Source organism: Schistocerca gregaria, chromosome 2 (assembly GCF_023897955.1).
Source record: "Schistocerca gregaria isolate iqSchGreg1 chromosome 2, iqSchGreg1.2, whole genome shotgun sequence".
Lineage (NCBI taxonomy): Eukaryota > Metazoa > Arthropoda > Insecta > Orthoptera > Acrididae > Schistocerca > Schistocerca gregaria.
In genome coordinates this window covers 223,145,632-223,712,733 of record NC_064921.1, presented here as the reverse complement: position 1 = coordinate 223,712,733, position 567,102 = coordinate 223,145,632, and the positions used below count along the sequence as shown (strand labels likewise).

At 41.6% G+C, this 567,102-nt stretch overlaps 5 protein-coding genes across 10 annotated transcripts; 3 read left to right on the top strand and 2 right to left on the bottom strand.

Moving 5' to 3' along the window:
- Nucleotides 1-30,619: 30,619 nt before the first annotated feature.
- LOC126335713 (gustatory and pheromone receptor 32a-like) lies at nucleotides 30,620-31,297 on the bottom strand. Its single transcript, XM_049999170.1, has one exon. The coding sequence runs from the start codon at nucleotides 31,295-31,297 to the stop codon at nucleotides 30,620-30,622; it is 678 nt and encodes a 225-aa protein (XP_049855127.1).
- Nucleotides 31,298-64,111: 32,814 nt separating this feature from the next.
- On the top strand, nucleotides 64,112-64,807 carry LOC126335712 (gustatory receptor 68a-like). The gene has a single exon (XM_049999168.1). It carries the CDS (start codon nucleotides 64,112-64,114, stop codon nucleotides 64,805-64,807), a length of 696 nt encoding a protein of 231 aa, XP_049855125.1.
- Nucleotides 64,808-92,169: 27,362 nt separating this feature from the next.
- On the bottom strand, nucleotides 92,170-119,292 carry LOC126335648 (glutathione S-transferase 1-1-like). Its single transcript, XM_049999103.1, has 6 exons — nucleotides 119,230-119,292; nucleotides 109,610-109,761; nucleotides 109,132-109,190; nucleotides 104,217-104,355; nucleotides 98,221-98,382; nucleotides 92,170-92,409 (listed from the first exon to the last, which is right to left on the bottom strand). Exons 2-6 carry the CDS (start codon nucleotides 109,751-109,753, stop codon nucleotides 92,260-92,262), a joined length of 654 nt encoding a protein of 217 aa, XP_049855060.1. The 5' UTR covers nucleotides 109,754-109,761; nucleotides 119,230-119,292; the 3' UTR covers nucleotides 92,170-92,259.
- Nucleotides 119,293-206,929: 87,637 nt separating this feature from the next.
- On the top strand, nucleotides 206,930-343,563 carry LOC126336727 (glutathione S-transferase 1-like). Of its 4 annotated transcripts, XM_050000712.1 has the most exons (8): nucleotides 206,930-207,005; nucleotides 215,391-215,540; nucleotides 223,456-223,664; nucleotides 255,234-255,385; nucleotides 266,899-266,957; nucleotides 268,174-268,312; nucleotides 271,859-272,020; nucleotides 273,679-273,895. In XM_050000712.1, exons 4-8 carry the CDS (start codon nucleotides 255,242-255,244, stop codon nucleotides 273,817-273,819), a joined length of 645 nt encoding a protein of 214 aa, XP_049856669.1. In that variant the 5' UTR covers nucleotides 206,930-207,005; nucleotides 215,391-215,540; nucleotides 223,456-223,664; nucleotides 255,234-255,241; the 3' UTR covers nucleotides 273,820-273,895. The 4 variants fall into 4 exon arrangements, with proteins under 4 accessions (XP_049856669.1, XP_049856672.1, XP_049856670.1 ...); XM_050000713.1 differs by lacking the exons at nucleotides 206,930-207,005; nucleotides 215,391-215,540; nucleotides 223,456-223,664; ... (3 more) ...; nucleotides 271,859-272,020; nucleotides 273,679-273,895 and adding exons at nucleotides 303,548-303,611; nucleotides 315,531-315,682; nucleotides 326,220-326,278; ... (1 more) ...; nucleotides 341,868-342,029; nucleotides 343,349-343,545; XM_050000714.1 differs by lacking the exons at nucleotides 206,930-207,005; nucleotides 215,391-215,540; nucleotides 223,456-223,664; ... (3 more) ...; nucleotides 271,859-272,020; nucleotides 273,679-273,895 and adding exons at nucleotides 313,292-313,313; nucleotides 315,531-315,682; nucleotides 326,220-326,278; ... (1 more) ...; nucleotides 341,868-342,029; nucleotides 343,349-343,563.
- On the top strand, nucleotides 241,483-457,488 carry LOC126336726 (glutathione S-transferase D5-like). Of its 3 annotated transcripts, none has more exons than XM_050000711.1 (6): nucleotides 241,483-241,504; nucleotides 432,036-432,187; nucleotides 446,421-446,479; nucleotides 447,650-447,788; nucleotides 455,552-455,713; nucleotides 457,261-457,488. In XM_050000711.1, the coding sequence occupies exons 2-6, from the start codon at nucleotides 432,044-432,046 to the stop codon at nucleotides 457,399-457,401; spliced, it is 645 nt and encodes a 214-aa protein (XP_049856668.1). In that variant the 5' UTR covers nucleotides 241,483-241,504; nucleotides 432,036-432,043; the 3' UTR covers nucleotides 457,402-457,488. The 3 variants fall into 3 exon arrangements, with proteins under 3 accessions (XP_049856668.1, XP_049856666.1, XP_049856667.1); XM_050000709.1 differs by lacking the exon at nucleotides 241,483-241,504 and adding an exon at nucleotides 388,706-388,791; XM_050000710.1 differs by lacking the exon at nucleotides 241,483-241,504 and adding an exon at nucleotides 415,795-415,855.
- Nucleotides 457,489-567,102: the final 109,614 nt, after the last annotated feature.

The window sequence follows — 567,102 nt, the reverse complement described above, 5'->3', positions numbered from 1 at the left end:
CAGTCCGGAACCGCACTGCTGCTGTGGTCGAAGGTTCGAATCCTGCCTCAGGTATGGATGTGTGTGATGTCCTTAGGTTAGGTAGGTTTAAGTAGTTCTAAGTCGAGGGGACGGATGACCTCAGATGTGAAGTCCCATAGTGCTTAGAGCCATTTGAAACATTTTTTTGTTGGCCGCCTATTAATGGTTATTGACGCGACAAGCACCACCTGCACGTCGGATCGGTGATAATAATGAATCCGGGTCTCTGAGTGTCTCTCTGACAATTATTCGACCCTCGGTTTATGTCGTACCTGTAGGTCGACCGCTTCCTTCTTGATGCTTTTCTCGGCCATGAGTCACCCATTCCTGACAACAACGTAAACAGTGGCATCGCTCCTATTCCCATGTCGGGCGATTCGCTGAATTCTCTATTCAGCTTCTTTCAAATACATCTAAATGATTGCTCTGCAATTTATGATTAAGTGCCTGGCAGAGGGTCCAACAAAACGTCCTCTCTAAAACGTTGACATCTGTCCATGTTATTCACGCGCCTGTCTACGAGGCACAGTTACTATACGGTGAAACTACGTTGAAGCGTTACACATTCATCCATCGGCCGCCAAAGTTTACGTTTTTGCATTATCCGTCGATACCTGTAAGATTATCAGTACGTGACCAGTTTGCATACCTTCTGCGTAGTACATCTTTTTTTTTCCCTTAGAATGGACAGATCCATTCACTCGTTCAGACAGTCAGAAGGGTACACAGGAAGAGAAGTGGATGAAACAGGTACCTCTGCATAAGAAATTAACTCAGTTTCGTGCGCATTCTGCCTCCAGAGGCTCATTACTACAGTAAAAGAGTGAGATTGGTGTGACTCGCATGTTAATAACACGTTCGGAAATGCTAAGTGACAAATCCAATGAAACAGGATAACAGTACCATTTCAGTTGTTCTTTAGGAATAGTGTAATTGGCTTGTGGAAGTAATTGTAAAAGCAAAGATTTAGCGCAAGAAAATGATTAGAAAATGTAAAACAATTGATCAGTTTTGCTTGGCGTGAATGTATGGTAGTAGGTATAGAGATGGAGGACAGCATCAAAAAATTTGACTGGTTGGTGGCCGGAAAACAATAGGATCAGTGACACCTAGTAACAAGAATGACTCTGGAATGGAGAGACAAGTTGCGAACTTTCTAGAAACGCGATGCGAGTAAGCATGATTCGACGATTTCAGTGCATCTTATCACGTTAATATGTTTGTGTTTGTCCCGATGACTTTCGCAGTTTTTATCACTATATGACCACAGGTGTACTTGTAACATACATAAAAATTTTCAGGTAATGTCAAAATAAATTACATCATTTTCTTATATGAGTGAAGACAAGAAATTTTGTAAAGTATAATTAATTTGATGAAACCAAAAAAAAAAAAAAAAAAAAAATGCGCAGTGGTGAGAAAACCACTAAAGATTGCTTACATACAAAAGACGAAATGTGTCGGCATTAACATTATCTGCTTTCCAGAGCAGTAATAATAGATTTATTAGTTACAGACGAACATGTAGCATACGAAATCTGCTCCAAAAAAACGGTTGTCCTAACACAGTTCTATAGGAATAGTGAAATTGGCTGATGAAGTCAACATAGAATTAAAGTTATATGTGTGAGACGTTGATTAGAAAATTTAAGACAAGCTAGCAGTGTTGCTCGTTGTGATTGTAGTAGATGAAGATATTGAGGACGCCATCAAAGAAGTTGAAAGGCTGATGACGTATAAGCGATGGAGTCAGTGGCTCGCTGTGTAACAAACTTCATTAAAACTACGCTGGAGTGTAAAACTTAAGGTCGAAAGTAGCTTTCACGTGATGTGGCTCTGTCAAGTAACATGACACAATGAAATTTGGACTATACGAAGAAAGAACTACTGCAATAAATTCAGAAGATAACTGAAAGAAGTAGCCAAAGCGACGAACAAATGTTGTTGTTGTGGTCTTCAGTCCAGAGACTGGTTTGATGCAGCTCTCCATGCTACTCTATCCTCTGAAAGCTTCTTCATCTCCCAGTACCTACTGCAACCTACATCCTTCTGAATCTGTTTAGTGTATTCATTTCTTGGTCTCCCTCTACAAATTTTACCCCCAGCGCTGCCCTCCAATACTAAATTAGTGATCCCTTGACGCCTCAGAAGAGATCCTACCAACCGATTCCTTCTTCTAGTCAAGTTCTGCCGCAAATTTCTCTTCTCCCTAATTCTATTCAATACCTCCTGATTAGTTATGTGATCTACCCATCTAATCTACATCATTCTTCTGTAGCACCACATTTCGATAGCTTCTATTCTCTTTTTGTCTAAACTGCTTATCGTACACGTTTCACTTCCATACATTGCTACACTCCATACAAATACTCGATGTTAACAAATTTCTCTTCTTTAGAAACGCTTTCCTTGCCATTGCCAGTCTACATTTTATATCCTCTCTATTTCGACCATCATCAGTTATTTTGCTCCTTAAATAGCAAAATTCATTTACTACTTCAAGCGTCTCATTTCGTAATCTAATACCCTCAGCATCACCCGACTTAATTTGACTAAAATCGATTATCCTCGTTTTTCTTTTGTTGATGTTCATCTTATACCCTCCTTTCAAGACACTGTCCGTTGCGTTCAGCTGCTCTTCCAGGTCCTTTGCTGTCTCTGACAGAATCACAATGTCATCGGCGAACCTCAAAGTTTTTATTTCTTCTCCATGAATTTTAATTCCTACTCCGAATTTTTCTTTTGTTTGCTTTAGTGCTTGCTCAATATACATTCTGAATAACATCGGATGACACTTTTACTCAAGAACAATAGTTACAGTGAAGCCACCGTGATTTATTATTGCCCCCTGGACATTACAAAAGGTGGGGGACACGGTTCTTGATAGCCTGTGTGACCACAAAGGACGACAGTGTATGCTGTGAAACGTGCTACCATGCTGGCTGCGAGGTTGGTGAGGAGTTCTTATGGTAGAGCGCTCCATTCCTCCATCAGCGCCGTTCACAATTCTTGGTTGGTCTTTGGTACAACTGAACGTGCTGCGACATGTCTCCCCTATATATCGCACACGAGCTCGTTGGGATCTACGACGGGGTAACGGGCAGGCCAGTGCATTCGTCAAATATACTCTCGTTCCAAGAGACTCACCACCAGCACACTCCGATGCGGTCCCGCTCGGTCATCGATAAGAATGAAGGCACGCCCGAATGCAACCAGTATAGAGGCTCATGGGGAAGGAGTACAGTGACATAATAACGTTGATCGGTGGATGTACCGTGTTCAAATACAGTGAAGATCCAAAGAAACTGGCACACCTGTCTGATATCGTGTACTGCATCTGCGAGCACGCACCTGATGGACTCGATTAATGTCTGAGGTAGTGCTGGAGGTAAGTGCACCATGAATCTTGCACGACTGTCCATGAATCCGTAAGGGTACGAGGGGGTGGAGATCTCTTCTGAAGAGCACGTTGCGACGCATCTTAGATATGCACAATAACGTTCGTGTCTGGAGAGTTTGGTGGACAGCGGAAGTGTTTAAACTCATAAGGGTGTCTCTGGAGCCACTCTGTAACAATTCTGTATGTATGGGGTGTCGCATTTTCCTGCTGGAATTGCCTAAGTCCTTCAGAAAGCACGAGGTACGTCAATAGATGCAGGTGATCAGACTGGATGATTGCGTACATGTCACCTGCCAGAGTCGTATCTCGACGTTTCAGGGGTTCCATATCACTCGAACTGCACACGACCCACACTATTACAGAGCCTCCACCATCTCGGACAGTCGCCCGCTGACATGCAGCGTCCATGAATTCATGAGGTTATCTCTATACCCGTACACGTCATTCGCTCGATACAATTTGAAAAGAGACTCGTCCGACCAGGCAACATGTTTCCAGTTATCAACAGTCCAATGTCGGTGTTAATAGGCCCAAGCAAGGCGTAAAGCTTTCGGTCGAATCATCAAGGATACACATATCGATGATATGAATGATTCGCACGCTGACACTTGCTGATGGTCCAGCACTGAAATCTACAGCAATTTTCAGAATGGTCGCACTTTCTGTCATCTTGAACGATTCCCTTCAGACGTCGTTGGTCCCGTTCTTTCAGGATATTTTTCCGCCCGCAGCGATGTCGGAGATTTGATGTTTTACCGGATTCATGATATTCACGGTGAAGTCGTTAAATAGTCATAGGTAAAATCCCCACTTCGTCGCTACCTCGTAGATGTTGTTCCCCATTGCTCGTGCCCCGACTATAACACCACGTTCAAACTCACTTAAATCTTGATAACCTGCCATTGTAGCAGCAGTAATCGCCAACAACTGCGCGATACACTTGTTCTCTTATATAGGCGTTGCCGACCACACTACCTTATTCTTGCCTGTTTACATTTCTCGTGTCAAATCGTATCGAGAGGATGGACGTGTACGGGTATGAAACCAACCTCATGGATCCATGGACACTGCATGTCAGCAGGAGACGGTAACAAAGAAAATGTCTTCAACGTACTGGAGAAGGTACTTATTTTGTACTCTTCAAAGCAGTATCCCGGCCGTAATCTGAATGGCCAGTTCGAACTCAGACATCATAGCATGCTCTCAACTCTGATTGCCTGTGTCCTCCCCGCTCCTTCAGTTTCTCACCATGAGTTCTTCCATTAGGCACCGGTTTTCTTTTCCTTTTTGCATCATAGTCGTTGCAGTTTTTAGTCCAATTGTCAATCTACTTCTGTATCTATTGCACTACCTAGTCTGGACTTAAGGTGTGACTATGGAGCGGTTACTTGTCCCCATTTAATTGTTCCATAATGGGTTTTGTTATAGTTTAATCATTTAGCTATATATAAGTATGTAATCTCATTTATTTATGTTTCACTACAAGAAGTTTAAGTTTTCTTTGACACCCTGCTATGTATGCATTTGTACTATCCACCCCTAGCATTAATTTATAACTATGGAGCGGTTATTTATCTCCATTTAACCGTTGCCCTAATGTGTTTGAACTGTTTTGTAAATCACTCTGCGATTTCAGATCACTCATGTTGTACTACAGGAAATTTTAGTTCCCTTCCACAGCCTACCCTCGTATGTATTTGAACTACCTACAGTTTGTCTAGTATTATTTTATGACTGTAGAACGATTACTTGTCTCTGCTTCATATGTTACTGTAATGGGTTACGTTGCAATCTTAACAGTTTTCATAGGTGACTGTAATCTTTCAGGCATAGTCGCGTCTCCATCATGTGGCTTTTCGGGCATCTGTTGAGATTTCGTCACTGGTGACTCTTTATGTTTTTCTACCCAAACACGGGTTTGTTGGTTACGGTTTTCCTCTGGAGTCTTATTGCTACTCCTTTTTAGGTTCATACCTTTAGCTCACAGTGCTCATGTACGTGACCTGCGCCTGCTACCCACTGCAACTTTTGATGTTTCATCTTGTAACCATCCAGTTTAGACGATTCTGGCGATTCGAATGGCATTCGAACGTTTGGGAGACCGTGTATTCAACGAATCAATGTTAAATTAGTTATATGAGTATCTGTACGACTGCGTTTCTTGTTAATTGCTTTATTTATAGCAATATGACAGCTTCTAATTCACATTATATTTTTCATAGATGCATATACCTGAGAATGCGATTAAACTACCGCAAGATCGGTTTGTATGATCCGGTAGTAAAGGAACTACTAACTGTTAATGCGGCTACAAAAAGGATTTAAGCAAATTTTAATAGTTTTCATAAACGTTTTTAGAAATATTTTACCGATAATTACACTACTCAACAAACAGAAATTTTTTTCTTCCAGTGCTTTTTAAATAGGTGGACGTGTCCAGTTTTGGAGTGCTAAATTCATTGGTAAAATCAGTTTTTCTTTATAATATCACACTTCCCAGATACACAGTAGAATAACAAAAAAGTACTGGCGAACAATCTGAATCTGTTTAGTATATTCATCTCTTGGTCTCCCTCTACGATTATTGCCATCCACGTTTTCCTCCAATACTAAATTGGTGATCCTTTGATGTCTCAGAATATGTCCTACCAAGCAATTACTTCTTCCAGTCAACTTATGCCACAAATTTCTCTTCTTCCCAATTCTATTCAATACCTCCTCATTAGTTATGTGATCTGACCATCTAATCTTCAGCATTCTTCTGTAGCACCGCAATTCGAAAGCTTTTATTCTCTTCTTGTCTAAACTATTTATAGTCCACTATTCACTTCCACACACTGCTACACTCCGTACAAATACTTTCAGAAAAGACTTCGTGACACTTAAGTCTATACTCGATGCCCACAAATGTTTCTTCTTCAGAAACGCTTTCCTTGCCATTGCCAGTCTATATTTTATATCCTCTCTACTTCACCCATCATCATTTATTTTGCTCCCTAAATAGCAAAACTCATTTACTACTTTAAGCGTCTCATTTCCTAATCTAATACCCTCAGCATTGCCCGATTTAATTCGACTACATTCCATTATCCTCGTTTGGTTTTTGTTGATGTTCATATTATATCCTCCTTTCAAGACACTGTCCATTCCGTTCAGCGCCTCTTACAGGTCCTTTGCTGTCTCTGACAGAATTACAATGTCATAGGTGAACCTCAAAGTTTTTATTTCTTCTCCATGGATTTTAATTCCTACTCCGAATTCCTCTTTTGTTCCCTTTACTGCTTGCTTAATATACAGATTGAATAACATCGATGATAGGCTACAACCGTTTCTCACTCCCTTTCCAACCACTGCTCCCCTTTCATGCCCCTCGACTCATATAACTGCCATCTGGTTTCTGTACAAATCGTAAATAGCCTTCCGCTCAGTTTATTTTACCCTTGACAACTTGACAATTTGAAAGAGAGTATTCCAATCAACATTGTCAAAAGCTTTCTCTAAGTCTACAAATGCTATAAACGGATGTTTTCCTTTCCTTAATGTATGTTCTAAGATAAGTCGTAGAGTCAATATTGCCTCACCTTTTCCAACGTTTCTACGGAATCCAAATCGATCTTCCCCGAGGTCGGCTTCTACCAGTTTTTCCATTCGTCTGTAAAGAATACGTGTTAATATTTTGCAGCCGTGGCTTATTAAACTGATAGTTCGGTAATTTTTACATCTGTCATCACCTGCTTTCTTTGGTATTGGAATTAATATATTCTTCTTGAAGTCTGAGGGTATTTCGTATGTCTCATACATTTTGCTCACCCGATGGTAGAGTTTTGTCAGGGCTGGCTCTCTCAAGGCTAGTGGTAGTTCTAATGGAATGTTGTCTACTCCCGGGGCCTTGTTTCGACTTAGGTCTTTCAGTGCTTTGTCAAACTCTTCACGCAGTATCATATCTTCCATTTCATCTTCATCTACCTTCTCTTCCATTTCCATAATATTGTCCTCAAGAACATCGCAGCTGTATAGGCCATCTATATACTCCTTCCACCTTTCTGCTTTCCCTTCTTTGCTTAGAACTGGGTTTCCATCTGAGCTCTTGATGTTCATACAAGTGGTTCTCTTATCTCCAAAGGTCTCTTTAATTTACCTGTAGGCAGTATCTATCTTACCCCTAGTGATACAGGCCTCTACTTCCTTACATTTGTCATCTAGCCATCGCTGCTTAGCCATTTTGCACTTCCTATCGATCTAATTTTTGAGACGTTTCTATTCCTTTTTGCCTGCTTCATTTACTGCATTTTTGTATTATCTCCTTCCACCAATTAAATTCAGTATCTCTTCTGTTACCCAACGATTTCTATTAGCCTTCGTCTTTTTACCTACTTAATATTCTACAACTTCACTATTTCATCTCTCAAAGCTACCCATTCTTCTTCTACTGTATTTCTTTCCCCCATTCTTGTCAATCGTTCCCTAATGCTCTCCCTGAAACTCTCTACAACTTCTGGTTCATTCAATTTATCCAGTTTCCGTCTCCTTAAATTCCCACCTTTTTGCAGTTTCTTCAGTTTGAATCTACAGTTCATAACCAATGGACTGTGGTCAGGGTCCACACCTGCCCCAGGAAAAGACTTACAATTTAAAATCTGGTTCCTTAATCTCTGTCTTACCATTATATAAACTATCTGACACCTTCCAGTGTTTCCAGGCTTCTTCCATGTATATATCCTTCTTTCATGATTCCTGAACCAAGTGTTAGCTATGATTAAGTTATGCTCTTTGCAAAATTCTACCAGGCGGCTTCTTCTTTCATTCCGTACCCTCATTCCATATTCACCTACTACGTTTTCTTCTCTTCCTTTTCCTACTATCGAATTCAGGTCACCCATGACCATTTAATTTTCGTCTCCCTTCACTGTCTGAATAATTTCTTTAATCTCATCATACATTTAATTAATCTCTTCTTCATCTGCGGAGCTAGTTGGCATATAAACTTGTACTACTGTGGTAGGCGTGGGCTTCATATCTATCTTGGCCACAACAATGCGTTCAATATGCTGTTTGTAGTAGCTTACCCGCACTCTTATTTTTTATTCATTATTAAACCTACTCTTGCATTACCCTTATTTGATTTTGTATTTATAACCCTGTATTACCTGACCACAAGTCTTGTTCCTCCTGCCACTGAACTTGACTAATTCCCACTATATCTAACTTTAACCTATCCATTTCCCTTTTTAAATTTTTTAACCGCTAGATTCCACGCTCCGACCCGTAGAACACCAATTTTCTTTCCTCTAATAACAACGTCCTCCTGAGTAGTCCCCGCCGGGACATCCAAGTGGGGGACTACTTTACCTCCGGAATGTTTTACGCAAGAGGACGCCATCATCATTTAACCATACAGTAAAGCTGCTTGCCCTCGGGAAAAATTACGGCTGTAGTTTCCCCTTGCTTTCAGCCGTTCGCAGCCAGCACAGCAAGGCCGTTTTGGTTAGTATTATAAGGCCAGATCAGTCAATCATCCAGACTGTTGCCCCTGCAACTACTGAAAAGGCTGCTGCTCCCCTTCAGGAACCACACGTTTGTCTTGCCTCTCTGGGAGTGGGAGCAATGAGTTTGATGCAAACTGCATGGTCACACATAGACTCCTTGGCTAAACCTATGACTTGTGCCCACACCTCTTCTCTGGCTGATAAAATTTTGGCGAGAACATGAAGTCGAGCATGAAAATGATGTAACAATTGTGTTATTTGTAAGTAGAATATGTGCAGACTTAGTAACACGTAGATAAGGATATTTAGTACTTAACAGAAAGAATAGAACTGAAAGAAGGAAGTGCAGACAGAATTGGTCATTGCACCAAATCAATGAACTGAAAGTTCATGAAATCATATTGGTGACAAGAAAACATAGACTTTTGTGTAATAATTTTTAACGTATATTTTGGTCCTTTCTGTGGCAGGAGAATAGTTCGCCAAAACCCCAAGTAAACTGAACCCTGTGAATGAGAAGCCTTGTAGAGTACAACGCACCTTCGACTTTAAAGTCTGTAGGATAAGATTTGTTAATAACTTCGACATGAGTCGTTCTTGTGTTTTTCATCGCAATCTGTGTTAGTATTGCTTAGGTTTCCTTTTCCTCTCATCTTTCGTTTGCTGGACCATCTAACAAAGTCATTATAACACTTAGTTGTATTTCGAGTTCGATAGTGTTTCTTAGAGCACAACACACGTTGCAGAACAGGAAGAAACCTAAGAAGGATAAAACTCCAAAGCTTCATGAAGACGTGTCGTCATTGTGGAGCACCTGGTAAGATAGCAGTAGATTCATACCATAGATTCAAAACAGGTTCCCAACTGGCTGCAGTAAGACTAGTAGTAGTAGGATCTTACCAAAGATTCAAATAGATTCTCAACTAGCTGTTCGACAATGACCACATACTTTTCTGACGGCTGACAGTGTTAACGAACACTAATTTTCTCCATAGGTCGGCTACAGTATGTTAGAAATTCGGCAGTACTCATCTAATTTGTCGTGGTCTACGCTACAACTCTTATGCTATAACATGGCTATGTATAGAAGTAATTTTTTACAATTTTCTCTGTAACCTGACAGTGTACGTGAGTTTGTTACAAGTCTGGTGTAACATAGTGTCGTATGAAACAGTCTGATATAATTTTGCTGTAACCTGGGGGGATCTGTTACAATTTTGCTTTGACATTCTGATGTATGGAGCAATTTGAGAGATATATAACTGTGGTCTTAGCCCAGCACGACATCTTCCCTGGTGATGTAATACCTTAAGTCAGAGTCGACATGATATTTCAACAACACATTCATGAAACTGATACGAGATATTCACACTTCAGGAGCTGCTGAAGCACTCACTTTAAAATCACCTACTTTATGAGAGGTCTTGTAAGACAGCACAACAATGAATATGTGCTTTCTGCTGTTCCTGTCCTACTGTTTCTGATGACACTGTTTTGTAGACATATGTTAATCCTAACTGTCACCGTTATGGCAAAGATTGCACATATCTTCCATAAACCAGTCCTATTCTTCGTATATTACATTTCGAACACGAAATTTTCCTCATGAACCAACTATTCTGCGGTAGCAGTATCGCGATAGTAAGTCTGCAACAATTGTCTCCTATTTCTTCTCGTTTAAGTCTGTTAAGTCCAATGTTATGGTTTATTGACACCGCCCTGACAATTACACACCCACTGACACCTACATGGGCAAGTCTGTGCCTGAGATGTAATCGGAAATTGCACTTCAGATCCGCCATCTATGATTAAGTACATAGCACTATTGAGTCTGTGGAACTGCACATAGATTTTGGAATTTCGTTCCATTTCTCGAAATTCAGTGATCGATGATGATGACAACGACGATGGCGGCATGTAATGGGTGGTCGGGAGTCCCCACCAGGGGAACTTCGGCCGCTGAGTTGCAAGTTCTTGCAGTTGATACCACTTTGGGAGACTTACTGTCGATGATGATAAAATGGCGATTACAAGACAACACCCAGTCCTACAGCCGAGAATAGATCCTGGGCTCTCCGCATGTCAGTCAGATGTGTTGACCACTCAGCTAAGGAGGAGGACCGACTTCGGTGCTTAAAACTGAGCGAATGATTATATTTATTGATCATTCATTTGCTAAAGTGGTACACTTACCTGTTAGTTGTATGGAAATTGATAACGCAAACACCAACGTAAGTATTGCATGAGCGCACTTTGACACAAAATTAACTGGTTCTACACAAAAATCGCTGATTTCTAACAAAACCTGGCAATTTGTTACAATTTTGTCGTAAAATGGGAGCAATCGGTTACTACTTCACTGAAACTTCGGCTACTTGATACAATTTTACTGTAACATTGGCAGATTGTAACTACTTTGGTTCAACGTGGGCAGTTTATTAGAATTTTACTACAACATGGGCAGTTTGTTATAATTTTCCTGTAACGTGGGGGCAGTGCGTCACTGTTTTGTTGTTACAAGGTGACAATTATTGAACTATACGAAATAAAATAGTCATAACTTGTGAACGGTTTCCCTTAGGACGTTAAAACTGTACTGTTGGCCGCAGGGCATGACGGGAATTAGCGTGGGCATTACGCTTTGGTTTAGCGACGCCCCCTACTTTTATTTGGTTGGGTTCGTCAATAAGGAAAATTGGCGCATTTGGGGTACTGGGCTCTGAGCACTATAGGACTTAACACCTTGGGTCATCAGTCCCCTAGAACTTAGAACTACTTAAACCTAACTAACCTAAGGACATCACACACATCCATGCCCGAGGCAGGATTCTAACCTGCGACCGTAGCAGACCCGCGGTTCCGGACTGAAGCGCCTAGAACCGCACGGCCAGTTCGGCCGGTTTTGGGGGGACTGAGAATCAGCGTTTCGCGATCAACAAATCTCTTCACCCTCAGTGTGTGACAGTGTGGTGTGCAGTGTCCAGTCACGGAATAATCGGTGAGATATTCCTTGACGGCACGGTGACTCCCGAACTGTACGTGAAGGTTTTGGAAGATGATTTCATTTCCATTATCCAAAGTGATCTGATTTCGACAAGGTGTGGTTCATACAAGACGGAGCTCGAATCGACAGAAGCAGGGGAGTGTTTTACGTCATGGAGGCGCACTTTGGGAATCGCATACTTGCTCTGGAGTACCCAGAGGCCTCTATTGGCCGCCATATTCTCCGGATCTGAAGACATGCGACTCCTTTTTGTGGGGCTATATTCAAGACAATGTATACAGCAATAAGCCCAAAACCATTGCTGAGCTCAAAATAGCCATTCATGACGCCATCGACAGCATTGATGTTCCAACACATCAAGGACATACAGAATTTCGCTTTTCGTCTGCACCGCGTCATCACCAATGATGGCAGGCATATTGGACACGTCATAGCCGAAATCCGAATATCTGTAGTGACATTTGGATGTTGGATAAAGTGTGTGCACGCCGTAGTTTGTAACTAATTTACGTTTTATCATGTAGTTCAATAATTGTCACCCTGTATATGAGTCAGTCTGTTACAATTTTTGCTATAACATGATGATTCATGACGCTATTTGTTACAACTTTCTTGTAACATGTTGATGTATACCGCGAAGTGTTACGCAGTCTCCACAGTGCAGTAGAGTAAGTTAGAAACTTCCGCGCACTTGAAAACTCTGACCCACAAGAGCAAGACTCATGATCCACCCTCACAGCTGTACTTCTGGCAGTACCTCATCTCCTATCTTCCAAACTTCACAAAAGTTCTCCTACGACGCTTGTGGTACTGGCACTCCTGGAATAATTGCAGAGACATGGCTTAGCCACAACCTTGTCAATGTTTCCACTCTGCAACATACGATGCTCTGTTCAATCCTCTTCTAGAGGAGCGAGACTCTCTGGACTGAAGAACACACTTTGCACCAACAACTGTTTATTACAGATGAGCAACAGGTGCTGCGATGATATGGTCCTGTGAGGCTGAGGGCTGGTAACAACACTGTCCCTGAAGCCAATGAGCATGTGGGCAGACACAATTACTTCGAAGAGAAGCCCTCGGAGCGGCTTGTGGAAGAGCAGCGTCGGAGGCGGCTCAGGACAAGGATGCACGCCACCTTGGAGGGCGGCGAATTGGCAGCAGCAGTCGGTGTCCGTAGCGGAGACTAGAGGCGGCTGTTGGATGCTCGGAGCTCCGCACCTACCTCACTATCTGTGTGCAGAATACCAACTTAAGTACACTCCTGCGGAAGGATACATGTATGGTATCATGTGAGCATATGACCGTGCAGACGTAAATTAACGCCTGTGACTGCAGTGCTGTGTGCTACCCGCCAGGGTATCCGAGAGCGCTAACACCCTGCTTCCTGGACTCGGGTGGGCGTACCGGTTCCGGATCTAATCCGCCCGGCGGATTAACGACGAGGGCCGATGTGCCGGCCAGCCTGGATGCGGTTTTTGGTGGTTTTCCACATCCCGATAGGTGAATGCCGGGCTGGTCCCCGTGTTCCGCCTCAGTTACACGGCTAGCAGACATCTGAACAGCCCGCATCTCGTGGTCGTGAAGTAGCATTCTCGCTTCCCACGCCCGGGTTCCCGGGTTCGATTCCCGGCGGGGTCAGGGATTTTCTCTGCCTCGTGATGGCTGGGTGTTGTGTGATGTCCTTAGGTTAGTTAGGTTTGAGTAGTTCTAAGTTCTAGGGGACTGACGACCATAGATGTTAAGTTCCATAGTGCTCAGAGCCATTTGAACCATTTTTTGAACATCTGAACACATTCGCACAATTCCACGGATTACACTCAACACAGGCAGATGGGGCACACTAATTCTGTCCCGGGGGTGATAGGGTGGCGGCAGGAAGGGCATCCAGCCACTCCTTAAAACATTAACATGCCAAATCCGATTAACGATGGCTGACACTGCGTAACTGCGGGACAAGGCTCAAGCGGTAGATACATAGAACTGCAGTACTGTGTGCTGCATGCCACTTCGTGGCGGGAATGGCGCCCCCGGGCCGAGCGGTGTAGCGGCGCGGTCTGGGCGCCTTATCAAGGTTCGCACGGCTCCTCCCGTCGGAGCTTCGAGTCTTCCCTCGGGCATGGTTGTGTGCCTTGTCCTTACTGTATATTATTTTACGTTAGATTAAGTATTGTCTAAGCTTAGGGACCGATGACCTCAGCAGTTTGGTCCCACAGAACTTACCACAAATTTCCAATTTGGCGCCCCCCGATACTGTGTTGATTGCTGCCAGCATGACTGTACCAAGTAGCTTGTCTCTTCTGTTAAAAAATAACCTCCTAGGTAATGCAGGGGCTGTACCTGGCCTGCGAAACATAACCATAAATGTGGTGGCCGAAATACGCACAGAGCAGTCCTACATACCCACTATCCCTCGCTCCTTAAAAAGAGATGATGCAGCCATCTCAAAGGAGCGCCATACAAGGAAAGACGCACATAATAGCATCCAGCACTGACTGCGCAAACAATAGAGTAAGCCAATGTGTAAACATGTGCCCGAGAAATGAGCGACATGGGAATCAAGAATTTAAGACAACCCTGCATTCCAGAAGCACTGAATAGAACGTAAACATTATATAGAAAAAGAATCCCAGACTAGCCCCGGATCTAAAATATTTCCGAACCAGGGCAGAAACTTAAAAAAAAATGGTTCAAATGGCTCGGAGCACTATGGGACTTAACATCAGTGGTCATCAATCCCCTAGAACGTAGAACTACTTAAACCTAACTAACATAAGCACATTACACACATCCATGCCCGAGGCAGGATTCGAACCTGCGACCGTAGCGGTCACGCGGTTCCAGACTGAAGCGCCTAGAACCGCGAGGCCACATCGGCCGGCGGGCAGAAACTTGGTAGTGGCCCTTCCCCTCGAGCGTCTGAGACAGGACCTCAGACATTTAAAAAAAAATCGACTTTTCAAAAATATGTTCATTTAGTAGCACACATCTTCCTGAAGATTTTGATATCCCATATTATGCGTTATTATGCGTTCGTACAACGTGTTTTCTGCATCATTCCGAGACTACAACGTAAGCGGTTGCTAACCGGGGCTGTACAACAGGCTCTTAGCAGTGTAACGTTCTACCAAAAATTTTCTGACAATATTTCATTTTCTTGGATGCACCAAAAAGATAATATGGAATCTTTCTTAGTTGTTATTCCTGTTAGTCGTTTATTTCTAAGACTTCCTGGCAGATTAAAACTGTGTGCCGGACCGAGACTCGAATTGGGACGTTTGCCTTTCGCGGGCAAGCACGACTCACGACCCGTCCTCACAGCTTTAATTTCGCCAGTACCTCGTCTCCTACCTTCCGAACTTCACAGAAGCTCTTCTACAAACCTTGCACAGCTGGCACTCCTGGAAGAAAGAAGTGTTAGTTCTGCAAGGTTCGTAGAAGAGTTTCTGTTAAGTTCGGAAGCTAGGTGACGAGGTGCTGGCGGAATTAAAGCTGTGAGGACGGGTCGTGATTCGTGCTTGGGAAGCTCAGTTGACAGAGCACCTGCCCGCGAAAGGCAAAGGTCCCGAGTTCGAGTCTCGGTCCCGCACACAGTTTTAATCTGCCAGGAAGTTTCATATGAGCGCACACTCCGCTGCAGAGTGAAAAACTCATTCTCGTTTATGGCTACTCTGGCAGTCTGGGTCTATGGATGTCGCTAATAATTATAACGGCACTTGTCATTCGCACACCCAATCAACCATGTAAACATACAGCGGCTTACACCCGCTTGGGTTTATTCGCCTCAGCTCGTATAGCTCCGTCCCATTTCGTCTGCGGGAAAGTTTTTCATTTCTAGATGCAACTGGTATTCCCCTGGCAGAGACGTCATGTACACTACGGGCGCATTCAGAAATGATCAGAAATCAACTTAGAATGTGTTCAAAAATGTTCAGAAACTAACAGGAATGCGTTTCAAAATAGTATGAACAGTCGATAGGCCAACATGCGCTGGATGCTAGGCACTATGTGAAACAAGGTTTTTTTCTTCAAAAAATATGAATTTGCCGCCCTTGAATTTGTGGTTTCTCTGCCTCGTGATGGCTGGGTGTTTTGTGTTGTCCTTAGGTTAGTTAGGTTTAAGTAGTTCTAAGTTCTAGGGGACTGATGACGATAGATGTTAAGTCCCATAGTGCTCAGAGCCATTTGAACCAATTTGTGCAGATACCCCAGATTGCTTTTCCCAGCCCCCAGCCGGCCGGGGTGGCTGAGCGGTTCTAGGACCTACAGTCTGGAACGGCGCGACCACTCCGATCGCAGGTTCGAATCCTGCCTCGGGCATGGATGTGTGTGATGTCTTTGGTTAGTTAGGTTTAAAGTAGTTCTAAGTTCTAGGGGACTGATGACCTCCTAAGTTAAGTCCCACAGTGCTCAGAGCCATTTGAACCATGTTGAACCACCCCCCACCTACATCCCTGACCCAGACGTAGCTACACATTTTCACTAGAATGCACGATAGAATGAACACGACATCTGAGCATGAGGTGTAATATCCATCTAGAAGGTGATCCACAAAACAACAAACACGCCATGGCCTCGGGGGGAAATGGCAAGTGGCCTCCAAATGTGGCAGTTGAACCAGCCTGTCGGTGGCGGTGCTGGTGGCGAAACTTCCATGGAGCTGAAACCCCTGACCAAAAATAACACACGACACGATCTGTGGCGTCGGCGGGAGAGCCGGCAGTAACAACGGAAGAGGCAGCGCGGGCGACCGCGGAGAGGCCATCGGGAGCGACTGGGACTGCAGTAGCAGCGGCGGCGACAGTGAGAGGACCGGCCGCGGCAGTCTCGGAGAGCACTGACTGGTAAGACAGCTGACGTCGGCATTGACCGACAGTAGGATCTAAGCCAGCCGTAAAAGGGCCGGTGTCGGCAGGACTGACGCTTGCCAACGAGAGAGTTGGCATCCGATGGAGACACAAGGGTGACTGACAGACATTAACCAAGATCATGGCACGCAAACTGCCTGGGTGGAGGCGTCTGTCACAACAAAAATGTATATCTGACCGTTGTAAGATGGTTATTTTTTGATGATGTTGTAGGATGTGTTGATACATGACGTGCTACAGACGCGAAATTTATCCGACAGGAAGAAGATGGTGTGATATGCAAGTTTCCAACCGATTTCTCATACACAAACAGCAGTTGACCGGCGTTTCCTGGGGAAACGTTGTTGTGATGCCTCGTGTAAGGAGGAGAAATACGTACCATAACGTTTCCGTCTTTGATAAAGGTCGGATTGTAGCCTATCGCGATTTCGGTTTATCATATCGCGACATTGCCGCTCGCGTTGGTCGACGTCCAATGAGTGTTAGCAGAATATGGAATCGGTGGTTTCAGGAGGGTAATACGGACAGCCGTGCTGGATCCCAACGGCCTCATATCAAAGCAGTCGAGATGACAATCTTATCCGCATGGCTGTAACGGACCGTGCAGCCACGTCTCGATCCCTGAGTCAACAGATGGGGACGTTTGCAAGACAATAACCATCTGCACGAACAGTTCGACGACGCTTTCAGCAGCATGGACTATCAGCTCTGAGACCATGGTTGCGGTTACCCTTGATGCTGCATCATAGACAGGAGCACCTGCGATTGTGTACTCAACGACGAACCTGGGTGCAAAACGTCATTTTGTGGGATGAATCCAGGTTCTGTTTACAGCATCATGATGGTCGCATCCGTGTTTGGCGACATCGCGGTGAACGCACATTGGAAGCGTGTATTCGTCATCGCCATACTGGCGAATCACCCGGCGTGACCGTATGTGGTGCCATTGGTCACACGTCTCAGTTACCTCTTGTTCGCATTGACGGCACTTTGAACAGTGGACACTACATTTCAGATGTGTTACGACCCGTGGTTCTATCCTCCATTCGATCCTTGCGAAATCCTACATTTCAGCAGGATAATACACTACCGCATGTTGCAGTTCCTGTACGGGCCTTTCTGGATACAGGAAATGTTTGACTGCTTCCCTGGCCAGCACATTCTCCAGATCTCTCACCAATTGAAAACGTCTGGTCAATGGTGGCCGAGCATCTGGCTCGTCACAATACGCCAGTGACTACTCTTGATGAACTGTGGTATCTTGTTCAAGCTGCATGCGCAGCTGTACCTGTACACACCATCCAAACTCTGTTTGACTCATTGCCCAGGCATATCAAGGCCGTTATTACGGCCAGAGGTGGTTGTTCTGGGTACTGATTTCTCAGGATCTATGTGCCCAAATTGCGTGAAAATGTAATTACTTATCAGTTCTAGTATAATATACTTGTCCAATTAATACACGTTTATCATCTGCATTTCTTCTTGGTCTAGCAATTTTAATGGCCAGTAGCGTATTTGTAAAGGAAAATGATATATTTGAAGAATCTTTCTGAGAGAAAAAGTTGTTGTGCAACAGTATCTGTGTTTGCGGTGACAGCCCTGTGGAATCGTAGAATATTTGACACTCAGTCAGCAGTGGATAGTTGCGGTGTGCAGTAGGCGGGGATTCGTTAATTGGACGCACTTTTGGAACTGTGAGTTGCAAATTTATACCAGGAGGAACGATGACTCAGAACAATTGTTGGATAGCATAGGAACATAAAAAAGGTTCTGAAAAGAGGAACAAGGTATTATTTTATGAGGTTAAAAAGTATATTTTTATGTCTGTAGACTTGTATTGTTCATCCACTCCACTCTCATTAACGTCGAGGTTTTGATAATTATTCTATTTGTTGATCTTCTGAGTTAATGTACTGTACCATGGAAGTCATTAGATTATATGAATTTTCACATTAGATTCTATACTTTTATTTATAAATTTCTTCCTAACTGGAATTTCACAACTTAAAGATGGAGTCGATGTGTTCCATAGGCATTCTGTGTCAAGATTATGAACCCAGTTTCCATGGACAAACTGTAGTTAGCTTTAAGCAGGATTTTTTTAAGCTGATGCGGAGGCGGAGTCTTGTTGCGTTAGTGTTTCTGGCAGTGCTTCATTTTGCAGGTGAGATCCATAAAACGTGATTGTTTTGTATCGTTTGCACAATCTAGGTTCTGGCAGTTTCTTTATTTTAACAGGGCCATATCTCAGCGCAGAAATTTTCGTGTGTTTCAGGTTACCTTCCTATACAGGTCGAAATTACAGTTTTTTTATACAGTTACGTTTTTTTTCAAATAGTTCGCAATGACCAAGTGTACTGAGCCTGAAATTATTGGTTTCCTTATTTATTTGCTTATGAATAAGATCTGTTGTCACACGACAAACACACACACACACACACACACACACACACACACACACACACACACACACACAAGATTATTTTCAGTTTCATGTAAGTGACATAGCTTTGGGCTCAGTAGCACATTTAAATTGTCGGTTCACATTCCCAGGTTTGTATTTACAATAACACACACACACAAGTAAAGGCAATTCACTTACACCGTTCCACTAACAAGTCATAATCCATTTCCCCGGACGAGAGGGTAGAAAATTCTGTAAACACAAACGAAAATTTCTACACCACACTGAAAAGAAAATTGGCAATGCGTTGATTAATTCGTGTACCGTAGGCCATAAACAGCAGCTGTTGACAGTACAGGTCCCAGCCCTCTTTCTGACTGTCAAACACACGAACAGTTCGCGCATGTGCAGGAGCGGCATGGCTGTAGAAGCCGGAATCTGATCAGTAGTTTACGGATTTTCTCCTCCTCTAACTGAACTTGAGACAAACATAGCTCAGGTGACATGATGATTAAAAGACACGCAAACGTAACGCGAAAATACGCTGCAGAAAAATGAAAGTTGAACTTTCAAATACTGAAAAAAAAACTCGAACCAATAGTGGTAACTGGGAGAATTCACACTCACACAGTATGTGAACCGACCGCCTGAACTATGCTGAAGAGACAACAACGATTATGAAACTTCGTTCGCCAGTGTGCGTAGACTGGGGAACTTGCTCCGTGGCAAGAAGTGCAAAATTCGATGGACGCCACTGCCTCTAGATTACAGCAACACAAGAAGCAAGAGATGCTGCCCTGAATCAGAGGTTGATTTCTGAATGTGTCAATAGTGTATATGATGTCCCTGTCAGGGGAATCTTCGTTACATCTAGAAATAAAAAACTTTCCAGCAAACGAAAGGGGACGGGGCTGTACGAACTTAGGTGAATAAACCCAAACGGGTCAAAAAAATGTGTGTGAAATCTTATGGGACTTAACTGCTAAGGCCATCACTCCCTAAGCTGACACACTACGTAACCTAAATTATCCTAATGGCAAACACACACACCCATGCCTGAGGGAGGACTCGAACCTCCGCCGGGACCAACCGAACAGTCCATAGACCGCTCGGCTAATCCCGCGCGGCAAACTGGTCAAAGCCGCTGTTTGTTTATGTGGTTGACTGCCTGCACGAATGACAATTGTTGTTTTAATTATTAAGGACATCCATACATTCATACTGCCAGAGTAGAAATAAACGACTTACAGGAATAACAAGTAAGAAAGATTCCATATTATTTTCTCAATGCATCCAAAAAATGAAATTTTAACAGAAAGTTTTTGGTAGGACGCTACATTGCTAAGAGCCAGTTGTACAGTTCCCGGTTAGCAGCCGATTAAGTTGTATGCGGAAAACGCGAACTTTCACTCAAGCACAAATCCACTTGGTTGTAAAACCACACGAACAAACCTGAAAACGAACTCTGCTGCAGCAAACGAACTAAGGCGCATCAAAACACGAAAAAAACACTTCGAAGAACCAAAACGCTAAGCCTTGTACCTCGTCACCAATGTTCTATCCTTTCCCACAGGATCGAGATTCGCTGAAGTGAGACATACACTTTGCAATAACAACTGTTTATTACAAGAACTAAGCTAAATACGACCTCTGAGATTAATGTACACAACACTTGAAAACAATAATGTGTTGAGGAGCAGAGAAGACGACACAGTCCCACGAGGCTGGTAACTCGTAGGCACTTTCCTGATGAGCAGCTGGTGTTGTGACTGAATGTCCCATGAGGGTTAGAGCTCGTAGGCAGTTTACTGGTCCACATCTACATCTACATGGATACTCTGCAAATCACGATAATGGACTGGCAATTCGCCTTCTCAATAATTCTCTATTATTCCAATCTCGAACAGCGCGCGGAAAAAAACAAACACCTACATCTTTCCGCACGAGCTCTGATTTCCCTCATGTTGTTATAGTAATCATTTCTCCCTATGTAAGTAGGCGCCATCAAAATATTCGGAGGAGAAAGTTGGTGACTGAAATTTCGTGAGAAGTTTCCGCGGCAAAGAAAAATGTCTTTGTTTTAATGACGTCAACCCCAAATCCAGTATTATGTCAGCGACACTCTCTCCCCTGTTTTGCTATATACAAAACGAGCTGCTCGTCTTTTCTGGATGTACTCCGTTAATGCTATCTTTTAAGGATCCTAGACTGCGCAGCAGCACTCTAAAAGCGGATGGACAAGTGTAACGTAGGTAATCTCTTTACTAGCACTGTTACATTTTCTAAGTGTCCTACCAATAAAACGCAGTCTTTGGTTAGCCTTCCTCACAACACTTTCTATATGTTATTTCCAAATTAAATTGTTCGTAATGGTAATTCCTAGGTATTTAGTTGAATTTACGGCCCTCAAATTTGACTGATTCATCGTGTAACCAAAGTTTGATGGAGTACTAAAGCAATCATGCGGATGACCTCACACTTTAAATTATTTAGGGTCAATTGCCAATTTTCGCACCATATAGATATCTTTTCTAAACCGTTTAGCAATTTGTTTTGATCTTCTGATGATTTTACTAGATGATAAACGATAGTATCATGTGCAAAGAACCTAAGACGGCTGCTCACATAGTCTCCTAAATCATTTCTATAGATAAGGAACAGCAGAGGAACGCCAGAAATCACTTCCATTTTACTTATGACTTTCCGTCAGTTACTAATGCTGTGTCCTCTCATACAGGAAATCACGAACCCAGTCACGTAACTGAGATGATATTCCAACAGCACGCAATTTGACTACAAGCCGCTTGTATGGTACAGTGCCAAAAACCTTCTGGAAATCTAGAAATACGGAATCCCTTGTCAATAGCACTCAACACTTTGTGTGAGTAAACAGCTACTTGAGTTTCACGAAAATGATGTCTTCTAAGTCCGTGTTGACTGTGTGCCAATAGACCGTTCTCTTCGAGGTAATTCATAATGTTCGAACACAATATATGTTCCGAACTCCTGCTGCATGTCGACATCAGTGATATGAACCTGTAATTTAGAGGATTAGCGCTATTGTCTTTCTTGAATGTTGGTGTGACCTGTGCAACTTTTCAGTCTTTCGATACGAACCTTTCGTCGGACGTTACTGATAACGACATGGTCCCACAAGGTGAGCCGCGCGGGGTAGCCGCGCGGTCTATGCCGCCTTGCCACAGTTCGCACAGCTCCTCCCGTCGGAGCTTCGAATCCCCCCGCGGGCATGGGTATATGTATTGTCCTTAGAGTAAGTTAGTTTACATTAGATTAAATAGTGTGTAAGCGTAGGGACCGATGACCTCAGCAGTCTGGTCCAGTAAGAACTTACCACAAATTTCCCACAAGGCGATGATCACATGAGCAGTCAAATCAAGTACTGCGAAGTGTTGTACTCGGAGCGGCTGGTGGAATTGCAGCGTCGGAAGTGGCTGAGGATGGGGGCAGCACAGCACGTTGGCAGGCAGAAAGTGACAGCAGCAGGCACTGTACGCAGCGGAGACTTGAGACGGTTGCTTGGAATGTAACTGACTTAAGTGCTGCGGAAGTACACGTGCATGGTATCACGTAAACATGCGACATTGTGGACGTAAATTAGTGCCCGACACTGCAGCGCTGGGAGTTTGCACACCACTTAGTGGCAAGAATGGCAGCACCGGACGCTATCGCGACTGTTGGCGGCTTGACTTTACGCAGTACCTTGCCTCTTCTGTTTACAAAATAAGTGAGACAGGGGCCGTAACAGGCCTGCGAAACATACACGTGAATGTGCTGGCTGAAATATGCTGGGCACAGCCCTGCATACTCAATAAACGCTAATATGAAACTTCCTGAAAGGTTAAAACTGTGTGCCAGACCGAGACCCAAACGCTTGAACTTTGTCTTCCGCAGGCAAGTGCTCTACCAACTGACCTCCCTAAGTACGCCTCTCGGACCGTCCTCACAGTTTTGCTTTCACCAGTATCCCATCTTCTTCCTTCTAAACTTCACAGAATTTCTTCTGAAAAACTTGCAGGACTAACTTCCCTGGAAGAAAGAATATTGTGGGGATACTGTTTAGCCATAACCTGAGGGATGTCGCCAGAATGAATTTTTCACTCTGCAGCGTAGTGTACACTGATATAAAACTTTCTGGCAGATTAAACCGTATTTTGGACTGAAACTCAAACTAAGGACCTTTTTCTTTCGCAGACAAGAGCTCTACCAGCTGAGATACTCAAACATAACTCACTACCTGCCGTCACGCCTTTAATTCCTACCTTCCAAACTGCACAGAAGTTCTCCTGCGAAACTTAAAGGACTAATTTTCCTGGAAGGAAGAATATTGTGAAGATATGGCTTAGACCGAGCCAAGGGGATGTTTCTAGAATGAATTTTTCACTCTGCAGTGGAGTGTGTGCTGACACGAAAATGCCTGCCAGATTAAAACTGTATGCCAGACCGAGACTCGAACTCGGGACTTTTGCAATTTGCAAGCAAGTGCTCTACCAACTGACCTTCTCAAGCGTGACTTAAGACCCGTCTTCACTGTTGCAAAATGAATAATGTAGTCTGGAAATATCCCCACAGGCTTTGCTAATGAAATATCCTTTCTTCCTGGAGTTCTAGTCCCATATGTTTCTCAGGAGAGCTTCTGTGCTGTTTGGAATGTAGCAGGTAGGGTACTGGCAGAAGTAAAGACATGAATAAGAGTCGTGAGTCGTGCTTGGGTAGCTCAGTTGCTAGACCATTTGCCAGCGAAAGACAAAGATTTCGAATTTGTCTTTCGATACTGCACACAGTTTTAATCTGCCACGAAGTTTCATATCAGTGCACACTCTGTTGCAGAGTGAAGATTTCATTTCAGTATAGATCAGAATTATCAGCTCATTGCATTTATTACAGCTCAACACAGTCACATAATGCGGGTCGCATGTAGCTCAAATTGGTCCTGCTCAGTTCGTGAACTGTTCATGCCATACTCCCGCTTCACATAAAGTATTCAAAATTTGAACTTCATTCAAAACGCAACAGTGTATCCTTCACAAAATCAAAGGCCCCATGACCTTGAGTAACTCCTAGCTTGACGAATGTCGGGAATATTTCAGGTTTCACTACAGTCGAACAACACACATCAAAAAAGTTTTGCATCACCTCGCTTCCAAGAATTCCGGAACCTGTACAGAAAATTGGAATAGCGATGAACATAAACATCATTTCCGCCCCTTTTATTGCTCAAGAAAACCACACATTGCATGTTGTACCACCACACAGCGAGACCTTCAGAGGTGGTGGTCCAGATTGCTGTACAGACTGTTGCCTCTAATACCCAGTAGCACATCCTCTTGCACAGATGCATGTCTGTATTCGTCGTGGCATATTATCCACAAGGTCATCAAGGCACTGGTGGTCCAGATTGTCCCACTCCTCAACGGCGATTCGGTCCAGATCCCTCAGAGTGTTTGGAGGGTCACGTCGTCCATAAACAGCCCTTTTCAATCCATCCCAGCCATGTTCGATAGGGTTAATGTCTGGAGAACATGCTGGCCGCTCTAGTCGAGCGATTTTGTTATCCTAAAGGAAGTCATTCACAAGATGTGCACGATGGGGGCGCGAATTGTCGTCCATGAAGACGAATGCCTCGCCGATATGCTGCCGACATGGTTGCACTATCGGTCGGAGGTTGCATTCGCGCATCGTACAGCCGTTACCGCGCCTTCCATGACCACCAGTGGCGTACGTCGGCGCCATATAATGCCACCTCCACCTTGCTGCACACGCTGGACAGTGCGTCTAAGGCGTTCAACCGGACCGTGTTGCCTCCAAACACGTCTCTGAGGATTGTCTGGTTGAAGGTATATGCGACACTCATCGGTAAAGAGAAAGTGATACTAATCCTCAGCGATCCATTCGCCATGTTGCCGGGCCCATCTGTACCTCGTGTTTGCAAAGATGGTCCTCACAATGGACGTCGGGAGTGAAGTTGCGCATCATGCAGCCTATTGCGGACAGTTTGAGTTGCAACACGACGTCCTGTTGCTGCACGAAAAGCATTATTCAACATGGTGGCATTGCTGTCAGAGGTCCCCAGAGCCATAATCCGTAGGTAGCGGTCATCCGCTACAGTAGCAGCCCTTGGGAGGCCTGAGAGAGGCATTTCACCGACAGTTACTGTCTCTCTGTACCTCCTCATGTCCGAACAACATGGCTTTGGTTCACTCTGAGACGCCTGGACACTTACCTTGTTGAGAGCCCTCCCTGGCACAAGGTAACAATGCGGGCGCGATCGAACCGCAGTATTGAACTTCTAGACATGGTTGAACGTCAGACAACACAAGCCTTGTACCACCTTCCTCGTCGGCTGTTGGACCCCCTCCTTCTAATAGGCGCTGCTCATTCATGGTTCTTTACATCTTTGGGCGGGTTTAGTGACGTCTCTAAACAGTCAAAGGGACTCTGTCTGTGAAACAATATCCACAGTCAACGTCTATCGTCAGGAGTTCTGGGAACCAGGGTGATGCAAAACTTCTTTTATGTATCTGGATGGCCCATAACCTCATAAATTTGCAGAATTTCTTCCAATTCTGCGTTTGCAACCGTTTCACCACTTATATTCCACCTCTGGAAAAGTGGAAGAGTCCATTGTAGCGTTGTTTTGTCAGCATCTGCTGACGATCCTATATCACTGTGTGGAGCACAATGTAAGTCACAGTGGTACTAGTTTTGTACACCAAGTGTAATTTTTCCACACAAGAGGATGTAATTTCATTGACTAGATATGTAGTTCTAACATGTGATCGTTCTTACAATAGCACAACACAATGGTATCTAGGAAGAATGATGCATTTGTAACACGAAACGAAACACGTTGCTGACAAATTATTGTAACCATGAATTCCAGAACCTTTCTACTGCAGAGTACACTGGGGTTACACAAAGTGTCACCTGTTACGTGGCTCTGTTTTCAGAGGAAAGCATCCGGTGTCTACACAGCACTTGTACATGCGTCTCTAGCAGACCAGTGCAGTACTGTCCAGACGATTTTACTTTAAAATAAGGACTGTGGGATTGATCTAACTCATCGTTTCATTCATGTTGTGAGTTCTGACACATGTTCAGCGCCAATACCAAATGGATTGCTGGACTGGAGACTCCAGAATCGATGGTCTTCGGAGGACAGGATTTTTGAAAGGCTATTACGCTGTATATATTAATAGCGGGCTAGATACCAAATGGAAAATATAGATACTCTTGTCCACTTAGAACTCTTCTTGGATATGAGTATTGACAAATTTGTATCACACCGATGCCTAGCTATTGCGACAATCAGTGTTTGTTAAAGACTAATAATGTCATCTGCGAAGGAAGTATGTTACCATTGTGGTACAGTAGTTGAGGATCTATATGCATCTATGTAAAACCTTGTACTACACTTTCTACTACTAGCTGGGAATCTACTCTGAATCCGTGGTATGAACCTATTACTGTCTTACCAAGTGCACCTCAATGACGATGCATCTTTATGAATCTTTATGAACATGTTTCCCTTACGCAACTACCGTACTGGAGTTTCAGCCATCTAAGGTTTCCTCCTATTCTGCTGTCTGCGTTGCTCTCCAAGAATACACATTTCACTGACGATCCATCATTTGAGGTTACAGTGCATTTTGCCGGAATCATTGGGAAAAATCGCAACTGCTAAAACAGAATCTGCCAGATGTTTCATAAATATTTGGTGCCATATACCAGCAGATCTGTGACATGCGAAATTTCTGCTGTATTTTGTGCAGAGGTGTGACATTACAAAATGGCGATTTCCATTATCGAGCAGTGTCATTAGTGTGACGAATATAAGGCTACATCGTTAATGCTTGTCGACTGCATGGTTTGATAACATGCCTTATGCTCACATATTACAATCTTTCTTGACACGGGATATCAAGAAGCATTCTCTAAACATATAATACTTGGCATGCTCTGTTCATCCACAGAACCACGGAAGAAGTAAATACTTATATCTAGGTTGATGCTCAAATGGTTCAAATGGCTCTAAGCACTATGGGACTTGACATCTGAGGTCATCAATCCCCTAGACTTAGATCTACTTAAACCTAACTAACTTAAGGGCATCACACACATCCATGCCCGAGGCACGATTCGAACCTGTGACCATAGCAGCAGTGCGGATCCGAACTGAAACGCCTAGAACCACTCGGTCACAGCGGCCGGCTAGGTTGATGCCATTTTCTTTGTGGTCAGCACTCACAGTTTTATACAGTCGCCATATGAACAAAATACTGAATATCAGAGCAGATTTGTGACTGGACTGAAGGGTTCCTAGCAAATAGTCTTTTTCCAAAGCAGTTTCACAGAGGAAGACTGCACTGTAGTTCCTTCTCTAGATTGTCGCACAGATAACAAAATGGTAGATATCGAAATGGACGACAGAGGGATAGAGAAACAATTAAAATCGCTCAAAAGGGGAAAGGCCGCTGGACCTGATGGGATACCAGTTCGATTTTACACAGAGTACGCGAAGGAACTTGCCCCCCTTCTTGCAGCGGTGTACCGTAGGTCTCTAGAAGAGCGTAGCACAGGTCATCCCCGTTTTCAAGAAGGGACGTCGAACAGATGTGCAGAACTATAGACCAATATCTCTAACGTTGATCAATTGTAGAATTTTGGAACACGTATTATGTTCGAATATAATGACTTTTCTGGAGACTAGAAATCTACTCTGTAGGAATCAGCATGGGTTTCGAAAAAGACGGTCGTGTGAAACCCAGCTCGCGCTATTCGTCCACGAGACTCAGAGGGCCATAGACACGGGTTCACAGGTAGATGCCGTGTTTCTTGACTTCTGCAAGGCGTTCGATACAGTTCCCCACAGTCGTTTAATGAACAAGGGAAGAGCATATGGACTATCAGACCAATTGTGTGATTGGATTGAAGAGTTCCTAGATAACAGAATACAACATGTCATTCTCAATGGAGAGAAGTCTTCCGAAGTAAGAGCGATTTCAGGTGTTCCGCAGGGGAGTGTCATAGGACCGTTGCTATTCACAATATACATAAATGACCTTGTGGATGACATCGGAAGTTCACTGACGCTTTTTGCAGGTGATTCTGTAGTGTATCGAGAGGTTGTAACAATAGAAAATTGTACTGAAATGCAGGAGGAAGCGAATTGACGCATGATGCAGGGAATGGCAATTCAATCTCAATGTGGACAAGTGTAAAGTGCTGCGAATACTTAGCAAGATATATCCCTTATCATTTAGCCACAAAATAGCAGGTCAGCAACTGGAAGCAGGTAATTCCATAAATTATCTGGAAGTACGCATTAGGAGTGATTTAAAATGGAATGATCATATAAAGTTGATCGTCGATAAAGCAGATGCCAGGCTGAGATTCATTGGAAGAATCCTAAGGAAATGCAATCCGAAAACAAAGGAAGTAGGTTACAGTACGCTTGTTGGCCTACTGCTTGAATACTGCTCAGCAGTGCGGGATCCGCACCAGATAGGTTTGATAGAAGAGACAGAGAAGATCCAATAGAGAGCAGCGCGCTTCGTTACAGGATAATTTAGTAATCGCGAAAGCGTTACGGAGATGATAGATAAACTCCAGTGGAAGACTCTGCAGGAGAGACGCTCAGTAGCTCGGTACGGGCTTTATGTTAAAGTTTCGAGAACATACCTTCACCGAAGAGTCAAGCAGTATATTGCTCCCTCCTACGTATATCTCGAGAAGAGACCATGAGGATAAAATCAGAGAGATTAGAACCCACACAGAAGCATACCGACAATTCTTCTTTCCACGAACAATACGAGATTGGAATAGAAGGGAGAACCGATAGAGGTACTCAGGGTACCCTCCGGCACGCACCGTCAGGTGGCTTGCGGAGTATGGATGTAGATGTAGATGTAGAATAGCATGTTTTTCTTACCACAGAGAAAAATTGAGAATTAAAACTAGTTTCAGGCGTTTCTCTAAGGAGTTTTATAGCAGCTAGCAATGGCACAACGCAGTGCAATGACCAGTGATGTCAGCCAGGTACAAATATAAATGTCTTTTGCCATGCTGCCTGTTAACCTTGATATAATCTCCTGCACCACAATAGGACGCTGTCCAGCTATTAAATTAAAGTAGGATTATCTGTGAAACTGTGTAGTGTTACAGTGCCCCACCTGCTGTGAGTGCACACAGCGTGGCAGCACAGTAGACAACAGGCATTTGTCCCTATTCCAAGCAGCATAACATTGCACATTGTCTTACAGGGGTGCCCCATTGGTGGAAGCAACTCATTGAAATGTCGACATGGACGATATCACACTGTGCATCGGCTGCTCCCGTAGCCTTACAGCTAGTTCACACTAGGCTGGCAAGACATTGTGCCAATAGCATGCATTCAGCTGCCACCCAGGAAAGTTGTGAAGCATTGGTCAGCTGGGTGTGTCACATGTTGGCACTTGGTCAGTGCAGTCGCACATGAGTGCGGGAATCACGATCGTGAACACACTGCTATTCAATGTGCATGGTACCATCAGCAACACAGCACAATGCTCACGGACTTTTCTGATCGTAGAAGGGCTCTTCCACATTTTGTTTCAATAAAGATGCAATTATTCCCGTCCTGACCTATTGTATATGTTTAAACTAAACAGCGTTCTTAAATTAGGGCATCTTGGCGTGGGGAAATCCTGTGGGGTTTTCGAATTTCACACCATTTTAAAACTTAAGACAACAAACACAAGTGACCCGACAAGAGTGATGGCTCCACCAGTGAGCTTAGAAACAAGGCAACTGTGTAGACTGCCCCAGTACATATCCGCTGTCATGGATTCTGATATCATCCGTGATATCTTCAGTAATCCGATATGCTGCACCACTATCCTCAGGATCACTATCTTGGATTGTGATGTCATTTAGTTGGGCAAAACCCATGGAATCTTGCAACTAAGCAGGCTGCGCCAGTATCCGTAGATCTGACATCTTGGATTTAAGTGCCCTGGCAACCATGTTGGCTGTGCCAGTGTCCCCAGGTCTGTGATCTCGGATTGCAAACCAACTTTTTCAGAATCACCAAGAGGACTTCTGCCCGTTTTGGATTTTTGTATTTCGCACCATTTTATGCTTACTACAAGTGTGTTGTGAAATGAGAGCTTGGGGAGGGGGGGGGATCTGACAACAGTGCATAGTAACATCATCTAAAATCTGGCAACAAAGCAGATTGTGCCAAAAGATTGGTAGCCCCACTACTGGATAGGCCTCGGCTGTGTTGGAGAGATTATTTGGAAGGATTGTTTTTTCTGTTTTTCATTACTAAAATACTTTTTAGTTTGACAATAGGTCACTCAGCAGCAAACTGTATGCTATGTAGTATAGAAACATTTTACTTTCAGAACGTATTCGTACTTGGCGTACCTTCCGAGGTCAGAAGCTCCCACTGAACTGAGTCAGCAAGACCAGGTAGGTGACTGCCGCAGCTAGGGCGGACACGAGCAAGCCGCGGTCGACGTTGACGAACCCGGCGGCGGTGAATCGGAGCTGAGGACTGAGTGCGACCAGCCGCAGCAGCGCCGCCATCTGGGGACTCGGCGTGCTGTGGACGGCGAACGCCCTCTGCAGCAGCAGCCGCGTGGCCGCCGCCTCCGTGGAAACAGCCGAGCAGCACAGCGTCAGCGCCGACAGCTTCCACATGTGCAGCACCAGCCACAGCAGTGACTGGCGCGTCGCCCCTACGTACAGGATGCCGACCACCTCTTCTTGGCGGCTCATGGCTACGATTATCTCGTGCGAGCTGCAGATGATGCCAGATATGGTATAAGAGAGGTCCAGTGCTAGTGTCATTCCGAAATGATCCTGTAGAACTTCCGCAGCCCTGCGTAGCAACAGATGTGCCCATCGCAGATTTTGAAGGTTGTCCAATGTACTACCTGGTGGTGTACCTGAGAGACCCAGAAGTGTAGCCACCACACATGAGCTATTTTCTGACGCGACCGTCTGAAGAACAGCACTGTTCAGTGCCTTGAAACCAGCCCACAGTTCCAGCACGAATACTACGAATTGCAGCGTTACTAGAGGGTCAAGTATCACGAGGTATACAGTCATCACAATGTTCAGTATGTCAACATCAGGATGGCTTTCTACGACAGTATTTACAATCAAAGCAGTGCATAAGACGCAGAGGAAAGTGCACAGTGTTACTCTCAGTCCTTTTGTTTTGGTACTTGTGTCACTGGGTAGCCAGATCGCTGCATGATTTAATGAAGCGAAGAATAAACTGAAATGTTTCACCCCCTCTTTTCTGTTCACTGCAAGCGTACAAAGTATCTTACCTGCTCCTATTAACGACATGGCTTTGTAAACTAGCATGCTCACGAGCGATGTGTAATGTCGGAATGGACTGAAGACTGATAACCCGAACACAAACATCATGGTGACACATAACAACCAAATATTTGAAGGATTAACAGCTTTCTTCCAGTGCCATTTATTGACTTCTGTTCTGCCGTATGTATGCTGGGGAACCACTTCTAACGGCGCCATTCCGAACACTTGCCATACCTTGTATATGAACATTGTCGCAAAGAAACTGGAGAGTTTCCTCAACAGTGGACTCGTTTATGACGTCGTTAAGACGAAGGAAATGTGGGGCTTCAATAACGCCTCTAGCGCTGCAGTCCAAATATTTCCATTGGACTGTCGAGGTGAGTGTTGCCGCTCTTGAAGTGTTTCCACAGTAAGCTTTTCACATTTCACATTGGCTACGTCCACAAAGCACTTTGTGGAATTAAGTCCCTTGCACCACATAAAGAAATCTTTTCGATTATCTGTCATGTACGTGAGCGATAATGAGATGGTATCTATCATCATGCTTCTAGGCCTTTCTAGGCAAACGCAGTGTGAAACCTCTGAAGGAAATGTAGTTGCCACTAGAGAGGAAAGATTTTCAGAAAACAATGCACACTATGAAACCAAATAATCTGTATAACATGGCATTTTCATTTAGCATAATGCAAAAATTGGTACTTCTAATACAGTAGTGTGCTACCTTAATAATTCTATTTTCATTTATCATTCCCTGAAGAAAGCAACTTGCCTTTTAGTCTGTTACGTTGCTTTAGTAGACAGCCATAAAGTATGAAAATTTAAGTCAAATAATAACCCTCTTTCAACTGAACCAGCTGATAACATTGTTCCATGCTGTACTCCTTTCAAACGGACAAATTTTCGGTTAAAGAGAATATTGAGAAGACATTACAGAACACATCGGCAGCAGCGATGTGTCAAATTCAAAGAACTTAATTTATTGGACACTTCCGGGTCTAATTTGTATAACATTCACGATCTGTTCTGATAAAAGCAATTTTCTAGTTTACTACCCTTTATATGTTAAACTATGCAGTAAAATTCTTAGGAGTCCGGCTGAAAAGTACTACATGTAGTCACAAGTAACAGTATTTTTACATTAGCAAGGACTAATGTACCATCGCCGTTTTTACAAATGTCGGCGTAGATCCATTTGTCAAAATTAAAATGTAGCCCTAGAAATAGGGTATATATATGAAGTTTTTGATCAACTACTACTAAAATTATAATCATGAAGGTTCCGAAGAAGCTGGACTCTCACAGGACTTACAAAAAGTGGACTTTCGTTACCAGAGGGTGCTATGATAAAACTTTTCTCTCTGTGTCTGGTTTGTTCGATTCTAAAATACTTTTATAAATTATTTTGAAAGATAAAATTTTTATTATAATGATGGGACTTTGAAATTAAAAAAAAAATTGAAACGATTGAGGTAGCATATCGAGGTAGCAAGGTGGCACGAACAGTTTGATACGGGACACTTGTGGTCGATGAAGTCGAGAAACTACTTCTAACTGTCCTATAAAAACTACGTAAGCTACCGCGCATGCGCATCCAGGGAGTTTTTCAGCATTCTCACTCTCTGTTCGCACAAACCATTCGTTCTAGAGAAGAAAAATGAATAGGACCTCTTTTGTAGAAAATTTAATATAGTTTTATTTTGTACTTCGACACGTTTTCGCTGGAGGGTGTGGTTTTCGAGTTATTCAAGAAAAACCTACAAAAGTGATATTAAATGTAATTCGCAATAGGGCATGCGTCAATATGAAGTATTTTTGTTCTGAATTTACTAATACTATCACCCCTCAAAGCATGTACCTTTCCTCCTGACTCACCCTTATACAGGGTGGTCCATTGGTAGTGACCGGGCCAAATGTCTCACGAAATAAGCATCATACGAAAAACCTACAAAGAACGAAACTCGTCTACTCTGAAGGGGGAAACCAGGTGGCGCTAGGGCCATATAGTTGGACCGCTAGATGGCGCTTCCATAGGTCAAACGGATATCAACTGCGTTTTTTAAAATTGGAAGCCCCACTTTTATTACATATTCATGTAGTACGTAAGGAAATATGGATGTTTTAGTTGGACCACTTTTTTCGCTTTGTGATATATGGCTCTGTAATAGTCACAAACGTATAAGTTCGTGGTACACAACCCGTGATACATTAGCCGTGTTAAAATGGACCGTTTACCAATTGCGGAAAAGGTCGATATCGTGTTGATGTGTGGCTATTGTGATCAAAATACCCAACGGGCGTGAGCTATGTATGCTGCTCGGTATCCTGGACGACATCATCCAAGTGTCCGGACCGCTCGCCAAATAGTTACGTTATTTAAGGAAACAGGAAGCGTTCAGCACATGTAAAACGTCAACCACGACCTGCAACAAATGATTAAGCCCAAGTCGGTGTTTTAGCTTCTTTCGCGGCTAATCCACACATCAGTAGCAGACGAATTGCGCGAGAATCGGGAATCTCAAAAACGTACGTGTTGAGTATGCTACATCAACATCGACTGCACCCGTACCATATTTCTATGCACCAAGAATTGCATGGCGACGACTTTGAACGTCGTGTATAGTTCAAATGGCTCTGAGTACTATGGGACTCAGCTGCTGTGGTCATTATTCCCCTAGAACTTAGAACTACTTAAACCTAACTAACCTAAGGACACCACACACATCCATGCCCGAGGCAGGATTCGAACCTGCGACCGTAGCAGTCGCACGGTTCCGGACTGCGCGCCTAGAACCACGAGACCACCGCGGCCGGCCGTCGTGTATAGTTCTGCCGCTGGGCACAAGAGAAATTACGGGACTATGACAGATTTTTTGCACGCGTTCTATTGAGGGACGAAGCGTCATTCACCAAAAGCGGTAACGTAAACCGGCATAATATGCACTATTTGCCAACGTATAATCCACGATTGATGCCACAAATGGGACATCAGCGACATTGGCGGGTTAATTTATGGTGCGGCATTATCGGAGGTAGGATAATTGGCCCCATTTTATCGATGGCAATCTAAATGATGCAATGTATGCTGATTTCCTAAGTAATGTTCTGCCGATGTTACTACAAGATGTTTCACTCCATGACAAAATGGCGATCTACTTCCAACGTGATGGATATCCGGCACATAGCTCCTGTGCGCTTGAAGCGGTACTAAATAGCATATTTCATGGCAGTTGGATTGGTCGTCGAAGCACCATACCATGGCCCACACGTTCACCGGTTCTGGCGACCCCGGATTTCTTTCTGTGGGGAAAGTTGAAGGATATTTGCTATCGTGATCCTCCGACATCGCCTGACTGCGTCAGCGCATTGTCAATGCATGTGCGAACATTACGGAAGGCGAACTGCTCGCTTTTGAAAGGAATGTCGTTACATTTATTGCCAAATGCATTGAGGTTGACGGACACAATTTTGAGCATTTATTGCATTAATGTGGTATTTACAGGTAATCACGCTGTAACAACATGCTTTCTCAGAAATGATAAGTTCAAAAAGGTACATGTATCACATTGGAACAGCCAAAATAAAATGTTCAAACGTACTTACGTTCTGTATTTTAATTTTAAAAAGCCTACCTGTTACCAACTGTTCGTCTAAAATTGTGAGCCATATGTTTGTGACTATTACAGCGCCATCTATCACAAAGCGAAAATAGTGGTGTAACTAAAACATTTCTATTTCTTCACGTACTACACGAATAGGTATTAAAAATGGGGGTTCCTATTTAAAAAAAAAAACGCTGTTGATATTCGTTTGACCTATGGCAGCGCCATCTAGCGGGCCAACCATAGCGACATGTGGTTTCCCCCTTCAAGCTAGAGAAGTTTCGTTCTTTGTAGTTATTTCGTTTGACGCTTATTTCGTGATGTATTTGGCCCAGTCACGATTAATAGACCACCCTATATACAGGGTGTCACCTAACATTACCGCTGGATATATTTCGTAAACCACATCAAATACTGACGAATCGATTCCACAGACCGAACGTGAGGAGAGGGGCTAGTGTATTTGGTTAATACAAACCATAAAAAATGCACGGAAGTATGTTTTTTAACACAAACCTACGTTTTTTAAAAATGGAAGCACGTTAGCTTTGTTAGCACATCTGAACATATAAACAAATACGTAATCAGAGCAGTTTGTTGCATTGTAAAATGTTAATTACATCCGGAGATATTGTAACCTAAAGTTGACGCTTGAGTACCACTCCTCCGCTGTTCGATCGTATGTATCGGAGAGTACCGAATTACGTAGGGATCCAAAGGGAACGGTGATGGACCTTAGGTACAGAAGAGACTGGAACAGTACATTACGTCCACATGCTAACACCTTTTTATTGGTCTTTTTCACTGACGCACATGTACATTACCACGAGGGGTGAGGTACACGTACACACGTGGTTTCAGTTTTCAATTACGGAGTGGAATAGAGTGTGTCCCGACACGTCAGGCCAATAGGTGTTCAATGTGGTGGCCATCATTTGATGCATACAGTTGCAATCTCTGGCGTAATGAATGTCGTACACGCCGCAGAACATCTGGTGTAATGTTGCCGCAGGCTGCCACAATACGTTGTTTCATATCCTCTGGGGTTGTAGGCACATCACGGTACACATTCTCCTTTAACGTACCCCACAGAAAGAAGCCCAGAGGTGTAAGATCAGGAGAACCGGATGGCTAATTTATGCGTCCTCCATGTCCTATGAAACGCCCGTCGAACATCCTGTCAAGGGTCAGTCTAGCGTTAATTGCGGAATGTGCAGGTGCACCATCATGCTGATACCACATTCGTCGACGAGTTTCCAGTGGGACATTTTCGAGCAACGTTGGCACATCATTCTGTAGAAACGCGATGTATGTTGCAGCTCTTTGGGCCCCTGCAATGAAGTGAGGACCAATGGGGTGGTCGCCAATGATTCCGCACCATACATTTACAGTCCACGGTCGCTGTCGCTCTACCTGTCTGAGCCAGCGAGGATTGTCCACGGACCAGTAATGCATGTTCCGCAGATTCACTGCCCCGTAGTTTGTGAAACCCGCTTCATCGGTAAACAGGTAGAACTGCAACGCATTCTCTGTTAATGCCCATTGACAGAATTGCACTCGATGATTAAAGTCATCACCATGTAATTGCTGTTGTAGCGACACGTGAAACGGGTGAAAGCGGTGACGATGCAATATGCGCATGACGCTACTTTGACTCAGTCCACCGGCTCTCGCAATGTGCCGTGTACTCATGTGTGGGTTCATGGCAACAGCAGGTAACACACCAACTGCACCCGCTTCTCCTGTGACGGGCCTGTTACGGACCCGTTTGCGTGCTACGACCATACCTGTTGCATACAGTTGGCGGTAGATGTTTTGCAATGTGCGACACGTTGGATGCTCTCTGCCTGGGTACCGTTCTGCATACACCCTGCAGGCTTCAGCTGCATTTCGTCCACACCCGCCATAGATGAGTATCATCTCCGCCTTTTCAGAGTTCTAATACACAATGGTCACAGTTCCTACAACACTACACTATCACAGACGTCTGGTAACACGGTGTACTACAGCTGGTCTGCGTCCGGAGACAAATGCAGAACAACAATAGCAACAAGCGCTACATGCGGACACTGCGACAGCTAGACCAAATCACAACAGTGCACTACAGCCACACTCGTAAACACGGTCGTAATCGTAAACATGTCCCTGCAGATGCTGCTCGCCGACCGTGGCCCGTGTTTGTTACAACAGGCAACTGAACGTCGGAGGTTTCAAGCGCCAACTTTAGATTACAATATCTCCGGATGTAATTAACATTTTATAATGTAACAAACGGCACTGATTACGTATTTGTTTATATGTTCAGATGTGCTAACAAAGCTAACGTGGTTCTATTTAAAAAAAACGTAGGTTTGTGTTAAAAAACATACTTCCGTGTATTTTTGTATGGTTTGTATTAATCATTTACACTAGCCTCTCTCCTCACGTTTTGTCTGTGGAATCGGTTCGTCAGTATTTGATGTGGTTTACGAAATATATCCAGTGGTAACGTTAGGTGACTCACCTTTCTGAAAGTTTATTTGTGTTGAATGTAGCTCCGGGGTGCTGGTAACGTGTTCCCGAGTCAGAAATGCAACATGATGGTGCTATGAAGAGCCCACCGGCCCCCAGCATCTAGCACAATCTTCCACAAGTATTAAATTGCTCGCTGGATATCGTTCAGGTAACCGAAATTGTTCTTTCAGAGATAGCAACTTAACCTAATGTTCGATCCTGCCTAGGTCCAAATCATCACTTTCACTAATACGTCAGGTAGGCACCCACAATCGCTAAATGATTTCTTACAGTTTTCACTCTAGTACCCATATAGTACTTTAACTTTGTAGCTTGTGACGATTTTTTTACATGGCACAATAACACTAAAGATATTCGACCCCTCAGATCTCGACAAGGAACAAATATACTTATTCTGCATGTTGTACGCAGAAACATTAAAAATTTTCGTTTGTATTTACGAATCTGTCCTCGTCCTTTTCAAAAGTGTCTAATTTTTTTATCTCATTACATCAACTAAAGGCAAGTAATAACAGTTGGGCCGAGTCAGTTTTTTGAATACTCAGTACGATGCCGGCGCTACACTATTTCAAATTCAGACTTAAGGTAAACTCTGTTATCAAGTAAGATAGCTGCACACGCCAGAGAAAGAAAACCGAAAATGTGATTAAGTTACACGTGAGCTAAGTCAAGGCAAAGATAAGCTCAAACATGGAGCACCACCGGACAGTCTACATACAATTAACTTCATCAAAACTTTCTTCCACTAGATACTGCTAGTTTCTTGAAAGAGATTTTCACTCTGCAGCGGAGTGTGCGCTGATATGAAACTTTCTGGCAGATTAAAACTGTGTGCCCGACCGAGACTCGAACGCGGGACCTTTGCCTTTCGCGGGCAAGTGCTCTACCATCTGAGCTACCGAAGCACGACTCAAGGCCGGTCCTCACTTGCTAGTTTCTTATTCTACATAAAGCTATCTGAATAATACGTTAAATAGGCTTCAAAGCTTCTTGTTCGAATTACCATGAGAGCAAAATACATGCGCTTAAAATACAGCTTCAACGACAAATGTTTACATAAAGAGAATCTCTTCAGTGCTAGCTGTAATAGTTAATGTCATGCTGTTGAGTGGTACTTAAGTAAATAAATTAGTGAAATCAAAGTGAAGTAGAAATTAGAATATAAATGAAAAACTAGGTTTAGTTTAGAGAGTTACATACTGGCAAACAGCGGGAAGAACAGCAGAGCAGAAGAGACAATGACCGTGAAGTCAGCAAGTTCCACATAAGCGGGCGCTGTTGATTCATCCGTCAGGGCATCGCCCAACCGGCTCACGTGTTTCTCAGTTGTCGCATGTGAGCAAAGGCCCTCGCCTGCATTCCAAGAGCCAATGACCGACGTTAAGAAGATTCTTCGAGAAGCTTTTCAACGTGACAGAAGAGGCGATGACCGTGTGAAGTCGTTCACCTCCAGTAAACTGAAGTGAATAAATAGGCGAGACGCAGTGGGCCCGACAGACGAAGAGACGAGACACGAAGGAAGAAGAGAAGAGTAGCAGTAGTTTTCAGTCAGTTTAGGTGCTGAAGACCGTCATGCAAGAAGAGACTACATCATACACAGACGCACCAAGTCCGCCGCTGTAATGGAATAACAAGCAGCAGCATCGGCGCCAGAAGTTAAAAGGTATTTGAAGTCTGATTTTTACGTACCCGGGTGACTCGTGAGGACGGGAAGGAGACGGCCTCACATCAGCAGTCACCTGTGAGCTGGGATGAAGGCCTGACAGCCGAAGACTGGCAAGCGGGAGTCCGTTGTTCGAGTCTGGGACACTGGCCTTCCCCCGCCGCGCCGCTCCGCTGGCCGACGCACTACACACGCGGCCGCTTAGAGAAGAGAAACACTGGGGCGCCACATCCAAGGTATCACCATCCGATGCACGACTTCGCTCGCAACAATTAAAAGTGGCCATCTCGCGCTGCGCGTCTCCAGTCAGCTGGGCGAGACGGCGACACGAGATACACACTGCCACGCGTAATCAGTCGCCACTGCTGCCGCAGCAGATGGCTACGCAAACGACACAGCTGCCGTTCTCCGAGCATCGAGTAAGAAAACAGTTGTACGAAACTTGCAATGAAAGTTATCTGATGTAAAAATGCTGTTTCATTCTACCTCGTACCCGAGCCAAGGAAGAACCCACCCTGCCCACATGTTGTTAAGAGAGAAAAATTAATTTATCTAGCATTTTCACCCTGACATAAAGCTTTAGAATGCTCATCCTGACAATTGACTTGCATCAAAAGAGAAAACTCAGTTACATTTAGTACCAGAACTGTTACAATACGTATTCATGGGTGTAGAGCAGTTTAATCGGCATTACGCTGCGTAGAAAAACTTATAAACTAGTATATACAATTAAATTCATATTACTCATTAACATAACATCGTAGTAGTTCCTAAAGACAGTATAGTTCACGCCTCTTCCACTTGTTCCTAGAGCACAATAGTCATCTATTATTCAGATAAATTGTTTGTTCACAGTTAGTATCATAGAAACAATATATCATTTTCACATACAAATCTTGCTTCTAGCCAATACTAGTTTCTTGATAACGCAGAAAAACAGGTAAAATGGGGCTGCTATCTCAGGACATAATTGAATGTGTTTTCATGCTAAACAAAATAATGGAAATACATTATAGTTGTGTAGGCAACAGGTCACTCTTTAGTCTTTCGTAGAGTTATGACTTCAGTCGAATATAATCCGTGTACTAACATTAATGACTTTTCATAGAATGTAGTTACATATACAAAAACATGAATCCGTTATACCATTTCCTAATCTAGCGGTAATAAGCAGATACATTTTTATAATGATTCTCAGCCTGCAAACGTCGTGGCTAACTTTGTAAACATCTCTTCAGACCTAGGTGGGCATGCAAAACATTAATTTTCTGTGATCCTAAAAAAGTCAAAGGTTAACAACGAGGGTTAGGTATGCTAATGATTTATATGTGACCCAGTATAAAGCAGTTGCCATTTACTATTGCATCTATGCAGAGCATATTACGGATATGATTTTAGCAAAACTGTCTCTTCAGGTGTATATGTTTGAACTCGTCCTAACTTTTTATCGTGCGTTTTCTTTCTAATTCTGGCGTGCTCTGACTGTGGGATTGATATGGTTCTTGTCTTTTCCTGTAGAGTGATTTCTTCTTGAAAGATACCCCAGCGTGTGTGTTGTGTATTCGTACAAGTTCTTACAAACTGGTTAAATTTCCTAAAGATATGTTCACAGGGATTACTTTTCGGATGAAAGTGGAATTTCAAAACATGTTTAATGTCATTCTCTTTCAGCAAACATTTCCATTTTCTACATGTAAAGATCGAAGCACCTTCTGCAAGGAATGCAACAGGTTTGCCAACAGTGCGTATGTGGTCTTTATGAATCCTTCTTAATATAGAGGATGCTGCTGTTAACTTCAAGGCATATACTATAACATACATTAATGACCATTAAAATTGCTACACTAAGAAGAGATGTTGTTGTTGTTGTCTTCAGTCCTGAGACTGGTTTGATGCAGCTCTCCATGCTACTCTATCCTGTGCAAGCTGCTTCATCTCCCAGTACCTACTGCAACCTACATCCTTCTGAATCTGCTTAGTGTACTCATCTCTCGGTCTCCCTCTACGATTTTTACCCTCCACGCTGCCCTCCAATGCTAAATTTGTGATCCCTTGATGCCTCAAAACATGTCCTACCAACCGATCCCTTCTTCTAGTCAAGTTGTGCCACAAACTTCTCTTCTCCCCAATCCTATTCAATACCTCCTCATTAGTTACGTGATCTATCCACCTTATCTTCAGTATTCTTCTGTAGCACCACATTTCGAGAGCTTCTATTCTCTTCTTGTCCAAACTAGTTATCGTCCATGTTTCACTTCCATACATGGCTACACTCCAAACAAATACTTTCAGAAACGACTTCCTGATACATAAATCTATATTCGATGTTAACAAATTTCTCTTCTTCAGAAACGCTTTCCTTGCCATTGCCAGTCTACATTTTATATCCTCTCTACTTCGACCATCATCAGTTATTTTACTTCCTAAATAGCAAAACTCCTTTACTACTTTAAGTGTCTCATTTCCTAATCTAATTCCCTCAGCATCACCCGATTTAATTTGACTACATTCCATTATCCTCGTTTTGCTTTTGTTAATGTTCATCTTATATCCTCCTTTCAAGACACTGTCCATTCCGTTCAACTGCTCTTCCAAGTCCTTTGCTGTCTCTGACAGAATTACAATGTCATCGGCGAACCTCAAAGTTTTTACTTCGTCTCCATGAATTTTAATACCTACTCCAAATTTTTCTTTTCTTTCCTTTACTGCTTGCTCAATATACAGATTGAACAACATCGGGGAGAGGCTACAACCCTGTCTCACTCCTTTCCCAACCACTGCTTCCCTTTCATGCCCCTCGACTCTTATTACTGCCATCTGGTTTCTGTACAAATTATAAATAGCCTTTCGCTCCCTGTTTTTTACCCCTGCCACCTTTAGAATTTGAAAAAGAGTATTCCAGTCAACATTGTCAAAAGCTTTCTCTAAGTCTACAAATGCTAGAAACGTAGGTTTGCCTTTTCTTAATCTTTCTTCTAAGATAAGTCGTAACGTCAGTATTGCCTCACGTGTTCCAACATTTCGACGGAATCCAAACTGATCCTCCCCGAGGTCTGCATCTACCAGTTTTTCCATTCATCTGTAAAGAATTCGTGTTAGTATTTTGCAGCCGTGGCTTATTAAACTGATAGTTCGGTAATTTTCACATCTGTCAGCACCTGCTTTCTTTGGGATTGGAATTATTATATTCTTCTTGAAGTCTGAGGGTATTTCGCCTGTCTCATACATCTTGCTCACCAGCTGGTAGAGTTTTGTCATGACTGGCTCTCCCAAGGCCGTCAGTAGTTCTAATGGAATGTTGTCTACTCCGGGGGCCTTGTTTCGACTCAGGTCTTTCAGTGCTCTGTCAAACTCTTCACGCAGTATCGTATCTCCCATTTCGTCTTCGTCTACATCCTCTTCTATTTCCATAATATTGTCCTCAAGTACATCGCCCTTGTATAAACCTTCTATATACTCCTTCCACCTTTCTGCCTTCCCTTCTTTGCTTAGAACTGGGCTGCCATCTGAGCTCTTGATATTCATACACGTGGTTCTCTTCTCTCCAAAGGTCTCTTTAATTTTCCTGTAGGCAGTATCTATCTTACCCCTAGTGAGATAAGCTTCTACATCCTTACATTTGTCCTCTAACCATCCCTGTTTAGCCATTTTGCACTTCCTGTCGATCTCATTTTTGAGACGTTTGTATTCCTTTTTGCCTGCTTCATTTACTGCATTTTTATATTTTCTCCTTTCATCAATTAAATTCAATATTTCTTCTGTTACCCAAGGATTTCTAGCAGCTCTCGTCTTTGTACCTACTTTATCCTCTGCTGCCTTCACTACTACATCCCTCAGAGCTACCCATTCTTCTTCTACTGTATTTCTTTCCCCTATTCCTGTCAATTGTTCCCTTATGCTCTCTCTGAAACTCTGTACAACCTCTGGTTCTTTCAGTTTATCCAGGTCGCATCTCCTTAATTTCCCACATTTTTGCAGTTTCTTCAGTTTTAATCTACAGGTCATAACCAATAGATTGTGGTCAGAGTCCACATCTGCCCCTGGAAATGTCTTACAACTTAAAACCTGGTTCCTAAATCTCTGTCTTACCATTATATAATCTATCTGATACCTTTTAGTATCTCCAGGGTTCTTCCACGTATACAACCTTCTTTCATGATTCTTAAACCAAGTGTTAGCTATGATTAAGTTATGCTCTGTGCAAAATTCTACTAGGCGGCTTCCTCTTTCATTTCTTAGCCCCAATCCATATTCACCTTCTATGTTTCCTTCTCTCCCTTTTCCTACACTCGAATTCCAGTCACCCATTACTATTAAATTTTCGTCTCCCTTCACTATCTGAATAATTTCTTTTATTTCATCGTACATTTCTTCAATTTCTTCATCATCTGCAGAGCTAGTTGGCATATAAACTTGTACTACTGTAGTAGGTGTGGGCTTCGTATCTATCTTGGCCACAATAATGCGTTCACTATGCTGTTTGTAGTAGCTTACCCACATTCCTATTTTCCTATTCATTATTAAACCTACTCTTGCATTACCCCTATTTGATTTTGTGTTTATAACCCTGTAGTCACCTGACCAGAAGTCTTGTTCCTCCTGCCACCGAACTTCACTAATTCCCACTATATCTAACTTTAACCTATCCATTTCCCTTTTTAAATTTTCTAACCTACCTGCCCGATTGAGGGATCTGACATTCCACGCTCCGATCCGTAGAACGCCAGTTTTCTTTCTCCTGATAACGACATCCTCCTGAGTAGTCCCCGCCCGGAGATCCGAATGGGGGACTATTTTACCTCCGGAATATTTTACCCAAGAGGATGCCATCATCATTTAATCATACAGTAAAGCTGCATGTCCTCGGGAAAAATTACGGCTGTAGTTTCCCCTTGCTTTCAGCCGTTCGCAGTACCAGCACAGCAAGGCCGTTTTGGTTAATGTTGCAAGGCCAGATCAGTCAATCATCCAGACTGTTGCCCCTGCAACTACTGAAAAGGCTGCTGCCCCTCTTCAGGAACCACACGTTTGTCTGGCCTCTCAACAGATACCCCTCCGTTGTGGTTGTACCTACGGTACGGCCATCTGTATCGCTGAGGCACGCAAGCCTCCCCACCAACGGCAAGGTCCATGGTTCATGGGGGGAGGTAAGAAGTGATGCAGATGATAAACGGGTATTCATTGGACAAATTTATGATACTAGAACTGACATGTGATCACATTTTCACACAATTTGAGTGCATATATTCTGAGAAATCAGCACCCAGAACAACCACCTCTGGCCGTAATAACGGCCTCGATACGCCTCGGCACTGAGTCAAACAGAGCTTGGACGGCGGGCACAGGTACACCTGCCCATGCAGCTTCAACGCGTTACCACAGTTCATCAAGAGTAGTGACTGGCGCATTGTGACGAGCCAGTTGGTCGGCCACCATTGAACAGACGTTTTCAATTGGTGAGAGATCTGGAGAATGTGCTGGCCAGGGCAGCAGGCGAACATTTTCTGTATCGAGAAAGCCGGCCAGTGTGGCCGAGCGCTTCTAGGCGCTACAGTCTGGAACCGCGCGACCGCTACGGTCCCAGGTTCGAATCCTGCCTCGGGCGTGGGTGTGTGTGATGTCATTAAGTTATTTAGGTTTAAGTAGTTCTAAGTTCTAGGGGACTGATGACCTCAGAAGTTAAGTCCCATAGAGCTCAGAGCCATTTGAACCATTTGAATGATAGAGCCACGGGTCGTAACACATCTGAAATGTAACGTCCACTGTTCAATGTGCCGTCAATGAGAACAAGAGGTGACCGAGACGTCTAACCAATGGCACCACATACCATCACGCCGGGTGATACACCAGTACGATGATGACGAATGCACGCATCCAATGTGCTTTCGCCGCGATGTCACCAAACACGGATGCGACATAATAATGCTGTAAACAGAGCTTCGATTCGTCCGAAAAAATGACGTTTTGCCATTCGTGCACCCAGGTTCGTCGTTGAGCACACCATCGCAGGCGCTCGTGTCTGTGATGCAGCGTCAAGGGTAACCGCAGCTATTGTCTCCGAGCCGATAGTCCATGCTGCTTCAAACGTCGTCGAACTGTTCGTGCAGATGGTTATTGTCTTGCATACGTCCCCGTCTGTTGACTCAGGGGTCGAGAAGTGGCTACACGATCCGTTACAGCCATGCGGATAACATTCTGTCATCTCGACTGATACGAGGCCGTTGGGATCCGTATTACCCTCCTGAACCCACTGATTCCATATTCTGCTAACAGTAATTGGATCCCGACCAACGCGAGCAGTAATGTCGCGATACGATAAACCGCAATCGCGATAGGCTACAATCCGACCTTTATCAAAGTCGGAAACGTGATGGTACGCATTTCTCCTCCTTACACGAGGCATCACAACAACGTTTCACCAGGCAACGCCGGTCAACTGCTGTGTATGTATGAGAAATCGGTTGGAAATTTTCCTCATGTCAGCACGTTGTAGGTGTCGCTACCGGCGCCAACCTTCTGTGAATTCTCTGAAAAGCTAATCATTTGCATATCACAGCATCATCTTCCTGTAGGCTAAATTTCGCTTCTGTAGCACGTCATCTTCGTGGTGTAGCAATTTTAATGGCCAGTAGTGTATTTAGAGAAAAGAGCATAGAAAGCTAGTAAACATCTGACACTACCTCATGTAGCTAGTGCTGGCCCAGTTGTATCAACAGATATTAAATGCATTCGTTGTGGTGATAGTATTGAGTATAGTTCAGTGTTACAGAATTTATTTGTTGGCTTAGCCTCCTAACACGTGAGACAGGTTTTTAAGAGCCATTCAGTGTGTCTGCGTATATTTAGAAAACAGCAGAAAAATTCTATTTTCTCAATCATTTATAGCACTGTAGTGAACCCAGACATAGTAGGGCGAATTAAAGATTCTTTACAATTTCTAGGTATACATACATACCAGTTCTTACTATTTACATTGCGTCGGTAGAACGATACGTCATTGTGAATTATGTAATGTTGCTGAATTACCTCAGACGGTTTGTTTGATAGAAGTAATCTTACCTTACACCACCTAGGATCTGAATCCTGCAATGTTACCATATCAGTATACATGTCTAAATAGGACTGTGTGTGGCAGATGTCTTTCATCAGAAGTATTCTGTACTCTGAGACTTGTTCAGTGGTATCAGAAAGGTCATTTACTCCTTGTGGCAGATACGATAAAGCCGTCAGCCACGACCTTATCCTTACGTTATACACGTATTATTTCGAATTCATATTCCTGAAGAGATAGTGTCCATTTAGCAAATTTTAGTGTGCAGTAATTTACACGTTAACAGGAAGCTAAGTGCCTCGTGATCGCGGTACACCTTGATATGTTTACCACAAACGTAATAATTAAATTTCTTAAAAGCGCACATGAGAGCTACAACTCCAAGACCAGTAGCTGAATATTCTGTCCACTCTCAGACTGAGTCCTACTTGCATAGACGATCATGTCAGTCTCTACTTACTAAACTATTGTAGTGTAGAATTATGTTACTAAAATTATCAGTTAAAGTCGCTAATTCATTGGATTGTTCTTCTGTTCGATTTGAAACATCTTAAAATCTTGACATAACTTCTGTTGTTCAGTCTTAAAATCTTTACGTGTTGTTAAACTGACAGTTCATTAAGTTTTTCAACACTAGCATTATCGGATCAATATGTGGATTATCAGTTTGCAAATCAGACTCACGGGAAGCATTGTCCATCGGAACATTTTCTTCGCGTGAAACGTCATCAGTGTCAAAGTCTGCGTTTAGGGTTTGATTGTCTGCGTGAATATCGTATTCTCACAGAAGATTTTCAAATAAAATATGTACCTTCCTTTCAGAGCTCGATTCCGGTTAGACGTAGGAAACAGGAGAATTTTTTACATCCATAGTGTCAACTTTGTTTTGTTCAGCGTTCATTTCCACATCATTTTAACAATGGGGTCAAGCCATTTTGTTCACTTTTCCTGTGTACACCGTAACAAATATATTTAATAAAATATTTTCGAAAAAATTTGCAGAAACCAAGATTTGAAGAGATATTTACAGAATTAAGCTGAGAATAAGTTGTGGCTAGCATAAGCAATTTACACTACGAAATTAGACATTCGCAAAATTATAGGGCCTACTTAAGTTAAGCAAAGAGTGGCCATATTGAGACACATATTCCATGAATCTTTTGTAGATACAATTAAATTCAATAAAGACAAATTTACGTTTATCAAACAACTGTGGCCGAACGGTCTGATAATATCGGTTGCACGCACTGAAGCCGAAAGCTTGCCATGCCGAGTGTCTGTACCTGAAACAGCAATGTTGTCCGTCGTCTTAAACCTTGGGTTTCTCATTTAAGGTTGCTTTATGCATCTGTGTCCAATTTTGTTCATAAACTATCTGTTCCTTCAATTCCAAAATGACAATGTTTTCGTTCCACACCGATGAGGCGGAATTCCATGAAACATTAAAGAAAGAAAAACTCATTTTCTCTGTAGTGGGCATGTTTGGCCACTGAAAAGCAGTCGCCGGTCGCTACGCGGTTTGGCGGGAGCGGCAATACGGTTTCCTGAGCGGATATGCGGTCTGCCGCCGAAGCTGGCCACCGTGTTCCGCACGCCTCGCATTGCAAATAACGAACACCAGTGGTGCCGCCTGCAGCCGGTCAGATCAGTCTGCGATCGTGTTCGTGATCGCACCTTAACGCGACGCCGTATGTTCAGTTTAACATCGCATCTTCCTCCAGTCAGTGTCGGCCATATATCGCCCCGTTAACATTCATCGTGGAACACAGTTACGTTCGAGAGCGTTTACCGACGACCCGACAGTCGACATCGAACGACGTGTACCATCTTCTTCTTCGACAGATCGGCCGGAATCGGGTGAAACGCAAACATCCAGCCGTTAATTGGCACGTGGTGTGGCACACGCTCCACCACCCCCACCTACCTACAACAGTCAGATCAACATGGTACATGGTTGTGAACCGAAAATACCCTACCCTACGAATGATAAAAGGTACGCAATACATTTGGCGGATTCGCCCTTGTGTCAGCAATGCGGCGTGCTGGATACGGACGACCATCGGCTGGTCTGCGGCGAGGCGTTGGCTGTCTGGACTCTCACGAGACAGATAATAGCGTTCATGCGGCGCACTATCTATACAGCAGTCTCTCCTGACATAGTATTTTTTCCAGAGGAAACGTATTTTCCGCGTCATAAGACGAACGCAGTGGCGTGGATCAGAGGTATGACGGTCCATTATATCTATAGAGACACACATCAGAACGTACTGAACGTCCTGGATTACTGGCAATACTTGCAAGATGGACACACGAAACTATTACAGCTACACAAGTACAACGATTGGTACGCCAATTTCCTAGTAACGACGGGTGCACAAAGATGAACGGCGGTGCTGTCATTGTGAAACCGACCAAGTAAAGTGATTAGCTAAGGACACTATGCGAGTATGCGACCTAGGAAGAACTAACGCTTGCATAGTTAGCAAATGGATGTACTTCAAATTTTGTTCTCATATATATAAATAATTTTCTTTAGGGTGACGGAGGTGGCCCCACTTTGATTTCGTTGTTATCTCATGCTGCAAAGTAGGACGGCAGCGAGGTTCCTTCCAGGACAGTTATCATGTGTCAGGGCGTACTATGTTTATTTTGTGAATAATAAAGGTTTCTGTTGTTAAGATGAGACGCAGGCCGGTGAAGTGACGCAGGGGGAGGGCGGGGGGGGGGGGGGGGTAACGCCAAATTCCTCGCGGCAGCGTGAATCACGGCGGCAATCATCCCGATTTCGATCGCAGTTTCAATACGCAATTTGCTGAGGAACTTCGCCTCTGACAGAGATGGCGACTACTTCTGCTATGTTAATAGATATAAGTTCATAATCGGATTCCGATTCTGAGTTTGAGTTCGAAACGGTGTGTTACATCGCTTTGATGAAACTGGCTACAGGTTCTCACGCCGAGGAAGGCCCGAGGAGGACCATATGGCGTGGGTCAGAAGGGACAGAGTAGCTGGTGAGAAAAGCCCTTGCTGTCGCCAGGGCTACTGTATATATAGCGAGAAGTGGGCAAATTTCATTATTATCAATTAACAGAAATCGTATTTTCGTAGCAGAAACAGAATCCTATTATTCATAAGGACTATCCAACAACAAATCAATTGAAACAGTGCTCATAGAACTTCGTGTCATCACTTGGACGACAGTTTCGATTCTATATTGATATCAAAGAGGTGGTGAAATCCATCTGGCGCTCAGTCCGGAACCGCGAGACTGCTACGGTCGCAGGTTCGAATCCTGCCTCGGGCATGGATGTGTGTGATGTCCTTAGGTTAGTTAGGTTTAAGTAGTTCTAAGTTCTAGGGGACTGATGACCACAGATGTTAAGTCCCATAGTGCTCAGGGCCATTTGAACCATTTGAATTTGAAATCCATCTATTCCGTTTTCACTGGTAAGTATGGAGGGCTACACGCTAGTAAGGAATGATATTGTAAGGAACCTAGGCATCTTTTTTTTTATAAACATTAACCAAGACAGAGCAGATCACGAAAATTTGCTACAGAGTTTTAACAATGTCAAAAAAATGGCTCTGAGCACTATGGGACTTATCACTTATGGTCATCAGTCCCCTAGAACTTAGAGCTACTTAAATCTAAGTAACCTAAGGACATCACACAACACCCAGCCATAACGAGGCAGAGAAAATCCCTGTCCCCGCCGGGAATCAAACCCGGGAACCCGGGCATGGGAAGCGAGAACGCTACCGCACGACCACGAGATGCGGGCTTTAACAATGTCAATGTAGAATGTTAACGAATTACAATGCAACTTATCATTTCGTATGTCCGTTTCCTTGGCCACTCCTTCCCACTTCTCAGCTTTCAGCTTCGTTGTCAAGTAATCTTCATGGCTTGTATCATACAGAAATTTGCCCACACGTACGGCATCAATTAGCTTTTCCTCCATTTCGAACTACCAACAGCCAGAACCACCGTGAGCCTCGCAAAACAGTAAACTGCGTACAGGAAACTGCGGTCCGCGGTGTCACCGAGCGCAGGAACTGCGTCACGTCACGCTGCGCTCTAATGCGCGCAGGACCATTCAGTTGTGTGGTTCGCAAAAACTCACAGTGAGTCACCCTGCGGCACCTCACGGACTTGCGTCTCATCTTGCGGCCAGCCTTTAAGAGTAGCCTTACGCAGCCTGGCGTTGGGAGAAGCCGCGCGTCAGGCTAGGCGCAAACTGAGACGCGTATAGCGTTTGTGGCACAACGCAGCGCAGCGCTCGTTTTTCTAACTTCACAGGTTCAAATGGGACCGCGCAAATTGCTACGCGACGCCACTGGGACGCGACACGCGCCTGCGCCAGGTCGCGCGGCGTTGTGGTTGAGGCTCAGTTTTTCGCGCCGCGCGTCGCGGGTGCCTCGCTAGCACCGTGGGAAATTTGAGGCGGGGACCGGAAAAGTAGCTCGGCCATATGCTCACATCGGAACGGCGCATATTAGCAGTGGTAGTACTGTCCATACCGTAAATCTGGCCTTACTGTGTACTAAATTTTATTGCCTTTGGGTAATGTTTCGTTTTTCGCCATTTAAACGCTCCAGCTTTCTTCGTTAGTATATTATACTTTTCTGTTATTTATATTTGTATAGTTATGTTTTGTTTTGTTTTTATTCTGTCAAGAAAAATGCATACTTCAGTAACTGATGAGCCATTGGCCGCTGGGATTGTATCATATGCCTCCACGATGTTTTCAGATCGCAAGAAGGGACAGAGGGTAGTGAATAAGGAAATAAGGGATATTATAAAATCATATGATTAAGAATCAAGGCAGGAACGTAAGACAGGGTTATCTTTTCGCTGCCTAGTATGCTCGCCTGTCTGTACGATCTGTTGCAAAAATTTAAGAATTGGCAATACACTCTCCTCCTGTGCTATCATTCGCCAAACTCGTTTCGATGTCTCGAGCGGTTTAGAAAATATCAGAGATGTTGCGCGTATTTCATTCCCGAGGGCGTGAGATCGGAAGTGAGCGCGCTACATGGGATCCATTTTCTCGAGATCGGAGGCAGATAGAGACCTCCTCCCAAGTATTAACAAAAATTCTGCATGTTAGCTACATTTCACACGCAGCAACATACGCGTGTCGCGCTATAGTGTCGTGTCTCGTCACACGTGCTGTACGCATCTCAATTTGCGCCTAGCCTGTTCGAGTCCTCCCTCGGTCATGGGTGTATGTGTTGACCTTAGCGAAGTTAAAGTTAGATTAAGTAGTGTGTAAGCCTAGGGACCGATGACTTCAGCAGTTTGGACTCATAGGAACAATCCTGCCCAGACCGTGATAGTAGCGCCGGAGGAGATTTTGGGATTAATCGAGGACTTCTGGTAATTTGCCTTTTTGCTGCACTTAGTTATTGCTTTCTTTCTCACTGGAGGGATTCTGTCAGATTAGTGTATCCATACTTCGAGAGTAATATTCGTATGTTCTTTGTGACCAGCTACGTGATTATTGATTATATACGTTGTGGAATAATTAAACTGTGGAATAATTAAACTTTTCCAACTGGGGTATCGTCTCAGTTGTGCGACTGGATTCGTGATTTCGGGAAGGTCGCAGTTCGTAGTAATAGACGGCAAATCATCGAGTAAAACTGAAGTGATATCAGGTATTCCCCAGGGAAGCGTCCTGGGACCTCTGCTGTTCCTGATCTATATAAATGACCTGGGTTACAATCTGAGCAGTTCTCTTAGGTTGTTCGCAGATGATGCTGTAATTTACCGTCTAGTAAGGTCATCCGAAGAGCAGTATCAGTTGCAAAGCGATTTAGAAAAGATTGCTGTATGGTGTGGCAGGTGACAGTTGACGCTAAATAACGAAAAGTTATTTTAACCCCACTCCTGAATCATTGTTTTATTTCCTCCATTGCCTCCTCACCGAATTGATGAAACAATAGGGGCGACAACGTTCCTGAATCGTCCCCTTTCTGATTCTAACACTTAGTTCTTAGTCTTGCATTCTTATTTCTCGCTGTTGGTTCGTGTACATACTGTATACTACCCGCTAATACCAATAAACAAGGTCCTATAAATGACCGAATAGCCCCAGTATCCAAATTGCCGTTTTCTGTAGAATCACCACTGTGATGGAGGTCCTACTACAAAGGAAAATATCGTCTCTAAAATGATTCCCGAACATTAATGGAATAAAAATTCACGTGGAGTACTCATAAATAAGACTATTAATACATTGAAGACCCTTGCACCTTTGCCTGAAACGAAAGACCCATTTCAAGGAGATTGACAGCCTTACTTTAGGGAGTTATATCCTCCAAAAAAAGGACGACCTCACAACAGTGAGGGGTAAAGGTGACACAAACACCTTTAAACCACAGACACCTTACGGAAATTACCGTAACGTATCTGCCATTCTTAACGTTAACTTACAAATACTTGCTGCTATAGCTCATGTGACGCATGCGGTGACCATAAGTATTTATTCGCCATTTAATGATACTCTTCTGCGGACAGTGAGGCCTTCCATAGCCCATTGCACCTCTGTCCCACCCGTTCGTCTTATCAGAGAACTTTAATAACACACACAATGTGCTGTGGAGATTCACTACCAACTGCCATCGGAGTGGAGCTATTGACAGCCTCACGCTGATAGATCTTTGTCTTCTGAACATGAAGCAGAACACTGATTTCAGTATTGTTGCAGAGTTTCTTCCTGCCATGCATCTATCGTTGTGCTCTCCTGCCTTCACACACACTGCCCAAGGAGTGGTTGCTGACCTGCATTCGAGTAACGACTTCCCGAACTAAATGCATCGATTAGTCCGGGTGGTGCTCGATGAAAAGCCGCCGCCATGGGTTCTCAACAAGACAAACTGGACGTTATACAGTCAACTTGTCTGTATTGGAACGTAAAGGTGTACTACGACCACGAGGCACTTAGCTTAGTATTAACGTGTAAGTTACTGGACACCAGAATTGCACAAATGCATCTGAATCGGTCATTAGCAGACAAGTTTAGTATAAGATACGAAAAATCTGTAAACTGTGGCTGATAGTTTTTAAATAGCTTCACCCCACACAATAACAATGACCAAGGCTTAGGCAAATCAGTTTTAAAACAGCAAAAAAATTTCGTTGGAAAACAATAATAATAACAAAATGGAACTTAAGCAGTAGGGCTCAAATACTTAATGATTTTGCCCCACACAATAATAATGATAAATCAGTTTCTAAATAGTTAAAAATTGAGAAGTATGTATCTCTCTTAATTAATGATGTTCTGTGTCCCTGAACGCTTCACACTGGGTCACAAGAAGTAAAGCAAGTCGTCCAAGTAACCGTTAGCAGTTGATGTGTAAAGGAATTACATAACATTTTTCTGAACATATAGACACTAGTTCAACTACCAGAGATTAATGCGTAAAGCATTTGCTGAAGTTTTACGCTATTCGTTTATTAGTTTTAGAATAAGTTAACTTTCGCTGTTATCCTGTCCTTGTGTTAAGACGTGTTGTGATATTTCTTACTGACAAAATTGGGTTAGCTACTAATTGCACCGTAACTGTGGTGCCAGAGATATTGAGATGAGGTTACTTTAAGAAAAATCTCATGAAGCGGCTCAATAAAATTCCATGACACTTACCATGGTTTCAGAGTGACTGTTGAGAGCCGAGCGGAGTAGCCTAGCGGTTCTAGGCGCTTCAGTTTGGAACCGCGCGACCGCTACGGTCGCAGGTTCGAATCCTGCCTCGGGCATGGATGTGTGTGATGTCCTTAGGTTAGTTACGTTTAAGTAGTTCTAAGTTCGAGGGGACTCATGACTTCAGCAGTTAAGTCCCATAGTGTTCAGAGACATTTTGACTGTTGAGATGATAGTTGGAACATGGGTTTACCAGTTACGACGCTTATTGCTATCCTTTCCTTACAAGGACCTGGATTCAGCGTTGTCTAAGCGTATAACAGGACTCTCGGCTTCGACAAAATCTCTTATAATATACAACTGCACCTTACCTGGAATGCAAAGTGAATTCCCTTCCAACTTTTTACCTTAATAAGTACCCATGACAGTTCTCGAACTGAAGGGGAGAAGCTATTTTAACTCTCCTACTTAAGATAGGGGAAAAAGATATGTGGCCCAAGTGGTTATAATAGCCTTGCCCAAAACAGGTGCATGGGAAACACCTTGCTGCAGTTGGTGAGGTGCTGCTCGACTTTGGACGCTAGATTCCAAGCTTCTCATCAACGGCTTCCGGTGTCAGTTCAGGAGGTATCAGTCCACTGTTCATAACCTTTATCTGTTGAAGCCTTCCCTACCCAAGAGACCCCTAAAAGGCATGGAGAAAGTCTTTGCTACTATTTGGAGGTACAGTTTACTTAAACAGTTCCACACGAGAGTATGGAGAGGATGTCTCCCTATTTTTTACATTCTTTCCTCTTCTGTCACTATGTTAGATACTGAGTTGTTTATACAAGAGTCTGGCGGCAATGTAACTGTAGAGGTCTACTAACCTCTACAGTGGATGGTGGCTGCCTCGTGTAGCTGGGCATAGTGACTCCGGGTCGCAAACTCTGAGGAATGGACGGAAAGCAGTGAGTAGCGGACGCTTCCTTCATTCGGATGTCGCATAGTGCTGATTCTTCAGGGGTTAGTGGCGGGGACAACTGTAGCCGGAATTGAGTTTTTGCTCGCCAAGTCGCTCTGGCGGTGAAGCGGACGTCCAGCGTGGCCTGGCCGAGTTTTTCCTGTGGAGTGGTTATTGTGATCCACACACACCTAGATTTGCTGATGACTGGTTCTTTGAAGTGGGTCAGAGCAATCATGTTGGTTGTGCGACGCCTATCTGATGTACAGTCTCACCTTGTAAGCGCGTTTTCCCTGTGACTGTCATTTCTAACATTGCTGCAGGCGGCCGTTCGCTGGTTAAGTTCCCTAATGTAAAGTGAATCCACGCTGTTAAGCATTGGTGGTGGGCAGCTGCCCTCATCGTATGCTGTTCTTCCACCGGCTATTCCAGGTTGGTGTGGCTGTTGGTTGTCTGTCCGGCCGTTATGGCTTGGACTTACACAGAAGTGTGTTGTAAGATAAACAAGGCAACAGAGCGAGGCTCTCAAAAAATGGTTCAAATGGCTCTGAGCACTATGGGACTTAACAGCTGTGGTCACCAGTCCCCTAGAACTTAGAAGTACTTAAACCTAACTAACCTAAGGACATCACACACATCCATACCCGAGGCAGGATTCGAACCTGCGACCGCAGCAGTCGCGCGGGTCCGGACTGCGCGCATAGAACCGCGAGACCACCACGGCCGGCGCGAGGCCCTCAGATTTTGTTAATGTCGTTTAGTGAAGTTGGCTGTACCGTTTTCTAACATAGGGAATTCGAAAGTCTTGTGAGGATTTAAGAGCAGTTATTTCCTTTCCGCAAAATGGTTCAAATGGCTCTGAGCACTATGGGACTTAACATCTGAGGTCATCAGTTCCCTAGAACTTAGAGCTAGTTAAATCTAACTAACCTGAGGACATCACACACATCCATGGCCGAGGCAGGATTCGAACCTGCGACCGTAGCAGTCGCGTGGTTCCAGACTGAAGCGCCCAGAACCGCTCGGTCATAACGGCAGGCCTTTCAAGGTTAAATATTATGTAGTTAGTGTATTATTAATATGTGATATAGTGTTGTCTTCAAGTCAAAATTTGGCCTGGAATGTGCCAGCTTCATTCGTGCCATATAATACGGATTTTGCCCTGTGTGGGCCATATACATGCGTTAGCTTGCTTACAGCTCTACATACATTTGTTTCTTTTGTGGGTGTGCTAATACCGGTACCCATGGACCGGTCTTTTGTCTTAGTGAGGCTCTTGTGCCGTGCTGTGAGATTTACTGTTATTAGTATTGCCCTAGTGGTTCCTATGTTTGTTTGTGGCGTGGTCTTGCCCGCTGACGCTTGTGCCCGTTCCGCTTTGGACCTCCCCTGTTTCCGTCCAGTGCCCAGAGGGGGAAAAAAGGAGGGAAGGGGAAGTACTTGATGCAGTGTCCTGTACACGAAAGTTTCTGTTTGAGTGGTATCTGTTCCATTATCGGTCAATCCTGGCCAATGTCAGTGTGTTACAGACGTGGTTCAACTTGGGATTTCCGGCCAATAACCAATTTAGCGGAGCTGTGACGTGTGTTTCGTCTGGAAGAGAGGGCCGTGGTGTGCCATTTGGTGGTGCCATGGGTTGCATTTATGTCTGTCTATCGTAGTACCGCGACTCGGAATTCACATGGACATCATGAGAAGTCCCAAGTCTGTAAGGAGGTTACTGCGACAGGTTGGTTTATCCTCATGCATAGCGTCATTGTGTACTAAAAGATATTAAACCAGAAGCCAATCGTACGAATGTGGTGTAAGAGATGAAATTAACCACCAACTAAAAAAGAGTTCATTATCGTAACTGGCTGTTCCCATCTGTAACGCGTCCTCTTATATCACTATGTTTTGCTGTTCTTATTGTTAGAAAAATCTTTAGTCAGTCGGTCGTCGAAATTTTTAAATAAAAGTTATTGTGCTTGTCGCGTAATAAATACTTCGCGTGAAGCGCTGTTGCGACACAGGCACATATGAATTGTGGAAACTAAGCCACTAAATATTACAAATAATGTTACTAAAAAATACGGCCGACTGACCACATCAAATAAGAGGGCACGTATATACGCGAATGAGTGGTCAAAAAAAAAAAAGTTTTAATAGTGTGTAGGAAATGAGTCTTAAGTATAGTTACGCTTGTACACACTCAAATGTATGTGAACATACGAACGGGATAGAGGCATGTACATTTTGAGTGCAATCATCCCCCGTGGCTTGGATAAAAAGAATTACAGTTAAATACATTTATTCATCATAGAACGAAAATGCGTGGACTTCGAAATTAAATGAAAAGAAAGACTGCAGGTTCTGAATGTCACGGCAAATATACTGAAATTGACGGTAGCGGCCACGAATGGAAAAAGATGAACACATTCACATGTCTCTATTGTCGTGCAGCGTCGCCGTGAAGATCGTCGCCTCCATCTAAATTCTCTGCATAAAATTAAAACAATTCTAATAATTTTCCAGAATTTCAGAAGCTGTATAACAAAAGACGAAATCGCTCTGCTTCAAAATCACTTTCATTATTAAACCCAATTTTATCAGTAAGAAATATCACAACAAGTCTTAACACTAGGACAGGATAACAGCGAAAGTTAACTTATTCTAAAACTAATAAACGAAGAGCGTAAAGCTTCTTTTGTTCAGCAAATGCTTTACGCATTAATCTCTGGTAGTTGAACTAGTGTCTATATGTTCAGAAAAATGTTATGTAATTCCTTTACACATCAACTGCTAACGGTTACTTGCATGCCTTGCTTTACTTCTTGTGACCCAGTGTGAAGCGTTCAGGGACACAGAACGTCATTAATTAAGAGAGATACATACTTCTCAATTTTTAACTATTTAGAAACTGATTTATCATTATTATTGTGTGGGGCAAAATCATTAAGTATTTGAGCCCTACTGCTTAAGTTCCATTTTGTTTTCCAACGAAATTTTTTTGCTGTTTTAAAACTGGTTTGCCTAAGCCTTGGTCATTGTTATTGTGTGGGGTGAAGCTATTTAAAAACTATTTTTTTAACACTTTGGCTTTATTATTGTGTGGGGTGAAATAATTAATTATTTGAGCTCTGCTCTCTAAGTGCAGCTTTATCATTATTATTGTTATAGGATAATTTTTTTAGTTATTTAATGTTCAAATGTGTGTGAAATCTTACGGGACTTAACTGCTAAGGTCTTCCGTCCCTAAGCGTAAGTAGTGACTTAACTAAAATAGTCCTAAGGACGAACACACACACCCATCCCCGAGGGAGGCCTCGAACCTCCGCCGGGATCAGCCGCACAGTCCATGACTGCAGCGCCCCAGACCGCTCGGCTAATCCCGCGCGGCTTAGCTATTAAAAATCTAATGTTGTTGGTAAGGCTTCGCATTTATTATTGTGGGATAGAACCACCAACCATGAACTATGGAGATAACCTTATCTATTGAAAAGGGCTCATTGTGTGAGTATCTTGTTATTAATTATTTTAAGGTTTAATATCTGTAGTCGAAATTGCATTTTCTCAAAGGTGCACTATCAATCAAAAGATTTCGAACGCCCTGAATGTAAGATAAAAAAGCTAGTTATTAGATGCAAATACGAATTGGCTATATTGTTTCCCCAGTGTCACGCTCAATATAACGTTTAAGAGTGGGTGTTACAAGTTTTTTTAAAAAGGAAATAGTTCGAAACATAAGTTTCCGTTGTTGAGCTGTTCAGTTTTCAAGCATTTAATGCCGCTAACCTTGTATTGTGACGGTATAATATAACCTTCTCTCGCTCTATGGCGTTCATAGGATGTCAACAGTTCTGTAAACACGGTTACAGGTATGAAAGGGGCATGTAATTATGCACTAGATATCAAAGAGTAGATAGACTTCAGTGAGTGCTCAGCGTAAACATCGATAATCGGACGTAGAAAGGGCTTTCAACAGATAAACGTTCTGCAATTCACACATCAAAAAAAGTTTTGCATCACGCCTGTTTCCAGAATACCTGGAGATAGATGTTAACTGTGGATATTGTATCGCAGACACAGTCCCTTTGACTGTTCAGAGATGTCACTAAACCGGCCCAAAGATGTAAACAACCATCCATTAGAAGCGCCTATTAGGCGAGGGCGTCTGACAGCGGATCAGTTCCAGTCATTGCACCAGGGAGGAGGTCCACAGCTCGTGTTGTCTGTAGTTCAACCATGCCTAGACAGTCAATACCGCGGTTCGTTCGCGTCTGCATTTTTACTTTGCGCCAGAACGGGATCTCAACAAGGCAAGTGTCCAGGCGTCTGGTAGTGAACCAAAGCGATGATGTTCGGACATGGAGGAGATACAGAGAGACAGGAACTGTCGATGAAATGATTCGCTCAGGCTGCCCAAGGGATACTACAACAGTGGATAACCGTTGCCTACGGATTATCGCTCGGAGGAATCTTGACAGCAACACCACCAAGTTCAATAATGCTTTTAGTTCAGCCACAGGACGTCGTGTTACTACTCAAACTTTGCGCAATATGCCGCATGATGCGTAACTTCATTCCAGACGTCCATGACGAGGTCCGTCTCTGCAACCACGAAACCATGCAGCGCGGTAAAGATGGGCCCATCAACGTGCCGATTGGACCGCTCAGGATTGGCATCACGTTCTCTTTACCTTCAACCAGACAATCGTCGGAGACGTGTTTGGAGGCAACCTGGTCAGGCTGAACGCCTTAGACACACTTTCCAGCGAGTGCAGCAATGTGGAGGTTCCATGCTGTTTTTGGGGTAGCAGAATGTGGGGCCGCCATACGCCACTCGTGGTCATGGAACACGCCGTATCGGCTGTACGACACGTGAATGTCACCCCGACCGATAGTGTAACCATATCGGCAGCGTATTGGCGAGGCATTCATCTTCATTGACGACAATTCGCGCCCCCTTCGTGCACATCTTGTGAATGACTTCCTTCAGGATAACGACATCACTCGAATAGAGTGGCCCGCTTGTTCCCAAGATATGAACCCTATCGAACCCTAACGAAAATGTCTGGATAGTGTGAAAAGGGCTGTTTATGGACGACATGACCCACCAACCATTCTGAGGGAGCTACGCCGAATCGCCATTGAGGAGTGGGACAATCTGGACCCACATTGCCTTGATGAACACGTGGATAGTACGGCACGACGAATATAGGCATGCAGCAACGGGAGAGGACGTGCTACTGGGTGTTAGAGGTACCGACGTGCGCAGCAATCTGGAGGGCCACCTCTGAACGTTTCGCTTTATGGTGATACAATATGCAATGTGCGGTTTTCATGAACAATAAAAAGGGTATAAATGATGCTTATGTTGAGCTCTATTCCAGTTTCCTGTACAGATTCCAGAACTCTCAGAACCGAGGTGAATAAAAACTTTTTTGAGGTGTGTACCTTTCAGAGGAATGCATATACTGGCCAGAATATGAACCGACCTCGAAAAAGTAGGCCAAAAGTCACATCAAAATTGATGGCAAATATATAGCAGGCATAAATAAACGTGATCGCTTCAATCCAGTGCCAGTTTTAGCAGCAGTACTCATCCCCAATAAGCCGGCCGCGGTACCCTAGAGTTTCTAGGCGCTTTAGTCCGGAACCGCGCGACTGCTACGGTAGCAGGTTTGAATCGTGCCTCGGGCATGGATGTGTGTGATTTCCTTAGGTTAGTTAGGTTTAAGTAGTTCTAAGTTCTAGGGGACTGATGACCTAAGATGTTAAGTCCCATAGTTCTCAGAGCCATTTTCAACTCCAATAAGAAGAAGCTGGTGAGTGTAAGTACTGTGAAAAGACATCTTCAGGCAGTGAAAATTAACGGGCGTGTGGTGGAAAATAAACCATTACTGACGGCTATTAATAAGCAGAAGAAGCTACAATAGGCAAGACAACATGAAAGCTGGGTAGCAGATCAGTGGAAATGTGTACTTTTCACTGACAAATCTAAATTTTAAGTCTTTGGCACAAAGTGACGCAAGTTCGTTCGCTGGTTGCCATGTGAAAAAGGTTACACCAACGTCTATTTCCCACATTAAACCGTGGAAGAGGTTCTCCCATGGTCTGGGGCTGTTGTTCAAAAACATTTGAGCGACAGTGTAGAAATATTTTTTTTTTTACCGTTTAAAGCTGCTTTCTAATAAACTGGAAAGGATGTTTATTAATTTTAATCTGATTTAAAAGTCACTGTTTGTAACTATGAATGTTGCTGCCCTTGCGGATTAACCTGGTCCAGCCTTACACTCCACGGCCACTTCCGCTGCCAAAGAGGCAGATTACCACTCGCATAGACACACAGACGCTCACTGCTGTAGAACGTGTAGCTATAACAACGTTCTTCTTCAAGCCACAGAACTTACGAAAGTGTACCTACGAACTACTGTTTTCGTTTTTTCTTCCTAAGAAAGTGAAAACCCACTCAAAGGGAGTTATTACGATAACTACGGCAAAATGTTGATGTTTCGAAATAAAGCGTCCATGCAGCAGTCGGCTAATGCCCTGTCGCTTGGGATGGCTAATAGCGTCACAAAGTACAAGCGAGTTGAACTTTTCGTCAGACGTATATGGACTTCTTTTGTGTGACGCCACTGAAGCCTGGGTGTTCATACACGCAACTGCGGCGCTGCTACAGTATGGCACGTCAGTTGCGTGCGTGAATTTAGGTTTAATGTGTGTGCACAGTAGTTAGCGGGCACCCCCATTACTACAGCACCCACCCGACATTCCTCTCAACCCCACTGATAATCTCCGCTGCTCTCACGATCTGTCATTTATCTCTGCAGCAACGTCAAGTGTAGTGTCCATCAAAGGAGATAATTTCCATTGAAATGCCTAATCGTGACATACAGCTAACTCGAAATTTATACTGTACTCTTCTAGTGTGTACATATGACCCAGGGAAAGAATAGAAAATATCACGGTAAGTGAGACAACACAGTCTTGTGTTTGAAACTTGTACTATAACCTCAGTGTATTGCCAGGAAACTTTGCATGACTTAGAACAAAATACGTCTCGCTGAATAATTAAACAACCTTCTAGAACACTGATGATGCCCAGTAGTCTACGAATGGGTGAAATATGTCTGGCTGAAAAGGGAATATACCTTCAGTCATAACATATGACCTATATTTATTCTTATCTACGCTGTAAAAATAAACAACCTCTCGTCTGTAATATCCCACAATGCTTGGTGTGTTGACTCCGTGCAGCTAATGTCGCAGCATAACTGCCGAGATAGAAAATCGCATATGATTTTGACGCCACATGCGTTGCACTAGCTCCATTATTGTTTACAACTATGTTTTCTCCAAACACTTACGATTCATTTTTGTCCACTGTCGATTTTCATCAATGATATCTTGCTGCGAGCTGCGTAATTCGAAGCCATGTCATGTATCAGTGTGTAAGTAGGCTGTTTAGGTTTTTTATATTGGTAACGCCACGTAGCGCTCTGTATGAAAATCACTGGCTGTGCTGTGTGAAGTCTGTGGCTGGTTGGCATTGTTGCAATACTCGCCATTGTAGTGTTGGGCAGCTGGATGTTAACAGCGAGTAGCGTTGCGCAGTTGGAGGTGAGCCGCCAGCATTGGTGGATGTGGGTAGAGAGATGGCGGAGTTTGAAATTTGTAAGACTGGATGTTATGAGCTGCTATATACATTATGACTTTTGAACACTAGTAACGTAAATACATTGTTTGTTCTCTATTAAAAACTTTCATTTGCTAACTATGCCTATCAGTAGTTAGTGAGTTCCGTATTTTGAATCTTTTATTTAGCTGGCAGTAGCGGCGCTCGCTGTATTGCAGTAGTTCGAGTAACCAAGATTGTTGTGAGGTAAGTGATTTGTGAAACGTATAGGTTAATGTTAGTCAGGGCCATTCTTTTGTAGGGATTTTTGAAAGTCAGATTGCGTTTCGCTAAAAATATTGTGTGTCAGCTTAAGCACAGTCTTGCACAATTTTTCAAATGGGACGTTTCAAGTGCAGGTCATAGACGTAACTCAACGATCGTCTCTAAACTTACTGCGACACAATGTGCTCCAGAAATTACTTGTTAAGAGATTCTGGCATCTTTCAGTTGAATCTCTCTTCCTGAAACGAACTCAAAATATTATAACTGGTAGTCATATGGACGTCGCTTATGCTGGGAACATCTACAGTAATTAAAACATTGGAACTCCTAGAGGAATTGTAACTTTATGTTTAGATATCGTGTACTTGTGCTTCCATTAGTGGCCTCTTTGATATTCCAAAGCAATTAGATTATAACTTTACGTTGTATACTTAACAAAGTATCTCTGGCTGCACTTTATCATGAGCATAGACCAAAAGATTCTTATATAATGTGTATGTGGAACCATCATCGACGGAACCAATTTCCGTTACTGATATGCGAACACTTCGACAAAGTGACGGAGAGAGCAATCAATTACGCTAATGGAGCGCCCTTCATGGATCATTTCTCACCATGAGCGCTTTATAAGGGGCTTCTTCTCTGACAATGCATCACATGTGGGGTTCAGCTACCAACGCTGAATATTCACCAGTAGCTTGCGTGGGATAATTCAGTGAATTTACGAATGCTGGATGATATTAAAGAAAGAAATGCGCAAAACGATTGATAGGTGAATAATTTGTAGGAGTACATCTTGTTTAAAATGTCTCGTAACTGGTTTTACGTTGTAGTCGAACCGTTACATACACTGTGGCAAATAGCCGGGCTCATGCCTTCCAACCGACTGGATGAGTGTCTGCAAGAATCGTCAGCGGTATGTAAGCGATTACTAGCAGCTTCTAATCCTTGGTTCCTTTTAATGGTTGCCGCTCTAGTGTTAGACCTCTATACACTGCACGAGATATACCAACAACTGTCAAAAGTTACAGTTTTCATCGATATAACAGTAAGGATAGTCATTCGTTCTAAAGTATTATGGGCTCTAGTAAAGAGCAGCACGTTTATGCTAAAGGACATGAGACAGTTTCTAGAAGTACTTAAATATTTCGACGGTCACGTACTCCAGAAGAGAGGTAAAAGAGAGAAGAAGATAGGGATAGTTTTAACCTGCATTTCCGCACTTCTAATAATAGCAGACTGTTTTTCGGTCTTTTGTTATCTTCGCCGGTATCCTGATCATTCAAGAATGCCTCTGTGGATCCTGTACGCTATATTTGGACTTGTGAACAGCATTGTGACCTTGAATATCAACATTCTCATCCTGGAACTGTGGGCGAGACTGTGTGCGGTTAACAACAGTATCGTCAAGGCATTTGCCTCTTGTGGCGATCAACAACTGTCAAAAATACTTCTGGGCTGCGTTCGGCCGGCTCGCACCTGCTGCCCTGCCGAACTGGACCGCCTGCGGCTGGCGCACGCTGTACTCCACCGCGCCTCAGAGTTGTTGATGCGTCAGCACGGTGTCACTATGGCCCTCGAGGTAGCGGGTGCTTTCTCCGCTATCATATACTGCTCGTACGAAGTTCTGGTGCTGTTCGTGGCTCCGGAAAGGAGCCGAGGCACAGTGATCAGTGGTTCCGTGTCGGTGTCCTTGATATGGATGACGTCGCACCTGCTGAGCCTCGTCGCCCTGGTGCTGTCCTGTTCGGCGACAGCGGACGAGGCAGAGCGCACCACAGTTCTGGTGGTGAGGGCGGCCGCGCTGACTGGCTGCGGAGCTCAGTGGCCGGAGGTGGACGGTCTGATGCGGCAGGCGGTGGCCACTCCACGGGTCGCCTTCACAGCTGCCGGCTTCTTTACGATCGACCGAACGCTGCTGGTGTCCGCCCTCTGCGCTACCGTCACGTACCTAGTCATACTGGGCGAGATCTCTCTGAGTTGAACGGTCATGGTGCAACGAACTGGCACGAGACATCGATACAAAATTTTTTAATCTATGTTTTACTTTCAGAGACAACCAGTACTAGTAGCTTCGCTACAGCCTTCTGCAATGGGCAAACTGGTGTTTCTCCTTCTTCAACTAGCAGAAGAAAGTTTTTTTGTGAGTAAATGTATGCTGTAAGGTATATTTAATGGTATCGATTTCATACTTTTTAAAATGATTCTATGCTATAAGATATTTCAAGCATGTTCAGCCATCTATATCACAATGATTAAACTTCGTTTTGAACTCATCAGCATAATACTGTGAGTCAGCAAGAAGTTTTGGAAGTAGCACCAGCATTTCGCCACTTACACATGTCGGAAGTCTATTTTTTTCATTGCACTTTACAGTTACCATTGCTTCACTTTGTTCCCTGTCAATTAAATCGCTAATTTATTAGGAGAAACACAGTTTAAAACCCTATGATACCGAAAATGTTCATGCTTTTGAGGTGTTTGGTGCCCATATTATTAAATTAATGATGTAAATACACAAAACTGCAACCAATCGCCTTTTTGAATAGTTCTTTATTATTCCATGAAGCGGTAATCGAGCCTTCTCAGGCTCATCTTCAGATGGTTTTCTGCAAGTTACATCACTATCTCTAGCTGGTGCTAGCTTGAGACAGTATGGACTGCTTTTCTCTGTAGTGTCCACCTGTCTGCTTCCACTTTGATGGCCAGCTGATGCATCACACTGTTACAAAAAATGGTTGAAATGGCTCTAAGCACTATGGGACTTAACATCTGAGGTCATCAGTCCCATAGACTTAGAACTACTCAAACCTAACTAACCTAAGGACATGACACACATCCATGCCCGAGGCAGGATTCGAACCTGCGAGCGTAGCACCAGGGTGGATCCGGACTGAAGCACCTAAAACCGCTCGGCTACCACGGCCGGCCACACTGTTACACAATCTGTAAAAATTTACACTGTGATCGCTACACATATCCAGCAGCCAGCATGTGCTATACAACTTTTGTATAGCACATGGTGGATGCTAACAAAATTTCACTATCACCATGTAAATTTTTACAGTGTAACAGTGTGTGAAGCGATGTACCAACTGGCCATCAATATGGAAGCAAACTCTAAACATTCATATTGGTGTCTTTTTGTTCTATATCGTGTCTACCTACCACTTTCGCGCAACGACGCTCTGAACGTGTTTTTTAGGGAATTGACTAGTTTGAACCTGGGACCTGTTGCTGGTAACGAGGCGCCAGATCACACATGACATGTAGAATTCAGAAGAGTTCAGTGAGACTAGCGATGATATAACCAAATACTAAATGATCTCAGCGTCAGCTCCACTGCACTCCCTGTAAAAGAATCTTAATGCTAACTAAATTTAGTGGATAGGGTTCAAGGCTTTCCTATTTTTAGTTAGCTGGAAAAAAAACGTCGAAAAAGCAGTTACGTTTACCATTGGAAATTTAATTCTACTCACAAAACATCGTTTATAAATTGCACTATTTATAAAAGGAAATGTTTTAATACAGGATGGTAAAAACCAACTGCGTTCAACAAATATGTTAACAAATATTCCCTGAAGGGTTTCCAAGTTCAACAATCGATCGAAGGGTGACATATGCCATATCACATCTATAATCTAGGTTTAAGTTTCACAAAAGAGAAAACTATCAAAATGGTCTACAGCGACCCTCAATTATCTTTAATTACTTATCTAACTTGTTAATTACAGTGGCTGATGTGGCTTTACAACAATAACTATATAAAAGAAAAATCATCGTGTTTCAATTCTGTTCTTCAAGTGGCAAATGTGAACACCAAGAGCTTTAATTTACGAGCGACACTAGTATTACGCAAAACGGATGTGTAACAGATGAGACTTCTGCAGCTCTGAATGAAGCTTTACGCGCTCAGAAATGCGGCATCGCGTGCGTTCATTACCTTGTCGGTGTTTAGGCAGCGTCAGGGCAGCGGCGGGCAGCACAGCTCCGCTCACCTCGCCATCTCGGAACTAACTCTCCCCTAACTTCTCCTTACTACAAATTACCGAAGTTGGTTTAAAAAAACCTATCTGGCTGTGTTTTCATCTGACCAATCTGGGTCTCAATGTTAACCTTAAGCTCCGCCTACAAAAATCCTGTCCATCCAATTAGAAATGTTGTCTTTTTCGTGGTGGGGCAATGTTTTTAAAGTTTGCAACGTAACAGGGACGAGAAAAAGTCTCACGCTAAAACCTGCAGCTGGTGTGGTCCTTTTAGCGTTATCGTAAGATCTGTACTGTTCTTCTGGAGGGCTCTATCTTTTAACATGGACTGGGGGTGGTCCTTGCCGTACCTGAGACGCCAAAAAGTCTCACGCTAAAACTTGCGGGTGGTAGTGGCCCATTTTGTGTTATCGTAAGATATATACTGTTTTTCTGGAGGGCTCTAGCGTTTAACATGGGCTGGGGGGTGGTCCCTCACGTAACAGAGACGCGAAAAAGTCTCACGTTAAAACGTGCAGGTTGTGTGGGTCTATAGGTTAGCTGGCGACGTGGGTGTCCAGTCCGTCCCTTGTCGTAGGGCCTTCTAGCTTAACACGGTTCTGTTCTCGGCTCCTGTTCTCGTTTCTCCCCTCAGATCTGCGTCGGTCTCTCGGTGGGAAGGTACGACATGCATTTAGGTATTCTTGTGTTAGTCTGTGGTATTCCATTTGCTCACTTGTTACTTGTATTACTTTGGTTAATTTAATGTCACGACTTATTCGGAGCTATGTGACATACTACTAGATTTGCTTATTATGTCAGGGTTTTCATGGAAGGTGTTGGATTTGCCTGACACCTTACATATCACCACCCTTCGAACTTAATTTTTGCACTGAATTTAGGCAATGACAGAATCGTTGTCTAAGTGAGTCTAAAATTTTCCAATTTATCTGAATTTCGTTGCGTACTGTTCAGCCACGTTATTCTGTTCTATGCTAGTTTGTATTACTTATTTATATTTTTATATTCTTCAACATTATAGGAGTCTTTCACATCGATTTTCTTATAAATATTGTTTTTATAAATGTAGTAATTAAGTAAAATCTATTCCTAACACATTTTCTAAATATCATGTACAATTAAAATGTTTTTGTTTCTAGACACTCATTTCAACATTGTTACACTAACAAATAAGAATTATTTCCATGAATTGCTTTGACAAAGAAATATACATACACACATTTTGAGGTATTATCCTAATAAATGGCACAAATGTTTAAAAAAAGGGAAAACATCCAACAAGATAATTTTTTATTCATTGTTTTTGTAAGTGGCATATTGTTTCTTTATATACTGTCGTTTTCAGAACTAATGACTTATTTTTATCGATAGTATATTTTTTCACTTAATTCCAATATCAGTGACCGCTAGTTTTTTTAGTTTATTAGCTGTCTGGTGTGCTTAACTTATTTAGTTTTCCATACATTTCTTTTGCACAATTGTTACATCACATAATTTGATTTCACACATTCACACAATCCTATGAATGTTCAAGCATGAGGTTGGCGAATGTTTTTGCACGAAGGTGATGGACTTGAGCGAGATGGATGTGGGCAAGTATTGGATGTGCAGGTTCTTTCGTCGTTCCTTGCTGGTTTTGCAAGTGTGTGTTGCTGTTGTGGAGGTCCCATAATGGAATGGAGCTGTGAGTGCAGAATCTCGTGGTTTACTGGCTTTGTATGCGTGAAAGTCATCGTTATGTGTCGCCGAATGCGGTCGTTTTTCGTTGTAATACTTCGCAGACGACTAGTTTACAATAGGATAGGGATTTGGGAAGGTATATCGTCTATTCTTCACCCATCTTCTTTCTTGGTCTCAATCTTGCGAATCTTCAACTTCTGTTCTTCCTGCTTTTTCTCTGCTTCTTACTTGCTTCTTGGTTCTTCTCTGGGCAGGATATGGAAATATTTATTGATAACTAGTCGCTTTGAAGTTCTCCTCCTAGTAACAGTTTGATAAATTGTTTGGGCGTGTCATTTTTAATTTGTGGAAGTTCTTCTTCAGTTTCGTGCATCAGCGTGCTGTTTAATAGCAGTAGTGTGACTTTTACACATATTTTTTTGCCAGCGGTGGCTTGCCCAAGCGGTCTTCTCGTGGGGCCGTTTTTTGCTCGCTCCACTGAGTCGAGGGCGCCCCAGGGTTTACGAGTGGCGAAAGTCAGGTGTCTGCTTGTCTGTCCGTGCACTCTTCTGACGTTCGGTGTCCCGTCGTTCGGCGCCTCTGCAGGGCTCTGTCACTGTCCATCCCAGCAGAGTTCCCCCTAGCGGGCAAATTTATTGCCCACTTTCGCTACAAGAAGGTCACTCTGTTGATCTCGCTGTCCTCGTGTCTTGCTAATTAAGTGCTTTTCTTTCTTGATACTTCTCGCGTTGCAACTTGTAGGTCGTTGCATCTGGTCTTTGTTCGAGGTTTACAATGGTTCTTACAAAAAGTTTTACTTATAATCATCTAACATATGTCTGGTATCTACTTGTTTTACGCCTTCTTTAAAAGCTTTACAAATTTCGACGCCCTTTCCATGTTACAATTCTAAGATATTTGGAGTCTTAACGTCTACTTAAGAATCCTCAAATTCGTTTTTTTATTTTGTGTAGTGTCGTGGTGTATAGCATTTTAGTATTTCATGCTGTTATACTATCTATGGTTTACCCCTTCACCTTAATCTATGGTACTATTGGTGTTATTATTGAAACTACTTTCTTTTTCCCACCTTCCTCTCTCTTCATTCTTTTTTCTCCTGACGATCTTATCTGCAACATAATCTTGAAATATTGTGCTGATTATTTACCAGTAATAAAATTAATCTTCAAACTTTTTGATATGGCTCACATGGTGAAGTCCTAAGGTTTTGCCTGTTTTTGGGTTCATTAGTTCCACAGCATTATCATGAGCATTTCGGCTAATTATGACAGGTCCTTTGTATGCAGCGTAAAACTTATGTATTTTGTGTTTCTGTTTGCTGGAGAGATGGTGTGTTTTTACAAATACTTTCTGGCCTACTGAGAATGTTCTTTTAATTGCTGTTCTATCTCCTCTTTCTTTTCTTTTAATGGCTGCCTTTCCCGATGTTGGAGAGTGCTGTTGCTATGATTTGTTTGTGCTGACTACGTGGTACAATAGGAAATCTAACATTTTCTCTGGTTATGTTTGGGGGTTCAATATTTTTAAGTACAGTAACTGGAGTTAGTAGTGTAGTGCTATGTGGCATTTCATTTATTACTTCTTGCAAATCTTTAAGGTATATATCCCAAGTGTTGTGTCTTTTGCCTGCATATAATCGGCATAAAGTGCCTATGTCCTTCTTTTGTGCATACCATTCTAATTCTTCATCCTCTTTATCTCGCGTCATTCTTAATTGTTGGTTTATAACTGGTTTCTCTTCTAATTTTAGCTTTTGCTCAAAGAGAAGTATGACATTCCCGAATGTTACGCTATCTTTCCCCATATCTATTATCGCTCACCTCTCATTTAAAAAATCTGCACCTATTATCAAATCTACAGTTAGTTTAGGTATCATCACGAAGTTGGCTTCGATCTTTTGACCTTGGCACGAAAGACTTAACCTTGTTTGTCTCGTAACTTCCACAGCATTGTTTTTAATGGGACCTCTTACTTTAATCTTACGTGTTTTTAGAACTGGCAATTCCTCATTGGCATTACACTGCATGAATAAATTTTCTTAGATCGCAGTCAGTTCACTTCCGCTATCAATTACAATATTGACTCGGATATGCTTTACCACTATCAAAACTATCAAAATGGTCTACAGCGACCCTCAATTATCTTTAATTACTTATCTAACATGTCGTAAATTACAGTGGCTGATGTGGCTTCTCAATAACTATATAAAAGAAAAATCATCGTGTTTCAGATCTGTTCTTCAAGTGGCAAATGTGAACACCATGAGCTTTAATTTACGAGCGACACTAGTATTACGCAAAAAGGATGTGTAACAGATGAGACTTCTGAGGCTGTGAGTGAAGCTTTATGCAATCAAAAATGCGGCATCACGTGCGTTCATTACCTTGTCAGTATTTAGGCACCGTCAGGGCAGCGGCGGACAGCACAGCTCCGCTCACCTCGCCATCTCGGAACTAACTCTCCCCTAACTTCTCCTTACTACAATTTACCGAAGTTGGTTTAAAAAAACCTATCTGGCTATGTTTTCATCTGACCAATCAGGGTCTCAATGTTAACCTTAAGCTCCACCTACAAAAATCCTGTCTATCCAATGAGAAATGTTGTACTTTTCGTGGTGGGGCAATGTTTTTAAAGTTTGCAATGTAACAGGGACGCGAAAATACTCACCCTAAAACTTGCAGCTGGTGTGGTCCTTTTAGCGTTATCGTAAGGTCTATAGTGTTCTTCTGGAGGGCTCTATCTTTTAACATGGGCTGGGGGTGGTCCTTGACGTACCTGAGACGCCAAAAAGTCTCACGCTAAAACTTGCAGGTGGTAGTGGCCCTTTTTGTGTTATCGTAAGATTTATACTGTTTTTCTGGAGGGCTCTAGCTTTTAACATGGGCTGGGGGGTGGTCCTTGACGTAACAGAGACGCGAAAAAGTCTCACGCTAAAACGTGCGGGTTGTGTGGGTCTATTGGTTAGCTGGCGACGTGGGTGTCCAGTCCGTCCCTTGTCGTAGGGCCTTCTAGCTTAACACGGTTCTGCTCTCAGCTTCTGTTCTCGTTTCTCCCCTCAGAACTGCGTCGGTCTCTCAGTGGGAAGGTACGACATGCATTTAGGTATTCTTGTGTTAGTCTGTGGTATTCCATTTGCTCACTCATTACTTGTATTACTTTGGTTAATTTAATGTCACGATTTATTCGGAGCTATGTGACATGCTACTAGATTTGCTTATTATGTCAGGGTTTTCATGGAAGGTGTTGGATTTGCCTGACACCTTACAAAACAGATGGACACTGACAGAGAAAAGCCGTCCATACTGTTGCAAGCCAGCACCCAGCATTATACTAGAAATAGTTATTTAATTTCCAGAAGACCATTTCAAGATGAATCTGAAAAGATTCGAAAACTGGTTCATGGGATAATAAATAACTGTTCAAAAAGTGACTGGTTGCAGTTTTGTGTATTTACATTAATTAATGGTCACGGGCTCTAAAATATCCGTAACAGATAAGCTTAAAATTAATAATTTATTCTGCTAATCCATACATCGGGGTTTAATTTTGTTCATAAATTGGATTTTACATCTAAGTCACATCTTTACAGATAATATCGACATTATAACAACCATAGGTACTTGAAATTTAGTTACCGTCTGGTGTCCTGTAGAAGGAGATTTGTTGTATGTTTTGGGCTTATTTTACATTTTCTTCAGCTCTGACAGAAGAACTAATTCTCAGTTTACCTAACTAGTAAAGAAATAATTTTAGAGGAATTGTAATAAAATAACTTAAGTTTCCAGATGACCAGAAGCTGACTAACAGGCCTCATAGTGTTCTTCCAAACCAACCATTACTGCCCCATCATCTTTTTCATTACAAATTTTTACTTCTGTAGAATGAATGCTGCTAGGTGGTAAGGGTCCCTCACGTCTTATATTTTATTTCTATGAGTGAAATAAAACATATGAAAAATGGGGTTGCTCATAAGTGAGTGTCAGAATGAAAATATTTCCAGATTTGTTGATTGTGCTCCACCTTGAAGTATATAATTCATCATGCAATCCACTATCTGTTGAATATCATAAGTGAGCCCACAATTTTCTTCGACATCTACTAATGTCTTCAGTCTTTAATACCAAGTTTCTGGTCACGTGACTATGGTGCCATATTGTTACACAGACAAACATGTCAGTCACTGTTGTAGATGACCTCCATCAGGCTAACGTTAATTTTTCAGCACGAACTAATATTTTAACATAAAAACTGCTACCCATGAAGAATGTCAGTCGTCAACTCCGCTCTCGTCGTTCCATCAAAAACTGAGTTCACCTATGTTCTAGATAACTAATTCTAAATAACACTACATAAGATTTGAGTGAGACAACAGTCCATTAATAAATATACATAAACTAGATGAAGGACTTTGCAACGGAGCTCACAACATTGGTCTGTATAACAATATGTCGATGGGATCTTATACCCAAAAATGATTTACTGAAATTAACAGAGGACGAAGAAATGTTTGCCAGAGGACATGTTAGCAAGTTTATTAGCTTGAAATTACTACTGAAGTGTCGAATAGATTTCAAATTCTGAAGAAAAAATAAACATCTCCTTAATTTCACATGGGAATCTCCTAATATTCCTGTTCAGTGCAAGTTAAGAGATATTAAAAAAGTACAAGTGTTCAAAACCAGAAAAAATGCTTGTCCCTACAGCAGTTTTAATCTTAAAAAATGTTTCAGAACAGGAGGATGACACATTGCAGCAGTGTGGTCTTTCTTACGTGCTAACTCTACTTGTGTTCATGTACTACGATAAGATTCACAAATCAGCTCCTTGGTCTTGGTCGAAGAAAAATGAAAAACAGTCAAGAAATGCTGTAAAATACTGAATTGCACAGGTCCCTAAACTGCACAGTGTTCGTTATTAAGCTGCTGTAAGTTTGTTGTACACATAAGGTCTGCCCTCACTTGCAAATTGAGGTAAGCTCTTTGAAAAATAACTGTACAGTATTTTGTATTAAAGTGTCACTGGTATTAAGTCTTTACTAAACAATCAGTTAACGATTAGTACGCACATTTTTTGAAGTTCATTAATTCCTTTTGTATGTGCTCACTTTCACTAACGTCCAGTTCCCATATCGAACGAATCATTCTCTAATTAGAAACGGCAACTGAAACAGTTTGTGTGTGATCTAAATATTTATACAGTAAACAATAATTAGATTTGCTCGAAAACTATAACATTATTATATAATTTCTTATTCCACAATAAGCTAATGTCTCTAGACAAAGACTGTGTAACACTCCATGCACTATTATAACTTGTAGGAAGAAGAAAAATTTTGTATTTAGCTAACAAATTCTCAGCTGGATCGTCCTGATCTTTTATTAACGGTCATATCCTCTTTATTCTGTCGCCTGTCACAGTACTGCTCGCATACCAACATGACTGAAAACTGCAGCAAAATTCTGAGAACAATGGGAGATACACCCTTCCTCTATGACACCTAGATCACGAATCGTCAAGAATAAGGCCGTACAGCTTTAAAGAAGATTCTATTTGCATGTCTGAAGGACTAAAGTAAAGATGTGTTTTCGTCAATACAAATGCCGACTATTTTATAAAACGCGTTTCATATAATGTACTACATGACTGTGCAATATTGGGTACACATTAGAACATTCTTAATTCCTTTCAGTTTTAAAATTAAATCTTCATATGTACTACTCATTCACTCCATCACACATTCCCAGTGAATAGTAACTATATCTCGAGGATCTCTTGAGAATGGAGCTATGGGACAAAAAATACACTTAATTTAATCTAATCAAAAACAAATTGAACGGAAAAGAATGTTTAGAAAATTTATAATGGCATAGGCATACTTTTTCTGTTAAAAAGCTATTTCATCAACATTTTACAATGCGCTGTTTACCAAGATACCTGTTAATATCAATATCCAAGGTGAGACAGCTATATTTTGTGAAACTGAAAATTACGAGATTTATATATATATATATATCAACAACCACTAAAATTATCGCTTGAAACTTGTGTGATACATTTTTGTTATCTGGAAGTGTCAGATGAATTTTTATTATGTTTGGGATACTGGATTGTTTGATTTAGTGACTTGAGGCCTGCTTAAACAGCGACATGCGATATGGCGTCTTTATAGCATGAGGCTTTGTCCTCTCTAGCAGCATCTCTATTCAGCGTACACACAGGCTATCATAAAGCCTTTGAAGAAGTAAAATCGCCATGCTAACACCATCAAAATTTTAACCTAATCTGTGTGAGATAAAGGTATCTGCAATGCATAATTATATTTTGTGGATGTGCAACATCCAAATAATTTATTTTCAGGATGTGCAGACTGTGACACATCACATGCATTGCCCATAAGAGATCGGAAAACTGAACTCTTTACGTTGTACATTAAAGTATTAGTTGCTGCTAATAAATAATTATAAAGTTAAAATTTTATAACAGTCGATTTTTTACCGTTAATGTGCTTGACATTTTAGATGAGTAATAGATGAATTAGATACATACTCAGTATCATCCGAAATTGTAAAGAACATATATCTGAAGAATTCAATTCACATTTGTGTGTTTATATGTACCATCCAATTGTGAATTTTACTTTTATCAAATGTTTAGAAAATCAGCATAATTTGTCCAAATACTATTCAGGTTTCCACTTTTATACTTAAATTTCTTTGGTATGTGGTGATGGATTTGTTACATAAATTATTGTTCAGTATACAATAAAATTTTAGCTGCAATATTTAGCTGGACACTTTAATCTGATGTAGTAGTTTATTTTATTAACTATGTGGCAAAGCCACTTGTAGCTATTTATATGATGATTGATGATAAGATATTTGGCATTGCTGCTTTTTATATCTGGGTGCAGTTGATGATGTATTTTCAGAAAAAGTTTTTATGTTGTGCAGTCAGTCTTTCTTGAAAAACTGTCACTGATACCCTTTGAGAATTATTCAGTGTTTTTCTGCATATTGTGCCAACTTTTAATAGCACACTGATTTGCATATCTGTTTAGATCTAGAGGGAAATAACTGCTATCAGCAGTAAACCCACAAATTTAATGTTTCCAAGACACAGCCATTTCTTACAAGATTATATTGTATTTATGATGATTATTGTATCATAAACAGGTTTGTAAGCACATGTATTAGTAATTTACAAATATATTATTTGATATATTTGAAGAAAGTAGCCTTCTTGTATTTGCAAACCAGAAATTTTTTGGTAACTGATCATTCCCAATTAATGATTTTTCCTCAGAAATACTTTTACTTTTGTTCATACTGTGTTGGAATATTTATTGAATTTGGAGTGCAGTAAATGGCGTTATCCTCGTTTGTCGAATATTTATTAAGATCTCAGATACAGAATTTCGTTACTCAGAGAAGCTCAGCTACAGTTCTTTCTCATTAAGTAAGAAACAGTTTTTGATGTGCCTTGAGAGTATTTACAAATTTTTCATGATTTATTGGCAGTATTTTGCTCTAGTTGTATTAAATGACCCATAAGCAGCACAGAAATGTATTGATGTTGCAACACAGAAGTAGTCTAGGAAACTTATCTTTGTCACCCCTGGTTTTAGAATTGCAGTAACTCAAGATAAGATGTGTGTTAGCTGGATCTGGTTAGTGAAACTATGTGCTATGGCCATGGCTACCAGACCACACCAAAATCGTGAATAAATATATACCAGAGGTCCATTGTTGGCTATAATTATCGTATGGCAGCGAAACATGGTAGATATTCCAATGTATTAGTAATAAACTGATTTAAACTTGAAACAATTAGTTCAAATTTTCGCCATCAGATGCAATCTTGTATCATACAGCATCTCTTCTACGTCTCCAGTATTCATATTGAATAAGTTGTGTAACCAATGCTTAATAATAACATCTACATTATGTCTTTCTCACTTCTTTGACCTTTCCTGCCCATGTCCTGTCCCAATTCATTACATATGGAAGCATTTCTATACATATTTCCTGCTTTCACAGTGCCAGATTTGCACCTGGTGGAAAAAATCGGAACTATCTTTTGTAGAGCAAATCAGTTCCGCATCATTGTATTAGAGTATCTACTAAGTTTCGTTGCCATACGATAATTACAGCCCTCATTGGACTTCTTTGAGTATCTGCACTTGACTCATAACCATCAGGTATTTAGAAGGGCTGACTTAAAGCACGTGATCATTGTAATTTTCATTGTGCGTTTTGTTTCTCTGTGCAGTATATTTATTTTATACGCAAGAGTGACCGAAGCTTGCTGTGAAAGTACACAGAAAAGTAATAACCTAATTACTGCAACGCAGGACAAATTTTACACTGCCCATTGTTCAAAAATTTTATTGCATGTCTATGGTAACAACAACATCACCCCTTTCTATGCTCAAACCTCAACCAGTTTCTGTACAGAGCTCATGAACCACCAGTTATCTATATGTGTGGTTTATTTAATTTAAAAATATAAAATGTCTTGGGAAAACATGATTCCATTGTCAAGCTCTTAAAATGTAATGCTATCAGTCAAAATTTAAAATTAAAATAAAAAATAAATTTGTTTCTTAAAGATGTCGTTTTATATTAAATAAATCATCCATTTGTACAACTAGTGTGTAATAAAATCTATATTGATACCGTAATACTGTTGTACTATGGCTTCACCACAGATAACCTCAATCTGTCGTTACATAACGTTGTTACTAGGTGTCTTACCTTTTTTTGTGTTTCGTTTTGTAATTGCAGACATTTTAAAATGGTCACAGGCCGAAACTGACCAGTAATATCATAGTGTAAGGTCGGGTAAGACTACGCTTCTGGTAAGAGTAAGCTGTGGCACTTTCTGCACATTGACAACACTGACAAACAACAAATATTCAGTGATAGGTTCTATATCGACATCATCAGATGTAATCTTCAAGAGGTCCGCCAGGTTTATTGGTTGTAGTGGGTAAATATAAGTTATTGTTTCAAATGCTGTAATCTTTAAGTTGTATGTCGAAAGCAATAAGCACTACCAAGTATTCACCGGAAAATAAAATTATTTGATTGGCCACTCCAACGAGTGCTGTGTGCACAACGATCATATATGTTAAATTAAAAGGAAGGTCAGCGTTGGTCGTAATATCGATGTTTTATTGATAGCTATCAATAAAACATCAATATTACGACCAACGCTGACCTTCCCTTTAATTTAATACAATTATTTGCCAAAAGAATCACCGTTCTATGAGGAACAAACCATGGCACGACATACAACTGAACCAAGCAGTGATTGGCATTTGTGATATTTTTTTCATTGTGTGGCGCATCGCTTAAGAGTACGTTGTAAGATAGTGGGAAAAACTAGGCGCATACTATTAAACTCACTCTTCGTTTCAAACGGTTGCTAATCCAGGAACACCCATTAGGCAGACAGATGTGACTGCTTTGTTTCGAGATGGATATTCTATAGTAGCCGCAATCCAAACAACTGAGAAATCCTTCGAGTCACCGAGATTACTCCGTTCAGTCACCAGGAAAAAACCCAAGAACGTGACACAAATGAAGTTCAGAGAAATGATGTACGAAAAGGTGTGGACGTATCCAGTGTTTATCCACTTCCAAAATATGATCGACCAGCAACAAAGATGAAAGTGGCAAAAATGTCCGAGATTTTGTCTGGGTCACCGTACAAAAATGCATTGTCAGAAAGCAAGCTAAACCAGACCAAACCAAGAAGAGACAAAATACCAGTACCAACAACGCAGAATCTCTAGGGCTAATCTGGACTTAACCGCATCATAATCTCCAGGAGCAGGTAGATCCAAATTCAAGGAGAGATCTAATATTCTGAATTGCTCAGGATATGATGAAGTCTACAACAAGCGTTTCACGGAAGACTGGGTTAAAATATAATTGCTGCCAGTGGTGGCATGAAGAATTCACAGACTATGAAGGATAGGGAGAATTTTCTTGTGCTTTATGTTAGTGCGCACTCTTTGACGATAGGTCGTGTACTCTGACGAGACAATGCGTCTAAGATTAAGTACGAGCGAGCAATGTCGTACACTAAGCTTTGTGTTAAAACTTCAGCAACTGAAACTGATATATATCGTACACTAAGCTTTGTGTTAAAACCTCCACAACTATAACTGACATATATCGTTTCCAAATAAACCAACTATAATATCTAATAAGAAAAGTTCTTTTAATATTTTCATCTGCTAGATATGAGCGGTTAAATACTACCATCTGAAATTCGCTCCAACGTACGCCTTGTGTTACTTTGTGTGGACTATATATCATTTCTACCGCAGAACTGAGTCAACCGCAGTGGTTAATGGACCATTCAGATTGATGACGTACTCTACCCTATGTTAAAAACGATACATATTTTAACCTAGCCTTGTCTCATATATGATTTGCCCAAATCATGTACTGAAGATGTACTTAACAACTGGATCAATTGTCTGCGAGACTTAGATAAATGAGATCTTGTGGAGACTGAAGAAGGTGGTACCATAACATCTTTCCACACATACAGGAAGGTAACTTGCAAAGTATGGTTTGCCGTCTCTGCACTGGCGAAATAATGTTCTGACGATTTTGAAGAAAGAATTTTCGTTTATTGTAACTCATTCATTGTTGTACCTTAGGTAATATATGTCCGACTCGGGAAGGTGAGACTGGGGAATCTAAATAATAGGTACCATCGTCGTTTACTCTCTTTGTACGATTTTCAGAAAACCAGTACCTTGATGTTTTTTGAGACACTCGTATATTTTTAGCATACTGAAGCACACAAAAAGTGGCGTCAGCGTCAGCTGACATCAGCCTCTAACGCCAAGAAATGTAGCTAACACATGCTCCAGGTGTTACAGCCTTTTGTGCAACTTTTTCTACCTGCTGTTTTAGAAAAGCAACCTAGGAAAAAGGAGAGTAACGCTAATGCGAAGCACTACACGCAAGTGGAATAGTAGGCAGGACAACTTTCAACTATGCCACAGCATACGAATATGGCAAGTGATGAATACTTTCTTGTAGATTTCCAATACAAACAAGAAATTATAGTTATTTCAGTTCAATAAAATAATGGACATTTCTACAAGAAATGATCTTCATATGTTTCACAAGTTATCGCTCACCCACAATGATTATGCCACTCTACAGAGAGAGTTTCTGATAAACACTCCACAATCACAACACATCACTTTAAAACTAGGAAATTTAAATGATAGTTTGATTGCCGAAATTACACAATTATATTTAAACCCTCTTTTAAAGAATGCTGGGAAACATCTCTTTGCTCATGAAACGCAAACTATTTCAAACTTAATCGCTTTTAGTTAATCATCATTTGACTCAGTTAGGATTTCTGCTAATCGATCAGAAGGAAGCAAAATCTGAAACCGAAACTTCCCCGAGCAAGCCATCAGTGGTTAATGTAACAGTGTTGGCCTATTCCAAATTTACGGTTAACCCTTATGTTATGTTGCAGTCCTGCTCCAAAATATTGTGTGTCATTACACGATACTAATTGATTATCAGTTACTGATTACAACATTAATTTTCCATTGCAAAACCTTATACTGTTTTCTTATAATGCGTTTTTTGCATTTTAATCCTTTCGTGATTAATGGGACACATATATCCCACTAATGCAATGTGCAGTTTTGAGCATTGGAACGCCTGTATCTCATATCTGTCTAGTGTTATGACGTTGTGTGGTGCTTTCGGAAATTGAAGAAAAATACCACAGATCATCGAGTGGGTATATAGAAGGCGGTGAGCTTTAAAATGGAACGGTGTGTGTTTATAGCTGTCACAGTGTGTGTGTTTCATGAACTTCAGATCAAATCACGTTCTTCTCCACTCCAAGAATGCCTGAAATAACTAATCGTGTTTTCTTATACATCATACATTACTACAGTTATCAGTAATTCAGCGGATTTGTACATAATTTTCGTATATGCCCCGGAAAACTTCATAGAATGTAGACTACATTGGTGTGTGGTATGTCAAAGCCTTCTTCAAATGTCATGTGGTAAACGCGTGTTCCGTATTTCATCTTTTTCATTGTCAGGAGAATAAACGCGTTTTGGTGCTGATTTGTTGTAATTCTTTCCGTAATTGCCATTCTGACAAAACAATTTTAAAAGTAAAGATGTCATTCAGAAAACCCTGAATTGACATGAAAACATGGTTCGTAGGACACAACTGTCCCACTTCACCGATATTAAAAAAGGAGTCAAAAATTTTTGGTAGTGAAAGTGTATTATTTATCACAAAGGAGGGTAGTTTTAGACCTATCATCCTTTTATTCATCAAATAACAATTAAACTCTTAAGATAGAGCACTGGCGTGTAAGTTGATTTTAATTGCACAACGTTAGAAATATTACATTAATCAAAAATTTATAAGTGAACGGGCAAGCTGCTCAACCAGTAATTGGTGAAGATACGGAAATAAAACTTAAAACTTTTGGAAGGCATCGTTTTCCGCAGTAATGAAGAGTTCGATGGTGGAAGTTTTGGTGAAAAAGTAATTTTTTACACTTTCTGCTATACCATGGCATTTTATTGTTTTATTCGTGACGATTACAACCGTATTTACGGCACCTAATTAAAAGACCCGCGCTCTCGGAAGCTCCGCCACCTGTACTGCAGGGCCATCTTAATTCTGCCATCTGCTATTACAAAAACACTGCACACATTTACATAAATGTTTTGGAATATAAATAATTTATTTTCCGGTTAAAATGTGCAATAGAATTCTTGCGTAATGTTCAGAGGCGTTTACAAGAAGAAATCCCGAAGATCACTTACCTTTAGTGAATCTGTTTCTTCTGTTTAATGATTAATGTAGAGAAGATAGGGACACGTTGGCCCATTTCTTTTCAAATTTTTTCCAGGTTGTATTTTCAATGTTTTCATTAATCTTTTTACGTGCAAACATTATTACGTTGTTTCAACACATTTACAGCTAAGTAATACAGGCTTCTCACTGTTTGTCCATTCATAAAACGATATTTTATAGTAAAGTAATACCACCTGGAGAATGTACCCAGCTATTGGGCAAGTAAGCCCAGCAGTTGAGGTAAGTTGGCTCATATGATATTTTATTATTTAATTTAGTCACTACATTGGTTATTTGTTTGGGAATGTATCGACTTTAATACTCACAGTTTATTTTAATCCAAATTTCCACTAATTTGTAACAAAAACTACTGTCATAAATTGTATTATCATTGCTACAGTAACAATATGACAGAAAAATATGTCCAAAATTTTTATCAACCTTTGTCTGAATGCCCAATAGGATGTTCTCAATTCAAATGTTCATAATAAAGTCCTTACACATCATTTTTAGCTCCTGATAAATGTGTCTGCTGCTTACAATTTTGCATTGAGTCCACTCATCACCTGGCCTGCTGTGAGAAAACGTTTCAAGACATGTAATACAGAGTATTTTCATCGTCATCTTTGTCATTCTAAAGAAACTTCTTATTAATGCCTTTTTTTGGCTCAATTTCAGTTTTATTATGTGATTTAGCTTGACCAGGGGCACTTTTTTTTAAATACAGGTTTTTACACAGAACATCCATATTTCCCTTCAAGTGTTTTCATTTCTGTTATGAGAGGATTGTTGATCGCAATCTGTCACTGCTAATATGGTAGTTGCTTCGTAAACATTGGATCCATTAGGTTTCTTTTCATAATTTCTAACCATACTGAAACAAAACGGCAGAACATCGCTGCGTTCGAAGATACACTTAGACTTGATACATGAAAATGTATGTTTTTCAATGTCCCATACGTGCTAATTTCTAATTTTATTAAATTGTTTTATTAGAACACCTGAATACAAGTTATCGGTTTTGGAAGAGAAAAAAGAGTAAGAAATCAAACATCACGTAGATGTTACCAGTTTAAAATCAATTCAGAACAAAGCTTGCTGATGTAAAAATTGCGCTGCGTATGATCTGTGGACCTGTTAAAGTTAGTAAGATAATTTTATGAATTATTTCCTGACACCTTCAGCTGCACTCTCTTTATTTGATGTATGGTTGTACAATTTGGGCCTTAGACCATTTCTAACTATTTTATCGACGAATCTTTGATGGTCTATTATGCCATGTAGATCCTTGTTTCTATGACTGCATGTAGTCTTCACAAAAGAAATTAGAAATAGTTTTTCGCTATTATAGAAGTGTGTAATTCAAAAGTAACGTGCTCCTAAAATAACGCAAAACTATTTCATACATGTTGTCGTCACAAAATAAATTACAAATAGTTTTTCGCTACTTTAGGAGCCCGTTACTCGGAAATGACGTGCCCCTACAATAGCGCAAAACTATTTCCAATGTATTTTTTGACAACTGCATGCAATCATACGAGGAAGGACGTACATGGCATAATAGACTAGTAAAGACAAAATTCCCAGGTGGTATGATGAATGGCAGCTAGCCCTTTTAGAAGAATGTAAGTTACTGTGGAAGAGTAGGAAGAATAAACCTGTAATGTCCGCGTACATTATTATTGGTATCCTGCTTGACACAGTCAAGATGTTTGCGTATCTGGGCGTAACGTTGCAAAACGATATGAGGTGGAACGAACACGTGAAAGCTGTGGTAGGGAAGGCAAGTAATTGACTTCAGTTTATTGGGAGAATTTACGAAAGAGTGATCACCTGTAAAGGAGACCTCATATAGAACAAGTCTACGGCCTATTCTTGAGTACTGCTAGAGTGTTTGGGATCCGTACCAGCTCGGATTGAACGAAGGCATCGAAGCAATTCAGAGGAGGGCAGCTAGATTTATTGCCGGTAGGTTCGAACAAAACGTGTTACTGAGATGTTTCGGGAACTGAAATGGGAGTTCCTGGAGGGAAGGTGGCACTCTTTTCAGTAACATTGCTGAGAAAATTTAGAGAATCGGCATTTGAAGCTGACTGCCGAACGATTCTGCTGCCGCCAACATACTAGAGATGGGTCGTTCGCGTACTAAGGGGTCCAAAGGAACGGTTCACCAAGATGAACGGAACGAGCGAGGAACGAATTTTAAGGAACGGTCTTTCATAGTTCACTTTGGTCGCGGATTTCTATTCATAGTTCCTGGGAACGGAAAACGGTCAGTCACGTCGGCCGGTGTCGTTCCAGCCTCGGTCCCGTTCCCGTCTGTCTCGGTCTCGGTCTCACTCGGCCGGACTCGTCCTTCTTCGCGTGGCCACTCGTCGCAGTTCCACTGCCGACTGCGCATGGTTCAGTATGGAGTTCTTTGTTTCGTTCGCAGCGCACACCCATTCTAGATCAGATTCAAACCTTTTTTGAACTCTGAACTTCTGGTTCCTCTCGTATTCTATTCAGCGTCCATGACGGCAATTCAAATGTATTTTATAATTATGTAAGTTACATAAAAAATACGTGGTATGTAATACATCCATTTTTCAGGTAATAAAACGGCATATCAGCTTACTTCACTATTTCGACAAATAGCAGAAGAAATACTTGTAGAAAGGCAATGGTCTTTTTTTTCTTTTTTTTAATTACGCACGTAAAGGAAGTCGGCAAGCCACACACCAGTGGGCATTTTCCGCCCTTTTTTGATCCAAGGTAAAAGGGCATGTCCATTTTTATGAAAGATAGACGGCTTTACAACCAAATGAAGCCAGAGCTCCGTAATCGTGTGTCTGGTGTCACATTTCGTAAAGAGAATACGATAACTTCTACTATATTATTTCAGTGGTACAGGGTGCCGCACGAAAAATCGGACCCGAGTGCTAGACTGCTCATTGTCGGCCTCCAGTCATCATCTTTTGTTTCGAAGTTGTCGTTTGCATTGGATTTTTGTTGTTTCTTCACTGCATAATTCTTACATGTTTATCAATTCTGCTCGTAGCGGTCAACAAATCGTGCGAAACTGGCGAACACTCTGTACTCGGGGCCGGTTTTTCCTGTGACACCTTATATTATTTCACTGCGATCAGCCACATGACGCTAAAGTTGGCTAAACGAGAGGTTTTTTACAATCACGAAAATCAAAAGTGTATAAGAATGTTGTTATGAATAAAAACTCTGTACTCCAAGGGGGAAGCAAGTGCCCCCTGTTGGCGCCTACCATCTTCACTCAGCTACGCTACCAATTTTCATAAGAACCATATAACAACCACAAATGAACGGTGAACGAGTAAAAGTGAACGCTTTCCATAAAAGAGTGATCACCAGTGATCTAATTCCCAAGGTCGAACGAGTTTGCCCATCTCTACAACATACATCGCGCCTAAGGCCCACGAAGATATGATACGAGAAATTGGGGCTCATATGGAGGCATACAAACAGTCGTTTTTCCCTCATCTGTTTGCGAGTGGAACAGGAGGGTAAATGACAGGTAGTGGTATAGGCTACGCTACGCCACGCACCTTACGGTGGCTTGCAGGGAATCTTATGTGGGTGAAGATAAATTATTTGTACAATCCTGCAAATAAAGAGAATAGCAGGTGAAAGCATAGCAAAATCATTCAAAACATTCATCGCAGCTGTAAACCCAATCGCTATGAAGATTATTAAAAGGGTTACTTACTTACAAAAAGTGTCCCTGTGGCCGAGCGGTTCTAGGCGCTTCAGTCCGGAACCGCTCTGCTGCGAGGGTCGCAGGTTCGAATCCTGACTCGGGCATGGATGTGTGTGATGTCCTTATGTTAGTTAGGTTTAAGTAGCCCTAAGACTAGGGGACTGATGACCTCAGATGTTAAGTCCCATAGTGTTCAGAGCCAGTGTCAGTGTAAATGTCAGAGGGCCATAGACACGGGTTCCCAGGTAGATGCACTGTTTCTTGACTTCCGAAAGGCGTTCGATACAGTCTCCCACAGTCGTTTAATGAACAAAGTAAGAGCATATGGATTATCAGGCCAATTGTGTGATTGGATTGAAAGTTCCTAGATAACAGCACGTCATTCTCAGAGGAGAGAAGTCTTCCGAAATAAGATTGATTTCAGGTCTGCCGCAGGGGAGTGACGTAGGACCGTTGCTATTCACAATATACATAAATGACCTTGTGGATGACATTGGACGTTCTCTGAGGCTTTTTGAGGATGATGCTGTGGTATATCGAGAGGTTGTAACAATGGAAAATTGTACTGAAATGCAGGAGGATCTGCAGCGAATTGACGCATGGTGCAGGGAATGACAACTGAATCTCAATGTAGACAAGTGTAATGTGCTGCGAATACATAGAAAGAAAAATCCCTCATCATTTAGCTACAATGTAGCAGGTCAACAACTGGAAGCAGTTAACTCCATAAATTATCTGGGAGTACGCATTAGGAGTGATTTAAAATGGAATGATCATATAAAGTTGATCGTCGGTAAAGCAGATGCCATACTGAGATTCATTGGAAGAGTCCTAAGGAAATGCAATCCGAAAACAATGTAAGTGGGTTACTCGCTTGTTCGCCCGCCGCTTGAATACCTGTCAGCATTGTGGGATCCGTACCAGATAGAGTTGATAGAAGAGATGAAGAAGATCCAATGGAGAGCAGCACGCTTCGTTACAGGATCATTTAGTAATCGCGAAAGCGTTACGTTGATGATAGATAAACTCCAGTGGAACACTCTGCAGGAGAGACGCTCTCCTCGTAGCTAGGTACAGGCTTTTGATGAAGTTTCGAGAACATATCTTCACCGAGGAGTCAAGCAGTATATTCCTCCCTCCTACGTATATCTCGCGAAGAGACTATGAGGATAAAATCAGAGAGATTAGAGCCCACACAGAGGTATACCGACAATCCTTCTTTCCGCGAACAATACGAGACTGGAATAGAAGGAAGAACCAATAGAGGTACGCAAGGTACCCTCCGCCACACACCGTCAGGTGGCTTGCGGAGAATGGATGTAGATGTAGATTTTGAACAATTTTTTTTGTTTAAGTGGACCACTGTGCCTCATCGCCATATCGGAAATATTTTAGTTCGTTTACGTAAACATTTCAAGCATTTATCGCCCTGTACAGTGTCAAAATAATACTCAAACCATGAACTTTACTCATTGTGGTTAAATGTTTAGTAAGAGCATTATCCTGGAGTACGCAACAAAATATCTTGAGCAAGTACCAGCAAGAAAACATAAAATTCGTACCCGTTCGACAATCTAACTGCACTGACGCATTTGTGGAAAGATAATGGGATACTCACCACCAACAAAAGTCAACCAAAGCGGTAAACTGTGCATGGTAAGAAGTACTGTATCCTATTCGCAGTTGGACAACGACATACCGAATCTGTCATCAATCAGCGATATGTAACTCCAGAAAGGATATGCTGACTGAGTTTCCATATGGATCGTGTAGTCTACTGAGGGGGCCGTCACATATCCCCCATCGCTCCTGGCCATCCATACGAGTAAGCAGCAGAGCTGTCGTCACTAACTCGCCTGTCCCTTTATATGATACTAATTCTGTCCGTTTGCTGTTAACTGTTTGAGTTTGCTCATGGCGTCCCAAGAACTTAATTTGCTGAGTTGATTAGTACGTAGTATAGGGGACTACTTTCAGTGCTACATGTGCTCTCACCGCAGTAACATTCTGGTCTAACGATGCCATAGCTGAAACAGGTTACCAGAAAATAAAGATAAGCGACTTGGGCTGTGTCAAGATTATTATTTAAAGTCCAGTCGCTGAAGTTCCTAAGATGTTACGTCTCAAATTATGCAATTTCAACCGCATTACCCTCCGTAACCACGAAATCATTCCTTAGACCTGTCCTATGAACTACAGGTGGAGGAAAAAAGTATGGAAAAACAGCGAGAATACAATGCTTGATTACACACTACTGGCCATTAAAATTGCTACACCAAGAAGAAATGCAGATGATAAACGGGTATTCATTGGACAAATATATTATACTAGAACTGACATGTGATTACATGTTCTCCCAATTTCGATGCATAGATTTTGAGAAATCAGTATCCAGAACAACCATCTCTGGCCGTAATAACGGCCTCGATACGCCTGGGCATTGAGTCAGAGCTAGGCTGGCGTGTACAGGTACAGCTGCCCATGCAGCTTCAGGACGAAACCACAGTTCGTCAGGAGTAGCGACTGGCGTATTGCGACGAGCCAGTTCCTCGGCTACCATTGACCAGACGTTTTCAATTGGTGAGAGATCTGGAGAATGTGCTGGCCACGGCAGCAGTCTAACATTTTCTGTATCGAGAAGGTCCCGTACAGGACCTGCAACATGGGGTCGTGCACTATCCTGCTGAAATGTAGGGTTTTGCAGGGATTGAATGAAGGATAGAGCCACGGGTCGTAACACATCTGTAATGTAGCGTCCACTGTTCAAAATGACGTCAGTGTGAACAAGAGGTGACCGAGACGTGTAACCAATGGCACCCTATACCATCACGCCTGGTGATACGCCAGTATGGCGATGACGAATACACGTTTCCAATGTGCGTTCACAGCGATGCGACCATCATGATGCTATAACCAGAACCTGGGTTCATCAGGAAAAATGACGTTTTTGCCATTGGTGGACCCAGGTTCGTCGTTGAGCATACCATCGCAGGCGGTCCTGTCTGTGATGAAGCGTCAAGGGTAACCGCAGCCACTGTCTCCGAGCTGATAGTCCATGCTGCTGAAAATGTCGTCGAACTGTTCTTGCAGATGGTTGTTGTGTTGCAAAGGTCCCCATCTGTTGACTCAGGGATCGAGACTTGGCTGTATGATCCGTTACAGCCATTCGGGTAAGATGCCTGTCATCTCGACTGCTAATGATACTAGGCCGTTCGGATCCAACACGGCGTCCGTATTATCCTCCTGTAACCACCGATTCCATATTCTGCTAACAGTCATTGGCTCTCGCCCAACACGAGCAGCAATGTCGCGATACGATAGTGCGCAATCGCTATAGGCTACAATCGGACCTTTATCATAGTCGGAAACGTGATGGTACGCATTTCTCCTCCTTACACGAGGCATCACAACAACGTTTCACCAGGCACTGCCGGTCAACTGCTATTTGTGTATGAGAAATCGGTTGGATACTTTCCTCACGTTAACACGTTGTAGGTGTCGCCACCGGCGCCAAGCTTGTGTGAATGCTCTGAAAAGCTAATCATTTACATATCACAGCATCTTCTTCCTGTCGGTTAGATTTCGCATCTGTAGCACGTCATCTTCGTGGTGTAGCAATTTTAATGGCCAGTAGTGTAAATGCCGATGCTAGGCAAGCCTGCAGTTGACGCTGTTATATTTGACCGCGCACAGCACCTGTGCAATGCCATTAGTAAGTTATAAGCGTCAGTCGTTGTCAGAACAGTGTACTGTGTAGACGTGAGTGCCTTACCGGAAATATGTGAATTCGAATGTGGACAAATTGTTGGTTCTCTCAACCAAGATAGCCACGGAACTGAACGTCGCACTCGCGAACCCTGTCAGAACAAAACAACAAGAAGGGAACACCTTAAGCCAGGAATAGCAGGCCAACTGGAATTCCACAAGCACAATCAGTGTTTCAAACGCACGAACCACTAAAATGTTTCGCCGAAGCCATAAATCCTGGATTATGGAGCAACGGCAGAAAATAATTTGGTCGGATTACTCTTACTTTACACTGTTTCCAACTTACGACCTAGTTTACATCTGGCGTCCGTCGTCCCAACCGTATGATGCAAACTCCTTGCTGCCAAGAGTGAAACATCGAGGAGGTTCAGTGATGATCTGGGCAGCCATATCGTGCTATTAGAGGGACCCTCTGGTTATTGTCACGGCCTATGTGACCCTTTTGACTAACCACGTCCATCCCATGGTACAATGTTTGTCCGCCAGTAGTGGTGCTGTGTTCCAAGAAGACAGCTCGCAGACGTTTTCTGAGTACGGGGATGAATTGTCACATCTGTCCTGGCCAACACAGTCACCAGATAGAAGTATTAGAGAACCAGTTGGGAGTCTACTTTGGAGAAAAAGATGTGTGATCTCTGACCATATCCACCACTGTTACCTTAACTCGTCACTATTTTGCTGGGAGAGGAGTTTAACTGAAAGCTGTTTCGCATGCCAACGGTTTTCCTACACCGTATTAGAGATAATAATATATTGTGTTTTTTATTAAAATATTTTTGCCCACTCTCCGTGCATACTACCCTATCTTTTCTTTTTACAAATGGGTACGTAGTCTACGCCTTCTCTGCATAACTTCGATTCTACCCGCACTCTACTACTTACACTCTATCTTCTGACCCTTTCCAATACTCCTTCCACATCATTTCTCATATCACTTCGTCTCCACTCCCATAAACAGTCGAGTACGTCAGCCAGAAAATGTTTCCAAGAGCCCACAACCTCATAATTCTTACAGGTCTTGAGGTCACATTCACCACCATATCATCAAGACAAAGATTATTGCTTTTACTCTTGTAAATGTATATTTATGTATATAATTTATTCAATCAAAATCTTGAGCTCGACCAAGTGACCACTTCGAGACCGAACTCCCCTTCTTCCAGCTCAGAATCTAAATTAAAGCTGAAATGAAGTGGTGACCTAAGTAAACATCGTTCAACAACATCCTCTCTCTAATTACCTGATGTACCTGTATTACTCTTCCCCTCAAATGAGTTTAAGAAGGATTCAAGTGAAAAGTCTTTCAGTGTTGGAAAATCCCTCCAATGCAATTATTTTTGGTAGACCGCTATTCCGCTTTAACCCAACAGACGGAAGATAAAAGAATGCAATATTCGCATGTTTGTTCCTAAAGGTAGGAACGGTAGGGTACAGGACGAGAGACGGTATTCGAAATAATATCAACTAGATGCTTATCGAAAGTCTTTAGATCGTAATTTAGAAACAAGCTTTGTACGATGTAATTTTACTTCAAGGCAAACTAATGATCATAAAACTTGCATTTAAAATGTTTCTATGAAATTTCAGCCATTCAGTTGAGGAAAGAGGTTAATGGAAGACTGATTGGCTGTAAATGAAGATTTAAGAAGTTATATTTATAAGGTGCGCTAGAGCGAAAGGGATAGGGAACTGGTGGTAACAAAGCTTCAAATAACACACTAACTAATAGATCCGTAAGCAGTCTTAAAATGACCTTGTACAAACCATCAACGATATTAGTGTGGAACAGATATTTGAGTTTGCTACCTTGTTCTGGTTGCTACCTGAAAAGTAAAACAACGTGTGGTAGCACACCACGAAATACTAACTCGTTTGTTAAGCTGTTTAATTGCTAAACTTTTGAAATTTTCAATGTATGTTTTTAAGATAGAAACGTCAGACATATTTTATACACAAACATTTGCGAAAATTGTAACAATCGTGAGAAAGAATACTAATAAATTCAACGTGAGAGGTTATGTAACGTGAGGTGGGAAATCGTAGGTTATGTAAATTGAATTAGTAATCCAGAGTTTTAAGCCTAATCCAAGTAAGCAATACCGATATCAGAAGTTGCAATATCGGCATGAACCTGTGACTATTGGTGAGTGTGGCGGAGTTCACAAATCGACGCCGTTTGTCGGGTGAGACAGGTGACACACGTGCCATTGCGTTATCTTTAATTTTCCAGGAAACGAAACCGCCTCAGACTCCAATGGGCAGGTGGAAGCTTTCTCTGGCACCTTGAATACCAAATGTAGTGTTTCCATAGGATTCCCAGTTCATACTGTTCTGGAGTGAAGCCCCATACGGTGCACATACGACAGCAATGACCACAGCCCGGCAGCCCACATGATGAGCACTTGGTCTGGGGCTCGATCTGAATTACCTCGCATGCAGTCTCGATTACTCGTATTCACTTTAATCAAAACCTGCTACGTCGAGGAGGTTTCATCAGGTGACATACTCCGTATGTTATGTTTCAGAAGGACACTGCTTGTCCAAATGTGGCGAGGAACGACCAAACCTCCTTGGAGGAACGACGGGTTCCTTTGTTTTCTTTTATCACACGTTCGACTGGCATGTCGCTTATCGAACATGTCTGGACGTTGCTAATCGCCAACGTCGTTAACAGGGTCGTCCGATAACCACTGCTGACCATTCGTGAACTGCCATGAACGCAATTCGGAGGGAGATATCTAAGAAATCTTTCCATGTCCTCTGAGTTTTCACTCTACAGTGATCAGAAATCATGTACAGACATATAATCGCCGGCCGCGGTGGTCTAGCAGTTCTAGGCGCTCAGTCCAGAACCGCGCGACTGCTACGGTCGCAGGTTCGAATCCTGCCTCGGGCATGGATGTGTGTGATGTCCTTAGGTTAGTTAGGTTTAAGTAGTTCTAAGTTCCAGGGGACTGATGACCATAGATGTTAAGTCCCATAGTGCTCAGAGCCACATATAATCCTAGTCTTTTCTGTGTTATCTTGCACCTAGTCTGTGGTAGAAAGTTAATTTTAGACACATGGATTTTTTGTTATAATTTGCAAAGACTATAATGTGGCTTTTGCAGTTCAGCACGAACGTACGTGTGTGTGTGTGTGTGTGTGTGTGTGTGTGTGTGCATATTTCAAAGGATATTCATTTAAATTTAACTAGGTAAACGACACTGCAGTTGATATCATCGTCATTTAAACTGGTATTGTTATTCACGCTAATGATCAATAAAATTATTTTCAGACTGAAATAAGATCAATAGACGATTCGAATTAAGAAATACCTCTTAGATGTCTTACAAAAGCAGACGTATAATATCACAAGAAAATAATTAATACTGTCCTATTATGGACTGACAATGAATGTACAATTTTTTAAAAATTACTGTTTAAATTTTTTAAGTAGTTCCTGTACGCCTTCACGGAATGTCTTGAGTAACTCCATGTATTTCGGAGTAGAACTTTCCACACGATGAAGCCATTCCTTGATGTTAGGGAGCTTGGTGGGGACGATTCCACTCTCTGGAACAAGCTGAAAGAAAAACAAATTGTGGTCGTGATGTGTACTGAATGCGTTACCAAAGTTGAAAGCACTGTCAGAATGAAAGAATAAAGTTGAAGTTTAAAAATGTTTCATTAATATGTCACTTTGCATTCTTCCCGTGGATAATAATAGACAGTTTTTCCTCTGGACTGTGGTGGCATCGCTTCGTGCCATTTAATTAGCAATAAACTATGTTCTTTACAAAAGGAGGAGGAGTAGGGTTTCACGTTCCGTCCGTGAAGTGGTCCTTAGAGTTCGCGTACAAGGTCGGATTGCGGCAGGATGGGGAAGACAATCGGTCGTGCGTTTTCAAAGGAACCATACCAACATTTGCCTAAAGCGGATTAGGGAAATCACTGAAAACCCAAATCTAGATAGGGATTATACACTACTGGCCACTAAAAGTGCTACACCACGTAGATGACCTGCCACAGACGCGAAATTTAGCCGACAGGAAGAAGATGCTGTGATGTGCAAATGATTTGCTTTTCAGAGCATTCATACAAGGTTGGCGCCGGTGGTGACACCTACAACGTACTGACATGAGAAAAGTTTCCAACCGATTTCTTATACACAAACAGCAGTTGACCGGCGTTGCCTGGCGAAACGTTGTTGTGATGCCTCGTGTAAGGAGGAGAATTGCGTACCATCACCTTTCCGGCTTTGATAGAGGTCGGATTGTAGCTTATTGCGATTGTGGTTTATCGTATCACGACATTGCTGTTCGCGTTGTCCGAGATGCAATTACTGTTAGCAGAATGTGGAATCGGTGGGTTCAGGAGGGTAATACGGAATGCCGTGCTGGATTCCAACGGTCTCGTATCACTAGCAGTCGAGATGACAGGCATCTTTTCCGCATGGCTGTAACGGATCGTGCAGCCACGTCTCGATCCCTCAGTCAACAGATGGGGACATTTGCAAGACAACAACCATCTGCAGAAACAGTTCGACGACGTTTGCAGCAGCATGGACTATCAGCTCGGAGACCGTGGCTGCGGTTACCCTTGACGCTGCAGCACAGACAGGAGCGTCTGCGATGGTTTACTCAACGACGAACCTGGGTGCACGAATGGCAAAACGTTATTTTTTCGGATGAATGCAGGTTCTATTTACAGCATCATGATGGTCGCATCTGTGTTTGGCGACATCGCGGTGAACGCACGTTCGAAGCGTGTATTCGTCATCGCCATACTCGCGTATCACCCGGCGTGATGGTATGGGGAGCCATTGGTTACACGTCTCGGTCACCTCTTGTTGGCATTGACGGCACTGTGAACAGTGGACGTTACATTTCAAATGTGTTACGACCCGTGGCTGTACCCTTTATTCGGTCCCTGCGAAACCATACATTTCAACAGGATAATGCACGAAGGCATGTTGCAGGTCCTGTTCGGGACTTTCTGGATACAGGAATGGCCAGCACTTTCTCCAGATCTCTCACCAACTGAAAACGTCTAGTCAATGGTGGTCGAGCAACTGGCTCGTCGCAATACGTCAGTCACTACTCTTGATGAACTGTGGTATCGTGTTGAAGCTGTATGGGCAGCTGTACCTGCACACGCCATCCAAGCTCTGTTTTATTCAATGCCCAGGCGTATCAAGGCCGTTATTACGGCCAGAGGTGGTTGTTCTGGGTGCTGATTTCTCAGGATCTATGCACCCAAACTGCGTGAAAATGTCAGTTCTAGTATAATATATTTGTCCAATGAATACCCGTTTATCATCTGCATTTCTTCTTGGAGTTGCAATTGTAATGGCCAGCAGTGTATCTATACGTAATACTGCGCAAAATTATAATGTACACAAGTGCATGAGACGCTTTTAAAGTGGGAATTATTATTGTGCAACGACTTACAACGACGTGACAAAAGTCGTGGGATACCTCTTAATACCGTGTCGGCCATCCCTTTGCCTGGCGTAGTGAATCAACTCGACATGGCATGAGCTCAACAAGTCGCTGGAAGCCACTGGGGAAATACTGAAGCGTGCTGCATCTACAACTGTCAATAACTGCGAAAGTGTTGCCGGTGAAGGATTTTGGGCATGAACTGACTCCTCGATTGTATCCCGCAAGTGTTCCACGGGTGGCAAAATCATTCGCTTGAATTATCCAGAATGTTCTTACCAATCGAGAACAGCTGTGGCCTGGTGACATGGTGCACTGTTATCCATAAAAATTATATGCTTTTTTGGGAAGATGACGTCCATGAATGGTCTCCAAGCAGCCGAACACAACAATATCCGGTCAATGATGGGCTCTTTGGACTAGAGTTCCCAGTCCATTCCATGTAAACACAGCCTACACCATTATGGAGCCACCAGCTTGCACAGTCTCTTGTTGACTACATCTATATCTACATCCATACTCCGCAAGCCACCTGACGGTGTGTGGGGGAGGGTACTTTGAGTACCTTTATCGGTTCTCCCTTCTATTCCAGTCTCGTATTGTTCGTGGAAAGAAAGATTGTCGGTATGCCTCTGTGTGGGCTCTAATCACACCGATTTTACCCTCATAGTCTCTTGGCGAGATATACGTAGGAGGGAGCAATATACTGCTTGACTCCTCGGTGAAGGTATGCTCTCGAAACTTCAACAAAAGCCCGTACCGAGATACTGAGCGTCTCTCCTGCAGAGTCTTCCACTGGAGTTTATCTATCATCTCCGTAACGCCTTCGCGATTATTAAATTAGCCTGTAACGAAGAGCGCTGCTCTCCGTTGGATCTTCTATGTCTCTTCTATCAACCCTCTCTGGTACGGATCCCACACCGGTGAACAAAATTCAAGCAATGGGCGAACAAGTGTACTGTAACCTACTTCCTTTGTTTTCGATTGCATTTCCTTAGGATTCTTCCAATGAATCTCAGTCTGGCATCTTCTTTGCCGACGATCAACTTTATATGATCATTCCATTTTAAATCACTCCTAATGCCTACTCCCAGATAATTTCTGGAATTAACTTCTTCCAGTTGCTCACCTGCTATATTGTAGCTAAATGATAAAGAATCTTTCTTTCTTTGTATTCGCTGCACATTACACTTGTCTACATTGAGATTCAATTGTCATTCCCTGCATCAGATGTCAATTCGCTGCAGATCCTCCTGCATTTCAGTAGAATTTTCCATTGTTACAACCTCTCGATATACCACAGCATCATCTGCAAAAAGCCTCAGTGAACTTCCAATGTTGTCCACAAGGTCATTTATGTATATTGTGAATAGCAACGGTCCTATGACACTCCCCTGCGGCACACCTGAAATCACTCTTACTTCGGAAGACTTCTCTCCATTGAGAATGACATGCTGCGTTCTGTTATCTAGGAACTCCTCAATCCAATCACACAATTGGTCTGACGGTCCATATGCTCTTACTTTGTTCATTAAACGGCTGTGAGGAACTGTATCGAACGCCTTGCGGATGTCAAGAAAAGCGGCATTTACCTGGGAACCCGTCTCTATGGTCCTCTGAGTATCGTGGACGAATAGGGCGAGCTGGGTTTCACACGATCGTCTTTTTCGAAACCCATGGTGAGTGCTACAGACTTTTGTATTCTTCAGGAAAGTCATTATACTCGAACATAGTACGTGTTCCAAATTCTACAACTGATTGACTAGAGATATAGGTCTACAGTTCCGCACATCTGTTCGACGTCCCTTCTTGAAAACGGTGATGATCTGTGCCCTTTTCCAATCCTTTGGAAAGCTACGCTGTGTTGAAGACCTACGGTACACCGCTGCAAGAAGGGGGGCAAGTTCGTTCGCGTACTCTGTGTAAAATCGAACTGGTATCCCATCAGGTCCAGCGGCATTTCCCCTTTTGAGCGATTTTAATTGTTTTTCTATCCTTCTGTGATCTATTTCGATATCTACCATTTTTTCATCTGCGCGACAATCTAGAGAAGGAACTACAGCGCAGTCTTCCTCTGTGAAACAGCTTTGGAGAAAGACATTTAGTGTTTCGGCCTTTAGTCTGTCATCCTCTGTTTCAGTACCATTTTGGTCACAGAGTGTCTGGACATTTTGTTTTTGTCCACCTACCGCTTTGACATAGGACCAAAATTTCTTAGGATTTTCTGCCAAGTCAGTACATAGAACTTTACTTTCGAATTCATTGAAAGCCTCTCGCATAGCCCTCCTCACACTACATTTCGCTTCGCGTAATTTTTGTTTCTCTGCAAGGATTTGGCTATGTTTATGTTTTCTGTGAAGTACCCTTTGCTTCCGGAGCAGTTTTCTAACTCTGTTGTTCTACCACGGTGGCTCTTTTCCATCTCTTACGATCTTGCTTGGCACATACTCATCTAACACATATTGTATGATGGTTTTGAACTTTGTCCACTGATCCTCAACACTGTCTGTACTTGAGACAAAACTTTTGTGTTGAGCCGTCAAGTACTCTGAAATCTGCTTTTTGTCACTTTCGTTAAACAGAAAAATCTTCCTACCTTTTTTAATATTTCTATTTACGGCTAAATCATCGATGCAGTAACCACTTTATGATCGATGATTCCCTGTTCTGCGTTAACTGCTTCAAATAGTTCGGGTCTGTTTTTCACCAGATGGTCTAATATGTTATCCCCACGAGTCGGTTCTCTGCTTAACTGCTCAAGGTAGTTTTCAGATAATGCACTTAAAAAAATTTCACTGGATTCTTTGTCCCTGCCACCCGTTATAAACGTTTGAGTCTCCCAGTCTATATCCGGCAAATTAAAATCTCCACCGAGAACTATAACATGGTCGGAAAAATCTAGTCAAAATATTTTCCAGATTTTCCTTCAGGTGCTCTGCCACAACAGCTGCTGAGTCAGGGCCTACAGAGACATCCAGTTACCATGTTTGAGCCTGCTTTAACCGTACCTTCACCCAAATTATTTCACATTTCGGATCTTCGTCAATTTCCTTCGATACTATTGTACTTTTTATCGCTTTAAACACGCCTTCCCCTTCACTGTCTAGCCAGTCTCTGCGGTATACATTCCAATCTGAGCTTACAATTTCTTTACTGTTTACATATGGTTTCAGCCAACTTTCTGTTCCTAGTACCATGTGGGCATTGTGACCGTTATTAATGAGAGCAGTTCTGGGACATTTCTATAGACGCTCCTGCAGTTTACTATTACCACATTAATATTGTTATTCCCTGTTACGTTTTGCCTACTACTACCTTGTCGTGTCTCAGGAGGCGTCTTGGGCCAACGATTTCGTAGAGTCTATGCCGCACTGTAACCCTACTATCATCTTTTACCAACTGCAATCGGGAGCCATATGATCAGGCCACATCTTCCCAGTCTTCTGAGGTCCAACTGACATGGTCACGAGCCCACGAGAGACGCTGCAGGCGATGTCATCTGTTAGCACGCAGTGTTGCTTGTCTGTTCCCATTGAAAATTCTATGCAGACACTGCCGCTCTCGGTCATTAAGTGAAGGCCACTGCCACTGTTGCCACTGCTTGTTGTTGTTGAGGAGTAATACCTGAAATCTGGTACTCTCGGCACACTCTTGACACTGTGAATCTCGGAATACTGAATGCCCTAACGATTTCCGAAATGGAATGTCCCATTCGTCTGACTCCAACTACCATTCCGCGTTCAGAGCTTGTTAATCGTCGTCGTGTCGCCACGCTGGAAACCTTTTCACACCAATCACCTGAGTACAAATGACAGTCCCGGCAATGTACTGCCCTTTTACATATTTTATACGCGACTCTGCTGTCATCTGTGTTGTACGTGCACAGAGCTATCCCACGACTTTTGTCACCTCAGTGTATGTTTGGTGAATAAGTGACAAGAACAGCCTTGTACCTCGATTGCTGTCAGAGAGATGGCGACAGCGTAGTCGGCGAGGCTGATGTTGTCCCCGGCCAGCCACTGCTTCCCTTCCAGCATTCTGTTGAGGCTCTCCAGCCCGTCGTTCACTTTGTCGATGTTACTGGGGTCGGTCTGTTTGCCGTCTAATTTCGGCCGCTGTTGAAAAAGAATTGTTATTTGACTCAGTACTCAATAATTATGTTGAATACATCGTTACTGTGGTAAATGGCCTTGAAAGTTAGAACCAAAAACTAGGAAACATGCAGCAAAGGGAAAAACGCAGGAAAAAGAATTGTGTAATTTTTAAGGCTCATCTGCATTGTTTATGTTACACATAAGTAGTTGATCGATAGGCAAGTGTCGGCCATTTTGACAGAAAGCTTATCAAATTAGTTTCAGCAGTTATCGGACATCTTTCCTGAAGTTATTAATGTCAGTAGCAAAAAGATAAATACTTCCATCTAAAATGGCATAACATAGCCATTAAGTAAGTATTTGCCGGAATAAAGAAATCTTAACTTGAGACTGATAGATAAATCAAGGTAGAAACTTTTACTTTCTCAGACAGAGTGCGTGAATCAAGTACCGTATGTCATGGATCAACACCAAGTCTTAATCTCTTCCCATTTTCTTTTCATACCTTACGTCTCCATTGTGATCCTCTCCTAGGCTACAAACACCACATCACGAGTCGGAGAGAACAGCACTATTAGACAGTGATTCACAGAGAGATTAGGATCTGGAAACAATTTCAATGTGCTCAGGCAATCCGTCCAGTATACTTTGTTCCCAATGATATTCGGAATAATTATTTAAAACGAATAATAATAAATTCGGAATATGTTTGGACAACTCATTAAATAGACCACGATCCACAAGTAAGAGAGCTCTGGGCTCTAATGTCAGTCCACATAAATTACTCTACCGTAACGCATGTAAATCATTATAATGAAATAGATGAGAAGTTATCTCGTTTCTCTCAGCGGTTTGGGCCACTGTAAAGATCTCAGGTTTGCATATATGTTAGTTCATGTAATGCCGCGATGTTTTGTTGAGTTTATAGGTGGAGCCAATGGGTAGTCCATACCCTGCCAGAGGTCCATTGCGGGTAAAATGGAGAGGAATAGATAGCATTTGTGTCCCGGCGAGATCACTCTGGCCCCATTGGGCGCTCAGTCTGGTGGTCTTCCGGCGGGGACCGCTCTCAAGGCAGAGCTCAGTTGATAGCCTCTGTTCCTCTTCAAGTGGCCATCATTAATCCTAATTCTGGCGGCTTCCCTAACTACGCTGTTTCAAAAGCCCTTTGCCTACACGGGCCGTACGTTCGATTTCGAACGGCCGGAGTGAAGTGTAAGAAATTTGTCGTTTGTAAAGGTATAATAAAATAAGCCATCGAGATTAAGATCAGTTTTGGTCTCTGCAGCAGACACTGGAACTTACCATAAAAAGTTGGAATGCAACTGATGCTTTTATTACATCAGCAAAACCATCTGTAAATTGCAGAGACACAACTCGAAATAATTTCTGTTGTTTACGATTAGCTTGCGATGCACGGAAACGTTTACGCTGCCACAGAGAAGCAAGTCAGTTCAAAACCTTATCGCCGACCGTCCTAGCGGCAGTATTTTTTAAGGTGTGTCATACAGTCACGTAATAGGCCTGCGACCATTTTATGAAATTATAAATTTCAAACATTGCTGTTACGGTCGTTGGAGAAAAGATGTTTAGTCACTTGATGTTCAGCAACTCAATTTTATTTAGGTGTTTCGAGTAACTGATCTTCAGCATATCTGCAGAAAGAATATAAAAGTCATGAAGAACCACAGCTTATTTAAATCAAATTGTATTAGATTCTTCATTTATGTGGCCATAGTGTCCGTAGTTGCTTTATAATTCACGAGGGTATGCACTGATGTACATAAAAGTGTATTGTGAGAAATGCATAGTGCTGCAGAACTTCTAAAAATTAGGCCAACATTATCAGTGTCTAACACAGAAAAACAACGATATGTTAGCAGACGGCATTTCCCGATGTAAGCGAGAAATCAGCCGAAAAATCACCACCACTAATGATGCTTTACCTCAATAAAGCTAAAAGCGCCTGGGGAAAAAATCACGCAAATTAGTAGTACCCTCATGAAATAATAATAAAATTGGCAGAAATTAGAAACCTACATTAAAATGAGTGTACCAAAGAAGGTACGGTAGTTCTTCATACTACCGGTATTGCGTCGTGAAGGATTCACCAATTTCATAGTACAACTGAGTAATATATTTTGTTGTCACGTACAAAATAACAAACATAGCCACTGACGGCGCTAAACGCACATGAAAAGCCGGGTAAAGATGCAAAAATATTTAAAAACAATGCACATTGAATAGAAAGTTATACAGCAAAAACCATAAATACATCACTACAAAATTCCGGATCAAGAGAATATCAATACATAAAAACTAAATCGAAGATGAAAGAGTAGGGATAAAACAGATGATATTTAAAAACAATGCACATTAAATAAAAAGTTATACAGCAAAAACCATAAATACATCACTACAAAATTCCGGATCAAGAGAATAACAATCTACAAAAACTAATCTAAGATGAAAGAGAAGGGGTGAAACAGATGATATTTAAAAACAATGCACATTAAATAGAACGTTATACAGAAAAAACAATAAATACATCACTACATAATTCCGGATCAAGAGAATAACAATACATAAAAACTAAATCTAAGATGAAAGAGAAGGGATAAAACAGATGAAGGCTCTGGGGTACAGTAACTACGTCGCGTATTCCATAGACAGAGAGATGGAATGGACTATAACACATTTGTAGGTGGAGTACTCCAATTTAGATTAATCTATTCAGATAAAATACGTATGATTAAAGTTAAAAAGGACAAATGGAGGGCTTCAGAGAAACCCTAACACATTTACTTCATTACAAAATCCATAAACAACGAGCAAAACAACGTAGTTCATAAATAAAATTAATAGAATTTTCATAACAAGCACCAAAATAAATAAAAAGAAAATAGGATGGCCCAACTTCAGTGTGGAGCATTACCGTGTACATTAACAATTATTTAGTTCCAGAGTTCGAAAAAAGTCAACAATCTTGACATATTGTTGGTAAAAACGTAACACTCCAAAGAGCAAATACAGCAGCATATAAAAATTCTGAATGTAGACCAAGACAATATACATACGCTGTGCACCTCATAATGCATGTGCACAGCCTATGTAATGCTATTTTTAAGAGTTGTTGTTTTTGTTTTTCTGATGCTTTGTTTGTACCTGCATTGTGTCAATTTTTCGTTTTTTCTTTTCGCCGAGTTTGGCACTACATATTCCTTAAGTATAAAGTTAAGTTCCGCAGCGTATTTGCAGTCACTTTATTGTTTTTTCATCTATACTTCTCATTGTCGTGATCTGCGTTCGCTTATGAGTTGCACAGCATATGTTTGCTGTTCTAGTCTACATTTTCCGTTTTTATGTGGTACTCTATTTGCTCTTAGCAACGATACATTTCTACCAATAATGTGTCAAGATTGTTGACTTCTCTTAAAGTCTGGCACTATATAACTGTTCATGTACACAGTAATGCTCCGCACTCAAGTTAGGCCATTCTATTTTCTTTGTTTATTATTTTGCTGTTTATTATTATCAAGATTGAATTCATTTTACTTGTGTACTACACTATTTTGCTCATTGTTTATGCGTTTTGTAGTCAAATGAAGATGTCAGTGTTTACTTCCATTTCCCCCACTTTAATTTAAATCATACGTAATTTATCTTACTACATTAATCTAAATGTATTAAATATTGTTGCTTCTCTCTGCCCATGGAATTGCCGTGCAGCCTAGTCTTCGTCTGTTTTATCCCTTCTCTTTCATGTTAGATTTGGCTTTTATATGTTGTTATTCTCCTCATCCGAAATTTTGTAGTGATGTATCCATGGATTATGCTGTATAACTTTTTGTTTAATGTGAACAGTTGTTAAACATTTTTGCATTTTTACCTGGCTTTTCATGTGCGTTCAGTGCCGTCAATGGCCGTATTTGTTATTTTGTTCGTGACGTCAAAATGTATAGCTCAGTTGTACTACGAAATTGATGAATCATTCACGACGCCATCCCAGCACCACCATACCACCTTTGGTATACTCATTTTAATGTAGGTTTCTAAATTCTGTCAATTTTATTATTATTTGTTTGAAATAACATGCGGTTCCTGGTACAAGATTAGCAATCAACAGCCTTCTGCTGTCACACAGCGGAAGGTATCTGCTGTTAGGGACTTATAATGCCGCGTGTTCATGCGCGCACCGATAAACACTTGCGTGCCTCGAAGATCTATAGTCACTCAAGGCTGTGTGATAGGTAGTACATATCTGGGTCGAAATTGTAAATTATGCATCAGCAAGTCGTATGGACTTTGAGGGGACTCAGACAGTAGTGAAGTTTGGTGACCGAATTTGTTCGCGAGACCCTGACAAAGACACAGTCTTTGCCTTCAGCCTGCTGCCTAAATGTCGATTACCCGATTCCACCATGTAGTATAAACGCTTTATCTTGCGAGGGTGACTTGGGTGGATTGAATCGACTTTGCTCTGGATTATGGCGAGATAGTTGCTGGCTAGTGCGCTTGCGCTGCAGTTATGTGATTTACACATTACGTGGTTTTCAGGTTATGGAGCATTAGATTTCTTCCAGGGATACACTTTGCTGTCGAGTCTAGCGTTGGAAATGTAAGATCCTTTCCGTACATTCCATTTCTCATAACGCGTGGGATCAATTTACGGGTTTATTCAAATGGCTTGTCTCGTTGCCCTTCATTCGTCAGATAATATTTTGGGCATTTTCTAACGGATAATTGAGTTAATCCTGTAGATTTTATTTGTGCCTGTTGTATCCGGACGGTAATGTAAGGACAGAATGCTCGTCCAAATGGATTTTTAGACGTAACACGATATCTGGTAGTCAAGTATTTGGTCGTTATATTAGATCTGAGTATAATTTTTGATGCTTATTTCCATACCCCTTGGTTTGTGTTAAATGGAACGGATTGAATCTATAAACCCAACAAATTTCACATGCCTAGTTAGTAGCTGCGGAATGGGTATTGCAAGAATTAAAGTTTGTTTTGGCTTGGCTAACTCTTGTTAAACCTCCTTTAACTATTCGGTTGCGTTATTCACATACGGGTCAGGTTTGATGTAAAGGGGTGACGTTTCAGTGCATAAAAATCAGGATCGTTATCTCTTATGAACTTACAGGTTAAAGTAAAAGGTAGTTGCATGTTTTCACCAGTTAGTTTTTTGTTCAACTATTTTAATGTAATAAGAAATACCAGCGATTCTTTCCATTTTATTTATTTTTAATTTACATAAACATGAATTCTAGGCCGCTACTTTCAGGTGACTGCCCTTGCTACAAGCCGTCTTATAAATGAACGTTGGTGTGGGCCTAACACCGCTCCCCAGGTTTCAATTGAAAGCTGCCAACTGCCGCTAACATACAGTTGTCTCATAGCACGGATTAACGTTTCTCGCTGTTGATGAAGAGACAACATATGATTCATACGCGACCTGCTCCTAGCCCCTCCGTGGGCAACTGTTAGTGTGCATAGCCAACCCTAGCACCACCTGTGAAAACGTGACTCAGACCCCATTTCGATACTTCACCTGACGATAATGAGAGTGATATTTACTGAAACATCGCTTCATTTCGACGAACTCATCTGGCAGCGAACCCAGGAACTTAAAATTAATGAGAGTGATATTTACTGAAACATCGCTTCATTTCGACGAACTCATCTGGCAGCGAACCCAGGAACTTAAAATTGTAAACGTCAGTTCTTCTACTCCCTCCTACGTTGTATCGTTCAATAGTCGGCACATAAAGTCACTTTTACGTAAGCACGTTGTAAAATGGAAGAATACTTATTTAGACAAGTATGAAAGAGGGAAATAAAGTGATACTTACGAAAACACTCACAATCCTGCTGTAGAAATCTTGGTCAAAAAACAGTCTCTGGTCGACGAGGACCCGTCTGTTGACATCTTTCGGGTAGAGAGCATCGTTCTTTCCGTACTTAGAAATAAGGTACATGGCTATGGCGCGGCTGTTTGCAAAAAACAAAAATATTACTAAAGAGTAGGCTCAGAAATACTGGGCATTTATACATAACGAAAAGTTATTGAGAATGTATTCGTTACAGAAAGAAGGAGATTTAAATCTGGTTAACTTTTGCGAATTAATTTCATTCTGATAGGTACACTCTTGGAAATGGAAAAAAGAACACATTTACACCGGTGTGTCAGACCCACCATACTTGCTCCGGACACTGCGAGAGGGCTGTACAAGCAATGATCACACGCACGGCACAGCGGACACACCAGGAACCGCGGTGTTGGCCGTCGAATGGCGCTAGCTGCGCAGCATTTGTGCACCGCCGCCGTCAGTGTCAGCCAGTTTGCCGTGGCATACGGAGCTCCATCGCAGTCTTTAACACTGGTAGCATACCGCGACAGCGTGGACGTGAACCGTATGTGCAGTTGACGGACTTTGAGCGAGGGCGTATAGTGGGCATGCGGGAGGCCGGGTGGACGTACCGCCGAATTGCTCAACACGTGGGGCGTGAGGTCTCCACAGTACATCGATGTTGTCGCCAGTGGTCGGCGGAAGGTGCACGTGTCCGTCGACCTGGGACCGGACTGCAGCGACGCACGGATGCACGCCAAGACCGTAGGATCCTACGCAGTGCCGTAGGGGACCGCACCGCCACTTCCCAGCAAATTAGGGACACTGCTGCTCCTGGGGTATCGGCGAGGACCATTCGCAACCGTCTCCATGAAGCTGGGCTACGGTCCCGCACACCGTTAGGCCTCCTCCAGTGGTGTCGCGATAGGCGTGAATGGAGGGACGAATGGAGACGTGTCGTCTTCAGCGATGAGAGTCGCTTCTGCCTTGGTGCCAATGATGGTCGTATGCGTGTTTGGCGCCGTGCAGGTGAGCGCCACAATCAGGACTGCATACGACCGAGGCACACAGGGCCAACACCCGACATCATGGTGTGGGGAGCGATCTCCTACACTGGCCGTACACCTCTGGTGATCGTCGAGGGGACACTGAATAGTGCACGGTACATCCAAACCGTCATCGAATCCATCGTTCTACCATTCCTAGACCGGAAGGGAACTTGGTGTTCCAACAGCACAATGCACGTCCGCATGTATCCCGTGCCACCCAACGTGCTCTAGAAGGTGTAAGTGAACTACCCTGGCCAGCAAAATCTCCGGATCTGTCCCCCATTGAGCATGTTTGGGACTGGATGAAGCGTCGTCTCACGCGGTTTGCACGTCCAGCACGAACGCTGGTCCAATTGAGGCGCCAGGTGGAAATGGCATGGCAAGCCGTTCCACAGGACTACATCCAGCATCTCTACGATCGTCACCATGGGAGAATAGCAGCCTGCATTGCCGCGAAAGGTGGATATACACTGTACTAGTGCCGACATTGTGCATGCTCTGTTGCCTGTGTCTATGTGCCTGTGGTTCTGTCAGTGTGATCATGTGATGTATCTGACCCCAGGAATGTGTCAATAAAGTTTCCCCTTCCTGGGACAATGAATTCACGGTGTTCTTATTTCAATTTCCAGGAATGTATTTCAGCTGCTCAGTGGCATTTTGAATAAGACTACCTTTCAGCACCAACTGTTTTGTTTCTATATGCTCACATCATTTCTATCCCTATGGACTCAACATAAGATGCTTGCATGTACAAAACATGATTAACTAAATTATGCTGGAATATTTAATTATCTATATAATTATGTGTATTGTTTTACTAGACTATTGCCGGCCGTTGTGGCCGAGCGGCACTAGGCGCTTCAGCCTGGAACCGCGCGACCGCTACGGTCGCAGGTTCGAATCCTGCCTCGGGCATGGATATGTGTGATGTCCTTAGCTTAGTTAGATTTAAGCAGTTCTAAGTTCTAGGGGACTTACGACCTCAGATGTTAAGTGACATAGTGCTCAGAGCCATATGAACCATTTGAACTACACTATTACTATTTACAAGATAATGAAACATTACAACCCTTACTGCCACGGCAAGCCTTCTAGATGGAGTTCAGGATGGAAAACGTGAAATAATGACGATAGAAGTACGTATTCATATCTGTCACCAAAGTTAATATAGTCTTCTGAAATACACGAACAAAACTCTAGATATGAGCACTAATTAGCTTTTCGTGTGTTGCGTTTGTATTTGTAATAATGTTAGTGAAAAATACGAGGAATTTTGTTTGACCGCGTCTTGCTTAGCCCTTTCGGGGAAGGGTGCAGGTATTTAGTGGAGTTTGCTCCTTCCCACACAAAACTACTGCACTGAGGAGAGAGTATAATTACTACCATATACAATTTTGATTTTCTATGAACCTAAGAAATGTCGGTTGTATTATTTTTTTGTTTTGAGATCCTCTTGATTTCAAGAATAGTCAACGAATAAATTCTACACTTACACATTTTTCTACAATGAAATGTCATAACACTCAACCACACGCAATATGACACGAGAGACAACCTTCAAAAGTCTCCGCATGACGAGTGTTACTGTGCATAAAATTACCCACAAAAAGTTGAGAAAACCACTTTCCTGGGAACTTTCAATTATACTGATTCAGAGCTAGCACTCTCAAGGCTTAAGAAAGTTGAAGAATTGTCAGTAAAATGTAACAAAAAGTATTCGAGAGATGTTTAAACACACTGTTTTAAGCCTCACCAACTACTAATGGAACCACAGAAAATGAAACGAATCGGATACTGATGAAGTAAAGCTTGGGACTCTACTAATTTAATGATTATTATATATTTAATTGATAGTGGCTTCTCAGATAATGCGTATACCACTTTTTTGAATTTAAAAGCATTTGTTCCTTCGAATTTGAGCGCTCCTCAAGCATACTTCAAGCAAATACTGCTTGTATAAGATTTCCGTGGAACAGACAGGAAGTGAAGCAGTTCAGATGCTATGAGTCTTAACTACAGTAGCAAGGTTGTCGATAACAAACAACCGTTAGTAGCCCAAAGACATCTATGTGGCAATGGGAAAGTTAGTAATGTAGGCAGGTACAAACCCTTTTTTGCACTGAATGCAGAAAAGTACTCACTGCACTGAAATAATGGTATGGATAATAATCTCTTTCTGTTAGAACCTACCGTTGACAGATGTTCATTGCAAGTGATGCAGTGGTTCACTTGGTATAAGGATTAGACATAAGATCAATGAGTTTATAATAAGAGGCACCCTGAATGTGACTCCAGTGATTTCTGGAGACTGCAGATGATTCTGTGGTCTCTTCTGTCTTGTATAAACTCAGTGCGCTCAAGGAAGATAGAGGTAAGAGTTAACTTCACTGGAGCTGCCTCACGTAATGCATTTTGTGAACTGCCGCCGAAGAACGTAACGTGCTACCAGTGGAATACTTAGGCTCAAATATAATATTGTATGTGCTCCATTCCCTAGAACGTCAATTATTATGAATGAAGAGCTAACTCGGACTCAATTGTAACACAAACTCACTCTGTGAATAGATTACATCGTCCTCATTTATAGTGTGCACATACAACTATTTAGGTGCAGCATACACATATGCAATTTTAGACTGAGCGACGTAAGCAGTCATAGCCTAGACAATGAATACCCAGTACTGTGCTTGCATTTAGAACTCAGTTCTCAAGAGAATATTAACATAACTTATTTTAAATTTAAACGTTTTTGTTTTGATCATTATTGTCGACACAATTCTCACTACTGCCCATCCTTACCAAGCTATCTTCTTCCATAATTCCTTATTTCTTCATTAATTATCTGAAAATTTTAACAGTAACGTTGCCAAAACGTTTTTTATGTTCCCGTATAAGGACAGACAGTATAGTTTTCATAAAGGAAAATTTTGTGTGGATGAAAAAGCATTTAGGAAAAGTTAACCTCCAGAACCAGACAAGAAAGCAATAATAGCTGCTGACAGCTTTAACTGCGTGCGTAATGCTCTTTATGGATCAAAAATATATAGCTTTATCGTTTTAGGAGAAAATATAAAGCAGTCCTCAGTCTGCCGACTTGCGACGTGTCTAAAAAGCAAATACACATTTCCACACTACTTAACCTAAATTAGCCTAAGGACAAACACACACACCCATGCCCGGGGGAGGACCCGAACCTTTGCCGGGACCAGCCGCACAGTACATGAGTGCAACGCCTAGACCGCTCGGCTAATCCCGCGCGGCTACTAACTACATTTTCTGCCAAACTCAAGAGGGGCCTTTTTTCCTTTCAGTATCAAAAAGGAGTTTTCTCTTTCAAATAAAGCCGATTGTTGTTAGTAAGCAATTTACTAGCAGGAAACTTTTCGAAACAGAAGTGACTTTCAGTTACGAGATGCATCGTACAGGTACCAACAGCTTCTCATTGTTTTTGGCATCGTAATAAGGTGTTTCTCATTTTCATTCCAAGGGAACAACAAATTTAAATGGTTCAGATGGCTTTGGGCACTACGGGACTTATCATCTGAGGTCATCAGTCCTCCAGACTTAGAACTACTTAAACCTAACTAACCTAAGGACATCACACACATCCATGCCCGAGGCAGGATTCGAACCTGCGACCATAACAGCAGCGCGGTTCCGCACTGGGCGCCTAGAACCACTCGGCCACAACGGTCGTCGAACAACAAGTCATGAGGATGAGAAGAAAGGTACATTATACTGAAACCAAAACATTACAAAACACTAAATTTTCTTTCTGCTTTCGAAGACTCATTTTGGAATATATTGAGAAGGCACTGTTATTCTTCGAGGAGTAGTAACACTGTTCACTACTACGTCTGTAGCCTTACCTCTCGGCAATGTACAGGCCATTATCCTCCAGCGTCGGCACAGTGTGTTGTGGGTTTTTCTGAAATAAGGAAAAGAATCACAAAAAAGTAGACATATGACATCTGAGATATCAATTTATGATGAAAGGACGTCTAGAGAAGAAATTAAGGAGTATAAATGTATTTATTTTCCAGGCACCACATTTCTATAATAAAAAATTAACAAACATTCAATAAAACCACTTGTTGTAGCCAAACAACACTGTTGCAAAGTAAATCCGTATAAAATACATGATAAAGTATATTATTCTTCAGATACTCCAAGATCCATACTTCGACTCGTTTTCTACATGATTTCTGAATACATTCTAAACATTCACAGAGAATGTTGGTAATTTTAGATAGTAGTTTACAACAAGAAATGGCGGTAGATAAACACACTTCTTCAGTTATTTTTTGCACTTATTAATACTTAAGATATACTAAAGATATATGTTACCTTCAACATCTCAGGCGTCTTCAGGTCCTTAGCAAGATCGTTTATGTTCACTATTTTCAAGTCAACTCCAACAATACCAGCCACTAGACGTACCAAGCGGCATGGAGCGCTCAAAGGGCTGATGTAGAGAGTCAGAGGACCCATTGTGGATTCTGAAATGCATCACATCTTTTCAGATCTAAAATAAACTTCTCCTTGGATGATGTGTTTGTGATTATGCTATGCCGTGTACTTATCAAGTGTACCGGGAGAATAAATATTGTTTCGTCACAGAAATTCATGAGTTAGGTAATAATTCCAGGAATCATTTTGTTCTCCGAAACATGATTTGCTCTTACAGTTATTCAGTAATACAACAGTAAAGTTTGAGACACCGGGGGCTATCTGAAAACAGTGACAGATCCAGCGGACAGCGCCGCGGGGGTACTCTGCGATACCGCTTGTAAATTTCTTATAGAGAGTGAACTGCTTCTTGTTTCATTCATAGGAAACTCACCGTGTTATAAGTGTGCTAATGTGAGCTTTCTCTTTTAATAACACTGAGAGAGAAATAAATCATTTCAATCCCTTTGCATGTCTTCATGATAGTTTTTTCCAAGTCGAGTGTTTATTTTAAACAATATTGCTCGAGAACAACATAGTGAGCTATACGGTATGTTTTTTACAGACAGGAGTGTTCAGACACGACAATCTTAATGACGGTTAAAATATGAGTTTCTCAGTAATTAATTTCATACATATACATTTATTGTTGTTGTTGTGGTCTTCAGCCCAAAGACTGGTTTGATGCAGCTCTCCATGCTACTCTATCCAGTGCAAGCCTCTTCATTTTCGAATAATAACCGCAACTTACATCCTGAACTTCCTGATGACGACATCCTCTTGAGTAGTCCCCGCGCGAAAATCCGAACGGGGGACTATTTTACCTCCGGAATGTTTTACCCAAAAGGTCATCATCATCATTTAACCATAAGGTGCAAGCCCTCGGGAAAAATTGCGGCTGTAGTTTTCCCTTGCTTTCAGTCGGATGTATTACCAACACAGCAAGGCCGTTTTGTTTACAAGGTCAGATCAGACAGTCATCGGAATGTTGACCCCAACAATTGAAAAGCTGCTGCCCCTCTTCAGGAACCACACGTTTGTCTGGCGTCTCAAGAGATACTCCTCCGTTGTGATTCTACCTGCGGTACTGCTGTCTCTAAAGCTGTAGTACGAAAGATCCATGCGTCATGGAGGGTTGACATATACATATCCAATAATGATTCAGAAAGTGACAGAAATCAACACTATCAGAGACTGCACAAACCCCTTTAAAAAAAGCTGACAGTTTGCAATGATTATATATACAGAACCTCACCTGACGCCACAGATATCCAGGCTATTTCACAAATTTATGGAACATTCCGTTGGCACTTGGAGGAACAGAGATGTATTAAAGACTAACAAACAAAGTATTAATCTTCTACTACAATATTTATTTCATATATTGTTATGAACAGGCTTTCGGCTTCCTAATTGATCATCCGACAAGTGAACACTAATATTGCGTGTGTCAGTTTTTAATTGCTGTTTGAAATATTTGAGCGCAACAAGTCTAACATATTCTATCTGATCAGACGTATAGGACAACCCTATGCAATGTAGAATACACCGCCAGATGTCACGAGAAGTAGACCCAGTAGTGTAACAGGAAACAGGCAGCAGAGCATTGTCAGCAGGGACGCAGTAACAGCAGAATGGATTGGTCAGGAGAGCTGACTGACTCCGAATGTGAAACTAATTATTATTATCAGCAACAAAAGCTATTAAGGAGTAAATGTATTAAGGAGTACAAGTATTGGGAAGTGAGTATAAGAACTGCAAAATCCTTAAAAAGTGTTTTATAAGATACACCAGCTTTACACAATCCTCTTACTACTCGAGTCTGCTGAAAAAAGAAAAACACAATATTTGCTTCCGGTAACTGCATAATACGTAGCAAGTGAACATATGTAAAATTAGTCAACTTTCTTGTCTTGAAATCAGCACAAGGAGAAGTGCTTCGATGGGCATAACACGCGGAAATGAGCCTCTTGATTAATTTATCCGTATGTTCTCCAGTTTAAACTCTTATCCGTCTGAACCACAAGGAATTTCACACACTGCGCTTCATTCAATGTATTACCACTCCTCTTGTGTTATTGCTTATTTGAAACCGCTACTATGTGTCTACATCTACATCTACATGACTACTCTGCAATTCACATTTAAGTGCTTGGCAGAGGGTTCATCGAACCACAATCATACTATCTCTCTACTATTCCACTCCCGAACAGCGAGCGGGAAAAACGAACACCTAAACCTTTCTGTTCGAGCTCTGATTTCTCGTATTTTATTTTGATGATCATTCCTACCTATGTAGGTTGGGCTCAACAAAATATTTTCGCATTCGGAAGAGAAAGTTGGTGACTGAAATTTTCGTAAAAAGGTCCCGCCGCGACGAAAAACGTCTATGCTGTAATGACTTCCATCCCAACTCGTGTATCATATCTGCCACACTCTCCCCCTATAACGTGATAATACAAAACTAGCTGCCCTTTTTTTGCACCCTTTCTTTGTCCTCCGTCAATCCCACCTGGTAAGTATCCCACACCGCGCAGCAATATTCTAACAGAGGACGAACGAGTGTAGTGTAAGCTGTCTCTTTAGTGGACTTGTTGCATCTTCTAAGTGTCTTGCCAATGAAACGCAACCTTTGGCTCGCCTTCCCCACAATATTATCTATGTGGTCTTTCCAACTGAAGTTGTTCGTAATTTTAACACCCAGGTACTTAGTTGAATTGACAGCCTTGAGAATTGTACGATTTATCGAGTAATCGAATTCCAACGGATTTCTTTTCGAACTCATGTGGATCATCTCACACTTTTCGTTATTTACCGTCAACTGCCACCTGACACACCATACAGCAATCTTTTCTAAATCGCTTTGCAACTGATACTGGTCTTCGGATGACCTTACTAGACGGTAAATTACAGCATCATCTGCGAATAATCTAAGAGAACTGCTCAGATTGTCACCCAGGTCATTTATATAGATCAGGAACAGCAGAGGTCCCAGGACGCTTCCCTGGGGAACACCTGATATCACTTCAGTTTTACTCGATAATTTGCCGTCTATTACTACGAACTGCGACCTTCCTGACAGGAAACCACGAATCCAGTCTCACAACTGAGACGATACCCCATAGCTCCGCAGCTTGATTAGAAGTCGCTTGTGAGGAACGGTGTCAAAAGCTTTCCGGAAATCTAGAAATACGAAATCAACTTGAGATCCCCTGTCGATAGCGGCCATTACTTCGTGCGAATAAAGAACTAGCTGCGTTGCACAAGAGCGATGTTTTCTGAAGCCATGCTGATTATGTGTCAATAGATCGTTCCCTTCGAGGTGATTCATAAAGTTTGAATACAGTATATGCTCCAAAACCCTACTGCAAACCGACGTCAATGATATAGGTCTGTAGTTAAATGGATTACTCCTACTACCCTTCTTGAACACTGGTGCGACCTGCGCAATTTTCCAATCTGTAGGTACAGATCTATCGGTGAGCGAGCGATTGTATATGAGTGCTAAGTAGGGAGCTATAGTATCAGCGTAATCTGAAAGGAATCTAATCGTTATACAATCTGGACCTTAAGACTTGCCCGTATCAAGCGATTTGAGTTGCTTCGCAACCCCTAAGGTATCTACTTCTAAGAAACTCATGCTAGCAGATGTTCGTGTTTCAAATTCTGGAATATTCCATTCGTCTTACCTGGTGAAGGAATTTCGGAAAACTGCGTTCAATAACTCCGCTTTAGCGGCACAGTCGTCGGTAACAGTACCATCGGTACTGTGTCTTTGAGAGATAATGATTTAAATTGTTAGTTGTGAACAATTTGTAGGCTGGCTCAACTATCATTTCCACTGTGTCTGCTAAGGTTGAGTATGGAGCGTTGACTAGTGTGCTTGTGTGGTCAGCAAACATTACAGGTTTTGAACTGCCCTTTAAAGTAGCGGCGGAAAGAGTGTTCTACTTTGATGCACTTTTCCGACTTTCGCCTTTAGCCAGCACTGTAATATAAGTTTTATATTTTTGTTATTCCATATATACAGGGTGGTCCATTGATCGTAACCGGGCCAAATATCTCACGAAATAAATGTCAAACGAAAAAGTTATAAAGAACGAAACTTGCCAAGCGTGAATGGGGAAACCAGATGGCGCTATGATTGGCCCGCTAGATGGCGCTGTCATAGGTCAACCGGATATCAATTGCGTTTTTTAAAAAGGAACCGCATTTTTATTACATATTCGTGTAGTACGTAAAGAAATATGAATGTTTTAGTTGGATCACTTTTTTCGCTTTGTGACTGATGGCGCTGTAATAGTCACAAACATGTGGCTCACAATTTGAGACGATCAGTTCGCAACAGGTAGGTTTTTTAAATTAAAATACAGAACGTAGGTACGTTTGAACATTATATTTCGATTGTTCCAATGTGATACATGTACCTATGTGAACTTATCATTTCTGAGATCGCATGCTGTTACAGAGTGATTACCTGTAAATACCACATTAATGCAATAAATGCTCAAAATGATGTCCGTCAACCTCAATGCATTTGGCAATACGTGTAACGACATTCCTCTCAGAGCGAGTAGTTCGCCTTCCGCAATGTTCGCACAAGCATTGACAATGCGCTGACGCATCTTGTCAAGCGTTGTCGGTGGATCACGATAGCAAATATCCTTCAAATTTGCCCACAGAAAGATATCCGGAGACGTCAGATCCGGTGAACGTGCGGGCCATGGTATGGTGCCTCGACGACCAATCCACCTGTCATGAAATATGCTATTCAGTACCGCTTCAACTGCACACGAGCTATGTGCCGGACATCCATCATGTTGGAAGTACATCGCCATTCTGTCGTGCAGTGAAACATCTTGTAGTAATATCGGTACAACATTACGTAGGAAATCTGCATACAATGCACCATTTAGATTGCCGTCGATAAAATTGGGCCCAATTATCCTTCCTCCCATAATGCCGCACCATACATTACCCCCCAAGGTCGCTGATATTCCACTTGTAGCAGCCATCGTGGATTTTCCGTTGCCCAATAGTACATATTATGCCTGTTTACCTTACAGTTGTTGGAGAATCACACTTCCTCGCTAAATCGAAAGAGTGCAAAAAATCTGTTATCGTCCCGTAATTTCTCTTGTGCCCAGTGGCATCACTGTACACGACGTTCAGACTCGTCGCCATGCAATTCCTGGTGCATAAAAATGTGGTACGGGTGCAATCGATGTTGATGTAACATTCTCAACATCGACGCTTTTGAGATTCCCGATTCTCGCGCAATTTGTCTGCTACTGATGTGCGTATTGGCCGCGACAGCAGCTAAAGCACCTACTTGGGCATCATTTGTTGCAGGTCGTGGCTGACGTTTCACATATGGCTGAGCGCTTCCTGTTTCCTTAAATAATCTAACTATCCGGCGAACGGGGCGGACACTTGGATGATGTCGTCCGGGATACCGAGCAGCATACGTAGCAGACACATGTTGGGCATTTTGATCACAATAGCCACAATTCCACACGATATCGACTTTTTTCGCAATTGGTAAACGGTCCATTTTAACACGGGTAATGTATCAAGAAGCAAATACCGTCCGCACTGGCGGAATATTACTTGATACCAGGTACTTATACATTTGTGACTATTACAGCGCCATCTGTCACAAAAAAAGGAAAAAAAGTGATCCACCTAAAACATTCATATTTCTTTATGTACTACACGAATATGTAATAAAAATGGGGGTTCCTATTTAAGAAAACGCAGTTGACATCCGTTTGACCTATGGCAGCGCCATCTAGCGGGCCAACAATAGCGCCATCTGGTTTCCCCCTTCAAGCTAGACGAGTTTCATTCTTTGTAGTTTTTTCGTTTGATGCTTATTTCATGAGATATTTGGCCTGGTCACTATCAATGGACCATCCTGCAAATGCTGAAGTTTTTTCTGGCATTACAAAAGTTACTCTGGAAACTCAACGTTTTCCCAAACGTGAAACACGCTCCAAGCTATAACATGGTCATGTACCAAAAAATATACGACTTGTAATCGAGACAATCTTGTCAGAACTATTTTTAATAGTTCAAATGTTGAATTGTTACTTTACTACACACCAATGCACAGTAAGCAAATTAATTTTAACAGAAACCAGTTACAAGTTAAATACATTTTGAAACCGAAGCTACTGTAAAATAACTCAACTTTTCACTTTCAGGACAAATTATTAAGACATCAAGAAAAACCTCAGTTCATCTGCGAATGTCACATGTTCCATGGTAATATATCTTCTTCTCTATCAAAGTACAAGATGGTACACGACAGACGAAGTTTGTCCACATGTTAAATAAACAATGAATAAAATTCTATATATTCACCATTCAATAATAATAATATTCCAGATTTCTTTAAGACACAAAGGAATTATAGCCACTGGCTCCGAGTGGACATTGATTGAAATCAACGGGGAAACTGGAAAATTTGCACCAGACTGAGTTTCGAATCTGGGTCTCCTGCTTAATAGGCAGCTGCTCTGAACACCAAGTCACACGGCCAAAGTGACAACTGCAGCTCCAAGTCAGCACGCCTCTCGTCAGACCCAAATACTTTGACACAAACTTTCAACTTTCCACATTGATTTCATCCAATGCCCTCTCACAGTTAACGTCTATAATTCCTCTGTGTCATGATCAGGCACCACATATATTATACAGCGTCTAAATGTGCAGGACGTGGAATATTTACAAATGCCGTGCCAAACACATCCGTGTCTCTAACAACAACAAAAACTGTAGAGTATGCCGGAAACTGTTTATGGTGGTCCCCTGTGCACATCCCGTCATTTGATCACAAAATCAGTCACTAGACTGAAGTACCGACCAAAAAATATCGCGTGTTCCTAGGTACAATGTCCTCTACGTACGATGTACTCTACTAATTGAAAGACCACTGAAGTAGGTTATTTTCAAGCCTGAGATATAAGTTGATAATGAGACCATCTGCTTACTGTTATGGACGCAGGATTCCACCCCCGCAAGTGGAATGCAGCTAGTTGCATAACATATTAGTTTATAAGCATAATTTTGCGATAGGCTTTGGTAAGGTCGCAGAATATAACAGTAGGATAATTTATCTGATTTAGCTCTGGTAACACTTCATTTGTGAGGCCTTGTATTCCTTTCTCAATTGAGAACCGATACAAAAGCAAAATTGAGAGACAGTTGACAAGTTGTGTTCATTTAAGTGGATCATTACATATTCTCAAACTTTTTTTAGACACTAGAGCAGTAATGTAGGCCTGTAATCAGTAGTAGTTTGCTTATCTCCAATGTTGTATACGTGTGTTACTTAGGCTTATTTAAGTCCGTCAACAAAAATTCCCTGAGTTATTAATTGATAACAAAAATAGCGTAAAGGTATATGAAATCACAACAAGATTTTAGTATTCTGAAAGAAACACCATCATGTCCATCAAACTACTACCTTACTTTTTAGTGACCAGATGAGTTCTGTAATCTCCTCAGAGCATGTGTTTTTATAACTAACATCTGTTCGTAGTGCATGCAGTGTCTGTACAAGTAAATCTTGCTCGTTTAATACTGAGTGCAGTGTTTGCAGCCACTGTGAAGAAGCAGTCATGGAATATGACGGCCAATGACTTGAAAAGGTCACCATTTCCGACAGAGCTATTTTCTGCTGGCTGATTTTTATTTGGATCCCTAGTTTGCTTCTTGTAGAATAACTTTCCAAATAGGTTTTTGCCGTATCCTTTGGTGGTTGCTACATGAGTTTTCCTTTTTATGACAGAATGGGGGATTTGACAATGCTGATGGCAATGGAGTTCAAATCTTGACTACTGCTTGTTCTTTGAATTAGATACAGATCACTCTTACTGGCACAAGATTCTTTAATCACAAGAGCTATCCACCCCCCACCCTTGCTTCTGTTTAATAATGTCGTTATCTGTTTTCCAGCAAAACAAGTCACAAATGTTGTCGAAATATGTTAAGAAAAGAATTAAATTTTCCACCGACACTGTTTTATAAATTTCTCCCCCTCGTTCTTCCCGTAATTTCTCTCTAAATCGATTCATTGTTTATGATTCTCCGATAGATTTAACCGCTCAGTAAATTTCATTGTTAACATTTGACCATAACTGTCTGATAAATAGTTTACTTGGCTTTACAGCCATATAACTGCATGTTTTTGGGTCATTATCTGTGATGCAAACAAACGATATTCTTTATGAATGACTGCGCTGTGTGTTGGCGTGTTTGCATACGATTTTTGATTCCAACAATTTTCAATTTAGATATTATTATTTGTTTGCTGTCAACAGCGAATTGGGATTTGGACATCACGAACTCAGTACAAGGAGGGTAGCAAGATTAATAACTCAACGTCTTGAAGAGGCCATCAGAGACGGTTTGCAGTTCCTGTCTAGATAACGAAGACCATGACTCTTTTTTAGGAACCTTCTAGGAATTCCGGTAAAATTAGTTAAGTATATAAAGGAAAAACCAGATCTGTGACAGTAGAAACACTCATCTGCTTCTCCGCTGTGCAGTCTCCTGCACACACATAACGTGTCAGGGCCTAATATATATAACTAATGATGTTTATCAGAGGAAGCTGGGACATACTAGTGTTTCCTTGTTCCTAACGCCAAGTAAAACTCTTGTTGTCCATAAGCAGTAAACTGCGTACGATTTGACTATGAATATATCGATTTAGATGTACCAGCTGCAGCATATGGTCTCATTATTTTTTGAGTATTTATAAGGCTAGGTTTTTACGGACAGAGAACACAGCCACGCTCGAAAAAGACAGATTTGCAAAACGTAACGCAGGAGCTGAATAATCACAAGCGTCCAAAACGTAAGTCACTAGGCCGACTTCTGAACCAGACGTCAGCCACTTGATTATGGTGTGGCGATCGTGGTGATAATGATATGTTCGTCATCACCTCTCGTCCGATATGTTGCTAGTCAGATCTTGAGTATGAAAGACCGTCTCAATAACAGCGTTCAAACCAGCTCCATTGAGACCAGAGGTAATTTTGTAGCACTGCTAGTAATCGCGAATACGAAGGCGCATTGCGTGTAAAACTTCGCAGACGAAATGGATATTCTAAGTTCAGTGAGCTCTTAAATCAGTGGATTTGTTGGCAGGACGATGTTATCCCTAAGTTTATTTTGACTGCATGTCAATTGTATCATAATACAAATCAAACGTATTGGTAATACAAACCTGCAGATTTAGCGAGGTTCTTTGCAAACCATTATTTTGGTTGTGGCATGTGTGGCCTTAGAATCAGCTCATACGCCATTTACGTACAGATTCAGACGAATAATAACGGAATACTTAACATTTTTCACAAATACGTCACCTTTGGCTGATTAGAATGTTACTTTAATTATAAGAGACCATCATTGATATTATTAACTTGAAACGTAATACTGTCAACGCACGTTACATTTTGCAGTGCAGTTTTGACGTCTAGCGCAATGACTGAGGAAACAGTACATACCTGACTAGTTGACGAACAGCCAAACGTCGTGTGATACTTCTTCTGGCGTCTCCCAGTAACTATGATGGTCTCGGAGATCACTGCTTGTTTTATACGTAACTACTGCAGCGTCATCCTTACACGCCGTGTCATCGTTAATGGTTAGCGGACGTGTCTGACGCGACGAGATGTAGGTAAACTTACAAATCACGGCTAGATCTCTTTTCTATAATCTGCGCACTAACAGGACCAGCAAGCAAATTTGTCGCTTATGCGGAATTTCATTATCTGGTCAGTACAACCATTATCTTTTATCTTTGCAGAAAAGCAAACCTTCCACACTCATGTAATTTGTGCGCTGTACAAGTAGAGCTCACGCGAGAACGAAATATATGAAATGATTATCACCGTTAAAATGGGTGCCAGCATAAGCAATAGTTGCAAGTTAAGAAGAAATTGATGAACTCAAAGGGCTGAGAAGCGCCTATGGACATTAACCATCTTATGCGACCTAATGTTTCTGTAATTTCCTATGATTATTCAGACACTGATGAGATTTTCTCACAGGACAGATCCGATATGTGTTGAATCTCAGTTAAGACGAGGAAGATTACATGAAGTACATTTCAGAGGCTGGAAGTTTACTAGGACGCCGAACTGAAAGACTTTAAACTGTCTGTACTGTTTGAAATTTTGGCTCCCTTCTATATTCCCGATATTCACACTTGTTACTGTAATTTTCGGCTTAGCCATTAATGAACTTCTCCTATTATTTGCATTCAACCCGCAAGTTTCATCGCAGGCGAAAATTAAAGATCAGGAATTGTAAGATGTTGGCATGGTTCGATTGCAACCATTTTTGTTCAATACGGTCAGAGATGGGCAGGCAGAAATGTGTTAGACATGAGCTGCAGATAGAAAGCAGCTCTCACGTGTAGACGAAAGAGTCTCCGCGTCGGAAAAGAGCTATCTTGGAGCGTAATAGAACGAGTTCAATGTGTAGGAAACAGGTGAGCCAGTGCTGCAATCAGTATTTTGACGGAGTGTCATGTCAGGCAAAAACTGTGAACAAAGTGAAACGATACCTTCGAGTCCCTAAAATCTGTGACAAATACAGCCCGCGCACATCTGTTTGAAGCAAGGAAGAAGGAAGGAAGAGCGAGATCCAACCATGTTATTAACGATGGTCTGTTCGCTTATGGAGAGGAAAACCAGTCGTAGCTCTTTAAAAAAAAGAATAAAAAAATAAAAACAAGGGGGGGGGGGGGGGTGAGTGTATTCACCACCTTAAACGTTGTTGGGCAACGGCGGAAACGTATATCTTGTTGATACTGGACAGGGATTTAAACCCTTCTTCAAGGGATGGTTCCGAAGTCAGAAACAGGTAGAAGTTTGAACACTTCGAACAAACAGCGTATCTTTCACAATCAGTCAATTGTAGATTTACTGTAAATGAAAAAAAAAACCTTTTAGCCAACCTTACTATAAATAACTTCCATTTTGTTGCATGTTTATGATGTGAGAGTATGTTACGTAATTATGTCCACATATTTATTTGTGTATCATTTCAATTGATGTTATGGGACACACAAACGTTCGTCCCTCATGTGCGTCAGACTCTTAGAAAAACAAAAAAAGCATTAAATATCTTTTCTGAAAATGTTTCAAAATTTGGAACTCCACCTTTTTTTACTTGATATTGTTAATATTTATCATTGTAGTTTAATAAACAAGTAAAATAATGTAACCAAATTGAGAAGTATAACAAAACATGTAGAAATCGCTGGCGACAATTCGTGCTATGAAGCAATTATTTCACTGGATTAGACATTAGATGTAGAAGAAAGGACCACACCTACACTATTCTCAATAGTTATTTTAAAGTCTTGTGGTAAGAAACAGCATTTCTAAAACGAAAACTAATTTGACTACACTGGAAAGCTCAGTATACGTCGTTAATTACATTTATGCATACTATATTTCAAACGATCGTCAACTATAACCATAATAATAAACTATATAATGGTCTCTCGAAAGAGGGGGGGAATACGTTTGGCTGAAGTCTGTAGCTCCTTTTACACTTAATCGTAGGTACATGGATATTTTAATGACAAAGATAATGTTAATTTATTACAATTTCAGATGTCTCCCAGTATCACTGAAACAGTATAAGGCTTTCAATATTTAATTCTCGAGTTTTAAGTAAATGATGGAACAGAAATAAAAACAGACCATACCAGAATATCAACAGCAGTATAAAATGCACATAAACTAAAAATTTGTTGACTGTCTAAAACAGCTGTTGGATTTACTGATTAGTCATCATAGGATACAATTGATGTTCTTGAAGAACCTTCAAAATTCTGCTGGCTCCACTTTCTCAGCAATGGTCGTCAAACTAGTAACCTTACCATCAAAATATCAATTCCATCCCCACTACACGTTTCGAGACATCCATAATTACATCTTCAGCTTGCGCGAGGTGTCCTACAATTTCTTCTATTTCTATTTTTATACGCAAACAAACACTGTCCAAAAAGGCGTTGAAGGCCTAACAGTGCTTTACTTAAAATAGTCCCATAGGCACTAAGCTTCTATTACATCATATAAATGAATTCGTTTTTCTGTGAATATTAAGCATAGCACATAATTAGATGTCGCTTTCAGGTTTTTTATTCTCATTGCTACACTAATGATGTAATTACACTCCTGGAAATTGAAATAATAACACCGTGAATTCATTGTCCCAGGAAGGGGAAACTTTATTGACACATTCCTGGGGTCAGATACATCACATGATCACACTGACAGAACCACAGGCACATGGACACAGGCAACAGAGCACGCACAATGTCGGCACTAGTACAGTGTATATCCACCTTTCGCAGCAATGCAGGCTGCTATTCTCCCATGGAGACGACCGTAGAGATGCTGGATGTAGTCCTGTGGAACGGCTTGCCACGCCATTTCCACCTGGAGCCTCAGTTGGACCAGCGTTCGTGCTGGACGTGCAGACCGCGTGAGACGACGCTTCATCCAGTCCCAAACATGCTCAATGGGGGACAGATCCGGAGATCTTGCTGGCCAGGGTAGTTGACTTACACCTTCTAGAGCACGTTGGGTGGCACGGGATACATGCGGACCTGCATTGTGCTGTTGGAACAGCAAGTTCCCTTCCCGGTGTAGGAATGGTAGAACGATGGGTTCGATGACGGCTTGGATGTACCATGCACTATTTAGTGTCCCCTTGACGATCACCAGAGGTGTACGGCCAGTGTAGGAGATCGCTCCCCACACCATGATGCCAGGTGTTGGCCCTGTGTGCCTCGGTCGTATGCAGTCCTGATTGTGGCGCTCACCTGCACGGCGCCAAACACGCATACGACAATCATTGGCACCAAGGCAGAAGCGACTCTCATCACTGAAGACGACACGTCTCCATTCGTCCCTCCATTCACGCCTGTCGCGACACCACTGGAGGCGGGCTGCATGATGTTGGGGCGTTAGCGGAAGACGGCCTAACGGTGTGCAGGACCGTAGCCCAGCTTCATGGAGACGGCTGCGAATGGTCCTCGCCGATACCCCAGGAGCAACAGTGTCCCTAATTTGCTGGGAAGTGGCGGTGCGGTCCCCTACGGCACTGCGTAGTATCCTACGGTCTTGGCGTGCATCCGTGCGTCGCTGCGGTCCGGTCCCAGGTCGACGGGCACGTGCACCTTCCGTCGACCACTGGCGACAACATCTATGTACTGTGGAGACCTCACGCCCCACGTGTTGAGCAATTCGGCGGTACGTCCACCCGGCCTCCCGCATGCCCACCATACGCCCTCGCTCAAAGTCCGTCAACTGCACATACTGTTCACGTCCACGCTGTCGCGGCATGCTACCAGTGTTAAAGACTGTAATGGAGCTCCGTATGCCACGGCAAACTGGCTGGCACTGACGGCGGTTCCTGGTGTGTCCGCTGTGCCGTGCGTGTGATAATTGCTTGTACAGCCCTCTCGCAGTGTCCGGAGCAAGTATGGTGGGTCTGACACACCGGTGTCAATGTGTTCTTTTTTTCCATTTCCAGGAGTGTATTTATGTCGTTCATACCTTAATCGTTTATTAACTAGGTTGCAAACATACCCTAAGAAACCTAAGAGAGCTATTTTTCTTTCAAAACAATATTTAGCATCCTTCCTTCGCAAAAGTTTTAGACAGATGCTTCTAATAACTTGTAATAATTTTCATAATTCTCCTACTCCTTTCCGTTACTTTGTTGTTGCAGGTGTAGATTGTCATTGAATCTTCATTTTTATATCACTGCAAAGGGACTGACATAAGGAACTCATCATTTAAGCCAAATTTGGTAAAAAAAGTAGTTTTGTTTTATTATAAACTGTTCTGTTACTAATAGTTCATGGAATTTGAACAATCCCTACTAAACTTTCGCTAATATCGTCGTCTGATGATTCTGCCTCTCGATTCAGTGCAATCATTATTTTACTTTTTTGGTAGCTTCTGTTTTTATACAAATTTCTAATTTTGTATATAGTTTCTCATCTCCTCTATAGGATTTCGTGCTCCGTCACTACAACTTATCTCTACACTGTTAGCCCGTCACAGTTTGATGCACAGTACATTACAACAAATTCTCAAAGAAAACCACAAACGTTTGGTTCATAGACGAAGGGTTCGCTTCTAGTTATTTCATGGGAACAATAGCCAAGGAAATACATTTTCTATCGTGAACAAACAATAAGATTGTTTTTGATGCGACTGCTACTTCCCCTGAAAACTGAACGACGGCTGGAGTGGTCCGAATTTGATCTTAACAGGGAACGACTCGGTTCGCTCTTGCCCTTTGCCTGGCTAGTTTGGCCTCACTGGGCAAGTCACGTCACTCACAAGACGAATGCGCTCTCTGAAATGGAAATATGTTTGTATACGAACAACCTGTGCACATCAAACGTCGCTTTAGAAAAATTAATGAATTACTATGCTGGAAAACCTCTTACGTTATTTGCTTTTCAAACAGCTGAGCAAAACTGAACGTACTCAGACATTACTCTCTTTACTTATTCTGATCAACACTAAACTGACATACAATATTTTTAGCGCAACGCAATCTGACTTTCAATAATCTCTACAAAAGAATGGCCCTGACTAACAATAACCTATAACCTTCATGAATCACTTACCTCACATAAATCTTCGTTACTCGAACAACTGCAATACAGCGAGCGCCAATAATGCCAGCTAAATAAAAGATTCTAACTACTGAAAGCACTAACTACTGATAGGCATAGTCAGATTTTGATAGAGAACAAACAATGTGTTTACCTTAATAACGTTCAAAAGTCATATATATATATATCAGTTCATGATACCCAATATTACAAATTTACTCTTTCTGATGGACACACCTCCAAATCGTCCGCTCTCAAGATTCTGCCATCTCTCTCCCCACATCCACCACTGCTGGCGGCTCACTTCCAATTGCGCAACGCTACGCGCTGTTCACATCCGACTGCCCAACACTACAATGGCGAATATTTCAACAATGCCAACCAGCCACAGACTGCACACAGCACAGCCGGTGATTTCCATACAGAGCTCTAGGTGACGTTACCAACATAAAAACCTAAACAGCCTACTTACACACGTTACGCACTGAGTGCGTCTTTCGTTTAGAAGTAATAATTTTGAGAAGTTGGTGGACTTTTTTTTTTTGGCTGGTTTTCTCGATTTTGAAGGACAGACCAAATTTCACATTCCACATTCTTACACGTAGTGATAGTAAACTGGGGGGGGGGGGGGGGGATAACCCAAGAAAACTGTACTGTCACCCTGGAACATGCGTTGAACTACTCGTCACAGCTAGAGATACTTATTTTGCGTTGTCAGCAAGAGATACGCGATGCACTGAAAAGAGTACTGCAGCTGCTCCAGTGATTACCGGTGTAGGTACGAGTCTGCAAATCACGCACTGCAGGCACTCGGGGCGTCACCGATATAGGCGGCGGCTAGCCGTTAACAGAAGCTTGCTGAGTCAGCGTCACGCTACTACTTCACATCTGCTGCGCCGTGACCTTCGTCTCGACTGTGTACTGACAACACCCACGGCCTTCGCTGACAGCGCGGCGTCCAACACGCGGCTAGCTAGACCGAGTTCAGTGGCGGAGGGTACCGCTATGTAGTCCCCCTGTTCCTGACCAAGAGAAGTCTGCTAGTATTAAACATATGTCTTAATTCGAGGAAGAAATTCCTTAGAATGTACGTTTGGAGCACAGCATTATGTAGTAGTGAGACAGGGACTGTGAGAAGACAGGAACAGAAAAGAATCGAAGTAGTTGAGATGAGGTGCTACAGAAGAATGTTGGAAATAAGGTGGACTGATTAAGATAAGTAATGAGGAAGTTCTTCGTAAAATCGGCAGGTAAAAGAATATATGGAAAACACTGACAAAGAGAAGGGGAGATTAGCTGTTAGCTCTGGGGTGTTTTTCGTTGCCATTTCGTAAGATGTCGGTGGGATATCTTAGTAAACTGTCTGACTCTTCCAGAGTCGTACGCTGTCCGAATTTCAACAGTAAACCGCTCTGTAATGCACTAAGCCTCTCATGTAATGTGTGCATCTGAATAACCCAAATAGCGTTATTTTACATTCACTTCACGTAGTATGTTGTCGAGATCTGACTTAATTGATTAGAGAGAACACCGTAAAATTATAGTTGGATTAAGAGCTGCACATATATTTTTTTTATTTTGCAATTACGAACAGGAAACAAAGCAATTTGTAAAGTCTCAGCTTTTCATTAATATGTGACATTATACTATTGCGAAAAGCATAAAATTCTGCCAGAGAAAGGAGGAAGCCTTCAAGTGAAGTTTTCCGAAGCTTGCTTTGGAAGCTCTTTGGACCGATCGGTTGTGTTGATATTTCGTGTGCGCTTGTTTTTGAACTTTTAGTAAGTATTAAGTGCAGTGTCTAGATTTTATTAGGTTTAATTGAGTTCAGTAGTGTAATAACTGTTTGGGGAAGTGACGATTTTCAGTTATGTGCAGCATTTTTAAAGAAAATAGCGTGAAACCGTTACCACTTAACGTCCGTTTTTAGGCCTACTTCGTGTGCGCTTACTTTTGAAGTTTTTGTAAGTATTAAGTGCACTGTCTAGATTTTATTAGATTTAATTGCGTTCAGTAGTGTAATATCTGTTCGGGGAATTAAAGATTTTAAGTTCTGTGCCGCATTTTTAAAGAAAATAGCGTAACACCGTTACCGCTTGACAGGCGTTTTCAGGCCTAAATGTTGTGCACGAAAGTTAAGTGATTCGAAGTGTAATTAAGTAAGTACATTAATATTATATTTACATTAGAGCACTATAGAGCATAGTAAATAGGAAATTATCTTTATTTAGAGAAAGCTTAAAAAGTACGCATATGTTGTTAAGTCATGAGCGTGAAGTGTTTTAGCTGCCATAGGAATGACCTGAGTCGAAACAAGGCCCCCGGAGTAGACAACATTCCATTGGAACTACTGACGGCCTTGGGAGAGCCAGTCCTGACAAAACTCTACCATCTGGTGAGCAAGATGTATGAAACAGGCAACATACCCTCACATTTCAAGAAGGATATAATAATTCCAATCCCAAAGAAAGCAGGTGTTGACAGATGTGAAAATTACTGAACAATCAGTTTAATAAGCCAAGCTGCAAAATACTAGAATTCTTTACAGACGAATGGAAAAACTAGTAGAAGCCGACCTTGGGGAAGATCAGTTTGGATTCCGTAGAAACACTGAACACGTGAGGCAATACTGACCCTATGACGTATCTTAGAAGAAAGATTAAGGAAAGGCAAACCTACGTTTCCAGCACTTGTAGACTTAGAGAAAGCTTTTGACAATGTTGACTGGAATACTCTCTTTAAAATTCTAAAGGTGGCAGGGGTAAAATACAGGGAGCGAAAGGCTATTTACAATTTGTACAGAAACCAGATGGCAGTTACAAGAGTCGAGGGACATGAAAGGGGAGCAGTGGTCAGGAAGGGAGTAAGACAGGGTTGTAGCCTCTCCCCGATGTTACTCAATCTGTATATTGAGCAAGCAGTAAAGGAAACAAAAGAAAAATTCATAGTAGGTATTAAAATCCACGGAGAAGAAATAAAAACATTGAGGTTCGCCGATGACATTGTAATTCAGTCAGAGACAGCAAAGGACTTGGAAGAGCAATTGAATGGAATAGACAGTGTCTTGAAAGAAGGATATAAGATGAACATCAACAAAAGCAAAACGAGGATAATGGAATGTAGTCGAACTAAGTGGGTGATGCTGAGGGAATTAGATTAGGAAATGAGACACTTAAGGTAGTAAAGGAGTTTTCCTATTTGGGGAGCAAAATAACTGATGATATCAAATATGAAATGTAGACTGGCAATGGCAAGGAAAGCGTTTCTGAAGAAGAGAAATTTGTTAACATCGAGTATAGATTTAAGTGTCAGGAAGTCATTTATGAAAGTATTTGTATGGAGTGTAGCCAAGTATGGAAGTGAAACATGGACGACAAATAGTTTGGACAAGAAGATAATAGAAGCTTTCGAAATGTGGTGCTACAGAAGAATACTGAAGATTAGATGGGTAGATCACATAACTAATGAGGAAGTATTGAATAGGATTGGGGAGAAGAGAAGTTTATGGCACAACTTGACCAGAAGAAGGGATCGGTTGGTAGGACATGTTCTAAGGCATCAAGGGATCACCAATTTGGTACTGGAGGGCAGCGTGGAGGGTAAAAATCGTAGAGGGAGACCAAGAGATGAATACACTAAGCAGATTCAGAAGGATGTAGGTTGCAGTAGGTACTGGGAGATGAAGAAGCTTGCACAGTTTAGAGTAGCACGGAGAGCTGCATCAAACCAGTCTCAGGACTGAAGACCGCAACAACAATAGGAAAGTTAGTTCTGGGGTGGGCTATGCAGCTGTTGTGACCGTTTCACTGGGGGGGGGGGGGGGGGGGGAATGTAGTGGCATGGAAATTGGGGAACAAAATGAGACTCTTCCTAGGTACTGTAGAGTGTGTTCACAGCAGAACAGGAGGGGAAGATTAGAGCCCTTGAGGTTGAATTAGATAAAGCTATGGAGGAACTAATTAGGTTAAGGGGGGAGAAGGGTGAAGAAAAGTGTGAAGTAGTAGCACGAAACAGAGGCCACAGAAAGAATGAAGAGCCTCATGTAGATGTAGATGTAGCACAGCAGAATTCAGTTAGGAAGCCTGTTGCTTCAGAAAAAGTAGGACGTAGGAAGAATATTCTGCTGTTAGGTAGCATTCATGGAAGAGGTGTGGGCTAACTTCTGTAGCGAAAATTAGGTGACAGCTACCAGGTCACAAACTTTTTCAAGCCTAGCGCATGTCTCAGCCAAGTGATAGAGGGCATGGGATCTTTGTGTAAAGCTTTCACCAAGGAGGACCATGTTGTAATAGTGGGTGGAGCAGGGAACAGTATCGGTAGGGACCAGGGCTACAGTACTGAGAGTGGCCTGGTAAAAATAGCATCAGCAACGAACCATACTGATGGTGAGTTGTGGCTGTTTTCAAGCGGTACGATCGACCCCAGTTGAACAGCTCTGTGGGAAGGGTCAATATGGAATTAGATCGACTGCTTTGGACTGGTGCTGGGTCAGGTATTGGTTTGTTTCCTGTTGACACTATTGATGGGTGGGGCTTTACTTCTCATGGCCTGCATCTCAATAGAATAGGGAAGGATATGCTGGCTAGGTTGATAGCAGTTTCTTTAAGGACGGACACAGCAACTCGTGGAAGTAGTTCTTTCATTAGGATAAGCTCATTATCTACACATTCAATATTGAAACAAGATGTCTCTGAAAGAGTTAAGCATAATACGTGTGAAGACAAAAAAGTAATAGTTAAGTTACTACATCAAAATATCAGAGGTTTAAAAAACAAAATTAATGAATTTCAGATCTGTTTAGATGAGGTATAGTCTACAAATCATGTTGATATTATTTGTATTTCTCAACATCATTTAGGTAGTGAAATTTAAATGCTTAATGTGGAAGGGTATACCTTCGCTTCAAAGTAATGTATAAAAGAGATGGAGAAAGGAGGAGTCGCCACTTACATTAGAAAGGATCACAATTATAAAAACGTTGACATTCTTAAATACTGTAGTGATCAGCATTTTGAAGCATATGCCACACAAGTAGCAACACACAAAATAAAAATAATTATAGTCACAATATAGAGGGCTCCAACTGGCGGTTTCCAGCTACTCACTAAACAGCATGATGCAGTATTAAATTTCTTCACATCTAAAAATAATGAACTCATACTAAATGGAGATTTTAATTTAAATTTTCTGGAGGATAGTCACTCAAGATCCGTACCAGAGTGTCTTACCACTTCTCGTACTCACTGACGTCCTTTGCCATTCCAACATGTCTCTTTTCACACAAAATAGTGCAAAACATGATTATAATACCAGAATCAAAAACAATCTGTATAAGGACTATAAAAGCTTGACATTAGTACAAAAAGGAGTCAAATACTTGGGTACTCATATATTCAATAACTTACCAGAGCATGTCAAAGGTCTTGTAAGTGATAAAGATCAGTTTCAGAGTGAATTAAAGAACTTCTTATTGGCCAACTCCTTCTATGATTATCTTCACAAGGATTATAGCTCATAACTCTGTCTGCATTACATTTGTACAATATCCATGTATCTGAGTAAAAAAAAAAAAAAAGCTTTGACTCTTAACACATCCCAAAGACTCTTCTCCAAGTGATCCATGGAAAACGATAAATGTAATGTAAAAGGACTTTAGCAACACATAGTACGTACTGAGCCCGGCGTAGTGCGTCGACCATTCAACGATGAAAAATAGTGAAGGTGTTTTCCGACAGATCGCAATTCGCAGTGCTCCATCGCCTTGCATCAGGCGTGAGAAGCCGACCGGACGTACAGGACTCTAATGCACTGTACGCTGCGTTTTAGTGAATGGGTGCCAAAGACCGTGTATCCATGGTTACAACAATACACAAAGAAAAAGAGAAATAGATATCACAGGGTCTGCTGCAAAAAAAAATTAAAAAAAATAAAAAAAAATAAAAAAAATAGAATCAGCTACTGGAAAAGACTGGGATTTTTAGAATGTGTGGAAGATAAATGGAACATTTTTTCAGATTTTATGCCGCACGCTGAAGAGCAGGAGAGGTGAGGTAAGGTGACGGTGTAACCCAGTAACGACCTCTGCTCTAGTGTTTAATTTCAGGGTATCAAAAAGTTTCTTTGTGTGAAGTCTGTATCCCCTGTATCCCGAAAGGCCTCCTCATTACATCTGTAGGTTATGACATGCAGCCTCGGCAGGGGTATGCAGTATTCTGGGCTAGTCTAAACACAGCCTCATTTATCACGAGCACCAAGGCTCCGACAGACGCCCACAGCCACAGTGTCGTGCTGAGACGCACGGCCGCCGTATCCACTTGCTCCGAGGCGACAGCACTGACCACAGTCAACCCCAAGGCCTTCGCACAGTGACACATGTCGAAACTTCAGCTGCTAGACACTTCACAAGCATTTTAAAAAAATGCTTAAAATTGCCAAATTCGTAGCTCGCCAGTCGGCTGGAGGAACGTACACCAGTACCGTAGTTGTAATAGACAATAAATGCACAACGCGGCAGAAGCATATCCCTGGCAAACAGGTAACACAGCACAACATGGTCGCAATTTGTGAACAAATCTGAGTTTTCGTTGATAGTTTCTCTGACACAATTGTTTATACCAATTCTTCATAAGAATTCGCACCTCATTAATTAATATAGATGGTAATTAGCAATTCCCTTGCGATATCACTAAGTGTTAACAGCTGAGATGAAACTGATTTAATTTTTTGTATTTTCGTTGTTCATGTTTGCTAATAGCATCCCCCAGAAAAATTTATACACACTTTGTCAGACTCTATCGAGATATCGATATTGTCGTTCGATTTGAATTACGACTGTGTTGTAGTATGGTCTTTGGCTTAAAAGATGTTACTATTTTCATCTCGGTATTGAGAAAACAAGACGGCAGGAGAACGCTTCACATTCGAGCAACGAAAATTTACTGTGAAGTGGTTTTTCACGTTTGATAATGCCGTTGAAGTGCAACGTCAGTAGAGACGGGAGTTTGAAACAGAACTGCCAACCCACCTAACAACTAAACGCACCATGATAAGTTTGAATTACATGGAATGATTTGTGATATTCACAAAGGAAGATCAGGAAGGCAGCGTACAGCTACAAGTTCTGCTTCGTCGGCTCTCGTGTTGGAAATGTTTGTTAATCCTCCACAGAAGTCTGCTATGCAATGTGCACGTGAAGTGGGGGTTATCAGTACAAGTGTACGAAGAATTCTGAAAGCTGAAAAGTGGAATGTTTACCTTCCACGATTACTGCGCGCGATTAATGATGACGATCCTAATAGCCAAATGCAATTTTGCGAATGGTATCAGCAAATGGTAACTGATGACGAACCATTTGTGACGAAGGTAGTGTGGAATGACTAGGCACAATTTATACCTAATGAAACCGTGAATCGGCATAACGGTGTGTACAGGACACCGGAAAATCCGCATGTTTATGTGCATAAAGTGGTCAATCTACCACGGGTTCATGTGTGGTGTGGACTGGTATCTAGGGGCTTAGTAGGACCCTTTTTCTTTGATGCTACTGTCACTGGAGAAGTGTACCTGGAAATTTTACGCACATCAATTTTTCCAGATCTAACACCTATGGACGTTTATTTGTGAGGAACTGTGAAAGATAACGTCTATGACGTAGCTACGCGCGCTGGAGGAACATCGCCAGCATATTACAGCGACATGTGTAATACTGACTGACGTAATTGCAGCGACCGCTCGTCGTTGTATTATGTGTATATCCGCCAACGGTGAATATTTTGAACATTTAAAGTAACCATGTGCTAAAATAAAGGTTGTAGAACATGTGTGATCAATTATTAAATGTAATATAAACACATAAGTAATACTTTTCGTTCCTTAAAGTGTGTATACATTTTTCTGGCGGACTCTGTATGTGCAGGTTCCAGTTTGACAGTAATGTGAAACAAAACTTTGCAAATATGAAATATGAAAACGTGGTATGCAGTAACAATCACTTCTCCTGAAGACCTACATATATTCCATTTATTAACTAAATTCTTGGCAATTCATTCGATTGATGTCGATATTTCGTTAGAAATTATGCAAACAGAAGAAACAGGAAACAACACTGACGTTTCCGTGAACTGTAGCTAAACGGTGTTTGTTTCGCCAATTAAAGTCGAGAACAATAATACAGTATCTTCCAACACAAAAAAAATGGACAATTCAGATCTCAGTGACAAAGGCAACGCTGTAAATTTTTCGGTTAAACGAAGGAGAGACAACGCACTTTCAGTTAAGCAGTGTACAAAGCTGGTTTCGTTTCGTATAATCTGAACTTAAGAAGTATAAGTGGAAGACAGATTTATCCGAAGAACAAAATACGTGCCAAAATGAAACCCGTAAAAGTATGAAATAAAAACTGTTTGAAAGATTTAGTACTGCTCTTGGTAGTCAATGCACTGTTGCCAAGGGAGATCTACGAGACTGCGTCTTCTGGTTACACAAATTCAAGAAATTATACGGAAAAGAGAGACGAGGGTACTTTTGGTCCGTTAAAATGCTATGTTTAAAGGAAATCAGTAACCTTTTATACAAGATTTAAGTGCAAACCGCACTTTATCATTTCGAGTGAAAAAAAGAGAGCCAGTCGCGCAGCCGATGAAAGCTATGATACTTTCGTACAGAATAGTCCCAGTGATAAGTGTAAGTGGATTAATGTTTCCTCAGTATTATATCTATTTTTACGAACCTCAAGCAAATTAGGACAAAAAAGCACTGTTTAGTTGCAAAACTCTAATAATCGAGGTAGATAAATCTGAACACATTGGACAGAATAATTTTTAATATTACAGCCGAAAGCCTTTATTCCAGTTGCAGAAAATAATTCATTGCTTTTGTTGAACTTTTGGCATGGACTTAATGAAACCTATGTCTTTAGGAGGACGATGAAGAGACTGTTACTGTTATGCGGATTCCAACCAGAATTAATGGTGCGATTGAGCCTCTAGAAAAAAATTCAACAGTAAAGCATTTTTTGGAAAACTGTCGGGCAATATAATCTCCCTTGCCTCTTCGTCATTTCAGGTTTATCAACAGTATTGTTAAACTTCAATCATTTCTACATTGTCCGTTTGCATCACCACATTTTACTAATTTGATCAAGTATGCCTGATACGCATAGGGTTGCCATATCTAGCTGGGACTTCGTCGGGACACTCCGAAAGGGGGGGAGGGGGGGAGGTGTAGAAATTAAGTAAAAATTTTACTTAACATAATTTCCTTTTGTTTAGAACACAATTACATGGAACATGTTGCAGAACAAGTAGTTAGCTCACATATTTTGGGGAAGATTTCCCCCTTATCAGGAAGTCTTTTTTTCCTTTTACATATTTATAAAACTCCACGCAAGTCAACCTGTAGTTAAACTGGCACTGTAAGATTGATCACACGGTCTCTGGTGGCAGACGTGTGGTCCGACATCAGTGAAAATACTCTTTCCACAGTGTCGTTGTGTGAGGCAAAAGCAAACACATACTCGCATAATTTTAACAGTTGGCATTTGCTTTCGGGAACGCCGGTTTCCTTAAGAATGTAAATCGACCTTTCTTCCACAGAGTGTTTAGACCTCCTCTCTTCCGAGTCACGCTTAGTTTCTTAAAAGTTCTTCAAATACATTCCTAAAAACAACTGTCGCCTGAAATCTTCATACCATTTTAGTCAGGTACATGACGGTGTTTTCAATCATCACCCACGGGCGCTGATGACCGCGCAGTTGAGCGCCCAACCAACCAAACATTATCATCAATCATCACCCAGCCTGGAGTTTCAGACAGTGTGATCCAATCAAATACTTGATATTTATTAAAAGAAATATTTCTCCAAGTAATCAAATGCTATGGTACAGAATTGCCTGTTCCTCAACTTTGAGAAATTAAATTAATTATTTCTTGGTTAGGGTTCTCGTTCTTTAATTTATGCAAATTCATCTTGGTTTGCATTCCAATAAAATTTTCAGTCTTCCTTACATTCAGACATCTTCGAGTGTCGTTTAATATATTTCTTATTTGAAGTATCGACTCTTTACTCTTCTTCTTGCTTTTTATATTTTTTGAGAGTCAAGTTCGACTGTAGAAACATGAAGTAAATGTCACTGATCGGACTACTGAAAAAATGTGATATTGTCTGAGGTGGCCTGTCTTGGGCGTCAAAACTTGTTTTAATGGAATCCAAAGTTTAAGAAGTCTATCAACTGTGGGCATTAACTACATCCATCTTGTTTTTTAGTGAGATGATTGACATAGTCGTATAAGCACAGTTCTTTCAGCTTCTCTGTCCTTACCATGTATATTGAAAAATAATTAAACATTTCCATGACGATTATTTCAATGTCGACGCTTAAGACTCCAGCAGAGCTTGATATATTATTGTTGAGAATATGGACGGGGCATCCAATTCCTCCAACGGCTTCTTTTGGATTCCGTCAGCTTCAGTACTGAACAACTAAAGGAAACACCGTTTCAGCCTTTTGATTCGGTGCGTCGGTGTCTAAACCGTAAAATGAAACTTTTTGCAATCGTATTATGCATTCGAACACGGAGTGAGGTGTGATAATATTTTCATGGCTGTAGACTGCTTTTCGGCGATTTTGGAGTCGGGATACATTGCGGCATTCAGTTTTACGGCACAATCAAGAGAACTGAAGGACTGATGGTGCTTGACAACTTTATAAGCTGTTGTTAGTTCTGCAGCAGCAACGGGCAAGTCTTCCTGGGTATCTTCTTTAATCACGAATGTGGAAATAGGCTCTGACGTCGATGCTACCGCGAATCTATTTGTTGGATTCGTCGCAGAAATGTGATGCCTCATATCTGCCTTATCCCTGTGAGTTTCTGAGATGAAGCAGCCACAAATCTCCGACAACGCTTCCTGAGCCGTTCGTCCTTTCTAGACAAAAAAACCATTCTTTTGTATAATAATTCGAGAGGTGACACTTTCTCTCTCCATCCTCAGGCATTTTCGTAAGCTATGATAAAGTAATTTTATTAGACGGTAAACAGTGGACAGTGACACTTCAATCATCGAAGTAAACGTCACTATACACTTCACGCCCTATATATCTGCAGTAAGAACTTCAAACTTTACTATCTTGCACTCGTTATTCGTATTACGGTTAGAAAGAATCGTCTTATCAGATCGCCATTCAAATGGGATCTGCCCGATTCTTCCGCGTGGCGCTACTTAAATTATTCCAGCCCCGGTACTAAATGGCTCTGAGCACTATGGAACCTAACATCTGAGGTCATCAGTCCCATAGAACGTAGAACTACTGAACCTAACTAACCTAAGAGGACGTCACACACACCCATGCCCGAGCCAGGATTCGAACCTGTGACCATAGCAGTCGCGCGGTTCCGGACGGAAGCGCCTGGAACCGCTCACCCACCGCGGTCTCCCCCCCCCCCCCCCTCCCTCCCTTTCTCCTCCCCCCCGTACTCCCCTAGAGATGTCTGGTACCTGTGAGACGACGTTGTCAATGTAAACTTGTTGACATAAATAAAACTAAATTAGGCCGGCCGGGGTGGCCGAGCGGTTCCAGGCGCTTCAGTCTGGAACCGTGCGACCGCTACGGTCGCAGGTTATATTCCTGCCGCGGGCATGGATGTGTGTGATGTCCTTAGGGTAGTTAGGTTTAAGTAGTTCTAAGTTCTAGGGGACTGATGACCTTAGAAGTAAGTCCCATAGTGCTCAGAGCCATTTGAACCATTTTCTTAAAACTAAATTGTGTTGTATTGACATGTTGCGCTAACAGATAGTGTTACTTCAGTACCTGAGCCAAGCTCGTAACAGTGTTTTGTAAAATCGGGACAAAATTCGGTCTTGTCGTGATGTCGGGACAAGAAGGTGCTTAAAGGTGACGATCTCGATATATCGGGACGTGTGGCAACCGTGGGTATGCAGCGCAATATGCAGAACAATGGCCACGGCCATTTCTGACTGCATTCCAGTTCTGTGTAAATAAAACTTGTAATTACAGTGAAGTGCTTGAACGCATTAATTATTGTTTTGTCAGGTGTGCCTGGTTTAAGCAAAATCTTTGTTATGTTGTTATCCAACGGAAACGTCGCTTTTTTGTGACGACTACAGAAAATGAACAAGAACTCTTTCAGTGTAGGAAAAATATACATTATTCGCCATAATAGCTGTGGTACGCGAATTGTTAAACGTATTTAATGTCAACAAATTAAAGTCACCAGTGATGTAAGTTGTCTGTAATGTAACATCACAGGCTGCTTAGATTTTCTTTCCTCTGCTAGTCACTTGTGTATCAACTGCATCTGCAAACAGTTAAACTGTCGATATGAAATGCAAGTTATTCAGAAAATCAGTGAGTTGAGACATTTCTGATATGACCTAAGTCCTTAAGACTCGCAGGTGTGCACACGGGACCTCACGCTTCGCGGCGATACGTCCTCTCGCCACGCCTCCCCCCCCTCCCCCACAATCCCCGTCTGTTTATTTGCCGATACGCGCTGCAGGCAGGAAGGGCTGTCCAAACAGCTGTTATTAGCGGTTCTTCGTGCGGCAAAAATGAGAAATTATTCATTAACAGTAGGCGTACTTTCACTGCACCTTATCAGCTAAGATTGTGATACTATATTTCCTACAGTTTATTCTTCCTGTATGAAAAAACTTCGGGGTAGGTTTCGATATGTGGGACTGGACCATTGCCTTGTGAGTACCAGGACTCAACAGCTCCATTTCCAGCGACCTCTCCGACAGTGAATCGTCAGACGTTAATCTCACATTTCCTCAACAGATAAGCCTCGAATCACTGGCTGATTACAGATTTTTGACTACTGAAATGGTGCAGATATTTCCTTGAATAAAAGGTTTAAAAATTATGTGACTAGTTAATGCACTTGAAACATGTAATTATTCATGCGATGCAGCTAGGAGCACTGGTATCGATGCATTAATTACGAGGCGTGCAGTCTGATTGAGATGAATTGGGTGTAGTGCTTCTTGACACATCCCATGGCGTGTAGAAAGGGATGGGCGGCTATCGTCCGTGTGAAGTACAGCGTCACGGTAACAGCAGGCACAAACAAAATGACGCGATAAGATGCGTCGACAAGGGTGCTTGTTCACTCGATTCTCTTTCCCAGAAAGTTTGCGACTTTTCTCACCATTTACAAAAGAAGAGAGCAAGGGAGAGGAGAGTTTAACACCCCATCGAATCGAGATCATTAGAGACGGAGCATAAACTCAGTATGTTTTAAGAAAGGGGAAGGAAATCAGTCGTGAGCTTCCAAAGGAGCCATCCCGGCATTTGCTGCAACGATTTAGGGAAATCATAAAATGTAAATCTGGTTGGCCGGACACGGACTTGAATTGGTCCTTGTTAAGCATCACTAGACCAAGCGCTGTTCCTTTAAACTTTCTGATGTGAGCGCATTCTGTTCGGAAATAACATAGCCCATTTGGAAAAAAATCCCGATTGTCGTCGTAGCAACGGTTCCCATGAAATATTGGAAAAGACTAAGTTCCGCTTCGCCTATGTTTGATTTTCAATTTTGCATCACAAATCCATAATCCAAACTGCAGTTTTGAAACAGTAAATGAAGCGCCACTTACCAGTCTCTGGCCTAGTGATGGTAGACGGAACATGTGGCAACACTGGTTCACAGCATCGTCTGTGCACAGACAAAGCAAAAAGCCTAGTTTCTTGCTCTTTGAGCTGCTTGTAACGTCGTGAATGTCATGAATACCAGGTGGGATAATGGAGGCTTCCAAAACAGACACAGCGTATTAATAAAAGTGCTACAAGGATGTCGAATGGATTTGGTGGTTTGACGGTACGAAAAAGTAAGTTTCTTTTGAAGGGTAATTTCAAAACTACTCCAAAAAGACCTAAACAAAATGACAAGACCCTCACGCATTCTGTTCTTCTTCCGTTGTTTATGGAGAATGTGCATCTCCAAGCGCGAACATTCGAACCAAAGATTCTCATCGGAATGAAAATAACCGTAACAATTATTTGATCTCAAGTGTCGTAGTAGATAAAGAAATTGTTGGTGGGGCTGTAGCTTGTAATGAAGATGAGAAATGCAGATCTGAGAGTAACCACGTTGACAAGCAAACAAACGTAAATGAAGGGATTCCACAGCAGAATGTAAGTACTAATGATGTACAAAACAACATTCCTCAACCAGACAGAAATCGGTTTTCGAAAGGGAGGCGAAATAGGGTACCCAAACATAAGTACGAAAACTAAGATGGGGAGACAAGGAAAAAAATGTTGCATCGTAAAGAAGGACTACTTTACTCAAAGAAATATCTTCAAAGAACCTAAGAGTTTCGACGTTACCTCTGACAGTGAAAATGTTTCGACAAAGTAGGAGAGGACAATGCTAGGCTAGAATTTGACAAATTTTATGGTTCTGAATCTTGTGACGTATAGTGTGCACTGATTTGCTCAATGATTCTTGTGTTTGAAACAAAACGGGAAAGAGTGGAAACATTAAACAAAAGAAAATTTAGTAGATTATACGAACTATGTGAGGTAGTTGTATGTGAGAAGTTCATTTTACAGACATTTAGAGTATCAAGTTGTAAAATGATTGCCGCTTTGTGAAATAAGAAACGCCTTGACAGAGTTCGTGATTGACGTGGAGTAAGTCGTGGAAAAAGTAAAACTGATGATATCCGTTTTGCGGTGGTCACTGAACACATTACAAAATTGCTCAAATATAAATAAATCTTTACTGCTATCTGCGTTGTTGCAGTTTTTGTGTTTCATAATAGTCAATACGTCCATACTACAAGAACTGCCGTTGTGTCACCTACGGCATAATTTTCCACAACGTTTAGCTTACAAAACAAAATGTGCCATTTATTTAAGCTTAGTTTCCATCAAATTGACCTCATAAAGTTGTTTCAGACTATGAAAAGCATGTGGTTTACTAATGCCTTATTCTTACGATAGGTCTAATGCACTGAGTTATGCGTAATGAGCTCAAAGGACTTTCAAGTGTTTTAATCTAGAGATGCATAACAAAAGCTCACAAGCGGCAATTAAGCATAAGTAAAAAGACGAGGGCTGCTAGAAATCCTTGGGTAACAGAAGAAATATTGAATTTAATTGATGAAAGGAGAAAATATAAAAATGCAGTAAATGAAGCAGGCAAAAAGGAATACAAACGTCTCAAAAATGAGATCGAGAGGAAGTGCAAAATGGCTAAACAGGGATGGCTAGAGGATAAATGTAAGGATGTAGAGGCTTATCTCACTAGGGGTAAGATAGATACTGCCTACAGGAAAATTAAAGAGACCTTTGGAGAGAAGAGAACCACGTGTATGAATATCAAGAGCTCAGATGGCAACCCAGTTCTAAGCAAAGAAGGGAAGGCAGAAAGGTGGAAGGAGTATATAGAAGGTTTATACAAGGGTGATGTACTTGAGGACAATATTATGGAAATGGAAGAGGATGTAGATGAAGACGAAATGGGTGATACGATATTGCGTGAAGAGTTTGACAGAGCACTGAAAGACCTGAGTCGGAACAAGGCCCCCGGAGTAGACAACATTCCATTAGAACTACTGACGGCCTTGGGAGAGCCAGTCATGACAAAACTCTACCAGCTGGTGAGCAAGATGTATGAGACAGGCCAAATACCCTCAGACTTCAAGAAGAATATAATAATTCCAATCCCAAAGAAAGCAGGTGCTGACAGATGTGAAAATTACCGAACTATCAGTTTAATAAGTCACAGCTGCAAAATACTAACGCGAATTCTTTACAGACGAATGGAAAAACTGGTAGATGCGGACCTCGGGGAGGATCAGTTTGGATTCCGTCGAAATGTTGGAACACGTGAGGCAATACTGACCTTACGACTTATCTTAGAAGAAAGATTAAGAAAAGGCAAACCTACGTTTCTAGCGTTTGTAGACTTAGAGAAAGCTTTTGACAATGTTGACTGGAATACTCTTTTTCAAATTCTAAAGGTGGCAGGGGTAAAATACAGGGAGCGAAAGGCTATTTATAATTTGTACAGAAACCAGATGGCAGTAATAAGAGTCGAGGGGCATGAAAGGGAAGCAGTGGTTGGGAAAGGAGTGAGACAGGGTTGTAGCCTCTCCCCGATGTTATTCAATCTGTATATTGAGCAAGCAGTAAAGGAAACAAAAGAAAAATTTGGAGTAGGTATTAAAATTCATGGAGACGAAGTAAAAACTTTGAGGTTCGCCGATGACATAGTAATTCTGTCAGAGACGGCAAAGGACTTGGAAGAGCAGTTGAACGGAATGGACAGTGTCTTGAAAGGAGGGTATAAGATGAACATCAACAAAAGCAAAACGAGGATAATGGAATGTAGTCAAATTAAATCGGGTGATGCTGAGGAAATTGGATTAGGAAATGAGACACTTAAAGTAGTAAAGGAGTTTTGCTATTTAGGAAGTAAAATAACTGATGATGGTCGAAGTAGAGAGGATATAAAATGTAGACTGGCAATGGCAAGGAAAGCGTTTCTGAAGAAGAGAAATTTGTTAACATCGAATATAGATTTAAGTGTCAGGAATTCATTTCTGAAAATATTTGTTTGGAGTGTAGCCATGTATGGAAGTGAAACATGGACGATAACTAGTTTGGACAAGAAGAGAATAGAAGCTTTCGAAATGTGGTGCTACAGAAGAATACTGAAGATAAGGTGGATAGATCACGTAACTAATGAGGAAGTATTGAATAGGATTGGGGAGAAGAGAAGTTTGTGGCACAACTTGACTAGAAGAAGGGATCGGTTGGTAGGACATGTTTTGAGGCATCAAGGGATCACAAATTTAGCATTGGAGGGCAGCGTGGAGGGTAAAAATCGTAGAGGGAGACCGAGAGATGAGTACACTAAGCAGATTCAGAAGGATGTAGGTTGTAGTAGGAACTGGGAGATGAAGAAGCTTGCACAGGATAGAGTAGCATGGAGAGCTGCATCAAACCAGTCTCAGGACTGAAGACCACAACAACAACAACAAGCTAACGACAATTTTTTGTTATTTTTTCGTGTTGCTTAGAATTTAATTACGTTGAGGTTCTACTACCAAGTAAAACAATACCAACCCTTTACGGTAAATAAAAGTATTTTTAGGGAATTGAGACTTTGGGCTCCATTATCTCGCTCATAACATTTTGACGCTTCGTCCAGTGATGCATAACACAGGTCATTCTCCCGATTGCGAATCCAGCGTGCTACCCGCTACGCCATCTCGCTCGGTCCCATTGTTTTAGTTGCAAAGAAGTGTGTCTTATAATGAATCTTTCAGTCAATCGTTTCCCATTGAGCAGCCATTCAAAGTGTTTGATGCTGTCCTCCGTTTCAGCACCTCCTACAATCACACCGAGAAACAGTGATAACTCGTTTGATATTTTCTTGTCTTCGTCTGGCGCTACGTAACGTAGCTTCTACAGTTACTATTCCTGTGTAACTATAGGTTGGTACAGCCATTTTATGCAATAGCTTCGTATAAAACATGACAGTTTACAATTAAAAAAAATAGTCTTTTGCACTCTGCAAAGCAATTAATCTTAGGGCAGACACATTTCACCTTTTACTAAAAAGAAATCTTCCGTGTTAAACACCGTGCCTTCTTTGGTCTGGTGAAACAGCCCACGTGGCATAGTGTCTTTCAAAATACATTGGAATTGCACAACTTCAGTACGTGATACGCAACTGGTCAGGAGGGGAATTCGGCGGCGATCATTATTCGTTCAAAAAGAAGGAAAACATATTTTAGGACATCAATAATAATCTGTAAGCATAGCAGGGAGCTACGGTAGAAAGTACGCTAACACCATCATCGGTTTATAAATATCATGTTTCGTTTCGGAGGTATAATTTATCCGAAATTTATTTCGATGTCAATGGATTGAACAGTGTGAAGAAAGAAAGACTAGCCTCTGTTGTGGCCTCAATTGGATGCTTGGATACGATAACGGATCGAGAAAGCCCACTGACTGGGGGAAGAGGCGAGAGAGAAAATTCAAATTTTAAAATAAAAGTTGCAGAAATTGTAAAAGGAACTACTACAGTGGCATTCACCTGAAGATGGCCAGAAGACTCTGCGCCGAAATATCGTGGCAGGAAGCTACTGATATCCGGCAGTCCTCCCGTGTTTTTATGGAACAATCAGTACTCCGGGAAAGCTTTAAACATCACGTATATAAATCTGTTTGAGATTAAGAGAATACCTAATCTGGGAGCATACTTACTGATCCTTATAGTCATGTTTCAAAATATAAAAAAATATTTTTATGAGGAACATCAAGTACTGGTATACAATTCATTATATGACTAAACTGATTTAGTAGTTTAAGGCAGTTGAATTAAGATGTTTTTGAATGAGAGATCACTTGCACATAGCTTTGATAAATCTCATAGTCCAATCACATTAATGTGACCACCACCCCTATGTTCGATGTCGGTGTGCAGTAACCACTCACAGTCACAGATGGCAGCACTAGCAATGGAGAGCATGTAAAGTGTGTCAGGGGGACGCGGGAAACAATGTTGTCATTGTCATAACGTGGTAGTGAAGTAGTTTACCTGACGTCAAAAATGGTATGATCATTGCCTTTCACGCCAAGAGGGGAAACATTTCCTAAATTACTAATTTTGTTAACTGTTCAAGTACTTCCGTGGTTAAAGTATACCATGTATGGCAAAATGGCGCTGTCCAAAACCAGCACCAAGGCAACTATATTGCACTCGGGTCTGCTGATGACAGGGGTGAACAAAGGCTGCAGAGATGTGTTCGAATGAATAGATGTGCGACTGTTGAGAGACTGACTGCCCAGATGAACAGAGGGGCTAATAACAGTGTTTCCTCAACGACCGTTCAGCGAACGTTCCTGCATATGGGCATCTGCAGCAGACGCCTGGTCCATACACCCATGATGACTGCTGTTAATCAGCTACGAAAGTTGGAATTTCCTCACTAACATGTTTAATGCTCCATTGGGCAGATGGCCGTTGGCGTGAAACATGTGAAAGTAGCTACCCTGCAAGGATCCAAGCCGGAAGAGTGTGGTTATGATCTCGGGAATGTTTTCGTGTCATTCCCTGGGTGATCCCATTGTTCTGGAAAGCACGATGGGTCAACGCAGGTATGCGTCTATCCTTGGGAGCTATGTCTACCCGAACATGGAGCCTTTATTTCCTTAACATTGTGGCATCTACCAACAGGACCATGTAACATGTCACGCAGGTCACAATGTACATGCGTTGTTCAAAGAGTACCAGAACGAGTTTACACTATTCACTTGGACACCAGACTCGCCGGATTTAAACACAATCAAGAATCCGTGTGACCACCTCGTTTGAGCTGTACATGCCATGGATCCATAACCAAGAAACCTAGCACTGCTTCCAAGGCATGGCTCCACTTGGTACCTTTCAGAACCTCACTCACTCTCTTCCTTCAAGTCCCACAGTAGTTTGCAAGTCCCCATGGTGGTTGTTCAAGCTTCTGACTGGTGGTCGCATTAATATGATGTGATAGTGTATACTGCGTTGTGTTTTATGTGTGCAGTACTGTGTGTATGTGCTACTATTTGGATATGTTAAGTGTACATGGGTGTTGATTGGGTATTCCACATTTGTGAGCATCATAACCATCTTTGTGAAAACCACGGTAGATTAGTAATATACTGTTTTTGTTGGTTGGTTCGGTGGTTGATTTGGGGGAGGGGACCAAACAGTGAAGTCATCGGTCCCATCGGACTAGGGAAGGAAGTCGACCGTGGCCTTTCAATGGAACCCTCCGGACATTTGCCTGAAGCGATTTACGGAAATCACGGAAAATATAAAATAGGATGACCGGACGCGGGTTTGAAGCGTCGTCCTCCGGAATGCGAGTCCAATGTGCTAACCACTTCACCATCTCTCTCGTATACATGCCCACACATGTTACAGTATTTAAGAAACTGCAGATTAGTTTATCACAGCTTTCCAGGGGTCCAGGTATTTTCACGGGGAAAATACGGTAGGGTTAAGTAGAATCCTACAAGATTCTCAGAATAATTACGTTTGAAAAATTGTATTGTAAGTTGCCGTCCTGACAGCTTATTTCAAAATATTTTGAACAATCATGAAGATGATATCAGACAGAAACCCACTGTTAAATTTCCATTCAGTCACCAAGTAAACAATGTATATTTGCAAGTTTGTATTGTCGAATTTCTTTCTTAAAGCTTATTTAAACTAGCAAGCTGTTTAACAATATTAAAAAATTTTGTCGTTTCTAAGCACAGTCATTTTAAATAATAAAAGGTTAAAATGAAAACATACCAAAAAATGCCGCCCTCCTTGAAGTGCCGCCCCTAGGTTCGTGTCTAGCGGGCCTGTATGTAAATCCGACACTGCCCAAGCAAAAGAGGCAAATTTGTTAAAAACTGAATTTGGCTCTCACTTGTGAGTTTTTTGAGTTTTTAGTCCGTAATGTTGATTAATCTGTGAAAGAGTTGTGATTGCTTCGCTTTTGTGTATACAGAGTTTATAGTACGTTTAAAATTAGCTGCGACTTTTGACTGTTCCGTATGTAGTGAGCGGAGGGAAGCGCAGTTGCCAGTGTTTGCCGAGCGCATCAGCAGGTGATGATGCGCGGTATCTGAAGGCTCGCTCGCCTGCGTCAACAGCGAGCCGAGCAAACCGCCCGAACTGCGATCTTTCTCAAGCGATTTTAAAGAAACTATTCCTTAATATACTCCGATTCTCACACACCGTACAGCTTATTTTGTCAGCTTAATGATGAACTGCTTATCGTGTCGCCAGCGGCTATAGTTAATGTGATATTTTCATATTAGGTAAGGTACTGAAACAGTTCTTAAAGTTTGCAATGAAAAATAATGGTTGCCATGAATTTGCTTTAGGTCACACGTTGTATGTAGATAACATATTGAATTAATTTTTTAAATGGAAAGATATCACTATTAGTCTTCAGTCTCAAGAAAATGGAATGTATGTAAAGAGCGCTGCCACAAACGCAAGTGACAATGAAAAAGCAAAAACGAAATATTCACAAATCCCTGGTGTCCATATCGAAACAAGATTTTAGTAAACGATAGCATGGAAATAGAGTTTTTTGCCATACGATTAATATGTGAAACTTCATTATCTACTTATCTATTTGATTTTTTAAACAAATAATGTAATTTTAAGGTGTAGCAATAGGTGGTGGAACGATATAAGTGAGGTGTTACTCGCTGATTTTTATTCTGAGAATGGGCTTTTTCACAGACTACTGACCAGTCCTGCCCTCAGTTGCAGTAGAATGTTAGTGACACTCTCTTGTGTTTTGACAAAAGACGCAGCTTTTAAGATGGCAGCAAGAAAAGTTACTTATTACTCAAATCTTGTCTCAGCTCTCTTGAAATACCTCTGGAAGGCCTGAGATCAAATAAAGCGGAAGGGGTAGGTAGAATCTATATCCACATAATTTCGAAGATAGCAAAAGTGCATCAGTTTAGAACAACAAATAAAGCGATTCACCCGAACAACTGGAGATGAGTTGAAGAAACAAGTCATGAAACAAGTCGTTCCTTTCATAGATGTGTTCAGTGTATTCTTTCCACCTATCTGCTCTATCTTTTGCGGTTAACACTGGAATTCCCACTGCACTCTTAACCAATTAACTGTCAAATTATTTTTCTTCAACCTAAATTTGGCTTTGGGTTACCTGATCGATATAGAGATCAAATTATTTTCTTCAAACTACATTTATTTTCATTTTACTTGATTTATATTGAGACTGAGAAATGAATGTAGGATAAACAAAAATGAAATAACCTGGAAGTAAACGTTATATTTTAATCGATGCCCAAATAGGGATCTGACAGTTAACGGGTTGATGACGCCCTTCTTTTTTGTTTCTAACTTCACCAAAGGTTCATTTGAATTCTCTATATGCGGAATCAATCCTCCTGACGATCATTTCTTTTTCGACTTTTCACATCTTTCCTGCAGCCATTTCAACTTGGCTGACGCGCATCTGCTATTTTTTTCCCCTAAGGGCTTTGTAGTGCTGTATTCCTGTTTTTCCCTGAACATTTTTGTACTTCCTTGTTTCGTCGATCAATTGAAGTATCCCAACTGTTGCCCAAGGTTTCTTTGCAGTTACCTTTCATGTACCTATGTTTGTCTGTCCAGCAACTGTATTTGCCATTTTTAGAGATGTTCACACTTCTTCAGCTGAGCCGTTGTATGCACATCCAAATTGAACTTCAAACGTTCCCCGTCATTCTTCAGTACTTCATACCCCACTTCCTTCCACATTGATTCTTTCGGATGATTCTCTTAAACTTCAGTCTACACTTTATCATTACTAAGTTGTGATCTGAGTCTATATCTGCACCTGGGTACGCCTTACAACCCAATATCTTATTTCCGAAACTCTGTCTGAGCATGATTTAATTCATCTTGAATCTGCCTGTGTCTTCCAGTCTTTTTCCAAGTATACCTCCTTCTCTTGTGATTCTTGAACACAGTTTTCGCTATTACCATCTGAAATTTAATGCAGAACTCAGTAAGTCTTTCTCCGCTCTCATTCCTACTGCCAAGCCCATATTATCCCGTAACCCTTTCTTCTAGTCCCTCCCTTACAAAAGCGGTCGAATTCCCCTGACTATCAGATTTTCATCTCCCTTTACATACTTAATTACGCTTTCTGTATCCTCATATACTTTATCTTTCTTCATCTTCTGCTTGCGACGTTGGCATATATACCCGAACTGTTGTTGACGACGTAGGTTTTTTGTCGACTATGATGAGAACAAAGCTGTCACTGAACTGTTCGCAGTAGCTCATTCTCTGCTCTACCTTCCTTTTCACAACGGATCCTATTTCTGTTATACCATTTTCTGCTGCTGTTGATATTACTCTATATCCCTCTGACCCAAAACCCGTATCATTTTCCCATTTTACTTCAGTACCTCCCACTACATCTAGAGCGAGCCTTTGGGTATCCGTTTTTAGATTTTCTTGCTTTCCTATTATGTTCAAACTTCAGACATTTCCTGCTTAGACTCGTAGAACGTTATCTAGTCGTTGGTTATTCCATCTTTTTCTCATGGTCGCCTCCCAGTTGGCACACTACTCCCGGAGATCTTTATAGGAGATTATTCCGGAATCTTTTCCTAGTGGAGAGATACCCATGAACTTTCTCTCAGTTACAGGCCACATGTCCAGTAGATACACATTATGTGCCTTTAATACTGTGGTTTCCATTGGCTGCTGCATCCTCATGTCGTTGATCATTGATGATTCTTCCGCCTTTTAGGGGTAGCTTCCCACTGCAAAGGCAATGGAGTCCCTTAACCTCTGTGCACTCCTCCGCCTCCTTTGACAAGATCGCTGATAGAACGAGGGTGACTTCTTACGCGGGAATACTTCGGCCAGTATTGCTGATTTTTATTCAACGTTAAAGCAGTGGGTGCGTCCGAAGCCGGGACCGAGGACATTTTGACTAGTAATCAAAAACACTGCACCTAAAGCACTGGGGAACACCTATTAGTGGACATTAACATGTTCAAATGGCTCTGAGCACTATGGGACTTAACATGTGAGATCATCGGTCCCCTAGAACTCAGACTAGTTAAACCTAACTAACCTAAAGACATCACACACATCCATGCCCGAGGCAGGATTCGAGCCTGCGACCGTAGCAGTCGCGCGGTTCCCGACTGTAGCGCCTAGAACCGCTCGGCCACAATGGCCGGCCATTGACATGTGGCGTGTTGATATTTTGTCTGTGGGACTGCTTGAAATCTGCCGGGGGTGGGGGGGGGGGGGGGGGGTTGAATGAAGTGGCTGAGTGTCTGTGGAAGAATGTTACACATTCTATCTCAAAATACGAAGCCGGAGCAGCTAGTGATGTTGGACGCTGGAGCCTGGAGCGAAGTTGGCGCTGTAATTCGACCCGGAGGTGTTGCATTGGGGTCAGATCGGGTCTCTGGGCTGGGCAGTCAGTTCCAGGAGTGTTATTCTCCGTAGACCATTGCCTCATAGATGCTGTTTTGTGACAAGCTGCACTGACATGCTTACACAATTATCTAACTGTTCCTCTACTGTACGCAGTACACAATGCTGTAAAATGCATTCATATCCTGCCACAATAGGGCTTTCCTTATCGCAGTAAGGGGGCCACGCCTTAACCACGAAAAACACCAGCGGAACGTAACATCAGTTCCTCCGTAATTCATTGTTGGCACTACTGACGTCCTCCAGGCAGTCACCAACCCATGTTGGCATCGGACTATTACAGTGAGTAGCGTGATTCATCGCTCCGAATACCTCGTTTCCAGTCATCCACTGTCCAATGCCGTCGTTCTTTCCTCTATCTCAAGCATAGCACAGCATAGCATCGCCTACAGAAATGTGTGATCCTACAATGTAGGCTTTCACGGCCGGTGTTGTCTTCAGTTGATAATTCCGGGCTGAGAGGCCGTGGTCGATGTATAAAATTTCCGCATAGCGTTTCGTCTCCATCTGCGGGAGACATCTTCTGAGGCCGTCCGGCTGCTGCCACTGACGCTCCAGGTACTCTCGCTTTTATAGAGCGCAGACAGGGCACCACCATTGGTCACGTGATGCCGACGGTATGCCGCGATGAAGGCCGTAGCTGAGCATTTTTTTCGAAATGGGAACCACGAAATTAAATTTAATGAGACAAGCGTTCTATCATGCGCGTATGTATAGAGAAGCAATAGAGATTCACAAACACCATAACAATTTAGAAAAGAGGAAGTTTTAGAGTTGGACAAAATATGGATGTCGACGTTGCGCCAGCAGAATGACAATCAATTACTCTTAATCGAGAATGATGACGCCTTCCAAAGATAGGCATACCGTCGGCATCACGTGCCGAATGGTGGTGCCCTCTATGCGCTCTATAAATGCTAGAGTTCCTGGAGACTCAGTGGCAGCAGCCAGACGACCTCAGAAATGTCTCCCGCAGATGGAGACGAAACGTTAGAAGAAAATTTTATACATAGACCACGGCCTCTCAGCCCGGAAGTTTCAACTCAAGAGAAATGTGTGACTTATGAGGAGCTACTCGACCATTGCAACCCATTATTTTTACACTACTGACCATTAAAATTGCTACACCATGAAGATGACGTGCTACAGTCCCGAAATTTAACCGACGAAGAAGATGCTGTGATACGCAAAAGATTAGCTTTTCAGAGCATTCACACATGGTTGGCGCCGGTGGCGACACCTACAACGTGCCGACATAAGGAACGTTTCCAACCGATTCTCATACAGAAACAGCAGTTGACCGCCGTTGCCTGGTGTGATGCCTTTTGTAAGGAGAAGAAATGCGTACCATCACGTTTACAACTTCGATAAAGGTCGGATTGCAGCCTATTGCGATTGCGGTTTATCGTATCGCGACATTGCTGGTCGCGTTGGTCGAAATCCAATAACTGTTAGCAGAATCTGTGGGTTCAAGAGGGTAATACGGAACGCCGTGCTGGATCCCAACGGCCTCGTATCACTAGCAGTTGAGATGACAGGCATCTCATCCGCTTGGCTGTAAAGGATCCTGCAGCTACGTCTCGATCCCTGAGTCAACAGATGGGGACGTATGCAAGATAACAACCATCTGCACGAACAGTTCGACGACGTTTGCAGGAGCATGGACTATCAGCTCGGAGATCGCGGCTGCGGTTACCCTTAACACGGCATCATAGACAGGAGCGCCGGCGATGGTGTACTCAACGACGAACCTGGGTGCACGAATGGCAAAACGTCATTTTTTCGGATAAGTCTAGGTTCTGTTTACAGTAACATGATGGTCGCATTCGTGTTTCGCGACAGTGCGGTGAATGCTCATTGGAAACGTGTATTCGTCATCGCCATACTGGCGTATCACCAGGCGTGATGGTATAGGGTGCCATTGGTTACACGTCTCGGTCACCTCTTGTTCGCATTGACGGCACTTTGAACAGTGGACTCTACATTACAAATGTGTTACGACACGTGGCTCTACCCTTCATTCAACCCCTGCAAAACCCTACATTTCAGCAGGATAGTATACGACAGTATGTTGCAGGTCTTGTACTGGCCTTCCTGGATACAGAAAATGTTCGACTGCTGCCCTGGCCAGAACATTCTCCAGATCTCTCAACAACTGAAACGTCTGGTCAATGGTGGCCGAGCTATTGGCTCGTCACAATACGCCAGTCACTACTCTTGATGAAGTGTGGTATCGTGTTGAAGCTGCATGGGCAGCTGTACCTGTACACGCCATCCAAGCTCTGTTTGAATCAATGCCTGGGCGTATCAAGGCCGATATTACGGCTAGAGGTGGTTGTTCTGCGAACTGATTTCTTAAGACCTATGCACCCAAATTGCGTGAAGATGTAATCACATGTCAGTTATAGTGTAATATATTTGCCCAATGAATACCCGTTTATCATCTGTATTTCTTCCGGATATAGCAATTGTAATGGCCAGTAGTGTAAGTTCCTACGCACAGTCATCTCTTGGTGGGCTGTGGGTTGCCCTTGGAACTCACAAGTGAATCCTTCCGCTGATTTCATGCGATTTTTTACAACCACCCTACACAATGGTCAACGGTTCCTGTATATCAGAAACATGAGGGCTACCTGGTATTCGTTTAACTGTGGTTGTTCCTTCCCGTTTCTGCTTCAAATCCATAATATTCGCCTTGGACACCTTTAGAAGGGTTGCAGTGTCCCTGATGAATTGTTTTAATCGTATGACATCCAATGACTGGTACACGTCCGGAGTCACTAAGGTCTCCCGACCAACCTATTTTGCTATTACCGCTTCTCTGCTGATAACACAATGCTCCCCGCCTCCTTTTGGAGAGTCCGCCTGTGGTGACATCTAGTGGTCTCAAGTCCACATTACATAGGAGTGTCACGATACTTATCACCTGTTAGCGTAAGCTTTTTGCGTGTTATTTTCGTGTAATACAATCTTTGGTCAGCGTTTGATTTTAATTCAATTTTCCTGCAGTACGAATTACTGAATGTACGTACGCTGTTAAATACTTGGAAAATTGTCTGATGCAACTTACTGCGAGATTCATTTGTTGATAGTTCTAAATGATATCAGGAAGCTGTTGCACATCGCAAGTCATGAACACATTCACATAATTAAATGAAGTCCAAGTCAATTTACGCGTAATTGCTTCAATTTTTAGTCAGATGCCCCTCATGAAAACAGCACCACGACGGAGCAAGTACAACACATCTTGTGATGTCTTAATCATGGCATTTACAAATTCCATTTGCGGAAAGTGCCGCCCTCCTTGAAAAGATATTTTCAGAGCGGATAGGCGGGGCCTATTGGTTTAGCGTAAAAGCGAGTCCCTGGCAATCGGAAAGACGCGAGATCGAATTCCAGAAAAACCACGGACCTGGTATAAAGGTTAGCCAGAAACGACACATGATTTGGATTGCGTGTTAGACAATAGATTCCCATTTCCTGGTTGAATAACAGAGAGAGGTTATGGACATGCGACTCACCGAAGTGGCATCCATTTGAAAGAGCTGCACTAGGCCACTGGGCCACACGAAGTTTTTATCGTTATATTGCTGAAAAGACGTGGACTAGATCTCCGCGAGAAGGCACAGGCCCTCAGAGCAGCGTTCAGTCCGGTAGACTGAGCTGGTTACTCCAGGCACTAAAATTTCCGCTTCTGAAGATAACACTGTATGAGACAGGCAATGCTCTGGCGAGGGTACCGCCTTGTGCGATTGTTTCACTCCACTGCACAAACTAAAGGACGTACATAAAACATTAAGTGTGCCGTTTCTATGAACCTGCACAGGCACAAGGAAGAGCACAGAGATGTATGTAGCGAACTAGAGGCAAAGGCTGTTATCCACTACACAGGCATTACCACGTCGAAAGCAGTATTTACGTATCGATGAGGAATGGTTTTGGTCCTTTGCCAAATCAGAACACTTTACAATCCAAATTTACACTCGCATTTGGAAAGAAATTACAGTTCCTTCATCTGCAGCTCTGTGTACGGATGTTATCGCTATTATTCATGTCCCTGAAAGGCTTAACCCAAATACCGGAATAGTTGTTTTGGAAAATACACGGCCAATTCCCTTCCTAATGCTAGTCCTTTTGGACGTGTGACCCGACTCATCACCGAGCGAGGTGGCGCAGTGGTTAGCACACTGGACTCGCATTCGGGAGGACGACGGTTCAATCCCGTCTTCAGCTATCCTGATTTTCCGTGATTTCCCTAATCGTTTCAGGCAAATGCCGGGATGGTTCCTTTGAAAGGGCACAGCCGATTTCCTTCCCAATCCTTCCCTATCCCGAGCTTGCGCTCCGTCTCTAATGACCTCGTTGTCGACGGGACGTTAAACACTAACCACCACCACCACCACCACCGACATATCTGATGGCTGTAGCAAAGGCAGGTAGTAGTCCTTGGAATTCATTACAGGAAATGCATCCGGACGCCCAAATATGGGTTTGAATCGTCGTCTACTCGAATTACAGTACAGTGTGTTACCGCTCCGGCACCACGCATGGTCATTTCCAAATTGAATTCCCGAAAGACGATGCCACGACGCTATTGGACGGAGATAAAGTACTGGTTGTCGTATTGATATCAGTCATACTGTTGATTAATACGTAAGCAGGGTAGAAATGGATTACAGGGCCGCTGGTTTCTCTATGGCACTTCAATGTAACACAAGATAGCGTGGTAATAACATAAACAGTTATCTTGGTTTGTGTTTGTTCGTGTTCCTTCTGTTTTGTAATTTCACTCATTTCATAGAATTAGTGGGGTAAACACCCACAATGCTATAACTGCATGTATCAGACGCTTTTCGTGCACCAGATGTACTCTTAACAACTTGACGAGTTGGCAAAGAAGTATATGTTGGGATATGTGTTTTCCAACACATTTAAAATATTTTTTAACTTTTTAATACACTACCTGGTGTGTAGTTCGAAGTAATTGTACCGGTACAAGAAAGAAAGAACACATAACAAAATTTGCCTAAGTTATCAGAGAAAGCCGTTTTCTTCCTTGTAATGATTAAAAAATGGTGCATATATCAAGCCGGCCGCTGTGGACGAGCGGTTCTAGGTGCCTCAGTCCGGAACCGCGCTGCTGCTACGGTTACAGGTTCGAAACCTGCCTTGGGCATGGATGTGTGTGGTGTCCTTGGGTTAGTTAGGATTAAGTAGTTCTAAGTCTGGGGAACTGATGACCTCAGATGTTTTAAGTCCCATAGTGCTCAGAGCCATTTGAACCATTTTTCACTGGATCCCCACAAAGCAATTATTCAGAGTGATGAGACACCTGAAGTGACTTTCAAAATTACAACTGTCAAAACTGAATAAGTAACCGAATTCAAACAGTGGTGGCCCAAGTACTTTGTAAAACTATCAGAAATACACGAAGGTAAAAACAGTGTGTCATTTGCGGTAAGCAGATGTAGGCAAAAGGTTTGCAACAATGAGTTGAATAGGTAGGACATCAGGGCTTGTTTACGGCTTATTTATGTTTTCATTCAATTTCAAAACGACATTCGATGTAATACTGTCTGCAACAAGAACTTGCAACGTGAAAGGTTTCTGTTAAGACAAGAAAGCTCTCAAATGTAGTTAAAATCAGCCACTGAATCACAGAAAATTACCAAGTGTTTCATCAGGAACGACGGATATGGCTTACCGTGGACGTAATCAACAAACTTTAATGACTACTGAAAAATCATGTTTTTTAAATTTATCCTTTTTCTCACTGAGAGATTCAAATAACATTAATGTTGGGGATCAAAATAACATCTAGAACCCCGTAGTTATTAACACACAGAGTTTTTGTTTGCAGCGTTCCTGTATTTGTCTCCTTGAACTAAATGTATCCTACGAAGTAAAAACTACCAACAGATTATTCAGGAGCTGCAATCAGCGTTGTTACTGTAACATATCTATGGCATTATTTAGTCTCTGAATTCTTTACTCAAGGGAGACAAAAACTGTAACAGAGCGCAATTATGCTTCACCTTTCTCATAACAGATGAGGATATCCGGAAACATGTCTCTTGACAGTTTATGTGTTGCAGAACTAGAGGACAACAAACAAAACTAAGAGAAACGAATAATGAAATACAATAACAGAATGTTTAGTAAAATTGTATGTTGGGACTATCAATGGTAGTCTCATCAAAATAAAAAATTGTATATTTCCGTGTATCATACGAGAGTTTGGAGCCTAATAAGAATACATTTTCAGATAACAGTGTGTCTTTTGGGCGCAGTGCCATTATGCAGTGTCATCAATTTTTCTTTTAATATTGGCATTCGTATGTATTACTGTGTACGAAAGATGATACTTTTTCTGCTTTGAGACCATTCGTAAATGAAGCAGTTGTGTACAAGGAGGTGAAATCTTTAGGAAACTATTACGCAATACATATAAGGATTCAGATGATAAGGGCTTAGTGCATAGACTGGAAGCTGATCCTCAATATAAAACCAATATAACGTAAAGTAGTGGACGAATGAGCGTACTAGAGGTATTACAGGCCATCCACTAATTACACTCCCCTCCTCGCAATTCAAGATGACGCATCTAACTCACTTGTCTCATGTTAGCTCTAGAGCCAGAAGATTGGGGGTTCGGTTTTCAGCACATAATTTTTCTTCAATTTCATCTACTTTCCACTAATTTTTGCATTTTAGATGATCGGGCTGTTGAAATAATGCAGTGGGCTATTGCATTGATAGCACCAGTTTCATAGGAGTCCAATAGTAGCGAGAGTAACGGTAGCAGTGGCTCCACCACCAACACAGCAAGAGGAGGGTATTATGCACGTGTGCGTGCGTGCGTGAACGCGCGCGCGAGCGTGTGTGTGTGTGTGTGCGTGTGTGTGTGTGTGTGTGTGTGTGTGTGTGTGTGTGTGTGTGTAAGAGTAGATCTAGGATCCCTTACTCTGGGATACTCATAATACCCTCACACTGGTCACGGTAGGTAAAGGATCGATTCTTGTGTGCTGTGTGAGCCTGGACAGTGACATTGTGATCACACAGTAGTCGGGTCATTGTTGTAATGATATTTCATTAACATTTATATCGTTATAATTATTCCAATTAGATACAAGCAGTATTCGTTTTTACAAAAAAGTAAATAAAAAAATAATTATGCCAATTACACGTTTCAGTTTCTACTGCTCTGGCGAATGGGGTAAAATGAATGTCGATCACCTGTGCACATTGCTATAATAATGTGTGACAATATTTCAATGTATAGGATATATGTTGGCATTAGATGTGAGTTAATGTGTAACGCGAATATGGTAACTGTCTACCTTTGTGTTTCACCTCAGTATATTACTTCACACAGTGCAATTTCACAATGACTTTAATTATTGATTTCCTGGATATAATGTTAATAAGCAGCCAGACTATATTGCATCATCTCCTGTGCCGAAACTGATTGTTCTTAACGATTAAGCCATTTCAAAGGGTCAAAGTATAAGCTGGTAGATTATTCCGATACTGTACTGTATTAGGGTCCTTCTATACTGTGAATCTGTTTTCTTTCGTTGTTACAACGCCACAGTTATGTGGCGTTCGTAGCGCTCCACGTTTTCTTCCAATACAGTCCAGGCTTCGATTACTTGTCAATTTCTCCTGAAAACATACTTTCGTCTAAGACTACTATTTTACACAATATCTTTCTGAAAGACGAATACCTGTACTCATTTCTTTCTCTGTACTATTCTTTCTCTTTACATTATTAATTATATTTTGAAAAATGTTACTTGTTGTGCTCTATGAAAGTACGTTAACAGACAATGTTCTTTAACTCGTACTCTCAAGTGGTACTAAATTAAAACGAGCGAAAATGTGTACGGAACAGGATTTTCTTTCGTCGTTGTTGTTTCTGCTTAATGTCCCGCTGCAGCTGATAGCAGTGATCATCCCTTCAAATTACATATAGTGTTTCACAGATGCGGGATCTGCGTGGTGTCTGTTCTTTCGAAGGAACAGACACCATGCATTCAAATCGTTCACAATTTGCTGATAGATATTACGTTGGGGAAAATGTGCTGAAATTTTAATGTGTTCAATATATTTTGCTTTCCAAACATTCCTTGAACCTTTCTGAGATGAAATGCAGGCCATTATTAGATAATATGGCCTGAGGTACACCTGTTTGAGCAAAGTCAACTTTATTATGTTTAATAGCCACTAATTGTACTTTCGGTTTTCTAACAGAATACAATTCAATAAATTTTGTAACACCACCTACCAGCAGAGAAACGTAATTATTCCCTCCTCTACATATGCATAACAGAACAAACAAATAGGAAGCGATCAAGTGCAGTCTGTTTCCTGGCTCTACATTGTGGCCTTGTATTATGTAATTATTTGTGTCATTTGCTGCACATTTCTATCGTTTTTGTCAAACACCATCACTTATAGGTAAATATGACAGTTTCATTGAGCACTGCTATAAATTTTATTGCACCATAGTGCCCAGAGGTTTTGTGTACATAGTCAATAAGCAAATCCATTTAATGTTCTGGAAGGCAAAATTTACAGTGGGTCTAAGATTTCTTTCTTCTTCTGAACAAAATTTATTTGTGTACCTGATAATATTCAGCTACTTTGGGGTATTCACAAAATAACTTGTAATTAATTTAAGGTTTTCATCTTGGTTTTACTCCCTCCATAATTCTTTGGAAACCACATTGAATTGACCTTCTCCATCTGTTCTTGTCTTTGCACCAAAAACGTGCACTCTTCCTTATGCAACAGTGGATTCTGGTTCACATCACTAACACTGGACTTTTACTTAAAGCATCTACGTCTACATTGTCAGACCCTTTGATGTATTTAATCTCGGCAGCGTATTAATGTAGGTATAGATCCCAAATTTAAGTTTACGTGTTTGTAAGGAAGTCAGTGGCTGTGATCGCTGTAAACAATCACTGAGCTCCCTAATAAATATTATTGAAATTTCTGAAAGCCGAAAGTTATTGCTAAAGCCTTCTGCCCTAAGAAACAATCATTCCTTTCAGTTTGCTGTAAAAAATCAACTAGCAAAGGCTATGATCTTCTGAATCTCTCCGTCTCTTTCTTTATCCACACTAAACAAGTCCCAGCAGTACTTTACTCACACATTTCTACTTTTAAACAATATGACTTAACGAAGTCCGGACAGTGTAGTATTTTGCTATTACCCAAGGCCTCTTTAACCTCCTCGATCACAGTTAGACACTCTGTCGTCCTTTTATAAGGTACATCTTTCTTCAGAAGGTTCCTTAAGCATGAGACATTTAATAAGCATCCTGGTACAAATCTGCGATAGAAGCGAAGTATACCAACCTGTCAACATACACGGTTATTCGTCTCAGTAATTCATCATCTGTGAGACAGATCGCAGAAAAGCACAAACAGTTATATTTACCCAAGAATGTACAATATACTGGTAATAACAGCCTTCAAAATAGAATGGTTTTTTTCTTTCGCTAATCGTAAGTTGCAATAGCAGAGCATTATATCCTTTTATGTACAGAATTTTGCTATCTCAAATTTCTGTAATAATTCGTCAGTGGTTTCAGGTTGATTATTTTGTGGTAAAAGCACTTTATCCAGAAGCCTAGTGTCCAAATGCAACCTTTTTCAATCACCTAGATTAACGGATTATTATATACACTCACAGCTCTCTCAATAATTCCGTACTTAATCATATTTGAATTACATAATTCAGAAATTCTTTATGTGGTTCAGTTACTGGCACTGGTTTTTTGAAAAGCTGCGCATCGTCTTTAACAGTCAAGTGATTATCATAATCTCTTACTAACCCTGTCTTACCTGAAAAAATAAACTATTTTAGGTTTAAGTGAAAACTCATTTAACTCTCTTTTCTGCTATTCACTTAACTTGTGAATATTTTTCACTTTCTCCTCTATCCTGTTTTGTACTATCAGCAGTTCCTCTGAAACCCCCAGCCCCCAATTACTCACTGTAATCAGAGTATCCTTTCTTCCAGCTGCCCCTTCCTCCTATAGTGCTTTATAATAATATTGTCCCTTTCCTCATTCATCAATTTCTTTTTCCTGGAAAATGACACCGTTACTTTTCCTCCTTTACTTCCAACATCCAGAACTTCATTGAAATCCAACTTTCCCTAGCGTTTATTGAAAATGTCTACAATCAAATAAAATGCCAATACTCAAATCTGAAATTATCGGAAAGTTGTGATACTACTGGATACTATTTATTTTTATAAGCGACTTCACTTCAAATTTAATGGATATATTTATCTTTTCTGTGGCTAAAATTATTTGAAAATCCATAAACTTTTATTAGCTAGAGCATGTAACCCATTACGACTGACAGCACATTGATTTCCGCTACTGTCAGCTAAATACCTCACTTCATTAATATACGTCAGTAAATGAATTAATGTCTGCTCCGTCTTCGCCCCATTGTCATTGACATCAGATACTTCCAGAAAAATGTGTACTATTTTCCTTCTATCAAAACTTTCTCTAGGTCTAGCCTTAACACATGAATCTGTAGGAGTGGTCTCGTCATTCAGCCTTTTAAAACATCAGTCAATCTGTCCACTGTGACAGTTCAGAAAACTTTAGCAAATCAATCCCTCCCTCTCATTCTCCTCGAATACGCTTTTAACCTTTATTGTCCTACACATCTCCACTAATTGACTGATCTCTATGATGGCCATCCTCTGTCTGTATATTTCCCAGACTGAATAAATCGTCTGAAACTGTAACACTCCCTCCATATTTTTTTCATCTACAGTCTCCTGTCCTTCATTATCTGTGCCATGCTTATCTGCCTAAGAGATACCTTATCCATTTCACTGCACGCACTTTCCTGGTTATCAGATTCATTGTCATTTTCAGTGCACCCATCAAAGAAATTGTCTGTACTGCGGTTTGTAGCTCGACCACTTCCATTCAACAATTACTCTAAGTCATATTGTTAAATACACTTATCGTAAGTTCATTAACCTCATTTGCGTCAGCTGTCTATCTCCTCTCACTTTAAATTCTGCAATTCTAATGTAATTGCAAACAAACGGCGTGGCTAGCAGGTTCAAATTACTGTAACCGGTTCTGGAAATCCAAGCTGCTTATCAGTGGAGACCTAGTTCCCCACATTCTGACATTATAGATCATTTCCGACTCACACCCTCACCTATTGTCCATTTTGGAAATCACTGTCGTCGCGTACTGGCAAACGCAATATATAAATTGGTCCTTCTCTCTGTGTTAGCATCATTTTTTGTGGCATCAACTCCTTGCCTCTGTACTAATATTATTCCGGAACACACCCGCTCTGTTTACGTTAGTATTTCGCCGAGTTTCTACATCACTCTGGCGACTAAAATTCCTATTCGTCTTCTCCTCTTCCTGCATCAACGGCTCAACATTTTCTAGATAATTAATCAATTTTTGGTTAATATCATCCCTGGGAGAATCAGATATTTTATTAGGCCGCTTCATCAGTAATTTTACATCTAAACCCACGACAATTTGCTCAGGCTCCAATATGTTCGTCAAATATGACAAATTTGTAACCCACTTCAGGGCAAATATTTTTACACTCTCTTTTCTGGATTGAATTTTTCTACACCCCTGATGCTTTTCTGTAATTCCACCTCCTTTTATTTACCCCAATTTGCTTTGAAATATGCTTTCTTAAATTTTTCTAAAGTATCATGCTGCTCAGTAGCAGTCACGGCCGAGGTTCTAGCTACTCCCGCGCTCTCTGAAGGAATAACACCGAAAATTATTCCAGTTCATTGGGGCTGGATGCTACAGCAACCAGTTAAGAATTCATTCAGAATAAAAACAGTCTTGGTTGCGAAATTATTTAAGGTCATAATGACAGTAGTATCTGTGTGCACGCCAAAGGAACATTGTGCTGCGTAAGTCCCATAAGATTTCACATAAGATTTCACACACACATTGTGCTGCGTACTGCTTGCGGCTCGTACCTCGTTTACTTTGTAATCGTGGCCCTATTTTACACTACGAGGGTGCAGTCACCTGGTGTGTTCAACGTCTACCTTGCATTTTGTAAGTTTTCGTGACGGATAGGTTACATAACCAGTTACTGTTGCGTCCATTTTCCCTTTTATGCTGCTTGATGACGGATGGGTTTTACATCGTGCTATTTTTACACAGTCTGGTGATGCCCCCAGAGGGTGAAAAGCATCATTGGTATTATATAATTTCGCAAACAAGGCTGTTTTTATTCTGAATTAATAAAACCGATCTTTTACCGATCAATCCACAAACCAAGCGACACGTTTTCGAAATCATTCTTAAATAGTTTTTCCTATACATTTCGAGAAGGATGAAAACAAAAAAATTGTGTGTTTTTAGTACAAGCGTCTTCAGATGATTCTGTGTCCAAGTTATACCCATCACTGCTAATACCTATTCGTATGTCATTCTCTACCGTAGGCAGTCTGTCACGCCCATGTATTCTATTTCCCACCTTCTCAGTCTGACTCGTTAGTTTATCTATATCAGATTCTATTGCTTCATGTGATCAGGCATAGCTATCACAGATTTTAAACAATTTCGGCATTCATTTTACTATCCATGGCTTTATGGTCACTTTCAAATACACATTCTACATCAGCACGTTCTGTTCGATTTTACGAACGTCCAATACAACATGAACTACCCCCTCCTTGTTTCCAACAACCACTTTTTTTTAAGTCTCTGTTAGTTCACTTTCAAAACTTTCTGACGATTTTTACGATTTTTCTCAATTTGAGAAATTCTTTCCTCAATCTTTGTATCAAGCAAATCCTTCTGTCACATTTTCTTTGAGTCAGAAGCCTGGATTTCCATTTTTACATTAATTTCAAATTTACATTGCTTAAACTCATCACCCAATTTGTTAATGTTACCAGAATCCAACCAAACTTTAGTTTTCTTCTGTGTGTTGTTCACTTTTCTTACCAAGGTTAACTGTTTGAAGTTTTTCATCAATAAAATTTTTATTTAAGTTAAACATTAATGCTGGTTTATCTTCCGCCGACACAAACCCTTGTCTGACTTGCTTTACAGACAGTAATTTACGTACATCGCCAGTTAGTTTGATAAATAGTTTACATGTGCTGTCTGTGACTGACACTGTAACTCATCCAGATGCGGTAACTTGTCCTGTCCCAGAAGAAACCTACCAGTCTGCAAAATCCAGGCATTCAGAGAGAACGGGATTATTGGTAGTTGGGAGCTCCTATTTTAGGCGTGTTATGGGGCTGCTTAGGGAGACGGCTGCCAAGGAGGGGGAGAAAGCAAGTGTCATTCCGTGTGCGTACCGGGTGGAACCATTACTCACGCGGAATGATTCCTTCCAGGCGTCATGAAGAGCACAGGGTGTACCCAACTGCAGGTGGTGGCTCATGTCGGTGCCAGTAATGTGTGTTTGGATTCTCTCTGGTTTCGAGCGGTTATCAGAACTGGTAAAGGTTGCCAGTCGTGCGAGATGAAAGCAGAGCCCACCATTTGCAGCATAATCGACAGGACCGACTGCGAACCTCTCGTACAGAGCCAAGTGGAGGGTCTGAACCAGAGGCTCAGGTGGTTTTGAGACTGTGTAGTTCGCAGATACCTCGACTTGCGCCATATGGTGATTGGGTCTCGGATGCCGCTAAATAGGTAAGGAGTCCATTACACTCAGGAAGTGGCTAAACGGGTAGCGGAGGCTCTGTAGCGCGATATAGCAATTGTAAGTTGTCGTAACTGTAATGTGTTAATCATGGCTGCGTGGTCAGTGACCGTTTACAAAGTAAAATTGAAGAAATAACAGCCTTCGATCGCAAAAATTAAGTGTTCTGACCTGGTTTCGGCACTACTGTGAGTTCCTTCATCAGCGGCTTGCCTTCCACGTATTCTGCCATAAAACGTTTGTAACTAAAGCTTTATCGTTTGATATTTATTTTATACGTGACATGCCAGTCTGAATGTTTCACTTCTGAGGGCTGTTATCGCTTCAGTTTTACTTTGTCGTAGCTATTTTGGGAAAGTACCAGAGCTCGAAACGTTAATAGAAAGTACGGATGCTCAAATCGTTACAGACACTGAGAGCTGGCTAAAGCCGAAGGTAAGTTCAGCCCAAATTTTTGCGAAGGACCTAACGGTGTTCAGAAATGACAGGCTAGATCGGTTGGTAGGACATGTTCTGAGGTATCGAGGGTTCACCAATTTAGTACCGGAGGGCAGCGTGGAGGGTAAAAATCGTAGATGGACACCAAGAAATGAATACACTAAGCAGATTCAGAATGATGTAGGCTGCAGTAGGTACTGGGAGATGAAGAAGCTTGCACAGGATAGAGTAACATGGAGAGCTGCATCAAACCAGTCTCAGGACTGAAGACCACTACAACGTATGTAGTTGGTGGTGAGGTGTTTGTTGCTGTTATAGTGAAACTGAAGTTGGCGGTTCATGTGAGTTAGTATGGGTAGAAGTCATTCTTGGCAACCGGAATAAAATAATAACTGGACCCTTTAACCGACCTCCCAGTTCAGATGATACAGTTGCTGAAAGGTTCAAAGAAAACTTGAGTCTAATTTCAAATACCTACTCGACGCATACAATTACAGCTGATAGTTACTTCATTTTACCCTCGACATGTTGGCGAAGATACATGTTTAAAACTGGAGGTACGCATAAAACTGTGATGTCACCGCCAGACACCACACTTGCTAGGTGATAGCCTTTAAATCGGCCGCGGTCCGTTAATATACGCCGGACCCGCGTGTCGCCACTATCAGTGATTGCAGACCGAGCGCCGCCACACGGCAGGTCTAGTCTAGAGAGACTTCCTAACACTCGCCCAGTTGTACAGCCGACTTCGCTAGCGATGGTTCACTGAATACATACGTTCTCATTGCAGAGACGACAGTTTAGCATAGCCTTTAGCTACGTCATTTGCTACGACCTAGCAAGGCGCCATATTCAGTTACTACGTCTTCTGAAAAGATAATATTGTGAATCATGTACCGTCAAGAGCGACGTTCATGATTAATGGATTAAAGTTAAGTATGAAACGAATTACGTCCGCTTTCTGAATTCTCATTCCTTGTCATGTTCCAGACCTCACGTCAGTATAGTTCTTCCCTCCTCGCGCCAGCCTGCGTGAGCTAAAACGCGTGCATTTCGGTCTCCTCTTGTAACACAACAAAAACATCGTCTGAAATTGAGCTAAACGCATTCCCTGAAAATTATTTCGAGTAATTACTTAATGAGAACACTCCAATAATAAACGGTTGTGAAAACACACTTGACCTATTAGCAACAAATAATCAAATAGTCCTGAGTTAATAACGACCATCATAACTGATACAGGGATTCGTGAACACAGAGAATGAATACAGTAACTGCAAAACCCATCAAAAATAAACGAAAAATATAGACATTCAAAAAATTAGATAAAAATTCGCTTGGCGGCTTCCTGAGAAACAGTCTCCGCTCCTCCCAAAATAACAATGTAAGTATGGACCACAGCGGGCTTGAATTCAGAGAAAAAGTATCGACAGTAGTTGAGTGATTTATAGGAAATAAAATAACAAATGACGGAATTGATCCCCCGTGTTACACAAAACGGGTCAGAATAACACTGCAGAAACAATGAAAGAAAAATGCCACATTTAAACGAACGCCAAACCCCCAAGATCGGCAATCTTTTACAGAAGCTCCAAATTTAACGCGTACTTCAATGCGAGATGCCTGTAATAGTTCCCACAACGAAACTTTGTCTGGAAATCTGCCAGAAAATCCAAAGAGATTCTGGTCGTATGTAAAGCATGCTAGCGCCAAGACACAATCAATGCCTTCTTTGCGCGATAGCAATGGAAATACTATCGATTAAAGTACTGCTAAAGCAGAGTTACTAAACTCAGCCTTCCGAAATTCCTTCACCAAAGAAGACGAAGTAATTATTCCAGAATTCGAATCAAGAACAGCCGCTATCATGAGGAACGTAGAAGTAGATATCCTCGGAGTAGTGTAGCGACTTAAATCAGTTAATAAAAGCAAGTCTTCCAGTCCAGACTGTATACCAATCAGGTTCTTTTCAGAGTATTCTCATGATATTTCTCCACGCTTAACAATCATAAACAACCGCTCACTCCACGAAAGACCGTGACAAGCTCCACACGTCACACCAGTATGTAAGAAAGGTAACGGGAGTAATCCGCTAAATTATAGGCCCGTATGACTAACGTCGATACGCAGCATAATTTCGGAACATATATTGTGTTCGAACATTATGAATTGCCTTGAAAACAACGGTCTATTGACACATAGTCAACACGGATTTAGAAAACACAATTAGCTCTTTACTAACATGAAGTGTTGAGTGGTATCGATTCCGTATTTTTAGATTTCCAGAAGGCTTTTGACACCGTGCCTCACAAGCGGCTTAAAATCATATCTTATATGTATATCGTCTTAGGTATGTAACTGGGTTCGTGATTTACTGTCAGAGAGGTCACAGTTCGTAGAAACTGATGGAAAATTATCAAATAAAACACAAGTGATTTCTGGCGTTCCCCAAGGCAGTGTTACAGGCCCTCTGCTGTTCCTTAGCTATGTAAACGATTGAGGCGACAGTCTGAGCAGGCATCTCATGTTGTTTGCAGATGATGCTGTCGTTTTCGTCTAGAAAAGTCATCACAAGTTCACAAGAATTTGCAAAACGGTTTAGATAACATATCTGTATCGTGCGAAAATTGGTAATTGACACTAAATATCGAAAAGTGTGAGGTCACCCACTTGAGCGCTGAAAGGAATCCATTAAACTTGCGTTACACGATACATCAATAAAAAGCCAAAGGCCGTAAATTCAACTAGATACCTGGGAATTACAATTACGACCAACGTAAATTGGTAAGAACAAATAGAAAACGTTGTGAGGAAGACAAACCAAAGAGTATGATTTATTGGCAGAACACTTAGAAGATACGAAAATCTACTATAGATACTGCCTTCACTACGCTTGTCTGTCCTCTTTTGGCGTATTGGTGTGCGCTGTGGGATCCTTACCAGATGGAATGAGCGGAGTACATCGAGAAAGTTCCAAGAAGGACAGCAAGTTTTGTATTACTCAGAAATAGGCGAGAGAGTGTCACGGACTGGATGCAGGATTTGGGGTAGACATTATTAAAACAAACAAGTTTTTCTTTGCTGCGGAATCTTCTGACGAAATTTCAATCACCGACTTCCTTCTCCGAATGCGAAAAAAATTTTGTTGACGCCGACCTATATAGGGAGAAACGATCATCATAAAAAATAACGGAAATCAGAGCTCGCACGGGAAGATTTCGGTGTTTGTTTCTTCTACATGCTGTTAGAGAGGTGAATAAGAGAGATTTACTGCGATGGTGGTTCGATGAACCCTCTTCCAGGCTCTTAAATGTGATTTACAGAGTACGCATGTAAGTATAGATGTAGAACTGAAACCTCATTATTTATTAGATCTTCTTGTTGCCTTTGTTCAGGAGTGCACGTTTCACTGGCTCTCATATTAAACTGAACCTCATCCCTTCATTCTAATTTACAAAACTATGAGTCACTTTCGTCACGCCAAATCCTTTAATACAAACAAATAACAGACACAATAAACTTGTCTCTAGTTGTCTACTGTAGCCGCGGCGTGTCATATATGTGGGTCTGAACTCCACCTGCTGCTATATCAGTCTAAAGGTCACCGTCAATGTCATATGTCATCAGAGCTCTGTTCCACAGGTCATTGACTGGCAATTAGCAAAATAATCCATTCTTCTCGAAACTGAATGAGCTAAGTATGCTTGACTATTGGGTGGCTCATGTTGGTCATTCGTTTCCCATCATAAAGATCCAGTTCACGTGGCGATGACTTTCTTTTGCATCTTCTCGCGCACTGTACCATTCTGCTTTTCGATCATCGTGCTACACTCTCGTCTTTCAGAATCACTCTAAGTTGTAGTTTCGACCTACTATCTTTTATATTTCCCATACAAACATGCACCGCTTGTACAGAAGCGAATTTATTGGCGTCTCGCGTACAGAAAAATGATCCCTCATCTTGTGCTGATCTCGTCTGTGGCACACGCCTTCCTTGTTAAAAGACGAATGATGTTACCTTGGCTAGAGAAGCTTTAGTGGAAATTAGCTGTACTATATTTATTTAAAGGGTGCAACAACGTTTTTTGTAGAATCAGGTTAAACTAGCTATTACATAAGAGAAACTCTTCCAATGAAAATTTCAGTATATTGTCATTTCTTGGATACAAAATGTTCTACCAAGTCCGACTCAAACTTGAATTTACAGCTTCGGCGTTCACACGCAATCGCTCTCACTCTTAACGGTCAGCTTTAGGCATTACCGTTACAGGAAGGTTTAGATACATATCTTCTGTTAAAACAGAATACTCGCTCTGTATCACACAAATTGGTCGCTTTGAACTATCAGTTCTCGATCAGGATATGCACAATAAGCCAGGCGGCATTTAGTTATTCAAAAAGTCACAGTTCACACAGAAAATCCGTGATTCGCACTTCCGTCTCTACTGTTAGTCCGAAATTGTTTTTCGACATTTTGTAACCGATGTTTTACCAAAATTCAGCAAAATTAAGACATCCTTTCAGAGCTCTTATAAGCGTGTCTGATTGTGATGATAGCTGAGCTCTAAATCCTTTCTAGACTCAATAAAGCAATTTTCTAACCCAAAAAATACGTACGATTTTATTGTCTTCTGATTGTCGGAGAAACATCACCTCCAATCAGCTTGCAGTTGTAAACCATGCTATACACTATTTTTTACTTTGTACCAATCACAACATAATATTTCGGAAATATTTATTAAATGAGCATTTTTAGAAAACCTGCAATTAGCAAAATAATCCATTCTTTTCAAAACTGAATTAGCTGAGTATGCTTCTCATTTCCCAAGTACCATAAACTGGCGAAATATGCTTACAAATTCCCCCTGGGCATATGACTCACTCATGTTGTTCTGTTACAATTTTTCTCACAATGAGGTGGCAAATTCTATCTTTAGTAAGGCTCAGATGAAAGTTTAATGTGAACAATTACGACAGGAAAAATATTAGCTGCTAATGATTCACTATGTGCATTAGGAGGGTGACGGAAAATAAGTGCCTGGGACATGCAGAGATCACCCTTCTATGGGATGTATGTATCACAACTCTCAAAATGGACGCCAGGCACATACAAGAAATGTTCAAAACAAGCGATTAACTCTCACCATGTACTGCGAATGAAAAATGGCGCGCGATTGTGATCATAAAGGTTCGCACCATCAAGATCGAAGGCGAGCTCCGTGGGAGCTGCAAACTGTGCAGAACGTTCAGCTAGGTATCAACTCTTAAGGAATGAGTATAGAATCATAGTGGCGTAACGAGGTGATGAAAACTGATGAAACGTGTTGTCTTGCAACCGAATACGAAAAAGTCGTGGAGCTTATCGTGAAACTGGCCATCCTTTAAGTCGTAGTTGCGCGTAGTGCGATAATATGTTTTGTATACACGGAAAAAAAACATTCAGAGGTTGAATTTGTCTAGTGTTTCCAGGTAGTATGAACTGCGATGTCACAAAACTTTTTTGGAGGGATAGTTTGCTCTAAAGAAGTATTATTTTTATACGCAGAAAAGGAACCAATCAAAAGTAAGTTATGTTCACCAGCTAGTGCCCAAATCAGTGCACATACCATAGATGTAGCTCTCCTACATTCATCTTGCCATTCTTGCTTGCTGTGTCATAAATATTCCTTACTGTTCGTGCAAGATCACGCTCACGAGAAAGTATATAGGGGACAGAATATCTCCAATTTCTCACAAGACAGTAAATAAATTTCCGGGCAGTTTACCATTCAGATTAACAGCCGGCATAATTTCATACCAATGCGTTTAGGCATTGAGTTAGTTGATCTTGATACAACTCTCTTGCTACCACTAATTTCCAGGGTTTCTTTCATATGCATTTCCTCTTCAAATCTAGATATAGAGCTAAGCATGGACTCACTCTGCCCCAGTTCGTGACCTCCGATGAAGAAGTCAATATCATCTAGTTAAAACAACAGCGATATTCAATATGGAACTATATTTTTGTAAATGCGACTTTGCACTTCAAGAGAAGAGTTTGTAGTTGTGTGCATCAAGTGACACATTCCTTCGGCAACGGACTGCGTAAAATTAAGTAAATCTTTTTGTTCATGACTGTAATAAAGTGAAGTAATTTTCAGCCCCCTTCCACAGCAATCAAAGAACTAACCGTTATGACTGAGCGATTGTAGTTTAGACAGTTCATACGTAACACCAATGACCATCCAGCAGTCGTTAATCGCCCTGACTGGAGAATGGAACGTACTGTCACAATAACTCCTCATCAAACCTCTGGCCAGCGTGGGAGCACGTTGCCCAGCATGCATTGCCGTCCTTAGTGATCACAGACCCTACTAAGAACCGTATTCCGTTGTTTGTGGCGTGCAGTGAATCACCATCAATCGCGGTAACTTCAGTGTGATTACTTCCTTTGAGAAAAAGTGTCACAAAAGGTTAATTTCTGTTCGACTCATTTCCTATTTCTGGTACCTTTTGTACTATACTGTAGCAGTTCTTTCTGTGTATGGTCCACGTTTCAACAGGGTTTGTTACTTGGCAATGACACATCATGGGAAAGTTACTTTCGTCCTGAAGTTTTACACAGTAGCATAGATAACCATCTAAACGACACAATGATGATCTTAAATCTACACCAATACAGTGCCCAGCAGTACACGCCGATATTACTTCTCCACATCTCTGACTACAGCAAGCTATAAAACATGAATGGATGAAGCTCGGATGATCCAGAGACTTAACCAGTTACGTAACATTGATTAACTCATACGGTGAACCAGTCTGGGTAAATAACTGCCAATTCGCCCCAGAATGCTATAATCTAAGGGAAGAATGGAGCAATCGATGGACGTCTCTTTCAATAGTCATGAGACGATAGGTAAAATAGATCCAACATCTAGGACCTAACCAACGAAGAAACACACGGAGCTTCCTCAATCTATCATGGCCGCACCATGACCAATGCAACGAGCATTGCGACTGCGAAACATCGATACAAACACTGGACTATATTTTGAACGACTGCCCAAAAAGAAAATTCATGTTTACCTAGAAGGTCTTTGTAGACGCAACACTTTGCAGCAACTAACTGGCAGGAGTCTTTGGATATCCAGTTATGATGCGAAATGGATATCTCAGTTTCTTTTAACTACTGCTGCCTCTCCAAGTGTCTTTGTTACCTATATGTATGCTTTTACCGTTCTACATTATTTTTTCTTATCTTGTCTCAATTTAATCTATTAAATTCCACAATGTAATTCCGTACGTCGTATGCTAATTACACAGTAAATAACTATGTTGAATCAATGGAAGGAATAGAACAGATTCAGAGAATAGCTGTGTATTTCGTCATGGGTTCTTTCAGGTCTTGTGGGAGCTATCAAAGAAGTGTTCTACCAATGTCGGTGGAAGAATCTACAGTGAACACGATGTGCATCGCGAAGAATCTTAATCACAAAATTATGAGATTCCAGGAGTTAAAATCATTGAAGAAATGCACTTCTTCTTCCAATATAAGACCTACGTAACTGCTACGACGTAGCGATATCGACAGCATTTCTTCCTCTGTGCCATCCACGAATTAAAATGGACCGTGAGAGAACGATTCTGACAAAGAATGTGCTCTTAGCCATACCTGATGTAGTTTGTGGAGTACCGACACAGAAGTAGATTGTGATGCTATGTGCGCTATAAAGTTACAAAGCGATAAAGATGATAATCTAGCATCGAGAAGGTGACCTGACATAGATAACGTCATAAATAAAAGGATCTGGCCGCTAGGTTTGCTCCATACGTTAGGAGCATAAGTGACCTTAAGTAATGTTATGTATTCTTATATATTTATTTGTTTTAAGTAGATACAAATCAAGACATTTGATAACTACATTAAAAAAACATTACTGTCTACAGGAAGTGGGAGGTATGTTTTATGGCACAATTTGTGATGAAAGTAACACCTTCGGTGTCCTAATATCAAAAACCCCACCTGGTTTTGTTTTTTTTTTAAATCATGTGTAGATTAAAGACTTTGACAATTCCTAAAATATAACCCGCTGCTAATTATCAAACATTCATTCATTATGAAATGATTTTAATAAAAGCAGCTTTCTTCATATGAAAATAAATTCAGAACTTACAAAATTACACATTTTGAGACTAATTTGTAGAAATTTAATAGAAAGTTGAATGAAAGACTTAAAATACAGAGCTAGATGTAAATCTTGAGCATATAACACATATTACCATTAAGGTATATTATATTTATTTGAAAAAAGCTGAATTAAAAAATTACGAAAATTATGAAAATAAGTTGTTAAATAATTTATTCGATAAGCAATTAACATCAATTAGTCCATAAAGTACTATAGAAATGCCAGTCCAACACCAATGTCAACACACGTATATGTATCAAAAAATGAATTACGCTATGCAGTGAAACTCCATAATTTCAGGTCACCTCTTTTGTTTTCTTAGGTTAACAATTCAATTTCTGCATAATAACTAAGCAGCAGTGTAAAATGTTTAACTGTGATTTTGGTTCGTTTAGTTAATAACTCAATGACATCACATTATTAATTACCTTACTTACGAAGAAATGAGCCAATACAGTCAATGTATGACTGCTAAAAGTATGTAGTATGGCGTTTGTTTTCAGTATCACCCTCATAGCATTTGTATAATAGTGAATCTATCACAAGTTTTTGGCATCCTTTGGACACTCAGAGATAGAATGGTTATTTGAGACACCACTGTACCTATGCTTGTCATATCGTATTACTATTATTTCTCATTTGATCAACCTCGTAATGTAGTGACGCATTACATCAGACAGTCGTTTGAGAAATTTATGTGAACTTCTAAGTGAACGGGATGTGATGTGTCTCCAGAGCAAAGAAGTTGTTTATGACGTTCTGCTATGTGCGCTTTGTACTCTATATGACTGTTATTGCACAGTTGCTACTAGCATACCAATTTAAATAATTTGTTTGCTACTGGCACATTCTCACAGGACTCCGTGCCGAGAAGTTAAAACAGGAATAGGAGCTGTGGTATAGGAATTTTTACTCCCCAGTATCATGTGTAAGGGTGGCAAAACAGTAACCTGAAAAATTGGTGTGTTCCGGAATAATAGCAGTACACGGGCAGGGTATTAGCGCCACACTGTGGCAAAGCATCAGGTTAACAGAGAGCAAGGGCCTGTTTATAGTGCATTTGCCAGGAAATAAGACAGCAGTTGGAGGTTTAAGTTCGAAATGAAGCAGAATGGGGAGACTAGATCCCGTCCGTAAGGTAGCTTGCGTTTCCAGAACGTTTAACAGTAATCTGAAGCTGCTGACCATGCCCTTTGTGTGCAATAACAATAGAATTACTGAACTGAAAATGACAGGAGGGGCAAATGAGACTAACGAACTTAGGATATGCGTGTTTGATGGTGACTTAGAAGAACTTCTGGATAGAAGAGGTAGAAGTAAATTCTTAGATAAAAAAATGGTTCAAATGGCTCTGAGCACTATGGGACTCAACTGCTGTGGTCATTAGTCCCCTAGAACTTACAACTACTTAAACCTAACTAACCTAAGGACATCACACACATCCATGCCCGAGGCAGGATTCGAACCTGCGACCGTAGCAGTCGCACGGTTCCGGACTGCGCGCCTAGAACCGCGAGACCACCGCGGCCGGCAATTCTTAGATAGTTTCACTGAATATAATAATGAATACAGTGGTGTCACCGCCAGACACCACACTTGCTGGGTGGTAGCCTTTAAATCGGCCGCGGTCCGTTAGTATACGTCGGACCCGCGTGTCGCCACTATCAGTGATTGCAGACCGAGCGCCGCCACACGGCAGGTCTAGTCTAGAGAGACTCTCTAGCACTCGCCGCAGTTGTGCAGCCGACTTTGCTAGCGATGGTTCACTGTCTACATACGCTCTCATTTGCAGGGACGACAGTTTAGCATAGCCTTCAGCTACGTCATTTGCTACGACCTAGCAAGGCGCCGTATTCAGTTACTATCATTACTATCTTCAAGAATGTATTCTGAACAGATAATATTGTGAATCATGTACCGTCAAGAGCGACGTTCATCATTAATGGATTAAAGTTAAGTATCAAACTAATTACGTCGGATTTCTGAATTTTCATTCCTTCTCATGCTCCAGACCTCACGTCAGTACAGTTCTTCCCTCCTCACCCCAGTCTGCGGGAGCTAAAACGCGTGCATTTCGGCCTCCACTCGTAACACGGTGTTGGCTCTTCTGCTAACACAAATAATACGATAACGATGGCCGGCCGGGGTGGCCGAGCGGTTCTAGGGGCTACAGTCTGGAACCGCGCGACCGCTACGTTCGCACGTTCGAATCCTGCTTCGGGCATGGATGTTTGTGATGTCCTTAGGTTAGTTAGGTTTAAGTAGTTCTAAGTTCTAGGCGACTGATGACCTCAGAAGTTAAGTCCCATAGTGCTCATAGCCATTTGAACCATTTTTGAACGATAACGAGGGAAGTGTGTACAGCAGTGAAACGGATGAGGAGTCTCTTCCGGAAGAAGATAATGACGTGCTAAAGGCTGTAGATGAAGAAAATGTGAATGAAGTTTTGGAGGCTTTTTAGGAGTATTTATTTGTAGCAATCGTAGATGTGTGTTCAGAGTATATCATAATAAGTGTCACTCACGTACAAACGTACAAGAAAATAAAGTTTAAAAGTGAAACCGAGAATATTCAGAGGGAGAAGGTTGATTTGCTCAAGTGTTTTGATCTGTCGTAGTGATAGATTGATGTTAAAAGGACGAATGACGAGAGCAATCCCACAGATGTATGCGTAAACTCTAGAATGGAGAAGGTTTTGAATGCAAGGAAATTGTACACTACGTACTGGAAGAATGTGGAGGCAGTAATATAGAGGAAAAGGCAGGACAGCCAATGATCATCCATGTCTCAGGACGGTATCTGCAATGACAGCCGACCATCTCTAAGCGGTAAATTAAGCAACAAAAACTAGAGTATTCAGTGTGGCTGAAATAATGTCTACTGTCACCTGCTCAGGAGTAGAAGTCCTAAATTGTGAATATTTGGGATACTGTCCCGTTTTATTAATTCCTTGCCAAAAAATCAAAGGAAATTTGACCCAGTATGACAAGGTACGTGATGACAGCGCAGAAGGCAGACACGACCAATCTCCGGTCGATCGTCAGGAAGCCGGCAGCCTTGAAGGCGAGAGACCGGGCTGCCTCCACTTGGCGCAGCAGAGCCTCCATCTCCGTCCACGTGGTTCGAGAACCGCTCAGCGCGGTGGCCTTTACGAGCAGAATGCGGGTGCGCTCTGACTCGTCCGTTGTCGCTGCGCAGGACACTACCACGGCGATGAGACTCAGGAGGTTTATCCCAAGCCATACCGTGGAACCCAAGACGGAATCAATGACCACAGCGGAACGACTGTGCTTTGGGGCCATCCATAAAACTAGAATCTGGTATGAACCGTAGATGAGAGACGAGAATGCTGCTACTATGAGAAGGGCGGCAGTGCGGCTGAAGTGGCGCTGTAGTAACTCTGCTGCTCGGAGAAGAACTGCGTGTCCGCGGCGCAGCTGGTCCAGTCGTGGGTGACAGGCGTGCTCTGGCGGTTGACTGCAGTCCAGCAAGATACTCGACAAGTGCCGGTCTCCAAAAGCAGCCACCACCACCTGAATGCCCTCGTTGAGTATTTGGAGCCTGACCCACAGTTCGAGGAAAAACATGGTGAACTGCAGCGTTACAAGCCTGTCCAGAATTGTGTGCACCATATACACCATCCACAGGGTTGTTCTCAATCCATCATCGTGCTGATGAATATTAATAGGATACGAAATGAATTCGAATATTGTTAAAACAGCAGAAATACAAATTAGAACTATTCCAAGGGTTTTTCTTCTTTTCCTCTTCCTGCGAAGCAGACAATTGTCAAAATATTCAAGTGCCTCAAGAAACAATCTCAGATCGTTCAGCATAAATGCTGTACTTTCTGCAAGGGCCCAGATTACTTTAGAATAGACGATTATCCTAACTGGGATATCTACCAAAACTATGACCTTCAGAGTTTGCTGGTAGAAACTGAGCATTGTATAGATGTCCAGCACTATTCCGATAACCATCAACAGAAGCCATACATTCGATTTTGCTTTTATCACTTTACATACTATTGACGATTCATGCACATGGTAAACCTCTCGTTTGGAAGGCATTAATCCAATAATTTTCCAAAGTGTAAGTAGTGGTTCTGTGGCAAAGTAAAACTTATTGCCAGTCATTTTATAACCGCAGTATTTGCGTAGCTAAGTATTACTGGCTTCTTTTGTCTATTTCACGATTCTGGAAATTCCTTTGGATAGCCGCACACGTTTAAGAGTACGCATTATAAGTTGTTGAAGGAGACCCGGGAAGCATTCTGAGACCATCATGTGCTTTTAGACGGCCTGTAAGAAAGGGATGGCCGTGAACTACGTGTTATTAGCTTAATTAATAGCTTCCTGCAGCACCTTGATAACGGAATCACGTAAACAGTATTGTGTCTGGAACTACAGGCAATTTCATTATCTCTTTTCCCTGTTCTGCAGCCGAGGCATCCTGATTAAAGTACTCAACAAGCGGCCTTAAGGCCGATCGTTATTGGAAATGAGGTTCCTACACGCAACGGGAAAATTTCATCAGCAAAATTTTTAATGCAAGTTTAACTTCTCCACTCTTTGGTTCAGGCTATCCCATCCGCCTAGTCTTGGTTAATGTTTTCATTTCTTCTTATGTACTAAACTTAACGTCACCCATTATCTGTTTCATGCATTTACGTGTTTTAATCGTCTATTCTTGCTACCCCCCTCAGAAAATATTCCTTTCACAAGATCTTCATCGTCCCTCGATTCCTTCACACCCTTATCTACGTGATTACTCTGTAATTCACAGTTAAGTGTCCGGCAGAGAGTTCATCGAGTCACCTTCGAACTGTTTCTCTACCGTTCCACTCTCGGGCAGCAAGCAGATTTCTCTTATTTTATTATGATGATCATTTGTTTCTATGTAGGTGGGTGCCAAAAAAATAATAATAATTACGTTGTGAGGAGAAAGTTGATGGAAATTTCATAGAATATTCTGCCGCAAACGAAAAAGTCTTCGTTTTAATGATTGTCACCCCACATATCATATCCGTGGCGCTCTCTCACCGATTACGCGATATTACAAAACGAGGTGCCATTTTTCGAATTTCGTCGATGTCTTCTGTTGATCCTACCTGACGCGCGTCCCACACCGCATAGCAGTACTAGAGAAGAGGACGTACAAGTGTGGTGTAGGCAGTCTCTTTAGTAGATCTATTTCATTTTTTCAGTGTTGTGCCAATAAATCGTAGACTTTGGTTTGCAATACCGACAATATTAACAAAGTGATCGTTACAACTTAGTTATTTGTAATTGTAATCCCTAAGCATTTAGTTGACTTTTCAGTCTTTAGATTTGTGTGACCGGAATTTAGCGGATTCCTTTTGATACTCATGTGGATGACTTTTCATTATTTATAGCTGACTGTCACTTTTCGCACCACATAACTATCTTTTCTAAATCGTTTTACAATTTGTTTTTATCATCTGATGACTTAACAAGACAGTAAATGATAGTATCATCTGCAAACAATCTAAGAGTGCCACTTAGATTGTCTCTTAAATCGCTCATGTTGATCAGAAACAGTAGAGGGCCTATAAAAATTCCTTGGGGAATGCCAGATATTACTTCTATTTTACTCCATGACTTTCCATCAGTTACTATGGACTGTGATCTTTTTGACAGGAAATCACGAGTCCAGTCACACAAATGAGACGAAAGTCCACAGACACGCAATTTAATTAGAAGTCACTTGTGAGATACTGTGTCAAAAGCCTTCTGGAAATCGAAAAATAAGGAAACAGTTAGACATACCCTGTCAATAGCACTCATTGCTTCATGAGAATAAAGAACGAGATTTTCGAATCCGTGTTGGCTGTTTGTCAACAAATACGAGGTTTGGAACTCAAATAGTGGCAACTATTTATTCACAACCGATACAAAAGAGTTACATGTTTGTCCGTAGGCGTAGTATACAGTTAGCAGAGCCTGTTCTGTCGATGGTGCGAATGAAGCGCTCTACTGTATGTCGAATCTCTGGAACAGTTCTGAAACGAATGCCACCAAGTGGTTCCTTCGTCTTCGGAATCAAGTCAAAGTCACAAGGATATAAGTGAGGGAAGTATGGTGGATGGTACAGGCCTAGATGTGCGAAGATATTTTAGCAAAATGTTCAAATCTGTATCAGCTTCTGTGGTCTGTGCAATTTTCCTCTTGCTCAGAGGAAAGGATTGATGCAATACAGACTCCTGACAGAGTCCATATCAGGGCCAACGGGAAGACGTGAAAGTGCGTCCGCATTATCATGTTGAGCTGTCGGACGATACACAATCTCCTACTAGTATTGAGACAACAAGAAATCCCATCTTTCCAATTTTTGGGCAATTCGCACAGGAACCGGCTTCATCGGATGAAACAGGGACTGCAATGAATTGTGATCCGTTACTAAGTAGAATTTTCTGCTGGTCAAATAGTGGTGGAACTTGGTGACAGCATACACAGTAGACATTGCCTCTTTCTCTATTTGTGAATAACAAACTGATTTTTGGACAAACACTTCTGATGCGAAAGCAGTAGACCTGTCTTTATCACAAAATCTGTGGGAAATCACTGCATCGATTCCATCAGAAGAAGCGTCAACTTGCAACACAACTGGTTTGTAAGGATCAAAGTGAACCAAGCATCAATCACTGAGCAATGTATCCTTAAGTTTTTGAAAAGCTACCTGGCACTCATCTGTCCAAAGAAAGGGAACGTTCTTGCGATGCAATGGAGCTGCGATTTGTGCAGCATTTGGTGTGAACCGCAGTCCCTAAGACTGCGTCCAATTCTGTGACATTCCGAGGAACTGGCAGGTCACGAATGGCTAACAGATTTGACTGAAGAGGATGTACACCTTCACTTTTTATGACATGACCAAGATACCGCAACTCAGATTTAGAAAAATCACACTTATCCAGTCTACCCTTTAGTCCTACATCAAATAGCACATGAAACGAAGCACGCAGATCTGCAATGTGTTCTTGAGGTGTACGACCTGCTACGACAATACCGTCCAAATACACTCCTGGAAATGGAAAAAAGAACACATGGACACCGGTGTGTCAGACCCACCATACTTGCTCCGGACACTGCGAGAGGGCTGTACAAGCAATGATCACACGCACGGCACAGCGGACACACCAAGAACCGCGGTGTTGGCCGTCGAATGGCGCTAGCTGCGCAGCATTTGTGCACCGCCGCCGTCAGTGTCAGCCAGTTTGCCGTGGCATACGGAGCTCCATCGCAGTCTTAAAACTGGTAGCGTGCCGCGACAGCGTGGACGTGAACCGTATGTGCAGTTGACGGACTTTGAGCGAGGGCGTATAGTGGGCATGCGGGAGGCCGGGTGGACGTACCGCGGAATTGCTCAACACGTGGGGCGTGAGGTCTCCACAGTACATCGATGTTGCCGCCAGTGGTCGGCGGAAGGTGCACGTGCCCGTCGACCTGGGACCGGACCGCAGCGACACATGGATGCACGCCAAGACCGTAGGATCCTACGCAGTGCCGTAAGGGACCGCACCGCCACTTCCCAGCAAATTAGGGACACTTTTGCTCCTGGGGTATCGGCGAGGACCATTCGCAACCGTCTCCATGAAGCTGGGCTACGGTCCCGCACACCGTTAGGCCGTCTTCCGCTCACGCCCCAACATCGTGCAGCCCGCCTCCAGTGGTGTCGCGACAGGCGTGAATGGAGGGACGAATGGAGACGTGTCGTCTTCAGCGATGAGAGTCGCTTCTGCCTTGGTGCCAATGATGGTCGTATGCGTGTTTGGCACCGTGCAGGTGAGCGCCACAATCAGGACTGCATACGACCGAGGCACACAGGGCCAACACCCGGCATCATGGTGTGGGGAACGATCTCCTACACTGGCCGTACACCTCTGGTGATCGTCGAGGGGACACAGAATAGTGCACGGTACATCCAAACCGTCATCGAACCCATCGTTCTACCATTCCTAGACCGGCAAGGGAACTTTCAGTTCCAACAGGACAATGCACGTCCGCATGTATCCCGTGCCACCCAACGTGCTCTAGAAGGTGTAAGTCAACTACCCTGGCCAGCAAGATCTCCGGATCTGTCCCCCATTGAGCATGTTTGGGACTGGATGAAGCGTCGTCTCACGCGGTCTGCACGTCCAGCACGAACGCTGGTCCAACTGAGGCGCCAGGTGGAAATGGCATGGCAAGCCGTTCCACAGGACTACATCCAGCATCTCTACGATCGTCTCCATGGGAGAATAGCAGCCTGCATTGCTGCGAAAGGTGGATATACTCTGTACTAGTGCCGACATTGTGCATGCTCTGTTGCCTGTGTCTATGTGCCTGTGGTTCTGTCAGTGTGATCATGTGATGTATCTGACCCCAGGAATGTGTCAATAAAGTTTCCCCTTCCTGGGACAATGAATTCACGGTGTTCTTATTTCAATTTCCAGGAGTGTAGTTTGAACAGTTTGGTACTTGAGCAGTCAGCTGTTCCAAGCACCGTTGGAAAATGGCGGGTGAGGAAGCACTGCCAAAAGGCAAAGGCAAATATTTAAACAAGCCCAAATTAGTGTTCACAGCATACACAGTTTGAGATTCTTCATCTAGTGGTATTTCAAGATATGCGTCACCAATTCACTTGTTGGTCATAATAGTTAGAGAATCTAAAACCTGATCATAGGAACGTTCACTCGGAGCGATGTTAGGGAACAATTTCTGAATGAGGCAAAAACTGCACTTTCTACCATTGCCAAAAGTAATGTGGTTTCGCAGCACATAGTGGTTTGTGAGCAATGATGTGAGATTCATACTTTTGCAACCAATCGAGACATTCCTCTTATTTTTCGCTAAATTGGCGAAAAGGCAGTATGGTACTCGGAGCTATAGTTGTTCGTTTGGTTCACGAATAACTGCTGTACCATACTGAGAAGGGATGCAATCTGCTGCATCTGAAATTGTAACATCTGTGTTATGTGCGTTGCATCTATCGTTTGCAGCTGAGGCGCCCAAGCAAGGGGTGGGAGAGGTGGGTTGTTTATTTTGGAATAGGCAAATGCAATAAACAGACAATGCAAGCAAGAAAAATAAGCACGCAAGCAAAGAAAATTTCTGCAACGCCCACCTGAAAACATTCAATAGAAAAAAATATTGTAACAGACACTGTTAAAAAATGTGAACACACCTGCAAATAAAAGACAAGGCAGAGTTAAGGCGCCAGCAAAACCCAAAACCCACAACAAAACAAAATCCTTGGCAGCCAGGATCTGGGTTGTCGCTGTGGTATTCGTTCACCTCGTCGCCAATCTTCTATTGTCTGGGAATCCTGTAGGGCTCTGAGCACTGTGGGACGTACCTGCTGTGACCATCAGTCCCCTAGAACTTTGAACTACTTAAAACCTAACTTATTTAAGGCCTAAGGATATCACACGCATCCATGCCCGAGGCAGGATTCGAACCTGCAACCGTAACGGTCGCGCGGTTGGTTCGCTCGGCAAAGAATAAAAAAAGTCGTATTAATGAGTTTTATTCCAATACGAACAGATACAGTACTTAACTTTGGCAATTACACACATGTGGCGCAAGCACAGGGCGACATAACGAAATAATCAGCCTTTGCAGTAACTGTTGATCTCTAACTGACATAAGTCTTTCCTGAACTGCTATCAAAGTGCTTAACATTGACGCTGTTATCCAAGTGGCTAATCTTGAAGCTGCTATTGAACTGTGCCATCACCAGTCGGTCGCCCCTCTTATACTCATCACACAGGGACGGCAGCTGTCGCTGTGTCATCCTGGAAGGGGGTCCGGTCAGCGAGCCATTGGCTGATCTCACAGCCGTCTCCTCTCTTTCTTTCCCAGCTGTCGTGCTGGCGCTTGACTTTACGCCGTAACACATTGTACAGAGATTATGTTGAAAATTACAGTATTGTAGCAGAAAAGCGGGGAATAATGTGGTGTAATGGAATGTTAAAGAAAACCAACCAGCTTTAAAAAAAAAAAAAAGTCAAGGGAAACTCCCCATCGCATTCTCCTCACATTTAACGCTAAGATCGCCCAGTGGATATCCCGTTAAAAACTGAACTCAGATCAAGCATTAAAACAGGAAAGACATGTACTGAACTGTGGAAAAGGAAGCAAAATAGAAACAGAGAACAGTTCAAGCTAAAGACGTGCAAAATCGAGCGAAATTACAGAACCGAGGCTTCGAGCTTAAATGGGCACGACGGTGGACTGCAAATTAGGAGATCCTTGTTCAAGTCTTCCTCGTGCCTCATCTTTTTTTTTCACAACATTATGAACTGTCCATCCTATCACTGATGTGCCTCTTCGCTCTGTTCATATATGTGTCTTTGTCTTGGTGTAACGTCCGTTTGCAACAGCGAGGTGTAAGATAGGGACCTCGAATCCGCACAACCACTCCATGAGCAGCCAAAAGGAAGTGGTTCTCGTATGGGAACCGCAAACGTTTCACGACAAGGCAACAACTCAACCGCCGGCCAGGGTGGTGGAGCGGTTCTAGGCGCAGGTTCGAATCCTGCCTCTGGCATTGATGTGTGTGATGTCCTTAGGTTAGTTAGGTTTAAGTAGTTCTAAATTCTAGGGGACTGATGACTTCGGAAGTTAAGTCCCATAGTGCTCAGAGCCATTTTTGAACAACTAAACCGAATCGTCCACCGAAAAACATGTCTAGTGTGTCATACACAACATTGATGACAGTACGTGTGTCATATAATAGGAATCTCTTATCGACGCAACTGACTCATACACCTGGTGAGCGAGTGAGATATGCCTCGTTGCCTGATTTAGGTGTGTATATGAACGTGGATGTGGTCACTTCCAAAGAAATGATGAAAACCAAAATTGTACAATGCCCGATCCTCCTGTCCTGCATAACTGCCAAGGAATAAAGCAAAATCTTATTTTGCATAAGTATCAATCGTACGTTCGTCAAAATAGTTCACTAGTCTTTTCTCCATTTTGCAGTATAATTCACAATGACATCTGGGGTTAGCACATGTACCCTAATCACCTGTTGACGACCTTTCGGTCCAAATACACCGTTTTTTCCCTGCAAACTTAAATAAAATGTAGTTAAGGAAATCCTTCTTTTTTAAGAGCATATTGTATGGTATAACTGTCGGGAGGGGCATACAGCTGCTCTATACTACATTTAGTGTCGTCTTCTGCAACTAACATAGCGTGCGTTTCGATTTCATTTCATAGTTGAAACCGAAACGATCTGTGTTGATGAGATATATGTTTTCCTACTGTTGGAATCTACGTTAATTGCAGTAACAAACTCCTTGGAACAGTTTACGAGTTCTTCCCGTTTATTGGCATAGTTTACATATTTGGTCATCTTTCTGCTCGTATTTTTATATACGGTTTTGAAAGTGAATTACCAATTATGTGAAGCCTTAAAGTCCAGACCGATTAGATTCACATTGTAAGCAGGCTGTGTAGGTTTTTTTTATTGGTAACGCCATGTAGCGCTCTGTATGAAAATAACTGACTGTGCTGTGTGCAGTCTGTGGCTGGTTTGCATTGTTGTTGGCTATTCTAGTGTTGGGCAGTTGGCTGTTAACAGCGTGTAGCGTTGCGAAGTTGGAGGTGAGCCGCCAGCAATGGTGGATGTGGGGAGAGAAATAGCGGAATTTTGAAATTTGTAAGACTGGATGTCATGAACTGCTATATATATTATGACTTTTGATGATATTAAGGTAAATACATTGTTTGTCCTCTATTAATATCGTTCATTTGCTAACTAATCCCTATCAGTAGTTAGTGCCTTCCGTAGTTTGAATCTTTTATTTAGCTGGCAGTAGTGGCGCTCGCTGTATTGCAGTAGTTCGAGTAACAAAGATTTTTGTGAGGTAAGCGATTTATGAAACGTATAGGTTAATGTTAGTCAGGGCCATTCTTATGTAGGGATTTTTGAAAGTCAGATTGCGTTGCGCGAAAAATATTGTGTGTCAGTTTAAGCACAGTCATGTACAATTTTTCTAAGGGGACGTTGCATAAATTATGTGAAGCCTTGAAGTCCAGGCCGATTAGATTCACATAATACAATTCCGAAATTTGTAATCAGTACCATGCACTACACTTAATTTATTTCTGGATTGAATAAACTGGTGGTATAAATGGATTTATAATTCAGTGAACTTCTGTCTTCGGGTTCCATCTCATTCCAAGACTCTTTTTACAGTTTTAACTGTGCTTTGTCCCTCCATCCCTTTACAAGTCTTGAATTTATTTGTATCTTTATTCCTTAATCTACGTTTGAGTCTATCAGTTGGTTTGGACAGTACACTGTAGTGGAGCATTTCCTTCATGTAGCCTAACGAATTGACGGCTGACAGGGTGGGCAGCAACCTGAGGTTGTTTGCTGATGAAGTAGCGGTGTATGGTATGGTATCGAAGTTGAGTGACTGTAGGAAGATACAAGATGACATAGACAACTTCCAGTTGCTGTGATGAATGGTAGATAGCTCTAAATGTGGAGAAACGTAAGTTAATGCGGATGAGTGCGAAGAAGAAACCTGTACTGTTCGGATACAGTATTACTCGTGTCCTGCTTGACAATGTCAAGTCGTTTCAGTATCTGGACGCAACGATGCAAAGCGTTATGAAGTGGAACGAGCATATGAAACCTGTGGTAGGAAAGGCAAATGGTCGACTTCGGTTTATTGGGAGAATTGTAGGTTCAAAAATGTTTCAAATGGCTCTGAGCACTAAGGGACTTAAAATCGGAGGTCATCAGTCCCCTAGAACATAGAACTACTTAAACCTAACTAACCAAAGGACATCACACACATCCATGCCCGAGGCAGGATTCGAACCTGCGACCGTAGCGGTCGCGTGGTTCCAGACTGAAGCGCCTAGAACCGCACGGCCACACCGGCAGGCGAGAATTTTAGGAAAGAGTAGTTCACCTGTAAAGGAGACCGCATATAAGAAGCTGGTGCGACCAATTTGAGTGAAGGAAGCTAATGAAGCAATTCAGAGGCAGGCGGCTCGATTTATTACCATAGTTTTGAACAATAAGTAAATGTTACGGAGATGCTTCAGGAATTCAAATGGGAATCCCTGCAGAGAAGGGGATGTTCTTCCAGAGAAACTTTATTGAGAAAATTTAGAGAATCGGCATTTGAAGCTGACTGCCGAACGATTCTACTGCCGCAAACATACATCGCGCGCAAGTACGATGAAGATAAAATACAAGAAATTAGGGCTTATACGGAGGCATGCAGAAAGTCGTCTGTCCTTCGTTCTATTTGCGAGTGTAACAGAAGAGGAAATGACAAGTAGTGGTACAGTGTACCCTCCGCCACGCACCATACGGTGGCTTGTGGAGTATCTATGTAGATGTAAACGTAGACGTCGCATAATCTCTTCTTCATGTCCTTCGTACGGATCATCAACATTATCGTAGTCTGGTACGTACACCCTCGGAACCATCAGCAAATTATCTCCATCACCACACTTAGACTACTTTTTATCAACAAATGTAGGATATAATCATACAAATATTTCACAATTATCCAATCCCTTAAGGAATTTGTAGATTCCTTAAAGTCTGAAAAATGTTCATCGATCTTGTTAAGCAAGTCGCGAGCTATATTTGCTGGATTCATACTGCCCACGGAATCACTCGTGTATTTAACATGCTCTCATCCAGAGGCACAAATAATCCACTGGCAGCAAAGTAAATTCATCAACAGGAATCCCTCTCCGGCGAGCACTACAGTCAACTGACATCTGTCGTTTCTTTGTTTCGATTTGTTTCGATGTTTGTTTGTTTAGGCGTAGCGTCCATATACCGCAGCGCGGTTGTCTCGCGTCGGACCTGCTGCTTACAGTGCGGTCCGGGGTCCGAACCACTAGCATGATGGTGTCCGAAATCACTTGTGTTTTCGTCGGTACTAGACATAGGGATCTCGTGACTACAACGCACTGCGTCTTCAGAGGTATGTACCTTCTATTTGTTCTACGTAACCACCACATTTTATGACTCTTGCGCTCCATATTGCAAGCCTTAACTCTTGAATTCCTTTGTCGTAACATAATTCAAACGCGTTTATTGTTGTTTTCATTTCTGTGAGAGGTCTAAGCAGCATCTCACCTGCCCTCACTATCCATCAGATTTGCCTGCGACGGTAACATATTATTACCACATAACCCATATTCTGTACCCAATGTATAGTGTGACAATTGCCGAGAGTACAGAAAGGGAACAGACACGTCACGGGCTGGACAGACATTTTATAATTTTGTGAAAAAAATGAAGCACAACAAAGATTTTAACACAGATCTCCGACTTTGCTGTTCAACGCCGTAACCACGTAAACACGGCGCTGTGGCACTGCCAGTTTGCTCAATGTTGCATGTATTGAGCTTGGACTGTTCACTTTTTCTATTTTGCTTCTTTTTTCACAGTCCAGTACGTCTTTTTCTTGTTTTCATGTCTGATTTGTGTTCAGACTTTGACAGGCTATTACTGGGCTATCTTAGGACTAAATCTGGCGGAGGTGCGAAGGGAAATTTCCCTTGTGAGTGCCTGTCATTCAGCTGCCTCAAAACATAGGTTTTATGCAGCCTTCAACGCCTCCAAAAGCCACGAGCGAGAATTTCATATTATCTCGCTCCCTATGAGCAAACTATTAATCCTACAGAAGAGATGAACAAGAGCTTTTGACAGGAAATTCTATGTAGTTAATTTTTGTACTGTGATACGTTTTCGCTGGAGCTGAGGATTTTCGAGTTACTCGAGAAAAACGCGTTTCAAGGTCACTTCGGTACGATCCCAGTACAAAATCTAACAACATTAAATTTCCTACAAAAAGGTAGTGTTCTAATTTTGGGCTAATAGTTTGCATGTAGAGAGTAGTAGAATATGAAAATATTGTGTATGATAATTGAAGGCATTGTAAAACTAAACTCCGACCGAATAGGCCTCGGAAGGCCCAACGGCCATCCTCAGCCCAAAGGCGCACTAGATGCGGATATGGAGGGGAATGTGATCAGCATACCGCTCTACCGTCCGTATGTCAGTTTATGAGACCGAAGCCGCTACTTCTCAATCAAGTAGCTCCTCAGTTTGCTTCCAAGGGCTGAGTGCACCCCGTGTGCCAATAGCGCTCGGCACACCAGATGGTCACCCACCCAAGTGTTAGCCCAGTCCGACAGCGCTTAACTTTGGTGATCTGACGGGAGCCGGTGTTAAAAGTGCGGCAATGCCAATGGCTTTAAGGCGTTCTGAGTTGCGTAAAACTCATAAAGACAGATAAATGTAAATGTCGTATGGCTAGGGCCTCCTATCGGGTAGACCGTTCGCCAGGTGCAAGTCTTTCGATTTGACGCCATTTCGGCGACTTGCGCGTCGCCGGCCGGGGTGGCCGAGCGGTTATAGGCGCTACACTCTGGAACCGCGCGACCGCTACAGTGGCAGTTTCGAATCCTGCCTCGGGCTTGGGTGTGTGTGATGTCCTTAGATTAGTTAGGTTTAAGTAGTTCTAAGTTCTAGGGGACTGATGACCTCAGAAGTTAAGCCCCATAGAGCTCAGAGCCATTTGAACCATTATTGAACTTGCGCGTCGGTGAGGATAAAACGACGATGATTAAGACAATACAACACCCAGTCCCTGAGCGGAGAGATTAATCATATCTACAACGACCAAGGCATCAGAATGAAGACATTCCCTATAACCGCTGCCGATAACAACAGCCACAATCTACATGGCGCAGCCTGCTACCCGGACTACAACGTTCGAAACCTGTCGGACTTTCGAAGGACCTTTCCACAGTGCTCCAGCAATGCCAACGCTGCCACCGGCTGCCTAGGCAGCAGTACCTTCACCGCCAAAAATCACAGCACCACCGTCGTCGACCCCAATAGCATCTGCAGCAGTATCGCCAACATCACCAGAAGCAGCCACAACGCTGCCAGCGACATCACTAGCTACAACGCCTGCAACGAAACCGACAGGTAAACACTCCCTACCCCTCGTCATCACACAACCTCACTTCCTCACCGACGCTAAACTTACGATAAAAGCTAAAGAAAAGCCCAGCAGAAACGAGCGTCAGTGTGAAACTAAAGGACCCAGCTATTTCTTTCAGACAAGGACGACATGCAGGTCAAAATCATTCCACAACCTCAGTAGCTAGTACCTTGCTCTTCCTTTTTATCAAACAGATATGCTGCCCAATTCCTAACCTCCGACACACCCCTCGGTCTCCTTCAACGGAATCTATCAGCATTGCAAGTCCAGCAACTCATCTCTAGGAAACGTTCTATCATCATAAAAACCAGCGACCAACATTCATCTCCATCCATATTCCGTATTACCGCTCTTGGAGGCATTGCAGTCATGACAACTGTCACAAACCCTCTGGCGAGACAACCACATCGCCCATGCAGGCCCCATACGTTCACAAGGACGATGAAATCAAAGGTGAACGGAATTCGCAACCAGGTATCAATATGTGGAAGGCAGTACACATTCAGATAGATAATGGACGTGGTTTATTATTAAGAATATTCTCAGAATAACCTGAGGCCATAAACAAACTTAGAAAAAATGGGGTCTTTTTGTACTGCAGGAAGCATCCTGTAGAAGCTTTTCTAACAACTATACAAAGCGTATCAGGGTGAGCGATGCTTGCAGCATAATGACCACCTGAGTGAAAATTGCAAAATCCCCTCCGTCCTCACTGCAAGCGACACTATCTGCCAGAAGGCAGTGCCCGAACATAAAATCTCCACCTACCTTTAAAACCTGCGACCATTCTCACTCTACTTGCTTCCGCAAATCCGAACCTCCTCCCCAAAAATCTGAACTCACCATCCACATTGGCACAGCTGATACACCACTCCACACAAACAAGTCCGTCTGTCCTACTCCCACCACTGAAAATATAATCCCTTTCATAACCTGCTCCAAAATATTCACCCTAATGGAAGACCTCACATCCTAGAGCGAATAATCCTTGCCACTTGCATCGCCTCCCATTTCAATACATATGTAATCTATTCCCAAAACAAAATCCATTTCATTTTTGATCACTTCGAAACGCTCAGTCAAACCAAGCCCTCAAACACCTCCCCGTTTGACTGAAAGTGGCACAGCACATATACATCATCCCATAGCAAAATATCCATTCCTCTACTCCAATAAATATTTTCTTATTTCTCACAGTACGAAATCCATGCTGTCCACCTCAACGAAACCTTTCTCCAACCCCATCATTCCACATGAGGCTGAAAACGACAATAATCACAATAGTGACAGAGTGGCCGTCGGCCATCTACCGAATACTACATCAATACGAGCTCCCTTTCCTAACTGCTCTCAGATGCTTCAGCTGAGCACCTCATCCTCACCATCTTTCTCCCAAAACTAACATTAACCATGGCCACTATCTGCATGCGGCATACCCACCCTATCCCTTACGAATATTTCCCACATACATAATCACTGCTGATCTTAACCTACACTACAGCTAAAACACTGTTATTCAATCAGTCATGTAATTTATAAAAAAACGTTTGCCTTTAAAATTTGTCATAATATAACTCTGATAAAGATGGAAAGGGTGATCTATGTGATATTAGAGTGCTTCACTAATGTATGTTTGTAACTTATCTAAATAAATGCGTAATTTACTAAATAATAATTTGTCATGGATTCTACATCTACATCCATACTCCGCAAGCCACCTGACGGTGTGTGGCGGAGGGTACCTTGAGTACCTCTGTCGGTTCTCCCTTCTATTCCAGTCTCGTATTGTTCGTGAAAACAAGGATTGTCAGTATGCCTCTGTATGGGCTCTAATCTCTCTGATTTTATCCTCATGTTCTCTTCGCGAGATATACGTAAGAGGGAGCAATATATTGCTTGACTCCTCGGTGAAGGCATGTTCTCGAAACTTCAACAAAAGCCCGTACCGAGCAACTCAGCGTCTCTCCTGCAGTCTTCCACTGGAGTTTACCTATCATCTCCGTAACGCTTTCGCGATTACTAAATGATCCTGTAACGTAGCGCGCTGCTCTCCGTTGGATCTTCTCTCTCTCTCTTCTATCAACTCTGCTGAGCAGTATTCAAGCAGTGGGCGAACAAGCGTACTGTATCATACTTCCTTTGTTTTCGGATTGCATTTCCTTAGGATTCTTCCAATGAATCTCAGTCTGGCATCTGCTTTACCGACGATCAACTGTATATGATCATTCCATTTTAAATCACTGCTAATGCCTTCTCCCAGATAATTTATGGAAGTAACTGCTTCCAGTTGATGTACTGTGCTGAAATTACTATGGGAAGTGTAAAAGGTCGCTTGGGTTTGGGGCGCGCTATCTGTAAGGCGACCGATAACGAGAAGAGAGAGTCTGTAGTGGCAGTGAAAGAGGTAAAACTCAGACGGAGCAGGCGATGACTTGCCTGGAAATTAGTACACAATAGCCTCGGATAAAAACTGCAGAATTATTATGGCTTCAGCACAGATTGTTTGGCTATGTTATGAACTTAAAACGACGCCAAGAAGAATTATTAGTCTACACTTCATGAAACTTGGATGCCGTACCACGAGTAATGCAGCTGCCATTATTGTCCGCCGCACCCAACGATTAGTGCCAACAGGTTATGAACTTATAATCAGAATTGTAGAAGTGTGAAAATTCAATTGAAAATTCACCCTGTTATTTTATTCCTACTCATTCAAATACGTAGGGTCCTTTGCTGGTGTTTGATTATTCCGAATAAAACTGTTATAAAAACATTCGAAGTGCTTTATTCTGTATTTACAAGCACTAATTTTCATCTGCGAATAAATATCTGAAAGCGAAATTTTGCGTAAGTACTGAAATAGGAATTTTCTGACAAATTTAACGATTTTAATACTCTTACTCTCTTTGTGATAATAAGTAAAGTGAAAGTGAGGCAAATATGTTTTGCTTGGGAAGCGAACCTGTAATGCATAAATCCTGCAGTTTTGCAGATTTAAGTTTTGAGTGGTGTAAAGATAGATTTTTAAATTATAAATGAAATTCATTGAAGTAAGAAGGAGTCATAAAAACGTAATTCCTTATGTGACTCAGTAACACTGAAACAGGGTTGCATAAAAATATTATCTTTGACTTTTGACAGATCATTAGTTAAGGGAAAGGCATAAACAAAGCGTATTAATAAATTTAAATGTGTGTGTTATGCTATTAAAATATTCAAGTATTTAATTTGTTGAGTATACAAAATTCAAACATGGAAGTTCCCTCTGACCAAATCTTTTAGCACGTAATGATGATTAAAAGTTCATGGCTTTCTGATTCAAAACTATTTATGTATGTGGACGTAGTAGCTAAAAGATTCTTGAGTCTTTCTCAGAACCATATTTATTTGTGTAATTTTGTTAGGGAACAGCAGGAAAGTAGGCAAATTTTATTTTTTTTGCTTTTCTGAAACTTAACCTTATCTTCGCTGAGATAGGCTGGTGACTGTAAATCCATTAGACCATCAGCTTAATGAACTTGGTACAGAAAGGTCCTAAATTCAGTATTATTCCAGTTTTGCTGCGTTTCTTTCTAACAGCTAGACAACTCTTAGGAAAAGGATCTAATAGTCATATCTATTAGACAAACACGGTCAAGTCCTGTAAAAGGAGTAACGTTATGTGACAGTTGTGGAAAGTAGGCTTGTTTATGACGTGTATACCACATGCACAATTCCCTGTATCCACCAGTGCGGCGTCATCCGCCAGCGACTAGTGTTGTTTCTCTGATAGTTTTGTGAGTGTACGTACAGTGCAGGCGTGAGATGAGAAAATGGCTACTTCTTAGGAACAAAGTCGTTTGTAAAATTTTGTTTTTCAATAAGCAAGAACACCGAGAAAACTGTTGTGACGATGCAAACAGCATTATAAAGAACACGCTCTTAGTTAAACTAAAGTATACGAATAGTATTTTCGGTTTCAAATGAAAGAAGCTGCTACTGAAGATCAGCCTCGTGCCGGTCGCCCTGTAACTGCTCGAAGCGAAGACAACATCGGCATAATCCATGACATGATGAACGAAGATCGACAAAGGACAATCGACCAACTTGAGGACATATTCGGGTTGTGCTGGAGCTCAACTCAGCGCTTATTGACCACTCACTGGTTTGGGGACACGAAGAGTGGCAGCACAGTTCGTGTTGAGACTTTTCACCGGATATCGAGGGACCGCCGCATTTAAGACTGTCATGAAATGCAGGACGCATTCAAGTAAAATCCAATTATTTTTAGCAAATTCACCACAGGCGACGAGACATGATGCTAAGAGTATTATCCACGAAGAAAACAACAGTCAACCAAATAAAAGTCAGTTGGCTCACCTCAGGCAACAAAAGCTCAGCAGATGCAATCGACTGTGAAGATGATGTTGATATGTTTCTTTGACATCAAAGGGATCGTACACCCAGAATTTGTCCGTCAAAACCAGACGGTGAACCAACAACTGTACTTCGACGTGATGAAAAGGCTGCGCAGAAGTTTGGCGCGAAAGCGTTCTGTTTTGTAGAATTCCAGCGAGTGGTTCCTGCATCACAACAACGCTCCGGCGAACACGGCTCTCAGTGTTCACTAGTTTTTGGCTTCAACGAAAAAATGTATCTAGATCCCACGCGCCCTATCCGCCAGATTTAGCAAAGTCGGACTTCTTCATGTTCACGAGGACGAAAAGAGACTCGAAAGGGAGGCGTTTTGCCGATGTCGAAGACATAAAACACAGTATCACGAAAGCGCTAGCTGGGATCAAAGAGGATGAATTTAGCACTATACGCTGTCTTTCATCCCTATTTCAGGCAAGACTAACATTGTTGGGTTTACTTGAGCTTAATTGTTGTTTTATTAATCGTTTCAGTTCTTACTTGCGTTTACATTTATTGTAAGTGCTGCTATTTACTGCTTCTGTGCTGTGCACTATTATGATCATTTCTAATCGGTATATAGGGTGGTCCATTGATCGTGACCGGGCCAAATATCTCGCGAAATAAGCTAGATGACGCTGCCATAGGTCAAACGGATATCAAACTGCGTTTTTTTAAATAGGAACCCCGATTTGTATTACATATTCCTGCAGCACGTAAAGAAATAAGAATGTTTTAGTTGGACGACTTCTTTTGCTTTGTTTGTGATAGATGGCGCTGTAATAGTCACAAACATATGGCTCACAATTTTAGACGAACAGTTGGTAACAGGTAGGTTTTTTAAATTAAAATACTGAAAAGAGGTACGTTTGTACATTTTATTTCGGTTGTTCCAATGTGAGACATGTACCTTTGTGAACTTATCATTTCTGAGAACGCATGCTGTTACAGCGTGATTACCTGTAAATACCACATTAATGCAATAAATGCTCAAAATGATGTCCGTCAACCTCAATGCATTTGGCAATACGTGTAACGACATTCCTCTCAACAGCGAGTAGTTCGCCTCCCGTAATGTTCGCACATGCATTGACAATGCGCTGACGTATGTTGTCAGGCGTTGTTGGTGGATCACGATAGCAAATATCCTTCAACTTTCCCCACAGAAAGAAATCCGGGGTCGTCAGAACCGGTGAACATGCGGGCTGGTATGGTCTTTCGACGACCAATCCACCTGTCATGAAATATGTTATTCAATACCGCTTCAACCGCAAGCGAGGTATATTCCGGACATCCATCATGTTGGAAGCACATCGCCATTCTGTCATGCTGTGAAATATCCTGTAATAACATGAGTAGATCAATACCTAAAAGATCAGCGTACATTGCACCATTTAGATTGCTATCGATAAAATGGGGGCCAATTATCCTTCCTGCCATAATGTCGCACCATACATTAACCCGCCCATAGATGTTGATGTAGCATTCTCAACGCCGACGTTTTTGAGATTCCCGATTCTCGCGCAATTTGTCTGCTACTGATGTGCGGATTAGCCGCGACAGCAGCTAAAACACCAACATGGGCATCATCATTTGTTGCAGGTCGTGGTTGTCGTTTCACGTGTGGCTGAACACTTCCTGCATCCTTAAATAACGTAACTATCCAGCGAACGATCCGGACACTTGGATGATGTCGTCCAGGATACCGAGCAGCACACATAGCACACGCCCGCTGGGCATTTTGATCACAATAGCCATACATCAATACGTCGTTTCACATGTGGCTGAACACTTCCTACATCCTTAAATAACGTAACTATCCGGCGAACGATCCGGACACTTGGATGATGTCGTCCAGGATACCGAGCAGCACACATAGCACACGTCCGCTGGGCATTTTGATCACAATAGCCATACATCAATACGATAGCGACCTTTTCCGCAATTGGTAAACGGTCCATTTTAACACGAGTAATGTATCACGAAGCAAATACCGTCCGCACTGGAGGATTGTTACGTGATACCATTTACTTATACGTTTGTGACTATTACAGCGCCATCTATCACAAAGCGAAAAAGTGGTCCAAGTAAAACATTTATATTTCTTTAGGTATCTAACATTCATGGTGGTGTCTGTTTGTTGTATATCGTGTCTACCTACCACTTTCGTGCAACGACGCTCTGAGCGTGTTTTTTAGGGAATTGACTAGTTTGAACCTGGGACCTGTTGCTGGTAAGGAGACGCCAGACCAAACATGACATGTAGAATTCAGAAGAGTTCAGTGAGACTAGCGATGATATAACCAAGTACTTAATGATTTCAGCGTCAGCTCCACTGCACTCCCTGTAAAAGAATCTTAATACTAACTAAATTTAGAGGAAGGGGTTCAAGGCTTTCCTATTTTTAGTTAGCTGGTAAAATGACGTCGGAAAAGCAGTTACGTTTACCATTGGAAATTTTATTCTACTCACAAAACATCGTTTATAAATTGCACTATTGATAAGAGGAAGTGTTTTAATACAGGATGGCAAAAACCAACTGCGTTCAACAAAAATGTGAACGAATATTCCCTCTATGGGTTTCCAAGTTCTACAATGGATCGAAGGATGACCTATGCCATATCACAGCTATAATCTAGGTTTAAATTAAGTTTCACAAAAGAGAAAACTATCAAAATGGTCTACAGTGACCCTCAATTGTCTTTAATTTCTTATCTAACTTGTCGTAAATTACAGTGGCTGATGTGGCTTCTCAATAACTATATAACAGAAAAATCATCGCGTTTCAGATTTTTACTTCAAGTAGCAAATGTGAACACCATGAGCTTAAATTTACGATCGACACTAGTATTACGCAAAAAGGGGGTGTAACAGATGAGACTTCTGCAGTTCTGAGTGAAGCTTTATGCGCTGTTATGCGGCATCGCGTGCGTTCATTACCTTGTCGGTGTTCGTCAGGGGGCCGCGGGCAGCACAGCACCGCTCACCTCGCCGTCTCCGAAGTAACTAACTCTCCAAACTTCTCCTTACTACAATTTACCGAAGTTGGTTTAAAAAGAACTATCTGGCTGCGTTTTCATCTGACCAATCAGGGTCTCAATGTTAACCTTAAGCTCCGCCTACAAAAATTCTGTCTATCCAATGAGAAACGTTATACTTTTCGTGGTGGGGCAATGTTTTTAAAGTTTGCAACGCAACAGAGACACGAAAAAATCTCACGCTAAAACTTGCAGCTGGTGTGGTCCTTTTAGCGTTATCGTAAGATCTATGCAGTTCTTCTGGAGGGCTCTATCTTTTAACATGGGCTGGGGGGTGGTCCTACGTAAGAGAGACGCGAAAAAGTCTCACGCTAAAACTTGCGGGTGGTGTAGCCCTTTTTGTGTTACCGTAAGATCTATACTGTTTTTCTGGAGGTCTCTAGCTTTTAACATGGGCTGGGGAGTGGTCCTTGACATAACAAAGACGCGAAAAAGTCTTACGCTAAAACTTGCAGCTGGCGTTGTCCTAGTGGTTAACTGGCGACGTGGGTGTCCGTCCCTTATTGTAGGGCCTTCTCGCTTAACACGGTTCTGCTCTCAGCTTCTGTTCTCGTTTCTCCCCTCGGAAGTGCGTCTGTCTCACGGTGGGAAGGTATGACATGCATTTAGGCATTCTTGTGTTAGTCTGAGATATTCCATTTGCTCACTTGTTAGTCGTATTACTTTGGTTAATTGAATGTCACGATTTATTCGGAGGTATGTGACATACTACTAGATTTGCTTATCATGGCAGGGTTTTCATGGAAGGTGTTGGATTTGCCTGACACCTTACACGTACTACACAATATGTAATAAAAATGGGGGTTTCTATTTAAATAAACGCAGTTGATATCCGTTTGACTTATGACAGCGCCATCTAGCGGCCAACCATAGCGCCATCTGGTTTTCCCCTTCAAGCTAGACAAGTTTCGTTCTTTGTAGTTTTCTCGTTTGATGCTTATTTCATGAGATATTTGGCCCGGTCACTATCAATGAGCCAAACTGTATTTTATAAAAGTAATTAAACAATGTTCATGTCGCTAAAACTTATAAGCGATTTGCGGTACGGTCAAGGGAGTTATATGGTGTGGTAGCTCTTTATTCCCCACCCATGAGGAAGGTTCCCGTTTTTAACTGAAGGACATGCCTTTGAAGATATAAGGGCTGGGACGTTTCGCCCTGTAGAGATTTCTAGAACATTCCAGAGTATTCTAGAACATTCCATAACATACCATAATGTTCCATAATAATCTGGGATATTCTGGAATGTTCGTGAGGAGTCTGGAACATTCGGGAAGTTTCCAGATTGTTCGGGAACATTTCGGAACATCCCAGATCTTTGTGGAACATTCCAGAACACTCATGAATGTAGTGGAATGTACAATTCGAAGCCATTTTGGTATGTTCTAGAATTCGCCACTGGTGGTATATAAAGCTGGATACAAAAAGCGACTGATCGTGGGTTCGAACGTCAGTTTCTTGTCAGTGACGAAGGGAGGAACCGAAAAAATAGTGTAGTGAGTGAATCATAACAAACAGTGAAGTGTGAGTAGCTGAAACGCTACTGTGACTGAATGTAAACCGAAAATGATGTGTGTAAAGTGAACTTAGTGTATGTTAATAAAAGGTTGATCTGATTTATATTTGAGACAACGCACAAACGCAAAAGAGGGGGACATTTTGCCAGTACTGAATGAAAACGGCGAAAACATAAAGAAGAGAAAAAAAACCGAAACAGGAATAGCTCGAACCACGTTTAAGTTCACAATAAACGAGAATGAGCACCGTAAGAAGCAGAGAAACCGTAGAGCAACGAAATGAACGGATTGAAGGATCAAGAATTGCGACTCATTCGTATAGTAAAAGTTTGCGAACCCAAGTTAGCTATGTAAGTATCACCCTACGAGAAGCGCGGACTAGGACAAGTAAACAGCACGATCTGAGGAACGCAGGGTACCCCAGCTAGTTATGAATAAGTTTGTCACAGGAGAGAAAAGGAAAATCGATTCTGATTCGTCCACTAACGTTATCATAAGTTAAAAATATGTACGCACCACTATAATAGCCTATTTATTTGTCTATATCTCTTTAACGCTAGAATTGGAGCAGTCATATGGAGACTGGTAGATCTTTGGGGTTGCAATAATTCAGTATTTAACACGACAGCGGAGATGTAAACAGAATTACATTACATTAAAATCACTGCACAAAAATACTCTTGTATTTGCCTGTGTCGCCAAAATATCGTATTTATCAAAGGAAATATTGTCCAAACATCTATGACAGCATTTCTTTAAAAAAAATTCTCAAAATTCTATCACCAGTAGCCGGAATGGCAGCTTGATCACCCGGGTTCTCAGTTACGTAAAGCATTTTCGATATGGAACCATGGGGAGGGATTTGTGGAGAGCAGAAGGGCTGTGTGATGATAGCACAATAAAATGCACAATAAAATTCTAAAATATGCATGCATTTTTGCACTATTACCTTATTAGTCATGCACAGTTATAGGTAAAACATAGATTATTAGAATTCCTTCTTTTGTTGTGTTGCCTTTTTGTTTTATCTTGTAAATAATAGATTTCAGCTATCAGTCGTCCTTTTGCAACATTATTGGCAGATCTATATTTCAGCTAGAAACTAGCCATTCTCAATCCACTATCAGTTTTGATCAATGCATGTAATGCCTGTTGGTCCGGCTTCATCCACAGTACATTCAATTCAATATTTACAATTCAATATAACAGTCGCTGCGTGCAGCAGCCTCTGAATGGAGGGTAACCTGATGAAGATTTTGTTTTATTTTAAAACAATGTACAAAGACCAGCTTTTCCAAATTCTCCAACTATCAGAAGAAAGCTGTGCCCTGAGGAGCAGAGCCTGCAACCGCTGGATTCTGGAGGCGAGATGGTTCGAATCCATCGGTCGGGAGCCTTGAAAATAGGTTTCTGTGGTTTTCCATTTTCAGTTTAAGTGAATGCCAGTGTTGGTCCCTTGCTATTGGCCACAGCCAACTCCTTCAGAATTCCTTTCTTTCCTGACATATGCCAATTCTCTTAAAGATAATGCCTCACTGGGTAAATGAAAAGAGCTGCTCAGAAGGCGAGTAAAATATCTGCTCGGAGACTCCTAGCACTAAAAGCCACATAATAAATCGGTACGCATGTGACAGCATACTATACCTAATATGTTTCAAAACTCCACAAATAAAAACGTGATTCTTCCGTGGCTCATACCCCAGGTTCTGTTGGCGATAGAATGGTAGGATCAAATGTTGTGGATAGTCCTTATCATAAGACCATTTGTATACCCAACAGAAGGATCATCTTAGTGTCACTATCCTACACTACAGGCGCTTAGGCAAATGGAGCACATCTGTTGGTCTTTTTTTTTATATCTGATGTGGTCTACGGTGAATCTTAAGGGGCTTATGGGGACATCATTAGTTCATGGGCGTTTCTTAGAAAACTCGAAAAATCTTTTTTTTAACAACGATTTCGTACCAAAACCGGGCCGCTGATTCGAAGTCGGCTATTCACTGAAAATGGCTGAAATGTCTGCAGATATATTCCTAAGATCCCATTCTCTAACAGTCTTCAAAATTTTGTTGATATCTTCACCCGTTTCCGAAACACTAAGGTTCATAGTTACCATACACATAGACTTAAAATTCTATCACTTGCGCCTTTGTCCCGTATTTTGCGCTGGCTTGGCGTGGTTAAATCGGATTCGGCATGTTAATCGGAGGGGGTGGCCGGATGCCTTTTCTGCCGCCACCCCTTACCCCCTGGGATGGAATCAGAGTACCCCATTTGTCTGCGCCTAGTGTAAACCATGGAAAAGTGCGGATGTGTTTCAGATGTCTGTGAGTCGTGTAACTGAGGCAGGGCGCGGGGACCAGCCCTGTATTCACCTAGAGGGATGTGGAAAACCGCTTAAAAACCACATCCACGCTGGCCGGCACTCCGGCCCTCGTCGTTATTCCGGCGGGCGGATTCGATCCGGTGCCGGCGCGCCTGCCCGAATCCAGGAAGAGCGCATTCGCGTTCTTGGCTAACCTGGGAGGGTCACACGTAGACTTAAAATACCCACGTTAAATCCGGTGTCAAATGAAATGTAAATAAATAAACGTAGCAAATTGCGCAAATCTTAACTTTATATTATCTAAGTATTTATCTAGAAGTGTCATACTCACGTTTTCAAAAGTCGTTAGCCAGGATCTAGGATCACCCCCAAACATATATAAGTAGTTTTAGTGTACCAAAACCGAGCCGCAGACTCAAAGACAGCAACGCACAGCAAATGGGTAGTGTCAGTGTCGCCCTAACCGCCGTCTGCTTCACGTCTGCTGTGCAGCGAGCTACCTTAATTTATTAATTGTATTTTTCTTACTTGTCACTTCTTCGGTGTGTTTTTGCTTTTTGGAAGCTTTAATTGTCGAGTGCTATTAACAGTGTTCCATAGATTTCGTGTTTGTTTTGAATACAGTCAGAGAGAGTCCCTTTAGTCAGCCTGTGAGTGGACATGTGGCTGCTCCTTCAGCAAGGTCCGAGCAGGCACACGAGGGGAGGGGTTTATTAGTTATTGGGAGCTCCAACGTTAGGCGGGTGATGGAGCCCCTTAGGGAAATAGCGGAAAGGTCGGGGAAGAAGGCCAGTGTTCACTCTGTCTGCTTGCCGGGGGTCTCATCCGAAATGTGGAGGAGGCCCTACCGGCGGCGATAGAGAGCACTGGGTGCACCCGACTGCAAATTGTTGCTCATGTCGGCACCAATGACTCCTGCCGTCTGGGTTCAGAGGTCATCCTCAGTTCGTACAGGCGGTTGGCGGAGTTGGTGAAGGCGGAAAGCCTCGCTCGCGGGGTGGAATCAGAGCTAACTATTTGTAGTATCGTTCCCAGAACCGATCGCGGTCCTCTGGTTTGGAGCCGAGTGGAAGGCTTAAACCAGAGGCTCAGACGATTCTGCGGAGAGCTTGGGTGCAAATTTCTCGACCTCCGCTATCGGGTGGAGAAATGTAGGGTCCCCCTGAATAGGTCAGGCGTGCACTACACGCCAGAAGCGGCTACGAGGGTAGCGGAGTACGTGTGGAGTGCACATGGGGTTTTTTTAGGTTAGAGAATTCCCTCCCTAGGCCCAACAAGACGCCTCCTGAGACGCGGCAAGGCAGGAGTAGGCAAAATGCAACAGGGAATAACAATATTAATGTGCTAATAGTAAACTGCAGGAGCGTCTATAGAAAGGTCCCAGAACTGCTCTCATTAATAAACGGTCACAACGTCCATATAGTACTAGGGACAGAAAGTTGGCTGAAACCACATGTAAACAGTAATGAAATCATAAACTCAGATTGGAATGTATACCGCAGAGACAGGCTGGACAGTGAAGGGGGAGGCGTGTTTATAGCGATAAGAAGTGCAACAGTATCGAAGGAAATTGACGGAGATTCGAATTGTGAAATGATTTGGGTGAAGGTCACGGTTAAATCAGGCTCAGTCATGGTAATTGGATGTCTCTATAGGCCCCAGGGCTCAGCAGCTGTTGTGGCTCAGCTCCTGAAGAATAATTTGGAAAATATTTCGAGTAGATTTCCCCACCATGTTATAGTTCTGGGTGGAGATTTTAATTTGCCGGATATAGACTGGGAGACTCCAACGTTCATAACGGGTGGCAGGGACAAAGAATCCAGTGAAATATTTTTAAGTGCTTTATCTGAAAACTACCTTGAGCAGTTAAACAGAGAACCGACTCGTGGCGATAACATATTAGACCTTCTGGTGACAAACAGACCCGAACTATTTGAATCAGTTAATGCAGAACAGGGAATCAGCGATCATAAAGCGGTTACTGCATCGATGATTTCAGCCGTAAATAGAAATATTAAAAAAGGTAGGAAGATTTTTCTGTTTAGCAAAAGTGACAAAAAGCAGATTACACAGTACCTGACGGCTCAACACAAAAGTTTTGTCTCCAGTACAAATAGTGTTCAGGATCAGTGGACAAAGTTCAAAACCATCGTACAATAAGCGTTAGATGAGTATGTGCCAAGCAAGATCGTAAGAGATAGGAAAGAGCCACCGTGGTACAACAACTGAGTTAGAAAACTGCTGCGGAAGCAAAGGGAACTTCACAGCCAACATAAACATAGCCAAAGCCTTGCAGAGAAACAAAAATTACGCGAAGCGAAATGTAGTGTGAGGAGGGCTATGCGAGAGGCTTTCAATGAATTCGAAAGTAAAGTTCTGTGTACTGACTTGGCAGAAAATCCTAAGAAATTCTGGTCCTATGTCAAAGCGGTAGGTGGATCAAAACAAAATGTCCAGACACTCTGTGACCAAAATGGTACTGAAACAGAGGATGACAGACTAAAGGCTGATATACTAAATGTCTTCTTCCAAAGCCGTTTCACAGAGGAAGACTGCACTGTGCTTCCTTCTCTAGATTGTCGCACAGTTGACAAAATGGTAGATATCGAAAGAGACGACAGAGGGATAGAAAAACAATTAAAATCGCTCAAAAGAGGAAAGGCCGCTGGTCCTGATGGGATACCAGTTCGATTTTACACAGAGTACGCGAAGGAACTTGCCCCCCTTCTTGCAGCGGTGTACCGTAGAGCGAAGCGTTCCAAAGGATTGGAAAAGTGCACAGGTCATCCCCGTTTTCAAGAAGGGACGTCAAACAGATGTGCAGAACTATAGACCTATATCTCTAACGTCGATCAGTTGTAGAAATTTGGAACACGTATTATGTTCGAGTATAATGACTTTTCTGGAGACTAGAAATCTACTCTGTAGGAATCAGCATGGGTTTCGAAAAAGACGGTCGTGTGAAACCCAGCTTGCGCTATTCGTCCACGAGACTCAGAGGGCCTTAGACACGGGTTCACAGGTAGATGCCGTGTTTCTTGACTTCCGCAAGGCGTTTGACACAGTTCTCCACAGTCATTTAATGAACAAAGTAAGAGCATACGGACTATCAGATCAATTGTGTGATTGGATTGAGGAGTTCCTAGATAACAGAACGCAGTATGTCATTCTCAATGGAGAGAAGTCTTCCCAAGTAAGAGTGATTTCAGGTGTGCCGCAGGGGAGTGTCATAGGACCGTTGCTATTCACAATATACATAAATGACCTGTTGTATGACATCGGAAGTTCACTGAGGCTTTTTGCAGATGATGCTGTGTTGTATCGAGAGGTTGCAACAATGGAAAATTGTACTGAAATGCAGGAGGATCTGCAGCGAATTGACGCATGGTGCACGGAATGGCAATTGAATCTCAATGTAGACAAGTGTAATGTGATGCGAATACATAGAAAGATAGGTCCCTTATCATTTAGCTACAAAATAGCAGGTCAGCAACTGGAAGCAGTTAATTCCATAAATTATCTGGGAGTACGCATTAGGAGTGATTTAAAATGGAATGATCATATAAAGTTGATCGTCGGTAAAGCAGATGCCAGACTGAGATTCATTGGAAGAATCCTAAGGAAATGCAATCCGACAACAAATGAAGTAGGTTACAGTACGCTTGTTCGCCCACTGCTTGAATACTGCTCAGCAGTGTGGGATCCGCACCAGATAAGGTTGATAGAAGAGATAGAGAAGATCCAACGGAGAGCAGTGCGCTTCGTTACAGGATCATTTAGTAATCGCGAAAGCGTTACGGAGATGATAAACTCCAGTGGAAGACTCTGCAGGAGAGACGCTCAGTAGCTCGGTACGGGCTTTTGTTAAAGTTTCGAGAACATACCTTCACCGAAGAGTCAAGCAGTATATTGCTCCCTCCTACGTATATCTCGCGAAGAGACCATGAGGATAAAGTCAGAGAGATTAGAGCCCACACAGAAGCATACCGACAATCCTTCTTTCCACGTACAATACGAGACTGGAATAGAAGGGAGAGCCGATAGAGGTACTGAGGGTACCCTCCGCCACACACCGTCAGGTGGCTTGCGGAGTATGGATGTAGATGAAGATGTAGATGGGTGTAATTTTTACTGTATATGCCTAAGGACCAGATCTCGAAAAACCACGAAAATTATCCATTTGCTGGATACAGAGGTTCATTGTTACTCTACTTGTAGATGGAAAATACACACGGAAAATCGTGTGTGAGGAGAAAACGTAGTTTATAAAGTAACACAGCATGGGGAAATATGCTAAAAGCGGGTTCTTTACTGTCAGAATTGTTATGGGAATTACATGTTGCAGTACTGAAGCAAATGCAAAATTTTTGTACGTGTAAAATCCGGTCCGAGGCGTAAAATCTGTTTTGCGTTATTTCAGTTTCACATAAGTGAACTACCAAAATTTTACTAACTATTCAGTTCTTTTCGTATTACTGACATGATCTGCTGTAGCAGAGACAAGAAGGAAACCACAGAAAAATTGCTCCTGTCAGAGCAAGAAAAGACGAACATGCTCATATTTGAAAGACTGACTGAAAAGTTCCTCAGCACCTTTATAAATTTTTCCAAAAGTTTGGTATGCTAACATATTCGCGCGTTTGCATGCTGAGAGAGAAGGAGACAGTGGCAGTGGGAGGGAAACGGAATAGTAATAAATATTGGATGATGGTGTAGACAAGGTTGTGTTTTAGGAAGAGCAAAGGAGACAATAGAAGTGTATAAGAAAGAGAGGGACACAGTGGCAGCTGGGCATAGTTCACAGTGATAGATCAGTGCCACGAGAATGTTGAAGGAGACAATGCCAATGGTAGAGTAATAAAGAGACAGAGAAAGTGGAAATGGGCGAAAGATAGTGGTAATGAGAGATAGAGTCTATGTCAATGACAACAAGGAAGAGAGAGATAATAACACTTTGAGGGGAGACACCAACAATGTGAAGGAATAAATGAGATACTAGCAGTAAGAGAAAGCAAGAGTGAGAATGTGGCAGTGAGAGGAAACAGTAGTAGTAGGACAGAACGAAGGAGACTGTGGCTGTGAGAAGGGAGAGAGCAACAGTTAGAGAGACACAGAGATAATAACTATGAGTTGGGCTTAATGAGTGAGCGAGAATGGGAAATGGGAGTCGATAGGTATGCGCGACCGTTGAGCCAAGAACTAGTCACTAGTGGCTGTGAGCAAGTTACAGTTACGGAAGGAATGACATATGAGTTGCATGTTATACAGAGGGCGAGTATGTTCGTAAGTCAAAACGTTTGGGAAAATTTGGGAAGGTAGAATGAGCCAGCTGGTACTCCAGTTAGAATATTTTAAACATGTGTATATTTTTCTTTTTGTGCTATGTTAGAAACATTTTTTCCGCTGGTAAACAATTATCCGATTTCTCCTCATTCAGGCTGAAGCTTTTATCGGTGGAAAATGATCTTCCTCCATCACAAGAAGTGACAGTCGAATACTTAAATCAGAAGATTTGGGAAACAGTAAAGTCGGATAATTCGAGATCCTTCGCATTTTCACCACCGAAAATTGTTCTAGATTCTCTGTCGAACAAAATAATATCAGATCTGTTTATTTCAACAACCATGTCGATAATAATCATTGTATCCCAAAGAATTCGTGTTCGTTGATTCCAGATCACTCCCTAAGCTCAGATCTAGACTAAAAGAAGACGAGTGTATAATAGCCTTGGAGGGTGAACGGCGATTAGGGCATGACTGCTTTTATGGTTTGCCATAATAGAGCACTACAAAGTAACAAGATCTTATATCTGCTGGATTAATCTCAGGAATCGTCGAAGAAAAAGGTTTCTCGTTTTTTGTGGAAATTTCATATTTTATGGAGCAAAATTGAAAAACGCGCGATTACGCACTAAAGGCAGGAAAATATTATCAAATACAGGATTAAACTGTAAAATATGTCATTGTTGTTGTTGTCTTCAGTCCTGAGACTGGTTTGATGCAGCTCTCCATGCTACTCTACCCTGTGCAAGCTTCTTCATCTCCCAGTACCTACTGCAACCTACATCCTTCTGAATCTGCTTAGTGTATTCATCTCTTGGTCTCCCTCTACGATTTTTACCCTCCACGCTGCCCTCCAATGCTAAATTTGTGATCCCTTGACGCCTCAGGACATGTCCTACCAACCGATCCCTTATTCTAGTCAAGTTGTGCCACAACTTCTCTTCTCCCCAATCCTATTCAATACCTCCTCATTAGTTACATGTCATACTACACTCCTGGAAATTGAAATAAGAACACCGTGAATTCATTGTCCCAGGAAGGGGAAACTTTATTGACACATTCCTGGGGTCAGATACATCACATGATCACACTGACAGAACCACAGCCACATAGAAACAGGCAACAGAGCATGCACAATGTCGGCACTAGTATAGTCTATATCCACCTTTTGCAGCAATGCAGGCTGCTATTCTCCCATGGAGACGATCGTAGAGATGCTGGATGTAGTCCTGTGAAACAGCTTGCCATGCCATTTCCACCTGGCGCCTCAGTTGGACCAGCGTTCCTGCTGGACGTGCAGACCGCGTGAGACGACGCTTCATCCAGTCCCAAACATGCTCAATGGGGGACAGATCCGGAGATCTTGCTGGCCAGGGTAGTTGACTTATACCTTCTAGAGCACGTTGGGTGGCACGGGATACATGCGGACGTGCATTGTCCTGTTGGAACAGCAAGTTCCCTTGCCGGTCTAGGAATGGTAGAACGATGGGTTTGATGACGGTTTGGATGTACCGTGCACTATTCAGTGTCCCCTCGACGATCACCAGAGGTGTACGGCCAGTGTAGGAGATCGCTCCCCACACCAAGATGCCGGGTGTTGGCCCTGTGTGCCTCGGTCGTATGCAGTCCTGATTGTGGGGCTCACCTGCACAGCGCCAAACACGCATACGACCATCATTGCCACCAAGGCAGAAGCGACTCTCGTCGCTGAAGACGACACGTCTCCATTCGTCCCTCCATTCACGCCTGTCGCTACACCACTGGAGGTGGGCTGCACAATGTTGGGGCGTGAGCGGAAGACGGCCTAACGGTGTGCGGGACCGTAGCCCAGCTTCATGGAGACGGTTGCAAATGGTCCTCGCCGATACCCCAGGAGCAACAGTGTCCCTAATTTGCTGGGAAGTGGCGGTGCGGTCCCCTACGGCACTGTGTAGGATCCTACGCTCTTGGCGTGCGTCCGTGCGTCGCTGCGGTCCGGTCCCAGGTCGACGGGCACGTGCACCTTCCGCCGACCACTGGCGACAACATCGATGTACTGTGGAGACCTCACGCCCCATGTGTTGAGCAATTCGGCGGTACGTCCACCCGGCCTCCCGCATGCCCACTATACGCCCTCGCTCAAAGTCCGTCAACTGCACATACGGTTCACGTCCACGCTGTCGCGACATGCTACCAGTGTTAAAGACTGCGATGGAGCTCCGTATGCCACGGCAAACTGGCTGACACTGACGGTGGCGGTGCACAAATGCTGCGCAGCTAGCGCCATTCGACGGCCAACACCGCGGTTCCCGGTGTGTCCGCTGTGCTATGCGTGTGATCATTGCTTGTACAGCCCTCTCGCAGTGTCCGGAGCAAGTATGGTGGGTCTGACACACCGGTGTCAATGTGTTCTTTTTTCCATTTCCAGGAGTTGAGGTATAAAAAAACGAAAATATGCAGTACGTATGAATTTCCTTTTTTTAAGGTCAAAATATACAACTGCACCAAAAAACTCTTATGCTGCCTCTTGCAGTGACATGACACGAATGGTTTGGTTTGCTTAGAATGGGTGAAATTTTATGACTCCGCCCGATAGCGCTCAATTTACGCGATTCGGGGAAATGATAGTGAACATTATATTAGAAGAACGAACTGTGTTTTGACAGGAAAGAGGCAATACGTTATATCAGAATTATAACTCGATTGGCTATAGAATAAAATAAAGAAATATTTAGTTGTCCATTTGGGCATTTCTTATATACCGTTGAGGGTATATGTTATACTTTTTTCAGAAACGCTTTTCTTGCTGAATTTTATAGACCAAACACTGTTTCTATGAAGGCAGTCCGAAAGTGAATTATATACGTAAAACAAAAAAACAAAAATACATGGGTTTTCAGACAAAATGGAAAACATGAGAGAGACTTTTTAAAGTACTGTTTAACAAATCGGACCCCCCTCTCTCTCTGACAAAATCCTGGCCACTTCCTTGATGCAGAGGACGAAGTAATCAATGACCACATGTTAGATTGCATCTCTTACGCCCGTGCCTTCTCCCGACCTTAGAACTGACTCAATTTAAAGTCGGCTTCGTACGTGGGCGCAGTTTGGTCTTTTTCACACTAACAAATCGTCACCAGAGGTGTTTCAAGCTATAAGTGGAAAACAAAAGCTTAGAGCCGTTGCAAATTTTGATTGGGAAGCAGGCAGTTTCTCACTGAGCCACAGAGCCATGAGAGTTGCAGTTATTGAAACATCGCAACACAGCCGTTTGCTTGTGGGCAGCTAATAGTTACCATAGATTTTATGACACGTATGTAGAAGGCTGACACTAACGAACCAGAAACAGTTCGCAAAACTGTAAATGATGTAGCACTTGAAGATGCATTGAGGTGCTGCTTTACTTCATTGATGGGAGGGCTACCTATGTTTGCCATTACAGTAATGTTGTGCAAACAGTACCGTGTCCGTAGAGACATCTATCGGTACCTTCAGTAATCCAGGAGGCTAGCGACTGGACCACTTCCCGCCAAAGACCTTGACGGTAAGTCGTCACAGAAATCCCCACGCTTAGCGGACGAAGTAGTGTTACGAATCGTCAAAAGATGGCAGACCAGTACAGTTTTACAGAAAGAGAGTGAGCTTGGGAGGGGAGTGGTGAAATCGACCGTGTTATGCTGATAGCTCAGTACACCATTATTTTTACATTGCTTGTAGTTAGTGCAGGTGGAGTAGTGTGCGCTGTGCTCTTGTAGACCGATTTTAACGCTCTCAGTACGTATTCCATGTGATAATCATTTGCAGGTAGAAAAACACTAGGTCTTGGTATACTTCTACATGTTTCGTCGGTCATTTTGTGTAATGTACTGGTAACCCAGATGAAATATCGCGTTATAAGTCGAATCTATAATTTTAAAGACAACAGAAGCAACTCCAGATTGTTCAAGACTATTTATTCCTTCCCCTGTGATGTAGGCCTTCTGTGCTGTGGTACGGCATTAGTAACGTCTAACTGGTAACAGTTCGTTTTGTCTACTATTCGTCCAAGACTATTTGGTTGTGCAGTGTGCAAATAGTATGTCGTCACCACAAGAGCGAATAAAATTAGCCACCTTGTCGTACGATGATATTAGTACCCATACCAACATTAACAGTGAATTAATGCATAACACACCCAGTCCCAAACGTACTTATTGCCAAATTCTTATTTGTGTGTACCGCTATGGTGCCTGGTTCCTGATGGGTCTCGAGTTCGGATCGTGGTCCATTCACTCTTTTTTTCAGTTACTGCTCCGTTCATCTCCGGTAGTGGTTTGTTACTGTGAAAAAATTGTTCGCCAGAAATGTCTGTACAGTAGTAATTCATCCACTTTAGACGCCGCCTAATTTTTTTATTTATGGATTGACTTTCAACTGCTATTTATTGACGTTTCACAGAGCAAATTTTAGTTATGAAAAAATATAAGGCACTAAAAACCTTACTGTTTTTCCCCTAGAGTATATAACGTGGGTGAACAATTACGTGATTACTACTTCTGTGCCAACATAGGAAGCATACTCTAAATATTTCGTTCTCGAAAATCAGCTGAAGTGGAATTATCTTTCCGAGATTTATGATTTAGTGTTTGTAAGAGTGAGTGAAAAATATGTGTTCTGGATTTGCCATCATGGTAGAAAGTTATCTGGTCCACAGTGACTGACTGAAAAAAATATTTTACGGCGACGAAAAAAGATATTCAAAGCTTAGAACTTCAACAATGGCTATTCCAGCAGTGAAAACTGAAAGGGCTTCAGAACATACGAAGTGAAGCAAAGAAACTTTATCCGACCATTTCACATTACTTCCAAAACTTCAAGAAAACCTACCTGTAAGACGCACCTAAAGTTTTAAGCAATTTCTTTTAAGATAACACTTTTAGCAGTTTTATTATTCGACTGCAAAGCCAGACTAAAAAAAATCTTAGTTTACAAAACCGAACTGACCTATAAAATCCCTGAAAATCGTCATCTGAACTTTCTTCTTCTTCCTCTTCTTTGTCATCGTAGCCCTCTTCATGTATCTTGAAGAGCCAAAGAAACTGGTACACCTGCCTAATATCGTGTAGCGCCCCTGCGAGCACGCAGAAGTGCTGCAACACGCGTGGCATTGACACGACTTCGTCTGAAGCAGTGCTGGAGGGAACTGACACCATGAATCTTGGAGGGATGTCCATATGTCCGTAGAAGCCACTCCGTAGCAATTCTATACATGTGGGGTGTCGCATTGTCCTGCTGGAATTGCCAAAGTCCGTCGGAATGCAGAATGGGTATGGATGGATACTATATTGGTGGTCTTGCAGCTCTCGAAGAACGAAATTAAAATGAAATCCATACCTTTAGCTGCTTACAGGCGTTGATAAATATCAACGGGAACAGGTGAAAAAGGGTACCCCGGCCAGAACTGGACCCAGGGATCTCCTGCTCACATGGCAGACACTATATTCATATGAGCCACCAAGGACACAGAAGATAGTGTGTCTGCAGTAACGTATCTCTGGCACACTCCCTGTGAGACCCACATTCCCAATTTACTGTCCACACACTACATTTACAGTGCCCCTGCCCAGTATACTTATTACTCGCGGCAGTCAGTCTACCGATTCCCATAAGAGTTCGGACAATGTAAGTGCATTCGCACTGAAGAAGATCACCGGCCGATAAGCCTTACCTATATGAAGATGGTATGTGTTCTTTCGGACAGTTCAAGTTCACTGGCACCATAGACTACAATGACGTAACGTATGCTACACAGTGTTCTGAGTTTGTGGTGGCGAGACGGGAGGGAGAGACTGTTAGCAAGCTTGTGGATCACCAGAGATAGGTTTTCTGTGGCATAGAATATATGGCCATTCTAAAGAATGGCGGGAACTTTGTATCAAACACTAGACATTTTTATATTAATTTCGAGTATAAGACGTGCCTGAATTTTGGAGGCAGCTTTTTCTATACGGTAATAAATGGCTAATATTTCGTATTCCATCGTTCGTCCGTTGTACACACTGCTTCACGCCAGACTGTTCAGAATACAGTACATGAAACGAGCAGTCATACAGGAACGGTATTCGCTTTAGCCACGCGCAAAATAAAAGGGTAGATGTGCTGTTTTGGAGCCGCTTGTCGGACTGATGCCTTGTTTATAGCCTGTAGACGACTAAGCACGCACGCTGTCTCGGAAATACATGGCGGTTACCTGATAATTGGCCACCATCCCCCATACAGCGAGATTCTTATTAACGTTTCAAAGCATCCAATGCTGAGAAGTAATTTAATGTAAGACACATAGGGCCGAAAATATTGGGAAATACCTCAAAAGTGGTTGAACATGTGACGTCATCAGATGACGTACATCGCTACACGTGCAGCAATTGAGCCTGTCGCTCTGCCGCACTTGATCATCGCAACCGAAGGCAAGCATTCATGTAGGCGCGACTCTGGGCCCACGTGTGTGACTTGAGTGCGTGGATCGCGGGGTTCGTGTCTTGCGTCTGGCAAGTAGTATTTTTTTGCATTAGAAAGTTATGTGTTTACATTGATATAAGAATTATTATTTTATTTACCACTCTCGCTGTCCGCTGGCTTATTGCAAAGTACAACAAAAACCCACCGTGTGCGTCACAAGTATACGAGTACAAGCTGCCGAAGTGTGTCGTTACCTGTAAATGACCTACGTGTTCTTTTCTGCGTATGTAAACAAAATAAAAGAAGGTACAAAAGGAAAGAAACAATGAAACATAAAATAAAAACCGCTTTTGATTTGTTACAACGAGGACAATAATTTTGTAGCTTCTACTTTTACAACAGGTCATATTTCGAAAGGTATTCGAAATTTGCGCCGTTTGTTCGAATGCAATTATTGTATCGCTGTGATCCCTTCACAACCACCCCCAACCGCTGCACGTGTGACGAGATGCATCGACTGGTGACGTCTCATTGCCATTTCTTATCCATTTTTTGTCTGTTCCAGACACTTACGACTCTACGTGTCTTAAATTACTACATCGCTTGGGGTTTTTTAAACGACGTTAATAAGAATCAGCTTGTGTCGTCACTCTACTCTCTACATAACAGTGGCGTCATCAGCTGGAGCCACCACGAACGACAAGCGGTTTGAGTTTCCACATTAATAATGTAGCTGTATATGGGCGGAAGAAAAAAACGTTAATTGTGCAATTTTGGTACATACGCTCGTAGATCAATTAGATTTTCCACTGTATCAAACACGCTTGATACAATGCAGCGAACATTTAAAAATGAAATGTATGCTTCTTTGTCTTTGAAGTAAGGCAATAGATAGGAAGACGAATTGGAAATTTTCAAGAACTTGGAACCAGCGAGTAAGGTTTTCTCTGTTACGCGTATATTGTGGCGTCATGATGTCTATGTCATTGATGACAATGACGCAGCTCCTTCAGCGGTATAAAGAAAGCGGCCGTAGCCTATCACGAAAGAGGCACCGTGGAACTCCACAACACTCCCCAGCCAGACGCCACGTATGTTAGATAATGTTCCAACACTCACTCTCCTGATTAGTGACACTAAATCTCCGTAGTGCATGACAAGAATAATTAAGGTTTTCAACGGTAGTAACCAGTCACAAAGTTGCTTTAAAACTCCTGGTTAAGGAATATATTTACTCGTTCAGAGAGCAAAAATTCATTATCAGTTGGCGAACTCATGACGAGGTCTTTAGACACAAATCTGTTGAGGCACCATACTTTGATGTTATGATGAGGAATGGCGTGAATATAACAGAAAGTTTGTTGTTAAAGTGGAATCACCAAACGCAGTTGGATTGCAGTCGGTAACAGGTCTATAGGCCTGTAACACACTTGACGGGGCCTTTGAATAAATGTGTCATTTCTGTTTCGATCACTGTGCATTTCTTTCAGTTGATTTCTGTGCTGTAGTGTTGTTTTTATTTATCTCCAAGATTCATCAAGTTATATTACTTCGCAGTCACACGACATGTAAGAAGTTAGTTTCCTCCTTAGGATTTACACACCAATTTAGTTATTTTTCTACTTTGCCTCAATAAAATAAGTTGATTATTCAGCTGTAGCTTTTGCATGATAACTAGGACATTTCTGGACTCCATTAAATTGTAAATATAGAGAAAAGACAACATGTATATCCTTCACTCAGTTCTTCTTTCATATTGTATAGCCGCGCGTGGGAGCCGCGCTGTCTAGGGTGCCTTGCCACGGTTCGCGGAGGTTCCAGTCCTCCCTCGGGCATGGGTGTGGCTGTTATCCTTAGCATAAGTTAGTTTAAGTTAGATTAAGTAGCGTGTAAGCCTAGGGACCGATAACCTCTTCAGTCTGGTCCCATACGAACTTACCACAAATTTCCAGATTTCGTAGTGTATAAAATACAGTGTTTCAAACAAAAAGAACATATACATTAACTAGAAGAAATGATGCAAATCACTCACATTCTTGCTGACATTAGCAGCATAATGGACCATTATTAAAGAACTGAACAGAAGCCGTAGGTATGATGTTCACTACTAAAATTTTAAGAGTTAAAATAGGCAAATACTTTAGTATTGGCTGTCGTCATGGATCACGTAATGCCTTACTGATTGTGAAGTTCGTGACCACCAAAAATCAAATTGCATTCTCTGCCCAGCGTTTCTAACACTCACTGTCTTACGTCACATCTATCTACGACTGAGTGTGGCCGGCCGTTGTGGCGGAGCGGTTCTAGGCGCTTCAGTCTGGAACCGCGCGACCGCTACGGTCGCAGGTTCGAGTCCTGCCTCGGGCATGGATATGTGTGATGTCCTTAGGTTAATTAGGTTTAAGTAGTTCTAAGTTCTAGGGGACTGATGACCTCAGATGTTAAGTCCCATAGTGCTCAGAGCCATTTTGACTGAGTGTGTGTGTTCACTAGCGTAAGATGCGTAACATCGTAGCGCTTTTGTTTTTCATGTTGGTATTGCGGTTGCTATCGGTTTATTTCTCAATTGTCATTTTTCGTTTGTAGTTCAAAGTTGCTTTTTCAGTATACGTATTGCCATCTTGTCATCCGAAGATAGTGAGTGGACATTTGGACGCTAGATAATTGAGTGCCAAGTGGAGAGAAAGGAAATTTACGACTTGTTATTCCTTTTGTGTTCAATAGAGGAGTGACAGCTGCTGCGGCAACCAGAAACATAAGCGCCTTGTATAGGGATAATGTTATTGGACAGAGCGCGGCAAGAAAATGCTTGTATCGTTTTAAGATGGTCGTTTTGACAGTAGTGACCCTCCAGATTCAGGAAGACCCTCGGGGTTTTATTGTTTAAACGTTTTAATCTACAATGACCCACGTCATGGTGCTCGAGAACTGACAAATGGGATGAACTGTGATCATTCCACCATCGTGTGACAGCTCCGTGCTATGGAGAATGTTCAAAAATCGGGTGTATGGGGGGTACCGCATGCTCTAAGCCAAAATCACAGAAATCAGTAGGTAGCTATATGTGCATCTCTGCTTGTTCGTCGTCAATCGGCTCGTGAACAACATCAACCATTCCTGTTCTGTATCGTTAATGGTGACGAGGAAACTGATCTTGAGCCCTCAGGTTTCCACCTCGTCCACTCTCCCTTGAGCAAGCTTCACGGAACTTCCGTTCCAGATGAAAATGCGTTCCGAACATAATTCGGCGAGTTCACCTCAAAACCATGTCATTTTTTCAATGGCGTTGGCAGACTGTTGTAAACAGTAAAGGAGAATATATTCTTGATGATTAAAATCTCCGTTATGTGTATCTGTTGTGTTTGTTAAACTTATGGATGCTGCGAACTTATGTACCAACATTATACAAAGGAAAATATATCTACGGATATTGTATAATGATGAGTCAAACAGTACGATCACCTGCTTACTTACGCATTGTTCGCCTTTTGGAACCCAATAGTGCACTGATTAGAAATATCCTTGGTAGGATTCCGTAGATGATACCAGATGTCTACTCACACGGCATGCGATTCTCATTCATTACGGACCAGAAGTTTCTGGGCACGAATCTTGTGCCCGGTAAAGTTTAGACGTCTTTCATTGGGTTCATATTTCGAGCACCCATTCGTGTGTATGACAACATACCTTAGCATGACTGTCTACCTGATGAAACAAGAAACGTGATTCCTCAAACCAGCGACACATTTCCATCGATCCACGGTACAGACTCGATGCGTATTGCCATCGTAACTGACGAAGACGTTCGGTAAACATAGGGGAAGACATAGGGGTCATCTACTGCAGAGCCCCATGTTCAACAATGTGAGCTGAACGGCTTGCCCCGAAGCCCTTCTACTTGCACCAGCACTGTACTCTTATGACCAGATATTGTTTTGCAGAGTGGACAACCTTCCGATCTCCATGTTCCGCGATGAGGCATGGAGGTTCAACATCTTGTCGTCTACTTGTGGTGACACCGTCATAAACCCACTTTCCATAGATGCTCATGGTGCAATGAACAGCCGACCAGGTTCACCATTTCTGTGATGATGTGTCTCATGTGTTTGCTGGAATGATACCCCATTCGTCTGTGTTATGTTTGCGTAAGCATTTTCCTTACCATGTCAGGTGCCCACAGCACTAACAGGTGACTACAGTCTCTCAGTGGGTAGTGGTCATAATGTTTTGGCTTTTCGGTGTATTTACAAGATGACTGCGCTTTGTATTGCCATATCATGAAAACACACTGTGCACACATCAGAGTCTAGTGTTGTCATATTCATTAGGCAGCCCTTAGGTCCTCAATAATATTTCCAGTATTTTCTAGATGCGCAATAATGTTGACCGACTAGGAGTGAGACTGAGTGATTGCTTAGTAATACTGAGAACATCAAAAACTTTAGAAAAATATTGCGCTGCCTGGAAATACTCTGCAGTCTGTGGGCAGTGAACACAATATCGCTAACAGTCTCCTGTGCTGCACACGCCAAGGAGGTTCCGATATGTTACGTTTGTTGTTGTCGTGTACAAAATGAGTTCAAACCAAGGCAAAAGAGAATAACCATCATATCCAAATGTATAAATCATTGCAGCATTTTGGAATGTCAAGGCAGATGAATACAAAAAAAGATGTGTATGAATCGCATTATTTGTTGCTCAGGAAATATAAGAAACGTCAACAATTGAAGATTTTTCAAAAATTTTTATTAATGCATAGTTACGAATAAACGTGTATACAGAAAATTATCTCTGTATGTACATTGTTGACCCAAATCTAATTCTCAAGTGTACTTATTATTGCAGGACACGTTTCCGTAATTAACTGAGACAATGTAAAGTGGACGTGCATGTGTAAATTTAAAGTCATCGAAAGAATTACAAGTAGCAAGGTGTCGTAGCGTAACAGATAAACGCTGACGTGATGGAACGTTTTACTGTTTCATTTGTTGCTGCAGGGAAACCACTTCCAGTCTTGTATCAAATATTGGACCATCAACACACAAAAAATCACATAATCTTTTTTTTTTTTCGTTCAACCTCAATTCTCTCAGCAAGTCTTCGTGACTAATCTCCTTGAACAAGTTTTTCATCTACCTTTTTCCTCTTCTGGCAGTGAAGAAGAGCAATTATCACAGCAGCGTCTCTATTATACAACATTCCGAACCAAAATATCGTTACACAATTTATTGACAATATTATTGAGCCGTCTAAGGAAACCATCAAAAAATAGCACAATATTATTGTGGAATATTATTGACAATTTTTTTCATTGAAAATTCTGTGTAGGGTCATAGCTTGTTAATCCACACGCATCTTCTGAAACATTTGATATACCTTAGGGCAGCGCTTGGAAGTAAGAGAATAATGCTGCTCTCGCACAGAGTGATGTTAATATATAACCATCAAAGTCATTATCTTGTCGTAGACTGTTAAACTGAAGGTATGTTGACATAAATTAAGCGTAAAATTTATGTACTGTTACCAACTAGTTGTGATGCTTCTTCAGTATAAGTTGCGCCACATCTACTCATACATTTCGTGTTTTGTTAGTAAAGTCGTTAGGGTAAGAAAAGTTTCTTTTATTTTTATGTTTATGCACAGCCCACCAAGTTGCATATTGCGCTGGGGAGGGGCTGCTTCTTCAAAAGTTAATTATTTAATGCTCAGTTTATTTTTCAGAAGGCAACATGTCTCCACTGACTCTTTACAACCCACGTGAGCCCTCCATGTCGCCTAGTGCAACTGATTGCTGGTGTAATCGGTGTTGATCTCAAGATAGAGGATGTAAAGGATGTATTTAAGGATATGAAGGCGCCTGAAATGTTGAAGGTAATGATACGTTAATTATTACATAAGTTTCCTAATTCTGTATTTATAGGGTGCAGGAAACTACATTTGCATACCTTCAAGGACAACAGTGCATGTAGAATGAAGCTAATTCAATTTATTTTTATGAAAAAAAGAAGACTTGAAGTTTTGGTTTGAAGTCTATTTAAATCGACGATGCCATTTAATAGGAACCACCAGTTTGAGTTGGGAATTCATGGAATATATACTGACATAACACTCGGTGAATTTGCAACTTTATTTAGCGATGTCTGGGATCATTCGCAGTATAGCTTTCTAGTTCTTGGTAAAATGAGGCAGTAGAATGTTGGTTGATACCGTCGGAACTTTGAAGATGTTTTTAAAGATTCTCGTGTGCCTATGTACCGTGAAATGACAGAGTTTTACGTGATTTTACTTTATAGTACGGACAATTTCGCGAGATCATTCGCTCACAATCAGTCTCAGAGGGGGAGGTAGAACATTCCTCTTTACGTTGACGTGTAAATTCAGGCAAACTGTGCAGTTAACTCTTGTCTACTTTTCAATTACATCAATGCTTGCTATCAACTTGTTGATTAACATTAGAATGGTTTGAAAATAAGTGTTTATTGCCTTGATACTTTTGCTAAGGGCTTCAAGTCTGGTAGTATGATGTTTAATACTGTCGTTGAGCATCTGAATTGTCACGGCAACGTAAGGACGAGCCTGTAACAATTACAACTAACAATGAGATGACCTCAGCGGTGCGATCGACTTTCATACTCATGGGCCCTCGTTTAAAAGTAATTGACGAAAAAGGTTAGAATTTTTGCGAGACAGTCAGTAGCATTAAAAAGTCCGATTTGGTGGTGTCTTTGCGCGGGACAATGTATAGTATAACAACTTGACATGTACAGGCTTGAGAGTTCAAACCTCGGCAGGTTCACTATTTTTTTATTTAAAAATCTTCATCTAAATTACTTCAGTCGCTATTTCAATTCAGTTAATTGGTTTAAGTGTAATTTTGAATTTTTATTCCTTTGTCACATCATTATAATCACCATATGAACTATCTAATTTGTTTCATTTTTTCCTTATAACACTCCTTCTCCAATCGTAATTTTTGAGTGTATTAATTTAATTATATTTATCTAAATAATATTGAATTATTTGAAAATTCCGATCTATCAATTAAAAAAGAAAAGACAGAATAACATTTTTGCAGTGACGTGAAAAATGTATTTTTATTATCAGATGTGTAATTTTTTTGCACGGTACTCGTCATACGAACATTTAAAACATAACCTAAAAACCTATTTCACTGTTTACAAAATAACGCAGATGAAAATTTAAACGAAAGACGGGTTTATAAGTAAAACGTAAATGAAGCAAAATACATAAAAAATGTAATAATGTGGACGAAAAACGAGTGCAAAAAACAGTAGAAACTGCATCGAAAGTAATAAATAGAATTGTGTAAAACACAAGAACAAAGATTTCAAATGGAGAAAGAATAATAGGAAGAAAAATACAGCAAATGAAGAAGTTGAGATTATGACTAAAATTGTGTGACAAGGAATTAAAATAATGTTTGACGCGGTTTAAAACCACAACCTCATGCATATGAAGCTGTTATCCTGTACATAACATCACGCAATCAGGCAACATAACGCAACTTCTTAATGCTACCGAGTGTCACACAAAACTCCGGGCTTTTTTTCGTCAGTTACTCGCAAACGAGGGCGTACTATGATGAATGGCTGCTGTTTGTGGTAGCTGAGATCTTAACCTACATCACCATGCAGATAGCTTCCAAAAGTCGATCTCACCGCTGTGGATCTCTCCTTGCAAGGTGTTTCAAGTCACTCCCAATTCGCTTACAAAATACACAGAGCTATTTAGCTAGGTATCTACCGCAATATGTACACACGATTCTGCTACACGTAAGAATGCAAAATTCTTTTTACGAGCTAATCATCGGATTGGTGTTACGTATCCTCTCTGTTCTGTGGTGTACATTTTTGCTGGAAAACTATTATTCATAAGAAAAGGGAGAAAAAGAAGCAATGAAACGTGCAAAATGATGTGTGATAAATATTTTAATGACAAAAATACCCACAATATTGGCACCATCTGGAAGGGCACTGAGTGGGAAACTGAATTATAAACATCCCCATAACAGCACGTAAGACACACATACAGCGAGGACTCCACATGGCTCTATGTGGACTGAGGAACTGGCAAACCACATGACCACCCAAAAGCTGTCAACCTAGCGGAGAATATGCAGAGCAGGATCCAAGGCAACAGCAATCCTCTCGGTAAGCACTGCAGATGAACTGAGGAAACTAACTAGCACTGACACTAGGAAATCACAAGGATCTAGAATTCACCGTTATTATCCAGGAGCAATCGTCGAATTTCAGTGATAAAATTCGGAAAAAAACTGATGTGTCATTGGCTTACTGAACGTATTGTCCTCTAGAGTGATGCTGGAGACAACAGATGCACGTGATCCACCAGTAAATTTCTGTACTGTCATGTAAGTGGATGCAGATCCTAAGGTTACAGAATTATTGTTTCTATCAGTATGTTGACTGTTTCGACTGCACTGCAAATGATGAGCCGAGCACCACCTATCAAATTTCGGAGGCTGTTCAGGGTGACTTTTGCTAGATGTTTCATACACAGGTGGAGAGGCGGTAGTACCAGTTCCGTCTAGCCCTTACAAAGAAGGTTATAAAATCCAATCACAGATTGATACAGAAGAGAATCACGAATCCAGTGACCGCAGTCACGGTATGATTGAGTGCACACGAAATGAGCTGGAAAACTTACTATTCAAATTTCTCCTCTAAAATCAGTTTTGAAGTGTTTCTGGACCCATAGATGTTTTACTGAAGTTTAAGACCGTCGGATAACAAAGTGAGCAAAATTTTAATACCAGCACGATATTAAAAAAACGGCACGGATGACTGACGGAAAAACTGGCTTCGTGGCCACGCTGGCACAAAGGGAAATCTTTTTCTCGGTGTGCTCGAAGGTACCTTTTCATGTTGGACTACCTACGCGCCTGAAAGTCGGCCCATCACACAAAAAGCAGTAGGAGAGGTCAGCACAGTCTTCCCTTTAAAGTTAGCTTCATGGGCTATGTGTTGTTGGTGGAGCCACACCACCTGTCCCCGTAGTTCCCAAGCCTGCTGAGACCATTAACCCTCAGTGCAGTCAGGTATTAGCTGGTAACCCTATACCCCCATCTCTCCCCATCACGCTCCCTCCCATCATCATCCTCAACAATAGCTCCTAATAAAGCGTTAGAAGGAAAAAAATATTTCCTTGAACACTGTTATTTTATAAATAACGGAAGGTATAAGCTATCCAGTTTTACTAAACAACCAGCTATTGAACTTTCATCCATCATGGATCTGGAACAATGCGACGGTGCTGAATAAAGTTTTCCAGAAACAACTGGCACCTGTCGCTTTTTCTTATTCTTCAATTTTGATTTATCAGGGCTAATATCGAATCACCTGGTGATTCATCAGATGGCACATATTTAATGCATATCTGGAGCGTTGTGAGGGGTCATGTGGCTCTGTAAATGTACACTCCTGGAAATTAAAATAAGAACACCGTGAATTCATTGTCCCAGGAAGGGGAAACTTTATAGACACATTCCTGGGGTCAGATACATCACATGATCACACTGACAGAACCACAGGCACATAGACACAGGCAACAGAGCATGCACGATGTCGGCACTAGTACAGTGTATATCCACCTTTCGCAGCAATGCAGGCTGCTATTCTCCCATTGAGACGATCGTAGCGATGCTGGATGTAGTCCTGTGGAACGGCTTGCCATGCCATTTCCACCTGGCGCCTCAGTTGGACCAGCGTTCGTGCTGGACGTGTAGACCGCGTGAGACGACGCTTCATCCAGTCCCAAACATGCTCAATGGGGGACAGATCTGGAGATCTTGCTGGCCAGGGTAGTTGACTTACACCTTCTAGAGCACGTTGGGTGGCACGGGATACATGCGGACGTGCATTGTCCTGTTGGAACAGCAAGTTCCATTGCCGGTCTAGGAATGGTAGAACGATGGGTTCGATGACGGTTTGGATGTACCGTGCACTATTCAGTGTCCCCTCGACGATCACCAGAGGTGTACGGCCAGTGTAGGAGATCGCTCCCCACACCATGATGCCGGGTGTTGGCCCTGTGTGCCTCGGTCGTATGCAGTCCTGATTGTGGCGCTCACCTGCACGGCGCCAAACACGCATACGACCATCATTGGCACCAAGGCAGAAGCGACTCTCATCGCTGAAGACGACACGTCTCCATTCGTCCCTCCATTCACGCCTGTCGCGACACCACTGGAGGCGGGCTGCACGATGTTGGGGCGTGAGCGGAAGACGGCCTAACGGTGTGCGGGACCGTAGCCCAGCTTCATGGAGACGGTTGCGAATGGTCCTCGCCGATACCCCAGGAGCAACAGTGTGCCTAATTTGCTGCTAAGTGGCGGTGCGGTCCCCTACGGCACTGTGTAGGATCCTACGGTCTTGGCGTGCATCCGTGCGTCGCTGCGGTCCGGTCCCAGGTCGACGGGCACGTGCACCTTCCGCCGACCACTGGCAACAACATCGGACTACTGTGGAGACCTCACGCCCCACGTGTTGAGCAATTCGGCGGTACGTCCACCCGGCCTCCCGCATGCCCACTATACGCCCTCGGTCAAAGTCCGTCAACTGCACATACGGTTCACGTCCACGCTGTCGCGGCATGCTACCAGTGTTAAAGACTGCGATGGAGCTCCGTATGCCACGGCAAACTGGCTGACACTGACGGCGGCGGTGCACAAATGCTGCGCAGCTAGCGCCATTCGACGGCCAACACCGCGGTTTCTGGTGTGTCCGCTGTGCCATGCGTGTGATCATCGCTTGTACAGCCCTCTCGCAGTGTCCGGAGCAAGTATGGTGGGTCTGACACACCGGTGTCAATGTGTTCTTTTTTCCATTTCCAGGAGTGTATACAAACAATACAACAATACAAATAAGCACTGAACGTGGCAGTAATTATTTATGTCATGAGATCAGCTTAAAGGCATTACATACAGTTGTTAGCATCCACTGATTTATTCCAAATGCACACATTACTCTGGAAAACAGAATGCATATTTTTTTAGTAACGTTAATTCTATACTACTTCACAAATGTTGACGCTGGTAGCATCTCCCAAGTGCTCCACAGAATGTAAATTAACCACAGAGCGTAAAGTTATTTCCAAAGAACCTGTGTCAGGGCAGAGACTTTCTTTGCTTAATATTCATACTGCACATTAGTGACAGTAAGTATTCATTGTTATAAAGGTTGCATGTATTCAGAGCGCGAAATTAATATATGATGTTCATAAATTTTGTAATACTAACAGTCCGGGATTACATTTAGTCTACAAGTATAGTACTGAAATAATGTTTGACATATTCCTTTTTGCTTAGCAAACCTTGTTATTTCTTATCAATTAAGCATCTGAGCTTCGCACGTGGAGTAGTTTAACGAAATGGGAGAATGGTATATGGGAGGGGTTTTTGTGCATGTGTGTGTGTGTGTGTGTGTGTATGTGTGTGTGTTTGTCCTACGTATTTAGCTTCAAGGTGACTGTTCATATTTTCAAGTTTAAAGATTCTTCAAAATTGGGAAAAATGCGTTATTTGCTAAATCTGTTTGTTCATTTAACGTGGTGTTGATGTGATTGATTGTTATGACTGAAAGCCTCTACATGTATCGGAATTCACCTTTATTTCTTTGTTCAGAATGTGTAGAACATCGATGATGATGAATTTTTTTCCGTAATTCAATGACCATTTTGTGCTAGGTGGTCTGAATAACTGGATTTATTTAAATTTTTTAAACGGAATACGTCAGTATACTCTTTGTATCGATTTTCAAAGTTTCTTCCTCTTTGCCCTAAGTAGTAGCAGGAGCGTTTGACACAAGTTAATTTCCATATAGCAAATTTGTGAGAAGTTGGAATGGGTCTTTTATTGTTATGATCTATTTCGTTTTGTATTTTTTCATTTTTATGGAAACATATTTTGACACTGTGTGGTTTAAACTGTTTCTCCAGCTGATAGGAGATGTTACCGAGGAAAGGTACAGAGAAATATGTAGTTTTTCTGCTGCTGAGGACTTGTTTATTGATAGGTTTGTTGATGGTATTCGTTCTTGAATCTAATTTGTAAGTTATGGGTACGTCGTAAGCATTGTTGTAGGTTATTGTTTTTAAAATGTGCTGTTGTTTGGTTTTTATGGCAAATTCAGCTGGACCTCTCTCTCTCTCTCTCTCTCTATCTATCTCTTTGCACATAGAAGGCACCACAACCAGTTGGCCCGCGGAAATATAGCATTGGTATTGTTAGTTCAGCTTGCATCATGTAAGGTCATAGGCGTTTGTATGAGTGTACACGTGTGTGTGTGTGTGTGTTTTACTCTATCTCGTCAAAGAAGCAAGTTTTCTTTCTTTTGTGTATACCTAACGACAATTCAACTCTTCTGCTTTTTGGCAAGTGGCATCCTTAAATCACAAAGTAATTACATTGTACATGAACTTTTCTAAACCAAATAATTATTTAAAATGTATAATAAACAACTGTCTGACTCCAGAAATGAAATACCTTCAGCTCACTTTTGATCCCATATAAACAAATGGTCGAACTGAGATATTCAGGAGGTTGGTAGCCCAGACGTACTCGTAGCTAGCCATCGCTTTGTACCAAGAAGTAATTCATTTATCTAGTAGGCCTTTCTCGTGTTTTAGCAGCCAGTGGTGATGTTCTTGCGCAATGTTGATTGTTGCGTGCAGTAATTAACACATGAGCAAAGTATGAGGTGAACAATCGATAGTGAAGATATGGCTGTTGCTCACTTGAAGTGAATTGTTGAGAGACGCGTTTCTCAGCAGCTTTTACAACTCCTGTTACAATATTTGTTAGGCAGTGACAACGGGTTGATGCTGATAGCAGCGATTTCACTTAGGTCTAGGTATTCAGAGCCTACTAGTCACTCATTGCCCGTGAAATACTCATATGCTGTGTAAGATGAAAGTGGCATTCGCCAGTTTCTGATGATGAAGTCACTATAAAATGCGCTAAAAGAATTCGTTCGAACTTCAGAGGGAGTCTGACACAAATGACTTCATGGTCACTAGCTGTGCCAGAACTTTCTCATTAACATGTGTTTTACTTGAAATTGCGTTGGCCTTCCATCTATCCATGTACTGTAAAAAAAATTATCGAAACATGAACGACGAAGTTCATATCTACGGTAGCGTCTGTAGGCCAATATAATATTCTAGTCTTTAATGAAAACTACACAGTTTTGGGTGCATTCAAAAATAGGTAGTTATTATTGGCATATTAAAGAATTTGACTTGTTTTCATATTTTGAAGCATTCGTTTACTACAAAGGAATGGTAAATCCAGGATGGAATAATGACAGTATTGTGAAAAGGATAGTTACTACTTGCCTTATAACGGAGATGCTGAGTCGCAAATACGCACAACATAAATACTGTCAAACAAGTAAGCTTTCGACCAAAAGGCCCTCATCGAACATAGACACCACACACACTCAAGCAGACGCAACTCACACTTGCATAACCAGTCTCTCACTGCCGTTCCGACGAAGGCCTTTTTGGCCGAAAGCTTATTTGTTTGACAGTCTTTTGTTGTGCCTATTTGCGACTCACCATCTCCGCTACATGGTGAATAGCCACTGTCCTTTCCATAATGTTATCGTTTAATATTAAGATATATATGAATAACCAAAGAGACTGATATCTTTGTTAGTTAAAGTTCTTGTCTTTCTCGTTTCAGACATTACAAACACATACACTTAACGCCATGTCTGATGTATTTTGTATTTCTCGATCGTTTCAGAAAAATCCGCAACATACTGTTCCTACACTGGAAGACAATGGTCTCTGCATTACTGAAAGATAAGCATTAATTATGAGTTGCAAAAGACGCATCAAATCTCTGTTCACCGATATCAAATAAATGATGCAGATGCAGAAAAAAACAAAAGCACTATTTCGGAAGAGAATCAGATGTCATCAAAAAAATTTTGAATTATGTATTATAAAGAGGTAATATTTGACATTCTAGCATTAGCATTAAAAGAAGAATATTTGGTCAGGTAGGCAAATACATCGCAAGTAATGACATATGGCTGTAGGAGATCGCGAGATTTTAATGAATTCTTGTCTGACGAGCAGAGAAGAAATTACATTCGTATACCACAAAATAATGAAATGATAACTGCATCAGTAAATTGGCAGACTGGCTACAAACTCTTTTCATTTAAATATTTCTGAAAAGAATCCAGTAAACTACTGGAAAGGGCAAGCTTCTTCTGTGTTTTCCTAGTAGTATATTTCTTAAATTCGCGAGTGTTTTTCCCCTATACAGGGTGTTACAAAAAGGTACGGCCAAACTTTCAGGAAACATTCCTCATACAGAAAGAAAGAAAATATGTTATGTGGACATGTGTCCGGAATCGCTTATTTTCCATGTTTGAAATCATTTTATTACTTCTCTTAAAAAAATGGTTCAAATGCCTCTGAGCACTATGGGACTCAACTGCTGTGGTCATCAGTTCCCTAGAACTTAGAACTACGTAAACCTAACTAACCTAAGGACATCACACACATCCATGCCCGAGGCAGGATTCGAACCTGCGACCGTAGCAGTCGCACTTACATCTCTTCAAATCACATTAATCATGGAATGGAAACACACAGCAACAGAACGTACCAGCGTGACTTCAAACACTTTGTTACAGGAAATGTTCAAAATGTCCTCCGTTAGCGAGGATAGATGCATCCACCCTCCGTCGCATGGAATTCCTGATGCGCTGATGCAGCCCTGGAGAATGGCGTATTGTATCACAGCCGTCCACAATGCGAGCACGAAGAGTCTCTACATTTGGTACCGGGGTTGCGTAGACAAGAGCTTTCAAATTCCCCCATAAATGAAAGTCAAGAGGGTTGAGGTCAGGAGAGCGTGGAGGCCATGGAATTGATCCGCCTCTACCAATCCATCGGTCACGGTGTCTGTTGTTGAGAAGCGTACGAACACTTCGACTGAAATGTACAGGAGCTCCATCGTGCATGAACGATATGTTGTGTCGTACTTGTAAAGGCACATGTTCTGGCAGCAGAGGTAGATTATCCCGCATGAAATCATGATAACGTGCTCCATTGAGCGTAGGTGGAAGAACATGGGGCCCAACCGAAACATCACCAACAATGTCTGCCCAAAACGTTCACAGAAAACCTGTGTTGATGACCTGATTGCACAATTGCGTGCGGATTCTCGTCAGCCCACACATGTCGCCTGTGAAAATTTACAATTTGATCACGTTGGAATGAAGCCTCATCCGTAAAGAGAACATTTGCACTGAAATGAGGATTGACACATTGTTGGATGAACCATTCGCAGAAGTGTACCCGTGGAGGCCAATCAGCTCCCGATAGCGCCTGCACACGCTGTACATGGTACGGAAACAACAGCTTCTCCCGTAACACTCTCCATACAGTGACGTGGTCAATGTTCCCTTGTACAGCAGCAACTTCTCTGACGCTGACATTAGGGTTATCGTCAAGTGCACGAAGAATTGCCTCGTCCATTGCAGATGTCCTCGTCGTTCTAAGTCTTCCCCAGTCGCGAGTCATAGGCTGGAATCTTCCGCGCACCCTAAGACGCCGATCAATTGCTTCAAACGTCTTCCTGTCGGGAGCACTTCGTTCTGGAAATCGGTCTCGATACAAACGTACCGCGCCATGACTATCGCCCCGTGCTAATCCATACATCAAATGGGCATCTGCCAACTCCGCATTTGTAAACATTGTACTGACTGCAAAACCACGTTCGTGATGAACACTAACCTGTTGATGCTACGTACTGATGTGCTTGATGCTAGTACTGTAGAGCCATGAGTCGTATGTCAACACAAGCACCGAAGTCAACATTATCTTCCTTCACTTGGGCCAACGGGCGGTGAATCGAGGAAGTACACTACATACTGACGAAACTAAAATGAGCTCTAACATGGAAATTAAACGTTTCCGGACACATGTCCACATAAAATCTTTTCTTTATTTGTGTCTGAGGAATGTTTCCTGAAAGTTTGGCCGTACCTTTTTGTAACACCCTGTATAAGAGGTTTAGTCTCGGGTTTTGTAGGTGTAAAGTGTTTTTAGGCAGTCTGTACCGCAGTTCTCATTTCTGATGAACATGAACCATTACAACTAAGCAGTGAATCTCATCTCTTCCTTGTTTCTGTCAGCTATGGCAACGTTCTTCGTGTAATATTAGGACTTCTATTGTAATTGTTCACTTTACTAATATTCAAATACAGTTCCGTGTTAGAAAGTTCATATCCATGCTTTATCAATTAATAAGCACACGTAGAATGACTTTCATACTTGCTGCTTCTTATTTGTTCTTTATATCTAGTTTTGCAGGCAATATAAGATACACTTATTTGCATGCTTAAGATTCTAACTGGTACTGCTTGATGTTTGTATGGTTTGCCTGTTGATGTTTGTAAATACGACTACAGTGTGTTTTTTTGTTGTGTCAGCTATGTGTAAGACTTCTTTCTTCAGTATATTTGCTGTTATGTGAGTTGATTGGTCTTAGCAATTTAAATTTCATCATTTATTTTTGTTAACCATGTCATGAATGTTATTGTTTTTATGTCTGTGTGTACTGCAGTGTGTCTTCTTTGTGGTTCTTTTTAGTTTTTGTTTTCTCTGCTTGTTTTCATTTTTCTTCAGTTACGTTTTGATTTGTGGTTGATATTTGTTTACAGATTTGCATAGTAACTGAAATAAAAATTCATGGTATTTTTATTCCAAATCAATAATACTGTTCTTACAAAGCTAAATATTCGTTACTAGTCTAGAAAAACTTCACATTGTCTCAGATGTTTCTAATTCATAGTTTTTATAATAATGTTACCTCTAGGATAAAAATATCAAGTTCATAGATGAGTGGTCAGGTTGTCTGACTGCCATGCGAAAGACCACGGCTCATTTTCCGAACACTGCTAGGGATCAGCCGGCCGGTGTGGCCGAGCGGTTCTAGGTGCTTCAGTCTGGAACCGCGCTACCGCTACGGTTGCAGGTTCGAATCCTGCCTCGGGCATGGATGGTTGTGATGTCCTTAGGCTATTTAGGTTTAAGTAGTTCTAAGTTCTAGGGGACTGACGACCTCAGATGTTAAGTCCCATAGTGTTCAGAGCCATTTGAAGCATTTGAACTGCTAGGGATCTGTCCTTTGCTGGAGGAATGAGATGTGATTCTACCTGAAGAGCTACGTATTTATGTATCAGCTCCAAGATCTTGAAAGCTGACTAAGTCCAGGAGACTGGTGTACTATTCCCATCCCCTCCCCCCCCCCCCCCCTCCTACCACATGTATGGCAGAGTATGACACGGTTGCCGGTCGGTATTGTGTGGTCCTCAGCGCGTGACTGCGGAATTACTCTTGACGTGAAAACGCCTGTCCGCTCTTTGGTCGAATATTCTTGTGTGACAAAATACCGTCAGATTTGAATCGTTGATAACTAGAAGACTAGTAAAGGGTGAGGAAAGGTTGAGCCCACAACGGATACATCATGTCTGTATGTGTTTGTAGTGCAGTATTTGTTTTGCCTGTGACGTCATCGTACCAACGCGCGTAATTGTTATGAGTCAGATTTGTGTACGATTATAAACCGCAGCAGTGTGGAAATCATTTAGCTAGGAAACTGATTAGGTTGTGATTGTGAAGAGCTTGCGGATCACTGCTAGGATACAAAATGAGATAGTAAAAACATTTGCCAGAATGTAAGTGGAAATCGATATTGAACTGAAAATTACAGAATAATGAAAGATACCGTCTGATAAGACCCGTAAGTGTACTTGGAATTATAGAAACACAAGTCAGAAGAAAGCTTGCGTCGAAAGGGATACAAGAATCCTTAAACGTCCAGTGCCGGTACTACAGCGTCGAAAAATTAATGAAGAAACGGCGCAAATGGATTACGTAGCTGGCCCATGGGGCATACAGCTGCCAGCGACAGCTCAACAGTATATGGATCATGAGGAGGCCACATTCGAAGGTAATACAGAAACAGTGAAATACAGGCGTAGACTGAAACGTGACAGCGCCAGAATAATATGTATTATTACCATTAAATAACGTTGTGGTGCCATCCGACGCTGACATCTCGGGCATCAATCCCGCACATCGATGGAGGGTGCTTCGGTAGACTTTGCTGTTATCGAAACCCGGCAGGCCGGGTTGGCCGAGCGGTTATAGGCTCTACAGTCTGGAACAGCGCGACCGCTAAGGTCGCAGGTTCGAATCCTGCCTTGGGCATGGATGTGTGTGATGTACTTAGATTAGTTAAGTTTAAGTAGTTCTAAGTTCTAGGGTACTGATGACCTCCGAAGATAAGTCCCATAGCGCTCAGAACCATTTGAACCATTTTTTTGACTTGATGCTGGCTGAGTTCAATATGTTGCCCATGACGATTCCTGCCCCTGACGTTCAAAGTTATGTTTCTCGCCTTAGTGATGGCCAGTTTACCTGCAGTGCCTCAAGCAATCGTTGTAGCACTTTATGATAGTATTTCTGGTCATATGTGGTACCTAGGAGAACCAAATTACTGCAGGCCAATCTGTCCATGGTCCGCATTCTTCCTCATCTTTCTTCCCGTTCCCGTCGTGATTGAGCAGTTCTCCAATGGCACCATTGTGGCTCTGTTTCTGTGTCACGTCCATACGGTTTCCGCCACAGGAAGCAAAATGTTATATCTGTACGTTATTCTACCATGTTTGTAGCTGCGGGAGGTCCGAGCACATGAAACAGAACTAAAACACTGCGGACCAGCTGAAACTTTCTAACAGATTACGGTTGCATTGACAGAGTCGGAAGAAAGTGTTACAGACGCCCGTAACGGGAGAACCCAGCGGTCGCCGACCAAAATCGAGCATCAACAGGGAAGTAGGCAATTTTGTGACATTTTACGAGTTCCTAACCCAGAGCGAATTACATGCTTTCATCTGTGTGCTTTGGTAGGGTAGCTTTTTAATTTCTGCCTGTTAATTTAATATTTAATAGACACAGTTCTCGCGGTTTCTTTCGTGTTGGAAAGAAAACCAGTTTTTAAGACATTTTACAAGTTCCCAATCAGGAGTGAATTATTTAGTCTATAATTTTTGAATCTGTGAATGTTAATGTCATTTATCAGACACAGTTCTTTCGTCAGCGTCTAAAGCAGAATCCTGCAGCTTGCGTTGGCAGTTCTTTTTGCTGTGTAGTGTAGTTTTCCACGGTCTTTTGTGTGATTAGGGACCAAAACCAATTCCAAAATGATTTAAATAAGATATCTGTGTGATGCGAAAATTGGCAGTTGACCCAAAATAAGGAAAAACGCGAGTTAATCCATGTGGGTGGTAAAAGAAATGCGTTAAATTTAGGTTACACGAAAAATCAACCAAATCTAAGAGGTGTAAATTCAACTAAATACCTAGGAATTACGATTACGGACAGCTTAAATTGGAAAGAACACACAGAAAATTTTGTGGGGAAGGCCAACGAAAGACTGCGTTTTATTGGCAGAACACTTAGGAGATGCAACAGATCTACTAAGGAGACTGCGTACACCACACTTGTCTGCTCTCTTTTGGAGTACTGCTGCGCGGTGTGGGATCCTTACTAGACAGGATTAACAGAGCACATCCAGAAATTCTTAGAAGAGTAGCACGATTTGCGTTATCGAGAAACAGGAGAGAGGGCGCCACGGACATGATGCAAGTTTTGGGGTACACATTATTGCGACGGGATCTTCTCGCAATATTTAAATCACCAGCCTTCTCCTCCGAATGCAAAATATTTTGTTGACGTCGATCTACATAGGGACGTTGAATCATCATAATAACATAAGGGAACATATAGGTGTTCGGTTTTCCGCACGCTGTTCGAGATTGGAATAGTAGAGAATTATTGTAAAGGTGGACCGATAAATCCTCAGTCAGCCACTTAAGTGTGATTGCAGAGTATGCATGTAGATGTAGATTAAATGTAGATGTTTACATTTGCTGTTGGATATACCGGGTGATCAAAACGTCAGTATAAATTTGAAAACTTAATAAACCACGGAATAATGTAGATAGAGACGTAAAAAGTGACACACGTGCTTGGAATGACATGGGGTTTTATTAGAACCGAAAAAACACCCCATATTGCTAGACGCGTGAAAGATCTCTTGGGCGCGTCGTTTTGTGATGATCGTGTGCTCAACCGCCACTTTCGTCATGCTTGGCCTCCCAGGTCCCCAGCCCTCATTTCGTGCGATTATTGGCTTTGGGGTTACCTGAAGGTGCAAGTCTATCGTAATCGACCGACATCTTAGGGATGCTGAAAGACAACATCCGACGCCAATGCCTCACCATAACTCCGGACATTCTTTACAGTGCTGTTCACAACATTATTCCTTGACTACAGCTATTGTTGAGGAATGATGGTGGACATATTGAGCATTTCCTGTAAAGAACATCATCTTTGCTTTGTCTTACTTTGTTATGCTAATTATTGCTATTCTGCTCAGATGAAGCGCCATCTGTCGGACATTTTTGAACGTTTGTATTTTTTTGGTTCTAATAAAACCCCATGTCATTCCAAGCATGTGTGTCAATTTGTACCTCTCCATCTACATTGTTCCGTGCTTTATTCAGTTTTCAAATTTATACTGACTTTTTGATCACCCAGTATGTCTGCCTTCCGTTTCTAGATTTACCTATTTGACACTGCAGAAACACAAATACTCTGTAGCACTGCTACGGAAAGTTTTCCACTAAGCGTGATATTTACTTTGTGCCTCGTGGATGAATCTGTGGCGGCGATAAGGAAGCTGAATTCCTGGAACAGCCACATGATAACGCTATCTCAAGAAGTCACATCCAGTTCCGGCTCGGAATCCTTTTGATACGACGAATAACAGAGGTAAACCGATGTACTGTTACTTAATGTAGGTCCATATATCAATCCACAGTACAACAGCTTTAAATACACTTGCGTAACGTTAGCCGATTGGAAATTCCGCATTAGCTATGAAGACCGAAGAAATAGTATAAGTGGCAGACGTTTTTGTTGCAGTGTGTTGTTTTTGTCATTTTTGAATACAAACAGTAATCAAGTTACTCATTTTGAAACGAATCTTAAATTCAACTAAGAGAGAGAGAGAGAGAGAGAGAGAGAGAGAGAGAGAGAAGGAAGAGGGAAAGTAAGAGATATGCCTTAGGTCTGCATCACAACCGCGTGGGTCTGTGAATATACGAGTTCTACGCCCCACGGTTGGTTGGCTTCTTCCTAAGGCAGTGTGCAAGTTCTGCCGGTGTGGCCGTGGCTCTGAAGGCAAGTGCTCACCTTACAGGGCCATTTTTAGCACTGATGAAGGAACATTAGGAGATTTTATAAAGTTCACAGCTGTATTTTACGTTACGTATATCCCCCAGCTACTATTAGCATGACTTCGATATTAATATAATATTAATAGAGGTATAAGGTATAACTTTGCACCACATGTCGTAGTGATAATACTCATAGGCCTTATGCGTGAAAAAATTTCACTGATGTGGAACAATTGCTTCAAAATTTTATTTTTTAATTCTACACTAATCAAGAACTCAGTCCTAGCAGTGATTATCGGAGTTTTACGTTTTTCTACTTCTTACAATTGATTCGATAGCACTGCATGGCCGCTCAGTCAGTTCTTCACAGGTGTGAACTAGGATATTGCTACACGAAGAATTGCAGACATTCTCGGCGTTAGGGCAGTAGCAATAATGAATGCCCGGTCCTTATTCAGAAACAATAAAATGTATTTGCTTAAAAATTTTATTTTATTCCCCCCCCCCCCTTTCACCTCTCGCTCCCACCCCCTTTTGCTTCGTCATGAACCGTGGATCTTGCCGAGATTGGTTGGTTTATGTGTCTGAGTTACAAAGTAAGCTATACCGTAGGTGCAAACACATTTGAAGGAGACTGAATAACATGTGGAAAGGTCAGATTATCCTGTAATTCCTCCAGGGTGCCAGCAGCCGTTTGAGTACTTTCAGGGGCACCAGTCTGCGTGTTTGACCGATCAAGCACCGTAACATTATCCAGCATAGCCTTTCTGTGACGTTTCTGCGAACAGCTGAAAGCAGGGGGAAAGCTCCACTGTGTGGCTGAATCATTAAATAAACTAGAGCTAAAATTGTCGGCCAGTCGGATCTCTAGGTGGGAGCTTCTTAAGAGGACGTTGTTATCTGGCAAAAGGAAACTGGTGTTTTACGTGTCGGTGCTTGGAACGCTAGTTAACTTCACGTAGATAAGTTAGAGAATTAAAAAAATGAAAAGGGATAGGTTGAAGTTAGATACAATGGTAATTAGTGAAATGGAGGGGCACGGGGGATAGGACTTCTGGTACGTGGGTGCAGTGTTACAAATAGAAAATCAATTAGGGGTAGATCTAATAAATGGTAAAAAAACTGCAGGTAAGCTACTATGAACAGCATGCTGACTGTATTACTTGTAGACAAGATAGACAAAGGCTACTCTCAATACAGTAGCAAAGAATTATATGTCGAAGTTACTGTGAGACTGGATGCTTAGATAAACAAATAATTCAGCAGTTAAAGGGTGCGAAAATTCAGTTGTGATGAGGGAGTAGAATTCGATGGTAAGAGATCATGGTAGGAGAACATGGACTTTGGGAAAGAAGTGATAGTGCAAGTCACATTTTGTTTATTAATAACACTGGGTTTAAAAATCATGAAAGTAAGCTGTTTATGTGGAAGAGACCGAGAGATACCGAAAGATTGAAGCTACATAAAGGTAACGCAGAGGTTTCGAAGCCAGATTTCGAACTGTAGAACTTTTCCAGGGACAGAAGTAGTCCCTGACTGTAATTTCTTGGCTTTGCATCACAAATAAATACTGAAGAAATTGCAATGAGGTATGACATTAAGTAGATGGGAATTGGAAAAATTGAAAGAACCAGGGGTTGTTAAGAGTTTCAGAGTGGGCATTAGACAACGATTCACTTAAGAAGCGGAAAGAAATTCAACAGACGCTGACTGAGTAACTTTGAGAGATGAAATAGCGAAGGAAGCAGAGGATCAAGTAGGCAGAAAGACAAGACCTACTAGAAATCCATGGAAAACACATGCGATATTGAATTTAACTGACCATAGGAGAAAATATGAAAATGCAGCAAATCAAGCATGCAAAAGGAAAAGAAATATGTGAAAAATGAGACTGACAGATGTGTAGGTAGGAACAGCCAGATTACAAATCTGAGGTTTTTAAAGCATTCATGACTAGGAGAAAGGTAAATACCACTTGTAGCAAAAATTAGATAGACCTTTGAAGAAAAAGATATGGAGCTGTATGGATATCAAGATGTCAGGCGGGCATTAAGCAAAGAAGGAATAGCTGAAAGCTGCAAGGAATGTATAGTACGGCTGTACAAGGAAAATGAGCTTGGACGTAATATTACAGAAAAACAAAGGGAAGTGGATAAAGGTAAAATAGCGGATGTGATACTGAGAGAAGAATTTGATGTAGTATTGAAAGACATTAAGTCGATACAAGTCCTATCCCTGACGGCTATCCCTGACATTCCACTTTGTGAATGAGATAGGCATAATAGCTTCATACTTCAAGAAGAATGTAATAACTCCAATTCCAAAGAGCGCAGATGCTGACAGGCGTAAACATTACCGAAGTCATGGTCGCAAAATATTGCTACTAATTATCACCAGAAGAATGAAAACCTTGTAGCAGCTAGAGAAAATCAATGCGAATACTCCAGAAAAATGGGAACATATGACTCAACTCTGACCCTGTGATGTATGTAAGAAGATACACTGAAGACAGCGAAATCTGCATATACAGCATTTATATATTTATGGAAAACGTCTGAAAATTGTGACTGGAATACACTATTTGAAAATCTAAAGGTAATAGGGATAAAATACAGGAAGCGAAAAGTTATTTGTTAGTTGCACTGAAACGAGACTGAAGCTATGCGATACGAATTACGTGAAAAGGAAGAAATGAGTGAGATAGTGTTGTACTCGTAGTTTTTGAAGGATGTTATTCAGTCTGCACATTGAGCAAGCTTTGAAGGAACCCAAGGAAAAATTTGGTAAGAAAACAAAAGTTCAGGGATATGAAATAAGAACAGTGAGGTTTGCAGCTGACATTATAATTCTGTCAGCGACAGCAAGGGACTTGGAAGAGCAGTTGAAAGGAATGTATAACGTCTTGAAAAGAAATTATGAGATGTATATCAGCAAAAGTAAAACAGGAGTAATGGAATGTGATCGAGTTAAATCAGGAGTTGCTGATGAAATTGGATTAGGAAATGAGACACTAAATTTGGTATATTGGTCTTGCAATTTTGGCGCTAAAATAACTTATGATGGCAGAAGAAGATTGACAACAGCGTCAAAGGCATTTCTAAAAAACAGGAATTTATTAACATCGAATATAAATTTATATGTTAAGAATCCTTCTCTAGAGCTATATGTACAAGTTGCAGCATTGTGTGGGAGTGAAACGTGGACTATATCAAGAAGAGAAGAATTTGGTACCACATAAGAATGCTGCATGGAAGGTGTGTAGATGGTGTAACTGATGTCGAAGTACTAAAACAAATCGAAGGCAAAATGAAATTTGTGGCACAACTTCACTTACAGAAGACATCAGCTGATAGGGTACATTTCTAGGCATCAAAGAATTGTCTATTTGGTAATGAATGGAAGTATGGACTGGGGGGGGGGGGGGGGGGGAGTCGTGAAAGGAGCTGAAGGATTGAATATAGTAATCAGGTTCAGACGGATGTAGTTTGCAGTAGTTATTTGGAAACAAAAAGTTTTTGCAGGAGAGAATAGCGTGGAGAGCTGCATCAAATTTGCGTTTGGGCCGAAGACCACAACAATATTTTATTTCCACGAACTATGTGAATGTAACGTGTAATTAAGTTTTATTTCACTAATTTGAGCGCTAACAGATGTTGCAAACTTTGATTTTTAGAGCGTTATCCAACCGTCATAAAAAATAGCTCAGTGCACTAAAACTGTCCGTCGCAGTTTACTTTAATTAATTTCATTAAAAAGAAGCTCTGTTTACGAATAAGTCTCCCCATAACAAAATTAAAACAAAATATCAGCACGCTACCCGCCTGCACTATGCATCCACTGAAAAATGTGAACAGTATGTTTTTACTGTTGCTTCCAGTAAGTGGGAAGAGTAAAGGAGCCAATGTACCGAACTTTCACCATCTTTAGAGTTACCGACAAGCGCAACTGACGGTTAGCCCCAGTTGCAGGAGGTGACTTGTCCAGTCCATCTTGAAATCCGTTATAACCCATTACAACCCTCATAAAAAAATAATATCCCCGCAACACACTGACTGGGAAAGCCTGATGTATGTTGTACTGAGTGGCGGAATCTCGAAATTTATTACTGAGAGATCTCGGGCGAGGGACTAAGGACGCTGGAGTATGGGAAAAAGTGCATTTTACAGAACGCATGAAAAATTGGCAAACAAGCTCTTAAGACTCACTGTAGTTGAACTCAAAATTTATGTAGAAATGTAAACAGTATCACAATACCAGCACTGAATTTGTTATATTGTTACTAATACAAACGAACAGCTATCAGGCTTCGAGATTATTCAGGTTGACCAGTGTTTCACTTAAAGATCTGTGTCGTTTGGTTTGAGAGTATATGACTAACGATTTTAGATGAGCTTCTCTATAAACTTGTAGAAAAATATTTCTGTCGCCAGTATGCTAGCACAAGCTCGTAATAAGGCACAGCAGACCAACGTGGAATAGAACATGCTTATAAATACGCTGTGCCTTTTTGAAATACGTCAAATTTGCTTTAATGAAGTAGAATGTTGGCGATTTTACGCTTGAAACGTTCTAAAATACGCACAATTTTATGTCAACGCTTGAAGAACACTATTATATGTATATAATCCTAGACTGTATTATTATTTTGAATTGATCCCTCAGAGGATTGGACAGTGCGGCTGTCATATCTCTGACAGAGTGGGTCTCACAGCCTTTGATTTTCAGGTGGTTGTGCCGGCAATATAATATAATGTAATGAGTCTCACTCTTTCTGTACTTCATCCCTTGCAGAGTGTAAACAGAAAAATGAAATCGACTGCTCCTCTTAACTCAATACCTCTGTCTTGCGTGAGGACATGAGGACTTACCTCATTCAACACTAGCGTTAAGCGTAATCAGAACGGTGGAGCATGTCAACTAAACAAGATGTAGGAAGGTTACGGAGCAGTGTTAATCATCAGACATTTGGCAGGCACGTGTTGCAAGCATAGAGATGGAGGAGCATGTTTCTTAACGGAAGAAAGGCACATTAAAAAGCGAAAATAAGAAAAATAGTAATGAAATTTGGTTAACTGCGCTGATCGCGATTTCTCCACTACAGCTGAAGGGGTCAGTGGAAGAAAGTGCTAACCAGTGATGAAACAAATAGTTGTTTGGCCGGATATTATATGTCTGGTCATCCTATACGTTGCTGGAATAGTCTGTGCGTAATATTAAGATACTCAGATAAAAAGTGACGCCAATGAGTAGAATGGAGCTTGCTGTTGAACAATGAAAGAAAGAGAAATGACCATCATCGTCCACTGCATTGTTATTTTACTCGTAAAATCCAGAAAACATTCTAAAAAAAGTTGAAGATGAAGTCGAATGTACATTAAATTCGTGTGTTTTTAGCCAAAGTTCACTGTTATTTATTGTGAGAAAACCTGTTATAACAAAATTTATATCTCCTGCTCTGTTTTTGTCTTTTTTTCGTTTCGTTTCCTCTGTAATATACCAAAACTTAGTTGTCTAAGGATTATGATGATGAAGCAGGCGTGGAAATATCTTTTCTGATGTATGCACGCACTTATGAAATGAAATTTAATGATGTGGTGGTGGTGGAAAGGGAGAGAGAGAAAGAGAGAGAGAGAGAGAGAGAGAGAAAGATAGGAAATTCACAGAGCTGTATAAATCAGAGCTTTGATGATTATGAGGCAGATATGGAAATATTGTGTACACACATGTGAAATGAAACTGAATGATAAAGCAATGCAGTATTTACAAAGGTAGAACATGTGTGTGTGTGTGTGTGTGTGTGTGTGTGTGTGTGTGTGTGTGTGTGTAGGTGTGTATGTGTGTACGAAGAAAAGGAAAGGAAATAAATTTTTTGATGTAATGGTGGTCACCCGAGGGGAGTGACGCCACACTGTAAACTGAATGTCGTCGCCTGCCCTTCTTCCCTCTCCAGCCCAAATACAGACGTGAAGCTTACATAATGTTTTCTGAAATGTTGCATATCTTCGAACGCAGAACCGTTTTTAAGCAATTCATTCGATGCTTTTATAATTTCACAGCTACATTCTGACTGGCTACCTACTATAGTTCTGTGATTGGTTGCCTCATTTTGACACTACACTGACATTGGCTTGGGAAGGGGAAGGGGAAAGGGTGAGGAAACGGCATACAAAGCACTACTAGGGTACTTCCATCATACTGAGTTTGTTTCCCATTTTTTTTTAATTTCCCTCTACCACTTCTGTGTTAGTTCCTCCATCTTGGATTTTGATTGGCCATTTCATTTTCATGGCTAAAGTTACACTGCGACTGGCTATTTCATTGTTAACAGCTCCTAAAATACTAAACTGTGGTTGGCTGCAGAGGGTAGGAGGAGGTCTTGGGAGAGGTGGGAGGGTCAGGGGGAGTGGATGCATGCGTGAGGGACGCGTTGTTTTGTTATGGTTATAGAGAAGGAAGGTGGGGAGTGAGGGTTCCACTTCGTGAAGTTTAATAAGTGGCTCAAAGTCACTGTAGAAACACTACTACGCGATTTTATGAAATTTTCATAATTTGTTGAAAATCTGGTGTCTGCTGGACACTGACCTAGTATCTGGTATCAGCTGGATAGTAAAATTAGGCTATCTGGGCCACAAGGCGAATAGTTGCCAGATATCGGTCTAGTGCTACCGCTTTACACCTTATCTACTTTTGGATGATTTGTGTTTGTAGCATTGTTGATACCTGAAGCATTTATTTATGCGTTCATTATTTTGTCTGCATACATTTTATACCTTTCGAAATATTGTTTCATTATATTTGAATTCTAGTCCATGATAATAACCGTAGTAAGTACACAACACATACTTCTTGATTATTTGGGCCACATTATGTCAGCACAATTGACCAACGAAACAAATGAGAATACCATACTGGAGAAGTTAACACCGCAGTAGGTGGGTACAAGTCACAGTAGACACGCAGGCCGACTACATGGGTGCGCCGGGGCTCGAGCACCCACATGCATAATCCTGTGGGTGTGCTTCACTCACGAAACTTTAGTTTAATAGAAACAATACAAAATAAATATTTCTCACTTGCCTTAATCAAAACGTAATGAACTATTAAAACACTGAGATGGAAGTTGTAATTTCTGATGTCTAAAACATATCTGTATCACATGTCTTTGTGCAAAGGCAACCAAGCAACACACTCCTCGGTTCCTTGCCTTCCTCTGGCCAAGTCATAGGCTGTCCACTGAATAACAGTCGCACTATACTGTGAATGGAACCCCGTCTTTTCGGCTTGCTTTCATGTTTTCTAACAAGTACTGCGATACAATACTCACGCACCATTCGTCAATAATTACTGCCAATAATAAAGAATAATCCGAGACACAAGGAAGCCAACTGTTACAGACTAGCTCTTGCTCATGTGCAACATTTACTCAATTTTTAAGAAGCAGTGCCATCTGATACATCTTTAGCAAAGAAATAGGACATTTTAATGGCTGTTTGGACATCACTGTGGCCACGTAAAATAGTAAGTTTGGGGCTATGCATAATGTTGACCATTTCTTGAAAAATATTTTCCCATAATTTATAAAATCTTCTGCCTGCAACGAAAAGATTCACTACGCAGTCGTAATTCTACAGAATGAATATGAGGAGGATTTATCCAGTAAATACAAAGACCAAGAAAGTTCTGAAAAAAGAAATAGTGGCATTAATCTTGGTATCTGATAACAAAAATAGTAGCAACGGAGAATTCTGTTGTAGTTGTAGCGTTCCAGATTAATGCTCAAAAAGTTTTTTTTTTTTTGGTTATCCTGTTTCTGAACGCTTGTTTTTGGAGCCCATACTTATAAAGAGCTACCTGTAGAATTCTATGACGCAAGACAGAGCTAGTGAACTCAGCCTCCACAGTATCCAATATGATCTACTGATGCCAGTGAAAAAATCAATATCTTCGATCACAGAAAGTACGCCACAAAGTCCAATTTCACTAGCGGTCATGGTGAGTACAGTGTGGCTTTACAAGTAAAAATCAGTCAAATAACGTACAGAACTGTAGGCCTATGCTTATTGATAATGACTGTCAATATGTTTAACTTTCAATAACATTTATCGGTATTAATAATTTTTATTTAATGCTTTGAATATATTAAACGAATGATCTCTCTGTTCGTATGAGATGGGATTTTACAACACACTCCATTAAATTTCTGTTTATACTTGCTGTAATAAAAGTTGCTTTAGTTAATGATAGGGGGTGAGGATTTTAGTTTTTTGCAGGCTGGCCTTTATCGCATTCGTTTCGCTCTGGATCTGTGGGTAAGCCCAAGAAGATTTTAAGGCGAGTTTGATCTCTTTCCTGTTGCTCTTAAGTCAGCTGTGTTAACGACTGAGCTAGGGTAGTCTCAACGTATGCTTATAGCGCAGGTGTCTTTTTCTTTATCACAGGACAGATCTTTATGACAAAGGCAGTGTTAATTAAAGTGTACAAATGAAAGGTAACCTTTTTAAAAACACCTAGACTCCCCAGAAAACTTATACTACACCACGCCATTGACAAGCACCCACAGAAGTTTTGGGAATTAGGTGCCACTGACTGGAGATGTATTACTACCTTGGTGTTTGGTTAAACTCATAGACAAGAACATAAATACGATACGAAAACATAACTGGTATCGAAGATATTTGTAAATTCTTATTACAAACATGTGGGATATTTGAATATGAAACAGAAACCGATAAGACTAATACTTACCAAACTGAAGGTTAGTGTTTCTACTGACCTCTTCAACTGTTGCGCTTTATGATGTTAAATCACTACCATTGTCATCCGAATTCCAATCAAAGCTGCATCACACACTTCTCAGTCATAGTACGAAAGATTCATTGTAACTAGTATGCTGGTTGTATTAGTCTTCAACTACAATTCTTTCATCAGCTGCAACTGTTTCATGTATTGTCGTTCGTCATGGCACGGATATAACAATTATATCAGGATCACAGCACTATGCATAACTGTGACGCGCCTCAGAGAACTGATGAAGAAGGAAGTGGACTATTTGAATTATATAGCTGCAAATATATGGTAATGTTGGGTAAATGTAAATAAAAGGAGAAATGGGGAAGTATAAGGAACTTGTGGAAAACCACAGTAATGGAGGTGGTAAGGAATGAAAATATCAAATGAACGATGGAAATACATTCCCTACTGGTATGTCCATATGATACATGTGGATGGTAAAAGAATACCTCAAAAATCGTGGAGCGTGAGGTGGCGCAGTGGTTAACACACTGGACTCGCATTCGGGAGGACTACGCTTCAAATTCGCCGCCGACCAACTGAATTCAGATATTCCGTGAGTTCCCTAGATCGTTCCCGGCAAATGCCCAGAGAGATCTTTCGACAGGGCATGACCGAGCTTATTCCTCGTCTCTAATGACTTCATTGTCGATGGTACATTAAACTCAAATTTCGTTCAAATTTTTGTTTTCAAAATGTGTGGATATGGATACTTCCAGCAAGGGGGAAGAGAGATGGATGTAGGAACTGAAGGAATTTCATAGGCTGTGCAGGAAAGATAGGTGGCGAATTTGTATACGACGACATCTAGGAACAAATTGTATTTTCCTTTACAGTGACGAAACAGTCTTTTGTGTGCTGCAGCGAAGTTATTTGTAATAAGAAACATTTCACGCTTTATTATTCAGTTGATACTCAGATACATTACACTTTCACTTATACAAAACTAATAATAGATTTAAAGCAGTTCACATCTTGATTTGTGTGTAAAATGCTACTTTTTTTTTTGGAAATTTACATTTACATGTTCTGGTGAGTTTAGCTGTTCCTTCTCCATGTGACCACAGGTCTTCTTATACTATGCAGGAAAGTCGTAGAATGAACACAAGAGACTTTAAAAATTATAATTAGTTTCATGTGATGAAAAAGGCGCATTGCTTAGAAGAACGCCAAAATTCTCTTTAGAAAAAAGCTGAAACGCGTCTGCATGAAATGTATCTGCTCTGCAGGTGGAAAAGTCAATTCTATTAATTATAAACCGATATGTAGTACATAAATCTGCTGCAGATAATGGCTAATCCAGTGCATAGTAATCTGCTGTAATAGCGAAACTGGTTGTGAAAGGAAGTGTAGAAGCAAAGTTATATAAAACCAGGCGATGATTACAAAATCTAAAACAAGTTATCAGTGTTGCAAGGTGTGAGTGTATAGGTGAAGGCATGAGGTCAGCATAAAAAAAGTTGAAAGGCTGATGAGTGATAAACGGCGGACTAAATGATTCAATGTCCCAAATCCGTGTTCATGACATAAATGATCCAGTTAGGGGGAGAGCAGGTACGAACGAGTATGATTCACCAGTGCCGGCCGCCTTATCGCGTCAGTGCGCTTCCAACTGCAGTCACCGTGACGCTGCACTTCCAGCGCTATTAAGGCAGGCTGTAGCCTCCCATCCCCATAGAGACTCGAAGGCAAGCAGCCCTACGCTCAGCTCATCGCAGCCAGACGCCACACCTGGTATGTAATGTACCGACACTAACTCTCCTAGCTGTAACACATAAATAATTACATGTTTGAAGAGTGGTTGGGTTGTTTGGGGGAGGTGACCAAACAGTGATGTCATCGGTCACATCGGATGAGGGAAGAAAGTCGGCCGTGCCCTTTGAATGGAACCATCCCGGAATTTGCCTGGAGCGGTTTAGGATATCACGGAAAACCTAAATCAGGACGGCGGGACATAGGACTGAACCATTGTCCTCCCGAATGCGAGTCCAGTGTGCTATCCACTGCGCCACCTCCCTTGGTTTTCAAGAGGAGTAACTAGTCATAAAAGCCAATTAAATCTTTTATACAGTATAAGACACCAGCTCAGCATGCGGAATTGCCCTGTTATGTATACTGTCGCAACACTAAAAACTAATTAACGTAGAGTTACGAAATTTCGGAAATACATTTGATTAGGTGGGTTATATAAGCCATTAACATTACGAGATTACAGATTAACGCATGCGTGAAATAATCCATTGTAAATGTGAAATGCTGGTACATTAATAACCAGCGTTGCCACCAAATGTTGAATGTAAGCATGCTGACGTGCAGCATTGCGCTGTACAAGTACCGAAAGTCAGTCTGTAGGCTGCAGTTCCAAGCCTGTTGTACTTAGTCGGCCAATAAAGGGACACGGTTAATGCCGTTTGTGGATGACGCTGGAGTTGTCGTCCGATAATGTCCCATGGGCTTAATTGGAGACGAATCTCGTAATCGAGCAGGCCAAAGCAACATGTCGGCACTCTGCAGACCATTTTGGGTTACAAAAGCGGTATGTGGGCGAGCGTTATCCTGTTGGAGTACACCCCCTGGAATGTAGTTCATGAACAGCGGCACAACAACGACTGACCATACAGACTTATAAACTTGCAATCAGGGTGAGTGGGATAACCACGAGAGTGCTCCTGATGTCATACGAAATCACACCCCTGAACGTAACAGCTGGTGCAGGTCCAGCGTGTCTAGCACGCAGACAGGTTGCTTGCAAGCCCTCTACTGTCCTTCTTCTAGCCATCACTGGCACCGAGGCAGAACCAGCTTTCATCAGAAAATGCAACAGACCTCCACGCTGCCAGCCAATGAGCTCGCCCTAGACACTATTGAAGTCGCAAATGGGGGTGGTATTTGGAACAAGTGGAGTGCGCGCTACAGAGCCACTAGATCCGAGGTGACCTTGAAGTATCCTTTTTGCATCAGTTAGTTGTGTCACTGTGATGCCAACTGATGCTCAAATTGGTGCTGCAGATGCAGTACGACGTGCCAGAGCGATAAGCCGAATACAATCGTGTTGCGCCGAGGCCATCCGGATCCGCGTCTTCTTGCGAACATACGGTCACCTAGTGACGGCTGAAGTCTATCACGTGCAGTGCCTACATTCATGTCAAGTCTTTATGTAATAACTCAGAAGGAACATTCAGCTTTTAGTAGCACTATTACGAGACCTCGTTTAAACTCGGTGAGGTGTAGATAACTGCTTCTTTGTTGCGTTAAAGGCATTCTTGATTACACTCAACTAACCACGACCAACAGTGTGTATTTAAAGCAACCGTGATTTGCATCCTCATCTGATTTCCACTTCGAGCGTCACTCTTATACCATAGGCGCCAAATTTTAATAGATACAACCTTTTTGATTTAGAAACTTGCCTACCAACTTTCGTTTATGTCGCACAACTCCTTCTTGGTGGTGTGAATTTTTGCAGTCAACGTATTTATTCCACTCTTCTATTTATTGGTCTGTCTCCTTTCCTGGAGACACTGGAATGTTTTAGATGCATGATATATAATGGTAAGACAGAGATATAATAACCAATTTTTAAATTGTAAGACATTTCCAGGGGCAGATAAGGACTCTGATCACAATCTATTGGTTATGAACTGTAGATTAAATCTGAAGAAAGTGCAAAAAGGCGGGAATTTAAGGAGAAGGGACCTGGATAAACTGAAAGAACTAGAGGTTGTAGAGAGTTTCTGACAAACCATTCGGGAACGATTGACAAAAACTGGGAAAGAAATACAGTAGAAGAAGAATGGGCAATTTTGAGAGATGAAATAGTGTAGGCAGCAGCAGATCAAGTACGTCAAAAGACGAGGGCTGCTAGAAATCCTTGGGTACCAGGAGAAATATTGAGTTTAACCGACGCAAGGAGAAAATATAAAAATGCAGTAAGTGCAGCAGGCAAAACGGAATACAAACATCTCAAAAATGAGATCGACAGGCAGTGCAAAACGACTAAGAACGGATGGCTAGATGACAAATGTAAGATCGTAGAGGCATACATCACTAGTGGTGACGGAATACTGCCTATAGGAAAATTATAGATACCTTGGGAGAAAAGAGAACCGCTTGTATGAATATAAAGATTTCAGATGGAAAACCAGTTCTAAGCAAAGAAGGGAAGGCAGAAAGGTGGAAGGAGTATATCGAGGGTCTACACAAGAGCGATGTACTTGAGGACAATATTATGGAAATGGATGAGGATGTAGATGAAGATGAAATGGGAGATACGATACTGTTTGAAGAGTTTGGCAGATCACAGAAAGACCTAAGTCGATAGAAGGCCCCTGGGGTAGATAACTTTCCATTAGAACTACTGACTACTGAGTTGGGAGAGCCAGCCATGACAAAACTCTGCCATCCGGTGGGAAAGATGTATGAGACAGACGAAATACCTTCAGACTTCAAGAAGAACATAATAATTCCAATCCCAAAGAAAGGAGACGTTGACAGGTGTGCAAACTACAAAACTATCGGTTTAATAAGTCACGGCTGTGAAATACTAACACGAATTCTTTACAGACAAATGGAAAAGCTGGTAGAAGCCGTGCTCGGGGAAGATCAATTTGGATTCTGTAGAAATGTTGAAACGCGTGAGGCAATACTGACCCTACGCATTATCTTGGAAGATAAATTAAGGAAATGAAAATCTACCTTTCTAGCATTTGTAGACTTACAGAAAGCTTTCAACAGTGTTGACTGGAATACAGGCTGGCCCGGCGGAGGTTCGAGTCCCCCCTCGGGCATGGGTGTGTGTGTTTGTCCTTAGGATAATTTAGGTTAAGTAGTGTGTTAGCTTAGGGACTGATGACCTTAGCAGTTAAGTCCCATGAGATTTTACACACATTTGAACATTTTTGACTGGAATACACTCTTTCAAATTCTGAAGTCAGCAGGGGTAGAATACAGGGAGCGAAAAGCTATTTACAATTTTTGCAGAAGCCAGATGGCAGCTATAAGAGACGAGGGACATGAAAGGGAAGCAATGGTTGAGAAGGAAGTGAGACAGGGTTGTAACCTATCCCCGATATTATTCAATCTACATATTGAGCAAGCAGTAAAAGAAACGAAAGAACAATTTGGAGTAGGAATTAAAATCCATGCAGAAGAAATAAAAACTTTGAGGTTTGCCTATAATATTGTAATTCTGTCAGAGACAGCAAAGGACCTGGAAGAGCAGTTGAACGGGATAGACAGTGTCTTGAATGAAGGATATAAGCAAAATTAGGATAATGGAATGCAGTCGAATTAAATCAGGTGATACTGAGGGAATTAGGTTAGGAAATGTGACACTTAAAGTAGTAGACGTCGTTGCTATTTGGGGAGCAAAATAACTGATGACGGTCGAAGTAGAGAGGATATAAAATGTAGACTGGCAATGGCAAGGAAAGCGTTTCTGAAGAAGAGAAATTGTTAACATCTAGTATAGATTTAAATATCAGGAATTTTCTGAAAGTATTTGTGTGGAGTGTAGCCTTGTTTAGAAGTGAAACATGGACGATAAATAGTTTAGACAGGAAGAGAATAAAAGCTTTCGAAATGTGGTGCTACAGAAGAATTCTGAAGATTAGATATGTAGCTTACTTAACTAATGAGGAGGTACAGATTAGAATTGGGGAGAAGAGGAATTTGTGGCACAACTTGATTAGTAGAAGGGATCGGTTGGTAGGGTATGCTTTGAGGCATCAAGGGCTTACCAAGTTAGTACTGGAGGGCAGCGTGCAGGGTAAAAATCGTAGAGGGAGACCAAGAGGTGAATATACTAAGCAAATTCAGAAGCATGTATGTTGCAGTAGGTGCTTGGTGATGAAGAGGCTTGCACAGGATAGAGAAGTACTAAGTAGTAGGTGTCCCAAGTTTGGTTGAAATCGATCCTGGGGTTCAGACAGAACTTTATGACCACTTACCTTACAGCCGGTATGTCCACGTTTGGCAAGGAAAACAGCGGCGACACATCGTGGCATGGAAGCAATGAGCCCTTGATAGTTCGCTGGATCCGGGGAGAGGTCGACGAGTTCTGACGCCACGTTTAGTCAGTGTTTGATTAGGTTCAGATCTGGCGAGTTTGGTGGTGGTGCGGCAGGGGGGGGGGGGGGGAGGGGTCAAGCGTGCACATGAATTGGAACTCTGCACTGTGTTCCCTGAATCATTCCATCACACTCCTGGCCTTGTGAAATGGCGCATTATCTTCTTGAAAAGTGCTAGTTCTGTCGGGAAACATGATCCTCATGAAGGGGTCTACATGGTCTGCAACCAATGTCTGATATTCCTTGGCCGTCATGCTGCCTTGCACAAGCACCACTGGAGGCCCACATGGATGCTCCCCAGAGCATAATGGAGCTGATCTCTGTCTAGCCGTACAAGTGACAAGGAACTGCTCCCCTGAGAAACGAGAGATTCGCGTCCTCCCATTCTCGCTGTGGCAGAGCGTCTCATGGTATAATGAGGATTGATCAAGCCATTCACCGTTATGCTACTGCACCAGCGTCTAGGGCCGATGGAACCACGCCCATTTCACTTCTAGTTGCTGATGTTGTGCTGTTAACATGGGACATGCATGGGTCATCGGTTGCGAAGTTCGATCGTTAGGAGTGTTAGGTACACTGTGTGTTCAGACACAGTTTTACTCTGACCAACATTAACTAATGTCTGATGTTAGTTCCGCCACAATTTGCATCCTGTCTTGTTTTACCAGTCTGTCCATCCTGCAGTGTCCGACATATGTAATGAGTGGTGGCCGCCCAACCCGACCTGGTGTCACCTTGATTTTTCCACGTGTTGAAGACACTCACAACACAACTCATCGGACAGCCGTCAAAGTTGTGCGGTTTCCGAAATGCTTGTGTCGCCGAGACTCTGGGCCATCAAAATCTGCCTTCTGTCACATTGAGATGAACCGCGAGCCGTCCCCATTTTACATACAGACAGCATGCTCACTGATAATACATGCACCGAGCGTGTCTGAGTAACACTCATGCCTCGCCAGGTGACGCTGCTGTCCCCTGGACGGGTTTATATCGATATTAGGTTGGTGGCCATAATGTTCTGGCTGAACAGTAGAAAGTGGATTATGTGTATCATAAAAACCTTAAAATATGAATGCCAATATGCATGATAAATGATCAAGTTCAAACAAAAAAAAAACATTGTGGTTAATGCGTGCAGTAATCCCAAAGTTGAACTTGTGCATATCAGCTACGTGGGAGAGCACTGGCCACGCGAAAAATCGGTGCATTTAGAACGCTGATATCATTTTCTGAATACTTTATGGTAGAGATTAGGAAGGGGGCCTTTCTGGTATTATTTTCTAAAAATGTGCAAAATGGGGACTGTTCCTTCTTTCATATTGTTGTCGGTAACAAGCGGATGCGATGCGAGTGAGTCACAGCGAAACCAGCTTTGAGATACATCCCATACAGAGGGGCACTCTCAAAAACTCCGTAATATTTTATTTAAAAAAACATGTAATCATGATTTTTTTGAATAGTATTAACTTTTAATTAATACTATTGGACCGAAGTATAATTTACAAATTATTTTACAATATTTATAGTTGTAAGCATCAACTACCAAGTACTGTTCCAAATGTTCGGTAGTAAGATTCTGTCTTTGATCTTGTTTAATTTGTGGAATGGGGCCAAAATGAGTGGCTGTCAGTTGCATTCGAACGTACTGCTTTATTCATTTACAAAAGAAAACATTGAAAACAGAGCAAGCCAAACACTAATATTAGAACTTAATTCCCGGCTAAATGCGCCATTCAATATCATGCCTCAAGGGCAAAATAACTTTAATTTAAAACCGGCTGATGGCCAGTCACGTAAGACTCAAAAACAAGAATTTGAATTTTAAACGGCAGAAGGCCTCATCTTAGAACATTTCTCTAAATTAGGCTGAAGGCCCAAACAATCTCACTCCTTAAGGGCAAAACAACACTAATTTAAAATCGGCTGGAATCCATACATAAGCAAACAACAAGGACAAATAAGAAAAGGCAGCACATCAAACGGCGGTCAGAAGTTTCCAAGGGTCGGCCCGGAATTCAAACACTAATGCCCGCTTAAGTGAGACAGGCAGTCGATCCAACAATTCTCAATCCGACGTCAACCCAACCGACAGACAGTCAACGGACCAAGCTACAGGATAACTTCTGCTCCACCTGACCAGCACACAACAGAGAGTTCAGTGGAACAACACACGATGGACAGCCACAACACGACTAGGAAAATACACTGCCTGAATTTACGTCAACGGCCATGGGTAGGTAACCGGAACGTTAACGGCCACAAGGCAGAAGATTCCGCTGGCGCACATCAATTCAAAAATAATCAAGTTAAACTCCACAGGAGGACGGCTAGAATTTCGACAACTTGAAAACACACCTTGTTGCTGGCAGGAATGTCCCAGCAGCCCACAACAAAATTCAAACGACACAATGTGAACAATTGGGGATGGCTGGTAGATTAAGTAAAAACTTTCCGGAATCGGTGAGCCACGGATATCGCAGCAATGGGAGCAGCCCCTCACACGAGACAGCGCGTGGACGCTGCCAGCGGCCCCCGGCCAGACACGCGCCACGGAGACTTTCTCGCTCCTCTACGCCAACCGACCAACTGTCCACACACGGCACAGCCGGAAACTATAAGCGCGAGGCCGAAGATAGTACAAGGGTGCGAATATCGATACAAGCTGCTTCTGCCACTCACGGAGAGACAGTATAACAGCATTATCGCGATAACTGCGGGAGAGTAATCGCAGGATAGCAACCAAGGTTTAATGTAAAGCATAACACGAGCCAGCCACGGCTCACACTCAGGTCATTTTTGTAAGCATAAAAGGACTGTTCTGCATCAACTGAGGTAAGTGGGCAGTATTTGAATATGGGTGCTATGTTGTCACGTTCTGATTCTGGTAAAAGTTCACTCATCCCATTAGTAAAACTATCAGTTTGGCATTAGGGTTCAAAGCCTGGGTTATTGTTTAAAATGTTTTCAAACTTTTCTTTAAATTTTTTTTTGGGAATACGTCCAGCTATGACGAGTTCACTAGAATAATTTTATTCAATTAACTGAATAGATTCATTCAGTGCCAAACTTTGAGTTTCAAGCTTTTTAATACTAGGGTATATGGGAAAAAAGAGAGCTAATCACAGCAATGTCTTTTTTTAAAACCGGAAGCATTAGAAACTTCCTTGCATTGGCAAACTGCCAAAGCCTCTGTACTATAGAAGTCGTTTACTACTCCTCTAATGGCCTCGAAATATTCACTGTGAAACTACACAGCTGCGAAACACGTACCCCAACGACTTACCACTGGTTCTGGATGAAAAGGCACATTTGGTAGTGTATTTTTTTAATTTTTTTTGTAGATCTTGACGTGAGGAGAAGCCTTTAGAAACACTTTCTTTGTGGATGAAATCAGTTTATTTACATTCACAAACGTGGAACGTACTTCTTCTGTAAGGCGATGTACTCCATGGGATAAAATACTAGGGGGGCTTTTCTGCTTCGATCATATAGGGAGCAGCATCTGAAATAAACACAAACACACATTCGTCTGCAGAAGATTCTGGCCATTATGCTAATACCCTCATTTACAAATCGGGCGATTGTAGAGTGATTTACTTTTTCAAGTTTTTTGCAGGCTGCTATATAGGAAGAAAAGGCTGTTCCATTAAAGCGCCAACAATTAAATTTGCAGTGTAAGGACCACAAGTGTCTGTAGTGTGGTCAACTGAAATCCTGATAATTCTGTCCTTGAGTTCATTGCGTATTCCTTCCAGAACATTTACGTTAACAGTCGGTAAGTAATTTTGACGCAATGTTGATTCATCTGGTATATTTTGATTTAATTAATATTTGCGCAGGAAGCCTTTGAGGATATGGTTTGTCAGTCTGTAAAGAGGAATATTGCTTGCAATGAATGCTTCACATAGATCCACAGTAAAGAAACGTTTTTGGTTACCTTTCGACAAATCCCTGCTACTGCAACTTGCTGTTGTCAGAAGTCGTTGTCGTCGTCCTTTCTTCTGCATACCTGCGATATGAAGTCTAGTCTTGACATGCTGGTCTGTTTGAAACTTTTTTCACACATCGTTTTTCTCGCAAACTCGAAATCATTATGGTCAGCTATCCACGAAACGACGTTTCTTGTTTCAGGCGGCATGGCGCACTACACGTTACACAGTACACATCGAAAACACGTTCAACTGTGTACAAGTAAATAGAAAGCTAAACTGAAACAATGGACTTTCGACTACAAGCTTGGGTAGTTCAATTTAATTTTTGCCAATGCGTACGGTACCATCGCGGAGGGGATTGACGAGGCCGCGGGCTCAGGAGCATTGACTCTGTCCTCCTGTTCCTGTTCCTCTTTTACAATGATTTCGCTAGGCAGTGTCCTCTCGGTTAGCGACTGCACGCAGCTCTAGGTCGCGGTCAATCTGTGAGATATCAAAACGACATCGAACTAGAGACCGCCCGTCAAAATTTTTAAAATATTGTAAATATAGGGCGAAAATTCGCAGCGTCACAAATTTTTTGTTAAAATATGCTATGACCAGCGAAAAGGAGCCAAATAAGCAGTTGCATATGCAACATGCAATTGCATATAATCCGGTCACTACTGATCAGTATATACACAAACCAAAAAAAGTCTTGCATCATCTCGGTTCCGAGAGTTCCGTAACCTGTAGAGAAAACTGGAATAGAGATCAACATAAACTTCGTTTCCGCCCTTTTTATTGCTCATGAAAACTACACATTGCGTGTTGTACCGCCATACAGCGAGACCTTCAGAGGCGGTGGTCCAGACTGCTGTACACACTGGTACGTCTAATATCCAGAAGCACGTCCTTTTGCATTGATGCATGCCTGTATTCGTCGTGGCATATTATGCACAAGTTCATCAAACCACTGTTGGTCCAAATTGTCCCACTCCTCAACGGCGATTCGGCCTAGATCCCTCAGAGCTGTTGATGGGTCATGGCGTCCATAAACAGCCCTTTTCAGTCTATCCCAGGCATGTTTCCATATCCCAGGCATGTTCTATAGGGTTCGTGTCTGGAGAACATGCCGGCCACTCTAGTCGAACCTTGTCGTTATCCAGAATTAAGTCGTACACATCTTGTGAACACGATGTGTACGATGGTGAAGCGGATTGTCGTCCATGAAAGACGAATGCCTCACCAATATGCTGCCGATATGGTTGCAGTTTCAGTCGGAAGATGGTATTCACGTATCGTACAGCCGTTACGGCGCCTTCCATGACCACCAGCGGCGTACGTCGGCCCCACGTAATGCCACCCCAAAACAGCAGGGAGCTTCCACCTTACTGCACTCGCTGGACAGGGTGTCTAAGGCGTTTAGCCTGACCGGGTTGCCTCCAAACACGCCTCCGACGATTGTCTGGTTGAAGGCATATGCAACACTCATTGGCGAAGAGAACGTGATGCCAATCCTGAATGTTGTTGGGCCCATCTGTACCGTGCTGGATAGTGTCGTGGCTGCAAAGATGGACCTCGCCATGGACGTCGGGAATGAAGTTGCGCATCAAGCAGCCTATTGCGCACAGTTTGAGTCGTAACACGACGTCCTGTGGCTGCACAAAAAGCATTATTGAACACGGTGGCGTCGGCGTCAGGGTTTCCTCGAGCCATAATCCGTAGGCAGCGGTCATCCACTGCCGTTGTAGCCCTTGGGCGGCCTGAGCGAGGCATGTCATCGACAGTTCCTGTCTCTCTGTATCTCCTCTATGTCCGAACAACATCGCTTTGATTCACTCCGAGACGACTGGACTCTTCCCTTGATGATGAGCCGGCCGCTGTGGCCGAGCGGTTCTAGGCGCTTCAGTCCGGAACCACGCTGCTGCTACGGTCGCAGGTTCGCATCCTCCCTCGGGCATGGATGTGTGTGATGTCCTTAGGTTAGTTAGGTTTAAGTAGTTCTAAGTTCTAGGGGACTGATGACCTCAGAAGTTAAGTCCCATTGTGCTCAGAGCCATTTGAACCATTTGAGCCCTTGATGAGAGCGCTTCCTGACACAAAGTAACAACGCGGACGCGATCGAATCACGGTATTGACCGTCTAGGCAGTTTGAACTACAGACAACACCAGTCGTGTACCTCCTTCCCGGCGGAATGACTGGAAATGATCGGCTGTCGGACCCCCTCCGTGTAATAGGCGCTGCTCATGCATTTGTTGTTTTATCTTGGGGCGGGGGGGGGGGGGAGGGGGTTGTGACGTCTCAAAGTAACTGTGTCTGTGCTACAATATCCATAGTCAACGTTTGTTGTCAGGAGTTCTGTGAATGTGGTTGATGGAAAACTTTTTTTTGATGTCTGTGTTTTACTTGATCGACGAGTCGTCGGCAGTCACATAGTGCCAAAAGTTCCATAGATTATGCTTCCGTATCAGTCTTCTGACTGTTATGACGTGGTTCGCAACGAATTTCTCTCCTGTGCCATCCTTTTCATTTCAGAGTAGCAATTGCAACCTACGTATCAATTACTTGCTGGATGTATTCCACTTTCTGTCTTTCTCTAGAATATTTATTCTGTGCTGCTCCCTCCAGTGCAATGGAAGTTGTTCTACATATTCCTTTCCTTAACAGTTCTGTGGAGAGCCTCTTCATTTCTTACCTTGTCAATCCACCTAATTTTCAAAATTCGTCTATACCGGCACAGTTCAAAATGCATCGATTCTCTTCTGTTCCTATTTTATAATGGTCCAAGATTTACTAGTCCAAGATTTACTACCGTAAAACGCTGTGTTCGTAACGTACATTCTCAGAAATTTCTTCCTCAAAATAAGACCTGTGTTAGATACTAGTAGACATCTTTTGGCCAGGAATGATCTTTTTGCCAGTGCTAGTCTGATTTTCATGTCCTTCTTGCTCTATCTGTCATGGCTTGGTAGCAGAATTCCTTAACTTCGTCTACATTCTAATTCCCAGTTGTAATGTTAGGTTCCTCGTTGTTCCCTTTTCTGCTACTTCTCTTTACTTTCGTCTTTTTTTTATTTACTTGCAATCCATATTCCGCAGTCATTAGACTGTTCATTCCATTCAGCATTCATGTAATTCTTCTTCACGTTCGCTGTGGATAGCAGTGTCATCAGCGAATCTCATCACTGATGTCTTTTCACCTTCAGTTTTAATTCCATTCTTGAACCTTTCTTTTATTTCTGGCATTGCTTCTTCGATGTGTACATTGAATAGTAGGAGTGAAGACTACAGTCCTGTGGTATACCCTCAGTCTCATTGTGCCCCCTTGGTGCTCGTACCTGTCGTATGTTACCCATCTTTTCCTGTAGCTTGCCCATATTTTTCTCAAAATTTCTATTACCTTGCACCATTATACATTATCGAATACTTTTCATATCAACAAATCCTATGAACGTGTCTTGATTTTTCTTCAACCTCGCTTCCTTTATCTGACGCAACATCAGAATCGTCCCTCTGCTGCCTTTACTTTTTCTAAAGCCAAACTCATCGTCATCTAACAAGTCAACAATTTTCATTCCCGTTCCTCTGTATACTATTCATGTCATCAGCTGGCTTGCTCGTGTTGTTAAGCAGATAATTCTTGCAGTTTTCGGCTCTTTCTATCTTTGGAATTTTGGTGGCATTTTTTTCGAATTGCTGTTATTATATCGCCCGTCTCATACATTCTACACATTAGCGTGAATAGTCGTTTCGTTGCCAATTAGCCCAATGGTTTTAGAAATTCCGATGGAATTCATTGTATTTGATCTTAAGTCTTCCAAAGCTATTTTAAATTCTGATTGACTCAATTACTGGATCCCCTACCTCTTTCCTGTCGACTCCGGTTTCTTCTTCCCCTTTCATATTTCTTACGCTATCGGGTGATTTTGATCTGAAGTACACAACCATAGCAACTAACGCGGACTCGGCTTATTCACATAGCGATAGTATGTGGCAGTGGTTACATTTAAAACATGGAAAGAATCTTAACACGAGGATTTACTTTCACTTATCAACCGTGTCGTATGTGCCATGGACGGTAATGGTCCTATAAAACTCCATACAGATACGCCCTAAGCAGCTTTTGTATCTGAAGATACCTTCCTCTTAAGGGGCGACTTTTGCTGTTTTAAAAAATACTCAACGTTCTCAGTATAATAAATTTTAAGAAAAAATTATAATAGAAAAGTGATAGAATACTTTGACTGAAAATAGCTTTTCTGTCGGATCTGGTGTTGATTAAAATTCAAAGATGGCAGTAATTCTATTTGTCCAAACAGTCTTTGCATTTCTTCGGAGTACTTTCTGCTATTCTGCGAAAGAATGCTCTTGTCACAAGCACGCAAGTCTTAGAGTTTCAAGGAACGTCATCAGTTGTCCTCCTTACATGCGCGATTAAATACTGTCCTTAATCTAGTAATGCCTTTAAACGTGGGTAGCTGAGCTCTCCGTTCCTCCACACATGCAACTACAAACTGTAGTGAAAAAACAGCTGAGAAACTGTAATTAATGGCCAGTGAAAAGAGCTTCATCATTGTGGAATTAATACGAGTACTTGTGATGTTAGCTCCTACGCAACCTTCAGTGTCATTCTTTTGTTACAGTGTAAGCAGGCTGTTTAGGATTTTTTATTGGTAACGCCGCCGCCACGTAGCGCTCTGTATGAAAATCACTGGCTGTGCTGTGCGCAGTCTGTGTTTAGTTTGCATTGTTGTCTGCCATTGTAGTGTTGAGCTGCGGCAGCTGGATGCTAACAGCGCGTAGCGTTGCGCAGTTGGAGGTGAGCCGCCAGCAGTGGTGGACGTGGGGAGAGAGATGGCGGAGTTTTGTAATTTGTAAGACTGGATGTCATGAACTATCATATATATTATGACTATTAAGGTAAATACATTGTCTGTTCTGTATTAAAATCTTTCATTTGCTAACTATACCTATCAGTAGTTAGTGCCTTCAGTAGTTTGAATCTTTTATTTAGCTGGCAGTAGTGGCGCTCGCTGTATTGCAGTAGCTTGAGTAACGAAGATTTTTCTGAGGTAAGTGATTTGTGAAAGGTATAGATTAATGTTAGTCCGGGCCATTCGTTTGTAGGGATTTTTGGAAGTCAGATTGCGTTGCGCCAAAAATATTGTGTTTCAGTTTAAGCACAGTCGTGCATATAATTGTTCTAAGGGGACGTTTCAACAGACTATCAGACTGGTCACAATGTGACGAAAATCAAACTGAAAATGTACCCACAATCACAGGCTTATTATTACGCTACTTAAAAATAAGCTGTACTACATTTACTTGTATATTTCGTATTTTCTTAACAGAGTCGCTAAGCTCAGAAAACTTACTTGTATTCTCCTGTTTACTACACAATGTGCCAAGTTACGATGTGCTGAGGAGATGGGGCTATTTTTTGCGAAAGTTAATCACTTAACGTTCAATTTATTTTTCAGAAATAAAAATGGCTCAGCTGATTCTTTACAACCATCCCTTGAGCCCTCCATGCCGTCTGGTCCGACTGATCGCCGGTATCATCGGTGTTGATCTCAAAATAGAGGATGTAAAGGATCTCTATAAGGACTTGAAGACGCCTGAAATGTTGAAGGTAATATGTGTGCCACTGTTTACCTAAGTTACCTAATTCATTATTTACTGAGCTCAAGAATATGCTTCCACAAACATTCGAGGATGAGAGTTTATATGGAATAAAACTATTTAAATTGGTTCCGATGAGGAAAGGAAATTTCATGGGAAGCATCCTCGTCCCGTCTGTCCCCAGATCGGTCTGCCGCTGTGGTTGCCCCGGTTGCTGCCCGCAGTGGGGCTGAGCCATCGCCTGTGGTTGATTGGGAGGTCGTTCCAAGGCGTGGCAGGCAGCGAAAGGCGTCCCCGGAGGCTGATCAGAAAGCCTCCCCAGTGCGTCTGACAAACCGGTTTCAGGCACTGTCTCTGGCTAGGCCAGATGCAGCTGCCTGCCCTGTTTCAGAGGATCATTTTCAGCCTTCAAGGTCCGGGCAATCGCAGAGGGTGGGCTTACTGGTAGTTGGGAGCTCCAATGTTAGGCGCGTAATGGGGCCCCTTAGGGATACGGCGGCTAAGGAGGGGAAGAAATCCAGTGTGCACTCCGTGTGCATTCCGGGAGGAGTCATTCCTGATGTGGAAAGGGTCCTTCCGGATGCCATGAAGAGCACAGGGTGCAGCCAGCTGCAGGTGGTGGCACATGTCGGCACTAATGACGTGTGTCGCTTTGGATCTGAGGAAATTCTCTGTGGATTCCAGCGGCTATCTGATTTGGTGAAGGCTGCCGGTCTTGCTTACGAGATGAAGGCAGAGCTCACCATCTGCAGCATCGTTGACAGAACCGACTGCGGACCTTTGGTGCAGAGCCGGGTGGAGGGTCTGAATCAGAGGCTCAGACGGTTTTGCGACCGTATTGGCTGCAGATTCCTTGACTTGCGCCATAGGGTGGTGGGGTTTCGGGTTCCGCTGAACAGGTCAGGAGTTCACTACACTCAGCTGGCGGCTACACGGGTAGCGGAGGCTGTGTGGCGTGGACTGGGCGGTTTTTTTAGGTTAGAAGGCCTGGGGAAAGTGCGGGATGGGCTGCAATGTCAAAGGGTGCTTGGCAATTACAGGACGTGCTTGGATCAAGGAACAGTCGGAATTATAGTTGTAAATTGTTGTAGTTGTGCTGGAAAAGTCCCTGAGCTTCAAGCGCTAATAGAAAGCACAGAAGCTGATATCGTTATAGGTACAGAAAGCTGGCTAAAGCCTGAAATAAGTTCTGCAGAAATTTTTACGAAGTCTCAGACGGTGTTCAGGAAAGATAGATTAGGCAGAATTGGTGGTGGAGTGTTTGTGTCTGTCAGTAGTGGTTTATCTTGTAGTGAGGTCGAAGTAGATACTCCGTGAGAATTGGTGTGGGTGGAGGTTATACTTAACAGCCGAATTAAGTTAATAATTGGCTCCTTCTACCGACCCCCAGACTCCGATGATACAGTTGCGGAACAGTTCAGAGAAAGTTTGAGTCTCGTAACAAATAAATACCCCACTCATACGGTTATAGTTGGTGGGGACTTCAACCTACCCTCGGTATGTTGGCAAAAATACTTGTTCAAAACCGGTGGTAGGCAGAAAACGTCTTCCGAGATTGTCCTAAATGCTTTCTCCAAAAATTATTTCGAGCAGTTAGTCCACGAACCCACGCGAATTGTAAATGGTTGCGAAAACACACTTGACCTCTTGGCCACAAACAATAGAGAGCTGATAGAGAGCATCATGACTGATACAGGGATTAGTGATCACAAGGTCATTGTAGCTAGGCTCAATACCATTTCTTCCAAATCCATCAGAAACAAACGCAAAATAATTTTATTTAAAAAAGCGGATAAAGTGCCACTAGAAGCCATCCTAAAAGACAATTTCCATTCCTTCCGAACTGACTATGCGAATGTAGAAGAGATGTGGCTCAAATTCAAAGATATAGTAGCAACAGCAATTGAGATATTCATACGTCATAAATTGGTAAGAGATGGAACGGATCCCCCGTGGTACACAAAAAAGGTCCGAACGCTGTTGCAGAGGCAACGGAAAAAGCATGCGAAGTTCAGAAGAACGCGAAATCCCGAAGATGGGCTAAAATTTACAGACGCGCGAAATTTGGCACGTACTTCGATGCGAGATGCCCTTACAACGAAACATTGTCTCGAAATTTGGTAGAAAATCCGAAGAAATTCTGGTCGTATGTAAAGTACACAAGCGGCAAGACGCAGTCAATACCTTCGCTGCGCAGTGCCGATGGTACTGTTATCGACGACTGTGCCGCTAAAGCGGAGTTATTGAACGCAGTTTTCCGAAATTCCTTCACCAGGGAAGACGAATGGAATATTCCAGAATTTGAAACACGAACATCTGCTAGCATGAGTTTCTTAGATGTAGATACCTTAGGGGTTGCGAAGCAACTCAAATCGCTTGATACGGGCAAGTCTTCAGGTCCAGATTGTATACCGATTAGGTTCCTTTCAGATTACGCTGATACTATAGCTCCCTACTTAGCACTCATATACAACCGCTCGCTCACCGATAGATCTGTACCTACAGATTGGAAAATTGCGCAGGTCGCACCAGTGTTCAAGAAGGGTAGTAGGAGTAATCCATTTAACTACAGACCTATATCATTGACGTCGGTTTGCAGTAGGGTTTTGGAGCATATACTGTATTCAAACATTATGAATCACCTCGAAGGGAACGATCTATTGACACGTAATCAGCATGGCTTCAGAAAACATCGCTCTTGTGCAACGCAGCTAGCTCTTTATTCGCACGAAATAATGGCCGCTATCGACAGGGGATCTCAAGTTGATTCCGTATTTCTAGATTTCCGGAAAGCTTTTGACACCGTTCCTCACAAGCGACTTCTAATCAAGCTGCGGAGCTATGGGGTATCGTCTCAGTTGTGCGACTGGATTCGTGATTTCCTGTCAGGAAGGTCGCAGTTCGTAGTAATAGACGGCAAATCATCGAGTAAAACTGAAGTGATATCAGGTGTTCCCCTGGGAAGCGTCCTGGGACCTCTACTGTTCCTGATCTATATAAATGACCTGGGCGACAATCTGAGCAGTTCTCTTAGACTGTTCGCAGATGATGCTGTAATTTACCGTCTAGTAAGGTCATCTGAAGACCAGTATGAGCTGCAAAGCGATTTAGAAAAGATTGCTGTATGGTGTGTCAGGTGGTAGTTGACGCTAAATAACGAAAATTGTGAGATGATCCACATGAGTTCCAAAAGAAATCCGTTGGAATTCGATTACTCGATAAATAGTACAATTCTCAAGGCTGTCAATTCAACTAAGAACCTGGGTGTTAAAATTACGAACAACTTCAGTTGGAAGGACCACATAGATAATATTGTCGGGAAGGCGAGCCAAAGGTTGCGTTTCATTGACGGGACACTTAGAAGTTGCAACAAGTCCACTAAAGAGACAGCTTACACTACACTCGTTCGTCCTCTGTTAGAATATTGCTGCGCGGTGTGGGATCCTTACCAGGTGGGATTGACGGAGGACATCGAAAGGGTGCAAAAAAGGGCAACTCGTTTTGTATTATCGCGTTATAGGGGAGAGAGTGTGGCAGATATGATACACGAGTTGGGATGGAAGTCATTACAGCATAGACGTTTTTCGTCGCGGCGAGACCTTTTTACGAAATTTCAGTCACCAACTTTCTCTTCCGAATGCGAAAATATTTTGTTGAGCCCAACCTACATAGGTAGGAATGATCATCAAAATAAAATAAGAGAAATCAGAGCTCGAACAGAAAGGTTTAGGTGTTCGTTTTTCCCGCTCGCTGTTCGGGAGTGGAATAGTAGAGAGATAGTATGATTGTGGTTCGATGAACCCTCTGCCAAGCACTTAAATGTGAATTGCAGAGTAGTCATGTAGATGTAGATTCGCTTTACGTTGTGTAGGGAATTAATGGAACGCATTTTCTGTATAGTCTCCCAAATAGGAGTCCAATGCCACACAGCCACATCTCCTCGCTGGTATGCTTTAGATGAGGAAATGCTCGTAAACTCTATCATTAGCTTTGACACCATCGAACTTCTTTCCGTGGGATCATCATAGGAAATTGGTTTTGGTGTACTCTAATTACGTGCAGCTGGTGAAAGATTACATGGCTTGGATTTTAATGAAATTCAAGTTTTCCAGCCAAAACTTACATACCAGTAGATGCACTTACTGCGTGTGTACTGAAAGTGGTCATATCACGCCATCACCACTGTAACAGTGAGTAACAACGGAATGTTTTGGTGGCTAAGTGTGTAATTGTTAGACTAAATACCCAAATATGTCTGTTGGAATGCTGAGATGGAACAAGAGTTTTTTTCTCTATTATTTTTTGCTTATTTCTCCTCTGGCAGAGATTTTTGAATTTTGTAAACGTTTGTTTGGTTCATGTGTAATGTACACAGCTTATATTAATTCACAGTTTCAGAAGACGCAGGACATCAGTCAATTTCAGAAATCTGAACGCGCTGGGTAGGCAGCAGCGAGAGAACTTTATTGTGGAAGAATAATATCGGAAACTCCACGAATCCTCACAAAGTCATCATCGGCACTGCAAGTAAAAGTCCATATAGCAATCTGTAGCCCAAACCATTAGAGACATCCAGGTTCAAGTGTGTCATGAGGAGGACGTTAACAGTCTTCGCTTGGCAAACACCATCTCAGTGGAGCTCTTGCCCACTGCTTACAAAGGCACTTCCTACCTCTAAGTAGCGGGACCAGGTGAATCACTGCCAGCGCCACTGTCATCAGTTGCCGTGCACTGCAACCTATTTGATTCGAAAGCTCAGAATGTGTGTCCTTCTTTAAACCGATGGGTGAGTCGATTCAGTGGTTGGAGGATGCCAAGGACATACCACATCCAACAAGATAAGACACAGGGGATTTTATTTTGAAGCCAACCTTCAGGAAAAAAACTGCAGTAGTATTTGTTTGAAGTGTAACAGCTACTACTGTCACTTCACTTGTTCCTACCGCGTCATCATACACAGGGTGTTCGGATATTCCTGTGACAAACTTCCTGGGCTTGTAGTCAGTATATAATGTTTTGAATAGGAACACATGCCCGGAAATGTATCATTTCTGTTCTACGACGGTTTCAGCTCATATGTGTAACACGTCCACGTCTGCTGAGGGAAAGCGAAAATTCTCAGAGTTGCTTGTCCTGGTATGTAATAGGGTAGACAGGATGATATGTAATATGGGGTTGTAGAAAAATATCCGATACCAGTCACAATAAAAGGTTGTTTATTAGTCACACGACCGGTTTCGGGCTTGCGCCCATCTTCAGGTGTTTATACATTCATTTACATGTTTGTACTGTTGGAGATCACTCTAGAACTACATAGGCCAAACTGGAAGGAGTTTCACTACAAGATACCGTGAGCATATGGATTCCTTCCGGCTAAATAATTTTGATAAATCCACCTTTACAATGCACCTAAATTTTTAATTTGTAATAGCTTTGAGTAATTTCATGTACATAACAACACTGTACTTTCTAGTTCTAAGTTTTCCGTCAAAATTTGAACCAAAAGATTTCATAATGTGTGTCAAGAAACGTCGCAGTCTATAATAGCTTTTTAAATTTCTATATATGCAACACCTTTGCAATTCCTGTGGCTAAGTTCTTTGACCAGAACCTACGAGTTTCTGTGTGAGCAACATCTTTACATCTGCTACATCTACGTTCTTTGACCACATCCCACATTTTTGTATGTAAAGATAGTGTATTTCACGAGTGCACATCATAATAGTGTAATATGGAGCTATACCTGAAATATGGACGTGAAAATGACCTTAAGTGTTTTAACTAAGTGGCAAAACTATCATCACAGCATAACTGTAATAACGGTGCTTCGTCTTTTTGTAAGTACAGTTATATTTTCGTAAAATGCTGCCTTACCACTTACAATTGTCCCACTTGTATTTGTATAGTCACCAGCAAATAATTTTTTTTTGTATTCATACAGTGATCTCCAACAGTACAAACATGTAAATGAATGTATAATCACCTGAAGATGGGCGCAAGCCCGAAACCGATCGTGTGACTGGTAACGTATATTATACTACAACCCCATAAAGGAACAGTCACGGAGTCCGACAGCATACACTATGGGTAAAATTCATTTGATATGTAATACTTCTCGTGGGGTCGAAAGCAAAGTTTACTTTAGGAGACTCCTGTAGAGACAGAGGAAAGTCTGATGACACGAGTTATGGCCGCTGTGCCGGAAACAGAAGGATGGCATGGAGTGCCAGGTCCTCTTAGACATTCTACAAGCATCGATTAATATCTGCGATGATCTGGTTTTCTATCAAAAGAAATTCAATGACAGCTGACTGCTTGGAACGCACCTGCTTTACAGATGCCATTTTCAAGTCTACGTATAGCGCGACCTCATTTCCTAACTTCATGAAACTATAAGGGCCAAAGTGGAAATATTCCTCGATGCCCCATAACAAATTCAGAATTTTTCCACCGAAACTAACCGAGAAAAAAGCGTTGCTTCACTTACTCAACGCCCCTCGTAGAAAAGGAGGAATACAGCAGTATCGACTGCCTGGTTTGCGACTAACCAGCACCCCATACACTACAGCCTTCACAAAAGTCTAGCTTTGTGAATGTGTTTCAAGTGAGCGTCTGCATCAGACCCCTAAGTACTGTGTGCATCATTTCACGTTTCATGTAGTTAGTTCCGCATTATAAAATGGACCTCAGTGACAGCTGTCTGCTTGGAGAGCACCTCTGTAACAGACTCCATTCTGAAGACCATCTATAGCTCCGCCACTGTTGGGACGTCTTAAACCTATAGTGGCTGAAGCGGGAATATTCCACGGTGTCCTACAATAAATTCCGATTTTTCTTACTGATATTGGTCGGGAAAAAATGTGTTGCATTATTTAACGAAAGCCTCTTGCGCTCCTACTGAACAAAGGATATTTGGGAAACAAATCGAATAAATAATAATTACATTGTTGCTCTGTAACCATCCATCGGATACCACGGGGGCGTTATAACAAACTCAGAAAATGTCCCTGAATCATCTCCAAGATTTTCTGAGTGGTGTTCGCATTCAGACTGTATTACTACCAGTTTCGGTTACTCATACTGAAACTTCTTGATTAAAATTTTTACTTAAGCTGAAATAACTGGGAAGGAGAAACGTCTTAATTTAATTGTGAAAATGCTGAGTGAAACTGACGTACTGTCTCTTTGCTTGTCTTTATCGTTTCATTTCTGACCTACAGAATTATGTCTGACAAATACAACACAATCTGACTGCTCAAATAATTATCACAAAAAATGACACTGGATTTTAAATTAGAAGAAATCTTAACAATAACCCATACATTTCATATGTCACTTACCTCATAGAAAATCCTCATTATACGAACTACAGTGATACAGCAAGCACCAATACAGCCAGCTAAATAAATGAATATAGCTACTGTAGGCTCTAACTACTAATAGGCACATGGTTAGTAGTAGTGTTGTCCTCCCAAAGGAAACATAGTGCTGCCTCTTGACATGAAGATTGGTAATGGGCCACAACAGAGCAAACTCACAGCAGAGTCAGTCGAAGTCTTGCAGAATTTTAGAAGAATTGGTAGGTTACCAGAGAGTAGACCCACAGTATTCCTTGTAGAGATTATTGTAGTATTGGACTACCAACAGTGCAAGCACACTGCAGTCCTTGTAGAAATTATGGTAGTAGTGGGCCACCAAAGGTTCAGACCACTGTAGTCCTTATAGAGAAGGCCAGCAGACATCCGTTGCGACTGTGTGGGTGCACAATCACAATTGAAAAATCTTGATGACAATATAGCAAGTCCACGAACCACCACTTGTGCATTCACAGATTTTTTTTTCAATATCCTTAGAACCAGCAATGCTGTTAACCTTTCCCTTGCTAAATTATCAACACTCGTGCAAGCACTAATACAGTCATATAACCTCTGACATTTCATACATGTACTATGACCAACAGACAAAATGTGTGCAGTTAAATGAATCCCTACTATTTACTTAACTTGAGAAAGTGGTGCCTATACAATTTCTATTTTACAGCACACAAATTCAATCACAAATGGAAAGAAAACATAATTAAATAACATGATAATACAGTTTACATTTGTAATAAACCATTCTTTACGAAAGGAACAGAAATAAACATACATGAGTATTACATGCATTATGACATAACTAAATAAATGAAAAATAAGAATATCCTTAGAGACATGAACTTGACACATGAGCATTAAAATAAAACAGAACAGAATAAATAGTGTCTGACCATCTTTTCAAAGTAAAAACATGTTAGATATGAGGATAACAGTATTTCTCGTCATAGTGAATGCAGCTTAGTAACAGAAGGAAAAAAATTCTGCCATTTTTATCTTATCAGGTAAACATCCAGAGACAGGATAACACAGACACACAAGGGTACACAAAAACATAGCGGAATAATACAAAAGGAAAGGACAGGGTTTGATTTCAGTGTAACATTTAGTACTGCAGTAGTTGTGGTACTTCATTTCCAACCAAAACTTCATTTTATTCTCGGAGATCTCCCCTAGTTCAACACTTTTCCCATAAAAAGTGCTATCTATCTGTATATAAAATTTCACATATTTCTTACTTCATCATTTGTTTCCAAGAGAATCCTACCTAACAAAATAATTGTTCCTCATTATACAATAATCTTTGGTCAGACCTTTTCCTTATAGCTCTTCAATGCATTTCTTCCCAGCTGATCACAGCTCATTTCCTTATACAGCAAACCCCCTCTTAAACTAACTTAAATCTACTGAGCTCAGATACATAAACTAGAGAACGAGGCAATGCAGCAGCACAAAACATTTAACACAAACCACATGACAAAAAATGCAAAGTAGTAAAGCAAGCACCAGTATATCTAAATTGTCAAAGAAAATGCAACATTACAACTAATATACGGCAATATGCAGCAAACAAGAAAAGTAAATCAGTGGTGAAACTCGCTTAACGCACTAATACAACGTAAAATTCAGTAGGGTAATGCCTGACAAATAGCAGCAGCAAATGCAATAACTTATACCTAAACATAAGAAAGCACAAGCAGGAAAAAAATACAGTAAATACAGTAATACATATAAGGGAAATGTCTATACACATCTTAATGTCTATGTCACAACTTATCACTAAAGTGGTGCACCACAGCAACTTATTCTAACAAGAAATTACCAAGTCCTTGAAAAGAAAATTATTTATGCAATTCCTGTTACTAGTTCCTGCTCCTGTTTATTCTTTCCTCTCCAAGTGCCCTTTTTTAAGAATGTGGGTCAAAAGATTATTATTTAATGCATCTTAATCAGGTGACAAGCAGCTCAAAAAATTATATAATCTTCCATGACATCCAGTTTCAAAAAATTGTATAATGGTCAATAATTTTAAATCTCTATCACGCACACGTCCAGACCGTCCGCTCGCGCTAACACTTCAGACCTCTAACCTCCATCTCTGCTAACTACAGACTTCCAACATTCATCACTGCCGCCTGTTCACTTCCAACTGCGAGTCCGACCAGCCACACACATCTTCTTACAGAGGGCACACAGCGCTGTTAGAGTTACTAATGCAATCTATCACGCTGCTAACGTACTAACACTTAAACAGGCTACTTACAATATCCATCTCATGAGAAATGATATTAATAGCACTCAATGTCTGCACGGAACGCAGTAAGTACTCTCTGTCCACTAAACAGCTATGTCAGTACGTATTTTGATCTTTATGAAGTAGTTGCAGTGCTAATGTAAATCGGTAGACATTTGTAAAAGATCTGAACATCACTGAACCTCTCCAAATTGCAGCATTGCCATCCAGACGACTAAAACATTATTCAAAATATTACAATGTTTTCATCAGACAAATCATCTGAAACTTAATCTGTCTCTTTCACTAGTTCCACTTATGAATATAATAGTGTTAGTGATATCCAGCATTGCAGGTTGAAACAAATGAGATCGACTTCTTGTATACAATCATATTGTCCAATTGGAATTTACTCTAACTATAGAAATACACTACCTGAAAACCGGTTTGCTTTCATCGGAAGAAATTTGGTCTGGCTCACTGTTAGCTCTCCATGCATATAGACCAAAGAAAGACATGTTGAAAACAAGTTTCGTTGACTTCCAGAAATGATACAAGCTCATTTTAAATAATCAAGAAGAGTTCATCTAAATACTCATTTCTCTTAACTGCCACAAACTGTCGTTCTCGAAAATTTTAGATACTTGTTTATTAATCTAGCATCATTCTCTATAAACCTCTTATTTTTTCATAAAGTTCTCATTTTGTGGACTAACACTTGAGTGTGATCAGTTGAAATTATTCTCTGTCCTCACAAGCACTACCTGCACATATACGAAGACCTGTCCAGATTGAGTGGTAATAATCGTCCCTCTCGTTGAATATTACTGACCGCAGTTCTGCAGTGTTGGACGATACATTACTTTTTTACATATTATGCAAGGAAAAAAGTAACGAATAACAATTTGAAACGTGTAGCACATATCTGCCTTACTCCAGGTCTGAAACATCGCGCTTGAGATTTGATTCTATATAAACAGTCCTCAATCTAAGATGGTCGTGAGATTGGTCTCCCTGACTTAACTTCTCACTCACCATCACCATGTACCAACAAGTAATTCTTTATTCTGGCAGACCTTTCTCATGTTCTAGCGTCCAATGTTGATGATTCTACTCCTATGATGACCTCTGCGCGCAGTAATTAGCACGTATACAAAGTAAGAGGTGAACAATCCACAGCGGGGATATACTCCTGCTTGAATTTTTGTTTTTCACTGGCAATGAGTTACTGAGAGAACTGTTGCCCAGTAACATATATATTTCCGTTACAATCCCACTCAGCCGATGACAGCCGAGGATTGCACGTTGTTTACCACACCATATGATCCTGATAGTGGTGACTTCACACATATGAAGGTATTCACGGCGTACCAATCACCTGCTGCCCATGAAAGACTCAATTCATCGATGTAAGTGGAGTTAAGAGATAGTATACACCTGGCTCCGATTATAAGGCCGTCATAAATGTTCTAAAAGGTAGCATTTAGTCCAACGGCACTGCGAGTTCCACACAAATGACTTCATGTTCGACTGCTGCATCGAAGTACCACTTTCTGCTTAACAAGGCTGTTACCTGTAATTTCGTTCGTCTTTCATGTGTCCATGTACTGTAGCTAATGATCGAAATACGAGCAAAGAACTACATGTATGTGGTAGCATCTGTAGGTGAAAATAACGATCTAATCATTAATGAAACTCACGCTATTTGGAATGTATAGGGAAATAGGAGGCTGTTATTTTCGTATTGAAAGATTTGACTTCATATCATATTTTGAAAAGATGATTAATATGAATATTATATGAATAGCTAAACTGACAGCTAACTCTCTTAGTTCAAATTTCTGTCTCTTTATTCTTTTAGATACTACAAACACTGTGCAACATTTGTAATATGTTATGTTTTCTCGATCTTTTCAGAAAAATCCCCAACATACAGTTCCTCTATTGGTAGATAATGGCCTGTACATTAGTGAAAGGTAAGCATTAATTATGAGTTTCAAGTACGCATCATTATTTAATCACTCATTCAGATTCAATAAAAACATAAACACTATTACGGAAACGAAACAGATATTGACGAAAAGTTAGTGCTGAATTCCAAAATGGGATATTCTTTAACATTCCAATAGCCATGTTAGAGAAGAGTCCTTGTTCAGTCTGGCGAGTACATTGGAAGGAATCACCTGGGGCTGTTAGAGATTGCGATATTTATCTAAGTTATTTTCTGGCTCTCGGAGAGTAAACTACAGTTACGTACTAGAACTTCATAAAATGAAAACTTTATAGAAAAATTGATGGAGTAGGTACAAGCTCTTTAATAATTCTGCAAACCTAGCAATGTGCTTAGTATGTTTTTCCGACTTCTCAAAAAGGAGAATGTTATAAGCAAAATACACAATACACTAGATCGAAAGATAGGAGATAATAAATTAAACAAGCTTGTATCTTAATTTAAGTTTCGTTCTACTCTGCCAATAGAGAAAATTAACTATTTCCATTTCAAGTGAAACAACTAAGGACATTGGAGGAACCGCGTATGTTAAATGTTAACATTAAATTAAATTGGAGTAAATTAAAGTTATGTTGAACATTGAATGTGTACGGTTGTGCAACTGTCTACATGACAATAGCCTCACTGTTTTGATGACAATGAGTTACATGAGCTACATTCAGAACTAAAATCAGCTCCAGAAGCGTAGTTATAATGTTATAATTATAGTTTTATGCATTAACAAAATTGTTACAGTGTCATTAGTTAAATCTTATATATCGTGAATAACTCAAGAAGTAAAGTGGCGCAACTAGTAGATCGATCACCGGAAACTAAGTAAATGTAACTTTGAAATAATTTTATTGTGTGACACTACTACTGGTTTCTAACTGAGGCAGGTAATGATTAAATGGCCGCAGTACATATATCGGCATTAGTTGGTTGCAACATCGTTTATTGTCGCCATGGCATTGTAACTGTTGCGGCATTTTCTGTAGTCGAATACTGTTATCAAGCCAAAGTTTTCTGCAGAATCAAGTTTCAATACAGTCTGGGCTTTCAGGAAGCCCATCAGAAAGCGTTTCAGTTCAAGCACTCAGTATGTACCCACAAACCTATAGTAACGATCTCACAATGTGTCACAATGTACAGTGATATGTCTGAGCTTGTATGTCACTAATGTTTTCGTGCCTTGTTAACAGCCGTGCCATTGCCATGTACCTCGTCTCAAAGTATGCGAAGGATGATTCTCTGTACCCAAAGGATGTAAACAAACGTGTTCTCGTCGACCAGAGGTTATTTTTTGATCAAGACTTGTTCAACAGAATTTTGAATGTTTTCGTAAGTATTACGTCACCTTCCTAAAATGGATTCTCTTATATATCGTTGCATTCTTTCGATAGGGCAAGGACTTACTGTACATCGATAAACAGATCGTGATTTTCATATGGCTTCATCTCTGTCAGAAACTGCAGCATTTTTATATTCTCTATGATCTGGTTCACATCTTCATTCTGGTTTTACCTCTCTGAATGTTTTAATTTTGCTTGCGAGAAAACCGAAAGCCGTAATTAGAACCACACTGTTTGATGTTAAGGTTTATGCCGATAAGGTTTGCTTCCTTTACAGTTACTCGTCAAGATATCCACTTAGCGTTTCAATGAGAAGCCTCTTCACTCACAAATGTGTGCTTGAAGATGCTAATCAGCTCGATTGTACACTAGTATATTGATCACACAAGTGGGTATCGGGACTTTTATAATTGGAATGTCCTTGATCACGTCCGACGACATACGGGTCTTTGGAGTCTGCAAGTATCAGTGACTCCTCACCTATTGTATGTGTTACAGAAGACTTCATAAGGCAAAAAAACACGTGACTTCCAGCTGCCACTAACTGTAAGTCTCTAATTATCAGCACTAAGCAAACAGTAACCGTGAACGAGATTACAATAAAAATTACTGTCTAGAGATGAGTAATGTGGGTGAACAAATCCTCAAATCATAGACTTAAAATATCAGTGAGTAATAATGAACAATCCTAGGCTCCCCATATCGGTCAAACATCTACGAATAACTGGGACACAAGTCCGGAAAAACATTCGCGCTTCGGTATTGGCTTCAAACATCAGAGCTATATGTTATGCCATAGTTTAGGAAACATTACCAGAAACTGAAAGTAAATTTAAACTAAGACTGATGTCGAGGTAATTTTGTAACCCTTGCAGCTATTTCCCACAAATTTTGTGTGAAGAAGCTAAGGTAGGTGGATGAAAACATGGAACCCCCAGACACACATCACCCTACCTAATATGGCGTAGGAAAACAGCTGGCATTCAAAACAACTTCCAGTCGTCTTGGAATCGATAAATATAGGTTCCGTATGGTTTTCAAATTCCAGTGGATTAGTATACCATTCTCCCTGCAAAATAGTGGCAAGCTTATGGAACAATGACGGAGACGGATAGCGATCATACACCATTCTGTCCGTAGAAGATCACAAAGGCTCAATAATACTCATATCTGGTGACTGTAGCGGCCAGGGCAGATGCAACAGTTCATCCTCATCCTCACACAACCAGTCCTGGGCGATGCGAGCTGTCTGTACAGCGGTTGTGCCAGTCTTGGGACACAGCATCACCATTAGGGAACAAACACTATACCATAGGTAGACCTGATCAGCCAAAATTGTCACGTAATACTTGGCAGTAATGAGATCTTGCACACAACCCATGGGGCTCTTGGAATACCGAGATATGGTCGCCCAGGTCGTCAACGAAGCCCCATCGTGCATCACTCTTGGGACGTAAACTCAGCCAGAAGTTGGACACAGTGTGCAACGTGACTCATCCGACCAAATGACATTCTTCCACTGCTCAATATTGAAGGATCTATGGCTTCGGCTCCACGTTTTCCTGTTACGGTCATTTCTATCACTGATGAGCGGATTTGGAATTCCAACTCGCCCTTGAGCTCTCTGCCTTGGAGCAGACCTTCGAGTTTGTTTGGTGCTGAGAGGGTTCGTGAGTGCAAATTCAGTTATGCGGCGACTTTTGCAGCTCTCGTGTTCTTATTTTTCCTCACAATCCGCTTCAATGACCTCCCGCCACGATCACCCAACAAACACTTTCGCCCGAACTGTGACTTAGCGAAGATTGTTTTCCGCTTTCCCTGTACGCGATAGAAAGCGTCGAAATGATTCCTTTGGAAACACGGAATACTTGGGCTAGCTTGGTTACGGAAGCACTGACTATACGATCACCAAAAATTTGCTTGGTTCGAATTCACTTGGCTCCGACGTAATGCACTCACAGCTGCATAGAACATTGTTCTGACTGTGGCTGACACTTGCAAAGTGTTAAGAACATTTCAATAGTGCCGTTCGTGGTCAAATACAACAGCGAAACTTGCAGGCTTGGCTAACATATGCATATTTGTTATGGCATGCATTTCTCGCGGTGTGTACATATAGTCTTAAGGCCTACCCACCGTAATAAATATCTCACAAGGATACGGGCTTGCTACTGGATGACGAGGTGCGAATGAGCCGTCTAGCCAGTTTTTGGTACAAAGTCAGGGACGTGTAGTGGTACTTTCCAAAGGAAAACTCACCTGACGATGACTGAATGGTTGTCAGCCGGAATGTGGTAGCAAGAGGTCTACATCCTCGGAATGTAAGCCCGAAACCTCTAGGAATGATGAAGAAATTGGCAATGACAGCAAGTGCGACTCCCCTCAGGACACTGGGATCACGACCGTGCTACAACTAGACTGGAAGTTAGTTATATCCAAGCGCAAAACATCAAGATGCAGTTGTTTGGTAGGATTCTACTTCTACTAAAAGCTGAACATAATACATCCTTTTCAGTAGGACTACCAGGGCTATCACTTTGAGAACAGTTGGATACTGAAATGTAGTGCCACCTTACAAAAATATCTGCCAATAGGACTGTCAGAGAGACTGCACATAAAGTTTCTCAGAATAATTTATTAACTTTTGTCACGGAAGAGAACCCATCAATAAGAATTTTAATTTTATTTTTATAATGTCTCTTCCTTTTACTTAAACGTTTTGTATGATGTTTCTGTTCCATCATGGACTGATCCACATTTGCTAACTATCCTTACACCCTTATTCGGGGACGAAGAAGAGACCTACAGCGAGTTTGCGTCAGGGTTCATTTTTAAGTGCTCCAAGTTACGGTCGATGTAGTGGAAGAAGGCATATTCCCTAGAACACAATTTTGTTTCCAAGTTGATTAGAATGGCGAAGAAGCCGACAATGACGAGAGAGCGGCAAGGGTTTATTTGACTGCTAATCGAAACATCCTGGACCACGGTATCGATCTTAGTTCGACCTTAGATACTTGACAGAGACCATCACCAATGATCGCCGAAGAAATGTGTTGTATAAGAGGTCACAACCTTGTCACTGACGGAGGAGGATTTGAGACATCAAAAGGAGGAACGATCGGCATAATCAACTGAAGGAGAATGCACAAAACAATGAAACTTATTTCATGAAAGATATTTTTTTTCAAATTTTATTCCACAACTTGTATAAATAATATTGTTATGCATCAAACACCACACTGCCGCCAATATTTTGTGAAGCTAGTTTCCACTGAATCCATCATTTGGTAAATTTCAGCATTTTAAAGTGATGTGTATACTAAGCCTATAATTGTAATCTGTGCCGTATGTTTATTTAATGCTGTGAAGATAAGTGGGCCTTGTGCATAGCATGTCATCATTTAGCCCACGACACATAATTGTGATTTGGAGTGTATAGAGCCATGCTTTCGATGGGTTGCAGATTGTATTCCAACTTCTTACTAGTTCGTAGCACTTACTGATGTTTCCATTGATTTTAATTTCATGTCTACAGATGCCAGTATTTCAAGGCAAAGAAGTGGAACCCAGCAGCATTGAAAAAGCGAACGACGGTCTGGAAACTTTGAACCGAATGTTGGACAGCAAACAGTTTCTGGCAGGAGATAAGGTTACTATTGCTGATTACGCCGTCGCTAACAGTCTGTTGGCATTGGAGGTAACGTGAAGTTGTCAAATTTACAGTTATAAAGTTGAGAAAATGTGATGTAGTCAAAAACTTGTCAATTGTGATGTAGAAAAGCTTATTTTGCTCACTTACTGGGAACATCTATTCCATTTTTATTTTTCTTATTACACCACCCTCTATACACAAAAGACTGACTGACTCATCCCCACCCAGTCCAAAAGCTGCTGCTAGAAACTTGAAATCTGGAGAGAGTGTTGATATTATATTGTAGGGATCTTTTAAGAAAGGATTTTGCGAAATTCCACGTCTAAGAACGTGAAATAGGGAACCAAAGGATTTTGAAAATATGACTCTATGGAAGCATTTTTTAATCTCAGACTACGAAAATTGGTATTTGGTTTCACGGTCAAAAACGAAGAAATACATATTTCAGCATTTTTGGAAATTTAGCCCCTTTGGGGATGAAATAGTCGGTGATAATTATTACTAAACAACTACTAAAGCATTTTTAAAGCTATATGTATGAAAATACGTTTTCGACTTCTCGGTTGGTAACAAACACGTAAGTGTTTCAATGTTTTTGGAAATTCTACTGCTAAAGGATAAAAAATTTAATGGAGATATTTCAGTATGAAATTTTTTTTCTAAATTAAATCGCTAATGCTGGTGAACAGGGGATGAATGTGTTCATGAAAATATTTCGTTGCCGGTATATTTAAAATATATCTAAAGCTAAGCTAAATTTACTGTATTTGGTGTTTGACTTCTTAGGAAATTAGAAAATGTGTGACAGGAATGAAAGTTTCTATGGATATATCACCACAAGAAGGCAAAAGGATGCATTAACAAAGATCTCCGACACCAGCTACCAGACTTTCGTTTTGGTCGGAAGTATATTAAAAAACGACACTGCTTCTATGGCCTTAATTAGCATGAATAGTTTAGATGTTGTTGCAATTTGTAAACAACATGTAAATTCGATTGAAGAAAAACAACAAAAATCTGTGCAGACCTACAGTCTGTAGCGGGCGCTAAGCTTGTAAAATATTTTATGTTCCCTCAGGCAGTGTATTACATTATGTGTGGCTCTCCTTACCGTTACCAGTTAAAAAAGAATAACTTTCCCAACACGTACTTATAGAGGCTGAAGTATTATGTTGAAATTTGAAACTTCCTGGCAGATTAAAACTGTGTGCCGGACCGAGACTCGAAGTCGGGACCATTGCCTTTCGCGGGCAAGTGCTCTACCAACTGAGTTACCCAAGCACGACTCACGCCCCGTCCTCGAAGCTTTACTTCTGCCAGTACCTCGTCTCCTACCTTCCAAAATTTACAGAAACTCTCCAGTGAATCTTACAGAACTAGCACTCCTGAAAGAAAGGATATTGCGAAGACATGGCTTAGCCACAGTCTGGGGGGTGTTTCCAGAATGAGATTTCCAGTCAACAGCAAAGTGTGCGCTGATATGAAACTTCCTGGTAGATTAAAAGTGTGTGCCGGACCGAGACTCAAACTCGGGACCTTTGCCTTTGTACTGAAATTTGTTGAACTAAATCATTTGGGAAGGCGGACTGACACCATTAGATACAACGTGTAAAAACGTAGAAACCAAAAGCAACTAATTTATACAACACATAAGATTATATTCACCAATTATTTAATGTACGATGTCGGTACCTATTTTTCAGTTAAACCCAAAGAGTGGAGTTGATGCTACTAAGCAACCTAACGTTAAGCAATGGCTTCCACGTGTGGAAAGTTCTCACCCAGTATACGGGAAGATCGTCAAAGAATATGATGAAGCCCTGAAGAAAATGATGCAGAAGTAAATGCATTTAATATGTACTCGTATTGTATATGTGTGAAAATAGTAAAAGTGTCAAGATTTCTAATCAAATAAAGTCATTATTTTATTAACATGCGTCATTAGATCCAAATTGTGACCCTCATTCTTTCCATGTTTCTGTCATCTAAGGGAATGTTCAAACGGGTGTGACAAGTTATTTGTGCTATTAAAGATAAATACATTCACGCCTGACCGAGTTCTCTCTCTTCATTGTAATAATTCCATATATTTACTACAACGAAGGGCTGAAGTGCTGGTCTCCGCTTGATATTCGATACTGGTCTTTGTTTCCTGCTCCATTCTTGTTAGCCTTTGTCACAATGTTTTAACAATGTTGAACATGTGGGTAATAGAAAGATATATACTCGAAACAAAGTACAGTAGATAGTAAAAGGCATGGTGTTTCATGTGTTCCTATGATCGAACTATGTCACATCACTACTTCTGTTACACATTCACTATTGTTCGGTAATCCCTAGTGCCTACAAAGCGTTCTTCGACAACACAAAGCATAACTATGGTGAAATACTTTGCTTACAGAATCATTAAGAGCGGAAACATATCGATGTTTCCTTGTAAAATATCGCTTGATCTTCTAGAATGAAAACCGTTAGCTTCCAATACACTAAAACTTAATTAGGCTTGAAACAACTCTTTACGGGTGATTCTTCAATTTCTCCAGGCGTATTTTATGAGGAAGGAAGCGCCTGAGGGAGGAGCGGGAGGGGGATTGTCATATGTACATGACGCCGGCCCACCGCTGGTAAGTACATCAGCGCACCTGATGATGACAACGTGGTCGATTGCCGAAATATTGTGTCCTATGCATACTCACACCAAGCTGTTCACCCGAGATTTATTTCGTCAACTCTTTACGTCTAGCTGATCTAAGGAATATCCCTCTACACACGATATTTAGGGACTAGGACAGAAGCAGTGCACTGTAAGTTCTCCTGCCACTGGTAGGTAACATATTATCATTTAAAATATCAGAACACAGGAAATAAACTACAGTGACATAAAGAACGTTAAACTGCACTACAGGTATCTCTGTATTACGGTCCTACGTAAAGTTACGAAACAATATCCAAGTTCCACTATAGAAATGTATAAATCAAAAGACACGCATGTGCCACTAGTAAAACTGCTTCCGATCTTTGACAGTCTTCAGTCATACAGATGTTATTCTGTATACAAGATAGTGCATGTATTGTACGCGTAAGAGCACTATGCATCTGAATAGGTGACTGTGCAAATTATGTTGACGGCTCGTTTGTCAGCAGATTGTTCAAGCCAGTAGTGGCTCAGGTTCAGAATCGTAGTGTTCGTGGTTAGAAATAGAAGCCAGGAGTATCGAAGTTACAATGTCATTGTATTAACGGCGTGGTTGTTGATGCTATTGTATTACAGCTGTCGTTCCTTCTTTCCAAGGTAAGACATGTACCCGCCGATTCCATAACAACGACAATGGCAGTGCTAATTTCCAATTATAAACGCACCATTTCTCAACAAACTACACTGACGGAAGGAAGTCGCCACAACAAAAAATAATTAATGTAGGCTTATGAAAATTTGGAAATGCATTTGTCTAGGTAACATATTTAAGTGATTAACATTGCAAGACCACAGGTTAATTTTAGCTCGAGATAAGCCAATGCAAATGTGAAATGCTGGTACATTAATAGCCGCTGCAACGTTAGACTGTTGAATGCAAGCGTGCAAACGTGCATGCACTGTGTCGTACAGGTGCCAGATGTCAGTTTGTGCGATGGAGTTCCATGCCTGTTGACAGGGACGGTCAATGCTGTTTGTGGATGACGCTAGAGTTGTCTTCCGATGATGTTCCACATGTGCTTGATTGGAGACAGATTTGGTGATCGAGCAGGCCAAGGCAGCATCTCGACACTCTGTAGAACATGTTATGTTGCTGTATCAGTGTGGAGGCCAGCTTCAAAATGTTAGGAAACACCCCCTGGAATGCTGTTCAAGAATGACAGCACTGAGAGTCGAATCACCAGATTGGCGTAGAAATTGGCAGTCCCTTTACGTGGGGTAAGCACAAGAGTGCTCTGCTGCGTAAGAAATCGCATCCCAGACCAGAAATCCAGTTGTAGCAAGCAGATAGGGTTGTTGCAGGCCTTCAACAAGCCTCCTTCTAACCAACACAGGGCCATCACTGGCGCTGCACATCCAACTTTCACACAACTGACCTCTACCCTGTCCTCCAACGAGGCTCGCTTGACACCATTGAAGCCGCAAATGGCGGTGGTTTGGAGTAAGTCGAATGCACGCTATAGGGCGTCTAGCTAGGAGCTGTAAGTAACCTATTTTTAACTGTGGTGACAGCTACTGCTAATACTGCTGGTGCAGATGCAGTACGATGCGCCTGAGCCATACGCCAAAAATGGTGGTCTTCCATTTCGGCAACGCCACTTGACATTCTGGAGCCCAGTCTTCTTGCGACTGTAGATTCTCTTGACCACCACTGCCACCAGTCATGTACAATGGCTACATTCCTGCCAAGTCTTTCTATAGTATCGCAGAAGGAAGTCCTTTTACATTACCTCGCTCACACACAGTGAGGTGTTGATAATGGTTTATTTGTCGCCTTAAAGGCATTCTTGACTTCCATAAACTCAGCAAGTCCATTCTCCAAAGGTAGCTAACGCTGACGTCGTTACAGTGTGTATGTAAAGCAAGCCTGATTTGCATTCTCACAGCGGTGTTATTAGCGCCACTCTTAACTGCCAGGCGCGAAATTTGATTAGACCCCATTTTTCAGATGTAGAAACACACGCCTGTCAAAATTTGTTGATGTCGTACAACGATTTTTTTCTACCAGTGCATTAAAAACAGAACCTTGAAACTTGTAAAGGAGACTGACTGCAAACTTAGTTTCAATTTAGCGCAGATTCAGACACATTGACATTGCAGAATAGTTAATATCTCAAAGTCTTAAACATGGCTGCGAAACAGGAACTGTGTAAATATGAAGAGGTTGAAAAAATCAGCCAACGAGTTGCAAAACAATGGTTTATGAGCCCTTTACTTATGTTAGATATTTCTAAAAATATCTTCTTCAGAAGGAGTGAGCCCTAAAAATGCATACAACCACTTTGAGCGGTAAGTGTACACTCTTGTTACATCACATGATGGTACTTTAGCTTAGCTGAAGCCGGGTGGCTTTTGTCATGTATTAAACTGCCACGGCTTTAGATAGCAGACAGTTTGCAGTTAGCGCACTTCGGAAGGAGTGCTCTCTTGTAATACCCACAGGCAGAGTATCTTGTCAAAGTAAAACTGTAACAGGAGAGACAGGATAAAATATATGCATAAGTTACTTGTACATCAAGCCAGAGGCTAAGGCCGACTGTTACGAATATGCAGCTTCAAGCGACCAGGGGAAATTGGGCTGCAGATAGAGCTAAATTCAAGTGCGTAAGATGTGCTCCTTGGTTGTGTTAAATAACACCATTTTACATTAAAATAAGCATGAAATTTTCTCTACGAGGCTACTAAAAGTATAACAGATTTACTGGTCTACACTATGTATAAAATTACTAGTACATTTGCTGACAGAGTAATATTGTACATAAATTTAGCGTGCGGAAGGTAGAGTTCTGTTTACAAAAGATCACTGTTACAAATTCATGGAGAAAGAAAACCAAATACAAGGTAAAACAACTTCACTAAAATGAAAAAACGTCTTCTTAACACAACGGAAGCGTAAGCTATAAGGAAAATGGGAAAGCAGTGGGGGCTATATACATGCGCGGTAAGCACTGCTTCTTGCTGGCTTAAGTAAGGTAGTTTTACGTTTAAGCAGTGCGACAATTTCTTACAGAAGGTCACTATAAATGCATTAATTTTAGATGTATACATTAAATATAAAATTATCTGTAAAACATTTATGTAGCAAAGTGGTACTCCACGTAGCTTTAGTGCGCAGAAGATGACAATTACAAAAAAGCGTGACTGCACCTATTGTACGACTGTCTGCATCGTTGAGTTGCGGTAGGCACTTCACCAATGAACTGAACTATTTGCCATGGACCATCAACAAGGTTCTGCATCTAGATATTAATTACTGCAGCCCTTAGGTACTCGATATGTTTTCTCCTCTCCAGGCGTCCGAGCTCTAATGACCATTAGTAGATCTTTCCCTACAAAAGTTACACTTTACACACAAAGACTTAAGTCGGTTCTGATTTACTTCTCTGTTATTCTTCCGACCAACCTTAGGTATCATTACTACTATGGCTACTTTATCAGTTAAAAGAGTTGTACATCATCTTAATTAAGTATTAATTCACTGACGTAAAGTCCAATGTCTCTTGCGGTAACTAGTTAGAATGAAGGAATCAAATGCTTTCGCCTCACATTGTCCGTAGTGGCCTGCTAGCGTGACGCTGTCACAAGTACTTAACTCCTTAGTACACAGAATGGTTGCAACAACACCTTCAAGACCAAATTTGGCATGAGGTAGCAGGTTCCTTTGATAGACTTGGCTTTAACACAGAATGTTTCAAATCTGACTAAATAAATCCTTGAAATCACCTTGTGGCTAGCATTCCTATTTTACTAAACTGAGATGAGCGAGGCAACACATTCACAAACTAGCAATCTCTCCTGTAAAGCAAAAGCTTTAAATATATACATTCCTAGATAAAAAGATACGTATACCGGAAGGTCTGCTGGAATGCTGATTACTGAGATGTTAACTGTTTGCTGTTGTAAATGGGTATGTGGACATGTATCTCAATTACATTTGACGCAATTATTGTGCAAAGGACAAGTAAACGGAAATGCCCTATGGACGTGTATTAGCTGTTCAGTGTTGCTTGATATTCAGATTGTACGTAATAGAAAATTGTTGACTATCGTAAATACCGATCGCGTATGTATGTGCAGAGTCAAGTTATTGTGGTATTAGAAAGGTACTTGGTGTGGTGAATGACTACAGCCCGTCTGTATGAACCCTGAAATCAAGGTTCCTGTGACGTGACAGTAATCTTTAGCTACCTTTCACACTAAGGCTGTAGCGTTGCACTTGGGGGGAGAAAAGAAAAAGAATGGTTATTTTATTTTATTGAAAAATGTCGAAAAAGTGAATATTTTGGTGGGCCACTTGGCAACAGAATCAATCCCTATTGATTACACTATTATAATAACATACGTTGAGCATTAAATACCTGAATAAGAGCAGCAGATTGATTTATTTGAGATCGTCTGGAAGAAACATTATCATATCTGTGCATTTTTATAGCCGCGATGTAGTCATGTACCCTGAACAACACTACGGAACCAGAAGATTTATAGACTTTGAAAGAAATGCAACACTACACAATTAAAAGAAAAGAGTTGATTCAGAAGTAATAGGAAAACGATAATGTTCCTTCAGCCTCATGCTGCGTTTGGCCCATCAGCAGGATCTTAATTTCTGGTGATGAACTAACACAAAATAATTATCATTCAAGTAAATGAGGAGATGGAAATCATCAAGGTTAATTTACTAAAATAAGCACACTTATCTTTAACACACATTGTTTTAATGCTACTTACTTTTTCATATAAAATTATAATAGATGACTATTGTGGTTAAATACTTTATACATAACAGTCAAAATGTCCTCTTAATGCTGTGTGTTCGTAATCAGTTACAAGAAACTACATGTTTTCTGATTGGAAAAATAACAATTAGCATGTTTACTAAATATTTTCATATAAAATATAAAATATCGATGCGAAACGCAGCAAGTCGGCGTCCGCCTTTCATGGAATACAAACGGCAAATAGTGAGGCGCCCAATGCCTCATTTGTCTTGAAACAACAGAATTCTTTTTTATATCATTAATCGATACATTTACATAGAGATTTACAGGCACCGCGCAAGAACGGCAAAGATAAAGAAAAATAGATTCTGTCGCTGCTATGCGATGGTTTATTTCTTTTACTTTACAGTTGTTCAAATACTTTAGGCCCTCAGGCATTTACTGTTGAGCGTATATTAATGTTTGTGAGACGAAAATTACTAATATTACAAGACCGTGCATCTGCATGACATCTGAAATCAACGCTGCTGCCATTCCATAGTAATCTTTCATACGAAATCGTACATTTTATCTCGTTTTCGTAACAAACACTGATGCTGTATATTTCGTTGTGTTTACGCAGTATACAACAATAGTCACATCGTATACAGCCCTTAAAGTTTACATAAACGTTATTATAGTGCATTACTGAGAGTTCGAACTGAGAAACAGAATTCTAGCGATGCTAATGTATTTTATGTGCTATGGAATACTGTCAGTCATTTTATTAAGGAAAAACCAACTATGATACCCTTCCTTCGTTTACTTCAATTTGACAGTTTGTCTAAATTATGTTTCTCACACTACTTAACAACGACGATTCCGGCTGAATGGTAATTGCTGAAACGCGGATATGGCTAACCTGGAGATGCGCTGCACTGAAGGGTGTTCCTTGTTGCAGTTGCGATGGCTACTGGACGACAGAAGAATAGCGGTGGAAAGCTGGTTGATTAGAAAATTAATTACCAAAATTTCAACTCAATTTCCAGCGGCTGCTCCGACACATACTCTGTGATAGGATATGCACTGTAAAAATTACTGTTTCCGGGTAGGATGTGGGGCGGGATATTTTAACCTGATCGGATTAGAGACTTCATCTTCTCTCTTGGATCGGTCCAGGGTTTCACAGATATAGTATTTTTTATGCTACAGACACTATAGAAGTAATAAGAATTTTAATATGAAAAATAGTAATAAAAACAGCAGTCACAGAATTGAAAACCATTTTCAATGTATGAAGAGATAAAGTGAATAAATAGTACTAACTAAGAAGTAAAAAAGTTAATATTAGCGGTACTACTACGATTACGATAACTATTGCTGCGCATAAGATGACAATAATAATAGTAACGGTAATAATGGCGATGACTGTAATAGTAGTAGTGCTAGTGCAAGTACAAAAATTATTTATTGGTATACAAAAACGACATTTTCTGTACATCGAGTTCTGAGAAAGTAAAATTTAAGCAGACTGCAATGAGGAAGATCTGGTTGCAAAAAAGGACGTAATAGGGTAATGAATATCCACAGGGACAAGGGTGGACATGATCGTAGCTTCAATAGATAAGGCATTACCTGTCTTTTGATACTGGAAGTGTTATTCTCGGTTCGCTGTCTTTAGAAGGCACGGTGTATTTGCTTTTACTAACGCCACTGCTTCTTGTTCTAGGTTTTTCTATGAATCTTTGCTTTCGTCTTCTTCCCAGCGTCTCCTGCGATGATCTTCAAATAAATGTTCTGGCTTTTAAGTCTTCTTAGGTCTTTCCCACTTGCGCCTACCTTTTCTGCTTCGATCTTCGTAAAAAAAATATTGGTAAATTACTGCACCAGTACTGAAGCAACCGTTTTCCAGAAGGTTTTGAGTTGCGCTCGTCTCGTCTCTGCTTGTAAATTACAGTGTTCTGCATTTCAATACACTATCATCGAGATTTTCCAATCTTATCCTCCTTCCACCGCAGATAAAAACATTTTTCTTCCCATAAACTAATTGATCTTCCACGTTTCAACTCTTACTTCAAACACTCTCGAATGCCACCGCGAACTTTCAGCTGATCGACTGCCACTTCCGCACCCGAAGTATTTTTTTTTTACATATATAATATGTTTCCTACAGGGCTAAAATTTCAAAAATACACAGAGGTTACTTATAGTTACATTGAAAATTGTATTACGACGCAAACAACATTCACTTTTCGTGTCCACGGACATAAATACATGGAATAAATAAAGGGAACAAAAGATATGGCTATATTTAATTTTACAATACGTTCCTAGGAAATATTAAATTGGTGGGCTGGCTGTTGCTTAATCCTTGAAGACACTGAAATATGCCAGTTAAAGGCTCCAATAAATTCTCTACATTACATGATTAAAAGAATAAATCCAGAATGAGATTTTCACTCTGCAGCGGAATGTGTGCTGATATGAAACTTCCTGGCATATTAAAACTGTGCGCCGGACCGAGACTCGAACTCGGGACCTTTGCCTTTCCGTATTCAAAGTGTCTACTGTACGTGCTGAAACCCTTCTAGAACGTGCCGGTGAAGAATATAGACCTTTTAAGCAGATCGTGAAAACTTTGTGTCCTTTAAGTGCTCCAAAAATAAAAATCCAGTGGACAAATCAGAAGATGGAGCAGGTCAAGATACTTCTGCCCAGATATCTAATTGCTCTTCTTTGGAGAGCAGAATGAGGTAGTGCCTCATCGTGCAAGCACCACAGATTCTGAGGTAAGTGTAGTGGAACGTCTGCCAGCAATACAATTAAATGTTCCGTTAAAAATTCTCTGTCAGATGCTCCAGTCAATGTTCCATTGAAAATGAAAGGTCCAGTTAACCTGTCTTATATTATTCCAGGCCATACATTAACACTAAACTGTTACTGAAGTCTTGTTTCCAAAACTGCAGAATGATTGTCATTCGACTATACAAGAGCGTCGTCAAAATCTTGCACTTCATTCTTGATAAACTTAGCTTCATCAGTGAACAATATGGTAAATAGGAAGTGTTGGTCCTAAGGGTACATCTCCAGCCACCAACTACAAAATGATTTTGTTGGATTGAAAATCAGTTTCCAAAAGACCTTGAACACTCTCACAATGATATGGATAAAAGAACTGATCTCGTAACGCTTTCCACAGTATCACATTCTCAGTTTCTGCTATTTCTCTGATACTGCTGTCATTGTCCTCAGTACGATGAAGCACCCGTCCTTCTAAATCAAGTGTTCCAACAATATTTTATCTTCCACAATGAAAGGAACTTAAGTCGAAAGAGCCTGTATTCAAAATATGTTCATCTATTCTTTGAAAGGCCTTATTATTCGTAAATGTCTGTTAAGATATTTTTCAGCATACAAACCTCTGGCTTCAGACGGATTCAGTTTCATGCCGCCCTGCGCTGATTGTAATACATTTTGACCAGAATCGTAGAATAGGCAGTGGCGGGGGAGAACGTTCCGTACACACTGTAGTAGAATAACAGTAGAGTGAACTTCACTACTGATTGTGAGCAGTACATTAAAGAATTTGTTTATTGACTAATAACATTACAACTAAAACAAATATAAGAAGGCCTTGAATTAATACTTCCCAAAACAAACAACATGAGTAGCAAAAAAAATTGTCTGTAGCTAAGAAATTAAAAAATTACCATGTTGTACATGAAGTTTTGCTTTTTTAAGTCCTTTGATCATTCCAGGCTGTTGTCTGACATGTTATTGAATCCCCTGTATAAGAAATACAGCGTAATATCTGCAACAAAATTATTCTCAGACAATAAAAAATATCGAAAGTTAGGTGTAATCTGTGATGGCCTACAAAAGTGTATTGAGGCAAGAAACGTTATATATGCAATCAAAATATCCACGGGTGTACTGCCGGTCTATAGTGTCCAACGGGCACAATATTTCGGCGATCAAACATGTCGCCATCATCAGGTGAACTGACGGACTGAGCTCCTGTGAACGTGCCGGCACGGAGATCCGTACGCTATGGCTGCTCAGGGGGAACTGGGTTTGGTCGCGGCGGCGGCCGATTTAAATACCCTCCGCCCGCGGCACGCTCCCTCCGCCGTCCGCGCCCCGCGCCACGGTCTCGCGGTGGAACAGATTGCGACGGCGTCTGAGATGACGTCTGTGTGATGGCTCTGTCCGCCGTGGTCGTCACAACTATGCGTTTGCTCGATTTACTCTTGATTAACCCAATCGCTGGTTCCCAAGCCTTGCTAAGATTTTAGCCACAGTTACGGTTTATGAGGTCGTCATTGGTGCGAATTTCGATGGCCTCTCTAACAACGCTGTCCCAGTATCTCGATGTATGTACCAGAATCCTCGTGCGGTCATACTCCATACCGTGATTTTCCGACAAACAATGTTCAGCGACCGCCGACGTGCTCGGATACATTAGTCGAATGTGCCTCTGGTGTTCACGGCATCGATCCTCGACAGTACGCATCGTCTGACCAATATACGACTTGCCACATTGACACGGAATCTGGTTCACGCCAGCCTTCCTCAAACCGAGGTCATCTTTGGCGCTCCCCACCAGTGCACGAGTTTTATTCGGAGGACAAAACACAGTTCTGACACGGTGTTTCTTCAGAATGCGGGCGATTTTCCCCGAGAGTGCGCCTGTGTATGGAATAAATGCGCTGCCTACCTCCTCCCTCGTGACTTCATCCATATCAACAGGTTGTGCTGCAGTGGTTGGGCGGAGAGCACGTTGGATCTGCCACTCTGAGTACCCATTTTTTCGAAACACAGTTCTCAGATGTTCCAATTCCTGGGGTAGACTCTCTGTGTCAGAGATAGTGCGCGCCCTATGTACTAGAGTTTTAAGTACCCCATTCCTCTGTGAAGGGTGGTGGCAGCTGTCTGCGTGCAAATACAGATCAGTGTGTGTTGTCTTTCGATACACCCCATGACCTAGGGTGCCGTCAGCCCTTCTCCTGACCAAGACGTCAAGGAAAGGTAATTTACCCTCCTTTTCAGTCTCCATAGTGAATTTGATGTTGGGGTGTATGGAGTTTAGATGTGTAAGGAAGTCAAGGAGTTTATCCATACCATGCGGCCAGATGACGAACGTATCGTCCACGTAACGGAAAAAGCAAGTAGGTTTCCATTCGGATGACGACAGGGCTTCCTCCTCGAAGTTCTCCATGTACAAATTCGCCACCACCGGTGAGAGTGGGCTACCCATGGCGACTCCCTCCGTTTGTTCGTAGTATTCTCCATTAAAAAGAAAATACGTGGAAGTCAAGACATGCCTAAAAAGTTCAGTGGTATTCTCGTCAAACCTCTGACCAATCAACTCTAGCGACTCTCGCAGGGGTACCCTCGTAAACAAAGAAACGACGTCAAAACTCACCATGATATCTGACTCATCCAACCTGAAGCTATCAAGGCGTTTAACAAAATCCACGGAATTACGGATGTGATGAGGGCATTTACCCACATAAGGACTTAATATTCCCGTCAGGTATTTGGCCAACAAATATGTAGGTGCCCTGATGTTGCTGACAATGGGGCGTAATGGTACCCCCTCTTTGTGAACCTTCGGGAGTCCATATAGTCTAGGCGGTACCGGACCTTGGGGTAACAATTTCTTAGCGTCACCCTCCGGTAAATCTGCGTCCTTGAGAAGAACCCTCGTCTTGTTCTCCACCTTCTTTGTAGGGTCAACGCTGATCTTCCGGTAGGAATCGTCATTTAGCAGGCTCTGCATCTTATCAGTGTAGTCCTTACGGGAGACAACAACTGTAGCATTGCCTTTGTCAGCCGGTAAGACAACAATTTCAGAGCGTTCCCTCAGATCACGAATGGCCGCCCTCTCTTTACTGCTGATATTTGATTTCATCGGCTTGGATTTCGTCAACGCACGACAAGTTTCACGACGTATTTCCTCGGCTGATTCTGGCGGAAGTCGAGCTGCAACCTGTTCAACAGCACTAACAATTTCTGCGACCGGAGTGAACTTGGGGGTGGGAGCGAAGTTGAGCCCTTTCTGCAAAACCGAGATCGCATCATCACTCAACACCATGCCGCTCAAATTGATGACAGTCTTGCACGGAACCTGCAGAGATGATTTGTCAAGGAGACGTGAGCACTTAGCTGTTGGACGTCCCGTAGCCTTCTTATGAGCGGTATCAGCTGACACCCAGGTGACACCATCAATCCAATCCCAAGAAAAAGAAGTGAACTTAGTAGCCAGTTGCAAATGTAACTTGAGTAATTCCTGTGAGATAAACTCAAGGCTCCGGCGGGTGAATTGCACTCTCTCACGTACCAATGCGAGGCTGGCTCGTTTCTTGATTCTCTTAGCTGCTGCAGAATCGATGTGATGCATAACCTTAGCAAAATTTGGAACAACATTCTCGGAACGACATCTCTTTAGAAAGGCAAGAGTACTTAGCAAACGACATCTACGGTGGCGCAACTTTTCAAATTTCTTCATGCTGCGATACATCTCCTCCCCGTAAAGGTGTATGATGTGATTCTTGAGTTTCTCCCGGCGTATTTGATAATCAAAATATCCACGGGTGTACTGCCGGTCTATAGTGTCCAACGGGCACAATATTTCGGCGATCAAACATGTCGCCATCATCAGGTGAACTGACGGACTGAGCTCCTGTGAACGTGCCGGCACGGAGATCCGTACGCTATGGCTTCTCAGGGGGAACTGGGTTCGGTCGCGGCGGCGGCCGATTTAAATACCCTCCGCCCGCGGCACGCTCCCTCCGCCGTCCGCGCCCCGCGCCACGGTCTCGCGGTGGAACAGATTGCGACGGCGTCTGAGATGACGTCGGTGTGATGGCTCTGTCCGCCGTGGTCGTCACAACTATGCGTTTGCTCGATTTACTCTTGATTAACCCAATCGCTGGTTCCCAAGCCTTGCTAAGATTATAGAGAATCAAGAAACGAGCCAGCCTCGCATTGGTACGTGAGAGAGTGCAATTCACCCGCCGGAGCCTTGAGTTTATCTCACAGGAATTACTCAAGTTACATTTGCAACTGGCTACTAAGTTCACTTCTTTTTTTTGGGATTGGATTGATGGTGTCACCTGGGTGTCAGCTGATACCGCTCATAAGAAGGCTACGGGACGTCCAACAGCTAAGTGCTCACGTCTCCTTGACAAACCATCTCTGCAGGTTCCGTGCAAGACTGTCATCAATTTGAGCGGCATGGTGTTGAGTGATGATGCGATCTCGGTTTTGCAGAAAGGGCTCAACTTCGCTCCCACCCCCAAGTTCACTCCGGTCGCAGAAATTGTTAGTGCTGTTGAACAGGTTGCAGCTCGACTTCCGCCAGAATCAGCCGAGGAAATACGTCGTGAAACTTGTCGTGCGTTGACGAAATCCAAGCCGATGAAATCAAATATCAGCAGTAAAGAGAGGGCGGCCATTCGTGATCTGAGGGAACGCTCTGAAATTGTTGTCTTACCGGCTGACAAAGGCAATGCTACAGTTGTTGTCTCCCGTAAGGACTACACTGATAAGATGCAGAGCCTGCTAAATGACGATTCCTACCGGAAGATCAGCGTTGACCCTACAAAGAAGGTGGAGAACAAGACGAGGGTTCTTCTCAAGGACGCAGATTTACCGGAGGGTGACGCTAAGAAATTGTTACCCCAAGGTCCGGTACCGCCTAGACTATATGGACTCCCGAAGGTTCACAAAGAGGGGGTACCATTACGCCCCATTGTCAGCAACATCAGGGCACCTACATATTTGTTGGCCAAATACCTGACGGGAATATTAAGTCCTTATGTGGGTAAATGCCCTCATCACATCCGTAATTCCGTGGATTTTGTTAAACGCCTTGATAGCTTCAGGTTGGATGAGTCAGATATCATGGTGAGTTTTGACGTCGTTTCTTTGTTTACGAGGGTACCCCTGCGAGAGTCGCTAGAGTTGATTGGTCAGAGGTTTGACGAGAATACCACTGAACTTTTTAGGCATGTCTTGACTTCCACGTATTTTCTTTTTAATGGAGAATACTACGAACAAACGGAGGGAGTCGCCATGGGTAGCCCACTCTCACCGGTGGTGGCGAATTTGTACATGGAGAACTTCGAGGAGGAAGCCCTGTCGTCATCCGAATGGAAACCTACTTGCTTTTTCCGTTACGTGGACGATACGTTCGTCATCTGGCCACATGGTATGGATGAACTCCTTGACTTCCTTACACATCTAAACTCCATACACCCCAACATCAAATTCACTATGGAGACTGAAAAGGAGGGTAAATTACCTTTCCTTGACGTCTTGGTCAGGAGAAGGGCTGACGGCACCCTAGGTCATGGGGTGTATCGAAAGACAACACACACTGATCTGTATTTGCACGCAGACAGCTGCCACCACCCTTCACAGAGGAATGGGGTACTTAAAACTCTAGTGCATAGGGCGCGCGCTATCTCTGACAGAGAGAGTCTACCCCAGGAATTGGAACATCTGAGAACTGTGTTTCGAAAAAATGGGTACTCAGAGTGGCAGATCCAACGTGCTCTCCGCCCAACCACTGCAGCACAACCTGTTGATATGGATGAAGTCACGAGGGAGGAGGTAGGCAGTGCATTTATTCCATACACAGGCGCACTCTCGGGGAAAATCGCCCGCATTCTGAAGAAACACCGTGTCAGAACTGTGTTTTGTCCTCCGAATAAAACTCGTGCACTGGTGGGGAGCGCCAAAGATGACCTCGGTTTGAGGAAGGCTGGCGTGTACCAGATTCCGTGTCAATGTGGCAAGTCGTATATTGGTCAGACGATGCGTACTGTCGAGGATCGATGCCGTGAACACCAGAGGCACACTCGACTAATGTATCCGAGCACGTCGGCGGTCGCTGAACATTGTTTGTCGGAAAATCACGCTATGGAGTATGACCGCACGAGGATTCTGGTACAGACGTCGAGATACTGGGACAGCGTTGTTAGAGAGGCCATCGAAATTCGCACCAATGACGACCTCATAAACCGTGACTGTGGCTATAATCTTAGCAAGGCTTGGGAACCAGCGATTGGGTTAATCAAGAGTAAATCGAGCAAACGCATAGTTGTGACGACCACGGCGGACAGAGCCATCACACCGACGTCATCTCAGACGCCGTCGCAATCTGTTCCACCGCGAGACCGTGGCGCGGGGCGCGGACGGCGGAGGGAGCGTGCCGCGGGCGGAGGGTATTTAAATCGGCCGCCGCCGCGACCAAACCCAGTTCCCCCTGAGCAGCCATAGCGTACGGATCTCCGTGCCGGCACGTTCACAGGAGCTCAGTCCGTCAGTTCACCTGATGATGGCGACATGTTTGATCGCCGAAATATTGTGCCCGTTGGACACTATAGAGCGGCAGTACACCCGTGGATATTTTGATTATCAAATACGCCGGGAGAAACTCAAGAATCACGTTATATATGCAAATTTTGACACTTCTATCATCGTAGCGATTCCGTTCTGAGTCTTGTCACATAGATTTTGAAGCTTTTATCGGTTGTCTCATTGCTCCTTTTTAATTTGGTGTCGACTGCGTACTTTCAGCTCATCATGAAAAACAATTCAACGTAATGTGTTAGCTATTTATTACACTGTGTAGCTAGACAAGATTAAGGTCTACGAATTCTGCCTAAGTTGAGCGACTTTAATTTAAGAACTTAGAAAGGTGTCTTATTTGCCTGCAAAAACACAACAACTTATGTCTTATATACTCTATCCAGGATGTCATTTAGTTATAAGCATACTGGGGAATAGGAATCTCGGAAAAGTCTACCCCCCCCCCCCTCCACCCACCCACCGACGACCCGAAAAAAAATTAGACCGTTCAGAAAAGACAATTGTTTTAATTTTTTGATGTTGCTCTAGCCGTTGCCCCTGTTGTCAGGTACACTAAGTGAGGAACTTCATGTGATCTATCTCTCTAGGATTTGTATAAAGATTGGTATGTATACATTCGTTACGTAACTCTATGGGTACTACAGAAATGGATGATGAGCACACCATGTTACTAGACAAATCTTCCCTAATGTACGATACTGTGCTCACTGTTGGACACTCAGTGCCATTACAAGCCAGCTGGTCTATTTAATGTGAATTCGTCTCACAATCCTGTGTTAGAGCATTGTGAATTAATCTTTATGAACAGATGTACGTGCAAGGTGCACAGAGTAACTAGATTTTTGTGCTTGACACAACGTTTACAAAATTAGCCGTCTTCACAACAGTATCCATTGGATATAACGCTCTTGCTCCATGGATCTTGGTTCGGGGTACCTTACAGAACAAGAAAATTTCACATGAGGTCAGATGTGGTGAATAGGATGAGTGAACGTCACTGGGTTTGTACTCATAAGCTGCCTAACACTCGACATTGTTATCACCACAATGGTGATCATATCTTTCTTCCACACCGCCTAAAGCTGTGGGTTTTGTGCCAGATAATAGTATACCTGGATAGATGTCATATAGGGAACTAAAATTATGGCAAGCTATTCCATTCATGGCGGTACAATATGGTTTCCATACAGTATGGTTCCCACATAGATCCATTGTTGCTTTGTTTCTGGTTTATGTTGATAAAATTTCTGCAACAGAAAATATAAATTTATTTGAGTAATTTCTATACTGCGTTGGCATAAAGGACCAGTAAGTCAGTTTTTTTTTTTATTTAATTCTCCACCACATCTGCACCTTTTAAAATCACACGCAACTGTGATGGAAAACCAAATAACAAATACATCAATCAATATTTAAACTTTATTCTAGCACTTAGGTGAGTGACCATCCGATCTCCCGAGCGCTGTTGGCAAGCGGGGCGAACTTAGCCCTTGTGAAGCAAACTGAGGAGCTACTTGATTGACAAACATACCGCCGTTTGAGTCTTGTACAGATTTCCGTATGGAGGACATAGTGATAAACATCCCTGGGGTTGTGAAGCAGCTGAATGGGTTGAAAAGAAATAAATCGCCAGGTCCTCATGGGACTTCAATTCGGTTTTACAGAGAGTACTCTACTGCATTGGCTTCTTACTTAGCTTGCATGTATCGCGAATCTCTTGCACAACGTAAAGTCCCGAACGACTGGAAAAAAGCGCAGGTGACGCTTGTATATAAGAAGGGTAGAAGGACGGATCGTCAAAATTACAGAGCAATATCCTTAACATCGGTTTGTTGCAGGATTCCCGAACATATTCTCAGTTCTAATATATCGAATTTCCTTGAGACAGTGAAGTTTTTGTCCATGCATCAGCACGGCTTTAGAAAGCATCGCTCCTGCGAAACGCAACTCGCCCTTTTTTCACGTGATATCTTGCGAACCATCGATGAAGGGCATCAGACCGATGCCATACTCCTTGACTTCCGGAAAGCGTTTGACTCGGTGCCCCACTGCAGAATCCTAACTAAGGTACGAGCATATGGGACTGGTTCCCAAGTATGTGAGTGGCTCGAAGACTTCTTAAGTAATAGAACCCAGTATGTTGTCCTCGATGGTGAGTGTTCATCGGAGGTGAGGGTATCATCTGGAGTGTCCCAGGGAAGTGTGGTAAGTCCGCTGTTGTTTTCTATCTATATAAATGATGTTTTGGATAGGGTGGATAGCAATGTGCGGCTGTTTCCTGATGATGCTGTGGTGTACGGGAAGGTGTCGTCGTTGAGTGACTGTAGGAGGATACAAGATGTCTTGGACAGGATTGGTGTAAAGAATGGCAGCTAACTCTAAATATAGATAAATGTAAATTAATGCAGATGAATAGGAAAAAGAATCCCGTAATGTTTCAATACTACATTAGTAGTGTAGCGCTTGACACAGTCACGTCGATTAAATATTTGGGCATAACAATGCAGAGCGATATGAAGTGGGACAAGCATGTAATGACAGTTGTGGGGAAGGCGGATAGTCGTCTTCGGTTCATTGGTAGAATTTTGGGAAGATGTGGTTCATCTGCAAAGGAAACCGCTTATAAAACACTAATACGACCTATTCTTGAGAGTTTGGGATCCCTAGCAGGTCGGATTGAGGGAGGACATAGAAGCAATTCAGAGGCGGGCTTAGGAAATTTAGAGAACCAGCATTTGAAGCTGACTGCAGTACAGTTTTACTGCCGCCATCTTACATTTCGCGGAAAGACCACCAAGATAAGATAAGAGAGATTAGGGCTCGTACAGAGGCCTATAGGCAGTCATTTTTCCCTCGTTCTGTTTGGGAGTGGAATAGGGAGAGAATATGCTAGTTGTGGTATGAGGTACCCTCCGCCACGCACCGTATGGTGGATTGCGGAGTATGTATGTAGATGTGGATGTAGAAGTAGCGGTCCCGGCCCCTTAAACTGACAAATGGCCGAGAGAGCGGTATGCTGACCACATGCCCCTCCATATCAACGTCCAGTGACGCATGGGGTCTGGAATGACACGGCGGCCCTCGGTACCGCTGGTCCTTCACACTGTTCGGGTGGACTTCAGTTTAGTTTAATTTTGTTAGCCATTTATAACTTTCAGAAGCGATCATGAGTGGCGAATTTTGAGTAAAACCTACACATTTCTCTTGCTTCTTTTGCCAAAACTCAGCAGCATTCACACACTCTCACCTCACTGAAATGTTGTGCAGATGCAACTGTGAGAAAATTCTGAAACAGTGGTCGATTAAGTTTATTGAGTGAGGAACTGAGGAAAAGTAAGGTCAGTTCCTTATGAAAAAGCTCATCTTCAGTACAAAATAACTGTGTAATGTCTTCAGTTGTTTGTTCTAAAATCCATAGCATTTCTCGTTTCACCAGATTTCTATGACCCTCAAAAACAACATTCTTTCATTGAAAACATCTGTTGTAAGTGGAATAACATGACAGACAATGAAGTTATCCATGATAAACATGTGGTAAAATAATCTCCTCTTTGCGTGCTATCATTTGCCAATGACTCATTTCGATATCTCAAACCGTTTACGAAATATGAGGAATGTTGCGAATATTTCTCTCTGGCTTTATAACTTGCGATCGCAAATGAGTGAAATTCAATATGTTAGTTAAATTTCATACCAAGCAATACAGTATACCAAAGCCAAACTCGTAGCACACCTATTTTACATTGAAAACATTTTCGAATTTCGCGCAGTGTCTTACTCCCACGTAAATACCAAAATTAGTATGACTGATAGCGAAATGTTGGGCACATAATAATGAACCTTACCTCGTGTAAAGAGACAAGTAAGTACATAGGCAGCGGAGGACGCGAATAGGGGTGACTTGCTGTCTGTGGCATGGACAGTTGGAGGTCCGGGTTTACCGATGACGTGTTGGGCTGAACAAAGTTGAATGGTGGCGGCGTGGTCTGTGTAGTGTTATTGACACCTTCAGACCAGTTGGTTTCAACTGTTAGCTACATTACCGTTGGAGGAAGCGAGCCTGTTTGGCGAACCGTTGTGCGCCTCCTATATTGCGGACTTCCGGAGCAACGAAAGACACGGAACCAGCAAAGAAGGCTGTGAGACGACGTTAGCCAGTAGCCCGCTGACAAGGACCGCACCACGACAGAAGCACCCTCTAGCGTAAAGCGCCGCTCCTGCCAGCCTCGTCTGTACAGTATTAGCACAGTACTAGACCCGGCCTAGAAGAGAGCACCACGATAGCGGTCATGAGTGATCCATATCAATTGATTGCATGGACCTTGTATATAGCAAAGGACTTAGTTTGCTAGTCGCCCATCGCTTGCGACACCATTGTAAATTCAAAATTAAACATTGTAATAAAAACTATTAATAAGATTTGCTTGAACTGTCGTATAGCTACACGCGAAAGCAGCAGCATCCTTTCGGCATCCTATAAATTACGAGTGGGCAGGTTCACACATGGACTATGTGGTGAGGCCTTGTGTAACGGGCTGTAGGTATGTACTTTGCTGCATTCTGGTTCTTTTCGGGTCTAGTTGATATCTGAGGCCGTTCTTCCGATTTCTTGTTGTGAGCAAAGGCGCTCTTTTGTATTTTTCCACGAGGCTATGTCCAGCCGCTTTTTCTGATCACGTATTGGCAATTTGTCGTAAATGCGGATCATAATTACGTTTTTGTAGCCTACCCGTCACACTACTGTATAAGGCTATGTTGTTTATGTACGCACGAATGCACTTCGTGCAAAAATAAATAAATAAATAAATTGTTCAGTTGGCTCGAAGCACTATGAGACTTAATGGCTGAGGTCATCAGTCCCCTAAACTTAGAACTACTAAAACCTAACTAACCTAAGGACGTCACACACATCCATGCCCGAGGCAATATTCGAACCTGGGACCGTAGCAGCAGCGTGGTTCCAGACTGAAGCGCCTACAACCGCTCGGTCACAGCGGCCGGCGCACTCCCTGTCAAGTATGTCTGGTGTATTATCTATTCAGTGATCACTAATCTTCTTTAATTCATTGGTGTTTTTGCAATTTATTAAAATAGTATTTAACGTATTTACAATGAAGCTACTGTCAGCTACTTGTAATCAATGCTTACCTAGCATTAATATCTGCAATGATGTATGTCTTTCATTAGAATAATGTTTCAAGCTGTTTTCTTCCTGTTTTTCCTGTTTTATTCCTGTAGCCTTTTACTAGAACAGTTACAGTACAGATTAGCCATTATTTAATGCCTTATTTAACGAAACTAGTGGCAAAGCCAGAAAGGGAACTCATTGTACGTTTTGATTGCTCTGGTGGCATTTTCTTTTGGCATTCGCGTAATCATTCCTCGTACATCTGTGGAAAAGATATCTATTTGTATAAGATAGCTGGCCAGCTGATTCTAGTAAGTCTGCATTATTATCATTAGCTATTATCCGAACTCGCCGCCGGTATAATAATTATCTTGTTTATTTGCCTTTTTGCCAAAAAGATTTTTGTATATTTGGTCGGTTATCGCCTCTGTTTGCTTTCATGTAACCTCTTAAACTAAGCGTTTTATATTTAAGTTTCTAGATACAATGGAGCTGGTTTGTTATAATTCCCTCTTAAATAAATCCAAGCAACACCGTCTAGAAGTGGCATTTAGTATGAATTAAAACTGATATTTGGCCATCCTGCCATAAAGCTCACTGTGTTTGTAAGCCTGATAACCTGCCTGCCCATAGATGATTGTTCAGATGTAAGCATAAAATCCTTCACAGTAGCTTCCTTGGATTTTAAACAAATTTCATTTAAATACTGAAGCACCTTCCCCATTTGTAAAATTTGTTCACATGGCCGCTGGCCGTTAATCCAGTCACGCTCTATCTGCCTCAAATGCTATTGAAGTTCCTTGTAGTCAGATTCTGTTCACTTAAGATGAGACACTGTTGCCATAAACTGATCTTTATGGTCGAGGTGTCGTCTCCTTAATGGAAGCCATTTATGCTATTGCTTTATATAGTCATTTCCTTGCTCAATGATGTTTTTGCCCTTTGTTTGTCTGTTAATAACGTCACTGAAACTACTTGATATTTGGTAGACATTCATCATTGGATTTTAAGCCATTCGCGGAGACGCTAATTATCGTCATGTGCTTGACCAATTGATTTTTTAGACGTATAATTGCCTATTAACAAGCAAAACTGTGTGGTAGTTTATAATTTGGTTTTAACTGCTTAGTTCTCAGAATTATTTTGATTATTTTATTTGGCCACCAATGTGAAACGATCTTCGTTGTTTTTTATATTACCAACCTACTCCCTTGCATTTCAAAGATTACATTTAAATGAATATTTTCTCACTGCAAGGAGTTTCTTCTGATAGTAAATTGTTGTTGGCGTATACTACATTTTATGGTCTAAGTACCTTATCACGCCACAACCAGCTCTCCACCGCTTCACATACACTTTGTGTAAACAGAAACTTGCTTACACATGACAGCTGGTCGACTGAGACAAAACAAAAAGTTTCAGAGGCACGTGACTGGAGATCCCTCCCTCAACATTTGCTACTGACTGCATACTTCTTTTCAGTTTCGAGAGTTACCTACTTGACGTTACGCAAACTCACAAATTCTGCAGCAGAGCTGCTGAAAATTTGCCAGTAACTGTGACATGTACCTGATAACTCGTAGATAAATCTAACGCAGCGATAAGAAAGCTGCTTTGCTGGAACAGCCACTTGACAACATAATCTCAATGAGTGACGTCCCGTTCCGGTGCGTAATCCCTATAATACGAGATATAAATGGGATAAAATGATCTACTATTACAGAATATAGGCCCATACATCAAATCATGATACAACCACTTCAGATCCACTCGCGTAACGCAAATTGATTGGTTTTCCACAGTAATTACAAATACTGAAGAAATAATGTGAGCTGTGGACTTTTTGGTGTAATGTGGTCGTTTTTCCACTTTTTCCTGGAGACAATAGCAAAGTTAATCATTTTGAATCGAATATTAAATCTAAGAGGAAAAGTAAGAGATATGCTTTAGGTCTCCATCACAGTCGCAAGGGTCTGTAGACTGGTAATATGCATAAGGTTTTACGCAGCCCGCCAAGTTATATTCTTCCTGAGACTATTTATAATTCTATCCGTTTCTGCCGGAGGCTGGCTCTGGTTCTGAAGATGTAGGTCGAGTACTCTCCTTACAAGGTCATTCTTAGCGCTGATGGAAGAACATTATGAGAATTAAAAAGTTCACAGTTGTATTTTACGTATAATATACCCCATAGCTGCTGTTACTATCACTATAGTAATCGTCTAATGTTAACAGCTGCCTAGTTCTACGTATTAAATTTACTACAGATGTAAAAAACGAGCTTCTTTCCTCCGTCGATTATATCGCATTTTGTGTGAGTCTTGGAGAGCGTATGGAGGCCAATGAGCGTAAGAGCTACACGTGCATACTTTCGTTCCCGAACATTTCACTTTCTTTATCTCACATTCCCTCTCTACAAACACTCATTGCTAGCTATTGCTCCAAATTCTGTACCCGTGGGGTCCTAAGTAAGTCGTTGGCGACTCCTTTTCTTATAATCTGCCAACATCCTGTTTTAGATATTTTTTTAATTATACACCACATTCGGAAGTCTGTTACAACCGCATATAAACTGGGTTTAAAACCGAGTGGTTTGCCTTAACTTCTCAAACAACGGTTCATGGAAGACAACGCGTTCTAGATTTCCTTCGTCGCCACAATAGCAAACGACTCTCTGCTTAACCTTGAGTCATTCAGGATGAGTGGGATAAGCACTGTGTCCTAACAAAAGATCCAAAATATGTAGCACGATTCGAAGAAAACTGAAATTGCATATTTTCAACGTTTCTCGGGTTGTCAGGAAGAGGAAGTAACCCCGTCAGCTCTGAGTGTTATCCTATCGACTCTGTCAAGTAACAAACCTCCAGTCTTTTAAGTGGAGCTTATTGGTGATCCTGAAGAATTTCCTCTGAGAATTTTATAGATTTTTGTTCCTTGGCCAAAATGATAATGCACTGTTCCTAACAGTGACGTCTGTCAGGTTCATTCAGAGAAGCACGTATAGTTATTTCGTTGCATTGGTTCGGAGCGTCCCACATGCACGGAAACCTGTACTCAACTCACAGCTAGGCTATGCCCCTCGGAGCACGGTCGGTGTGCCAATTCATTGACTCCAAAACTGACTGTCGTTATCAATATCGATATGACACTGTCACTAGCTTTCACAGCGCTAAGTAGCATCCTTAAATTTGTAGTTCCTGTACTTGTTATGATGTGCATTATGTTATACGGCATGTCCACGACAGTCCAGAACTGGGCACTATAATTATATTTCTAATTAATTCGTACCCTAATGTATGTGTAGATGTTTCTATCTATGAAAGTGTTGCCTAATTAAAGAGTTAGAAAATTTGTGTTACCGATGAAATACATTTAACCAATAGGTAAACAATTTTGTTCGCTGCATTCCTTCACATCACTTCATAACACACTTAGATAACCTAGTGACTATTCTGAAAAACCACGCTTTATTTGACGAATACCACTAGAATACGTTCGTCAATGTGCACTAGAACCAATTAAGATCAATGTCCCCATCCATTAAAAACGACGATGGATTCTATTGGTAGATACACATACTGACCTCTCACAACATTCCTTCATGACTATTGGAATACTTTCCGGTATCCCGCAGACCACTCTACCGCTAATCCCTGCCAGTAATAACGGAAGATATAGCAGAGTGAGGCTGATAGATGTATATAACTTATTGTCAAATTCTCGAGCAACGCAAACTAAAATAAAGAGAATAAAAATGATTAGGGACCTTACGCTGTCGATCATAACTGACGTTGCGTATTTCCGAGAGGGTTCGTTTACTGTGTCAAGTGAGTCTTCTATTCGTCCATCTTGTTTTAATGCCAGCTACGTTTATGAAGGTCCCTGTGTTCTTGCAGTTAATCATACAGGATGCGCTCCTGGGCCATAGCTAGGGTATTGAAAAGCGAAGCAGACATGTAGGACTTTCATTTCGATGGGTTCTTTAATTCGGATTTTTTGATAATCAGCGCTCTCGCCAACTTCCACGATTCAGCTACTACGTACTACTGGACCCTGTGGGTTTATGACATGATGACACAGAAAGTATTGATAAATAATAAAATTTAAAGGCGAAAACGGCACCACGAAGTAGGACGTTCCACAGGCACCAGCTCCAACCCATGTTTCGATCGTAACTACTTTGCGTAAGGTACGGTCTGCGACGTTATTTCTTGCATGACTTCAGCGTGGATACCGTCAAGTTCGAATGCTTTCTATTTCTTTAATACTTTCTATTTCTTTAACTCCACCAGTGCCTTGCAACCTGCTCTTGAGCATGAACTTTGTCCATTGTCTCCCTGGTTTTTGTGCGTTGATTGCAGGTAAGTCACTGTCGGAGAGGAGTTGTTACATCAGACATTCCGCTGTACATCTGATTCCTTGTGAAATTACTATCATTCTGAAATAGTGCTCAAGTGTTTTGCTCCAATCAGCCAGTAATTACTGATCCATATACAAGGGTCCTGCCAACCGTTTTTAGCAGAAATTTTTAAAAAAATTATTTACAATATGACTGTTAACTTTTCAAAATACTTTCCATGAACACTTGTAAATTTTTCCATCGCTTGAAACCACTTCGAAAATGGCCCGGTCCTAGCTCCTTTAGCGAAGTCACTTAGTGAAAGCTTGTAACCTGTGATAGCCTCGTTATCATATGAAATACCGTGCCCACAATTTTTTTCTTCGTCTTTGGAAATATGAAGAAGTCACAAAGGGCTACATCAGGTGAGTGTTTTGGATGCGGTAGCACTTGCACCTTATCTTTCTGCAAGAAGTCCACTACTTTGGAAGTTATGTGTGCTGAGGTATTGTCGTAATGCAGAACTAGGTGCCCACTTTTAGACTTTGGGTGCTATGACCTCCATGTGGTGCTAACGTTCGTCAAACTTTCAGTCACATATAAATGTGCAAATTGTGCCCAGGTTCACAGACCCATCTTGGCGACGAAAGTGACCACCATCTTCTTCCCGAAGATCGTACTCCTCTGAACAGAAACTCAAAAACACCTTAGTAAAGTCTTCGTTTTCATTTCGCACTCATAATGGTACACGGATGTTTCGGCACCTGTGGCGATATTGTGAATGTCTTTGCAGGGCAATTTGTCGAATTTTTCGAGCGCAGAACGACGCCAGTCCTTTATTGTGTATTTTTGGTCTTCTGTTAGGGAATATGACAATCAGCGGGCACATATCTTGGTTAGGTCTAGATCGTGAACAATGGTGTGCACCGCAGCAATTCCAAATTTATCGTCACTGCAATGTCACAAAATACAAGATGAGGATCACCTTCTATCGTTTGCCTCAGAGCATCAATGTTTTTTTGGGCCACTTCCGTTATTGGGTGACTGGTAGGCCGCTCGTCTTCAAGATACTCCCAACCCTCTGAAAACTCACAATAATAATTTCCAGCGGTGGCCCTAGAAGGGGTGAACCTATCAAAAACGCGTACCACAGAAGATTTGCGTTCTTCTACATTTAACTTCTTCTTGTAGTCCTAAAACATCGCACGAAAATCGCGGCTAACAGACCTCTCTTTCACTGCATCTGACTCAGCACTAACTTCGTCTTCACTCGTCATTCGCAGTGTGAAGTGAAATCCAGATTTAGGGCAACCGTCGCCCGCATCCCCTAACGTCGAATAGCAACGCTCCTTCAATCTGAAATATTCCATTATCGACGGACTTACGGTGCAACAGCTGCTAAAACCTTTCGCTACTCTCGTCGTATACTAGGCTAACCAGAAATCCATCAATAAACTTTCAGAAGTTGTTCAGGGAAAGCTACAGAGAACTGTGATATTAAAGACCCAATGACTCCAGCGGCTCGTTACAGAGTTATAGCGTTATTACAGTTTATTCCGCTTGTTACGTCAGTGACACTTGGTCTGCGAATATATCTTCACAGAAGTTGAGAAGCCAGTAATGTGCAACAAACAACTCAGTGTAATGCAACACACGAGTGCCGACTATGTGGGTGCGACGGGGATCGAGCACCCACATACATATATTAAGGGTGAGCCTCACCGACAAAAAATTTTACTTTGTTAAAAGCAAAATAAAACATATATTTCTCACTTGCCTTTATCAAAAAGTAATGAATTACTGAACCACTGAGATGGAAGTTAAAAATTCTGACCTCTAAAACATACGTTTGTTTCAGATGCCTTAGTGCAAAGTCAGTCAAACAATACACTGCCCCAATCATTGCTTTTCTCTGGCCAAGTCAAAGGCACCGCCCAGAATAACAGTCGCACAGTACTGTCAATGGAATCTCGTCTATTCCGCTTGCATTCATGTTTCCTGACAACTGATACCCGCTCCATTCGTCAACAATTGTTTTAAAATATCTGATTGCCAATAATGAGCAATAATTTTTTACAGACTACCTCAACAGCTTTTTTTAAAAAAAATAACAACGGTGTGGTTAAAAATTTCAGTGACATTCTTTTCACATAACCTGGATTGTTATCTTTCTGTTTGTTGAGACAATGGCCTTGAAGGACGTGGGAGCTTACATTATGAACTGTGTAGGTTTTACCGCATTAATAGTACAAAGAAGAGGGTCAACTAACGGGAGGCGTGGCGCAAAAGCTCCTCGCGAGCAACAGTTTTCGCAGTTTTCAAATGTTCTGTGTGGACGAGTGTCTAAAGTCCAAACACAATATTGAGTATTGCTTCTATACACACTTTCGAATTCGAACAGTTTCCTAGTCGCTATGGGTAAATTCGTCATATATTTGTCATCAAGAAACCGTCAAGCAAGTCACGCCATTAAGGATGGAAAAACTCATTTCCTTAGATTTATTACGACGAAGAATTGGATGAAGTATTCCTTAGCGTTTCAGATCAATGCACAAAATTTTACATGTTTTCAACTATTCCAGTTACTGTTTCTTCGGCTGAACTTTTATTTTTGGAGCTCATACTTATTATTACTTATTATGTGGAATTCTGTGACGCAAAACAGGGTTAGTGAACGCAGCCTCCACAGTATCCAACGTTATCTATTGATGTCAATGAAATAATCAATACCCTCCACCATACAAAGTACGCTACATGATCCGATTTCACTAGAAGTCAAGGTGAGCACAGTGTGGTTTCCGAAGTACAAATCAGTCAAACAACATATAAACTATAGGCCTATGCTAATTGATATTGACTGTCAATCATTAAAAAGTTTTTAATTTTCAATAACATTTATCGGTACTAAATATTTTTATTTAATACTTTGAATATACTAAACGAATGATCTTTCAGTTTATATTACATGGGGTTTTACAACACACTCCATTTCGGTTTCTACCTGCTGTACTGAAAGTTAATGATTGGTTATGTATTTTAAGTTAAAGGGTCAGGATTTTTATTTTTGCACGCGGGCCTATATCGCGTACGTGACGCCTCCGGGTCTGAAGGTTAGACCAAGTACATTTGAAGCCGAGTTTTATCTCTTTTCTGTTCTTTTAAGTCAGCTGTGTTACCGACTGAGCTAGGGCAGTCGCAACGTATGTTAACAGAACCGGTGCATTTTTCTTTATCAAAGCAAAGATCTTTACGCCAAAAGCAGTGCTCATAAAAACATTATAAATGACGGGTGATCTTTTTAAAAACGTCGAGACCGCCCAGTAAACCTATACTACATTTCGCTATTCTTAAGCACCCACACAAATTTTGGGAAGTCGGCACCATTGACTGCAGATGTACTACTGTTCGATTTTATGAAATTCTGGGTAATTGCACGTTATGTGTTGAGTTAAACTCATAGACAAGAACATAAACATAATACGACAACACAACTGGTATAGAAGGCAGCGCTTTTTAGTGGTACATGTGTAAATTCTTGTTACGAATGCGTGGGATATTTGAATATACAACAGATAAAGTGATCGGACTAATCCTACTAAAGAGAAGGTTAGTGTTTCTGCCGACCCCTTCAATAGCTACCCATTATGAGCTCAAATCACTATAATTATCATACGATTTCCTATCACATCTGCATCACACACCTTTTAGACACAGTACGGAAGACTCATTGTAGCTACTAGTATTGCGGTTGTATTACTCTTCAACTGCAATTGTTTCATCAGCTACAACTATTTCATGTATTGTAGTTCGTCAAGACACAGGTGCTTCATATCTTTCCCAGGATTTTTTAAATTGTAACTTTTTGTATTAGAGTGCTGAATCGCGATGATACTACTGTTGTTCTAAGAATCATACTTCATTTTGGCAAGCCTGTTGGACAAAGTAGAATGGTATTTGGTACCAAAGTGATGGTATAGGTAGGAAACAAAAGATGGTATTCTTCATATTGTTTCTCTGGTCTTCTACCGCACTGGTAATGTAATGGTGCCTAAATAATCAAGGTGTAGATGCCATGTCCATACTAAAGTTATTATTGTGGAACGGAAAGGTGGACCTCGCCATGGACGTCGGAGGTGAAGTTGCGCATCATGCAGCTTATTGCGCACAGTTTGAGTCGTAACATGACGTCCCGTGGCTGCATGAAAAGCGTTATACAACATGATAGCGTTACTCTCAGGGTTCCTCCTAGCCATAACCCATGAAGTTTTCAAATGAACGATGGAAATACATGAAATGTTCGTATGTCCATATTAGACATGAGGATGGTAAAAGAATAACCGCAAAAATCGTAGAGCGTGATGTGGCGCGTTGGTTAACACACTGGACTCGCATTCTGGAGGACGATGATTCAAATCCACTTACGGCCAACTGAATTTAGATATTCCGTGAAGTCCCTATATCGTTTCCGGCAAATTCTGGCATAGATCCTTCGACAGGGCATGACCGAACTTCTTCTCCATCCCTAATGACCTAGTAGTCGACGAGACATTAAATTCTAATTTGTTTTCCTTTTTTTTCAAAATGTGTGGATATGGATACTTCCAGGAAGGTGGAAGAGAGATGGATGTGGAAAGGACTGAGCTGAAGCAGTTTCAGAGGCTTCTCAGGAAAGAACCTGTCTACAACGACATCCACGAACACAAGTTCCTAGTCGAGTTTCGCTGTTTTTTCTTCACGTGACCACTGCTCTACTTACACTACGAAGGAAAGTCGTAAGAATGGACGCATTAGATATTAAAAAGTATATTTAGTTTAATGAAATCAAAAAGGCGCATTGCTTAAAACAACGCTTAAAATTTGTTTTACGAAAAATCCGAAAGTCATCTGCATTAAAATTATCAGCTTTGCAGGTGGAAAAGCCAGTTTCATTATTTATAAACCGACAAGTAGGATATGCATTAGGTACAGATAATGACTACGCCAGTACATACTCATCTGCAGGAATAGTGAAACAGGCGACAAAAGTAATTACAGAAGCAAAGTTATATAGCGCCAAGTGATGATTACAAAATCTAAAACAAATTATCAGTGTTGCAAGGTGTGAGTGTATGGGTGACGACATGAGGTCAGCATCAAAAAAGTTGAAAGGCTGATGAGTGATAGACGGCGGCCGAAATGATTCGCTGACTCACATCCATGTTTATAATTAAAATGATCCAGTTAGGGAAGAGTGTCAGTATGATTCGCCAGTATCTGTCTCCTTATCGCCTGAGTGCGCAGTCACCGTGACGCTGCACTTGCAGCGCGATTAAGGCAGGCGACAGCCTCCCTGGTACAGACGCCGAGGGATCCGGCAAACAGCTCTACGCCCAGCTCATCGCAGCCACACGCCACACCGGGTATGTAATGTACCGACACTAATTTTCCTAGCTGTATCACATAAATAATTACCTGTTTCAATAGCAGTCGGACTAGTCACAAAGCCAATTAAATCTTTTATATAAGAAACTACCTCAGCACGCGGAACTGCTAGGTTATGTAAAATGTCGCAACACAAAATACTAACTAACGTAGAGAAACGAAATTTCGGAAATACATTTGTCTAGGTAGGATATATAAGTGATTAACATTACGAGATCTCACGTTAATGTAAGAGCGAGATAAGCCATTGCAAATGTGAAATGCTCGTACATTAACAACTAGCGTATCCACCAGAATGTTGGATGTAAGCATGCAAATGTTCAAAAATGGCTCTGAGCACTATGGGACTCAACTGCTGTGGTCATTAGTCCCCTAGAACTTAGAACTACTTAAATCTAACTAACGTAAGGACATCACACACATCCATGCCCGAGGCAGGATTCGAACGTGCGACCGTAGCAGTCTTACGGTTCCGGACTGCGCGTCTAGAACCGCGAGACCACCGCGGCCGGCGCATGCAAATGTGCTTGCATTGTGTTGTACAAGTGCCGAAAGTCAGTTTGTAGGTTGGAGTTCCATGCCTGTTGCACTTGGCTGGTCAACAAAGGATCGTTTAATGCCGTTTGTTCATGACGCTGGAGTTGTCGTCATAATGTCCCATGTTCTCAATTGGAGACGGATCTCGTAATCGAGCATTATCCTGTTGGGGAACACCCCCTGGAATGTTGTTCATGAATAGCAGCACAACAAGGCGAATTACCTGATAGATGTACAAACTTGCAGTCAGGGTGAGTGGATAACCACCTGCTATTTTACGAAATCGCACACCAGAACGTAACAGCTGGTGCAGGTCCAGCGTGTCTAGCACGCAGACAGGTTGGTTGTAGGCCCTCTACTGTCTTTCTTCTAGCCAACATACAGTCATGACCGGCATCTCATCACCGGCACAGAGGCAGAACCATCTTTCATCAGAAAACGCAACAGACGTCCACGCTGCCAGCCAATGAGCTCGTGCTAGACACCACTTACGTCGCAAATAGCTGTGGTTTGGGGACAAGTGGAGCGCAAGCAACAGAGCCACTAGATCCCAGCTGACCTGGAAGTATCCGTTTTGCGCCAATTCGTTGTCACTGTGATGCCAGCTGCTGCTGAAATTGGTGCCGCAGGTGCAGTACGACACGCCAGAGCCATACGCTGAATACAATCGTAGTGCCTCGCGGCCTTCGGGCAATCATGCAAAGTGCCTACATTCCTGTCAAGCCTTTCTGCAATATCGCAGAAGGAACATTCTCTTCTAGTAGCCCTATTACGATACCTCGTTTAAACTCAGTGAGGTGTGGCGTTAAAGGCATTCTAGACTAACTTCAACTCAATACGAGCAACAGCGTTTATTTAAAGCAAGCCTGATTTGCATCCTCACCTGGTTTGCACTACTACCGCCACTCTTGTACTATAGCCGCGAAATTTTAACAGATACAACCTTTCAGATTTAGAAACATGCCAACTAATTTTCGTTGATGTCACACAACTCCTCCTTGGTGTTGTGAATTTGTTGCCGTCAGTGTACTGATTCCACTCTTTTATTTATTAGTCCGTCTCCTGCCCCCCTCTCTATCAGCTCCTCCTCCTCCTCCTCCTATTCCTCCTCCTCCTAATCCTCCTCCTCCCATCTCTCTCTGCCCAATTGCTCCTCCCGCCTCTGTCAATCTGCTCCTTCCCCCTCTGTCCGTCTCCTCATCGAACCTTCTAAGTTAATCTCTACATTTCTATCCTCTCCTCGCCTCATGTAAATCCCTCTTCTCCCTTCCCCTCTCTCTAACCATCTCCCCCTGAGGAATTTGTTGATTCTTTCGCCCACAGTGTTTCTTCCTAGATAGTAAATACTAACCAGTATATGTACCAAGTTTGGTTGAAATCGATCCAGGTGTTCAGCCAGAGCTTTATGACCAGCTACCAGTCAGCCGGTATTTCCACTTTTGACAAGGGAAACAGCGACGACACGTCGATGTATGGAAGCAATGTGGCCTTGGTAGATCGCTAGGGGACGTTGGCACCACATCTAGGTACGCAGGTCACCGTATTTACATAAATTCCGGGCAGAGGTCGACGAGCTCTGACGGCACATTCAATCACATCCCAGATGTGTTCGATTGGGTTCAGATCACGCACGTTTGGAGGAGGCGAGCACATCAATTGGAACCCTCCACTTTGTTCCTCAAGCCACTCCATCATAAGCCTGACCTTATGACAAGGCGCATTATCGTCTTGAAAAATGCCACTCCTGTCATGGTGCCTTGCACGTGCAGAGCCGCCATTAGCTAGTCCGCGTGTAGCCGTGCAGGTGACAAGAACCTGTTGCCCAGGGAGACGACGGATTCGCTCCCTCCCATTGGCGCAGTGGGAAAGCGTTGCATGGTGTAATGAATCCCGAAGGAATCAGGATTCATCATAAAATTCAGCCCTCTGCCATTGCGCCAGCGTCCAGGACCGATGGAACCGTGCCCATTTCAGTTACAGGTGCTGATGTCACGATGTTAACATTGGCACATACATGCGTCATCGGTTGCGGAGGTCCATCGTTAGGAGTGTTCGGTGCCCTTTGTGTTCAGACAAACTTGTACTCTCACCAACATTAACTAACGTCTGATGTTAGTTCCGCCACAGTTCGCCACCTGTCTTGTTTTACCAGTCCGCCCATCCTACGACGTCTGACACTTGTAATTAGGGGTGGCCGCCCAACCACACGACGTCTGGACGTGGTGTCACCTTGGTTTTTCCACCTGCTGAAGACACTCACAACAGCAGTCATCGAACACTCAAGTAGTGCAGTTTCAGTAATGCTTGTGCCACCGAGACTCCTGGCCATCAAAATCTGTCCTCTGTCAAACTCAGATAAACCGCGCGCCGTCCCCATTTTACTCACAGACAGCACGCTTGCTGATAATAAATGCATCGTGCGTGTCTGACTAGCACTCATTCCTCGTCAAGTAACTCTGCTGCCGCCTGGACGGGTTTATATTGATATTAGGTCGTTGGTTATAATATTTTGGCTGGTCAGAAGAGACCGGATTACATGCATCATTAAAACCTTAAAATATGCAAGCAAATGTGCATGAAAAATGCGTAAAAAGTGTCGCAAAATTCAAGATCAAATAATGAAAAAAAAGTGGTAGTTACTGCGTGAATTATGTCCCAAAGTCGAATCTATGCATGTCAATTACGCGGAAGAGCACCGCCCATGTGAAAAATCCGTACATTTAGAACGCTGATACCATTTTATTAATTATTTCTGGTGAAGGCTAGGAAGGAGGTCATTCGGTGATTATTTTCCAAAAATTGGCAGAATGGGGACGCATACCGTATTTTTAAAATTGTACCTTCTATGCCACTGTTGTCGGTAACAAACGGATGCAATGCGAGTCAATCGCAGCGAAACACTCGATGTGTACAGGACCAACTTCGAGATATATCGCACGGGGAGAGGAAGCTCAGAAACACTGTAATATTTCTTTTAAAATACAACATACAATCATGCAGAAACGGAGCGTTCTACATCAACTGAGGTAACTGGCAGTATTTAAATTTGGATGCTACGTCAGCACTCACTGTTTCTGGTAAAAGTTCACCCGTCTCATTAATAAAGCTATCAATTTGGCACTAGGATTCAAAGCCTGGGTAACTGCTTAAAATGTTTGCAAACTTATCTTGTTTTCTTGTGAACACTTCCGCAGGTGAAGCGTTAACTAGAATAATTTTATTCGTTAACTGAACAGATTTCTTTAACGCCAAATCTTGAGTTTTAGCTTTTTAATAGTTGCAGGTATATGTCAAAAATGAGAGCTAATCAAAGAAATGTCTTTTTCAATATCGGAATCATTAAAAGCTTCTCCGCACTGGCAAACTGCAAAAGCCTCTGCAGTATCGAAGTCGTTTACTACCACTCTAATGGCCTGGAAATGTTCATTGTGAAACAACACACCTTCGACACACGTACCCCATCGAGTCACCACTCGTTCGGGAGATACAGGCACATTTGGTAGTTTTTTTTGTAAGTCTCTTGATGTAAGCGGAAGCCTTTAGAAACACTTTCTTTGTGGATGAAATCAGTTTATTTGCATTCACACGTACTTCTTCAGCACGGCGAAGTATTCCGTGAGAAGAGCACGTCACATGAGTCAAATTGGGATGAAATACTTCGAGGGCTTATCATGCTTTGATCATATAGGGAGCACCATCTGATATAAACTCAAACACCCTTTCGTCAGCTAAAGATTCGGGAATATTTTTTCTATAGCCCTCAGTCACAAATCTGGCGATCGTAAAATGATTTACGTTTTCAGGTTCCTTGCAGGCTGCTAAATAGAAAGAAGAAGGCTCTTCTTTTAAAACACCAACAATTAAACTTGCAATGTAATGACCACAAGTGTCTGTAGTTTGGTCAACTGAAATTCAGATAATGCTGTCCTTGAATTCATTGCACATTTCTTTTAAACCATTTACGTAAACTGTCGGTATATAATTTTTACGCAATGTTGATTCGTCTCGTATATTTTCATTTAAGTAATATTTACACACGAAGCGTTTGAGGGTAGGGTTTGTAAGTTTGTGAAGAGGGATATTGCTTGCAATCAGGGGCGCCGACTTATAAAAAATATTGGGGGGGGGGGCATACTGGGTGTCTTGCCCCGGGGAAATTTTCTAAATTTTTAAGCATTTTAGAGTCATATGATCAACACTAGAGCCCCGAAAACTGGGCTCTCTATAACTCGACACTCCGGGAAACTCGACAAGCCTGGCACAATTTTAGGCTTTGAAAAAAGAAACAAAACATAAACACGCAAGGTATTTTCGTAAAAAAGCTAATTTAATCTACTGTAATAATCATGTTTATAGACCATTACAGAGCAGTGAATATATAGCTCTGAAAAGACTGAAATTATATTTTAATAAATCATAAAGTATCATTAAAAGCATGAAACATTAAATATTGCTGTCGCACAGTAATAGTATTTTGATTAATAAGTGAAATATCTAATTTAAGCTTACTCTGAATAAGGCTCAGGGTTCATTAAATAAAAACAATGTCTCAAAGTTATTACCTCAATACAGTTAATAAAGTTAATACAGAATAACTAATACTGTTAGTCAAAAAGTATGTAAATAGCGAGTTCTAATTGGGTCTTATACCCTAAAAATATTTAAGTATTTGAAAATAACTAATACAGTACTATAGTAATATAGTAATACAGTACTAAACTAGTACTAATATGTGGAAACGGAAAATTTAACATTTTGTCTGTATTTAATTTTCTGTTTTATAAAGATTTTTTATGTTGCTGATTATTAGGGCTAGAGTGTCTTTAGAATGGAGCAAATGTCGACCGTCTGACATAGTCAAGCGTAAGCGGTCTCTCAATGTCTAGGTTAGTTTTGAAAAACGCGAGTGATTTTTTCCAAATTTGTTTCACCTCTGCTTACTAAAAGCAACCTCTCTTGTTCAACTGCAATGATATATGTGAGTCTAGCTGAACCAAACCGCTCAGTAATGCAAGATTGCACCGTTTCACAAACTTCAATGTAAATAGCCTTGTAGTATTCCTTTGGGGTTTTGAAAGTGTGGAGTGAGCTGACATCGTTGTTTTCATACTTCTTTAGTATACTTCGATTCCGAGGAAAAGAACGATCATCAACCTGTGAAGGTTTCTCTTTGAAACACATTTCCCAAAAGTGTTTAAAATTATCACACTTTCCATTCAATACACAAATCAAGCTCTCACATATTTTTCCAGATCAGCAACACATGTATGAAAAGCACTCCGTCTGCAAGCCACAAGTGGTCCATCGGGGCCACCCGACCACCGTGTCATCCTCAGCTGAGGATGCGGACAGGAGTGGCGCGTGGTCAGCACACCGCTCTCCTGGTCGTTATGATGGTTTTCTTTGCCTGGAGCCGCTACTATTCGGTCGAGTAGCTCCTCAGTTGGTATCACGAGGCTGAGTGCACCCCGAAAAATGGCGACAGTTCATGGTGGACCGTATGGTCACCCATCCAAGTGCCAGTCACGCTCGTCAGCGCTTAACTTCGGTGATCTGACGGGAACCGGTGTATCCACTGTGGCAAGGCCGTTGCCAACACTTAGATAATGGCATTGAATTTTATCATTAACATCCTCTACTGGGTTCACTGCATGGCAAAAAGATGTAAACCGGAAGAAGTTTTGAACTGTAACATTGACTCAAGGTAGCCTGCCTCTCTGTTGTCCTCTGCAGAAACTTTTTCAAAAACTCTAGAAGTTCTTCAAAGTTTTTCAATATTCTCAAGATGCTAGAAACTCGCATAGTCCATTGAGATGGGCAAAGGTGTCGCAGAGCAGCTTGGTCGGTGGTGCCCTCACAGCATACACTTCTGAGTAGTCGCCTCCTTTTGTTGGATTCCCTTACAGTATTTATTAAGTCCTTGGCTAAAGCCATAATATCCCTCATAGTCGTAAGATGGCGGAGACTGTCTACAACTGCTAAGTTTAAACTGTGAGCAGTGCAGAGGTTGTACATCCAAAACTAACTTTTTTAATCCTTTGAACTTACCTCTCATATTCGAGGCACCATCATAGCACTGTCCTATTAAGTTATCCATTGACAAATCAAGATGAGCAAAAACGTCTTTTAAAATACTAAACAAAGTTTGTGATTCCATGTTGGGGGTGTCGTCTAAGCCAATAAAGTCTTTGTTGATGATTAAGAAATCATCGACAGTGCGAATACAAAATGACATATGTAAATAATAGATCTCAGCTATCAGTCGTCCTTTTGAAGTTTTATAGGCAGATCTAGATTTCAGCTAGAAGCTAGCCATTTTCATTGCTCTATCATTTTTGATCAATGTATGTAATGCCTCTTGGTTGCGCTTCATCCACAGTTCATTCCTGTTTTTCAGGTGGCATTCACACTTCCGTTTCATGCATTTAAGCTTTGTGCGAAACAGATGAGGAGTACCATGTATAGGGCTCGTAAAATGCAGGAAGCCTCTTGGATGCTTTCAACTTGTAACAACTGGGAAATATTATAACTGCTGCTGTAAGACTGAGATATACAAGAACCACCTGTAAATAATAGCTAAACACACAAAACTGAGTGGAAGAGTAAAGTAAGTCATCAACATACGGAGTTACAGTGAAACACAGGTGTCATACACAGGGTGGCAGTAAAACTGAGGCATTTGGATCTCTTTGGTGTTCAGTTAGTAACCAACCACCTGTCTTTTAAGCTTTACATAAATGCCCAAACAGAATTTTGAAACAACCTTGGAATTGATTCATGACCACTTTTCTACTCATAGCTCTTTGATAACTATGATTCAGAAGATATACTGACCCAATCCTAAACTTTCGCAAGCATAAGACAAGCTTGATAGACGTGCTTCTGAAGAAAAGTGAGTGATTAATCTTAGCTTGGAATTCTGCACGGATAACGAATTTTTTATTTAATGATTCTAATCTTATAGACGACGACTCGTGCAGTGCAAATATCATTGCTACCTGTAGGATCGGAATCTAAAAGTACAAGGAAAGTGTAAACCCTAAGCGTTATCGATGAAACAGCGAAGAAGACTGATCTGAACTGTGACCGCCCGCCGAACTAGAGCAACAGTATATAATGTGGACCTGAACATGCTATGTAAAATGAATAAAGTGCATGATGGTGCAAAGCATGTGCATTACTCTTTTCAAAGGATCCGTTAAATGGGACAAAGAGTCATGTGAAAACCAGTGCTAGGTCTTAATAATCAAAGCCACTTGGTTTCATTATCACACAAAGGGAAATTTTAATATAGTGAAAAAGAAGAATGCTGATAATTTTTATAATGGCGATACAATTTTCGAGTACTTTGCCTGCATGATACGTTGCCCAGAATGAACAACAGCAACCATCTCAAATGTTGCAGAGAAAACCATTGAATTCCTAATTTTACCATAAGTAACGAAATAACGTTATCAGCATAACATGCTTACTAATACTCAAGAGACAGCGGGACTAATTTGTATGTGTGCTCACAGATGTCTTTATCCACATGGGTCCATGCGTCTGAATGTATCACGAAGAAATAGTAAGTTCATAGTATTTAAAGTAAAGTGCAACACGAGAAATTTCTGTGCAAGAAAAGTGATTCAAAAGTAATGTGCGCTTAAAGGAACAATCTCAGTCATATACTTATAACAGTGGAGGGAAACTGTAGACTACTGTCTGTTTTATACCAAAACTGAAACCAGACAGAATGGTGACTCTTCGAGCTAACCATGCACTCTCTAACTGAAATTCGCATTAAGGCCAATGATTGGCTTTTGCAAGGCAAAGTCCTTGAGCCCCGTAATGATTTCACTAATGTCTACACAGAGATAACGTCGTATGTGAGCTAGGTGGAGCAACCTGCATGTGGGTATAATATGGGGAGTTGTTTTGACGTCATAAACTTGTAACTGATATTCGCTGTGGTGGAAGTGTCTTGATAAAAATTGAACTGTTCTGATAAAAAATGCCAGCATGCATCATTTACGGGTGCACTAATGAATCTGATAATAGTCTAAAGTATAAAGGAATCACATTCCATTCATAAGTGAACTCGTTCAAGCTGTATTTTCTTTTGTATTCATGAATTTCTGTTGCTCTGTTCACTTTTAACATAGCGCATTTGTTTCTGACGTTTGACATTTTCTGTGTCCAACTAAAGAGAAGGAAAGATTGGAAACGGACAGAACACTGCAAACAATGCTCTTAACAATGTAGGGAAGAGAGCGTAGACCACACATCAGTTCCGTCAGTCCATATTAAGGAAAATGCTGGATTACGAAAGCAGTCTTTTCATATCACATACTCTCTTCTTGTTTTTCGAAATATATCACCCAAAATTCATTAAAGAGACGAAATGCGTCGTATTATTGGATCAAAAATGCATTAAACACCAGAAAATTGTCTGAAAATGCCTTCCTGTTGTAGTGTTATTCGCGAAAGCCTTGTAGCATTTTTGTATTTAAAGCAGCATACATACGACAAAAATAAAGAAGGAGAAGCACTCGTAAAAGGCACTCTGACGATGTTTTGGAGCATTTAAAACGGCGGTGTCGGCTACATAGCAGCACATAGCTTTAAGTCTGCAGAGCCATATCATCTTATTATACCTCCATGGCAGCCTGACAGAAATAACACTTCGGAAGGAAACGGAAGACTTGCGAGTGGCGCATTTGTTCGCTTATGAAATAAATAAGCGGAGGTAGCGGACAAGTTTCAATTTATCTTTGGATGTAGCGGTGCCACTATTTCTTGGCGCCACAAAGAATAACAAGGGATTTGAGTTTGCACCTGAATCATGCAACTCCACATTGGCAGAAGAATAAAAGCCTGTTGCGTAGTTTGGCACGTTTATTGTGTAACTATTCCTCTCGTCAAGTCGTCAAACAACGGAGTGAAGTTTAACAAAATAATCGTATGTTTCTACAATCTAAATAATACTTTAGACGACGAGTTGCAAGCCTAGGTTCGTGGAGCCGGTGAATATAGTTCGCTACTTCTTTATCTTGTGGCGTAATTTCGTGTGAGTCAGCTGCGACCGTGACGCAGCATCTTCAACGGTATAAAACAAGCTGCTGCCTCCCTGCCTGTTAACAGGCGCTGGGAACTCACATCTGGTACGTTATGCACAAACAGTCTCTCTCTTACCTACAGACACTAATTCTCCATAATGCGTGACAAGAATAACACAGGCCACCGATTTTGCTGAAAATAACATTTTCTTGTGTATTATAGGGTGGGAAATCCAAGTAGCATACTTAAAAAATTGGATCACGCACCAGTTCTTCACAATTTACAGTTAAATTTATTAAATTAAGCGATTTTTAAAGAATTTAACGGCTTTTAGATAGTTAAAATAATGTAAAAAGGAAGTGTAATTAATGTAGATGGCGTTAGTAGCACTGCTGAAAAACATTTCCTGCTAAAAAAGGCCGATTCTATTTTTGTTCCCAGTCTCATGAATGAGTTTGGTATTGAATACAAAAAGGAAGACTGGAGGCTGTTTATTGATTCATCCAAAATTAGTTAAAAGGCTGTTTTATTACACAATAGTAACATGTATGCATCTATACCAGTTGGACATTCTGTACATAAGAAAGAAAGCTATGAAAACCTAGAAATAGTGCTAAATAAAATAGGCTATTCTGCTCATGGTTGTATGATATGTGGCGATCTAAAAGTAATATGCACGCTCCTTTGTCAGCAAGGTGGCTTTACCAAATTTCCATGTTTCTTGTGTGAATGAGACATTCTACGCAAAAACCTTGTAGATCCAAAAACCGTACTTCTACCTCCTCTACATATAAAGTTAGGCCTGATAAAACACTTTGTATAGGCTTTGCCCAAAAATTGACCATGTTTTAAGAATCTCTGCCAAAAGTTTCCACACCTTTCAGAAGCTAAACTAAATGAAGGCGTCTTTGTCGGACATGACATTAGAAAATTGATGTTTGATGTTAGCTTTGTATCCACAATGACCTTAAATGAGAAATAAGCGTGGGTATCATTCAAGCAAGTCGTTACAAAGTTCGTAGGACATGAAAAAGACCCAAAATATGTTTCTGTTGTAGCTACAATGTTAAAGAAGTTTAAAAATTTAGGATGTTTAATGAACCTGAACGTTCACTTTTTGAACAGTCACCTTGATTGCTTCTCGGTCAATCTGGGAGATGTTAGTGAGGAGCAAGGAGAGCATTTTCACCAGGACATTAAAATGATGGAAAAACTCTACCAAGGCCGCTGGAACACCAACATATGGGGGACTAATGTTGGTCACTTCACTGAGAAGTTCAGCAAGCGACTCGTCATAGAAAAAGCTACATAAGAAACTTCAAAGAAAAAAGAGAAAGAAAATACAAACCAATTCCAGCTGCAAGTGAAACACATATAATTGTTTTAAGTAGCATATTGTAAGTATGAGGGTTGGAACTTTAATAGTAGCAACTATTTATTTACAGCTCGTACAAAATAGATATGTATTTTGAAGTTTTACTGACCTTCAAAGCATCACACCAGAATTGTGTGTAACCCATTGCCAGCGATGTGGAAGTCGTAGGATACTCTTAGCAGCCTCAGTTGTGTTTACAGTCTGAGTGGCGCGGTCTATTGCCTGACGAATCTGTAGCAGTTCTGAAGCGAATGCCGTGAAGTGTTTCCTTCAGTTTAGAAATCGAGTTGAACTCACAAGGGCTTAAGTCAGGGGATTGCAGTAGATGGTACAGCACTTAGCAGCCCCATCAGTCAAACAAATCAGTAATAGCTTGCACTGTATGTGCTTGAGCATTGCCCTGCAAAATGATGGTCAGGTCCTGCAGAAAGTGCCATCACTTCTGTCTCTGTGCTGTTCACTTTCGGACACAACCTATCACCAGCCTCGGAGTTTTTCTCTACATTTAGTTTCAAAGAAATTTTTCCTCCCATTTTTTCTTAGGTTAATATTAATTTCTCATTTGTAGTAATAAGTGATCTGTGCTACACTTATGCTGTGCTATGCTGGATCCAGTATTTTGTAAAGCAGAACATAAAGAGGTATCAAGATTAGGATTGGTACAACTGTTATAGCACCTGTCTTCTTACAGCCTATCAGACTGGTGATATTGTGACGTAAATCAAACTGAAAATGTATCCACAATCACTGGCCGATTATAAGGTTAATTCAAAATTAGCTGCACCACATCTGCTCGTATATCTCGTATTTTCTTAATAAAATCGTTAATATTGCAAAACTTGCTTCTATTCCCCTGTTTATGCACAATGAGCCAAGTCCCAAATTGCTGTGGAGGAGTGGGTATTTTTGCAAAAATTAATTATTTTATGCTCAATTTATTTTTCAGAAAGCAAAATGGCTCCGCTGATTCTTTACAACCATCCCTTGAGCCCTCCATGCCGTCTGGTACAAGTGATCGCCGGTATCATCGGTGTTGATCTCAAAATAGAGGATGTAAAGGATGTCTATAAGGACTTGAAGACGCCTGAAATGTTGAAGGTAAACTGTATGTCACTATTTACCTAATTCATTATTTATTGAGCGCAAGAATATGCTTTCAGAAACGTTCGAGGATGAGAGTTTATATAGAAGAAAACTATTTAAATTGCTTCCGATGAGGAAAGGAAATTTCACGGGAAACATCCAGGCATTCGCTTTACGTTGTGTAGGGAATTAATGGAAAACATTGTCTGTATAGTCTCCCAAATAGGAGTCCAATGCCACACAACCACATCTCCTCGCTGGTATGCTTTAGATGAGGAAATGCTCGTGAACTCTATCATTAGCTTTGACACCAGCGAACTTCTTTCCGTGGGATCATCATAGGAAATTGGTTTTGGTGTACTCTAATTACGTGCAGCTGGTGAAAGATCACATGGCTTGGATTTTAATGACATTCAAGTTTTCCAGCCAAAACTTACATACCAGTAGATGCACTTACTGCGTGTGTGCTGAAAGTGGACATATCACGCCATCACCACTGTAACAGTGAGTAACAACGGAATGTTTTGGTGGCTAAGTGGGCATCTGTTACACTAAATATTCAAATGTGTGTGTTGCAATGCTGAGATGGTACAAGAACTTTTTTCTATTATTTTTCGATTCTTTCACCTCTGGCAGTGATTTGTAGATTTTGTAAACGTTTGTTCGGTTCATGTATACCAATGAGCACAGCTTTCATTAATTCACAGTTTAAACAGACACAGAACAACCGTCAAATTCTGAAAACCTCAACGCACTGGGTAGGCAGCAGAGAGCGAACTTTATTGTGGAAGAATGAGCCGTAAACTCCGTAAATCCTCACAAAGTCATTATCAGCACTGCAGGTAAAACTCCATATGGCAATCTGTAGCCCAATCCAGACTCGAGCAGCCAAGTTATAGTGCATCATGAGAATGACGTCAGCAATCTTCGCTTAACAAACACAATGTTAGTGGAGCTCTTGCCTGATGCTTATAAAGGCATTTTGGCCTGGAAGTAGTGGGATCAGGTGAGTCACTGCAAGCAACCCTATCAACAGTTGCCGTCTACTGCAATCTTTTTGACTCGAAAACGTCGACGTCTTCTGTGGAGGATGTCATTACCCGTGAAATATAGAAAACTGCGGCGTGCTTCGGATTCAGTACCAGAATGTATGTCCCCATACGTATGTATGTGTCGATAGGTTAGTCGATTAAGTTCAAGTGGTTCAAATGGCTCTAACCACTATGGAACTATACGTCTCAGGTCATCAGTCCCCTAGACTTAGAACTATTAAACCTCACTAACCTAAGCACATCTCACACATCCATACCCGAGGCAGGACTCGAACTTGCGACTGTAGCAGCAGCGTCTTTCCAGACTGAAGAGCCTAGAACCGCCCGTCCACAGCGGCCGCCTAGTCGATTAAATGGTTAGAGGATGTCAAGGACATACCACCTCCAACAAGACTAGGAACTGGGGATTTTATTTTGAAACCAACCTTCAGGATAAAAACCACAGACGTACTTGTTTGAAGTGTAACCGCTACTACTGTCACTTCACTTGTTCCTACCGCGCCATCATACACAGGGTGTTCGGAAGTTGCTGTTACAAACTTCCTGGACTCGTAGTGGGGAGTGAGAACATAATACAGTAAAACTTCGTTAACACGAATCCGAAGGGACCAAAAAATCAGGAGTGCGTGTTAAAAAAATTAGTTTTACGTGAAAAACACAGATTTTAATAAGTATCATCTACAGCAGGTCACTACTGTGACACTACACAATCAATCACGTTATTGTAGACTTACATCACTATAAAGAAAATGTAAAATCCAAGTACTTACAAATTTTGTACGTTACTTTCTTGGAAAAAATTCGGTCATGGTTCGCTGACGTTGATGGGAACGATAATATTTTGTTATTTCACAACCAACTGTAATGATAGCGCCCATAAACCCAGCAGTGACGTTGGATGTTGAAGCGAATTGTTCTAAACAGTCCAATGCTGTAAACATCTCCTGATGAGTAGATGGAATGGTATCTTAGTCTCTTCCTCTTCACTTTCTTCTTATGGCCCTTCTTGCACCTCGTTCACAGCTTTTGACACATCCGATTCCACAGAAGTACATACGGCAACATCGTCTACACTAATGAAATCTTCGAAAATAATCCCAGGGTTCGCAACGTCCTGCAGGACTGTCCATTCATCAGGTGAAGTGGCATCTTCTAACTCATGGACATCTTCAGTCTCCAAGCTCTGTTAAAGCACTTCGCTATATGATGTGGCGATACTAACTTCCATGCTGCTGCCATGGACTTGTTGCATCAAGCAGATTCCAATTTGGGGTTGCACTATTGTTTTCAGCAGCACGAATTGCAGATCTTACAAGTCGCTTACGACAAGCTCTCGTTAAGAGAGAGATTATGCAAAAGATTGGTCCAAAGGTTGAAGGCGGCTTGTGGCGTTGGGTGGAAAAAAACTGAACCTTTATGTTGGATAGGTTCAGTTCATGAACGTTGTGGGCAGTACATCTGTCCAATGCAAGAAGAACATGTCTATTTTGAGCAACCATTCGATTGTTGAAACGAAGAAGCCACTTGCGAATTGATGTGCCATGGATCCAAGCATTCTTGTGGTGAGAGTAGATGCAAGGTAAAGTGTCCATACTTATGTTTTTAAAACAACGTAGTTTCTCGGATTTACCGATAACCCAGGGAGGAAACTTCTCACTGCCGTCAGCATTACAGCACAGTACAACAGTCACACGTTGTTTGCTTCGTGCTCCACCGTCACACTTATCATCTTTGATTTGGAAAAAGATTGTAGAAAACTCCAGTTTTATCCATGTTAAACACATCACACGAGGCATACTTTTCCCTTTCACTTTCTTCATCAATTTTATATGCTTCACCACAAATTTTTACAGATGAAATTGAATGTCTCTTTTTGAACCGACACAACCAACCAGCAAAACAACGGAAGTCTTCGATGCCCATATCTTTAACAATATCATTTGCTTTTGACTGAATCACAGGGCCAGTTAAAGGTATGTTAGATGCACGCATATGATTGAACGATTCTAGCAGTAACGTCTGGATGTCTTCGTACTTGGCGGTACGAAGTCGTTTAGATTTGTTTCCAGAACCTGATGCCGCAACATCAATAATTTTTTCTCGATTCTTAATAATCGCAGGGAAAGTAGATTTAGGTATTACAAACTGCTCTGCAATTGCTGTTTTCTTGGTACCACAGTCCATCTAGAATCTTAAGCTTTAAGTGTACATCCAGAGCTGTCTGTTTCCTGTTTGCCATTTTCACGTGCTACTGTATCGGTTGTAACTGTAGTTTTTATTCAGTATTCCAACTCGATACGGCTACTACTAACAGAACACCTGTCAAATTTGGCACTGAGTACATTCCTAAATGCTGCTACACACATTATTGGATGTCTTACAATGTATAGCATACGCTCATTGTTGAGGTGATAATCGCGCCTACCGACCTACAATACGTTAAAAACGAGTCAACAATAAGTATAATTATCTTTGTAGCTACATTTCCTACATTCATTACGCCTTAGAATACTCTAAGGTCGGAAGTTTGTGTTACAGTGAAATTTAATTACGCTAGGACCTGAAACAGAGTTCGTAATTCGCCTTAACCGAAATTCGTGTTAACCGATAAAACATGCCATAAGAACTAATGTATTCCTGGCGGGACCAATAGTTTTTTCTTGTTAACCGCGAGTTCGTCTTATGCGAGTTCGCGCTAATGAGGTTATACTGTATTTTGAATAGGAACCCATGTACGGGAACGTACCATTTCCAGTCTACGAAGGTTTCAATTCAGATGTGTAACACGTCCGCGTCTGACGAGGAAAAAAAAACTCTCAGAGTTCCTTTTCCTGGTCTGTAATAGGGAGACAGGATGATGTGTACTACTCCTTGTGGGATCGAAAGCAAAGATTACTTAAGGAGACTAATTTAGAGGCGGAGAAAGATTTGCTGGTACGAGTTCCGGCCGCTGCGCCAGAAACAGAAGGAACCCAGGTGGCATGGAGAGAATGTACCTGAACATGTTTCGTACGTACAATATCTGACAACGTTGGCGGCCACCACATCGGCCGGCTGTTGAAATACGTCAGTGCTGTTCCGTACGTACAGTACGCTATGTTGTTTTTCGTTTTGGAATAATGTAAACACGTGATGTTCATCTTTTAATACAAATGTGCTTAAGTGATAAATGTTTTATTATGTTCGATTTAGAATTAGTAGGTAATAACTGTACTCCGTCGCACCTAATTCAAATCCTCAAGCAGAAGTAGAGAAGTTTAGCATCTGAACTGAAACAGTCACAGGACGGAAACGTTACTTCTCCATACGTGGGCTCCTATTCAAAATATTATTTGCGCTCTCCGCTCTACAAGTCCTAGAAGTTTGTAAAGAGATTTTCCGAACACCCTGTAGGTCCCCAGTCAAAAGTCTAGTAATGTTTGAACTTTAATTCCTAATCAAAAGAAATACGTACTTGTTGTTCACAGAAGTTCAGTACTGCAGGTTCTGAGACTTCTGGGTAAAATTAATAAGACCTGTAACACCTAAAGCGACTGAAGATCGTAAGGTTATAGAATCAGTTTCTGTCTGCTTGTTAACCACGCAGACTGCGATATACAAGATGAATACGGACTCCATAGGCAAAATTGTGGCCTTGTTCAGGAGTATTTGCTGAATATTTTGATACAGTGCAGCAGTGGCCTTCGGTAGCTCATTACAGAGTAATTGCATCTCGTTTGATTTCTTACCCCCGTACACCTTTGTATCTGAATGGCGCTTAAAAATCTACCCAACAGTGGAAAGATCTAAGGTACACGTTATGCGTCTTGTCTATAAAGTAACTTGTTCCATTCAGTCACAGTAGTCTTTACCCTCAGGCTAGCATTCACACTGCTCAGTTCTGTCTCGCGTTTTTTCAAGCAGTTATAGTTGTGCGTTGTCAGTGATACACAGGAGTATGGATAGGTTCACTGATAAGGAATTGGCTGATGTGAACTTCGTGTGAATACAATGGAAGAGCAGCAGAACCATACTGTGCTGAGCTGCTACCAATGCGGCGGCAACTGCTACACAATACTGACAGTTACACGCCACAGTGCTTTTGCATATTCTGAGAGTTGTTGATTTACTCTGTGTCCTGAGCTGAACGTTTTGGTGATTGCTATTAGAAACTTTTGAACGTACGAAGAGCGTTCAATAAGTAATGTAATACTTTTTTTTCCTAAGAGCATGTTGGTTTTGTCCAGGATTTCAATAAACCATATTATTCCTCACTCGTTTTGCTACAGAACCCGATTTTCCCACACGAACTCCCTCCAATGCGACGGCTTACTGGGAGGGTATGTATGCTCGCATGGTACCACTCCACTGATCGACGCCGGATCCAAAGTCTTGCTGCATCAATGACCTCCCCATCGCCCATGTCCTGCTTCCCACGTAGTACATACTCCAATGGGCCATTCACTTGGAAGATGGAAGGTGCGAGATTCGGGCCTTAGGGTGGATGAGTTGGGTTACTCTCTGGTACGCAGATTTGTATCCATTTTTGTGGCGACGAACACACTGAAGTCGTTTCTTCAATTTCCTTAGCGTAACGCAATAATTTCAGACTTGATCGTTGCACCATGCCGAAGGATATCAAAGAGAAAACCGCCGCCAAGTCTTTACCGGCTAAGGGTGAGGCTTTGAACTTTTTTTCCAGACGGGATATGGTGTGGCGCCACTCCATGGGTTGCCGTTTTCTTTCTGATTGGACATGGCAAAACCCACGTTCCTGTGACGATTTCCGACAAAAAATATCACTATCAGCCTAGTAACGGGCAAGCAGTTTGCAAGATCCCCACGCTTCTAAACTGATACTGTTATTACTCAGCTTAGCCGCGAGTCCGTAGAGGGTGATAGATGTGACGTACAGTATGACTGGTCAGCATTTCCACCCGGAATTTGCGAGTGTAAGTGGGACCTTCTTTGATCCGCCTTGGTGGGTCGTGTCATAGGATTTCCTCCTACCTATGCGCGGTGCAGCTCTCGTAAATGTCGTCCCCTGCAGATTCTTCATTGGCGCATTGGATGTCTCTGTCGGTGGAAGCTAATTATCTGAAATTGCTGTCGATCAACTTTGGGGTATCTATTTACTCGAAATTTACGTTCAGAATGCCGTAATATCACTTTTATTCCTATTAGATCAATAACCGAGAGCATGGTTACCATCGAACAAGACAGGAAGAGCTCTTAACGCCGACTTCCGACTATGGCGCGCACTCCGTATCTCTTACTAGTTTCGTCATAGTTCGTGGATTTCCGATCAAGTTCGTATTTGCTAAGATATGCATTTGTTAATGAACGGGTGTGAATTTTAACGAGGCCAAATTATGATAAATAGATTTAAACATCCAGAGGTTCCTCCTAGTATTCATGACTTAAATTATTAAATGTAAAGAAACAAAATCGGTGACTTTGGCGCCAACATGGCGGTACTTCCCGTCATGTATATTTCCCAGGCCAACGCTTGTTGCTACGGGCCAGAGCCGAGCCCCACCAAACTACGCGCGACATGTGGTCGCTTCGTCACCTAGCCAGCCAGCGTGCGAAATACTCTCCGATTCATGGCCGGCTACGGGCTGCAGCACTTCCTAACTATCGTGAATACATCAATGAGAGACAATAATTTATTAAAACTGGTAAAAAAGTCTTCCTCACGTAAGAGGCACCTTACGAGTTCCGCACAGATGGTTCTTCGTGCCCCATATAGTTTTCTGTTAGGTGGCGAGGTACGCAGTGGGCACACACTTCGAGAACCCCAGCTGGCGGACGAGTGCGTCAGCACTGCCAACAGAGATGTGTAATTATGCAGGGAGCTGTTTGGTTGCGATCCCTCGATCTCCTCGAGTGAGAGTGTCGGCACGTTCCAACATTGGCTGAGTCACAGCCGTGTGCGGCCGGCCGGCATGCGAGAGGTCGGACAAGTTTGCACGACCTTGCGATAATGCCATTCGCCTCGCCCAACGACTCACCGTGATTTTGTTCCCTTCTGGGTCTCCACAGATATTCTACAAGTACCGATGAATATCTGCGATGCTCTGGTTTTGCACCAAACGAAACTCAATGACAGCTCTCTGCCTGGAACGCACCTACGTTATAGGCGGCATTCCGAAGGCCACGCACTGCGCAGCCAGTATCAGAACGACATGATACTGTAGTGGCTGATGCATGAATGTTCTACAATGTCCCACAACAAATTCCAAATTTCCAATCGAAATTAGTCGAGACAGAAATGCGTTGCGTTACTTACTGAAAACCTCTCGGTTTTCGCTGAGACAAAGGTAATTTGGGTAACAAGCTGTATAAATATTAATTAAATTATTGCTCTGTAAGGTTCCGTCGTATACCACGGGGTCCTTGTAAAAAAATTAGCAGAAAACATCCCTGTAACTTCTCCAAAATTGTGTGAATGGCGTTCGCGTTCAGCCTGCATTACGACCAGTTTCTGTTATCATGCCTGTGTTGTGAGTGATGATATTAACAGTTTCTGCAGGGAACGTAGCAAGTACTTGCTATCTGGTAAACCAATATGTCAGTACGTACACTACTGGCCATTAATATTGCTACATCAAGAAGTAATGCATATGATAAACGGGTATTCATTGGACAAATATATTATACTAGGACTGACATGTGATTACATTTTCACGCAATTTGGGTCCATAGATCTTGAGAAATCAGTACCCATAACAACCACCTCTGGCCGCAATAACGGCCTTCATACGCCTGGGCATTGAGTCAAACAGAGTTTGGATGGCGTGTACAGGTACAGCTGCCCATGCAGCTTCAACACGATACCACAGTTCATCAAGAGTAGTGCCTGGCGTATTGTGGTGAGCCAGTTGCTCGGCCACCGTTGACCCGACGTTTTCAGTTGGTGAGAGATCTACATCTACATTTATACTCCGCAAGTCACCCAACGGTGCAGAATGTGCTGGCCACGGCAGCAGTCGAACATTTTCTGTATCCAGAAAGACCCGTACAGGACCTTCAACATACGGTCGTGCATTATCCTGCTGAAATGTACGGTTTCGCAGGGATCGAATGAAGGGTAGAGTCACGGGTCGTAACACATCTGAAATGTAACGTCCACTGTTCAAAGTGCTGTCAATGGGAACAAGAGGTGACGGGGACGTGTAACCAATGGCATCCCGTACCATCACCTCGGATGATACGCCAGTATGGCAATGACGAATACACGCTTCCATTGTATGTTCACCGCGGTGTCGCCAAAAACGGATGCGATCATCATGATGCTGTAAACAGAACCCGGATTCATCCGAAAAAATGACGTTTTGCCATTCGTGCATCCAGGTTCGTCGTTGAGTACACCATCGCAGGCGCTCCTGTGTGTGAACCAGCGTCAACAGTAACCGCAGCCATGGTCTCTGAACTGATAGTCCTTGCTGCTGCAAACTTCGTCGAACTGTTCGTGCAGATGGTTGTTGTCTTGCAAACATCCCCATCTGTTGACTCAGGGATCGAGACGTGGGTGCACGATCCGTTACAGCCATGCGGATAAGATGACTGTCATCTCGACTGCTAGTGATAAGAGGCAGTTGGGATCCCGCACGGCGTTCCGTATTACCCTCCTGAACCCACCGATACCATATTCTGCTAACAGTCATTGGATCTCGACCAACGCGAGCAGCAATGTCGCGATACGATAAGCCGCAATCGCGATAGGCTACTCGTACAATCCGACCTTTATCAAAGTCGGAAACGTGATGGTACGCATTTCTCCTCTTTACACGAGGCATCACAACAACGGTTCACCAGGTAACGCCGGTCAACTGCTGTTTGTGTACGAGAAATCGGTTGGAAATTTTCCTCATGTCCGCACGTTGTAGATGTCACTACCGGCGCCAACCTTGTGTGAATGCTCTGAAAAGCTAATCATTTTCATATCACAGCATCTTCTTCCTGTCGGTTAAATTTCGCGTCTGTAGCATGTCATCTTCGTGCTGTAGCAATTTTAATGGCCAGTAGTGTATTTTGATCTTGATGGAGTAGTTGCAGTGTTAATGTAAATAGTGAGATGTTTCGTAACGTTAGCTCTGAATATCGCTGTACCTATCTAAAACCGGGAATCATATATTGCAGTGCTGGCATCCAAACGGTAAACGATAATTCACAATATTGCAGATTATTCATCAGAGACATCATTTGAAACGTAATCTGCCTCTTTCACTAATTCCAGCTATGTATATAACAGCATTAATAATGTTCGACATTGCAGGTTCAAATGAGTTATATCGACTTCTGTGTACAATCATATTTTCCCTAGCATGCTCACTTTGTGGACTAAGAAGTTAGTAGGAACAATTGAAAGTATTCTCTGGCCTCACAAGCACTACCTTTGCATATACGAGGAACTGTCCAGACAGAGTGGTAATAATCGTTCCACTCATTTAACATCACTGATGGCAATTCTGCGGTATTGGCACCCCATAATATCTTTACAAATATTACACAAGAAAATGGAAATAACGAATAACGATTTGAAATATAAAACACACAATTGCCTTACTCCGGGAATGAAACATCTCGATTCACATTTGTTCCTATTTAAACAGCTCTCGACCTAAGACATCCTAGAGGTCGGTCACCCTGACTTAACTTGTAACTCACCAGCACCATGTACCAACTAGTAATTCATTTTTCTAGCACGCGTTTCTCATGTTCGTATTCCAGTGTTGATGATTGACAACTGCAGTAATTAGCAGGTAAGCAAAGAATGAGGTGAATAATTGCTTGAATTTTTGTTGTTCACTGGCAGTGAATTGTTGAGGCAATTGTCGCTCAGTAAGACAAATTTTCTGTTACAATCCTAGTTAGCCGATGACAACCGAGGCACACACGCTACTGACCACACCATTTGATCCTGACAACAGTGACTTCACAGACGTCTAGCTGTGCACGGCATATCAGTCACCTGCTGACCATGAAAGACTCAATGCTTATGTTCATATGGGGATATGGAGATGAAATGTGGTACACACCTGGCTCCAACGATAAGGACGTCATAAAATGATATAAAATGTAGCATTTAGTGCAACAGCACTGCGAATACCAGATAAATGACTTCATGTTCAACGCCTGCATCGAAGTACAACTTTCTGCTGAAGAAGACTGTTTGTTACCTTCATCTTTCATGTATCGAAGCATTGTAGCAAATGATCGAAATATGTGCAAAGAAGTAAATATGGTAGCGTCCACATGTCATAATAACATTCTCATCATTAATTAAAGTCACGCTTCTCGGAATGTATACGAAAATAGGCGGTAGTTATTTTTGTAATGAAACATTCGACTAGTTTTCATATTTTGAAGTGATTAGTAATATGGATATAATATGAATAACTAAACTGACTTCTAACTTGCTTAGTTCAAATTTCGCTCTCTTTATTGATTTAGATACTACAAACACTAACACTGAACAACGTTTTTGATATGTTATGTTTTCTCGATCTTTTCAGAAAAATCCCCAACATACAGTTCCTCTACTGGAAGACAATGGCCTGTACATTAGTGAAAGGTAAGCATTAATTATGAGTTACAAGTATGCTTCAGATCTCTACTCAGCATTAGCTAATGACTGATCCAGACGCAGAAATACATTAAACACTGTTATGGAAACGAAACAGATGTAGATGAAAAGTAATGTTAAATTCCAAACTATGTGAGATATTAGTTACATTCCAATAGCGATGTTAGAGACACAGTATTTATTCAGTCGGCTAATAATTTACAAGAAATCACCTGTGGCTGCCAGAGATCGCGACATTTATCTGAGTTATTTTCTGACAGAGAGTAAATTACTGTCACATGTTAGAATATGATACAATGAAACCTTTATCGGAAAACTGATGGACTACGTTCTAGCTCTTTGGTTTTAATAATTCTGAAAACCTAGCAATATGCTTAGTACGTTTTTTCCAAGTTCTCAAAAAGGAGAGCATCCTAAACAAAATACTTTATGCACTAGATAGAAAGATAAGTGATAATAAATTAAATAAACTCGTATCTGAACTTTTGTTTCGTTCTACTTCGCCAATTACAAAAAATTCCATTTAAGCTTAAACAAATAAAGGAACATGGAGTTACTACTTATGTTAAATGTTAACATTAAATTAAATTTGAGTAAATGAAAGTTTCGCTAAATATTTAATGTGTACACTTGTGCAGTTGTCTCACTGTTATGATGACATTGCATTTCCTGTGCTAATTTCAGAGCTAAAACAATCTGTAGAAGTTCGGTTATAACATTGTGATATTTTTATGCATTAACGAAATTGTTACAGTGTCATTAGTTAAAGCTTACATGTCGTCAATAATTCAGTAAGTAAAGTGGCGCAATCAGTAGATCAATTACCGGAAACTAAGTAAATGTAACGTTGAAATAGTTTTGTTGTGTGACACTACTACTGGTTTCCAAGTGAGGCAAGTAATGATCCAATAGCCGCAGTACATTTATCTATATTGGTTGCAACATCGTTTACTATCGTAGCATTGGCACTGTAGCTGTTGCAGCATTTTCCGTAATCGTACTGTACTACCAAGCCATAGTTTTCTGCAGAAACAAGTTTCACCACAATCTGGGCCTTCAGACAGACCATCAGAAAAAGTTTTAGTTCAAGCTCTCAGTAAGTTTCCACAAATACATATTAAACATTCTCACAATGTGTCATAATATACAGTAATATGTCTGAGCTAGTATGTCACTAATGTTTTGGTGCCTTGTTAACAGCCGTGCCATTATCATGTACCTCGTCTCAAAGTATGCGAAGGATGATTCTCTCTACCCGAAGGATATAAATAAACGTGTGCTCGTCGACCAGAGGTTGTTTTTTGATCAAGATTTGTACCACAGAATGTCGAATGTTATCGTAAGTATTACGTCATAATCTTCCTAAAAATGGATTCTCTTCATTAACTTAAAAAAACACACACACACGCAGACACCCTTTGCCTCTATCAGAAACTGCAGCTTTTTTGTATCCTATATGATATGATTCACATTTTTGTTCTGGTTTTACCTTTGTGCTTGATCATTTCTGCTTGCGAGGAAATTAGAACAATACTGTTTGGTATTAGGGTTTATGCCGATGAGGTTTGCGTCCTTTACGGTTACTCGTCGCGATATCCACTTAGTGTTAGAATGAGAAGTCTCTTCACTCACCAATCTTCGCTTGAAGATGCCAACCAGCTTGCTTGCACACAAGATTTATGAGCACACGAGGACGCATCAGGATGTTTATAAGCGGAATGTCCTTGATCACGTCCGACGACATACGGGTCTTTGGAATCTGCATGTATCAGTGACTCCTCAAACTCTGTATTTTTTTACAGAAGGCTTACTAAGGCAAGGAACACGTGACTTTTAGCTGCCACTAACTGTAACTCTCTATTTATCACCAGTAAGTCCACAGTAACCGTGATCGAGAATACATTAAAAATTACTGTCTAGCGATGAGTAATGTTGGTGAAAAATCCCCTAAAAATGATCAATCCCAGAAGCCCCATTTCTGTCAACCATCTACGAATAACTGGAACGCAAGTCCGGAAAAACATTCATGCTTCGATATTGGCTACAAACATGAGAGCTATATGTTATGCCATAGTCTAGGAAACATTACCTGAAAGTAAATTTAAACTAAAACTGACGGCGAGGCCATTTTGTAATCCTTGCAACCATTTCCCACAAACTTTGTGTGAACAAGCTAAAGAAGGTGAAGGAAAACATGGAAACACCTAAAACACATTACCATGCCCAATACGGTGTAGGAAAATAGCTGGCATTCAAAACAGCTTCCAGTCGTCTTCGAATCGATAAATATAGGTTCAGAATTGTTTTCAAAATGCAATGGAATCGTACACCATTCTCCCTGCAAAATAGTGGTAACTTTAGGTAATAATGACGGAGACTGATAGCGATCACACACCACTCTCCAAAGTAGGTCACAAAGGCTGAATAATATTCAGGTCTGGTAACTGGAACGGTCAGGGCGGATGCAGCAGTTCATCTTCAGGCTCACACAACCGGTCCTGGGCGATGCGGGCTGCCTGAACAGCGGCCCTGTCCTCTTGGGACACAGCACCGCCACCACTGGGGAAACAAACACCATGCCTTAGGATAGACCTAATCAGCCAAAATTGTCACATATCCTTGGCAGTAATGCGATCTTGCACAGATCACATGGGGCTCATGGAATACCGCGATATGGCTGCCCAGCTCATCAACGACGCCCCACCATGTTTCATTCTTGGGATGCAAACTCGGACAGATTTTAGAAACAGTGTGCGACGGGACCAATCCGACCAAATTACGTTTTTGCACTGCTTAGTGTGCCAGGATTTATGACTTTCGCCCCACGTTTTCCTGTAATGAGCATTTGCACCACTGTTGAGTGGTTCTGGAATTCCAGCTCGTCCTTCAACTCCCTGCTTTGGAGGAGACCTTCGAGTTTGTTTGGTTCTGAGAGGATTCGTGAGTGCAAATTCAGTCGTCTTCTTATTTTTCCTCACAATCCTCTCCAGTGACCATACGCCACGATCACCCAACACACACTTTCGTCCGTGTTGTGACTCAGCGAATAATGTTTTTCCGCTTTCCATGTACGCGATACAAATCCCTTTGAAAACACCGAACACTTCGGCTATATTGGTTATTGAAGCACCCACCCTATGAGCACCAACAATTTGATCTCGTTCAAATTCACTTGGCTCAGACGTAATGCACTCATAGCTATACAGAACACCGTTCTGACCATGACTGACACTTGAAAGGTGTTGAGAACGTTCTAAAAATGCCGTTTGTCGTCAAATACAACAGCGAAACTTGTACGCTTGGCTAGCATATGCGTTTATATTCTAGTATGCGTTTCTCGCAGTGCGTCCGTATTTTTGTCCAGCCTCTTTATAAACAGTTGAAGATGTAGAAGGAAAACACTCTTAAGGCCTTCTCGAATTAATGAATATCCTAAAAAGTTTCGGGCTTGCAAATGCATGACGTCGCCGTCTAGTCACATACTTCTACGCAAATTAGCCACCGAGCCAGGTTTTGTCATAAAGTCAGGGACGTACACTGGCAGTATCCACTAGAAAACTCGCCTGAAGATGAGTGAATGGTTGTCAGCCGGAATATCGTGGGAAGGTGTCGACATCGTCGGAATATAACCCCGAAACATCAAGAAATTATGAATGAATTGGCGATGACTGCAAGGGTGACTCCTCTCAACAGACTCCTTCTACGACTAGACTGGAAGCTAGCTACATCCAAGCGGAAAACATCAAGATGCATTTGGTTGGTCGGAACCTACGCCACAGGCCCCGACTCCATGAGGCCTGAGGGGGCCCGGCCCCCTCAAAAATTCGTTTGGGGGTGGGAGGTGGGGGGTGGGGGAGATGGAGCCCCTCAATAATTTAAGAAAATTATTAGTTCTATTATGCATTGTAAAATCACAAATGGATGTTGGAATTTTTATTTTGCTTGATTGACGGTAGTTACCTTTTAAAATACATTCAGTAATGAGTTACAACAAATAATTACTATGGTAGCAAGCAGGTTAACTGAAAACGAGTGGTGTGAATCATGACAGTGTTGTGGTGCGGCTGGCACACTTAAAATTTGTCCCTGTGTGCGAATATTTGTGTAAAGTCTGGCGTTGGCGGGCCAGCGCTGCGGCCGCGGCGACATCAGAAGGACTGGAGCAGAAACGCCTGGAAGCCTCCGCCTCGTGTCGCCTTGACGCTTCGACACACTATGATGCCGCGGCTGTATAAAGCCCACCCTGCTGTCGCAGTCACTCAGTGTGGATAGTTTCGTTCAGTGCATGTTGCAGACGTGTTTACTGTTCCGACTTTAGTGCCTAGTGGAGTATTTTGTTTGACTATATTTTATTCCTTTACTTTAGTCTCTTAGTGTATTGTGAATTAAATTTGCAATAGATAAATTTGTTAGGAAAAAGGTGTGCTTGGAAGCTGATGATAGAGCAAGTCAACCTCCAACAACTATTGTGTCGTCAGTTGCTTCGTCGTCTTCAGGCGAGAACTGTTCACAACCGAAACCTGGACAATCCGGTAAGGGGAGATCATTTCTGAAGTATTGGTTGATCAAGTATACTTGGCTAGAATATGAAGCATCTGCCGAAAATGATTTTTGAAAAACCTGCAAAGAGGCAGATGATAAAAATTTATTACAATTTTCTTCAAAAATAGTAGTTGCATTTACTTCCGTAGGGTTTTCTAACCGGAAAAAGGCTTTGGGAAAATTCCGTCTTCATGAAAATATGTTTACACATAAAGAAGGTGTTCTGAAACTAAATTCTATCACTAACCAAAGTGTGGCCTCCCAATTGAATGAATAGTTAGATAGTGATATGAAGAAAGGCCAAATAGTTCTGGCCACAATTTTTACTACCGTCGAATTTCTATGCCGACAAGGACTAGCAATTAGAGGGCACGAAGATTTAAACTCAAATGTTTTTCAATTGTTGGAAATCCAAAAGAATGACATAGCTAAGTTTACAGATTGGTTAGGGCGTTCGGGGTATAAGTGGACGTCCCACGACATTAAAATCAAGATCATTAGTCTATTAGAAAAGTCGGTGTTGAGAAAGGTATTGGCTTCAATCAAGAAGACTGTAACATTTTTCTATTATGGTTGATGAAACAAGTGACTCTTCGATTCACGAACAAGAGTCATTTTGTATTCGTACTGTTGATGATTCCTTAATCATCAACAAAGACTTTATTGGTTTAAACGAGACCCCCAACACTCAACCACAAACACTGTTTAGTATTTTAAAAGACGTTTTTGCTTGTCTTGATTTGTCAAGTGCTGTGATGGTGCCTCGAATATGGAGGTAAGTTCAAAGGACTAAAAAAGTTAGTTTTGGATCTACAACCAAAAGCACCTTATGTGATATGCACCACTGACAGTTTAGACTTGGCAGTTGTAAACAGTCTCCGCCATCTTAGGTCTAATACGGATATTATGGCTTGAGCCAAGGACTTAATAATCACCGTACGGGAATCCAACAAAAGGATGGGTCTTTTTAGAAGCATACGCTGTCAGAGTGCCAACGACCAAGCTGGTCTACCATTCCATTGCCCGACTCGAGGGACTAGGGGAGCTTCTAGTATCTTGAGAATATTGAAAAACTTTGAAGAACTTCTAGAGTTTTTTGGAACATTTTCTGCAGAGGACAAAAGAGAGGCAGGCTACCTTGAGCCAATATTACAATTCAAGACTTATTTCGGTTTACATCTTTATCACCATGCAGTGAACGCGATAGAGGATGTCAATGACAAATTTCAGTGCCCTCATGTGTTGCTGATCTGGGAAAAATATATGAGGGCTTGATTTGTATATTGAATGGAAGGCGTGATAGTTTTGAACACTTTTGGGCATTGTGCTTAAAAGAAAAACTTTCACAAGTTGGTGATCCTTCGCTTCCTTGGAAACGAAGTATAGCAATGAAGTATGAAAACAAAAACCCAAAGGAGTACTACACAGCTATTTACATTGAAGTTTGTGAAATGATGCAATCTTGCATTACTGCTTAGACTAGACTCACACAGGTCATTACAGTTGAACAAGAGTGCTTGGCTTTTAGTAAACAGAATTGAGACAAATTTGGAAAAATCAGCTGAGTTTTTCAGTAATGACCTATACATTGAGAGACTGCGCTTACACTTGAATATGTGAGACTATATCGCTAATAAAATAACAATTAGTAAAAAACATGCGCGAAGTAAGAAAGTAGATTACACTAGAGCCTCCAGTTGGAGAAATATTTTGTGAAGTAGTGAAGCGCATTAAGCTTCTCCAAGTAGCTCCAGTCACGACAGCAACAGCGGAATGGTGATTTAGCTCCCTTACATTTCTGAACTTATATCTCCGATCAACAATGAGACATAAGCGATTGAACAATTTGGCTATTCTTCATGCCCACCGAGATGTTTTGGATGAATCTGATATTCGGCCAATCATCAACGACTTCATATTCAGTATTCCAATCAGATGGTCGACATATGCACTTTCTTGAAGACACTCTAGCCCTAATAATGGCATTTAGAGCAACATTAAAAATCTTTATAAAATAGAGAATTAAATACATACATAATGTTAAATTCTCAGTTTCGAAATATTAGTACTAGTTTAGTACTGTGTTAGTTTTTTCAACTACTTAAATATTTTTAGGGTGTAAGACCCAATTAAAACTCGATATTTACATAATTTTTGACTGAAAGTATTAGCCATACTTTATTAACTGTATTAAAGCATTAACTTTGAGATACTGTTTTTATTTAATGAACCCTAAGACTCATTCAGAGTAAGCTTAAATTACCTATTTCACTTATTAATCAAAGTGCTATTACTGTGCGACCGCAATATTTTATGTTTTATTCTAATAATCATAGTTCAGGATTTATTTACAAATAATTTCACGCTTCCCAGAGCTATATATTCACTGCTTTGTAATAGCCTATAAGCATGATTATTACTGTAAATTAAATTAACTTTTTACGAAAATACCTCGCGTGGCAGGAGAGCCAACACCGTGTTACTAGAGGAGGGCGAAATGCACGCGTTACAGCTCACGCAGGCTGGCCTGAGGTCTGGAACAGGACAAGGAAATTAGAATTTAGAAAAACTGACGTAGCTGGTGGAATACTTAACTTTAATCCAATAATGATTAACGTCGCTCTTGACGGTACATTATTCACAATATCAATAGTAACTGAATATGGCGCCTTGCTACGTCGTAGCAAAATGACGTAGCTGAAGGCTGTGCTAAACTATCGTCTCGGCAAATGAGAACGTCAGTAGGCAGTGAACCATCGCTAGCAAAGTCGGCTGTACTACTGGGGCGAGTGCTAGGAAGTCTCTCTAGACATGCCGTGTGGGGGCGCTCGGTCTGCAATCACTGATAGTGGCGACATGCGGGTCCGACGTATACTACCAGACTACCACCTAGCAAGTGTGGTGTCTGGCGGTGACACCACATTCCTCCCCCGCAAATCGGCGTACGGTTGTGGTATAAGGCTTCCGCCCGGCGTGGGGGTGGACCCCATGTTGACGTATGCGACGAGGTGGGGAGCCGAACAACAGGCGAGACTGTGCCACCCGCACCCTGCCATTCGGACCGCGGGGAGCTAGGAAACGCCTGAAAACCTGCTCCAGGGTGCACGCCAACATGAGGTGTATGCGCCCGTAGAGCGACAGGAGGGGCCGAAGGGTCGACCTCCATCGGGCCGGGGCACCCGACGGGCGAAGACGAGCGGGCAAGAGATCCATGTCGGAGGACAACTGGTCCCGGGAAGCGATCGGCGGCGCGTGACCGGACGGCACCGTCGCTGAAAGCAGACGGGGAGCGGCAGATCCCGTGCGACGACAGAGGCGCAGCTGATAGAGATGCCAACGCACCTCACCAGAGGCCCCCAAAATCAGATACATAGCGCGGCCGAGGCAGCGAAGAATGTGCTCTTAGAGCCAACGCCGTGAACCTCGATAGTGGCGATAGTAGACAACGTCGCTTGGAGCAAAAGCAGGTTTCTGCCGCTGCACAGGAACCTGATGCGGCGGATGTAGCAAAGACATAAAGGTTCGATTATGACGACCGTGGAGCAACTCAGCCGGCGAGCGACCATCTCGGGACTGAGAGCGATACGAGGACAAAAAGAGCAATAACGCATCCTCCCGAGAATGCGACTCTTTCAACTTCAACATCTGTGACTTGAAAGTCGTGACCAATCGTTCAGCGGCACCGTTTGACTGTGGCGAAAACGGCGCGGACGTTAGATGTTGAATACCATTGACCTTGCAGAATGACTGAAATTCTGCGGACATGAATTGTGGGCCATTGTCGGAAACAATAGTCTGTGGAAGACCTTCAATGCAAAAGATAGCAGATGACTCTTGGACGGTGGCAGATGACGTCGTGGAAGACATCCGGACAACAAAAGGAAAATTACTGAATGCATCTACCACAACCAACCATCGAGCATTCCAGAATGGACCAGCAAAATCGATGTGTAAGCGTTGCGAAGGGGAAGTGGCTTTTGGCCATGCAAAGAATTTCCGCGGTGGTGCTGATTGTTGTTCGACACACACCATGCAAGAAGAGTATATATTCGTAATCGCGGCATCGATTCCGAACCAAGTACAGTGCTGACGAGCAAGGTGTTTCGTTCTCACTGTGCCCCAATGTCCTTGGTGGAGAAGCTGTAAGACAGAGGACTGTAACGAACGTGGGACCACGACCCTTGACTGATCATTGTCAGAACGCAACAGCAAAACACCACGTCGAACAAAAAGTCTCTCCTTGTGAGCAAAAAATCGGCGAACCAACGTGTCCCGGATCCGTGACTTTGACAAGGGCCATTGCGTAGCAACAAAACGCAGAACGGTAGCAAGGACAGGGTCGGCAGCTGTGGCTGTAGCTACACGATGAAAATCAATCGGAAACGATTCGACCACGTCATCGGTTTCTGCATCAATGAACATGCAAGCAAGTTCGGAGAAATCGAAGGCCCTATCCTCAGCAACAGGCAAGCGGGACAACGCATCGGCGTTTCCGTGGTTAGCAGTGGACCGATGCAAGATATCGTAGCGGTACTGCGAGAGGAAAATAGACCAGCGAATGAATTTCTGCGCTGTACGTGAAGGTACAGGCTTGGTCGGATGAAAAAGGGATATCAAAGGTTTGTGGTCTGTGATTATGGTAAAGGGACGACCATACAAGGAATCATGAAACTTTGTAACACAAAATACGAGAGCCAATGCTTCTTTCTCGATCTGTGAATAATTTCTTTGCGCAGACGAGAGCAATTTGGACGCAAAGACAATAGGGCGATCGTGCGATCCATCTTTGTGCGCAAGCACAGCACCGACCCCGAAATCCGATACATCCACCATCAACAAAAGGGTCTTCTGGGGATCGAATGGCGTAAGGCAAGTATTGGAAAGCAACGCCGATTTTAACTGGCGAAAGGCGCGTTCGCGTTCCGTCGTCCAGACGAACGGAACACCTTTACGGCGCAAGCGATGAAGCGGAGCTGAAATGGAAGAGGCATGTGGCACATTTCTGTTATAGTAATTTATTTTTCCCAGCACGCTCTGTAGCTGCTTCAAATTCTGCGGCGAAGGAAAGTCTTGTATGGCACGAAGGTGCATCGGACTGTGATGTATGCCTTGGGCGTTGAGTACATGTCCCAGGTATGGCAAATCACGAGCAAAAAACACACATTTTCCTTCCGCAAGCGAAGACCATTTTGTCACAAAACCTGAAATAATGTTCTGAGATTGGCTAAATGTTCTTCTTCCGTCTTTCCAGAGAGCACAATATCGTCCAGATAATTTGCTGCAGTAGGGACCGACGCACAAACAGTTTGTAGATATTGCTGAAACAATGCAGGGGCGGATGCACACCTGAATGGCAGTCGTTTGAATGGATATAATTCAAGATGCGTCTTAACCACCAAAACGCGCTGGGATTCTTTGTCCACCGGTATTTGCAAGTACGCATCTGCGAGGTCCAACTTCGAAAAATATTTACTCGGGCACAGCTTGTCAAAGAGATCTTCTGGGCGGGGTAAAGGAACAGTTGCAATCACTAGTTGTGGATTCACTGTTGCCTTGAAGTCCACACAAAGTCTCAAATTGCTGAAAGATTTTGGCAAAATTACTAAGGGTGATGCCCAGAGAGAAGCCTGCACACGTTCAGTTACATCTTGTGATTCCAAATCGTGTAATGTTTTTGCGACCTCATCACACCATAAGTGGGGAACATTGCGCGCTCTGAAAATTTTCGGTTTAGCGTTTACTTTCAGTTCCAAATGTGCTTTATAGTTCTTAGCGCAACCAAGGCCCGCTGCAAAAATATCTGCAAATTCTTCACATAGACGAGAAAAACCGTCGGAAGGCACAGTCTGGTTCACTGATAGGACCTGATTTACTATAGACAAGTTAAACAACTGAAATACACTCCTGGAAATGGAAAAAAGAACACATTGACACAGGTGTGTCAGACCCACCATACTTGCTCCGGACACTGCGAGAGGGCTGTACAAGCAATGATCACACGCACGGCACAGCGGACACACCAGGAACCGCGGTGTTGGCCGTCGAATGAAACTAGCTGCGCAGCATTTGTGCACCGCCGCCGTCAGTGTCAGCCAGTTTGCCGTGGCATACGGAGCTCCATCGCAGTCTTTAACACTGGTAGCATGCCGCGACAGCGTGGACGTGAACCGTATGTGCAGTTGACGGACTTTGAGCGAGGGCGTATAGTGGGCATGCGGGAGGCCGGGTGGACGTACCGCCGAATTGCTCAACACGTGGGGCGTGACGTCTCCACAGTACATCGATGTTGTCGCCAGTGGTCGGCGGAAGGTGCACGTGCCCGTCGACCTGGGACCGGATCGCAGCGACGCACAGATGCACGCCAAGACCGTAGGATCCTACGCAGTGCCGTAGGGGACCGCACCGCCACTTCCCAGCAAATTAGGGACACTGTTGCTCCTGGGGTATCGGCGAGGACCATTCGCAACCGTCTCCATGAAGCTGGGCTACGGTCCCGCACACCGTTAGGCCGTCTTCCGCTCACGCCCCAACATCGTGCAGCCCGCCCCCAGTGATGTCGCGACAGGCGTGAATGGAAGGACGAATGGAGACGTGTCGTCTTCAGCGATGAGAGTCGCTTCTGCCTTGGTGGCAATGATGGTCGTATGCGTGTTTGGCGCCGTGCAGGTGAGCGCCACAATCAGGACTGCATACGACCGAGGCACACTGGGCCAACACCCGGCATCATGGTGTGGGGAGCGATCTCCTAAACTGGTCGTACACCTCTGGTGATCGTCGAGGGGACACTGAATAGTGCACGGTACATCCAAACCGTCATCGAACCCATCGTTCTACCATTCCTAGACCGGAAAGGGAACTTGCTGTTCCAACAGGACAATACACGTCCGCATGTATCCCGTGCAACCCAACGTGCTCTAGAAGGTGTAAGTCAACTACCCTGGCCAGCAAGATCTCCGGATCTGTCCCCCATTGAGCATGTTTGGGACTGGATGAAGCGTCGTCTCACGCGGTCTGCACGTCCAGCACGAACGCTGGTCCAACTGAGGCGCCATGTGGAAATGGGATGGCAAGCCGTTCCACAGGACTACATCCAGCATCTCTACGATCGTCTCCATGGGAGAATAGCAACCTGCATTGCTGCGAAAGGTGGATATACACTGTACTAGTGCCGACATTGTGCATGCTCTGTTGCCAGTGTCTATGTGTCTGTGGTTCTGTCAGTGTGATCATGTGATGTATCTGACCCCAGGAATGTGTCAATAAAGTTTCCCCTTCCTGGGACAATGAATTCACGGTGTTCATATTTCAATTTCCAGGAGTGTAAATCGAAACCAAACAAGTTCACTGAAGAAGAAGAACAAAGGACGTAAAATGACACAAGTTTTGTTTGTCCATTGTATGTTGCAAGATGGCTGCACTATCCTAACAGAGGGATATCTTGACCTGAATAACTAGTTAACTTAACATTTGCGGCACGCAACGGAGGTGTGCCCAGCTGTTTGCACGTGTCTTGATTGATCAGTGAAACTGCAGCTCCGGTATCGAGCTAGAATGGTAGAACTTTGCCGTTAATGTCCAAGTCCACAAAAAGTTTATTGTGCTGCTGACGACAAGAGCGACTGTCTCGGGCAACGTGAGTTGACACTGGTACATAATCACTTGCGACTTGACGGGATTTCCGGCGATATCGACGCACACTATTTGTGGGACGAACACAGTCACTGTTAGAGAGAGTGGCACTGAGCGGAGTGGAATGAAACACATTAATTTCCGTGGGCGAAGTTTCACGAGCCTGAGTATCCATGGTTCGAACCCGGCGGGAAGCAAAGGGCCTGGAATGGTTGTGAGTTTCCGAACTGAGCTTTTTCTGGCAAACATTCTGAACATGTCCTTTTTTATTACAGAAAAAGCAAATAGCTTGGCGTGACAGGCAGTTCTGACGCGAATGTCTAGAAGCGCACCGCGGGCATGATTTGATCACTGCATTTGCTTGCCGGCGCGGCACACGTGGCTGAGAGCCTGCCAGCAGCGGCGCGGCCGGGCGCGAGGGCTGTTTACTGCTCCGTGCAGCTCGAGCGGCGGGCCGGTTAACCTGACACACTGACGGCGAAGTTTCAAATGATTCCTGAGCAAAGTCAAGTGTGTCCTGCCGATCCAATATGTCCATCACTTGTTGAAGGGAGGGATTGACTAGTTTAAAATCTGTTCCCGTATACGAACATCAGAAACGTTGTGTGCAATTGCATCATGTACTATAGTATCTGAATAAGGGAGTCCACATTGACACTCAAAAGCACAATCCCTAGTAAGGCCTTGCAAGGTTGCAACCCAATCCCGATTGGTATGACCTGCCGTACGTTTTGTACGAAAGAAGGTATACCGTTTGGCAATGACATTGACTGATTCTTTGAAACATGCATCTAATGCAGACAAAATTTCTTCGTAGGACAGAGTTGCTACGTCGCGGCGGGGAAATAATTTGACTATCACACGGTACGTGGTCACGCCGACCGACGATAATAAAAAAGGCTGCCGCTTGTAACGTTGAATTCTGTAGCCGGCGAGATGGAATCCAAATTGGCGTGACCACTCCGTCCAGCTTTCCAGTGCAGCATCAAAAGGTCGAAAAGTTGGCGCAACAGCGTTGTGGCTGCGTTAGCGGTGGAGCGGCGGCTGCCGCATCGTTTTGCGCGACCCTGGACGAGCAGTCCAAGGGCATCCAGTAAGGCCTGCGTCTGCTGAGTCTGTAAGCGATAAAATTCGGACATTACATCTGGAGATTGTGGCGAAGCCATTACACAAGTAAATCAGGGCAGTTTAGAGAAGAACGCGGTTTTGCCTCGTTGTGGTTGGCAGGAGAGCCAACACCGTGTTACTAGAGGAGGCCGCAATGCACGCGTTTTAGCTCACGCAGGCCGGCGTGAGGTCTGGAACAGGACAAGGAAATTAGAATTTAGAAAAACGGACGTAGCTGGTGGAATACTTAACTTTAATCCATTAATGATGAACATCGCTCTTGACGGCACATGATTCACAATATCAATAGTAACTGAATATGGTGGCTTGCTAGGTTGTAGCAGAATGACGTAGCTGAGGGCTATGCTAAACTATCGTATCGGCAAATGAGAACATAAGTAGGCAGTGAACCATCGTTAGCAAAGTTGGCTGTACAACTGGGGGGAGCGCTAGGAAGTCTCTCTAGACCTGCCGTGTGGCGGCGCTCGGTCTGCAATCACTGATAGTGGCGACATGTGGGTCCGACGTATACTACCGGACCGCGGTCGATTTAAAGGCTACCACCTAGCAAGTGTGTTGTCTGGCGGTGACACCACATTTGGTTTCTTTTTTCAAAACCAAAAAATGTGTCAGGCTTGTCTAGTTCCCTCAATCAATAATGTCTAGTTTTCTGGGTTCTAATGTTGATGATATGACTCAGTTCATACATACAATACCAGGCACAAAAATGATCTGCACAAGGACTTAAAAGCACTTACTTTAGTTCAAAAAGGGGTCCACTACTCAGGAACACTCATCTTCAATAATTTGCCAGAAAACATAAAAAATTTAGTTACAAATAGAGATCAGTTTATATGGAGCCTGAAAGACTTACTAGTAGCTAACTCCTTCTACTCCATTGACGAATTTTTTAATAGAAACAAATGATCTGTTTTATATATTTACACTGTTAGTGTTGTTATTTCAGCTTAGAAAAATAAAAAATAAAAGAAAGGTGACATGTTCCACATTTACGAGGATCTCCTCAACACGGATCTATGGAACGAAAACTAATCTAATCTAATCTAATCTAATCTAAACTTAAAAATAAAACTCCCTATTTTTCATCTAAAATTTGGGAAATTTCCGGAACAAGACGCCCAGTATGGTCACCCTTCCCCCCTCCCAAATATTTTTTATAAGTCAGCGCCCCTAAAGGTGGCTCTACTATATGTTGAACATAATACTCTTGTTTAAGGAGGGCTACCGTTGCTATCACTTTATGAACAGTTGGATACTGAAATGTAAGTTGCATAACAAATATCTTTAAAAAATATCTGCCAATAGCACTAGCGGAGGAATAAAAAGAGACTACACATAAAATTTCTCACAATAATTTCTTAATATTCTGTCTTCGAAGAGAACCCATGAATAATTATTTTAATTTTATTTTTATAAATTCTCTTCCTTTTACTTAAACATTTTGCATGACGTTTCTTTTCCATCATGCACTGATCCACATTTATTAACTATTCTTACACCCTTATCCAGGGCGAAGAAGAGGACGACAGCGCGTTCGAGGAAGTGCTCTATGTTACGGTCGATATAGAGGAAGAGTACCTCAGTTTCACTTTACAAGGCGGAAATATTCTCTAGAAGACCATTTTGTTTCGTAATCGAGCAGAATGGTAAAGAAGCGGACTATGGTGAGAGAGGGGTAGGCTTTATTTGACTCCTGATTGAAACATCCTGGGTCACGGTATCGATCCTAGTTCGAGGTTAGATACTGAATAGAAATCATCAGCAGCGGTGGCCGAAAAAATATGATGTATAAGAAGTCACCACCTCGTTAGTGAGGCAGGAGGAGTTTTTCCTGGTGTGGATGACCACCTCCAAAAAAAGGAAGACTCAGCATGATCAACGGAATGAGAATATACAAAGCAATGAAACTCATTTAATTAAACATATAAATTTCTTTTTCAAATTATGTTCCACAACTTGTATAAATAATATTGTTATATATGAAACACCACACTGCTGCCAATATTTTGTGAAACTTGTATTGAGTGAGTCATTATTTGGTAGACTTCAAGATTTCAAAGTGATGTGTATATCAAGTCGATAATTTTAAACTGTGCCGTATGTTTATATAATGCTGTGAAGATAAATGAACCTTGAGCATAGCATATAGCCCAAGACACAACTTTGTTATCTGGGCTGCACAGAGTGGTGTCTTTGATGATTTGCACTTATGTATTCCATCTTCCTACTAGTTCGTAGCAGTTGTTGACTTTTGCACTGATTTATTTTCCTATTACAGATGCCAATATTTCAAGGCAAAGACGTGGAGCCCAGCAACATCAAGAAAGCGAACGACAGTCTGGAAACTTTGAACCGAATGCTAGATGGCAAACAGTGGCTGGCTGGAGATAAGGTCACTATTGCTGATTACTCCGTCGCTATTACCCTATCAGCATTGGAGGTAATGTGAAGCTGTCAAACTTACTATTAGAAAATTAAGAAAATATGCGTGAGTCATAAAATTGTGATGTAGAAAAGCTTATTTTGACGACTAACTGGAGACATGTATTCAATTTTTATTTTCCTTGTAACACCACTCTCTATACATAAAAGAAAATGTTCTGATTGACTCATTGTCACCCGGTCCAAATAGCTACTGATAAAAACTTCAAATTTGGAAAGGGTGTTGATCTTATACTGTAGGCATCGCTTAAGAAGGGATTTGTCGAAATTCCGTGCCTAAGAGGTTGAAACAGGGGACGAAAGGATACTGAAAATATAACTCTATTAAGGGAATTTTTAATCTCTAACTACGAAAATTGTTATTTGATTTCTCAGGTATAAATAAAGAAATACATGTTTCAACACTTCTGGAAATTTAGCCTGTTTTGGGATGAAATAATGGGTTAAAGTATTTTTAAATAAGTCATTACTAAAGAACCACTAAATCCTTATCTACATCTATTAAAATAGATTTTTCATTTCTCAGTTAGTAACAGAAAATATGTGTTTCAAAGTTTTGGGAAATTCTTCTCCTAACCCCTTAGGGGGGATGAAAATTTTTATGGAAGTATGAAAGATTTCTAAAATTCTATATTTTGCATCTGAGTTAGAAACAAAAAGGCATGTGTTTGTTTTTTTGGAAATTCAGTCTCTAAGGCAGGTGAAATGGCGATGAAACTAATTATGAAAATATTTTGTTACCAGCTAAATCTACAAAAATGGGGGTTTGGCATCTGATGAAATATATGATAGGGGATGGCAGTTTCTATGGCAATATCACCATAAGAAGACTGACAAAGACCTTCGACTCCAGCTGCCAGAGTCTCATTTTGGTTGGAAGTATATTCGGGAAAGACAATGCTCCAGTGGCCTTAATTAACGTGCGTAGTGTAGATGTTAGTATCTGTGAACAATATGGAAGTTCTATTACAGAAAACAAAAAAAAGAAGAAAGAAACTGCTGTGCAGACCATACATCCAGCGAAGCAACAAGCGCTAATCTAGTAAAAGATAATTGATGTCTCATCAGGCAATGTATTACATCATACGTAGCTCTGCTTACAGTTAACAGATAAAAAATTAACTTAACATTGTAAATCTTAACAGACGCTCTGGAGTATTATGTTGAAATTTGTTGAGCTAAATCATCTGTGAAGGTGTTCTGACACCATGAGACACAACGCATGAAAACACCCAAACAAAAATTAGCTAATTTGTATGACCCACAAGATTATTTTCAGCAATTATTTAATGTCTGATGTCGGTATCTCTTTTTCAGTTTCATCCGAACAGTGGAGTTGATGCTACGAAGCAGCCTCACGTTATGCAATGGCTTTCACGTGTTGAAAGTTCTCACACAAAATACGGAGACGTCGCCAAAGAATTTCGAGAAGCTTTGAAGAAACTGCTGTAGAAATAAATACGCACAATATGTACGGAAATTTTATAGGTGTGAAAATAGTAAAAATGTCAAGATTTCTAATCAAATGAAGTCATTATTTTATTAACATGCGTCATTACAACGAAACAGTGACCCCCACCCTTTCCTTGTTTCTGTCATCTAAGGGATCGTTGAAAACGCAGTGTGACAAGTTCTTTGTGCCATTAAAGGCAGATACATTCACGTAGGACCGGGTTCTCTTTCTTCATTGTAAAAATTCCATGTATAGGTGTTTGCTACAGCGAAGGGCTGAAATGCTGATCTCTGCTTGATATCGATACTGATCTCTGCTTCCTGTTCCAGTCTTGTTAGCCTTTGACACAGTGTTTTTAACGATGTTGAATATGTGGGTAATAGAAGGGTATTTACTCCAAACTAAGTACAGCAGATAGTAAAACGCATGTTATTTCTTGTTTTCCTATGACCAAAGGAAGTCTTTTTTGTTACAAAATCGCTATTGTTCTGTTATCTGTCATAGCCTTGTGCCGTCAAAGTTTTCATCGACGACATAAAGCAGAACCATGGCGCAATACTTTGCATACAGTCAGAACCATGAAGAAAACATATCAGTGTTTCCTCGTAAAATATCGCTTGACCTGCTCGAATGGAAAAGCGTTAGCTTCCATTACACTACAAGTCATTTAGGCTTGAAACAATGTAAGTAGGCTGTTTAGGTTTTTTTATTGGTAACGCCGCCGCCACGTAGCGCTCTGTATTAAAATCACTGGCTGTGCTGTGTGCAGTCTGTGGCTGGTTTGCATTGTTGTCTGCCATTGTAGTGTTGGGCAGCGGCAGCTGGATGTGAACAGTGCGTAGCGTTGCTCAGTTGGAGGCGAGCCGCCAGCAGTGGTGGATGTGAGGAGAGAGATGGCAGAGTTTTGTAATTTGTAAGACTGGATGTCATGAACTGATATACATATTATGACTGTTAAGGTAAATACATTGTTTGTTCTCTATCAAAATCTTTCATTTGCTAACTATGCCTGCCAGTAGTTAGTGCCTTCAGTCGTTTGAATCTTTAATTTAGCTGGCACTAGTGGCGCTCGCTGTATTGCAGTAGTTCGAGTAACCAACATTTTTGTGAGGTAAGCGATTTGTGAAACGTATAGGTTAATGTTAGTCAGGGCCATTTTCTTTTGTAGAGATATTTGAAAGTCAGATTGCGTTGCGCTAAAAATATTGTGTGTCAGTTTAAGCAGAGTCGTGTATAATTTTTCTAATGGGACGTTTCATGTGTCGACCTTTAGCTGAGGATACCTCACTGGAATCTTCTGATTTTTTTCTAGTAGTTTGTGTAATTAGTGTAGCTTTTGTTTATAGCTAGCTCGTTATCATAAAGAGAATTTCCTTTGTAGTTGCAGTCTTTCATTGTTGTACAGTAAAACAGTTGTGGCATGCATGTAGTTTTGCACAAAGTATTTCACAGCTGCGCTTGCAATTAACTAGATATTATTTTCAGTGCTATCTTAATGTGTTCTCTTATTTTTGCTCTTCAATTTATGGATTTCTGTGTTATTGTGTGAAATATTATGACAATAATGTCGTGTGAAAAACGTAACACTAGCCTGCAAAGTAAACTGAGAAATAATAGTGATGACGAGCGTAGCTTACCAGCACCTCTGTGTAATGAATTAACAGACATTCTAAGTAGTAATTTGGTAACTATACATAGGGAAATGGAGCAGGCGTCAAATAATGGTGTAGACAGTAAAACAGGTAGTGAACAGGGAAACATTATTGATCGATCGGTTGGCAACAGCTCGCCTCAGGAATCGGGAATGACAGGACACAATCTTGCAAATACTGCAGATTCAGGTTTTGGGTCCTCACCGTTTTCTAAAATAAGTCAAGACACATTTTCTTCTTGTCAAAATGTGAATGTTGCCGGTGCAACTTCACTGCCGAATAGCACTGAGGAACATGTTTCAGACACCAGTGCACTGTTATTACAGTTAATGCAACAAATGGGACAAAGGCTACAAAAGTTAGACACAACGCTTGAACAAAATCAGAAACAAATGGGACAAAATCTTCAAAAATTAGACACAATGGAACAAAATCTTCAAAAGTTAGACACAATGGAACAAAATCAGAGACAAACACAGCAACAGTTAGACGCAATGGAACCAAAGCTTCAAAAGTTAGACTCAGTGGAACATACGCTTGAACAAACACGTGAAGATTTAACTACTGAATTACATAAAATCGAATCGAAATGTCAAAATGTCTGTAATGACGTAAAAACACAAATTTGTGAGCATTTCCAACCTATTTTTTCGCGGCATGAAAATGCATTACAGAATCACGAAGCAGTCATAAAAGAACTGCAAACTATTGTTCATGAAAATCATGAGACCTTGCAAGCTAAAATTGACTCAGTTGCATCTACCGATTTGGTTACGCAACTTGCAAAAACTCAATAAAACATAAAGGACACAGTAGATACTCTGAAAATTGTTTCAGAAAGACACATGGAGGAAATTAATTCATTATCAGAGAAAGTAGTTGAACTTTCGGATCAGCTAAATAATTTATCTACGAAGGTAGATGATAATCTGAATGACACAAAACCGGTAGTCTTTAATGAGACAGGAGAGTTCGAACAAATTAGGAAATTCAAACAAAATCAGAATCAACTTAATACACGACACCAAAGAGAAATCCGGGAAGTACAAGATCAGCTGACACAGGTAATACAAGAATTACGTATTTCAAAGGACACTCGCACTCCAATACGGGAATAGGGACGTACAAATACGGAACTGCGACAAAATAATAACACAGGGCACTTTGGAGATTATGAAAGAAAATGGCAAAGTACACCGAATTATGAGATGGAACCGCCGAAACGACGTAACAATGACCGACATGCGACCCGCCGACATGATGATTTGGAATATAAGCTTTTCATTACTACACGTAAATTCAAAACATTTAAAAATTCTGGCAACGACATTCATCCACAAGCGTGGCTTCATCAATTCTCTCATTGTTTCCCCCCCAACTGGTCGTTAGAGCACAGATTAGAATTTATGTGTGGCTACTTAGAGAATGAACCAGCTGTAAGAATGCGATCGGTCATTCACGATTGTCACAGTGAAGGAGAATTTTATCATGCCTTCCTCTCAGCATTATGGTCTCAAGCTACACAAGACCGAGTAAAACATAGCATCATAATGATGAAACATTTCGAAAAATCTGAATTTTCCAGTCTTGTGAAATATTTTGAAGACATGTTGCACAAGAATCAGTACCCGTCAAACCCATACAGCCCCTCAGAACTCATCCGCATTTGCTTAATCAAATTACCTGAACATTTACGACATATTATTTTGACAGGACGTTGCAATGACGACATTGAAGCTTTTCAGGGACTGTTACAAGAACTGGAAATTGACACTGACAATCCCGGAACGCGAAAACATGGGCACAACAATTACAGGTCACACCTGTCACAATTCCGCGATGACAGAAATAATACACGACAAGGCTATTCTTACAGCGTAAATCGTGACCAAAACAGACACCACTCGTATGACAACCGTTGGCAGAGTAGTAATAATTACAGAGAAAAATCGCATTTCTGTAATAATGAATATGACAGAGAAACCATAGAAACAGACAATATGGGAACCAAAATAATTATTATCAGGGGAGACAGAATAACTTCAGACGCAACGGTCCACCACGCAGTTACGATTCCGGGAGAAATTCTCCACCACATGACCGACAAACAAGAAACTATGTAAACTACCGACAAAATGACAGACCTGAAGTGCATCAGAACTGGCGGGATTCCTACAGGAAACGGCCCTCTCGACAAGGTGAATTTGTAGAAGGTAGGTCTCCTAATCCCTATAACGACGCGCGACCACAAAGCGACAGACAATGACTCGCACCGCAGGCAGCCGCGTGCGAGGGCTGGCTCAGAGAAAAATAACATAAGCTAACCTTGAGGAAAATTCCAGTATTCTTTACCGACGTTTACCGCATGATAATTGCGTTCAAGTTGAAACTCTGAGCACTGTGAAGAGTAAAAGATTGCACCACATTTCACATGTAAAACCGTTTATTGAAATATAATCTGCTTTTTAACTTTGTCTTTGCCATAAAACATTTCACTTCACATTTCTAGTATGCTTTATCACACTGAGAAACTGTTAACATGCAACAATGTTTTGAAGTCAACTATCCAGTCTAGAACCTAGGGAACATTTTTAAACAGAAATTGCGAATGTATTGTTATAGTGAACAGACGACACAGTGTTGTTATTTGTACATTTTTGGTTGTTAGTTGCACGATTACATAACGACTATAAGGCTTACATACTTAGAACATATACTGTTAATGAGATTTTAATGCAACATTTTGGTTTAGTTAAAAAGACATTCTTTATTTGAAGTAATTTCTGTGAGATTGAAGATAACTTAGCATTTGGTTTCTTTGACAGCAATACGATTTTATCACGACGCTACTAATAAGTGACAATTTACCATGTTGCTTTTGCGCTTTATGTGTTTTTCTGAATTCTTTTGGAAAAGAAAACATGTTTTAGTAGTAACTTTGTGGTGTAGCTACAATGAGACAGCCTTTATCGTAGCACAACAATACGTACAGTACAGTACTTAGTTCATCACGGCAGTAAGCGTAATAACTAAGATATCTATACGCAAAGCATTTCACTTTCGTTTATCATGAGGTAAGTACAATGACTTCTGCAGAACTTAGCTTTCGGAGGACAATAACTACGACACTTCCACAGAGATTTTCTTACAGCAAGATGCACATTTAGCGTTACAGGACACGCATTTGAGTGATTAAGTTTGTACTTAAACCATTTATTTTTCAACATATGTGAATCACAAAGAAAGTTTTCCGTGAAACATTTCATTCAATTGCTGTAATCTGTAACACCTGAGGATATAATTACATTAATCCTCAGGGGGGTACACGCTTTCTTTGTGTACCATGTGTGTGGCAAACACAAGGAGCCCTAGCTAATGTGGTATTTGCTTATACAACTTTACACATCGGTACCATATTTATCTAACACATAAATTACACAGCTATCTGATCATTTAACTGAGAGAGACAAACATTTATTTTACTACTACATCAGTGACACATGTTTACACAATTACACAGTTTGATAGCTTCACACTTTCGAAATTGTATTTTGTCTGTACTTTGTGAAAAGTTTATATTTTTTCGGAACCATTGTTATACTATGAGAGCTTTTAATGATGTATTTGGTATGGGATTATGATTTTTAAAGTACGTTTGAGGTAGATGACACTATTGAAATGAGCAGAGAATTTTTTTCAGGTTTTGAAATTATTGGAGGAAGCTACGACGATTTTGAGCTTTGGCTGAGGTGTTATGATGTTATTATTACGATGACTATGTGTATTATTCTGTTGCGGTATGTTTATGATCAATAACCTGTTGCTATATGAATTATTTGATTATGCTACATATCTGTTATGATGAAATATTGAAGAAGTGTCGACGAATATGTATATGTGTAATAAGGTAAGGAATAATGAGTAGTGGTTAGGGACTCTGGTTTGTGAAAATGGATGTTGGAAACCGAGAATCGAACTTTAAGAGTTATGAATGTATGTATATGCGTGAATGCATCACTATGCTGGCGAAAATTTTTTGGACACTATTATATTTATAGGATTTTGTTTCTACAGATTTGTAACGCAAATTCGTGACGTGTGAAATATTTTTATATGAGACTGCCACTGTAGTGGAAACTGGGGTCGTAAATATTTCGATAAGACAGTTAAGTGACCACCTGCACTTAATGCGTCATGGGCACCCAGCTGCGCTACAACCATCTGACAAAAGAAAGCTATTAGTGTGTGCCTGTCAAAGGCACAGGTGGAGAGAAAAAAAAGAGTCCATTATCCTCGCTATTGACATTTCTTTGTAGAAAGCATCGTAAATACGACACCCGCAAACTTGCAAACATGATTACACTGTAGAGTTCTTAATTTATGATATTTACTGAAATGATGAGAAACGTTTCATGTCAATTGTCTTGCTAGCTGAAAGATTGTTTTTGCACTATGAAACGCCATATGGCTAGCGAATGACGTTTCACGCCTTGCTTTGCCTATTTTGTTTAATATCTAGTTTCCAGCTGCACTGCAGCATTGGCTACTATAAAATTTAATGGATGTACTAATATAAATATTTTATGCCTACAGATCCAGTAAATAATAACTTTATGATGTACTTAAAAAAATGAAGGAGCTCAAAAAGACATTTCCCTTGGCAGGAATTGCATACAGAATTTTCTTTTCAAGTACATGGTAATATTTTTTTTACAATAAGTTTTTGTGGTGCACCACTTTAATCATATAGACATTAAGGTGTGACTATACATTTCCCTTATCTGCATTGTTGTCTTTAGTGTAATATTTTTTCTGCTTGAGCTTTGTCATGTTTAGATATAAGTTATTGTATTTGCTGCTGCTGTTTGCCAGGCATAGTGCTACTAAATTTTACTTTGTATTACTCTGTTAAGCTAGTTTTACTACTGATTTATTTTTCTTGTTGCTGCACATTGGTTCAAATCAGTTGTAATGTTGCATTGCTTGGTAATTTAGATTTACTGTAGCTTGCTTTGCCCATTGCCATTTTTTTGTGATTGCTGTTTGTGTTAATGGTTTTGTGCTGCTGCATTGCGTCGTCCCTTAGTTTAGCATCGGAGCTCAGTAGGTTTAAGTTAGCTTAAGAGGGGTAGACTATATAAGAAACTAACTATGATGAATTGGAAGAAAAGCATTGAGAAGCTAGAAGAAAATGGTTCTGCCAAAAAAGTAGTGTACAGTGGAGAAAAACTATTTTTGAAAGAGGATGAGAAAGAATACAAAACGAATGCTTGGATAGAATTTTTTGGCTGGAGTAAATGTTGAAATAAGAGGGACGATCTATGGTATGAAGTTTTGTTCTAGTGCTCATGTGTGAAGTTGAAGTTTCAAAAGTTATTCTGATCTTTTATGTATGTTATTTCAGTTCTTTTGTAAAGCCTGTATTACTGCATATGTTATCTGTACTATTATGTTCTATAATGATATATTTTGTACCTTTGTTATTGTATTCTCATGTTATAAAATTGTAATTGACACCAGTTCATCAAATTAAGTAACTTGTAAATTACATTTCACTGCACACATTTCTGTTGGTCATAGTATATGGACAATATGTGAGAAGTGGGCACTGATAGAGTTTGCAAGTGTGTTGACAATTCAGCAAGGGACTGGATAACAGCATTGCTGGTCCTAAGGACATTTCAAACAAATTCTTTGTGAGTGGACAAGTGGTAGTTTATGGACTTGCTATATTCTCTGCAAGACTCTTCGATGGTGATTGTGCACCTGCACAGTCGCAACAGTTGGCTGCTAGCCATCTCTACAAATACTACAATGGGTCTACACCTTTGATGTCTCACCAATACCATTATTTCTACAAGGACTGCAGTGGGTCTGCACCTCTGGTCTCCCACCAATACCGTAATCTCTACCAGGACTACAATGGGTCTACTCTGTGTTCACCTATCTACCAATATTCTTCAAAACTTCGACTGACTCTGCTGTGGGTTTGCTCTGTTGTGGCCCATTACCTGTCTGCATGTCAAGAGTCAGCACTGTCTTTCCGTTGGAAAGACAACACTACTTCTTCAAGACTGCATGGAAATCCACTACTTCCGTGTGCATTTTCTTTTACTACTCAGACTTTGAGAAAAACACTGCAATTTTACTTTGATGAATGATCAGGACTGTCTTTATGGACTGTGAGAAAATTTTAGCTTTTGACCAACATTGTATCGATAAGTGTGTGCATTTCATTTCTTTGTTATTCTAATAATGAAAAAATTTTTTCAAATCTGTATTGGCCAGTGCCCAAAACAATTTGTAAATTTTTATGTGGGGAGCATGGGGGCTATGTAAGTAGGCTGTTTAGGTTTTTTTTATTGGTAACGCCGCCGCCACGTAGCGCTCTGTATGAAAATCACTGGCTGTACTGTGTGCAGTCTGCGGCTGGTTTGCAATGTTGTCTGCCATTGAAGTGTTGCGCAGTTGGAGGCGAGCAGCCAGCACTGGTGGATGTGAGGAGAGAGATGGCAGAGTTTTGTAATTTGTAGGACTGGATGTCATGAACTGATATATATATATATATATATATATATATATATATATATATATATATATATATATATATATTATGACTATTAACGTAAATACATTGTTTGTTTTCTATCAAAATCTTTCATTTGCTAACTATGCCTGCCAGTAGTTAGTGCCTTCAGTAGTTTGAATCTTTTATTTAGCTGGCAGTAGTGGCGCTCGCTGTATTGCAGCAGTTTGAGTAACCAAGATTTTTGAGAGATAAGCGATTTGTGAAACGTATAGGTTAATGTTAGTCAGGGCCATTTTTTTTGTAGAGATTTTTGAAAGTCAGATTGCGTTGGTGCTAAAAATATTGTGTGTCAGTTTAAGCACAGTCGTGTATAATTTTTCTAAGGGGACGTTTCAACAATTCTTCACGTTCCGCTGATATAACGAATATCCTCTGCACACGATATTTAGGCACTAGGGCGGAAATAGTACACTATAAGTTCTCCTGCAACTGATAGGTAACGTAGTATTAGTTGAAATATCCGAAGACAGGTAAGAAAGTTTAGCGACATACAAAACGATAAACTGCACTACAGGTCCGTCTGTATTGCAGCCCTATGTAAAGTTATATAACAAAACCCAAGTTTCGCTTTTAAGGGATTGATTAGTAGTATAGAAATGTATAAATCAAAAGAAACGAATGTGCTGATCGTAAAACAAATTCCGATCTTTGACAGTGTTAAGTCTTCACAGATACTCTCTGTACAAAATTGCTGATTGCACTGTACGCATAACAGCACTATGCATCTGACTGGGTGAATGTGCAAATAATGTCGAGACTCGTTTGACAGCAGTTGGTTCAAACCAGCCCCAAGTGGCTCAGTTTGCAGACACATAGTGTTCATGACTAGAAATAGAAGACAGGAGGATCGAAGCTACAGTGTCACTGCGTTATATGGTGTGTTTGTTGACGCGATCGTATTACAGCTGTTGTTGCTTCTTTCCAAAGTGAGACATTTGCCAATCGATTTCCTCATGGAAATGGCAGTGCTAATTTTCCAAGTATTAAGTCACCACTTCTGAGCAATCTACACTGATGGAAGAAAATCACAACAGCAAAAAGCATTTAATGTAGAGTAATGAAAATTTGGGAATACATATCTCGAGGTAGCATATTTAAGTGATTAACATTGTAACACCACTGGTTAATGTTACCGGGAGATAAGCCGTTCCAAATGTGAAATGTTGGTACATTAATAAAGGGTGCAACCACCGGACTGTTGAATGAGAGCGTGCAAAAGTGCATGCATTGTGTTGTACAGCTGAGGGATATCAGTTGTGTGATGGACTTCCAAGCCTGTTGCACTTGCTCGGTCAGTACAGGGACGGTCAATGCTGGTTGTGGATGACGCTGAAGTTCTCTTCCGAGGATGTCACATATGTGCTCGATTGGAGCCATATCTGGTGATCGAGCAATCCATGGTAACATGTCGACACTCTGCAGAGCATGTTCGAATGGTGTTCAAGAATGGCAGCACAGCGGGTGGAATCACCAGATTGGCTTACAAATTTGCAGTCTAGCTGCGTTCGTTATCCACGAGAGTTCTACTGCATGTGAAATAGCACCCCAGGTCATAACTTCAAGTGTAGGTCCTGTATGTTTAGCACGCAGTTAGTTTGGCTGCAATCCCTCTACTGACCTCCTAACCAACATACGGCCATCACTGACATCACAGAAACAGCATTAATCAGAAAACAGATCTCCAGCCTGCCCTCCAATGATCTCTCTCTAGACACCACTGAAGCCGCAAATACTTTTTTTAATGTGAAATCTTGGTGTGTTTGCTAACTGCTAGGGGCATCAGTCCCTAAGCTTACACACTACTTAACCTAAATTATCCTAAGGACAAACACACACACCCATGCATGAGGGAGGACTCGAACCTCCGCCGGGACCAGCCACACAGCCCCTGCAGCGCAAATATAGGTGGTTTGTAATCAGTGGAATGCACGCTACAGTTCGTTTAGCTCAGAGCAGACTTCGAAGTAACCTGTTTATAACATTTCTTAAAAGACATCATAGTCGCCATTGACTATATAACAGTTTTTGTGTTTGTAACAGTTAGTTGTGTCGCTGTGGTGCCAACTACTGCTCATTTTACTGTTGCAGCTGCAGTACGATGTGTCCGAGCCATACCCAGAAAATGGTAATGTTTCCCTTTCGGCAGCTCCACGTGACACTCCAGAGCCTGGTCTTCTTGCGACTGTACTTTCTCGTGACCACCAGTTCAGCTGACCATGCACAGTGGCCACATTCCTGCCACGTCTTCGTACAGTATTTTACATCACTTCGCTCAAACTCAGTAACGTGTTGATAATGGTGTCCTTGTCGCCTTAAAGGCATTCTTGACTAACATTAGCTTACCATGTCCATTCCCCAATGGTAACTAACGCTAACGTCCGTTGCAGCTTCTATATGAAGCGAACCTGATTTGCATCCTCATAGTGTTGCTACTAGCGCCTCTTAGATTGAAACTTGAATAGACGCCATCTTTCAGATGCAGAAACACACGCCTGCCAACATTTGTTTGTGTCACACAACGTCTTCCTGGTTTTGAGATATTTTTCCTTCAGTACCTTGAAACTTGTAAACGAGACTGGCAGCAGTCCTTATTTCAGTTTAGTGCAGATTCAGACACACTGATTTTGCAGACAGTAGTTGATATGGTAGAGCACTTGCCCGCGAAAGGCAAAGGTCCCGAGTTCGAGTCTCGGTCGGGCACACAGTTTTAATCTGCCAGGAAGTTTCATATCAGCGCACACTCCGCTGCAGAGTGAAAATCTCATTTTGGAAGTAGTTGATATTTGTTTAATAATTTGGGTTGTAATTTAATTAATAACCAGTTATGCTTTTATCTCTGAAATAAAAGTATTGACCTTACAAAACTAAACAGTTCATTACTGGTCTAGAAAAGCTGAAGATATTGTCAAGTTTTTCTGATGCATACTTCTGGAAATAATGGTATATGTACGACGAAAAAATCGGCTCGATAACTAAGAGGTCAGCGTGTCTGACTGCAATGTGAAAGACCGGAGTTCACTTCCGGAATGTTGCCAGGGATTTATCGTTACTGGATGACTCTGACGTCATACTAGCTGAAGAGCTACATGAGTGAACAGCAGTGGTTCCAAGACGTCGAAAGCTGACAACGGCCGAGAGACTTGTGTGCTCACGACTTTGTTTCTATATCCTGGGCTGTCTCTTTCATAAGTCACACATAAACTGACAACTAAATCAGTGACACTATTAACTCAAAAATGTGTGGGTGCTTGAGGGAAATCTAATACAGTAGAGAATTTCCTATGCTCAGACCATAGTCTATTGAGCTGAGTCCATATGCAAGACGTACGTCAATGTCATCCAACTTCGTTTCAGCCATTATTAGAAGTCGTAGGCATTGCAGACCATTTTCATTCAGAATATTCTATAACTAACTCACCTCAGTTCCCATTCAAATTCTTCAGTTTTCAATATCAGAAATAGCACCATGATACTCCTTACGACGCGTTTGACCTCAGCATTTTCAAACTAATTATATAGATTCCAGATTATTCCCAGTCTCTGTTTTCATGTAAGTACTGTAAAGATAATGTCCTTTAAATTTCAGTTTTTTTTTTTTTTGACGAACTGACGTGTTCGCGTTTTAATTATTAGGCGCATATGTGGCTCGTTTGTCTCCGTATCACTAGTATCGTTAATACTCTAGGTACTACCTTCTTTCATAATTCTTAAACCATATGTTACGAATGATTAAATTGCCCTCTGTGCAAAATTGTACAGAGTGGCTTCTCCCTTGTCGCTAACCTTGTTCTCCCACTATCGTTCCTTCTCTTCCTTTTGCAAATACCGACTTCCAGTTCACCATTACAGTTATATAGGATGTCCCACGTAAAACTGGTACGCCTCATGCCCGAAATCCAAGTGACAATGAACTAACTGAAACGAATAGAGAATACAAATGTTAAAAACCCGTAGTTACCTGTTAATGAGAGTGGCCATGGGCATCTGGGCATCGCTCACTTTAGCATGATGACGTTACCAGCAACACGTTGTAATTCTGCACGCGTGATGTTTTCAGTTTCTCTAATAATGTCCCGTTTAAGATCGTGTGTGGTGCGGGGATTGTCAGCATACACTTTGCCTTCTAGTGTGCCACATAAATAAAAATCACAAGATGTTAAGTCCAGGGATGTTGGGGGTCAGTGTCGTACACTGACAAGTTAGTCTTCTGGGAAGACGTTGGTGATGTCGGCCATACTTGGCTCGGATGTGTGAGCCGTTGCTCCATCTTGTTGGAATACAGCGTACAGCTTCTCTGAAACTATCAACTGCGCATAGGAAGATTCAAAGACTTCTACTCTATTTAAGTTGTATTTGAAAAATATGGGGCCAATAATGCGCATGCCGGAAAAAGGAAACCAAACATCTATCTCCTCTGAGTGGAAAGTTCCTTTATGCAGAATATGTGGGTTGCCTGCGGCCGGTATCTGCAATTCTTGAGTTTATATAACCTGAAAAATGAAACCAAGCGTCATTTGGCATGAAGTGAAGCAAGACGTCCGAGTAACCATTAGCAATTGATGTTAACAGCTAGTTGCAATGAAACCCTTTTTTCCTGATCCTCAAATTACATCTGTTGCACCACACTCACACGGTAGGCTTTTAATTTCATATCTTTTAGTACACGATGTACGAGAAACACCAACCTGCTGGGATAGTCTACTTAATCTCCTTACCAACCTGCGGGGACTTCTTGTACTGTCCATGTGAATTCTGTCTATAGCTTCACGGGTCCTCCCTGTCCGTCACCCATTCCAACGTACATTCTGAACGGATCCTACAGCCCTCCAATTCTTGTACAGCTCTTGATTAGTGCCGGCCGTGAGGAGTTTCCTACGAGGAAACTTCGCTTAAAACGTTTCTTTACCTTCCTTAATGGAGTCTGTCTTTATGAACACTTCACACTATCAATATCATTCGCTGTTCTAATGCAAAGTGCCCCATTTCCATAACAACTAAAGAATACGAGCGTCTCACAACTGGCGCGCAAACACAAAGCTGCACTCAACTTTACGTAAGAATTCAGTGCAACCAACTTCTGAGACAGTGTTGCCACTTCACATGCAATTAGACTTGAGATGATTAACCGGTATGTGAGGCGTTCCGTTTTCATGTGGGATACCAGGTATTTATGTCTCTATTGTCTATCTTGGCTTCGATAAATTTGTAAGTATTCATGGCAGATCGCTATTTTCATATAAATTTTTGGATGTACTCCTGAATTACTTCTATATGATTTTGTACTATTCTGCTTCTGTCACATTTCATTGATTTCCACTATATCTTCACAGTAACCACTTCTCTTTGCGATTCTGCAACTTACTCCTTCCCATTAAGAGACTGAGACTTGTAGGACATCAGTTTTTTTGTGAGAATAATATCCTTTTTAGTAGTCCCTGCATGGAGATCCGAAAGAGCGGCTATTTTATTCCGGGGAATTTTACTCAACTGGATGTCATCATCATTAAGCCATACAGTAGAGCTGCATATTCATGGGAAGTATAAGGCTGTAGTTTCCCTTTGCTTTCATCTGTTTGCAGTACTGACAGAGAAAGGACCTACTGGTTAGTGCTACAATGCCAGGAAAGTCTATTAAGCAGACTGTTGCTGAGGCACCTATTGAAAAGACTGCTGCCTGTATTCAGGAGGCTGATATTAAACTGGTCTCTACATAGCTAGATTTCCTGAACCTATGGTACGACTGTCTGCATCGTTGAGCCACGGTAGACACTGCACCGAAGAACTGAAATCGTTACCATGGCAAATCAACAAGCTTCTTCTTCTAGGTATTAACTAACGCAGTCCTTGACTGACCGCTTGATACGTTTTCGGCTCTCCAGCTGTGCAAGCTGCTATGACCAGCAGCAGTTCTTTTTCTACAAAAATTACACGAGCACAGACAAAGACTTAAACTGGTCTTAATTTACTTCTCTGTTATTCTTCCGACCAACACAAGCTATCACTACTACTGTGACTACGGCATCAGTTAAGAGAGTCGTACAACATTTCAGTTAAGTATTAATTCGCTGATCCAAAGTACATAGCCTCTGCCTGTAACTGGTAAGAATGAGAGAATCCTATGCTCTCGCCCCACGCTGTCTGTAATGTTCTGATACCAAGAGTTCACTACCCTGTCACAAGTACTTAACTCCTTAGTACAGAGAGTGGTCGCAAGAACACCTTCCTGACAAAATTAGCATGAAGCACGAAGCTCCTGTGACAGAATAGGCTTAACACAGAATGCTTCAAATCTGACTAAATAAATCCCTGAAACCGTCTTGTGGCTATATTTCCTGTTTTACTAGACTGAGATGAGCAACGCAAAACACTCACACACTTGCATCACTCCTGTAAAGCAAAAGAAATAAACATATACGTACAGAGACAAAAATATACTATACCAGAAGATCGGTTATAATGTTGATTATTGAGACCTTAACTGATTGCTATTATAATGGGTATCAGGAAATGTATCTCAATTACGTTCGACGCAATTGTTGTGCAAAGGACAAGCGAACGGAAATGCTCTGTGGATTTGTATTAGCTGTTCGGTGTTGCGTGATATTCTGATTGTACATAATAGCAAAATGTTGACTATCGTAAATATCGATCGCTTATGGATGTGCAGTCAAGTTATTGTGGTACCAGAAACGCACTTGGTGCGGTGAATGGCTACTGCACAACTGTATGAATTCTAAAATCAAGGTTCCTGTCACATGACAGTAATCTTTTGCTACCTTTCACACTAAGCAAGGCCTGTGGTGGATGGCTTCAGTGCATCTGCATGACATCTGAAATCAACGCTGCAGTCAATCCATAGTAATTTTTCATACGAAATCGTACATATTATCTCGTTTTCGTAACAAATACTGCTGATGCACATTTCGTTGGGTTTACACCGTTTACAATTGTCACATAGTACACATACCCATACGTTTACACAAACTTTATTATAGTGTGAGAGGTGGCAGAAGCACACTCTCATGCTTCTATCTTACTCTGAGTAAGTCGATTTTCCTCTCTAATTGCATGTTGTGAAATGTTGCTATTCCTTCACACGCGGACTTCCCACGCAGCGTCTCTCGTCACCCGGGTGGTCCGGTGACAGGCGGGCTCTGCTGATCTTGAAAGGGTTAAGCCGACGGGTGTGAGGGAGTCGAGTGAATGCTCTCCAGACGCCGACATTGTCATAATAGCGGCGGAGACACGCCCGCAGGGGCGTGAATGAGCGGCCGCACTAGAGATTCCATTACTTCGCAGAAACTTAGCGAAAACACTTTCTGGCGGGCTACCAGCGAGGCGTGGGAATGACTTGTGTTCCCAGGCAGTCTTGGGGGGCAAATTCTCGCGTTTTCTGCAAAATCGTAACTGTGATTGGCTTGCTCAGGGCATAGCTCCGTGACGTAGCTAAATCGCCGCAGAAATTGGCGCCAAGAATCTCCATTGGTGGAGTGGTAGTGCTTCGGCAATAGAGTGGAATTTTCCCACCGCTTTTCGAGTTGCTGATTGGAACGTATAACCACGGCCACTGTCGTGGGGGTGGGAATGTTCTCTGTTCGGTGTGTACGGATGCTCTTGTGGGAGTCGGCTCTCGCCTTTCAGTCAGGGTAGGTTACAAGACAGCTCTCGCTGCTCTGGACAGCCTGCTTTCCATTGTCTGTTTAATATACTTTTATTTGATTGTAACTGTTTAACGAAGTTGCTGAAGTTTCAACTTCAACGTAACTTTCCGAGTACAGTTGGCAATTGCGCGTTCTGCGTACAAGCAGCCTATGTTGTCTGTCTTTGGCACTTTTGGCTAAAGTTGACTGTATCGGAGTTACTGTGTGACTTTGCTTGTTAAAATCAATCACTGTACCGTCAGTGATTGTGTGGCGAGCCTTCTTCGTCTCCCTCAGAGGCACATTTGTGTTGATAGGAAGTCTTTAGTCTGGAACAACCAGACCAGGACAATTTGTTTTGGGCTATACTCGCGACATTATCATCATCACGACGGGACGTCGAAGCAACCAGCCATCACTTCCAGTACGCCAGATAGTGTCCTTGCAGTTAAGAAGACAGGTTGGTAATGTATGTCCGCAGCACCGGCAGATTAGGGAATTTGCACTGGGATAATCAGAGCTCAGCAGAGCGCGCCTGTTCGTCTTTTTCTAACTTTGTGCTGTCTTGGGTGTTCATTGTCTGAGTTCTCACTACTGTAGCAGCAATTAATATTGGGTTAGTTGCGTGTTTCTCTTAAGATTTGAGTTGCAAGGGATTGGCTCCACATACCACTTTGTCATAAATGTCACAATCTAGTTTATGGACAACTTCACCTTCACAGCATTTATTTGAGTATCCAATTGGATCCATTTTGATGTATTGTAAATGTTTCATGTGTTTTGTTTATGATTTTGAGTTTAGTCATAATAAATCAAATTGTTATTTTGGACAGAACTTTCATTCTGTTAATCGGTAGAGCAACCCTTTCATTTCTCAACACGTTACTGAAACTTTCCTTTATTTAATTTATGTCTATCAAATTAAATTATTGCAGGTGCCAAACTCTTGTCCACTCCACTTGCAGGGCCGATTACAGTCAGTTTCTTCTTAATACATGTGCAACAGCAAAAGTAGGATTTAGAAAAGGGGGGCTTAGAGCATCATTTCCATATGAAGATTCGAGAAGAATTTAGTGTTAAATACACTACTAGCCGCGGCACCTCGCAAGTGCATTAATCAGATTTCGAACTGCGAGAGAGAGAATTCTAGCGGTGCTGATGTACACTCGTGGAAATTGAAATAAGAACACCGTGAATTCATTGTCCCAGGAAGGGGAAACTTTATTAACACATTCCTGGGGTCAGATACATCACATGATCACACTGACAGAACCACAGGCACATAGACACAGGCAACAGAGCATGCACAATGTCGGCATAGTACAGTGTATATCCACCTTTCGCAGCAATGCAGGCTGCTATTCTCCCATGGAGACGATCTTATAGATGCTGGATGTAGTCCTGTGGAACGGCTTGCCATGCCATTTCCACCTGGCGCCTCAGTTGGACCAGCGTTCGTGCTGGACGTGCAGACCGCGTGAGACGACGCTTCATCCAGTCCCAAACATGCTCAATGGGGGACGGATCCGGAGATCTTGCTGGCCAGGGTAGTTGACTTACACCTTCTAGAGCACGTTGGGTGGCACGGGATACATGCGGACGTGCCTTGTCCTGTTGGAACAGCAAGTTCCCTTGCCGGTCTAGGAATGGTAGAACGATGGGTTCGATGACGGTTTGGATGTACCGTGCACTACTCAGTGTCCCCTCGACGATCACCAGAGGTGTACGGCCAGTGAAGGAGATCGCTCCCCACACCATGATGCCGTGTGTTGGCCCTGTGTGCCTCGGTCGTATGCAGTCCTGATTGTGGCGCTCACCTGCACAGCGCCAAACACGTATACGACCATCATTGGCACCAAGGCAGAAGCGACTCTCATCGCTGAAGACGACACGTTTCCATTCGTCCCTCCATTCACCTCTGAAGGCGGGCTGCACGATGTTGGGGCGTGAGCGGAAGACGGCCTAAGGGTGTGCGGGACCGTAGCCCAGCTTCATGGAGACGGTTGCGAATGGTCCTCGCCGATACCCCAGGAGCAACAGTGTCCCTAATTTGCTGGGAAGTGGCGGTGCGGTCCCCTACGGCACTGCGTAGGATCCTACGGTCTTGGCGTGCATCCGTGCGTCGCTGCGGTCCGGCCCCAGGTCGACGGGCACGTGCACCTTCCGCCGACCACTGGCGACAACATCGATGTACTGTGGAGACCTCACGCCCCACGTGTTGAGCAATTCGGCGGTACGTCCACCCGGCCTCCCGCATTCCCACTATACGCCCTCGCTCAAAGTCCGTCAACTGCACATATGGTTCACGTTCACGCTGTCGCGGCATGGTACCAGTGTTAAAGATTGCGATGGAGCTCCGTATGCCACGGCAAACTGGCTGACACTGACGGCGGCGGTGCACAAATGCTGCGCAGCTAGCGCCATTCGACGGCCAACACCGCGTTTCCTGGTGTGTCCGCTGTGCCGTGCGTGTGATCATTGCTTGTACAGCCCTCTCGCAGTGTCCGGAGCAAGTATGGTGGGTCTGACACACCGGTGTCAATGTGTTCTTTTTTTCCATTTCCAGGAGTGTATTTTATGTGATGTGGAATATTATTAAATATTTTATTAAGTAAATGCTAACAGTGTTACCCTGTCTTTGTTTACTTTAATTTGACAGTTTTCTAAATTCTGCTTTTCACATTACGCAACAACGGTGATTGCCGCTGAATGACAATTGCTGAATCGCATATATGGCTCACCTGGAGATGCGCCGCAGTGGAGGACGTTCTTGGCTATTGTTGCGATGGCTGCTTGACCACAGCAGAATAGCGGTGGCAAGCTGGTTGATTAGAAAATTAATTACCAAAATTTCAAATTGCTCCTTCACACACTCTGCAATCGGAGGTACACCGTAAAAACATCTGTTTTTGGACGGGATATTTTAAACTGATCGGATTAGGGTCTGCAGGTTCTCTCTTACACTGGAGGAGGGTTTCACACATTCAGCATTTCTTATACTATAGCCACTATAGAAATAACAAGAATTTTAATATGAAGAACAGTAATAAAAATAGTAGTCACGGAACTGAAAACCATTTATAATGTACGAAGAGACGAAGTGAATAAATAGTACTGACTAAGAACTAAGGAAGTTAATACTAGCAGTACCTCTACTATTATTACGACAGCTGCTGCTGCCCATAACACAATAATAATAATAATACGAGGGTCATTCAATAATTAAAGAGACCATTTGAACTCGGGAAAAACTGTTAGTAGGGCATGTTTGGTACGTTTATGGCTTTAAGTTAGCATCACTGGGATGGGCTTTGATCAGCTGATGTGTCAAAATTGTTTTGTTTATAGCCTCAAAAATACATTTCAAGATGGCGAGTCCACGTGAAACGTCCACAGTAGTTGCACAACGTTTTGTTATTCGGTTTTTAGTAGCTGAAGGTGAGAAACCAGTGAATATATGCTGTTGAATGTCTAAAGTTTATGGTGAACGTAGTACGAATCGTGCAAATTTTTACAAATGGGTAGAGCAGTTCAAAGGCAGTCGCAACTCAGTGACTGATGAACACCGTTCTGGCTGACCAGTTGCAATTTCAACTCCCTCACTTGAAGGTCGAATTGATGACGTTATTCGTGCCGACTACCGTGTGACTGTGGAAATGATTGCTGATAAGTTTCAATAGTACTGGTACACCCACCTGGCTAACCGCGAGGTCTAACGTGCTGCTTCCAGAGCGGGAAGGCGTGCCGGTCCCCTGCACGAATCCATCCGGCGGATTAGTGTCAAGGTCCGGTGTGCTGGGCAGCCTGTGGATGGTTTTCAAGACGTTTTTCCATCTACCACGGCCAATGCGGGCCGGTTCCCCCTATTCCACCTCAGTTACACTGTGTTGGCGATTGCTGCGCAAAAACCGTTTCCACGTGCGCGTACACCATAATTACTCTACCACGCAAAAACATTGGGGGTTACACTCGTCTGTCGTCTGGGGGACGAACCGCACAATAACCCTAGGTTCGATGTGGGGCGTTGGTGGGACGGATGAACTGCTGTGGCCTGTGGCCCTGTTGTGGGGTTGTCAACCACTGATGGATATGATGGAACGGAACGAAGCCTCTCCGTCGCTTCTAGGTCCGCAGTTTAATACAATACAATAGTATTGGTACAGTTCTTAACATTTTCATTAACAACCCGAAGTACCGCAAAACATTTGCAAAATGGGTCCCAAAGGAGTTGATGTGGCTACACAAGGAAACAGGATCTGAGCACTATGGGACTTAACATCTATGGTCATCAATCCCCTAGAACTTAGAACTACTTAAACCTAACTAACCTAAGGACATCACACAACGCCCAGCCATCACGAGGCAGAGAAAGTCCTTGACCCCGCCGGGAATCGAACCCTGGAACCCGGGCGTGGGAAGCGAGAACGCTACCGCAGGACCACGAGATGTGGGCCAAGGAAACAGGATTGAGAGTGTGCACAGAGCTAAAGGATTGTTGTGAAAGGTGAGCAATTACTCAAAGAAATTTTAGTTTGCGATGGATCTTGGGTTCGCTATTATGAGCCAGAATCAAAAAGACAAAGCATTGAGTGGAAGCACACCAACTCACCATTCCAGCATCAGCAGGAAAGGTTTTGTTGACGGTGTTTGGGATGCTGAAGGTCCAATTCTTTGTCATTATCTCGAAGAGCAGCATACAATGAAAAAGCCAAAACTACCCGGATTGGCTTTTGATCAAGGTGAAGCCAGTCCTGAGACATCGGGGATTTCAGAGGAGTGGTGTGATTCTCCAGCAAGACAATGCACGTCCTCTTATTGCTCAACTAGCCACTGAAACTATCGTCAAAATGGGCTGGGAAGTACTTTCTCATCCCAGTTACAGTCCTGATTTAGTATCTAGTGATTTCCATTTGTTGCGTGGACTGGAGGAGGCATTATGTGGGAAGAGGTCCCAGGACAACGAGGACGTGAACAAGTTTCTGGGAAATTGTTTCAAATAACAAGACAAAAGAGGTCTTTGCAGGAGGAATAAAAATGCTTATAGCCCGTTGGAACAAGTGCATAAATGTTCAAGGGGATTATGTTGAAAAGTGGAAAAAGTATTGTTTTGTAAAAATAAACGCTTTTTACTCCAGAATAATTTCTCTAATTATTGAATGACCCTCGCAGTAACGACAATAAAGACAACGACAGTATTAATAATAATGATAGTGCAGGTACAAAAAGTATTTAATGACATACAAAAGTAATATTTTCTGGTCATCGATTTCTGGGCAAGTAAAATTTAAGTAGACTGCAATGAGGAATATCTGGTTGCAAAGAAGAACGTAACAGGGTAATCAGTGCGTACAGGGACAAAGGTAGGCATGATTGTTGCTTCAGTAGATAAGGCATTAACTGTCTTTTGATACTGGGGTTCTTATTCTCTGTTAGCTTCCTTCAGAAGTCACGGTGTATTTGCTTTTATTAACGCCAGTGCTTCTGGTACTAGGTTGTCCGATGTATCTTTGCTGTCGTCTTGTTCCCAGCGTCTACTGCGTTGATCTTGAAATAAATATTTTCGCTTCTACGTCTACTTAGGTCTTCCCCACTTGCGCTTACCTCTTCTGCTTAGATCTTCGGAAAAAATAAACTCCTTCCCCAAATATTGATACACTACTGTAACAATAGTGAAGCAATCGTTTTCCAGAAGGTTCTACGTTCCACTCGTCTCTGCTAGTAAATTACAGTGTTCTGCAGTTCAATACACTTGCATCGAGCTCTTCCAATCCTCTCCTCCTTCCATCACTGCTAAAACGTTTTTTTTCTATAAATTAATTAACCTTCCACAATTTAACTCTTAATTCAAACACCTCCGAATGCCACCATGAACTACCCGCTCATCAATTGCCACTTCCACACTCGCAATCCTTTTTTTTTTTTTTTTTACAGTGATAATATGTTTCCTACTGGGCTAAAACGTCAAAAAGGGAGCAAAAAATGTAGCTATAAAAAATTTTGCAATACATTCCTAGGAAATATTAAATTGATGGGGTGACTGTTGCGTAATCGTTGAAGAGACTGAAATATGCCCGTTAAAGACTCCAATAAATTCTCTAAATTACGCTATTAAAAGAATAAACGGTTGAAATTCTGTATGTCTGGAATTTGTGGATACTTCGTTACTGCTACTATCAAAATTTGTTTATGTCTATTGTAGCTTGCGAGTACGTTTAGTTTTTTTCTGCTACCGTCCATCTCCGCCATACATACATGGTGTCCCAGGGGGAATAAACAGTATTCAGGGATGTGACAGGAATGATCATTCAAAGCAAACAAGTCTAGTAAACATGGGCTCTAAAATACATACGTTAAGAGCTGTCACCTCTTTTTCACCTTCGATAATGTGAAACTAATTTGCTCTCTTGCAAGTTCTTTGATATCCAAATTTTGGGAGACGGTACTGTGGACCAAAATAAGAAAAAAATATCCAGGAAACATGGGCTCTAACGAGCATACCTCCAGAGCTGTAAGCACTTGCTCAGTGAAATAGATGTGTTTCACAGTGGCGAAGATGAATCAATGCTTATAGCTCTTAAGGTAAGGTATGCGTTTTAGAGTCCATGCTTAGAAAACTTCTTTGCTTCGAAGGGTAGGTTGAGTCAGGTCTATGAATATTGTCCATCTCCTGGGTACCTCCTTATACAGTGTGTCAACTGATATCTGGGAAACTTCTGGGAATTCGGTAGAGGAAATAAAAATTTCTATCCATTTTGGATTTGGAACACTGCGACTGTCTTGTTAAAGGTTTCAGACATTATCTAATATGCACTGCTTATTGAATTTAATAGCAAGAATTCCTGAAACCTTTAATCGATGGAGGACTTAAAAATAAGAAAAAATGTTCAACTACATATATAGTCAACTTTATTTTCTTATCTTGGTTACAGACGCTTTTTTCTTGTTGCACATTTCCTTTGTTTCCAGCTTAATGTTTCCAGATTTCTAACTTGGGTCTAGCCTTCCAATGGCTATATGAAATTCTCCAAATCTCTGCCATTAGTTCAAACAGAAGCTTCTAAACGCCGCATCATGGATTGTGGTGCTTGTTCCATATTTGACGTACCTGCTGTATGTGCGGATACCATTCTAGAACGTGCCGCTGAAGAATATCAACATTCGAAACAGACCTTGAAAACTCTATGTCGTTTTAAGTGTTCCAAAAATAAAAATCCAGTAGACTGCTCAGGGGACTGAGCGGGCCAAGATACTGCTGCCACACGATCTAATTGGTCTTGTTTGGAGAGTGCAAGAGTCACATCTTCTGACTTAAGTGTACTGGAACGTCCTCCAGCAATACCATTAAATGTTCCGTTAAAAATTCTCTGTATGAATCTCGAGGCAATGTTCCATTGAAAATAAAAGATCCAATTAATCTGTCTTATATTGTGCCAGGCCATACATTAATGCTAAATTGTTGTCGATGTCTTGTTTCCAAAACTGCAAAACGATTCTCATCCCCCTATACAATTGCGTCGTCAAAATCTTGCACTGCATTCTTGATAAACTTAGCTTAATCAGTGAACAATACGGTAAATAGAGAATGTTGGTCCTGAGGGTGTATCCCCAGCAACGAAGTACAAAACGTTTTGTCTGGATTGAAAATCTGTTTCCAAAAGACCTTGCACACACTAACGTTGATATGGATAAAGAAGTTGATCTCGTAACACTTACCACACTGTCACATGACTCACATTTTCAGTTTCTGCTACTTCTCTCGTACCGCTGTCTTTGTCCTCAATATGACGAAGTGCCGTACCTACTAAACTTTCTTTTCCACGATGAAAGGAACTGTAGTCAAAAAAACCTGTCTTCACCATACGTTCATCTATTCAGTGAAAGAAATTATGATTCGGTAAATGTGTTAGGAGATATTCCAGCATACAAACGTCTGGCTTCAGACGCATCCGGTTTGATGTCCGCCATGGGCTGATTATAATACATTTTAACCAGGAACGGAGAATAGATAATGGTGGGGGAGGACATTCCATACACACTAAACACTAGTCGAATAACAGTAGAGTAAATTTCCACTACTGGTTGTGTGCACAATATTAAAGGATTTGTTTATTTACTAATACCATGAAAAGTGTAATAAATATAACAAGGCTTTGACTTAACACTTCCCAAAATAAACAACATTGGTAACAAAAAAAGTCTGTAAGTAAGAAATTAAGAAAACAGTAACCATGTTATACATGAAACTTGATATCCTCTGTCCATTCCAGAGTGTTCAAATGGTTCAAATGGCTCTGAGCGCTATGCGACTTAACTTCTGAGGTCATCAGTCGCCTAGAACTTAGAACTAATTAAACCTAACTAACCTAAGGACATCACCCACATCCATGCCCGAGGCAGGATTCGAACCTGCAACCGTAGCGATCGCTCGGTTCCAGACTGTAGCGGCTAGAACCGCACGGCCACTCCGACCGACCCAGAGTGTTGTCTCACAGGTTATTTAATACCTTGAGTAATAAATACAGCGTGATATCTGCTATGCAATCATGCTCAGACAATGAAATTTATCGAAAATTACTGATAATCTTTTATGCCCGACACATGTATTGAGGCAAGAAACGTGACACATGCAAATTTTGAAACTTACTGTCGTCGTACCGATTCTCTTCTGAGTCTTGACATAGGTTTAAGACTCTTCGCGCCGTGCGCACGCGTTTAATTTCGAATCCTTATGGCCGCAAGAGCGCATGGAACGTGACTGTCGCCGGTAGAGAGCAGGTCGAAGGAGAAGGTAGTTAACGGCGGGGGCGACCTGGCGAAAAGGGATGAGTGTGACAGGGGCGGCGAGGAGCGCGAGTGAGGCGCCATATTGTTGTGGCCAAGCGTCTGCCGTGGCCCGATGGCAAGAGTGGTGCCTCTACTCGCTGGGGGTGTGGCGGGGTCGAGTGTTGATCACAGCCGTGAACATTGCTCGTTAAAATCTACTTCGGCAGGACACACAGTATTCTGTATGTCCTCTGCTATTGAAACTGCAAGCAGTTTGTGTCAATTGTGGTGCCGGGTTGGAGTCCGGTCTGACCTTTGCAAGTACTGGACGCGGTTGTGTCTGCTGGATGATACCCGTGGGTTTCCGACTACGGGCTATCTTCGTTACATCCTTCTCTCTCGAAGCAAGCATTTGTCAATGGAAACTGGATATTACGAGAAGTAACGTTGAGCATCCGATTACTGCTGCACGTCACTTAGTGTTTGCTATTTTGACTCAGTATCCTGGTTGGTCGTTGTTACATATATAAATGTGTTATTTATGAATCTTTTGTCTGGTACTGCTTGAGTTCAGTTCTCTCTATGTGTGTGGGCTTGTGGCTGTCACTATTACAAACTGATTTTAGAATTGAAGGGTGTAGAATGCAGACGTAATTCTTCTGAATTACGAATTTTACTTTATAGTAAATGAAAATTGATTAATCTACCTATCTCATTTCTGTGGCTTGCCTATAGTTACCTGTTGGCTAGTATCACGAGCTCGAGCTGTTTACTTAATTGTTTGCATCGACAACAAAAAAAAGAAACTAAAGAAAAATTTTATGCCTCAGTAGTGAAGTCAAAGCTTCGTGCACACGTTTGTACTTTTCTGCATGTGTAGTATGTTAAATTTTTACTAAATAATTAACGAGTTGTCTCTGTGTTACAGGATAGGTGATTGTATTTCTTGTTAACTGTGGTCTAATGAAAGTTTCTAGTACTGTGTCAGCAGCAACCGCCAGCCTGTGTTAGTAGAGGAGGAGGAGGAATAATTGCTATTGGCGTTGCCTCTGCCACAGCCTCTATCATAATATATTTGAACCATATTTGTCAGTCATTTTTGCTACTTCGAAGGCAATATAGTTTTGATAATTACTGGCAATAGCCGATGGCTTATATGTGTGACATATTCATTTGATCATATGTTTTGCTATTTGTAATGTAAATGTATTTTTACTTTATTTAATATTCTTTATTAAAAGTAAGTAATTTTATACTGTTTCCATTTTGAGGTGTTTGTTATAAGTTGTGTTATTGAAATTTAGTCTTTTTAGTTCTAGAGGCAATATGTTAAAGTTTTTCTTGGATTTTAGCTTTTTAAAAATAAATTCATTAGTGTTTTTAGAAACGGTAATAAAATCATTATGGCTCAGTACCGTTCCACTCAACACCAGCTCCCTACCGCATTTCACTTTTATGATTTGCCTTATTGCGCCTTTTTAATTTTGGCATCATCTGTGTACTTCTGGATCATTATGAAAAACAGTTCAACGCAATGTTGTAGTTATTCATTATGCTGTGTTGTTAGGCAAGATCAAAAAACTTCTAAGATTTCTGTGTACTGGTAAGCTGGGCGACTGCAGTTTAAGAACTTAGAAAGACAGCTTACTTCACTGCAAACACAACTTATGTTTTATATACCCTATCCAGGATGTCATTTTGTCATAGGCAGAGTGGGCAACAGGAACTCGGAAAATCCCCCCCCTCCCCTCCCACAACATAAAATGTCCGCTACTCAGTAGCACGAGAATGTTCAGAAAAGGCGGATCCCATTCGTAGAACGACAATTCTTTTAATTTTTTGATGTAGGTCTAACACCAAGTGAGGAAATTCGAGTGATGTATTTCTCTGGGAATGGTATAAAGTTTGATGTGTGTACCTTCGCTGTGTAACTCTATGGTTCCTACGGAAATGGGTAATGAGTACACCATGTTCCTAGACAACTACAGAAAATCTTCCCTAATGTAGGGGATAGCTGCTCTGCTCTCTGTGGGGGACTCAGTGCCAGTACAATCCAGCTGGTCTGTTTAATCTGAATTAGTCTCACCATCCTGTGTTAGAGCATTGTGAGTTAATATACATCAACAGATGTACGTGCAAGGTGCACATAGTAACTACGAGTTGATTTTTGTACTTCACAAATCATTTTAAAAATTAGGTCATCCTCACAACAGTACCCATCGGATCTAACGCTCTTGATCCATGGATCTTGCAGCAAAGTACCTACAATATTAAACTTCACCTTTTAGCGGCCTTATGGAACAGGAAAATATCACATGGGGCCAGATGTGAACAGGGCGGGTAAACGTCACTTGGTTTTTACTAATAAGCTCCAAACACTCTACATTATTATCACCACAATGCTGATCGTTTATTCCATACTGCCTAAAAAAATCGTTTTTGCCCTAGTTAGTAGTATATATTGATAGATGTCATACTTAGGGAAATAAAATTATGGCAAGCTACTCGATTCATGGCGACACAACATGTTTTTCACATGGTTCCAATGTTGCATTTGTTTCTCGTTTGTGTTGAAGCCGTTTCTGCAACAGAAAACATAAATTTATTTGAGCAATTCTTACGCTGTGTTGGCACAAAAGATCAGTAACTCTGTTCATTTATTATTAATTTAGTTCTCTGTTGCATTTGCACCTTTTAAAATCACACGCAACTGCAATGAAATAAAGAGTACATCAGTCTGTATTTTTTCACTTTATTCTATCTCGTTTGTAGCTGCAAAGCCTGCAGTCACCTGAAACATAACAAAATTAAACTGTGCCATGCGCGCCTTGGTGCTAGGTCATCGGTTATGGAGTCAGCGCAGAGTACTGTGGCCACTAAATGCGCAGATGACAGGACGCGAGTGCGGTGCGCAGTAGTGGTGGGGGTTGCCGGAAGGCGCTGTAGGGGAAATGGAGAATGCTGGAGGAGAAGTGCCGTTCTAAACTGAAGCCTGCACTCACATTTTTTGTAAATATTAAACGGGGCGCCTCCACGCTAAGAATTGCATGGTGATAATTCAAAACCGTCTGTCACCTCTGCTTTCGTTAATATCCTAAAATAATTCGGTCGAAAATGCAGCGATTTATTTTCGCCTGGCTTGTTAACCGTTTATAATTTTCAGAGGAGAGTCATGACTGGCGAATGTTGAGTAAACCTACCCATTTCTCCTGTTTCCATGATGAAATTTGCTTTTTTGCTAAAACACAGCAGAGTTTACAAAGTCTCACCTCACTCGTATGTTGCGCAGGTGCAATTGCGAGAAAATTCTGAAACAGTGCTTTATTAAGTTTATTACGTGAGGAACTGAGAAAAAGTAAAGGGAGCATCTTATTGGAAAGCACATCCTCGATATAAAGTAAACGTGTAATGTATTCACATGTGTTGTTCTAGATCCCACAACATTTCTCGTTTCATCAGATATCGAGGCCCTTAAAAATCACATACTGTCATTGACAAATTCAGTAGGTAGTGGAATAACACGAAAGATAGTGAAATTATGCGTAATAACCATATGGTAAAACATTCTTCTCTTTGAGTGCTATCATTTGCCGAAAACTCATTTCGGTATCTCAAACCATTTATGAAATATGAGGAATGTTGTAAACATTTCATTCTGGATTTCTCGCTGGCGCGGCGCGGTAGCAAATGAGTGTGCTACGTTAGTTAAATGTCCTCGACAATAGTTACGGATGGAGGCCTCCACCAAAGTCCAAAAAAAAAAAAAAAAAAAAAAAAAATAAATAAATAATAATAATAATAATCTATACGTTAGCAAAATATCATACACAGCAACATATTATGTAATATATAACAAAAGCAAACTCATACCGACACATATTTTTCATTACGAACATTTTTGAATTTCGCACAGTTTCTTACTTCCACGCAAATAACAAAACTACTGTGACCATTAGTGAAATATTGTTCACATAATAATGAACCTGACATATAAAGCTACAAGCAAAGCGCGAGGGCAGCAGCGGACACAGTATAGGGGCGTGTTCCTGTCAGGAGGGTGGTGTCTTACTGACTGCAGCATCTACAGCTGGAGGACCGGGTTTACCGAGGACATGCCAACACTCTGCTGGGCTGAACACAGCTAGGACGCGGCGTAGCCTGTAGAGCGTTACTGACGCCATCAGATTGGTTAAAGATTTAATTGTCAGCTACGATACCATTGGAGAAAGTGAGCCTCCTTGGGGATCTGTTGTGCGCCTATGTTGTGGTTCAAAATGGATCAAATGGCTCTGAGCACTATGGGACTTAACATCCATGGTCATCAGTCCCCTAGAACTTAGAACTACTTAAACTTAACTAACCTAAGGACAGCACACAACACCCAGTCATCACGAGGCAGAGAAAATCCCTGATCCCGCCGGGAAGCCTATGTTGTGGACTATATAGTGTAATGGGAGTAATTTTTTGCTTTCCTGATGTGTAACACACTGCATCTTGTTTCCTTTCAGGTCTAGTTGATAACGGTGGCCGTTCTTCCGATTTCCTGTTGTGAGCAAGGGCGCACGATTGTATTTTTCTACCACGCTGTGTTCAGCCGATGTTTCTGGACACTTATTCGGAGTTTGTGACAATTGTGGATTATAATTACGTTTTTGTTTCCTACTCGACGCTCTATTGTGTAGCCTGGCTATGTTGTTTGTGCACGCAAGAACGCGGCGCCTGTCATGTCCGTATGGTGTATTATCTATTCAGTGACATTGGCGTTTTTTGTAATTTATTACAACAGTATGTAACGCATTTGCTATGAAGCTACTGTAAGCTATTTGTACTCAATGTTTACCAAGCATTAATTTGTTCACTGACGTTTCTATTTCATTAGAATAGTGCTTGAAGCTTTCAACAATTGCCAAAACTGTTTTTCTTGGAGTTTCTATAGCCTACTACTAGAATAGTATTTCATTCTGCATATGTGATTGTGTTACAGGACAGATTAGCCATTACTTAATGCCTTATATAGCGAAACTAGTACCAAACCCAGAAAGGGGCCTTATTGTGTCCTTTGGTTGGTATTGTGGCATTCGCGAAATTGTTCTGTAAACTCCTCATACATCTGTGGTCCTGTGTTGGCATGACAGCTGGCCGGCTGATTCTAGTAAGTCAGCATTACAAGTTACCAGTGTAATAATTATCTTGTGATTTGTTGATTTGCCGTTTCTATCAACAAGGTTTAGGTATATTTGGTGGAAGCGTTTGGTTCGATTTGGTGTTCTATATTTCAGTTATATATGATTCAATGCAGCCAGTTTCTTGTAAATCCCTCTTAAATAAATCCAAGCAAAACCGTCTACATGTGGTATTTAGAATGAATACAACTTGATGATTTTGACATTCCACCGCAAAGCTCACTGTGTTTACAAACCTGGTAACCTACCTTCTCGTGGATAAGTGTTCAGACATAAGCATAAGATCCTTCAAAATAGTTACTAACGGATTACTTTGATTTTAACCAAATTTCATGTAAATCCTGAAGTTCATTCACCGGTTGTGAAATTTGTGCACATGCCGCTGGGCATTAATCAGTTGCACTCTACTGTGTTCAAAATGTGTGTGGGACTTAACTGCTAAGGTCATCAGTCCCTAAGCTTACACACTGCTTAACCAAAATTATCCTAAGGACAAACACACACACCCATGCCCGAGGGAGGACTTGAACCCCGGCCGGGACCAGCCGCGCCGTCCACAACTGCAGCGCCTAGACCGCTCGGCTAATCCCGCGCGGCTGCACTATACTGTCTTAAATGTTAGTTTTAAATGCTATTGAAGTCTCTTGTAGTGAAATTCTGTTCACTTAACATTGAACATTATACATTGACCATTATTACCAAAAACTGTTGTTTATGGCTTATGTGTCGTGTTCCTCAATGACATTTGTGTGTAAAACTCGAAATGGTATTGGCATGGTAGACATTTATCATTGGGCCTAAAACCATTTATGCTAGTATTTTGCACAGTTATTCCCTTGATCAGTTGATTTCTTGACCTGCAATTTTCTGTTAATAACGTTTGCTGCTACTGCTTCATAGTTTGAATTACTTTGGCTTCGCCATGGTAAAGAATTACCATCTGGCCTTAAGGTTTTGTGCAGTTGCTAAATATAGTCATTTGCTTGATAAACTGATGTTCTTGACCTTTGATTGTCTGTTAATATTATCAGCTGCAACTACTTAATACTTGGTAGACATTCATCATTGAGTCTTCAGCCATTTGTGGAGATGTTAATTATAGTCATTTACTTGATCATCTGATCTTTTTGACGTATAGTTATCCATTAATAAGCAAATCCGTATGGCTATTAATAATTTGATTGTAACTGCTAAGTTCTCAGAATTATTTTGATAAGTTTATTTTGGCCTGCCAACGTGGGCCGATCTTTCTTGATTTTCTAATCATCATCTTAGTCCTATGCATTTGAAGGATTGAATTTAATTGTATTTTTCCTTACAGTATAGAGTTTGTTTGTGATAGTAATTGCTATTCGTGTATTATTCGTTTTGTAGTCCCAGCACCTTACCACTCCCAAACATCTCTGTACCACTTCACAAACTCTTTGAGCAAACTGAAACTTGCTTACACATGACAGCTGGTCGACTGAGACAAAACAAAAAGTTACAGAGGCACATAAAGGGAGATACCTCCCTCAACATTTGCTGCTGACTACATACCTCCTTCAGTTTCAAGAGTTGCCTGTTTGACGTTCCGCAAACACACAAGTCCCGCAGCAGAGGTGTGGAAAATTGTAAAATAACTATGATATGCATCTGATAACTCGTAGATAAATCTGTGGCGGCGATACGAAAGCTGTTTTGTTGGAACAGCCACTTGACAACACTATCTGAATGAGTCACGTCTCGTTCCCTTGCGGAATCCCTTTGATACGACAAATAACTGAGATAAAGCGATCTACTGTAACAGAATATTGCTCCTAACGTCAGACCATGATGCAACCACTTCAGATCCACTCGCGTAACGACGAACCGTTTGATTTTCCACAGTACTTATGAATACCGAAGAAATGATGTGAGTTGCAGAAGTTTTTCGTATGTGTTCGTTTTTTCACATTTTCCTGAAGACAATAGTCAAGTTAATCATTTTGAAACGAATATTAAATTTAAGAGGAAAAGTAAGAGATATTCCTTAGGTCTCCATCACAGCCATATGGGACTGTGACCTGGGAATGTACATCGAGTTTTACGGCGCATGGCATTTTGGATTCTTCATGAGGGTGTTTATAATTCTATGCATTCCTGCCAGTGGATGGTTCTCGTTTTGAAAATCTAAAGGGAGTACTCTCCTTACAAGATCAGTCTTACCACTGATGGAGCAACATTACGACAATTTATAAAGTCGCAATCGTATTTTAGGTTTAATATAAGCCGTACCTGCTATTTTTGTCACTATAATAGTCGTCTAACGTTAATAGATGCTCTATTCGTAGTGTTACATTTGCTCCAGATGTAGGACCAGAAATTCTTCCTCTGTCGATTAAATAGCATTATTATGTGAATCTTGCGGACCATATGAGGGGGTGATGAGCGTAGGAGCTACAAGCACATAATTTCGTCCCTTAACATTTCACTTCCTTTACCTCACGCTCTCTACACTCACTCATTGCTAGATCTTACTCCCTATTCTGTAAGCGTGAGGTCGAAGGGAGTCCTGGGCGGCCTCTTTTCTTATACTCCGCTAACAGTAAATTTTAGATAGTCTGTTCACTTCGAACTAGTTATACACCAAATTTGGAAGTCTGTTACAACCATATACAGATTGGGTGTAAACAAAATGGTTTGCCTAAACTTGTCAAACAACGCTTCGTGGAAGACAACGCGTTCTAGATTTCCTTCGTCGCCTTAATAGCAAATGACTCTCTCCATAATCTTTAGTCATTCAGGATGAGTGTAATAGGCACAGTGTCCTACCACAAGATTCAAAAGAGGTAGCATGATTCGACGAGAACTGAAATCGCACATATTCAGCGCTTCTCGTGTTGTCAGGAAGAGTGAGTAGCCCCGTCGGCTCTGAGTATTATCCCATCGACTCTGTCAAGTAACAAACATCCAGTCCTTAACTGGAGTTTATTGGTGATCCAATAACCTGTTTTCTCTGAGAATTTTCTAGGTTTTTGTTCCTTGGTCAAAATGATACTGCGCTGTACCTAATAGAGATGCCTGTCGGGTACATTCCGAGAACCACGTATAATTAGTTCACGGGATTAATTCGGAGCGTCCAACATGCACAAGCCTCTGTACTCGACTCACAGCTACTCTAAGTCGATATCAATATGACACTGTCATTAGCTTTCACAGCGTTAAGTAGCATCCTTAAATTTGTTGTTCCTATACTTGTTATGTTATGCACTGTGTCACACAGCATGTCCACTACAGTTCAGAAGCGGTCGCTGTAATTAATTTTCTAATTAATTAGTACCTTAGTGTATGTGTAGGTGATTCTAGCTATGAAACTGCTACCTAATTTTAGAGTTAGAAATTGTGTTACAGATGAAGAACTTTTAAGCAATAGGTAAACAATTTTGTTCGCTACGTTTGTCAATTTCTTTCCTTCCCACCACTTCCTAATCCACTTAGATAAACTAATGACTTTATTCTCAAAAACCCCCCTTGAGTTGGTGAAAACCACTAGAAGAAGATCGTGAATATGCACTAGACCCAGTTAAGATCAGTGTCCCCATCCATTGAAAATGAGGATGGATTCTATTGAGAGATATACATATCTGAGAACATTTCTTCATTATTTTTTTCAACACTTTTTGGTAACCCTCAGGCCACTCTATTGCTAGTCCCTTCCAGTAATAACTGAAGCTATAGCAGAGTGACGCTTGTCGGTGTATGTACTTTATTGTCAGTAAAAAGAAAAAAAAAAGATCAGCGAGCGGACTTTACGCTATCAGTCATAACTGACGTTGCGTATTTCCAAGATGGTTCGTTTACTGTGTCAAGTGAGTCGTCTATCCATCCATCTTGTTTTAATGCTAGCTACGTTTATGAACGCCATGTGTTTTTGTAGTTCGTCATACAGGAGACACTCGTTGATCATACTGAAAGGTATCTAAATAAATAATAAAAATTATTGTCTGAGGTAGCGTACTCTCTTTCTTATTGTAAGCCTGAGCTGTGGTAACAAACGAACTGGCGTAATGTGAAAAACAAACTGCACAGAAATATTAATTAATATCTACATCTACATGGATACTCTGCAAATCACATTTAAGCGCCTGGCAGTGGGTTCATCGAACCATCTTCACAATTCTCTATTATTCCAATCTCGTACAGCGCGCGGAAAGAATGAACACCTATATCTTTCCGGACGAGCTCTTATTTCCCTTATTTTATCTTGGTGATGGTTCCTACCTATGTAGATCTGTGGCAACAAAATATTTTCGCATTCGGAGGAGAACGTTGGTGATTGGAATTTTGTAAGAAGATTCCGTCGCAACGAAAAACGCCTTTCCTTTAATGATGTTCAGCCCTAATCCTGTATCATTTGTGTGACACTCTCTCCCATATTTCGCAATAATACAAAACGTGCTGCCTTTCTTTGAACTTTTCCGTTGTACTCCGTCAGTCCTATCTGGTAATGATCCCACACCGAGCGGAAGTAATCTAAAAGAGGACGGACAAGCGTAGTGTAGGCAGTCTCCTTAGTAGATCTGTTACATTTTCTAAGTGTCCTGCCAATAAAACGCAGTCTTTGGTTAGCCTTCCCCACAACATTTTGTATGTGTTCTTTCCAATTTAAGTTGTTCGTAATTCTAATACCTACGTATTTAGTTGAATTTGCGGTTTTTAGATTAGACTGATTTATCGTGTAACCGAAGTTTGAGTTCCTTTTAGCAATCATGTGGATAACCTCACACTTTTCTTTATTTAGGGTCAACTGCCTCTTTTCGCACCATTCAGACATCTTTTCTAAATCGTTTAGCAGTTTGTTTTGGTCTTCTGATGACTTTATTAGTCGATAAACGACAGCGTCATCTGCAAACAACCGAAGACGGCTGCTCAGATTATCACGAAAACCGTTAATATAGAAAAGGTACAGGAAAGGGCCTATAACACTACCTGAGGGAATGCCAGAAATCACTTCTGTTTTACTCGACGACTTTCCGTCAATTACTACGAACAGCAACAAACACGCCACCGACAACCGTGTTTAGCCTATCCTATCAGCTCCTGTCGTAATGAAACGAGATGTATTTCATACTGTATTTGCAAGAATTTTGAACAGTAGAAACTGTCTGAATAATTAACTTGGTCATGAAACCCAGAGTAATTGGTTTTGCAAAATTTGATCACAAAACTGTCTCTGAATAACGTAAGTTAGCCCTGATAGAATAAATAACACAAACAAAATATTTTTTCCTTATCTCTAATCTGTGCAAATCTGGATAACACGTTGCAGTACTGTTCTGCCGCTATGCGAAAGCTACAAATTACTGTATCTGCAGAGACACTCGAGTGGTGCAATGAGTTCTCTGTTAGTTGCTAATCGAACTGTTTTTCGAACACACTTGGTTGGATAAACCATTAAAAAGAATTGTCAGAGAAAAACTGGTAAAAAATTAAATATACACAAAAATGACAACACTGTTTTCTTTTGTCTAATGAGAAAAATTGCTCAAATCAGATTTTAAATTTTATGAACTTCTCAACATCTAAACAATACACTTTCCTGTCTCTAAAATGTAACAACTGTCATTACAATAACCGCGTTTGTTCGATGGCGCAGCAATAATAAAAGATAATAACATAATTATTGTATTTACCTGACATTCCATTAGATTTCTTATTTCACAAGTCAGTTTTGTTATCATGTTGATTGAACAAAAGATAAATTTTAATTTGAATCATAATATTGCCATAGCTTCCTCAGTAACACTGGTTAACATTTTCAAACTGTAACACATTTATACTTCGACTCAACTCGCTTCCAAAGGTAAACATTGTCTGCTTTCTCTGCGGCCTCGCACAGCTCAAAGATGTTAGTTTAACTTCTGCGATACAGCTTACAACATCGCTGCTAGGCCACAATCGATTCAGATACCAAAAATTCACGTACCAAAATTATACATGACACTTATCAATAGCTAAGGTATTACAAGAGAAGCACCATGTAGGGCTTTCATTCCGACGGGGTTCATTAATTCGGATTTTTTGATAATTAGCGCTCTCGACAATTTCCACGATTCAGATACGACGTCCTACTGGACCCTGCGGGTTTATGACGTAATGGCACAGAAAGTATTGGTAAATAATAAAATTTATTACGTATAAGAAATGAGATCTTCGGATGCTATCACCATGCGCTAGAGCGAAGCTGTAAGAAACGGGACCACGAAGTGGGACGTTTCACAGGCACCAGCTCCACCCAGTGTTTCATTCGTAACTACGTTAAATAAGTTATGGTGTGCGACGTTGTTTGCTGCATGACTTCAGCGTGGATAACGTCAAGTTCGAGTACTTTCTAGTTCCTTAACTTGGCCAGTGCCATCGCAACCTGCTCTTGAGCATGAACTTTGTCCAATGTCTCCCTGGTTTATGTGCGTTCACCGCAGGTAAGTGATTGTCAGGGATGAGTTGTTACATCAGACATTCCGTCGTGCACCTCTAGTCCCCTTGAGAGATTAGTCATTCTGAGATAGTGCTTAAGTATTTTGCTCAGCTCAACCAGTTCATAGTGTCCCACATATGAGGATTCAGCCTACAGTTTTTAGCAGAAAGTTAAAAACAATTATATTTACAATATCACTGTTAATTTTTCAAAATACTCTCCATGAGCACTTGTAAGTTTTTCCATCCCTTGAAGAAACCACGTCGAAGATGGCTCAGTCCTAGCCTCTTTAGGGAAGTCACTTAGTGAAAGGTTTTTAGCTGTGATAGCCTCGTTATAATATGAAATACCGTGTTCACAAATTTTTTCTACGTGTTTGGAAACGGGAAGAAGTCACAAAATGCCACATCGGGTGAGTATTTTGGATGCGGTAGCACTTGTACCTTATCTTTCTGCAAGTCGTCCACTACTCTGGCAGCCGTGTGTGCTGAGGTATTGTCGTAATGCAGAAGATGCCTACTTTTCGAGTTTGGGTGCTATTACATCCATGTCGTGCCGACTTTCGTCAAACCTTTAGTAACATATCACTCACAACTGACTGTACAATTTGCGCCCAAGGTCACAGACCCGTCTTGTGAAGAAAATGGCCACCATCTTCTTTCCTGGGGTCCTAGTTCTCTAAATTAAACTCGAAAACACCATACTGAAGTCAGCGTTTTCATTTCGTGGTCATGGTTCACCGATGATTCGTCACCAGTGACGATATTGTATCTTTGTGCTGCAATTTGTCGAATTTTTCAAGAATAAAACGACGCCAGTCCCTTCTTAGGCTTCTGTTAGGAAATGTGGCACCCAGCGGACACACGCCTTGGTTAGGCCTAAGATCGTGAACGATGATGTCCGTCACAGTCGTTCCAATATGTAGGACCAGTGCGATGACACAAAATGCTTCTTTTTTTTTTTTTTGTCACTGTCGTTGTTGGGCGACTGGGAGGCCGTTCGCCTTCAAGTGGCTCCGAACCCTCTGAAAATTCACAAAAAGCTATTTCCAGCGGTGGTCCTAGAAAGGGCAGACTCATCAAAAACGCGTACCAGAGATGAGTTGCATTCTCCTGCATTTAACATCTTTTTTTTAGTCATAACATATCGCACGAAAATCGTGGCTAACAGACCCATTTTGTACTGCGTCTGACTCAGGAGTAACTTCGTCTTCACTCACCGATCGCAGCATGATGTGAAATCCAGAGGTGGGGCTACCTGCGCGCGCATATCCCTACGTCGAAAAGCAACGCTCCTTCAATCCTAAAAAATTTCATTATCGTCGCACTTCCGATGTAACAGCTGCTGAAAATTTTGGTACGGTAGTCGCATACAAGATTAACCAGAACTCTGTCAACAAACTTTCAGAAGTTTTTCAGGGAAAACTACTGAGTACTGTAATATTAAAGACCCAACGGCTTCCAGCGGTTCGTTACAGAGTTAATAGCGTTATTATAATTTATTCGGCTTGTTACCTCAGTGACTCTTGGTCTGTGGTTCACATGGCTCTGAGCACTATGGGACTTAACATCTGTGGTCATCAGTCCCCTAGAACGTAGAACTACTTAAAACTAACTAACCTCAGGACATCTCACACATCCATGCCCGAGGCAGGATTCGAACCTACGACCGTAGCAGTCGCGCGGTTCCGGACCGAAGCGCCTAGAACAGCATGGCCACCGCGGCCGGCTCTTGCTCTGTGAATATACTTTCACAGAAGTGGAGAAGCCAGAAATTATGCAACAAACAACACAGAGTAATGCACCACACGAGTGCCGACTACGTGGGTGCGACGGAGATCGAGCACCCACATGCATAATCTTGAGGGTGCGACGCACCCACTAAAGTTTTAGTATGATAAAAACAAAATAAAATAAATATTTCTTACTTCTCTCTCTCGAAAAGTAATGAGCTAAAATAGTGAGACGGAAGTTAAAATTTCTGACCTCTAAGACATATCTGTGTGTCCCAGATGTCTTTGTTTAAAGGCAACAAAGCAACACACTCCCCCGTTCCTTTCCTTTCTCTGGCCAAGTCAAAGGCATCCCCCAGAGTAACAGTTGCACGGTACTGTGAACAGAATCCCATTTTTCCACCTGCTTTCGTGTTTCCTAGCAACGGATACCCACTCAGTTCGTCAGCAATTGTTTTAAAATATCAGCTTGCCAATATTAAGCAATAATTTGTTACAGACTACCTCAACAGTTATTTTTTTGAACATAACAGCGGTGTTGTTTAAAATTACAGTGAGATTGTTGTCACGTAATCTGGAATGTTATCGTTTTATTTGTGAGATAATGGCCTTGAAGGACGCTGGAGCTTATACTGTACACTGTGTGGTGTTACCGCATTCACAGCTGGTAGAAAGATGATGGTCTACTGACGGGAGGCGTGGAGCAAAAGCTCATCGCCTTGCAAACATTTTCGCAGTTTTGAAACGTTGCGCGATTACTGGACGAGTGTGAAAATCTGAAACCCAATATTGAGTTTTGCTTCTATACCCATTTTCGAATTCTAACAGTTTTCTAGCCGCTATGGATAAATTCGTCATATGTTTGTCGTCATCATCACAGACTGATATTACTAACACCGAGAAAAGTGAAAAGAATGCACAGACAGAAAATAAGTAACCCGAGAAAGTGTCTTCTTCTAATTCCTGTAGTACATCAGCAAGACTGTCAAGAAACCGTCAACCACGTCACACCATTAACGAAGGTAAAACACATGTCCTTGGATTTATTACGACGAAGAATTGGACAAAGTGTTCTGTAGCGTTTCAGATCAATGCACAAAATGTTACCTGTTTTTAACTATTCCTGTTGTTGTTTCTTCCGCTGAAAGCTTATTTATGGAGCTCATACTTACAAAGAACTATCCATGGAAGTTTATGACGCAACACAAGGTTAGTGAATTCAGCCTCCACAGTACCCAACTTCATCTACTGATGCCAATGAAATAGTCAATACCTTCGATCATAGAACGTCCGCCACATGGTCTAACTTCTCTAGAAGTCAAGGTGAGTAGAGTATGGTTTCCTAAGTACAAATCAGTCAAACAAAAGATAGGACTATAGGATTATGCTTCTTGATATTGACTGTCAGCCATTATAATGTTGTGAGCGTGTGGGTGCTATTCTGTCATTCTGCGCAACGGATTAATCTGAGATGTACCCTTTACCCTGTGGATCCTGAAAGATTCAGTTTCCACCCCCACACTACTACTGAAGTCAGACAGACGCTCCTAACGTTCTAAAGAGAAATACCTGAAAAACTTTCATCAATAAATATCTTCTGGAGTCGTCTGCTGTAAGGAAATGACACAAAAATTCATAAAATTTCCTATGTAACTAGTGGTATACTTGAGTATGGAGTAGTGTTACTTAGTGTAAGAAAAACATGAAACTAACAAAAATTATTATTTATTTTGGAAAAATTCTGAGAAATCACAATGGCACTTTTAGTTATGAACTGAAGAAGTTATTTCTGGGCTCTTTTCAGAATGTGAAGTTACCTCTTAAGGATAGGATTCGCTAATGAAATTTCTAAACAAAGTTTAAGATTGTTATTGACTTGGCAGAATGGCTGAGAGCTGCGCCTACTCGAATAATTATCTGTTAGAATGTTGCTAGGTACAGTTGAGGCTGTCACGTGTGAAATGCAGTGATGTGTATTGTTTTGGAGGAAATATGGGTCTCGCAAGAGCTGTAGCGCACAATACCATAAGCTGCGATGACTTCTGTCTGCGCCGCTCGCTGCTCCGATTCGCTCTCGACAGAGGTGCTCTCCCAGTGAAGTACTGAGGAGAGACTTGTTCCTCGCTCTTTGAGTACACGTACGAGCGCACACATACTCGTTACATGTTCTCGCTCCAAGAGCCACAACGGAACGGCCCCTCTCCACACTAGACGTGAAAGGGTATATCTTTTGGTCTCTTCCATTACTCCTTCAGCTCAAGGCGTCAGGAATATCGTCTGCCAATCAGCACTGTTCTTCTAAGACAGGAGAATGACGTTGCGTTTAAGGCGACCGGTCCGGAAATCTGTAGCATCGGCGTTTGGCGCTTGCTGTCTCCCTGTGAAAACCTCTGAAATTATAATTGTAAAGAATGCATAGGCTGGGCGCTCCCACACAATGTGGTATAATTTGCTTTTAACCCGAACATGGGGTCATTCTCCCCTTTCACTCGGGCAAACGCTGTCTGCTCCACGGACGACATAGATAGGCTGAATCGTCCTCTGAAGGGACCGGCCTTTCGGCATGCGGTCCACCTCTCCCGAACTAAAAGCTCTTGTGACAGTCGTGTCTTGAATGTGTGTGTGTGTGTGTGTGTGTGTGTGTGTGTGTACACCTGCCTCGAGTATTTCAATCCCGGTGCGCACTTGTTATTTGTGCATCGTTTACATGAATTCATACAACATTGACTGTATCTTATTGAGTTTGGGTTCGAATGAAGTGTCTTAATGTGCAGAATATGATTGTGAGGGCGGAATATGTAAGCAATGAAGGTCAGGAGACCACGATGTGTTACAGTGTGTCCAGTTTTCAATAACATTTATCGGTATTAATAATTTTTATTTTGTACTTTGACTATAGTAAACGAATGATCTCTCAGTTTATATTAGATTGCATTTTACAACACACTCTATTAAATCCTGCCTGCTGTAATGAAAGTTGGTTTAGTTAATGTTAGATTATACATTTTATGTTGGGGTGGGGGTGTGGGCGGGTCAGGATTTTTATTTTTGGAGGTGGTCCCATATGGCGTACGTGATGCCTCTGGGTCTGAGGGTGCGTCCATCTGAAACCGACCTCTCTTCTGTTGCTTTTAAGTCAGCTGTGTTACCGACTGAGCTAAGGCAGTCTCAAAGTTGCTTATATTACCTGTGTAATTTTCTTTATCATAGCATAGATCTTTATGACGAACGGAGTTTTCATTACATCTTTTTAAAAGCATCGAGACTCCCCAGAAAACTTATATATAATCCGCCACTGATAATCACCCTCCAAAATTTTGGGAATTCGGCGCCACTGACTGCAGATATACTAGTCTTCGATTTTATGAAATTCTGAGTTATTGCACGTTATGTGTTAGGTTAAACTCATACACAAGAACGTACACTGAAGCGCCAAAGAAACTGGTATAGGAATGCATATTCAAATACTAATATATGTAAACAGGCAGAATATGGCGCTGCAGTAGGCAACACCTGCATAACACAAGTGACTGGCGCAGTTGTAGGATCGGTTACTGCTGCTACAACGGCAGGTTATCAAGATTGAGCGTGGTGTTATAGTCGGCGCACGACCATCTCAAGGGTGTACCGTGAATATCAGGAGACCTGTAAAACATCACATCTCCAAACCTCGCTGCGCCAGGACAAAGATCCTGCAAGAACGGGACCAACAACAACAGAAGAAAATCATTGAACGTGACAGAAGTGCAACCCTTCCGCAAATTGCTGCAGATTTCAATGCTGGGCCATCAAGTGTCAGCGTGCGAAACGTCATCAATGTGGGCTTTCGGAGCCGAGGATCCACTCGTGTACCCTTGATGACTGCACGATACAAAGCTTTACGCCTCGCCTGCGCCCGTCAATGCCGACATTGGGCTGTTGATGACTGGACAAATGCTGCCTGGTCGGACGAGTCTCATTTCAAGTCGCATCGAGCGGATAGTCAACTACATGAACCAGTGGACCCTGCGTACCAACAGGGAACTGTTCAAGCTGATGGAAGGTCTGTAATGGCGTGTGCAGTTTGAGTGATATGGGACCCCTGATACGTCCAGATACGACTCTGACAGGTGACGCGTAAGAAAGCATCCTGTGTGATCACCTGGATCCATTCATGTCCATTGTGCATTCTGAAGGACCTTGGTAATTCCAGCAGGACAATGCTACAGAGTGGCTCCAGGAACACTGTTCTGGGTTTAAACACTTCCGCTAGCCACCAGTGTCCCCAAACATGAACATTGTTGAGCATATCTTGGATGCCTGGCAACGTGCTGTTGAGAAGAGATCTTCACCCCCTCCTACTCTTACTGATTTATGGACAGCCCTGCGGCATTTATGATGACTGTTCCCTCCAGCACTACTTCAAACATTAGTTGAGTCCATGCCACGTCGTGTTGCGGCACTTCTGCGTGCTCGCTGGGACCCTACACGATATTAGACAGGTGTACCAGCTTCTTTGGCTTTTAGTGTAAATACAGTAAGAAAACACAACTGGTATAGAAGACAATGCATTTAAGAAGTACAAGCGCAAATTCTTATTAGAACATGTGGAGTATATGAATATACAACAGTTAAAGTGATGAGACTAATCCTTAACTAAACCGCAGATTAGTGCTTCTCTCGACCCCTTCAATTGTTACTCTCTATGATGTTAAATAACTACCATTGTCATACGAATTCCAATCCCAGATGCATCACACATTGCTCAGACATAGTACGGAAGATTCAGTGTAGCTAGTATTGTGGTTGTATTACTCTTCAACTACAATTGCTTCATCAGCTACAACTGTTTCATGTATTGCTGTATGTCATGACATATCTTTCTCAGGAAATTTTACTGTAACTCTTTGTATTAGCGTGTTGTATCGCGATGAAATTGTTGTCCTAAGAATCATACTTCACTTTGGCAAGCCTCTGAATAAAGTAGAATGGTAATTCGCACCAAAGTGATAGCTTATGTTGGAAATGATAGATGGTATTCTTCATATTGTTTTCCCAGTCTTTTTCAGTCTGGTAATGTAATGGGGCCCATATAATAAAGATGTAGGTGCCATGTCCTCACTATAGTTATTATTGAGTAACAGAATTAATAGTTCTAAAATAGTTCTAACATAAGCAAACAAAATGATTAACATATAAATAAACGCTTCAAGTTTCAAGAATATTACAAAAATGTATTACTTAAAAGTAGGTACATCTTGAATGACGTTGCTCTCAGGTGCAACAAAATGGTTGTCACGTCTCAGAATTACAGGAGTTTTTTAGAAATATTTCCGTGTAATTCTTTTCAGTTCCAGTATTGTTGGTACTGAAATTCGCAGGACTTTCATAGATCAATTACCATGTCATCTTATTCCACTTACTCATAGCCCTATAGGTGATCCAGGAGAGGAACAATACGGACTCTCCATATTCTGTGGAAGAAGTGGTCGAATGCTAGCATACTCTAACAAAGGCCCAGGAATATGTCTGAGTTTTTGCGATTCGCGGGCGTTATCAGTAACCGACATGTGGGGATAGCTAAAAGACACAGCCATTTAATTCCGGCAATGCGCTACTACGATCCTCTTAAGTGTGTGGTAGACATTCCAGCCTGCCTGCCACCGTAATTAATTTTAACCCGTAGTTTCTGATCCTTTCTGGCGGATATTCGTGGATCATATTAAGAACCGTTCGTCTTGCGATAGTGTATCTTCTTTCGTTCCTGTAGTTCGTCAGTTACAGCTTGGGTAACATATCCCTGAGATAATAAATATATCTGGATCACAGCACTGTGTATAACTGTCACGTGACTCAGAAAACTGAGGAAGTATGAAATGGACCATCTTAATTATGCTGCAGCAAATATATGTTAACGTTGGTTAAAGGTAAGTAAAAGGTGAAATGGAGAAGTACAAGGATCTTGTGCAGGTCCACAGTAATGGAAGTGGTAAGGAATGACAACATTAAATGAACGTTGGAAATACATTTGCTACAGGTTTATCCATATATGTGCATGGTAAAAGAACACCTCCAAAATCGTAGTGCGTGATTTGGTGGTGTGGGTAACACACTGGACTCGCATTCGGGATGACGACGCTTCAAATCGGCCTGCGGCCAACTGAATTCAGACATTCCGTGATTTCCCTAAAACGTTTTCGGCAAATGCTGACATACATCCTTCGACAGGGCCTGACCGAGCTTCTTCTCCGTCTCTAATGACGTCGTTGTCAACAGGACGTTTAACTCAAATATCTTTCCCTTTTTTTATTTTCAAAAAGTGTGGATATGGGTACTTCCAAGAAGGTGGAAGAGAGATTAAACTAAAGGAATTTCAGAGGCTACGCAGGAAAGACAGCTGGCGAATCTGTATACGAGGACATCTAGGAGCAAATTGTGTGTTTCTTTACAGTAACGGAACAGTCTCTTGTGTGCTGCAACGAAGTTATCTGTATTTAGAAACATTTCGCTCCATATTATTCAGTTGATGCTAAGATACATTACGCGTTTACAAAACACTAATAACAGATTTAAAGCAGATCACATCTTGATTTGTATATAAAGTGCTGTGGCACTTCTTTAAATTTACATTCACATATGGTCACGAGTTTCGATGTTTTTTCTCCATGTGACCACAGGTCTACTTACACTATGCAGGAAGGTCGTAATAATGAAGCCAGGAGATTTTAAAAGGCATAATTAGTTTAATGTGATGAAAAAGGCGTATTGCATAAAAGAACGCTGAAAATCTCTTTAGAAAAAAGCTGAAACGCATTTCCATTAAAATTATCTGCTTTGCAGGTAGAAAAGTCAGTTCTATTCTATGTAGTATATAAATCAGCTGCAGATAATGGTTACGCCAGTACATAGTAATCTACAGGAATAGCGAAACTGGTTGTGAAAGTAAGTATAGAAAATTTATATAGCGCCAGGCTATGATAACGAAATCTAAAACAAGTGATCAGTGTTGCATGGTGTGAGTGTCGTAGTTGAATAGATGACATCAGCATCAAAAAAGTTGAAAGCCTGAAGAGTGATAAACGGCAGACTAATGATCCACTGTCTCACATCCCTGTTTGCAGTTAAAATGATCCAGTTAGTGGGGAGCGAGTCAGTACGATTCACCAGTATCTGTCTCCTTATCGCGTCAGTGTGCTGATAACTGCAGTCACCGTGACGCAGCACTTCCAGCGCCATTAAGGCAGGAGGTAGCCTCCCATCCCGATATAGACGCTGAGGCATCCGGCAAGCAGCTCTAGGCCCAGCTCATCGGAGCCAGACGCCACACCTGGTATGTAATGCGCCGACATTAATTCTCCTACCTGTATCACACAAATAATAACGTGTTTCTAGAGCAGTAACTAGTGACAAAGTCAATGAAACCTTTTATATAAGAAACTGGTTCAGCACCGGGAATTTCCCGGTTACGTAGACTGTCGCAACACGAAAAACTAATGAACTTGAAGTAACGAAATTTCGGAAATACATTTGTCTAGGTAGGATATGTAAGTCATTAACATTAACAGATTACAGTTTAATATAAGCGCTAGATAAACTATTGCAAATGTGAAATGCTGGTAAATTAATAACCAGCGCGGCCACCAGAATGTTGAACGTCAGCATGCAAACGTGCATGCATTGTGTTGTACAAGTGCTGAAAGTCAGTTTGCAGGATGGAGTCCTAAGCCTGTTGCACTTGGTCGGTCAATAAGGGACGTTTAATGCCGTTTGTAGATGACGATGGAGTTGTCGTCCGATATGTCTCATGCGGTCAACTGGAGAAAGATCTCGTAATCGTGCAGGTCAAAGCGACACGTCGGCATTGTACAGACCATGTTGGGTTACAACAGCGGTACGTGGGCGAGCATTACCCTGTTGGAGAACACTCCCTGGAATGTTGTTCATGAACAACAGCACAACAAGACGAATGGCCAGATAGAAGTACAAACTCGCAGTCAGGGTGAGTGGGATAACCGCGAGAATGCTCCTCCTGTCATACGAAATCGCTCGCCAGAATGTAACACCATGTGCAAGTGCAGTGTGTGCAGCACGCATACAGGTTGGCTGCAGGCCCTCTACTAGCCTTCTTCTAGCCAACACATAGCCATCACTGGCACCCAGGCCGAACCATCTTTCATCAGAAAACGCAACAGACCTCCATTCTGACCTCCAATAAGCTCTCGCTTGACACGGCTGAAGTTGCAAATGGCGGTGGTTTGGGGTCAAGTGGAATGCACGCTACAGAGCTGTCCCTGACGTGCTCGTTTTGAAACAGTCCGTTGTGTCACTGTGATGCCATCTGCTGCTGAAATTGGTGCTGCAGATGCAGTACCACGTGCCAGAGCCATACACCGAATACAAGCGTAGTACCCCCGTGGCTGTCCGGAGCTCGGTCTTCTTGTGAGCATAGTCTCGTATCAGCGGCTGCCGGCAATCGTGTACAGTGGCTACATTTTTGTCAAGCCTTTCTGCAATATCGCAGAAGGAACATTAAGCCTCTCTTAGTCACTGATCCTCCCACCTCCGTTAATCTGGTCCTTCCCCCTCTGTCCATCTCCTTATCCAATCCTCTTAGTCAACTCCTTCACACCTCTATCCTCTCCTCATCTCATGTAAATCTATCTCCTCCTTTTTACTCACTCTATCCATCTCCCCCTCTCTCTGCTTATCTCTTCCAACTCCCTCCGTGACAGTCCATCTTCTCCTGCTCATTCTCTCTCCACGTTAGCACCACCCCCCCTTCCACCCCCCTACGAAATTATTAAATAATATTATACTGACAATTGAAATAAAAATAAATGTTCTTCCATTAAATGATTTTGGACCTAATAAGGTTTAAAATTCACAGTGTAGAGTTAAATTTAATTTATTTCAAATAATATTAATATTACAAGGTTGCTGATTCTTTCGCCCACTGTATATCTTTCTAGATAGTAAATGCTAAGTAGTATGTGTCCCAAGTTTGGTTGAAATAGATCAAGGGGTTCAGCCAGAACTTTATAACCACCAACCTTACAGCTTATATGTCCACCTTTGGCAAGGAAAACAGCGACAACGCGTCGTGGCATCGCAGCAATGACGCCTTGGTAGGTCGCTGGAGGGAGTTGGCACTACATATAGGCATACAATCACCTTATTCCCGTAAATACCGCGGAGGGGTCGAGGAGCTCTGACGTCACTTTCAGTCACATCCCAGATGTGTTCGACTGGATTCAGACCCGGAGATTTGGGGGGTGGGGCGGGGGGGGGGGGAGGGGGAGGAGGGAAGCACGTCAATTGGAACTCTCCACTGTGTTCCTCGAACCACTCCATCACACTCCTGGCCTTGTGACATGACGCATTATCTTCTTGAAAAAAGCCACTTCTGTCGGGAAACATGATCTTCATGAAGGGGTGTATGTGGTCTGCAATCAGTGCCTTGCATGAGCTCTACTGGATGTTCACTCGGATGTTTCCCAGAGCATTAAGGGAGCCTTCATCTCAAATGCTTCGATTCTCTTTTGTTCCCATTTTCTCACAGTCCAAGCTTTACTGCCACAAAATGCTGTGTTCCTAACGTACATACTGAGAAATTATTTCCTGAAATTAAGACCTGTGTTAGATACTACTAGACTTCTGTTGGCCAGGATTGACCTTTCTGCCAGTGCTAGTCTGATTTTTACGTCCTCCTTGTTCTGTCGCCATGGGTTTTTTCTGCTGCCTAGGTAGCAGAATTCCTTAAATTCGTCTATTTTCTCATCGCCAGTTATGAAGTTAGGTTTCTCGCTGTTCTCATTTCTGCTGCTCCTCTTTATTTTCTTCGTTTCTGATTTCCTTACCATTCATATTCCGTAATCATTATAGTGTTCATTCCATTCAGTAGAACCTGTAATTCTTCAATTTCGCTGAGGATAGCAGTGTCATCAGCGAGTCTCATCACTGATGTCTTTTCACCTTTAATATTAATTCCATTCTTGAACCTTTCTTTTATGTCTGTCATTGCTTTTTCGATGTATAGACTGAAGAGCTGATGCGAAGACTGCAATCCTGTCGTACATCCCCAGTCTTATTGTTCTCTCTCGGTGATCGTACTTATCATACTTGTATATTACCTATCTTTTCCTGTATCGTACCCCTATTTTTCTCAGAATTTCGAATATCTTGCACCATTTTACGTTATCGAATGCTTTTCCAGATCGACAAATCCTATGAACATGTCTTGACTGTTATTCAGTCTTGCTTCCGTTATCGGAAGCAACGTCAGAAACGTCCCTCTGCTGCCTTTAGTTTTCCTAAAGCCAAACTGATCATCATCTAACAGAGCATCGATTTTCATTCCTATTCCTCGGTATATTTTTCATGTCAGCAACTGTCATGCATATGCTGTTAAGGTGATAATTCTTGCAGTTTTCGGCTCTTTCTATCTTCGGAATTTTGGCGGTAGTGTTTTTTCGAATGTCTGCTGTTATATCGCCAGTCTCATACATTCTACACACCAGCATGAATAGTCGTTTTGTTGCCACTTCGCTCAATGATTTTAGAAATTCCGATGGAGTGTTATCCAACCCTTCTGCTTCAGCCTTATTTGATCTTAAGTCTTCCAAATCTCTTTTAAATTATCATTGATTCTATTATTGAATCCTTTACCTCTTCCCAGTCTACTCGTGTTTCTTCCTCCCCTTTGATATTTGGTATGCTATCGAGTGATTTTCGTCTGGAGTCCATAACCACAGCAACTAACGCAGACTCGGCTCATTCATATATAGTTCTTCGTCTCGATAGTTTGTGGCAATGGTTACATTTAAAGCATATAAAGAATCTTAACACGAGGATTTAGTTTCATTTCATCAATCATGTCGTTTGTATCGTGGACGGTAATAGTCCTATAACACTCCATAAGCCGCTTTGTCACTGAAGACGTCACCCTCCTCTTGAGGGACAAAGGGACAAATTTTGCTGTTTTTATTAAATAACATTCTCAGCATAATCCAATACTCCGACTTAAAGAAGCTTTTCAATCGGCGCTGTTGTTGATTAAAATTCAAAGACGGAAGTATCAACAACCGTAATTCTATTTCTGCAAATGGTCTTTGCATTTCTTCACGGTACTTGTGGCTATGCTGCGAAAACATGTGATTGTCATAAACATGCGAGTCTGAGAGATTCAAAGAACGTTATGAGTTGTTCTCTTTAGATACGTGGTTAAATACTTTCCTTTATCTAGTAACCCATTTAAACTAGAGTGGCTGAACTCCCCGTTCATCCACACATACACTCCTGGAAATTGAAATAAGAACACTGTGAATTCATTGTCCCAGGAAGAGGAAACTTTATTGACACATTCCTGGGGTCAGATACATCACATGATCACACTGACAGAACCACAGGCACATAGACACAGGCAACAGAGCATGCACAATGTCGGCACTAGTACAGTGTATATCCACCTTTCGCAGCAATGCAGGCTGCTATTCTCCCATGGAGACGATTGTAGAGTTGCTGGATGTAGTCCTGTGGAACGGCTTGCCATGCCATTTCCACCTGGCGCCTCAGTTGGACCAGCGTTCGTGCTGGACGTGCAGACCGCGTGAGACGACGCTTCATTCAGTCCCAAACATGCTCAATGGGGACAGATCCAGAGATCTTGCTGGCCAGGGTAGTTGACTTACACCTTCTAGAGCACGTTGGGTGGCACGGGATACATGCGGACGTGCATTGTCCTGTTGGAACAGCAAGTTCCCTTGCCGGTCTAGGAATGGTAGAACGATGAGTTCGATGACGGTTTGGATGTACCGTGCACTATTCAGTGTCCCCTCGACGATCACCAGAGGTGTACGGCCAGTGTAGGAGATCGCTCTCCACACCATGGTCAGGCTTATTGAACTGTCAGACGAATAAACATTTCACGAAACTTTTTCATTTTGGCTGCCTTGCATTTTATACACTAGAAACTAACCTGAGTTATGTTGAAGTGAATGCTACGCGCCATCATCTACAGCTATACCGCAGAGTTGACTTGCATTTGTTTTCCATTCGCTGACAGAAAATGGAAAGAACAGATTGCTCATACATACGTCAGATATTGTCAGCGCAGGCTTGCCGGATGAACCTCAGGACATTTTGATTAATAAGTCGCATCTGCTTTACACAGCAAAATACCGAGAGCTTCGCCACTGTTCGGAGATGAGCATAGCTGTCTGCTTGTAGAGTGTCGTCGTTTTCGTAAACCCCTCTTCCACTCCCCTCCCTGATAAATTTCTGCCGACACCGATGGCGACGAGGAATGCAAGCTAACCGTCTATTAGGCAATGTCACACGGCAACAAATACGTTATTGCCTCTTCAGTGGTGTTTGTTGCTAGTTTCTGACTGTAGGCGTTATAACTGAGATAATGCTGATCTCTTTCCGCTATTTTTCTAATAATCCAACATTTCTGAGCATTCTCTGTCCTCTTATTCCCAAACAATGTGGAGACGGCAATTGATTCCAGACCGCAGTGTTCAGTTGTTGTCCTAGTGTGCTCTTGTTCCATGCTAGTACATTGTTGTGTGTCCTCTTGCCAACGTGCAATGTGCTGTCGAAATATGTCTGAAAAAAAAACTATCGGACATGTATTATCGAATCAGAAAAGCATAGGAACGAAATTTAATTACGGGATAAGGGCGAGACAGCACAAATAATGTGGAAGTTATTTTGCGTCGTCTTTTACTAGCAGTGATAAATCTTTTGAAGACGTTATTACTCCAAACAGAATTACTGTGAACGTAGGTAGTGACCTCCCCACATGTACAACTGTCTCTTCAAGAAATGAACCAGTCCCAGTTCAGATAATAACTTGCTTTTATTTATTTGTTTCTACGAATCAGAATTACAATAAACCATATTACTGCGATGTTCAACAAAATCTCCGTTCAATGCAACAGCCTTACGACACCTTACTGAGACGGCATGTATGACTGCGTGGTACCAGGTTACTGAATGACGTCGGACCCAACGTCCTGCTGCATCAGCACTCTCCATCATCCACGTACTTCGTCCCGCCGAGTGCATCCTTCGTTTGGACAAACAGTGGAAGTCGGAAGGTGCAAGATCCGGGCTGTAGGAGGAAGAACAGGCACGCAAGTTTGAGTACCGTAACTAGTAGAAAAGTGTGTGAGTTCCTGAGGGACCAAAATGCTGAGGCCATCGGTCCCTAGACTTACACACTACATAAACTAACATTCTAAGAACAAAACACACATTCATGCCCGAAGGAGGACTCGAACCTCCAGCTACAGGGGACGCGCAGTTCATGCCATGGCGCCTCTAACAGCGCGGCCACTCCGCGCGGCTGTACTGGTTATAAAAAAAATTTTATATTTGAGTTTGATGAATCCTGGAGAATGTTATTGTCATCATGTGTTGTGCCAACAGTGAGGTACGGAGGAGGTGATGTTACAAAATGAAGGTATAGTGAGGTGTGCTCCACTTATTGCAGTTAAGAAAGCACAGAATGCAGAATGACATGGCGCTAATTAGTAGTCTAGTGCCATAACTACCAACACAAACGTCCAGATGGACAGCGAGTTGTTTGACTAGATCCATTGACCACCTCGAATTAGACAGCCCTCACGCTACAATATTGCAGGAGTCACATCTGTGTGCGGCCGATCAGAACACGGGAGATGGGCAAGCTTGCGTGTTGCGTGACCTTGATTTGACGACGCCAGACACCTCACCCAAAGACTCGCCTAGTTTTTGTTCACTGCCAGCTCTCTGTAGACATTCTGCGCGTATGATTATCTGCGATGCTCTGCTTTTCCGCCAAAAGAAACTCAATGACAGCTCTCTGCTTGGAACGCAATTGCTATACAGATGTCATTTCAAAGTCTACGTATAGCCCGACCACATGTCGTAACTTCATGAAAGGGTAAGAGCCGAAGGGGAAATATTCCTCGAAGCCCCACAACAAATTACGAATTATTTCCATCGAAACTGGCCGAGAAATGTTGCATTACTTACTGATGGACTTTGTAAAATCTTTTTTTTTTTTTAAAAAAAAAAGACGAATACAGCAGTGTCGACTACATGGTTCGCGACAAACCAGCACCCCATACTTTACAGTCTTCACAAAAGTATTGCTTTGTCAATGCATTGTAACTGTGCGTCTGCATCGGTCGCCCAAGTACTGTGTGCATCATTTCACGTTCGTGTAATTCAGTTAAACATTAGGCAATTTACGTTAAAATGGTCATATCAAGAACGCAAAAAAGGCAACTAATATCTTCAAGGGAGGGTTTTGGGCGCCAAGTGTTAAGCGTATGTCGCTTGTAGCGAAAAATGTCCTCAAACCAGCTCTTGAAATGCACCCACTTGCCTCAAGCCTTAGTGACAAGGCAACATTTTGTTACGGAGAGGTAGGGATGTGATAGAATGGGACAGATTCCGTGTGCTATGTTTCACAGAATTTATTGAACACGATGTTTCTAAAACACATACTAAATATCAGGCGCCACAAAGAATAAAAACATTTGCTCAAATTACAACATATTAACATAAAGTCTTGAGAGTAGTGTTAACAAATTTTCGGTTTGCACTCAGCAGTAGTTATCGTTTTAACAAAACTGCATAAAAAGTCCATCGACCGGAGCGTTTCTAGCAGCTACGCTACAACTGGTGCTGTGGTGGAATCTTCCCACATTCGTCAATGCTTCCATATTGATTGTGAAGTACGTTGAGGCAACAGAAGTCATGGGACAGCGAAATGTACGTATACAGATGATGGTAGTATCCCGGACACGAGGTATAAAAGGTCAGTGCACTTGCAGAGTTTTCACTTGTACTCAGGTGATCCCTTTGAAAAACTTTCTGACGTGATTATGGGAATTAACAGACTTTGAACGTGGAATGGTAGTTGGAGCTGGACACATGAGGCATTCAAGTTTCGTAAATCGTTAGTCAATTCAGTACTCCGATGGATAGTGTCCAGAGTGTGCCTAGAATATCAGATTTCAGGCATTACGTCTCACCACCGACAGCGCAGTGGCTGAAGGTCTACACTTAATGACCGAGAGCAGCGGCTTTTGCGTAGAGTATGTAAGTAGGCTGTTTAGGTTTTTATGTTAGTAACGTCACCTAGCCCTCTGTATGAAAATCACTGGCTGTGCTGTGTGCAGTCTGTGGTTGGTTGCATTGTTGTTCGCCATTGTAGTGTTGGGCAGTTCGATGTTAACAGCACGTAGCGTTGCGCAGTTGAAGGTGAGCCGCAATGGTGGATGTAGGGAGAGAAATGGGAGAGTTTTGCGAGTGGATGATCTGGACGTGTATTCATCAGAGACAGTAAATTTGTAAGACTGGATGTCATGAACTGCTGTATATATTATGACTTTTGAACACTATTTAGGTAAATACATTGCTTGTTCTTTATCAAAATCTTTCATTTTGCTAACTACGCCTATCAGTAGTTAGTCCCTTCAGTAGTTAGAATCTTTTATTTAGCTGGTCGTAGTGGTGCTCGCTGTATTGCAGTAGTTTGAGTAACGAAGATTTTTGTGAGGTAAGTGATTTGTGAAAGGTGTAGGTTAATGTTAGTCAGGGCCATTCTTTTGTAGGGATTATTGAAAGTCAGAGTGCCTTGCGCTAAAAAATATTGTGTGTCAGTATAATCATAGTCATGTATAATTTTTCTAAGGGGACGTTTCATATGGCGACCCTGCCAGGATACCTCACTGGATTCTTCTGATTTTTTCTTTTAGTCTGTGTAATTAGTGTAGCTATTGTTTCTTGCTAGCACATAATAATAGAGAGAATTTCCTTTGTAGTAGTAGTTTTTCATTGTTGTACAGTAAAACAGTTGTGGCATCCATGTAGATTTGCACCAAGTATTTTGCAGCTGCGCTTGCAATTAAGGAGATATTATTTTCAGTGCTATGTTAATGTGTTTTCTTATTTTGCTCTTCAAATTGTGCTTTTCTGTGTTGTGGTGTAAAATATTGTGACAATAATGGCATGTGAAAAACGTAATAGTAGGCTCCAAAGTAAACTGAGAAATGACAGTGAAGACGAAAGCAGTGTGTTAGCGCCATTGTGTAATAAATTAACTACTGTTCAAACTAGAAATTTGGTAATTGTGCATAGGGAAATGGAGTGGGCTGCAAAGAATGGTGTAGACAATGAAACAATTAGTGAACAGGGAAGCATTGTCGATCGATCGGTCAGCAACAGTTCGCCTCATGAAACCAAAATGATAGGACACAATCTTGCAAATACTGTAGATTCAGGTTTTGCGTCTTCACCATTTTCTCAAATAAGTCAAGACAAATTTTATGCTCGTCAAAATGTGAATGTTGCCGGTGCAAATGCACTGCCGAAAAGCACAGAGGAACAGATTCCAGACACTAATACATTGTTATTGCAATTAATGCAACAAATGAAACAAAATCGGAGTCAAACACAGCAACAGTTATACGCAATGGAACAAAATCCTCAAAAGTTAGACACCACGTTTGAACAAACACGTGAAGATTTAACTACTGCGTTACATAAAATCGAATCGAAATGTCAAAAAGTCTGTAATGATGTAAAAACACAAATTTGTGATCATTTCCAACCTAGTTTTTCGCGTCATAAAAGTACATTACAGAATCACGAAGCAATCATAAAGGAACTGCAAACTATTGTTCATGAACATCACGACATCTTGCAAGCTAAAATTGACTCAGCTGCATCTACCGATTCGGTTGTGCAACTTGCAAAAACTCAGGAAAACTTAAAGGACACAGTTGATACGATTTCAACACAAATGGACACTCTGAAGCTTGGTTCAGAAAAACACTCTGAGGAAATAAGTTCACTATCGGAGAAAGTAGCCGAACTTTCGGATCAGTTCACTAAGTTATCTACAAAGGTAGAGATGATCTGAGTGACACAACACCTGTAGCCTTCACTGACACAGAAGAGTATGAACAAATTAAGAAATTCAAACAAAGTCAGAACTAAATTAATACGCAACACAAAAGAGAAATCCGGGAAGTACAAGATCAGTTGGCACAAGTAATACAAGAATTACATATTTCAGAGGACACTCGCACTCCAGTACTGGAAGAGGGACATAGAAATACGGAAAAGCCACAAAATAATAACACAGCACATTTCGGAAATTATGAAAGAAATTGGCAAGGTGCTCCGAATTTTGAAATGGAACCGCCGAAACGACGTAACAATGACCGACATGCGACTCGCCGACACGATGATTTTGACTATAAGCTGTTAATTACTACACGTAAATTCAAAACATTTAAGAATTCTGGCAACGACATTCATCCACAAGCGTGGCTTCATCAATTCTCTCATTGTTTTTCTCTCAACTGGTCATTAGAGCACAGATTAGAATTTATGTGTGGCTATTTAGAGAATGAACCAGCTGTAAGAATGCGATCGGTCATTCACGATTGCCATAATTAAGGAGAATTTTATCATGCCTTCCTCTCAGCATATTGGTCTCAAGCTACACAAGACCGTGTAAAACATAGCATCATAATGATGAAACATTTCGAAAAATCTGAATTTTCCAGTCTTGTGAAATATTTTGAAGACATGTTCCACAAGAATCAGTACCTGTCAAACCCATATAGGCCCTCAAAACTCATCCGCATTTGCTTAATCAAATTGCCTGTACATTTACGACACATTATTTTGACAGGACGTTGCAAAGACGACATGGAAGCTTTTCAGGGACTCTTACAAGAATTGGAAATTGACAATGACAATCGCGGAACGCGAAAACAGGAGCACAACAATTACAGGTCACATACGTCACAATTCCGCGACGACAGAAATAATAAATGGACACGACAAGGCTATTCTTACAACGTAAATCGTGACCAAAACAGAAACCACCCGTATGACAACGGTTGGCAGGGTAGTAATAATTACAGGGGAAGATCACCTCTCCGCGGTAATGACTATCACAGAGACAATCGCAGAAACAGACAATATGCGAACGAAAATGATTATTATTAATGGAAACAGAATAACTTCAGACGCAACGGTCCAGCGTACAGTTACGATTCAGGGAGAAATTCTCCACCACGTGACCGACAAGAAAGAAACTATGGAATCTACCGACATGACGACAGACGATATGATCGTAACGACAGACGTGAATCATCAGAACTGGCGGGATTCAAACAGGGCAGGGCCCTCTCTACAAGGTGAATTTGTAGACGTTAGGTCTCCAAATCACAATAACGACGCGCGCCAACAAAGAGACAATACGCAATGACTCATACCGCTGGCAGCCACAAAACGTACTTATGAAACTGACGACGCAGCTGCCGTAGCTAGAATTTACGTAAAAATGGAAGATATTAGAGACATCTTACTCCAGGAACACGACGTAAAACATAACAACATTGCATATCCTGTGATTCACATTACAGTAAATGACGTAAAGTTTACGGCAGTACTTGACTCTGACAGTCCCATTTCAGTAATTAGTGAAAAGAGCCTTTAGCAAATGCAACAAATCGAACAATTGCCCCACACTTCCCTTACTTAAGATTAAATTACGAGGTGAAACCGTTGGAAAAAGTGTAGATGTACGTCAACAAAGCAAATCAGAATTCATTTTCAAAGCCTCAGTTTCTCTATGAATTTGCTTATTGTTCCATTATTGTGGGCGGAAATTATACACTCCTGGAAATGGAAAAAAGAACACATAGACACCGGTGTGTCAGACCCACCATACTTGCTCCGGACACTGCGAGAGGGCTGTACAAGCAATGATCACACGCACGGCACAGCGGACACACCAGGAACCGCGGTGTTGGGCGTCGAATGGCGCTAGCTGCGCAGCATTTGTGCACCGTCGCCGTCAGTGTCAGCCAGTTTGCCGTGGCATATGGAGCTCCATCGCAGTCTTTAACACTGGTAGCATGCCGCGACAGCGTGGACGTGAACCGTATGTGCAGTTGACGGACTTTGAGCGAGGGCGTATAGTGGGCATGCGGGAGGCCGGATGGACGTACCGCCGAATTGCTCAACACGTGGGGCGTGAGGTCTCCACAGTACATCGATGTTGTCGCCAGTGGTCGGCGGAAGGTGCAGGTGCCCGTCGACCTGGGACCGGACCGCAGCGACGCACGGATGCATGCCAACACCGTAGGATCCTACGCAGTGCCGTAGGGGACCGCACCGCCACTTCCCAGCAAATTAGGGACACTGTTACTCCTGGGGTATCGGCGAGGACCATTCGCAACCGTCTCCATGAAGCTGGGCTACGGTCCCGCACACCGTTAGGCCGTCTTCCGCTCACGCCCCAACATCGTGCAGCCCGCCTCCAGTGGTGTCGCGACAGGCGTGAATGGAGGGACGAATGGAGACGTGTCGTCTTCAGCGATGAGAGTCGCTTCTGCCTTGGTGCCAATGATGGTCGTATGCGTGTTTGGCGCCGTGCAGGTGAGCGCCACAAACAGGACTGCATACGACCGAGGCACACACGGCCAACACCCCGCATCATGGTGTGGGTAGCGATCTCCTACACTGGCCGTACACCTCTGGTGATCGTCGAGGGGACACTGAATAGTGCACAGTACATCCAAACCGTCATCGAACCCATCGTTCTACCATTCCTAGACCGGCAAGGGGACTTGCTGTTCCAACAGGACAATGCACGTCCGCATGTATCCCGTGCCACCCACCATGCTCTAGAAGGTGTAAGTCAACTACCCTGGCCAGCAAGATCTCCGAATCTGTCCCCCATTGAGCATGTTTGGGACTGGATGAAGCGTCGTCTCAGGCGGTCTGCACGTCCAGCACGAACGCTGGTCCAACTGAGGCGCCAGGTGGAAATGGCATGGCAAGCCGTTCCACAGGACTACATCCAGCATCTCTACGATCGTCTCCATGGGAGAATAGCAGCCTGCATTGCTGCGAAAGGTGGATATACACTGTACTAGTGCCGACATTGTGCATGCTCTGTTGCCTGTGTCTATGTGCCTGTGGTTCTGTCAGTGTGATCATGTGATGTATCTGACCCCAGGAATGTGTCAATAAAGATTCCCCTTCCTGGGACAATGAATTCACGGTGTTCTTATTTCAATTTCCAGGAGTGTATTAGGAGTAGACTTTTTGAATGAATACAAAGCAATCTTAAATTTTCACGATGCTGTAAATTTGTTGTTGTTGTGGTCTTCAGTCCTGAGACTGGTTTGATGCAGCTCTCCATGCTACTCTATCCTGTGCAAACTTCTTCATCTCCCAGTACATACTGCAACCTACATCCTTCTGAATCTGATTAGTGTATTCATCTCTTGGTCTCCCTCTACGATTTTTACCCTCCACACTGCCCTCCAATACTAAACTGGTGATCCCTTGATGCCTCAGAACATGTCCTACCAACCGATCCCTTCTTCTGGTCAAGTTGTGCCACAAACTTCTCTTCTCCCCAATCCTATTCAATACTTCCTTATTAGTTATGTGATATACCCTGCTGATATAAGTTTAGAGAAAGAAGGTAAGTCAATAACTTTGAAATTTGAAGATTGGCTCTCAAACTATGACGAGGAAATGAATTGGCTTTACCTTCTGTTAGACAACAGTTCGGAATTTTCTACGGAACTAGACACTAACAATCACTCTGCAAGTACTGACAGCGATGATATCGACGATATTTGAAACTAATGAGTTAATTCAGAATAAAATCCAAACAATTGAGAATTGTAATGACACTGATAGGCAGGAACTTTCTGAAATTTTACAAGTACATTCCACAGTTTTTACTCACAAAACAGGAACAATCAAGGGATTTCAATACCAATTTCGTGTTCGTGAGCATACTAAATTTTGTGTTAGACCACACGTAATTTCAGCACATTATAGGGACCGTGTTAGAACAGAAATACAATCAATGATAGACGAGGGCATTATTGAGACTGCAGTAAGCTTATACAACAACCCATTACATGTTGTTGAGAAGAAAAATGGATCGATCAGACTTGTCTTAGATTCGAGACAAATCAATACTATCATTATTCCTGAAACAGACAGGCCGCAAACGATGGAAGAACTTCTCCAAAATTTTAATGGTGTAAAAGTGTTGTCTTCCTTTGATCTCAGATCCAGCTTTTATCAGATCGAACTCCATCCAGAATGTAGAAAATACACAGCTTTTCTTTGTTTCGGCGTTTGTTATCAATTTCGGAAACTTCCTTTAGCTTTAAACATTTCTTCGGCAGAGTTCATTCGCGGACTAAATTCCATATTACCTGATTTCTTAAAACGTCTCATCGCCTTATACGTGGATGATATTCTAACAGCAGAAGCCTCATGGGAACAACATAATCACATCCTCAACAGTTTGTTACGTATTTTTGCAGAATCTGGAATTACAGTTAACTTGGAAAAGTCTGAATTCGGTAGGTCACAGGTGAGGTTTTTGGGACATATTATTTCTTCTGAAGGCATTCAGGCGGATCCGGAAAAGTTAGAAGCAATCAGTGCCATTCCAAGTCCGCAGTTTTCTAGGTCTCGTAAATTTTTACCGTCGTTTTCTGAATATGCAAATTATAGTTACACCAAAACTTCGTTCTCTCACTGGAAAAAAATACTATTTGGAACTGGGACGAACAAGCACAGTTGGAATTCAATTCTTTGAAAGAATCGCTACTTAACGCACCAATACTAGCTCATCCAGATCTGTCACAAGATTTCTGCCTTATCACGGATTCTTCTAAAGTCGGTCTTGGTGCCCATTTATTTCAAGAAGCCATAGAAAATGACACTACTGTTCAGAAAAACCATTGCTTTTGCTAGCCAGCTAACAGAATCTGAAAAAAATTATTCCGTTACTGAATTAGAAGCTTTAGCTATCGTTTGGGCATTTAACAAATTCCGTTTCTTTCTTTCTGACAAGCACGTAAAAGTCTACAGTGATCATCGTGCTTTTCAATTTCTTATGCCTTCAAAATTAAATCATGACAGGTTAAAATGTTGGGCATTGTTTCTGCAAGAATTCCATTTCACAATAGTCTACATTCCCGGCAAGGAGAACATTGTTGCGGACGCACTGTCACGCGCACCGGCTGGGCTTGAGAAAAGTAACACAGAAGGCAACCTCGTAAAAAATTTCAGTTTTCTTTACATTCAGAAAGGCGCCTTTGAAACTTTATCACCACATCATTAAAGGACATTGCTCATGAACAAGATAAAGATCCGATTTGGAAAGACATCAAAAGTAAATTGCATGAAAAGACGCACACTCAGATTCGACATTACTATCTGGTTAGAAACAACATACTCTTCAAACGCTGCACTGTTGATGACAAGCTATGGGTACTTTGCATTCCAGACGATTTTGGTAATAAACTCATTTGGTACATTCTTTTCAGCTACGCACATTTTGGTCCACGAAAATGTTATCATATTCTTCGAACGACTAGTTATTTTAACAATATGAGAAAGAGAATTCGAAGAGTCTTGTCTGTTTGTAAACTTTGTCAAAGGCGAAACCATCTACTATCTCACATCGTGCTCCGTTGTTTCCTATCATTCCTTCTAAATTAAAAGAATTTGCTGCTGTTGATCTCTTAGGACCCCTTGTCAGAACATCGAATGGATTTTCATACGTTCTAGTCGCTGTTGAACTTACTTCAAAATTTGTTTCTTTCACTCCGTTACGTAAAGCCTCTGGACGGTCTGTATCCAACGCCTTTGTTAAAAATTCTTACGTGAAGTTGGACACGTTAGTAAAGTCATTTCAGATAACGGACCGCAATTCAGATCTGCTGTTTGGTCACGTATGCTCCGGAATCATAAAATCAAACCTGTTTTTATTTCATTGTACTCACCACATTGTAACCCGTCTGAATGGATTATGAAAGAGATCAATAAGCTTTGCAGACTTTATTGTCACAGAAAGCATCAGCATTGGGACAGATATTTACACTTATTCCAAAACGTGCTGAATGAAATGCCTTATGACTCCACTGCTTTACCACCTATTCTTGTACTGAAGAATGAAGAACCACCGAGCAGAATCAGAGGGCTTGTACCTTTCCCGAATATACGTTAACTTCGACACAAAGACGTAATTAATTTGGCTATTAAAAATATAAATTTCGCAACAGACAAAAGGAGAAAACTACACGCTAAAGCAAATGCAAAGAAATTATATATTGGTCAGAAAGTTCTCATTCATTGTCACATAAGAATAAACACTTGAGTCACAAATTCTTTCTGATTTACAATGGACCTTACAGAGTCCGATGTATGCCGCATGATAATTGCGTTGAAGTTGAAACTCTGCGTACTAGGAAGAGTAAAGGATTGCACAACATTTCGCATGTAAAACCGTTTATTGAGAGATAATCTGCTTTTTAACTTTGTCTTTGCCATACAAATTGTCACTTCACGTTACTAGTATGCTTTGTCAGACTTAGAAACTGTTAACATGCAACAATGTCTGAAGTTTACCATCCAGTCAAGAACCAAGAGAACTTGTTTAAACAGAAATTACGAATGCATTGTTATAGTGAACAGACGACACAGTGTTGTTATTTGTAAATTCTTGCTTGTTAGATGTACGATTATGTAACGACTATAAGGCTTATATACTTAGAACATATACTGCTAATGAGATTTTAATGCAACATTTTGGTTTAGTTTAAAAGACATTCTTTATTTGAAGTACCTTCTGTGAGATTAAAGATGACTTAGTATTTGGTTTCTTTGATAGCTACACGATTATGTCACGACGCTACTAATATGTGACACGATTTACATTGTTGCTTTTGCGGTACATTGTTGCTGTTTTATATCTGCACAGTTTTTATGTATTATTCTGGAAAGTAAAACATGTTTTAGTAGTAACTTTTGTGGTATAGCTATAATGAGACAGCCTTTTCTGTAGCACAACAATACGTTACAGTACAGTACTTTCTTCATCGCGGCAATAAGCATAATAACTACGAAATCTATACTCAAAGCATTTCACTTTTGTTTATCATGAGGTGTATACATTGACTTCAGCAGAACTTTGCTTACAGAGGACGATAACTACGACACTTCCACAGAATTATCTTACAGCAAGACGCACATTTAGCGTCACAGGACACGCATCTGAGTGATGAATTTTGTACTTAAACCATTTATTGTTCAAGATTTTGCAATTACAAAGAAAGTTTTCCTTGCAGCATTTCATTCCATTGCTGTAATCTGTAACACCTGAGGGTATAATTACATTAACTTCACACTTATGAAATTGTATTTCGTCTGTACTTTGTGAACTGTTATTATTTTTTCGGAACCATTGTGATACTATGAGAGCTCTGAATGATGTATTTGGTATGGGATCATGATTTTAAAGTAAGTTTGTGGTAGATGACACTATTGAAATGAGCAGAGAAATTTTTTTTAGGTTTCGAAATTATTGGAGAAAGCTACGACGTTTTTGAGATTTGACTAGGTGTTATGATGTTATTATTACGACGACAATGTGTATTATGCTGTTGAGGTATGTTTATGATCAATAAGCTGATGCTATATGAGGAATTTGATTAAGGTACATATTTATAATGATGAAATATTGAAGAATGTCGACGAATATGTATGTGTGTAATAAGGTAAGGTATAATGAGTAGTCGTTAGGGACACTGATTTGTGAAAAGGGATGTGGGAAACCAAGATTCGTACTTTAAGAGTTATGAAATGTATGTACACTCCTGGAAATGGAAAAAAGAACACATTGACACCGGTGTGTCAGACCCACCATACTTGCTCCAGACACTGCGAGAGGGCTGTACAAGCAATGATCACACACACGGCACAGCGGACACACCAGGAACCGCGGTGTTGGCCGTCGAATGGCGCTAGCTGCGCAGCATTTGTGCACCGCCGCCGTCAGTGTCAGCCAGTTTGCCGTGGCATACGGAGCTCCATCGCAGTCTATTACACTGGTAGCATGCCGCGACAGCGTGGACGTGAACCGTATGTGCAGTTGACGGACTTTGAGCGAGGCCGTATAGTGGGCATGCGGGAGGCCGGGTGGACGTACCGCCAAATTGCTCAACACGTAGGGCGTGAGGTATCCACAGTACATTGATGTTGTCGCCAGTGGTCGGCGGAAGGTGCACGTGCCCGTCGACCTGGGACCGGACCGCAGCGACGCACGGATGCACGCCAAGACCGTAGGATCCTACGCAGTGCCGTAGGGGACCGCACCGCCACTTCCCAGCAAATTAGGGACACTGTTGCTCCTGGGGTATCGGCGAGAACCATTCGCAACCGTCTCCATGAAGCTGGGCTACGGTCCCGCACACCGTTAGGCCGTCTTCCACTCACGCTCCAACATCGTGCAGCCCGCCTCCAGTGGTGTCGCGACAAGCGTGAATGGAGGGACGAATGGAGACGTGTCTTCTTCAGCGATGAGAGTCGCTTCTGCCTTGGTGCCAATGATGGTCGTATGCGTGATTGGCGCCGTGCAGGTGAGCGCCACAATCAGGACTGCATACGACCGAGGCACACAGGGCCAACACCCGGCATCATGGTGTGGGGAGCGATCTCCTACACTGGCCGTACACCTCTGGTGATCGTCGAGGAGACACTGAATAGTGCACGGTACATCCAAACCGTCATCGAACCCATCGTTCTACCATTCCTAGACCGGTAAGGGAACTTGCTTTTCCAACAGGACAATGCACGTCCGCATGTATCCCGTGCCACCCAACGTGCTCTAGAAGGTGTAAGTCAACTAGCCTGGCCAGCAAGATCTCCGAATCTGTCCCCCATTGAGCATGTTTGGGACTGAATGAAGCGTCGTCTCACGCGGTCTGCACGTCCAGCACGAACGCTGGTCCAACTGAGGTGCCAGGTGGAAATGGCATGGCAAGCCGTTCCACAGGACTACATCCAGCATCTCTACGATCGTCTCCATGGGAGAATAGCAGCCTGCATTGCTGCGAAAGGTGGATATACACTGTACTAGTGCCGACATTGTGCATGCTCTGTTGCCTGTGTCTATGTGCCTGTGGTTCTGTCAGTGTGATCATGTGATGTATCTGACCCCAGGAATGTGTCAATAAAGTTTCCCCTTCCTGGGACAATGAATTCACGGTGTTCTTATTTCAATTTCCAGGAGTGTATATGCGTAAATGTATCACAACGCCGATGAAAATTTTTGGACACTGTTATATATATAGGATTTTGTTTCTACACGTTTGTAACGCAAATTCTCGACCTGTGAAATTTTTTATGAGACTGTCACTGTAGTGCAAACTGGTGTCGTAAATATTTCGGCAAGAAAGCTAAGTGACCGTCCTCACGTAATGCGTTATGGGCGACCAGCTGTGCGAGTCGCCTGGAGACAAAGTCATTAGGTGAGAAAAAAAGAGACCATTAACCTCGCTATTGACATTCCATTGTAGAAAGCATCGCAAATACCACACGCTCATTACTTGGAAACATATAGTGCTTTGTGCTACTTACTGAAATGCTTATGATTTGATGGGAAATATTCTTACATCTGCAAACACGATTATGACAAGTGTCTTTCTACGAGAGTTGAGAGCTACTGACTTACGAAATGCCACATAGCTATTGAATGATGTTTTTTTGCTTTGGTTTGCGTAATTGCTTATTTCATTTGATATCTGTTTTCCAGCTGTGTTGCAGCATTGGTTTTATAAAATAAACTTAAATGCATTTGTTAATGTGAACACTTTCTGTCAACAAATCTATTAAATAATTATTTCATGAGCCACATTCTTCGAAAAAGGAGCTCTTGGAATGGAAAGAATAGTAAGAAGGAACAAATAACAGTAACTGCATATATAATTTTCTTTTCAAGTACTTGGTAATTTTTTGTAGACTTAGTTTTTGTGGTGCACCACTTTAATTACATAGACATTAACATGTGTTTATACATTTCCCTTATCTGCATTGTTGTCTTTAGTGTACTATTTTTTCTGCTTGTGGGTTTGTCATGTTTAGATAAAAGTTATTACATTTACTGCTGCTTGCTTTGCCATTTTCCATTTTTTTGTCATTGCTGTTTGTATTAATTGTTTTGTGCTGCTGCATTGCCTCGTCTCTTAGTTTATGCATCTGAGCTCAGTAGATTTAAGTTAGCTTAAGAGGGGGTAGACTATATAAGAGAATGAGTTGCGATGAATTGGAAGAAATGCATTGAGAAGTTATACGAAAAAAGTACAGAAAGCAGGTATAGATAGGACGTTTTGGAAATAATGAAGAACGAAGGGAGTTCTCCGAGAAGTAAAGAAAGTTTTGTTTGCAAAATACTGCAGTAAAACACACCCTGTCCTTTCTTTGTGTTATCTCACTATGTGTTTGTGTACCCTTGGGTATTTGTGTTCTTCCTTTCTTTATGTGTATATCTGTTGAGAGTTATGTTGTAGAATTTTTCTGATAATATGTTATTTAATTTGTAAAGATGTTTAGACATTATTTGTTGTGTTTTGTTTCAATGCTCATGTGTGAAATTAATGTTTCGGAACTATTCTCATTATTGTTATATTGTAGAATTTTTCTGATAATATGTTATTTACTTTGTAAAGATGTTTAGACATTATTTGTTCTGTTTTGTTTCAATGCTCATGTGTGAAATTAATGTTTCGAAAACTATTCTCATTATTGTATTATTTACTTAAATCATAATTCCTGTAACACTGATGTATATGTTTATTTCTATTCTTTTGAAAAGCCTGTGTTACCAAATGTTATCTGTACATGCCATTATCTATACAAGGACTGCAGTGGGTCTGCACCTCTGGTGGCCCACCAATACTGTAATCTCTAACAAGACTCCCGAGGTCTGCTCTGTGATGACCTACCTACCAATATTCTTCAAAACTTCGACTGACTCTGCTGTGGGTTTGCTCTGTTGTGGACCATTACCTGTCAAGAGTCAGCACTATCTTTCTGTTGGAAGGACAACACTACTTCTTCAAGACTGCATGGAAATCCATTACTTCTGTGTGCATTTTCTTTTACTGCTCAGACTTTGAGAAAAAAAAACACTGCAATTTTACTGTGATGAATGATCAGTACTGTCTTTATGGACCGTGAGAAAATTTTATCTTTTGACCAACATTGTATCAATAAGTGTGTGCATTTGATTTCTTTTGATTTCTTTGTTATTTTAAATGTAAAAAAATATCAAATATGTATTGGCCACTGCCCAAAACAATTTGTAAAATTTTAAGTGGGGAGCATGGGGGCTATGTAAGTAGGCTGTTTAGGTTTTTATGTTAGTAACGTCACCTAGCGCTCTGTATGAAAATCACTGGCTGTGCTGTGTGCAGTCTGTGGTTGGTTGCGTTGTTTTTCGCCATTGTAGTGTTGGGCAGTTCGATGTTAACAGAGCGTAGCGTTGCGCAGTTGAAGGTGAGCCGCCTGCAATGGTGGATGTGGGGAGAGAAATGGCGGAGTTTTGAGAGAGGATGATATGGACGTGTGTTCATCAGAGACAGTAAATTTGTAAGACTGGGTGTCATGAACTGCTGTATATATTATGACTTTTGAACACTATTTAGGTAAATACATTGCTTGTTCTTTATCAAAATCTTTCATTTTGCTAACTACGCCTATCAGTTGCTAGTCCCTTCAGTAGTTTGAATCTTTTATTTAGCTGGCAGTAGTGGCGCTCACTGTATTGTAGTAGTTTGAGTAACGAAGAGGTAAGTGATTTGTGAAAGGTACAGGTTAATGTTAGTCAGGGCCATTCTTTTGTAGGGATTGTTGAAAGTCAGATTGCGTTGCGCTAAAAAATATTGTGTGTCAGTATAAGCACAGTCATATATAATTTTTCTAAGGGGACGTTTCAAGTATAAGACCGACGGGAATACCTTGGGTTACACCACGACAACGCCTGCAATGCCTCTCCTGGGCTCGTGACCATATCGCTTGGGCTTTATTTTACAGGTGCATCTTGATCACACAAACTTTTACACTTCACTATTACCGGTTTCGGCTTCTGCCATCTTCATTTCATAAAATATTCTGATGTAGTACCAACGTGAAACTAAACATGTAGGTACATAATGAACACTTACTATGTACGTACATGTTTAGTTTGATACTACATCCGAATTTTTTATAACCTGAAGATGGCAGTAGCTGAAACCGGTAATACTGTAAACGTTTGTATGATTAAGACGAAGCTGTACAATTAAGTGCCAAAAATATGATCACGGACTCATTTTCAGATTTTATGGCTTCATTTGTGTCCTATACGACTGTAATACCGTGGACTGGTCTTATGAGTTCAAGTGTGGCGCAGGCCCCATGAAACCGTGGGCCCAAGTTGTCAATAGCGTAATGTGCAAGCTGGTGATGGCTACATAATGATGTGCGCTGTGGTGTGGGCTGTTTTTACATGGAATGGACTTGGTCCTCCGGTGAAATTGAAACGATCTTTGACTGGAAATGTTTATGTTCGGCTGCTTTGAGACCATCTGAAACCATGCATGGACTTCATGTTCCCAAACAACGACGGAATATTTATGGGTGGCAATGTGTCATGTCACTGGCCCACAATTGTTCGTGATTGGTTTGAAGAACATTCTGGACAACTCGAGCGAATGATTTGGCCTCGCATGTCGCCCAACGTGAATCACGTCGAACATTTATACGACGTAATCGAGAGATCAGTTCGTGCACAAAATCCGTACCAGCAACACATTCGCAGTTGTGTACGGCTATAGAGGCAGCATGGCTCCATATTTCTGTAGGTGACTTCCAGCAACTTACTATTCCATACTGCGTCGAGTTTCTGAACCACGCCGGGCAGAAGGCGTTTGGCACAATATTAGGAGCAGTCCCTTGACATTTGTCACCTCACCCAAATCCACCACGGGCAAGCCGGCCTGGCGTTTACCGTTGCGTACAACTTGGTCCAGAACTCGGCGCGTGTCTTTCCGCCTCGGGCGGTGCAGGGACAGCCCCGCCCCCTGAAGTCCCAGTAGCGTTGCTTGACACTACAACTACGAAATTCAAATTCTACGCCGCTACCATTGAAACGGTGCCGTTCCATAACGGCACTCATTTCATAACAAAATCATATTGTTTTCAGATGGCCTGTACACTTCTGTTTCATACATAAAGTTTACGTTTGAAATAGATGAGGAGTCCCATATACAGGGCTTCTAAAATGCAGGAAGCCATCTGCGTCTGCAGTGACCACCACTTGGATGCTTTCAAGCTGTAACATGACAACTGAGAAATGTAACAAGTATTGCTGTAAGACTGGGGTGTACAAAAACCACCTGTAAATAACAGTTAAACACACAAAATTAAGTGGAGCGGTAAAGTAAATCATCGACAAACTGTGTTACAGTGAGACACAAGCGTAATACACAGGCTGGCAGTAAAACTGCCGCACATGTATCTTGTTGGTATTCAGTTCGAAAGCTACCATTGGTTCTAAAACTTTACTTAGAAGTCCAACCGAAATTCTGAAACAACTTTTAAACTGATTCGTGTCCACTTTTCAGTCATAACTATTTGATAACTCCGATGCAGAAGATATATTGACACATGCCTAAACTTTCGCAAGCGTACGCAAGTTTCATAGATGTGCTCCTGAAGAAAAGTGACTAATTAATCTTAACTTGCAGTTCTGCATGGATAATGAATTTTTTGTGCAATGATTCTCATCTTGTAGACGACGACTCATGGAGTGCAAATGTCGTTGCAGTCTGTGGGATTTGACTCTAAAAATGCAAGGAAAGTGAAAATGTAAACCCTATGCGTTTTCGACAAAATAGCGAAGAAGACTGATCTGAACTGTGACTGCCAGCCGAACTACAACAGCAGTACATAATGTGGACCTCAAGACGATATGTAAAATAAAGCATAGTACATGCTGGTGCAAAGCATATGCATTACTCTTTGCAAAGAATCCGTTAAATGGTACAACGAGTCATGTGAAAACGATTGCTAGGTCTGAATAAGTAAAGCCAGTCGGATTCATGATCAAACAAACAGAAATTTTAATGTAGTGCAGAAGACAAGTGCTGGTAATTTTAATAATGGCGATATAATATTCGAGTACTTTGCTTACGTGATAGGTTGCCCAGAATGAACAACCGCAACCATCTCAAATGTGGCCGAAAAATCTAGTGAATTCCTAATTTTACCACAAGTAACGAAATAACTTGATCAGCATAACCTGCTTACTAATACTCGAGAGAGAGCGGGATTGATTTGTATGTGTGCTTACAGATGTCTATGTCCACGTGCGTCCATGTTTCTGAACGTACCAGGAAGGAATAATAAGTACCATTAGTATTTAAATAAACATACAACACGAGAAATTTCTATGCAATAAAAGTGATTCAAAAGTAATATGCGCTTAAAGGAACGAAAGTGAAGTACACATGGAATATGCAGTGTAAGCTAGGAGCATGTAGCAATCTCATTTATGTAATTGCAGCATCGGAGGTTACCGTCTGTTTGGTACCAAAACTGAAACCAGACAGAATGGTGACTCTTCCAGCAGGACATGCACTCTCTAACTGAAATTCGCATTAAGGTCACTGGCTAGCTTGCGCAATTCAAAGTCCTTGAGCAACGTGATGATTTTATTCATGTCCACACAGAGATAATGTCGCATGTGAGCTAGGTGGAACAACCTGCATGTGGGTATAATATGGAGAGTTGTCTTGACGTCCCAAACTTGATGTTGATATTCACTGTGTTAGCTGCGCCAAACATTAGCTCCCGGTGGAAGCGTTTTGATAAAAATGGAAGTTTTTTGATAAAAATGCTAGCTTGCATCATTTATGGCTGCACTAATGAATCTGATAATAGTCTAAAGTATAAAGGAATCACATTCCATTCGTAAGCGAACTTGTTCAAGCTCTAAATTCTTTTGCATAAATGAATTTTTGTTGCTCTGTTCACTTGTATTATAGCGCTTTTATTTCTGCCTTTTGACTTTAGACTTTCTGTCAGTCCAACTCAAAAAGGTGGCTAGCAAGATGTGAAGGAAAGATTGGAAACCAACAGAACACTGAAAAAGAAAGCTTTTAAAAATTTCGGGAAGAGGGCATAGATCAAACATCAGTTTCGTCCGTCCATATTAAGGAAAATGCTGGATTACGAAAGTAGTATTTGTATATTAGATACTCTCCTCTTGGTTACTAGAAATATGTAAACCAAAATTCATTAACGAGACGAAATGTCAAAAATGCGTTTAACACCAGAAGAGTGTCTGAAAATGCCTTCCTGCTGTCGTGCTATTCGCGAAAGCATTGTAATATTTTCCATTTGAAACAACGGTTGCGCACATACGACAAAAATGATGAGGGATAAGCAATCGTTAACAGCAGTCTGACAATCTTTTGGAGCATCTAAAACGGCGTCGCCGGCTACATAGCAACGCACAGCGTTAGTCTGCAGAGCCATCTCATTATACACTACTGGAAATTGAAATAAGAACACCGTGAATTCATTGTCCCAGGAAGGGGAAACTTTATTGACACATTTCTGGTGTCAGATACATCACATGATCACACTGACAGAACCACAGGCACATAGACACAGGCAACAGAGCATGCACAATGTCGGCACTAGTACAGTGTATATCCACCTTTCGCAGCAATGCAGGCTGCTATTCTCCCATGGAGACGATCATGGAGATGTTGGATGTAGTCCTGTGGAACGGCTTGCCATGCCATTTCCACCTGGCGCCTCAGTTGGACCAGCGTTCGTGCTGGACGTGCAGACCGCGTGAGACGACGCTTCATCCAGTCCCAAACATGCTCACTGGGAGACAGATCCGGAGATCTTGCTGGCCAGGGTAGTTGACTTACACCTTCTAGAGCACGTTGGGTGGCATGGGATACATGCGGACGTGCATTGTCCTGTTGGAACAGAAAGTTCCCTTGCCGGTCTAGGAATGCTAGAACGATGGGTTCGATGACGGTTTGGATGTACCGTGCACTATTCAGTGTCCCCTCGACGATCACCAGAGGTGTACGGCCAGTGTAGGAGATCGCTCCCCACACCATGATGCCGGGTGTTGGCCCTGTGTACCTCGGTCGTATGCAGTCCTGATTGTGGCGCTCACCTGCACGGCGCCAAACACGCATACGACAATCATTGGCACCAAGGCAGAAGCGACTCTCATCGCTGAAGACGACACGTCTCCATTCGTCCCTCCATTCACGCCTGTCGCGACACCACTGGAGGCGGGCTGCACGATGTTGGTGCGTGAGCGGAAGACAGTCTAACGGTGTGCGGGACCATAGCCCAGCTTCATGGAGACGGTTGCGAATGGTTCTCGCCGATACCCCAGGAGCAACAGTGTCCCTAATTTGCTGGGAAGTGGCGGTGCGGTCCCCTACGGCACTGCGTAGGATCCTACGGTCTTGGCGTGCATCCGTGTGTCGCTGCGGTCCGGTTCCAGGTCGACGGGCACGTGCACCTTCCGCCGACCACTGGCGACAACATCGATGTACTGTGGAGACCTCACGCCCCACGTGTTGAGCAATTTGGCGGTACGTCCATCCGGTCTCCCGCATGCCCACTATACGCTCTCGCTCAAAGTCCGTCAACTGCACATACGGTTCACGTCCACGCTGTCGCGCCATGCTACCAGTGTTAAAGACTGCGATGGAGCTCCGTATGCCACGGCAAACTGGCTGACACTGACGGCGGCGGTGCACAAATGCTGCGCAGCTATTGCCATTCGACGGTCAACGCCGCGGTTCCTGGTGTGTCCGCTGTGCCGTGCGTGTGATCATTGCTTGTACAGCCCTCTCGCAATGTCCGGAGCAAGTATGGTGGGTCTGACACACCGGTGTCAATGTGTTCTTTTTTCCATTTCCAGGAGTGTATATCCGTGGCAGCCTGACAAAAATAATACACTTGGGAAGGAAATGGAAGACTTGCGAGTGGCGCATTTGTTCGCTTATGAAATAAGTAGGCGGAGATAGCCGACAAGTTTCAGTTTATCTCTTGACGTAGCGATTGCAACATTTCTTGGCGCCACAAAGATAACAAGGGATTTGAGTTTGCACCTGAATCACGCAGCTCTAATTTGGCGGAAGAATAAACGCCTGTTGTGTAGTTTTGGCAGGTTTGTTAAGTAACTATTCCTTTCGCCAAATGACCCTCAAACAACGGAGTGAACGTTTAACAAAATAATCGTTGTTTCATTACAATCGAAATAATACAGTAGTTGTTGCAATCTAAGGTTCGTGGAGCCAGGGAATGTAGTTCGCTACTTCGGTTTATCTTGTTGCGTCATTTTGTCTGAGTCAGCGGCGACCGTGACGCAGCATCTTCAACGGTATAAAACAAGCTGCTGCCTCGCAGCCTAATAACAGACGCCGGAAATTCCACAACGCACAACACTCCACAGCCAGACGCCACATCTGGTACGTTATGAACAAACAGTCTCTGTCTTACCTTCCGACACTAATTCTCCATATTGGTTGACAAGAATAATTAGGGTCTTTAAGAGCTGTAACCTGTCACAAATTTGCTTCATTTCAATTCATTTCATCCACCCAGACTACAGTATTTCTGTTCTCCTATGTATTCCTCGCTCTGCATAATACTTTTTCTGCCCAGATAATCTGTTCATCTGGAAAAAAAATCCTTGTGTCCAGATCACTAGATGAGATCAGGAAACAGAAATAACTCACGAGTCGAAATTGGAAGATCAGGATGGAGCTCGAACTCCTGACACCAGGTCACGTCTGAACAGGCACAATGTTCTCATCTCAGACGTGCCCCCTTCTCCTTTTTGTATAATGTGTCCAATAATGTTGCCTAATGAGAGCAGCTTAGTTTTTATGCGTTTCCAAATATTTAGTTGAGATGTTTTCTGTGCCCCTCACCCCCCCCCCCCCCCCCCCAATCCCAAAAACAACTGTGTCTTTATTTTCCACAGCGACATAACGATTTTCACATTAGTTTCGTAAATTTTCACGATCGGCAGCCCACTTCGAAATTCTTCTGCCAGTAATTGTGTATTCACGTTTCATCATCAGTCATATAATATAGTCATAAATCATACGAATTATAGTTCAGCTTTAACAAAAATTCTTGAATGAAGTCAACAACCTTGGCAATAGTTTCAAAGTCTAATTCCTCTCATAGAGATTTTTACTAATGATAATGTTTGCCAGTGCATTTGAGATGACTACAACTTCACCATACGAACAAACTTGCTACAAGAAATTTCTGATATGAAACGGTGATTTTTATGGATCATTTCTTCAGAAACAGTCATAACAGAGGATCTACAACAGTGTTCGTGTAGTCACATTTATATTTATTTATACTACCACACAGATAGCAGGACGTTTGCTTAGTGATGTTTGTATCAAGTACAGATACCACTTTCATGGTTCAAATGGCTCTGAGCACTATGGGACTTAACTTCTGAGGTCATAAGTCCCCTAGAACTTAGATCTACTTAAACCTAACTAACCTAAGGACATTACACACATCCATGCCCGAGGCAGGATTCGAACCTGCGACCGTAGCGGTCACGCGGTTCCTAACTGAATCGCTTAGGACCGCACGGCCACACCGGCCGGTGATACCACTTTTATAACTAAAACGTATTCATTATTCATTACATTTGTACGGAACGGGTCTTCCCAATGTACTAAGGCAGGCACTAACTAATAAATCTACGTTGCACCTCTTTCAAAGGAATCACACTTATTAAGTGGGATATAATTTCATTTACCATATGTATAGCAATCCTCTTATTTAAGTTTCCGTTTATTTTAATGACGAATTTTATAATGACTGATCTTCGCATAGTATGTATTACAGCAGTCAGACGTGTTTTCGTGTCCCTATCTTTGCAACTATTTGAATGGCATTTCGTTTTAGAGCAACGCAATGCGTTTTATTTGCATTTAACCATCCTCGGTGCCTTGATTATGTGGCATGAATCAAAGTGTACAAATAGTTATATGAAACTCAGTTCTGAAGCTGTTATGTGGTGCATTATGGAGTTTGTATCAATGTTAAGTTTCAAACAAATTTTTCCTTAATATAAATTTCTCATCGTAGAAAGTAATAAGTGATCTGTGCTACACTTGAGCTGTGATATACTGGATTTGTTTGCTACATTATTTTGTAGAACAGGACCGAAAGATTTCTCAAGATGCCTGTTAAAACAGCTGATATTAGGAACTGAGGAAGAAACAACGAGTATTACAATCATTTCCCTGCAGATTCTGTGTAAACGGGTGCAGATATCGGAATCACGATCAGATTTTCATTGAGGTTTACACCTCCTGTAACAGATCTCAACTGTAAATTTTACTTTTACGCTGCAACTGAAACAAAAACCATTTGTTACGAAGTTTTATCAATGGCCGTGACCGTACTATTTCTCTACAAAGCAGATATCAGTGATGCCAACACTCGTAGAGTACTTTCAGTTTAAATCACACACAATGACATTTTCCATCCAAGGGCGTTCGAAGATAGGTAAGTAGCCCCTGAAATGTCACTGAGAGCGAGTTAGAACCATGTTTTTATCTGACTGTGGAAGAACGTTTTTGGATGTACATTTTTAAAATTATGTAACTTGTCTTTAGAAAGCTTATAGTGGCATGATACGCAGCATACGCTCCTGTAAACTATTGCGTGACACACAGCACTACTTCTCTTGCAGCTCCCGCCGCTATAATTGGATGAGCATCTCCGTGACGCTCTCGCGTTTAGTAAGTAATCCCGTGATGGAACGCACTACTCTTCTTCGGATCATGTCTATCTCCTCTATCAGCCATGTTTTGTACGGTCTCAGCCCGCCGATAACATTCATGGAAGAGTTGAAGAAGAATTTTGTTAGTTATCTCGTTTGCAGGTAAATTATATTTTCTCTGGATTTTTCAAATGAGTGACCGTCTGGCATCCGCGTTTTATGTTGCCGTTCCCACTCCGTGAATAAATACGTAGGCACTTTGAGGCCCCTACTGTTTCCAGTAATGTATCAATTGTGTAATCGGAGCCAAATGGATTTTTCCATTTATTTTGGTCCATACATTACATTTTTTATATTGGCGTTCAATGTCAACCCGAGCACCGGATCCTCAGCTGGTCTTCCTGGTTTTTCCTACAATTTTCTGACATTGCGACTTCCTTACACGTAACAGCGACATGAAACTTGCAATGTATGTCTTGTATAAATGGTTCAAATGGCTCTGAGCACTATGGGACTTAATTTCTGAGGTCATGAGTCCTCTAGAACTTAGAACTACTTAAACCTAACTATCCTAAGGACATCACACACATCCATACCCCAGGCAGGATTCGAACCTGCGACCGTAACGGTCGCGCGGTTCCAGACTTTAGCGTCTAGAACCGCTCGGCCATGTCTTGTACAGTAAGGGTGCTACAACAGTCCTATGGAGCACACCTAAAGCTTTTTTCACGTCTGTGGACGTGTCTTCGTTTAGACAGACTTCCCTAGCTCCATGTGGAACAAATTCCAATAGTTTTGTTAACTTTGTAAAAGTCTCAGTGTAATCATTTTTAGGGAACAAGTAAAAGTAGAAAAGAGGAGTTATTTCAGTTACAGTGGTGTCAATTTTGTATCCACATAAAGCAGGTTGTAAGGAAAGTTTGTTCGCTTAACCGCATGACCTGTTTCAGAGCGTTAGAGCTCTAGCGAAACACGAGGCCAACAAGCAACTTCCGGCTTGTTGACCACGGTGAAGCGCTCCGCAAGCTGCTCTTAGCTCCCTTTAACGTGGGAAGGAGCAATCTTGACGTTCCATACTGACTGGCCGACCGCTATGCAAGTATTATTGTTTTTAATTAATTGTTAGCACTTGAGGATGGGGCTGTAATGATCTGAAAACGGCATCCCCATTAAAAGAATAAATTTTTATTACAACCGTAGCGGATTCTAATTTTCCAAATGTTTTAAATCAGTTGTGGATGACCTCCACATCAAATCCTTTGTGTACAAATAATTTTTTTGTCAATTCGTAACACTGTTGTAGTTAGAATTTCATCTGCCACATTTAACTCGGGCATGGTCCAAGGTTTATTCGAAGTGAACCGTAGCATTATGTTGCCAGTTACATAGGGCTTGTAGTTTATGCCACTTGCGAAGAAAGTGAGTTATTGATAAAGCCATATTTCTTTTCCTGAAACACTTAACATGTTCAATGTGTAAAGGAAATACTTTGCGAACATTAATTTAAAACTGGTAACATCTTCAGTATAAGGCTTTCATACTGCAGTGGAGCGTGCCCTGACAGTAAACATCCTGACAGATTAAAACTGGGTGCCGGGCCGAGACTTGACCTCGGGACCTTTTCCTTTCTCGAGCAAGTGCTCTACCGACTGGGCTATGGAAGTTCGACTCATTCACTATTTTCTTTCAAATATTTAAATTAGTATTTGTAATATATTCCTATTCTTCTCTATAATCAAATGCTCCACGACAAAGAAAACACGTAAAAAACTATTTACGTTAATAAATATATAGTTTAAAACTGGTTTCGCACGATAGAGCAGATCAGGTTATCGTTGTGGAGGAGGTCATAATCAGTTACTGTCAGTTGTACAAAACACACAAACTTTTATTTTCCTATGAACCACTTAATTACACATTGCCGTAAAAGGATCAAAATAAAACAATACCGCTGAAGGCCTAGTTAAAGAAACTTGAGATACTTCCTGTGCTGAAGGCCCAAAACCACACCAAAAACAAGAACGGCTGAAGGCCTGAACAGAAGTTATAAAAAAATGCTTTAAAGAATACACACGCCTGAAGGCCTTACTTGAAAAAATATTTCACGAAAGAGCTCGGCCGAAGGCCACAGACTAAACACTGAACAACTCAGGACTTAAGGCCTGGATAACAGAATATCAGATAGAACAAACTTTCAAAATTTAGTTTTTAAACAAATCAATCTTCAAATCTTTATTTGAGTCAGCTGAAGGCCTTATTTTAAAATTGAAAGAAATTCGTAGACGACTGAAGGCCTCGCACAGTACTTCAGACTAAAATGAAAATCTAAAACTAACAAAACAGTGGTGCTCAGAAGTGTTCCAAGGGTCGACCTGAGGAGGAAGCTCTAACCTAAGGTGAGGTGAGACGGGTAGCCAAGTTAAATAATTGGATGGCAACCCGACCCAGCGGCTGAAGGACTGACCAACAACCTAATCAGTTCCCTTCTGCCTGACCAATGGCACGACAACGAAAAGAATCAGCCGAGGCCCAAGATACCAGCAGCACTATATCTTAAAAATTGGCGTCTAACAACAGCCAAGGCACAATAACCACTCTAAGAAAAACCAACCAACTAGTAAAGGCTGCACACCCTGCCAGGCAGCATCAACACAGGGAGGAAAAACACACTGCTGGAAAACTACACTTACGACCAGGGCAGGTAACTGTGGCGTTAATGGTTACAAGGCAGAAAATACTGCTGATGCACTTCACTGATAAGTAGTAACTAATTTAATAGTTAAAGACCATACAGTAAGATGGCTGCAAAATTTTTCCCGACTGCAACACATCATACATTGCTACTAACCGGCACGGCCCAGGAAATAGCAACTGGCAATGAACGAAGAGATGCCACAGCAGTTAAGGTTTGATAACGGGTTCGCTGATCACTAAACTTCAGTATCCAGGTTTGGTGGGCAGCAAACTTTGTAGCTTTCCTAGCTAGTGCCTCCCAATCTGGCTACGCGTGCACGCCACCAGCGGTCCAGGTCTGACCGCGCGCCGCGGAGACTTCCTCACTGCTCTGTCCCAACTGATCGACTGCCACACCCCACCACACAGAAATACAGTGGGCGCGCCAAAGATGGTACAGCAGTACTAGTATTGTTAAGCGCTGCTGCTGCCACTGACCAAGACAAGTCAGCAGCTCATTATGGAAGTAACTCAGGGAGAAATAAGACGCCACTCGATTGTGACAGAATGCCCTTTAGCCTCTCTACAGACCGTACTACTTTACATATAATTCCGCCACGATCCTGGATAAACTGAAAGAACCAGAGGTTGTACAGAGTTTCAGGGAGAGCATAAGGGAACAATTGACAGGAATAGGGGAAAGAAATACAGTAGAAGAAGAATGGGTAGCTCTGAGGGATGTAGTAGTGAAGGCAGCAGAAGATAAAGTAGGTACAAAGACGAGGGCTGCTAGAAATCCTTGGGTAACAGAAGAAATATTCAATTCAATTGATGAAAGGAGAAAATATAAAATTGCAGTAAATGAAGCAGGCAAAAGGAATACAAACGTCTCAAAAATGAGATCGACAGGAAGTGCAAAATGGCTAAACAGGGATGGCTAGAGGACAAATGTAAGGACGTAGAAGCTTATCTCACTTGGGGTAAGATAGATACTGCCTACAGGAAAATTAAAGAGACCTTTGGAGAGAAGAGAACCACGTGTATGAATATCAAGAGCTCAGATGGCAGCCCAGTTCTAAGCAAAGAAGGGAAGGCAGAAAGGTGGAAGGAGTATATAGAAGGTTTATACAAGGGCGATGTACTGGAAATGGACAATATTATGGAAATGGAAGAGGATGTAGATGAAGACGCAATGGGAGATACGATACTGCGTGAAGAGTTTGACAGAGCACTGAAAGACCTGAGTCGAAACAAGGCCCCCGGAGTAGACAACATTCCATTAGAACTACTGACGGCCTTGGGAGAGCCAGTCATGACAAAACTCTACCAGCTGGTGAGCAAGATGTATGAGACAGGCGAAATACCCTCAGACTTCAAGAAGAATATAATAATTCCAATCCCAAAGAAAGCAGGTGCTGACAGATGTGAAAATTACCGAACTATCAGTTTAATATGTCACAGCTGCAAAATACTAACGCGAATTCTTTACAGACGAATGGAAAAACTAGTAGATGCGGACCTCGGGGAGGATCAGTTCGGATTCCGTCGAAATGTTGGAACACGTGAGGCAATACTGACTTATCTTAGAAGAAAGATTAAGAAAAGGCAAACCTACGTTTCTAGCATTTGTAGACTTAGAGAAAGCTTTTGACAATGTTGACTGGAATACTCTTTTACAAATTCTAAAGGTGGCAGGGGTAAAATACATGGAGCGAAAGGCTATTTATAATTTGTACAGAAACCAGATGGCAGTCATAAGAGTCGAGGGGCATGAAAGGGAAGCAGTGGTTGGGAAAGGAGTGAGACAGGGTTGTAGCCTCTCCCCGATGTTATTCAATCTGTATATTGAGCAAGCAGTAAAGGAAACAAAAGAAAAATTTGGAGTAGGTATTAAAATTCATGGAGACGAAGTAAAAACTTTGAGGTTCGCCGATGACATTGTAATTCTGTCAGAGACGGCAAAGCACTTGGAAGAGCAGTTGAACGGAATGGACAGTGTCTTGAAAGGAGGATATAAGATGAACATTAACAAAAGGAAAACGAGGATAATGGAATGTAGTCAAATTAAATCGGGTGATGCTGAGGGAATTAGATTAGGAAACGAGACACTTAAAGTAGTAAAGGAGTTTTGCTATTTAGGAAGTAAAATAACTGATGATGGTCGAAGTAGAGAGGATATAAAATGTAGACTGGCAATGGCAAGGAAAGCGTTTCTGAAGAAGAGAAATTTGTTAACATCGAATATAGATTTATGTATCAGGAAGTCGTTTCTGAAAGTATTTGTTTGGAGTGTAGCCATGTATGGAAGTGAAACATGGACGATAACTAGTTTGGACAAGAAGAGAATAGAAGCTTTCGAAATGTGGTGCTACAGAAGAATACTGAAGATAAGGTGGATAGATCACGTAACTAATGAGGAGGTATTGAATAGGATTGGGGAGAAGAGAAGTTTGTGGCACAACTTGACTAGAAGAAGGGATCGGTTGGTAGGACATGTTTTGAGGCATCAAGGGATCACAAATTTAGCATTGGAGGGCAGCGTGGAGGGTAAAAATCGTAGAGGGAGACTGAGAGATGAGTACACTAAGCAGATTCAGAAGGATGTAGGTTGCAGTAGGTACTATGAGATGAAGCAGATTGCACAGGATAGAGTAGCATGGAGAGCTGCATCAAACCAGTCTCAGGACTGAAGACGACAACAACAACAATTGTCTTAACATATGGACACAGCCACTATAAAAATTCCTACAACCAGTTCTTTAGCAATTTGTGTGCTAAAATATGCATGAGGTGCTCGTAGCATGAGATGTGTGAAATGTAAAGGAAACTCCCAGGCTTTCTTAATGAATGACTCTCGATTTCATGCCGGCCGAGTTGGCCGAGTGGTTCTTGGCACTACAGTTTGGAACCGCGCGACCGCTACGGCCGTAGGTTCGAGTCCTACCTCGGGCATGGATGTGTGTGATGTCCTTAGGTTATTTAGGTTTATTTATTTATTTATGCATTTATTTTACCTGGCAAGATTAGGGCCTTCAGGTTCTCTCTTACACCTAACCAGGCATACTCAGATTGAACGAGTTACAGTTTCTACATAACATTGAGGACATGTAACGTATTATGCAGTATTGATGTTAAAGAGAAAAAATAGAGATTATAAAAGTAGTACAATGATAATTATAAGAATAAAAAAATACTTATAACAATCAAGAATAATAATAATAATAATAATAATAATAATAATAGTGACTATGTATATGAAAGTGAACATACTTTTCTTTTGTGAATGTCAGTCCCATTGTTAGTTGGGAATTTTCTCGTTATATTCTTGCAGCTTGTGAGTTATTCTCATCGAGCAGAGACAGAAGACGATAGAATGGGGTGAAAGAGATATATAAGAGGTAGATAGGTTAGAGGAAGAGAAATAAAATGGTAAAATTCGAAGCTGTGATGGTGAGGAGAAAGAAAGAGATGAGAGGGGCACAACAATGGTGGCTAAATCTTCCCTAATATATAAGTTTTGAGTAGTTCTAAGTTCTAGGGGACTGATGACCTCAGAAGTTAAGTCCCATAGTGCTCAGAGCCATTTGATTTTTTTTCTTGATTTAGTGAATATGAGAAACTTTCATTTGTGTAAAAATGCCTCTTTGCTCACACATCAGTCTTGTTACGTTACTAACGGAAAAAAATCGCAACACAAGAAAAAGAAAATCAGTAGGCATGTTTCTAGAGGTACATCTGAGAGATATGATGTCTATTCAGATTTCACATCGTCACGTAAGAGTGCCGCTAGTAGAGTCGCTATGAGGACGTAAATCGGGTTTGCTATAAATACACTTTCCAACGATCGTGACCGTTAGTTACCTTTAGATTAGACTTGGTTAGTTAATGTTAGTCAAGACTGCCTGTAAGGCGAAAAAGACCCTTTTGTCAACACTACGCTGAATTTGAGCGAGGTCGTGTAATAGGGCTAGGGGAAGCTGGATGTTCCTTCCGTAATATTGCAGAAAGACTTGGCTGGAATGTAGCCACTCTATATGATTGCTGCTAGCGGTGGTGACGAGAATTTACAGGTACAAGAAGAGCGTGCTCCGCACGGTCGCATGGCTACCGAGAGGAACCACTATCACGTTCGGCGTAAGGCGCATCGTACTGTATCTGCAGCAGCAATTTGAGCAGTAGCTGACGACAGCACAGTGACATAACGAACTGTTAGAAATCGGTTACTTTAAGGACAGCTCCGAGCCAGACGTCCTGTAGCGTGCATTATACCGACCCCACCCCACCGCCATTTGCGACTTCTGATGAAAGCTGGTTCTGCCTCGGTGCCAGTGATGGCCGTGCGTTGGTTACAAGGAGGCCAGTTGAGGGCCTGCAATCAATGTGTCTGTGTCCTAAGACACTGGATCTACAACTGGAGTTATCGTCTGGAGGTGCGACTTCGTATGACAGCAGGAACACTCTCTTGCTTTTCCAACCCACTCTGGTAGCAAATTTGTACGTCAGTCTGGTGACTCGGCCTGTTTTGGTGGTAATCATGAACAACTTTCAAGGGGGTGTTCTCCAATAGGATACCGCTCGTCCATATGTCGCAGCTGTAGCACATTATTCTCTTCGGAGTGTCGACGTGTTACCATGGTCTGCTCGATCACCAGATATGTACGAATGGAGCACATATGGGACATCATCGGACGAAAACCCCGGCGTCATCCACAAACAGCATTAACCGTCCCTGTATTGACCGGTCAAGTGCTACAGAAATGGAACTCCATCCCACAAACTGACATCCGGCACCTGTATAACACAATTCATGTACGTCTTCATGCTTGCATGAAAAAATCTGGCACTTAAAGTTAATCACTTATATATGTTACCTAGACTTAGGTATTCCCAAAATTTCATTATTCGAAATTAACATTTCCTTGGCGTTGCGATTTTCCTTCCGTCAGTGTACTTTTTATCATACGAATTCATATTAACTATAAGGAATGTCGCAATGTTTGTAATAGTTATCGGTTTTATTTATTTAGGAAATTATGATGGCCAGATTGGGGTCATCAGCCCTTATGTTCGAGCAAATACTGCAAACGTTCCGAGCAAACGTATATGTTTTTGCGTAAGTATTATTCTAAGTTTCAACTTATCATAACATCAGTTCAGTAGCCGAATCACGAACATATATGTTGCTCTTTCCATTTCTTTAGTGCCATCATGTTCGGCCGTCGTCTCGATCTCTGTAAGAACAAATTAAGTAATTTCGTACTATACTATATTAATAAAAATCCTCCTCTTTACCAATGAATCAAAAAGTTATTATTTAACTGGATTCTTCATTTACAGTTATAACCAGGTGTGTGTTACGAATGATATTATGTAATTTTGTAAGGAACACAGCTGCAATTAAAAATTTTTCTCTACACTACACCATAGAGTATAAAATCTATGTGAACGTTAACGTACGCCGGATGGAACTGATGTCTTCATCGTATGTGTATAATTTCTCCTGAAGTCACGCGTCCAGTACTGTGGATTTGTACACGCATTTCATAGACATCTTAATAATGCTTTGCTTGAGACTTTGAAGAAGTAAGAGCAATGGAATTTCGACTGTTGGCGTCAGTGTCACACAACTTTGATGTTGCTAATTCTTTTATTATAGGAAATGAATGGATAGCCCCTCTGTTTTTTGGGTTTAGTACCGCACTTGATCTTATAGCTAAGCCTCCTTTGTAATAAATTACGCTGCGCCGGTATTGTGAAGTGGCTTCATAGTAAGCCAAAGTGAAACTGCCCCGAAAAACATTGAATTTGTAGCAATGGTACGCAACAAATTAGCAATCAATCTAACATTAAATATTTTTAGGAATAACGTTCTTTAGATTTTACTTTCTTCTGCACTATGTTTAGTTATCGTTTATGCTTAAGAAAACCACAATATTGTTCGCACATATCAAATTTCCACATTTTAGCTTCTTTTGCTATAGTTTCCAATTGTAACTACATCAAAATAAACAAAATGGTTTTAGAAATCTGAGCAATCCATAACTAATGACTCATACTCACGCATATAATTTGTAACTGAAAATTGTTTGGAATTTGTACTAATTCAACGGACTGACTGGCAGGACCGTCCCATAAATATAAAATATATGATACCTGTACACTATAATATGTGACTCCATATTTTTGAATACACGAAGAACCTCCTACTGCCATGGTAACTATAAGCAGGTCTTTGTGATACTTACTTACAAAAAGTAATTTTCCATTCTCTGGTTCTGTCGATTTGCGTCGGCAGAAGCAACGGTTTCCCAACATTGCTGTTACCAATAAATAAATGTGTGGAAACAGGACAAATAAAACCAATACTACTGTTTTATCCATAGCGCAAAAATTTAAACAAATAACGTAATAATGATGTCACGAAACAATGACGGCATGATGTGGCCAATGTACAGTACACAGTTCTCAATGCTCAGTTTCTACTGACTGCTCACCACCAAAGAGCATCGCATATCCTAGACAAGAGTATCAAATAAAGCTTTGTTTGCATCCGTTCTCGCAAGCGGGCTTTGTCAGCTTCATGGAAAAGTTATTCATTTCCATTCAGCTTCGCTTTCAGTAAATGAATTAGTGCAGTATGGTAAGACCCTTGATTGTTTTCCTGTCTGCTTGCCAGTTCAACGTGAAATATGTCCAAACAGAGAAAAATTGCAGCTTAATCACTTCACAGGGACAAGATGAGGAACTATATTCTCAAAATGGATTCGTATTTTTTATTTCCACTTGTAAATTTTGAGAAAAAGTTTCTACCCTGAAAACGCACAGAGTACACATTTTTCCATACAGTTTCACTTTTTATTTCATTTTGTTTTTATTTTTGTAACTGGTAAACAATTATGGAAATTTCAGGTTCAACCCTACTCGCTATGTACTATAATAGTCAACATCTTAGAACAGTAACTTTTCTCAAAAAGTTACGACTGTGATTCATCTTCTGAATTCTAACTAGAACATTTCTGCTCCAAATTTAATTTTAAATATAAAGAACAGCCAGGATTTACGTTCCTAATTAAGTCGTTAATAGAATGAGTAAAAAATATAATGTTTTAGGCAATTAGCTCTCATAACAACAAGACATGACACAGATCACTTACCTTCTCCTACAACTTGAGGACAAAACGAAACCAAATGCCTAATAGGGAGTATTTCACTCTGGCAGATTTGCGGTCTCCACTGAAAACAGATAAGACCTTATTCGTTATTTACATTATTTACTGATCTTTGCTGGTCCACGTCTAATACACGGTGTCCAGCGAAGGAGTCTCTGATTTCAAAATTAAATACTTCGAAAACAAAGGCTGACAGAAGAGTGCAGCAAATGATATGTTTATTGCGAAACTGTTAGAATTTTATACAAACGTTATACACAAGTTTGTAAATAGATGGAGAAGTGCTGACGGATGGCGTTGTATGCTGTGCAAGCTCTTACAGTATCAGCGTACATAATTAAACTCGTCCTCTGCAGAGAGTCTATGCCATCACATCACATTCTTTTCGAAATATCGATCGCTCGCAGTATGGAGGTGGCGACACCAAACAACGAAGTTTGCCATCACAACCTGTAGTGTAGCAACGGAAATGGGTTTAGATGACACACAGATCGTCGATTGAAGCTCGTCCATCGTGGTGGGATGGTTCCGACAGACAGTGTCTTTCAATGTGCCCCACTAAAAGTAGTCACAAGGAGTCAGATGAGGCCAAACTATCCCTGCCCCAGTAAATTAGCAGGAATCCATCGCAATATCTTCCTTCCCGAAGCACACACCAAGAAGGTGCGATGTGGTCGCCCCACCTCGAATGAACCTCTCTGTGCCCGATCGATCCTCCAGTTATAGCTGTGTGACGAAAAACTGTTTCGAAACTGCAACGTAACGTTCACTAGTGGTTTATCATGAAAAAAGGGCCTATACTGCATCTGACCCCAGCCCAAACAGAAACTTTGAGAGAATGTAGTGGTTTCCCTTCACACAAATTGTGATTTTCGGAAACACAGACTCGCCAGTTCTTTTTATTTAAGACTCCGTTCAGGAGGAAGTGTGCATCATCTGTGAAACATATGAAGCCAACATTAATTCCTTCATTATCAATCACTGAGAGAATCTGGTTCTCAAAGTCAGCCCTCTGCCGCATAGCTCGTACAGGTATGGCCTATCGGGTTTGAATTTTGGCTGGAAACGTATACGCTCTGTCTCAGTACTTTCTGTGTGTTGGAAAGCTGCAAATCAGTCTTTTCTGCAGTTCTTCGGACGGATTTTCTCGGATTAGCTGAATAATTCCAGAAACGGTGACGACATTTCAGGAGTAACTACAATTGGCTTCGAGCCAACACTCCCCTCTATATTATAACCAAAGCTTCCTGTCCGTTGGAATTTGGCTAAGTGCCTGCGAATGGTTTTGTCATCGAGTCCTTTTGATACATTAAAACTGGGCCTCGTTACTGCACGACTGTGTTCTCAACTGTAGTATTCCAGCACCAGAGCCTGCCGTTGTGGCCCAGCGGTTCTAGGCGCTTCAGTCTGGAACCGCGCGACCGCTACGGTCGCAGGTTCGAATCCTGCCTCGGACATGGATGTGTGTGATGTCCTTAGGTTAGTTAGGTTTAAGTAGTTCTAAGTTCTAGGGGACTGATGACCTCACATTTTAAGTCCTAAAGTACTCAAAGCCATTTGAACCATTTGAACCAGCACCAGAAAAACACGTTGTCCTGTGGGATGTCCGATTTCAACCTACATTCACGTTTCGATGGTAAACCGGTAGCTCTGAGCTGCGGCGCAGCACTTACAGGCACTACGTATTGTGATCACAGCGTCATTTGTTAGCGGGTTTCAAACTATTTCGAAACGTTTGTGTAAAATTGTTACACCTTTCATAATACACATACCGTTTGTTGCGCTCGCCTATCGATCACATTTTTCGGTCTATTTAATTTTGAAATCAGGGACTCCTTCGCTAGACATGCTGTACACATACAGTATTCATTCAACATCAAAGTTATATCATACATCCTCTAATGCTTACATGCTCGTAATATACTGCACCCATTTAGGGCAGAACAGTACTGTCATCTCACTTAACGCAGCCTATTCCATTTTTTGTTGACATTAGCAGGTCCATTTCGTTAAAAAGTTGTATGCACAGCGCTCATTAAAATTTCCTACAATAATGTTAAGAATTAAAGTAGGTAAATACTTTGACATATATGACTAACTGCTGACAGCATGAGCGCTGATGCTGAACTCAAATATTAAATCACATTGGTTAGGTACAGTACCTGTTACCATTATGGCCTAAAATACCATGTAGTTTTTCGGCAGAGCCCCTCTAGCACTCACTGCGTGACCCCACATCTGCATACCACAGAGACGGTGACACTTGTCTACTACAGATGAAAGTATATGGTGGTACACATTAACTTCTGATTATACACTGATGCGACAAAACATTGAGACTAACTGGTTAATAACATGTTGATTTCCCTACGGAGCCGGAACTCAATATGGATTCGAGAGGTCCTGGGTAGGATTTCGGAGGAATATGGCACCAGATGCTTACGCACAGGTCAAAGAGTTCTCAGAAAGTACGGGTCGGTGGTCTGTGAGCATGGAGCTGACGCCTGTTAGCTTCTCTGATGTGTCCCATCGGGTTTAGGGCAGGCGAATTTGGTGTCCAAGGTATCAACAAGAGTTCACTGTCATGCTTCTCAAACCAATGTAGCACTCTTCTGGTCTTGTCACACGAAGTTACCCAGCTGGCGGATGCCATCGCCTTCGGAGAAGACAACAAGCTTGAGGGTACGCAGGTGGTCCACAACAGAGTTGATGTAATCTACAGCTGTCATGAAACCTTCGATTACTACCACAAGTCACATTGAACCCAGATGAATATCACCCCGCTGCTAATGCTTTTCCTACCGGCCTGTGTCAATGGCGCTGTGTATGTTTGGAATCGCTGTTCACGTCTATTAAGGCGTATCCAGATACGACCATAGACCTTCCGTAACAAAAAACGTAACTCATCTCGTCAGACGGTATGTTTTCAGTGATGCGCCATCGAATTTCTATTATCCCGTGGCCACAAAAATCGTAACTGACCATGTTTTTGGATCAACATAAGAATACGTGTAGGCTGTCTGCTGCAGACTCCAGTGTTCAAAAATGTACATTCTGGTCCAAGCACTTTTTCCTGCACCAGCATTGACTTCTCTTGTCTTATTTGCCACAGATCACGTATCTGTCCTGCTTTTCATGATGGGGAAGTTTACGATCTCCACGTTCTGTGACGAGGTATGTACGCTCAACACCTTTTCGCCTACTCCAGCATCACGGACCTTCATCCACTTTCCATAGATGCTCACGACAGTAGCACACAAACAGTTGACCAGTTTCTCCGTTTCCAAGATGCTTGTTTTCAGTCGCCGGATCATAACAGTTTGCCGTTTGTCAAAGTCCCTCAAGTCGATTTCCCCGTTCGCTGCCCGTATTGTTGTTGTAATGAATCCTAATTCATCTCCGCTCCGCTTGCATACGTACCGTAGTTTCCTTAGCGAGTTAAGTGTCCGCAAGACCAAACGCGCGATGGCCAGTTGTCATAACGTTTCAGCACATGTGTGTTTTTAGAAAATCGCTGTGCATCGCATTTTCACACCATGAAAGTACATTGTGCACGCTTCAGAGTCTAGTCTCATTAAGCGCAAATACTAAAAACAACGTCAATGAGATATAAACTTATAACGATATTTTCATTTTGTATTCTCGTGGAGGACAAAAGCTTCTTTACACGGATTTGTCTCCCGCAACATTCGGGACGTCTTAGGGAAACGCGTAAAGGTGAGAGAAAGAAACTGCTCCCATACAAAGTGATGTTAGTGTCTAAGTAACCTTCAGTGTCATTGTTTTGTTACAGAATTTCAGACTGGTGATACTGTGACGTAAATCAAACTGAAAATGTATCCAAAATCGCGGGCTGATTACAACTCTATTTCAAAATAAGCTGCACCACATCTCCTCATATATTTCGTATTTTCTTAGCAAAGTCGTCAAAACTTATTTGTGTTGTCCTGTTTACTGAAAAATGCCCTCAGTCACAAACTGGTGTGGAGAAGAGGCTGTTTTTCCAAAATTTTATTATTTAATGTTCAATTTATTTTTCAGAAAACAAAATGGCTCCGCTGACTCTTTACAACCATCCCTTGAGCCCTCCATGCCGTCTGGTACGACTGGTCGCCGGTATCATCGGTGTTGAACTCAAAATAGAGGATGTAAAGGACGTCTATAAGGACTTGAAAACGCCTGAAATGTTGAAGGTAATATGTGTGTCACTGTTTACATAAATTACCTAATTCATTGCTTATAGAGCGCAAAAAATGCTTCTACAAATTTTGATGGTTGGAAGTTCATGTAGAAGAAATCTATTTAAATTACTTGGGACGAGAAAAGGAAATTTCATAGGAAACATCCAGTCATTTGCTTTAAGTTGTGTAAAACATTAATGGAAAAACATATTTCTCTATGGTCTCTGTGGTCTCGCCAACTCTGTCGGAAGAGAAATGGCTCAATGCTAAAAATACTAAGTTATCGTTGTGAGGTGCCGTAAACGCCATCATTAGCTTTGACATCAGTGGACTTCTTTCCGTGGGGCAATCAGAGGAATTTGATTTTGGTGTATTTTAACCACGTGCAGATGATGGTGGAAGATCACGTGGTTTGCATTTTAATGACTTGCAAGTTTTTCAGCAAAAAAGCAGACATCAGTAGATGCACTGGCTGAATGGTGCTGAAAGTGTATAGGTCATGCCTTCAGCACTGTAACAGTGAGTAATAACAGACTCTCGGTATCTAAAGGGGCAATGATTAGACTAGGTAGCCATATCTGTGTATTTCAATACTGAGATGGAACAATTACATTTTTTCCCTTGCTTCTCACTTCTTTATTCTCTGACAATGATTTGCATATTTTGTAAACGTTTGTTTGGTTCATCTGTACCAACGTGCACAGCTTTATTAATTCACAATGTAAACAGCTACAGAACAAAGGACAAATCCAGAAAACCTGAACGCGCTATCTGGGCGGCAGCGAGCAAACTTTACTGTTGAAGAATAATACCGGGAAGGCCGTAAGTCCTGCCGAAGTAGTTATCAGCACAGCAAGTAAAAGTCCGTGTAGCAATCCGTAGCCCAATCCAGTAGCGAGCAGCCAGGATCCAGTGCGTGACGAGGACGAAGTCAACAGTATTCACTCGGCAAACACCATATCAGTTGAGCTCTTGCCCGCTTCTTATAAAGTCATTTTGACCTCTAAGTAGCGGAACCAAGTGAGGCGCTGAAACACCCCTATCGTCACTTGCCATGCGCTGCAACCTCTTTGACTAGAAAACGTCGATATCTTGTGTGGCGGAATCGACGTCGTTATCCGAACGAGATACAAGGGTATATGTGAAAAATGGAAAACTGCGCGATGCTACGGACTCAAATCAGAACGTACGCCCCCCCCCCCTTTAAATCTATGGCTAAGTCGAGTCAAAGGTTGGAGGATGACAAGGACATACCACCTCCAACAAGACCACATCTAAAAAGGCACTGGGGATTTTGAAGCCAACCTTCAGGATAAGAACAGCAGTACTTACTTGTTTGAAATGTAACAGCTCCTACTGGCCTACGCTTTTTCCTCGCGCTTCATCATATTCAAGGTGTTCCGGAATTCCCCTTGCAAACTTGTAGGACTTGTAGAGGGGAGTAAGTACATAATACGAGGGTTATTCAGCAATTAAAGAGGCAAATTGGTCTGGAGAGAAAGCTTTTATTTTTACAAAGCAATACTTTTCGCATATTTCAACACAATCCTCTTGAACATTTATACACTTCTTACAACGGGCTACAAGCTTTTTTATTCCGGCTGCAAATAACTCTTTATCTTGATGTGTGAAACAATTTCCCACAAACTTTTTCACGCCCTCGTTATCCTGGACCCTCTCCCCACATAATGCCTCCTTCGGTGCACCAAACAAATGGAAATCACTAAGTGCTAAATCTGGACGGTAAGGTGGATGAGGCAGTACTTCCCAGCCCATTTTGTCGATGTTTCACGGGTTACTTGAGCAACATGAGGACATTCGTTTTCTTGCTGGAGAATCACGCCACTCCTCTGAGATCCACGTCGTCTCTCTCTCCCATATCTGGCTTCACTTTGTTTAAAAGTAAATCCGAGTAGTATTGGCTGTTCATTGTATGCTGCTCTTCGAGATAATCACAAAAAACTGGACGTTCAGCATCCTAAAACACCGTCAACATGTCTTTTCCTGCTGTTGCTTGAGTTTTGAATTTTTTCTTATAGGTGAGATGGAGTGCATCATCTTTTGGATTGTGGCTCATAATAGACGGCAAAGGACTTGGAAGAGCAGTTGAACGGAATGGACAGTGTCTTGAAAGGAGGATATAAGATGAACATCAACAAAAGCAAAACGAGGATAATGGAATGTAGTCAAATTAAATCGGGTGTTGCTGAGGGAATTAGATTAGGAAATAAGACACTTAAAGTAGTAAAGGAGTTTTGCTATTTAGGAAGTAAAATAACTGATGATGGTCGAAGTAGAGAGGATATAAAATGTAGACTGGCAATGGCAAGGAAAGCGTTTCTGAAGAAGAGAAATTTGTTAACATCGAATATAGATTTATGTATCAGGAAGTCGTTTCTGAAAGTATTTGTTTGGAGTGTAGCCATGTATGGAAGTGAAACATGGACGATAACTAGTTTGGACAAGAAGAGAATAGAAGCTTTCGAAATGTGGTGCTACAGAAGAATACTGAAGATAAGGTGGATAGATCACGTAACTAATGAGGAGGTATTGAATAGGATTGGGGAGAAGAGAAGTTTGTGGCACAACTTGACTAGAAGAAGGGATCGGTTGGTAGGACATGTTTTGAGGCATCAAGGGATCACAAATTTAGCATTGGAGGGCAGTGTGGAGGGTAAAAATCGTAGAGGGAGACCGAGAGATGAGTACACTAAGCAGATTCAGAAGGATGTAGGTTGCAGTAGGTACTGGGAGATGAAAAAGCTTGCACAGGATAGAGTAGCATGGAGAGCTGCATCAAACCAGTCTCAGGACTGAAGACCACAACAACAACAATAGTGAACCCAAGCTTCATCTCAAGTTAAAATTTTGGTGAGGAAATGCTCACCTTCCCTTTCATAACGTTCCTTTAGCTCTGTGCACACTCTCGACCTTGTTTCCTCGTGTGGCCTTGTCAACTCCTTTGGGACCCATGTTGCTGCATATGTTTTGCGGTACTTATTGCAGACAATGTTAGAAACTGTACCAGTACTAACTCGAAGTTTATCATCTATCATTTTCACCGTCATACGGCGGTCGGCACGAATAATGTCATCAATTCGACTTTCAAGTTAGGCAGTTGAAAGTCCAAGTGGTGGGCCAGAATGGTGCTCGTCAGTTACTGTGTCGCAACCATTGTTGAACTGCTTTATCCACTTCTAAAAATTTGCATGATTCATATAACTTTCACCATAAACTTTAGACATTCAACAGTATACGTTCACTGATTTCTCGCCTTCAGCAAGTAAAAGACGAATAACAGAACGTTGTTCAACTAATGTGGACGTTTGAAGTGGACTCGCCATCTTGAAATGTATTTTTGAGGTTATAAAGAAGACATTGTTGATACATCAGCTGATCAGGGCTCAGCCCAGTCATGCCAACCTGAAGCCATAAAAGTACAAAACTTTCCCTACAAACAGTTTTTCCCCTAAACCAATTTGTTTCTTTAATTATTGGACGACCCTTCTATTTTCAAGAGGGACCAATGTTGGAAAACGCACCGTTTCCGTTCTACGACGGTTTCAATTCGATCTGTAACTCGTCCACATCTACTGAGGTAAAGGAAAACCTCTGAGTGGCTTGTGCTGGTATACAGTAGGGGAGACTCGATGACGTGTACTACTTCTTGTGGGTCGAAAGTAATGTTTACTATACGAGACTTCTGTAGAGACAGAGAAAGTTCTGCTGGAACGAGTTGTGGCTTCTGCGCTGCAGACTGAAGGAACCCAGATGGTTTAGAGTGTGTGTACCAGAACGTGCTTCGTAGGTACAGTGTCTGTAACAACGTAGGTGATCGCCACATCGTGCCGCTGTTGTAATGCATCAGTACTATTCTGTACGTATAAAATGTTGGGTCCTTTCTTGATTTCGAACAGTGTAAACACGTAATGTTTACGTGTTAATAAAAAAAATGGCTCTGAGCACTATGGGACTGAGGTCATCAGTCCCCTAGAACTTAGAACTACTTAAACCTAACTAACCTAAGGATAGCACAAACATCCATGCCCGAGGTAGGATTCGAACCTGCGACCTTAGCGGTCGCGGTTCCAGACTGAAGCGCCTAGAACCGCTCGGCTACACCGGCCTTACGTGTTAATACAATTGTGCTTCAGTGATAGATGTTTTGTTATGATTCTTTTCGAATTATTACCTAATAATTGTACTGCGTGATGCCTAATTCAGATCCTCAAGCACAAGTGGACGAGTTAAACATCTAACTGAAAACATCGTAGAACAGAAACGGTACGTTTCCGGAATGGGTTCCTATTCAAAATATTATGTACTCAGAGAAAAATCTCGCAATGTTTGACTTTTACTTCCTGATCAAAAGAAATACGTTTTCATATACTTGTCATTGATAGAAGTTCTTCGACCTCTGTGTAAAGTTAATAACAACTATAACAATCGCAACTAAGGTGACTTAAGATCGTAAGGTTACAGAACCACTGTTACTGTCTGCTTGTTAATCGAGTAGACTCCACGAATCAAAACTCCATAGATATAGTCCTGGACTTGTTCAGGAATATTTGCTGAATGAAATGAAATGAGCGTGTGGCATCGTTGGCCGGGAGGCCCCATCCGGGGAAGTGCGGCCGCCAAGTAGAAGTCATATTTCAGTCGACGCTACATTGGGAGACTTGCGGATGAGGATGAAATGATGATGAGGACAGCACAACACCCACTCCACGAGCTGCCGGTAATCGAACCCGGGCCCGCTTGCATGGGAGGCGAGCACGTTACCTCCAGCTAAGCAGGCGGACATTTGCTGAATGTTTCAATACGATGCAGCAGTGGACTTCGGTACCTCAACACAAAGTAACTGCATCGTGTTTGATTTCTTGCTCCCATATGTATGTGTATCTGAATGGCGCTTAATATATCTACCCAACAATGAAAATATCTATGGTAGGTTCTGTGTGTCTTGTCTATAAAGTAACTTTACTCTTTGCCCTCAGGTTTGCATTCAGACTGCTTGGTTCTGTCTCTGCGTTTTTTTTCGACTGTTGTACGTTAACAGTGATATACAGGAGTATGGATAGATTTACTGATGAAAAATTGGCTATTGTGTACCTCGTATGTGATTTCACTGAATGCAGTGGAAGAGCAGCAGAATGATACTGTGCTGAGCTGTTGTCAAAGCGGCGGCAACTTCAACACAAAACTGACAGTTGCACGTTACAGTAATTTTGCATATTCTGATAGTTGTTGGTTTACTCTGTGTTTTCTGTTGAACATTTTGGTGATTGCTGTGAGAAACTTTTGAACGTACGAGGGACGTTCAATAAGTAATGTAACACATCTTTTTTTCTGGAAGCATGTTGATGGTTTTTGTTCATGATCATAGCACACCATTTATTACCCACTCTTTTTGCTACAAAACCCTATTTGCAACATAATCTTCGTTCTGTGCGAGGGCCTTATGTCACCTTACCGGGAGGGCATGTATGCTCGCATGGTACCACGCTATTGGTCGACGCCGGAGCCAAAGGCTCGCTCAATAGCCTTCCCATCACCCACGCCCTGCTTTCCGCGCAGTGCATTCTTCATTGGGCCAAACAGGTGGGAGTCGAAAGGTGCGAGATCCGGACCATAAGGGGGATGAGGAAGAACAGTCCATTGCAGTTTTGTGAACCTGAAACGTCCCCTTAGAAAAATTTATACAAGACTGTGCTTAAACTGACACAGAATAATTTCAGCGCAACGCAATCTGACTTTCAAAAATCCCTACAAAAGAATGGCCCTGACTAACATTAACCTATATGTTTCACAAATCACTTACCTCACAAAAATCTTCGTTACTCAAGCTACTGCTATACCGCGAGCGCTACTACTGCCAGCTAAATAAAAGATTCAAACTACGGAAGGCACTAACTACTGATAGGTGTAGTTAGCAAATGAAAGATTTTAATGGAGAACAAACAATGTATTTACCTTAGTACTCAGAATATATATATCACTTTATGACACCAATTCTTACAAATTTCAAAACTCCGCCATCTCTCTCCCCACGTCCACCACTGCTGGCGGCTCACCTCCAACTGCGCAATGCTGCGCGCTGTTAGCATCCAGCTGCCTCTGCTCAACACTACAATGGCAGACAACAATGCAAACTAAACACACACTGCGCACGGCACAGCCAGTGATTTTTCATACCGAGCGCTAAGTAGCCTTACCAATAAGAAAACCTAAACAGCCTACTTACATAGCCCCCGTGCTCCCCATAAAAAATTTTTACAAATTGTTTTGGGCAGTGGCCAATAATGATTTGATAAAATTTTTCATAATTACTATAACAAAGATATCAAATGCACACACTTATTGATAGTGTTGGTCAAAAGCTAAAATTTTCTCACAGTCCATATAGACAGTCCTGATCATTTATCACAGTAAAATAGTAGTGTTTTTCTCAAAGTCTGAGTAGTAAAAGAAAATGCACACGGAAGTAGTGGATTTCCATGCAGTCTTGAAGAAGTAGTGTTGTCCTTCCAACGGAAAGACAGTGCTGACTCTTGACATGCAGACAGGTAATGGGCCACAACAGAGTCAGTCGACGTTGAAGACTATCGGTAGGTAGGTCATCACAGAGCAGACCCACTGTAGTCCTGGTAGAGATTACGGTATTGGTGGGCCACCAGAGGTGCAGACCCATTGCAGTCCTTGTAGAAATAATGGTATTGGTGGGTCATCAAAGGTGTAGACCCACTGTAGTCCTTGTAGAGATGGCCAGCAGCCATCTGTTTGACTGTGCAGGCGCACAATCACCATTGAAGAGTCTTGCGGATAATATAACAAGTCCATAACCACCACTTGTGCACTCACAAAAATTGTCTTTGAAATGTCCTTAGAACCAGCAATGCTGTTATCCAGTCCCTTACTGAGTTATTAACACATGTGCAAACACTATCAGTCCCTACTTCTCACATATTGGCCATATACTATGACCAACAGAAACGTGTGCAGTGAAATGTAATTTACAAGTTACTTAATTTGATGAACTGGTGTCAATTACAATTTTATAACATAAGAATGCAATAACAAAGGTACAAAACACATCTTTAAAGAACATAACAATACAAATAACATTTGCAGTAGTACAGGCTTTACAAAAGAATCGAAATAGCAAATACATCAGTGTTACAAAAATAATGACATAAGTACATACATAAAAGATCAGAATAACTTTTGAAACATCAACTTCACACATGAGCATTAAAACAAAACACAATAAATAATGTCTGAACATATTTACAAAGAAAATAATATAGTATTTGAAAAATTCTACAACATAAATCTTATTAGCTAAGCACATAAAGACAGGAAAAAGACAAATACACAAGGGTACATAAACACATAGTGGGATAACACAAAAGGAAAGGACAGGGTTTGTTTTACTGCAGTATTTTGCAAACAAAACTTTCTTTACTTCTCAGAGATCTCCCTTAGTTCTTCATTATTTCCAAAACGTCCTATCTATACCTGATTTCTGTACTTTTCTCATATAACCTCTCAGTGCATTTCTTCAAATCCATCGCAACTCATTCTCTTATATATAGTCTACCCCCTCTTAAGCTAACTTAAATCTACTGAGCTCAGATGCTTAACTAAGGGACGAGGCAATGCAGCAGCACAAAACAATTTACACAAACAGCAATGATAAAAAATGGAAATTGGCAAAAAAAGGGACCAATATTACAACTAATATAAGGCAATGCGCAGCAAACAAGAAAAATAAATCAGTAATAAAATTGGCTTAACCTAGTAATACAAAGTGACATTCAGTAGCACTATGAATGGCAAACAGCAGCAGCAAATGCTATAACTTATACCTAAATATGACAAAGCTCAAGCAGAAAAAATATTACAGTAAAAATGTGTAATACCTATGTCACACCTTAACACTAGAGTGATGCATCACTAGAACATACGCTAGCAGATAAGTTACCAAATCGTAAAACAAATTATTTTTGTAAGTCCTGTGAAGGGAAATGTCTATTTGTGCTCTCTTTTCTAAGGAAGTACATCATAAAATGATTATTTACTTGTCTGTAGACAGAAAGTAGTTATATTAGTACATGTATTAAATTTTAATTTAAACAATGCTGCGTTGCAACAAGAAACTAGATATTAAACAAAATAGGCAAAGCAAGGCGTGAAACATCATTCGCTAGCCATAAGGCACTTCATAATGCAGTAAACAATCTTCCAGCTAGCAAGACAATAGACATGAAACGTTTCTCATCATTTCATTTCAGTAAATATCATAAATTAAGAACTCTACAGTGTAATCATGTTTTCAAGTTTGAGGGTGTCGTATTTACGATGCTTTCTACAAAGGAATGTCAATAGCGAGGATAATGGCCTCTTTTTTTTTTCACCTGTGCCTCTGACAGGCACACACTAATGGCTCTTTTTCCGGGCGCCTGTCGCGCAGCTGGGTGCCCACGACGCATTACGTGCAGGTGGTCACTTACCTTTCTTACCGAAAAATTTACGACATCAGTTTCTGCTACAGTGACAGTCACATATAAAAATATTTTCACAGGTTGAGAATTTGCGTTACAAATCTGTAGAAACAAAATCCTTTAAATATAATACTGTCCAAAAATTTTTCATCGGCATTGTAATACATTCAGACATTTACATACATTTCATAACTCTTAAAGTACGATTCTTGGTTTCCAACAACCTTTTGCACAAACCAGAGTCCCTAACCACTACTCATTATTCCTTGCTTTATTACACATATACATATTTGTCGACACTTCTTCAATATTTAATCATAAGAAATACATAGCATAATCAAATTCCTCACATAGCATCAGCCTATTGATCATAAACATACCACAACAGCGTAATACACATCGTCATCATAACATCATAAAACCTCAACCAAATCTCAAAATCGTCGTGGCATCCTATTTCAAAACCTAAAAAAAAAAAATCTGTGCTCATGTCAAAAGTGTCATCTACCTCAAACGTACTTTAAAAATCATGATCCCATACCAAATATGTCATTCAAAGCTCTCATAGTATCACAATGGTTCTGGAAGAATATGAACAGTTCACAAAGTACAGAATAGAATACAATTTCGTAAGTGTGAAGTTACCCAATGTGTAATTACGTAAACATCTGTCACTGATGTAGTATAATAAATGTTTGATTCTCTCAGTTAAATGATCAGATACCTGTGTAATTTATGTGTTAGATAAATATGGTACCGATGTGTAGAGTTGTATAAGCAAATACCATATTAGCTAGGGCTCCTTGTGCTTGCCAAACACATGGTACACAAAGTAAGTATGTACCCCCTTGAGGATTAATGTAATTTTACCCTCAGGTGTTACAGATTACAGCAATGGAATGAAATGTATCACAAAAAACTTTCTTTTTAATTCAACAACATTAATAAATAAATGGTTTAAGTACCAAATTAATCACTCAAATGCGTGCCCTGTGTTGCTAAATGTGCGTTTTGCTGTAAGATAATTCTGTGGAACTGTCGTAGTTATCGTCCTCTGTAAGCAAAGTTCTGCTGAAGTCAATGTACTTACCTCATCATAAACGAAGGTGAAATGCTTTCCGTATAAATATCGTAGTTATTACGTACCTTACCGTGATCAAGAAAGTACTATAATGTAACGTATTGTTGTGCTACGATAAAGGCTGTCTCATTGTAGCTATACCACAAAAGTTACTACTAAAACATATTTTACTTTCCAGAATAATACAGAAAAACTGTGCAGATATAAAACAGATACACCGCAAAAGCAATCCTGGCAGGGTTGCCATATGAAACGTCCCCTCAGAAAAATTTATACAAGACTGTGCTTAAACTGACACAGAATAATTTCAGCGCAACGCAATCTAACTTTCAAAAATCCCTACAAAAGAATGGCCCTGACTAACATTAACCTATACGTTTCACAAATCACTTACCTCACAAAAATCTTCGTTACTCAAGCTACTGCTATACCGCGAGCGCCACTACTGCCAGCTAAATAAAAGATTCAAACTACGGAAGGCACTAACTACTGATAGGTATAGTTAGCAAATGAAAGATTTTAATGGAGAACAAACAATGTATTTACCTTAGTACTCAGAATATATATATCACTTTATGACACCAATTCTTACAAATTTCAAAACTCCGCCATCTCTCTCCCCACGTCCACCACTGCTGGCGGCTCACCTCCAACTGCGCAACGCTACGCGCTGTTAGCATCCAGCTGCCTCTGCTCAACACTACAATTGCAGACAACAATGAAAACTAAACACACACTACGCACAGCACAGCCAGTGATTTTTCATACCGAGCGCTAAGCGGCGTTACCAATAAGAAAACCTAAACAGCCTACTTACAAACCCCTCTCGGGTACACAGACTTGTGAGAGGCCTTGCGTTGTTGTGGAGAAAGAGAAGTTGGTCTACATTTTTGTGGCGACACACGCACTGAAGTCGTTCCTTCAGTTTCCTGAGGGTGCCACAATGCACTTCCGAGTTGATCGTTGCACCATGAGGGAGGACATCAAACAGAAGACCGTCGCCATGACTGCCGGCTGAGAGTGCGACTTTGAACTTTTTATTCGGACGAGAGGTGGTGTGGCGCCACTCCATGGGTTGCCGTTTTATTTCCGGTTCAAAGTTATGGACCCATGTTTCATCACCTGTTACAATGTCCGACAAAAAATTGTTACGATTGGCCTAGTAACGGGCCAGCGATTCCGCAAACATTGTCCTTTGTGCTCTTTAAGGTCTTCTGTTTGGCAGCGAGGAACCCATCAGGCACACGGCTTTAAGTACTCCAGCTGGTGGACGAGTGTGTCAGTACTACCAACGGAGACGTCCAATTTTACAGTGATGTGTTTGGTTGTGATCCGTTGATTATCTCGAATTGAAGTGTCCGCACGTTCCAACTTTACAGCAGTTGCAACTGTGCGCGGCAGGCCGGCACGCGAGAGACCGGACATGATTGCACGGCCTTGTTGTGATGACGACAGTCGCTTCGTCCAACGACTCACCGTGCTTTTGTTCGCTGCCAGGCCTTTGTAGACATTATGCAATCATCGATGAATATCTGTGATGCTCTGGTTTCCACCAAAACAAACTCAATGACAGCTCTCTGCTGGGAACGCACCTGCTTTACAGATGCCATTTTGAAGTCTACGTACAGCGCGACCAAATATCGTAACTTCATGAAGCTATACGGCTCGAAGCGAAAATATACCGCGATGCGCCACAAACAATCTCGAATTATTTCAGGCGAAACTGCCCGAGAAAAAAAAGTGTTCCATTACTTACTGAGCCCCCTCGTAATATCATATTGAAAACGAAAGGCGTATGCAGCAACGTCAACTACCTCGTTAGCGACTAACCAGCACCCCATACAATATAGCCTTCACAAAAGTATAGCTTTGTGCATGAATTGCAAGTGAGCGTCTGCATCGGTCCCCCTAAGTACTGTGTGCATCATTTCACGTTTCGTGTAGTTAGTTAAAACAATAAATTCTGACTTTTCCAACTGAAATTGATCGGGGAAAAAATGTGTTAAGCTACTTAATGAACGCCTCTCGCGTTTCCACAGAGACAAAGGATATTTGGCTAACGGGGCGAACAAATAATAATTAAATTAGTGCTCTGTAACGATTTGTCGGATGTTACGGGGTCCTCATAGGAAAGTAGTCAGAGAACGTCCCTGAATCATTACCAATATTTTGTGAGTGTTTCTCGTGTTCAGACTGTATTACTGCCAGTTTCGGTTGGTCACACCCATCTTGTGAGTAATGACATTCCCTGCTCAATTCGTGCAGGGAGCGTAGTAAGTACTAGCTATCTGGTAAACCGATATTTCAATACGTATTTTACCCGTCTGCTGTGACCGAGCAGTTGTAGGCGCTTCAGTCCGGAACCACGCTGCTGCTTCTATCGCAGGTTCGAATCCTGCCTCGGGCATGGATGTGTGTGATGTCCTTAGGTTAGTAAGGGTTAAGTAGTTCTAAGTCTAGGGGACTGATGACCGCAGATGGGTTAAGTCCCACAGTACTTAGAGCCATTTGAACCAATACGTATTTTGAGCTTGATGGGGTAGTTGAAGCGTTAATGTAAATAGTGAGACATTTGTAACGATAGATCTGAATATCGCTGTAACTCTCCAAACTATAGTACTGCCATCCAGACGGTAAAAAGATTACTCAAAATATTGAAACTTTTTCGTAAGAGAAATCAACTGAAATTCAGTCTGTCTCTGTGACTAGTTACAGTTAACAATATAAGAGTATTAATGCTATTCCACATTGCTGGTTCAAATAAATGATATCGACTTCTTCTCTACAAGCGTATTGTCCAACTGGAATTTACCCTAACTATCGAAGTTCATTACCCGAAAATAGGTTTGTTTTCACTGTAAGAAATTTGGCCTGAGTCACTGTTAGCTCTCCATGGATATGGACAAAAGAAAGAACTTCTGAAAAAAATATAGTTCAATTCAAGAAATAATACAAGCTCATTTTAAATAATCAAGAAGAGTTTATGTAAATACTCGTCTGTCTTAACTGCCGCAAACTATCGTTCTCAAAAATTTAAAATATATACTTGTTTCGTAAATAAAATCGCCTTTCCCTGTTGCCACTTAATTTATTTTTCCCAGATGTGTTTCGCCTTTTTCTTGTTCTTTGTTATTTGTGATATATGTTCATTATTCTAGCATCGTTCTTTATAAAGCTACCTATTTTTCCATAAAATGCTCGCTTTGTGGACTAACACGTGAGTGGGATCAGTTGAAAGTATTATCTGGCCTCACCAGCTCTACCCGAGCATGTAGGAAGACCTGTCCAGATAGAGTGGTAATAATCGTCCCTCCTGTTCAATATCACTGACCGCATTTCTGCAGAGTTGGCACCGTACATTACCTTTTCAAATTTAACACAAGAAAAAAGAAGTAATAAATAACAATTTGAAATGTATAACACATAACTGCCTTACTCCACAACTGAAACATCTCGCTTCAAATTTGATCCTATACAAACAGTCTTCTATCTACGCCGCTCGAAAGATCGGTCACCCTGACTTAAGTTCTAACTCACCATCACCATGTGCCAACAACTAATTCGTTTTTATAGCAGACCTTTCTCATGTTATAACGTCCAATGATGATGATTCTACGACTATGTTGATTACTGCGCGCATTAATTAGCAGGTACACAATGTATGAAGTGAATAATCCATATCCGGGATGCGGCTCTTGCTTGAATTTTTGTTGTTCACTGGCAGTGAATTGCTGATGGAATTGTTGCTCAGTAACACATATATTTGAGTTGGCAGTTGATGGTTACAGTGCTGACACCTACGTTTTCACATTATCTGCGTATCCACTTGTGCTAGCTACTGATACGTTATATATAGGGGTCGTATCAACCCCTTCTACATCACCTACAGCCTGAAGATGGCGCACTGAAGCGCCGAAACTGGTCTCAACAAAATAAATGAAATCATAAGAACGGCTGCAGGCGTTTTATTTTCTCACAATAGTAAACGGCTATAGTCCCAAAGACCTCCTGCCAAAAGGATGGACATACAAAAACATATACTGCATTTCCTGTTACCTTTCGAGTCAGCCGAGGCATACACGTTATTGACCAAACCATATGATCCTGACAGTGGTGACTTCATTCATATTTAGGTACCAGTCATACGTTGCCCGTGAAAGACTCGACGCGTGAGGGCATTTGGATCTCCGATGACAAGGGCGTCACAAATTGTGATAGAAGATAGCATTTAGTCGAACCGCACTGCGGGTTTCACACAAATGACTTCATGTTCGACTGCTGCATCGAAGTACCACTTTCTCCTTAACAAGACTGTTACCTCTAATTCTGTTCGTGTTTGATGTAAGTATTGTAGCGAACGATGGAAATAGCAAAGAAGTTCATGTGTGTGGTAGCGTATGTATGTCAAAATAACGTTCTAATTTTTAATGAAAGTCACGCTTTTTGTAATGTATAGGAAAATTGGAGGCTGTTATTTTTGTACTGAAACATCTGACTTGTTTTTATATTTTGAGATAATGAGTAACATGAATATTATATCATAGCTTAACTGACAGCCAACTTTCTTAGTTCAAATTTCCGTCTATTTATTGTTTTACGTAATACAAACACTAACAGTGAGCCACATTTTTGATGTGTTATGTTTTCTCGATCTTTTCAGAAAAGTCCCCAACATACAGTTCCTATACTGGAAGACAATGGCCAGTACATTAGTGAAAGGTAAGCATTAATTATGAATTAGAAGTATGCATTAGATCTCTACTCACCATTATCTAGTGTAAACGAAACAGATATTGACGAAAAGTAATGCTGAATCCCAAAGTATGATGAGATATTATTTAACTTTCTAGCAGCTATGTTAGAGACAGAGTCTTTGTTTAGTCTGGTAACTACATTGCAATAAATCATCTGCAGCTGTTAGAGATCGCGACATCTATCAAAGTTATTTTCTGACGAACAGAGAGTAAATCGCATTCACAGACTCGAATATGATAAAATGAAAACATTGTCGGAAAATTGATGGATTAGGTACTAGATCTTTGGTTTCAATAATTCTAAAAACCTAGCAATAAGCTTAGTATTTTTTCCCAAGTTCTCAAAAAGGAGAGCCTTATAAGCAAAGTAAACTGTGCACTAGATGGAAAAGTAGGTGATAATAAATTAAACAATCCCGTATCTTAACTTTGGTTTCGTTCTACTCTGCCAATAAAAAAAGCTATTTCCATTGCAACTGAAGCAACTAAAGGAACATAGAGATGCCATGCATGTTAAATGTTAACTTTAAATTAAATTTGATTAAATTATAGTTAGGTTAAACATTTAATGTATACATGACGGTAGCCTTGCTGTTCTGATGACAATGAATTCTAAGTGCTAATTTCAGAGCTGAAACAATTTATAATGTGATTATAATGTTATGATTGTAGTTTTATGCATTAACGAAATTATTACAATGCCTTTAGTTAAATCATGTAGATATCGGCAATAACTTAGGAAGTAAAGTGGCGCAACCACTAGATCAATTACCGGGAACTCAGTAAATGCAACGGGAAATAATTTCATTGTGTGACACTACTACTGGTTTCCAACTGAGACAGGTTATGATCAAATGGCCGCAGTACATTTATCTGCATTAGCTGGTTGGAATATCGTTATCTGTCGTGATGACATTGTAACTGTTGCAGTTTTTTCAGTAGTCGAACACTACTATTAAGCCAAAGTTTTCTGCAGAAGCAAGTTTTAATACAGTCTGGACTTTCAGAAATCGCATCAGAAAACGTTTAACTTCAAGCTCTCAGTAGGTATCCACAAACCATAGTAAAAGATTTCACATGTAGAGTGATATGTCTGAGCTTGTATGACACTAGTGTTTTGGTGCCGTGTTGACAGCCGCGCCATTGCCATGTACCTCGTCTCAAAGTATGCGAAGGATGATTCTCTCTACCCGAAGGATATAAACAAACGTGTTCTCGTCGACCAGAGGCTATTTTTTGATCAAGACTTGTTCCACAGAATTGTGAATGTTTTCGTAAGTATTATATTAAACTGATTAAAATGGGTTCTCTTTTCTTTATTAACTTAACACACACACACACACACACACAAATATATATATATATATATATATATATATATATATATATGCCCTGAAGACAGTGTCTGAACTTGAATATTACATGATTATTCAGTTTTCCCATTTTTTCATCTTCTTTTTCTCTTCCCAAAACCTATTCATTCTTTGACTGTGTTGGTGTTTTCTTTGTTCTGTCCATGTTTTCCCCGGTCTCCCCCTCTCTTTTACTTCAGATTTCGTGTTCATAATTTCGTTTCTGAATTTGTCTCGTTCATCTATCATTTCTTTATTGACTCCTACTTGGTTTAGGTCTTCTTCTATTTCATGAAAACTTTTTTTTTTTGATTATGCTGTTGACTACGTCAAAAATCCTCTTTGTGAGTCTAGTGTTGTTCTTTCTGTGTATGTGCCCAAAGAATGTTAACCGACGTTGTCTAATTATGTTTGTGAGTCTGTCTGTATGTTCGTACAGTTCTTTGGTTTGGCTCTTCATCCTCACACCACTTCCATGACTCCTCCAAAAAAATTTCGAAGGATTTTACGTTCTATCTTTGCTGTCTCTGTGATTCCAGATGTCCCGACTGAGGTCGTTTCTGATGCAAAGAAAGCTTCTGGCAACACAACAGTATTGGAGTGCCTGAGTTTCGCCTGTCTTTAGATGCTTCTTTTATTGTAGTGCGTCCACGTAAGTTTGTACACTCTGAAGCTTTTCTGTTTGTTCCGTCTTATTTGATCCTCCTATTTGTACGTGTTCTACAAGATACTTGAATTTTTCCACTCTATTAGCCAATCGGTATATGGTGTGCAAGACTTGCGCATTGTTGTTCTTTCTTTCTATTTATTGTGTTTTCTCATATGATATCTGTAACCCGATGTTAGCAGAGATTTCTTGTAAATATTCCAGGGCTTCTTGCGCTTCTTCTCTGTTATTGCTGAGTATTGCCAAGTCATCTCAAATGCTAGGCATTTTATAATTGTCTAGTTTGCATGTGTTCTTCCTAGCTGAATTCCTTTTACTTTTTCCTCCCACTGCTTGATACTTTTGTCCAGAACTATGTTGAATAGAAGTGGTGAGAGACCATCTCATTGTCTGACCCCTGTATGTATCTCAAATGGCTCTGAGATTTCTCCCATAAATTTTATTTCGCATGTGATGTCTGTGAGCGTCTGTTCTATCAGTGCTCTAGTTTTTCTATCTATTACGTATTCTTCTAGTGTGTCAAAGAGAGCCTGCCTGACAATGGAGTTATACGCCTTCTTAAAGTCCACAAATGTAACTACAGTGTTATTTGCTAGTCTGACCTTCATGAGTGTTCACTGGTTCCAAATTCATTGAATACAGGATCTTTCCTTTCTGAACTCTGCCTGGTATTCATCTATCTTTGTATCCACTTGTGGTTCCAGTCTGTTCAGTAACACCTGGGACAGAATTTTATAAGTAACTGGTAATAATAAGATCCCTCTGTATATTATCAGGGTTTGTCTCCCTTTTTGTGAAGTAGGTGAATCAGTGCGCATTTCCAGTTCCACGGAATTTTCGCTGAGAATTTTGTGAATTTTCTTTGTAATATTTTGGTCTGCGAGTTACCAGATCCCAGCGATAATGCCATCTTTCCCTGGGGCTCTGTTGTTCTTTAATTGTCTTATAATCACCTCTACCTCTGTGATTGTAGGCGGTTTCGAGTATGGGTTTGGAAGTGTTTTCGTGAAGTGTAATTTTTCTTTGGGATTTTCACAGTTGAGGAGTGTATCAAAGTATCCTTTAAGAATATTGCAATTTTCTGTAGTGTTGGTTTCTAGAGATACATTTGTTCTTCAGAAGCAGATATTTGGAGGCTGATAATCCATTATATTTTCCCTGAATGTTCTGTGGAAATTTATGGTGTTATTTTTTTTGAAGTCTTCCTCGATTTCATTTAGTCTATTTTTGTCGTCTGCCCTTTTCACTGCTCTAATATCTTTTGAGGATTGCTTTTGGACATTGTGGAAATCCTGCCATGTTTCTGTTGTTCTGTTGCTGCTGAGCCTCTTCCATGCCTTAACTCTTCGTTCAACTGCCTGATCACAAGTTGCATTCCACTATCTATGTTTGCGTTTCCTGTGAGGCTGGCCCCAACGCATTTCCTTCTGAATTGTCTTCGCCAGGTCTGTCCAATTCTCTGTTGTATTCTGATTAATTTCTTCAATAATTTTGTCTTTGTTTATTTTTATTTGTTCTGGATATGGTCTTATAATATTTTTCTGTGTTGTCTTCCTATTCCTTGGAATTGGCCTAATCTTTACTTGTAGCTAGTGATGGTCAGACTCGAAGACTCCTTTGGAGTTCTCACATTTAGAATTTCACTTGTATTTTTATTTGTTATGGCTATATGGGCTATTTGAAATTCACCCCCCTTGTTTTTGCGGATTTTCCATGTTATGAGTATTCATCTTGGTTTCTGAAATTGTTTCGACATAATTTTTAAGTTAAAATTTTGACAGTACTTTATGAAATGCTTCCCATTCTTGTTTGTGCCTTTGTGTGCTGTATGTGATCCTGTGATTTGCTTGTACTTCCTCTCTTTGCCCATTTGTGCATTGAAATCTTCTAGTACAATTTTGACGTGCCTTTCTGGTATTTTCTTTGTCATTTCTTCCATGTCTTCCCACAAGTCTTTGACTTCTTCTCGTCTCTTCCTGTTACGATCATTTATAGGTACATGTGCGTTGATGATTGTGTATCTTTGGTTTTCATATTTGAATGTTATTGGTGGAGATTTTTTCTGATACTGAACTGAAATTTATGGTGTTGTCTATGACAGATTTCTATACTGCAAATCCTGTGCCAAACATTGTTGGTTTTCCCCGCCTGACAGCAGCTTTTCCTTTCTATATCCTGTAGTTTTCGGTGTTGAAACGGTACTCGTCATTGTAACGCGTCTCTTTTATTGTGAGGATTTTCTAGTACATCAGTAAGCTGTTTAAGTTTGCCTATCTTAACCAGTGTGTTGGCGTTGAGTGTGCCAATAAAATGTTTGTGAAGAGGTTTCGAGAAACTCCGACTCTTCTCTATTTCATGATGTCCCTGGTACCCCAGAATACGGTGACCAGAAAAAACCAGTAAATTCACTGGTGCCTGCGGTAGTGGGTCTCTTTCCAGTTGTTCCATCATGATTTTTTTCACGTTGAAGGTGGTTGTGGTGATCTCTGTTGCATGTCACAACTCTTAAAGACTTGATTGTTGAGATCAAGACTTATTTGTAGCAGCCGCGCCAATTAGGTGAACAGACGCTGATCACTAGCCGCTGGATTCCAGAATAGGCTTAGGTCTGTGTTATTATTTGGTCTGCCCTGAGTGTTTCATTTCCCCAGTACCACCCATATCTGGAGGCTTTGGGAGGCTTTCCCCTATTCGCCACCTGGGAGGTGGCTCTCAGCTGCCACTAACTGTCACTCTCTAAATCTCAGCAGTAAGACGACAATAACCGTGATCGAGATTACAATGAATCTTACTGCCTAGAGATGAGTAACGTCGGTGAACAAATCCTCAGGTCATAGCCTTAAAATATCAGCCCCTAATAATGAACAACCCGAGGCACCCATAACTGTCAAATGTCTACGAATATCTGGGACACAAGTTCGGAAAACATTCCCACTTGCCGTGCGGGGTAGCCATGCGGTCTTAGGCGTCCTGCGACGGTTCATGTGACTCCCCACGTCGGAGGTTCGAGTCCTCCATCGGGCATTAGTCTGTGTGTTGTCCTTAGCGTAAGTTAGTTTAAATTAGATTAGGTAATGAATAAGCTAAGTGACCGATGATCTCAGCAGTTTGGTCCCAAAAGATCTTACCACATTCATTTTTTCCATTCGCACGTCGGTATTGACTACAAACATCAGAGCTGTATGTTATGACATAGTTTAGGTAACATTACCAACAGCTGAAAGTAAATTTAAACTAAAACTGATGGAGAGGCCATTTCGTACCCCGTGTAAACTTTTCCCACAATTTCTACAGGAGGTGGGCGAAAACATGGAATCCCCAAACACACACTAACCTGTCTAAGATGGTGAAGGGAAACAGTTGGCATTCAACACAACTTCCAGTTGTCTCGAAATCGATAAAAATAGGTTCTGTATGGTTTTCAGATTTCAATGGAATCGTATACCATTTCCCAGCCAAGTAGTGGCAAGCTTAGGTAACAATGACTTAGATGGATAACGATCACACACCCTTCTCTCCACTGTAGATCACACAGAGTCATTAACATTCGGATCTGGTGACTGCAGTGGCCAGGGCAGATGTAACATTTCATCCCCGTGCTGACACAATCAGTCCTGGGACACAGCATCACTATTAGGGAACAAACACTATACCGTAGGATAAACCTGATCAGTCAAAACTGTCACATAATCCTTGGCAGTAATACGACCTTGCAGAGAACCCATGGGGTTCATGGAATACCACGAAATGGCTGCCCAGATCATCAACGAAGCACCATCGTGCTTCACTCTTGGGACGTAAACTGGGCCAGAAGTTGGAAACAATGTCCAACGGGACCCATCCAACCAAATGACATTCTTCCACTGCTTAATATTCCAGGATTTATGATTTCGGTTCCATGTTTTCCTGTTACGTGCGTTTGTATCACGGCGGTTTTGGAATTCCAGCACGCCCTTCGGCTCCATGCTTTCGAGGAGACCTTCGAGGTTTTTTTGGTGATGAGAGGGTTCGTAAGTGCGACATTCAGCTCTGCAGTGACTTCTGCATCTGTTGTCTTCTTATTTTTCCTCACAATTCTCTTCAATGACCGTCCACCACGATCACCCAACACACACTTTCGTCCGAGTTGTGACTTAGCGAATAATGTTTTGCCGCTTTCCCTGTACGCGATACAAATCTTCCATATGATCCCTTTGTAAACACCGAACAGTTGGGCTATCTTGGTTACGGAAGCGCCCATCGTAAGAGCACCAACAATTTGCTTGGTTCGAATTCACTTGGCTCTGACGTAATGCACTCACGACTACTCAGAGCACTGTTCTGAGCATGCCTGACACTTGCAAAGTGTTGAGGACATTGCACAAGTGCCGTAGTGCCGTTCGTGGTCAAATACAACAGCCAAACTTGCATGCTTGGGTAGCATACGCATTTATGTTAATGTATGAATTTCTCGCTGTGTTTCCATATTTTTGTCCAACGTCTTTATACGCATTTTAAGTTGTACAAGGAAAACATTCTTAAGGCCTTCCCGGCGTAATGAATATCCCACAAGGTTTCGGGTTTGCAAATGGATGACGTCGACGTCTTGTCACGTAATTCTATGCGAATTTTTGGTATAAAATCATGGACGTGCAGTGGCAGTATCCAGTGGAAAACTCACCTGAAGATAACTGAACAGTTGTCAGTCGGAATATCGTGGCAAGATGCCGATATCGTTAAAATGTAAGCCCCAAACCTCTAGGAATGATGAAGGAACTGGCAATGACACCAAGGCTAATCCCTTCAACAGACTAGGCTCACGACCCTGCTACGAATAGATTGCCAGTTAGCTATATCCAAGCGCAGAACATCAAGATGCAGTTGGTTGGTCGGGTTCTGCCTCTACTACACGTAGAATATAATACACCCTTTTAAGTAGGAATATCAGGGCTAGCTCTTTCAGAACCCTGGAATCCGAAATGTTGGCTGCATAACAAAAATTATGCCACCTTTAAAAATTATCTGCCAATAGCACTTGCAGAGGAATAATAGAGACCGCACATAAAATTTCTCACAATAGATTCTTAATGTTCCATCGCAGAAGAGTACCCATCAACGAGGATTTTAATTTTATTTTTATAACTCTTTCTTTTGGTTACACACTTTTGTGACGTTTCTTTTCCATCATGCACTGATCCATATTTGCACTCTTATCCGGGGACGAAGAAGAGAACTACAGCACGTTTGCGGCAGAGTTCATTTTTAAATGCTCTATGTTACCGTCGATACAGAAGAAGAGCATTTCAGTTTCGGTTTACAACACGGAAATATTCTCTAGAAGACAGTAGCAGAATGGCGAAGACGCCGAAAATGGCGAGCGAGGGGCAAGGCTTTATTTGACTGCTAATCGAAACATCCTGGTTCACGGTATCGATCGTAGTTCGAGCTTAGATACTGAATAGAAACCATCGGCAATGGTGGCCGAAGAAATATGGTGTATAAGAAGTCACCACCTTGTCAACGAGGGCGAGATACAACGCATTTTCATTTTATTTTTTTTTGGTGTGGGTGACTGCCGCTAAAGGAGGAAAAATCAACATGATCAACGGAATGAGAATGTACAAAGCAATCAAAATGATTTGATTAAAGATATAATTGTCTTTTTAAAATTATTTTCTACAACTTGTATAAATAATATTGTTAGGTATGAAACACCACACTGCTGCCAAAATTTTGTGAAGCTAATTTCGACTGTAAACCCTCATTTGGTTGACTTCAGGATTTTAAAATTCATTCTCTCTATCAGTCTTCGCATACAAATTTAATTGCTGCTTATTAAAAGTGATTTTCTGGCTATTTCGACGAAATATAGAATGTGTCGTCGTCGTGGCCCTCAGACGTTATCTGCAATAACCCAAAACTGTTCCATACCTTTTTTATTGTTACTGGATCGCCATATGAGTGCTACATGGAACTGCGACATGAATATACTTACTCTTACTATACTTTACTAGCTGCTGTTGAGCTGTCATATAAGTGGCTGTATTTACTACCAAAGTTGACGATATTCTTTAATAGCAAAGATGCGTTATTCTTCAATTAATTTGACTGACATTACGTAATTCTTGACAACAATAAAATTTTTGCATAGTATTACGTTGTTGGTTTTTGGAATGGATTATAATCAGAAAAGCAATATTGCTGGCAAAAATTAATTATATTCTGAATGAAATGATTTTACAAACGTTCAAATGGGACTTAATTTTCACAATAATCTTACAACTAGCATTGCGCAAACATACCTTCAGTAGCCAGAGTTTCTCAAAAAAATAATTCAATAATATTAGTTCCTCTTATGATAATAGTTAGCTGATGTCTCTGTACATCCGTTTATAATCTCTTGTAAATCATAGCTGGTGGCTGACAAGCACACCGCTCCTCTCAACCTCTCGCTTCAGACCTACTACCGATTTGCTTCTCTTCTCGCTTACTAATGACTTCCTATGAACGCAAAAGTGCGGTCTCTCCCGCCAGCAATGCTTTCTGGTGCAGACAATCCCTGATACCATTATAATATGTATCAATGCTCGGTCATTCCCACTCTTTTCTTAAAATGTATCCATACGAGGTCTCTCCCGCCCTTTTTTATTCAATTATATTAATGTGCAGTCTCTCCTGCCAACAATACTTTGGTGCAGACATTCCCTACTACCACAATTCTTACAAATATTAATTATTGCTACTTAATCCTATTAATAAAATATAAACATCTTTCGTAAATTGTGGTTTGTCAATAGACAAAAGAAATATACACGTCTTACAACCATAATTACAATTTTCAAATGTGTCGTATGTTTATTTAATCTGTGAAGATATGTGGGCCTTGAGCATAGCATGACATCATTTATCCCACGACACAACTTTGTGATCTGGGCTATATAGAGCCGTGCCTTTGATGGCTTGTGTGTTTGTATTCCATCTTCCTACTATTTCGTAGCAGTTGTTGATCTTTGCATTGATTTTAATTTCCTGTCTACAGACGCCAGTATTTCAAGGCAAACAAGCGGAACCCAGTCACATCGAGAAAGCGAACGACAGTTTGGAAACTTTGAACCGAATGCTGGATGGAAAACAGTGGCTGGCCGGAGATCATGTCACTATTGCTGATTACGCCGTCGCTAATAGCCTGTCAGCATTGGAGGTAACGTGAAGCTGTCAAACTTACTATTAGAAAGTTAAGAAAATATGAGCGAGTCATAAAATTGTGATGTAGAAAAGCTTATTTTGGCGACTTACTGGAGACATCTATTCAGTTTTTGTTTTCCTTGGAACACCATTCTCTATACGTAAAAGGAAAATGTCCTGATTGACTGACTCATAATCTCCAAGTGCAAACAGCTTGTGCCGGCCTGAGTGACCGAGCGGTTCTAGGCGCTACAGTCCGGAACCGAGCGACCACTGCGGTCGCAATTTCGAATTCTGCCTCGGGTATGGATGTGTGTGATGTCCTTAGGTTAGTTAGGTTTAAGTAGTTCTAAGTTCTAGGGGACTCATGAGCACAGCAGTTAAGTCCCATAGTGCTCAGAGCCATTTCAAACATTTTGAACCAAACAGCTAGTGATAGTAACTTCAAATTTGGAGGCGGTGTTGATTTTATACTGTAGACATTGTTTAAGAAGGGATTTGTCGAATTTCCGTTCCTAAGAGGTTGAAATAAGAAACGAAAGAGGATTTTGAAAATATGAGTCTATTAAGGGAATTTTTTATCTCGAACAACGAAAATTGGTATTTGGTTTCTCGATTGGAAATAAAGAAATACATTTTCCAGCACTTTTGTAAATTTAGCCTCTTTCAAGATGAAATAATGGGTGAAAGTGCTTTTTAAATAAGTCATTACTAAAAAACTACTAAATTCTTTTTAAAGCTACATTCATTAAAACTGGTTGTCGACTTCTCGATTAGTAACAAAGAAATGTGTGTTTCAATGTTTTTGGAATTTTCAGTATGAAAAATTTCTGAAAATTTGCATTTAGCGTCTCGGTTGGAAATAAAAAGTACGTGTTTCGTTTTAATGGAAATTCAGTCTCTAAAGCGGTTGAAATAGAGGATGAAACTGTTTATGAAATTATTTCGTTACCAGCATATTTATAATATTTTTAAAGTTAAATTTACCAAAATTTGTGTTTGACTTCTTAGGAAATATGTGACAGGAATGAAAGTTTCTGTGCAAATATCACTATAGGAAATCAAAAGGCTGGATTAACAAAGACCTTCGACTCCACTTACGAGAATCTCGTTTTGGTCGGAAGTGCATTAGAAAAGACACTGCTTCTATGGCTTTAATTAGCGTGAAAAGTTTAGAAGATGTTGCAATTAGTACACAGCATGTCAAGTCGATTAAAGAAAAGCAAAAAAAAAATCTGTGCAGACCATACAGTGTAATCGAGCGAAGCAGAGTGCGCTATGCTAGTAAAAGATAATTTATGTTCCATGAGGCAATGTATTACATCATTTGTAGCTCTTCTTACCGTTACCAGTTAAAAAAGATTAACTCTCCGAACACTGTAAATTTTACAGAGGCTCTGAAGTATTATGTTGAAATTTGTTGAGCTAAATCATCTGCGTAGGTTGACTGACCCCATCAGATACAACGCGTTAAAACGCATAAAGAAAAATAAGCTAATTTTATGACCCATAAGATTATATTTACAAATTATTTAATTTCCGATGTTCGTATCTCTTTTTCAGTTTAACCCAAACAGTGGAGTTGATCCTACGAAGCAGCCTAACGTTAAGCAATGGCTTTCACGGGTTGAAAGTTCTCACACAAAATACGGAGAAGTCGCCAGAGAATATCGAGAAGCCTTGAAGAAAGTGTTGCAGAAGTAAATATGTATAATATGTACGAATATTGTATATGTCTGCAAATAATAAACATGTAAGATTTCTAATCAAATAAAGTCATTATTCTATTAACATGCGTCGTTACGTCCAGATTGTTACCTTCATCCTTTCCTTGTTTCAGTCAACTAAGGGAGCGCCCAAAAAGCAGTGTGTCGAGTTCTTTGTACCATTAAAGATATACAGATTCACACAGGACCGGGTTCTCTCTCCTCCTTGTAATAATTACACGTATTTATTACAACGATGGGCTGAAGTGTTCATGTCTAATTGATATTCGATACTGGTCTCTGTTTCCTGTTGCATTCCTGTTAGCCTTTGCCAGAATGTTTATCACGATGTTGAACATGTGAATAACACAGACATATACTCGAAACTACGAACAGTAGACAGTAAAAGACATGTTATTTCATGTGTTCCTATGATCGAATTAAGCCACATAGCTCTTTCTGTTACATATTCGCTACTGTTCGGTGATATGTCATAGCCTTGTCCCTTCAAAGCGTTCTCCGACAACACAAAGCGTACCCATGATGCAATACTTTGCATACAGCCAGAAACATTAAGAGCGAAGATTTATCTCTGTTTCCTCGTAAATTATTGCGTAATCGGCTCGAAAGAAAAGCATTAGCTTCCAATACACTAAAAGTTAATTAGGCTTGAAACAACTCTCTGAGATCCGCTGATCTAAGGAATATCGCTCTGCTCACGATATCAGGCACCAGGACAGAAACAGTGCACTATACGTTCTCCTGCAACTGATAGGTAACATGCTATAAGTTGAAATATTCGAACACAAGAAAGAACGTTTATTGACTCATATAACCATAAATTGTAGTACTGCTCCCACTGTATTGCGGCCCTATGTGAAGTTATCAAACAAAACCCAAGTTTCATTTGTGAGGGATTGATTTCTACTACAGAAATGTATAAATCAAAAGAAACGAATGTGCCACTCGTAAAACTAGTTCCTATCTTTAACAGTATTTAGTAATCACAGGTGATCTGTACAAAATAGCTGCTTGTATTATGCGCATTACAGCACTATGCGTCTGACTGGGTGAATATGCAAATAATGTTGAAGGCTTGTTTGTGAGCAGTCGGTTCAAGCCAGCCCCGAGTGGTTCAGTTGCAGACGCGTAGTGTTCGTGACTAGAAATAGAAGCCAGGAGGATCGAAGCTACAGTGACATTGTGTTATACGTGTAAGTAGGCTGTTTAGGTTCTTATATTGGTAACGCCACCGCCACGTAGCGCTCTGTATGAAAAGCATTGGCTGTGCTGTGTACAGTCTGTGGCAGGTTGGAATATTCGCCATTGTAGTGTTAGGCAGTCGGCTGTTAACAGCGCGTAGCGTTGCGCAGTTGGAGGTGAGCCGCCAGCAGTGGTGGATGTGGGGAGAGAAATGGGGAGTTTTGAGAGCGGATGATCTGGACGTGTGTCCATCAGAGACAGTAAATTTGTAAGACTGGATGTCATGAACTGCTATGTACATTATGACTTTTGAATACTATTAAGGTAAATACATTGTTTGTTCTCTATCAAAATCTTTCATCTGCTAACTATGCCTATCAGTAGTTAGTACCTTCAGTAGTTTGAATCTTTTATTTAGCTGGCAGTAGTGGCGCTCGCTATATTGCAGTAGTTCGAGTAACGAAGATTTTTGTGAGGTAAGTGATTTGTGAAACGTATAGGTTAATGTTAGTCAGGGCCATTCTTTTGTAGGAATTATTGAAAGTCAGATTGCGTTGCGCTGAAAATATTGTGTGTCAGTTTAGTGTTGATCAGAATAGGTAAAGAGCGAAATGTCTGAGTACGTTCAGTTCTGCTCAGCTGTTTGAAAATCAAATAATGTAAGAGGTTTATCAGCACAGTAATTCAATAATTTTTCTAAGGGGACGTTTCATACGTCTTATTGTTGCTGCGGTAATATTACAGCTGTGGTTGCTTCTTTCCGAAGTAAGACATATAGTAGCCGATTCCCTAAGGGCAATGGCAGTGCTAATTTTCTAAGTGCGTTCGTAACCACGAGAGTATTCCTGCTGCATACGAAATCGCACTTCAGACCATAACTGCAGATGTAGGTCCTGTATGGTTAGCACGCAGTTAGGTTGGCTGCAATCCCTCAACTGGCCTACTTCTAACCAACACACGGCCTTCGCTAACATCACAGAACCAGCTTTCATCAGAAAACACAACAGACCTCCACCCTGCCCTCCAATGAGCTGTCGCTTGACACCACTGAAGCCGCAAATATAGGTGGTTTGGAATCAGTGGAATGCAAGCTACAGGGCGTCTAGCTCGCATCTGCCCTTGAAGTAACCTATTTGTAATATTTCGTTGTGTCACTGTGGTGCTCATATTGCTGCTGCAGATGCAGCACGATGCGCCTGAGCCATACCCCAAGAATGGTGGTCTTCCCTTTCGGCAGTGCCACGTGACACTCCAGAGGCCTTGCGACTTTACATTCTCGTGAACACCAGTGCCGCTAATCATGCACAGTGGCTACATTCCTGCCAAGTCTTTCTACAGTATCACAGAAGGAAGTCCTATCACATTATCTTGCTCAAACAAAGTGAGTTGTTGATAATAGTGTCCTTCGTGCCTTAAAGACGTCCATTCCCCACAGGCAACTAACGCTAGCGTCAGTTACAGCGTGTATAAGAAGCAAAACCTGATTTACATCCTCATATTGGTGTTACTAGCGCCACTCTGAGATTGAAATTTGAATAGACGTCATCTTTAGATGCAGACTCACACGAGTGCCAACATGTGTTTATGTCGCACAACTCCTTCCTCGTGTTGCGATTTTTTCCATCAGTGTATTAAAAACGGAACCTTGAAACTTGTAAAGGAGACTGATTGCAATCTCTATTTCAGTTTAGTGCTGATATAGACACACTGATTTTGCAGAGAGTAGTTGTTACTTGTTTAATAATTTGCGTGGTAATTTTGTTAAAAATCAATTATGTTTTTGTCTCTGAACCAAAAGTAGTGATCTTACGAAACTAAATGTGACTCTGACGGTTCATTGCTGGTATAGAAAAACTGAAGATATTGTCCTATGTTTCCTATGCATACTTCAGGAAATAATGGTACATATAGAACGAAAAAATTGCCTCGATTACTGAGCGGTCAGCGTGTCTGACTGCCATGTGAAAGACCCGAGTTCATGTCCGGAATGCTGCCAGGCATTTATCGTGACTGCATGACTGTGACGTAATACCAGCAGCAGAGCTGCTTGAGTGAACAGTAGTGGTTCCAAGACCTCGAAAGCTGACAACGGCCTGGAGACTTGGTTGCTCACGTCGTTGTCTGTCCTTAAACTATTATCTTTGTTCATATTTCCCGAACTGTCTCGTTCATAGATAAGTCACACACAAACTGACAACTAAATCAGTGACATTATAAACTCAAAAATGTATGGGTGGCTGTTGTGTTGTTGTGGTCTTCAGTCCTGAGACTGGTTTAATGCAGCTCTCCATGCTACTCTATCCTGTGCAAGCTTCTTCATCTCCCAGTACCTACTGCAACCTACATCCTTCTGAATCTGCTTAGTGTATTCATCTCTTGGTCTCCCTCTACGATTTTACCCTCCACACTGCCCTCCAATACTAAATTGTTGATCCCTTGATGCCTCAGAACATGTCCTATCAACCGATCCCTTCTTCTGGTCAAGTTGTGCCACAAACTTCTCTTCTCCCCAATCCTATTCAGTACTTCCTCATTAGCTATGTGATCTACCCATCTAATCTTCAGCATTCTTCTGTAGCACCACATTTCGAAAGATTCTATTCTCTTCTTGTCCAAAATATTTATCGTCCATGTTTCACTTCCATACATGGCTACACTCCTGACAAATACTTTCAGAAATGACTTCCTGACACTTATATCTATACTCGATGTTAACAAATTTCTCTTCTTAAGAAACGCTTTCCTTGCCATTGCCAGTCTACATTTTATATCCTCTCTACTTTGGCCATCATCAGTTATTTTGCCCCCCAAATAGCAAAACTCCTTTACTACTTTAAGTGTCTCATTTCCTAATCTAATTCCCTCAGCATCACCCGACTTAATTCGACTACATTCCATTATCCTCGTTTTGCTTTTGTTGATGTTCATCTTATATCCTCCTTTCAAGACACTATCCATTCCATTCAACTCCTCTTCCAAGTCCTTTGCTGTCTCTGACAGATTTACGATGTCATCGGCGAACCTCAAAGTTTTTATTTCTTCTCCATGGATTTTAATACCTACCCCGAATTTTTCTTTTTTTTTCGTTTACTGCTTGCTCAATATACAGATTGAATAACATTGGGGAGAGGCTACAACCCTGTCTTACTCCCTTCCCAACCACTGCTTCCCTTTCACGTCCCTCGACTCTTATAACTGCCATCTGGTTTCTGTACAAATTGTAAATAGCCTTTCGCTCCCTGTATTTTACCCCTGCCACCTTTAGAATTTGAAAGAGAGTATTCCAGTCAACATTGTCAAAAGCTTTCCCTAAGTCTACGAATGCTAGAAACGTAGGTTTGCCTTTCCGTAATCTTTCTTCTAAGATAAGTCGTAAGGTCAGTATTGCCTCACGTGTTCCAACATTTCTACGGAATCCAAACTGATCTTCCCCGAGGTCGGCTTCTACTAATTTTTCCATTCGTCTGTAAAGAATTCGTGTTAGTATTTTGCAGCTGTGGCTTATTAAACTGATTGTTCGGTAATTTTCACATCTGTCAACACCTGCTTTCTTTGGGATTTGAACTATTATATTCTTCTTGAAGTCTGCGGGTATTTCGCCTGTTTCATACATCTTGTTCACCAGATGGTAGTGTTTTGTCAGGACTGGCTCTCCCAAGGCCATCAGTAGTTCCAATGGAATGTTGTCTACTCGAGGAAAATCTAATACAGTAGAGTGTTTCCTACGCTCAGACCATTGTCTGTTGAGCTGAGTTCATATGTAAGGCGTACGTTAATGTCATCTAAGTTTATTGAGCCTATAGTAAAAGTCGTAGGCGTTGCAGAACAATGTCATTCAGAACTTTCTATAAGTGACTCACCTGACTTCCCATTCCAATTCCTCAGTTTTCGGTATAAGAAATAGCACCATGATACTCCTTATGACGCGTCTGACCTCTGTATTTTTAAACGGGTTATATAGATTCCAAACTATTCCCATTCTCAATACTCTGAAGATAAGCAACTTTAAATTTCAGCTTCTACTTGACGAATGTATGTGTTCTTGTTTTAACCATTAGGTGCATAGCTCGTTCGTCTTCGTATCGCTGGTATTGTTAATACCCTAGCTAGTACCTTCTTTTATAACTCTTAAACCATTAGTTACGAATGATTAAATTGACCTCTATGCTAAATTGTACAAAGTGAATTATCTCTTGCCACTAACCTTTTTCTCCTACTATTGTTCCTTCTCTTCCTTTTTCCTAATACAGAGTTCCATTTCCCCATTACAGTTATATAGGACGTCCGACATAAAACTGGTACGCCTCACGCCCGAGATCCTAGTGACAATAAACTAACTAAAAAGAATAGATAATAGTAGCGTTAAAAACCTGCAGTTGCCTGTTTATAACAGATACCGGAAGTGGTGGCCATGGGCATACGGGCATCGCTGACTTCCGCGTGATGACGTTAAATCAGCAACACGCTGTAATTCTGCAGGCGTGATGTTTTTAGTTTCTCTAATAATGTCTCGTTTAAGGCCGTCTGCTGTGCGGGGATTGTCAGCATACACTTTGCTTTCTAGTGTGCCCCATAAATAAAAATCACGCGATGTTAACCGCTTGGTGGTTGGGGGCCAGTGTCGTGTGCCGACAAGTCAGTCTTCTGGGAGGGCGTTGGAGAGGTGGCCATACTATGGTCAGATGTGTGAGCCGTTGCTCCATCTTGTTATATAAGAGGCGTTCCTAAAGAAACGAGCGGGAGGCATATTTACAGAAACCAGTTAGAAGTATTGACCCTGGCTGTTGAGACACTTTCCCCAATGCGACACAAGGCGGTGAATGGCTGTCTCATAAAATTCCTGGGGTGCCATGTTAACCAGTTCCGCACGTCGTAGTCCGAGGTGAATCGTTTGCCCCTCAGAGCCTTTTTAAGGGGACGAAAAATGTCGTAATCACAGGGAGGGAGGTACAGACTGTATGGAGGGTGACCGGGAACCTACCATTCGAATTTCTTTAGGAGTGCCGCGACTGTGTTGGTCGTATGACGCTTTGCATTGTCGTGGAGCAGAGTGACCCCACCGGTGAGACTTCCTGGTGTTTTGATTTGATATCTTGGCGAAGTGTGGTCAAGATTTGGGAGTAACGCTGGGCATCCACTGTTGTCCCGTGCTGCAGGAAGTGAATAAGAATGGGCCATCTTGGTCAAAGAACAACGTCAGCATAACCTTTCCTGCACTCGTGTGGACGAAGACGTCCAGCTGTACGTGCGGAACTGGTTCACATCGCAGACCCGGGAATTTTATGAGACAGCCATTCACCGCATTATGTGACAGTGGGGAAAGTGTCTCAACAGCCAACGTCAATACAGTACTTCTAACATACAGGTTCTGGTTTCCGTAATTATGCCTCCGACTCGTTCCTTTTAGAACGCCCCTTATAATACTGCGTACAGCTTTTCTGCAATTGTCAATTGTGCATAGAAAGACTTCTAGATAGCCGGCACTATTCATGCAGAATATGTGGATTGTCCTGCGGCCGGTATCTGCAATTCTGGGGATTTCCATAACCTGAAAAATGAAACCAGACCTCATCTGAAGGAAGGCGTCCAAACATCATGTTGACAGCCATTTACAATAAAAAACTATTACCCTGATCCTCAAATTCCAACTGTTGCGCCACACTCACACGACATGTTTCTCATTTCATAACTTTTAGTACACCATTTACGACAAACACGGATCCCCCGTGGTACACAAAAAAGGTCCGAACGCTGTTGCAGAGGCAACGGAAAAAGCATGCGAAGTTCAGAAGAACGCGATATCCCGAAGATGGGATAAAATTTACAGACGCGCGAAATTTGGCACGTACTTCGATGCGAGATGCCCTTACAACGAAACATTGTCTCGAAATTTGGTAGAAAATCCGAAGAAATTTTGGTCGTATGTAAAGTACACAAGCGGCAAGACGCAGTCAATACCTTCGCTGCGCAATGCCGATGGTACTGTTATCGACGACTGTGCCGCTAAAGCGGAGTTATTGAACGCAGTTTTCCGAAATTCCTTCACCAGGGAAGACGAACATCTGCTAGCATGAGTTTCTTAGAAGTAGATACCTTAGGGGTTGCGAAGCAACTCAAATCGCTTGATACGGGCAAGTCTTCAGGTCCAGATTGTATACCGATTAGGTTCCTTTCAGATTGCGCTGATACTATAGCTCCCTACTTAGCACTCATATACAACCGCTCGCTCACCGATAGATCTGTACCTACACATTGGAAAATTGCGCAGGTCGCACCAGTGTTCAAGAAGGGTAGTAGGAGTAATCCATTTAACTACAGACCTATATCATTGACGTCGGTTTGCAGTAGGGTTTTGGAGCATATACTGTATTCAAACATTATGAATCACCTCGAAGGGAACGATCTATTGACACGTAATCAGCATGGCTTCAGAAAACATCGCTCTTGTACAACGCAGCTAGCTCTTTATTCGCACGAAGTAATGGTCGCTATCGACAGGGGATCTCAAGTTAGTTCCGTATTTCTAGATTTCCGGAAAGCTTTTGACATCGTTCCTCACAAGCGACTTCTAATCAAGTTGCGGAGCTATGGGGTATCGTCTCAGTTGTGCGACTGGATTCGTGATTTTCTGTCAGGAAGGTCGCAGTTCGTAGTAATAGACGGCAAATCATCGAGTAAAACTGAAGTGATATCAGGTGTTCTCCAGGGAAGCGTCCTAGGACCTCTGCTGTTCCTGATCTATGTAAATGACCTGGGTGACAATCTGAGCAGTTCTCTTAGATTGTTCGCAGATGATGCTGTAATTTACCGTCTAGTATGGTCATCCGAAGATCAGTATCAGTTGCAAAGCGATTTAGAAAAGATTGCTGTATGGTGTGTCAGGTGGCAGTTGACGCTAAATAACGAAAAGTGTGAAATGATCCACATGAGTTCCAAAAGAAATCCGTTGGAATTCGATTACTCGATAAATAGTACAATTCTCAAGGCTGTCAATTCAACTAAGTACCTGGGTGTTAAAATTACGAACAATTTCAGTTGGAAGGACCACATAAATAATATTGTCGGGAAGGCGAGCCAAAGGTTGCGTTTCATTGGCAGGACACTTAGAAGATGCAACAAGTCTACTAAAGAGACAGCTTACACTACACTCGTTCGTCCTCTGTTAGAATATTGCTGCGCGGTGTGGGATCCTTACCAGGTGGGATTGACGGAGGACATCGAAGGGTTGCAAAAAAGGGCAGCTCGTTTTGTATTATCACGTTATAGGGGTGAGAGTGTGGCAGATATGATACACGAGTTGGGATGGAAGTCATTACAGCATAGACGTTTTTCGTCGCGGCGATACCTTTTTACGAAATTTCAGTCACCAACTTTCTCTTCCGAATGCGAAAATACACTCCTGGAAATTGAAATAAGAACATCGTGAATTCATTGTCCCAGGAAGGAGAAACTTTATTGACACATTCCTGGGGTCAGATACATCACATGATCACACTGACAGAACCACAGGCAAATAGAGACTGGCAACAAAGCATGCACAATGTCGGCACTAGTACAGTGTATATCCACCTTTCGCAGCAATGAAGGCTGCTATTCTCCCATGGAGACGATCGTAGAGATGCTGGATGTAGTCCTGTGGAACGGCTTGCCATGCCATTTCCACCTGGCGCCTCAGTTAGACCAGCGTTCGTGCTGGACGTGCAGACTGCGTGAGACGACGCTTCATCCAGTCCCAAACATGCTCAATGGGGGACAGATCCGGAGGTCTTGCTGGCCAGGGTAGTTGACTTACACCTTCTAGAGCACGTTGGGTGGCACGGGATACATGCGGACGTGCATTGTCCTGTTGGAACAGCAAGTTCCCTTGCCGGTCTAGGAATGGTAGAACGATGGGTTCGATGACGGTTTGGATGTACTGTGCACTATTCAGTGTCCCCTCGACGATCACCAGAGGTGTACGGCCAGGGTAGGAGATCGCTCCCCACACCATGATGCCAGGTGTTGGTCCTGTGTGCCTCGGCCGTATGCAGTCCTGATTGTGGCCCTCAGCTGCACGGCGCCAAACACGCATACGACCATCATTGGCACCAAGGCAGAAGCGACTCTCTTCGCTGAAGACGACACGTCCCATTCGTCCCTCCATTCACGCCTGTCGCGACACCACTGGAGGCGGGCTGCACGATGTTGGGGGCGTGAGCTGAAGACGGCCTAACGGTGTGCGGGACCGTAGCCCAGCTTCATGGAGACGGTTGCGAATGGTCCTCGCCGATACCCCAGGAGCAACAGTGTCCCTAATTTGCTGGGAAGTGGCGGTGCGGTCCCCTACGGCACTGCGTAGGATCCTACGATCTTGGCATGGATCCGTGCGTCGCTGCGGTCCGGTCCCAGGTCGACGGGCACGTGCACCTTCCGCTGACCACTGGCGACAACATCGATGTACTGTGGAGACCTCACGCCCCACGTGTTGAGCAATTCGGCGGTACGTCCACCCGGCCTCCCGCATGCCCACTATACGCCCTCGCTCAAAGTCCGTCAACTGCACATACGGTTCACGTCCACGCTGTCGCGGCATGCTACCAGTGTAATAGACTGCGATGGAGCTCCGTATGCCACGGCAAACTGGCTGACACTGACGGCGGCGGTGCACAAATGCTGCGCAGCTAGCGCCATTCGACGGCCAACACCGCGGTTCCTGGTGTGTCCGCTGTGCCGTGCGTGTGATCATTACTTGTACAGCCCTCTCGCAGTGTCCGGAGCAAGTACGGTGGGTCTGACACACCGGTGTCAATGTGTTCTTTTTTCCATTTCCAGGAGTGTATTTTGTTGAGCCCAACCTACATAGGTAGGAATGATCATCATAATAAAATAAGAGAAATCAGAGCTCGAACAGAAAGGTTTAGGTGTTCGTTTTTCCCGCTCGCTGTTCGGGAGTGGAATAGTAGAGAGATAGTATGATTGTGGTTCGATGAACCCTCGGCCAAGCACTTAAATGTGAATTGCAGAGTAGTCTTGTAGATGTAGATGTAGACATTCTGAACGGTTCCAGTAGCCCTCCATTTCTTGTATCTTGAATACTGCTGGTCGTGGGGGGTTTAATATCAGGATATAAACATTTGTGTACGTTCCTTAATGAAGCCCGTCTCTAAGAAACGCTTCAGAATGTTGTTCGCTGTTCTAATGCAAATTGCCCCATTTCTTTATTAACTGCCGGCCGCGGTGGTCTCGCAGTTCTAGGAGCGCAGTCCGGAACCGTGCGACTGCTATGGTCGCAGGTTCGAATCCTGCCTCGGGCATGGACGTGTGTGATGTCCTTAGGTTAGTTAGGTTTAAGTAGTTCTAAGTTCTAGGGGACTGATGACCATGGATGTTAAGTCCCATAGTGCTCAGAGCCATTTGAACCTTAACAACTAAACAATACGAGATTTTCAAAAGTGACGCACCAACACAAAGCTGCCTGCACTCAGCTTCCGGATCAAAAGGGAGTGCAACCAACTTTTGAGGCAGTGTTGCCACTTCACGGGCAGCTCAACTAAAGGTAATTAATCGGTAAGTGAGGTGTTCAAGTTTTATGTGGGACACCCAGTACTTGTGTCTCTGTTATCTGTCTTGGCTGCGATAAATTGCTAGTCATTGCAGTTTCCTATTTTCATATTAATTTTTGGATGTACTCCCGCATTAACCCTATTTGATTTTGTGCTGACCAGGAGTACTATTCTGCTTCCGCCGCTTTTCACTGTTTCCCACTGTAACTTCTTACTAACCATTTCTCTTTTCGATTGTCTAACCTGCCCCTTCCTATTAAAAGGTCTAAAATTCCACACTGCAACTTGTAGGACATCAGTTACGTCTTCTGTGGTGACAGTATCCTCCGTAGTAGTCCCAAATGGAGATCCTAAAGGGGGCCGAAAGGGGGAAATTTTACTCAGCAGGATGCCATCATCGTTAAGCCATACAGTAGAGCTGCATATTTTCGGTAAGTATAAGGCTGTAGTTTCCCTTTGCTTTCATCTGTTTGCAGTACCGACAGAGCAAGACCGTACCGGTTAGTGTTACAGTGGCACGTTAGTCTGTTAACCAGACTGTGGCTGCTGCATCTGTTCAAAAGCTGCTGCCTGTGTCCAAGAGGCTGATGTTAACCTGGTCTCTCCACACGACAGCCCTTAATCGTGACTGCACCTATGGTGCGACTATTTGCGTCGTTGAGGCACGATAGCCATTTCAGCGAAGAACTGGACTGCTTACCATGGGCAGATTCTGCACCTGGATATTAATTAATGCAGCCATTAGCTACTCGATACGTTTTCTTCTCCCCAGTTGTGCAAGCTGCAATCACCAGTTCTAGCTCTTTTTCCACAAAAGTTACAATTTACACACAAGAACTTAAATCAGTCCTAATTTACTTCTCTGTGATTCTTCCGACCAACCCAATGTATCACTACTAATATGGCTACTTTACAAGCTAAGAGAGTTGTACAACTTTTAATTAAGTATCAGTTCACTGACGTGAAGCACAGTGCCTCTTGCTATAAGTGGTAAGAATGAGGGAATCCAACGCTCTCGCCCCACCTTATTTGTAATGCTCTGATAGAAAGTGTCCACTACGCTGTCACAAATACTTAACACCTTAGTACACAGAGTGGTCACAACAACACCTTTCTGACCAAATTTAGCATGAAGTACCAAGCTCCTTTGACAGAATCGCCTTAACACTGCTTCAAATCTGACTAAATACAGCCCTGAAATCGTCATGTGGATAGCTCTTCTGTTTTAATAGACTTAGATGAGCAAGGCAACACACACACACACACACACACACACACATTTGCAGTCACTCCTGTAAAGCAAATATATACATATGTAGATAAACAGATACGTATACCGGAAGGTCTATTGTAATGTTGATTACTGAGACTTTAACTGCTTGCTATTGGAAATGGAACATGTATCTCAGTTACGTTTGACGCAATTGTTGTGCAAAGCACAAGTGAACGGAAATGCTCTATAGACTTGTATTAGCTGTTCGGTGTTGCGCGATATTCAGATTGTACGTAACAGCAGAATGTTGACAATCGTAATCATCGTTCACGTATGGATGTGTAGAGTCAAAGAAGACGTTACTGTGGTACCAGAGAGGCACTTGGTGTGGTGAATGGCTACAGCAGATCTGTATGAGTTCTGAAATCAAGGTTTCTCTAAGGTTTCACTAAGACCTGTGGAGAACGGCTACAGTGCATCTGCATGACATCTGAAATCAAGTCTGCTGTCATCACATTTAATACATTCATATTATCTCGCACATTTTATCTCCGTTTAGTAACTAACACTGACGACAAAAATTTCGTTGAGTTTATGTAGTATATAACAACTGTGAGATCGCATACAGCTAATGAGATTTACTTACACATTATTATAGTACATTACTGAGATTTCTAACTGTGAGAGAGAGAATTCCAGCGATGCTAATGTGTTTTACGTGCTGTGGAATACTGTTAATTATTTTATTAAGTCTACACTTAAATCTTCCGGGCTGATAGACCGTGGTCAATTGATAAAACTCTCCCTTGACGTTTCGTCTTCGACTGCGGGAGACATCCTCAGAGGTGTGTGGCGAACTACAAAGAGAACTCGAGGAAGCGCTGATTATATAGGCAGTGCAGAGGGCGCCACTGCCCATCACGTAGCGTCGGCCAAGAGACTGTCTCTGGTAATGCCAACATTCTCGACTGAAAGTAATCGATCGTCACACTTCCGGTGCAATGCTGATATCCAAATATTATCCAATTTAACACCGTCTTTCCTGTTAAAATTATTACGGTGTTTATCAATCTTGATCGCCTCTCTATACATGAGCGCATAATAATGGTTCCCGGGATCGATTCCCTGCGGGGTCAGTGATTTTCTCTGCCTCGTGATGACTGGGTGTTGTGTGATGTCCTTAGGTTAGTTAGATTTAAGTAGTTCTCAGTTCCAGGGGACTGAGTCCTATAAGGATCAGAGCCATTTTTGAGTAATGCGAGGTTTTAGATATAACACTCGTCTCGCAGAATTTTACTCGTATTTCACGATTACCTTCCTGGTAAACACGTTCCGCTACGGCCGATTTATCCGTGTGACCAAGTCGGTAATTCCTCTTATGTTCAACCTGACATGTGTTCACACTTCTCTTTGTGGTACCGATATAAACCTGTCTACAAGTACAAGGTTGTTTATATACCCCTGGTGTAGCCAAAGGAAGTCGTACATCTTTTGCCGATATTCTTTTATTTTCCTGGTGGGTCTGAAAATAGTTTCCACCCCATATTTGCTTAACACTTTCCCTACCTTACTAATGAACAGAAGAAAAACCTTTCCTTTGGGCGGCTATTGTTCGTCGTTGCTCCTGATTCTCTGCGAAGTGCTCGGTCTGTCTTCTTACTGGAATAGCCATTCTTCACGAAAGTCGACCGTAGATGTTCAATCTCATCTTTTAAATAAACAGGTTCACAAATTCTGTACGCCCTGGCTACCAAGGTTTTTATTACACCTCTTTTTTTGTTTGGGGTGGTGGTCTGAATCTTTGTGCAAATAGCGATCAGTATGTGTGGCCTTTCTATACACCTTATGTCTCAACGTTCCGTCCCGTCGTTTAATCACAGACACATCCCGAAAATTCAGTTGCCCATTACTCTCCGTCTCCATAATAAATTGGATGTACCAGGAAGGCATCTCACTCCACTGCTCCGCGTGTCCATACTACGAATGTGTCATCCACATAGCGATACCGTCTAGGTAGGTCTCTTACTGGCAATCTGCGACGCCCGTTGTTCAAACGTCTACATAAACAAGTTAGCAACAGCAAAAGTCATTATTGTATTGAACGTAGGTTGTGATGAGGCAATGTTAGAATGACGCCACAATATCGTAAGAAAAATATCCGCTATGTATGAGACAGTTTTGTCTACTCGAATCATGGTAAATAACGACACAATATCAAAACTGACGAAGATATCATCCCGGCCAATGCTCATTTCCTTTAACTTGTCAATAAAATGAGCTGAGTTTTTAATATGACTGTCAGTCCTATTGACATAGGGTTGTAGGTGTCAAGCTAACTCGTGGGTGGGACCGCCTGTAGCGCTGACACTTAGCCTCTGCGGAACCTCAGGATTATGTACTTTGGGTAAACCATAAAGTCTAAGTGGGTACGCTTCTGTTTTACAGAGCAGATTTTAATCGTCTGAGGGGAATGAAGCTTTCACCAGTCTATTGGTTATTTGAAGTGTAGACAATATCGGCAGTGAAAAACCTACATTGTATGATATTTTATTAGGGAAAAACTGACAGTGCTACCCTGTATTTGTGCACTTTAATTTGACAGTTTGTCTAAATTCTGTTTTTCACACTACATAACAACGAGGATTGCGACTGAATGATAACTGCCGAATCGCTGATATGGCTCACCTAGAGATGCGTTGCAGTGAAGGATATTCTTGGCTACTGGACTACGGCAGAATAGCGGCGGCAAGCTGGTTGATTAGAAAATTAATTACCAAAATTTCAAATCAGTTTCCAGCTGCTTCTCCGAAACGTACTCTGTGATGGGATATACACTGCAAAAACTTTCGTCTCCCAGTGGGATGTTGGACGGGATATTTTAACATGATCGGATTAGGGGCTTCAGGTTCTCTCTTACATCGGTCCAGGGTTTCACATATATAGTATTTTTCATGCTGTAACAGCTATAGAAATAATAAGAATTTTAATATGAAAAGCAGTAATAAAAATAGCGGTCACAGAATTAAAAACAATTTTTAATGCATGAAGAGACAAAGGGAATAAATAGTAATGACTGAGAAATAAAAAGAATTAATACCAGCAGTACCACTACTAGTACTACGAGAACTACTGCTGCCCGCAAGATGATAATAATAATAGTAACTGTAATAATGGCGATAACAGTAATAATAGTAGTGCAAGTGCAGGTACAAAAAGCATTTATTGGGATACGAAAGTGATATGTTCTTGTATATCGAGTTCTGAGCAAATAAAATGTAAGTAGACTGCAAAGAGGAAGATATGGATGCAAAGAAGTACGTAGTAGGCTAATGAGTGCGTACAGAGGTAAAGGTTGACATGATTGTTGCTTCAGTAGATAAGGCATTAACTGTCCTTTGATACTGGAAGTATTATTCTCGGTCAGTTGCCTTTAGAAGTCGCGGTGTATTTGCTTTTATTAACGCTACTGCTACTGGTTCTAGGTTTTTCGATGTATCTTTGCTTTCGTCTTCTTCCCAGCGTCTTCTGCGCTGATCTTGAAATAAATCTTCTCGCTTGCGCTTGCCTCTTCTGCTTCGATCTTCGAAAGAAATAAATTTCTTTCCGAAATATTGGTAAGTTATTGCAACAATAGTGAAGCAAGGGTTTTCAGAAGGTTCTGAGTTCCACTCGTAAATTACAGCGTTCAGCATTTCATTACACTATCATCGAGTTCTTCCAATCTTATCCTACTTCCACCGCTGCTAACACGGTTTTTCTTTCCGTCAACTAATTATCTTCCACAATTTAACTCTTAATTCAAACATCCTCTAATCTCATCATGAACTATACGCTCGTCGACTGCCACTTCCGCACCCATAATATTTTTTTTTTTTTTTTACATAGATGCCAATAATATGTTTCCTACTACACTAAAACTTCAAAATCACAGAGCTCACATTTAGTAACATTGAAAATTGTATTACGACTCAAACAACATTTTCTTTTCATGTTCCCAGGCTTAAATTCACGGAATAAATAAAGGGAACAAAAAATTTCGCTACATCAAATTTTACAGAAGGTTCACAGGAAATATAATATTGGTGGGATGGCTGTTGCGTAATCATTGAAGAGACTGAAATATTCCCGTTAAAGAATCCAATAAACTCTCTACATTACGTGATTAAAAGTAAAAATGGTTGAAATTCTGTATATCTGAAATTTGTGGATACTTCGTTACTGCCACTATCAATATTATGTTTACGTCTATTGTAGCTTACGAGCACGATTAGTTTTTTTCTGCCGATAATGTTGTAAGGTGTAAGGCAAATCCAACACCTTACATGAAAACCCTGACATGATAAGCAAATCCAGTAGTATGTCACATAGCTCCGAATAAATCGTGACATTAAATTAACCAAAGTAATACAAGTAACAAGTGAGCAAATGGAATGCCACAGACTAACACAAGAATGCCTAAATGCATGTCGTACCTTCCCACCGTGAGGCAGACGCAGTTCCGAGGGGAGAAACGAGGACAGAAGCCGAGAGCAGAACCGTGGGGAGGGGCTGGGCACCCACGCCGCGAGCCTACCTGTACAACTATACAACCCGCACGTTTTAGCGTCAGGCTTTTTCGCGTCTCAGGTATGTCAAGGACAACCCCCAGCCCATGTTAAAAGCTAGAGCCCTCCAGAAAAGCAGTATAGATCTTACGATAACACAAAAAGGGCCACTACCACCCGCAAGTTTTAGCGTGAGACTTTTTCGCGTGTCTGTTACATTAGGATCACTCCCCAGCCCATGTTAAAAGATAGAGCCCTCCAGAAGAGCAGTATAGATCTTACGATAACACAAAAAGGGCCACTACCACCCGCAAGTTTTAGCGTGAGACTTTTTCGCGTGTCTGTTACATTAGGATCACTCCCCAGCCCATGTTAAAAGATAGAGCCCTCCAGAAGAGCAGTATAGATCTCACGATAACGCTAAAAGGACCACACTAGCTGCAGGTTTTAGCGTGAGACTTTTTAGCGTCTCTGTTACGTTGCCAATTTTAAAAAACATTGCCCCACCACGAAAAGTATAACGTTTCCCATTGGATAGACAGAATTTTTGTAGGCGGAGCTTAAGGTTAACATTGAGACCCTGATTGGTCAGATGAAAACATAGCCAGATAGCTTTTTTAAACTAACTTCGGTAAATTGTAGTAAGGAGAAGTTCGAGAGTTGGTTCCGAGACGGCGAGCTGGATGGCTTCTGCGCCCGCCGCTGCCGCCCTGACGCTGCCTAAACACCGACAAGGTAATGAACGCACGCGATGCCGCATTTTTGAGCGCATAAGGCTTCACTCAGAACTGCAGAAGACTCATCTGTTACACCCCCTTTTTGCGTAATACTAGTGTCGATCGTTAATTAAAACTCATGGTGTTCACATTTGCCACTTGAAGTAAAGATCTGAAACGCGATGATTTTTCTTTTATATAGTTATTGAGAAGCCACATCAGCCACTGTAATTTACGACAAGTTAGATAAGTTATTGAAGATAATTGATGGTCACTGTAGACCATTTAGATAGTTTTCTCTTTTGTGAAATTTAAATTAAACCTAGATTATAGATGTGATATGGCATAGGTCATCCTTCGATCGATTGTAGAACTTGGAAACCCATTTAGGGAAAATTCGTTCACATTTTTGTTGAACGCTGTCGGTTTTTACCATCCTGTATTAAAACATTTCCTTTTATCAATAGTGCAATTTATAACGATGTTTTATGAGTAGAATAAAACTTATCAATGGTAAACTTAACTGCTTTTTCTTCGTTATTTTACCAGCTAACTAAAAATAGGAAAGCCTTGAACCCTTTCCACTATATTTAGTTAGTATTAAGATTCTTTTACAGAGAGTGCAGTGGAGCTGACGCTGAGATCATTTAGTATTTGGTTATATCATCGCTAGTCTCACTGAACTCTTCTGAATTCTACATGTCATGTGTGGTCTGGCGTCTCCTTACCAGCAACAGGTCCCAGGTTCAAACTAGTTAATTCCCTAAAAAACACTCTCAGAGCGTCGTTGCGCGAAAGTGGTAGGGAGACACGATATAGTACAATCAGACACCACCATGAATGTTTAGAAAATGGAGACCCTGCCAGGATGGTAAAATACCATGATTGAAGGTCGACCACATGCCTAATTAGGTCAGAAAAATATCCTGCTAAAAAATTTTCGTTGAAATAAAATTTTTTTTTCTAAAGTTATACATAGTCAAAAACAGTAGCTGCATCGATAGATAGTAAAAGTATTAAACAGAAATGAGTCTAGCAGAAACAACAGCATAATTAAGTTATGAATTTTGAAAATTGTTAGAATTAAGTTTTCTCTCCAATGCAAGCGCGCAGGTGGCGGATACATCGTTGACAAGTTGGTTCTGTCCCAACAAGTAAGTGAATGGATTGTCAGTCTTGGTAGTGTCAAATTGTGTGAACAAAATGTTTATGAAACGTGTGAGATCGTATGAGTGCATGTTGTCGCGAAGTAGGGCGTGTGAATTGCTTTTAAAACAGAAAAGAAGGGATTCGGAAAGATTAGCAATGGCAGATCGAGACCTTGACCGAATTGAGGTAGAGACCCAGCATGAAAATGGACAGAGAATAGAGGACAGTACAACAGACGATGCAGTATCGCGAGAAATAGGACAGATAACGCACCATAACGAGGATAATGTACGCCAAGGCACAGAAAACCTAGGTCAGCATACGACAGAGGAACAGGAAAGTAGAGAGACAGTCGATGAGGATTCTAACTTGCTTCTTGAATACGTAGAACCCATAGTGCAAGTAATCAGAGCTCCCTCACCACAGAGTACAAGGAATGCGAGTAGAAACGTGTCACAGCAGAGGTCAATGCAATCGGTTGCGAACCAACACTTGGGCGAAAGCACAGAACGTAGGACGTCGGAAGAAAACGCAATAGGACCCACCAATCTGGAAGAATTATTACAACAAATTACGGAAACCATGACAAGGCAAAATAAAGACATAGCGAACCAAATTCAAATTCAGAATGCAGAAACCACGAGACAAATGCGTGACATTAAAGAACAAAACAAAAAAAATTCAGTTACACCTAAGTCATATTGAAAACGAGGCAAAAGAATCTCGAGAAGTGATAGGAAACTTAATAACAGGTTACAATCAATTGAGAACAGACATTGACAAGGTACAAGTGGACGTACAAACATTGCGTAATAACACTCAGGACGACATCAAAACATTACGTAACAACACCCACGGAGAATTCAAGAAAGTAGAGAAACAGATAAACGAAATTACTAGAGAAGCAGCAGGTACAGCGGGTGAAATTGTTGAAAAAAGTGTGTTACACAAACGTATCACAAAAGCAGCGCTGAAAAGATATGATAGCCGCATAGTCAAAATAGAAGCGCAAACGAAGCGACAATTTCAGAAATTGCGAACAGAGTTGTTGCAAACCATTGAAAACCGTAGTGAACAAGATCGAACGAGCACAGAGTCTGCAACCACATCCGTATCTGTAACAGCACCGGAAAAACAATCAATTAAAGAAGATATTACGCATTTGCGATTCCAATCACAGGCGGAAAGTAACATACGTGAAATCAGACAGCCTGCACCGCGGGTACGCGAAAGTTACAGTGGACAATATCCAATGGATCTACCACAACCGGAAAGAACGACGAGAGAAATGATCAGAAACAAAAGTGGCGAAGAATCGCGAATTTCATATGGAACTATGACGAAGTACGACAACTATCATTTCCTCACAGTCAGAAAATTTCAACAATTTCGAGAAGGAAACTCATTACATCCACGAACTTTTATTGATCAATTCCGAGTAGGATTACCAGAACACTGGACGCTAGCACACAAATTAGACTTTATATGTGCACACATGTCAGGAACAGTCACAGAAATCATGCAAAATGTTGCAGCGACATGCCGATCGTACGAAGATTTCAGAGAGAAGTTTCTCTCACGATATTGGTCAAGGGAAGCACAGAACAGAGTGAAGTACGAATTATTACAGAACACATATTTTGAAAATTCTGGAGAGAAGAGTCCCGTGAAATTTTTCGAAGTAATGGCAAACAAAAATCAATGCTTAGATGTACCATACAGTGACGGAGAGTTGATTAAATTATGCGCGATGAAGCTATCATTGAAATACCAGCAGTCATTAGTAGGTTGCGGAGACAATGACGTCGAAGCATTTAAAGGTATTCTAAGGGAACTAGAGTTCATATTTTCGGAAGATGACGCAAGAAAAAGACGAAGCGCACGTGAAAACGAAAGCAAAAAGCAGTGGAATCCACTAGACACAGTACGAAGAAACAATTATGAACCACGTGATAACTTTGCACCAAGAAACCAGAATAGATTTCAACAAAGAACCGGTTATAGATTTAGAAGAGAATATGGCAATAACTATAATTCACCCAGGAACGGCAACAACTATTACGGAGGGAATAACGACAACCGGAACGAGTACTGGAGAGCCAATAGACCGACAAATTATCAACAAAGAAACCACTATCAACAAACTGAACAAGAAAAGCGAATACAGATAGAAGACGTGGAGTTAAGACCACCAAACCCCAATAAACGTTCGAGTTGACAGCTAAGCGCCCATGCCAAAGAGAATGACGCACCGACCCAGTACAATTGCAGCACCTTTAACAGAGAAGTAAAAATCTTATCACGAGAAAAGAAGAAAGAAGAAACAAATCCACAGGGACCAGATGCAAACGAAGACAAGAAAATAACAATATCGTGTTGAGATGAAATTAATTGGGAGAATACTGACGAGGAAGATGAATTACCAGAGGCATGCACGAATGTAGGAGGAAAGGACGAAGTAATGAGTATTGCAGAGTTATTTGAAATGGAAACCAGGGAAAGCGAATTCAATGAGGATAATGCGCAGTCGACAGAAGTTGAAAATAAGTTACGAGTGGGCACACAACCCAACGTATATAATGAAGGAAGTTATGAAGCGATAAGTAGTGCATTTAGATGCGATTATGTGGAAGTAGTGACGAAGAAGGAGAAGATAGACGAGGATGAGGAAAAAGTAGATGATGAAGGAGAAAGCGTAAATGGAGGAAGAAATAGAGAAGAGGAAATAAAAGAGAGAGAAGTAGCAGTCGAAGCTTATCCTACAGAAAGTTCGAATTCACAAGGGAAATTCCTAAAAAGACTCATGTATGATTCAGTGGAGGATTCGTTGATGCGAGAAGAAGAAGAACAAAACCAACCCTTTCAAATTCAAGAAATTGTGAAGGCCATGGTAAAGAATATCCCAGTCAATATTGTAATTGATAGCGGAAGTGAACTGACTGCGATCTCAGAAAATTTATTCATGCAGTGTAATGCCAATGAGGAATTGCCAGTTCTGAAAACACGTAAGATTAAAGTAAGAGGTCCTATTAGGAACAATGCTGCGGAAGTTACGAGACAAACAAGGTTAACTCTTTCGTGCCAAGGTCAAAAGATCGAAGCCAACTTCGTGATTATACCTAAACTAACTGTAGATTTGATTATAGGTGCAGATTTTTTAAATGAGAGACTAGCGATAATAGATATGGGGAAAGGTAGCGTAACATTCGGGAATGTCACACTTCTCTTTGAGCAAAAGCTAAAATTACAAGAAATACCAGTTATAAACAAACAATTAAGAATGATGTGAGATAAAGAGGATGAAGAATTAGAATGGTATGCACAAAAGAAGGAATCGCTTCAACCCATATTAGAAGTCCATAAAAAATCGACGAAAAATTGCAAGAAGTTCACGGTATTTCGGAACACAGTAAAAGAGAATTAGAGGATATTTTACGAGATAAAGCAGAGGTATTTTTACCTAAGACTGGCAGTATTAAACACTTTCAGTACAAGTTCGAAGATTAATTTTATTATTTGTAAATAATCAGCACAATATTTCAAGATTATGTTGCAGATAAGATCGTCAGGTGAAAGAAGAATGAAGAGAGAGGAAGGTGGGAAAAAGAAAGTAGTTTCAATAATAACACAATAGTACCATAGCTTAAGGTGAAGGGATAAAGCGTAGATAGTCTAACGGCATGAAATACTAAAATGCTATACACCACGACACTACACAAAAATAAAAAACGAATTTGAGGATTCTTGAGTAGACGTTAAGACTCCGAATATCTTAGAATTGTAACATGGAAAGGGCGCCGAAATTTGTAAAGCTTTTTAAGTAGGCGCAAAACAAGTAGATAGTAGATATATGTTAGATGATTATAAGTAAAACGTTTTGTAAGAACCATTGTAAAAACTCCGGCAAGGAAGAGATGCAACGACCCACAAGTTGCAACGCGAGATGTATCAAGAAAGAAAAGGACGTAATTAGCAAGACTCGATTCCTACATAGCAGGAGCGTCGAGAGAAGGGAAAGGCGAAACTAACAGACGGCCCTTGTAGCGAAAGTGGGCAATAAATGTGCCCGCTAGGTAGAACCTTTCTGGGATGGAACAGGAAGCCGCACAGTGACAGCCCTGCAGAGGCGCCACGTGACGCCAGGACACCGGATTTTCACCGCTCGTAAACCCCAGGGCGCCCCCGACTCAGCGGAGCGAGCAAAAAACGGCCGGACGAGAAGACCGCTTAGGCAAGCCAACAATGGCAAAAAATATGCGTAAAAGTCACACTACTGCTATTAAACAGCACGCTGATGCACGAAACTAAAGAAGAACGTCCACAAAGTAAAAAAAAATTATCAAACTGTTACTAGGAGGAGAGCTTCAAAGCGACCAGTTATCAATAAATATTTCCATATCCTGCCCAGAGAAGAACCAAGAAGCAAGTAAGAAGCAGAGAAAAGGCGGGAAGAACAGAAGTTGAAGATTCGCAAGATTGAGACCAAGAAAGAAGATGGGTGAAGAATAGACGACATACCTTCCCAAATCCCTATCCTATTATAAACTAGTCGTCTGCGAAGTATTACAACGAAAAACGACCGCATTCAGCGACACATAAGGATGACTTTCACGCATACAAAGCCAGTAAACCACGAGATTCTGCACTCACAGCTCCATTCCATTATGGGACCTCCACAACAGCAACACACTTGCAAAGCCAACAAGGAACGACGAACGAAGCTGTACATCAAATACTTGCCCACATCCATCTCGCTCAAGTCCATCACCTTCGTGCAAAAAACATTCGCCAACCTCATGCTTGAACATTCATAGGATTGTGTGAACGTGTGAAATCAAATTATGTGATGTAGGAATTGTGCAAAAGAAACGTGTGAAAAACTAAATACGTTAAGCACACCAGACATCTAATAAACTACAAAATAACAGTCATTGACTATGGACTTAAGTAAAAAATAGACTGTCGATAAAAATAAGTCATTAGTTCTGAAATGGACAGTATATAAAGAAACAATACGCCACTTATTTTCTCCTCATAAAAATAAAAGAATAACTATATTTTACTTATTTTCTCCTTATAAAAACAAAGAATAAAAAATTATCTTGTTGGATGTTTCCCCTTTTCTTTAACATTTGTACCATTTATTAGGATAATACCTCAATACGTGTGTATGTATATTTCTTTGTCAAAGCAATTTTTTTAGCATTTGTAAAATTTGTTAGGATAATATCTCAATACTTATGTATGTATATTTCTTTGTCAAAGCAATTCTTGGAAATAATTCTTAGTTGTTAGTGTAACAATGTTGAAATGAGTGTCTAGGAACAAAAACATTTTTCTTGCACATGATATTTAGCAAATGTGATAGGAATAGATTTTACTTAATTACTACATTTATAAAAACAATATTTATAAGAAAATCGATGTGAAAGACTTCTCACTTTCGATAACAAACTTCTTGAAAAACAAACTGCACACTTAAATAAAGAAAGAAAATAATTAAAAATTAATAATAGACAAAAAATATTCTTCTGATGTCATTTTTAATTATAATGTGGAAGAATATAAAAATATAAATTAGTAATACAAAGTAGCATAGAACAGAATAATGTGGCTGAACAGTGTGCAACAAAATTTAGATAAATTAGAAAATTTTTGACTGACTTAGACAACGATTCAATCATTGGCTAAATTCAGTGCAAAAATTAAGTTCGAAGGGTGGTGATATGTAAGGTGTCAGGCAAATCCAACACCTTACATGAAAACCCTGACATAATAAGCAAATTTACTAGTATGTCACATAGCTCCGAATAAATCGTGACATTAAATTAACCAAAGTAATACAAGTAACAAGTGAGCAAATGGAATGCCACAGACTAACACAAGAATGCCTAAATGCATGTCGTACCTTCCCACCGTGAGGCAGACGCAGTTCCGAGGGGAGAAACGAGGACAGAAGCCGAGAGCAGAACCGTGGGGAGGGGCTGGGCACCCACGCCGCGAGCCTACCTTTACAACTATACAACCCGCATGTTTTAGCGTCAGGCTTTTTCGCGTCTCAGGTATGTCAAGGACAACCCCCAGCCCATGTTAAAAGCTAGAGCCCTCCAGAAAAGCAGTATAGATCTTACGATAACACAAAAAGGGCCACTACCACCCGCAAGTTTTAGCGTGAGACTTTTTCGCGTGTCTGTTACATTAGGATCACTCCCCAGCCCATGTTAAAAGATAGAGCCCTCCAGAAGACCAGTATAGATCTCACGATAACGCTAAAAGGACCACACTAGCTGCAGGTTTTAGCGTGAGACTTTTTAGCGTCTCTGTTACGTTGCCAACTTTAAAAAACATTGCCCCACCACGAAAAGTATAACGTTTCCCATTGGATAGACAGAATTTTTGTAGGCGGAGCTTAAGGTTAACATTGAGACCCTGATTGGTCAGATGAAAACATAGCCAGATAGCTTTTTTAAACTAACTTCGGTAAATTGTAGTAAGGAGAAGTTCGAGAGTTGGTTCCGAGACGGCGAGCTGGATGGCTGCTGCGCCCGCCGCTGCCGCCCTGACGCTGCCTAAACACCGACAAGGTAATGAACGCACGCGATGCCGCATTTTTGAGCGCATAAGGCTTCACTCAGAACTGCAGAAGACTCATCTGTTACACCCCCTTTTTGCGTAATACTAGTGTCGATCGTTAATTAAAACTCATGGTGTTCACATTTGCCACTTGAAGTAAAGATCTGAAACGCGATGATTTTTCTTTTATATAGTTATTGAGAAGCCACATCAGCCACTGTAATTTACGACAAGTTAGATAAGTTATTGAAGATAATTGAGGGTCACTGTAGACCATTTAGATAGTTTTCTCTTTTGTGAAATTTAAATTAAACCTAGATTATAGATGTGATATGGCATAGGTCATCCTTCGATCGATTGTAGAACTTGGAAACCCATTTAGGGAATATTCGTTCACATTTTTGTTGAACGCTGTCGGTTTTTACCATCCTGTATTAAAACATTTCCTTTTATCAATAGTGCAATTTATTAACGATGTTTTATGAGTAGAATAAAACTTATCAATGGTAAACTTAACTGCTTTTTCTTCGTTATTTTACCAGCTAACTAAAAATAGGAAAGCCTTGAACCCTTTCCACTATATTTAGTTAGTATTAAGATTCTTTTACAGGGAGTGCAGTGGAGCTGACGCTGAGATCATTTAGTATTTGGTTATATCATCGCTAGTCTCACTGAACTCTTCTGAATTCTACATGTCATGTGTGGTCTGGCGTCTCCTTACCAGCAACAGGTCCCAGGTTCAAACTAGTTAATTCCCTAAAAAACACTCTCAGAGCGTCGTTGCGCGAAAGTGGTAGGGAGACACGATATAGTACAATCAGACACCACCATGAATGTTTAGAAAATGGAGACCCTGCCAGGATGGTAAAATACCATGATTGAAGGTCGACCACATGCCTAATTAGGTCAGAAAATATCCTGCTAAAAAATTTTCGTTGAAATAAAATTTTTTTTTCTAAAGTTATACATAGTCAAAAACAGTAGCTGCATCGATAGATAGTAAAAGTATTAAACAGAAATGAGTCTAGCAGAAACAATAGCATAATTAAGTTATGAATTTTGAAAATTGTTAGAATTAAGTTTTCTCTCCAATGCAAACGCGCAGGTGGCGGATACATCGTTGACAAGTTGGTTCTGTCCCAACAAGTAAGTGAATGGATTGTCAGTCTTGGTAGTGTCAAATTGTGTGAACAAAATGTTTATGAAACGTGTGAGATCGTATGAGTGCATGTTGTCGCGAAGTAGGGCGTGTGAATTGCTTTTAAAACAGAAAAGAAGGGATTCGGAAAGATTAGCAATGGCAGATCGAGACCTTGACCGAATTGAGGTAGAGACCCAGCATGAAAATGGACAGAGAATAGAGGACAGTACAACAGACGACGCAGTATCGCGAGAAATAGGACAGATAACGCACCATAACGAGGATAATGTACGCCAAGGCACAGAAAACCTAGGTCAGCATACGACAGAGGAACAGGAAAGTAGAGAGACAGTCGATGAGGATTCTAACTTGCTTCTTGAATACGTAGAACCCATAGTGCAAGTAATCAGAGCTCCCTCACCACAGAGTACAAGGAATGCGAGTAGAAACGTGTCACAGCAGAGGTCAATGCAATCGGTTGCGAACCAACACTTGGGCGAAAGCACAGAACGTAGGACGTCGGAAGAAAACGCAATAGGACCCACCAATCTGGAAGAATTATTACAACAAATTACGGAAACCATGACAAGGCAAAATAAAGACATAGCGAACCAAATTCAAATTCAGAATGCAGAAACCACGAGACAAATGCGTGACATTAAAGAACAAAACAAAAAAAATTCAGTTACACCTAAGTCATATTGAAAACGAGGCAAAAGAATCTCGAGAAGTGATAGGAAACTTAATAACAGGTTACAATCAATTGAGAACAGACATTGACAAGGTACAAGTGGACGTACAAACATTGCGTAATAACACTCAGGACGACATCAAAACATTACGTAACAACACCCACGGAGAATTCAAGAAAGTAGAGAAACAGATAAACGAAATTACTAGAGAAGCAGCAGGTACAGCGGGTGAAATTGTTGAAAAAAGTGTGTTACACAAACGTATCACAAAAGCAGCGCTGAAAAGATATGATAGCCGCATAGTCAAAATAGAAGCGCAAACGAAGCGACAATTTCAGAAATTGCGAACAGAGTTGTTGCAAACCATTGAAAACCGTAGTGAACAAGATCGAACGAGCACAGAGTCTGCAACCACATCCGTATCTGTAACAGCACCGGAAAAACAATCAATTAAAGAAGATATTACGCATTTGCGATTCCAATCACAGGCGGAAAGTAACATACGTGAAATCAGACAGCCTGCACCGCGGGTACGCGAAAGTTACAGTGGACAATATCCAATGGATCTACCACAACCGGAAAGAACGACGAGAGAAATGATCAGAAACAAAAGTGGCGAAGAATCGCGAATTTCATATGGAACTATGACGAAGTACGACAACTATCATTTCCTCACAGTCAGAAAATTTCAACAATTTCGAGAAGGAAACTCATTACATCCACGAACTTTTATTGATCAATTCCGAGTAGGATTACCAGAACACTGGACGCTAGCACACAAATTAGACTTTATATGTGCACACATGTCAGGAACAGTCACAGAAATCATGCAAAATGTTGCAGCGACATGCCGATCGTACGAAGATTTCAGAGAGAAGTTTCTCTCACGATATTGGTCAAGGGAAGCACAGAACAGAGTGAAGTACGAATTATTACAGAACACATATTTTGAAAATTCTGGAGAGAAGAGTCCCGTGAAATTTTTCGAAGTAATGGCAAACAAAAATCAATGCTTAGATGTACCATACAGTGACGGAGAGTTGATTAAATTATGCGCGATGAAGCTATCATTGAAATACCAGCAGTCATTAGTAGGTTGCGGAGACAATGACGTCGAAGCATTTAAAGGTATTCTAAGGGAACTAGAGTTCATATTTTCGGAAGATGACGCAAGAAAAAGACGAAGCGCACGTGAAAACGAAAGCAAAAAGCAGTGGAATCCACTAGACACAGTACGAAGAAACAATTATGAACCACGTGATAACTTTGCACCAAGAAACCAGAATAGATTTCAACAAAGAACCGGTTATAGATTTAGAAGAGAATATGGCAATAACTATAATTCACCCAGGAACGGCAACAACTATTACGGAGGGAATAACGACAACCGGAACGAGTACTGGAGAGCCAATAGACCGACAAATTATCAACAAAGAAACCACTATCAACAAACTGAACAAGAAAAGCGAATACAGATAGAAGACGTGGAGTTAAGACCACCAAACCCCAATAAACGTTCGAGTTGACAGCTAAGCGCCCATGCCAAAGAGAATGACGCACCGACCCAGTACAATTGCAGCACCTTTAACAGAGAAGTAAAAATCTTATCACGAGAAAAGAAGAAAGAAGAAACAAATCCACAGGGACCAGATGCAAACGAAGACAAGAAAATAACAATATCGTGTTGAGATGAAATTAATTGGGAGAATACTGACGAGGAAGATGAATTACCAGAGGCATGCACGAATGTAGGAGGAAAGGACGAAGTAATGAGTATTGCAGAGTTATTTGAAATGGAAACCAGGGAAAGCGAATTCAATGAGGATAATGCGCAGTCGACAGAAGTTGAAAATAAGTTACGAGTGGGCACACAACCCAACGTATATAATGAAGGAAGTTATGAAGCGATAAGTAGTGCATTTAGATGCGATTATGTGGAAGTAGTGACGAAGAAGGAGAAGATAGACGAGGATGAGGAAAAAGTAGAGGATGAAGGAGAAAGCGTAAATGGAGGAAGAAATAGAGAAGAGGAAATAAAAGAGAGAGAAGTAGCAGTCGAAGCTTATCCTACAGAAAGTTCGAATTCACAAGGGAAATTCCTAAAAAGACTCATGTATGATTCAGTGGAGGATTCGTTGATGCGAGAAGAAGAAGAACAGAACCAACCCTTTCAAATTCAAGAAATTGTGAAGGCCATGGTAAAGAATATCCCAGTCAATATTGTAATTGATAGCGGAAGTGAACTGACTGCGATCTCAGAAAATTTATTCATGCAGTGTAATGCCAATGAGGAATTGCCAGTTCTGAAAACACGTAAGATTAAAGTAAGAGGTCCTATTAGGAACAATGCTGCGGAAGTTACGAGACAAACAAGGTTAACTCTTTCGTGCCAAGGTCAAAAGATCGAAGCCAACTTCGTGATTATACCTAAACTAACTGTAGATTTGATTATAGGTGCAGATTTTTTAAATGAGAGACTAGCGATAATAGATATGGGGAAAGGTAGCGTAACATTCGGGAATGTCACACTTCTCTTTGAGCAAAAGCTAAAATTACAAGAAATACCAGTTATAAACAAACAATTAAGAATGATGTGAGATAAAGAGGATGAAGAATTAGAATGGTATGCACAAAAGAAGGAATCGCTTCAACCCATATTAGAAGTCCATAAAAAATCGACGAAAAATTGCAAGAAGTTCACGGTATTTCGGAACACAGTAAAAGAGAATTAGAGGATATTTTACGAGATAAAGCAGAGGTATTTTTACCTAAGACTGGCAGTATTAAACACTTTCAGTACAAGTTCGAAGATTAATTTTATTATTTGTAAATAATCAGCACAATATTTCAAGATTATGTTGCAGATAAGATCGTCAGGTGAAAGAAGAATGAAGAGAGAGGAAGGTGGGAAAAAGAAAGTAGTTTCAATAATAACACAATAGTACCATAGCTTAAGGTGAAGGGATAAAGCGTAGATAGTCTAACAGCATGAAATACTAAAATGCTATACACCACGACACTACACAAAAATAAAAAACGAATTTGAGGATTCTTGAGTAGACGTTAAGACCCCGAATATCTTAGAATTGTAACATGGAAAGGGCGCCGAAATTTGTAAAGCTTTTTAAGTAGGCGCAAAACAAGTAGATAGTAGATATATGTTAGATGATTATAAGTAAAACGTTTTGTAAGAACCATTGTAAAAACTCCAGCAAGGAAGAGATGCAACGACCCACAAGTTGCAACGCGAGATGTATCAAGAAAGAAAAGGACGTAATTAGCAAGACTCGATTCCTACATAGCAGGAGCGTCGAGAGAAGGGAAAGGCGAAACTAACAGACGGCCCTTGTAGCGAAAGTGGGCAATAAATGTGCCCGCTAGGTAGAACCTTGCTGGGATGGAACAGGAAGCCGCACAGTGACAGCCCTGCAGAGGCGCCACGTGACGCCAGGACACCGGATTTTCACCGCTCGTAAACCCCAGGGCGCCCCCGACTCAGCGGAGCGAGCAAAAAACGGCCGGACGAGAAGACCGCTTAGGCAAGCCAACAATGGCAAAAAATATGCGTAAAAGTCACACTACTGCTATTAAACAGCACGCTGATGCACGAAACTAAAGAAGAACGTCCACAAAGTAAAAAAAAATTATCAAACTGTTACTAGGAGGAGAGCGTCAAAGCGACCAGTTATCAATAAATATTTCCATATCCTGCCCAGAGAAGAACCAAGAAGCAAGTAAGAAGCAGAGAAAAGGCGGGAAGAACAGAAGTTGAAGATTCGCAAGATTGAGACCAAGAAAGAAGATGGGTGAAGAATAGACGACATACCTTCCCAAATCCCTATCCTATTATAAACTAGTCGTCTGCGAAGTATTACAACGAAAAACGACCGCATTCAGCGACACATAAGGATGACTTTCACGCATACAAAGCCAGTAAACCACGAGATTCTGCACTCACAGCTCCATTCCATTATGGGACCTCCACAACAGCAACACACTTGCAAAGCCAACAAGGAACGACGAACGAAGCTGTACATCAAATACTTGCCCACATCCATCTCGCTCAAGTCCATCACCTTCGTGCAAAAAACATTCGCCAACCTCATGCTTGAACATTCATAGGATTGTGTGAACGTGTGAAATCAAATTATGTGATGTAGGAATTGTGCAAAAGAAACGAGTGAAAAACTAAATACGTTAAGCACACCAGACATCTAATAAACTACAAAATAACAGTCATTGACTATGGACTTAAGTAAAAAATAGACTGTCGATAAAAATAAGTCATTAGTTCTGAAATGGACAGTATATAAAGAAACAATACGCCACTTATTTTCTCCTCATAAAAATAAAAGAATAACTATATTTTACTTATTTTCTCCTTATAAAAACAAAGAATAAAAAATTATCTTGTTGGATGTTTCCCCTTTTCTTTAACATTTGTACCATTTATTAGGATAATACCTCAATACGTGTGTATGTATATTTCTTTGTCAAAGCAATTTTTTTAGCATTTGTAAAATTTGTTAGGATAATATCTCAATACTTATGTATGTATATTTCTTTGTCAAAGCAATTCTTGGAAATAATTCTTAGTTGTTAGTGTAACAATGTTGAAATGAGTGTCTAGGAACAAAAACATTTTTCTTGCACATGATATTTAGCAAATGTGATAGGAATAGATTTTACTTAATTACTACATTTATAAAAACAATATTTATAAGAAAATCGATGTGAAAGACTCCTCACTTTCGATAACAAACTTCTTAAAAAACAAACTACACACTTAAATAAAGAAAGAAAATAATTAAAAATTAATAATAGACAAAAAATATTCTTCTGATGTCATTTTTAATTATAATGTGGAAGAATATAAAAATATAAATTAGTAATACAAAGTAGCATAGAACAGAATAATGTGGCTGAACAGTGTGCAACAAAATTTAGATAAATTAGAAAATTTTTGACTGACTTAGACAACGATTCAATCATTGGCTAAATTCAGTGCAAAAATTAAGTTCGAAGGGTGGTGATATGTAAGGTGTCAGGCAAATCCAACACCTTACATGAAAACCCTGACATAATAAGCAAATTTACTAGTATGTCACATAGCTCCGAATAAATCGTGACATTAAATTAACCAAAGTAATACAAGTAACAAGTGAGCAAATGGAATGCCACAGACTAACACAAGAATGCCTAAATGCATGTCGTACCTTCCCACCGTGAGGCAGACGCAGTTCCGAGGGGAGAAACGAGGACAGAAGCCGAGAGCAGAACCGTGGGGAGGGGCTGGGCACCCACGCCGCGAGCCTACCTTTACAACTATACAACCCGCACGTTTTAGCGTCAGGCTTTTTCGCGTCTCAGGTATGTCAAGGACAACCCCCAGCCCATGTTAAAAGCTAGAGCCCTCCAGAAAAGCAGTATAGATCTTACGATAACACAAAAAGGGCCACTACCACCCGCAAGTTTTAGCGTGAGACTTTTTCGCGTGTCTGTTACATTAGGATCACTCCCCAGCCCATGTTAAAAGATAGAGCCCTCCAGAAGAGCAGTATAGATCTCACGATAACGCTAAAAGGACCACACTAGCTGCAGGTTTTAGCGTGAGACTTTTTAGCGTCTCTGTTACGTTGCCAACTTTAAAAAACATTGCCCCACCACGAAAAGTATAACGTTTCCCATTGGATAGACAGAATTTTTGTAGGCGGAGCTTAAGGTTAACATTGAGACCCTGATTGGTCAGATGAAAACATAGCCAGATAGCTTTTCTAAACTAACTTCGGTAAATTGTAGTAAGGAGAAGTTCGAGAGTTGGTTCCGAGACGGCGAGCTGGATGGCTGCTGCGCCCGCCGCTGCCGCCCTGACGCTGCCTAAACACCGACAAGGTAATGAACTCACGCGATGCCGCATTTTTGAGCGCATAAGGCTTCACTCAGAACTGCAGAAGACTCATCTGTTACACCCCCTTTTTGCGTAATACTAGTGTCGATCGTTAATTAAAACTCATGGTGTTCACATTTGCCACTTGAAGTAAAGATCTGAAACGCGATGATTTTTCTTTTATATAGTTATTGAGAAGCCACATCAGCCACTGTAATTTACGACAAGTTAGATAAGTTATTGAAGATAATTGAGGGTCACTGTAGACCATTTAGATAGTTTTCTCTTTTGTGAAATTTAAATTAAACCTAGATTATAGATGTGATATGGCATAGGTCATCCTTCGATCGATTGTAGAACTTGGAAACCCATTTAGGGAATATTCGTTCACATTTTTGTTAAACGCTGTCGGTTTTTACCATCCTGTATTAAAACATTTCCTTTTATCAATAGTACAATTTATTAACGATGTTTTGTGAGTAGAATAAAACTTATCAATGGTAAATTTAACTGCTTTTTCTTCGTTATTTTACCAGCTAACTAAAAATAGGAAAGCCTTGAACCCTTTCCACTATATTTAGTTAGTATTAAGATTCTTTTACAGGGAGTGCAGTGGAGCTGACGCTGAGATCATTTAGTATTTGGTTATATCATCGCTAGTCTCACTGAACTCTTCTGAATTCTACATGTCATGTGTGGTCTGGCGTCTCCTTACCAGCAACAGGTCCCAGGTTCAAACTAGTTAATTCCCTAAAAAACACTCTCAGAGCGTCGTTGCGCGAAAGTGGTAGGGAGACACGATATAGTACAAACAGACACCACCATGAATGTTCAGAATGTGATACAGATCTTTTCTCCGGTAAGCATTTTGCTATTCATATTTTGGGAGGCGATAGTGTGGACCAAAATACGGAAGAAATATCCAGGAAACATGGGCTCTAACGAGCATACCATAAGAGCTATTAGCACTTGTTCAGTGAAAGAGATGTGTTTCACAGTGACGAAGACGAACGAGTGCTTATAGCTCTTAAGGTAAGGTATGCATTTTTGAGTCCATGTCTACCAGACTTTTTTGCTTAGAAGGATAGGTTGTGTCAGGTCCTTGAATATTGTCCAATTCTCCTGGGTAGCCCAGTATACAGTGTGTTAACTGATATCTAGGAAACTTCTCGAAAATCGATAGAGGATTTAAAAAGAAGAAAAAAGTTCAACTGTATATACAGTAAACTTTTTTTCTTGGTTACAGACGCTTTTTTGTTGTTGCGCTGTTTTCAGGTTTCTAGCTTGGGTATAGTCTTCTAAAGGCTAAATGAAATGGTCCAAATATCTACCATTAGCTCAAACACAAGCTTCTAAACACAGCATCATGGACTGTGGTGCTCGCTTCCATATTCCACATGCCTGCTGTATGTGATGAAACCCTTTTAGAACGTACCGGTGAAGAGAACACTCTAAGCAGATCTTGAAAACTCTGTGTCCTTTAAGTGCCCCCCTCCCCCCACCCAAAAAAAACAGTAGACAGATTAGCAGATGGAGCAGGCAGAGATACTGCTGCCCCACGATCTAATTGTTCTTGTTTGGAGAGCAATATGAAGTTGCGCCTCATCGTGCAAGAGTCACATCTTCTGCGTAAATGTAGTGGAACGTCTTCCAGCAATACAATTAAATGTTCCGTTAAAAATTTTCTGTATGATGCTCCAGTTAATGTTCCACTGAAAATGAAAGGTTCAGTTAATATTCCTTATATTATACCAGGCCAATCATTAATACTAAAATGTTGTTGATGTCTTGTTTCCAAAACTGCAAAACGAATCTCATCCGCCTATACAAGAGCGTTGTCAAAATCTTGCACTTAACTCCTGATAAACTTTGCTTCATCAGAACACAATATGGTAAATAGAAAGCGTTGGTCCTGACGGTACATCGCCAGCAACCAAGTACAAAGTGTATTTGCTGAGTTGAAAATCTTACCAAAAGACCTTGAACACTCTAAAAACGATACGCATAATTTGACCTCGTAACGCTTTCCACACTGTCACATGACTCACATTCTCAGCTTCTGCTATTTCTCTGATACTGCTACCATTGTCCTCAATATGATGAAGTAACGGACGTTCTACACTAAGTGTTGTAACAATATTTCCTCTTCCACAATGAAAGGATCTTTTGTCAAAAGAGTCTGTCTCCATAATACGTTTATCTATTCTTTGAAACGGTTTATTATTCGTAAATGTCTCTTAGGAGATATTTTAGCATACAAACGTCTGGCTTCAGACGTATTCAGTTTCGTGTCCGCCATGCGCTAATTATAATACATTTTAACCAGAAGCGTAGAGTCGATAATGGCGGGGGAGAATGTTCAGTACACAGTAAACACTAGTCGAATAACAGTAAACTTCCATTACTGATTGTGTGCAGGATATTAAAGCATTTGTTTCTGTACTAATACCATGACAACTAAAATAAATACTAGAAGGCTCTGACCTAACCCTTTTCAAAACAAACAACTTGAGTAACAAAGAAAATTGTCTGTAGCTAAGAAACTAAAAATATTACCATATTGTACATGAACTTTTTTGCTTCTTTTTAAGTCCTCTCTCTCTGTCCGTTCCAGAGTGTTGTCTCACAAGTTATTTAATACACTCTATAATAAATACAGCGTGATTTCTGCAACACAATTATGCTGAGACAATTAAATTTATCGAAAATGAAGTATAATCTGTGGTGCTCTACAAACATATATTGAGGCAAGAAACGCTATACATGCAAATTTTGACACTTCTACCTTCGTAGCTATCCTGTACTGAGTCTTGTGAGATGGATTTTGATTTGTCTGATTGTGCCTTCTTAATTTTGCCGTAATTGCGTACTTTTAGCTCATTACTAAAAACATTTCAGCATAATGCGTCAGTTATTTATTATGTTGTATAACTGGACAAGATAAAAAAAAACTTCTAACTTATCTGCCTACTGGTAAGCTGGGCGACTACAATTTAAGATCTTACAAAGACACCTTATTTCCCCGCAAAACACAACAACTTAGGTTTTATGTACTCTATCAAGGACATCATAAAAAATAACCAATGGTAAAAATACAATTCTTTTAATTTTTTGATGTTATCTTGACGTTGCCCCTGTTGTCAGGTACAGTAAGTGTGGAAATTCGCGTGATCTATATCTCTGGGATTTTTATAAAGTTTGATGTGTGTACATTCGTTATATAACTCTATGGGTACTACAGAAATGGGTAATGAGCACCCCATCTTCCTAGACAACTGTAGAAATCTTAAGTTGGGGGGACGACGGTTCAATCCCGCGTCCGGACATCCTGATTTAGGTTTCCCATGATTTCCCTAACTCACTCCAGGCAAATGCCCGGATGGTTCCTTTGAAAGGGCATGGCCGACTTCCTTCCCCTTCTTTGCCTAATCCAATGAGACCGATGACCTCGCTGTCTGGTCTCCTTCCCCAAACAACCCAACCACTAATGTACAGCTGCTCTGCTCACTGTGGAAGACTAAGTGCCGTTACAATCCAGTTGGTCTATTAAATCTGAATTCGTCTCACCATTCTAGCCACATTTCATCATTCTGTGTTAGAGCATTGTGAATTAATCTGTACGAACAGATGTACGTGCAAGGTGCACACAGTAACTAGATATTTGTACTTCACAGAACGTTTAAAAAATCAGATCATCTTCAGGACAGTACCCATCGGATTTAACGCCATAGATCCATAGATCTTTTCTCGAAGTACCCACAGATATTAAGCTTCGCCTTTTACGTGCCGTACAGAAAAGGAAAATATCATGTGGGGCCAGATGTGGTGAATAGACAGGTGAAGGTCACTCATAAGCTGCCTAACACTCGACATTGTTATCACCACAATGATGATCAGTTTTTCCATACCGCCTAAAGCAATCGTTTTTGCGCTAAATATTAGTATATCTGGATAGATATATCATAGATAGGGAAATAAAATTATGGCAATCTATTCCGTTCATGGCGATACAATATGGTTTCCAAATGGTTCCATTGTTGCTGGTTTATGTTGATACCATTTCTACAACAGAAAATATAAATTTATTTGAGCCATTCCTACACTGCATTGGCATAAATGACCAATAACACAGTTTATTTATTATTTATTTAATTCTCTGTCACATTTGCACATTTTAAAATCACACGTACCTGCAGTGGAAAACCAAATAAAAAATACATCAATCAACATTTACACGATATCCTACCTCGTTTCTAGCTGCGAACTCACCAATCACCTGAAACGTAACATAAATGAACTACGCCGTGCGCCCACGGCATAATTAGTGCTAGGTAATCGATTATGGAGTCTGCGAAGAATATTGTGACCACTAGATGTGCAGATGACACGAGACGTGTGTGGAGAGTGGTAGTGGCGGGGGTTGGAGGAAGGCGCTGTAGGGGAAATGCCGAACGCTGGAGGGGAAGTGCTGTTCTAAACTGAAGCCTGCACTCAAATTTTTTGTAAATATTAAGCATGGCCCCTCCATGCCTACACTTGCTTGGTGATTATTCAAAAACACCTGTCACCTCTGCTTTGGTTAATATTTAAAAAGAATTCTGCCAAAAATGCAGCGATTTGTTTTCGCCTGGCTTGATAACCATTTATGCCAACGGCCATGCCGCACTGGTAACACCATTTCCCGTCAGATCACCGAAGATAAGCAGTGTCGGGCTGGGACAGCACTTGCATGGGTAACCATCCGGTCTGCCGAGTCCTGTTGGCAAGTGGGGTGTACTCAGCCCTTGTGAGGCAAACTGACGAGTTACTTGATTGAGAAGTAGCGATGCCGGTCTTGTAAACTGACAAATGGCTACTCCATATCCGCATCCAGTGACGCCTGTGGGCTGGGGATAACACGGTGGCCGTCGATACCATTGGGCCTTCACAGTCTGTTTGGGCAGAGTTCAGTTTAGTTTAGTATCGTTAACCATTTATAACTTTCAAAGGAGTGTTTACGATTGACAAATTTTCAGTAAAACATACACATTTCTCTTATTGCTATGCTAAAATTTTCCTCTTTTGCTAAAACATTACTGAATTTACAGTCTCACCTAACTAAAATGTTGTATAAATGCAACTGCGAGAGAATTTTGAAACAGTGGTTGGTTCATTCTGCGGGAAAATAAAGTCAGTATCCTATGAAAAAGCACATCCTCAGTACAAAACAAATGTGTAATGCCTTCATTTGTGTTGTTGCACAATCCATAGCATCTCTCGTTTCGCCAGATATCGATGAACCCCCCAAAAATTACAATCTTTCTTCGAAATTACATTCACACATTGTTGTTAGTGGAATAACACGACCGATAATGAAGTTCTGCAGCGTAAGCATATAGTAAAATAACACGATAGAGAATGAAGTTATGCATAATAACCATATGGTAAAATAATCTACTCTTTGTGTGCTATCATTTGCCAAAAACTCATTTCGATATCTCAACACGTTTGTGAAATATGAGGAATGTTTCTCTCTGGCTTTATTACTGGTGCGGTGCGATCGCAAATGAGAGTGCTACGTCAAATCAGTTTTCTCGATATTGGTGACAGATAGAGACCTCCATCCAAGTCTAAAGAAAAATCTGTATGTTAGATAAATATCATACACAGCAACACATTACGTAATATACGATATACCACACCCAAACTCATAGCGGCACCTATTTTTCATTGGTAACATTTTCGAATTTCGCGCAGTTTCTTACTTCCACATAAATATCAAAATTACTGTGACTGTTAACGAAATGTTGGGCACGTAATAATGAACCTGACATACAAAGCGTGTAGGCAGCAGAGGACGTGATATAGGGGCGTGTCCCAGTCAGGAGGGAGATGACTGACTGTCCGGGGTTTACCGATGACGTTGGGCTGAACGTAGCTGGAAGGCGTGGCCTGTGGAGTGTTTCTGACACCTTCAGACCGGTCGAAGTTTCAACTGTGAGCTACGCTATCGTTGGAGGAAGCGAGCCTGCTTGGGAAGCGTTGTGTGTCTATATTGTGGACTAAATGGTGAGGCCTTGTGTAACGGGGAGTTATTTTGTGCTTTACTGATTTGTGACCCACTGCATCGTGGTTTCTTTGAGGTCTAGTTTACATCTTTGGGCGTTCCTCCTTTTTCTTGTTGTGAGCAAAGAAGGTTTTTTTCTTTTTTTTTAAAAAAAAGTACCCGGCTGTGTCCAGCCAATTTTTCTGAACACGTATTCGCAATTTGTGGCAAATGAGGATTATAATTAAGTTTTTGTTGCCTACTCGTCACACTACTGTGTAGCCTGGCTATGTTGTTTGTGTACGCAAGAACGCACTTCCTGTCGAGTCCGTCTGCTGTATTGTCTATTCAGTAATCGCTAACCTTCTTTAATTCATTGATGTTTTTGCAATTTATTACAACATTATTTAACGCATTTACTATTAAGCTACTGACAGATACTTGCATTCAGTGCTTACCAAGCATTAATATGTTCAGTGATGTTTGTATTTCATTACAATAGCGTTTCAAACTTAAGTGATTGTCAGAACTGTTTTATACCTAGGAGTTTCTATAGCCCATTACTAGAACAGTATTTAATTCTATGTGTGCGTTACAGGTCAGATTAGCCATCATTTAATGCCTTATTTAGCGAAACTAGAGGCAAACTCTGAAAAGGGCCTCATTGTATGCTTTGGTTGGTCTTGGGGCATTTTCTTGTGTCATTCGCGAAATCATTCTGTAAATTTCCAGAATGAGATTTTCACTCTGCAGCGGAGTGTGCGCTGATATGAAACTTTCCTGGCAGATTAAAACTGTGTGCCTGACCGAGACTCGAACTCGGGACCTTTGCCTTTCGCGGGCAAGTGCTCTACCAACTGAGCTACCGAAGCACGACTCACGCCCGGTACTCACAGCTTTACTTCTGGCAGTACCTCGTCTCCTTCATTCTGTAAATTCCTCGTACATCTGTGGAAGACCTCTGTTTTGGTGAGACAGCTGGCCAGCTGATTCTAGTTAGTCAACAGTACTTGGTATTAGCTATTATCCGAACTAGGCGCCAATGTAATAATTATCCTGTTTGTCGTTTATTTTCTGTTTCTGCCAACCGGGTTTAGGTATATTTGATCGGTTATCGCCGCTGTTTGCTTCCATGTAACCTCTGAAATTAAGCATTTGCCTCGATTTAGTGTTATATATTTCAGCTGTATATGATTCAATCCAGCTAGTTTCTTCTGAATCGCTCTTAAATAAATCCGAGCAACATCGTTTACAAGTGGCATTAATATGAATTCAACCTGATGTTTTGGCCATTTCACCATAAAGCTCACTGTGTTTATAAGTCTGGTACCATGACTGCCCGTGGATGAGTGCTCAGACGTAAGCGTAAGATCCTACAAAATGGTTGCTAATGGACCCCTTGCATTTTAAAGAAATTCAGGTAAATTGTGAAGCACCTTCACCATTTGTAAAATTTGTTCACTTAGCCGCTGGCCATTACTTCAGTCACGCTGTGTCTGTCTTAAATGTTATTAAAGTTCCTTGTACTGAAATTTTGTTCACTTAACTGTTGCCATAAATTGGTCTTTATGGCCAAGGTATCGTGTTCCTTAATGAAATGTCTGTGTAAAACTGTATTACTTGAAATAGTATCGCCATGGCAGACACTTGTCATGGGCCAAATCCCGTTTATGCTATGGTCATGTATAATCATGTCTATGATCAGCTGATTTCTTGAGATGTAATTGTCTGTTAATAACGTTTACTGCTACTTCGCCGTGACAAATGATTACCATTTGGCCTTAAGCCCTTTGCCTAGTTGCTAAGTATCGTCTTCTGCTTGATCAACTGGTTCTTGACCTTTAATTGTCTGTTGATAACGTCTGCTGCAATACTTCAAACTGTTTTGCTTTGGCCTAGACATTCATCATTGGGCCTTAAGCTATTTGTGCAGATGCTAAGTATAGTTATGTGCTTGATCAACTGATCTTTTTGACCTATAATTGCCTATTGACGAGTAACGCCGTAAGGCAGTCAACAATTTGGTTGTAACTGCTTCGCCGGCCAGTGCGGCCGTGCGGTTCTAGGCGCTTCAGTCTGGAATCGCGCGACCGCTACGGTCGCAGGTTCAAATCCTGCCTCGGGGATGGATGTGTGTGATGTCCTTAGGTTAGTTAGGTTTAAGTAGTTCTAAGTTCTAGGGGAATAATGACCACAGCAGTTGAGTCCCATAGTGCTCAGAGCCATTTGAACCATTTTTTTGATAATTTTATTTTAGCCCGCCAATGCGCAACGATCTTTGTGTTTTCTTTTTTAATTATCATCTTACTGCCATGCATTTCAAGGATCGTATTTAATTGTATATTTTCTCACTGTAAAGAGTTTGCTTCTGATAATAAATTCTTGTTCGGGTATACTTTATTTTGTGGTCCCAGTTCCTTACCACTCCCCAAACAGCTCTATACCGCTTCACAAACTCTTTGAGCAAACTGAAACTTGCTTACACATGACAGCTGGTCGACTGAGACAAAACAAAAAGTTACAGAGGCATCTAAAGGGAGATCCCTCCCGAAGCATTTGCTACTGACTCCATACCTCCTTCAGTTTCAAGAGTTACTTATTTGACGTACACACACAAGTCCTGCAGCAGACCTGCGGAAAATTTTGAAGTAACTGTGACGTGTACCTGATAACTCGTAGATAAATCTGTGGTGGCGATAAGAAAGCTGTTTTGCTGGAACAGCCACTTGACAACACTGTCTCAATGAGTCACGCACCGTTCAGGTACGGAATCCCTTTGATACGACAAAGAACTGAGATAAGGTTATCTACTGTTACAGAATATAGCTCCAAACATCAGACTATGATACAACCACTTCAGCTCCAATCGCGTAACGCCGAACCGATTGATTTCCATAGTAATTATGAATACCTCAGAAATAATGCGAGTTGTATAAGTTTCTGGTGTAATGTGTTCGTTTTTTCACTTTTTCCTGGAGACAGTAGTCAAGTTAATCATTTTGAAACGAATATTAAATTTAAGAGCGGTTTGCGGCCTGGAAATGTACATCGAGTTTTACGCCGCACGAAAGGTTGGATTCTTCCTCAGACTGTTTATAATTCTATGCATTCCTGCCGGTGCATGGCTCTGGTTCTGAAGATCTAAGGCAAGTATAGTCCTTTCAAGATCATTCTTAGCGCTGATGGAGGAACATTATGATGGTTCAAATACCTCTAAGAACTATGGCCCTTAACACCGGAGGTCATCAGTCCCCATGACTTAGAACTACTTAAACCTAACTAACCTAAGGACATCACACACATCCATGTCCGATCCATGATTCGAACCTGTGACCGTAGCAGCTGCGCGGTTCCAGACTGTAGTGTCTAGAACCGCTTGGCCACAGGAACATTATGACAATTTATAAAGTTCGCAATCGTATATTACTTTTATGATAACCCGTAGCTACTGTTAATGTCACTATAATAGATGTCTAATGTTAATAGATGCTCTATTCTAAGTGCTAATTTTGTTCCAGATGTAGCAACAGACCTTCTTTCTCCGTCGATTGGATAACATTTTTATGTGAATCTTGCGGAGCGATGAACGTAAGTCCTACACCCTCGTAATGTCGTCCCTGAACATCTCACTTCCTTTATCTCACACTCCCTCTCTACACACACTCATTGCTTGATCGTGCTCTCTATTTTGTAACCATGACGTCCAAGGAAGTCCTTGGCGGGCTCTTTTTCTTGTACTTCGCTAACAGTCTATTTAAGATATTCTGTTCGCTTCGAGTTAGTTATACAACACATTTACCAGTCTGTTACAACCGCTAGAACGATTTGCCTAAAGTTGTCAAACAACGCTTCATGGAAGACAACGCGCTCCAGACTTCCTTAGTCGCCACAATAGCAAACGACTCTCTGCTTAACCTTGAGTCTTTCAGGATGAGTGTGATAAGCAGTGTGTCCTACCACAAGATTCAAAAGATGTAGCATGATTCGACGAGAACTGAAATTGCACATTTTCATCGTTTCTCGGGTTGTCAGGAAGAGGGAGTATCCCCGTCGGCTCTGAGTGTTATCCTATCCACTCTGTCACGGAACGAACCTCCAGTCTTTAACTGGAGTTTATTGGTGATCCGGACGCCTGTTTTCTCTGAGAATTTTCTAGATTTTTGTTCCTTGTCCAAAATGATACTGCGCTATAACTAGCAGAGGTGTCTGTTGGGTACATTCCGAGAACCACGTATAATTAGTCACAGGTTTAATTCGGACTGTCCCACAAGCACATGCATCTGTACTCGGCTCACAGCTACTCTATGCACCTCGGATCACAGTCGGTGTGCCAATTCTGTGGCTCCAAAACTGACCGTCGATATCAACACGACACTGCTATTAGCTTTCACAGCGCTAAGTAGCATTCTTAAATTTGTAGATTCGCGTCCAGGATCCACAGAACTCGAAAATAAGTAAAATAAATGGCAGTGAGATTTGAACTAGCTAACATATCATCAGATAACAATTCTATGGTCTAATTTACGGAAGTCACTGATGAGGATGAATTGGATATTCTTATAATTGAAGGCAGCAGTTTTTTCGTGGCAGAACTTTAAAATATTGGATACAGTTGTGGGAGCCTGTTGTATTGTGTGATTTATGGTCTGTTTTGGAGGAATATATTTCAGTTTTCACTTTAGCATATCACATAGCATTGAAGTCTGTTCTTGAATTATTTTTAAAAAATGCAGACGTAGTTACTCACTACCATGAATTTTGGATGGTACATTGGAAGATCTGTGACCTGATCGCAAAACTTTCGAAAATCCAGTCCCACATATCCTTGCAGCTATAATTGGCCATTAATATCCCTGTACTTGTTATGTTATGCATTGTGTCACACAGCATTTCAACTACAGTTCAGAAGTGGTCGGTGTAATTAAGTTTCTAATTAATTAGTACCCTACTGTATGTGTAGGTGTTTCTAGCTATGAAAGTCCTACCTACTTTTAGAGTTAGAAATTGTGTTACGGATGAAGAACTTTTAAGCAACATGTAAACAATTTTGTTCGCTGCATTTGTCAATTTCTTTCCTTCACACCACTTCTTAACCCACTCATATAAGCTAATGGTTTTATTCTCAGGATGCAGGTGTTGCGTGAAAGCATAATGATAGGGCTGCAGCCCATGCTCGTGCACCACCTTAACGCTCGTGTGTAGCGATACACGCAGCTGCCTTGCTACGCTAAGTGTACTTCGCTGACGTTCTTGGTGTATGAACTTCAGAATAGCTTCCTCAGTAGCTGGAGTACGGCAAGTCCGTGGATGACCTCTGTCATGCGATGGTGGAAGGAGTATACATGCAGGGCCGGCCTTAGCCACCCAGGTGCCCCGGGCGAGTCGTCCAGCTGGCGCCCTTTATTGTATAAATAGCGAACCTGGCAGTGCTTTGCAACACGGTATTTGACTGTTTCCTAGAAATCGTCTAAAGTGGTTAATGGTGTCATCTTATGATCATAACATGGTTTTTTTCCTTCGTAAATTAGAGTATTTTATTTTTTTAAATGGAAATGAAATCCAAATAATCTGAAAGCTCGCTAAGACGCTCCATGTGAGTCTTGTGTAGCCTGTGACGTCGGTCCAGCATGCTGCTGTCGCTGCCGTAACAGTCAGTATAGCAGTGATATATTGTTTGGGCATTCACGTTTTGGGAAATTGTCTAAAAATATTGCGTAGTACTGCACTGTACATCTACAAAAACTCCAGAAAATTGTTTTTGCGTGTTCCAAACAAAGAAAAGATGCGTAAAATGTGGTTGAAACAGGCTCGTATATCCCAAATAATTCTTTTCTTTTCTGAAGCACCCCTGTACTAAAGCGAACAAAACAAATCAAAAATTATTCAAATTGGTCAAGCCATTTCTTTGTTTTGGTGAGACTAACACACAACAATTGATTTTTATATATAGGAGGTAATATGTATAACGAAAAAACACTAATTTTGAATTGGGTACCATATTTTTATAGAATTTAATATAACTGTAAGCCATAAACCTATATTTTCCGTCAGTCATATGAACACAAAACATATTACGCCTAATGAAAAACAATTATAAACAACTAAAATTTTACTTTTCTCGCTTTTCTGTCGGCAAAGTCTCCGATCAGATTAGTCTTGTTTGAGACATTGTAGACCGCAAGTACGTTTTTATCAACTTCAGTTTGGAAAAACTGCGTTCGCCGCTTGCGAAAGTCACTGGTATTGTTAGCAAAATACGTAACGTTATCCAGATGTTGGGATATAACTCTTGAAGATTATGCTTTTTTATGAAGTTTAAGGCTTCAATAGGCGTTGCCTGGCTGTCTTCTAGATAGTGTTGCAGGCCTAAAATTTCGTCGCACAGCAAATTTCCATCAATATCTGACTTCATGTTGACAGTTAATTTTTCTTGTAATTTAGAACAGCATTGTATTAGTTCTTCTTTATTTTGATTTTTTTAAATGTCAAACAAGAAACTCCACGTCGCAGAAAATTCTTGCATCTGTTCAAATCTTTCTTTCATGGATATGTGCACGGTGTCCAACAGTGCATTGAAAAACTCTACTTTAAACTTCTTTTTTGGGTCAGTTATTTGAACATCAACAGCCTTTTCACTCGGCCTGCGTTTAATACGTCTTAATCGCATTTGTGGTTCAAATAATGGCTGCGTATCAAGATCCGAAGCCTGTTCAGTTGCTGTTACAATAGCTTGTTCGAAACCTGTTTGTCTATATGTTTCCAAATAAGAGCAACATTTGTCAAGGATTCCCATAAACTCGACAAAGTTGATTGTGGGTGACTGACTTGCTTTACTCACAACGTTAATTTGAAACAGAACATCATACCATGTCACGAGAGAAACAATGAAGCTGAAGTCTTTTAATTGTCCTCCTAGTGTTGTCGCTTCGTGTGACACCGCAGCATCGCTTTGTCCAGTAGCATCAGCCAAGGCAACCAAAGCGTCATGCATTTCGCATAATTGATAACGAACCGCTTTGACGCTATCAATTCGAGCTTCCCAGCGTGTGTCACTTACATTTTTCAGGGTGTATATCTTCAAATGGTCGGTCAAAATTTTCCATCTGCACTCCTGGAAATTGAAATAAGAACACCGTGAATTCATTGTCCCAGGAAGGGGAAACTTTATTGACACATTCCTGGGGTCAGATACATCACATGATCACACTGACAGAACCACAGGCACATAGACACAGGCAACAGAGCATGCACAATGTCGGCACTAGTACAGTGTATATCCACCTTTCGCAGCAATGCAGGCTGCTATTCTCCCATGGAGACGATCGTAGAGATGCTGGATGTAGTCCTGTGGAACGGCTTGCCATGACATTTCCACCTGGCGCCTCAGTTGGACCAGCGTTCGTGCTGGACGTGCAGACCGCGTGAAACGACGCTTCATCCAGTCCCAAACATGCTCAATGGGGGACAGATCCGGAGATCTTGCTGGCCAGGGTAGTTGACTTACATCTTCTAGAGCACATTGGGTGGCACAGGATACATGCGGACGTGCATTGTCCTGGTGGAACAGCAAGTTCCCTTGCCGGTCTAGGAATGGTAGAACGATGGGTTCGATGACGGTTTGGATGTACCGTGCACTATTCAGTGTCCCCTCGACGATCACCGGAGGTGTAGGAGATCGTTCCCCACACCATGATGCCGGGTGTTGGCCCTATGTGCCTCGGCCGTATGCAGTCCTGATTGTGGCGCTCACCTGCAGGCGCCAAACACGCATACGACCATCGTTGGCACCAAGGCAGAAGCGACTCTCATCGCTGAAGACGACACGTCTCCATTCGTCCCTCCATTCACGCCTGTCGCGACACCACTGGAGGTGGGCTGCACGAAGTTGGGGCGTGAGCGGAAGACGGCCTAACGGTGTGCGGGACCGTAGCCCAGCTTCATGGAGACGGTTGCGAATGGTCCTCGCCGATACCCAAGGAGCAACAGTGGCCCTAATTTGCTGGGAAGTGGCGGTGCGGTCCCCTACGGCACTGCGTAGGATCCTACGGTCTTGGCGTGCATCCGTGCGTCGCTGCGGTCTGGTCCCAGGTTGACGAGCACGTGCACCTTCCGCCGACCACTGGCGACAACATCGATGTACTGTGGAGACCTCACGCCCCACGTGTTGAGCAATTCGGCGGTACGTCCACCCGGCCTCCCGCATGCCCACTATACGCCCTCGCTCAAAGTCCGTCAACTGCACATACGGTTCACGTCCACGCTGTCGCGGCATGTTACCAGTGTAATAGACTGCGATGGAGTTCCGTATGCCACGGCAAACTGGCTGACACTGACGGCGGCGGTGCACAAATGCTGCGCAGCTAGCGCCATTCGACGGCCAACACCGCGGTTCCTGGTTTGTCCGCTGTGCCGTGAGTGTGATCATTGCTTGTACAGCCCTCTCGCAGTGTCCGGAGCAAGTATGGTGGGTCTGACACACCGGAGTCAATGTGTTCTTTTTTCCATTTCCAGGAGTGTATTTACGGATCCAGCAAATAGATTAATTAATTTTTGTAACATTCCGAACAGTGTCACGGATTTTGCTGATGATTTTGCCGCATCACACAATACCAAATTATAACTATGGCATCCACATGGCACAAAAAAAGCTAGTGGATTTAACTTCTTAATTCTGTTCTGGACGCCTTTATTTTTCCCCTTCATGTTCGCGCCGTTATCGTAGCCCTGTCCTCTGCAGTCATTAATGTTAAGGTCAAGATCACTCAATGTTTTTAAAATCCTTTCTGTGAGGCCTTCACCGGTAGTATCATATTTGCAGAAATGAGATGAAATGTTCATTTACACTTACGACATCCTCTGTTATGTCGGCGCATCTTAAAGTTATAGAAAGTTGTTCTTTGTGGCTTATATATGGAGTACAGTCAGCTATGATTGCATAATACTTTGAACCCTTTATGCGGGATACGATTGAAGACATAACGTGTGATGCTATGAGTTCTGTTAATTCATTTTGTATATTTTTGCCGCAATAATGGTCAGCCATATCACCATTCAATCCAGTCTGACGTGCTCTTCCATGATTGGATCAAACTTTGCCAATAACTGTACAAGACCTAAGAATTTTCCATTATTGGGATAAATAATTTATCTGATAACCCTCTGAATGCCATATTATTTTCAGCCAAATACAAAGTAATGTGCATCAATTTTTGAAGCACATTGCTCCATCGCAAACTTTCTTTAGAATTTAGCTTTTGTTCTTCCTTGTCAATAGTTAGTCCAGCTTTAAACCTGATTTCAGCTTCAGTCCATTGAGTAAATGCTTTTTTGTGGTTAGGACTATTTTCATGCAGTTTCAGAGCTTCATTTATATGTTTCCAATTTCTGAAACCCACAGTGGTAGTCAAATTAGTAGTTGACTTTAAATCAAACAGTCAACAACAAAAGCAAAAGACACTGTCGTTTGATACAGAATAAACTAGCCACCGTCGTCTGATAGTTTCTTCGTTTGACAGTTTTCTTGTGTAATGAGTTGAAGAGAAACGACGCCCATTTTCATCTTTTGGAAAGTTATTTAGACATACTTGTGAGGGTCCACATATTATAATGCGATCTATATCTCTAGCATTAAGTACTTTTGGCCACGTACCTACATCAGAAACTTTGTATTCTTTTATTGCAAGAACGTTGATACTTTCATCGACCACAGATGTCATGTGTTGATTTTGACTTGGAGAAATATCAGAGGATTCATGCAATGATGTACTGCGCTGGTCAATTTCATCACCTTCAATAGGTGATTGTATATTTTTTCTGTATAATTGTTCACATTCTGAAGAAATATTTGCTGATACATGAACTTTTGATTCAATATCTGAAGTATTTGCCTTAGAATTTCCTTTAAGGTACTTATAAATATTCATGTGCTTTTTAGTTTCTTCAAGAACTTTTTCTTTTTCAGCTTTTCTTTTCCGATTTTCTGAACCAGAAAGCTTTTTTAAATCATTTCCTTCTCTTCTGGCATGATTTAATAATTTGACAAATTATTGCTTAGACACTGCTCTATTTCGCGACCACAATATTCGATCTATAACAAATAAAGAAATTCACCTATCAGTAGACGTAACTAGAAAAAAACCTGAACTGAAAGATAAAAATATTTTTCGCACTTACCAGAAAATTAAAATGTTGACACAGTCACGACACTCGTTTCACTCACAATTATTCAGCCACGAAAACACGACCGCTGCCTCCGACTCTTACTGACAATTACTGACATGCGGGTGCAAATCGTAGCGCTGCCAACATATGCAGTCTAACAAACATTGTGTGGCGCTGTATTATTTCAGTACGTTAGGGGAGAATTCTCTATGAATGCAGTGCACGCATTGCATGATCTATTAATTAATGTACATGAGTCATTAAGTCACAAATATTCGATATAAATACATTCGTATTAATTAAGTCATAATGTAACGTATATTTCACAGTCTGTATTTTCTTTTATTTGGAGCGACCGGTAGTTTCTGTTGTGAACGAGAGGTGGTGCGGCTGCATGGGCTCTTCCTTGTTGCAGTTCTTGAAACAAATAAGAGAGGCGCTTTGGGAGAGCCCGTGCTAGCCGCGCCAAACATGAATGGTTGCAGACAATACGAAGATTGCATTCAGCATGATTTCTCTTCTGCTACCCCGAATTCATCGCGCATTCGTGAGATTAGCGACGTATGTTGAATGAGACTGAATAATATTTTAGTTTCGCGAAATGGGTGATTGTAAATTGTAATTTTTTTTTACATGCGTTTAGTACGTGGCGCCCCTTGGGCCCCGGCGCCCTGGGCGACCGCCCGGGTCGCCCCACCCTAAAGCCGGCGCTGTATACATGTAGTATAAATGACAAGAAGATGTGTTATTGTAATGTGCGATCATCTTTAGCATCTCGAAACTGATACTGTTTTTGTAATTATTCTGTCCTGTGATAGGTCATTTGTTTCAACTGACTATTTCTTATTTGTGTAACCACGTATTTGTTATGTTCAGCGTTGGAAAATGTTGTAAATTTACGATGCAGAATGAAATTAGCAAGTTAAAAAAATGCGCCATAACCCAGGATCGAACCCTCCCTCGATCTCCTGTATGCTAACCAAGAACTTCACCCACTGCACCAACTGTACTGGAAGACTGACAACTGCTGACATAGATAGTTACGATACCTTTGGTTACAGTGTTGCCAGACTGTCACTCTTTAACGTCCTTTTTCTGCGGGCGTAGTCACCGGACGAAGTTTTGTGAGAGACATTTTTGTGTCGTTGGCACGGAAGGAGTCGCGCTGCTATGCCCGAGCGCGCGAATTTTGCCTCACCCGGTATACCGCTAAATAGTTCTTTCTTTCGTCGTATTTCGTGAACACACGTATTTTTTATGCGTCAATGTCTGGCGTCATGTCTCTGGCGATACCAATATGTTTTAACTCGCTGTGTCGTTGTTATTATAATTTCACAACTTCAGACCTCTCTGACCTTACGTTTCTGTACATGACGAAATTTAAATAAAAATGTTAAATCTCTCCAGCCTGAACATTAAACATTAGACTACTATTTTCGTAAATTGATTACGTGTGCATGAATGAATCTGATTTTTCTGCTTGAACGAGACAAATATCGGGAGCTGTTCTACAAATTTCGTCTTTATAATGAACAGCCAACTGGCATGAAATTAATAAACCTTTCCGCATTTAAAACCGCAAATAGGCGTATTTAAACATTAAATTTTTCTTTCCTTTGTTACATTCTTCAGCTTAGATGAGATTCTTTTGGTTAAGCACTTTCTTTTCTTTAATAGTTGTCGCTGTATTGGCTCGAAATTGTAATGACCTAAATACTCCTTCGTTTGCATCCCATTTTAAACTTAAAAAAAATTATTACTTATTTTCGTACATTAGTTATTTAGCGTTCTTAGCGACTTAAATATTTCATTCCAATGTGAAACTAAGGCCTAGTGGTTTCCGCACAAAATAATAACACCAATCCACTTATACTCGGAGGTGACACTTTACCAAACAAAAATACTAGGCCACTTTAGACATCACCGTTCTATCCTATTCTCATCCCAGGAAGCAGCTACACAAAATACTCATCTCAGCAGCTATCCACATTATTTCGAGATAGTCGAAGCGTTGTGTTCAGATATAGGAGGCGAGTTCAATACGTAATGCAACACATTTTATTTCTGAAAGCAGATTGGTTTTATTCGGGACACCAACACACTCCACTCTTTTGGCTACAAAACCTTATTTTTCAACACAATCTCGGTTCAATGCAACCGGCCTTACCCCCCCCCCCCCCCCACCACCACCACCACTGGGAGCACCTGTATGTCAGCATGGCACCGCTAGCTGCCAACGTCGGTGCTGCATCAATAACCTCCCCATCATTCACATCAAAAACGTCCCCTCCATCGACCTTACCGCTTCCCGCGGAATTCCATCCTTCAGTGGGCCAAACAGATGGATGTGTGAAGGTGCGAGATCCGAGCTGCAGCATGGAACAACAGTCCAATGAAGTTCTGAGAGGTCCTATCGGGTGCGCAAACTTCTGTGGGCCTTGACGCCGATATGGAGAAGAAGTTTGCTTGCATGTTTGAGGTGACGAACACCCAGAACTTGTTTTTTCAGTTTGCTGGGGGGTAGTAGTGACCTCTTCTGAGTTGATCTTTGCTCCATGAGGGAGAATAGCAAACAAAATAACCCTTTCGGAGTCCCTGAAGATGACTACCTTGACGTTACCGCCTGATGATGCAGCTTTGAACTTTTTCGTCGGTGGGAAGGTGGTGTGACGCCACAACATGTGTTGTCATTTTGTCTCCGGTTATAAGCCATGAACCCATGTTTCATCGCCTGTGATGATGTTCGACAAGAAAATGTCACAATCAGCTCCGTAGCACGCAAGAAATTCAGCAAATATGGTCCGTCGTCGCTCTTTATCATCTCCTGTTAGGTAGCGAGGAACCCAGTCGGCACTTCCAACAGAGACGTCAGGTTGTGTAGCAAAGTGTTCCACTGTGATCCGTGGATCACGTCGAATAAGAGTGTCCGCACGTTTTAACGCTACAGACGTCATTCTGTGTTCGGCTGGCGGGCACGTGGGAGACTGGTCAGGTTTGCACGACCTTCTGACGGATGACTTGACAGAAAATCCTAGGAAGTTCTGGTCTTACGTTAAATCAGTAAGTGGCTCGAAACAGCATATCCAGACACTCCGGGACGATGATGGCATTGAAACAGAGGATAAAACGCGTAAAGCTGAAATACTAAACACCTTTTTCCAAAGCTGTTTCACAGAGGAAGACCGCACTGCAGTTCCTTCTCTAAATCCTCGCACAAACGAGAAAATGGCTGACATCGAAATAAGTGACCAAGGAATAGAAAAGCAACTGGAATCACTCAACAGAGGAAAGTCCACTGGACCTGACGGGGTACCAATTCGATTCTACACAGAGTACACGAAAGAACTTGCCCCCCTTCTAACAACCGTGTACCGCAAGTCTCTAGAGGCACGGAAGGTTCCAAATGATTGGAAAAGAGCACAGGTAGTCCCAGTCTTCAAGAAGGGTTGTCGAGCAGATGCGCAAAACTATATACCTATATCTCTGACGTCGATCTGTTGTAGAATTTTAGAACATGTTTTTTGCTCGAGTATCATGTCGTTTTTGGAAAGCCAGAATCTAGTCTGTAGGAATCAACATGGATTCCGGAAACAGCGATCGTGTGAGACCCAACTCGTTTTATTTCTTCATGAGGCCCAGGAAATATTAGATACAGGCTCCCAGGTAGATGATATTTTCCTTGGCTTCCGGAAGGCGTTCGATACAGTTCCGCACTGTCGCCTGATAAACAAAGTAAGAGCCTACGGAATACCAGACCAGCTGTGTGGCTGGATTGAAGAATTTTTAGCAGACAGAACACAGCATGTTGTTATCAATCGAGAGACGTCTACAGACGTTAAAGTAACCTCTGGCGTGCCACAGGGGAATGTTATGGGACCATTGCTTTTCGCAATATATATAAATGACCTAGTAGATAGTGTCGGAAGTTCCATGCGGCTTTTTGCGGATGATGCTGTAGTATACAGAGAAGTTGCAGCATTAGAGAACTGTTGCGAAATGCAGGAAGATCTGCAGCGGATAGGCACTTGATGCGGGGAGTGGCAACTGACCCTTAACATAGACAAATGTAATGTATTGCGAATACATAGAAAGAAGGATCCTTTATTGTATGATTACATGATAGTGGAACAAACACTGGTAGCAGTTACTTCTGTAAAATATCTGGGAGTATGCGTGCGGAACGATTTGAAGTGGAATGATCATATAAAATTAATTGTTGGTAAGGCGGGTACCAGGTTGAGATTCATTAGGAGAGTCCTTAGAAAATGTAGTCCATCAACAAAGGAGGTGGCTTACAAAACACTCGTTCGACCTATGCTTGAGTATTGCTCATCAGTGTGGGATCCGTACCAGATCGGGTTGACGGAGGAGATAGAGAAGATCCAAAGAAGAGTGGCGCGTTTCGTCACAGGGTTATTTGGTAACCGTGATAGCGGTACGGAGATGTTTAGCAAACTCAAGTGGCACACTCTGCAAGAGAGGCGCTCTGCATCGCGGTGTAGCTTGCTCGCAAGGTTTCGAGAGGGTGCGTTTCTGGGTGAGGTATCGAATATATTGCTTCCCCCTACTTATACCTCCCAAGGAGATCGCGAATGTAAAATTACAGAGATCCGAGCGCGCACGGACGCTTTCAGACAGTCGTTCTTCCCGCGAACCGTACGCGACTGGAACAGAAAAGGGAGGTAATGACAGTGGCACGTAAAGTGCCCTCCGCCACACACCGTTGGGTGGCTTGCGGAGTATAAATGTAGATGTAGATGACTCGCCCAATGACTCACCATGATTTTGCTCACTGCCAGGTCTTCGTAGATATTCTGAAAGCGCCTATGAATATCTGTGATACTTTGGTTTTTCCGCCAAAAGAAACTCAATGACAGCCAAACCCGGATCTAAGGGGAGGCAAACCGAGGTACTTGCCCCGGGCGACAGTGGGAGCAAAATTATGAGAAAAACCTTGTTTTACGAAGCGCCAAGTATCCAGCGCACACTGGCCTATCGATTATTCGTATGATTTTGAAACGCAACCCAGTTAGTTTCTGAATATTTCTGAACACATTCAAAGTTGATGTCTAAACGAATCATAAGTTGGTTTTTGAACACGTGCATAGTGTACTTGATGTCTCTGCCAGGGCAATTCCAATCATATCCAGAACTAACAAACTTTCCCACAGACAAAAGGGAACGGAGCTATACGAACTGTGTCGAATAAACCCGAACAGGTGAATGCCAATAGCTGTTTGCTTATGTGGTTGACTGAGTATGCGAATAATCAGAGTTGTTATAATTATTAGTGAACTCCATAGATTCTGACTACCGGAGTGGAAATAAAAGACTAACAGGAATAACAGATAAGGAAGGCTACATATTATCTGCTCGGTTTATCCAACAAAATGAATTATTGACAAAAAAAATTGCCAGGTCGCTACACTACGTAGGACCAGCTGTACCGTCTCCGGTTAGCAGCCTCTTTAAGATCTATTCTCGTAACAGCGAGGAAAACGCGTTGTACGAACACGTAACAGCGCCTAACCGGAGAAGAAACGCGCTATAACTTAACCTGTGATACTAGCATGGTTAGTGAAGTTCACTGGAGATTAAGTTTTAACAATGGCAGGAATAGTTACAGAATTAGAGATGAGAAGATTGTTTGTTAGAAAGAGGAAGGATAAGAAACGTGGACATCACTCAAAGTACACTCCTGGAAATGGAAAAAAGAACACATTGACACCGGTGTGTCAGACCCACCATACTTGCTCCGGACACTGCGAGAGGGCTGTACAAGCAATGATCACACGCACGGCACAGCGAACACACCAGGAACCGCGGTGTTGGCCGTCGAATGGCGCTAGCTGCGCAGCATTTGTGCACCGCCGCCGTCAGTGTCAGCCAGTTTGCCGTGGCATACGGAGCTCCATCGCAGTCTTTAACACTGGTAGCATGTCGCGACAGCGTGGACGTGAACCGTATGTGCAGTTGACGGACTTTGAGCGAGGGCGTAAAGTGGGCATGCGGGAGGCCGGGTGGACGTACCGCCGAATTGCTCAACACGTGGGGCGTGAGGTCTCCACAGTACATCGATGTTATCGCCAGTGGTCGGCGGAAGGTGCACGTGCCCGTCGACCTGGGACCGGACCGCAGCGATGCACGGATGCACGCCAAGACCGTAGGATCCTACGCAGTGCCGTAGGGGACCGCACCGCCACTTCCCAGCAAATTAGGGACACTGTTGCTCCTGGGATATCGGCGAGGACCATTCGCAACCGTCTCCATGAAGCTGGGCTACGGTCCCGCACACCGTTAGGCCGTCTTCCGCTCACGCCCCAACATCGTGCAGCCCGCCTCCAGTGGTGTCGCGACAGGCGTGAATGGAGGGACGAATGGAGACGTGTCGTCTTCAGCGATGAGAGTCGCTTCTGCCTTGGTGCCAATGATGGTCGTATGCGTGTGTGGCGCCGTGCAGGTGAGCGCCACAATCAGGACTGCATACGACCGAGTCACACAGGGCCAACACCAAGCATCATGGTGTGGGGAGCGATCTCCTACACTGGCCGTACACCTCTGGTGATCGTCAAGGGGACACTGAATAGTGCACGGTACATCCAAACCGTCATCGAACCCATCGTTCTACCATTCCTAGACCGGCAAGGGAACTTGCTGTTCCAACAGGACAATGCACGTCCGCATGTATCCCGTGCCACCCAACGTGCTCTAGAAGGTGTAAGTCGACTAGCCTGGCCAGCAAGATCTCCGGATCTGTCCCCCATTGAGCATGTTTGGGATTGGATGAAGCGTCGTCTCACGGGGTCTGCACGTCCAGCACGAACGCTGGTCCAACTGAGGCGCCAGGTGGAAATGTCATGGCAAGCCGTTCCGCAGGACTACATCCAGCATCTCTACGATCGTCTCCATGGGAGAATAGCAGCCTGCATTGCTGCAAAAGGTGCATATACATTGTACTAGTGCCGACATTGTGCATGCTCTGTTGCCTGTGTCTATGTGCCTGTGGTTGTGTCAGTGTGATCATGTGATGTATCTGACCCCAGGAATGTGTCAATAAAGTTTCCCCTTCCTGGGACAATGAATTCACGGTGTTATTATTTCAATTTCCAGGAGTGTATATGGAAGGATATGACGATTCCAAATTTATATAAACATTTCATACAACCACTACTTTTCGATCTTATGCTTCAGAAACTGGGGCGCAAGAATGAAACGTGAAACCATTTCCAAACATAAAACATTTTTGCTTCTAGTGGGCGCAATAGACATTTGATATTGGTACTTCGTGAATTACGTTCTGTTGTGTTATGCATATAAATGAGGTAGATAAAAATGGTAATTTGAGCCAAAACAGTCTCGCTTATTTGGCGTGTGTTACAACTGCTGCAATACTAGAAAGGCCTATTTCGTTTTATCTACCAGAGAGATACAAAATGGACAAAATAAAATCGAGAAGCCGCACCAGTCTTGGGTACTATTCCTATTAACAGCTTTTTCTGTATTAGACAACGACATTTTGTTTTTTCATGTAACAGAACGTTTGACTAACTTTGATGAGGTAATAGATTCTTTTGCAGAAATAAAAGGATGCCGTGTAAAAGTCTCGCAAGATTAGAGAGATAAAAATGCCAGGACCCAAAGATTGAAGAAATGTGTATAGCCTTCTTTGTCTCTTGCATTTACTAGTTCTTATGTTTCCTACATTTAATTTTATATCATACAAAAGAGAAAATTATTAGTTAGGCAATAAAGAGTTCAAATCTTTTGAAGAGTTCTTATTCTACTGGTGACAAATAATCCCACCAAGTATTAATTGTGAGTTGGTTAGGATGGCAAACCGGCCACCTTGGAACAGTAGAGACAACATAGGAATTTTAGTTTCCGCAGTCCTGAGTATAGGTTTGAAGGCTTCCACTACACTACACATAGACGTTTGAATGCTAGAGTGTTAAATATAGTGACGTGCTATAGAATAATGCTGCACTCTGGCACACTTAAGATCGAATAACATTCTTTTATTTCCTCGACTATATGTTTTGTATATCAAACTCTTCAGAAAGATGTGTGCTACAACATGAACATACTAAGTGATCAAAAAGTCAGTATAAATTTGGAAAGTTAATAAATCACTGAATAATGTAGATAGAGAGCTGAAAATTGACACCCGTGCTTGGAATGACATGAGGTTTTATTAGAACCCCAAAAAATGCATTTCTCCACTCCATATTGATAGACGAGTGAAAGATCTCTTGCGCGAGTCGTTTGGTGAAGATCACGTGCTCAGCCGCCACTTTCGTCATTCTTAGCCTCCCAGATCCCCAGACCTCAGTCCGTGCGATTACTGCCTTTGAGGTTACCTGAAGTCGCAAGTGTATCGTGATCGACCGACATTTCTAGGGATGCTGAAAGACAACATCCGACGCCAATGCCTCACCGTAACTCCGGACGTGCTTTACAGTGCTGTTCACAACATTATTCCTCGATTACAGCTATTGTTGAGGAATGATGGTGGATATATTGAGCATTTCCTGTAAAGAACATCATCTTTGCTTTGTCTTACTTTGTAATGCTAATTGTTGCTATTCTGATCAGCTGAGGCGCCATCTGTTGGCCGTTTTTTTAACTTTTGTATTTTTTTGGTTCTAATAAAACCCCATGTCATTCCAAGCATGTGTGTCAATTTGTACCTATCTATCTACATTATTCTGTGATTTATTCAGTTTTCAAATTTATACTGACTTTTTGAATACCCGGTACTTTTTAAAAACCGATTTTTTAAAATTTTTGACATCGTATCTAAAACGGTCGAGAGGGGAGGGGGGCGGGCACTACTATCAGGTTTTTGCCCCGGTTAGGAACTACCGTAGGTGCGGGGCTGATGACAGCTCTCTGCTTGGACTGTTCCTCCGTTACGGACGCCATTTTGAAGGATATGTACAGCGCCGCCGGCTTTTGGAACTTCATTAAGTTCATGTTCCACAATAAGTATCCCATTATTTCAACCGAATTTGGCCGAGGAAAAAACGTGTTGCATTATTTACCGAACGCCCCTCGTACTTCACCGCAACCTGCTATATATGAGCGACTTTCACCGGCTGCACATCGTTTTCAGACGTAAAACAATATGACGTGACTACAGACGGAGACCAATTCTACTAACTAAATATACCAAAACGACACCGTTTCGAAATTTTTTCTTTTTAAAATTCAGTCTTGATCGCACCACGTATGCTACAAGAACATAGGTGACCGGTTTCGTTCATATCACATGACCATCATCAGACCTGTAATTTAATTTAGAAAATAATAGAAACCTTACTAGATTGACAATAAAATATGACAAAATGCTTATAAAGATAAAATACAATAAGACATGTTATACCCATGGCATCCTTCGAAGATGGTAGGTGGAGCACTCTTCTCAGCTGCTGTGATGTCAACTGGTACCAGAAAGTGACGGGCATTCGCTTAAATACTAAGATGCTTCGCCTACCTCTACTCCCTCTACCTCACGTCAACCAATCAGTGTAAAACAGGTTCACATAATTGTCAAAACGTAAAAAAGAAAACAAAGTAAAATAATAACATAAAAATAATTATGTATAACGTTTCGGCTCTCTTTTAACAATGTACTTCATTATATCATGGTTTACATGCCCGTCACGTCCACCCAATGGCTCTCCCATATATTCATGGAACATATTTACAAGATGTGTGCCACACATTTACCATTTCAATAACATCAACTTTTAGTTCTGGTTGTGGATTCCTTGATGTATACTACCTTTAATGCGAGCAGTTAAGTGTCGGTTTTTGTTTGCGTACAGCGAATCTCGCGTCCTAGGCAAACTTGACAAATTATTTACATTATTTAAACTTAATTCTTCTTTCGAAATTGAACATTAGTGGGAAATGTGTCAGACTTTATAGAATATTGAGTAGGGCGATTTGTTGTCGAGCTTGTAGGAAATATTTTCACTGGAGGGGGTGCAGTCTGAGAACATTGGGAAAAACGAAGAGGCTGTCTCCTGGAACTGTCGAGTATGTAGCAGGAATATCTTCATCTAGAAACAGGAAGCACAATCTGTACCCTTCAGCTGGAGGAAGAAAGGGCAGAATTGATCAGGATTAACGGAGACACACGGGCATAGGTTGCTTGGAAATTGGAAGCTTTTAGAAAGATAGGAAGAAAGAGAATTCGATGCAATAGTTTTATTATAAATACTAAAACTAGGTACTACGGGAATTAAGGAAGGACTAGCAGAAGGAAATGTGCAGCACTCCGCAACTGCTATCAGAAAACCTATGAAAGTGCGAAGAGTCAGGAAGAAGAAAGCGTAGCTGACAGGTAGCAGCACCGTTTCCAGAATGAGTTTCCGAAACTCCTCCATAGAAGACAAAAAATTCCCCAATTTAGATAACTTTTACCCCGGTACCTTAAATATACCTGCTCCTCTAAAATAATATGATTTGTTATCAGTACTGGATGATTTAAGAGGTGGAATTATGTGTTCAGGACCGCAAAATTATCGTACATAACAAAAATTATAGTACATTAACTTAAATTTTCACTTCGTAGATGAAAACAATAGCCTGACTAGAACAATAAGAAAAACCTGTTCAAGGGGCGCCACAATTGCTTCTTTCGCGTGTTTTTCATCGCTCTATTCTCTGTTGGTTTACCATTAAAGTATACCACCTACATGTCCCTTCACAGTTCGACAGCTCTATCCACTAAGCTACTGTGAATACAAAAAAGCATTTGACACGGTTCCCCATTAAAGGTTTTTGACGAAGGCACGAGGATGTGGAATAAGTTCACAGATATGTGACAGGCTCGAAGAGTTCTTAAATAATAGAATCCAATATGCTGTCCAAGACGGAGAGTGTTCATCAGATACAAGGGTATCGTCAGGAGTGCTACAGGGAAGTCTGAAAGGACCGCTGTTGTTCTCTATATACATAAATGATTTGGTGGACACGGTTGGCAGCACTCTGCGGTTGTTTGCTGATGATGTCTTGGTGTACCGTAAGGTGTCGAAGTTGAGTGACTGCAGGAAGATACAAGACGACTTAGACAAAATTTCCAGTTGGTGTGATGAATGGCAGCTAGCCCTAAATGTCGAAAAACGTAAGTTGATGTGGATGAGTAGGATGATCAAACATGATACAGTATTACTATTGTGCTGCTTGTCATAGTAAAGTCGTTTAAATACATGGGCATAACGTTGCAAAGCGATATGAGATCAAATGAGCATGTGAGAACTGTCGTAGGGAAGGTGAATGGTCGACTTCGGTTCATTGGGAGAATTTTAGAAAAGAGCGGTTCACCAGTAAAGGAGACCGCACATAGGACGCTGGTGCGACCTATTCTTGACTACTTCTCGAGTGTTTGGGATAAGTACCAGGTCGGACTGAAGGATGACATCGGAGCAATTCAGAGGTGGGCTGCTAGATTTTGTTACCGGTAGGTTCGAACAGTACGTGTGCTTACAGAGATGCTTCAGGAACTCATACAGGAATTCCTGGAGGGAAGGCGACACTCTTTTCGAGAAATATTACTGAGAAAATTTAGAGAACTGGCTTTGAAGCTGACTGCAGAACGATTGTCGCCAACATAAACAGCGCGTTAGGACCACAAAGATAAGGTACGAGAAACTAGTCCTGATACAGGGGCGTATACATAACCGTTTCCAAGCGCAGGTTAGCAGTGGTTGTGCGGACGCTTTTTTCAATAAATTAACAGAAGTTCTTCTTCGGTGTGTTTTTGCTTTTAGGAAGCTTTAATTGTCGAGTGCTAGTAATAGTGTTCGATAGATTTCTTGTTTGTTTTGAATACAATCAGAGAGAGTCCCTTTAGTCAGCCATAGTGCCATTAGTGTCGCCCTAACCGCCGTCTGCTTCACGTCTGCTGTGCAGCGAGCTACCTTAATTTAAGTATTAACTGTATTTTTCTTACTTGTCACTTCTTGTTCGGTGTGTTTTTGCTTTTAGGAAGCTTTAATTGTCGAGTGTTCTATTGATTTCGTGTTTGTTTTGAATACAGTCAGAGAGAGTCCCTTTAGTCAGTCATAGTGCTAGAGTTTGTTTTGAATACAGTCCAGAGACAGGTACTGCTATTATCATTGTTTTCTACAAGAAGTGGTTAGCAATCACAGTTTAGTCAATAATCAGCCGCCTTTAGTGAATTAGCAGTCTAGTTAAAAGTTGATTAAGTCTCTTCAGTAAATTGATTCCTTAGGATGGATAGGATGTGTGACTGCTGTGTACCGACGCAGGAGGAGCTGGCCACTCTTCGCGAACAACTGAGCGTGTTGATGGCCGCGGTCAGCCGTCTTCAGGCTGCTGTCTCGGAGTGTAGCGGCAGTGGGGAGACTGGTGTGTCGCAAGGTACACTCCAGGTGTTACATGCTTCACCCACTGTCCTTGCTGTCGAGACATCTTCGCGGGTACCGGGCGCGGTTGGGCCACCCTCTCCGCAAAGGGAGTGGCGGGTTCAGCGGCGTTCGCGGCGCACGAGGCGGAGGGTCAATGTGGAGGCTGGCTGTGTGGCATCGTCCGCTCTGCCTGTGAGTGGACATGTGGCTGCTCCTTCAGCAAGGTCCGAGCAGGCACACGGGGGGAGGGGTTTATTAGTTATTGGGAGCTCCAACGTTAGGCGGGTGATGGAGCCCCTTAGGGAAATAGCGGAAAGGTCGGGGAAGAAGGCCAGTGTTCACTCTGTCTGCTTGCCGGGGGTTCTCATCCGAGATGTGGAGGAGGCCCTACCGGCGGCGATAGAGAGCACTGGGTGCACCCGACTGCAAATTGTTGCTCATGTCGGCACCAATGACTCCTGCCGTCTGGGTTCAGAGGTCATCCTCAGTTCGTACAGGCGGTTGGCGGACTTGGTGAAGGCGGAAAGCCTCGCTCGCGGGGTGGAATCAGAGCTAACTATTTGTAGTATCGTTCCCAGAACCGATCGCGGTCCTCTGGTTTGGAGCCGAGTGGAAGGATTAAACCAGAGGCTCAGACGATTCTGCGGAGAGCTGGGGTGCAAATTTATCGACCTCCGCTATCGGGTGGAGAAATGTAGGGTCCCCCTGAATAGGTCAGGCGTGCACTACACGCCGGAAGCGGCTACGAGAGTATCGGAGTACGTGTGGAGTGCACATGGGTTTTTTTTTAGGTTAGAGAATTCCCTCCCTAGGCCCGACAAGACGCCTCCTGAGACACGGCAAGGTAGGAGTAGGCAAAATGCAACAGGGAATAACAATATTAATGTGCTAATAGTAAACTGCAGGAGCGTCTATAGAAAGGTCCCACAACTGATCTCATTAATAAACGGTCACAACGCCCAGATAGTACTAGGGACAGAAAGTTGGCTGAAACCACATGTAAACAGTAATGAAATCCTCAGATTGGAATGTATACCGCAGGGACAGGCTGGACAGTGAAGGGGGAGGCGTGTTTATAGCGATAAGAAGTGCAATAGTATAGAAGGAAATTGACGGAGATTCGAATTGTGAAATGATTTGGGTGAAGGTCACGGTTAAAGCAGGCTCAGACATGGTAATTGGATGTCTCTATAGGCCCCCAGGCTCAGCAGCTGTTGTGGCTCAGCACCTGAAGAATTTGGAAAATATTTCGAGCAGATTTCCCCACCATGTTATAGTTCTGGTTAGAGATTTTAATTTGCCGGATATAGACTGGGAGACTCAAACGTTCATAACGGGTGGCAGGGCAAAGAATCCAGTATTTTTAAGTGCCTTATCTGAAAACTACCTTGAGCAGTTAAACAGAGAACCGACTCGTGGCGATAGCATATTAGACCTTCTGGTGACAAACAGACCGGAACTATTTGAATCAGTTAATGCAGAACAGGGGATCAGCGATCATAAAGCGGTTACTGCGTCGATGATTTCAGCCGTCAATAGAAATATTAAAAAAGGTAGGAAGATTTTTCTGTTTAGCGAAAGTGACAAAAAGCAGATTACAGAGTACCTGACGGCTGAACACAAAAGCTTAGTCTCGTACCGATAGTGTTCAGGATCAGTGGACAAAGTTCAAAACCATCGTACAATATGCGTTAGATGAGTATGTGCCAAGCAAGATCGTAAGAGATGGGAAAGAGCCACCGTGGTACAACAACCGAATTAGAAAACTGCTGCGAAAGCAAAGGGAACTTCACAGCAAACATAAACATAACCAAAGCCTTGCAGACAAAAATTACCTGAAGCGAAATGTAGTGTGAGGAGGGCTATGTGAGAGGCTTTCAATGAATTCGAAAGTAAAGTTCTATGTACTGACTTGGCAGAAAATCCTAAGAAATTTTGGTCCTATGTCAAAGCGGTAGGTGGATCAAAACAAAATGTCCAGACACTCTGTGACCAAAATGGTACTGAAACAGAGGATGACAGACTAAAGGCCGAAATACTTAATGGCTTCTTCCAAAGCTGTTTCACAGAGGAAGACTGCACTGTGCTTCCTTCTCTAGATTGTCGCACAGTTGACAAAATGGTAGATATCGAAATAGACGACAGAGGGATAGAGAAACAATTAAAATCGCTCAAAAGAGGAAAGGCCACTGCTCCTGATGGGATACCAGTTCGATTTTACACAGAGTACGCGAAGGAACTTGCCCCCCTTCTTGCAGTGGTGTACCGTAGGTCTCTAGAAGAGCGAAGCGTTCCAAAGGATTGGAAAAGGGCACAGGTCATCCCCGTTTTCAAGAAGGGACGTCGAACAGACGTGCAGAACTATAGACCTATATCTCTAACGTCGATCAGTTGTAGAATTTTGGAACATGTATTATGTTCGAGTATAATGTCTTTTCTGGAGACTAGAAATCTACTCTGTAGGAATCAGCATGGGTTTCGAAAAAGACGGTCGTGTGAAACCCAGCTCGCGCTATTCGTCCACGAGACTCAGAGGGCCTTAGACACGGGTTCACAGGTAGATGCCGTGTTTCTTGACTTCCGCAAGGCGTTTCACACAGTTACTCACAGTCGTTTAATGAACAAAGTAAGAGCATACGGACTATCAGATCAATTGTGTGATTGGATTGAGGAGTTCCTAGATAACAGAACGCAGCATGTCATTCTCAATGGAGAGAAGTCTTCCGAAGTAAGAGTGATTTCAGGTGTGCCGCAGGGGAGTGTCATAGGACCGTTGCTGTTCACAATATACATAAATGACCTGGTGGATGACATCGGAAGTTCACTGAGGCTTTTTGCGGATGATGCTGTGGTGTATCGAGAGGTTGCAACAATGGAAAATTGTACTGAAATGTAGAAGGATCTGCAGCGAATTGACGCATGGTGCAAGGAATGTAGACAAGTGTAATGTGATGCGAATACATAGAAAGATAGGTCCCTTATCATTTAGCTACAAAATAGCAGGTCAGCAACTGGAAGCAGTTAATTCCATAAATTATCTGGGAGTACGCATTAGGAGTGATTTAAAATGGAATGATCATATAAAGTTGATCGTCGGTAAAGCAGATGCCAAACTGAGATTCATTGGAAGAATCCTAAGGAAATGCAATCCGACAACAAAGGAAGTAGGTTACAGTACGCTTGTTCTCCCACTGCTTGACTACTACACAGCAGTGTGGGATCCGCACCAGACAGGGTTGATAGAAGAGATAGAGAAGATCCAACGGAGAGCAGTGCGCTTCGTTACAGGATCATTTAGTAATAACGAAAGCGTTACGGAGATGATAAACTCCAGTGGAAGACTCTGCAGGAGAGCCGCTCAGTAGCTCGGTACGGGCTTTTGTTAAAGTTTCGAGAACATACCTTTACCGAAGAGTCAAGCAGTATATTGCTCCCTCCTACGTATATCTCGCTAAGAGACCATGAGGATAAAATCAGAGAGATTAGAGCCCACACAGAAGCATACCGACAATCCTTCTTTCCACGTACAGTACGAGACTGGAATAGAAGTGAGAACCGATAGAGGTACTCAGGGTACCCTCCGCCACACACCGTCAGTTGGCTTGCGGAGTATGGATGTAGATGTAGATGTAGATGTAGATGTAGATGTATACACCTATCAAACGTAATAAATGAATAATTCCCATCAGGGAAATTTTCAGAGTATTTAAAACAAGCCGGAGATGTGCCTCTGCTAAAGAAAGGTAACGCCGAAGATATAGAACATTACTGGCCCATTACCCTGCCGTCATCACTCTCAGAAATAATAGAATCAATTGTGGAAGACAGGTTATTTAATTACTTGAATAAATATAACCTTTTAAGTGAATCAAAGTTGTTTTCTGAAGTGGTAGGAGCACGTAATCAGCCAACGCAGAATCCACAAAAGTGGTACTTGATGCTCTTGGCAAAGGTGAGTGTGTCACAGGGATATTTTTAGAACTGTTTAAGGCTTTTGATACTCTTATTCATAACATTTTACTAAATAAGCAAGAAGCTTCAAGAATAAGAGGGGTAGTTATTGATTGATTCCGATCACATCTAGCATTTACGGTATAAAGAAGAGCAGAGGTGACACACACCTCAAATAAACTTGAACTTTTTGTAAAACATTTATGAGAACCAAAACAGATTAAGCCAGGACTTCCTCAGAATATAATATTGGGACCAGCACTGTTCCTTTTATACATCCATGACTTTCCCAGTAGTGTTCGTCATAAGGAAAACTCGAGTCTCGGTCGGGCACACTGTTTTAATCTGCCAGGAAGTTTCACAAATAATAATAATAATAATAATAATCAACTATCTATCATTTAGTATAACAACTTCTCACTATATTGTTCCTGTTTTTACTTTTCTGGAAAAAGTTACTCCCAAGACCATGCGATGTATAACACTAATACCTTATCCTCATTCTGAGTTCGACATCTCCCTCAATATAGAAAGAAGCCGACTCAGTTATTCAGGCTAGCAGATGGGATGTTGCGGTGCAAAAAATGGTTCAAATGGCTCTGAGCACTATGGGACTCAACTGCTGCGGTCATAAGTCCCCTAGAACTTAGAACGACTTAAACCTAACTAACCTAAGGACATCACACACATCCATGCCCGAGGATTCGAACCTGCGACCGTAGCAGTCGCGCGGTTCCGGACTGAGCGTCTAGAACCGCTAGACCACCGCGGCTGTTGCGGTACAGAAAATGGTCCTGACGTCAGCTGATAGCGTGTATAGTGTTGTGAAACAATGTGTGCGTAGTGTGTGTAAGGTGTGCAGTGAAAGGGAGTGGGAAATGAATAAACAGTGTAGCATTAGTGTTTTATATTATTAAATAACTTACTTATTAAACAGTATTGTATACTAGGGATAAACCGGATGAGGTAGCACTGTTACATAGTGGCCTTGCATTCTTGACGTTAGCAGCTGTATTCTCCAACCAGTCATCCTGCATTAGGTTTTCCGTAGCTTCCCTGAATTATTTCACGCAAATGCCGGAATTGTCCCCACTACAGGGTCAAGCCCGACTACCTGTCCCCTGCTTGTCATACTGCAAATGTATGTAAATGTTCGTATTTGTAAAATGCTATATTTTTCTTGTACTTAAATTTTAGTACCAAGACATGTCCACTGTCCTAGTAAAAGAGATCTACAGATGAATAAAACTGCTACTACTACTACTAGTAGCAGTAGTAATATGGGATTTTATCCCAGTAGAACGCTGTGTTCACGAATGTGTAGCTGTAACTTTTGTACACTATTTTCAATTTAATACAAACACAAAGCTTACTGGGACAAGAAACCAATCGAAATGCAGTAATTCTGCAACGAGTAGCTGGAAACTATGGATCTCTTACACGAAAGTACTTAGAAGTTTTCCGTGAACAACCTCTGAAAGTTTGTCTGTGGAGTTGTGGTTCACCACATGCAGCTGACTGCAAAGACTCTTTTACCAGGAATCTTTCCTTCCCTGGAAGAGTGGTATTGTGTAATGGCATTGAATTGTTCTACATTGTTCCACTCTCAGTCCGTGACATGTTCTTTCAATAGGGGTTATATTTCCAATGACGTGTCAACTTTACATGCGTTTGTCTTTTGTGTGAAAATGAACATAATCGCCCACACATTGATAAGTTATTATATCTGGTACTTAACTGGTTTTATGTGGCTTCTGAGTATGATTGTTGGCACAGGGTTCGTCCTTTCGAAGAAATTACGTACAAACTTTAATTTACTAATAACTAATAATCCTTTCAGATTACGCTGATACGATAGCTCCTTACTTAGCAATCATACACAACCGTTCGCTCACCGATAGATCTGTACCTACAGATTGGAAAATTGCGCAGGTCGCACCAGTGCTTAAGAAGGGTAGTAGAACTACAGACCTATATCATTGACGTCGGTTTGCAGTAGAGTTTTGGAGCCTATTCTGTATTCAAACATTTTGAATCACCTCGAAGGGAACGATCTATTGATACGTAATCAGCATGGTTTCAGAAAACGTCGTTCTTGTGCAACGCAGCTATCTGCTTATTCGCACGAATTAATGGCCGCTATCGACATGGGATCTCAAGTTGATTCCCTATTTCAAGATTTCCGGAAAGCTTTTGACACCATTCCTCACAAGCGACTTCTAATCAAGCTGCGGGCCTATGGGGTATCGTCTCAGTTGTGCGACTGGATTCGTGATTTCCTGTCAGGAAGGTTGCAATTCGTAGTAATAGACGGCAAATCATCGAGTAAACTGCAGCGATATCAGGCGTTCCCCAGGGAAGCGTTCTGGGACCTCTGCTGTTCCTGATCGATATAAATGACCTGGGTGACAATCTGAGCAGTTCTCTTAGGTTGTTCGCAGATGATGCCGTAATTTACCGTCTAGTAAGGTCATCCGAGGACCAGTATCAGTTGCAAAGCGATTTAGAAAAGATTTCTGGTTGGTGTGGCAGGTGGCAGTTGACGCTAAATAACGAAAAGTGTGAGGTGATCCACATGAGTTCCAAAAGAAATCCGTTGGAATTCGATTAATCGATAAATAGTACAATTCTCAAGGCTGTCAGTTCAACTAAGTACCTGGGTGGTAAAATTACGAACAACTTCAGTTGGAAAGACCACATAGTTAATATTGTGGGGAAGCTTAGCCACAGGTTGCGTTTCATTGGCAGGGCACTTAGAAGATGCAACAATTCCACTAAAGAGACAGCTTACACTACACTCGTTTGTCTTACACTACACTCGTTCGTCCTCTGTTAGAATATTGCTGCGCGGTGTGGGATCCTTACCAGGTGGGATTGACGGAGGACATAGAAAGGGTGCAAAAAGGGCAGCTCGTTTTGTATTATCGCGTAATAGGGGAGAGAGTGTGACAGATATGATACGCGAGTTCTGATGGAAGTCATTAAAGCAAAGACGTTTTTCGTCGCGGCGAGATCTATTTACGAAATTTCAGTCACCAAAATAAAATAAGAGAAATCAGAGCTCGAACAGAAAGGTTTAGGTGTTTGTTTTTCCCGTGCAGTGTTCGGGAGTGGAATGGTAAAGAGATAGTATGATTGTGGTTCGATGAACTCTCTGCCAAGCACTTAAATGTGAATTGCAGAGTAATCATGCAGATGTAGATGTAGATCTAGAATAAGATTTACAGAACTTAATCTCCTTTATTTTTTTCATAGTGCACAAAGAAACTGTTTCACAATGATAACCAACTTTCACAGAAATACGGTCCTGTCATTGTACAAACTTGTCTCTTTCTTACATTAGTCCAAACACATCTCTCTATTCCAGTCGACTCGACATAACTTACTGATACTATATGTCTTCCTGCCAAGAGCGAGGTAGAAAAACAATTATAGTTGCAAACAAAGAGTCGAAACAATTACGTAGAATCGGACGGAAGTATTTAAATTTACTTTGCATACGTTTTTACGTAAATATTACAAGATATAGTGAACGTGTTGTTATAAATAACCTTATAAATTTAACGTATTTATGTTTTCTGTTAATTATTTAGAAAAAGGATTCAATTCATGTTTAACAAAAGCAACACTTCAAAAAGTATATCGATTACGTTGGAATAAATTTACACAGACTTATGATTTTATATAAATGAAGTGATAGATACCCCCTACTAATGAAGGGTTTGTAATATGCGTTAAGTATTATTATTCATATCATATATATAGCATAGACAATGAACGGTCGTCATCATCGTCATCTTATGCCACACTTTCTCTCAGTACCCCAACAAGCTGTACTTCACTGTTATTGGTGTATGTGTCTTTAGCCTCTGTCTTCTTCAGACGTGAGGGCTGAAACACCAAGGTCTCATGTGGTTTTTCAGTACCCTCAACTTCTGTGTCTAGCTTTTCTGTTTCAATTGAATTCAAACTGTGATCCGTATTACTTATTGCAACAACGTCAGCAAGAAACAAGTTGGTTGAAGTGGCTCTCCCTGTAGTTCATCCGCTTTTCTAACTGCTTACTTTCCGAAACTCCTTCACAAAACTATCTCTGAGGTTCTTCCAACCCCTTTGCAGCAACGGACCCGAACATATACATATTTGTATGTTTCAGCTATTTGGCTTCTGGATGCTCCTTTGCTGATACCCACTGTGTCTGTCGCTTGGAAAGAGCTACTGTCAGTTAAATTGTGTAACAAGTTTGTAAACCCACGACAGTGCGTTAGTTAGATGTAACTGAAAAATTTTAATCCAAAAGAAATTTTCCTCGTATTATTGCAGCTGCAGACGAGGAACATATCCGTGTAATAAAACAAGGCAATAGGGGATCGCTTTATTACAATTATAAACATGTTTTCCATAATTTTAATGGCACTTTGTGTCAGGAATTATAAATTCGTCAATGTCGATATTGAAGCAAATGGGAAACGTCGATTTTTAAAGATTCATTGTTGCACACATACCTCACACGCGGGATTTTAGTAATACCGAACGATGAGGAAAGAAGGTGTTTAAGGCAAAATTCCTTATTTCATTGTTGGAGATGAAGCATTCAGCCTAGCAGATCATGTTTAGCGACCGTGTCCAGGAAGCAATTTAACTAAAAGGAAAAGAAGGTTTAGCTAGCTGCTCAGGAGAGCACGTAGATAGAGCGGCTGTACTTCTGTCATTCTGAAAGCCAGACACATACTAGCAGATTAATTTGTAATTGTAAATCCACTGCAATGACAAGATCGATTCCCATGACAACTGATGTAACAAATTGAAACACATGTAAAAGTAATTAATGATATTGAAAAATAGAGGCCAAAAGATTAACCTAGCTTTTTCTTTTCATCTTGTGACAATCCTTTACCTCCAAATATGTCTACTGTCACTGTATTCGTTCCCCTTCATATTCCAGATTGTTGGACGATTTTCCTCTACGAAAATAAGTTTCGTCTTGTCGAAATCCGTGGCGACATGATCGTGGAAAAAGTTTGGCGTCTCCCGTGCAAAAGTTTGCTGATGCCTACAACGGCGTCACCGCGTGAAGGCGCGGCCGTCGAGTCTTCCGCCAGAGACAGCGTCAGGTGCACGCCCGTGCGATTAGGCGTCAGTCAGCGCTTTGTCCTACATATTAGAATACAGAAATTAGGTGCCGCTTAGCCGCCAGCTGCCGCGGCACGTGGCCAGTGCGTTGCTCTCCTAAAAACTGAGATTCCTTCTCGCGCTTCTGACTGGACTCGCCGACGCTGCTTCGTGCCAGTGTAGGGCACCCTGTTCTCCAGTGCCCCGAGCCGGCGTTTGTACACAAACAGTGGCCAAGCGTCTGCGTACAAAAAGTAACGTGACGACCGACAAGAAGTGCCCCGTCTGACGCAAGGACCCCAGATACACCAAGCTGCTGCTTCTTTTCAGAGCCGACCTGAATCCCGATTCTGCATAACATGGCTTCAGATTAAAGGAAGGAAAGGGGATTGAAATGCTTAAGTAAGAAAACGGAGGGAGAAAGATTAGTGTTTGAATTCGGATTGAGAAAGGGTGGGGAGAAAATCCACCGTTTCTTTTTGAAATGTAACATCCCACCTTCTACCTCAAGCGATTTAGGGGACACACAGAAGAGCTCTCGCAGGATGGACGTGGATTTGAAGCACTGTCTCGCCGAATATCAGTCCAGTGTCACACCACTGCGCCACCTCACTCAGTGTTAAATGACAACCATCCAAGAATAATGTCGGTGGAGCAACGAAAATAGTTTCAGAGAAATTTTACGAATATCTTAATGGCCTCGTGCCAGCCTTCAACCAAAAATAATATTTACTAAGAAATATCGCGGAGAATGGAGTGTAGCCATGTATGGAAGTGAATCATGGACGATAAATAGTTTGGACAAGAAGAGAATAGAAGCTTTCGAAATGTGGTGCTACAGAAGAATGCTGAAGATTAGATGGGTAGATCACATAACTAATGAGGAAGCATTGAAACGGATTGGGAAGAAGAGACGTTTGTGGCACAACTTGACCAGAAGAAGGGATCGGTTGGTAGGACATGTTCTGAGGCATCAAGCGATCACCAATTTAGTATTGGAGGGCAGCGTGGAGGGGAAAAATCGTAGAGGGAGACCAAGAGATGACTACACTAAGCAGATTCAGAAGGATGTAGGTTGCAGTAGGTACTGGGAGATGAAGAAGCTTGCACAGGATAGAGTAGCATGGAGAGTTCCATCAAACCAGTTTCAGGACTGAAGACCACAACAACAACAACATCACGGAGAAACCTATTATGTCACAATTTTCGACAAAAAATCGTTGCGGGTAAGTGGATTGAATCTTCAGTCGATGCTGCGGCCGTTTTTCTGTAATTTGTTGTTTCTTTGTCCTTTGCCAGTGTCATTTTAATCTGGAAAAGTTGAGGAGTTGCTCGAGTCCACATTAAATTGTACGACTCACTATAATTGTGAGACCAGTTTTACCTTTAATAACCAGTGAGCTCAGTGCATTTGATTCACTGCGATTCCATTTCTTTCACAAAAATTTCTTCACTGTTCTATATAATATTGGTTTATAGGACAATAACGTGGGAAACGTGTCCCTTCCAAGATATATTTAGTCTTTGGTAAAAAAAATAAAGAAATAAAGTGAGTGAGAAACTAAACCTCTCAAAAAGGCTTGCACCAATCTCGTGACTTTCATAGGTTATATCCCGTGATAAGAGGAAAAAGCTACTTACTTGTGTAACTGCGGAGAAAAGTAAACGTGCATTCCCAGCGGAATTCAGTAGAGAGCGCTAAGTCTGCAGTCGTCAGAGGGACAGTGCACTGTTCAGCTTGACAGCATGTCTCGAAAGGTCATTTCAGGGTCACGCCGTGTGTGCATTCTCACATCGCGGAAAGACGAGATGTCAACAGGGTAAGATGTCCACAGAATTCACGTACACCACAGTGAAATCAAACCCCACTATGGGACACAAACCACTGTAGATACGGCCAACACCACCAGCTGATGGCCGCTTCCTACAAATTGCCGCTGAAAGTAACTCGAGGACGATGCCGGAGAACCGCGTGCTATCTCTCTAATGGCATCTGCAAGGGTTTTGTCGACACAGAGAGTGCACAATCGTCTCCGTACGATAAATCTGGCCTCACGCCGTACCTTACAAAAACAATACAAACTACCCCAGGAGTGGAGCTGCAAAGTTGTAGTTTAGAATCACAAGGATTATTCTTTCATTACATGCTCTTCTTCAAATAAGATCACAAACGTTTTTAAATACTGTAGACGGAGGAAAGATTTTTTTCGTTTAGTTTACTTTTTTTTTGCTCAACTCGAGCGCTTTGTTCATCAGAACTGCCTATAAGTGAGTTGGCTCATTGTTAACAGTTTAAGAGCAGTTATTAGCGTGATAACGCGATCACTTCCACATCCTATGCAAACGATCCTTTGATTTTATATGGTAAGAACCAGTCACTTTTCTAGAATTCTCCGAATTGATAATTATAACGATACACTGAGAGTCTCGATACTGTTTCGCTTCCATGATTACCAACGACAGGGCAAGTTTCGCTTTTAACACTGTCACCTCTATCACCGAACCATTGTGACTGCAGTTATTGTTTTCTCATAATCATGATGGAAGATACCAGTTTCGAATACAGTCATGTAACAGGGAGAGAAATCTTTGGAAAAAAACATAGATTTGGAAAATCCTTCCATTTGCTACATAGTCAACAAACAAGGCAATTACGGTGCTCTCAGCTTGATTTAGGCAGCATTCAGAATGTCGTGTACAAATTCGTATGAACTATCACCCCTTGAGGAGAGGAGGTAGGCCTATTGACTAGAATTGGGGAGAAGAGAAATTTGTGACACAACTTGATTAGAAGAAGGGATCGCTTGGTAGGACATATTCTGAGCATCAAGGGATCACCAATTTAGTATTGGAGGGCAGCGTGGAGGGTAAAAATCGTAGAGGAAGACGAAGAGAAAAATACACTAAGCAGATGTAGGTTCTAGTAGATACTGGTAGATGAAGAAGCTTGCACAGGATAGAGTAGCATGGAGAGCTGCATCAAAACAGTGTCTGGACTGAAGACCACAACAACAACAACAATCTCCCCTTTAAAGAATCTCCTCAATTCGTAATGCGGCGGTCGTGTGTGAGGATACTAGAAGTTCGATCGAAAACGTGAGAAGACACTCGGCCCTTTAGAACATTCAAAATTTGCAGTCCTTCAGCAACCATACCGAAATTCATGTATATCATCATTAGCAGTCTCAAGTGCCAGAATACAGTTTTCACTCTGCAGCACAATGTGCGCTGATGTGAAACTTCCTGCTACATTAAAATTGTGTTCCGTATCTGAGTCGAACTCATGACCTTTTCCATTTGCGGTCAAGTGTTCTTTTCCATTTGCGGTCAAGTGTTCTAGCGACTTCTTTTTCTTCACTTTTATCGCTATCGTTATCAACCTATGCTCTGGCGGACGTCACATGATACCCCATCAAATTGACTGTTGAATACTTCATTCAGTGTTTTATTCTTTTTTTTCAAATTACGGATGTCAGACGGTCCTCTCACCGAACGCGCTGAACTACTGTGCCAGCAGCGTTCCAGTGCTGTACCCACATAGTGTCCACGCGCGACTGATGACCGGTCCTCAACTGTAATTCTGGCAGTACGTCGTCTCTTTTCTTCCAGACTTAAGAGAGGTTCCCCCGCGAAATCTGCGGGACTAGAACCCGTGGAAGAGAGGAGTGGGAGAGAGGAGTTCGAGTCTCGGTCCAACACAAAATTTTAATCTGCCATGAAGTTTCAATCTTAACTGCTGATAAAACATCTCATAGAGCTCCCCAAAAGTCACTAAAGTCCATTACTTAATAAAAGATGCTTTCTAACTACGTAATAGTCGATTTTCCTATGTTTACTTTTTAATGCGACTCTAGCCAGCGGTACTCTCCGTACATGATGAGTTCAGTCGGGATCGTCTTGCTTGGAAAGGTAAACACACCCGATAGTAGCTGGTCAGAGTGAGTTAAGAGCGGCCTCTCGCGAAACGAATATAGTCTCCTACAGTTGGCCATCACTATATTTCCAAACACTATGGAGGTCAAAGTATCAATTCCTTCAATGCGATGACACAAAAGTTAAATCATAACCCCTAGGCAGTGCCTCAGCTCTTTCCCCATAATATGCGTGCTTATAGGACTGCTGGTGCAGCAAGATATATACTAGGGTTTCTATAAAGTCTTGAGACTGGGAGTTCATTAGAGGCAGTGGTTCGTGAGACGTGTCTCGATAACTCAGCCAGTCAGAGCACTGTTGGAGAAAAGCACGATTCTGGTTTAGAATCCCTCACAGATTTAATCTACCTGGGAGTTTGAAAACAACGTACTTCACACTGAAGAGTAAGAGATTCGTTCTGCACACCAAAATATTTTTTCCGTGATTGCAACTAACAACTTGAAAAATGATATTTGCAAGAATATCAAGTAGCCGAATTAAATCAGGTGTTGCTGAGGGAATTAGATTAGGAAATGAGACACATAAGTAGCAGATGATTTTTGTTGCATGGGCAGCAAAAAACTGATGATGGTAGAAGTAGAGCATATGAAATGTGGACAGCCTGTGGCAAGGAAAGCATTTTTCAAGAAGATAAATTTGTTAAGATAGAGTATAGATTTAAGTGTCAGGAAGTCTTTTCTGAAATTATTTGTTTGGAGTGTAACCATGTATGGAAGTGAAAAATGGTTCAAATGGCTCTGAGCACTATGGGACTTAACATCTATGGTCAGCAGTCCCCTAGAACTTAGAACTACTTAAACCCAACTAACCTAAGGACAGCACACAACACCCAGTCATCACGAGGCAAAGAAATGGAAGTGAAACATGGACGATAAATCGTTTAGACAAGAAGAGAATAGAAGGTTTAGAAAAGCGGTGCTACAGAAGAATGCTGTAGATTAGATGGGAAGATCCCGTAACTAATGAGAAGGTGCTGAAAAGAATTGGGGAGAAAGGAATTTGTGGAACAACTTGAGTAGAAGAAGGGATCATTCGGTAGGACATGTTCTGAGGCAACAAGGGATCACCAATTTAGTATTGGAGGTCAGGGTGGAGGGTAAAAATCATAGAGGGAGACCATGAGACGAATACATTAAGCTGAGTCTGAAGGCTGGAGGTTACAGTAGGGCAGAGCGGAGGGTAAAAATCGTAGAGGGAGACCAAGAGAAGGATAAACTAAACAGATTCAGAAGGATGTAGGTTGCAGTATGCACTTGGAGATGAAGAAGCTTGCACAGGATAGAGTAACATGGAGAGCTGCATCAAACCACTCTCTGGGCTGAAGATAACAACAATGACAACATGAAATACTCTAAAGGGACATCTATGTTGAAATGACTGTAATTGGTAGAAGTACTCGAGATTAAAGACTGTGTTTGGCAACATTCATACATTGCAGTCATCGACGTATACGTGATCTACAGCCATTTATCTGTAAAATAATCATTACTGGACAACGTTAACATCAGAGTTTGTAAATGATCTGCGCGAAGGACATTCCAGTTGCAGTTCAAGAAGTATACGGAAAGTGTACGCCTTTCAAGAACCAGTCTGGGCTTCCCGCAATTTATCGGCGGTGGGTCACATGGTATCTACGATGTTGTGTGTAAAGACGAGCAGCATAGCGTCGACTTGTGCTCGAAGCCCGAAGCCCTATACCGGCTGTCCCTGTACACTGGAAAACACTGGAGATTTCAGAGCTTGCTAGAAGAAAAACAAACTGTATATGGAAACCCGTGTCCAAAACCATCATCTTCCGAGGCAACACAGCATCGCAGTCATCGGGAGGAAGTAGCTTCATCTTATCTACAGCCGACTGTGGCAATCGGCTGCGGTCACTGAGTGACAAACAACGTTTCTAGACTTTCCGCCTACGGCCTGTCAGCGTACAAAGTCCCATATGTTGCGGAAGGAGGGTCCTAGTGACAGGGCCGGCTCCTACTATTCCGACGCTCTGTATTGTCGTTGGATGACGTTTCCGGACACCCATTCCTATCCTCAGTCTGTTCCATAAGAAACCCTCTACAACCCCTCGAACTTTGTCGCTACATTTCGGGAACATCCAGTGCACTATCTAATGAAAAGAATCCGGACACCCCTATGTAATGCGGAATTGAGCTCTAGATGTTACGACAGGCGAACCAATGAAAGGAGGCTACACTGAGTCACAGCGCCAGAGATTGCGCCAAAGATTATTATCCCGTCGCCTCCACTGGCAGTAGTAGTTCAGCGGATGTCGAGAGCGGTCGTTGTTCTGTTGGGCGAGAGAGTACACGATCTGAATGTTGATTAAAATGTTGTACTGTTCACTTGATGTAATGTATAGATGGAAGAAGATGCAATTGTCAGAATATATTTGTGAAAGGAGATGGGCTTTTGATTTATGATGCTGGTGTAATGGAACATTTTCGTCAATATGCAATGAGGTAAAAACTTAGTTTTCTTTAATAACAATCCCTCTTGCTCACAGGTACAGTCAACAAAGCATCTGGTTCGTGTTCATTTATTAGACTTGTAATTCTGGTTTCTACGTGCAGTTATAGTATTTCAGGTTTTTCAATTAATTCATTGTAAATAGTGTTAAAGTATTTTGTTGAATTGAGAAAGAACCGAGCCAGATACATGTACGTTGAGTTACACTACCACACGCAGAACAGTTACACTTGTGCTTTGTTGTTTCGTAGCTTTTATAGTTGTAGGGGACTTAGTTAATCAATTGTGTTAATGGAAATTCCTTGTCATTCTTTATTTTTATTTTATGCAGTCAGATTGCGTGCTAATAATAGTCAGGCCCAACCGGTTACAAGACTTCGTAACCTGTCACACAGCTAGTAAAAATTATTGTATTTATTCATTAATATGTCTTTTCTTTTTAATTGAGCCCCCATGCACGTGGCGACCTCTGCTTCGCATCGTCCCGTGGAATTTTTATGATAGTAAAAATAGTAGATAGTAGTATTGTTGTAGTAATTTGTAGTTTAGTAATTGTAGTCTACACTGCATGTGTAGATTTCGTAATTAAACATTTGTAGTTGTCTTGTGACTCTTCTAATGGTATTTTTGGAGAATTTAATTTTTGATATGTCGTACTGACAATTTTGTGCAGTTGTGAAGGTATTACTTGTTCGTTAATCGTGTTCGTCTGGAAGCATTTCGCGTGAATGGTATTGTTGGTGGTAAAGTGTTATATTGTGTGTAATTTTCGTATAGTGACGACTTTTGTATGTTTTGTAAATGATTACGCGATCGATGAAAAAGGCAAGAATGACGGATAGTCAGAATAACGAAATTGTTAACATGACGAACTCGCCAACACAGGAGAACAGTATGGTGAATAATGAAGTATAAAACAATCTAATAAGCCGGGAAAATAGTCCGGAACCAGTTCAAATTTTTCCACAATCGGAAAATTTTCAGAATACGAGATTAACGATCGAAGATTCTGGAATAGTATCGAACACAGATAGCTTTGCGGCTATGACGAAGGAAGTTAGTTTTACGGGAACTGTTAGGGGCGAAAAGAATTTCGAACCAGTTAATATGGAGCAGTTGATAAGTGCAATATTAAATTTGGGATCACAAATAGGAACAATTAAAACTGAGATAAGAACAATGGAAACATAGTTAGGATATGAATTTAAATCAGAGATGGGAACAATGGCAACACGGCTAGACTCACGAATGGGGACATGTTTTGAAAACATGGAAGATGAATTAAAGAAAGAAATTAGAGAAGAAGTACAACCGATTTTGAATGATCACAATGATAGATTAACGTCAATATAAAACAGAGAAAAGGAACAGGATAGAGAACAGGAAGAAACAGATCGCGTGATAGTACAAAAATTTTCTGATTTAAATTTACAATGTGCACACGATAAAGAAGAAATATTTAAAATAATCGAGGAATCCGTACCAAATGACAGAACAAATAACTTAACACAACAATATGAACAGCTAACTACTAAATGTATCAATACTAATACCCGAGTCGCGACACTTACGGAAGACGTAAATAAACAGAAAGAACAAATAGGTAACTTAACGGAAAAAGTTGAGGAGATTTCAGATAAATTGACAAGTCTTAGTTTAAATGGGGACAGTGATTCAGATGATACAGCTCCAATGCCATTTGCAGAAACAGAAGAATACCATAATATGAATAAACATGTTGAGAATCCGGGAAAATTTAATGAACACGTTAAAAGGGAATTTGAGGCGTTACGGAAGCAAGTTAAACAAATTGAAAGCGAAATCGTAGGAAAAGACAGTAGAAGATATTTAGAATCACCTACAGCAGCGGGTTTTGAAGAAAATAATTTATTTCATTTACGAGATGCGACAAGAGAGCGCCAGGCGCGCGAACTTGACAATAACCGACATTCGGACTGGAACAGACGCGGTAGGTCTTCGTGGCCACGAGGCGAAAACTTTGACTATAAACACTTCTTAACTGTTCGGGAATTTAAGATCATTCGCAGTTCTAATGATGACATACATCCATGTTCATGGTTAGATCAATTTACGTACGCATTTCCTACAAATTGGCCACTAAGTCACAAACTGGAATTTATGTGTGGATATTTAGAAAATGAACCGGCGCCGCGCATGCGCGCTCCTTTTAGAGATTGTAATAATTTAAATAAGTTTTATTATGCATTTCTATCGGTATATTGGTCCGAAAACACGCAAGACAGAGTCAAACATAGTCTTATTATGCAGCGTAAATTTAAACACTATGAGTTCCGCACGCCAGCAGAATACTTTGAAGACAGGATTCAAAACAATCAATTCCTTCCCACGCTTATGCCCGACTGGATTAATTCGTATTTGTTTAACTAAGCTGCCACAATCGATAAGACACATTGCTTTAGCCCGAAGATGTAAAGACGACGTTGAACCTTTTAAGACATTACTACGAGAACTTGAGTATGACAACGACGACGGAACTCCTAGTAATTTTTTCAGTAACGGTAATCACAATACATTTTCAGAGAAAAGGGATAATGATCGGAACTGACGTAATAGCAGTAATTTTGAAAATGACAGACGAAACAGACAGGACAATAGATACCAGCCTTATGACAATAACAGACGTTCTAACAGAAATTACACAGACAAGTATAATAACAGAAATTCTTACCGTAATGATCAATCATACGAAAACAGTAATCGGTATCATCAGGACAAATTATTCATACAATAATAGAAATTCTTACTACAGAAATAACCAAGGTGGTAGATCTAACATTAATTTCAGAAGTGACAGTCGAAATTACACAAGAAGTAGTCATGCAGATAGCTAGGAAAACAGAAATCTTAGTAACAGACACAAGCAAGAATTTACATGTAACAGACAGGAGGGACCTAATTGGCATCCTCCACGTGACACAACTTCAGAGAGACAAGTGCAAATGGTAGATATTGATCCGAGAAATGACGCGAATAATCAAAGACGTGACGCAAACAATCGACAATGACTTGTAGCTTCGGCTTCTGGCAGCCTGGCAGCAATACAGACTGTTCAGAAAGTACTGACGTTACGACTTTACGTTCGCTTTGAAGACGTGAGAGATGTTTTGCTAGACGAAAAGGAAAATAATGTAGACGCATTTTTACATTCTGTTATTGAAGTATGTGTGAATAAGAATAAGTTCACTGCGGTTTTAGATTCTGGGAGCCCATTGAATGTTATTAGTTAATGAGTTTTTGTATATGTGTAAGAATTATTGCTTGTCCTGTATTACCTGTTTCTAAAACCACATTTCGAGGAGCTATTTCTGTAAAAAAAATGTGGAAGTCAAACAACAGACCAATTTAAATTTCAATTGTCAAGGATATGAATTTTCTACCTATTTTATTATTGTTCCGTTACTCAGTACACAAATTATATCAGGTATGGAGTTTCTTAACACATATAAAGCAATTTTTAACTTTAAGGAAGGGAGTGTGAACTTGACTGTTGCTGGAATGCCGAGATGTTTGAAATGTTTCGAGTGTGTAATGAAATCTGAATCAGACACGAATTGTTTAAGGTTTCTTACTTCTGATGTTTCCGCTGAGTATTATGACGACAGTGTGTTCAGTCATGACAACGACAATATATAGAGAGACGCGGTGGATGATATGATTAATAGTGAAGAATTAATTAATGAAAAGGTTAACAAAGCTGAAGTGACAGATGACGTTGCAAGAGAAGAATTACATCAAGTTTTGACTTCACATGCTACAGTATTTAGTCATCACACAGGAACTACACAAGGCTTGCAATATTTATTTAAAGTAAAAGAACACACACCATTTCGGGGTAAAACGTACGCTATTCCATTTCGCTTATAAAGACTTGGCTTAGAATGAACTTCAGTCCATGTTAGGTCAAGGCATTATTGAGCCAGCAGTCAGCCCTTATACCAGCCCATTACATGTCACTCTTAAAAAGGATGAGTCAATTCGTTTGGTTCTGGATTCCAGACAGATAAATAATATCATCATTCCTGAAACTGACTGTCCACATATTTTAGATGAACTTCTTCAACATTTCTATGGAATTATGGAATTAAAGTTTTATCCACAGTTGATCTCCGCGCAAATTTTTGGCAAATTGAAGTCCACCCTGATTGTAGAAAATACATTGCTTTTTTAGCCTTTGGTAACTGTTATCAATTTCGGAAATTTCCGTTTCGACTTACTATATCTTCAGCAATATTCATTCGTGGTTTGAATGAAATTTTAGCAGTTTATCTTCGTAACAATATTACTTCATATGTTGACAATATTCTTATTGCTAAACGTTCTTGGAGTGAGCATGACACAATTTTGGATTCATTATTACGTATTTTTGCAAGAGTTGACATTACAGTGAACTTGGAAAAATCTGAATTTGGTCGTTCTCAGGTGAAAATTCTTGGTCATATTAGTGCAACAGAAGGTATTCTTCCTGATCCAGAGAAACTAGACGCCTTTCGTAATTATGAAGTTTCTACTACTAAACGTGATGTTCGTAGTTTCCTTAGGTTCTGTAATTTTATTAGACGCTTTGTTAGATTGGACAATTTGGCCACATCTCGTTTATGTGAACTTTCTGGAAAGAATTCTAATTGATGTTGGGATGAGGAAACTCAATTAAAATTTAAACAACTTCGTGATGCTTTAGTTGCTGCTCCACTTCTTGCACATCCGGATTTATCTAAAGTTTTTCGTTTGGCAACGGACTCATCATAGAAAGGCCTAGGTGCACACTTATTTCAAGAGATAGAAGAAAACGGTCTTGTAGTACAGAAAACTATTGCATTTGGAAGTCGTGTTCTCTCTAAATCAGAAAAGAATTATTCGATCACAGAACTTGAAGCTTTGGCTGTTGTATGGGCTTTCACAAAATTTGGCATCTTTTGATATGGCAGACATATTAAGGTTTACACCGATCATCGAGCTGCGGAATTTCATATGTCAACAAAATTAACACATGGAAGATTATCACGATGTGCACTGTACCTATAGGAATTTGATTTTAGTATTGTTTACATCCAGCGTTCTTCTAATGTTATGGCTGATGCTTTATCACGTGCGCCTATGGGTTTGAAACAAAGTGCTGAGGAAGACTGCAAAGAAAACAATTATTGTTTGATGTATATTCAAGGTGTTGCGTTTGAAAATTTCATTTCGTCTTCGCTCCAGGACATCGCTAAGGAGCAAAACAAGGATCCGATCTGGAAGGACACTAAGGTGAAAGTGGAGGGGAAAGGAAAGCGTAGCGATTAGGCAGTATTATTTAGTTCGTAGTGATATTCTTTTTAAACGATAATATGTTGACACCTCTGTTTGGTTAGTTTGCATTCCTGATGAGTGGGTTAAGATTTGGTATACACATTTCAGCAAGGCGCACTTTGGTCCCAGAAAATGCATTCATAAATTAGGAGAAAATTGCTACTTCTGTAATATGGAAAAATGTATTCGATTTGTTCTTGCTAAACGCAAATTGTGTCAAAAGGCTAAGCCGTCAACTATTTCTCACAGAGCACCGTTGTTTCCTATCATTCCAGCGAGATTAAAGGAGATGGCTGCAGTCGATTTGTTCGGTCCAGTGGTTGGTTCTACTAATGGTTTTGCGTACATTATGGTAGAAGTGGAATTGACATCAAAATATGTGTGTTTTACACCTTTACGCAAAGCAACAGCTCGTCCAGTATCTAATGTTTTCATCAAACATTTTCTTAAACAAGTGGGTCATGTTGATACAGTTATATCAGATATGGATCACAGTTTCGCTCTAAAATTTGGCTTCGTACTCTACGGCGTCGTAAGATTAAACCAATTTTCATTTCACGTTTTCAGTTTCAATCTAACCCGTCAGTGAGATGGATGAAAGAAATTAATAAATTGTGTCGTCTTTATTGTCATCACAATCACAGAACGTGGGATCAGTAGCTTCATATTTTTAAAAACATTCTGAACGAACACCCTAATGATTCAACTACTTTACCACCTATATTGATATTAAAAAATAAAGCACCGACAAATCGTATTTCTGAAATCGTTCCTTTTCCACCTACATGGAAACTGCGGCATTCTGAAGTTGTCAACATGGCTGTACAAAGTATTGCATCTGCGGCTGGTCGTTTACAATCTTAGTCAGTTGGTCAAAAGGTTTTAAGTAAGTCTCATCGTTTGTCTCACAAAAGGAAAGACTTGTGTTGCAAATTTTTTCTGCTTCATAACGGTCCATATAGAGTTCGGAAAATTATTCATGGTAACACTGTTGTTGTAGAAACTCTTAAATCACGGCGCTCTAATGGAATACATCATATATGGAAATTAAAAGTTTTGTGGAATGACGTACTTTTGAGAAAATTGACAGTTACACGTAAACATGCGGAGAACACAGGGACACCGCGCCATGTCCCAGCGGCAGCACATACACAAAGAGACAATCAGTCAGCGCGCCGCACAAGGAAACCATTGACCACAAACAATTACTTCGTATGTCACGCCTACCTACAGCTGATCGAGCACTCAGTGCAGATGCACTGACACCCGTAAACACTCTCTATTCCACTCCTTAATTGAAAACGGAAACTACGTGTGTACATGTACCTCACCCCTCATGGTAATGTACATGTTCGTCAGTGAAAAAGACCAATAAAAAGGTGTTAGCCTGTGGACGTAATGTGCTGTTCCAGTCTCTTCTGTACCTAAGGTCCATCACCGTTCCCTTTGGTTCCCACGTAATTCGGTGCTCCCCGATACACACGATCGAACAGCGGAGGAGTGGTGCTCAAGCGTCAACTTTAGGTTACAATACCTCCGGATGTAATTAACATTTTACAATGCAACAAACGGCACCGATTACGTATTTCTTTATATGTTCAGATGTGCTAACAAAACTAACGGGGTTCCATTTTAAAAAACGTAGGTTTGTGTTAAAAAACATACTTCCGTGCATTTTTTTATGGTTTGTATTAACCAATTACACTAGCCCCTCTCCTCAAGTTCGGTCTGTGGAATCGGTTCGTCAGTATTTGATGTGGTTTACGAAATATATCCAGCGGTAACGTCAGGTGACTCACCCTGTATACCTTTTTTCTTTTGGGAAAGATGTATGTGCGTATGTTGGCAAACTGACAGGTGTTCAGCAACTGTATATTTTGATGTGGCTTGGCAAACATTGGTCTTGACATGATGACTATGACGTTGACTAACTACTAATGACTATTTTACACTGCTCCCACTACTAATCTTGATACACATGTTACACATCAAATGTTGACAGAATTGCATTTACACAGTTAACACTATTCAATTACACAATAGTTCTTAAAATGTGGATGAAAGATGAGTGAGTGTGTTTTGTGTTTTCCTTTCATAATCCCAAATAATTTGTACCGACCTACCATCTAAATGTTGTTTTATTTATTTGTTGTGGCTTGCACTGACGCCCATTTATAGGTTTACTGATATTTGTGTATTTGTAATAATCAATATGTTAATTATCTGATATGATTTGTGTGTTTATTATAATTTGTACGTTTAGTGTAAGAGCATTGATAATAATTTTGTAAAAGCAATTGTGTGGGCATTCAAACTATTGTTCGTTCTTACACCTATTATCATTGGTGGGTGCCAGGTGGAAATATTTAATTTCTACTGATGAAATGTGATGAACTGTTTTGTGATGGACTGTTTAATTTCTGCTAGTGAAATGTGATGGACTGTTTAATTTCTGCTGTTGAAATGTGGTGAACTGTTTAATTTCTGCCGACGAAATGCGGTGGACTGTTTAATTTCTACTGATGAAATGTGATGAACTGTTTAATTTCTGCTGATGAAATGTGATGATGGACTGTTTAATTTCTGCTGATGAAATATGATGGACTGTTTAATTTCTGCTAGTGAAACGTAATCGACTGCTTAATTTCTCCTGATGAAATGTGATGAACTGTTTAATTTCTGCTGATGAAATGTGATGTACTGTTTAATTTCTGCTTATGAAATGTGATGCACTGTTTAATTTCTGCTTATGAAATGTGATGTACTGTTTAATTTCTGCTTATGAAATGTGATTAACGGTATAATTTTTTGCTGATGAAATGTGATGGACTGTTTAATTATTGCTGGTGAATATTATGGACTTAAACTAACTTTAACTTATGCTAAGAACAACACATACACTCATGCCCGAGGGAGGTCTCGAACCTCCTGCGGGAGGGGCCGCGTAGTCCGTGACATGACGCCTCAAACCACGCGGCTCGGAAGAAAACACTCGTGAGCTCCAACGTACTACCAGTAGTCCAGCTAGCACAGTGACTATGCTTGGGGAGTTAAAAGGAACGGGATATAACGGTCGAGCAGCTCTTCACAAGCTACACGTTTCTGTAGTGAATGGTAAGCGATGGCTGAAGTCGTGCGAAGAGTGACGGCTTTGAACAGTGGATGACAGGAGACGTGTGGTTTGAACTGATAAACCACGCTATACAGCATGGCCCGACGGAATTGCTTGGGTCTGGCGAATGCTCTGAGAACTTTGCATGACTTCATGTATAGTGGAAGCACTGAAGTACGGATGTTACGGTGCCGGGATTAAGGTGTGATCCCCTTCTTTTCCATTAGAAAGCGCTAAATGCAGAAGGATATGAACACATTTCACAGCATTGAGTAAGAGGTTCATGACTAAGAAATTTATTGCTAGCGCACTTGAGCAGATGTAACTTCGATGGATTGCTCACGCGCTGCCTGCGATATGTAAGTTACAATAGAATCGCAGACTAGAGAGCAGTGTCGGCAGCAGTAGGAGTGGTAGCTCGCAGCCCGGCGGTTGGATCAGGTCGCTCTTAGAGATCAATTGTCGAGTTGTATAGCTCACAAAGAGAACTAGGGTCCTGTATTGTCTGTATGGAATTATCAACGCCGGTCGTGGAGAACGATGGCGATGCCTGAGCGATGTATTATATGGTAAATACAAAAATTATTATTATTTATTGCCGCTTGCATATGTAATTTGCAACATATCATTTTGTACTATTGTTATATCAAAGTCACATGTAAATATTCTTCAATAATTTTTCAATAATAACCTTTCTTATAAACATAACTTTTGACAGACATTCATCTGAATTTAAAGTTTTTACTAATTTCTCCTATCCATAGTCATGCCACTTATCGTAAATAAAATCAGTTGTTTTTCATACATAACATAATGTAGTGGACAGCACTGCACTGGGCTGTGCCAGAAAAATTTCTTATAGGAGCAGATATATACGCGTTATCCGTCGACATAATTGAGGTAAGAATTTTCAGTTTATTCAGAATGTCTTTTCAGGGCCATGACGCAACATTCCTGACGTCTAGATTTACCAATTTAGATTCACAGTCAGTTAATTATTGAAAGGTTATTGATTAGTCACAATTTTATTGAGAGGTTAGTCACCATTGTTATTGCGGGGTTACGTAATTAAACTGTTGTTAGGTTGCAATTTTGTACTGCGTACGTTGGGGAACAGTTCGAGGACAATGGTTGTTTCTATCAGCGTGACGGTGCATCCTGTCACATGGTATCATCTGTTAGGCTGTTCCTGAAATGGACTGTCCTGCCCAGAACCCTCACCTCAACCCAATGGAATACCTTTGGGATGAGTCAGAACGTCGACTTCCCTCTATACCTCAGCATCCAACATCACTACTTTCATTGATTTTGACTCTTGAGTTGGAATGCGCTGCCATTCCTCCACAGACATTTAGACACCTCAGTGCCCACAGCAGAGCTCAAGGGTGTACACACCCCACATTAATGCACACTAACAAGTGTCCGGATACTTTTAATCAGATAAAGAATGGGCTGTACCTTAACGAGATTATATGCAATTTCTATTTCTCACTGTCGGAGACTTCACCCCCCGCCCCCGCCCTGATAAATCATCTCGTTATCGATTTCGAAGACTTTGCCAGTCCGTGCACTGCTCTCCCAGGAGAAAAATGCGAAGACATTTCTCTTTGAAGAGATGCGGCCACCTAAATTTGAAAGTAGCACGGAAATGCAAAGCTTACATTCAGTTTGTTGAAGGATTTATGGATTAACAGTTGAGGAGTAGGTTACTGTACCATCAAGCATAACCATTATGTAAAGTGCAGAAACTGCACCATATTTTCGATAAGAATTTAATCCGAACTAAATTAGGTTATTGTAAGAGTATAATAAACATATATAGGGTGTTACAAAAAGGTACGGCCAAACTTTCAGGAAACATTCCTCACGCACAAAGAAAGAAAATATGTTATGTGGACATGTGTCCGGAAACGCTTACTTTCCGTGTTAGAGCTCATCTCATTACTTCTCTTCAAATCACGTTAATCATGGAATGGAAACACACAGCAACAGTACGTATCAGCGTGACTTCAAACACTTTGTTACAGGAAATGTTCAAAATGTCCTCCGTTAGCGAGGATACATGCGTCCACCCTCCGTCACATGGAATCCCTGATGCGCTGATGCAGCCCTGCAGAATGGCGTATTGTGTCACAGCCGTCCACAATACGAGCACGAAGAGTCTCTACATTTGGTACCGGGGTTGCGTAGACAAGAGCTTTCAAATGCCTCCATATGATAGTTAAGAGTGTTGAGGTCAGGAGAGCGTGGAGGCCATGGAATTGGTCCGCCTCTACCAATCCATCGGTCACCGAATCTGTTGTTGAGAAGCGTACGAACACTTGGATTGAAATGTGCAGGAGCTCCATTGTGCATGAACCACATGTTGTGTCGTACTTGTAAAGGCACAGGTAGAGTATCCCGTATGAAATCATGGTAACGTGCTCAATTGAGCGTAGGTGGGACGAAACTAAAATGAGCTCTGACATGGAAATAATGCGTTTCCAGACACATGTCCAGATAACATCTTTTCTTTATTTGTGTGTGAGAAATGTTTCCTGAAAGTTTGGCCGTACATTTTTGTAACACCCTGTAGAGGCAAAGGTGGAAAAATGTGCACCTGCTGTTATTATGGCCCCCCTACATATTTGGAAGTATGGGCCACTAATTCTAGCGGAGAGCACATAAACTACTAGAACTAGTTGCGAAACTTTACTGTAGGGTGCGCAGACGTAGTAGCTGTCATGGTTTGTGAATAGTTGTGCTGCGAATTTTTTCGCTGTCATCAAAAGTTTGAAAGGTTTGTTGACGACGCCGTATGGCTATTTTGTGAAGGTTTTTTTTTCAAAGGACACAAAAGGTGAACTTTGGGTGCAGTGTGTAGCCTGTGAGATGTGGGCTCACAACGAATGCCCTGGATGCGAAAAAGATGCTTATTTGTGTGACTATTGTAAATAGGCTAGGCGTAGGCTGTGAAAATCATCCCACCAGTAGACTAATTAACAATGTTCGGAGTGAATCTTTCTTTCATTATACGCAAAAATAAAATTAAATAATTTTTTCAAATTTTTGTTTCTTTTTGTTTCAGACTACCTTGGGGCCCATATTACTAGCACAAATTCTTGATGCAACAAAATTCAGACCATCAGGAAAAAAATAAAATTTTGTTTTAAATATTAAAAAGTTGAACCAAAACATGTAACTATTGCAGGACATACTAGAGAAATGTTTTATGTTAATTTCAGGTGATTATACCAAAAATAAATGGTTTTATATAAAAGAAACAAAGTGGAGGCCCCTTTATCCAACTTTACCTCTTTCTCTCTCTCTCTCCTCTCTCTCTCTCTCTCTCTCTCTCTCTCTCTCTCTCTCTCTCTCTCTCAGCAGTTCAAAGTCTATATCGGTACACATTAACATATTGTTTTACATCCACCACATGGTTGTTGAATATAATATTTTGGTTGAGTATAATATTTTGCAAAAGAGTGACATTGCACAGCTCTTTATCCCCAACACTTCTTAAAATCTATGTAGATGAACATTTGAGGGAGCAGAAGAATATCAAATCAACGGAATTCATTTCGAATTTTCCCTAAAACCTTAATTATATTTTATATTCTGGTGGAAAAATTATTACACAAAGAACTGAAGACAATTTGCAAAGATCAGTACACAAATTACACTTAACTGCAAACAATATGGAGAGATGGTAAGTAAAATTAAAAGAAATTTAAAGCCATTCGGGGATAACGCTCTGGAAAATTTTGTGACGAAAAGCCGTATATCATGTGTCTATGTCGTACTTGTCTGCAGGGATATCTCCTCCGTGATCCTGATCAATAACGCCGATCAGATATCTGCAACAAAACAAAGTTTCATTAAGAACAAAACAAAGAAAAAATGAGAGCTTGTTTTACAGAACAATACCGACATTGCTATTCAAAATAGAACACTGGAGATGTACAGAAAAATAATCTTCTAGAATGAAGGCCTCTGAAACGAGATTTTCTTAAGATGTTAACGGATATTCAATCGAACATAAGATCACAAATGAAGGTACACGGGGAGAATTAATCATACACAGTAAAACGTACGGAGCAAGTAAGATTGCCTACCTACATGTCGGCGAAAGGGTCCCCTGTGAAAACTTGGAGTTATAGATCTACCGACATGAGAGATCAGTCAAATTTAAGGCAAAAATAGGCCCAAACAGGCTGTCAGTTTAGTGACAGAGAAAGAAATGGAGTAAGAGTTTCTGAGAAAGATCAGTGCCGACTGCTGAAAAAAAAGCCCAAACTCTTCGATCCAGTGAATACTAGCCTTGAAGCAAAAAGTGATAGGAGGCTAGTTATATTTAACAATAGCCTAGCCACAAGAAATCTATTTCAAACCACCCGAGCACACAATCACAAACATTTTGCTCTGGAGAGAAGAATGTGGAGGGTCTATGGCATGTGGTAGATACATTAGTGTCACTGGAGATAGAGAGGAATGGAGCCATTTTGATTCAGTGACGGTATTAGAAAGTTTATGCGACAGTAGAGAGTAGCAAATTAAATTTATTAGCCTTTGTTTGTACACTGAACTGTTAAACATGTTTTACACGCCTGTATAGAAAGAAAGAATGACGAAAGGGTACAGTTTAATACCATATCCTCGCAATCGAAACCCCCTGGAGATGGAGATCTAGCCCAGACTGAAAAACATCAGGAAAGATACAATTTCCGAGCATATTGTGCGAATCTGTAATACGCCAGATATTACTGTAGTTCTTCCATGCGTAGCAGATGTTCAATGTTAAATCAAAATGGAAAGAAACTCATTACTACTGACGGCATCAACTGATTAGTTGTAATATTATGCCCACCTGCTTTGTTGAATGGTCTGAATTTTGAACATGTAACATTATATTTCATCGTCGTAAGGATTCTTCTACTTCTTAGTGCATTATCAGAAGTAGGTGGTGCCAAATGTCCACACACGTGTCTTATTCAGTTCATGGACGGCCTATGAATGCGCCATGATGATGGCCTTGCGGTACACGGCCCCAGTACAGCACTCACAACATATAAAGCGCACCTTTAACTGCTTTAGAATAAACCAACCTTGATACAATGACAGTTGGTCCAATATAAATGTTCTCTTTATGCTATCTAAAATGATCTATTCCCACTCTTTTCGTTATACTTCTACTGTATGATAAAATGAGGTATACCACTGAAAATGTCTAATTATTTACGCACCCTGCAGTACTGTTCATATGTGCTTCACATACTTTTAATGTATGCCAGACAGCAACTTGCAAAAACAACTAATGCCAACGTAATCGCTTCACTGTCTAAAATTAACGTACGAAGTTTAATATGCTATTGCTAACGGTATGTTACAATTGAACACTCCGAACTCAAAACGGCATGCTTTTCGCTTGACTTCGTCTGACCAAAGTAAGTTAATACTATGTTGATGCTTCTGTACAGCCCACTCGCTTTTAATTTCCCTTCTACTTTGAACTGGAGTCGGCGATGTAGACACTCTTAAACACTCAAGCACACTTGCAAGATTATAATAGCCTGCGTATTTACGAGTACTAGAACTATCGAATGTTTTCTCCAGAACGTGTCGTGGATGAATGAGTGTTCCATTCCGTTTATCTGATGACTGTATGCATGGCGCCGTAGAGCGCGGGCAGCGAGTGTTCCGTTGAACGGCGAAGCAGACACCGTGTCACCCGTCTGCTACTGCAACTGCAGTACTAAATGTAAAAAGTGCGTAAATAAATTTTGTACTCACCCCTCTCATGAAAGGAGATTCTAGAACTGCCTACCATACTTTTCCACGAATTGGTATCTATTCAAGAAATTATTCATCACACGATGTAATTCTCTTTGAGAAATTGAATTAATTGATTCGAGGAAATTATCCTTGACTTCCCTGTAATTTGTGCAGTTTTTTTGTATGGCGCACTTCACGCACTTTACGCTTTTGGACCCCCCCACCCCGCAACAGGTACTGGAAAGGGTTAAATGGCAATTGTCGCAAATGGTTATGTCATGGAACATATCGTGAAACCCTGGCCGCATAAGTCCATGCCGAATTGTGTTAAAAAACGAGAAGTTTCGTTGACTTTCCCTCATCTACATCTACATCTACATGATTACTCTGCAATTCACATTTAAGTGCTTGGCAGAGAGTTCATCGAACCACAATCATACTATCTCTTTACCATTCCACTCCCGAACACTGCACGGGAAAAACGAACACCTAAACCTTTCTGTTCGAGCTCTGATTTCTCTTATTTTATTTTGATGATCATTCCTACCTATGTAGGTTGGGCTCAACAAAATATTTTCGCATTCGGAAGAGACAGTTGGTGACCGAAATTTCGTAAATAGATCTCGCCGCGACGAAAAACGTCTTTGCTTTAATGACTTCCATCCGAACTCGCGTATCATATCTGTCACACTCTCTCCCCTATTACGCGACAATACAAAACGAGCTGCCCTTTTTGCACCCTTTCGATGTCCTCCGTCAATCCCACCTGGTAAGGATCCCACACCGCGCAGCAATATTCTAACAGAGGACGAACGAGTGTAGTGTAAGCTGTCTCTTTAGTGGACTTGTTGCATCTTCTAAGTGTCCTGCCAATGAAACGCAACCTTTGGCTCGCCTTCCCGACAATATTATCTATGTGGTCTTTCCAACTGAAGTTGTTCGTAATTTTAACACCCAGGTACTTAGTTGAGTTAACAGCCTTGAGCATTGTACTATTTATCGAGTAATCGAATTCCAACGGATTTCTTTTGGAACTCATGTGGATCATTTCATACTTTTCGTGATTTAGCGTCAACTGCCACCTGCCACACCATACAGCAATCTTTTCTAAATCGCTTTGCAACTGATACTGGACTTCGGATGACCTTACTAGACGGTAAATTACAGCATCATCTGCGAACAATCTAAGAGAACTGCTCAGATTGTCACCCAGGTCATTTATATAGATCAGGAACAGCAGAGGTCCCAGGACGCTTCCCTGGGGAACACCTGATATCACTTCAGTTTTACTCGATGATTTGCCTTCTATTACTACGAACTGCGACCTTCCTGACAGGAAATCACGAATCCAGTCGCACAACTGAGACGATACCTCATAGCTCCGCAGCTTGATTAGAAGTCGCTTGTGAGGAATGGTGTCAAAAGCTTTCCGGAAATCTAGAAATACGGAATCAACTTGAGATCCCCTGTCGATAGCGGCCATTACTTCGTGCGAATAAAGAGCTAGCTGCGTTGCACAAGAGCGATGTTTTCTGAAGCCATGCTGATTACGTGTCAATAGATCGTTCCCTTCGAGGTGATTCATAATGTTTGAATACAGTATATGCTCCAAAACTCTACTGCAGACCGACGTCAATGATATAGGTCTGTAGTCAAATGGATTACTCCTACTACCCTTCTTGAACACTGGTGCGACCTGCGCAATTTTCCAATCTGTAGGTACAGATATATCGGTGAGCGAACGGTTGTATATGAGCGCTAAGTAGGGAGCTATAGTATCAGCGTAATCTGAAAGGAACCTAATCGGTATACAATCTGGACCTGAAGACTTGCCTGTATCAAGCGATTTGAGTTGCATCGCAACCAGTAAGGTATCTACTTCTAAGAAACTCATGCTAGCAGATGTTCGTGTTTCAAATTCTGGAATATTCCATTCGTCTTCCCTGGTGAAGGAATTTCGGAAAACTGCGTTCAATAACTCCGCTTTAGCGGCACAGTCGTCGATAGCAGTACCATCGGCACTGCGCAGCGAAGGTATTGACTGCGTCTTGCCGCTTGTGTACTTTACATACGACCAGAATTTCTTCGGATTTTCTACCAAATTTCGAGACAATGTTTCGTTGTGGAACCTATTAAAGGCATCTCGCATCGAAGTACGTGCCAAATTTCGCGCGTCTGTAAATTTTAGCCCATCTTCGGGATTTCGCGTTCTTCTGAACTTCGCATTCTTTTTCCGTTGCCTCTGCAACAGCGTTCGGACCTTTTTTGTGTACCACGGGGGATCCGTTCCATCTCTTACCAATTTATGAGGTATGAATATCTCAATTGCTGTTGCTACTATATCTTTGAATTTGAGCCACATCTCGTCTACATTCGCATAGTCAGTTCGGAAGGAATGGAAATTGTCTTTTAGGAAGGCTTCTAGTGACACTTTATCCGCTTTTTTAAATAAAATTATTTTGCGTTTGTTTCTCATGGATTTGGAAGAAATGGTATTGGGCCTAGCTACAACGACCTTGTGATCACTAATCCCTGTATCAGTCATGATGCTCTCTATCAGCTCTGGATTGTTTGTGGCTAAGAGGTCAAGTGTGTTTTCGCAACCATTTACAATTCGCGTGGGTTCGTGGACTAACTGCTCGAAATAATTTTCAGAGAAAGCATTTAGGACAATCTCGGAAGACGTTTTCTGCCTACCACCGGTTTTGAACAAGTATTTTTGCCAACATACCGAGGGTAGGTTGAAGTCCCCACCAACTATAACCGTATGAGTGGGGTATTTATTTGTTACGAGACTCAAACTTTCTCTGAACTATTCCGCAACTGTATCATCGGAGTCTGGGGGTCGGTAGAAGGAGCCAATTATTAACTTAATTCAGCTGTTAAGTATAACCTCCACCCATACCAATTCGCACGGAGTATCTACTTCGACTTCACTACAAGATAAACCACTACTGACAGACACAAACACTCCACCATCAATTCTGCCTAATCTATCTTTCCTGAACACCGTCTGAGACTTCGTAAAAATTTCTGCAGAACTTATTTCAGGCTTTAGCCAGCTTTCTGTACCTATAACGATATAAGCTTCTGTGCTTTCTATTAGCGCTTGAAGCTCAGGGACTTTTCCAACGCAACTACAACAATTTACAACTATAATTCCGACAGTTCCTTGATCCAAGCACGTCCTGTAATTGCCATGCACCCTTTGACATTGCAGCCCACCCCGTACTTTCCCGAGGCCTTCTAACCTAAAAAACCGGCCAGTCCACGCCACACAGCCTCCGCTACCCGTGTAGCCGCCAGCTGAGTGTAGTGAACTCCTGACCTATTCAGCGGAACCCGAAACCCCACCACCCTATGGCGCAAGTCAAGGAATCTGCAGCCAACACGGTCGCAAATCCGTCTGAGCCTCTGATTCAGACCCTCCACCCGGCTCTGCACCAAAGGTCCGCAGTCGGTTCTGTCAACGATGCTGCAGATGGTGAGCTCTGCCTTCATCTCGTAAGCAAGACCGGCAGCCTTCACCAAATCAGATAGCCGCTGGAATCCAGAGAGAATTTCCTCAGATCCAGAGCGACACACGTCATTAGTGCCGACATGTGCCACCACCTGCAGCTGGCTGCACCCTGTGCTCTTCATGGCATCCGGAAGGACCCTTTCCACATCAGGAATGACACCTCCCGGAATGCACACGGAGTGCACACTGGATTTCTTCCCCTCCTTAGCCGCCGTATCCCTAAGGGGCCGTATTACGCGCCTAACATTGGAGCTCCCAACTACCAGTAAGCCCACCCTCTGCGACTGCTCGGACCTTGAAGGCTGAGAATGATCCTCTGAAACAGGGCAGCCAGCTGCATCTGGCTCAGTCAGTGCCTGAAACCGGTTTGTCAGACGCACCGGGGAGGCTTTCTGATCAGCCTCCGGGGACGCCTTTCGCTGCCTGCCACGCCTTGGAACGACCTCCCAATCAACCACAGGCGAGGGCTCAGCCCTACTGCGCGCAGAAACCGGGGCAACCACAGCGGCAGACCGATCTGGGGACAGACGGGACGAGGTTGACATCCCCGTGATACCCAAGTCCGGCTCCCCACAGTGGTGGCCATTGGCAACAGCCTCAAGCTGCGCGACCGAAGTCAGCGCCGATTGAAGCTGTGAGCGAAGGGATGCCAAGGCAGCCCTCATCCGAACACAGCAATCGCAGTCCCTGTCACTTGATTAAATAATGGTTGCAAAATGTTTTTCACATCATTCCCTGTTAACTGTGCTACTAAAAAAATGAGTCTCCTATTCTGTCACCACTGACTGCAGAACACTGATCGTGAAAGGGTTCCTCATGAAGTAGAATACGTTTATCGGCGCTCCAGTGACAACGGTTTTGGGATTTAACATACCCTAGCAGATGGTACCATAGCTCCAGTGAAAACAAAATGAGGTAACGATGCATTTCACCGTCTTGCACTTGTTTCAGAACCCAATTATAAAACCTAATCCTCTGCACAAGATCGTCTGGTTTAGGTTCTTGCAATACTCTTGCTTTATAGGGCGTTAGCTTAAGTAACTTTGCAACTCGTTGTACATAGGTGCAAGAAATTAACATTTGTTGTTTTAGTGAAATTTTCTAGGCAGTACGCAGTGTCATCGAAATGAGCTTCTGTGAACACTATATGTCATCGTTTACACATTTTGTCATGAACACTTTCCGTTTCACGAAACTTATTCACTAATTTGCGAATTGAATCACGACTGAGAATTCGAAAACCGTAACTTCTGTTGAGACAATCTCTGGACAATACTAGTGGGCTTCGTACGCATATACGATTCGTAAACAAACAGTCGGTGTGGAATGGAATAATTCTCTCTTGCGATTGTTGCGTTCGCCGCCCGTGATGACCGAGCGGTTTTAGGCTCTACAGTCTGGAACTGCGCGACCGCTACGGTCGCAGGTTCGAATCCTGCCTCGGGAATGGATGTGTGTGATGTCCTTAGGTTAGTTAGGTTTAAGTAGATCTAAGTTCTAGGGGACTGATAACTTCAGGAGTTGAGTCCCATACTGCTCAGAGCCATTTGAACCATTTCGATTGTTGCGTTCGCAGTTCTGTTACACTCGTGATGTTTGATTCACTGTTGGAGTGACACTGGTCGAAAAAGCACGCATTGCGGCATTCATAGGGAGAATCGGGACGCATTCGACTGGCCTGCGCTGCTCCAGTGGCCGACAAACAAAACCCGGCGCGTGCGGTCATCAGATAAATGAAACACCCTGTATTTGGTACCTCTTACACGGTCTAAAGTTAAGGAAGTATAACCAAAATTGAGCTGTTTATATGTGCAGATCTGTATGTTTAGAGATATTCAGAAAGAAGTTAATAATAAACTCTTTCTGTTAAAACACAGGCTGCTTATGGAAGTGGTTTTACAATAACTAAGTTTGGAGTATAAATAGACACATTTGGCACAAATTTGTAAAACCACTTCGGTGTAAAAGTTAATAAACACTGGCTGTCAAAACGCGGGTTGTTAATGGATGTGTGCAGTCTCTCACAAATTAAATTAGCAGGGTATTAAGTAGACACATCTGAAAGGATTTCGTAAAGTCACTTGCGAAGTTTTCTTCAGTTATCATATATTGCAGATTGCCCCCAGACTGGCAGTGTCAGGAAATATAACGCGTATGAGGCACAAAAATTATTCGCCTCCATAGATGAGTGGTCAGGAAGGCAGAATGCCTTGCTAGTGGCCTTCATCATCATTCCATCCTCATCCTCGCCGAAGTGGAGTCAACTAAAAAGAGTTGCGGCAGGCCCCCGGTCTAACCCACTGGGAGGCTGTCGCCACACGATGTTTCATTTCATGCACAAAAACTTACAAATATCGGACATTTTGCACCTGTTCAACATGCTTTTACAGCTAATAATCCACAAAACTGTATATTAACCACATTCATGCTCCGCTCACATACAACTTGTTATTGAAGGTGGAATGATTAAGAGATAACTTCGTTAACTGCCGCGCTGCACCGACCAGGTGTGTCGCGACGTTGCATTACAGCGACAGCTATGGTCAAATGTGGTGATTATTTGCGATAGTGATTGTTGGCATTAATTAAATGAAGGCTATTGTACAACAGTTACTCAGTGAGTGCCGTCCGCTCCTAGATTGCGTGTGTTGGCAGTAGTTCCAATGACGACAACTTCCAACATTTACCAACAGTTTCCGATCAGAGGCCACACACTAGAAATAATAAACTTCAGCAAATTAAAGGAAATATAGCACTATATGTTACTTAAAATTATCGCTTGCACTTTGCTAACCATTATTTGAATTCTGAAGTTTTTGTCGAGTATGTTTTTTTTCAATATCTTTTGTTACAGCAACAGCCTTTTGAGATTCATGAAGTATCCAAGGGACGTGCGAACTGGGATGGTGGTTTCTTCGTTCGCTAAGAAAGCAACATTTCTTAGACGGAACTCTCACTTATGCGATCACATATACATGTAGTTTCAACACTCATTTGATCCGTAGGTTCAGTTCGTCTTCTTGCAGCTTACTGGTAATGCCGGGAGTTCGTTACTACTTAACCTTTCTTTGCTCCTGAGCTACGCATTGTTCATATGTAGTACAATTCTGTCGGCCGGAATGGCCTAGAAGTTATAGGCGCTACATTCGGGAACCGCGCAAATTCGAATCCCGCCTCTGGCATGGATGTGTGTGATGTCCTGAGGTTAGTTAGGTTTAAGTAGTTCTACGTTCTAGGGGGCTGATGACCAAAGAGGTTAAGTCCCATAGTGCTCAGAGCCATTTGAACTAATTTTACTGAAATTCTGAATATTCAGACTACACATATGTAAATTTAGTTTGTATTTTCTGTCGTATAGGACCATAACGTATTTAATTTTTCGAAAATGATGTATTTTTTTCGGCATTTGGCCCATTTCTAACTTATTTGTATTTAACGTTCATTTATGACACAAATATTCATTCTTTTAATATTGGCAAGAACGAACAAAGCATGCGCTTCTAGGAAAAACGCAGCGATATTCTCAAGATTGAATTCCTATGTGCAGAAAATAAATTGACGGTTCATCTGCATAATGTCATTGTCGCGTCTTGAAGTCTTTCAGCTGGGAAACTGGCTTAAAATGTTTTTTTCCGCTCCAGCAACGGCGGGAACAGTGCATTAGTATATTTTCCTTATGTAATCGATAATTATCATTGTTGATACATATAATGTGTTTTATACGTGTAGCAAACTGTGTGACTTTTTCTTTGTTTCATGGTCTCCGCGGTGTCTTGGCGGAGGTGGAGACATCTTCAGGAGCGGTTTTGCAGAAGAGAAATATAACGGACAAGTATACAGCTGTTCCAAGAACCAGAATACGGAAGAAGATCTCTTCAAGCTAATGAATACTGAACTCTGAAGAAAATATAAATGTGTTGGTGCGATGCATTATTTTGCACATAACTGATTGAAGATACTTGTAATACTGTATTGTGGAAAGCTCATTCCATGAAATGATTTTATTCTTCCATAACTGAAAATCTATTATCACACTAAATGAAAGTAGTTAGTTTATCATTGGTTTTGGAAATATGACGACTTCTCAATTTTAACAGGGAATACTTATATATATTAAAACGATAGGAACTGTATAGTGACTATGTGTGAAAAGTTTTCTCATTCAGGGAGCGATTAGCGTGTTAGCGAACTTGAAAACAGCAGTTTTCACTGAACTGAAAAATAATACTTAGCGAGTCAGAGACTACTGCACTCGACGAAGCAGGAGCTGTTTGTTACCTTTGGTAGTTATAACAACCAGAATCAATAGCTTTATACTATATAACAGTTTTAATTGCTTGAATTCGCACTTCCGTAATACGAAAAGAAATCAATTAGTGCTCACTACCACGCCATAAGAGCAGCACTAATCTGTTTCCATAATTTCAATTATTTCGGATGACAGCTGCATACGAACTTCGGCGTACTAGCTATTCCTGTTGACCGGCAGATGCTCGTAACATACGTACGTAATAACTATCGATAACGCTTCTCTGTCCACATATAGTAAGGTTTTAACACTGGAGCCTCTTGTTAATGTTAAACTGTACCGGAATGTTCATAGCAACTAAAATACAGATATTTTGTAGCGATGTAGTATCACATGTAAACCGCATTTGTGGAATATCGATATTCGTTTGTCACATTTTAGTCTCCTTTTTCAAACTAAAGATGTATATTGTTTCACCAGAGGCTCTTTTTTGAAACTAGAGGAATATGTTGTTTCACCAAGTACTCAAATATTTTCTAACAGCAAGTGCTTGCTGTCCGACAGCTGACGATCCCTCACGTTGAAGAACCTATGCATAATGACCTTCATACACAGCAACGGCTGTAAGATGATCATAGAAAAATTTTCGTTCATATTGAAGGAATGAGATTTCTTAAAGAAAAACATAGTAATTATAAAGTAATCATCCTCGTAATTTGAGTTCCAACCTCCTAAAAATATTTCAGTAGAGTCCATGTTATAATTAACTTTACATATGTTTTATATAATTTTCACAGCATTCTATCGATATTTTCAGGTAATTTTAGTGATACCTAGATGAAAAAACCCCTGCATTGCCAGGATATTCATTCTGACAACTTTCTGTTACAAAAAAAAAAGCAATCTGTTTCTATTGAAGAATCGAAAAAAAATTCGTTTCCTCTTGTTCGTGAAAAGACCACTGAAATTATGAAACAGACATACAAAGAAATACGTATAATGTAAAAATGTGTAACTACAGTATCTAAATTAAGAAGCATGATACCGCACAGTTTCTATAGACTGGACGCTATCGCGTATCGACAACTAGATTTTGTAAACGTCTCTATGGCAACGCCTCTTCATAGCTGTGTAGAAGTCTATCGTTTTCGCCAACAGTCGTTTGCGCTTCGCCGTTGAAAGATGTCAAGAGCACCGCCAGGTGTCAGAGAGTTGGTTGACTCGACTGTAGGAGTGTCTTAGTAGTAAAGAATAAACGTTCTAAAACTTCATTCATGATGCGGAATTTTTTCACGTATCTCACTGTTTATATCGTCATATTGTACGTGGGCTGCTTCTGTGTTGGCAGCGCTGTGTAGCGCTTTGCATTGGATCTCTGACTGCGCTTTCTTTGTAAGAGACTCTGTGGCTGGTTGGACTCGTTGTTGGAAGTTAGTCGCCAGCAGTGACGAAAGTACTGTTGGACAGTTGGAGGTGCACAGCCAGCAGTGACGGACGTTAAATGTGAGAAGTTAGCATTGATGGAGGGTACAGGTCTGAAGTGTTAGCGTAGGCTAACGACCTGGAAGTATCCGTCCAGGAGATTGAAAATTATTCATGATTATATATCTTTGTACGTGATGTCAATGACGATTTAGATTCGTATCTGAACTGGATGTCACATTATTAAGGTAAAAAAAATACATTATTTGGCCTGCAACAAAATCTTTCCTTTGCTAACCACATGCCTGTTAGTAGTTAGTGGCCTTAGTAGTTAGAATCTTTTATTTTTGACGCCCGCTGTATTGCAGTAGTTCGCGTAATGAAGATTTTTGTAAGGTAAGTGCTTAATGAAATATATATGTTATTGTTAAGTTTTCTTTTTAGTCGGGGCCAATCTTTTGAATTAATTATTTGAAGTCAGTTTTTGAGCAGTCAGATTGCGTTGCGCTAGAATATTGTGGGTCAGTCTTGACATGATTAAAAAAAGTAAAGAGGAAGTAAGTTCACTTGCATTCAATTTCACTCAGCATTTTAAGAAAAAAAGTAAAGAGAAAGTAGGTTCTCTTGCATTCAGTTTCAGGCAGCAGTTAAAGCAAATATTTTAATAAAGAAGTTTCAATATGCTTTCAGATATGTGTCATACAGTGGTATATTTGTGTAGATATATTCAGGGGCATTATGTTGATAATGTCAGTGAGTTAAGCTGCGAAAAGAGTTAGTAGCAAAGAAATAATAAATTCGAATGTCATGCATGATGCGGAAGATTTTCACTCATCTCATTACTTAAGACGTCATTTCTCCTCATCTACATGCCATACAGTGATATAATTTTGTAGGTACATTCCGCGATATACGTGAATACTATCTGCAAAATTTGCTGCGAATAGAACTAGTAGAAACGATGTAATAAATTTAAACATCGTGCACAATACTGCAGTTTTTCGCGTATCCTACTGTTTATGACGATATATCTCCAGAGCCGAGGCACAAGAGAAAGACAGTGTGTATCGCTGGAGGTCTTAAGAGTGCGAGCAGCCGTCTCCGGCAGGGAGGCAGTACCTATTTCAGACGAGTTTAATAATTACTGACTGCGCGGTTAAACGCATGCAAGTTCTCGATAGGACACGATAAAACGAGACCTTTAATGGGTACCTTTCCAATTAAATACCTATTTCCCGTGGGGCATGGAGCCGAGCGTTCGTGAAGTGTGGCGGACGAGTAGTGTGGCGTCTCAAGTTCGGTCAGGGGCCCGTGCTTCTGTCGGTACATAAAGCGACATATGTGGATACTGCCTTCGAAATTTATTGCGAGTACAGTTAGTAGCACAGAACCAATACATTTAAACGTCATGCACGATACGGCAGTTTTTCACGCATCTTATTGTTTACGACGTCATATCTCCTCAAGTATGATAGGTAAATGGTTCTTACTTGACGGTAAGCCGCGCGGGGTTAGCCGAGCGGCCTCAGGCGCTGCAGTTATGGACTGTGCGGCTGGTCCCACCGGAGGTTTGAGTCCTCCCTCAGGCACGGGTGTGTGTGTCTGTCCTTAGGATAATTTAGGTTAAGTAGTGTGTAAGCTTAGGGACTGATGACCTTAGTAGTTAAGTCCCATAAGATTTCACACACATTTGAACATTTTTTGAACCTGATGGTAAGCGACATGTTTGCCAAGTTTGGTTGAGATCGGCCCTGTGGTTTAGGAGATATGGAGCGCGCGCTCACACACACACACACACACACACACACACACACACACACACACACACACACTCACACACACGTAAACACACAGACTCACGTCCATTTTAATAATACTCGTATGTATGGACTTTCCAGGTGTTTAGGTCATAAAAATCAGGACCCTGTGGTTACAGGTACTTTCTCATATTTGTAAGCTAAATGAACTCTCACTAAGGGCAGCTGTCCCCATTGGCCACTCACCCCACCCTCTACGGGCACTCTTAGTATAGAAGCATCAATATGGCAATAATGGGAAAGGAGGAAGGTAAAAAAATGGTTGAAATGGCTCTGAGCACTATGGGACTTAACTTCTGAGGTCATCAGTCCCCTAGAACTTAGAACTACTTAAACCTAACTAACCTAAGGGCGTCACACACACCAATCCCCGAGGCAGGATTCGAACCTGCGACTGCAGCGGTCGCGCGGTTCCAGACTGTAGCGCCTAGAACCGTTCGTCCACCCCGGCCGGCAGGGAGGTAAAAATTTGGACCCAGGGATGAATACAGAAAGGGGGTTCAGATGGATATAGGTCGCAGTAGTGACACTGAGATGAAGAGGCTTGCATAGGAAACACCAAACCACTTTTCGGATTGAAGACAATCACTACAACAAGAATGTAACGACAGTGTTTTTCATTCATATTTGAAGAAGCGCACCAGTGAGTACTGCCCTTACCATTTAAGCTAAAGAGATTTGACCCAGTATGACTAGGTACGTGATGGTAGCGCAGAGAGCAGACAGCAGCAGTGTGCGGTCAATCGTCAGGAACCCAGCAGCCTTGAAGGCGAGCGGCCGAACAGCCTCCACTTGCCGCAGCAGCGCTTCCATCTCCCTCCAGAGGACTCGACGGCCCCTCAGCATGGTGGTCCTCATCACCAGAACTCGCGTGCGCTCCGCTTCGTCTGCTGTCGACGAACAGGACAGTACCAAGGCGACCAGAGACAGGAAGTGAGACGCCGTCCACAACACAGAGGTCGAGATGGAGCCGCTGATCACCGTCAGTCGACTCGCCACAGGAGCAGTCCACAGCACTAGAACCTCGTACGAGCCGTATATGAGGCCGGAGAAATCACCCGCCACCTGCAGGGCCAAGATGAGATCGTGGTGGCGCTGCAGTAGCTCACAACCTCGGTGCAGAATGGCGAGTGCTTGGTGCATATGGTCCAGTTTGGCTGGGCAGCAGCTTAGTTTTGGTCGCACAGAGCCTAAGAGTATTTTCGACAGCTGCTTGTGTTCGTAAGGAACTCCTGCCATTTCGATACAGTGGTTGAAAACTCGGAATCTTGCCCACAGCTCCAGGATTAGTACGTTTATATGCATAGACACGAGGGTGTCCAGAAATGCAAGCACTGTGTACAAGATCCACATCGGCACATGCGTGTTGTCAGGATAATGGCGAATATAATAAGGACTGTAAGCGTATTCTGCTGTTAATAAAATAACAGGAATGCCTGTAACTAGAAGGCCAACTCTTTTCTCTCCGTTTCCTTTTTTGTAGTGTACACACGCGTCGAAGTAGTTCAGCGCCTCAAGAAACGATCTCAAGTCTCTGAGCATAAATAAAGTACTTTTTGCTAGAGACCACAGTAATTTAAAATAGTAGATGACCTTGATTGCAATATCTATAAAAACTGTTACTCTTGACAACTGCTGGTAAATGCTGAGCAAAGTATAGACATCCATCGCTGCAGTCATAATTAGCAAAAGAAGCCATATGTTGGATGCTGACTGTAATCGTTTCCATACCACGGATGAGTCCTGCAGACGTCGATCCAGCCATTTGGAAGGTATTAGTCCAACTATTTGCCACAATGTACGAAAGGGCTCGATTGCAACATAGAATCGATTACCAGACATTTTAAAATAGTAATACTGTTTCGCATTTCGATTTGATGACTGCACTTTCGTATCCGCAACACTCGTGCCTAACTCAAGTAAACTTAACAACACTCGAGATCCCTTGTAAACCGAGTATTGTCTTATATAAGGGTTCGAGCTGGCGATCAGCCGTGAAGGTTATTCCATTAGCATAATTGTTTGCTTCCTACAGCACTTCGCTGATGCGCTCGCATTTCAGCTAAGGATACTGGTACTTTGGTTATCAACTACTTGAAGATATTAAACAATCGGTCAAGAGCTAAAGATCTTGTTATACATCCAGTAGAACTATATGAAACACCCTTTTGAAAGTGTACTGTAGAAGACCCCAGTAGATACATTGAGAAGTTATTTGTGATTTTGAAACCTTAATAAAATTTGTCATTGAAGGAGCTTCAGCGTCGGCAGAAACCCAAATTCTTTCAGTCTTCTGAAAGAGACGTTACTTCTTTAAATCTTTCCATGATGATCAATGCGTCGTTTATTTTTCAACAGCGGAGTTTCTTTATAGTTTTCTATCTTGGAACACTTTCAGACTTTCGCCTCCAGCCAACCCTGTTACAAAAGATTGATTTATTTTCGTATTCCACTTTTACGTGTGCTGGACACACATGCCATCATGTATCATATTTGTATAATGTTATAAGCATCTGTGAGCAATATGTATATGGACATGGCCGCTGGGCAACGTGCTTTGAGTGTTTAAATACTTCAGTACTGACAAACGTTTATAATGTGATAAGTTTTATCCACTTGATATTTTGTGCATGAGTCTCAGCCTAAAATGAATATGTTTCACTACAAAAAGATACTGAAGACTTGAAGATGAATAAATATTTTGTGCGATCTTGGCTTTTAGATGGTTCTTAACAATTACATAGTGCTAATGTAATACAATATAAACTAGTTTTTCGCGACTCTGCAAGGACGTTGATTTTGAACACAAATATTGTACATTCTTTATTTCTTTCTTTCTTTCATTAGCAGTACAAAGTAACCCATCGCCTTAAAATGTAAGATGGCTCGGATGCTTCTACATTTAACAGCGAAGACTTCTCGATGTTACAATCTCATTTGTATACACTTGTTAATGCTGTTTTAAATAATATAAAGAACATAATATATAAAAATTTCTCTAAGGTTACAGCGAATTGAATGCCCTGACAATGCTGTTTAGCCGCGCAAAACTAAGAAAAGAAGTTCGGTGCAGCGCAAGGCTGCGGTGTGGATGTAAATCCTCGCCGCTCTGTGCAACAATGAACAAGTTACGCGCAGTGTCAGTACATCAAAGGAAATGATTTTTTCGTGAGCGCTCTGTTTTGTCGGAGTTTCTCCTGTTCCATTATTATTGACCGTGAGCATACACTGCAGCATTGTTGCGGCACTTACGGACACTTTACTGCAATCTGCGCAGTGAAAGAGGAGGTGTTGTTCCGTTAAGCAATACATTTCTCCGGCAATGTCAAGCACTCCAAATAAATGCACTATCTGCATTATTTTTTGCCAGTTTTAGTTGACTAGTAGCTCTTTATGTGACAGTGGCGAAGAACAAAACGTATGTATCCTTAACACTTAACAGAAAGATTAAGGCAAATGAGGCTAGTGAGAAAGGCAACCTCTATTTGCGGTAAATAATGTTGCGTTTCAAATGCGGTAAAACACAAATTTATGATACTTTAAGAAATAATGAATGAAACTGAACGGGCAAATGAAAAGTAAGATGAAGAAGACAGGAAACGCAAAAATTAACGTGATACTGTAGGAATGGTTCGTAATTGCGCGGGCAAAAACCTTCCTTTTGTCTGAATCTCATGGCGGAGCAACAAAACGGTGTGGTTGGTGAGTGGTCTTATTTAAGAAAGGCTGGGCGCTTCCAGTGCCAAAATGAAAAAAGAAAAGTCCTCCTTCTCCTAGAAAATGCAGTCTGCCACCTAAGAGTGGTTTGGTTTCCTCCAGCTTCAACCAGCCTCACTCAACCCATGCACCAGGGGATTATTTACACATTCAAGTTCCATAACTGATGCAGTCTCTCATTATTAGTGTTAAGGGAGCCGGAAGTGGATTTACTCTTGCACAGTCAGTTTGTGGCCTTGGATGCCGTGAATAGGATTGGCTTGGCAATAACGGAAATAAAGCCCGAAACTTTTGCCAAGTGCTTCAACAAAGCGGCGTTTGAAGTTGAAGAAAAAGACGCTTATTTGGCCACTGCAACTCAAGAAGATGCAGCAGCAGTCGCTGAATTAATTAAAATGAGAAGCAATTCATGTAGTGCAGATGACTACTTTCGAACTGATGTCTTTCTGTCATCTCACTCCACTTTTACTTCAGCAGCAGATTTAATAGATTATCAGGAAGAAACGAAGGAACAAGAAAAGGAGAAAAATGATATCCCTGGAACAAGTAATACGTTCGAAGCAGCTATTGCATTCAAAAACAATGTTATGCTATTTGCAGCATACAGATTCTCCCAAGCTGTCGGAATTATTATACGCTGCAAAAAAGTGCACAGAAAAAACAAGTTTGAAGAGAAAAGTCAAACAGGTTTCCCTCCTTGATATGGGGCGAAAAAGTGAAATGTAAAGTAAATAAACACGGGAATAATATGAATGTATGTACAACAATAAATGAATTTTAAGTTAGAGTGAACTACAGAAGTATTTTATTGTTTATCTATCAGTTTTATATTGTACATACAGTAAATGAATGTCTACTGTGCAGGAGTGAAGGTACGTCAATACATGCATAATTACAAATTTATACTTTTGTGCAGAGGTACCTGTTAAATTTTATGTAGCTTAGTCAGTTTTGTATAATCCGGAAACTTGTCCAATTTGCAATTTTTTTTTAGGCCCATGTGATTCCGTTTTGAGCAAGTTCTGCTGCACATACAATTCGTAACATTTTTAAACGCTGCAAAATACGGCCTCATATCCCACAACAGCGAAAACAATGAATGAAGTTCAGCTCTCCGCTAATTTACAAGATGTGTTTAAATGGAATGTATAGAAAAATAAGGCCAGGAAGCTCTCTTTAATTCGTAGTGCCACACAGGTAGTATTACGTCGTTTTTGTCTTACTCGTAATTAAAGGCTACATTTCTGTTTCTCCCTGCGTGACGCGATTCGGGAGTCAACGCAACCTAAGGATATGAACTCACAACACCCGACTGGCTGAAATATAATTAGAAATAATAGTGACAACATTACTGAAATAGCACTGTCAACACTATGAAGGCATTGAAATTACGTTTGTCATAAGGAAAACAAATGGTAAATTATATGAATTCATTGTTAGTGCTGCAGTTGGGCGTAGGAGTTGTACCTGATGGATAATGTACCTAGAAACACGACTTTCCTGCTCGACGTTTCAAACTAGTGACTGATTTTAGAATCACATGAAGCCTGTGTTAAAACACATCCATAAGCAATTTCCGGCATTTTCTACTATTTTAATTATTCTGGGACATGAGGTTGTTTTGTGTAGCGTTTGTAAATGTTACGAATTGTATATTTTTAAGTACTGTATAATACATAAGCTATTTGGAGAATATTGTTAATTCTTCAGTTACAGATTTTTATGGTGAGTAAAAATTTTCATGTATTTAAAACTAGTTACATGATGTGAACGCGATTAAGCTATACTTCAGAAGTCGTGAAGCGTCTTGTAGCTTGAAACGAAACGACTGTTTACGGTGGAACATATGGTATTTGCAAATGAGCTACATTTCTACATTCAATATCAATGCAGTTCAGCCCTCCACTAATTTACAAGATCTGTTTAAATAGAATTTATAGGCATGAGGCTCTCGTAATTCATGTTATTCCATAGCTGTGGATGGTTTGATGATGAGCTTAGCCTCGAAACCAGTCATCAAGTAATAAAGAAAAGTAATATTACAACTTCGACGGTTCTCTGCTGTTTACTGCATAATTTGGTAAACTAGATTTCTGTTGTTTATTCGTTGTTGCCAACCATAAGCAACTGCACACAGAACAGAAAATAAAATTCCTGTATTCCAATTTCCTATAACACATTTGATTTCTATAATACACGGGTACAGGACTACACACGGGAGGCTGTAAACTTCTCACTGCTTCCGCATTACTACTTCCACTGGTACCGTATTCGTCCAACCAGCTGGACGGCCGTATGCGGCAGCACATGGGAATTAATCCAAAGACTTGTAGCGGCACTAGCCCGCTTCTGCTGTGGGCGACAAAGTCGGACGCATACTGCCGTACACGGCCGGCTGACGGAAGGATCACAGTTAAATGGGATTGGTCGGACGTAGTCGGCGCAAGCGTCACTCTGTTGCTGCTTTTTCCTGGGCGTGTTTCTTACTTAATTAACAGTTATAGACTTTGAAGGGCTTGTATGTCTTCTGTATGAGAACAGGCCAGTGTCGTATATACGAGGGCTATCCACAAAGTACATTACGTTTTGGAATTAAAAATAAATAATTGGAATTTTTTTTATTATCTACAGATGAAAGCCACACTTAAATACTACTATTCTACATAGTTGTCATCTAAATTAAGGCACTTATCGTAGCAATGGACGAGCTTGGAAATTCCTTCGTCGTAAAATTCGGCCGCGTGCGTCTTCAACCACGTAATGACTGTCTTTTGGGACAGAAAAGGTGTGATTTTTGTGGATTTCCTGGAAAGAGGCACTACAATAGACTCTCAATGGTATTGCCAAACTCTGCACAACCTCAGAAGAGCAATACAAAACAAGCGCAGGGGAAAGTTGGGCTCAAAGATCTTGCTGATTCACGACAACGCCCGGGCCCACACGGCAAATGCCACTCGTGAAGTTCTCGAATCTTTTAAGTGGGAGTTGTTTCCTCATCCGTCGTATAGTCCCGACCTGGCACCGAGCGGCTTCCACTTATTCCCAGCAATGAAGAAGTGGTTGGCTATGCAGCGTTTTGATGACGACACACAGCTTCAAGAAGAGGTAACCACGTGGTTGAAGGCGCAGGCGGCCGAATTTTATGACGAAGGAATTTCCAAGCTCGTCCATCGCTACGATAAGTGCCTTAATTTAAATGGCAACTATGTAGAAAAGTAGTATTTAAGTGTGGCTTTCATCTGTATATAATAACAACATTTTCCAATACTTTTTTTTAAATTCCAAAACGTAATGTACTTTGTGGATAGTCCTCGTACATGACACGAGGTTTCACCACCTCTGCTCACTGAGGAAACTACGGTTAAAAGACGCACAGCACAAGAGACAGAAGGTAACTGGAAAAGCCAGTCATAACTTAGAAAAAAGCTTCATATTGTGCGATCAGATTTACTGAATACGTAACACATATTTACTAGAAACTAAAGCAGACTACGTGGTGTACAGTGTCTCTCAATAAGACTGTCTCAATGAATTCTATTAACTTTATTTAAAAATAAAATTGAGAAGAATACATTCAACCAGATTTCTACTTCTACAATTAGTAATTTCGCGCATATCGGTCCAGTATGGCCGGCCGCTGTGGTCGAGTGGTTCTAGGCCCTTCAGTTCGGAACCGCGCTGCTGCTACGGCCGCAGGATCGAATCCTGCCTCGGGCGTGGATGTGTGATGTCCTTTAGTTGAGGATGACCTCAGATGTTAAGTCCCATTTTGCTTGGAGCCATTTTCGTCGAGCATGACTGCGCCTATGAACCACAAGGATTGTTACCATTTAACCTGTAACCAGTTTTGTGAGCTCGCCAGTTCTCATTACGGGATCCATGTTGTGGTGGCCCATAGTGTATTTGTGCAAGTTTCGCAGCTTCTCTGACATCACCTTTTCGATCATATCCAAGCCCTTTAAGTAAATGCAGTAATGTGCCTGCATCATTCTTACTACAGCCAGCTAAAATTATATTCTTCTGAATTCTGTTAGATGAATTGGCTTGGCAGATCCGTTTTAACTCTTTCTGCTAAAACAATGCGAGAAA

What these genes read in the sequence shown, in the direction of transcription:
- LOC126335713 (XM_049999170.1), bottom strand. Translation starts at nt 31,297, where the DNA reads ATGACTGTATACCTCGTGATACTTGACCCTCTAGTAACGCTGCAATTC.
- LOC126335712 (XM_049999168.1), top strand. Translation starts at nt 64,112, where the DNA reads ATGCCTCTGTGGATCCTGTACGCTATATTTGGACTTGTGAACAGCATT.
- LOC126335648 (XM_049999103.1), bottom strand. Translation starts at nt 109,753, where the DNA reads ATGGGTCCTCTGACTCTCTACATCAGCCCTTTGAGCGCTCCATGCCGC. An exon ending in AGACGCCTGAGATGTTGAAG is followed by an intron (nt 109,191 to 109,609) that starts GTAACATATATC and finishes TCCTTATTTCAG; the next exon opens with AAAAACCCACAACACACTGT. An exon ending in GGCCTGTACATTGCCGAGAG is followed by an intron (nt 104,356 to 109,131) that starts GTAAGGCTACAG and finishes TTTTGCAAACAG; the next exon opens with CCGCGCCATAGCCATGTACC.
- LOC126336727 (XM_050000712.1), top strand. Translation starts at nt 255,242, where the DNA reads ATGGCTCAGCTGATTCTTTACAACCATCCCTTGAGCCCTCCATGCCGT. An exon ending in AGACGCCTGAAATGTTGAAG is followed by an intron (nt 255,386 to 266,898) that starts GTAATATGTGTG and finishes CGATCTTTTCAG; the next exon opens with AAAAATCCCCAACATACAGT. An exon ending in ACAGAATTTTGAATGTTTTC is followed by an intron (nt 268,313 to 271,858) that starts GTAAGTATTACG and finishes TCATGTCTACAG; the next exon opens with ATGCCAGTATTTCAAGGCAA.
- LOC126336726 (XM_050000711.1), top strand. Translation starts at nt 432,044, where the DNA reads ATGGCTCCGCTGACTCTTTACAACCATCCCTTGAGCCCTCCATGCCGT. An exon ending in AAACGCCTGAAATGTTGAAG is followed by an intron (nt 432,188 to 446,420) that starts GTAATATGTGTG and finishes CGATCTTTTCAG; the next exon opens with AAAAGTCCCCAACATACAGT. An exon ending in GGCCAGTACATTAGTGAAAG is followed by an intron (nt 446,480 to 447,649) that starts GTAAGCATTAAT and finishes CCGTGTTGACAG; the next exon opens with CCGCGCCATTGCCATGTACC.